The 576,716-nt window shown below is 38.3% G+C and overlaps 8 protein-coding genes and 2 pseudogenes across 17 annotated transcripts; 3 read left to right on the forward strand and 7 right to left on the reverse strand.

Annotated features, from left to right (window-relative positions):
• Window positions 1-702: 702 nt before the first annotated feature.
• On the reverse strand, window positions 703-123,820 carry ACYP2 (acylphosphatase 2). 3 transcript variants are annotated; one of them, XR_006784362.1, is made up of 5 exons: window positions 123,440-123,811; window positions 112,987-113,003; window positions 111,419-111,528; window positions 3,969-4,097; window positions 703-1,544 (listed from the first exon to the last, which is right to left on the reverse strand). XR_006784362.1 is itself a non-coding variant. In XM_045827188.1 (5 exons), exons 1-4 carry the CDS (start codon window positions 123,576-123,578, stop codon window positions 22,368-22,370), a joined length of 387 nt encoding a protein of 128 aa, XP_045683144.1. In that variant the 5' UTR covers window positions 123,579-123,820; the 3' UTR covers window positions 703-1,544; window positions 22,363-22,367. The 3 variants fall into 3 exon arrangements, 2 of the variants coding, with proteins under 2 accessions (XP_045683144.1, XP_045683145.1); XM_045827188.1 differs by lacking the exon at window positions 3,969-4,097 and adding an exon at window positions 22,363-22,488 and having other exon boundaries at window positions 123,440-123,820; XM_045827189.1 differs by lacking the exon at window positions 3,969-4,097 and having other exon boundaries at window positions 123,440-123,781.
• Window positions 123,821-135,922: 12,102 nt separating this feature from the next.
• LOC123811870 (eukaryotic translation initiation factor 1A-like) lies at window positions 135,923-136,563 on the reverse strand. Of its 2 annotated transcripts, XM_045828382.1 has the most exons (2): window positions 136,173-136,393; window positions 135,923-136,121 (listed from the first exon to the last, which is right to left on the reverse strand). In XM_045828382.1, exons 1-2 carry the CDS (start codon window positions 136,374-136,376, stop codon window positions 135,927-135,929), a joined length of 399 nt encoding a protein of 132 aa, XP_045684338.1. In that variant the 5' UTR covers window positions 136,377-136,393; the 3' UTR covers window positions 135,923-135,926. The 2 variants fall into 2 exon arrangements, with proteins under 2 accessions (XP_045684338.1, XP_045684339.1); XM_045828383.1 differs by having other exon boundaries at window positions 135,923-136,563.
• A 71,331-nt stretch (window positions 136,564-207,894) lies between these two features.
• On the forward strand, window positions 207,895-301,677 carry PSME4 (proteasome activator subunit 4). Of its 2 annotated transcripts, none has more exons than XM_045827534.1 (47): window positions 207,895-208,138; window positions 228,952-229,092; window positions 229,715-229,831; window positions 239,737-239,781; window positions 241,590-241,739; window positions 242,910-242,973; window positions 243,534-243,608; window positions 244,712-244,834; window positions 246,550-246,642; window positions 247,185-247,450; window positions 249,772-249,958; window positions 250,900-250,989; window positions 251,668-251,732; window positions 252,009-252,159; window positions 254,960-255,058; window positions 255,280-255,349; window positions 255,828-255,895; window positions 256,566-256,781; window positions 257,347-257,504; window positions 258,571-258,666; window positions 266,620-266,675; window positions 267,505-267,561; window positions 267,779-267,834; window positions 267,926-268,024; window positions 269,414-269,476; window positions 269,611-269,706; window positions 272,503-272,634; window positions 274,983-275,192; window positions 276,140-276,276; window positions 276,972-277,025; window positions 277,323-277,452; window positions 278,088-278,169; window positions 279,342-279,495; window positions 280,071-280,140; window positions 281,042-281,167; window positions 281,906-282,058; window positions 283,971-284,075; window positions 284,648-284,739; window positions 285,642-285,773; window positions 286,116-286,324; window positions 288,068-288,153; window positions 291,787-291,915; window positions 292,837-292,992; window positions 294,598-294,772; window positions 298,043-298,176; window positions 299,306-299,444; window positions 300,200-301,677. In XM_045827534.1, exons 1-46 carry the CDS (start codon window positions 207,909-207,911, stop codon window positions 299,438-299,440), a joined length of 5,532 nt encoding a protein of 1,843 aa, XP_045683490.1. In that variant the 5' UTR covers window positions 207,895-207,908; the 3' UTR covers window positions 299,441-299,444; window positions 300,200-301,677. The 2 variants fall into 2 exon arrangements, with proteins under 2 accessions (XP_045683490.1, XP_045683491.1); XM_045827535.1 differs by having other exon boundaries at window positions 294,598-294,760.
• A 1,628-nt stretch (window positions 301,678-303,305) lies between these two features.
• Window positions 303,306-314,543, forward strand: GPR75 (G protein-coupled receptor 75). 3 transcript variants are annotated; one of them, XM_045827491.1, is made up of 2 exons: window positions 303,306-303,397; window positions 309,455-314,543. In XM_045827491.1, exon 2 carries the CDS (start codon window positions 309,576-309,578, stop codon window positions 311,196-311,198), a length of 1,623 nt encoding a protein of 540 aa, XP_045683447.1. In that variant the 5' UTR covers window positions 303,306-303,397; window positions 309,455-309,575; the 3' UTR covers window positions 311,199-314,543. The 3 variants fall into 3 exon arrangements, with proteins under 3 accessions (XP_045683447.1, XP_045683446.1, XP_045683448.1); XM_045827490.1 differs by lacking the exon at window positions 303,306-303,397 and adding an exon at window positions 304,900-305,038; XM_045827492.1 differs by lacking the exon at window positions 303,306-303,397 and adding an exon at window positions 304,985-305,038 and having other exon boundaries at window positions 309,477-314,543.
• A 22,998-nt stretch (window positions 314,544-337,541) lies between these two features.
• On the reverse strand, window positions 337,542-362,056 carry ERLEC1 (endoplasmic reticulum lectin 1). The gene is made up of 14 exons (XM_045827489.1): window positions 361,711-362,056; window positions 356,244-356,348; window positions 354,727-354,807; window positions 354,118-354,195; window positions 353,912-353,975; window positions 353,005-353,039; window positions 350,642-350,865; window positions 350,416-350,545; window positions 345,677-345,838; window positions 345,022-345,081; window positions 341,160-341,284; window positions 339,754-339,831; window positions 339,336-339,411; window positions 337,542-337,645 (listed from the first exon to the last, which is right to left on the reverse strand). Exons 1-14 carry the CDS (start codon window positions 361,870-361,872, stop codon window positions 337,574-337,576), a joined length of 1,452 nt encoding a protein of 483 aa, XP_045683445.1. The 5' UTR covers window positions 361,873-362,056; the 3' UTR covers window positions 337,542-337,573.
• Window positions 362,057-362,101: 45 nt separating this feature from the next.
• On the forward strand, window positions 362,102-450,171 carry ASB3 (ankyrin repeat and SOCS box containing 3). Of its 2 annotated transcripts, XM_045827494.1 has the most exons (11): window positions 362,102-362,260; window positions 380,564-380,772; window positions 390,923-391,081; window positions 412,331-412,443; window positions 413,590-413,725; window positions 417,615-417,792; window positions 419,868-420,065; window positions 428,023-428,280; window positions 433,377-433,510; window positions 444,230-444,312; window positions 448,438-448,566. In XM_045827494.1, the coding sequence occupies exons 2-10, from the start codon at window positions 380,577-380,579 to the stop codon at window positions 444,283-444,285; spliced, it is 1,428 nt and encodes a 475-aa protein (XP_045683450.1). In that variant the 5' UTR covers window positions 362,102-362,260; window positions 380,564-380,576; the 3' UTR covers window positions 444,286-444,312; window positions 448,438-448,566. The 2 variants fall into 2 exon arrangements, with proteins under 2 accessions (XP_045683450.1, XP_045683449.1); XM_045827493.1 differs by lacking the exon at window positions 444,230-444,312 and having other exon boundaries at window positions 362,103-362,260; window positions 448,438-450,171.
• CHAC2 (ChaC glutathione specific gamma-glutamylcyclotransferase 2) lies at window positions 365,749-376,703 on the reverse strand. 3 transcript variants are annotated; one of them, XM_045827497.1, is made up of 4 exons: window positions 376,443-376,541; window positions 371,231-371,266; window positions 370,908-370,988; window positions 365,749-366,384 (listed from the first exon to the last, which is right to left on the reverse strand). In XM_045827497.1, exons 3-4 carry the CDS (start codon window positions 370,971-370,973, stop codon window positions 366,001-366,003), a joined length of 450 nt encoding a protein of 149 aa, XP_045683453.1. In that variant the 5' UTR covers window positions 370,974-370,988; window positions 371,231-371,266; window positions 376,443-376,541; the 3' UTR covers window positions 365,749-366,000. The 3 variants fall into 3 exon arrangements, with proteins under 3 accessions (XP_045683453.1, XP_045683451.1, XP_045683452.1); XM_045827495.1 differs by lacking the exon at window positions 370,908-370,988 and having other exon boundaries at window positions 376,443-376,682; XM_045827496.1 differs by lacking the exons at window positions 370,908-370,988; window positions 371,231-371,266 and having other exon boundaries at window positions 376,443-376,703.
• Window positions 392,864-393,115, reverse strand: LOC123812121 (guanine nucleotide-binding protein G(I)/G(S)/G(O) subunit gamma-10-like). The gene has a single exon (XM_045828794.1). It carries the CDS (start codon window positions 393,113-393,115, stop codon window positions 392,864-392,866), a length of 252 nt encoding a protein of 83 aa, XP_045684750.1.
• LOC123812123 lies at window positions 410,370-411,955 on the reverse strand (annotated as a pseudogene).
• An 84,813-nt stretch (window positions 450,172-534,984) lies between the features above and the next one.
• Window positions 534,985-535,096, reverse strand: LOC123812276 (annotated as a pseudogene).
• Between the last annotated feature and the right edge of the window lie 41,620 nt (window positions 535,097-576,716).

Here is a 576,716-nt window from a genome sequence, read left to right on the forward strand (position 1 = left end):
GCCTCCCCTGAACCAGGAGTGGGGAACTACATGGGTGCAAATGGGTGTCTCAGTAGGTTCTCTGGGTGATGTTTGACATGTCATACTTAATATGCTGATGGTATTGAAGAAATGGGAAAGCTCTTTATTCATTTAAGTGTATTTGGAAAGTATTAAAAAATACCTTTGTTATCCCCTAATGTTGTGTTGTCTTCTATATGTATTTGATATCAATATTATCGTCATCCACAGAGTTACCCTTCCAAATGAACAGAGTCAGCCAGCCCTCCATCTCCTTTTCTCAGTTCTGATCTGGCAGCAGGTAGAGGAGAGAGGCCTGCATTCTTTCTCCATGCCCTGCAGTGTAGCAGTGGAAACTGCTTCCACAGATCGGATGGTGATTTCTCATCTGTATTCCTAAGGAACTTGAAATTGTCCAGAGGACAAGAAGCAAGAGGAAGACCAGACCAGGTGTGCAGGGTTCCAGGGACCTTGTCCCCATTTCACTCATGCTGGTTGTGCTTTTTCATTTTCTTTATATATTAAATTCCAGGTAAAATTTTATTTTAATGAAGGCCATATGCAAGTATATACCCATTTGAAATTCCCCAGTATTTTGAGTTAAAGTTCTTCCTTTATCAATAGTGTGATTCTAGGGTATAGAAATGAAACTTCCCCTTAAAATATTCTGTTGCTTAAAAATCATTTGCATGATAGGCCAAGTTTAGGGGATAATATGATTTATTTAGACTCTCCATTGGTTCCTTTCTGGTTAAAGGATACCCATCGTGGATGGTTGTTGATACAAATCTTGCTGCTTGCTCCGCTGAATTGTGGGTTCCCTTCAATTGACATCCCTCCTCCCTTCACTACACAGAACAGTAAGTTCACAGAATGCATTAGGGAGCTCCAACCCAAGTACCGAATCATGTTCTCAGTCAGAATTTAAAAACTTAACTCTTTATTGATGTTATTTTATGATTATACTGATCATTATATACATTTATATCTATTTGTTCTTTTTGAGTAATTAAAATTACTCAACTTTAATAACAAATGATCCAGAAGTTTTTAGAGTTCAATTCAGACAGCAGTACTTTAAATGATTTTTAAATGGCTAATTTTATTTATTTATGTCTAGCCTAGCCAAATAACATGTATACTATAACATTCATTAGAATCAGTTTCCATGAAACAAGTTTAAATTAACTATTCATATTAAATATTTTGTGATGACATTTTTTATTTTAGGACACTTATTTTTTGGTTGGTAAAAACATAGTTGAATGAAACTATTTCAGGCTCAGACATTTTAGTAATACATATAATGTTGCAGCTTTCAGAACAGAGTCCCTTTTTTTACCCTACTCTGCTACTATTACCCTAGTGCACAGACCTAAGAATATATGGTGTCTATTGTGCAGGATGAACACTATGATTTTTATTCCTATTAGTACCGAATACTGAAATTAGAATATTCCAGCTTAGAGATGGTTTTTTCATTAGAAAAGTTTGTGCGGTCAATGCGAGAACTGGGACTTCCCACCTTGCTCAGCCAGGACTTCCTGCAAAACACAAACAGATAAATGCAAATGAGCATGTCAAGTGTGTGTAGATTAGCTAAAATGATCCCACAGTGGGAGTTTACTTCTACTAAGTAACTTTTGCATATAATGGAAACTAATGTTTTTTATATTGTATACATCACATATGTATCAGAATACCACAGAGTCTATTATATAATTACATATGGACAAAATAAAGTGAATACCAAATTAAATACAGTCGACTAGTGTTTTTGAAGTTATTTCACCCCTCTTAAAACATCCAAGGCCATTATTAACTAGCTCTTGAGCTACAGAAAAGGATTAAAATATTTTTACGAAGAAGTAATAAAAATATTCTACCATTATTTTTCTTATTACCCAGCACATGGTAGGTATGGCAGAATGGAGGGAGGAAGGGAGGATGAGAAGGGGGAAAGAATGGATGAAATAATAAAGAATGTGATTTTCCATAAACATTAAAATTAGATGAACATTTTTTCTTATCTATTAAGAAACCATTCCTTACCATATATTAGCAAATTGGCTGCATTAAAGGGACAAGTTAAATGTTCTGAAATTGTTTTTCTGTTCATATAGTGCAATGTTTTTTCTTAACTTATTAGCAGTATCCATGTGTTTAATTTATGCATTTGGGTACTTACCCAAGATGCTTCCTACATAATTAAGGCTTATTGTAACATAGTTGACAACTCAGGCAATAGTTGGGAAGACATACAGTGGGACTGCAGGTTAATAATATGGGGCCATTTCATACCAGTGGTGGCAGTTACCCCAGCTTTTGCAGAGATGTCCCACGACTTGCCTCATATCTCCAAAGTTCTTTCAGGTTGTGAAACTCGTGCTGTGTAAGCTGTGCAATATCATATTAATGATCTTATGGAACCTTGAATTTAAAACATTTTCTAGGCTAAAGTGGTCTGATTAGCTGAAAATTACTACTAGGCAAGAGAAGAATTCTAATGCTTCAAATTGCCATAGTGCTATGTAACACCCTGTCTGGTTCTTATTTGTAATAGTTTTACTGGGAAAGGTGAATTTTTCCCTTTCTTCTTTTTTGGAAGCCAACCCATGAACACAGCAGCACATGTTCTTTAATTCATTTAATTGAAATCTTAAGAAGTGGAAATTGCACATGTTGAAGAATAAAATTAGTTACCATGAAAAGGAGCTGATGACTTCAATTTTACAAGTCAGATCTCCTTACAACCTTCTAGAAAAGAAAAGCCAGAAATAACAGAAGCTAACATTTATTGTGAACTAACTGCCCAGCACTGTGCTAGTTCTTTACATATACTATTTCTTAGTCCACACATTAACCCTGTGAGTTGTGGTCCCTTATTACTCCTAGATTACTGATGAGGAAAGAGACACACAGAACAGTTAAACCACTAGTACAGGGTATTACTGTAGTTTACAGGGTGGTGGTGGCAAGTGATCGGATTCTGAATGCATTCTGAAGGTGTAGTCAAAAGACTTGCTGACAGATTGTGGTGAGAAAGGGAGGGGACTAAAGGATGAGGTCAGGTTATACATTTGAAAAACTACCTGGATGGTGCTGTCACTGACTGAGATGGAGAGGCTGTGAGAAGAGCGGATGTGGGGAAGAGCGGAAGTTCGGTTTGGGGATGGTAAGTTTGAGGTCTCTGTTAGACAGCTAAACAAGATGTTGACTGTGCAGTTGGATCTATGGGTCTGGCTGGAGGGGATGAAATTTGGAATTTGTTGGCAGATAAAACCAAAAGCCATAAGATTGCATGGGATCACCAAGAAAATGAATATAGATGGAAAAGGGAAGAGGTCCAAAGACTGACTGCACCTTAGATCTGCTCCATGTTAAAAGCTCAGGAAGAAGAGGAAGAACCAGCACACGGGAAGAGGAAAGCATCCAGTGAGGGAGGAGAAAAGCTGGGACAGCATCACGTCCTGAGTCCAATGAAGCCCTCTGGGAACAGGGAGGGGGGCATTGGGCGAGTCAACACTGCTGCTCGCTGGTCAAGTAAGGTGAGGACTGAGAAGTGGCCACCAGAGTTCACTGGTGGCCTTGACAAGAGCAATTTTGGTGGATTGAAAGCCATAGTTGAACAGGCTCAAGAGAGAATGAAAAGAGAGGAAATAGAATCAGTGATGGATAGTGGGCATAGGGACTACAAGGGACTAATCCACTGGAGCTGATACTTCACTGTATTTAACTAGCTGAGAGCCTGACTGCCTACCTCAGCTGGCCTTCAGCACCATCGAGAACCTCAGCAGCCAGACCTATGGCCAAGGCAGAATCTATGCCCCGGTAGGGGCGGAACATTCATGCTGTTAGGTGATTCAGCTCCATTTACACTCCGTGTGTTTGTGTGTGTCAGAGGAGGGCCACATTGTGCTACGGCTCCCCACACACCACCCCTGGTGCTAGGAACCATCTTGCCTGACCTGCCTGCTCACTTAGGAGTGTTCTGGTCACCAGTCACTTGGCGAGCCCTACGACCTCAGTCTTCATGTGCTGCTCCTGCAGTCGGCCCGCGACAGGCATGGCTCGGGTCTGGCGATGGCAGGACAGTTCTAAGCAAAAAAGAACTAGTCACAGATTTTCACACAAATTTAAATCTAATTACTGAGGATTGGATACACACACACACACACACACACACACACACACACACACACACACCCTTAGTGTGGAAAACAACCACAACCAGTTAATTCAATTACATACATATTTAAGTGGCACTGAATGCAAGGCATATTCTAGATGCTGGAGTTTCTTCCCTCAGTTGCTTACAATCTACTAGAAGAGTTTAGAGAATAATAAAAATAACTAATAAGGCAGGATGTTATGTGCAATGTGATTTTTATACAAAGGGGGAGAGGAATTGGGGCTAACTTCTGGTCAAAGTACTCAGGGATACCTTTGTGGTAGCAATGGCATTTGAGCTAAGTTTTAAAGAAAATACTATTGAGTTTTTCAAATCTTAGAATGGGGAATGGTAATTTGAGCATGACAGGAAACCAAGAAGCATAGGGGGACTATTGATAACATTAACCAATTTAAAATGTAAAACTTTTACATTTTTAATTCCATTAAATGGTCAAAAAATGTCTCAAGCAGAGCCAAACCAAAAAGCAAACTGGAAACCTTATTTGCAATATTCTCACAATGTGAAAAGCACTTAAACATCAATATATAACCATGGGAGGCAAGGAAAGGAGACAGGACAGGACAGAGGGAGAAGTTGGGCAGAGATGCCGCCTCCATTTAGCCCTCAGCCAACACAGCGGAGCTCTGACACAGGAACGCCCTTCAAAGCTGTCCAGAGTTGAGGCGAGAGGGCTGGGTCTGCATATCCCCATATGAGCCAGTCCGTAGAGGGAAGCTGCCCAGAGAAGGAGGTGTGACCTTTAGTGACTCCCTTCTACTGAGGCCATTCTGGACTGAGGGCCACGTGCCAGCAGCACCTCCAGCATCTGGGGAAGAAACCTTCCAGTCCTGAAAGGGAATCTGAGTCCACTGCACACGTTCTCACACGTGGGCAAAGGGAATGAACTGGAGATGCAAGACAAAGGAAAGGCAGTTGGTATGACGAGCTCCTAGGACAGGCTGGAAGAAACAGGACACACCTCATCTGTACAGAAGAGAAGGCAACGGGGTCAAAATAACTGGAGAGCAATTTGGATATGAAGAGGCATTCACAGGAGATGGCCTCCATTTTCTGAGTAAAATAGGAGGTAAGGTAATTTACTGACGGGAGGTGGAGGTAGTTTGAGGAATTAAAGAAAGGGTGTTAATGACTGCCATAGGAGTTAACAAATGTTGACTGAAATGAAAGAATTTAAAAAGAGCAATGAGGGCCCTGGAGGTTAGACTGAATGGCCCTGGGCTGCAAACATGCCTGCCTGCCGTGCTGTGTGCTTCCTTAGAGGCCTGACCTGCAAGGGTGGTCCACGCTGGTGGAGGAAGGGGTCAATGCCTGGGCCAAAGGCTTCTCAATAGGGACAGTCCATCTGAGGGGCAGACTGAAGAATCAATCAGATGTTTCCTGGAGGGAGCAATGGAATGCAGGGTCCCCATGTGAAATGGACTTGACTTTGGCCAGCTACACAGCTGTGGTCTTATGTTTATCAGGGTGAGTTGAATGAACCATTTCAGTGGGGAGCCTCTGATTGGGTATTTTTATATAATTTTTCTTGGACTGGTCAGATCCTCCAGGGAGGACACATCCAATATCCTACCTAGAGTGCATACACCTGGCTTTGCATGTTCTGGGACTCTGGGAAGAAGGTCAAGTCCTCGACATTCAGTGTGTAACCTTCTCTGAATTCCTGTTTTGAGCTCCATAGCTTTTTTTCAGCTGTGACCAGTAGACCTCTCCAGAACATGAAACACTGGCTTCTGCCTGGGCGTGAGGGACAGCTGTTCCCCAGTGTGGGGTCGGGGGAGGGGAACTGCTCATTAAACAGATTTTCAATCCTATTTTTACCCCCACCTTTCTATCCACTTCCATCTGCCTGCTTATTGTCATGGCGGGGGGGGGGGGGTCATTGTGTTAATTGGGCCATTTCTCTGCTCCCACCCACCCAAGCCTTATAATTCAGGTCTGCATTACCACTAGCCCACCTGCTTTCTAATTTCCAAAGTTTCATTGCTGTAGCTTTCTTTCCCATTCTTTGTTCTTGTTCTTGTGATGTTTAAATTCTTTTTTAAAAAAATCCATTTTACTCATACTTAGGTGGAGTTTAAGAGGAAGCAGGTGAATGTATATGTTTAAAATGGTAACACCTTTAACTGAAAGTATGGCTTTTTCCTTTATATTTAATTCTTTAATCCATCTGAAATGTGATTGCATTTATGAAAAAAGATGTTTTAATTCTGAATGGCTAGATATTTTCACCAGCACAACTATTACCATATACTAAATCTGTGTATACCTTCTATTTGGCTCCATTGGTATCTTTGGTTAATCCATAAACTGGTTCCCAGCTGCTTTAATTATTATAGTGTTAGCCTACATTTTAATGTGCAGTAGTCCCTGCACTGCCGCCCCTGCCTCTTTAGTCCTCTGTTCCTAAATATCCTTGTTTGTCCTCCACCGTCTGCTAGATTTTGGCGTAATTGTGTCCAATCCCTTCAAATCCCCTTTTGAATCTTAATTCAGAGAAATCTGACATTCTAACAAACATTTGACCTTGTCATCAATTTTCTCTACTTTAAGTCTTTATGTTCCTTATTAAAATTTTGTACTTTGCTTAATTCGGGTCCTGTATATTTCTTGATAAGTTTATACTTAGATACATTCTATTTTTCTTGCTATGTTGAACAAGAGGCTTTTTAGTCATCATGTTCTTAAACTGGCATACATGGAAACTACCGATCTCTTACACTGCAATAGATGCCTTATGGAACTGTCTTAGTTGTATAACAGTTTCTCTTCTCTTTGGGGCTCCTGGGCAAACCACTTTTTGTATTATTCATCTGCCATCTTGCCAGTCTATTGTTATCACATTGCCAGGATAATTTCAAATTGCTCTTTATTTTAGGCTATCTAACCACATTGACTGCTTTCATGTCTGTCAGAGAATTGCCACAGTAACTATGCAGAGAAAGCAACATTAACAGCGTTCACCCAGCCAAGGGGTCAGTCAGCATGACCATAATACCCCGCTCTGGCTCCAGCGTGTTTTATGTATTCATTTAATAGACTCGAGAAATATTAAATGGATGGTTGGATGGATGGGTGAATTATTGGGTTTGCCAAAAAGTCTGTTTAGTTTTTTCCATAAAATAAAAGACATATTTTCTAATTTTCATCAATAACTTTATTGATTTGGATATTGAGTATGTCAGCTCTCTCCCACTATTGGCTTCTAGTGGGTAGAGGCCAGGGGAGCTGCTAAACATCTTCCATGCACAAGACAGCCCCACAGCAAAGAATTATTTGACCAAAATGTCAAAAGTACCAAGAAACTTTGTAATCACTTTTAACACATTTGATCAGTCACAGCTTCTTCTCCATACACTGCACAAATCTTTTTTTTGCATTTCAGTGTGTTTTTATCTTTCTTGAAACAATAAAAGATAATAGGCTGAAAATGTTGTGTTTCTTCTATCTTCAATATTAAAATGGCTTCACAAAAATTCACCAATTTTGATACGTTTTTTAAGTGCATACTGATATGACAGCTGTCACAATAAAATCTAACCGTTGTTTCAACTGAAGTTAAAGACAGCTAAGCACTACTAGAGCCATCATATGGAAAAAAACGTTATGGAGTTTTTGACCAACCTAATGTATTTTCTTAAAAGAGACTGAAGTCTAGTATTTATGCTGTAAATCTGATTTCACTTTGTATGCATATATCTTTCAGGTATTTTTACTTAAGAAACTTGATCCACTGTTAAACTTTAAAAAAATAAGAAAGTTCAACTAATAAAAATGAAAGAATAAGAATGTAAATTAGAAAATTCTATTGACAGATATCATGTTACCTGATAACCCTTTAATATATTTTAAATGTCTAACATAGAGATTTTGAAAATTAAATCAGTTTTTATTAAGTCTATTTTATTCCCTTACCAAAATCATATTGCCTTTTCCGATTATACAGTAATAATATAAGAAGGAATTTCATTATGGATGCATTTATTACATGTTTGACAAAGATTCTACACAGCTTTCAAAAAAAATTTTTTATGGAATGCTAAATGACAATGATCTTGCACACATTACTTTTAAGTATTCTTCAGGCCATCTCTGCACTAAAGAAATGAGTAAGGCACAGAGTTGATAAATGTCAAATGACCAAGGAGAAATCTGTGTGTTTAATGAATTAACTGGGCTGTGTTTTTCTGTTTCTGTTCAGGCAGTCACCAACTATATTGGTCCCCTCGGCCTCCCCACAGCATTCGAATCCTTTGGTACAGATGGCCCCCATTTAGCTATCAAGTACCACACACTTACAGCCTTGGCAGCCAGCAACTAGGCCAGCTGCGGCCTTCCGAAACACACGTGGGTTGCTGCCCTCCCAGAGGCCCTTCTCAGACTCCCCGGTATCTGAAGAGGGCCCGCCCTCAACCTGTTGTGTGCGTCATGGAAATTATCACATTCTGTAATTGCTATGTTTATGTATGCACTGTGTGCCATTACAGTAAAGTTCCAAGAGGGCAGGGTTAGAGCCTTATTCATTATTTATCCCCAACATCTATCACTACACTCAGGGATAGTGGGCACTCAATAAATAAATACTGAATGAATGAATCTTTGTCACCTGCCTGCCTTCCCTGAGTGTGACCTTTCAACTCTAATTTCACCTCATATGAAACAAAACTCTTCTGGGTTTTTTTTTTTTTTACACTCTTTGAAAAGGTAAAGAAATAGCTGCTCTTATTACAGAAAATTTTCTACACATGACAATCTCCTATGAAATAACACAAGTAATGACTATATTCGTCCCCTTACAGGAAGTTGGAGGCCTATCCATCATCTGACCTCACACCTGAATATAGGCATGTGGACCAAGTTTACACATAGAATCTGTTTATTTATTTTTGTCAGTCCCCAAATTTTACTGTGTTTCTTGCGACTGTGAGTTTACTTATTATATTAATAAGCATGGTCAGGGTGGGTACTACAACACCAGAGGGGGGCCAAGTCCATCCTGTAAACCTAGTCATGTGACATGCTGGCAGCTCAGTCAAGTTCATTATATGGTTGTTTGTATATGTTCAGACATATTGTGATTATCAAATAAAAAGCCTTAGACACTTTTCTTACTATCCCAAAGATGTACAAATACATACTATTATATTTGTTGTGTTAACTCAGGATTTTAAACTAAAAAAAAAAAAGAATCCTTTCTTCCAACATAATCTTACACGAAAGCTTAATACTTACAGTGAAGTGAAGTGCTTCTCTGAAGCACGGGGAGGGTGGGAGGGGCAGTGCAGCACTTTCCCCAGCTGCAGCCAGAGCCCCTCCGGGGAATCCCAAAGGCTCTGAAGAGCTCAGCTGGAAAACTGCCCTATTAACCCATCACTGAGCAAGGCTACTGGGGAGTGGAACACATGGAGAATCCACCATATGTAGAAGTGGAAATCAACACAGAACTGTCTTTTCTATAATTTAAGTCAGTTAGTGTTTCCTACAAAATGTAGTAGGCTCCTCAGGCGATATAAAATATTCCATTGAACTAATATCCTTCTCTGAAACAAAGAGGTGAAATTAAAGCACTAGAAAGCCACTATTAATAATTCATAGCAGTTCTATTTCCTGGGACTGAAGTGGGGCAGCATAAATCCTGTCAGATATCTCTGCAGCACCAGTATAAAATGTAGAGCATAGCAAGAAAGCAGACAGTAGAAAAAGACAGCTAATGAATTAAAAGCTAACGTGGTGCATGCTGGACAATATTGAGTTGCCTGCCCATATCAAGCTTTCAAACTAGCATTAATAATGGAAGAGTTGTATGTAATATTTTTGCTATTCTCCTTTCTTTAGCAAGTTTCCTTATTCACTTACATGTGGACAAATAATACCATATACTTTTTTTATCAAGATAAGCATTTTTATGGTATTTGAATATAATGTCTAAATTTTCTGTCAGATGTATAGCCCATGATTAGTGAAGAGTTCAATGATTATGAAGGGTGATCCAGGACATGCATATCAAACCCAAGACCAGATTCCTCATCTTGAAGATGGGGATACTAATGCTCACCTCACTGAGTTATTGAAAGGGTTAAAGAGAATGTATGTAAAGTGCACTTAATGTGCCTGACACAGAGTTGGTCCTGAAGATCAGTTGTTACAGTGTTCTCTGCCTTTACCTAAGTTGGTGAGCAATCTGTTTTTGCAAGATCTGTGACCTGTGAAGTCACACACTTGTAGTGCAATTCCACTAGTGACACCTCTTGGTCTTGGCAGAGCAACTTCTCAGCTGCAGTGGGGAATGGTATGTCATTGACCTCAGCTGGGAGAGAGTCTGGAAGAGCTACCCCCGGATTCTGAGACCCAGCCAGCCGAATGAAAGGGCCTGGGAGCAGAGAAGGCAGAGGTGAACCCAGGACTGAAGCCTCTAGCTCCTCTGCCACCCCTGTTTCCAGATCAGCAAAGTGACAGATACAATCTTCTTTATGCTTTGTTTACAAAGTGGAAATAAATCAGATATTGGCACAGTGGTAACGTAAGTGGACTCTGGGATCATTCAGCTTGGGTGTGTATCTAGCTACCACTTCTTAACTGGTCATCCTGGGCAAGTTTCTTAAACTCAGTACCTCACCTGTAAAACGGAGGGATGCTGCCCATTTCCTGGAGTTGTTACGAAGGTTAAATGAGGTCATCTGTGTAAAGTGTTTAACACTGTCTAGAAAATAGTAAACAATCATTTTTCGCTATTGTATCAGCCAGGGTGCAGGTAATGAAAACCACCCCAGCTATTTTAAAATGGAATTTAACATAGGGAATTAGGTCCTTACAAACTCAGTGGAATGGCTGGAAGAAGAGATTTATATCGGGCCTATTGGAGCAACTCTGTAGAATTGGCTGCTAATGTATCAAATGTGAAAACTGTGATTCTCATGCAAATAAGACCTGTGTCAAAGATTTTAATTCAATGCATTAACTACTAAGGGAACCTAGAGGACATTATGTCTGGTTCAGAGGAGAATTTAGATACACACACGCACACTTGTATGCATGCATTATACACACACACAATCAGGAATGCTAAACTCAACTTGCTAATAGATGCAGTACATCCATACAGAATCTGAAAACTCCTGACAATACTCAGAAATTCCCTGAAGGATACCCTGTAATCTCTATTTGCAAGCCTTAGACAATTTTTTTATGATAGGTCCATTAGGGGAACTGCTGGGAATCGGGAGGCTGCCACCCAAATCACTGCATTTATGAACACAGTACCCTAACTGCACTCTGGGCATCAAGAAGCCCCCACCCGAATTGTTGGCTCCAGAGCCACGTAATGTCTGCCAGACCCTTGTGCCAGCCAAATGAATGACTCAGGTGCTGCTGCTTCTCTCCCCACCTCAGTTCCAAATTTCACAGGAGGACTTCTGAGTGATGAAGCCTAAACCATATTTGAAACTCTAGCTGCAAGAGAATCAGGAAAAGAGTTCTCTAGCTCTCCAGAGTCTGCAGTGAAGAAAAGGTAGCAGGAAGAGCTTGGAACAGGGGTTGAGCAAGACAATATACCTGGTCTACCACCACTGTTATTCACTTAAGAGAACTTCTTGAAATTCTACACTACACTATACAGAAGATTAGAAATGTTTTTTGCTGGTGTACATCATAACAACACTTTTATGGACTCTGTCAGTACTTGAATTCTTTTCAGCCCCAGAACAGAAATCCCAAGGAACACCAACCTTGAAGGATCAGGTGGGAAAGCAGAAGCAGACAGGGGACAGGTGGAAAGAGTGATCAGAGGACAGGGAGATGACCACAAAGTGTGGTGTTAGAAAAACTAAGGGCCCGGAGTATTTTAAGGAGAGAGCAGTCAACTTCCAAATGCTGCTGAGATCCAAGTACAACATGAACTGAAAAGTGCATTGGGGACCTGAGCAGGATCAGCTTCAGTGAAGTGGGGAGGGTGGAAGCCAGATGAGAATGATCTCAGGAGCGAGGGGGAAGTGAGTGAATGGAGACAGATGGAGATGGAAAGAACAGATCAATCTCTTTAGCTGTCTGACTGTGAAGGAGAGGAGAGACACTAAGCAGCTTTATGTCTTTAAGGTTCTGTTCTCAGCAAGCCACGCCTGCCTTGATTCTGAATCCAATGCCTCCCAGCATTTACGAGCACCTTGTCTCACAAGAACAATATTTGAGAAAGATTGCTTTAAGAACACATAGTCTAAGATGTTTTCTATTTCAGATACGTTAAAATGTGCTCCTACATGAAGCCAAATGAAAAGGAGTTGGCCAGACTCCCCTGTATTTTCCACCCTTCACTCTGACCCCTTCCACCTGCTCCCAAAATGCTCATGAGCAAATTGAGTTTTTGGGGTGAGGCCATTAGCAGATAGTTTAGAGCCAAAGTGTGACCCACCCTGAACAGAGGTTATTATTTTAGACTTTGTTAAAAGCCCTGTTCCTGGCTCTATTTTATCTCCCACCCTTGTTGTTGTTGCTTTTTTAATCCTTTTTTGCTTTTCAGTTACCCTCTCCCATCACAGTTTTACATGTCCTTGTACATCACTTTAAATTCTGTTGGCAACAAAGAGAGATATAAACACACAAAGTGTGAGGTTATTTTTTTCCTTCTTGCTGATTGTTTCTTTGATTTTATAATGGAAATTATTAGGAGGAGGGGTAGTAATATATTTATGGAGTTCTGCTTTACAACAGACTTTCCTAGACACTTTTCCCGTTAAAGTGAGGCATGCATTGTTCTGAGGTCGTACAAACATGTATCTTCAGGCTGCCATTCTGTCGACAGCTTTGAACTTTGGGGCTAAAAGCTCTCTGCTGCAGCCCTTGGGCGAGAGCTGTTTCAGGCTGGACCACTCTTAGAGGAACAGCACTGGGGGCTCTAGCTACCACGGCCTGTGCTGACAGAGGGCCTCGTGCAGCACCTTCCCAAGGCAGCTGGGGAGCGTGGCTCTCAGGCCGGCCGGGCTAGTCTAGTGGAAGCTCCGCAGACAGCTGTATGCACGGGTTTTAAAGATAAATTCATAACGCATCTCTCTCTGACAACCACTTTGAAAATAATTTGTGCCGAATTAAATCAAAAGAATAGTTTGAAGGCAGAATGGAGAGGTAGCTAATGACACAAGAACCACTAGAAAAAAGATTCACTAGGTGGAAATTCAGAAAAAAAATTTTAATGTGTCCAACACTGTTGGGCTCTGTTTTAAAGGGACTGTCTGTGACAGCACATATCGTACTACATGTTGATAACCCTGCAGAGGGGAGCTTTCAGCTTTTAAATATCTGACAAGAATTCAGAATAGTGAAACTCTTCTTCCTGGGTGTGTCTCATAGTTAGGAAAATGGCTTATCTTTTCAACTGCTGGGTTTTTGGTTTTTTAAAAATAATTTTTAGATTCTCATTTCTCCTAGGAGGGTGTTTTACCTTTAAATTCAAGTATGACTCAGTTCACAGGGAGGCTCCTGACAGGAGTGATGGGACGTGAGAATGCTGTTGTAATGTTTCTGTTCCTAAGTGGTCATCATCTGCAACTGGTACTTGAATATTATCCTCTGAATATGTTTTTGGCATTAGTGTGTTCATAAATTTCAGTCTGTTATACAAATAGAGATTCAGAAAATACCCATTTCCTATCAAAATGTCTTTCTTTTTGTACTCATAAATCAGCTCATTTCCTTCTTTTCTAAAAGTAAAGAACAAAATAGAAGGTGAAGAAACAAGTGTGTATCTTTCTAATATTAATGATATTTTTGGAGGTGGTTAAAAAAGTTATTGCTAAATCCCAATAAACATGTTTCTGCCTAAACTTTGAAAACAAAAATTGAGGGTACTGTTGTTAGCCTAATAACAAAAATTTAAATAGTGTGTTCTTGTTGATTGACTTAAAACTGTTGTATTTTTCATAAAGAAATCTAATTTAGTAACAGCTTGATGAATCTCAGGCAAATAAAAAGACATCATCCATATATTCAAGCTGCCTATCTAGTGGGAGGTGACAAATGAAAGAGGGATGGATTAGAGGCTGAAGGGAGAAGGAAAAAAAAAAGACTTAATTGAAGAGGCTGAGAGACATGTAATGATCCACCCTAAGAAAGATTATTCATAATTGTAATATTGCATTCTAAGATATGCTCAATTTCTCTGACACCAATAAAATGACCAGAGAAAGTGTAGTCACCAGAATCGAAATGCAATTTAATTAATTATATTACATCTCTCTCTTTTGAATTGAAAGCTATTTCTACAATAGATAGATGGGGCCATGTTGAGTTTTCCAAACAACTTTCAGAAGAGGCTGCTCAAACTAGGCTTACAAACCTGAACTCACTGGAGTGGTATGTTTGCGTTTGAATAGAATTAAAAGTCTGCCCTGACCAGTGTAGCTCAGTGGGTTGGGCAGTGTCCAGCAGATCTAAGGGTGACCGGTTCATTTCCTGGTCCAGGGCACATTCCTGGGTTCCAGGCCACGTCCCCAGTTGGGGGTGTGCGAGAAGCAACCAACAGATGTTTCTCTCATACATCAATGTTTCTCTCCCTCTTTCTCCTTCCCTTCCTCTCTCTCTTAAGTAAATAAAAATATTTTTTAAAAAGTCTGAGGTCTCAGAAGTTACAGTGATGAAGTTAAAGACAGAAGATGGGTCCTACTGTGGAAGAAACTGAACTCCCTGACATTGGTTCTAGAAAGTGCTGTTTGGACCTGGTAATCAGCCGGATGAGGACTAATGTTTGGGAGCCTCTCCTAATTACACGCTATTTCCTGCCTCAGCTAAACTTGCATCAAAGAAAGAAAGAAAGAAACTAGCAGCTTCCTGTAGAAGTCCTATGAGGCATCATTACATTGGTGGTCTTCAGTGGTCTAGGAAATTGATCTTAAAAGCTTTCTATGCAATGATCAAGTTTAGGGGAACAAATGCATGGTAACCAAATTCATAGGAGATCAATATATAAAATGGAATACCATTTACATTGGGCACTATACTTGTCAAGTACAGCATCCATCTGTTTACACAAGAACATTTCAACTGAGGAAAGCCACTGAGATGGAGTTGCATTAGACTGCTCTTTCTCCAGCCTATGCATATTTGGCCTAGGAGATAGGTAATGATAGTAACTTCTGCTCTAGAAAACACTAAAGAAGTGGTAATATGGATTGCCTCTTTACAAACTCTACATTAACCACTGCTTTTCATTTAACACACCATTATGTCAGACAGGTCAATGAGGATATGTTTTTGTTTTGTTTTGCTTTGTTTCACAGTTGCTTTGTTCCTGTCCTGTCTCTGGTCACCTGGATTATACTGAAACACACTGCAGTCTGTTCTCATTTCTAGGGCAAAGGCACGGAAAAGCCTATCACTAATTGTACCATATTACAACCCACATCTTAAGGAAGTGTGCTTTGAAAGAGGTTACTTTATTTGCTTCAATTTTGTAAGGAAACACTTTTGATATCTTCTCTAGATTAGGAAAAGGTGAAGGAACTTAACCCCTTTCTAACTAGTGGCCACAGGAGTAGTAGGCGACTTCAAAAATGCCCCATTCAAGATGGCACAGTAGGTAAATGCTGTGTTCACCTCCTCCCATGACCACATCAACATTACAATGAAATTACAGAACATCATTGAGAACCACCTGAAGACCCACCGAACTAAAAGTCGTATAGCTAAGGATATAAAGAAGAAGCCACATCCAGACTGTTAGGAGAGGCAGGGACACAGAATGGGCAGATCCCCACAGTGTGGTGTATAAAAATCAGGAGGAATATCTCCACTGCTGAGATTCCCATTTAAGAGTAAGGGGTCCCAGTCCCCCAGTAGGCTCCTCAGCCTGGGACACAGTGCCAGGAAGAGGAGTTGACACATTTAGCTGTGAAAGCCAGTGGACGGATTTTGTCTGAGTGAGATGGAGGACTTCTGGAATCCTATGCAGCCTTTTCAGGGGACCATGCATGAACTTGCTCACTCACACCCTCCCTAAGCTCCAGCAAAGGGACAGCAGCTTGAAAGTACCAGAGACACGTGGGAAAGAATTAAATTCACTATGTTCAGGGTGAGTGCTGACGGGGCAAGGGTTGGGGCACTCTCTTTGGGATGGAAGCACTGGCAGGCACTATTGCTCCTTTGCTGAGCCTGCCCCCATCCCCAACACACACAGCCAGCAGGTGCAGAGGGGCACCAAATCTGTGTTCTCCATTAACCTAACACCATTTACCCTGCCCTGGTGATTCTTTGAGATCCCTCCCCATCCAACTCTCACTCTCTGCCAAACTCAGTCTAGCAGCTTTTCTACACAATTAGCCTGCCTTGGCTCATGAGGTGGACTTTCCTAAAATCTCTTAAAGGCTCACAAACCCCAAACAAGCAGTGGCTGGTGCTGATGAGCCTTGTACCTCTTGCTAAGTGGCCTCAAGACTGGCACAAACAGCAAATGGCCTCAGCTTGCATTGTAATTCCCATCAGGTGGTTCCAAGCCTGACATAAGTGGTCACCAGTCTTGGCTTCGGACATAGTATCAACTAAGCCGCCACAGCCTAGCACAAGTAGCAGTTCACATCGTGGTGCCCACCAAGGGTCCAAGCTAAGCACAAGTGGCAACCAACTGCAGATCACTTTGTATTCAATAGCTCTTACTAGGTGGTACCAAGCTGGGCACAAACTATAGCCATTTGTCCTATACTAGATCCCCTTCCAAGAGGCTCCAGAGCCAGTACACAGGGTGGTTGGCTTCAAAACACACCAGAGTACCAACCATCTTCACAAATGACACACAAATTATTCAGGTGGCACCAGAGTCCCACTAAAGCAACTTCTCCTCCGTAAGGTCAGCCCAAACACAATAGCTCATCTACTGTGGTCATAGACAGCTCTCACAGCCAGTCTGCCTGAGAGTCAATCCCACTCACTGACATGCCAACAGCAACCAAGGATCAACTACAACAGGAAGGCACACAACCCACACAGGGACACTCCTGGAGCACCTGGCTCAGGTGACCAGAGAGACTGTGCCACAGGGACCCACAGAACACCTACTCTATAAGGCCACTCTGCCAAGAGTGGGAGACAGAGAAGAGCAACCTGAATACATAGAAACAAACAAAGGGAGGCTGCCAAAATGAGGAGATTAAAAAAAAATGTCCCAAATGAAAGAAGAGGACAAATCTCCAAAACAGAACTAAACAAAATGGAGTCAAGCAATCTAGCAGATATGGAGTTCAAAACACTGGTTGTAAGGATGCTCAATGAAATTAGGAGAAGAATAGATGAACTCAGATCTTCAACAAAAAAAAAGAAAAACCATAAAAAATGAAGTATACAATAACTGAAATGAGAAATACATTAAGGGAAACAACAACAGATTAGATAAAGCAGAGGATCCATTCAACAATCTGAAAGACAAGTTAGCAGGAAACAGCCAACCATAACAAAAAAAGAAAAAATAATTTAAAAAAAATGAGGATAGCAGCCCTGGCTGACATAGCTCAGTGGATTGAGTGAGGGCTGTAAATCAAAGTGTCACAGGTTCGATTCCCAGTCAGGGTACATGCCTGGGTTGCAGACCATGACCCCCAGCAACCGCACATTGATGTTTCTCTCTCTCTATCTCCCGCCCTTCCCTCTCTAAAAATAAATAAATAAAATAAAAAAAGAGAGATTTCAGTCATTAAAAAAACGAGGATAGCTTAAAGGACATAAGTACAATAATGGGACAGAACAGAGAGGCCAGAAACAAATCCATGCCTATATGCTCAATTACTCTATGACAAAGAGACAAAGAATATATAATGGGGTAAAAACAGACTCTTGAATAAGTGGTATTGGGGAAACTGGACAGATACATGCCAAAAAAAAAAAAAAAACCAACACCCAAATGGACAACTTTCTTTGTTGTCCCCAAAACGGACAACCCCATATACAAAAATAAAATCAAACTGGATTAAATATTAAACATAAAGCTTCTAGAAGAAATTATAGGTAGTAAATTCTTTGACATTGCTCTTACTAATTTTTTTATGTATCTTCTTGGCCATGGGAAATAAGAAAAATAAACAAATGGGACTGTATATAACTAAAAAGTTTTGTACAGTGAAGGAAACCACCAACAAAATTAAAAAATAACCTACCAAATGGCAGAATATATTCATCAACAATACATCCAATAAATGGTTAATAGCCAAAAAATATAAGGAACTCATACAAAAAATAAACAATCAGATTAAAAAATGGGCAGATGACATGAACAGGCATTTTTCCAAAGAGGCCATACAGATGGCCAATACACATATGAAAAGATGCTCAACAACAAGATGCTTAGCATCAACAAAAGATGCTAATCATCAGAATAATGCAAATCAAAACCACAATGAGATATCACCTCACACCTGTTGGAATGGCTATCATAAATAAATCAACAAACAAGTGTTAGCGAGGATGTGGAGAAAAGGAAACCCTTGTACACTGTTGGTGGGTTTGTAAATTGGTGCAGCCACTATGAAGAACAGTATGGAGGTTCCTCAAAAACTTAAAAATAGAGCTATCATATGACTTAGCAATTCTACTTCTGGGTATTTATCTGAAAAAATCCAAAACACCAATTTGGAAAGATATGGAAACAACTTAAGTGTCCATCTAAAGATGAATGAATAAAGAAGATATGGTATACATATACACACACACAACAGAATATCATTCAGCCATAAAGAAGAATGAAATCTGGCCATTTGCAATAACATAGATGGACCTAGAGGGCATTATGCTAAGTAAAATAAGTCAGACAAAAGAACACAAAAATCATATGATTTCACTTTTATGTAGAATTTAAACAACAAAATAAATGAGCAGATGAAACAGAAAAAGACTCATAGATACAAAGAACAAAGTGATGACTGCCAGTTAGGAAGGGGGTTGGGGAAATGGTGAAAAAGCCAAAGGGATTAAGAAGTACAGATTGCCCATTCTAAATATAGTTATGGGAGCCCTTGCTGGGTAGGCTCAGTTGGTTATGGCATCATCCTGATACACCAAGGTTGTGGGTTCCATCCCTCGTCAGGGCACATGCAAGAAGCAACCAATGAATGCATAAGTAAGTGTGGAACAACCAATTGACGTCTCTCTCTCTCTCTCTCTCTCTCTCTCTCTCTCTCTCTCCTCCCACCTCTAAAAATTAATAATTTTTTTTAAAGTAAATAAAAATAGTCATGGGGATGTAAAGTACCACATAGGGGGTGCAGTTAATATTGTAATAACTATGTATGGTGTCAGTTGGGACGTCAGTTATCAGGATGATCACTATTTAAGTCATATAAGTGTCTAATTGCCTAAAACTAATATGATGTCTGCTGTAGTTGAAAAAAAACTTAAAGAGTATATATAAAAAAGAAAAGATGGTCACCAGTCTGGCTTTCTTATCCACCAAATACTCACTCCCAGTGGCCTCCCTGGGAGTGACTAGCTCAGTTGGCTAATCACTTGAAGGCAAGTCAAATGATTTGGTCTGTTAATAAGGAAGTAAGTATTTACTCAGTGGTTTTTCTTAAACATTTCTAGGGATAAACTGGGGGCAAGGGGAGGCATGTGACCTAAACTAAGACCAAATGAGGCAGAACTGTGCTCCAGCTCAGAATTAATTTCTGAAATGCCAGTACTGACTCTTAGCTCTCTGTCATCCCAGATGGTTGAGTTTGCTGGTCACTTATTGTTTTAGTTGTTTTATTTAAAGCCCCTGACCACCACCACCCCCAACAGACATGGGAGTTGTATTCTCTGATGGATTTGGAAAACTTGGATATTCTTCTGTGGTCTTTCATAGAGATTTTTATGTATTATTTAAATCAAGTTTTTGAAGCAAAAATACTCAAATTAACATACACTTCATTTCCAAGAGAACTGGGGTCTCCTAGGTAATGAATTATAAATAAAACCAATAAAATGAAGAGCAACAGTCACTTCAGCTCCATGTGGGACACAGGATATAAATAAGTCAATGTATAAATGAAAATAAACAGTAATTAAGCTTGCAAATGATGTTGGTTGTTTTGGTTACAACTCATTCATTCTAAAGAAGACAACGATTAGATGATGGGGTATAATTACTGTTTTTATAACTCTTTCTTATTCAAACAAATTTCATTGAATTTGTACAATGGGAAAAAGTGGAAATTGGTAAAATATTTTCTATAAACACCCAAGTTCTATGTTACTTCGATCTGTATTTAATTCCGTAGAAAATGACCCCACAATCAAGATCTTCCTGGTTCTCTCACCAGGAGTTACAACACTTTCTTTTACAAGAACGTGGTTTTGATTTTGGCTTTTTAATTTTACTTCATAATAGCAGGGCCTAGAATTAACTTCCACATTACAAAAAAAAAAAAAATGAGCACAAAGACTCTAGCTCTGGTGATTTCTGTCACATGATATCTTTGCTCCTCTAATTCCATGAAGATGCAGAGCCTTAACCAACTGAAGTCTCATCTAGGCCCCGACATCAGCCCGTCCTCATGCTTCCTGGGAGTCCTTAGGCTGATAACTTGCACCTTTCAGCCTGTTGATCAAGACCCTGGTATTCACACAACATCCACTGACAGTGCCTAGTACTTGTGCACCATTGACTTACTTTGTCCATGGAACTTAATTTGATAGACTAAATTAAATAAGTTATTTAAATATGATCCAGCAATCCCATTTATGGGCATTTCTCCAAAAGGACTGAAATCAAGATCTCAAAGAGATGCCTGCACTGTCATGTTCACTGTGGCACCATTCGCAGTAGTCAAGATAGGGAAACGACCCAAATGTCTCCTCCATAGGTGAATGGATGAAGGGAATGTGGTGGGCTGCTGGTTGTCAGGAACTGGAGGAAAAGGGAAATGAAGGGTTGCTGGTTAACTGGTGTAAAGTTTGCTGAGCAACAAGACTAGAGACCCGTCGTACAACATAGTGCCTATGCAGTAGTCCCACCTCACCCACAGTGTTGCTTTACTTGGTTTCGGTTACTGAGGTTTCAGTTACCCTGTGTCAGCTGTGGTCTGAAAATATTAAACAAAAAAAATCCAGAAATAAGCAATTCATAAGCTTTAAGTTGCACACTGTTCTGAGTAACGTGATGAAATCTTGCTCCATCTCACCCAGGATGTTAATGGCCCCGCTGTTCAGCACAGACGCGCACTCTATACCCTCTCTGCCAGTGAGTCACTTAGTGCCACCTCAGTCATCAAACCACCTGCCATTCTATCATGGTGCTCGTGTTTCAGTAACTCCTTATTTTACTTAGCAATGGCCACAAAACTCAAGAATAGTGATGCTGGCGATTGAATATGCCAAAGAGAAGCCATAAAGTGCCCCCTTTAAATGAAAAGGTTAAAGTTCCTTACAATACAAAAAAAAATCCCATCTTATATGATGATATATGGTAATAACAAATCTTCAATCCATTAATGTCCAATAATTAAGGACTGGTTAAATAAGTTACCATATTTCCATATGAAGGAACAATACATAACCAGTAAAATTATGAAGATTAATTTTTACTAATATATAAATGTTTCTAATAAGGTGTTAAGTTTTTAAAGAGCAAGTTACAAAACAAGATTCTCCTATGACCTCACTTTTGTAGGAAGATTCATATGTGTGTATGTATATGTGTGTGTATGTGTATATACATATATATAGAGAGAGAAATAAATATTTGAAAGTTATGCATCAAAGTGGCAATAAGGGTTGTCTCTTGAAATGTGGGTAGTTTTCTTTGTTTCCCCTTTTCTTAGCTATTTTCAAATGTCTCCAATAAATATGTGTGAAATTTAAATGAGTAAAAATTATGAAATTGTTTGAGGAAATGCCTAAGGGAACAAAAACAAATGTTCTCCTTTTTCCTTTCAGTTTGAAATAATGATTGAAACATAAAGAGAAATATAAAATTTGACTTCTGTGATCAAATTCATTACAATGAATGCCAAAATTTTATTAACAACATCTTGCTGGGAGGTAAAGCCATCCAGAAGTAAATACTATCTAGTATTTTATCAGTAGCATCAAGCCTTTTCAGTGGGTTTTGTAACTGGTAATACAAAGAGTGATTTTTACCCCATGTAGGAGTTTTATATATTGAAAACTCTTAGATGAACATATCATATGCAATTAACAAAGGAGAATGGTGGCCAAAATACCTGAACTAAGAGCATTTAAGACACCAGACATGTTGAGTGGGAGACTCCTGTGGATTACAATGGGTTACTGGGGCTGTGGCTGGATGGTGAAGGACCTCGCACACTTGCTTAGGATTTGGACTTTCTCTGTAAAGACACAGACCAAACCGTATTTCAGAATGAAAATTCAAGGTGCCCATGAAGGATAGACTAGAAGGAATAAAAATTAAGAACAGAGTACATTTATATTTGGGGTATTTATAATAATAATTTCTAAAGAAATTTTTCCTAACAAGGAAGAAAGGGTGAATATTTAAGTTTTAGCTTCAATTTTATTTTTTAAAAAAGGATATATATGATATATACACATAAAACCCATATCAACTATGTAACTGCTATAGTATATACAATATAGTTAGGGATATATTTAATGTTACATTGTATTATTTAACTAAATATTAACTTGCAAAAGTTATATTAAATTAGAACTTATTTTGTCCTTAACAAATAAAGAAATCCATTAGGCAAATCAAGCAGAGCTTAAGATATTCATTATAAAACTATACAGACTGACATTCCCAATTCACCTAAATGAGATTCACTTAACATGTTAGATTCTATAAATCTGTTTACCATATTTTGCCATGTATAAAGCATACTTTTTGCCCAAGTGTTTGAGGGAAAAATAAGGATGCACATTATACACAAGTAGTACCTGAAATACCCTGCGTCTGTTCTTGTGTTTTGTAATTATTTGTTACATAAAACTTCTTATGCCCTGGCTGGCATAGCTCAGTGGATTGAGTGTGGGCTGTGAACCAAAGTGTTGCAGGTTTGATTCCCAGTCAGGGCACATGCTTGGGTTGCAGGCCTTGGCCCCCAGCAACTGCACATTGATGTCTGTCTGTCTGTCTCTTTCTCTCTCTCTCTCCCTTCCCTCTCTCTAAAAAAAACAAAAAAACAAAAAAACAAAAAAAAACTTCTTATACCATAATATGTTAAAAAATAAATGCTAAAATTCCTTTATAATACAAAAAACAAGTATCTAAATATAAATAAATATACAATTGAATTAAAAAATTAAAATGAAAGTATTATTTCCTGAAAGTTTGGGCCAAAAACATGGGTGTGCAGTGTACACAGGAGCGCATCATATACAGCAAAATATGATCATCATTCCTTAGAGCTTAATATTCCTTAGAAAGGGGACTGTCAAATTCAAGGCTGATTTGCACTGAAAGCTATTGGTTTCTCCCTGTGACAGCCTCAGGAAGCACGTTCTGGGGTTGCAGAAATAAAGCCCTAGAGGATTGCCCTATTCCTATTTTATTCCAAGGCTTTGGTGAAAATGTTAAAAAATGGTTTTCTTTCTTAATTGGATACCAGAAGCTAGTAATAGTTAAGCAGTTACTAGTTAAGTAGTACTAGTATCCTTTCAAGATTAAAAACTATTCATACCTATGAGATTTTCACCCCTGTCAAACAGACCCTCAGAGCTAGTCCCTACTTTCCTATGGCTGGGAGTGGCAGAGCGACATACATGACTGATAAGGAGATTCTAGCAGTCAGATGTTCTTGGACTTAGTTCATTGGTCTGGCTCACTTTTAGAGAATAGAGTTGAACTTATACAATTTAAGAGCTTATATAAATTTAACATTAATAAATACAGAAGAGTAGCTCAGTACAATTATCCAGTAGAGCTGGAACATTTGAACTCAGGGTCAAAATAAACTTTGTTGGAGCATTTACTAAGATCGAGGTTATTTAGGCGAGGAAGTGTTTTCTTCTTTCATATCCTACCTTGCACAGAACTTTAAAATAACATTAGGAAGCCTGAAACACGATCTACAGAATTCAGAACCATCTCAGTTCTATACATTTTTTTGCAGACTAAAATAACACTGAAGATGTAAAAATTATCCACACTAAGAATAACCAAAATTTAATTAACATGTTTTCCTTTTCCTGTTCTGAAACAAAAAAGCTAACTGCTATCACAAAGTGGTTTAAAAAATTGGAAGTCAGGACATTATGTGACTTGACTGCCTGTTTCTTGGATTGAAACTGACCGCAGATACGGGATTCAGTTGAAGGCCGGTAAAGCACCACTGGTGGCCCTCCCCGCAGCAGCAGGAAACATCCCGCGTTGTGTCTGTCTCAGAGACACTGGTTTTGGTTTATGTAATGTTTTCATTTCCTGCAAATGCTGTGGTTCACAAAAACAGTTTGGGTCCTTATGGCGTCCCCTATCCAAGCTGCCTTTACATAAAAATTATAAGTTTAAGTAATTTTCAACAATAAAAAAGAGCAATGTTTAACTTCTCCCCAGATTTTTCTTTCAGAAAACGGTAATTTTATAATTTCAATATGATGCTGGTCTTTGTGAAACTCAGACAAAACCAGGCACCGGTGTAAGCTGCAAATTCCTGTTTTTATTGCAAAAATAACCTTTGTCAATTATTGGCAGTGCAGGTCTTTCCTTCCGCCCCACCTTGGCTGGGGATGGTGGAAGGGGCAAGACAGTTGCTGAGGTGTCTGCTTGAACGTCTTCAGGCAGAAAGATTTAGAAATGTTAACTAAAGACTTCAATGAGATTTGAAGTTTAAAATCAGTAATTACACAATCCCCAGATTCTATGCCTCCTGAGGGCATGTACCTTCATTTGGATTATTTTTGGCATAAAAAGAGAACACTATTAAATAATGCACAAGTAACTGTATTATATCTTCTAAAACATTGTGTGTTTAAATTATAGACAGGAACATAAGATATTGTAGTTCTCAACTGCATGCCCAAATAGAGACGTTAAGGCATGCACCCCATTCATTGTTCATCACTTATTCAAAATTCGGTTTGGACAGGGTCTAGTTTTATTAGATTTGAATAGTCAGTTTTGTCCTTTGTTGCTGTAACAGCAGCACAAAGACAAAAATAGCCCAAACAGCTTTATTAGACCCAGCTCTCACCTTGATCCTCTCTAGGCTTCCTGCTTTCCTAACCTCAATTCTTTGTTCTTTTGAGATGAGAACAAGGTGACCCTTGCTTGCTAAGCATCTTGTGAAGAGGCTCTTGACAAATGCAGTCTTTATAAAAGACTCCACAGTTGAAATGCGAACCCATGAGGTTTTAGGCTCCCCACTCCCACAGGTGCTTGTGTTCTAGCATTGAAAATCTGTTATGCCCTGGCTAAGTGGCACAGTTGGTTGGAGCATTGTCCCATGCACCAAAAGGTTGCAGGTCCGACCCCCAGTCAGGGCACATACCTAGGTTGTGGGTTTGATTTCTGGTTGGAGTACATACTGGAGGCAACTGATCAACATTTCTCTCTCACATTGATGTTTCTCTCTCACTGCCTTTCTCTCTAAAATCAATGGAAATACAAGAGGGGAACCTCCAAAAATGGAATTATCTTCTAAAGGACAGGCCCCTTGTAGGACAGGCTTCCCCCACTAGGTGAGTGTTCTAGGAACCCAGCTAGATCAGTGTACCAGCTGGCGTTGTTGTGAGAGGCTGCATTTCGGCTTCAGTGGGGTTTTTTTAAGACTCATGCAAAGTGTTTGCCCAATTTATGAGGGGTGATTTACAAGTGCACCTGCCCACACCACACTGAGGGTTCAGCAGTTTTTGATCCATGCCTCACCAGCCCTATTCACCTGATTTCACCCCAAGGGACTTTTTTCTTATTTTGCCCAATGAAAAAAAGTCCTCAAAGAGAAATGTTGTGTTGTTGTGGAAGAAACAAAAAAACCACAGAAGCACTAAAAGACATCAACATTGATGAGTTAAAAAACTGTTTGGAGCAGTGGGCAAAAATGTCTCGATAGGTGTATTGTATCAAATGGAGAGTACTTTGAAGGTGACTGAAGTTTAAACATGTAAGAATAAATACACACATTTTTATAAATAAATTCCATTTTGGGGGGCCTCTCTTTGGATCCTTGGGTGACGATTAAAAATAAGTAAAGAAAATCTGTTGTGAAAAATATTAAGCCTATTTTCTTATTTATTTATTTTTTAGAGAGCAGGAAATAGGTGGAGAAAGAGATGGGAGAAACATTGCTGGGAGAAAGAAACACTGATCCACTGCCTCTTGTACATGTCCCAACTGGGACTGAGCCCGCATGTGCCCTAACAGGGAACCAAACCCACAACCTTTCTCTCTGCTGGCTAATGCCCAACCAACTGAGCCATACTAGTTAGGGCGCTATTTTCTTTGTTTCACTCATTCATTCATTCATTCATTCATTCATTCACTCTGCATCAACAAATGTTCACTTGTTAATTTGCAAAGCAGTTTGAGTGATTCAAGAATGTAAAAAGCATAGTCCCTGTCTTTAAGGAATTTGCCATCTTGAAGAAAACAAAAGAATCTCTTAATGTGCATTCAACAACAGGGTCCACCTGGATCATTTATTTGCTTTTTCATAGCACAGTTGAGGCAATTACAGCACAGAGAGGTGAAATGACCTGCCCAAACCACATTGTTGGTGCAGTCACTACTGGGAAAATGCAAAGACCACTGGCTGTAGAACAAACCCCTTATTCCATTACTCACTATTTATATGACCTTGGATAAATTATTTAAACCACTGAGCTAAGCCAGACCTCAAAGGACTAATCTGGGTTAAAAACCTTATGAGAATGAGAACAGACTGCCTTCAGCAGGAAGTGTGAAGCTCACATACAAGATGAGGATAAAAGTGAACTGGTGCAGCTTCTGTATGCCTCCCTACTTCCTCACCGACCCTTGGCCAAGTTCAGGGGTCTGCAGCCCTCAGGGAGGGATAAACCTGCCAGGTCAAAGACTCCAGAGCCACAGGCCCATGGCCTTTCACACGTAAACTGCCACAGTTAGGCACTTTGGTGTTTCATTTCTCACTATTTCTTGAAGACATAGCATGGAATGGCCTTCCCAACTATACCTGCTAAACTTCAGTTTCCGCACCTATGATATTTAATTGTACACACACACACACTCACTGTGAGCCTACGAAAAGTGCCAAGCCTGGTGCCTGATGCAGAGAAGGTGCTTTATAGATAGCTTTCTTAGTTGAGGAATTGAGAGTAGGATTCAAGTTTCCCGATTCTCCAGTCTATGCCCTTTTCAATACCCAGATATAACAACTGCCATTTCATGGCATTCCCTTTACACCACTAGAATGACATGTTGGGCAGGGAGATAAAACTCTGACTGCTTGCAGAAAGTATTGTATGTCTAGAAAGCCCAACAAATCTGTTTAAATTCATTAGCCTCTGAGTTTGTCAGAGTGACTGGGTTTATATAAACTTACCATAATTAGAGGTTTTCTTTATCACGATAACCACCAGCTCAATAACGTAATCAAAAGGGAAGAAATTTCATTCAAAATAGCAAAGAAAAAGGGGGGAAGGAGTAAACATAATTGTGCATGACATTTATAAAGAAAATTATTAAAAATTTTATGAGCCGTACATAAAGAAAACTACAAAGCTGTGTTGGAATATATAAGACAAGGTGAACAAATTGAGATATATACCATGTTATTATATAGGAAAAAAAATTTCACCAAGTAAACTTATTTACTATCAGTTAAATAATAAAATTCTACACTAACAAAGAAACCATGCTAATCTAGTTCCCAGAATATCCTAAAACATAAAGTATATTAATTAAATTATTAAAATAATCAAAGCAGTGTGGGACATATAAAAAATTAATGTATTACATAAGTGTCATGACATTAGAGAAAATAATATTTAATAATTCCTCATTATACTTTAATAATTGCCAGGATAATTACCTAACATTAAACACACACACACACACACACATACACACACACTGATTTAGATCAGCTCTTATTCCACATAGCAGGGTAAGCCTGAGTGAATTAAGGAGTGAAATATTTCTTTTAATTCTTAGCAAAGCTAGGAGAAAAAAGAATCAATTGTTTATGAAATCTTTAGAGGGACAGTATCTTTGAAAAGCTAATGGCAGCCCTGGCTGGCATAGCTCAGTGTATTGAGTGCAGGCTGTGAACCAAAGCATCACAGGTTCAATTCCCAGTCAGCGCACATGCCTGGGTTGCAGGCCACGGCCCCCAACAACCGCACATTGATGTTTCTCTCTCTCTCTCTTTCTCCCTCCCGTCCCTCTCTAAAAATAAATAAATAAAATCTTAAAAAAAAACTAATGGCAATAATGGAAATCACAAAGGGAAATATAAATAGCTCAAAAGCATCAAGAAAACAATGTAACATAAAAAAACTAACAAAAATTAAAAGAAGAGAAATACAATTGAGAAACAGCTGTATTATCATGATAGAAAAGAAGTTAGTATATATACTATATAACAAACTTATTAGAGAAATCATCCTACCTGATTTCAAACTATACTACAAGGCCATGGCAATGAAAATAGTGTGGTACTGGCATAAAACAAATACATAGATCAATGGTATAGAATTGAGAGCCCAGGAATAAGCCCATGCCTTTATGGTCAATTAATATTTGAAACAGGAGACATGAACATACAATAGGATAAAGATAGCCTATTCAATAACGGGAAAATTGCACAGATACATGCAAAAATGAAACTAGACCACCTTCTTATACCATACACAATAATAAGTGCAAAAACCAATGAAAGATTTAAAAGTAAGACTCAAAACCATGAAAACTCTGGAAGAAAACATAGGCAGCAAAATCTCAGACATCTCTCATAGGTTATTTTTTCTGATATGTCTCCTTGAGCAAGTGAAACAAAAAAAAAGTTAAACAAATGGAATTACATCAAACTAAAAAGTTTTTGCACAGCAAAGAAAACCATCAATGAAATAAAAGGACAGCCCACTGAATGGGAGAACATATTCACTGTTATATCTGATTGGGGTTAATATCCAAAATTTATAAAGAACTTAGAAAACTCAACACCAAAAAACCCAAAATCAAAACCAAACAACCCATTTAAAAAATGGGCAAAAGACTTGAATAGATACTTCTCTAAAGAGGACATACAGAAGGCCAATAGACATATGAAAAGATGCTCAACATCACTAATCATCAGAGAAATGCAAATTAAAAACATATAAGATATCACTTCACGCCTGTCAGAATGGCTAGCATCAATAAATGAACAAACAAGTGCTGGTGAGAATGTGGAGAAAGCAGAACCCTTTTGCACTGTTGGTGGGAATGCAGATCGGTGCAGCCACTGGGGAAAGTGGTATGGAGTTACCTCAAAAAAATTAAAAGTGGAACTGCCTTATGATCCAGTAATTCCACTTCTGGGGATTTATCTGAAGAAATCTAAAACACTAATTCAAAAGAATATAAGCACTCCTGTGTTCACTGTAGTAATTATTTACAACAGCCAAGATTTGGAGGTAACCCAAGAGTCCATAGTAGATGAATGGATAAAACAGCTATGTTACATTTACACAATGGAATACTACTCAGCTGTAAAGAAAAGAAGAAAATTTTACCACTTGCAACAGTGTGGATGGATCTGGAGAACATTATGCCAAGTGAAATAAGCCAGTCAGAGACAGACAAATACCATAGGATGTCACTCACATGTGGAATCTAATGAACAAACTAAACTAACAAGCAAAAATAGAGACAGATTCACAGATAGAAAGTAGGCCAGTGGCTCTGGGGCAGGGTAAGGGATGGAGGAGGGATTGAGCAAAAGAGAAAAAGAACAAATGGACATGGACAGCAGTGTGGTGATTGAGAGGGGAAGGGGTGGTGGAGGTGGAAGAGGGTACAGTGGGGATAAATGGTGACAGAAAGAGACTTGACTTTGGTTGGCGATCACACAATACAGTGTACAGATGATATATTATAGAACTGTACACCTAAAACCTCTATAATTTTATTAATCAATGTCACCTCGGTAAATTCAATAAAAAAACCAAATGGGACTTCATCAAACTAAAAAGCTTCTGCCCAGTAAGGAAACCATCAACAAAACAAAGAGACAACCTACTCAATGGGGGAATATATTTGCAAATGATATATCCGATAGAGTGCTGATATCCCAAGTATATAAGAAACCCATACAACTTAATGACAAAAAAAATAGACAATCTGATAAAAAAATGGGCAGAGGACATGAAAAGACATTTCTCCAAAAAAGATAGACAGAGGGCCAACAGACCTATGAAAAGGTGCTCGACATCACTAGTCATCAGGGAAATGCAGATCAAAACCACAATGAGACACTACCACACACCTGTCAGAGTAGCTATTACCAAAGTCAACCAGCACCATGTTGGTGAGAGGGCCCTTGTACACTGCTGATGGGACTGCTGACTGGTGCAGCTACTATGGAAAACAGTATGGAGATGCCTCAGAAAACTAAAAATAGATCTAACATACAACCCAGCAATTCCACTTCTGGGTATTTATAAAAAAAAAAACCCCAAACACACACAAAAAAACAACTTGAAAAGGTATGTGTACCCCCATGTTCATTGCAGCATTATTACAGTTAAGATTTGGAAGCATCCTTAGTGCCCATCGACAGGTGAATGAAGAAGATTACGTATATGGAATACTATGCAACAATAAAAAAAATTGCCTTTTGTAATAGCATGCATAGACCTAGAAGGTACTATGCTAAATGAAATAAGCCTGACAGAGAAAGACAAGTACTGCACAGTTTCACTTATATTTGAAATCTAAACAAAACTAAACAAAAACACATTCATAGAAACAGAGACCACAGGGATGGTTATCAGAAGGAGGCAGGTAAGTGGATGGGTGAAACGGTAAAGGAGAATACAGTCACTGATGTTGTGATAAAGTTACACTGTGACAGATGATTACTACAATTAGTGATGCAGTCACATTGTAGGGTATAAAAATATCAAATGACTATATTGTATACCTGAAACTGATATAACTAATGTAATATTGTCTCCCAATTATTCTTAAGCAAAAAAAAAAATTCTTAAAGAAAAGTTCCCTTATTTTTCTGGCTTGTGTTTGCCTTTTTAAAGATGCCTTGGATCCTTTATGGAATGGAATTATGTGTAAATAAATAATTTACCAAATTCTTTAATCATTGCACCTAACCGAAAATTTTCATTTACTAAAATTAGAGAAAATACAAAACGGAAAACACACATATTCAGTCCTGGCTTCATGACTTCATAGTCCACGACCTCATGTCAACTACTAAAGTCTGCAATGATCAAAATTGAATTACACAAGTGGTTGATACAGTTCATATTAGACTTTTAGAAATGAAAATGAATCTGAGTGGAAGAGTTCAGGTAGGGAGGAAGGGGCAGTTTAAAGGAATTCAAGGCTGAGGCTCGGGCTCCCAGTAAGCAGGGTCGGCAGGAAATCAGTGGTTTCTGTACTGTCTTGGCATTGTCAGTGAGTTTTTGTATATGTTTTTTTAAACACTCCTTGAAATCAAAAGGTGTAATATGAGCATGACTTGGACTTTAATTGAATTTCAACAGCTATCAACAGTGCTTAAGATGATAGGGCCCTGATTCCCAAACAGCACAGTATTTTAAATCTATTTTAGATTCTGAAATAAGAACTGCTTCCAGGAAGACAGCTCTGATCCCTTTCCCCAGCTGCAGAAATAACTCCTCTTGTTGCCCCTGTGTACGGAAAGATGTTCTTTTGCCAACAATCATTTCACCATTGTAACCCACAAATGGGATAATAAACTGTTGGCTCCTCTTCAGAAAGCTTATTTTCACACCATCTCCCAGAACCAAGTAGATAAACAAGAAAACCACAGAGTTCTTTTCATTCCTGTCTCATTTTACAAAATGATTTTTAATATTTTTATTACTTCAGCGATCTCATAAAACAGGGCTTACCTGTTAACAATTCAGTCACTATTGCCTTCTCCAAAATAATGAGTTCATTCAAGGTTCTGGGACTGTTCCCCCTTTGTCCCTGTTGGTTTCTTAGGACTTTGCTCCGTCGGTTGATTCCCATTTTGCCTAAACCAATTCATTCTCCTTCCCTCCAGTTTCAACCCTTCCGTTTAGGGTGTACAAACCTCTCTCACTGGAAAGTGAAAACCTCTAGCACGAATTCACCCCTAGCTATTATTACCCTTATTTCTTGCCTTCACACCCAAGCTTCCAGAGCTGACAAATCCCTATTAAGTCGAATGGAAACTCTGACTTTGCTTTCAGATATAACAATGACTTTGTTAGGGCCCTCTCTGTGCCAGGCACTCTTACAGGCCTTAATTTTTTCTGAATTAAAAAGTGCATGAATAATTCATGTTCATTATAACAAATTAAATAATACAGAAATGGATAATGACAGCTTATTTAAATTGTTACAACCACTACAAGAGATTAGAATTATTGACCCCATTTTATAGATGAGAAAACTGAGCCTGAAAAAGGTTCAGGGTCTATACCCTGCAGTGTTTAAGGGGAAGAGCTTTTGGTCTGATTGCCTCAGTTCATTTCGTCACTTGGCCATTCACTATGTGTCCATCCATGAACAACCTACTTATTTCTGAACTGCAGTTTTCATATCTGTAAAACAGGGCTAATGACAGTAACTTGTTCATAGGGTGTAGTGAGGATGTAATATGCCAAACATAAAAATATTGCTGTTTCCAAAGGAAAAAATCAAAAAGATATTTTTAAATGACAGTTGGAAAAAAAAATACTAAGAATTAGGGCCAAACCCAGTTCACCGTTCTGCCGCTACTGTAGAATCTGAGTTTTTAAAGCAGCTGGAAAAATTTACTCAAAAATACACTCTTATTGCAATGATGACACCATCAATGCACTTTATTTTTTAAGATCACGCTATTTTTTAAAAAGATCTAATAATAGTATGTCAGTTCTTCATGATTAACCAAATTTTATTCATTTGCTATAGTATCAATTCCATTATTTAACAATTTAATCTCAATTATGCTAGAATGAGTATGTGTGTTTAACATTTAAGTATTGTAAATGTACTTTACATAATGTTTTGTACTATATTTTAAAATTTTTGTAATGGCTCTGTGTAACCCGGGATGATTGGGTCACCCCTGCCACCCGGCCCTGCCACCCTGGGGCAGCCCACCCTGCCAACACCCTCTGCAGACACATAGCCTCTTACTGTTTCAAGTTCACCACAATGTATATTTGCTCTGTATGAGTGCTATATTAGTAGAAGATGATTAAGCAATAGGTATTAACTTTCCCAGGGTAAATCATTACATATGCCCTGGTAACTCAAATATTTTCTTCCCACTTCTCTACATGCTCTTCCTCAGAGGCGACAGAAATGACTGCTGGGTAAAGCTAATTCTTGGTTAGTTCCTCAAAGTCTCTTTTCTGACCATTCCCTTTCCAAACACAGTTTAATGGACTTTCTATGGGAAACAGAGGAAATTAATAAAGAGTACATCTCCTTCTCTTGTCTACCAACATTCTTTCCATTCTTTCCAAAGAACACATGAAAAGGTTTTCAGTTTGTTAGACCTTAGGTAAATGAAAATTAAAACCAACATCCAATAGCATCACACATCCACTAGAGTGGTGGAAGTAAGAATGGGAGAGACCAGGGTAACAGACTTTGCTGAGATTTTGAAGAACAGATGTCACAAAGCTGAAGAGTGAGTACTGGGATATTGAAGGGCGGGTGTTGTGAGGCTGGAGGGTGACTGACACAAAGACTGGTTTGTGTGAGTCCACCTTTTGTGAGGAAAATGGACACTAAGGAATCACTTCTCAGGCTGCCACCGACACAAGCATCTTGGAGGGAGTCCAAAGAACCCCTCCCTGCAAAACCCACCACCTCATGACTCCTGACTATCTCCTGGGAGACCCATACCCATACCAGTGTCAGAAACTCTAAGAGGAAACAGAGGAGACACAGGTGATAACAGACAGGTAAGGGCAGCTTGAGGACTGTCACATGTCCCCTGCCCCAGCTTCCTGAAGAGGGGGTGCCCTAGAACCCCAAGGACTTTGACCATACACCCCAGATCCTAGGTGGTGGGGGTCGCAGCCATGCAGTGGCCAAAGCAGGGCAGGAGGAGGTCCCGCCATCTGCAGGGGGCCTGCAAGCAGCCTCTGCCTCTGTGACAACTAACAGCAGCCTGAAAAATGGCTTTCAGCTGAGGAGCCATGCAGCCCTTGTGGGGAGAAGGCCCTAGAAGCCTTGGCACAGATTGGGGTCTGAGGTGATGGCAGGGGCAAAGGCCAAGGACACAAAGACTGAAAGGTACACCATCTTCTCAACAGCAGTGGATGAGGAGGAGGGCTGAGGCGGTGGAGGTGAAGCTGGCAGGTGAAGAAATGGAAGGGGTGGAGGGAAATAGTGTAGGAGAGGTGCAGGACGAAGGATGAAGGACGAAGGACGAGGCCGGGCCCTGGCCCCTGAATGTGTATCTCCACATGAACCCTCTGGAAGCTAGCCAGCTGGAACTGGGCAGTGTGAATGCTCAGGCTGGCAGGGCCTTCCTCCAGCTAGAGTGCAAGCTTGGGCCATGCGCCAACAATACTTAGAGTGAGGACTATATCACTCAAAATATCCCTGGCTCTGGGTCACCGCCTTCCAGAACCACACACATCTGTTTGCCCCAATTAGAGACTGAGGTACATAGCCAATTTGGAGGTGAAGGAGCTCAGACACCCAAGAACTGGCTGCAAGTTCAAGTTCTTCATTTGAAGAAACCCACACTTCAGAAATAAGCCAACTGTCAAAGAATATGAGGTCAGATTCCCCAGTCAAGTGGTATCTCTTTCCAGTCTGATCATATGGTACCTGGGCTGTGAACCCCAGCCCTTCGTTAGCAGGAACCAAGATGTCATCTGTAGCTTCTTCACCTGGTTTTCAGACCACAGCCTTCCAGAGTATGACAGAATTGCTGAGATTACCAAAGAGGACCTCTGGCCAAATCTACTAACTGGGTGACACTTCTCCAAGCCAAACATGATGCTATGACTACACTACCTTTTTCTGCACAACTTGGTCTTTGTTTGTTCCCAGAGCCTCTAGTAAATAAAACTCTGTTTTACTCACTCTGCTCTGCACATGGCCTGTGGACGATTACTGGGTGTTAATAAGGTGAAAGGAAACCAGCAGCGGGCCACAAGTCTATGTGATTTATGCAACCCCTTTACTCTTCCTGCTCCTCTGGTCACCTTTCGCTCTGCCTGCTACTGGCTATGTCTCCACCCCTTAGGCTACTGCTACTGGCATCTAGGCTACTGGCTAGATGAACATTTTCAAGTCCATTGTCAGCTCCATTTTCTGGTTTTGGTAAACAAGGATCTCCAGAACTGGTGATGGACCCAGGTTTCCTCCAAGTACATAAAAGACTTTATTCTTCCCATAAAAGATCTCAGCTCCTCCCCACCATTACCAACACCATCACCCAGGAGCCCTATGGTTTAACTGAGAGCCTGTGAGGAAGGGACACTTACTCTGTCAGGTCGCAATGGGAGGAGAAATACTTCTCTCAGGATTGGAATGAGAGAGCTGAAGGTGGCTGAAGTGTTAACTATGTTGCCTAGAGAAGGGTTTTTTTTACAAAATTAAAGGCAACTTGGGATGTTTTCTCTCTTGTTTTCATAGACCTTATATATGTGGAAGATTAACACTGAGCCACCATTTCACTAGAATTTAGTATAACCCTTTTACTTTCTCTGTTTCTGCTTACAGGGAAGTTTCAGCTGTATCAATGTTCTTTTGCTTTCATTCAGAATATGTTGAAGAATATCAGTCTCTTTCCTGTACAATAGAGACTTATGCAAATATTTACAAGAGTTTTCACCTTGTTTCTGTTAAAATTACCTTTAGGGGACTTCCAGTCAAGATGGAGGTGTAGGTAGACATGCTTCGCCTCCTCATGAAACCACAGAGAGAATTACAACTAAACTTCAAAACAAAAAATACCCAGAACTGTCAGAAAATCAAACTGTATGGAAGTCTGACAACCCAGGATTTAAAGAAGCCACATTCTACCAGAGAGGTAGTGTTACAGAAAAATGGGGGCGGGGGGAAGGCAATATACTATTATCGAAAGGAACCCCCCAGGCTCATTATGTCCGCCACCTTATAGGAAAGATGTCTCTCAATGCCAGAGATTTGTGAAAAGGATAGGAAATGTTTATTTAATGCTGTACAGACTTAAAGTAGTGACCTAATGTCTTCATCAAAATCCCAAAGTCCCTTTAAACACCCACAAACACACAGTCCTTCCTTCCCCCTTTGCCCAGTCTGGGGTACCGTATCTCAGGAAAAGAAATAGAAGTCCTCAACTCAGGCAGCCTCCAGTTACATCTTGGCTGGTAGGCCTCCCTTGGTTCCTGGCACCATCAGCTGTGTCACCGGGATCTCTGCTAAAGCTGGGTGGTGGTTACCCCTACTAAAGTTGCGGTCCCCACTCTGGCAAAGCCACGTGGTTCTCTCCCTTCAATGGCTGCAAGGAGGGGGGGTCGCCATTCTGCCAAAGCTGAGTGGCGGTTCTCTGTTAAAGCCACATGGTGATTCTCTCTCACAGGGCTGTGTGAGTCCCCACTCTGCTAAAGACTGAGTGGTTCTCTCTCCAATGGCTGCTGTGTCTACGTTTTTATCCCCACGCCAATCCTCCTCTGCAGCCCCATTTCCGACTCCTCCCACAATTGGCTACACTTGCCAGCATTCTCATATCCTTCCAGTTTTACTGGGCTGCCATCGTGAGTCTGGGGAGGCGTAGCCCCATGTCATAGAGCCAATCTTCTCCAAGCTCCCACACAGGTACTATAACTCGGGTGACCTGCCCCCAGTTACATCTTGGTGGGGAAGTTACTTCCATTCCCCTGGCTCAGGGCAGGGCCACAGCTATTTAACATATCTATGTAACCAGTTAAAGGCTATAGATATGTTAAATAACCACACCAGAGGTTAGCTGCAAAGCTGTTGCTATGCAAAATAGCTCTCAAAGGCCCTGCTCCATTTGTCCCTTCCCCCAACCCACACCTGTGGGGGGGGTGGCAGTGAGGACATCCTAATATTTCCTGAACACCCTGAGTTCTGGGCCCCATTCCAAATCCCTATCTGGGGATCCCCTCTTGGCTGCACCCTGTAACAGTAGGACACATGGCGTTGGGCAGAGAGGTGAGGAGACATGATGTGGCATGGAGAGGGGATGGCAGCTGAATGGGCAGTCCTACACTCACATGTGGTAAATAAAAATACCTTGGAAGCAAGCAATCCCAGCCCCAGGCCAGACTGCACAGCCCAAGGTTCCAGTGCTGGGAAGATAAATCCCTATAACTTCTGGCTGTAAAAATCAGTGGGGATTGGTATAGTAGAAGAAACTGCTAGATTTTCAGAAGACTCCTCTTAAAGGGGCTGAATGGTCTTAGAACACACACATACCCACCCACACTGGGATTCAGCTGGAAGGGTGCCAGTCACATATGGGAAGTAGGTGAAGTAGCTGGAAACAGGGTGAGTGCTGGGCAAACTTCAGGAAGGCAGGCAGTGACACTGTCCCATCTCTAAGCTTTCCCCACACACAGAGCCACAAAGTGGTGAAGTATGTTGCCCTATCCTGGCAAATACATAAGGCTCCGCCGTACACAATTTACAGTGTTTTCTACAATAGGCCATGCTACTAAGATAGGGAGTCAAAGCAGCTCTACCTAATGCACAGAAACAAACACAGGGAGGCCGACCAATTGAGAAGACAAAGAAATATGGTCCAAAGGAAAGAAAAGAACAAAACCCCAGAAAAAGAACTAAATAACATGGGGAAAACCAACCTATCAGATGCAGAGTTCAAAACACTGGTGATCAGGATGCTCAAGAACTCATTGAGTATGGCAACAACATAAAGGAAAAAATGAAGGTTACACTAAGTGAAATAAAGAAAAATCTACAGGGAACCAAGAGTAAAGGGGAGGAAGCCAGGATTCAAATCAACTATTTGGAACATAAGGAAGAAATAAGCATTCAGCAAGAATAGAAAAAAGAAATAAGAATTCCAAAAAAATGAGGACAGTATAAGAAGTCTCTGGGATATTTCCAAAAGTATCAACATCTAAATCACAGGGATGCCAGAAGGGGAAGAGCAAGAAATTGAAAACTTATTTGAAAAGATAATGAAAGAAAACTTAATTTGGTGAAGGAAATAGACATACAAGTCCAGGAAGCACAGAAAGTCCCAAACAATTTGGACACAAAGAGGACCACACTAAGACACATCATAATTTAAATGCCGAAGGTTAAAGATAAAGAGAGAATCTTAAAGGTGGCAAGAGAAAAGCAGAGAGTTACCTACAAAGGAGTTCTCATAGGACTATCAGCTGATTTCTCAAAAGAAACTTTGCAGGCAAGAAGGGACTGGCAAGAAGTATTCAAAGTGATGAAAAGCAAGGATCTATAACCTAGATTACTCTCTCCAGCAAAGTTATCATTTAGAATGGAAGGGAAGATAAAGTGTTTCCCAGATAAGGTCAAGTTCAAGGAGTTCATCATCACCAAGCCATTGTTAAATGAAATGTTAAAGAGACTTATCTAAGAAAAAGAAGATCAAAACTATGAACATTAAAATGGCAATAAATTCACAACTATCAACAACTGAATCTAAAAAAAATAAACTAAGCAAACAAGCAGAACAGAAACAGAATCATAGATATGGAGATCATATAGAGGGTTATCAGCTGGGAGGGGGGAAAGGGAGAATGGGGGAAAAGGTGCAGGGTTTAAGAAGCGTAATTTGTAGGTACAAAACAGACAGGGGGCTGTTAAAAATAGTGTAAGAAATGGAGAAGCCAAGAACCTATATGCATGACCCACAGACATGAACTAAGGGTGGGAATTGCTGGAGTGAAGGGAGTTACTGGGTAGAGGGGGGCAAAGGAGGAAAATTGGAACAACTGTAATAGTATAATCAATAATATCTATATATTTATTTATTTATTTAAAAAACTATCTTTAGAAATATAATTTAAATAACCTGGTCTTGTTAGACTGAAGACTTTGGAAAACATCTTCATAGAAAAATAACACAAAAAATTTGGGGCTCTAATTGTCTTGACAATTTACTCTTTTCCTAAATAGCAAAAATACTTGTGATATTCTTGTGTAAAATTGGAAGTGTACCATTGGCATATTCATCTTTCCCCATAGGCACAATAGTAAAATAAAAGCATGTCAGCCTAAATAAAGAACCGAAAAAGATGGAAAACAACAAGGGTGGAAAAGCACACAGACAAACCAGAGTGTGTAAACTGCTGGTGGGAGAGTAGCTTGGTATGTACTTTAGGACACTGTTGTCAGTATCTGTGCGCACTCTCCAATCCAGCTCTGGAAATATACCTGATAGAAACATGCATAAAATGTTTACAGCAGCACAATTCTAGTAGTTAACACTGGAAACTGCCCCAATATCCATCAATAGTAGAAAAAGTAGTTTTTAAATATTTGCAGAATGGGATATAAGAAGTAAAGAATGATGCCTACATGCAATAATATGACTCTCACAAACGTGATGCCCAACACAAGACTGCATGCTATATAATTCCATTTCTACATGAGGCTTAAGGAAAGGCTATACTGATCCTTGGTGGAAGAAACCAGAACAGTGATTACGACCAAGAGCGGTGAAGGGTGCGCGATCTTAACCCGACTTACAAACTAACAGGTTAGCTTGCCTCCATCACGGGTGCTGAGTCAGAGATAAAGGACCTTACAACGCAATAGCTAGTGGCAGTACTCACAGCAGCTTCTTGACCCCTAATTCCTAATTTTACAGTTCCAATTCCTAACTCTAGTTCTTGACCGCTACGTGACCCCTGAACACACAGTGGGCTGCATTCTGGGAGAGGAACCCTGAGTTTGGGGAACCTGAATCTTTTGTAATGAAGGGAAAGTAAGCGTTTCTGCCCTTTGCTGTGAAGGGAGGCATTATGTTTATTATACTGAGTAGTATAAACATATACTTTGCTCCAAAAAAACACAATCTCTTTTTTTCAAGGCTATAAGCAAACCTGCCCTTTGCTCTGGAGGGAAACACTATCTCTGTCTTCCAAGGCTACTCACAGATGTCCTTGAAAAGATTTTCTGAACGAAGGCAGTTACAGGCTCTGCTCACAAGCCGGGCAGAAACATCAGAGACCCACGAGAATCGTCTCCCAGCAGTTTGGGGGGTGGGTACCTGTTTACCGGAAGGGAGTGTGAGGGTGGATTCTGGAGGGCTTCTGTGTCTTCATCAGGGTGCTGGATACATGGGGATATTTAATTTGTGAAATACTTCTATCTGTGTATTATATGTTAATAAAATATGCTTAAGAAAAACAAAAATTAAAAAGAAACCCAAAATAACTGAAGAAAAATTTAAAAACAAAAAAAAATCCATTATTTTTCTGGAACCTCTATGCTAGAAAATGACTGGGCAATTTCGAAATATGTTTGAGAAATTTTCAGGTAGGCCATGAGTCCATATATGAGAATTCTAATAGGAATATTTACTATGCCACATTCAAATGGCTAAAATCCATTTCCTGGGAATAAAAGATGTTCAGTTATCTGGGTATGGGCCATCAACTTTTAGTATTTAGCGCTCCTGCTTATTTTATCAACAAACCTTTATCTGAATTTTTTAGTTATAAACAGTTCATTAATCATGGCTTATAATGGCTCATTTTCAAAGCTCAGTTCTTACAGCCAAATAAAGGATAAAGTCCACATAGTATTTAGTTTTGTTGTCCAGCAAGGATGGTGCTGTTCTGAGTACTGGCCCCATCATGTAGTGCTCGCTTTTTAGGATGGTACATATCAAAGCTTCATATCTTTTCTTTTGAGGACTCCCACTTTGAGGTATAAATATTTCTCGTGATAATTAAGAGTTAAAAGAAGAATTTCAAACCACACAGTTGGGACACAGCACTGAAGACTGCAGTATTAATAGCAACAAAATCTGTAAAACTTCTGTAATGAAATCACTTCATTTGGGCTTATTTAAGCAAAATCTTCCCATTTCTGTATATAGCAAGGTATTTGGGGACAACACAGATAATGCAGTGTTGAAAATGCAGGGTGTCTTTTTTTTTACATAAAGGATATAAAAATAATTAGAAAAAGATTAACATTACTTTAGAAACATAAGGCAGATTTAATTATATTTTTTATAATTCCTACTATCAACTCATATAGTACATTATAATTTAATTTTATTTTTTATACAAAACCCAACTTTAAAAAAATATTTTGTGTATTTATTTTTAGAGAGAGGGGAAGGGAGGGAGAAAGAGAGGGAGAGAAATATCAACGTGTGGTTGCCTCTCACGTGCCACCTACTGGGGGCCTGGCCTGCAACCCAGGCATGTGCCCTGACTGGGAATCAGACTGGCAACCCTCTGGTTTGCAGGATGGTGTTCAATCCACTAAGCTACACCAGCCAGGGCTAGTACATTATAATTTTAAATGATGTTCAAATACACAGCTTGCCCTGTGGTTTCCAATGGTATTGATAAAAGCATAAGAAATATAGGATACTTTGTTTTATATAAAGGGGCCCATAATCCAAGTTTTTAGTCTGTTGTACCAAGATAGATGAGGATAGGGAAGGTGGTAGGGGAGATTTTCAATTTTAGCATTAAACCAGAGTCTAGAGCATTAAGCTAATAGCACTCTGAGTTATAAGAGGGGCACTGGGGTTTTAAAAGGGCTCTGCCTAGACTGTGGGCAAACCACCGAATTCCAAAGACAGTTTTCTTCATATTTTTTAAAAGATTTTATTTATTTAAACAGAGGGGAAGGGAGGGAGAAAGAAAGGGAGAGAAACATCAATGTGTGGTTGCTTCTCATGCACCCCCTACTGGGGACCTGGCCCGAAACCCAGGCATGTTTCCCTCGATTCAATAACCCTCAATTCCCTGACTGGGAATCAAACCGGCAACTCTTGATTCATAGGCTGGCGCTCAACCCACTGAGCCACACCAGCCAGGGCCTCCTGCTTTCTAAAGCAGGTTTGAAACATCACTTCTTCTAAATCTGGATTTACCTACGCTTTAAATATATGCTTTCCACAAGGTTCTGTGGCCTCCACTGGCTTGTTTTCTCTGCACTCTTCCTGGGTGACCTTAGCCACTTCCAGATCTCCTGCCATCCCCTTTGAGATAAAACACTTCAACTGGGATCTTGGATCCTGACTCCAGTCAGGGTCTGACATGTCTATGTGCACAGTTTCTAGAATAGCTCTCCTCCACATCCATATTCATTTCTAGATCTCTGGTCTACACTGCTAGAAATTTCCAGACTGCCCTTCCTGCATCTGGCCTTTCCACCCTTCAAAACTGTTCACAAAATGACCAAGTCCCTTTTGCACACATATTCTTGTCAACGCACCACTGTCTGCAGGGGAAAAATCCAGACACCCTAGTATTGCATTCAAGATCAGCTACAGCCAAGCCCCTGCCTAACAGTCTGGCCGGAGCCCACTCACTTGCCACACCCTTCTATTTATTCCTCAAGCAACCAATGTACTGTTCTGCCTTTGCTCACCATGTTCCCTTATCTTGGATTCGTTCCTCACATCCTCACCTATGGAAATCCTACCATTCCTTTTGAAGTCAATTTAAATGCCAGCCCCTCTAAATAACCTGAAAAACCACCTACCTCCTGCAGCATACACTTTGTAGCATTTATTTCATGTAAATTTATATTGACATTCTTTCATATGTTAGTAGTTTGTAAATGTCTTTGTCACTCAATTATAGGTTATTTAAGAGCTGAGAGCATGCTTTAGTTATCTTTTTCTTTGATGATAAATAAGACACAGTCACTGTCCTCAAGTGGCCTTGAGTCAAGCACAGGATGCTATGGGACACACGAGAGGACTACATAACCCTCACCTGAGGGTTGGGGTATCAGGGAAGGCTGATACTATTATAAGAGGTAGCTTTTAAGTCCCTTTCTAGACACCATACTAGACTGTAAGCTTCTTCAGAGTAGGTATCTATCTTTTCCTCTGTGTATCTCTAGGACATTAGCATTGTATCTAGCACAAAAGAGACACCCCCTAATTACTTAATGAATGTATAAATAAGAGATGCCCAGTCTTTTATAGCTCTAAACATGTAGAGTAGGAAACATATTAGTCTTTTGTAATACTTTTGTATTTCACTTATTAGATGGTCAATAAATAATAATTGTCTGATGAAAACCTAATTTTAGAAAGTTAACATATTTTCAGGCTTGCAGTTTTAGAGCAGTGTTCACCGGCATGGCTGCCCATGTAAGTCCTAAGAAAGAGGAGCCAGTGCAGATGTCAGTCAAATCCCTACAAGCACCTTGGTTCTGCCTCTCAGAAAGGAGAAAATGTGGATAAGTGGGCTGTTTTGCAATTATAGATCCAAATTGCATCAAAACTGTGGTATTTGCTCATTAATCTCTAAATTCATATAAGGAAAAACACAGTTGTTATTACAGTCCTTAAAAACAGGCTGTACTGATACCAGTTTTATTCAGCAAGACCCCACAGCAGAGCACCCCTGCGCTGAGCACTTCATGTGCAGTAGTCCCTCAGCTCACACATGACTCTGCATTTTACAGGTGAGGAAAGTTAGACTGTGCTGAGGTCATGTGACTTGTATACAGTCACCAAGCCAGGCAGCAAAGCCAGGATTCAAACCCAAGTCTGACTCCAAAGTCTAATAACTATATATGAATAGAAACACCATCTTTCATTTTGCAATAGAAAATTGTTAATCAAAATAATTCACCCAATGGCTTAGATTTTTTCCAGTTGTATACAAACTTATATAGCATATAAAACTTTTACTAGTTCTGATGTTTATTAATTAAAGTTATGACACAAAGAGTAAGTGCAAAAAATGACACAAAATCAGAAGTGCAGTACCAATATGTACTATGCTTTCCCTTTAAATATGATAAACATGACCTAATTTCTTTTGTGATCCAAATACCACCCACAATACTCTGGTTTCTCTTCAGAACGTACAAATCTTTCGCCTTTTACCAAATACCACACAAATGAATAGAAGACGCAACGGCGCTGACGACACATCTTCTGTTGGTTCGGATCTCTTTGCTAAAGGCACCATCACAGCTGCAGCACATTTTCAGGTGTCCCGTGGCTCCAGCAAGCTTTCCTCTGCTTTAATTCCAGAACTCAGGCAGCAGAAGACATTGCACTTTGTCTAGGAAGACCAAATGGCAGAGGTCTTCTGGGTGGAAAAGGGATTATGTCACTGTCTAGAAATCTTTGATAAACTTGGCTCCTCACAGAGGCCAGCTGGGGGAAGAATGCACAGGCAAGCAGCACATGCGAGGTGCCAGAAGTGGGATGGGAGGGGAAGGATAAAACGGGAAAATCTCAGGGAGGATGCACAGTGGAAGAGAAAAACAGTCCTAAGAGAAATTTTGAATGTTAAGTTTGTATCCCCAAGGGAATACTAAAAGAGGGTGATTTTTTTCTTTTAGTTCCAGCTTGTTTTCTAAAATAATTTTCTGAGTTCTGGGGGGAACTGCAGTCTTCCTGTGGTTGGAATTTATTACTCCAGATGGGAGGAGGGTGGACTAGAAAGTGTTAGGTTTCCTTTGTGAGCTTTGATCCTATCATTCCAGGGAGGCTGCAGACACCCCTGGGGCTTCGCTATTACTTAGAAATAGGGTTAAACTCAATAAAGTAGAGATAGATGGATGCCTTCTTAACTTGACAAAATACATCTCAGCCCTAGAGCGACTACCGCACTTACTGGGGTAGCAGAGGCAACATTCCCAGTAAAGTCAGGAACAAAGAAATGCTCACTTGTCACTGCTGTTAATTAACAGTAATGGATGCTAGACAATACAATTAATAACAGAAAGAAACTAGAGGTACAGAAATTACAGGAGGCAATACAAGTATTACAATTTGTGATTGTTATGGAAAACCTGAGATATGCAACTGAAAATGTGCTACAAACAGTTAAGAAAATTTAGTAAAGTAGCGTGATACAGAATTAGTATATATCAATACATTTTGGATGAAAAAACATAGTGAGTAAGAAGATGAAGTGAGGGATGAATCCACTTACAATAGCAACAACCAAAGATGAAACATCCTAAGAAAGAATTTTAGAAATATGTCAGATTTATGAATACAATTTTAAAGCATTCCTGAAGGACACAAAGACTTGTACGAAGGGAAAGTCAGACCAAGTTCTTACATAGCAAGCTTCAACCTCACAAAACTGTCAGTTCCTCCTAAGCTAATATAGAAATTTATTGTAATTACAAAAACAAAGCCAAAAATTGAAGAAGAGTGGAGGAGAGAATTAGACAAATAAATTCTAAACCACATATCAAAAAATACACAAATCAAGAATTTTGAGAAAACCTCCCAAAAAAAGAATAGAAATGAGGGGATTATTCCTAATGCTCACAATAAAATAACATGAAGCAACAACAATTAAAAGCATAGTCCTGACCCAAGAATAGACAGATGAATAAATGGAACAGAACAAGAAGTCTAGAAATAGACCCCAGAACAGACAGACTTTTGTGTCTGATAAACGTGGCATCTGAAATCAGTGAATAAAAGATGGACAACTCAAGAATTGTCTTAAACAACTGGAGAGACATTTTTAATAAAATTAAGTTGGATTCATGCCTTATGCTGTATGCTGGGTAAATTCCAAAGGATCAAAGATTTAAAGTTAAAATATGAAATCATAAAAATACTAGAAGAATGTAAGGCAGAATTAACTTGCAGAGGGTGGTGGTGGTGAGAAGGCCTTTCTATTTAAAATCTGGAGGCATAAAGGAAGAGATTGGTAAATACGTATACACGGAAAAATTTTTAAATATACATGGTAAGAAAAATTCCATAGAAGGGTCAAAGGAAAACTGACAAACTGGGAATACATAAATTCATATCAAGCAAATTCTTAGGATGGTGAGAAAGGGTGTACACTTAGAGCTGCAACTCACTGTTCCAGGGATTTGCCAAAGAAGGACGCTAATTTAAGATTATTTATTTTACCTAAAGCACCAAGTATATGTTTACTCTGTCAATTTTAACTCTATTTTCCACTGTAATGAAGGACAGCAGTGACTGCCATGCCCCCAGGACAAAATGAGCAAGACAAGTCTGAAATCATCTCCCGGGATGCCAGTGACGGGCAGGGTCACCTCAGGACCACTACAGTCTGGGAGGCTGCTCTGTTGACAAGGCTGGTTGCTCCCTCTCGTTCGATGCTGCGCTGCACTCGCAGACCGCAGTGACTGCACCGAGAAGTCACCTCTCCAGTGGAGTGCAAGGGTTTGCACAGATTAACTCGAATGCTGAGAATTCGGCAAACCCACTGTTGCCTTCACCAAGCACGCAACAGTCGTGCCGTCTGCACTTTCATTGGGCCCGGCATAGCTAATTTCTCCCAGACACTATTACTTCATCAGAAATGGTTTCATACTGTTCAGCAATACAGTTGACAAATAAGTCTGGTACCACTGGGATGTGGTTGGTCCCTTGAACAAGAACTTTATTTGATCATTCAAGAGAAGAATATGACTACCTCCGCTTCTCCAAACATAGACCCATATCTCACAGAGGAAAAAAAAAACTGCAAAAGGTTTTGGCAATCTCCTCCCCTGACTTCAGATAGAAACAACACAACACTATCAGAAGTTTTGATTAGAGAAGTTTGAGAGGAGCCCAGAGTTACTGCACCTTTTCAGTGGCTTTTTTTCAAGTTAAGCTTACCTCCTGAGCACCTGAGTACTTACTTCACACACTTTTCTTTAGTAGAAGGTTTCCTTTTTTAGGTTCTATATCACACTTAAAGCAGCTGGAAATCTTAGAATAGTCTGAGAACACACTTCGTTATAAGACTGCTATTTCCATGGAAATTTGGATAAGGATCAGCTGGCATATACTATAGTCCCCCATAATACGCCTAAATTAGAGATTAATTCAACTTTTACAGTAACTCAATTGACATAATTTCAAAAATGTTTCATGTGGCATGTAAAACAGTCACAAGCACTGGGGGAGAGGATGGGGTACTCCACCACGGTGGTCGGTCCTTGCTCCGAATGTGAGAAGACCATGCCCTTTGGACCGTGTCTATGACAGCTGGTCTCCAGCTAACCAAGTGAAGGGAAAAGAACACAAGTAAAGGCTGCCTGATTATAAATGCAGATATTATCAAGAAAAAGAAAATGTTACAAAACCTCAGTGAGAACAGAGATTCATCTCTGCAGCCTAAAAGTTTTCTCTCTAGAATTACTAAAATAAAATAAAGTGCTAAACCTGGGTTACATGTCCAAGGTGAAAGGGATCTTATTTTGCAGCATAAGCCATCGAATCCAGAAAAACATACTCAAGGCCAGGCTGTTAGATAATAGAAGGCCCAGGTGTAGCGCCCAAGTTTTCTGACTCCACGTCACGGTTCTCTTCACCTCGTCTGCTAAAGAGCTGCTCACCTCATTAGAGAACTGCTATTTTGTATAATAATAACCAGCAATTCTTGATTTTAGAGAGAGGGGGAAGAAGAAAGGGAGGGAGGTGGGGGAGAGGGAGGGAGAGAGGTGGTGGGAGAGGGAGAGAGAGAATGAAACAGCTATCTGCTGTTCCACCTATGCATTCATTGGTTGATTCTTGTATGTGCTCTGACTGGGGATTGAACCCGTAACCTTGGCATACAGGGAAGGTTCTCTAACCACCTGAGTTACCCTGCCAGGGTGAGAGTTGCTCTTTTAAACTGCTCGCTTTGTAATATTAGCCTCAGTCTTGGGAATTTTGCCATTGGTATGCTGAGACAGGGGGTACTACAATGACATACTTAGGACCAAAATAAAAATGGGAAAATTGAATAGTTGGAGGAAAAGTTACTGATGTTTAGAGGAGTTCTAAATTGGAGACAACCTTTTCAACTTACTACTCAGAAAAAGAAACATCTCCAGAGTGAAGAAGAGTGAGTTCTCCATGCCACAAAAGTGTGATGTGTTACTCTTTGGAACAAGGCAATTTTCTTTTTTGATTCACTGCTTGCCAAGAAAGTTTCGGCACAGATGCAGACTGATTCCTGAATGAGGCATATTTTCCACTCTAATTTAATAAAATGATGTCTAGTTTATTTATCACTACCTTCTCACTTAAGGGATTGTGATTTCATGCCTCATCTGAAATTTAGTTTCTTAAACTGCAACACTGAGATCATGGTGACCCTTCCTCCCTCTCCCCTGGTCACCTGGGGGCACCCTCCGTCCTGACCGCCTTCCTTACAGCAACCCCAGATCCCTTTCTACCATCCACGTGGTCACACAGGGAGGAACGCATCTTTACCCTCCTTCTGAGAAGACATTCCCACCTCTAATTATGGAACCGTCAGCACCTGGACCACTGGAGTCATGCTTCCTTCTAGGGAACACTCTAACTTTTTAATCGGAGAGTACATGTACAATTTTTGTTATTAATACTTTAAATTTAGGTATTACTTATAAAGTCCTTAGTTTTCACAAGAGGCGAATCTTAAAAACAAAGAATTGAATAGGTTCATATGTAAACATATGACATTTAGAAACACTTCTATCTTCTTCCCTATTCTACCATGGAAACAGCATGTTTGGCTCTTTGGTGAGCCATGACCGAATTCCTCTATTTAGAGTTTGTTGGCCATACCACCCTCCTAGGCCACTACGGGTGGTAAAGTAAGAATCTCATTAAATTTTAGTTCAGCTGTGATAATGCTGCGCCCTGAATAACCTTGGTAGCTTAGACAGCGTCCTGGCGTTTCTCAGTCATTATGAGCTCAGTGTTTCTAACAGGGACATATGGTACAGCCTCAAATCCTCCTCTAATTCATATCAGATGCTAACAATCCTGTTTCAGGGGTGAGGAATGGGAGTAGCAATGGGGTGGTGGACGCTTTCCTCCTCAGCCTTTCCAGGAAGTGTTCATTCATTTACATTGTTAGCTTTATTCTAGACAAGAAAACATGCGGGCAGTGGGCAGAGGTTCTGAGTTGATGACTTTATCTGTCCCATTTCTGTTTTTAAGCTGACTGAAAGAATAAGACAGAACCATTCTTGCTCTCCCTATAGGTAGTGAGATGTTCCAGTATGGCATCTTTCCTTTCAGGCAGAATCTCTCAGAGACATTCGTGTAAAAGCAGCACAGCCCGAGAACATCAGGAAGACACGCTGATGACCTCTGGCAATCTAGCAAAAAGCTGTCAGTGCCAGGGAGGCAAATACCTCACTGTTGGGAAAGTCAAGTCTCTCCAGCCAAGCAGCTTTGACTCACACTACAGATGCTTTCTGAGTGGCTACAATAACTGTACATTGTATGTATGTCTAGGCATAATAGGTGCATTTGTGATTTCTTTAGGGAAAGAAATTTATGAAAGACATTTAGATGATCAGAGTTAGGCTTTTTGCCCATAAAAATGATGTATTCATGTGAGTCGCTAAATAGCTACACACTAGATAGACATCCACTAAAACAACAACTGAAATAAACCAGGCAGTACCCAGGTGCTGGCCAATTTTGCCTTTGTACTTAACAGGCACTCACAATACTTTGCAAAAATAAGCTAATGAATTTGTATGTGCAGTCACAGGAATTATACCCGATGAAAAACACTGAAAGGGTATTGAATGCACATATTCATTAATTCACTGGAAAATAATGCATCTTATTTTGCAGGTGCTATGGACTCAGTTATGAATGTCGAAGCCCTAACCCCAATGTGATGACATGAGAAGAAGGGCCTTTGGGAGATAATTAGGCTCAGATGAACCTACTGAGTGTGGGGCCCTTATGCCAGGATTCGTGCCCATGTAAGAAGAAAAGTGACACCAGAGCTCTCTCTGTGCCATGTGAGGACACAGCAAGAAGGTAGCCACCTGCAAAGTCTATTGTATTTGGTTATGACAGTCCAGGCTGACTAATACAGTAGGTTTATTTTTTTTAATTAAAATTAAATATCTTTTACCATTTACGGAGCACATGTCAAAACTAAATGATGAGACACCCGTTAAACTAATGAAAGCAATATTTTCAAACATATTAATGTTTCATTTTTCATTACTATAGATAACGAGGGTAGATAAAAATGTGATCAATGATGCTATCTTTATATACAAAAGAACAAATTATAGATAATAAAAATTGAAAGCCTTAGCTTATTTCTCCTTATCTTCTTTGTTCATTTTCTATAGAGAACTCTATCTTCCTGTATCCATTACCTGTTCATCACTCATTTATTCATCCCACAAATAATCATTAAGCACCAAACTCTGGAGCAGGCACTATTCCAGGGGTTGGGATAGCACTATGAGCAAAGATTTCTCTTCCTTCATGGAGCTTATATTCTAACAGAGGGAAAGAGATAATAAACAAATAAAAATGAAGTACATTATGTGTCATATTGTAGTGAGTGCCATGAAGAAATATAAAGCCAGGTAAAGGTCTAGAGTACAATGGGGAGAGGAGGCATGTAGGTAATAATTTTGAAAAAGTGATCAGGGAAGCATCTCTGGCAAGGCCACACCCAAGCAGAGGCCTGAATCACGTAAGGGAATGAGGCTTGCGCATGTCTGAAAACGGTGTTCCAGGCTAAGGAGTCAGTACTTTCTAAGGCCCTTAGGAGCATGCTTGGCTTGTTAGACAGTCAGCAAGGTTGTTAGAAACAAGTAAGGGAACATGACAGCGTGTGGCAGGAGCCTGGGTCAAATAAGTTACCAGGGATCTATTTATGTGTGACCAGAAAGTTAGGTGTGAGAAAGTCCCCAGAAGGGGGAAAGAGAGAATGAGAAAGCAGCAATACGGAAGATAACAGCTGAGACTTCCCCAAACTGACAAAAGTCATTGATTCTGGTAGCTCTGTGAACCTACAGCAGGATAAAAAGAAAAGCACACCGTGGCACATCATAGTAAAAAGGTTGAAAATCAGACTTAAGAGAGAATATCAAAATTTAAAGAAAAAGACAGATTAACATCAAAGGAGAAGAAAATATTGGATCGGCAGCTGACTTCTCACAAGAATTAAGAGAACCAGAAGAAAATGGGATGGTGTCTTCAAAGTGCTGACAGAATATAACCATGAACCTAGAATTCCCTACCAGTGGAGTTACTCCTCAATAACAAAGGGGAAAACAGACATTATTCAGGGGAAACCTGTAGTTGTTCACCAAAAGTCTAAAGAAAATATTAAAGGGGTTCAGTTCCCAAATGGGAGCTCAAAGATGCAAGAAAGAATAAAGAACAAAAAGCAAAAATATATGGATAAATCTAAATTAATTTTAACTGAGTATAGCAATTGTTATAATAATTTATTAGGGGATTTTAAGCATATCTAAAATGAAAATGCATGAATAAAAGCATATAAATTATATTTGTATTGAAGGAGACTTTAAAGCAAAAAACATTATTAGAAAGTTATAGAAATACTTCAAAATGACAAAAGTACAAGTTCTTTAGTAAAAGATAATAATTTTACTTTTTTATGTTCCTAATAACATAGTCCAAAATTATATATTAATCAAATATTGATAAAAGCAAAATAGAGAAATAAAAAAATCAGAGAGAATTTTATATACCTCTTTTAGGTACAACAGAGAGCATAATTTATAAAGATATAAAATATTTTAACAATATAATTCACATATTTGACCTAATAGTCACACATAAAACAGTGAACACTGTATCCCCAAACTGTAGAATATACACTGCTTTCAAATATGCACGGGTCGTTGTAAAAATCAATCATGTGTAAAAGCAAATAGCTGCAAATTCCAACAAATCAAATTCACATAAAGTAAATTCTTTGACCACTAAGAAATTACACTAGAAATCAGTATTAAAAATATGTTTAGAACACTTATAAATTAAGGACTATACTTCCTAACAACTCATGGGCCAAAGAAGAAATCACAATGGACATTAGGACATATTTAGATGTGAATGTTCTGAAAACTTGAGATGTAGTAAATGCATTTAAGAGGAAAAGTTATCTCCCCAAATATATATAATACAGAAGAAAACTTGTAAGACAATGAACTAAATATCTATTTAAAAAGTTATAAAATAACATATATAAAGAAAAAAAGAACAAATATTAAAAAAATAAGAACAGCAACAAGTAAAATAGAAAACATACAATAGAGAAGATCAACAAAGATAAAACCTGGTTCTATAACCACCTGCACCGCTCCCTTACTATGGAGAATAATAAAGAAATGCCGAGTAAGCTTAACTAACCAATATCAGGAATAAAAGAGAGAATATCGTTATCATTACAGAGTCCATAGATACTAAAAGATAAAAGATTATAAAAAACTTTACATCAATAAATTTTACATTTGTAATAAATCACGAAGTTTTATGCTTAACATGATGTGCATATTATGTATCTGTTATATTTCAATTAAAAAGTCAAGAAAATATTTACCTTACAAAGTCCCACAGCACAAGAAGAAAACATTTGTGAACAATTCTGTATCTATTTTGAAATTGAATCAATAATTAAAAACCTTCTCAAAAACAAAATTCCAGGTCCAGTTGGTTTTGCTGGTTGATTTAAACAAATTAACATCTACCTTAAACAAATTCTTCTAGAAAATAGAAAAGAGAATGGAAAACACCCTCCAGCCCACTTTATCAGGCCAACATAACCTTGTTATCAAAGTATGACAGGGGCATTAGTAGAAAGAAAAACTGCAGCCCAGTTGCATTTATAAACATAGGTGCCAAAGTTCTAAGTAAAATGTTAGGTAAATGAATACAGAAATATGTAAGAAAGAGAGCTAATGTGTAATAATTAAAGTGAGTTTATTTCAGAAAGGAAGGTTAGTTTAACATTCACAAGTGCAATCAGTAATGCAGGTAATCTATAGTGACAGCAGTAGACCAGAAGGTGCCCGGGGCTGTGTGGAGGGGAGGCTGTGGGGAGAGGGACTGCAGAGAGGACTGCAGAAGAGCACGAGGAAGCTTTCAGGGGGAGGGATGAGTGTGTTCATGACTTTGAGTTCAGTGATGGTTTCACAGGTACATACATACTGGTCCGTGAAAATCATCAAACTCTATACTACAAATATGTGCAGCTTGTTGTATGCTACCATACCTCATTAAAGTTGTTTTTAAAAAATCGGTATAATTTACTATATTTACAGAAGAAAGAATCCACATGATTAGCTCAACAGACTTAAACAAAATATTTGATACAAGTCAACTTCCATTCATGATTTAAAAAAATAACTCTTGGCTAATTATGTAGTTAGCTATAACCCTTATAGCTATAGGTTATAGGTTAACTATAACCCTTAAACTGATAAAGAGTATCTTTTTAAAGACCTCACACCTCTATAGCAAAATATCTTAATTCAAGGTAAAACAGTGAAAATTTTGCATGTGAGACTGGGAACAAGACAAAGATGCCTTCCTGGTACCACTTTACCTCCTGCTCCATTATGCCCGTGATCTGGGCGACATTGACCATGACATCAGATATAGATTTGAACTATGCAGATTAACACCATTCCCTGTGTTCAGTGTATGATTCAGGAAAGGGCAGGGATAAGCCAGTCAATGCACTCCGATGCCCCACTCCCAGTAATTGTGGCAACAGCAACATGATATTTAAATTGGCCCAGTCAAAGGAAGCCAAGAATTTTGTCTGGGAGAACAGAAGCTCCCCATTCCCATGGGGAGTGAGGCACAAGGATGTCATGTTGGTAAGTGCTGCAGCCATCTCTAATCAATGAGGGGAGCCATGGGAGAAGACAGAGTGCAAACAATCACAGAGAAATAGAGCCCCATGAAGAATCACTCAGTTGTGTGTATGAAAAAAAGAGTCCCTTTATTTTGTGAGCTAGGGCAATTCTGATTCTCTGATATCTGCAACCCAAAGCCTCCTAACTAATTTGCTGCAAAAAGTACCATAATTAGTGCAGAGCAGTGCATAGAATAAGGAAGACAAGAGTAAAAAGAATATACGTTCTAAAAGAAAATACAGATAGTCAAAAGTATGGTAGAAAGTCAGAGACCAAAAATGTCCTGAAAGGATTGTTATGAGTAAATGAAATAAAGTATGTAAATCACGTAGCACAGAGTCAGAGGCATACGGAACTATCGAACTATCGTCATTAACTGCAGACAGCAAGAGCTAACGGCGCAGCAGGCTGTGTGCAGTGCCCAGGGAGGCAGGAACCAGTCTTTCACAGCAAAAGCATTTTCTTATTATTTGAAATTATATTAACTCTCTTGAGCAGATGGTCTTAAAGTTCAGGTGCCAATGAATGAGAAAAGTTAGCTTTTACTGAGAACCAACATTTGCAACTTTATATACATTTGTTTTTCATAATGACTCTGGGAGATAGGCATAATTCAAAACTGACAGATAAGGAAACATATTCAGAGATTCAGCAGCATTTAAATGGGGACAGCTGGGCTCTGAGCACGGCCCCGCCTCAAGCCCAGGCTTACGCTCCACCTCAGGCCACCTCTGTAGTGATGTGAGACGAAACTCAAAGGTGCACATGAATTATATCAACTGAAATAATTCATGTGTCAGAAAGTAACTGCAGTTCCTGGGTGCGCCCTATATTTTAGCAATTTTTCTTCTGTAGATTTCAGATCCATTTCATAATAATAAAGTGATTTACTGGTCAGAACATGATAAATGCGCGGATTCCACAAGATAAATATTTTGGGGAAGAAACCACCCTGTATTATGTCAGTCGTTCGGAGAACAGCTTCCTAGCACAAGTGAAACTAATCTGGATTCTTTAAAACATTTTAGGGAGATTTTTTAACAGCATTTATAACTAGATCTAGGAAAGCACGGACGTTAGAAAGAACAGATAATTGTACAGTCTTCAGAGCTATTGTAAGACAAAACATGGAGCCAGTTGGATAAACACCGTATGAAAGAAAAAATTAAAATTTTTAAAATTATTTTCTTTCACAGAATAGAGGACTAGACTAGCAAATAAAGACTATTTAAATTATTCTCCTAAGCCCTGGCTGGCGTAGCTCAGTGGATTGAGTGCGGGCTGGGAACTAAAGTGTCCCAGGTTCGATTCCCAGCCAGGGTACATTCCTGGGTTGCAGGCCATAACCCCCAGCAACCGCACACTGATGTTTCTCTCTCTTTCTCTCTCTCTCTCCCCTCCCTTCCCTCCCTAAAAATGGATGAATAAAATCTTTAAAAAAAAAAGAAAGAAAAAAAAGTGCATATTCTTAAAAAAAAAAATTATTCTCCTAAGTACTGCTATCTTGAAGATTTATCTTTTAAGGATACAAATCAAGAGCTCCTCAAATCATACACATTCTCCAAAAGTTATAATAAGACAGAAAAACAAGTGATATGAATAATTAAATAACAATTTCATATCTAATTATTTTTCCTAGTAACATTCTAAATGGCTTGTGAACTCTACAATCAATATATTATATAACATATTGTGTTTTTTATTTTTTTAATTTTTAAAGAGATTTTTAAAAAAGATTTATCTAGTTTTAGAGAGAAGGGAAAGGAGGGAGAAAGAGAGGGAGAGAAACATGATGTGTGAGAGAAATGGCAAACGGTCGCCTCTCCCAGGCCCCCACCTGGGGACCTGGCCCACAACTCAGGCATGTGTCCTGACTGGGAATCAAACCAGCAACCTCTTGGCCAACAGGCCAGCGCTCAATCCACTGAGACACACCAGCCAGGGCATATTATGTTTTTTAAAAAGTAAGAGAATAACAACTTAATCTGGGCCATAAGATATATATGAAAGGATGCTATTGAATTTTGTAATTACAGTATGAAAATTCATCTGCCATTCCACAGTCTTTGGATATCTAATGTCAGTGTTATATGATGCCATCTCCCATGGAAGCAGGCGCTGCCATGGTGAAAAAAACAGTGTTAGTAAAATTAGTAAAATTTGACTCTTGCCTGGAACTGTAATGGCCTACCTGGCTCGGTGCCCTTGCTTCTCTTTCTCTCCGAGCTGAATCTACTAAATTAACCCTGACTTATAGCTATGCATCTGATTCTGGGGCCAACTCCAGCCCTCAGCAGGGGGGATAACATAAGAAATCCTTTGTGGAGACATTCCTGCCTCTGCCCTGAATTACTGTTATTCTGATTTTACTCCAGTCCAGTGTGACTGGGTTCCTTGCCTTGTATACATTTCCAGTGGCTGGGTTTCTTACTGTGAAGTCTCAATCTCCTTGTTAGGGGTCCCTAATACTTAAGAGGGCATTCCAACAATATACAATATCCAATTCCTGTTGGAATAAACCTTTTTTTTAGGACTACCTCATTATTTGGGCCACTTCCTAAATTATTTAGAACTTGGACTCTGTTAGGACCAGATTCCTCACCAGTCCACACCACCCCCTCCCCAGCAACACCTATGGGTGAACTATGAATATACTCTTTAGATTCATGGGAGGCAGTATGGCACAATGGTTGAGAGTGTTGTTTCTGCAACCAGGATCCCTGGGCCTGAAAGACAGAACAGCTATGAATGACTCTGAGTGACATTCTTAACCTCTGTATAACTTGATTTCTTCATCTCCAAAATGGAGGCAAAGACAGCATCTACCTCCCATACAAGTAATCTATAGATAACACATAATACTGTGTCTAGTAAATAATGAACACTCCATAAACATTAGCTGTTGCTGTTATTATGGTTTCCATCTATGGAATAATAGGCTATATTACTGTCTTTTGACCTTGCTTAAAGTTCAAGATTTGCCTGCTCCCATGTGTTTATGAATTTCTGATCTACTTCCGTACTTGTATGTGAAGCATTCCTTCCTAATTCATAGTAAATGCGATCACTTTCCCAAAAGAAAATAAAGAACTGAAAATCATTACTTGCATCTGTCTTCCCTCCCCTGCCCTCCCCTCCCCTCTTCCCATCTCCCCTTCCCTTTCCAAGACCTGTTCATAGTTCTCTGCATCTATGAGATGCTATTTTATAGCCACTCTGCCATCATGGCTTGTCTTGAAGAGCAGCTAGGACTTAGCTCTCTGAGCAGATGATTTGAAAGTTTTGCAAAATCAAGCCAAATGTTGGTAGTTTTGAGTACCAGCCTGGTTCATTCCTACAAGGCTGCTTAGATCCTCAACCCTGAAAATTTAAAGCTGTAACCAGATGTAGAATCTGAAAACAGGCATGCAGAGATCTCTGGTTCCCTTTCCACAGTTCCAAATACTTGTGGAATTAAAAAAACACACAAATAAATATAAATACTTATTAAATATGAGTAAGAATAAAAATGATATAGCATTCATTTACAAGATTTGCTCTCATTTTAAGCAACACTGGTACCATTATTCATACACATAAAAATACCTCAAGTTGATAACATCTTAAAATATCACCACTTATTTCTGATATTTTAAGGCTTTATCATAAAGAACATAACATGTGTGATACCTTCAGAAGCAGGGGGCCAGAACTGGTATGTATATTTTAAAAGTCAAGTAAAACAGATGAGAGAGAGAAAAAGTGAGTGACTAACTCCAAACTCTTGAAAGGAAGAGCTGAACAAGGACCCCAATCCCTAAACACCTAATACTTAGCTAAAATGCCTTTGGAAAAAGAAAAACTTCTTACTCATTCTTTGAAAAAAGACACTCTAAACACACATAGGTATTAAGGCTGGATTTAAAACTGAATGTATCTCTGAAGGTCCAATTTGGAACCCAAAGTAGCCAACTTCCAAATTCAACTCACATTCAACATTTGTACCTCCTAGCTCTCAGATAGATCTTAGAAAATATGTATCTTTAGCAAAATAACAAGCTCTTACCCAATTTCATAGATTCAGACAGCTTTTTATTATTCCAGCCAAAGGTATTAATAAAAATCCTAAATTGTTTTAGAAAAGCTTTATGACATTTCCTCAAGCATCAAAATGAGTGTGCTACTAAGATTTAGCCTGGGTAATAGGAATGCTGTATAATTTTCAATGTTATTTCTGAAACTCTAGCTTAGGAATAACTTTTATACTGTGCTTCTGTAGTTCCCTAAGTGTTGATTCACTGTAAGCAGTGGGGGTGAGGGCTTAAAGGAGGGGTGTAGCTGCTGCCAAATCTCAACCTGGGCAAGAAAATCAAATTGTGAAAGCCTCTGTGTTCCACTGCTGGGGCCGAACTCTGTCACCTCTTCTAGTATTTACTTCTTGGTTTCACGTGGGGATTGATTACACAAACTCCTCTGCTGACCCTCGGCCTATGAATTACCCTGCTGTTGCTTTACAGGAGCGCATCACAGAACGCACATTCACAGCTGTTTCAAATCAACACTTCTTTCTTATCAGAAATGGCTCCACTCTTTTCCTGACATCAATACATTATTGAAAGTTCTGTACTGTAAATTCTTTGTCCTTCCTGCCCTTCCTTGCTGCCTGCAGCCAGTAATCACAACAAATTGTCTGTCAGAGGAAGCTGCAGTCTCACAAATGCACATAGAAATTCCAGACGCTCAACATCTTTGAAAGATGGGCCCAGACTGATCTGGCAGAATCCATTTTTATTCACTTGGGTATTGAAATATTTTGTTATGAATTCTGAATGTGGGGCTGGCTACCAGGTTCCAAAGCATCCAGCATGTCACACAAATTTACGGTGACAGGGAACAACTTGGGCCACAGTGGTGCCGCTCTGGGATTTCTGCAATAAATACAAGTAATTAAGACCAGCCTGTTTTTTATACACACTTCATTTTTCCACAAACTTTCCCATATTTTTTCTAAATATTTAAGTTAAAGTAGGCACCAAAGCAGCAGTTCCACTGGAGTAAAACATGAGTTAGACGCAGTAGGGAATTTGGTTCAACACCAGACTGCCCTCCACGCCCTGGGCTTCCCAGAGTTTTTCATCTCGGGTTAGCTTTCCTGTATTTCTTGGCATCTTCTGGCATGTCTCCCCTCTCTGTTGTGCAATGTATTCAGAAAATAAATGCATAGTTTATTATTTGTCTGAGAAAGAAATAAAGAGGAAAGAAATGCTTAAAACCTTCAAGAGCCAAAAAAGATTACCACTAATTGGGAATAATCTTTGTCATTGGGTCCTTAGTAGTATAATCAATATATTATCCACTTATTTCCTTTAAAAGCTGTCAAATAGAAAGATCATTAGCAGTTTAACTTTTGAATACAAGAAAGTTACAAATGATGCCAGAAGATTTAGTGTCCCACAACAGAAACACAAACACACAATTGATTAGAACCTCATTGGGACAATAATGTTCCTGAAACCTCACAGGTACATACAAAAACCTGAAATATGACAAAACTGTAAAGAGGCCAATCCTGTCACTCTTCATCTATTAAAAGAAAAAAAAAAGCATTATTACAGAAGTTTGTAACCGACCTTTTAAAATACCCTTAATATTTTTCTTTTCTGTGTGATTTCAACAGTCAAAAATATCATGGTTTATTTTTAAATCATCCTATTTAACCATGGAAAAAACGTGCAAGACCCTGTCACATCACCAGCTTCTTTTCTGTTCTAATCCCTCTGCTCAGCCCTTTTCCCCTGGCTCACGGTAGAGACGAACAGCTGTGCTGTCCACAGCTGTGTCAGGAACTGCTAGAGGGCAAGTACCATGTCCCATCACTGTGTATACCTAGTAACTAAACACGATGCCCAGCACACTGCAGACATTCAACTGTTACCTGAAAGGACTGGCACTGACACTCACAGGTCCAGTTAAAGAGCCCTGTCTCTGCTGGGCACCCAGACTGGTAGTCCCTTCCCTGGCCATTTTTCAACCCTTTGGGATTTGAAGACTAACCAGTTCAACCACAAGCAGGAATGGATTTGAGAGCCAACTTCCTTCTCCATCCCACCTACGTTTTTGCCCCACAAACACAATCTCTAATGTCTGAAGCTACTACTGTACAATATGAAGTACTTTCACGCATGTTTTTATCTGACCCTCACACCCACCTTTGTAGTTAGGTAAGGCAAACATAATACCCATTTAACACATAAGGAACGAGAGGTTTAGGAAGGTGAAAGAATTTGGTCAGGGTCACACAAAGAGAAAATGCTTTTTGCAATCTTAGTATTAAGACCAGACTAACAGTGACAACACCAGTAATACCAACGTTTCCATGTGGAACCTGGGGACAACCCACTTCCAAATGCCCCTTATATTTGGGATCTGCTTTGTCTTTCTCTCACTCTCTTCCATATATTATTGCTCACATACTTGAAATACGCCCAATGCAATGCTTTAATAAAGATAATAATATTTGTTAAATAAAAAACAGCACCACTGTACTCATGGAATGTAAAAAAACATGAGCTCCTCCAAACATCACGAAGGCAGTATCTTTGGGAAGCTTTTTCTCACAGGAACTAATGTCTGCCGAATTACTAGGAAAACTGCCTCCCAAATTAAAGATGAACCAATTAAAATTATACTAGAAATGAGTGAGAATTAAAGTTCTTTTAGTCAACTGGTTTTCAGGTTTCTCCCTTTAAAAGTAATTCTGACAAGAATTAAAATTTTAGTGGCAAATCATGCAAAACAAGTCAGTAGTCTGGGCTCAACTAGAAGCAGAAAGCGGTTCTACAACCATTTGTAACAGTGTTGTAGAAGCTAGCGCTTCAGACAATTTAAATTTATAATGCTATCTAAATTCTAGGTCATAGACAAACCAAGCTCTCAAATTCCTGAAGTTCTCTCTGAATAGCTAGTAGGAAAAGTGGTCTGGAAAAAGTCCAGAAGAAGCTTACACCCAGATTCATTCTGCAATTTTAATAAATTACATTTTTGGAAAAAGGTATGAAGTAAAATGATAAAGATAGGCTTTTTCTTAGTTATGTATTTTACTTCTAATCTAAGGAGAGTAGCTTTTTCTTATATTAGAGATTTTCAATTTTCACCATTTGAAGTTAATTGAACAACATTGTTGGTGTTGAAAATTCAATGAAATTCTATTTAAAAATTTAAAATTCAGCTGTCAGACTAATGGGACTGGTGCCAACTTTTGCCATTTTCCCAAGATAAACTCACTGTTTTTGCTTCTAATGAGACAGAGATGGAATGGCACACACTGATAGTCCAGCTTGGGCATGGAGACATGGCTCCCAACGCCATGATGGCTGGGCCATCAAGGCTTCAAAGGAAGAGGAAAGCGATTCCACAGAACAGAAGAAGAATTTAGGGATGGGACAGTTAACAGACAAGGCTCAGAAGAAAGGATAGTGAAGGCCTTGTGTTTTGCACAGGGATCCTTACAAAAACTCAAAATGCTTGGCCAAGGTGTGTGCTGAAAAAAACGGGAAGGGTAGAGCTTCACACCGGACTGGCATTGAAAATCAAGGTGGCCTCCAAAGACACAGGAGGGGACCACACAATGTAAGGCCTAGGGATTAGAAATAGTGGGGAGAACTTTACACTTTCATGGGTTAAAAACCACTAGTGTCCACGCTAACTACACAAAGATTTCTGAAAGGAAGCAATTCCTGGAAAAATCTGGGTTATATGGCAAATGATCATTAGGGATAGCCCACCAACACAAATGTTAGATAAATCAGTTTGTAAATTCTATCTTTTCTCTGACTTCCACTACCCTTCCAAACATGAACACGCTTAGAAGTCAGATAGACCTCGAGTCTTATCCTGGCTCTGCCCTTTCCTAGCTGTGAGACTTGAGCTAGTCACGTAACTTTTCTAAGCCTTACTTTCTTCTCAACAAAAATGAAGTACACACTTTGCAGTAGCTGGTGTATAGTAAGTGCTCAATAAATACGTGTTAACTGACAAGTTTGTTATGAAAATTGAATGTAATATGGGTACCATCTGATATGTTAGCCATAGCTCCTATGCCATTCTGTTGTATGATTAAAGTACCAAAAAATTAACCAGGTTAATTTTTTTTAAAGCACTCCAACAACTTATTCCTCAATTATTCATTTCAGGCATTTTACTCAATAAAGCTTGCAATGCTACTAGCCAAAAGAAACCGTCAGTTAATTAGAGTAGTGTGCTATTACTTTTCATCTAATAAAGCAATAAAGCAGGGAGTTAAGAGTTTAATGATGTATAATTATGCTTTTTCTTACATGAAAATATAGAAACCTATTTCTTAGACTACATTAGTCAGCTATTGCCATAACAATCCCATAGAGCAAAGCATCCCAAACTCATGGCTCATCACGAACATTTATTCCCACGCAGATGGGTCTGTATGCTGACTGAAGTCTGGCATGTGCAGGCAGGGCTCGGGTGGGTGGCTCTGCTTCACACTGAGGGTTTGGCTCAAGGTTCACTCCACCTGTGTTCACTCTGGGATCTAAGCTGATGGGGCAGCAGCTGCCCAGGAAAAGTTCTTCTTTCGCCAAATTACCAGACTGCAAAACCAAAGGTAAACCATGCAAGTGTATTGAGGCTTTATGCCGCATCCACAAACATTCCATTGACCAAAGCAGTCTTGTGGCCAAACCATCAGCAGAAAGGGGGCTGAACAATAATCAGAAAGTACCTAACAATGAATACTAAACTTTTAACTAGTTGGATGTAATTGTATTATTTCTACATGAAGTTAAATTCACATTATGAGACTTGGAAAGGAAAGATCTTATGGTAACCAAGGAGAAGATTCTGGAGAGATGCGCTAATAGAGATGAAAATTCTAACATTCCAGTTATTAAATAAAAGAGGTAACTCAGCCTTCAGATATTTATTTATAATTATATAGGAAATAATTTCAAGCATGTTTTACATGTTTCAATTGAATCAAACTGCCTCTTTAATCAAACTGCTATGTCAAACCATCAAAATAATTGATCTTATTATTAAAATAAAAAGTAAGAAATCTTTGCTATTTTGTGAGATTTTTCACTTGAATAAACATCTGTCATTTAAAAAATGTATAAGTGTATCTAGGGAAAACTCTAACATACCTCACTTACTTGAAAGAAACTTTGCAAAAGCCATTGAGATTGACATCAAAAGGAAATGAAAACATTAAGCCAATGGAAGCACTTTGAAGCTTAAGCATTTGCAACAAATTTGAAATTCTAGGTTGAGAAAATAATAGACAACAAAAGTACATTTAGTCAAAAGAGCACCAGTCTGTTTTCAATCATCTTATAAATTATTCAGTGGAAGCTGAGAAAAATGATTTTAATTAAGAAAGATTACTGTTGGATATTAATGATAAAATATGCTGACAATATTTAAAATCTATGTGGTGATAACAGGAACAAAGATTTCCTTAGCAATATAAACAAGTAAGTTCAACAGAAAATTTGATTTCTGGAGCTTCACTGTTCTGTAACTCAGAGCCTCAATTATAAGAATATCAAATATCTGTTTTAAATACTGGTGACTACTTAGGACCAGTTGCTTTGGTAAAAACCTTATGAATTATCTTAAGTACTAAATAGAGGGTACAGCATTAGATATTAATTCTAATGAACTAATCTGTGAATCAGCATATTATTTTAAAATCTAACATATTATCATTTCTATTCTATGTTTTCATAGTCTACCTCTTTCAGGAACCTGCGATACATCTGCTGATCTGAACAAGTCTCAATCCAACTCACTGTGGTGGCATTCAAAACCCTCCATTATGGTGTCCCAACTTACTTGCTGTTGTCCGGTGAGTACAATACTCTTGCTAAGAAGCTCTAGTGATTCAAAAACCTATCTTAAGCATGTATTCCTCAATTTCAAAACTTAGACATCTAGTGCCTCCATTCAATATTTGTTCCATTTTTAAGGTCCAACTCAAGCCCCACCTCTCACACTGATGATTACTTAGCTGACCCCAATCTGCCAGGCAGCTCTCCTACCTCTGATCTTTGATAGCATGCACTGTGTGAATTTATCACATAGTTGTCTTGGACTGTTGAACTTTTCACGTGTATCTTATCATCCCCTTGTAGATTCTAATGGCTTTGCACGTAAATTCCATATCCAAGATTGCCCATCCAAGACTCATTCTCCATTGGTTCCTTAGAAATAGAATCCACATTTTGCTTACATGGCCATGCACCCAGTTAAAAATACCCACCTTCTGAAATTCCCTGGCACACAGAAATGCCCATGTGACACTAGTTCTGACTAAAGAGATAAGAACAGAAGAATATTTGTAGAGACCTTCCGAAAAGCTACTGATTTCCCAATAGAAAGAAACAGAAAGATGCATATGGTGCTTGGAAGAAGAGTCTCACATGATCAGGACAAAAGCCATACATTAAGGACAAAAAACCTGGAACATGGATGATATCATCACACCTCTGTACCAGCCCAAGACTGTCTCCTTCCAGACTTCTCATTTTCTTCTGAGAAAAAATAACTCCTGTTTGATTGAGCTACTTTAATTAGATTTCCATTACATACAGCAAAACAGCAATCCTAAGTGATGTGCTATTCATAACACTATTATGAATAAATTTTTTAAAATAATTACCAATTGTTTAATACTTAGCATTGTGTTAGTATGCAGAAAATACAAAAATACATGTGCTCTCTGCTCTCCAAAAGTTATCAGTTAAAGAAAAGGCCCACAAAATATAAATGATTAATACAAGTTGGGTTATGATTCAGTCAATAAATATTTACTGAGCACATGTACATATATGTAGCACATCAGCAGAGGGACCTAAGGGATAGAAAGGTAAATCAGTCAAGGATTACTTCCTCAAAGAGCTTACAATAGGTATATATATCTCTTGTAATATTTTACTATCTGGTATAAAACCTATCTATACAGTATAGATATGTATCTGATGGTATACATATCTATTACAATATTTACAATATCTATTGTAAAACCTTTCTATACAATAGATATGATCTGATAGATATGCTAATTAATAACTGTCAAAGTGCAGGACTAAGCACTACAAAAATAAAGCGCTAATTAAATACTACCTACAAGGAAGACAAACCTACTGATTAAGATCAAGAAAGGGTTCTTGCACACAGAAGGTACACTTGTGAAGGACACTGAAGAGTGGGTAAAATGTAGGCTTGTGGGAATGGGGAGTGGGTGAAGGAGCATTTAGGTATTAAGGGACAAGAAAGAGAAAACTTAAAAAAGGGTAATAAGATTTTAGGCTAGAATAATGGTGGCTTTATTAACAGAACTAAGGAACACTGAAGAAGGTGCATATTTGGGAAGACAAATAAAGTGATGGAGACCGTACTGAGTCTTAGGAACAAAACAAACAGAGGAAGCCAGCTTTCCTTCATCCCTCACCTCACTCCAGGTACTGTTCTCTTCTCCTTGTCACACCCTGCTGCAGGCATGTATACGACAGTTATCTCCCTGACGACCTCACTTTCATCCCATCATCTTTGCTCTAAGCTGCCTTTAACACATTAAAGATCCATTGGAAACAAATACTACCTGACATAATTCACAATGAAAATCTCAAGCTGTGGCTGTTTAAATCTAATTAAAATCAAATAAAATTAAAGTTCCATTATCAATATCATTAACCACATTTTCAGTGCCCAATGGCCACATACATTGGACAATGGGAGAATACTTCCATAAGCGCAGAAAGTTCTATTGAATGGTAATGACCAAGAGTCTTTCTCTTTGAAGATCAGGAATAAGGCAAGAAAGCCCTATGATCATCCCGATTTTCAATAGTTTTCTAGACTAGGTTTGAACCTATAAAATGAGTCAATAAAGGGAAATGAGATCTAAATAGTGGAAAGGAATGATTATCTCTATGGCAAATAAAATTAAAATGTTAGAAAAATGATTAAAAATTAGGATATAAAACAAATATAATCAAATTCACATATATTTGTACTTGCAATAATCAGAAAATATAAGAAAAAGTTCCCATTTACAATAGCAACAAAGGACAAAATATTTTGAAATAAACTTAAAAAGAGTATAATAGCTATATGAATAAAAATGTCAATAAGAGGTAAAAATAAGATAAAGATAAATATTATATTTTTTTTCTTGATTTACTGAGAAATTATTGATATAACATTGTGTAAGTTTAAGGTATACAACATGGTGATTGATATATGTATATATTATGAGTTGATTACCATGGTAAGATTAGTTAACACATCCATCATCTCATAGTTAACTATTTTTTGTGTGATGACAATATCTAAGATCTATTCTCTTAGCAACTTTCAAGTATACAACACAGTATTGTTAACTAGTCACCATATTTTATATTATTTAATGGAGATCTATTATAAATGTCAATCTCCCAAACTAATTTTACATTGAACATAATTCCAATTAAAAATTCAAGTTGCAACTTGAAAAATTATTCTCCAATTTATATGGAAGCTGACCAGCTGTTAGACTAGCCAAAAAACTTTGAGAAAAAAAGAGGTTTTGCTCAACCAGATACCATAAAAGCATGCTACAAGCAGTCAATAATTAAAACAGTATGGATCTGGAACAGAACTAAAGTAGATTAATGAAACAAAATTTATAAGTCTAGGAACAGACCCAATTATTCATAAAGGTTATTGTTTATAATAAAACTAGTATTTCAAAATAGTGGAGGGATGAATAGTTAAAGGGTTTTAGAAATAAACAAAGATTACTTTCTCATAATATTTAAATTCTATATTGGTTAAAGTTGTCAGTGATAAACCATCAAAGTACTAGAAGAAAATAGAGCTGAATAATAAAAATATTTATATGGGGAAGGAATTCCTAAGCACGATCCCAAGGGCAGAAATCACAGTAAGATTGACAGACTGAACTAATAAAAATGTAAAACTTATGTGTAAGGTATTGAACAAACCTCACGATAAACAATTATAAAAGAATTCTCCAAATGACCTAACTTTTATCATCATAAGCTTTGTTGAATGAATTTATTTATTTATACATCAATAAAATGGAATGTCACACAGCCACGGGGACATATATTTATTAACATGAATAAAGAAAGATTATATGAAGTATGTACAGTGTACTCCTAGTTTTATTAAAAATTATGTATCTTCCTATATATTTTCATGGTTTATTGTTCAATTAAAAGTATGAAAGAATATGAACCCAACTCTTAATATGAGCTATTTCCAGAGAGTATTATAATAGATGTTTCTTTTTATTTAATCTATATTTTCTAATTTTTCTATAAGTAAATATGTATTACATAGGTAATAAATAAGAAATATTTTTAAGTTCTTACAGCAAAAATAGCCAAGACATTTTTTTAAAAAGTTAAAGATAGCTTCTAGTAAAATGCAGTTATTTCTAAGTGGTAGGATTACAAGTGATTTAAATTTTTTTACATGAACTTTAAAAACATTTTTGTACAGGAATATATTTACTTTTGTAGTCAAATGTAATAAACCTAGAATTTATCAAATGTGTCTGGCTACTGCAGCTACAAATCATGCACCGCATGGTACAAGGACATGTGCTGACCCCACGGGAGAGCTGACTGTCGGGGGAGACACGTGAGCTCCTCTGTGTCACACCCTTATTGCCCGGGTCAGTATAATAAACTGGGTCAGTATAATAAAACACGGCGTGTTTTGCCGTGTACAATGTGCACCTGTGTATATTGTGTACCCATGTTTTGGCCCAAAGTTTCAGGGAAAACATCTTTTATTTTAATTTTTTATTGATTTATCATTAGATACTTGTTTTTTGTATTATAAAGGAATTTTAGTATTTATTTTCAAACATATTGTACAAGAAACTTTATGTAACAAATAATTACAAAACAATTACAAAACGCAAATAATTACAAAACGCAAGAACAGATACAAAGTATTTAAGGTACTACCCATGTATAATGCGCATCCTTTTTTTTTCCCTCAGGAATTTAAGCAAAAAAGTGCACATTACACACAGCGAAATACAGTATGTGTGCCATGTCAGAAATAAAACCATTTTCTTTGTATTCTTTTAGTGTTTTCACTCCTGTTTTGATGCTGGGATCAGGGAAGCAGGTAGCAGAGGCCGGAAAGACAGACCACCACTCACAGGATCATCACTGGGTTGGTCCAGCCCCAGTCCAGCACAGGGAAATGCATTCTCGGTCAGCAGTGCAGGAAAAGGGAGAGCATCTGAGTCATGACCGATTACCAACAGGACGGGTAACTCAAACTGAAATTAAAGGGCAAAACAAAGTAGAAATTCTATGTGCAATTTGATGTTTGATCTAGAACAACTGTCTCCTGTAATGTGAAAAGTAATCCATCCACGTGGTTATCTAAAGATCATGCTCATCCTAAGTGCATTAGCCTGAGGAATCAACAAATCTTCCAAAAGATTCCTGGGTCTCCCAAAATGAATAAAAGTTCTGGCAATATGAAGATCAGTAAGACAATGTCTCCACAATCCACAATGTACCTCCACTAACAAACTAGCGTGGCCACAACATCACCACGACTACTGCACCAAATTCACCTGTTCATTCATTCACCTTCCGTGAACACCTACTATGTACCCAGCACTATGACGGGTATAGGTGAAGCTTACAACCAGCCCCTTATCAGCTGTAAACATGTTGCACCCTGACTGAAATCCTGCCAGATAGAAATTAGCTAAAAATAAATGAGAAAAAAAGGAGTAAAGCAGAGTTTTGGCATCATGAAGGATTACAGGTTTGCTCCCCTTGAATTTTCAAGCACTGACTATATCCTACCCTTCTGGTCCATTAGAGATAGAAATATGAGTCTTAAAGTCATAGGAGAAAGAGTCCACTGTAATACAATACATACAGAAACAGCAGATGTCATGTCAATGTTTAAAACACAAAAAGAGCAGGAGAAAAACTGGTGAGACAAGTTAAATTTATTCTTTGGTAAATGAATCACTTCAAATGTTTAGAAATTAAATATAATCAGTAACACATGAAAATCTGAACACCATGATTATCAAAGTAAAATAAAATAAAAATTGTGAACTCAAACATAAAACCAACAGCACTGCCCACTGACAGAACTCGACACAGCAGATCCCCAAACTGGGCCTTGTGATCCTCCCGGCCCAGCTAAGCAGACAGGCCTGCAACAGGCTCAGCAGCACAGGGACCGACAGTCGCTGGGTTTGTCTCTTAGAACCGAGGACAGGTCTGAATTCTTCATGACGCATATTTCACAACAGGTTCTGGTCATCGGATTTAAACATCACTGTGATGGTATATGTTAATGGTACATTAAAAAAACACCTATTTACAACTTTATTTAAATAGATACAATTTGGATTTAGAGCCCAAGTCTTTTTTTCACCATCAGGAAACTGTTGCACACTCTGCAGCAGAACTTCCCAAACTTAAGTTCTGTAGATATATAAATAAAGGTCTTCAAATTCTTGATGATGTTTTTCAAAATATATATGCTTTAATTTTTAGGATAATCTTTTAAGAAGAAGTTTAAAGATAGTGTGCGTCTTCTGGACGGCCCCACGAGACTGCGCACTGCAGCAACATTTTCATGCAGCAGTTTGTATGGACAATCGAGTTCACAGCGGCTGGCACCAGGGACCGCGCGCGACCGGAAGACCCTGTGGTCCCCACAAGCGCAGCGGTGGGGGAGCCCTGTGCCATCTTTGTGCCAACTCCTCTCAACTTATTAGAAATAAGAATGGTCATAATATGCAAGAACGAATTTTTCTATTCCTAACTGTAGCAATAATTGCATCATCAGATACCTACTTAATTGAACTAACTTTAGTTCAATTAGGCCAACTTCATCTTTGGGTGAGGAATGAAGCTTTACAGAATTGCCAAGTGATATACATCTTTAAAGCACCGTTCCAAAACTACTCATTGACAGAGCTTTATTAAAGATGAGGCTTGATTAACCCAGCTTCCGGTTAGAGACTTAAAGGTGTTAATATTGTTTGAATAACATACTTATGTAAACAGGCATTTGCTGAGTATTTTCAAAATGCAAATACAGAAACAGATGAACTACAGAAGTAGACCTGTGATAACATCTTTCTACATAATTCCCCAATCAACAGCTATTTCAGCAAAGCTGTATCAGCCATCCCATTAAATTCATGTTGATCTGAACTGAACTACAATGTTCATTTGAATGATAATGGTTTTGTAATTTTAGTTATGTTTCATTTGTAAATTTATTTTGGTTTTATTCAGTATAAGAGTTGTAAGCATAAAACATTATGTGTAGTTTTATGTTTGTGCATACTAAGTAACATAATAAGCAAAATAGGTAAAATAAGTTATTTAAGTAATATTATAATAACAATCTCAGTCAACCCTAAAAGTCCACAGGGATTTCATGTTTTGTAAGAGGTTGGGGCACATCCCCCAACCTGAGGAACACTGCTTTCTGCATACGTTAGTTTTTACCTGGGATTTAAGAGGAAAGGAGGTGTGTTAACATGGTTCTCTGCTGGCATTTTAAATTTTACTTCTCGATTTGAAACTAAGTTTCTCTGCATCTTTGCTTCTGCTTTATTCCCCAACTTCAAAGTGCAAACAAAGTTCAATCCAGAGATGGCCTGAAACAGTAAGGAGCGATCAGGAAAGGGAACCTCTTTTGTAACAGCCAAGACCCTGAATTTTCATTGTTCTCACTTTTTGTCTAAACTGTCAGTTTCTGCAGACACAGGACAACATCGGAAGTCTGGGAGGCTGAACAAACAGCAAATGAAGAAATGAACGGCTCCAGGTCATTTTCTCAACTCATTTTACTCCAGTCTGGTTCAAGGAAAATGCATCTGAACAATGTCTTAATATAGCTATTTTAATTATAAGAAGTAGTATATTTGAAATCTGTATAATTTTGTTAACCAGTGTCAGCCTAACAAATTCAATAAAATCAGAAGTGTATTTCATGTTAACTGAACAAATCGACACAACTGATTAGTAATTATTAATATCCTTGGAGACTAGCCTCTGGAGGAGGCTCTCTAAATGATAAGTGCTAATTCTAAGATGACACGAACAGTATATTCAAATTTACCAACGAAGATAAACATGAGCAACTTTTATCTCCTATCCATAGAAATCATTAACTATAACATGATGAAAACATCAATCTAAAACAAGGGTAAAAAAATATGAATTAAAATATGCTATATATTAAAAAGCACCATTAAAAAGCATCATCTAAATATATTTTCAAAATCTACTAGTTCACAAAAATGGAAAGATTCCCTCCCTCCCCCAAATATCATATTTTAAGAAAACAGGTTTTTTTTTTTTAATTTCTGGGTGGTTCTAACCTAGAAGCCAGCAAACATTCCTAGCTTCATTCTCAAGAACTGATGAAATACATCTGCAAAAATAAACAGCCTGAAAAAGCTGAGCTTGCCAAAATAAATTAAAAATAAAGTGTTTGTCATTTCCTCAATATTTTTTTTAATAAAGGAGAAATTGAGAAAAGCTAATAAAGTTCTTGAGATTGCCTCAGTGAACGTATATGACTGCCCCAGACCCACGATCAGACAACAGAGTATCAGGACACCATTTGACAAATAACTAATCCTATAAAGTCTGATTTATGACACAGAATATTGCCCAATATTATATGTAAGGTAACAGTTTTTCTTCTTTTTTTTTCCCCTATAAGAGGGACCTATACAGAGTCTTGAAAAAATATCTCACTTTCCTTCCAAAGTCTGAACGTAAATTCTTATCAGCAGGCTATCTTCTAATGAGTTAAGTCAATCACTAAGCCACTATTTCAATTTGTGCTCCTGCAGCAAAGAGGCTTTGGAGCTAAGAAAGTCATTTCTGTTGTAACCTGCTATTCTGGACAGAAACTCATTTCCTGCTCAGCCCTAGGGGTCACATGAGGATGTTGAGCTAATGGAAAGTCATGTTGAGACCAAGTTCCCACAATTAAAGACACACAAATATGCACACACATATGTGTATGGACACACATACACTAACACAATTCTAGGATTTAAAAAGTAAATTGTAATAACCTTAGGAAAGAAAATACAGATGAAGACGCACATAAAATGAAAATAACAAATGCAAGATTAAGGACAGTATGTTATTGACATCAGGATCGGAACTGAGAGAGGGAGAGCGGGAGGACAGAGAAAGGGGGAGTGAGGGAAACACTAGGACTGCAGGGGGAAAGATAACAAAAAATATTTTTTTAACTTGGAAACCAAGAAAAAAAAAGAATTAAAGGGTAAGGGGCAACTAGAAGGCATCAAAGCTTGACATCTCCTTGAACTGGAAGCCTACACAAAACAAATGAAGAACATAAGCCAGGAGACACATTTTACGAATCTGTGTGAGGTCCTGGAACATTCTGTGTTATAACAATTTTAGGATTTTAGAAATTCCACAGGATAGCAAGTTGATTAGCCTTCTCTCTTTAATTCACATTTTGGCCAGTATTCTAATTATGTGTTCAAGATTGCCCAATATCGGATGCAGACAAAAACCTTGAAAGATAAGTTTCAAAGAACAAATGGAAACAATACTACTATAGGAAACTGACCAAAAATATATTATGAACAAAAAATCCAAATTGACAAAAAGTATGGTTTATGATTTATATGTATCATGTCCTACACATTCAACTTTGGAGTACTATGATATAAATTAACATCTTTACTACTGCAGAGTTGTACTAAATATTAAAGCCAAGCTACCAAAAACCTAGCAACCCTTATCCTTAATTTAGGTCAGGCCTCCATTGATATAAATGTATGCAAGATGCTGGTGATGATTCACTTTACATGTCAACTTGGCTAGACTATAGTGCTTAGTTGTTGGCCAAATACTAATCTAGATGTTGCTGTAAAGGTGTTTCAGAGATATGATCAACATTTATAATCAGCAGACTTTAAATAAATGAATTATCTTCCATAATGTGGGTAACCTTATCCAATCAACTGCAGATCTTAAGAACAAAGACTGAAGATTCCAAGACAAGGAAGAATTTTGCCTTCAAACTGCAGATAGGAAATTCGACCTGAGTTTTCAGCCTTCAGACTCAAGACTGATCATCAGCTCCTACCTGAATTTCCAGACTGTCCTACAGATTTAGAGCTTGCCCACTGCCATAGCGATAAACCAATCTCTCCATGTCTATCTCCACCTCTACCTATGTATAGAATGTGTATGTGCATGTGTGTGTATATATAACTTAATAAATTTAAATGAATACACATATAAGTAATGTATATACACACTACTGGTTCTGCTCCTTGGGAGAATCCTGATTAGTGCTCAAAAAATAAATGTATTGTCTTTATCTTAACATTACTCAAGTTTTATAACTTGAGGAAAACATTGGCTATCATCAAATTTACACGGTTTTCAAATCGCTTAAAAAATCTGTGTTAGAACACAGGGTACCTTTGAATGTTCCCTCGATGGTTTACAGCTTTTATTACCCATATTAAGAGTTTAAAAACAGAATGCACCCCCTACATGGGGACATTAATCTGCATTTCTAAATTATATTTTAGAACACATAAGTACATTTTATTTACTCTGTAATTAAGGAAAAGGTGACAAAGAGGATCTGATTAAACTAAAGTGAAGTAAGTGGCACACCTGTGCCAGGAAACAAAGAAGAGACAGTGATACCATGGAGACTTCACGTAATGCTAATAGGTGCCTGGTATAAATACAGGGTGACAGCTGTGAAAACTGTAAGACTCGGGTCTATCAAAGCATAAAGGATAAATTATCTTGTTTGCAAAGTGCCTCTTAGTATATTAGTTTTGAATCAATCACAATAGAGATATTACCAATTATATCTTTAGCAAAATGACAGGCAACCAAATTAAATAAAAACTTAAAATAGGACGTTTTGGATAGAAACATTTTAGAAACAGCGTAGGACTTGTTAAAAAAAAAACCTTTCTAATTGGTTAGAAAAACAATTCAAAGTCATTCTCTATGCAAAGCCAGCCATGGCAGCAAATAAGAGATCTAAATTGCAGTTCATGACCTGTGCCTTTAATTCACAACATCATCTATTATAAATATTTAAGAAAATGATTAGCAGGCAAATAAGTTACAATGACATTTTGAGCCCGAAGTCCCAAACTTAAAAGTCAAATGCCTTCAATGATTGGAGAGGTAACAGTAATGTGGAAAATGCCAGGTGCACACCCCATCAGAAGGTAAGTTTACATTAAAACACAGTAACAACTTTATTACATCCCAACAGAATATGTCAGCCCCAGGCTGAATTCAACAAACAGCTGCCAGTTTGTGATCCTTGAACTAGACAACAGAATTAAATTAGAAGAGTAAATATTGAGTGGCCAAAAAGTTCAATTTAGTTTTTTTTGTACAATGGCTCTAGTAGTGCTTACTTGTTTTTAACTTCATCAAAAACAATTTTGCTAGATTGTATTGTGAACAGCTGTCATGAGTGTGCATTTTAAAAAACTTATCAAAATTGGTGAATTTTGTGCAATCATTTTAATATTGAAGATAGAAGAAGATATGCAACATTTTTGGCTTATTATTTCAAAAAAGGTAAGAATGCAACTGAAACACAAAAAAACACATTTGTGCAGTGTATGGAGAAAGAAGGTGCTGTGACTGATTGAATGTGTCAAAAATGAGTTGCAAAGTTTTTTGGTACTACTGACATTTTGGTCAAATAATTCTTTGCTGTAGGGCTATCTTATGCATGGAAGATTTTTAGCAGCACCCCTGGCCCCTACCCACTAGAAGCCAATAGCGGGAGAGAGCCGACATACTCAAAATATCCAAATCAAAAAAGTTACTGGTGAAAATGAAAAGTGGGTCTTTTATTTTACGGAAAAAACTAAACAGACTTTTTGGCCAACCCAATACATGAATTAGTAAAAGAGAAGATAGCCATAAATATCTAGAAAATATCCAAACTCTAAAAAGGGGTTTGTGCTTGATAAATACATTACTCATAATTATTGGTATATACTTAACCCTAAAGCAAACCTGTATCACATGAAAAGTTTAAAATTAGCTGCAGATGAGTATCCATAACCCAATTATGTGAGACCTGCTGGTAAATCTGCACAGATTAAAGTCTCTAGGGAGAGAGTTAAACTTTGAGGAGTGGAGGAGAATTTTAGGAAAAGGGATTTAGGAAAGGGGTGAAATTACTTGGAAGAGATTACTGAAAAGGAGATACCTGGCGAGGTAAACCCAGTCAGCACAGAAGGAGTGTTGAGAGATGGGTCCCCACGTCTTATGAGCCTGTGCAAGAAGAAGGCACCTCACATCAAGGACTGCCGCCTGATCTGCGAAGAGCCATCAGCTCAAGCCGCCTCAGGAAAGAGGTAGAGAGTAGGTGTGCAGTACGAGTGGTGGGGAGAGGAGATATATAGGAGGGTGTGCAAAGGTTAACTGAGAAACCAGGGGCAGTGACAAAAAACAACAGGCCTCCCTGTCAAGAACTGAGCCTTCTCTTCCTCACAGATGGCCTATCTGTTTATCTCTGGGTGTTATCTTTTCAGTGCTACTTGCCTCCTGTGGTTCTTCATCTTGCCTTTGACTAAAAAGGTCTCTCTAGGCCCAGATGCTGTCTCACAATTTTTTTTTAGCTCAGCTCCCACGGGTTATTAGCAATATCCACCAGGGCCCAACAGAGTTCACCCATCACACCCACAAGTTGCTTGGGAGAACACACTCCCTAACCTAAGACAGCAAAGAAACTTCAGAGACATCAAAGGGACTTAGCAGTTCACACTTAAGGCAGCTTTCACCAAGAACAGACAGAATAGGCAGCTTTCACCAAGACCAAGTTAATGGAAGAAACAATTAAAATGTAATCATATTTAAGGGGATACACATAGAGAATAACCACAGAAATTGGGGGGCAGTGTAAAAGACACATGAAATCTGGGGTTCAAATAAAGGATGCAAATGGCTAATATTGAAAACAAAAGTAGTAACCTGGAAGATAAAGCAATAATTACAAAAAAATGTAAATTACTGGTGGAACTATGAGGCATGGATGACAAATACAGGAAGCCTAATATGCAAATAGCAGGACTTACTGAAAGAAAGAACAGAAGCAATGATCAAATAGGAAAACTTCTCTGAACTGAAGAAAGAATTGAGTTTTCAGATCAAAGGAGTTTCACCAAATGCTCATCAGTTATAATGGGAAAAAAATACACACAACTGAGATATTATGATGATGCTTTTGAACTCCAAGATACAAATTCAGTCTTATAGACTTCAAGAGAGTGCAAACAGGATATTTTAAATGGCAAAATAATCAGACTGACAATGGGTCTTTCATACACCATACTAGAACCTGAAAGATGTATACAGACTTTAAAGATAAAAGGACTACATTCTAAGAATCCTGTCTCCAGGCAAGATATAATTCTTAACTTGAATAATTTTCAGATTTATAAGGATTCAGGAAACAAATCACACATTTACCCTTTGTAAAAGGAGAGTACCAGAAGTTAAAAATATTTTTTTAAAAATCAATCAACACAATAAACCATATTAATAGAAAAAAGGGAAAACAAACCATCTGACCAATTCAACAGATGCAGGATAAAAAAAACATATGACACATTCTAGCACCCTGTCATGATTTAAAACCATTCAACATAGAAATAAAAGGGAATTTCCTGAGCCTAACAAAGGACATCTATGAGAAACCCACAGCGAACATCATACTTAATGATGAAAGAGTGAAAGGTTTTCTTTTAAGATCAGAAACAAGACAAGGCTGTCCACAGCTCTGTTCAACATTGTACTGGAGGTTCTAGCCAGAGCAATTAGGCAAGAAAAAGAAATAAAGGACATCAAGATTGGAAAGGAAGAAGTGAAATTATCCTAGTTGTGGATGACATAATCTTGAATATAGACAATCCTAAAGAATTCACTAAAACTATTAAAACTAATAAATGGGTTCAGTAAGGTTATACAATGAAAGATCAAATACAAAAATCAATTGTATTTCTATGCACTAACAGTGAAAATTTTGAAATTAACAAACAATTCCATTCACAATAGAATCAAAAGGAGTAAAATACATAGGAATAAATTTAACAGAAGTGCAAGACTATGTACAAAAAACTACAATATTCTTGAAAAAAATTAAAGAAGACCTAGATAAATGTAAAGACATAAGACCTAAATAAATGTTCATGGATTGGAAGATTTAATATTGTTGGGATATCAATACTCCCAAAATTGACCTACATTTTCAATGAAACCTTTATTAAAATTCCTTTTTTTGCAGAAAGGGAAAAGCTGATCATAAAATTCACATGAAATTGCAAGGGGCTGTGAATAGCTAAAAAAAATTCTTGAAAGAGATTAATTTGAGGAGATTCACACTTTCCAACTTCAAAACTTACTACTACTCTATAGTAATCAAGACTGTTTGGCATTGGCATGCAGACAGATACACAGGTTGATGGAATAGAATTAAAAGTTTAGAAAGATGCCTATATTTCTATGGTCAATTTATTTTCTACAAGGGCACCAAGACTATTCAGTGGAGGAAGAACAGTCTGTTTAATAAATGGTACTGAGACAACTGGATACCTAACTGCAAAAGATTGAAGTAGAACCCCTAACCTTAAACTGTAAGTAAAAGTTAACTCAAAATGGATCAAAGACCTGAATATAAGAGCTTAAAATATAAAACCCTTAGAAGAAAAAAATAGGTGTAAATCCTTGTGAATTTGGATTAAGCAAGATTTCTTACACATGATACCAAAAGCACAAATAAAAGAAACATGGACATGGTCAAATTTAAGAACCTTTGTACTTTGAAGGACAGCATCAATAAAATGAAAAGAACCCACAGAAAGAGGGAACATTTTTACAAGTTCTATGATGATGAGGAGTCTACTATCCAGAATATATAAAGAGCTCTTACAATTCAACAATAAAAAGATAAATGACCTTATTTTTTTAATGAGCAGAGTATTTGGACAGACATTTCTCCAAAGACTATATACAAGTGGCTAATAAACACATGACAAAATATTCAACATCAATAACCATCAGAGAAATGAAAATCAAACCACAATGAGATACCATTTCATACGCACCAGGATAGCTGTAATTAAAAAGACAATCACTCTCATACACTGCTTTGTAAAATGGTGCTGTTACTTTGGGAAACAATTTGGATCCTCAGCAAAATGTTCAACATAAAGTTACCAAATGACCCAGCAATTCCAGTCCTAGGAATATACCCAAGAGACCTAAAAACACACGTCCACAGAACCATGTTCATAAATGTTCATAGCATCATTATTCAGGATAGCCAAAAGCAGAAACAATACAAATGTCCATCAATGTGAATGGATAAACAAAATGTAGTATATCTTCACAATGAGATATTTTTCAGCCATAAAGAGGAATGAAGTACTGATTCATGCTACAGCATGCATGAACCCTGGAAACATGTTAAGTGGAGGAAGCTAGATACCAAAGGGCATATACTGTATGATACCATTTATATGAAATATAATACTGCCTCAGTACTTGTCAGCATCAGAACTCATCAAACCTGATGCTCATCACATTTTTACAAGAAAAAAATGTTTCAGCACTTGGCACTTGCTTGTGATGTGTTGCCCTTGCCAGAACTTGTATGAATCATGACACCACCCACAAGAGAAAATGCTTCATCAGTGGTCACTTGGAATGAGTTAATGAGTACCGAGCTACCACTGTGTTCAGAATAGGTATGTCATATAGACAAAAAGTAGGTAGGTGACTGTCAGGATTGAAGGTACATGGGAAGGGGGAGTGGCCACTAATAGATACAGAGTTCTTTTGGGGATGATGAAAATATTCTGGAGTTAGATAGTCATAATGGTTGCACTGTGACTATATTAAAACCATTAAATTGTTCTTTTAATGGTAACAGAAGGGTCAGAGATTTGAAGCACGAAAAGGTTTCAGTGCATGGTTGCTGACTTAAAGATGGAGAGAGTCATGTGGCTCCTAGGAGCTCAAAGTTACCCCAGAAAACAGCCAGCAAGAAAGCGAAGACCCCAGCCCCACAACCACGAGGAACGAGATTCTGCCAACAACCTGAGCAGTTGGTTGGAGGTGCATTTCCCCAGCACCCCCAGACAAGCCTCGCTTCCAGCCTCGTGATCCATATAAGCAGAGAACCCAGCAAAGCCATGTCAGATATCTGGCCTACAAAACTGTGAGCTAATAAATGAGTGTTGTTTTAAGCCACTAAGCTTGTAGTACTTTGCTAAACAGTGATTAAAAACTAACACCCTCCACCAAGGAAAGAGTGGCTTGGTCTTTATGAATGTTGCTCACCACTTCTTTTAGTGAAGGGAAGAGGGGGTTAATGCCCCTGGGGGTAATGAATGGGAGAGTCAGGGCCCAAGCAGCCCTAGGGTAACCAGCTCCCAGCTCAGCATCAAGAGCTCACTGGCTTTCCTTCCTTCCCTGGTTCACTCTCCCTTCTCCATCACTCTGCTTCCTGCAATCAACTCCCAGATAGACTGCCCAACCCAAACCTGGGTCCTCACATTCTGCTCTCAGGGGAATCCAAGCTAAAATAATCTCTAAGCCTCACTTTCCTCATCTGCAACATGGAAGTAATAATACTATCTAATATCATTAGCATCTTCTAATTCAGTGTTGTAATTAGGTACAAATCAGGTAATATAGGTAAACTTCTCATCATTGTGCTTGGTACACAGTAAACTTCAACAAATGCTATTGGATTGGCCAAAAAGTCCATTTTTTTCCTGTAAAATAAGACACATTTTTTTCATTTTCACCAATAACTTTATTGATTTGGATATTTTGAGTATGTAGGCTATCTCCCGCATGATAGAATGTTGATTGTTCTCAATTAATGTCTCGATGTGATCGCTATCAATCTCAACTGGTCTGACTGTAAAGCTTCATCCAGTGAGAAATCTCCCAACATGAAACTTCGCAAACCACTTTTGACACATTTGATCAGTCATAGTATCTTTTCCATATACTGACCAAATTTTGTTTGCCTTTCAGTTGTGTTTTTCTCATTCTTGAAATTATAAAGAATATGCCAAAAATGTTCCATATTTTCTTCTATCTTCAATATTAAAATGGCTACACAAAAATTTGCAAATTTTGATGAGTTTTTTAAAAAATGCATGCTGATATGACAGCTGTCACAACAATCTAACAATATTGTTCTGAATGAAATTAAAGATAACCAAGCACTAGTAAGCCATCGTATGGAAAAAAACAAACGAACTTTTTGGCCAACCCAATACTTTGTTCATGACACCAACACTGACTAACACTTAATCTATAGCAGTATACTTTTTCAGAAAATCAAATGGGCAATTCAAATAAATATGGGGTTGTCTCTAGCACGGTGCTTCTTAATGGGAGCAATTTCGGCCCCCAGGGACATGTGGCAATGTGTGAAGACAAGGTCATTTGCCACAACTGCAGTTGCTGCTGGCGTCTAGTGGATAACGGCCAGGGATGCTGCTCAACACCCCAGCGCACAGGACAGCGCCCACAAGGAAGACTTATCAGGCCCAAATGCCAACAGTGCCAAGGTTGATAAACTCTGTCTAGCATAATATCCTGATTAAGATAGGAGCCTAATAAATACTTATTTAATGTAATTGAAACTTTAAATAATTTTTTTGAAATAACCACATCAGTAGAAAAAAATAAGTCTTATAGAATACCTGTTTAGGTTGACCGCAGAAACGGAACCCTAGGAAACATACCTCACGGCTCACTTGGGAAAAGATGATAAAGTTTAAAAATAAAAGGGGTTAAATACAAAGGTGTGGCAGAAGTTTCTAGATACTCATATAATGCACATTTAGCCCCTTTCCATTAGTAGTAAAACCTCAATCTTAATTGACATGACAATGTGTCCGGCTAAAAGAATTTATTAAACATCCTTTCTGAGATGGATGAAGCACAAGTCACTGAACAGAGCTCCTACAGAAATGCGTCAGAGGCAGCTGACCCAGCCAGGAAGCATAACCTTGCCTTTGTTGCTTCTTCCCTCTTGCTCTCTGGGCTGCGGACGTTACATCATAGCTACAGCTATGGAGGCCTTCTTGCAAATATGAGGTGACCTGGAGAATGGAGTTTGCGATCCTTGTAACCAAGGATCTAACTGCATGCAAGCCTCGAACTGCATATCTTTAGACTTCTCAAAATTAAGAGAAAAATAAACCTTTATTTTGATTCCAGCCAATTTTACTTGGGATTCATGTGGCATGCAACTAAACCTATGCCTAACACTGACTCAAGAGATTCGATATACAAACAACAGTCATGAAAGAACACTGAATGCCATAGGACATATATCTAAAATGCCATCTCTCAGTTAATTATCATGTCAAAGAAAGAAGTCTAGGAATCGGAGAAGGTCTGCTGAGGTACAGGAGGCTGGCTGAAGTGGGCTATGGCTGGCACTGCGCTCCCTCCAGGCTGGAAGCACTATGGGAATCTAACCCTTTGCCCCAACAGCAGCAACAGTCCCAAAGGAGCTAACTAGGCTAACAGAAAAGAAACACCAGCCTGTAGGCAGATGCACTACACGATGTTCTGTGAGGACCAAATCCCGCCACTGAGAACTTAACTGAAAAAGTGATGCAGTTTATGTACTGAGTTTTGAGGTCTCCATTCTGACCTAGTTTGGGGAGGTCTCAAAAACAAGCAAATGTATATGGTTCTTTTCCTAATTCCACTTGAATATTCATTAACAGAAAACAAAATATCCTAAAATAGCTCCTGGAGTTTTCACAAGTAATACCAACTCAATATTTACAGCTTAAGTAATATCACAGTCAACTGACCATCCACTGTGTGGACAGCATTTTAATAAAGTTCAGGAAAGGCTTATAAAAGAAGATAACTTAATCTTAACCTAAAGAGTTTTCATATCTAGTGGAGTATATCAAACATTATACTTACAAAGAAATTGATTATAACATTACAAAGCAATGGGAAAAGAAGAAAAACTATTAGCACTTATAAATGGGTTAAATAATAAAGGAAAAGAACAACATTAAGTGTTGAGAAAATAAGTCTTTGATGCTGACATCACCTATTACTCCACAGATAGGATTTGTACTATATGTTTATATAATATATTGTAATAACAGATTTCCTGATAAAAAATATCCATCAGTCAGTGCATTTAAGTTTTGAATAGCATGCCTCATGGATGAAAAAGCTAGGCTGGACAAAAGTTTTAACTTAATAAGGGTGTATAGTTAACACTTCATTTTCAGTTATGACGTCTTACTGCCCCAGAACTGACTAAAACCCATCACACGTGCTCCTGAAAGAAGATGCTGATGGGCTGAAAGATGACCCGTCTTGAGGTTTCATATGTCATGCCTATTAAAAACTCTGGTTTTACTCTTTTGAACACAGTAAAAATAAAGTCAAATGAATGGAATATTTTACCCTCTACTTGACAATTTACCTTTTGACCATAAATTTTTATTATGGTATCCTTTGGCATATAAAGTTTTAAATACTTTAAGAACCTCCTACATTTCCTTCACATTTTGTTTGATTTTCAGTTTAAAAGGCCTTTTACTAACTCAAGGGTTGAGATCTATAGACCCTTTTAGTTCTTTAATGGTTTAATCTTTTACATTTAACTCCTAATCTAGGTAAGATTTACTTGGTAAAAGGGAGAAAACTAATGTTACTTTTCCATATGGTTACCCATGGTCTCAGCATTGTTTATTAAAATAATACAACTTAATCACATAGTAAGTGCATGTACCAGGGTCTGTTTCTGAACTTTCTATTGTATTTCATTAGCTTATCTGGCCTAATGCTTGTATTTGTATTAGCATTACACTGCTAAAATTACTGTAGGACTTAAAATTCTTCACTCTTCAAGATGTTTCAAAAGGATTTTTTTCATTTCTTTTTTTAAAAAATCCCTTAGCAATAATGATTACCATATTAGTTAACATGTTCTAGGCTGCAAAACACTGAAAGCCCCAAAGAGACCTAAGCAATAAAGAAACTGATTGGCTTTTATAACTGTGAGTCCAAAGGCAGATCAAATTTCAGGGGTGCCTGAAACAATGGCCCATCGATGTCATTAATAAGCCCTGTATTTCCGTCTCTCCTCTTCCAACTCTGCTCTCCAATGTCAAGTTCACCTTCAGTGAAGCCCCCTCATGGGTGCAGGATGGCTGCCAGAGGCAACCTGGACCACTGCATCCTCACTCACAACTAGCAGCACAAGCGAAGGCACCAGAAAATGATTTGTGTGTCATTACACACAATGGATTCTGTCACCACCCATCTTTTTAAATCAGTCACAACTGAGAGGAATAGCATCAAAATGATTCACTTGGGTTAATCAGGGGCACCCACAGCCCTGGGATGGAATAGATGTTGGGAGGCAATCACAATTTTTAATACAATTACAATTGCTGTAAATGCATTAATTAATTTGAAATGAATGGATATCTTTATAATATTGAGTCTTTTTATCCAAGGAATGGCACTTCTCCTCATTTATTCAAGTTTTCTGGTTTTCTAACATGTATTTTAGTAAAGGCTTATAGTTTTCTTCACATACATTCTGTACATATATCTATACCATGTCTATTTAATTTTAGATAATGTTTATTGCCTGGTTTAGGATTTCTGTTATAACTAGCTTAAGTGAGTAAGAAAGTTTACTGGTTTGTGTAACTGAGAAGCCCTGGGCAGCTCTGCCCTCAGACCCCAGCAAGAGCCCCGCTGCCCCAGGCCCACACTCTACAGGGCCACCACTTACAAAGACACAATCCCATAAGTTCATTAAAGAATGCATGGGTGCCTCTGTCACCCAGGATGTGGCATTTTGAACTGAAAAATGCAGGCGCTGGTCCTGAGCTTTATGTAGCCTAACTCATAACTAAGTCCAGGGGTCAAAGGATGCTGTCTGGATAAGATGGCTATGAACAGTCCAGTCATATCCCAGCCTAGCACCTCCAGTAAAAAGTGTGCTTCTTTCTCTAAGTGTTTATTAGTCCTGCTCGGATCACACGCTTATGCCCCAGACGAAATCATGGTACCCAGGAAACGCAGGGCCATGACCAGACCAGCAGAATCTTAGACCCTCCCCTTGAACCTGGGAGTTGGTGGGGGCACATGGAATGAAGGGAGGTGTTTCCCTAAAGAAAAGATGATAACAAATCTCTTGTCACTAATGAATAAATAACTCAAGGAACATGCTCTTCCCATAACATAGCAATAATTTTAAAAAGTATTTATTGAGAGTTTTTAATGGCATAATAAATACTTTGCTGTGCCATGATAAAAATTAGTGTAACATTAGATAAATACTCCAACAATAGGGAATTAGTTAAAGAAACGTGGTAAGTCTGTGTGATAGGATATTACATGGCCAACGAAAACCATGTTTAGAATAATACTTAAGTAGAAATGCTCTCAGCTCATCTTTGTCAGTCATGGCCCTCCCAGGCACACACAAAAGGGGTGACTGGGCAGGGAGAAAGAAAATCAAGGGGAGATGGAGTGCTTCCTTTCTCTGGGGGGCGGGGGACACGCCACCATGTCCACTAAGATGTCAGTTAATAAGGGCTGACTCTGGGAGACAAAATTATGACTATGTTTTTTTGAGTATTGTATTAATTAGGATAGAGGGCAGTTTGGGTGCTATAGCAGAGAGACTTACATATTTTTCGGACTGTAAGACGCACTTTCCCCTCCCCCCCAATTTGGGAGGAAAATGGGGGTGCGTCTTATAGTCCAAATGTAGCTTACTTGGCTCACTGGGGGGGTGGCCTATTTTATTTATGTTATTAAATATTTTACCACATTTTTTGCTTCAAAAAAATTTTTTCTACTTTCCTGCTCTAAAACCTAGGTGCATCTTATGGTCCGGTGCATCTTACAGTCTAAAAAATTCAGTAAATAGAGGCTTAATTGAATTAGAGTTTATTTCCCTGTCCTGCAAATGTCTGGACAAGCTGATATGATGACTTGACAGGCATCCAGGGCACCTGGTTCTTCTATCTGGTTGTTCTGCCACCCTGTATATATGGCTTCTATCTCATGGTCCAAGAAGGCTGCTCCAGCTCCTGGCCTCACATTGACATTCCAGCGAGAGGAGGAAAGTAGGCAGTGGAGGGCATGCCCTTTCCCTTTAAGGGCACGATCCAGGTATCACCCATGTACCGCACACACTGTTTTCCTACACACCCCATTGGCCAATTTATTTCTATGGCCACATTAACTTTAAGGAGCTTGACAAATACAGTCTTATGAAAGGGAGCCATGTATACAGGTCAAGTTCAGAGCTTCTATCACTAAAGGGAACAGCTGGACATCAGGACACAATTGGCAATCTGTATCACAATATGTATGAGTTTGATAATAAATAAACTTACAGTAACAAAAAAAGAAATAAGGGTTGTTGCTGTTGGTAATCTGCCTACTCCCAGAACATCAAGGACAAATCTTCCTCTTCCCTTAAAATTCTTGAAAATTCTCAGTGGGGTTCAGATATATGCGACAGAGGTCAGTGCCCTTGGCGGCACACTCCACAGAATGGTGTCAGGACTGAAGTCATGGGTTACTCTTACAGCATGTGCTAATCTTTCAATACAGTCAGTGTGACATTAAGTTGGTGCCAGGTAGTTTAATGCCCAGAGTAATCAGGTAACCTGCTGTCAAGAATCATAGTCCAGAGTGATCAATTGGCATTATTTTATATTGAAAAAGGCAACATTCGAGAGGCAGCTTCTACAAATCCTTCTGTCACTAAGATCAACAGATAACACCTGGCTACCAAGTATGCTATTTTATTAAAAATTCGTCTTTATTGGTGAGTTAGTGACTTGTTAATCAGCATGCTAAATGTTCAAAATGGATTATCACTGGTGAAATTAAAAGGTATTCTAAATATATGGATTGGCTCAAACAGTTTACAGATATTCTCCAATCCTTGCACATACACAGTATAAGAATTTGGCAAATTACAGCATGGACTATTAGGGATGACATCAGGGGTTTGAATCTCTAACTAGCCCCAAAATAGCTACTGGTTTCAGAGGAGTTTTAACTGCATGACCTTTCTTGCCCTAAGGATGCTGTGTCTGTCTATAATGAATTCTGCATACAAGATGAAGTTGAAACACTTTCCAGAATATAACACTAAGAGTCCACTGGATTACAGAAAGTTTGAATGAACTGATGTGGTCCACTTGCTAATGAATGCTTGCTTAATTAATGTCTGAATTTTGTTTGAACCTTGCTTTCATTATTTCCTGGTCACAAGTTGATGAGAGAGTAGCTAACCACACCACCCCAAACCTCTTTCATAGCTATTTTTTATTCACCAAAAAGAACCTAAGAATTATGTATGTCTGAATTGGTTTAGTCTCAATTTGCAATCTGCCAGTTGGGCCAAATATAGAGATATCAAACAACGATATTATCCTTATGCCTCCAGAATAATCTATATATATTCAGGATTGATTTATAGAAATATTTTCCCATTCCATTTTTAGGAATAAATATATTGATTTATTCATGTAAAATTCCTCCCTATCACTCTACTTTATTACTCATTCACAGTAACAACCTGCAGTAAGTGCCTGCTAATCAATGTTCTTCATTATGGACCAGTAAACTGCAGCCCGCAGGCCAAACCTGCTGTTTTCATACAGCTCACAAGCTAAAAGTGGCTTATGTTATAACAATTAGGAAAACTAAAAATGACACTATTAATAACACATAAAAATTATGTGAAATTCAGATTTCAGTGTCCATAAATAGTTTTGTCGGGACACAGCTTCATCCATCTACATATTATCTATGGACGTGCTTGTGCTGAGTGGCAGAGGGGAGTGGTTTTGACAGAGGCCATTTGGCCAATGAAGCCTAAAATATTCGCTATCCGGTCCTTCATCTTAAAAAAGAAAAGGGCTGAATCCCTTCTCCTGATGATGGGAGAAATCACTGAACAAGTCAGGAGATAGGCCCAATTCTCACGGAGCACAGATTTTGGAGGGAGACAGAGAATAAATAAATATAAAACCATCCCATGGTAATGAGTACTATGGTTAAAAATAAGGTGACGTGGCAGGGAGTGACACTAGACCTTGTTTGATGGAAGGAGCAACAGCACCCTCTCTGAGGAAGTGATACTTAGGTGGGTAACTGAATGACAAGGCGACGGCCACATGAAGATGGTGACTTCCCAAGCTCATTGTCCGGAAGGAAGAAGAGGGCCAGTGGAGCAGGTGCACGACAATGGCAGAGAGTAACAGAAGAGTATGTGAACTCCCCATGCCACCACAGATTGTCAGGGCCAATAAGGGTTTCCCTGGAACTTGGTGACAACAGCGGAAGAGTCATTAATAGCCACATGGTCAATGTGAAAGACAACATCAGAAGGGAAGGGAGGCTGAGGGATTGTATTATTTCCCTTGGTTTTCGACCCCAAAAGAGGTAGCAACTAATCTGCAAAATTCCCCTCTCCTCCCACTTTTGATCTCTAAAGTACCTGGGAAAAGATGTGCAGAACCGAGTGGAAATCAATCACGTAAACCCTGCAATGCGCAAGGTTGCCAAGCCACAAACCATAGACGCAAGGGCTACGAGGTGACTGCAGTTCACTTTCCCACCACAGCTCCTGTCACCCTCACTCTGCTTCTACCGCAGGTGGTGAAGCTCACTTTGTCTCCACGCCAGCCCATTCGCTGTCGTAGGCTGCACCCAGAGCTGCACAGCAGTCAGTGTGGCTGAGGGTGTGCAGAGATGAGGGAAATCCAACCCAGGCCTCCACTTCAGTTGCTACAAATGTGTTCACAAAGAAAAGTATGTGACCACACTAAACAACTTCAATTTCAAATCCTTGAATTCTGTGTTTAGCAAACAAAACAAAACAAAACAACCCTTCAATTTCATAAACTTTGCTTAAAGCACTTAACTTTTGTGTTATCTCTTTGACAGGGTTTAAATATATAAATATATAAATATGTATTTATATATATTTTTAAATGACTTTTGTGTTATCCCTTTGCCAGGCTTTAAATATACATAATCTATATATATATAAGTATATGTTAAAAATATATATTTTAATGACTATGGTTGGAGGGGATAGAAAGTTTTAAAACCAATATTCCTACCAGTAGAAGCAAAGAACTTAGCACCTTTTTAAAGAAAAACAACTCAAAAGAGGAGAAAGAAATGTAATTAGAAATGTATTAAAGTCTAAAGAACTGTTTTTAGCTTGTTTCCTAAGAAACCAAAAATAGAACTGACAAGCACAATTTCCAAAGCAGCTTAGATTTACTTACTCTATTATTAAATTTTCCAGTTCAAAATTTTTAGAATCACTAATTTAAGGGGTGAAAAAAGCTCTTACATGAAATAAAATTAAGTTCCCAATTAATTCTGTTTGGAATCCTTCTGCTAGTGAAAACTGACCTCCATGAACAAAAACTGCCAGGGCTGCCCTCAAACAGATTCATAATGTATTTAGCAACCAATAACATATTGTAATTCTTCTATAACCACAAATGCCACCAAAGGCAGCTAAATGTACTTAAGATGTAAATTCAGTCATCAGGAATTAAAACTCTTAGCAGAGAGACAACAGATAACTCATTCTTCTATAACATCCCCCTTTTTCCACTTGGGAGGAAATCTGTGACTGAAAACTGAGCTCATGTATTTCTTTCTGTTTAAAGCTCTTCTAGGTGGTTTTATGAGATGAAAGGATCTGTATTTGAGGCTGGATAGAGCAGACATCCCAAAAGGTGCCAGGAAACTTTGGGAATATAAGATAACCCAGGAGCCTCAAAAGCCACATGTTCAGCCTCACACTGCCCCAGTTCCCCACTGAGAAGCTATAAAAAGAGGCGCAGTCCATGGTCAACATTCCCATCCAGGAGTTCCAGAGCTTCAGGAAAAGTGTCCAAAGACCAGGTGCAGAGAGCACAGCCCCCTTCCGTGGGCCTATCCAGTACGAACCTGTCCTTCTCCAGTTCCCTTCTCTTCACACAGCCACATTCTCAGTCCCTGCCTCAGACTTCACAGTCTAACCGGAGACACCAACATGCTTCCGACCATCTAAGAGGTCACGCCTATTCCGTCATAAGTGTTTTAATAAAGTAGAACAGGATTCCGGGGTAAAAGTTTTCCTATTGCCTAGAAATGACAACCAGGCGTCATTAAGTGTCACCAAATTCTAAAAGAAGGGAACAACTGGAGCCAGTTGCCTCCTGGGGGCTTCTCAGGAGGACGACGAGTAGCCGCACCCCTCCCAGGCTTCAGGAGAAGATGAGAAAGGCGGGCAAGTCATGGGCAAGGCGACGGTGGCCTGGTTGGTAAGGGCCAGTGTTCTTGGGGACTATGATAGACAGCCTCACTTAGCAGTGAACACGCAGTTCTAAGGGTATGAACACAAGGACATGACTGCCGATTCATTTAACCAAAAGTCAGATGTAACTATTCTGGGGAAGCAAGAAAAGGAAAGCGTGGCATAATCATTAAAAGAGTTACATTTTATATAGAGAGGGTACATACAGAGTTACATCTTAGGACAGAGAGCTCATCTGTCCTAATAGAAAGTCAATAGATTCCTCTATTATAACACAAAATCAATAGAAAATGTCCAAAATAATGATTTTAGAGATACCAGTATATTATTTTGAAATGGGAGGAATGCCTGAAGAAATCACTGAAGTAGTTGCTGATGGATGGGATGGGTTGGAGAGGGGCGGCTGCTGGGGCTGTGCTTGTTTGTGTGTTTGTTTGGCACTATGACTTTTTAAAATCCTCATCCAAGGGCATGCTTATTGATTTTAGAGAGCAGGGAATGGAGGGAGGGGGAGGGGAGGAGAAAGAGAGAGAAACATTGATCAGTTGCCTTTTGTATGTGTCCCCACCAAGGACCACTCATCCATGCCGCAACCAGGACAGAACCTACAACCCAGCCATGTGCCCTGACCAGGAATCCAACCTGTGACCTTTCGGTTCACAGGTCGATGCTCCAACCAAGTGAGCCACACCGGCCAGAGCAGCACTGTTTAGCTTCTTAAAACACAAGCAGGTATTATTTTATTAAAAATAAAATTAACTTATAAAAGCAGAGGTACTATTTTCCTTCAGGGAAAACCTAGTAATTTTTTGTGGACCTCTCCTGTATGCTGTGTCAAAATGTCTATAGTAACATGAATATAGATATAGCTGGTAAGTCATAGCTAGTCTTAAATTCCTTCAGGTTGAAGACTGTTGATCGAGTAGTCTCATGTGGGAGCCAAATAAAGGTGAATATATGTGTACATGTGTAGTAATGCCCATTGATTAGAAACTGAAGTGAGTCTGGAGAGGGGAGGGCTTCCAGGAGCATGCCCCAAAGTCAAACAAACAGAAAAACAGGCAGGGAGACCCAACACAGCAGAGAAATAACAGACAAGGACACGAGGACTGCAGAGCACAGCGGCCATCTGGTTTGGCACAAATGGTGCTGCGCATGTTAACTGGTCCTGAAAGAGTCATCACTGGATTACAGACTGGAGTGGTTTCAAAAGGTTCACCTCGACTAAATAACTCCTAACTCAGACAAAAAATAAAACGAAAGGAACAGTGTAAAAAGAATACCATCTAAAATGGTTTAGGTAAAAAAAATTCTTCTGTAACATTTCTAACTGGCTCTGGGCAGCAAACCCAAGATCTACAAATCCCGGCGCGTGTACAGAAATGAAAACTGGTGCCAAAAACGGAGTTTTGGCTGATCTTACCAGGGTTTCACGTGGCTGCCCACTTTATATGCTATTCAAGTGACATGCATACGACACAAATTTTGCCTTTGTCATCCTCAGCCACCCAGAAAAGGGCAATACTTAAAATTTTATTTCAAATAGTTATAGATACAGGCAGACTACAATGAATGTATTATCCATAATAATCATCCTCTAAAGTACTAGTGTCTTTATCCATTTTACGTTTTTCCTAGAGATACTTTATATTCATTTCCACAGCTCTTCCTCTTTATTAAATCATTGAATTTCTTCATTAAATTCAGTGGTTACCATACATATATTTTAAAATAGCTGAGCAACATATAACAATAGTTAATTCTACTACACTTGTCTAAATATTATCCTAGTAAGTTATCTAAAATTATATTAATAACACTTCCTTTGATAATACCCAGTTACTTTTCATGGCCCCTAATTCACCATTCGCATCACTTTCTTCCTTCATGGGACACTCTGATGCAGTGGGTTTGCTGCGGTGGTTTGTGTAAGGCAGCTTTCAGTGGGGTCGGTGGCAAAGTAGACATTTTGATGAAACAGTTTTGAGAAGTCTACATCAAAATATAGAAACAATTATTATAAACTACAGTAATATTAAAAGTAAAGAAACGAGATGGAGTGAGGCTCTGGAACAGGATGAGTATTTCTTTTTTGCACATTATGTGTTAATTTGTTCAAGTTGGCTTGTTATTTAAAATCTGTTAAACGATCCCAGACTCAAAACAGCAGCATCAGTGTATATGGACCCAAGGCAATTCAGCCATCGCTCTGACTCTCCCCAGGTATCTCCTACTCAACTCCCTTTCCAATGGATCCTTCATGACAGTCCAAGTACTGTAAGTAAAATTATGGACATCACAACATTTTGCTCCCAAACTTCAGTATCCAGCTGCGAAAAACAACATTTTCCTAGATAACTATGATGCTAGTATGACACCTAACAAACTTAGCACTCACTCCTTAATGTTCTTTAAAGCCCAGGCTATATTTAAATGCCTCCCAACAATACCTCAAATGTCTTTTACAGCTGGTTTGTCCAAATCAGGGAGGTGGGGGTGGGAATCAGTGTCTACATTTGTGACAAATATGTTTTAAATTACAACTATGAAAACTAGATGTAGGTGTTTATTATGCTAGTCTCTCACTTTTGTGCATATTTGAAAATATTATTATATAATGCCCAGAACAATCACCCTGGCTGGTGTGGCTCAGTGGATTGAATGCTGGCCTGCAAACCAAAGGATCCCTGGTTCGATTCCCAGTCTAGGGCACATGCCTGGGTTGCAGGCCAGGTCCCCAGTAGGGGGTGTATGAGAGGCAACCACACATTGATGTTTCTCTCCCTTTTTCCCTCCCTTCCCCTCTTTCTAAAAATGAAATAAACAAAATCTTTTAAAAAAGAATTACATCATTACACCTTTGCAAATATGACTATATATGTGAAAGAGAAGTTTCTAAAGTATGCTGCTGGGCCCTGCCCTGTTCAATATTGTTATCAGTTACTTGGACAATGATACAGAAAGGTTGTTTACCACATTTCTCAGTTGATGAGCTGAGAGGAATACGAGCATACTACATAACTGAATCAAAATCCTAAAATATGATTACCAAACTAAATATAACAAGCACTGGTAAACAAATGAGTGTAGATACACTGGATGTGTTTTTCATGTTCAGCAAGAGCTGGAAGCAAAAGGTCCCCTAAGGGTTACCACCTAGCTTTTGTAATGGCTAGACCAAATGCAAGTGTTGAAATTGTTAAAAAGAACAAAGCTGTCCCCCACCCCCACCCCCCAACCTGGGAGCTACATCTCTCAGCTTTGTTGGATGAGCATGACCCCAGGCACTGGGTCGGGAAATGTGAAGCTAGGAAATGGGAGGGGAGGTGGTATGGAAGGTGGGGGCACAAAAGCCAAATTGCTATAGAATCTTGATTTTAAGTTTCCATTGTTATAGGAAAACTTCAAGATGATTACAAGCCAGCTTAACCATCTTGCTAGTGAGAAGGTTCAGACATCCAGTTCGGGCACTTGGTCTGACCCATTAGTCAGATACTACCTAGTCCTGTGCTGGACAGATTTCACAAGGACAGAAGGGTCAGTCGAACTGGAGATGGGGACACAATATGGACAATAATAAAATATCACAGCATCACAATGGATGCTGCCCTGATGTAGTGGTGCTGACAAGGGAAGCAGCAGGGTCTCAGTTTCTGGAAAGGGTCAAGTATTTCATGCAGATCCCAAAACCCATGGGTCAGTCCTGAGTGCCTGGCTTCCTCCTGTGCATACAGTCTGTTGACTCATCCACCTATTCTCCAGTCTTAGAAGGCAGAGATTATATCACTCACCTTTGTATCCATAGTTCCCACACTCTACTGACACACAGTAGATACTTCATGAATGTTCATGGCATAAGTGAATGCTTGCCTACAGGACACATGCAATAATCAATGCATCAGCTCATGACTGTAGGCTTTACATGCACTGAGTGCTCTAGGGCAATGCCGTGGCCACAGGACATATACTCCCCTCAGTCTCCTTAGCTGGCCGACCAGACAGCATGATGTCCGTAACTGAGGCTGTACCCAGACAGGAACGATGACAATGAGGTACCAATGGATTAGGCTCTAATTTTGATGGATAACTGTCTAAACTGGAACGTAGTGCTGGGAACTTCTCACAAGAGATGCTCATGTGAATGGGTTTTCGTGCGGTAAGGCTTCATGTTTTCTGCAACAAGTTAGTCTGGGTGGTTCTGACTAAATACCCTTACGTGGGTTCCCAGAATTTTTAGAGAGATAATGTTTTACAAAATGACCAGTGATTGTCAATAAAGATCCCTCTGGATTTCCTACCACAAGATTCCTTCACCCACAGTCCAAGGTGCATTGACTTTCCCTTGGGGTGGGGGGTGGGTGCCATGGGTAAGGAGGGGGACTCTCAGGAAGACTAACTCAGAGTGCTTGCCTGGTACTGAGCCTCCTCCCCAGCCCGAGGCACTGGTGCTCAGATCTGACACAGCTCTGTGGGCCACGTTATCGTGGATGGGGTATGGTGCTGCATAGCACTGCCTTCAAGTGCAGTTTTGCTGTGCCTCATGTCCTAGAGGACTTTTTCTTGAGAGAGAGAGAGAGAGAAGATACCAGATGACTTTTCAAGTCCCTTCTAAATCTAAAATCTTAGGATGATTGTTTCAACAAATTCATGACTGCAGGAAATAAGGCAGAAGACTGTGAAAGTAGATATAAGACCAAAAAGATAAATGTAAATAAAATAATAAACTTCACTGGAAAGGCAATGCCATTTAACCTACCTAGTCTATACAGTGTCTCCAAGATGGCTAGTTGAAAAGTAAGGCCGTTTGCCATAAGCGGTACACACCAAAAGGATAGACACAGAGTCCCAAGGGTCCCTAGCTTCCCTTCACATTAATAAATTTATCTTATCCCTTTATATTTTCAGTTTACAGTGCCTCTTTGCCAAATCTCTTATTTTCTGAAATTTTCTTTCCTGCCTCCTGCCAAGGCCACCCAATGCAAGGGCCTTCCAACAAGTGGTTTTGCCTCCGTGTTTGACATTTCAATTCACTCCTCACATTCCACTAATGACTCTTCCTAAGTCATCACAGTTAGGTCATTCATCCCCTAGCTCAAAGCCAGGGGCTCCTTGGTGCAGAGGGAATTAAGTCAGAACTCATGCCTGGCAGTTAAATCCTTACCAATCTGGCCTGAGCTCACTCTCACAACTTTACCCGAACAAGAAGTCTGGGCTCTGTGGGGTCTGAGCTACTCCCCTGTGCCCACGTGCACCTTGGCCCGTGCCCCCCTGCTCTTGTGGAGCCCCTGGCCTTCACTCTCCTCTGAATATCCAAACTCTGCCCACCCTCAAAGCCCAGTCAGACTCCACAATTTTAACCCCCTCAAGCCAAGAGCTACCCTTTGGTCCTTTGCGGTTCTACCACATTTCTTTACCATCTCTCGGAATACTCCCTAGTTTGGTAATTAATTTCCACAGGCATTTTGTTTTCTCAGGTAAACTGTAATCTCAAGATCAAAGATGTTACCTATTTTTTAAATTTCCTAAAATGCCTAGCCCAGTGCTTCACATGGCAGGTGCTCAATACATACTGAACACTCAAGGAATAATTCTAAACATTTATGAATCTCGGTTTTTGCATGAAATTATTCTGTCCAAAAACAGACCACCAAACTTCAGAATTTTCTGTAGCTTCAACACACTATGAATGAGTTAGTTCCTCAATTAAACAAATAATGAAATCCTCAGGTATGCCCAGTGCTAATTATAATCCAGGGTCTCAGACACAGATTCTGGCAAATAGTACTCTTGCCATTTAGCAAGGGTGAGTCATTTTAAACTAAAAAGAGAGTATTATATTCCATAAATTGTCTCTTCCCACTGTGATTGAAAAGGAAAACCTCACTGACTTGAGGAATACTAAACCAAAAGTATATAATCATAAGTCATAGATAATTCTCATATGTGGGCATGGGTATAGACTTAACATGTGCTATTTGCCTGGACAACATCCTACCTACTCAAAAAGTGAGCCACAGGCAAGCAAAATCCACATCACTTGGGAGCTTATTAACTACAGAGACTATTAGGCTCTACTTCAAACTAATTTTTTTTTAAGATTTTATTTATTTATTTTCAGAGAGAGGGAAGGGAGGGAGAAAGAGAGGGAAGAGAAACACCGACATAAGAGAGAAACATTAATCGGCTGCCTTTTATACATGTACCAAGCAGGGACTGAACCCGCAACCAAGGTATGTGCCCTGACCAGGAATCGAACCAGTGACCTTCTGCTGTGCAGGAGGACACAACCAATTCAGTCACATCAGTCAGGATTCTACCTCAAATTTATCGAATAAGAATTTTACCTCTGCCCTGCCCTGCCCTGCCCTCAGTGGATTGAGCAGGGGCCTGCGAACCAAAGGATCGTGGTCTGATTCCCAGTCAGGGCACATGCCTGGGTTGCGGGCCATTTCCCAGTGGGGGGATACACAAGAAGCAACCACACATTGATGTTTCTCTCCCTCTCTCCTTCCCTTTCCCTCTAAAGATAAATAAGTAAAAATTTTTTTTAAAGATTAAAAAAAAAGAATTTTACCTCTGAACTTTCCTCATTAGTTATTTTTTAAAAACACTCAACGACCCCAAAAGTGGGCATAGCTTATTTCAAAGAATGAGTATTTTTCATGTAGGTGCCAGTGAGCACAGGATTTTTATCCTTTCAAAATAGCCTATCCCAATGGTTCAAGATGGACCCTACCCCCAGGGTTTCTGGTTCAGTGGGTCCAAGGAGGGCCCTGAGAATCCACACGTCTAACAGACTTTCAGGTGACAGTGATGCTGAAGGTCCAGGAACCAACCCCTGGCCTACACGATCTAAAAATAACATGCTTCATGTTCTGGGAACGCTGCTGCAAGTGCGTTCCCAGTGGAAGGGAGAATACTGAGCTAGGAAGGAGGAAAGAGAAAAAGGGCAGTGATGTTTCATTTACGTTACAGAAAAGTAGCTGTTACCACTCCTTCGTACACAATGGGGAAAAATAGCTGAAGAGATTACTGTAGTAACAATTATGTCATCTGCAAGGTCTTTCTCTATCAACATTATTCAGAAAAGAAAACCTATCTTACAGAAATTCTATTTCATCATCAAGACTTACAATAAAAACCATGGGAAACAACATGATAAGGTAACATTACAGATTTAAGACAGATTGAAAATGACTCTCAGAGGTCTGGATGTGGATTTTTTGGTCAAGCAATGAAACAAACACAGGAGTTTGTATCTACAGGACTCTGTGACTAGGGAAAAAAAGAGCTGAGAAATGTTGAGAATACTTATTATAAATATTTATTTTTTAAATCCAAAATAGTTCCTTTTTAAAACAGACTCAAAATGATACTAAAACAATATATAAACCAAAGAGCTCCACCTAGAGTTTGAAAAAGGGGTTATTACTTACATACAAAGCACTATTTATCCATATCTTACCTATCACATAAAAATATACACACTTTACATGATCTTCACACGCTCTAAAAAGGATAACTTTCTAACGTGTAAAGCACTGTAACTGAAGGAGAACTGAATTCTTTATAATGCTGCCTCTAAACTACTTTTCCTTCTAAAATTTTGGCAGTTTTATTCATTACTGTGAATGATTTAGAAGCCATTGTCTTAAGGCAAATTATCAAAAAGTTGGAATAGTATTTAAAGCATCATGGAGAAGACGGCTTAAAAAGTTGATCCTTGCCTGAACTTGCTGTATGACCTTGAGCTTTTCATCAATAGGGGTTAGACAAGATTAGCGACTCTCAGCCGCATGCTGGAATCTCCTGGGAGCAATGGAAATCAGTTGATGCCTGGATCCCACTCCTAGAGCTTCTGCTAGTTGTTCTGCTGTGGGGTTCAACCTAGTTGCCATGAGAGTGCCCCAGGTGATTCTAACATGCAGACTAGTTTGTCAAATCAGACGATCTGCAAACTCTTCCACTCACGTGTCTGTTGTTCTAGGCAGGGGTGTCCATCCTTTTGACGTTTCTGGGCTACACTGCAAGAAGAGTTGCCTTGGGCCACACATTAAATCACAACCACTAATGAAAACAAAAAAAAAATCTCATAATGTTTTAAGCAAATTTACAATTTTGTGTTGGGCGGCATTCGTAGCCATCCTGGGCCTCATGCAGCCCGTGGCCTGCGGGTTGGACACCCCTGCTCCAGTCAGTGATTCTCAGGCTTCAGATACTTCAGTCACCTGGAGGGCTTGCTAAAAGTCTGGAGTGGGTCCCAAGAATTTTCACATTTAACAAACTGAAGATGCTATTGGTGCAGGATCATACTTTGAGAATAACTGTTCTAGAGGACGACTTCAAAATCACATTTTCCAAATTGCCAAAATCATTCTTCCTCCACTTGATCAAACCACAGTATGATATTAGTCTCCCTGATTCCCATCTCTCTTCCTCCAGTTCCTGGCCCACACTACCAACACAGTTAACATTAACGCACAAGTTCTGTCACTCCTTCTCCCGAAACTTTTCAATGCCTCTCAAAGGAGATGGGAAAACTAATGTGATAATGTAAAGCTTTTCACAGTTTGACTCCAAATGAGCTCTTCAGCCTCAATTTCCAATAGTCCCTGTCATCTGTCCAGGCTCCAGGCAGTTGTCCCCAAATACACAGTGGAAGTTCTTTCAGCTCAGTGCCTTTGCACCTGACACCCCCTTGTCCCTAATGTCCTTCTTGTGTCTTTTCTTTCTGACACACGCATCACCATTCACTCTGCATGCCAGGCACTCTGCCAGGCACTGGGAATTTGAGGAAGAAAAGACAGACAATCCCTACCCTAAGGGATCTTGAGAAGTATGGTAGACATTGTTGAGTGGTGAACCCAACACCAGTCTTAATAATTCCCTCCTCCCTTATAGCATTATATATATTTTTTATTTTCTGTATATTGTGTTTTGATATCTTAAAAAAAACTCTCTAGGGAAAGACTCTTTTCTGAGGGCTTGCAATTTCCTGAAGATAGTAAAGAGCTCAGCCCTGACCATGACTTTAATATGCAAACTAATGAATCCAGAGCCCTACCTCCTCTGTGAGGCCTGTGCGCCCCTGAAGGTAATATTCCTTTCTCTTAAACGTGCCAGGGCCAGGTACCAGACAAGTAGGGACCACCCCTGTAGCCCATAGCCCTCCATAATTACTCAAACAAGCCTGACCTAAACCACTCACCCTACCCAGCCCTGTTCTGCCTTTCTCCGGAAACCCAACAAAAGCTCTGGCCTCCCCCTCACTCCCCACTGACCACCCGGTGTTTTCCCCTGTGACCCTGCCTGGCATGCCATGCCTTCCGTCTCTAGGACCTATGAGTATAATAAACTGGTGTTTTCCTCAGCCTCTCTGTCTCCTCTTGCAGCTGCACCTGACCATCTGATAAAAGAACACAAAACACTCACCCTCCTTACCAGTGGCAGGAAAAGCTGATTATAGCTAGAGGAGGCCAGTAGCCTTGAGCGTGGGTGTGGTGCTGGGAGCAGGAGCACTCATCTCAGAACCATGGCGGGGGAAGGATAGCAGAATCCTTGTTCCTGGATCCTGACACTGATGATCAGCTGACCAAGTGCAATGTCCACTGACCTCCAGCCTCATTTATATCTGAGAAGAGCAAAGCCCCATCTGCTTAAGCCACTTGTTTATCAGGTTTTCTGTTACTTACAGCTGAAGACATTCTGTTGGGGTGGAGGTGGGGGACACTAACTAAGTCTTCCCAACAGCTGTGATGAGTGACGTGAAGAAGCAGAGCATGTGTGAGAGGGTGTAACAGGGTGAGTGGGGAATCCTCCCGAGGTTTGGAGAGAGAAACGGGCACCCACTCCAGGCAGCGGGTGGAGTGTCTGTAAAAGTCCTGTGGCAGGAAGAGCACCCTTCTGTGTGCAGACACACCCACGCCCCCACTCACACATCGTTCCTGGCCTCCACCCTTGTTCTGGCCATCCTGTGCTGAATTCACCTGTCCACCTGCTCTTCCCCAGGTAGACTGTTTGGACTTTTCACAGCACCTTTAGTCATCTTTGTACCCCAGCACCTAGCAGCGGACATGGGAAGACACACTAAACATGTACTGAATGAAAAAAATGATAACGATAAAATACTTCAACTGTTAAAAGTTTTACCCAGAAGTCATAAGGGGGCTGATTTATGACTTCTGAGGCTCAATTCTGCGACCGAGTCCCACCACCCAACGTGCGCCCTCCTCAAGGGACTGACGGAGACGCCTGTTCCATTGGGCCTTCATTGGGATTAAAACATTAGGTTGACCTTTGATGAGTCTGAAAGCTTGACAATTTCCTGGTTTTGAGTATTTTTTAAAATCACCAGGAGCTTGACTTTTAGTACAGTGAGAAAGAGCAAAATAGAAAGCTCTATTATGTACCAAAATGTCTGTATTTGTTTTACAACAATGGGTTAATAGGTGATTTTATTTAATTCCCACTTCTTAATTTTTTACAATTAGCTTGATTCACTTAAATAACCTACTTTGATACAATTATTTATTTACAAAAGTACACAGAACAAAACTTTCACACCTGTGAGTCCTTAGTTTACTCAGTATTAATTTGAAAAATACTTCATGATTTTTTACTGAAAAATGAATCACCACATTAAAAATGTTTTAATGTAAAATGCACATAGCCTCTGACCCATGCCCAGAAATCAACACTTCAGAAACATTGGGGAAAGCACACACTTAATGTTAAAGCACACACACACCCTGTTTGGGGGTTGGGGGAGACCGGGGCTAGCATTGGTTAGACTTGTTGGCACAGGTGGTCATAGAAAGTGGACTGATTTTAGCTGGTTTTCTTTTTTTTTAAGATTTTATTTATTTATTTTTAGAGAGTGAAGGGAGGGAGATAGAGAGAGAGAGAGAGAGAAACATCAATGTGCGGTTGCTGGGGGTCATGGCCTGCAACCCAGGTATGTACCCTGACTGGGAATCGAACCTGCAACAGTCAATCCACTGAGCTACACCAGCCAGGGCTCTAGCTGGTTTTCTTGTTGTTTTCAGGTTCCCCACACCCACGTTCCTTTACTGTCTGTGCTGGGCACATGCCCCTCGCCCCAGACTCAATGCGAGGGCAGCCTCCTCTTCACCAGCAGCTCTCAGTCCAGATGTCAAGGCCCGGCCCTCCTCCCCGGCTGGGAAAGCCCTTCCCTGATCATCCCATCTCAAGTAGGAAAACAACACTCCCCTTCACAGCATTTACCACCACCTGAAAATACCCAGTTTATTGTTTTTTTGCTGGGCTCCCCACACAAGAAACTGAACCTTCTCTCTCCCTCACTGCTGCACCCCAGCACCTAGAACTATGTCTGGTACACATAGTAGGTACCAAGTAAATAACTGTGGAATAAATGAAAAAGATACATATGTGTGTACAAGGATGTTCACTGCAACACACTTCATAATAGCAAAAAAAAAAAAAAAGGAAACTGTAACAACTTGAATGTCCAGCAATAGGCAAATGATTAAATATATTATGATTTATCCATACAATAGAATACTCTTCAGTGACTTAAAAGAACATTTACTACCATGTACTATGAAGTTTTTTAAAGTTGCAGAAGAATATGTACAGCATAATCCCATCTTTGTAAATGATAGAGATAAATATAACTATATAAGTAGATAATAGTTGTTTTTTATACAAACAGAATTATACTATATGTATTTTAACATATACATATTTTTATTTTTTATTTATTTTTAAGATTTTATTTATTTATTTTTAGAGAGAGGAGAGGGAGGGAGAAACACAGGGACAGAAACACTAATGAGTGGTTGCCTCTTGCACGCCCCCTATGGGTGACCTGGCCCACAATCCAGGCATGTGCCCCAACTGGGAATCAAACCAGTGACCCTTGGTTTTCAGGCTGGTGCTCAATCCACTGAGACACACCAGACAGGGCCATAGACACATTTTTACACACATAGAAAAAAAGTATAGGACTATGGTATTATGAGGACAGGCAGGACTTACATATTTTATTACATATAATTCTATAGCATTTGAATTTTTGGAACAGCCATGTAAACCTTTTGCAAATTAAAAAATATTATCATTTATTTTGCTGTGAATAGAATGAAACAGGTTTCAAACTTTGGGAAAATTAAGATTTAAAAAAATAGTTTGTGCTCACATTTCTGTATTCTAGGCTAACTTTAAGAAACATAAAAGTAAATACTAAAAAGTGTATTTTATTTACAGTATCAACTTTTTAGAAAATCCTCAACTGAGGATGTTTATTGACTTTAGACAGAGTAGAAAAGAGAGAGAGAGAAAGAGAGATACAGCTATCAGTTGCCTCCCATATGCACCCTGACCAGGGATTGAACCCACAACCTAGTTATGTGCCCTGAATGGAAGTAGAACTTTTGGTGTCCGGGATGACTCTCCAACAACTGAGCCACCCAGCCAAGGCTATAGTATCAACTTTTAAAAAATAATTAATTTAATAACAGCTGAAACTTGGAAACAACTAAGACATCCTTTAGTAGGTAAATGGATAAAGTAACTGTGGCACATCCATACAATGGAATATAATTCAGCAAAAAAAACACAAACAAAAAAACCCAAACCCATGGAGTGTACAACACACAGAGTGAGCCCTAAGGTAAACCATAGACTTTGGCGATGATGATGTGTCAGTGTAGGCTCATCTTGGTTTAGAAAAAAGGACCGTCCTGGTCAGTGACGCTGATAATGGGGAGGCTATGCATGTGGGGGTTGGGGGGTGTATGGGAAATCTCTGTACCTTCCTCTCGATTTGATTGTAAACCTGAAACTGCTCTAAAAGAGCAAAATCTTTCTGGAAAAAAAAAGAGAAATGTTAGACAAAAAAAGTAAATGTTCCAAGCTACACAATAATCATCCAACCAAAATCTGTTTTGAAATAATTTTTTTTTAAAAGCTATCAAGTCACCAAAAGGTATAGAGGAATCTTATAGGCGTATTTACTTCTAAGTAAAAGAAGCCCATCTGAAAAGGCTGCATAACCATACGATTCCAAATACATGACATTCTGGAAAAGGCAAAACTGCTGAAACAATGAAAACATTATTGGTTGCTAGGACTTGGCGGGGAGGGAGGAGGGATGAACAGGCAGAGCACAGGGAGGTTTTAGGACAGTGGAACTGATCTGTATGGAACTGTAATGGTGGATACAATGCATTATATATCTGCCAAAACCCATAGAATGTACAACACAAAGAATGAACCCCCATGTAAACTACAACTTTAACTGATAATAGTAATCAATATCAGTTCATCAGTCATAACAAACATACCACATTAATGCAAGACATTATAATAGAGGGTGAGAGAGGAGAAGCCAAGTGTGAGGGGTACATGGGAACCCTCTGTTCTTTCCCCTCAATTTTTCTCTAAACCTAAAACTGCTCTGGAAAAATCAATTCTAAGACATGGCTCCTGCAGTATGGGAGGTGACTCAGCACAGGGATCCTGGAGGCTGTTCCCTCAGTTTTCTCCCCAGAGCCACCAACCCGGACTCTCCTCAGGCGTCTCTAGTCCACTCTGCCCTCCCTTTGATGGCACCCAGGACACCAAGTTACTATAAGTTCATGTGGTTTTGTATGGATATTGTTTCTGCAGTTTTCATTTCTGCCATATTTTATTTTCATTGGTGGAGAGAGAACAAAAATGACTTGGAGAGGACCAGTGCTTACACAGATACTGAGAGTACAAGCCTCGAAAAGAGAAGAAGTGAGAAACGAGAAGTTTAAATGTCTCTGTAGAGCCACCCTCCCAAGCTGCGGAAAGACCTTGGACTCTAAAACCTCTCTACCCAGCTTTAACCAACAGCATAGGACCTACCCAGGCTCTCGCCAGTTTTCGGCAGTCCCCAAGAAAGACAACAAGCCAGAGCCAGTCAAGAAAACCATCAAACCACTGATGCCTTCAAGGATGACACTAGACAACTGATACTCTCTAAGGACTTTGATTCCATTCAAACACCCACCTGCATAGCTGCCAGGGAGGCCAACCCCCAAACGGCATTGCTTGCTTTGAAGGTGAATGAACCAACAATTTCCTCCACAGAGATCCCTCATTCTAAAACACAATCTAAAAGGACTTCCACTATTGAACCCCCCCAAGAATCACCTCTTACCACTTCCATCAAGTCCTTCTCCTTTGGGCTGTCTTCAAAGAAGAATGAGCCCCCTCTTGCCCGCTTCCTCTGCTTCCTTCCCATGCTAGTTCACTGATAGTACAACTGATCCAGCAAGGAGTGCAGAAGAGCCACTAAGAGTCCAGGATGGTGTTCTGGTCCAGCCTCTTTATAAAGGATGGAATTCCAGCATAACGGCCAGGCAAAAACAGTGGTCATGGCCTTGGAGCTGGAGCTCGTTGTTCTCTGGGTAATACAGGGTTGTCTCCTCCTAACCTTTCACAGTACTCCCTGCTAATGCAGCAGCTGTGGGAGACATCAGCATGTAAATAAAAGCAACCTTTCAGGAAAAAAAAATTCTATTAATTTTTTAAAGCAACTGCTGCTGCATTATGCATTTCTTTTATTAAATATGATTGTCTTATTAAATTTATGTATTTCAAATATAAACTTTAAAGCAAAAACCAATATAAACATATTATATTCCAAAAGAAAATGACTTAGTATTTGAAGTCTAAAACCTGGTATTAGAATTCCAACTGTGCTACAGATATTTTTTATGTTTCTAGTTTCCCATTAGAGTAATGTATATTAATTAGGTTATATCAATTTTTTCCCCAAACTTCTGGCTCCCCCATGAATTTTTGTTCTCCTATAAAATGTACAAGTCTCCTATATTTCAATAGAACATCCACCGGAACACACACACACAAACAGAACATCCACTGAATACTTTCTTAATAACCCCATCTTTTTGTGTAACAAGGACCTTATGAATAAGGTATAAAATATTAGTTAAGTGCTTTGAGATTCTTAGATTTAAAATGTTAGAAAAAACTAGCAACTCTTGTTACATAGAAATTCATGCCACCAATGGTCTGACAGAGAAGTTATTTTTTAAAAATATTAAACAACTTTGAATCTGGTACTACTAATTTTTCACAAAATCCATTGCTTTATACCAAACCCCTAGTGTAACAGCTGGAAGTTAAAAACAACAGCATTTCATAGTGAAAGCAGAATGCTGTTAAAATTTCACATTTCACACAAATGCTAAATGTCTGTGGAAGAGATAAATACAGTAATACTGGTGACTATGTCTATCCCACTACTAATTCTTAAGCTGTGAACACATTTTAACTACGTGTATATTGTCGACCCTGTATAGAACTGTAGAATTTTAGTTAGGACCTTAGAGGTCACCTACACGAGCCATAATCCAGTGAGTTCGATCTTCTACAAGCCCTTGACTTGTCTGAAATCTACAGCAGGGGTCGACAAACTTTTTCTGTAAAGAGCCAGACAGTAAACATTTTAAGCTTTGTGGCCATGGGTTGCAACTAGTCAACTCTGTCACAGTAACACAGAAACAACAACAGATAAAACAGGAATGAGTGGGTGTGGCTGTGTAAACCTTCATTTACAAAACTGGCAATCGGCCAGATCTGGCTCAAGGTGTTATAAATTTGCCAACCTCTAACACAGACTACTCCTAGGTCTTGATAGAATTCCACCATTAGATACATCAGATGCCTTCACAGGAAAATTCTTTACCAGATGAACTGAAATCAGCGGATTCACTAATAGCTACATCCAAAATTATTCCCCCTGGAACACAGAACATCTACCCTTTCCCATGTATCAGCCCTTCAAACAGTGGAAGTAAACCATCCTTATTTCCCCAAGTATTCTTTTCTCCAGTCTGAATGTCCACCATGCCTCCAAGCACTCCTTGTACTATGACATATTTGGGCATCCTCTTTCATACATCACACCTCAGTCTGTGAATAATGCTCTGAAGTACAGAGTACGGATACATGACATGTGGTTTTAAAAATATGTAGCAATCAAGACATAATTTGAATTTTAGAACTTGGCTCTCTGTCTCCAAATACAAATATTTTTTAGTTTTTGGTTTTTTAGTGCTTTTTTCCATTTAGTCTTCAAGGAAAATTAATTTTTGTAGATATAGTCAAAGGTTCATGCTCAGTGTCATAACTCTTTATAAGAAATGGAGAATATTTTTATTTAATTTTGAAAAGGAAAAAAGCAGGTTTAATAAAACAATAGATTCAAAATGGTTTCTATGCATCAAAACATGTCGGCAGAACTTACCTCTGCAATTCAAATCATATAATGCAAACCGCTAAAGAAAGCCATTAGTCATTGTTTCTGAGAAAGAGAATGAAACACAGACAGGGAAGAAAACACACACACACCCCTGCACGCGTCCTTGGGGGCTGCAGGCTCGCTGGCGAAACCACAGCAGGGCTGCTGCAACCGCAGCCAGGCCACCTCTAAATGATGGTCCCTGAATTCCACATTTCACTAACTTGGGAAGAAGCCACACCTGTATTTTTAAAGACAGTTAAACTCTATTTCTGTGATTTATTGTCACAGCATACTACTAGAAGAAAATAAACCAATATTAATACAGCTACAAGTGCACTATGTTTAGTCTGGCCTTACAACTGATTTCTGTAACTTCTCTTACTCTGGTTTAATTTTTTGATCATTTATACCTTAAACACTGTACTGCTACACACAGTTGATGCTAGAGGAATAAGTTCATTCTTTAAAGCCTGAGTATTTTTAATTGTAATGACATTTTATAATGTTTGTTAAGCTTGATTTACACTCTCTGGTGTCTGGCTCCTGCTTGCTCGTCGTCAGTCACATCAGCTCTCCCTGCAGAATCCTGTCCGTGCACACGGCTTCAAACACCATCCACACACTAACGACAGCCGAATGCGTTTCTCCAGCCCAGCTTCTCTGCAGGGTACCCATACATCTAAGAGCTTAGTGGTGTTTCCACCAGGTCAGTCCAGCTGCCGCTAAAACAACATATGCAAAGACAGCACAGCATGGGTCATAGGACAGCAAACGTTTACTGATTATGTGTCACGCACTTTATGGGGATCTTCTCAGTCTTCCCAATACCAAGCCAAAGAGCCAGGGAAAAGAAATTGTCAAAAAAGACAATTCTCCTCTTCCAAGAGCCCAGCATTCACAGTGAAATTAAAACATGGACAAAGGCAGAGAGGATTGTGAAAATGCAGAAACAGGGATAAACTGAACATCTAAAAAACTTTGAGTGGAATAAACAGTTGTAATTCCCAATCCTTTCTATGAGAATAGTATCAAATCTCTCAAATGCAACACAGTGTTATGGAACTATGCCTTTAAGATTCTGAATGGGAGATTATTTTTGGCACAGAATTTTATAACTCAATCAAATATGAGGGTCAATGAAGGTGGGCAAAAATACAGGTTTTTAGGTTTTCTTTGTCTCTCATGCACCTTTCCCTGGGAAGTTTAGAGAATTATGTTTTAACAAAACAAGGGAGTAAACCAAGAAATGTGAAAGCATATGACTAGAGAAATGGGAACACGCTCTGCTCTAGCTGTGGAACAGCCTTAGGCCGAGACCGTGAGGCCAACAAGCTCCCAGGGAAAGAGCAGCCGCCCCAGAATGCACTGTGACATTTGGAGCTAGGTTTGCTGCGGTGCTTAGAAAAATATATTGATAGATATACAGAGTTTCTGATAGAGAAAAATAGTAGAACATTAGATAAAACAATGTCAAATTGACATTTTGTAGGTAAAAATTTTGTCAAACATTGGCAATTTCATATTGTTCAAGCTAATTTACAGGTGAATAATATGATGAAGAAAATTTGCTTTAAATATTCTAACAATAACGACAAAAAGTTGAAGGAATATGTAAAACCAGAAAGTCAGAAAATGATTTTTATTAAAACTGGGTCAGAGACACATGAGGTCCTCTGGTGTCTGCTTTCTCTATTCGTGTATACATTTGAACTTCCACTGTAAAAAGCTGTAAAAGAGAAAAATCATGACAACACCAAGATAAGTCTGGATCTGTTTCCCAGTCCTCACGGGGGAGGCACAGAACCTGTTCCCCTCCTGTGGGCACAGCCAGGGCCACCCCTCAAGGGAGACTGTCTAGATCTGTCTTCTCTGTCCCAGCAGCCCCGCCCTGATGAGTTTGGTTCTGCAGTGGGACAGCTGGCTGCACCCAACCTAAACCAGTGGTGTTCTCCTCTGCAGGGGAGATAGAGGTAGAGACTCTAGCAGAGACTGACTGGTCTCCGGAGTAGGGGCCGCATTCTCTCCATTGGGTGCCTGACCATGCTGCCTCCAAGTAGGGGACCACTAGCTCTGTCCTCCTGACAGGTCAGGCCACCCTACCAAGTTTGTGCTGTGTGGAAGGGGAAGTGGGGTGCAGCCAGCTTAGGCCCACTCTACAGTCTTTCTTCAAAGGGCTCTGGAGGAAGTCCAGGCAAACCCAGGGGGTGGCAGAGTAGTTAACAGGTGGACACTGACCTCAGAGAGCCTTGGACCTTTTATTGATCTGCCTCCAGCTCAGAGCTGCAGGAAGCTGACTCTTGAATACAGCTTGGCCCCTCTCATACATATCCAGGGCCAGTAGACACAGCCACAATCATGGTAGCTCCAGACAGGTAGATAAGGCCAGTCACACACAGTGTCTGACACCGACCTGTACCAGAACCCTGTCCAAGTGGTCCCAGAAGCAACACAGCCAGTGGTGGGCTTCCAACCTCACCAGAGGTCGACCCAACCAGTCACACAAATGGCACAGCCAAAGAAGAACTCCAGCAGGTACCAGCACCTGCTGGAAACAACTCTGCCTGGGGAGGGGGCAGCCCCCCGAGCAGCAACTCATACTCGGTGAACAAGGTCCATCCTTATAGTCAACCAGCCTAGACCAATGGTGTTCTCTACCCACAAACTCCACCCACGAATGGGACAACAGCGTTTGAGACTCAACTATAAGAGGACAGGGCACATAACCTACATGAAAAACATTTCTGGAGCACTCAGCTCAAGCGATCTAGAAGATTCCACTGCTGAGACCCACAAGGTACCCTCGTCAGAGAGCCCTCATAAACAGCTTGGGAGTCATAGCAGATCTACGTAATATGCAGAGTTAAATATAAAAAGGCAGACAAAATGGGGAGACACAGATAACAGTTTGGTGCTAGCCAGAGGGAAAGGGGATAGTGGGGAGGAGTGAAAGAGGGCAAAGGGGTGACAAATGAAGACAAAAGAGACATTACTGGGGGTGATGGATGCATGATGCAGTATGCAGATGATGTTTTGTTTGAAACCTGTGTGGTTTTGTTAACCAACGTCACCCCAACAAACTATTAATTTCAATTGAACGGGTAAATAGTGATTATTTAATAAATGGTGCTGGCACAACTGGCTATCCATCTGGTAGAATACAGTCTGTCCCCAATCTCATACTAAAAAATAAAAATTCCAGATGGAGTAAATAAGTAATGTAATAAATAAGGCATCCAAAAATTGGTAGGAAAACACTTACAGTCTGTTTATTAACCAGAAAAAAAAGAGAACCATATTTGAGTTTATAAAAATTAAAAATGCAAATTACAGTAAAAAATCATGTATCACTCTACCGCAATCAGATAAAAGGAAAATTAGAGAGCAATAATACCAATGACTGACAGGATAAAGAGAAAAAAATGTAATTTGCTTATAAGTCTTTGGAAAGCAGTCTGACAAATATTTTTAAATAACAGCGCACAGACACTTCAGCCAAGAAAGCACACTCCTGGGACTCTATCCCCTAAAAATAAAATCGCCAACAAAATGTCTATTATGACATTGCTCTTAGTGCAAAAACATCAAAACACCAGGAAACAAAATGAATTCCCAGCAACAAGGTAATGAATAATGGTACATCTGTGCCATGGAACATGAAGCAGCTGTTAAAAAGAACAAATTAGAGCTATGCCAGTAGACTTGGAGAATGTTTATGGATGTATTTTTTACATCCATTTAAATGTATCCATCCATTTTTATATCCATTTATAACAGTGAGGTGCAAAAAAGTACATACACCATAAGCCCATTTTTAAAAAGCAAACATTGATCACTACCCCGAACTATATGTGTCCCAAGTGTGTGTGTGTGCATGAAAGGTGAATATGGAGACAAATACAGAAGGAATGCACCAGGTTCCTAATACAGGTTACTGGTCGTGTGAGGGGGGCAGGGATATGCAGGGGGTGGAAAGAAAAAATGGGCATAATGTATATGACTGCACTGATGTTAATCAAAAACCTGCTACAGTATGGACTTGGATATAACATGATTGGCATGAGTGTCCCTCCCTCCTCCACACAGTCCCCACTCTTAATCTCCCTCCGAGTCATTTGGAATTTCCTTATGCATTGAACTATTAGTTCGGTACAATATTAAGTCTCACTTTTCACAATTTTTTTCTTTTTGCATGTTATAACAATCCTACAAAAATTTTATGTCCCATTAACATTTTATGAAATTGAATTTTTGGACCCACTTTTCAAGTTGGGGTGCAGTTTTACATACAAGCACAAGTAAGTACCTACCCATAAAGAAATTAGACAAAATAAAGAATTAATGGTTACATATTTACTGATTGTTGACCATCCATCAAATTACAAAACTAGTCACAGAAAAATATGCATAAAGTATTCTATTTCAATAAAAACAGGCAAAACCCTAACTATAAATGTATGCTTAAATACGTTTAAATGAAAGAGAAAGCTTCAGAAAGTTGGCACAGGTTACACAAAGGGAGGGAAGTGGAGGGGAAGGGGTATATTCTAGCTTTGCTTTTATATCTCCCTGCATCTTACTACTTCACATATTACAACAGACAAAAAAAAAAGTATTGCTTTTAAAATCTGAAACATTAAGTAATGAAAACAAAGATAAACTGTAAACAATAAAATAAAATGAATTGGGTATTAATTAGTACTAACCTCATAAGATGCTTGTAAAGATTACATGAAATAATCTATATAATGTAAATGTTTAGCATATTGCCTAACATGTTGCTTATGCTCAATAAATGTTAGCTATTCTTTTTTTTTTAAAGACTACAGATAGCAGTGGAATTTACAAACCTAAAAAGATAAGGCCTTTGAAAATGACGGCACTTATTTCTGTATTTCTGAATCTGGTGTCCTTTGGTGTGCAAGGCCTCATACCATGGTAACCATACAGCTCATTAAACATACTTTCACTGACAGTAAAAATAAAATTACAATTAGTTAAAAAAAAGATTTTTTTTATTTTAAAGATTTGGGTTAATTTTTTTTATTTTTAAAGATTTTTTTAAAGGTTTTATTTATTTATTTTTTTAGAGAGGGAAGGGAGGGAGAAACACAGGGACAGAAACATCAATGTGCGGTTGCTGGGGGCCGTGGCCTGCAACCCAGGCATGTGCCCTGACTGGGAATCAAACCTGTGATGCTTTGGTTCTCAGCCTGCGCTCAATCCACTGAGCTACGCCAGCCAGGAAAAAAAAAGATATTTAAACAATAAAAAGGAGATGAAAATCTTTTTGCATTGAAGGCTAAAGGTAGCAAGAACCACCCTAAGGTGTATGTTTCTGTCTCAGCCACTTCAGATGAAAACACGTGGACCCTGGATATTTCCCCCCAGGTTAGAGGGGAACTAAAACAGAATTCATGGAGATTGGAGAGTGATGCCATTTAGCATTTTGAGGGTCTGACCCATGGGAAATCCATTCCTAAATGCAGAAATTCCATCCCCAGTTCTGAGAATTTATTTGCTGGTCTGCCTAAAAACATGTTAATTTAGTTATAATCTACAAACTGAATTTGGTACATCAACACGATTCCTATTACCCAATGAAATATTCAAATAAGTTCATAAATTGCATGAGTGTGTTATTAGTCTTGCTACTTACATGGAATTGACTTTCTCTTCCGGGCCTTGCACTTGGCCTGTCACAGTGCCTTGGCTGGTGTTCTTCACCCAGCCAACCACTCCGATTTTCTTCGCCTCGCCTTCTGTGTACTGGTTTCAGGAGAAAAAAAAAAGGGAAAGAAAGTCCATGTCTGAATCGAAGTCTGAATTTACAATATACTTGATTCTAATATTCAAAAAATGCTAAGCTGATCTTTTCTTTCTCTAAAATATAGTCTATCCCCCAAAAATCATGTAGCTGGTCTACAGTAAGACCTCTATTTACAAGAACCTTCACTTAAGTGGAATGCTTTCTTAAATTCCACTTTCAGTAAAGACAAGCATGTTACAAGAAAATAAAGTGATATTGGGAATTACTTCAAAAAAAAGTTTCCATCATGGGTTTTGGGATCCATAAAATTCAGTCGCATTGCCCTTACTTCAGCTAATACTACATTACATTGTTAATCTAGGTTCCAAATGATGCTAACTCTGAAATTCTCAATCACTGAAAAATATCCAGTTATGATCAACAGAAAGTACTGGATAAAAATAGTTTTCTGTTGGCTCTGGATTTGTCACACAAATGTTATAATTCTCTACAGGTCACTTTATTCCTCCTATTATTCTTAATAGTTTTTTTTTTTAATTTCTTTTCCTGGTCCCAAACTGTTATGCTATTAGCAAGTAAAAACCTAGCAACATTTTGGTTTTGAGTTGTGGTAAATACATCATATTAAAATTCTTGTGGACCCAGTTGACTAGAACTTTTAAAAAACATGCTCTTCTGTTTGGAAGCCAGGGTGACCAAAATCTCTACACTCTGCATTCCACATAACGTGAAGCAACACAAACTGAGACAGTTACACCTAGGATGGTTGCAGCTAGGGCTGAGGTATAAGCCAGTTCTGATAATAACTCAAGCTCTAGGTAATAATGGGAAAGGGACAATCTGTGGAGGATGCAACTATCTCAAAATGTGGGGACTTCATAGGCGGGAACACGGTAGAGAGCCCAGAGGTTAGAAACAGAGACCTAAGCTAGTGACTGACAGCTCAGACGGTAAATGAAAATACAAGCCACACTTAACTCTTAGGAAAGGAGCATGTTAACAAAATCAAAACTTAAAAGGCAACAAGGAGCTTTAACTTCTAAAACCCTGGGAACCACTACCTTATGCAGCATGAGCATTTTTCATGATGCAATTTGAGACATATATGCTCGTGGAGAGGATTTCTTCCATCCACAACAAGATCCCATATTTTGTATTTAACATACCTAATCAAAATGTTCAATTTGATCACCTCAAAAGAGGTATTTTGAAATTCATAGGCAACATTAAAGGATCGGAAGGCTGTAATGTTTTTAATGGACTATTTTGTAAAGGCAGCTCTAATAAAAATCTCAGCCAATAATTTGTATTTGAAGAAGTACAAATATGCTTTTATTTGCTGTCAAGGATGGGAAATAAGCAGTAGACTAGTATAAGTAGAAAAGTGCTCTATCTTTGTAATTAGAAATAACTGTGGGAGAAAATGGCAAAAAATAACATAGATTGTATTGACTTACCATTCTGAAGCACACACCTGTATAAAAGAAAAATTAAAAACAGTCAGCTTGTTACCTCTAAAAAATTTTATATTTCCTAACTTAATTTTCATCGGTTGTACTAAACATTAAGTAAATGAAATGAACAAAAGTTTTACTAACTGAATATATTCAAAAAATGTTTTTTAAAATTGTCTTCCCTTAAAATAAAAAGAGAAAGGGAAAATTACTTTGGAAGAAAATTAGTAATCTGAATATTTCATTTTATTTGAATATTTTATTCAAAGTATAATAAAATGTCAAACTTTATATTTATTCTATTGCAGTGATTTTCACCTGGTGTGCTGCAAGAATTTTTAAAGCATGCAATATGTGACTGTTAAGTCAGGGGTACTGAGTTCTTTTCCCTTAGACTGCAAAAGGAAATACACCAGAAAGCCGCTTTAATTAAGTCGGTGAGGAGTGTTACCGTATTTTGCCATGTATAATGAGCTTCCATGTGTAATGCACACCCAAAGTTCTGGTCCAAACTTTCAGGAAAAAAGCTCTTTCTTTTTAATCTTTTAATTCAATTACTTATTTATTTATATTTAGAAACAAAACCAATTATCATATTCCAGGGTATTATTTTACATATGGATATTGTTATTGCTTTCTAGAGATATTTAATGCATAAACATAAGTAAAAAAAATAAAAACATTTATAAAGATACGGAATTAGTACTACCCATGTATAATGCACATCCTTATTTTCTCTCAAAAATGTGGGCAAAAGAGTGCACATTATACACAGCAAAATAAGGTAGTCTAGGAATATTTAGTAAGTAAATCAATCAGAACAGAGAATCCAGAAATAAAATCCAGTTGATATGAGATTTTAATATATAATAAAAATATATTTCAATTCAATGAGGAAATAGTGATTACTTAATAAACAGTGCTGGCACAACTGGCTATCCATCTGATAGAATATAGTCAGTCCCCAATCTGATATTATAAAATAAAAAACAAATTCTAGATGGAGTAAATAAGTAATGTAATAAATAAAGCATCAAAAAGTTAGAAGATTCACTAAAACTACAACTAAAATATAGAACAAGCATCATTCAGAACAATCAGAAATCGAGTTGAATGGAAGTCTGACAACTACAGAGCTAAAGAAACCACATCCATACAGACTGGTAGAAAGGGCAGAGATGCAGAATGGGCAGGTCCCACATCCACCTGTGGTGGATAAAAATTCAAGAGGGATGTCTCAGGAGTGACAAGTCCCAGCCCCACACAGGTCCCCCGACCCAGGGTACCAGTTCCAGGAAGGTAAGTCACCATAACTTCTGGCTGCATAAACCAACAGGGAATGAGTTGGTGTAAGAAACTCCTGGAGTCCCAAGCAGTTCCCCTTAAAGAACCCACACACAGACTTATGCAGACTGACTCCTCTGAGCTCCAGTACCAGCATAGCAGCTTGAAATGCACCAGTGGCATACAAGAAGGAACTGAAGTGTCTGGCATCAAGGTGGGAACTGGGGGACAGCTTTCTCCCACACTAAAGGCAGACAGAGGCCATTGTTCCTTTTCTGAGCCCTTCCCCCATAGAGTCACAGAGCCAGCAAGCAGGTGCCATATCTGAGACTCCATCAACCTGGCTAACATTGTTTGCCCTGCCCTGGAGGTCCCCTGAGACTCCATCCCACCCAACTTACAGGCCCATCCAAGCTGTAAACATACACTTTTCCATATGAATGGCTAGTCTTGGCTCACGCTTCACAACTTCCAAACTCCTATCAAACAAGTAACAGCTGGCCTCATTAAACCTCCAGCCACTATACCTCCTGCTAAGTGGCCCCAGGCCTGGCACTAACAGCAGCCAGCCTAGATTCACAGCTTGGCTTTCCCTGTGTACCTCCAAGCCCAACACAAGTAGCAGCCATCTCAGACAGTGTTATAGCTCATACAGGGTGGTCCTGGGCAGAACACAGGTAAAGGCTGACCTTGGCCTGCACCAAGGAAACCCCAGGAAACCAGGAAACCCCAGAGCCTGCACACCCAGTGGATAGCTACAGACTATGTCTGAGCACCACCCTGCCCTGCACAGCTGATCCTCCACAAAGGGCAGAGGTTAGTGGTCAGTGGTCACAGCCAGTCCTTGCAGCTGACTAGCCTGAGTAAATCCCTCCCATTAATCTGCCAACAGCAACCAAAGCTCAACTGCAAGAGTGTGTACTCAGTCCACATAAAGGTCACACCTGAAGTACCCAGCTTGGGTGATAGGTCAGGCTGTGCCACAGGACCCTACAGGACACCAACTATATTAGACCATGCTACCAAGACATGGAGTCAAAGCATCTCTACCTAATACATAGAAACAAACACAGGGAGGCTGCCAAAGTGAAGAGACAAAGAAACATGGCACAAATTAAAGAACAGATCAAAACTCCAGAAAAAGAGCTAAACAAAATGGAGATAAGCAATCTGTCCAATGCAGAGTTTAAAATACTGGCTATTAGAATGCTCAAAGACCTTAGTGAGGACCTCAACAGCATAAAAAAGATCCAGCCAGAAACGAAGGATACACTAATTAAAATAAAGAACAATTTACAGGGATACAATAGTAGAGTGGATAAAGACAAAAATCTAACCAATGACTTGGAACCAATGACTCAGAACCAAGAAGAAAAAAGAATCCCCAAATACAAGGTTAATGTAAGCAGCCTCTGGGACAATTTCAAGCATTCCACACATTCATATCATAGGGATACCAGAAGGAGAAGAGAAAGAGCAAGGGATTAGAAATCTATTTGAAAAAATAATGAAAGAAAAATTCCCTAATTTGGTGAAGGAAATAGACATACAAGTCCAAGAAGCACAGAGAATCCCAAACAAGATGGATGCAGAGGTCCACTCCGACATATCATAATTAAAATGCCAAAGGTTAAAGATAAAGAGAAAATCTTAAAAGCATCGAGAGAAAAGCAGTTAGTTACCTACTGGGGAGTTCCCATAAAACTGTCAGCTGATTTCTCAAAATAAACTTTGCAGGCTAGAAGGAATTGGCAAGAAGTGTTCAAAGTTATGAAAACCTGAGACCTACAGCCAAGATTGCTCTACCCAGCAAAAATATCATTTAGAATCAAAGGGCAAATAAAGAGCTTCCCAGACAAAAAAAAAACTAAAGGAGTTCATCATCACCAAACCATTGTTATATGAAATGTTAAAGGGAATTTTATTTAAGAAAAAAGAAGATTAAAGCTATGAACAATAAAATAACAGTAAACTCACAACTATCAACAACTGAATCTAAAAAACAAACTAAGCAAACAAGAAGAGCAGAGACAGAATCATGGATACAGAGAGTGTTTTGATGGATGCCAGATAGAAGAGGAATGTGGGAGAATGGGTGAGGAGGTGAGGGGATTAAGAAGTACAAATAGATAATTACAGAATAGCCATGGGGATATCAAGTACAGTATAAGAAATGGAGTAGCCAAAGAACTTATACACAAGACCCATGGACATGAACAATGGTATGGGATTGCCTCAGCCGGTGGGGGTGGTGCTGGTGGGTGGGGGGTGGGAAATATTGGGGCAATTGTAATGGCATGACCAATAAAATATTTTTTAAAGTTAGTAGAAAACAATACATACAGTCTGTTTAGCAATCAAAATTATAACTATTTTTTGTCATACTGGCAAAAAAATATTTTTTGGCATGCCTCAGAATTTAGTAATTAGTTTATGTATACCATGAGATGATGAAGCTTGAAGATCGCTGTTCTGTTTTAAAATGATAAATAAAATAAAATGCTTATTACAAGGAAGTTGAGTATACTTGACATAAAAAATTACCTAACCACAGCTTTTAGAATCTCTTCTTTAAATACAAGAACTAAATCCAACTTTAAATGTAATAAAACACTTGTTTTAATTTTAATTCCACATTCCAGAAAAGGCAAAACTACAGGCACAAGAAACTAATCAGCGGTGCCAAGGCCTGGGAGGAGAGAGGGGAGTGCTGCCTCGGGCACTGGGCACCAGGGCATCTGGGGGATGACGACGCTGTTTTGCATTTCAGCTGTGGTGGTGATCACATGACTCTGCGGTTTTCAAAACTCCTTGAACAGCACACTAAAAAGGGTGAATGTTACTGAGTTTAAATTATACTTCATTTGAAAAATAAATTAGAAGAAAAAACTCAGGACCTTACAGGGGATAAATCAGCCAAAAGATACTGCTTACAGCAATTGCACCTGGTGAAGAAAACAGAGAAGAAGGAATCAGAGGGCTGGGTAATCTTACATATTTCTGTAGGTGGATCTATAGTAATAAGAGGTTTCCTGATAATAGTGTATTGTGGTACCAAATGAAGAAACACAGTAAAGCTATAAAGGCAGGATAATATCACAAGTGGAATTCTTGCAGCACTATAAAAATACTGTCAATGCTACATACACAAGCTGGAGGAATGATGAGTGGAAGTGTGGATCTGAAAGGGAATCAGAAAGGCAATCTGTTGTATAGATACAGGGAAAGGCATTAGCTTGCAGACACTGAAAAAAAAAAAGTGGCATCAAACTCAGGAAAAATGTGTGAAACCAGACCACGCAGAAAAGAGAAACCTGGAACAGACGCCAGCCCTTGTGGTAATGAACGACTCGAGCACGGCGTGCTGCTCAGCTGCTCAGCCCGGCTCAGCCAGCTGCAAGCGGACCTCACTCTGCGGAAAGATGTGTCAGCGAGAAACTCTGAGGTGAGTATTTGCAAAGGCAACCACACTTTAAATCTACAAAGGAATATTGGTATTCAACAAAATCACATCATGAATTTTAAACATCAGCCTCCTGTCATGTAAAATCAGATTTCTCTGTTGTAACACACGCCTGTACCCTGGGACCTGGATGCACACGTCAGCTTTGAAAGCAGAAAGCCATCCAGTCCCCAGCGGACAAAGCAGCCCTTGATGATGCTAAACATCTTTAGTGGTTAGGAAGGATTTACTTACATGGAATGAAATTCTGCCTTGCTTTAGCATTTGTCCATCCATCCAGGGTCCATGCCCTGGAGCCACTCACACCACGACATCTTTCAAACAGCTGGAGCTGCCTCACCCCACTGTTTTTTTCTCCAAGCCAACTATCCCCAAGCGCTTTAATTTAAGACACTTTTGAAGTCCCCACCAGAAGCACAACCTGTCGAAGATATAAAACAAGCCACCATCTTGACCTTCAAAATACTATCCTTACTGTCTAATGAGAGACACAGACATGAGTATGTAAATAACTGCAGTGGAAAGCAAAATGGATTAAAGAGAAGTAAAAACAAGAAGTAGAACGGAAGTATAAGTGAAATGCTACAGGAACAAAGATGAGAAAAGGAATTAGAAGCTACTGAAACTAAGTTAATACCGTCAGTAAAACAAACTTGAATTTCTAAAGCACAGGAAAACCAACAGATTGCCACAATCCACTTCCACAGGTGTCATTAGTATTCACCTGAGAGCTGGTAAAACATCAAAGAATCCATACACAGCTTAATCATTTTTCCTTTCAAACTTTCAGAATATATTATTCTAGATGTAACTGTAATGAAACATTACAAATCATGCCGTAGTTACAAATGCTCTTAAAATACAGGTGGTCAGCCTCCTGACTCTCATCTGAAAGGCCCAAAGCAACAGAGGTTGGTGGGGCAAAAACATGGAGCTTCTGAAAATGTGGAGATTAAAAAGTAGAGGATGGAGAGGGAGCGGAAAAAAGAATAACTTCACAGGGAAAAAGTTGACAAACTGGATCTCAGCCAGGTGATCAAGGTCAACATTAGCGGTAAGTCATATCGATACTGTGTATCCTTTTTATATGGTCTGATGAAAGCAGAACCTTACCTCTGTGGTCTTCCTCCCAATAACCCATAACCCTAGTCTTAGCAGGACAATAATATCAGACAAATCCCAACTGGGGAGCATTCTACAAAGCACCTAACCTCAAAGTACTTCTCAAAACTGTATAGGAAACAAGGTAAGTCTGAGAAACTGTCACAGCCTAAAGGAGACCGAGGGGATAAGATGACTAACTGTCATGTGATATCCTGAAAGAAGTCTAGAACAGAAAAAGAACTTTAGGTAAAAACTAAGGAAATCTGTATAGAAGTATAGACTTTAGTTGACAATAATGTACCGATGTTGGCTCACCATTCCTGACAAATGTGTAACACTGATATAAGATGTTAACAATCGGGGAAACTGGATGTGGGTATACGGGAACTCTTTCCAACTTCCTATGAATCTAAAAATATTCTAAAACTTTAAAAAATTATTTAAAAACAAAGTAGAGAAGGAGAAGCAGCAACAGAAAGCAGCAGCATCCCAAAGCTCTAAGTGTAGGGTCTACAGACGGACCTGAGAGGCGAATCCACTCTTTGTAATATGATTTCTATAAATGTATTTTCCTGAACTTCAAACAACTGACCTATAAACTAATTCTCAGAATACAATGTGTTCGTAAATTAGGGTGTGTGTATTTGAGAGCAGAGCAGGTACATTTGAGCCCTAGAACATATCGACTGCCATTTTGTCACCAAGGATGCCTAAAATGCAAACATTCTAAATGGAAATATAACAGCACCCCTTTGTTATGGTTGGAAAATATTTTGTCAAAAAAGTTTATGAAGCCGATTTAATTTATTGATCAATTTTCCAGCACAGGAGGGTTAAATCATTTCCATGTTCATTTTTATGTCATAAAACCATTTTCATTGGGAATGTTTTCCATCTAAATATTTTACAGTAATTTTATTTATCACTTCATATTTTGTCCATATTAAATGTTTCCAGTTATAACTTCTCCCATTATAAATTTACTTAGTCATTAATTTTAACAAGCCAGTTCTCACAATTTTATTATTCCATACTTTTAAATTAAAAGTTAATCTTACAATGCTCTCCTTAATTATTATCCATTTTATAGTGTTAAAATTAAAATTTTCATTTTTGGCTATTTAGTGTAAATTATTTCTACCCAATCACTATGACTCACGATGACTCGGTTTATTTCTTAGGCAATCCACAAGAAAACTGTGAGATACAGATTGTTACACAGAAATAGTGACAGACATTGTGAGCAAGTGACAGAGTCAGAGGCTGCAGCTTTTGAGTGTGCTGTTTACTGACCAGGTCAAACTTCCTTGGAACCAAAAGTACCATAAAATTGTCCTCAGGGTCATCTGAGGAATAATCCAAGTGGCTGGGTCCAACAGTCCTGGGCCAGTGTATATATGTATTCAGTGAGTAAGTCAGGAGGAAGGCAAAAATAAAGGGGGAAAGGGTATTGACTGGAGAATCAATATAGTGATGAAGAGCATCGGCCCTGGTATCAGAGTGTCAAGGTTCAAATCCCAGCACTGCCACTTAACTCACTGTGTAACCTGGGAAAGTCACTCTCTATGGTTCAATTTCTCCATCTGTTAAATGAGGAAATGGTTGAGGTTACAGGATTGAGGATCAAATACATGTGAGACAATGCATGTAAAATATGGAGTACAGAGCTTGGCATATCCTAAATTCTCAGCAAATGTATGTGTGTGTGTGTGTGTGTGTGTGCGCACGCAAATATGAGATTGAGAATTTGTCCCACAAACTGTTACCATAGGTAGTTAGCTAATTATTGATAAGAAAGGGAAGCAAAAGGGAATTAGACATCGAGCTTAATAAACTAGGAGCATAAGATACAGCTTCCATCCCCAGGGGATCACAGCATTGCCCCACCAAGGGAGTTAACACTCCACCCTTTCCCTCTCTGGTACCAGAGTGTTGGGGGTGTAAGGGGAGGTGCCAGATCATAGAGGCCTGTCAGGCTAACTAGGGGGTGTAAACATATCAAAAGTCTGTGAAAACTTGGGAAGTTGTCTGGTTCTTTTGCAAAAGCACCGGGTCCACCCCAAACCCAAGCCAATATAATCCCAGGGGAATGAAGAAGCATGTGCTTGCTCTCTCTCTCACTCACAACCAACACTCACCCATTCATTCTGGAATTATCTCTCCTCCAGGAGCACGCAACCACACGGGTCTAACAGCTACTGGGGCCTGCAGCAGATGGCGTGGGCTCCCAAATGACCAAGCTTTCATATGAAGCAGAGACTCTGGACCCTGGCTTTTGTTTTGGCCTTGCTAAAGACCGTTTGAACTTTTTTAATGGCAGGACAGAAAGAAACGAGAAATTAGAAATGCAGGGGCAGCTTCTAGTTCCACACGAATAAACCATCTTGCCACACCACAATCTCCCCTCTGTGAGTCCTTGGAATGCTTTCCTCATGATGCCGTGGAAGAGCCTCATTTCCACTGACAACAATACTATGCCTTAATAAATCAATAGCATGCGTGTACTCTTCTACTTAACATACTACAAATTACAGGACTTATTGCCCTAAAGCTCATTTTTTTAAACGCCACTGTTTACGTATATTATTTTTACCTTTCCTATATTTGTACTGATGCCCCAAATTGATTTTCATAAACCATGTGACCCACAAGTGCAATTACACAATTAAAATCAATGTAAATAAATTATGTATTCACAGAAAACACTCATAATGGAAAAGTGAACGTTTCAGAGTTAGAGAGGTGCAGGATCAAATCCCATTTGTCAGTTTAGGACTTGTCCAAATTACTGAACTTCTCTCTACCTGTTTTCTCATTGTTAAAACAGGAGTAAGATATATTGATGAAAAATTGTGATAAGGATTTAGTAAATAAAAGATGCTTGGCACATGGAACACTCCCAGTAAATGTGACAGACACACACACACACACACACACACACACACACACACACACCTTAACTACTGCCATCTCTGTCCAGTGGACCAAATATTTTCTCAGGTGACCTTTGCCACCATTTTCATATATTATATATAATGTGTTTCAGTTACTTATTGTAGCGGTTTTCATTCCAGAGTACCATACTCCTGGTGTACTCAAAGACTTTCTACAGAGTGCAAACCATGGATAATTTTAAGGGAATCGGTTTCCAGATCCTCAACTTCATATGTATTCTTTTCTAAAACCGACTGTCTGAGAAGGCACCTGTGGTCTGCTTCTCAGACCTACCCTCCTGCTCTACCTCCCTTCTCATAATCACTCCCTGAAAGAAACATCCATCTCTTTACAAAAGACATCATCTCATCCATTCTTAATCTTACCCTAATACATTGCCCCAATTTGTAAAAACCTCTAGAGTACCAAAATAAAAGGATAATTCAACACTTCCTTTAATCAAGATTTCCACTTACAAAAGAATTTTCAATACAAATTGACTTTTTAATAACATTTATCATACTTTTTAAAGTATTTACATTATTTTCATCAATTGTGTTCTAATATAATTGCAATAGTAACTCAAGCCAGAAAAAAACTAATAGAGCTTTACGGACAAAGGAAATCAAGAAAATATATTATACCTATACATATGTGTATACATATACACATATATATTGTACATACATATTACAGAAAAGTTTGATAGGTTATCAATGAGACACTCTCAAGCATAACAGTGGGATCAAACTCTCTGGGGGAAATGAACTGGAAATCAAACTCCAAAAGGAAAACATATAATGTTAAATTTCCTAATGTTAAGAGCTTTATTTTAAACGAAATGATGGTATTAAATCACTACCAGCCCTGGCTGGCGCAGCTCAGTGTATTGAGCGCAGGCTGTGAACCAAAGCATTGCAGGTTCGATTCCCAGTCAGGGCACATGCCTGGGTTGCAGGCCATGGCCCCCAGGAACCGCACATTGATGTTTCTCTCTCGCTTTCTCCTTCCCTTCCCTCTCTAAAAATAAATAAATAAAATCTTTTAAAAAATCACTACCATATTTATATTCCCTTGTATAAATTTCAGTGATTTAACATTTTAATTTGGAAATATCAAGTTAAAATAAGCCAGACATTACATCCTTTGCAACTATTTAAATTAACGATGAAACAAAAATTAGATAACATTTTAAGAATTCTTTTAAAAGTTACAGTTAAAAAAAACATATATATACATACTCTCCAACAGCATGAACCCTGAAACATCATATGGGTGTCTTTCCTAAAGCTCAGGTCAAGCCTAGTATTTTCTAAGGCAAGTAACAGGATAACTAGTATAAGGACTCTCCTTTTCCTACCCAAATTCATTTTTGCCCTCTCAGGCCGCCTGCCCCCATTAGTAAGGCCTGCCGGCAGCCCAGGGGTCTCTTCGCCCCCTCCCTTTTCCCTCTCCCGTCTCCGCTCTTTCCCCGCCCCCGCCCCGCCCAGCTCTGCAGCGCATGCGCTTTTCGCCTTCTTCCCACTCGCGGCTGCTGTGTCATGGCCCAGCGGAAGTCCCAGCCACTCCGGGGAAGGGGATCTTTAAGATGGGAAGGTCCTCTCCCAGTCTTGTCTCCTTTCTCCCTAACACCGCTTTGGTCTCCCACAGTGGGGGGTGGGGGTCCCCTACCCTGCACTCTTCCGAACACCTCGTAGTCCACGGATTTGAGGGGCCCTGCGGTAGACATGGCGGCGAGCCCTCTGCCGAGGAGCTGGAGCGAGGTTCGAGGCACGGCAACTGCGGTGGCCGTGAGGAGGAGGGGGCACATGGGGCCGCTCGGCGCACCCCGCGCCTGTCACCGGCCCGGGACGCGCGCGCCGGGGTCACGCGTTGGAAAGCGACAAATGAGACTGCGGGGCCTGGGAGCGAGAGCCGCCGGGGACGTCTGGAGGAAAGAGGCCTCGGGCCGGGTGCCCCAGGCCTCGGTCCCTGCCCCGCCTTCTGGTGGGACCCGGCTGGCTTCCCGAGGAGGACGCGCTGTCACCGTGGCGCTCTTTTCTCAGTGTTTGTAAATAAAAGCCGGATGCTGTGCTCACGTGTCAATAGTTCTGCACCGAAAACTTAGAGCTTTGGAAATGAAAGATCTGCTAGCCTGGTGGTGGAGAGTGTTTGGTTAGTGACTGCCAAATCTATCGGGATTTTTAAAAATATTTTATTTATTTTTAGAGAGGGGAAGGGAGGGAGGAAGAGATGAAGAGAAACACCGATGTGTGGTTGCTTCTCATGCACCCTCTACCGGGGACCTGGCCCGCAACCCAGGCGTATGTCTTGGCTGGTCAACCGGGATTTTGATCCAATTCTCAAGGTGATGTCTGCTCGTGTCCATCTCCAACGATTCACAAAGTCACTGGGCTTGAATCCATCTTCTACCTGGATTCTGGTATATTCTGGTTTAAAATCTAAACCCTTAACTGGCTGGTGTGGCTCAGTGGATTGAGTGCCTGCCTGCGAATTTAAAGATCACAAGATTAATTCCCAGTCCGGGCTCAGGCCTGGGGTCGGGCCAGGCCCCCAGTAGGGGGCGTGTGAGAGGCAACTGATTGATTTATCTCCCACACATCCAAGTTTCTCTCCCTCTTTCTCCCTCCCTTCCCCTCTGTCTGAAAATAAATAAAATCTTTAAAAAATAAAATGAAATAAAACCTAAACCCCTTTATGCTAGTGGAAACAAAAAAAATATCTGTTCACTAGTATAACATTGTTACAGTTTTGATTACTACTCAGCAACACCGCAATTGCCTAGAAGGTTAAAACAATTTATGCTTAGAAAATTTTACTTTCTGGTGAGCTAATATGAAGTTTTAATTTAAAGCAACTCACCACTCCAAAGAATCTGGATACAGCTATTGATAATCTGCTGCCTTCTAGAATTCCAAATCCTTTTACTCATGAGAATTTGCACTTCTCAACGTATTTGTTGGCTTCAATACCTTTACATATGTCTCTGCATCTGGCCATAGAGTTAAAATAATCCTCTGCAATCTGATTTGATATTATGTGCCAATTACATTAGAGAACACCAAAAATCATCTAAAACTGTTAGAATGCGGTTAAATCATTTTAAAGTAAAATATATTCTGGAAGTGCCAATTTAGATAATTTTCATGTAATGAGTTTCCTGGTCTATTACAGAGACTTCACAATTTATGTCTTCCTCTCATCTCCCTTTCAGTTCATTCCATGGGGACTCGAGAATCAACACAGATCTTATGTCATTCTTTTCAATAGAATATCTTCAAAGTCTCTACACTGCATTCCAAATAAAACCAAAGGTCTTCAGCCTCCGTTAACCTCTGATTATCTGCTTATCCCCAGCCTATTGGTTATAGGTACCCTATAGTCAAGACACTTTGAATTATTCTGCTCTTTGAACACACCCTGACATTTTTAAAAAATATCTGTTCATGGATCTACTTTATCTAAATACCTCCTCCTACTCCCAAATCTTCCTCTGTCCAGTTCATTGGCCTGTGCAAGTATTGGATTTCATCCTATTAATGTCTTTCTCACTAGTACTATGCCTTCCAAGAAGTAATATCTCAGATTGGATTGAGGTCCTGTCACTATTACTAATCCTGTCACTGACTGGAAAGGTTGACGTTTTCCTTTTCTTAATCAATCTGACTTTTCTCCACATTGACCAAGGGTACCCCTGTCAATTGTTATATAGCTTTATTGTAATTTTAGAGGTGCTATTGCAACAACTGACATTTCCTTAGCTAAAAACTTTACTATGTCTGTCAACACCACTACATTAGCAAAGAGAAATTATGTACCATTTAAGCATGGATTGCCAACAATATGTGATTTTTAAGAGTTTAGAAATTTTAAGCAAATGTAACTAATATTTAAACTAATTTTAAATAATAGAAACATCTACTTATAATTAAAGAAATTTTTTAAAATAGAAGGAAAAATTATTACCCTAACATAACCTTCACCATTTTTTAGTACACTTCCCGTATATTTTTAAGTAGTTAAAATCGTAGTATACTCTTCACTTTGGGCTTTGTTTTTTTTAAAATACATTTTATTGATTATGCTATTACAGTTGTCCCATTACCCCCACTTCATTTCCTTCTACTCTGCACACCCTCTCCCACCCACATTCCCCACCTTTAGTTCATGTCCATGTGTCATAAATTCTTTAGCTTCTACATTTCCCATACTATTCTTGCCCGCCCCCTGTCTATTTTCTACTGAGTATCTATGCTACTTATTCTCTGTAACTTTGCCCCCTCTCTCCTCCTCCCACTCTCCTGTTGCTAACCCTCCATGTGATCTCCATTCCGGTGGTTCTGTTCCTGTTCTAGTTGTTTGCTTAGTTTTTGTTTTAGATGTGGTTGTTAATAATTGTGAGTTTGCTGTCATTTTAGTGTACATGTTTTTTATCTTCTTTTTCTTAGAAAAGTCCCTTTAACATCTCATAAAATAAGGGCTTGGTGATGATGAACTTCTCTAACTTGACCTTATCTGAAAAGCACTTGATCTGCCCTTCCATTTAAATGAAAGCTTTGCTGGATAGAGCAATGTTGGATGTAGGTCCTTGCCTTTTATGACTTGGAATACTTCTTTCCAGCCCCTTCTTGCCTGTGAGGTCTCTTTTGAGAAATCAGCTGACAGTCTGATGGGAACTCCTTTGTAGGTTACCATCTCCTTATCTCTTGCTGCTTCTAGGATTCTCTCCTTCATTTTTACTGTGGGTAATGTAATTATGATGTGCTTGGTGTGTTCCTCATGGGGTCTAACTTCTTTGGGACTCTCAGCTTCCTGGACTTCCTGGGAGTCTATTTCCTTTGCCAGATTGGGGAAGTTCTTTATTATTTGTTCAAATAACTTCTCCACTTGTTGCTCATCCTCTTCCCCTTCTGGTACCCCTAAAATTCAGATGTTGGATCATTTAAAGATGTCCTGGAGGTTCCTAAGTCTCTCCTCATTGTTTTGAATTCTCATTTCTTCCTTCTTTTCTGTTTGGTTATTTCTTCCTTCTGGTCCACTCCATTCGTTTGAGTCCCAGTTTTCTTTCCATCACTATTGGTTTCCTCTGCATTTTCCTTTCACTTAGCCTTCATTTTTTCATCTAATTTGTGACCAAATTCAACCAATTCTGTGAACATCCTGATCACCAGTGCTTTGAACTGTGCATCTGATAGGTTGGCTATCTCTTGGTTGCTTAGTTGTATTTGCTGCAGAACTTTGATCTGTTCTCCCATTTAGGCCATTTGGTTTTTTTTGTCTTGTCGTACCTGTTACATATGAGGGGTGGAGCCTTAGGTGTTCACCAGGGCGGGGCAACCCAGTCACTGGGTTGTGATGCTGTATGTGGGGGCAGGGTCTGAGAAGGAACAATGGTGCTTGCTCCTCTCTCTGCCGGTTTTCAGTCACTTCCACCACTTCCTGCAAGCAAACTGGGCCTTTCTGATGCTGGTTCCCATACGGGTAGGCCTATGTACATTCCAGAACCCTCTGGGTCTCTCCAACGAACTCTCCCATGAGGCTGGGAGTCTCTCCCTGTGCTTTAACCCCTACAGGTGTTTTAAATCAGTGTTTTCAGGCTCTATTTCCCAGCGCTGGGATCCTGGGCTGCACCATCTGTCTTGCTCCCCAGTTTCACCTGGTTTATCTGCACGCCAATATAGAACTGCCTGGTCAGCCAGCCGCCTGGTGCACAGTGTCTTGCTTCACAATTGCCGCCTTGCTGGGTCTGCCCATTGCCACCCTGCACCCGGGGTCTGCCAGCTGCCGTCTTGCGTGCCCTGGGTGCCTTGCGCTGGTGCCACCGCTTTTTGTGCCTTGACCCCTTCCGCCCAGCTGTCCAACTCCATTCCACCTACCAGTCTGGATGAATATGTCTATTTAACTCCTTGGTTGTTGGACTTTCATACAGTTTAATTTTCTGTCAGTTCTGGTTGTTATTTTATTTCTAAATTGTTGTTGTCCTTATTTTGGTTGTGTGAGGAGGCACAGTGTGTCTACCTACACCTCCATCTTGGCTGGAAGTCCTGTTTGTTATTTTTACGAGGCCAGAATTATCCTAATTCTAAAACTAGATAAGACAGTACAAGAAGAAAAAGAAAAGTATATGCCAATATCACTGATGAACATAGATACTAAAATCCTCAACAAATTATTAGCAAACTGAATACAGCAATACATCAAAAAGATCATATACCCTGATCAAGTGGGATTTATTCCAGGGATGCAAGGTTGGTACAGCATTCACAACTCAATAAATGTGATTTACCACATAAACAACATAGAGGATAAAAACCACATGATCATATTAACAAATGCAGTAAAAGCATTTGATAAAATCCAGCACCCATTTATGATAAAAACTCTAAGCAAAGTGGTAATAAAGGGAACATATCTAAACATAATAAAGGCCATATATGATAAACCCACTGCCAGCAGCATATTCAATGGGCAAAAACTATAAGTGTTCCTTTTAAGATCAGGAATAAGACAGGGACATCTGCTTTCACCTTTCCTATTCATCATAGTACTAGAAAACCCAGCCACAGCAACCAGACAAGAAGAAGAAATAAAAGGCACCCAAATTGAAAAGGAAAAAGTAAAACTGTCATTTTGGCAGATGACATGACACTGTGTATAAGTTTAAAACCCTAAAGATTCCACCAAGAAACTACTAGGTCTGATAAATTAATTCAGTAAAGTAGAGGATACAAAATTAATATTCAGAAATCAGTTGCATTTTTATATGCCAATATTGAACTAACAGAAAAGGAAATTAAGAAAACAGCCCCATTCGTAATTGTTTCAAAAAGAATAAAATACCTAGGAGTAAATCTAACCAAGGATGTAGAAGACCTCTACTCAGCAAGTTATGACACTGAAGAAATAAACTGAAGAAGATACAAGTGGAAGCACATACTGTGGTCATGGATAGGAAGAATTAACATCATGAGAATGCCCACACTACCCAAAGCAATCTATAGATTCAATGCACTTCCTATCAAGATCCCAATGATGTATTTCACAGAACTAGAACAAATATTTCAAAAATAGGTATGGAACCACAAAAGACCCACAGAGCAACAGCAATCCTGATCAAGTACAATAAAGTTGGAGGAATCATGCTACCTAATATCAAAGTATACTAAGGCCATAGTAATCCAAACAGCATGGTACTGACGTAAAAACAGACACATAGATCAATGGAACAGAATGGAGAGCTCAAAAATAAACCTACACCTTTATAATCAATTACTATTTGACAGAAGTGAGCATATATCCAATACAATGGGCTAAAGATAGTTTATTCAATAAATGATGTTGGAAAAATTGGATACATGCAAAAAAATGAAACTAGACTGCTTTCTCACATCACACAAAAGAATAAATTCAAAATGTATTAAAGTCTTAAATGTTAGACCTAAAAACTAAAACCATAAAAATCCTAGAAGAAAACATAGATGGTAAAATCTTAGACATTGCTCATAGCAATATTTTCTAATGCATCTCCTCAGGCAAGAGAAATGAAAGAAAAAATAAACCACTGGGACTACATCAAACTAAAAAGTTTCTGCTCAGCAAAGGAAATCATAAAAATATGAAAAGACAACCCACTGAATGGGAGAACATACTCACCAATACATCTGACAAAGGGTTAATATCTAAAATTTATAAAGAACTTATAAAACCCAACACCAAAACCCCCCCAAATAATCCAGTTTAAAAATGGGCAAAGCACCTTAATAGACACTTCTCCAAAGAGGACATACAGATGGCCAGTAGACATATGAAAAGATGCTCAACGTCACTAATCACCAGACAAATGCAATTTAAAACCACAATGAGATATCTCCTCACACCAGTCAGAATAACTATGAACAATAAATCAGTAAATCTAGAGTATTCCATACTCTAGAAGTGAGGAAACAGTACAGGAAAATATCACTGTGCTTAGTACTGAGTGCTTTAGAAAACATGAAATAGCCCTGGCTGGTGAGGCTCAGTGGACTGAGTGCCGGCCTGCAAACTGAAAGGTCACGGGTTCAATTCCCAATCAGGGTACATACCTGGGTTGCGGGCCAGGTTTCTCTCTCTTTCTTTCTCCCTTCCTGCCCCTCTCTCTAAAAATAAATAAATAGCCATAAAAACAAAGAAAACATGAAATATGCATCTGTAAGTCTTCAGCAAGACAAAAAGTTTAGATAAAGAGGGGACAATCAGAGGTACCACTGCTGGGACATATCATAGAGGCAACAGAAGGCAGAGCTATGTTTTGAACAGAGTGCACCCAGGCTCTGAGCTATGGCATCAAGATAGGGAAGGGGAGAAAGGGACAGGCACCAAGTCAGACAAAAAGTAGGCAATTCAGGACCTTCCCCTCCTAATATCCCCAAGCACAGGCTTCAGCTAGTCTCAGATTTGCTTTTCTTATGGAATCAAGAAGTCTCTCTGGGGAAGACATCCCTTTGATTCCTCCTTAGTATGTAGACACAGAGACATGCACAGACACACACACTGTCTCTTAGTCCCTAAAGGCACAGATCATATTCACCCTCAGATCTGGACTAGTGTGACATCAAGGGTCCTCCCGTCTTTAAAACAACTCATCCATTCTTTGTAACTATCATGTACTGATAGATATTAACTAAATGTATTGTGGTAATTATTTTTCAATATATGTAAGTCAAGTCATTATACTATATACCTTAAACTTACACAGAACTATATATCATATCTCAATAAAATGAAAAATAGAAAATTTTTCCATTGGCCTTTAATGAGTGTCAGCCTGAATTACACCAACTAATATTAAAGAAGCAGCTTTGCTAGGTTGACAGTCATGCAACTTTCCCTATCCCCTGTCAAATTGCTGCTGAATATTAAAAAAAAAAGAAAAGCAGCCTTGGCTGGTGTGGCTCAGTGAATTGAACAGCAGCCTGCAAACCAAAGAGTCACCAATTCGATTCCCAGTCAGGGCACAGGCCAAGGTTGCAGGCCAGGTCCCCAGTAGGGGGCATGTGAGAGGCAACCACACATTGATGTTTCTCTCTCTACCTCTCTCTCTTCCCCCTCTAAAAATAAATAAAACCCTTAAAAAAATAAAAAGAAGAAGAAGACATTTCTGATTCTTTAGTGGTTTTTTTAAACCTTGCAGAGTGATCAAGTATTGGATAATTGGTAACTATTTTGTATAAAATTCTCTGAAATCCCAGTAAGAAATCAATTTACAGGGTGCCTGAGAGATAGCAGCAAAAGTAGAATCAGGAGAATGAAATAAAATTAAATCATTCAAAATTAACTGAATTGTAACCAAAGTGACTTCTGAAAAGGGAGGGTGAAGTGAAAAGCTTGACTGGTTCTGGGAGTCTAAAGGTTTGTAAAGGATGGGAACAGACTTTCAGCTCAATCACTGGTCCCTGAAAAATAAGGAAGAAAAAAACAACTACTCTTCTATTTCATGATGGCTTTGTTGGAACACTGGATTGGTATAAACTCTAAAACATCCACACAAATCTCTTTCTAGCTTCCTTTCCTGTTCTGCAGGGTTGGAAAGTTTAAAGCTACATACCCCAGACATTCCTGCAATTAGGATTTGTTATATGATAGAGATTCTGTGATCAAAAGGACCGTGCTATGGGTGGAGGGAGAGTGTGAGTCACACACAGCTGTCTGCTGCTCGTTCTGTGATAGCTCAGTTATGGTGGACCGTAGTTTTTCAGGGCATTGTTAGTTGAGGTAACCGTGACTGTAGCTTCTTGGGCACCAGGAGGCAGGGTGCAGAACATTGTTTTATGAGTTAGTATGTTAATACTGGCAGTTGTAGTGGGTTCTGGAGTGGCAACTTCCTGGAGGTGGCAGTTTCCAGACTACAGGAGCTTGCTGGTGGCGGCAGGGGAGACATAATTTCAAACCAGCAGCTTCCCAATTCAGCACATTCTGACTGCAGAAGAATCAGTAGCTCTCTTGGTGGCCCAGTGCTGCAGTGAGAGTTGATTCTGAAACATGAGCCTCAACTCTGGCTGCACACTGGAATCACCAGGGGAGCTTATTAACTATACATATATACATGCCCATAGGTTTTGATTCAAAATGTGAATTCCAGAATCAATATTCTTGAAAGCAACCCAGATGCCTGTGATATAAAGCTAAAGTTGAGAACCACTGACCTAGGGACTCTTTCATCAGTCTCCACAACTCCACAAGCCATTTAATACCCAATGTTAAAGCTAATTCTATGCCAACTGTCTAAAATGGATTATTTTTTCTGTAACTGAATCTTGGCCAATGCAAAGCCTTGGGGCAAAATCTTCACAATCAGAGTAAACCAAAGCTTAAACAAAATGAAAGTTCACATAGCTCATCTCTTGCTGTCAGTAAAGGAGCCATAAAGTGCCCAGTGCTTACAAAGAGAAGAAATAAAGATTTTAAGGAAAAAAAAAAACCAAGCTAAGAATAGTAATAAAACTAAGCCCAGAGTTTTCAAAAATAAGTTTTTGTCAAGAAACTAGAGCATAAAAGCTTAGGTAACATATTCTGTAAATCAGTTACATCATGCTTATTTATTTTTGTTCGCTTGCTTTGCAAATGTAATGTTTTATTTTGAAAAAAAAATTAATGAAATACTAACACTCAAACTAACCCTTTCCATGTCCTGTTTAAACAAACCATAATTTCTGGTCCATTGCTGCCACCTACCAACTATCTGAGGCAAGGCAGGTCATGCAAATATGATCACTACTCCATTTTCCAGAAACGTTAGTACCACCTATATTTTCTCTTATTTTAGTGTTATACTGTGAAATTACACATACTAGGAGCTCCAGTGGTGCAATCGGTTAGAGCACAGTACTTATATACACAAATATATGTACTTCTAGGAGCATGCTAAACCCTTAAATGATAAGTGGTCGAATTGTTAGGGCTCTTCACTCAATAGATTATTTAAATATGAAGTTATCTTGATCATCAGTTACTGTTAAATAAGGATGGTATAGGAAATGCAACACAAGAAAATTCATTCAGCAAATGTTGATTGAACTCCTACGATATAGTAGGCATCATGGGTTACAGATGCTCATCTACATCCTTTAAAATTAGCCTTCTTTAAAGGTCATGTTTTAGAGATATCTTATTCTATAAATAAAATTATTACCTAGCTATAGAAAACTTTTTATATTATGGAAAGATTTCATCTAGAATTATTTACTTTTCACTACCATTTATAAAAGTCTTGCCTTAAAAATGTTGACAAGAATGATTGTAATGAAGTATCACTAATTCAGTACTTTCAACGTATTTTGCTGATTGAATATATGTGGTTTCCTTTTGAGTCAGTGAATAGTACACTAACTCATACCTGCAGTCCCATTTTACAATTATAGACACTTATGTCTACCAGCTCCCATTTGACGTTCATAGTAACCTGTGAACTAAGTAGAGCAGGTGCTATCTGTATTATAGAGACAAGGAAATTGCCTCCAAACGTTTAAAGGACTGCCCAAGGTCACCCAGGTAAAATTTGGATTTCTTTCCACCATGCCACTCTACCTTCAAGCAGTCTTTCACTCACTCATTCAGTAAATATCACTTAAGTGCTCACTGTGTGGTATGTATACGTACTGAAGAGAAGGTGGTGTCTAATTTAGAGACAGGGTGGGATAGGGCATAGAGAGATAGTCATGGAAGGTCTCTGAGGAAGTAACATCTGAAAGACGTATAGGAATGAGCCAAGAAGAAAAGTGGGAGAATTTAATCCAGGCACAGAGAAGTCCATAGAGAATGTCTGAGTTTCCCAAACAGGAGGAATTGAAAGAAGGCCAGTATGGCTGAAGCATTGTTAAAAAGGGGGAAGGTGATATTAATGTGGCTGTCAGTCCAGACAAGAAGAAACATATGTGCCAGGCTTATACATAAGCCCCTGTAAGGAGTCTGGTCTCTGTTCTAAGGACAACAGAAGGCAGTGGAAAGTGCTCGGGCTCTCTGCCCGCTGCTGCAAGTCAGGGAATTTCCTGGGTGGGGGACAAATCAACACACACTGTTCAACTCCCTCCAGGGCATTTCCCTTCTCTCCCAGATCTTGGCACATCATGTCCTGGGTGCTTTAGCTCCTTTCCAGTTTCTTCAAATACTTGGAGTTTTGTTTTGGTTTGGTTTTATCCAGTTTCTTCCTCCACATTTGGACACATTTATTTCTTATTCTTAAGAGTTAATTATGTACACATTCTGGCCTCAGATTTTAACTCTAGAGTTTTCAGTTGGGAGGTAAAATTATAGCCATGTGAGGTGAAACCATATGAAGACTTATTCTCCTTTATATTTGTTATATATATAATTAAAACCAGGTAAAGATGTATCTCCTTCACATTAATCTTCTCTGCTGGGAAAAGAAAAACCTCTAGAGAAAAAAAAAATGATGTTTCAAAACCTACTTGATGAGTCTTTTTTTTTATTGTTGTTCACGTATAGTTGTCTCCATTTCCCCATCCCCCCACCCCAAGTGACTGGGAAAGGGGCGAGAGCCAAGCAAGCAGCATTATTCCCTCTCTAACTCCTCCCCCACATACAGTGCTTCAAAGTGATGAAGTGGTTCCCTTGCCCTACTGAATACTTAAGACTCCGCCTTACAAGGTAACAGGCCCAGCAAGACATGGAGTCAAAGCAGCTCTAGCTAATACACAGAAACAAACACAGGAAGGCAGCCAAATTAAGGAGACAAAGAAATATGGCCCAAATGAAAGAACAAATCAAAACTCTAGAAAAAGAACTAAGCGAAATTGAGATAGCCAACTTATCAGATGCAGAGTTCAAAACACGGGTGATAAGGATGCTCAGAGAACTCAGTGAGTACAGCAAATGCATAGGAAGTAAGTGAAGGCTACACTAAGTGAAATAAAGAAAAATCCACAAGGAAACAACAGTGAAGGGAAGGAAGCTGAGGTTTAAATCAATGATTTGGAACATAAGGAAGAAATTAACAGTCAACCAGTACAAAATGAAGAAACAAGAATTCAAAAAAAAAAAAATCAAGAAGAGAATAAGACGACTCTGGCACATTACCAAACTTGCCAACATCTGAATCATAGGGGTGCCAGAAGGAGAAGAGGAAGAGCAAGAAATTGAAATCTATCTGAAAAAATAATGAAAGAAAACTTCCCTAATTTGGTGATGGAAATAGACATACAAGTCCAGGAAGCACAGAGAGTCCCAAACAAGTCAGACCCAAAGAGGACAACACCAAGACACATCATAATTAAAATGCCAAAGGTTAAAGACAAAGACTCTTAAAAGCAGCAAGAGAAAGGCAGAGTTATTTACAAAGGGGTTCCCATAAAACTATCAGCTGATTTCTCAAAAGAAACTTTGCAGGCAAGAAGAGACTAGCAAGAAGTATTCAAAGAGATGAAAAGCAGGGACCTACATCCGAGATTGCTGTATCCAGCAAAGCTATCATTTAGAATGGAAAGGCAGATAAAGTGCTTCCCAAACAAGGTAAAGCTAAAAGAGTTCATCATTACCAAGCCCCTATTATATGAAATGTTAAAGGGACTTAGGAAAAAGAAGATCAAAACTATGAACACAAAAATTACAATAAACTCACAACTATCAACAACTGAATCTAAAAAAACAAAAACAAAAAAAACTAAGCAAACAACTAGAACAGGAACAGAATCATAGAAATGCAAATCACATAGAGGGTTATCAGCAGGGATGGGGAAGGGGGAGAATGGGGGAAAATGTACAGGGGTTGAGCAGTATATTTGGAAGGTACCAAATAGACAGAGGAAAGTTAAGAACAGTATAGGAAATGAAGTAGCCAAAGAACTTAAATGCATGACCCATGGACATGAACTAAGGCGGGGATTGCTGGAAGGAAGAGGGTACCTGGTGTGGGGGGCAAAGGGGAAAAAATTGGGACAATTGTAATAGCATAATCAATAAAATATACTTTTTAAAAAGAAAAATACAAATACTTTAAAACCATGAAAATAAATTGATATGCCTTAACAAACTGCATTCATGTGAAGTTTTAGTCTTCTTAACAGGTGATGGCTGAAATCCAAACTGTAGAATAATACTCAAAAAATTTAAGTTCAATTTAGATATTAACAGGTCTCCATTTTAATAAGGCCTTTGAAGTGTATTACAGTTTCAGTGCTTCAACAAGATCATCAATGTCTTCATCATCATCTCCAATATCATCGAACTGGATTTCATCATCTCCAGGACCAAATGTATCTGTTTCATTGATTTTAGCATGTTCTGGAAGCTCGCCGTATGCCTTCAGACTTCTAGCTTCATCTGCATTGTACTTTAAAATCACATCAGCTTTGTTATCCTGATAGTCTCGCAGACCAACCAATATAATGTCTGAGGTATTTATCCAAACCTTTTTTCTCAACTTCCCTCTGATATGGCATAACCTCCTTACACCATCAAAGCACATTGCTTCTAATCGTCCATTTCCCAACATTTTGATGACCTGAGCATACTCTTGTCCATCTTCTTTAAAGACTAATTCTCTTTTTTCAGATTCATTCTCATTCTTACCTCTCCGCCTGTTTTTACCTCCTTTACCCTTATTCTTGGGCATGGCTGTGCTGATGGCTTCCTGGCATTTCCCACTCTGGTCCGGTGGTTCCTGTGCAACGACGACGCCTCCACAGAGCCCTGTGAGACGACACAATCTCGGGTGCCCTGCGCAGGGACACTGTTGCGACCGAGTTCTAGGGCGATGCGTAGGCAACCACGCTCCTGGATAAGCAAATGGGGTCGCTGCCGCTGGCGTCGCAGCTCTCCCCAGTTTTGATGGCTGTCCTCAGCGGTTGGCTTGCCTGTTAACAAGCTAACCTGAAGGAAGTCTTCGAAGACTATTTCATTACACCTCACCACCTCAACTCTCTCACTTCCTTTATGTCCTTTACTCTCTCAACTGATGACCATGACTAATCCTTCAATGAGAAAATAAAATCCACAAACCCTCCTGCTAACTTGTAGCAGGTAAGGCAGGGCAGAGCTCTCAGCAGCCCCACGGGTGCAGGGAAACAGAAATTGCAGTCCGAGAAAGTTGCAGCCAGCACTGCAGAAGCGAGCCCTATATTTCCTGTGGCGTTTGCCCTGGGGACACTGACGAAGTCTTTAACTGTGCAAAGGTGAGAAGGCAAGAAATCAAGCAGAAACCATCTGCTAAGAAGATAAGCAGAGCTTTCGACAGTTTCATGGTGCTGGTTAGAGAAAACAGAGTTCAGGACCCACCAAGGAAGAAGGGCCCTGATACACTCCAGACTTCTATGGCTACTCCCGCTACACGGATTGGCTCAGGGAGGAACACGGTGTCTAAGCCAGGCCAACCAAAGTCTTCCTTACATCCTTTGCTGGAACCATCAGAATGAGGTACTTCCTTAAAGGCTCACGAGACTTCTGTGTCATTTTTAAGCCTGGGCTGCCGGGAACCATTTTGCCTACCAGTGGAGAAAGCTTGCCTGAAAATAAAGACAAAAAGGAGGAGAACCAGCCGAAGATAAAAATCAAGTTCTGATGACATTGTTTGAGCACCTAGATCTAGCAGTTCCTGAAAGTAGATCCTCTTCCCTAGACTTTTCAGTTTCATGAGCCAATGTATTCACATATTTTGATTAAGTCAGATGAAACTGGGTTTCTATCACGGCAATAAAATGAGCTCTGATAAATGTAGAATTAAATCAAGGAGGCCTCCTGAACTGAAATTACATAAGCCTAGAGCTTCCTGCACCCATTTCTTCCTCCTTAAATAAAAATAAATAAATAAAATTTTTTTAAAAGCCTGTCTGCAATAGAAGAATAAGAATAGCATATTCTCTGACATCAATTGAATTCCTGAATCAAGTCAACCAAGGAGGCCAGCATCCAGATGAATGAGACAATAAACCCCCTATTTTGCTTAAGCTGGCTTGTATTAAATCTGTCATTGTAACCAAGAGTCCTATCTCTCTTTTTTGTATTTATTTGTTCTAATATAAATGAGATATCAATTACCCTAAAATCAAAAATAATAATACTCAATATTATTGATGATAATAATAGTAGAGTGACAAAATAGGGACTCTCGCACACCACTGGTATTTGGATACAAACATTTTATAGAGTAATTTGACTATAAACCTCAAAAGTCTTAAAAGGGAGTTTCTTATTCTCTTATGACTGGGAAGAGGAAGAGAGGGATGAATAGGTAGAGCACAGGGATTTTTAGGGCCATACCACTATTTGTATAATACTAAGATGGTGACTACATGGTATTACATACTTGTCAAAATCCATGGAGCCATTCATGGGTTCTTTGGAGGCCCTTTGGGGCCCTCTGTCCACCTAATTCCCTTAAGTGGTGGGCACTTTTGGGGTGAACAATGGTACTCTGGAGTTACCTTGCCCTAGTGGGCCACCGTTTTTGGGAGATTACTTCCAAGAAGGCTTAAGCCCAAGTACCTTGCACTCCTTAAAAATCCCCAAGAGCCCACTAGGACCTACAGAGTTCAAACTGCTTGGCCTGGTAGTCAAGGCTTCCATTATGTGGTTTAAATGGACTGTTCCAGATTCATTTCCCGTTCATAAGGGAATGTTCTTTATATTTTGGAAATATTAGCTCTGTTCCTCTATCATTGTTCAAAAATAGTCCTTATGTAGGCTGAGGCTAGGATGGTCCGTTCAAACCACACTTCCACATATCATTCCTAATGTGGACCGAATAGAGAGCAAGTTAAAATATGACGTGATTTGGTACAATTGGTAGAGTGTAAAAAATGCAGAATGTGTTTTCATGCAATGCAAGAGACATTCTCTTGTGACTAAATACAGGGGTTCTTACACTGAAGAGGAAACCAAATGGTAGTTTTTGGCTCTACACTGAGCTAAATCTGAAAAGTCATAGTCACGTAAATGGTCATTTCTTATTTTTTACAGTTTTGGAATAAACTCACAGACAAATCGCAGAAGACTGAAGTGTGATTACAGAAAAGAGTATGTTATCCACCTGGAACACCGAAAACCAAAGTTGCCACTGACAGAGGTTGGGAAGTACAAGGGTAGAAAGAGCAGGTGAAGGGGACCATCGGGGCAAAAATGCCCTCAACAAGAGAAGCTCTCTTGGTTGGTGAAGTAACAGATAGAGGTTCCAAGATACGGTCTGAAATCAAAGAGGTGACTGGTAGGGAAAGCAGACATTAGTGACAAAATTATCTTGGGAGGAGGGAGGTTGTCGCATGCTCACCAGCGGCAGTGATCGCACAACGCTGTGGATGGCTCATCAAAATGCGAGAAAGACATACACAGAGACAACCAAGTCCTGTGGGGAAGTAGGAACAAAATGGCCACTCTCTCTGGTGGGGAGAGAGCACCCCGATCCCTGCTGGAGAGGCTTTTTATTGGTTTCATTTGCATAAGAATTCAGATAAAGTTCATTACTCATTGCTAGAAAGTAAGGATCAAACAATAGGTAACAAGGAAGTCTGAGGGCCTATTTTGAGTTCCTTTAAGGAACAAACTTACTTCTTCCCTGGACCCTCATCATCCAACTGAGAGCATTCTAAACAAAGCAGGTTTCACAGAATTTTACATATTCTTTCTTAGGCCTGATCACCCAGGGAACCCGCCCTTTTCAGCACAGAGCTGCACCACCCTGTCATTGTTTCAGGCTTAGGTGAAGCAACGGAAGTTAGGAAACCAAGGGATAAGGAGATTTTCTCCCAGATGATGAGGACTCAGGCTATGTCAAAGCTGAGGGGCGAGGGTCCATCACCCCCTTTTGCTGTAGCCCCCAAAGTCCTTTCTTGGGGGCCTCCCATGTGATCGTGCCTGTCTTAGATTGTTCTCCCCTTGGGGAATCTTACCCATCATTGGCTAACCGACCAAGCTTTGGGGTTTAGTTATGAATGAAGCAGCAGAAGCAGCACTCCTGCCAGGGAGATAAGCTTTTGTCTCCTTGCTGGTTTACGGTCCAAAGGTCATTCCCTCAGCCTTAGCCTTGGCGTGGGTTACAGCTTCTGATACCAGGCAGGGCGGTCCCCAACAGGAGGCAGAACAAGAGAGCTAAATTTGCGCTCATCAAGATATCTAAATGAAGAAATAGCACATTTAGAAATTTCAAGGTAATCACAAAAAAACCTAAAAACAGAAACTGTTAAAAGTAGTTTCCTCTGGAGAATAAGTTAAAAGGACACCAAGCGGAAGCAATCAGTCAAATCCAGAATATGGGACATTCCACAAGACAAGTGACCTAGTTTAACAAATCAATGGCATGGGGTAGAAAAGTGAGTTATGGAGTAAATAACACTTAGGAGAGAAAACAGCCGAATTCAATGTGGAAACTTCATTTGGGATCCTTATTAGAACAATTCTGAAACATTCAGAAAACTTTGATTATGAGCTAGATATAACGTGATGACTGCTGTAGAGGCCTTCACAGGTGTCAGCCTTCCAGTTCTGCAGAAAACAGACAAGTGATTCAAAGAAACTTCTGCAGTCACCAGAGATCAGGGAGGACATATTCTTTTCATATATTTTTCTCAATATTTTACTTTGAATATTTCTAAAACTTCCAAAAAGTGAAAAGAATGGCACGATTAACACCCATACATTCTTCATGGAGATCAAATAATTAACTTTTGTCGTGTTTACTTATCTCTGCCTCTCATATCTATCTGTCTCTCCATCTTTTTAATGAGAGCAAGTTGCAGACAAGAGAAAATTCCACCTCTAAAAATTCCACATTCCTCAACATTCATCTACATAATCACAATACTATCATATCCAAGAAAGCTGACATAGATTTAATAGTGTCATCTAATATAGAAACTGTATTTAAATTTTCCCAGTGAGGCATTCTCTGAGCACCAGCCTCCAGGGCTTTTTTTCCCACCCCCTCTGGCTGGACTCAGACGGGAGGAAGAGGGCAGTGCAAGGCAAGCAACCGACTGTGTGATGAGCGCCCCCTCTTAAAAATTGGAGCCCATTTTTGCTGACTGTTAAAGTGTTCCTTTCCTAATAAGTAATACTATTAAATGGTTAAGAGTGATCAAACATCCTGCTTAAATGATGTTACTTTTACTTGTATTTTTAGAAAATCAATAAAAAGAAAATCAAACCTGAATTATTCTTAAGGTAACAGATTAACCAAATTTCTACTTCTTAGGCAGTCCTTAATGGATGCACTTTTCAGGATCTTAAGGATGCTGACATATAAATCATTCTTGTATTTTTATAGTCAGGGATCCTTACTCATCAGGTCCACCTTTCACCTAGAAGGTAGAATTTGTGTTTTGTTTTTAAAGGTGGTTTTGCCCGGAATCCAGGGGGTTGTGAGATCTTATTCTGATCAGATTGGGCCCCTTTTCTGGGAGGGTGTGGGGTCTACAATTATCTGTAGGATGCTGGAGCCTCATGTCAGCTTCTCCACAGCAGGCCAGACTCCCCTAACGTGCCTGTGGAGAAAGTCAGCCTCCACCACATGTGTTTGGCTCTTTTCATCCTGAGTCACCACTATTCCTTCCTGCCACTCTGTTTACTTCACTCCACCAGTGGCGGCTCTCTATAAACTTAGGACTATCATCTCTCTCTTTTTAAAAAGATTTTATTTATTTACTTTTAGAGAGAAGGGGAGGGAGGGAGAAAGACAGCGAGAAACATCAGTGTGCAGAAGATGCATCAATCAGTTGCCTTTCACACACCCCCAACCAGGGACCCGGCCCACAACCCAGGTGTGTGCCCTGATTGGGAATCAAACCAGTGACCTTTTGGTTCGCAGGCTGATGCTGAGCCCATTGAGCCACACCAGCCAGGGCTATCACTCCTGAAAGTAACAGCCCACTGGGACTTGTCCCAGTCAAACATTCTGGGTCAGCTGTGGGATTTAAAATCTTTATGGCTCACAAATAAATGTAATCAGACCAAAAGAAAGACAGGTGTGCTGCCTTCCGAGTGTCAAATGTAATGGAAAAGGAAGATAATGCATCAAGCCTCACATGGCTTGCCTTTGCTGTGGTCTCTGTCTGGGAAGCTAATGCACTCATTGATCAGTCTTCAACGAAGACATCATTCTCAGATTGATCCCTGGCTTCAGGTGGCAGGCTAATATTTGTGTTAGCTTCAATAACCATAGGAACAGATCCTGTTGCTGGGAAGACAGGGGCAGCTGTTGCCTTGACAACACAGCATGCAGGATTCTAGTTCCCTCCATAATTCCCGTAAGAAGATAGTGATTACTTATCAGCCCTACCTAGGAACTTGGGTTTTGCCTACAAGATAAGGTTTATTAACCCATAACTCAACCACTGAAAGTTTGCCAGTACTAGAAAATTTCACCTAGATTCAGATTACAAATCATATAAAACAAGATTAAAGACATGAAGGGCCAGCTTGATAGGCCTGGTCATGGGAGACATAGGAAGGACCCAGGGAGACCCAGCAAATGTAGAAATGGGCCCAATGGCCTTTGAGGATGTGACTGTAAACCTCCCCCTGGGGGAGTGGGCCTTACTGGCTCCCTCCCAGAAGGAACACTATAGAGATGTGGTGCGGGAAACCTTCAGGCACCTGGCCTCCTTGGAGGTCATATGATAGACTCTGTGAAGCAGGAAAGGGTAGTCAACGTGAGAAAATTTCAGCCCTATTTCAAATCTGAATCTGAAGAAGAAAACTCTTCCTGGAGTAAAACAGAGGGAATACAGTGTGTGTGGACCAGTCTTCATGCATCGCCCATGCCATAAAAGGCACGCCAGCAGTCACACTGGACACAGGCAGTTTGCGTCAGTCAAAGTACAGAGAGAAGCCATATCAAAGCAACTTGTGTGGCAGCGCCTTTGGTTATCTCCAGTGTTTTGAGAATCATGGAAGAAATCACAGTGGAGAGAACACATACAAATGGAAGGAAGGTGGGAAAGCTTTCATGTGGCTCCAAACCCTTCAGAGACACAAGATAACACAGATGCAGATGGTTCTTATAAATGTAAAGTGTGTGGGAAAACCTTTAGTTCTTCAACTTCACTTGAAACATGTGAAAGAACCCACCCTGGAGAGAAGCTCTATCAGTGTGAAAAGTGCAGTAAAGCGTTAGACTCAGTCCTCTTCAAAGACGTGAAGGCACTCACAGTGCAAAGAAACCCTATGGCTGCGCGAGTGTGGAAAGGCCTTCAGGTAGCCAGTTCCTTAAAACCACATGAAAGGCTTGCGCTGGAGAGAGACCCCAGGGATATAAGGAACATAGAAAAGCATTCAGACACTACAGTTCCTTACCGTGACATAAAAGCTCTCACACTGGAGAGAAAACGTGTGACTATAAAAAATGTGGTGAAGCATTCAGGTATTCCAGTAGTCTTGAATACGTGAAAGAGCTCGCAGTGGAGAGAAACCCTATGAATGTAAGGAGGGTGGAAAAGCCTTCCGATCTTGTAGTTCCTTATAAACACAAGAAAGGACTTAAGAGAGAAACCCTATGAATGTAAACGTTGCGGTAAAGCCTCTATTTCTGACAGAAGCACTTGAAGACACATGAAAATGCATACTTGAAATATACCTTATCTGTGTTAGGAACATGGGAAAGCATCCACTTACCTTAGTTCACATCACAGTCATGAAAGAACTCACGCTGCTGGGAATGTAATAAGTGCCTTGCGTATAAGTGCCCTTAATATATTCTGTTAACAGACCCCCCCAAAAAAGACATGAAAGGCCATGATAATGTAGAATGTTAGATTTACAAATCGATTATTGGGGGGGCGGGGCATCTTATTTTAATAAGAAAGTACTTTTACTACAAAAGAATTGTACACGTGTACAATTATGTATTCTGACATAAAAACAGGAACGATGAAAACTTACATATATTTTAAAATTTATCTCTATCACTAGAAACCCTTTAAAGTCATACTCTTCACCTAGCTAGTGATGCACCTGTTGGATCAGGATTAGGAATCAGGGAGAACAGTTTCACACTGAGGTAAAGAGGAGTTCAAGTTTGGGGAAGGGTTTGTGAGGCTCTTGTGGTCCCATCTGTGAAGCAAGCAGAGACTTGAGAAGTGCTTGTGCATTAAGGCTTGTTCTTGCTTATGGCACTTGAAATGGTGACTGCCCAAGAAGAAGCCCAGGCGAGCTTCCTGGCAGATGAGAGGCATGTGGCCTAATCATCCCTGGTGCCTCGGCTGATAGCCAGCCAACCGCCAGCCATCACAGTGAGACCATCCCATCATCCAGTGGCCAGTCAGCTGGCCGGTTGACCACCCACCAACTCGTGAAATCACTGATCAGATCATCAGATGTCTGAAAGTATAAGCGAATACCTACTCAAAAAGAAAGAAAAAGAAATTCTCTCCTGTCGGGTATATGCTTAATGATGCAGCATATATGACAAAAATGCACCAGGCTCTTTTTTATGGGAATCATTTGAGATGGAATTTATCAGAATTCCTGTGCTTATAGGGCAAAAGCTACAGCAGTACGATAAACAGAACCGAGGGAAGCTACGTGTGTGCAGCACCCCCCAATTTACTATGAATGAGGGGAACATAAATTCATAATCCGCCACTACAAAAAGGACATTGAAGACAATTGTTAACCACATATGATCAACTCAACATAAAGTTTTACACTTTGAGATTGAAGATTTAAGAGTGTTATTGTTCAAGGAAATTTGAAATGTCCTGAGATCTTGTAAATCACGTATGAAGTGTGACAAAAGGTTTTCCAAATTTGACAAATCAGCACAATTTCCATGGCTTTACAAAAATGTTGTAAAACTAAAATAAACGTTTTTAGGTTATCAAAATAAAACAAAACGTATCTCAATCAATCATAGAAAAGGAAACACTGGACTTTGAGATTACAAAATCACTCTAATGTTATTTTCTTATGAAGAAGACATTAAAAAAAACAATGCATCCCCAAAAGTAGGAGGAACATACCATGAAGATGTGTCAGGCAGGTAATAAAACAAAAATATTGCTGATTTGGGGATATTTGAGACCTTTTTTATCTTCTCAAAGTTCGTGGTTTGGTGTGATTTCTCATGCTAATTAAATATTCCCATTTGAACTTAATTTTGCATTTGTAATCTTGTATTCTTTTTCATAAAGAGAACTCTGAAAATTGTATAAGATTCAAAATGCTCCAAATCTAAACCTGGGTCAGCCTTAGTCAGATTTCAAGGATTTTTTGATGGGACTCCCTCAAGTCAATCATCAAAGATTTCCTTTCTTTCTGTCTCTCTGCTCTGACATCTGTGGTGTCAGCATCATCCTGGTGCTGGCTCCCTTCGGTGTGACGAAATGACTGCAGCAGTTCCTTCCACCCAGAAGGACACCCGGCTTTTCCATTGTCCTCTTCAGAGAAATTAAAAACCTTCGAGAACGGAGCCCCCAGTTATTAGCCTAAATTAATCACCTGCCCTACATCAGTCACTAGTTGGCTTAGGGTTGGATTACCTAAACAATTTAGCATATGAAGATGATGGAATTACTGGAACGAGGTCTATCGCCATCTAGAACCTCCTGGCTGGTGCATGGTGAAGGTGAAAAGGAGACTGGGAGACAAATACCATGTCTAGTGGAAGACATGGGAAGGGTGAGATGCTTATTCATTTATTTAAGGCTAAGCTATCTCCCTAGAACACATGGACTCAATCCTATGTCAAGTGTCAGAAATCAGGGAGACAAAGATGAATGAGAATTAGATACTTCCCATAGCTTCCTAACTGGGGCAGGCTCTTAATTTTATTTTAAAGATTTAACTTATTTATTTTTACAGAGAGGGGAAGGGAAGGAGAAAGAGAGGGAGAGAAACATCAAAGTGTAGTTGCCTCTTGCACATCCCACCCTGGGGAGCTGGCCCGCAACCCAGGCATGTGCCCTGACTGGGAATCGAACCTGTGACCCTTTGGTTCACAGTCAGGTGCTCAATCCACTGAGCCATACCAGCCAGGGCCAGGTTCTTTATTTTAGAAGACTGTTTCGGGTTTAGGATATTTGATTCTAACACTACAAAATGAATTTAGAATCTACAATAAATTCCACATTTAAGTATCTATATATTCAGTAAATATTTAGCACATGCCTACTGCCTACTTATCACGGAGAGGGATACAAAATTTAGTTTCTGACATCACGAGCTAAAAAGCTTGTTGAAATATCATAAATGAAAAATTAAAATTATAAAATGTCTAAATAGCTAAAGTAAATAATACCTGTTCAAGATGGCAATAGAAGAGATGATCCAAGATAGTACAGATGAATTGTACAGGTAATAAAGCTATATGAGTTTAAAAGAATTTCTCATATAATTATATATTTTATATTAAATATAATATAAATATATGTGTGGAAGCTATTACTTCTTACTGAAAAAGTAAATGGCTGGCATTGTCCTACAAGTATATACTTGAACTTGCACTTTCAATTGGGGTTTGTTATCAATAATTACTTCCAGTCTGCATGATAAATAGAAAGCAGATACCACTATGCACTTTGGACTATAGTGTTACTCTCAGTATTCGATTCTTTTGGAGGACAACAAACTTCCCTGTGTCAGAGATGAGACAGAAAGGGCAAGAGATACTGCTGAAGTAGGCTGAGCGGGGAGTGTGTGCAACACAGTCCTAGTCTAGCATTTTGTGACTTTGTCTCTTAGTCTCTAGAGAAGGTGAAGTGATACACTGGACGCAGGTACACTGGAAAGGATATTATTAGTCCAGCAGCCAGAAGACTTGGTTTCTATTGCTCATCCTGCTGCTAATTTATCTGACACCTTGGGATGCCTGTCACTCTTCCCTTATAAGCCATTTATCTGTATAGTTATCACTTTCTCTGCTCAGAAGCCTTTCTTCCTTGTATCGGCTGGTTTTGTGCTTTGTTGATAATGATTTGCCTCCTCCAGCAGCCACGCTGCAACGTTCCATGCACTGAACATTGTTTAACCTTCATCACTAGCTCTGCATTTAGCCCTTGGAGTCTTTCATTGCATAAATATTTTTTGAGTGCCTATTGTGTGCCAGCTACAGAGTTAGGGATAAAATGTTGAGCAAAAACTATTTGCCCTTATGGAGCAAACAGTATATAGATTCACCAAGGAGTCATAAACTCAGGTCTTTTGTCCTTTAAATTCTTAGGTGAGTGAAATTACCTTAGGTGAATCTAGGACTTCTTCCAACTCTTAACGTCTCTTATTCTGCTTTGGCTTTGATCTATTTTGTGAAAATGCATCTTAAATTTTAACAAGAAAGAAAACCAAGGTATAGAAGATAAGTGTATTAAAAGTAACTCACTGGGAGGATAGATGTATTAGTTTTGTATACAAAAAAAGCATATTATTGAAAATCTGAATTTTACATATGTGTGTGTGTAGATGTGTATGCTTAATAAAATTAAATACTGTTTATTTACAAATAACACTTATCTAGAAGACCCTGAAAACCTAGATTAATGATCAGAGTTAAATAGAAATCATTTATAGAAATAATGAAATCTTTATATTCACAAAGGTAAAATTACTAAGACAACTTTCAGGGCTCAGTATAGGCAACTGCTCAGTGCTGTCCTTTTCACAGTCCACGGGACCCTTATCCGACCACTCCCTGTGAACCACATCTACTCCAGCCCTAGCCAGATGCCCGCTGTGCCCTCTTCCCCACTCCCCCACCCTTCTCCAGGCCCACCAGTTCTTCCAAGGCCCTTCTCCAAGGCACGTGGGTCTTTTCTTCCTGCTGGTTCTGGAAAGTAAAATTAAACTTAGATTTTACAGTTGAGTTTCTACATGATCTACTGACCTTCTTATCTAGTTAATATTTTCTGATTCATTCTATGCAAAAGGGCCATTTTTTATTTTTTTAGTACATTACTGATTGGGTAGACTATTTAAGCAGGGCATGGGGCTGAGGGACAGGAACCTGGCTTCTAGGCCTGTCTCCACCACAAACCAGCAGTGTGGTCTTCCTTGACCTTCCCAACCTTTCTGAGCCACCACTCTGCGACCTACAAAATAAAGGACTCAGACCAGATACATTATTTTTCCACTGCTAATTATACAAATGATAAGAGCACATATTCTTTGTATCAATGTTTTATATAATGCTGATAGGTTTAAAGTCCCCTTTGAACTTCCCCTATTTCCTCAATTCCTGTTCCCTTTTAATCTCTCCATTATTATCTCTTTGATAAATCTTCTTCCAGAACTCTCTGCATTTACGTAAGTCCCCTATCAGGTTTAATATTTTACTGACATAAAACTAAACAGCCTTTGTGTGAAGAAACAAGAGCTGAACTTGTGTTCAAAAGTATGATTTTCCATATGGGAACATTTTCATTTCTGGGCCCTGGTGAATATTTAAAAAAAGAATGTTAACTCTAAAATCAAAACAGTTTTAAAATGCAAAACTCACAATCTGCTATAAGGAACTCACAAAATATGAATGTTAATAAAAAGGAGAAATGTCAACATGAATGACATTTTAAAACTTTTAGTTTTGTAAAAAGTTTAGAAAAAAGGAAATTTGTAGAGGTAAATATGTCATTTTATTATTAGAAATTATTTTTATCATCTCCATTATTAACTCTATCACAGCCTAGTCAGTCTGTCAGCCATCACTGCCCATTGAACTTTTATTGTGAATTCCAAGCTATATCCAGAACTGCTTCTTTGGCAAATTAACACTGCCATTTCCTAAACTTATCCAATCTCTGGGACCAATGAGAAAAGGAGAAGAATAGGCCTTCTGATGGTTAATTTTATGTGTCGACTCAACTGGGCCACTGCACCCAGATATGTGGTCAAATGTTGTTCTGAATGTATCTGTGAGGGTGTTTTTGGATGAGAGATTAAGATTTAAATTTTTGGACTTTGAGTAAAGCTGATCACTATCTATAACATTGGTGAGCCTCATTCAATCAGCTGAAAGCTTAGATAGAACAAAAGATTAACCCTCTAGCAAGAGGAAATTGTGCAGCAGGTGGCCTTCAGACTTGAACTTCAGTGTCTACTACTTCCCGGGTCCCCAGCCTGTTGGCCCACTCTACAGAGTAAGGATTTGCCAGCCTCCATAATCATGTGAGCCAATTCCTTAAATCAATCAATCAGTCAATCAATCAATCCCATTGGTTCTCTTTCTTTGGAGAACCCTAATACATGTGCTCTCTCTGTCATTTGTCTCTCTCTCTGTCTCACTTTATATATCTATGTATAGACTCCATTTTATATAGAATTCACATATTATATAATTCACCCATTTAAAGTGTGCAATGATTCAGATGATTTTCAGTGCATTCACAGAGTTGTGCAACTATCACCATAAATAATTTTAGAACATGTTCAAACTTAAACTCTGTGTCCGTTAGCACTCACTCTCCATTCACCCCTCCTTCCCCAGGCCCGGCAACCCCAACGCAGCTTTTACCTCAGTGAGTTTGCCCACTCTGGACATTCCACACAACCAGAGTCCTACAACATGCGGTCTTTTGTTTCTGGCTTCTTGTGCTCTTCATGATGTTTGTTTTCAAGGATTTCTAATTTGATGCACATACCAATACTACATTCCTTTTATTTCTAAATCATATTCTATTGGATGGGTATACCACATTTTACTGATCCCTTCATCAGTTGATAGGTTTTGCATTGTTTCTAATTCTTAGTTATTGTAACTAATGTTGCTATAAATATTTGTATACAAGTTTTGTGTGGACATGCATTTTCATTTCTTTTGGGTATACAGTAAATCTTCAGTAAACATCGTCTATAGGTTTTGCAACATTAACTGAAATGTCATATGACACCAATTTTGCCATAGGATAATTGATATAAACAAGAGTTAAGTTCCTATGGTAACTCATCAGTGTTATAACAAAATGACGCTTAATGAAACAACCTTAGAAGAGGATCTGCTGTAACTTTATGCTTAAACTTTTGAGTAACTGCTGGACTATAGAAGGGGGTTGCACTATTTTACAACCCCAACAGCAATGTATGAGAGTTCCAATTTCCCTACATCCACACCAATAATTGTTATTGTCTGCCATTTTGATTATAGCCTCCTAGTGGGTGTGAATGGTATCTAATTGCAGTTTTGAGATTTATTTTCCTGATGACTAATTACTGTGAGAATCTTCTCGTGTATTTATTGGTCACTTGTAAATCTTCTTTTGAAAAATGTCTATTCAGATCTTAGCCCACTTTTTAAATTGGGTTATGTTTCCTTTTCTTACTGAGTCGTAATATTTTAGATACAAGTTATCTGCCTTTTTATTATTGAATTGTAGTATTTTAGATACAAGCTCCTCAGACACAATGTTCTCCCATTCCCTAGGTTGTCTTTTCATTTCTTAATGTCTTCTAAAGCATGTGTGTTTTTAGTTTTCATGAAATATGTTATAGTTATTTATTAATTGTATTTATATAGTTATTTTATTGCTTGTGCTTCTGGTGTCATATCTAAGAAACCATTGCTTATTCCAAGGTAACAAAGATTCACATTTATGTTCTTTTCCAAAGTTTTATGCTTTCAATTGTGATAGTTTAGTCTTCGATCCACTTAAAATTAATTTTGTACATGGTGCAAGGTAGGGGTCCAACTTCCTTCTTTTGTATGTAGATATCCAGTTGTCCAGGCTCCATCTGTTGAAAGACTATTCTTTCTCCCATTCAACTGTTTTAGGACTCTTGTCAAAACTCTATTGATCATGAATGTAAAAGTTTATTTATGACATTTCAATTCTATTCCACTGATCTGTATCTTTAGACTTTTGTCAGTTTAACACAATCTTGATTAATGTAACATTGTAGTAAGCCTTGAAATCAGAAAATGTGAGTCCTTCAACTTTGTTCTTTTTTAAGATTGTTTGGGTCCTTGAAATTCAATATGAATTTTAGGATCAGCTTCAATTTTCATGTTTAAAAAGACTGCTGGAATTTTAATAGGAATTACATTAGATCTGTAGATCAGTTTGAAAAGTATTGTCATCTCTCTGATCCATGAACATGAGCTATTTTTCCATGTATTTAGGTCTCCTTTAATTTCTGTCAATAATGTATTATAGTTGTCAATGTACAAGTTTGTACTTCTTTTGTTAAATTTATTCCTAAGTAAATTTATTATTTTTAATCTATTGCAATTAAATTACTTTCTTAGTATCATTTTTGGATTGTTTATTGCTAGTGTATAGAAATACAATAGACTTTGCATGCTGATTTTCTATACTGACAAGTTGACAAACTTCTTTATTAGTTCTAAGAGTTCTGAAGATTCCTTTAAATTTTCTACATATAAGATTGTATGTAAACAGAGATCATTTAATTTCTTCCGTTCCAATTTGGATGACTCTTATTTTATTTATTTATTTACCTAATAATGCTGGCTAGAAGTAGTGAAAATAGACATCTTTGCCTTGTTCCTAATCTTAAGGTAAAGTTTCCCGTTTTTCACCACTAAGTATAATATAGCTGTGGGGTTTTATAGATGCCTTTTATTAGGTTGAGAAAATTCCCATCTAGTCCTAGTTTATTGAGTGTTTTTATCACACAGGGTGGTATATTTTTTGTCAAGTAAAGAATGATTCTTAAAAATTACTTGAATTCTATTTTTGCTTAGACACCACTTAAAATTAGAGTACAGTTTATAAAGCAACTAGAGTTTTAAAGGTGGGGGGTGGTTCTCTGGAATCCAAAGGGTTTAACCAGTGAACTTTTCTCCAGTTCTGGAATAGTATATGTTAAATTATTCTGGTGTTGAGGATACATAAGGGAGCTGAATAAATGGGATAAGATCCTGATTTTTTTCGGTTCACAGGCCAGTGCTCAACCCACTGAGCCACACCAGTCAGGGCTCTAGATCCCAGTTTTTTGATGCACAGTTTATATTGAAGAGGAGCAGAAGCAAATATAACACTTACTCTCATGAAATCACTTAACTTGTGTTTGACTTCATTTTAAAGCACTGCAATGATTTAACTCTGATTAGGATTTCGGGATCTTCATTACAAGACATTTATCAGTTATGACCGAACACTTGCAGAGCAAATTCCAAATGTATTTTTTCCTAAAAGTAAAAAAAAGCATCTTGAATTTTAACTTATCCCACAGAAGTATTCTAAATTAATTTTTCTCATTATAATCTGCTCTATCTTTTATTAAAGTCTGCATATTTTAGTGACCAATGTTTTTAAACACATGTAACTTGCTAACTACAATTATGCCATTTGCATAGCTAGAGTCAAAAATTTATTGGCAAAAAAATTTACTGGACCACTTATATATTCATCTACTGGTCACCCTCATTGTGCTTCTAAATATAGTGGCAATACATGAATCTTTTCATTTACCCCATATTTTGCTTCATTTTGGCAGTGGAAGATGTTTAAAGTTCTCGGGGAAGTGGTAGGTGGGGAAGTGGTAGGTGGGGAATGCCAGGCAAATTATCCCTGTATCTGACAAAACTGAATCACACTCCCCCTTGCTGTGCTCGTTGGTATACCCCATCCTTCTGGCTACTGTCAGTGAGCATATTTTGATGCTGACCATTTAGTATCAGGAATTCTATAGTTTGGCAATGGCTAATATAGCTAAATGGAATTCCAAATCAGAATTCAGTTGATTTCCAACTTCTGAAACTCCATGTGACTCTGGACTAGGGCCTACATCTTGGCAATCTATACCTCCTGGACAAATGCAACTCATGTTGACTAATGAAGAAATAAAAGGTCACTTACATGTTTACAATATAAAATAAATCATATTATTGGCTTAATAAGAATTTCCATTTTGCATACTTCCCTAGCTAATAAGAACCACTCTTATTTTTTAAAGATTTTATTTATTTATTTTTAGAGAGAGGAGAAGGGAGGTAGAAAAAAAGGAGAGAAACATCAATGTGTGGTTGCCTCTCAGGTGCTCCCTTCTGGGGGACCTGACCTGCAGCCCAGGCATGTGTCCTGACTGGGAATTGAACCAGTGACCCTTTGGTTCACAGGCCAGCACTCAATCCACTGAGCCATACCAGCCAGAGAAAAAAAAACCATTATTAAATGCCACATTTATTTTCCTTATTTTAAGTATTTATAAATATTTTTGACAGGGTTGAACAGATTACTCCTGATCCCCAGTGTGTGCCATCTATCAACATTTGGTTAATCGTTCTCACTAACTCAGTTGTTTTCTTCACAAAACAAAACAAAACAGTAACAAAACTCTCTTTAATAAGAAATATATTTCTACTAAATGAAACTGGTCAGGTTTGCTTTAAAAAAATACATGGCTATATTTTATGCTCTCTTTACATATTATAAATAATGTTTTATAAGTTCAACCAATAAGAATATTTAACATAAAATTTTATTATATCACCTAAAATGGGTGAGCCAATAAATATATGTACCAGCAGCCTCTTTCTCAAATAGCCTGTATGAGATTACTTACTTTATTAACTACAACTAAATAATGTTTTAGTTAAGATACTTTGGGCACAGTAACAGAAAATGCTAGTGCTAGCTTTACCAAAAACAATAAGAGAGGATTTTTTATAAGGACACAAACATCTCAAAGAATCCAATGCAAGAATTCAACCAGGCTTCAGAAAAGAGCTGGAAGTAAAAACTGAAAAAGCCACCGGAATCCAGGGAGTTGTCTTCTTTGAACCTAGTTTACCCTCCTCTTTCTGCAGAATAGCTTTCCCTTCTCTGTTCACACAGGAGGGCAGCAATGGCCATGCCCAGACTCAGGACTAGGCAAACTAATTCCTCTCTCAAATTCAACAAAACGATGTTATCCCTCCTCTCTCAGATTAAAGTGACTAAAGAAGCAGAGAAAAGCCCAAGAGTTTTAAAGAAATAAATGTCTCCCCACTTAGAAATACCAGTTGCAGCATAAGAATAAGTGACACCAGCTTAATGACAATCAACCAGACAACTTCCATGCCAAAATATGCCTGTTGATTGAAGTGTCAAACCAAATAAGGAGCGGTCATGCTCCCTTCCTCAATGTTAATCCTATGGGTCACCAAACAGAGCTAAAAATATTCATCGCTAAAGGTAAGCACAGAACTTAGTCTAGTATTAAAATAATTTGTGCTTACAACCTGTGTTTGGAAAAGGCAAACAATTTAAATGTTCAAGAGTCACTGAGCTAATAACTATCTGTTGTTTTGTTAAGTTTTACTTTCCCCTGAGGGTTTGCTAGCCTACTATATGGACATATCAGTAAGTATGAGACGTCTTACATAGAAAAAAAAATAAATAATTTTCAGATACAAATTCAAAGTTGAGATGTTTTTAAAAAGAATTTTAGTGGGGAGGGCTGGGTGGGTGGGCTGGGATGGGAGTAAAAGATAGAAAATTGTACTTCAACAACAATTAAAATAAAATTGAAAAAAAGAATTTTAGGTACAGTTACAACACAGTGCCCCCTTAGGGATGAGTACTTGCTAGACTGGGCTCTAGGAATGCCTGAAATCCAATTTTTTCCCCAGCAGATAACAATTCATGTTAAGTAAGCTCTCTCTAAATATATTCTTCTAGTGTCATCTTCCAATATTATCTGCTAAATTTAACCACAGATACTTCAGTTACATTTTTCTCCATAAATGGTGTTAAACAAAAGTATTCTAAAGGGGGGAAGTGCACAGTGAAAGGTAGAATTAAACCCTAATTTTATTTCTGATTCTCTCTCTGACACTGGAGAACTTACTATTTTAGCTTTTTGTTCTGTAAATTTCATGCAACGGCAATGCCTCACAGCACTGCTGGGAGGAGAAAATAAAATGTGAAAGGTGAACAAATATAAAAATTGCTGTGATGGCTGGTGCTGCTGTTGGTAATATTGCTCTGGTTAGAGGAACACAGATATTGTTTGCCCAAGACCTGAGTTCCAGAAATTCAACCATTAGGGCAAGCAAATTAATAATAATACATACATTTGTATAATGCTTTATTGTTCATAAATAATTTGTGTAAATGTTGCTCATTTAATGCTCACAAATATTATATAGCAAAGGTGTTACTGTCTGAGGTGACAGAGGCTGAGATGTCAAGTGATTTGCCCAAGTTTGTTTGACTGGTAGTAAATCACGATTCAAAGCTCCATTAAACCCTGTCTTTTGACTCCAGGTGTAATGTTTTCCCTTCACTATAGTGGGGCTTATCTGATGTTTTAAAAAGCCTCAGATCCTATTTCTCACCCTAATTCATAATATAAGAGTCATATGAAGGATTTAAAAAATGTTCAGACATCTTTCATGGATTGATCAGAGATCCTGATGATTTCCCTTAACCACTTCAATTTTCAATTCTTTACCTACTCACAGTACTTATTCATTAATTCATTTGTCTATGCTTTTCTCTCTATGATAATGCAAAACACCATGTCTTCAAATTGAAACACTGTAATATATTCTGAATTGATACCAGTTGAGAGAACGCAGAATAAAGGAGAGGAGCAGATGACAAGTAGATGATGCTGTGGCACAGTGGTTACACATGGGCCCGGTGACACCCATCTGGGTTTAAATTAGAGTTTCTAAATGTGGACCTCAATTCCACACAAAATAGGGTCAGCAGTACCTAGTTCACATGGTTAAAGTGAGAATTAAATAAATATGTAGAGTGTGAAAGTATATAAATATATACTTACTAGTGATGGGCAGTAATTGGTCAAAATAAGTGCACAATAAATGGAAATTTCATGATGTTGGGGAGAGTTGTAAATAAGTCAAGTTCAGAAAAGGTACCAAACATGGCTGGACTCCCACTGAGGAGCCTGTGGACACTAGTGAGCAACAAATACTAGTTACAACTTCTGGACGTTAGGTTGCGATGTCAGTGCTGATCACAGTGGACTTTTGGCAACAATTCATTCAACTGAGGGTATACCAACAAGCCCAGAAAGACATTTAAACAATGTCTTTAAACAGAAAACAAAATTTATAATTTTCTCATGAATGGAAATGCTGTATATCACTTTCTAGTTACCACTTGTTAAATGTTTTATTCACCAGTTATGTGTAAAAAGCAACACCCATGCACAACAGATGGCAGCCCAAATTTGGCCTCTCTAAAATTGCTTTCCTCCTACTCATAGGAGCTCAAGTACATATTGACATGAGTGTTGCAGATGAGTCCTCGGCACTAAATACTATTTCACAATGTGACTCAGAGACCAACAATATTTCTCCTCATTGGTGAGAGCCAAGCATTGAAACATGTCCTGGCCCTGGCTAGGTAGTTATGATGGTTAGAGCATATGCCAAAGTTGCAGGTTCAATCTCCAGTCAGGGCAGATACAGGAAGCCACCAATGAATGCATGGATAAGTAGAACAACAAATTTCTCTCCGTCTCTCTGTCTCTGTCTCTATCTCTGCCTCTGTCTCTCTCACTCTCCCTTCCCCTCTCTCTCTAAAATCAATTTAAAAATTAGAAAAAAATAAAGGAAACATTGGCTGAATTCAGAGTCTGGATCTGAAGGCAATTTTCAACTTGTCATCCAACTCCAACAAGTTTTTGCATGTAAATAAACCACAGAAGGTTAGAAAAATCCATTCAATCACCCATTAAGTCCTTGACAGCAATCAAGGCTTTAAACAAAGTAGTTAAATTGATGTAGGCAGAAAACTGAGGACAACCCTCAATGCCTCTATTTTCCTTTAGCACCCCCCCCCACATTCCAATCACAGCAACTGCACTTGCTGAACAACCCTTGCACCCACACCCTTCTCTCTGTCTCTTAGTCTCAGCCAACATCATCTAGTTCTCTGTCTCCCTGCATTTAATCTGGACCCACCTCACTGCTGCCTGAGAAAGTGCCCCAAAATGCAGACTTCATCCTGTCACTGCAACCACTCCACTCCTGCAGCTTAAAAGGCTTAACTGGCTTCCCTTCATTCCTGTGACAAAGGTCAAAACACTTAGCGTGGTCGTTAAGGCATAACGTTCTTAGTTACCACAGTGTACTCAGTAATCAGGGTCTTCGTTTCCAACACTAAAAATTGACTCTGGCTGATTTAATGAAAAAAGAAATGTATCTGAAATTATGGCCACTAGAAAAAAATTGATTCTGGCCCGTTCAGGCAAGAAAGATGTTTATAAAAGGATGTGAGCTGCCAGGAGGGCTGGGGGCCAAAGTGAAGAAATGGATGCCACAGCTAGCAGGGCCAACGCCTGGAAACCACTGCTGGAGACACTGCCATACACCTGCCAAGAAGAGAATTCTTCACTGTTCCACTTCAGGTTACAGATCACATACTTGATTGGCTGAGGCTAGGTCATGTGGTCACACCTAGTCACCTGGAGCTGAGCTTCTATAATGGGAGGCCAGCCAACCTCCCACCAACACTCCTAAAGTGAGGAATCCCCCAAATGCACGGAGTTTCAAATGCTGAGCAACCAAAACAAAGAGAAAGAAAGAAAACCATCTACTACAGCCTGTGACCTACGATTTGGTCCTTGCCTCCCCTCTACCATCATCTCACCCTCTCCCTCTCTATGTTCCAGCTACATGTCCTTCCTTCAAACACTTCCCCTATAGGGCTTTTCCCTCTGGCTTGAATGCTCCCTTCTCCACCAGCAGCCCCTTCTCCCTCTGATCTAGGCTGTGTAACGGTCCAGGTACTGTTAGGAAAAGAGTAGCAGATTCATGGGTGAGTTGAATAAGGGGACTACTTACAAAAGTGTGGGCCCTGTTAGCCAACCACTTGTAGTGCAGCTTCCTGGACTAGTGACAGCAGGAAACACTACATGGGTAAGAGATGGGGGTTCTCGGAACCCAGAAGAATGGCTGTGGCTTTCAGCAAAGAAAAGAAGTCAATCTATACAGGCAAGGAGTGGAGCAGTAAATGGCCTGATTTCACTCAGCTCCCACCCTCTAACCTCCTACTGATGCTTGTTATTGGCCAAACTCAAGCTGAAGACAGAGGGACAAGTTGCCTGTCACTGGAGGCCTGTGGGGCAACCTCCTGGAGTGCAGCACAGGGTCCAGAAAGATGGAGGGTGGATCTGAAAGGGCTCATGGAAAAAATCCAGTGAAGTCGGCGTCCTCTGTTTTAGGTTCCTTTCCTTAACAGTACTTATCTCTATTTTCACTGTACAACAATAAGTTGTTTTTTAAATTGTTATTAATAGGTGTTAATAATAATTTTAAATTCCTTAAGATGAGGGATTGTAAATTATTTAAGGTCTATCTTTGCTTGCCATCATTTCCCTGGGCACTGGCACAGTACACAGAGAAGGGCCTCAATATTTCTTGAATTAATGAAAGAATCTTCAATGTGGAATATTGTGCTTTAAATGGTTGAATCCTTGAGCCTTTAATAACTAAAGCAGGGAAATTATGCCTTCCTACTTCCTGGTCAGACAGGGTCTTTCCCAGTTTCTTCTTTGTCCAACCAGTGAAATGGACTGATGTCATAAAATATCCAAGGCCCTGCCTGGATTGAGCTACAATTCTAATAATTTACTTTTATTTTGCCCAAAGTTCCTTCTGCTCAGGTAATTTTTCTAGCTGATTTAGTGAGAGCTCACTCTATGGCACATGTGCAGAAAGTGAACGTTCTCACCTTCACGATAAACAGAAAGTTTAACCTGCAATGCACAGCAAGCATTTCAGTTTAAACCTTTTTGCCTTTGTGCTATATTAAAACATGCCTTGAAACAGGCATAATGCCATGTGGTGAATAACATATGGTACCCGGTAGTCCCTATTTATATGGAAAGTATGCTAATGATATCCTGTAGAGGAAGTAAAAGTGGAACCAGATTTACTTTTTCTATATAGGTTTATCTGGATTCAGCATCTAAAAATACTGATTTCCAAACATCACAGAGGGCATAATAGGAGGCTGAACAGAGATGGCTGGTGTGCAAGTTCAGTTAGAAAATAATTCACCAGAGAAAGACAGAAGTAACCCATGATCTAGCTGGTCAGAGTCAAAGTAATGTTAAGGGCTAATGAGTTCAGAGAAGCCCCTGAGCCTTATCAAACAGTCCTTCAATGCTCAGTTCTATCCCAGGTTCAAAGGACTCCTGCTGACCTGTAGGAAACAGAATCAGCATCCCCCAGATGTTATTTCCACTAGTGGACTGTGTTTGTTTGTTTTTTGGATTGTGTTTTACTGGCCAGAGCTCTATCAGGCCTAATGGCCCCTGTTTACAACAAACATTTTGTAATGCCTCTTCCACTATCCTGAAATTAAATTCCTAATATAATTTAAAGCACTTTAAACCAATATAATGATCTAACTATAAAACAAAGAATAATAAAACACACAATAAAGTAATATAGCCCTGGCTGGTATGGCTCAATGGGTTGAGTATCAGCCTGGGAACTGAAAGGTCGCTGGTTCAATTCCCAGTCAGGGCACATGCTTGGGTTGCAGGCCAGGTCCCCAGTTAGGGGGGGTGTTAGAAGCAACCAATCCATGTTTCACACATAAGTGTTTTCCTCCCTCTTTCTCCCTTCCTTCCCCTCTCTCTAAAAAAAATAAAATCTTAAAAATAAATGAACTGATATATATTAGTGTATATATAAATATAAATAATATAAATATAAATTCAGGATATAAACTTAGGCCAGAGAGTCAGACCTACAGGTGCCACCACTGTGAATCCAACAACCCCAAACTTGATCACGGACTGAGGATGCACATACCATGAACACTGTTGTCGGAGTGATGAGTTTTCAAAATAATGACCTCTTCTTAGGAGTGGTCCCCAGTAAACCAGTAAACAATGAATGATCTTTTCTTGGCTCACATGGTAGTTACATTCTTAGAACGTTTAGTGATCTTAAAATATGTGAAAACTACTTAGAACTTTATACAAAATGAAGTTGGGTTCTAGGCACAGATAACTATAAATGAGTTTTTTATCTACATGAAACTCCTGTGAGACATTCAAAAGTCTCATTCAATTCATAGAACAATTTTTTGATGTATGTGTTTGTGTGGTGCAGTGTAGAACATCTAGCATCTCTGGTTCCAGCCCACTAAATGCCAGAGCAGTCTCCATTCATTTTAACAACCCAAAACAAGTCTATAAGTTTTGAAAGTGCCCCATGGGCAAATAGTATCTTCTCCCATAGTATCTTCTCCGTTGAGAACTGCTGGGGTGAAGGACTTGGTAATCAGTGTTCTGACTCTGATAGTATCACTGTGATGTTATCAGTGTGTAACATTCTAAACCTTCCTATGGCTGGTATAATTCTTTCCAACAGGCCAGAAACAAGATCCTTCTAACTTAAGGGAAAAAAAAAGTTTATGAGAAGGATGCTAGAATAGCTCACCCAGCTGAAGGGAGAGCTGAACAAGTGTATCTTTTAGGATTAAGTTCCACTAAACAAGATAAAACACTCATAATAACAGTGGCTTAAACAAGATAGATATTTCATTCTCTCTCACATAAACTGAGCCTGGAGGCAAGAAGTCTAGAGTTGGTACAGTAGCTCTTCCCGGTGTAGTGCCTGGGACCCAGGTTCATTGGGCTCATTGGACACACCTTAGGGCATGGCCCTTAGGGCATGGCCCTGGTCCTCAGGCTCCCAATTGGCAGCAGAATGCAAGAAGGATGAAGAACCAGGGAAAACACAACTATATTCTAAGGAAGGTTCTCAGAAGCTTTCATAATGCAATTCCACTTATACCTCATTGTCCAAAATTTAGTCACATGGCCATACCTAACTGCAGGAAGACTGAGAAATTGTTTATTCTGGGTGGTCATGTGACCAGCTGAAACTTCCATGACAGAAGAAGAGAAGAGAATGGATATTGGATGATAAACCAACAATCAATGCCTCACTTGGGAAAAGGGAGAAGCAGGGCAGCTCTGTGGTCTCAGCTCACAGCATAGTTTGTGCATCTTCAGTGTCAGTAGTGTTTGGGGTTTACGACTATGCTGTGCTACAATCCCCCTGTGCTCTTGGCTGTTTAGACTTCCTTGATGCAGTTGGCTAAACAATCCCCAAAGACATCTATGTCCTATTCCTGGAACCTGTGAATATGTTACCTTCCATGCTAAAAGGAACTGTGAAGGTGTGATTAGATTACGGGTCCTGAGACGCCGAGTGAATTCAGGACTATTGGATGTGCTAAGTCATCACCAGAGTACTTTGAGGAAGGAGACGGGAGACCAGAGGGAGAGGAGGTGTGTCGGCGAGAGCAAGCAGGTGGGAGGATGGGAAGAAGGGGAAGCCTCTAGAACCTAGAAAAGCGTAAGAAAACAGTTTTTTTTTCCTCTGAAGCTGCCAGAAAGAATGGATCTTGATTTTCTACTTCTGACATCCAGAACTGTAAGAGAATAAATGTGTTTTGTTTTGAACCACTACATTTGTAGTAATTTGATAACTATTTTTTGAGCCTGATTCTAAAACATTCTCATAAATTTCCTGAACTTCCAATAAATACTGTCCCAGTAAATCCCTTTCCTGCTAAAGCTAATCAGAGTTGGTTTCTATTATGGCCAACGAAGGACCCAGACTGGTGTAATCATAGACCATCCCTCTAGGGGCTACCAATAAAAAAACCCAGCACCATCGCAGCTTTTGTCTTAATCATTTGCTTCTGCTCAACAGTCATATTCCCAAGAATACAAAGCCAACTTTCTAGCCCTGGATGGTGTAGCTCAGTGGATTGAGTGCTGGCCTGTGAACCAAAGTGTCGCTGGTTCGATTCCCAGTCAGGGCATGTGCCTGGATTGTGGGCCAGCTCCCCAGTAGGAGGCACTCAAGAGACAACCACACATTAATGTTTCTCTTCCTCTCTTCCCCCCTCCCTTCCCCTCTCTCTAAAAATAAATAAATTAAAATCTTTAATAAAACAAAACCAAACCAATGTTCCAGATTAGATCCCCCGTCCATCCCTGTGGTCAGGGGACTGAGGTCCTGTGAGTGGCAACCCCACCAGAACAAGGATTAGGGAAGGAGCATTTTGCTCAAAGTAATAAGCCAAGTGCTTTCACCACAGTAAGTAGGAAAATAATACTGGCCAGTCAAAACCAACATATTTTTATAATTTAATATTTCAGAGACTTATCCATGAGCCAGATGGCCAAAATAAAAAACCAGTAAGGGACTTCCACTTAAATATGGCAAATTAACTAGATGTTATCTCCTCTTTTTCGGAAAGTCCATACACACAAAACAAAATAAAAAAAAAACAGTTTAAACCTTCAGGGAAAATAGGAAATGAATAATTACAGACAAAAACAACAAATTTTTGGAAGCTGTGAAACAGAGGGAAGAATGGTAACAGATATTGCTGAGCCAAAAAAATAAATGCTAAAAACTAAGTATTTAAAGAGGAGGACACTAAGAAGCAGGCAGCCAATGTACCCTGCAGATATTCAGAAGATATAAGGACTTAGAAGCATGAGTACTCCCTGCACATAAAAAGAAGCATTTTGTGTCTCATTATTAAATGTGGATGAACAGAGAGTTTGATAAAATTCTGTCTCATAAATATATGTTTCAATAAATTAGCATACCCTACTTACTCTGAAGAAAATTGTTAGATTATGAAAAATATACTACGAACCAACGTGTTGCCTGTTTGATTCACAGTCAGGGCACAAGCCTGGGTTGCAGGCCATGTCCCTAGTAGGGGGTGCACTAGAGGCAACCACACATTGATGTTTCACTTCCCCTCTTTCTCCCTCCCTCCCCCTCTCTCTAAAAATAAATAAATAAAATCTTAAAAGATATAAATTAAAAAATAAATTAATTAAAATAAATAAATAAGCAAAAATATAAGTAGACAACCAGTGAGTATGAAATATTTTGAGGCAGTTCTCTAAGATCAACAACAAATCCTAGAGGAAACAAAGATAATGAAAGGAATAGAATAAAACTTATTAAAAACTGTAACTGATAATCATCAAACAGAAAAAAAGTTATTATATTTATGAAACAAGAGGAAATGATTGTTTTAAGAAAGGAATAATCAGAACAAGAAAACGTTTATGGAAAATTGAAAATAAGATTTTGAAATAAACAAAACCATTCAATAAAAGGTTTAAAAGAAAAAAAACAAGGAAATATCCCAGAATATAAAATCAGGAGATAAAAGAGATGGGCAATAAGAGGGGAAAAATAAGATGCTTAAAGGATCATTCCAGAATTTCCAAAATCTGATTGATAGGATTTACAAAAAGAAAAAAAAAAGGTATGTCTTGGCTGGTGTGGCTCAGTGGATTAAGTGCCAGCCTGAGCACCAATGGGTCACCAATTCAATTCCTGGTCAGGGCACATGCCTGGATTACAGGCCAGGTCCCCAGTTGGGAGCATGCAAGAGGCAACCACACACTGAGGTTTCTTTCCTTCTATTTCTTCCCACCTTCCTCTCTTTCTAAAAATGAATAAACAAAATCTTAAATATATATTTTTATTTAAAGAGCCAGACTCATTTTAATAGATTAGTCAAAGAAAGGAGATGAGAGGCAATAACCTGATGACTGGCAAATTCTCCCTCTGGCTGAAGCCCTCCATACAATCAGACTGCCCCAGCTGATTGCTCTCTGTGCTGTCCTCTTGTGCCAACTTCTTCTATCAACTTTCCAGTAATTCCAATCTTCAAACCCAGCCCCTTGGGCCATTTACAGTTGGAGATCTCAGAAATCTCACTACAGCCTCTGTTGAGAGTGAACCAGTAAAGCCCTCTGGTGGAAGATACAGTACTGCATGGTTCTTCAGAGATTTGATAAGAGCAATTAAGTTGAATTAGAGATTACAAAGGCAATTTTTAGTGGTGGGATTATCTTGTATGGCCCTGGGGTGGTATATACACACTTATACATTTTTCAAAATAAATAGAACTGTTTATTACAGAGTGAACTTTTTTTCAATTACACCTTTGTTATGTTTTTTGAAAGAGGGGAAGGGGTGGGGAAAGGGAGAGAAATGTCTATGTGAGAGAGAAACATTGATTAGTTGCCTTCCAATTGCACCCCAGCTGGGGATGAACCCATATCCTAAGCATGTGCCCTGATCAGGAATTGAACCAGTGATCTTTCAGTTTGTGGAACAACTCCCAAAACACTGAGTCACACCGGCCAGGGCTTCAGTTAGTTTTCTTTCAATATGAGGTTTGTACTGGTTTCAGGTATACATCATAGTGGTTAGATAATCATATACTTTACAAAGTGTTCCCCCCGATATTTCCAGTATTCACCAGGCACCAGATATATTGGGATGGCCAGAAAGGCTGTTAAATTGTTCCATAAAATAAGATACATTTTTCATTTTCACCAATAACTATTGATTTGGATATTTTGAGTATGTCAGCTCTCTCCTGCTATTGGCTTCTAGTGGGTAGAAGCCAGGGGTGCTGCTAAACATCTTCCATGCACAAGACAGCCCCACAGCAAAGAATTACTTGGCCAAAATATAAATAGTACCAAGAAACTTTGCAAATCACTTTTAGCACATTCAATTGGTCACAGCACTTTCCCCACACACTGTACAAATCTTATTCTGAATTTCAGTTGTGTTTTTACCTTTTTTGAAATAATAAAGCATAATGTGCCAAAAATATTGCAGTTTCTTCCATCTTCAATACTAAAATAACTACACAAAATTCACCAATTTTGCTAAGTTTTTTTAAATGCATGCTGATATGACAGCTGTCACAATATAATCTAACAAAATTGTTTCAAATGAAATTAAAGATAACTAAGTGCTATTAGAGCCATCTTAAAGAAAAAAGCAAATAAACTTTGTGGCCAACCCAATACTTACCACATTATTATTATTGACTATATTCCCTTTACTGTACAGAGTAAACTTTAATATATACAATTTTTTTAAATCAATAGATGATGGAAGAGTCTAGAATTGAATGCAGATGGTGAGCGATGCCTCTAACTTATTACAAATGTATGACACAATGTTGTTGAAAGGGGTGGGGATGGACCTGACCTAAAGTAATTTTGAAAATGGCATATAATCAAGAATTGTAAAGCTAAAGATAAAAATAATTGCACATAAACACTGTATTCTAGTCTATAAATTAGCTTCTTACAGAGCTCAATCAGTTTAAGAATTCTACAAGTACTTTACATCCATACTAGGGTTGACAAATGATAAATAATACACAGGGTCCAGCAGAAGTAAGGCCTCCTTGAGTGTGGTTGGTAGGGTACATGAATGTCTCGAGCGAGATGGACAGCAATTTCAATAATTCACCTAAAGTGTCATATGGTGTACTTGAGTGTGAAATTGTTAGGTTATAGAATTACATGCTTATGCTTTTGTAATAAAAAGGGCCATTATTTGTGCCAGACTCTGTCTAATAGAAGCCAGTTTTTTCACAGTGAGGAAAAGGTTACAAATAAACAAGGGGAGACACTAGAAAAACCCTGAGAGACTGTGTTAGAGTTGGGGACATCAGTCTGAACTCACATTCAGGTTAACATACATTAGATAGATGATAGATAGATAGATAGATAGATAGATAGATAGATAGATAGATAGATAATTACGGATATGTGGGTAGACACGGGGATACATGCATGCATTTCCTAGCTCTGCCCATTGAGAGAGCCTGGGAGCAGTGTCCCCTCAAAAACAATAAACGCCCCAAGGCCCAGATCTTGGTTCCAAAAAACCGTTCTCCAACAGAAGGTGCCGAGGCTCCTTAGAGAAATGGCGGATCCGACGTCTCCGGCAGGGAAATGCAAGATGGGACTGGAGAGAGGTTGCTATAGTGCCAGGAAGTAAGGAAGTGCCCAGGAAACAAAAGGGACCCAGGAGCCCATCTGGAAGAGCTGCCAGTGGCCAAAGCTGGAAGAACGTGAACAAGTATGTTGTTCTCAGGTGTGGAGGTGAATTTTTTTTTTTAAATACCATTAAAAGAGTAGAAAGTGGTTGATTCTTGGGAGTTAGAAGCAGCAGAGGGGCAGAGACTATTGTTTGTCGTCAAAGACCTTGAAAAGTAAGTTGATACTTTTAAACCATGTTCATATATCTTTGAAGGAGAGAAAAATAAATTAAAAAGAGCAAACAAAAAAAGAAAAATGTGATGCTAACAAGGGAGGATTTTGACAAGAGAGGGTTTTATTTGCTTGGTCGGTCTGATTTTTCTGTTTTATTTAAAGGGAAACACATGTAGATAGGAGGGAGACAATAGAGGGAAAGGATGAAACTACAGGAAAGAAAAAGGAGTGATTGAGAAAGGCATTGGTCTGGGGAGGCGAGGCAATCTTACGGTTTGATGGGAGGGTTTACAAAGGACGAGGGTGGCACTGGTTGCTCATCATTTCTAACATACCACAGGACATTGGCACATGTGGAATCTCAAAAAACCTGTCCTGGTCCCCTCTTCCTTTTTGTCGAGTCCTGAGATATACCCGTCCTTCCCTGCTGTGGGGTCTCTCTCATAAACCCCAAAGATACCATCCCTAGAAATCACAAGGGCAAGTCTGTCATTTCCTCTTGTGCCTAAACTAATTATCTATAAAGGATATGTGAGTGTACTTGATACCGCTGTACACTTAAAAAGGGTTGGAATGGTAAATTTTATGTTATGTAGGTTTTACCACAATAAAAATGTTTTTAAAAACAGTATATAAAATAAAGGAAAGTCATCCCTAAATCCATAACCCGGCATTCATCAGATTATCTTTAATGATGTAACTGATGGAGTGAGACTCAAGGTTAACTGTTAACAGTGAGGTGAAAGACCAACTTTACCTGCACATGCAGCTGTGGAACTAGCCTTGATTGGGAGAAAGAACTCACTTACCACATCTCGGAGGCAATGTTGTCTCCTTAGCACCTGAAGAGTTTTCTTCCAGAACTGTGACTCACCTTTTGTGGGGGCAGTTTGTTATCACAGTATGGCAGCTGAGGTATTTCCGTTAAGTAGAATGGTCATTGCATATTAATACATTTAAAACTTTTTTCAAAAACCCATTTCACATTTTAAAAATGTGCTTTCAACTTCAAAAATAACTTTAAAAGGATAAATGCTGCCAAAGACTACTTTTAATTATAGTAATAAGCAAGGAACTAATAAGGGGTATTCAGTCAAAATGGAAGAAAAGACTTCCACTCGACCTTACTTCCACATTTCATTCTTCACTTAGTCCAAACCATATTTTAATACAATACCATCGATTTATTTGTGACAAGGTGATAATTAGTATGGAGTCCTAGCAAAAGGGGTTTGGTGCTTTGTTTTGATGTGCAATTTCTTTGGTTGGGAATATCGCACTAAATAATGGTATGGCAAATGAAACGACTAAGCAGGCCCACGCAGTGAGAGAAGTATTTTCAATGGCAAGTTGCCTTTATATGGGCATATTTCTACATTCTAAAATAAGGTCTCTATTATCTTGGTTAGAGTTCAACTCTTTTAAATCTATAAGAAATATGCAACGCATGTGTGTGATGATTCACAAATTAGAAATAACACCTACTCTACTTCAGTTCTGGCACAAAATGTGTCAGCGAAGCCTGCAATTAAGGAAATTATCTTCGCCTGTCTTGCCACAAGGACGTCAATATACACAGCCAGGGCAGAGAGGTGTTAGCAAAGCTGAGTTTAGAAAATAGTTCTACTCCTGCTCTGGCTGTGCCTTGGCACGTTTGCCATATCATCTAGATCTTTGTCATTGGTAATGACACTAATAACATCCACCGAATGCTGCTCTGTTCTTTCAGTCTGCACAGCAGTCCTGTGAGATAGGTACTGTTATACATCCAATTTCACAGATGAAGAGAGGTTAAACATGTTCCCAAGATTGTATAGCGAGCCAGCGGTAGAGCTGGGATTTGAATCCAAGTCTCCCAGACTCAGAGGGTCACTCTCCTGAGGAGGATTGGCTACGTCATTCGAAGGGACTGGTGCAAAATGAAATGTGAGGGCTCTTGTTCAAAAATTGTTCATACATTCAAGTGGTGACAGGGCACTAAACCAAGCACAGGACCCTGGCTACTCAGGTTGTACACCCACGAAGCTAGCCCTGCTCATAACTGTATTGCTTCCCTCCACGAGTTCTTTACCCCCATGCCGCAGCCTAATTTAGTGAGTGCTTTGTCCAAGCCACAACTCCACTCTGAGAGGTCCCTCATGGATCTGTGGGAGACTCCCGTTCTGCCTGGGCACAAACAACATTTATTACGCAGGCAATCCCTTTACTTGATGAGATTTCATACTATGCTCAACAGCAAAAAGCATCCCATAATTTCATGTTTTGAATATCCCTAAGACCTCTCTTTTAATTAGTCTGTTTTCCTCTTTAAAAGAAATAATAATGACTGTAGCCATTTCCCACCGCAGTTTTAAGCATAGAACATCATAGTGTCACGCATTGCTCCTTCCTGCTGGGACTATTTGCAGTTGCTTCATCCTAATGATGGGAAAAGGCCTCAGATCCTTGTAATTGTAGGGCCCTGATTAATGAACTCTGCCTGTCAGGATATTCTTTTGAAGATCTTTCCAAACCTTTCATCTGGCACCTTCATTCAAGTGGAATGTCTGAAGCTTGGTGGATGGCGTGTTTTAGTGTAAACCTTTTACTATCCAACACATTCCCTGAGAACAAAGGGAGTCTGTTTACAATGGGTATAGAGTAATTGGGACATGAGGTTTACATTTCCAGGGTCAGGGAGGGGCTGAGTGTATATCTCTGTGTGTGTCTGTGTGTGTGTCTGTGTGTGTGCGCATGCGCGTGCGTGCATGTGTTGGGGAGTTTGAAGGTGGAAGACAGAGAAAGCATAATCTCCGCCCCTTGTGGGGATTGCCAGGTAATTTGATGCCCAGCCCCAGACTCTCCCATTCTCACATCCTTTTATTTGTGATTTCCTTTTCCACAAGACATTGTGGCGCTTCCTATCTTTAATTTCTTCCTGATATGGGACAAGGAGCTAGAAATCACGGGCAACTGCCACCCGAGACTTCACACTTTAGGATTTAAATGTGGGTTCCTGGGATGGCTGCCTTCTTACCTTTTATGGATAAAGTTGGATGAGATTATACATACTTTGTAAACTTACCATAAAAAGGATAAGGCACAGCAAGTATCTAGAACAGTAGTTCTCAATAGTATCAGACCCACTGCCCCTTTTTTATTGTATAACGAAACATCCCCTACACTGTCCTGAAATTCACATATGATATAATCTACCCACATACACAAAAAATGTTAACATAAATCTATAAGTGAAATGTAAAGGAGAAATAAAATTAGAGTTAAGATTTATGATCAAATAATTATAAATAGGTTTTCCACCCATATCAGTGCCCTGATGGATATTTGGAACTTGGGCAGGACAATTCTCTGTTCTGTGGAATTGTTCCACACATCTGTCAGCCCTGGCCGCTGGCCACCAGACACCAGTCAGCATGCCTTGAACGATGCAATAACTAAAAATGCTCCCACAATTCCCAGAACACATCTTGAAAGGTGAAAACCACTGGTCTTGGTAAGAGTGCCTGTGTACAGGATCCCTTTTGCTTTTCCCTTGGTTAGGATTTCCAGGTATCAGGACAAGATACACTTGCCATACTCCCAGGCTAAGAGTTCCGGGGCCTGGCAATCCTGACTCAACATGCATGCATTTTCTATTTGTATATAACTATTTTTAGGCCACCAGTTTTAAAATAGTACACACACCAAGGTCCTTGACCACATAGAGTCACAAGGCTTCGGTCAGGGAGTGGCCGTGCTGTGCACGGACTGATAGTTATATGGAGTGAAGTAGAACAAGCATTTATTTTGTGCCGTATTTAAGATGTGGGAAGATGGAAATGATGGGTGTGTTAACGTGGCAAGTTGCTAAGATAGGCTAGTTGGCTTTGCATGTTGTTTCCTGGGCCTCACTGGCCCTCAGCCTGGATTAAAGGAGAGACTGGATTGTAAACATTTTTTCCCTGGCCAAGGACAGGTACTAGTATTTGCCTCTCTGTCTGCCTGCTGAATACAAACTAGAAGCCAAACAGAGACCCAAAGGGAATGAGTCCCCTCACCATCATGCTCCTTCACACACACCTCTAATTAGGATCAATTGGAACATTTATCGAACACTTATAAAGATACTGAGTTCTGGCCAAAAGAAAAAAGGAAAAAAAAGTATGTCATGAAACTTCTGTGAATCACCCTCCAGCATGTACCAGAGGTCAGTGTTTTGCTGCCAGAATAAGCTAATATTTGAGTGGAAGATGAGTAAACAATCTAAAGGAAAACTTAAACAGCAACGTCTCTCTGTGCCATGACCTATGATATAACATTCGCCCCTTTGCAATTATTCTCATCTAAAAGTATGTTCACTAGCTTAACCCCAAGCATGGTTAAGTTCTGGGTGGTATAGTTCTTATGTGGGCCATTTAAAATAAAGTGCATTTGATTGAATGGATGGGAGAGAAAAATTTATTCCAAATGGGGAAATCATCCATTCATGTATGTATTCATTTGATAGCTTACTCAGCTTAAATTAATTTGTACTACATTGCCTGTGCCCTCAGCCCCCTCACCCCCTGACACTTTGAGTCTAGTGACTTTGAGTCACTAGATCATGCTGAACGAGTGCACTTTAAATTATGACCATGAACCTTGAGTAGGCCCTTCTGCTGGCAATCATACTATATATTCGGGTGGTCCTTTTATTCTTGCACTCTCCCAGGTGAGATTTCATACCTTCTCCTCTGTCCACAGACTTTGAATGCCCACTCACCACCTGTTTTCACTCTCTGTTGATGGCCTTGCGTCCTATTTCACTGAGGAAACAGAATGAATCAGAAGAGACCTCCCATGAACACCCACCACCCGCATCAGTGCCCACATCCTGGGCTTTTTTCTTTCCCATGGCTGCAGATGGACTCTGTGCCCCTAGAGAAGGCCACTTGCTCTTCTTGTAGAAAAGATGCCTCTTATTCTGACCCGCTCAAGGGTATCACTTTAGCAATTCACCTCTCAATTCTTCCCTTTTTACTGGAACTTTTCCATCAATTTACAGACATTATTTCTCTCACCTTTGAAAAACACTCTCTTGCCTCCCCCCCACTTTCTCCTCCAGATACTAGCTTCATTTCTTTCTTTTCTAGAGCTTATCTGTATTCACCGTTTCCAGCATCTCCCTTTGCATCCTCCCCTAAACCTAATACAGTCAGGTATTTATTTGATCCATTCCAATTAAATTGCCCTCGACAAGGTTCCCTCGACCTCCTTGTTGCTAAAGCCAATGGCCAAGCTTCAAGCTTCATCTTACTTGATCAGTTAGCAGACTATGATCACTCTGTCTTACTTGAACCACTTTTCCACTTGGCTTCTGGAAGCAGACTTATCTGGTCTGCATCTTACCTCTTCAGCGGCTTCTTCTCAGTATCCTTTGTTGGGTTCTCTTCATCTCTCTGACTTCCAAAACTTGAACTATTCTAAGATTCAGTCCTTAGGCCTCTTCTCTTTTCTATCTTCACTCCTTTGGTGATCTCGTCTAGTCTCATGGCTTTAAGTACCATCTACTTATGCAGTGTCCAGCTTGCATTTCACCCCCGAAGTCACCCTGAACTCCAGGCTCACATGTCCAGCTGTTTCCTTAATATCTGCACATGGATGACTAACAGACATCTCAAATTTAATGAGTCCAAAACTGAACTGATCTTCTCTTGCTGCTGCCCTCCCTCACCAAACTCTTTCTCTTCTACTCTTCCCCAGGTGCTCAGGCCAGAGCCTTCAGGTCATCCTTGATGCCTCTCTTTCTCTCACACCTCAGATTTGATCTGTCAGCTTAACTTTAACACATGCCCAGAATGTGACCACTTCTCTCACTCCTGACACCACCACCACCATCTCTCACCTAAATGAGTGCAGAAGCCTCCGAACTCATCTCCCAGCTTCCATCTTCGACAGCTTGCAGACCCTTCTCAACACAGAAGTCAGAGTGGTATTGTTAAAACTAAATCAAAGAGAGTCACTCCTCTGCCAAATAACCCTCCATTGGTATTTTTAGTAAAAGATCACCTCCCAAAATTCTTTTAAAGCCATGCATGCTCTGTTCTCTGCCCTTTGCCTCTCCACCTTCACCCCTTGCCTCTTTCTCCATTGCCTGTTCCATTCCAGCAGCACACTCCTCATCCTTTGCTGTTCCTTGAAACTTCCAGGCTGTTCCCGGGATGTTCTTCCTCCAGACACAACTCACTCACCTCCCTCCCTCAGACGTCACCTTCTCAGGGATCACTTCCCTATTTACCCATCTGTGATTGTTCATTTTATGTATCAACTTGGCTGGGCCACAGTGCGCAAATATTATTCTGGGTGTGTCATTCTGGATAAGATAAAACACGTGAACTGGCAGACTGTGTAAAACAGTTTGCCCTCCTACATGCGAGTGGGCCTCAGCCTAACATTTGAAGGCCTAAATATTTAGAACAAAAAGGCTGGAGTGAGAGGAAACTTCACCTGCCTGGCTGTGGGAGCCTCTGCCTTTTCCTGCCCTTGGCCTGGAACTTACGCTATCCGCTCTCCTGGTTCTCAGGCCTTCGGACTCGGACTGCAGCTCCACTGCAGGCCTGCTGGGTCTTCAGTTTGCCGGCCACAGACCTTGGGACTGCTTAGCTTATATAATCACATGAGCCAATTTTGATTTTTTATTATATATTATATATTTATATATAAAAATGTATCTGTATCTATCACCCATTTGTTCTGTTTCTCTGAAGAACCCTGACTGATACATCAAAATTGCAACTCCCAAGTACTCCCATTTTCCCTTCCCTGCTTTATTATTTTTTGTAGAATTTATTGCTATCTATCACAACATAGATTTATTTTACTTTTTTTAGTTTGCCTTTATCTGACAATCAGAATGTCAGCTCCTCAAGAGAAGGGCTTTGTCTGCTTTATTCATTGTATCTTAGCACCTAGAAGGGTATCTGACATATATGAAGTATTGGATAAGTTGAATGAATGAATGCCTATGATTATATATGCAAAGCATCAGCTTTAGGTACTAGTGAAACAGAGACAAATCAAGCTACCATACTTAACCCTCCGTACTTCTGGTTCTTCATTTGTAAAACCGAGGTAATGATACAACTCAGGGGACTGTTATGGGGATTAAACCACTGAACATTTACATAGTGCTTGGAATAGTGCCTAGTATAGTAGGGTAGTAAGTAAACTAAATTTTTACATATGCCTTCAAGAAGCTCACATGTAGTAGAGAGGAAAACATATCTGCAAAAAAGTATAGAATGTACAGTGGTAGCATAGATGATGAGAAGGGTCAATTTCCCCTTAGGGTCCAGGAAGCCTTGACAGACAAGGTGGTGTAGAGAGGCCAGCAGAAGTAATGAGTGTGGTTGGTAGGGTATGTGAATGTCTCACACGCAATGGACAGCAATTTGAACACTTGACCTGAAGTGTCATATGGTGTGCTTGAGTGTGATATTGTTGTGTTATAGAATTACATGCTTACGATTTTGTAATAAAAAGTTTTGTAATAAAAAAGGGCGGGGGCATTATTTGTGCTGGACCCTATATAACGTAAATCTTGGAGAATGAAGAAGTATTTACTAGGCCAACAAGAAGGGCATTCCAGGACGAGGAGCACACAGAAGAAATGCTTGAATCAGGAGATTCAGAGGTAAAAATAAAACTGTCCTCCCACCTTCCAGAAAGTGATGATCCAGAGTTGTCTCAATAAATCCTGCTTGGTTTTCCTATTTTATGCTTTAATTTCTTTTTTATATAAGGGCAGGTGTTGGTAACAGCGAATATTAAATTGTAGTCTTTATTGTGTAGGAGAGCAAGTTTTGGAAATTTTTACATCCTGGGGAAATGTTTCTCCCACTCTGTTTGATGCATTTGATAAAAAGAATCTTCTAGCATTGAGTCACCTTAATATTTTTGAAAGAATCTTCAAGTTTCTTGTAGTTTATTGATACTTCTAATATCTTATCTGCTGACATAATCATTGATAAGTATTTTGCTAAGAAGTGTTATATTAGAATTCATTTGTTTAAAAAACACTTATTTCAATTTTACTGTATGCTTTATTCACTTATTTTACTATTTAACTAAAAATAGGCCTTATTTATTGTTACACTGTTAGGAATATTATCACTATTTTATTTTCTTTTAAATTGGTGAATTTTTGTGCAGCAATTTTATTTATTCTTCTTTTTAAAGATTTTATTTTTTAGAGAGAGGAGAAGGGAAGGAGAAAGAGAGAGAGGCCCTGGATGGTGTGGCTTGGTGGACTGAGCACTGGCCTGTGAACCAAAAGGCCATCAGTTTGACTCTTAGGGCATATGCCTGGGTTGCAGGCCAGGTCCCCAGCCGAGGGCATGCGAGAGGCAACCAATCAATGTTTCTCTCCCATTTTTTCTCCCTCCCTTACCCTCTCTCTGAAAATAAATAAATAAAATATTTTAAAAAGAAAAAAGAGGGAGAAAAACATCGCTTGGTTGTCTCTTGCACATCTCCAACCGGGGACCTGGCCCGAAAACCAGGCCTGTGCCCCTATTGGGAATGAAACCAGTGACATTTCAGTTTGCAGGCTGGTGCTCAACCCAGTGGGACACACCAGCCAGGGCTACTATCACTATTTTAAAACTAAAACAGCCCCACCCTGTCTGGCGTAGCTCAGTGGATTGAGTCCGGGCTGTGAACCAAAGTGTCGCAGGTTTGATTCCCAGTCAGGGTACATGCCTGGGTTGCATGCCGTGACCCCGCACATTGATGTTTCTCTCTCTCTTTCTCCCTCCCTTCCCTCTCTAAATAAATAAATAAATAAATAAATAAATAAATAAATAAATAAATAAATAAATAAAATCTGTAAAAAAGAGTATATTTAAAAAATAAAATAAAAAAATAAAACAGCCCTAGTGTCCATTTAACAGTTTCCCAAGATACTTTTTTCTACATTAAAAAAAAATGTTACATGGGGACATTATACACCTTTGACTAGGTCCTTTTAAGTGAACGACTTAGAAATCTGTGAAAAGACACCTTGCAGGGAAGTGGTCAAGGGCAATCCAGGAAAGGCAACAGGAGCTGCGCGGTGTGCACTGAGCCCCACAGTTAGAAACTCGCTCCTGCCAGGGTCCTGAGTGCACACCTTGAGAGATTGCTTCCGGCACAAGAGACCGAGGTAGACATCCAAATGCCACTTGATTCATTTACAATGAGAAGTTGAACTCTCACATGGACCAGAATACTCTCAATGGCATAATTAGCACATTTTCTCCTTGAAGTCAAGGCAAAGAGAGACAAATTCACACTCAGAAAGTACTTACTAATTTGCCTTAAGAAATCTCTGTCATGGAGACAGAAACCTTAATTTCTGTACGAGGTATACATTTTCCCCTTAGAGACAGCCTAAATAGGAGTCAAATCATAATCAGAATGTTGGTCAGTAATAAGAATAAAGATTGGTCATCAAACATACACAACTGGACCAGAAGACTCTGTGGCAGATGGAATGTATTCCAAAGGCCTCCAAAGGCCCTTTGGAAGGGCCTCCAAAGATGTGCACACCCTAATACTCAGAACCTGTGAATATGTTACCTTACATGGCAAGAGGGACTTTGCAGTTCTGATTACATTAAGGATCTTGAGAAGATTTTCCTGGATTATCTACGTGAGCCCAATATAATCACAAGCATATTCATAAGAGCGAGGCAAGAAGGTCAAAGGTGGTAAAAGAGTAAGTGGTGGCAAAAAAACAAGGGATTTGAGTGACACCAGGAGGGGTCTATGAGCTAAAGAATACAGGAAGCCTCTACAAACTGAAAAGTCAAGGAAATGTATTTCCCCCAAAGCCTCCAGAAGGAACACAGCACTGCTGACACCTTGATTTTATCTTAGGAAGATTCCTGACTTCCAAACTATAATAGAATAAACATGATATTAAGCCTTTAGGTATAGTAATTAATTATAGTGCAACACCCCCCCCCCCGCCCCCGCCAAACCCAAAACTAATATTGACTCTGAGGCATTTTAGGATTATCTTCAGCAGTGAGCTAGGATTAGGTTCAGCGGTGACTGGTAAAACTCCCTAAATATCAGTACCTTGAACAAGATATAAGGTCTGTCCAGAAGGTATCCAGCCATATAATGTGAAAAACAGTGACATTCATTGAAGAAGATACAAGAAACATTGTACATAGGACAAAGACACCTCAGTCCCCTTCAAAGTAGGCACCTTGAGACCTCACACAGTTCTCCCAATTGCCATCAGCTGCCCATCATATTTTCCTGAATCTCATCAACAATGTGAAAGCTCTTTCCTTTCAAAGGTGATTTTAGTTTTGGGAAAAGCTAGAAGTCCCAGGGTGCCAAATCTGGGCTGTAGCAGGACTGAGTCACCTGGATGATTTGATGTTTCACAAAAAACTCTGCATGAGATGTGATGCATGAGTGGGCACGTTGTTGTGATGAAGCTGCCAATCACCAGTTGCCTATAGCTGTGGCCGTCTGAATCACCAAATAGTTTCCATGGAGGTATGTTCAAGCTTAACACAAAATCTGATGCAGATTGGTTGCTCTATTCGCTCAGTCATTTTGAATGTGACAGCCACACAGTACACATGCTCACTCAACAGCATCTACTGCCCCTACTAACTAGTACAGTGAATTGTCATTATTCACACCTGCGCATTCCAGTCCACTCTCCTTTGTTGCCAGGTTACATCAATGTCACGTAAACTGTTCTTGTTATATTAAGACTGCTATATTAAGCAGAGACTGCTCTGTTCTGTTATATTAAGACGAGACTGCTAGAGCAGATTCAGCATCACCAGATACTCAGGCTCCCTTTATCTTGTTGCTCTGCCATCGTCAACACATGATTTCAACACCATGGTTCAAGAAGCTGCTTCTTCTCCAACCATCACATACACATTCTAACCAGCAGGAAGAAGGAAAAAGTAGAGGAAATCATGCCTTTTCCTTATAAGGAAACTTACTGAAGTTGCAAATACCATGTTAGCTTGTGTCCCATAGACAAACAGGTAGCCACAACTAGTTTCAAAGGAAGACGGGAAATATGGTCCTTATTCTGGGTGACTTTGTACCCAATGAAAAATAAAAGGCCCATTCCCAAGGAAAAGGAAGAGGGGAAATATCAGGTGCTGCTTACAATACCTACCACAACATCAATTTCACTGGAGATTATATTACCAAAAAAAAATCAAGCTCCTCAATAATCCATTAGCCATCACTCCCGCATCCATCTTTACCAGAACCAGAAACACGCAAGCTAAGAATTCCTTTCCTCTCCTCTGAGCTTAGATGGGTACTGCCACTTTGTCTGTATGTCTCTGTATCTAGGAATAGAAAGCTAATCAATCCTTTTTTGACAGATATCTTTAGAAATATTAATATATCTTCAATCAAGTTATTGACATTTTAGCTGGTACAAGTCAGTCTGCCTCCAGTTTATTCTCAGAGGGCAGTCTTATTTCCTTATTAACAAGTCCTTGGAAGGTACCACTTTATGGCCCCAAAGAACAGTAACAAATTCTAAAGGGGAAACATCTGCCATTGGGTTAAATCCTGTTGCCAACATATGAGTTTCACTCTTTTCTATGGTCATTAATCATGGCTAGCCATTCCAATCATAGAACTGTCTAAAAATTGTCCCAAGTGAAGCAAAATGTGATTATGTAGGGTTGACCAAAAAGTCCGTTTAATTTTGTCAGTAAAACTAAACAAAATTATTTCAAATGAAGTTTAAGACAACCAAACACTACTAGAGCCAACAGAAAAACACCTTTTTCATTTTCACCAATAACTTTATCGATTTGGATGTTTTGAGTATGTTGGCAATCTCCTGCTATTGGCTTCTAGTGGGTAGAGGCCAGGGGTGCTACTAAACATCTTCCATGTATAAGACAGTCCCACAGCAAAGAATTATTTGGCCAAAATGTCAATGGTACCAAGAAACTTTGCAAACCATTTTTGACACATCCCATCAGTCACAGCACCTTCTCTATACACTGCACAAATCTTTTCCTGCATTTCAGTTGTGTTTTTAACTTTCTTGAAATAATAAAGTATAATATGCTGAAGATATTGCATCTATTCTTCCATCTTCAATATTAAAATAGCTGCACAAAAATTTACCCATTTTGAAAAGTTTTTAAAAAAAATACATGCTGATATGACAGCTGTCACAATACAATCTAACAAAATTATTTCAAATGAAGTTAAAGACAACCAAGCACTACTAGAGCCATTGTATGGAAAAAACTAGATGAACTTTTTGGCCAAGCCAATAGATGGCTGAATATAAATCCAATAACTCTGCTTGAAAGACAATTGTGCAATTTGCTTTTGAAATTCTTTTTAGCTAGAGTCAGGGCTGGTCTAACAAGTAGGTGAAGTGAATATCTATGGTCATGGAATTACAATGTGGTAGGTATAATTAATATTCTCATTTTTCCAAAGAAGAAACTGAGGCCTAGAGAAATTAAGCAATTTACCCAAAGTTAGGGCTACTACATGAGAGTGCAAATTGAAACCTCTTAAGCACAGTCTGGCCTCTCAACCATTACATTATTGATATTATTTGATATCAATATGGGGGATGTTTCTGCTGTAAAATATTTGCCCATTATTTTTCAAGATGCCTGATTCAAACATTCTATTGGTCTGAAAAGCAAGTATACTGGGAAAAGAAAAGTAAACTCTTTAGAGAACCCTGGGGAAGGAAACCATCATGTTCTTTCTATTTCTATGATCAATATTTTGTATTTCAGGCCACCATCATTTCTCACCTGGATTACTGCAATACCCATCCATGGCAGGCAGTTAGACAGACATGAGCAGAGCAAGGATGATGGCCCAGTTACAGAAGGTCACCAGGACAGAAAGCCCTGAGTGCCTAGCAAGAAGCAAAACTGGAAAAACAAGGACCTGGCTCCCAGGGTGACCTTTCCTCCCTTAGTATATCACCAGTTATGCGGTTCAAACCCCTTGACCTCTTATCACTGGTCATGCAGTTTGGACCCTCACCCAACCTTTCATATTACTGGTCATGAGGTTTGGACCCTCCCCTGACCTTTCCTTCCTTGGCATGTTGCTTTTCATGTGATAGACCCCCTTAGAAGCATAACAAGGGGCAGGAGAATAGCCTCGTATGGCCCCCATACAAGCCCTTGCACGGCCACTCCCTTAACCATTAAGCCCTAGAGATAACATCTAGACTCAGTTGTGTTTCAGCTCCAGGCCCAGAAAAGCAGCAAAACCAGACAAGCAAGGTCATGGCTGATATGAGGACCAGCTGCAATGACTCATGTCCCCCTATCCTGGTGCTAACCGATCAGTAGAAACCATAGCACTGAAAGGACACACCTGGAAAACTGATGGATATTCTATTGGGATCCTCCACTGAGACCTCCAGGTAGATACCCTCAAGATGAGGACTCACTACAGCTCTCTCTATGGAGCATGCCAGTGCCTTTTCCCATCCTCTTCCCCAGTCATGTTTTCCTTGCCTTTTCTTTCTCCTAAGCTCCAAATACCCTACTTTTGCCTCTGTAACTTGTTCCCTGAGCCTACGCAGCTCAGCTGGCTCACTTTTTCACTGTTCATTTCTTCTACCCTGTGACTTTTAAATAAATATTTGCTTGTATTTGAGTCTTGCCTCTGAATTCTTTCTTAGCCAGAACTCAAGTACTGAGGTTGCTGAACCGAGGTTGGGTCTGACTCCACTAGTCTAACACCTGGTGCCATTTTTGCCATGACCTAGTACATCCAACTGGTCTCCATACTAGCAGCCTGAAAACTTCCCCCTTATGCTAGTTAAAAATTTGTTTTGCAACTTCTATTTCTTTCTTGAGATAAAACTGTGCTTCATTTGAGATTTAGAACCCAACAAAAAGCTCTCTAGAAGCTCCAGTGAAGAAGATATTTAGGGAAGGGATTTATGAAACCAGAAAGAATAACAGAAGAAGGAAAGAGAGAGATAAATATTCTCACTTCTGTAAAAGCCACAGGAGGTTTCCTACTGAAAATTTATGATAGAATGGAGAATAGAGAAGCTAGCTGAATGATAAGTACCACATGAAGTAAGCCCTTACCTAACATAGGTTCTGCAGCTTTAAGTGAAACGACACATAACAAAACCAATTTTACCATCCACTAGTCAATATAAACAGGAGTTAAGTTCCTATGGCATCTCACCAATGTTGTAATGAAACAACATTACTCAAGGACCTGTATTTTGAGATCATCAGGTAAAATAAGCAGGACCATAGCCCCACCCTTATCTTGGACACAGGGGCCCAGAAGCTGAAGAGGGAGGTCAGCCATGCAAACTGAAAGGTTTCCATTCCCTGGTGAGCCCCACCCTTGACGGATTCCAGTAAACTTCTCAGATTCCATTTTAACCACAGATTCTTATCCAGTGTCCCAGTGTATTACTTTGTTTACTAAACATTTCTCACTTCTCATGCTAAATGCTAAGTTAATTCATTCAAAAAATTTTTCTTACAGAGCCTTCTCTGTGTCTGGCACTGTTCAATAAGCTTCTTATGACACTTATATTTGAGTGTGTGGCAGTGCCAGTAATAATAACACCTCCATTCAAATATATCAGATGGCCCTAAGTGTCTACTGTTATATAAAGAAGTGGTACATATATTTATATAATGGAACATTCCTCAGCCATAAAAAGAATGAAATCTTGCCATTCGCAAATGACAAATACTATACAATTTCACTTGTATGTGATATCTAAAGGAAAAACAAACAAAGCAAACTCATAATACAAAAAATAAATTGATAGTTCCCAGATGGCAACAGGATTGAGTAATGGGTGAAAAAGGTGAAGGGATTAATGAGTACAAATTGCTAGTTATTTTTTCTAAAGATTTTATTTATTTAATTTTAGGGAGAGGGAAGGGAGGGAGAAAGAGAGAGAGAGAAACATCAATGTGTGGTTGCCTCTTGAGTGCCCCCTACTGGGGACCTGGCCCACAACCAAGGCATGTGCCCTGACTGGGAATCAAACCGGCAACCCTTTGGTTCTCAGGCCAGAACTCAATCCACTGAGCCACACCAGCCAAGGCCAAATTGCCAGTTATTAAAACAGTCATGAGGATGTAAAGGATACCATACATAGGTAACATAGTCAAGACTATTGTGATAACTATGTTTGGTGTCAGGGGTACTAGACTAATTGGGGTGATCACGTCAGAAGGTATATAAGTAAGTGCCTAATTACTATGTTGTACACCTAAAAGTAATATAATATTGTATGTCAACTATAATTGAAAAGTAATTTTAATTTAAAATAAATAAAAACTAGAAAAAATAGATGATGGTAAATGTTATATATTTATTTTACTTGTTTTAAAGATTTTATTTATTTATTTTCAGAGAGAGGAAAAGGGAGGGAGAAAGACAGGGAGAGGGACATCAATGTGCAAAAGAAACAATCAGTTGCCTCTCACACACCCTTAGTTGGGGACCTGAATTGAACCAGCGTATTTTTCAGTTTTCAGGCCGGCATTCCATCCACTGAGACACGTCAACCAGGGCGGTACATGTCATATTTTTTTTAAATGGCAGAGGGAAGAAATAGAGATTTTGTGGGGGAGTGGGTGGGATTTAAAATAGAGGGTCAGAGAAAGTCTTCTTGAGAAGTCAACATTTTGGGCAAAGGATTGAAAGAGGTGAGGGCCCATGCCACACAGACACATCTGGGGAAAACATTCCAGACAAAGACAACACAAGTCTTGAGGTGAGAACATTTTGGCATTTTCAAGGGACAACAAAGCATTAGTGTGGCAGAGGGAGAAGGGGGAGTGACAGGTGAGATCAGAGAGGGAGGAAGGGCCAGATCACTTTGGCCTTGAAGGCTACTATGAGGACTTGGGCTTTTACTCTGAATGAGATATGAAACCATTCAAGGGACAAGGAGTGACATGATCTGACTTATTTCAATAGGACTATTCTGGCTACTGGTTGAAAAGATGGTAAGGGACAGAGTGCCAGGACCAGCTGGGGGGGTCCTTGAAACAGCCCAGGCCAGAGGTGATAGAGGCAAGGATTGTGGGTCAGGGTGGCAGCAGAGGAAATAAGGTTGGGAGGAGTAACCAGATTCTGATAAATTACTCCCTGAGTGTCATATTCACAGGTACAGGGCTGTGCTTTTTATGGCATGGGGGAAACAGAAGGGCAAATGCAAAACAAAGATAAATTCAACAACTAATCTATCAAGGGGAATTTGACTATTTCAGGAGTCCCTTAATATCTTTTCAACTAGCAGCAAGAATGATCCTATTGAATTAAATCAGATCAGTATTCTATAGGTATCATCAAGTACAAAAACATTCAGACATAGATATTCTGAAAACTAGAACAGCCTTGAAACTATTTTAACTGAAACCAAATGCTCTGAAAGTGTTTATGAATTTGATATCTTCCTCAAGGAGAGAGTCCTAAATGGAAAAATGGAGATTAGATTTTTAAAAAACATACCAAAGGGGATACAAATAGAAAATATACCTAGATGTCACAATGTATCATATTATCATCTGATATTTACAAAAAAAATCTAACATCAAAAGTATCAAAGCATATTTTTGAATGGTACAGAGCATTTTCCAATGAAGAAAGGCCAGTCAATAGAAATAAAAAATGACTTCAAAAAAGCAAAATATAGCATTAAATACATGTGACTTTAAAAAAATTAAGAACTACATAGCAGAGGTCTTCCCCCTTATGCTATTATTTGAGAGAGAGAGAGACAGAAAGGGAGAGAAACTACAAAAGTGTTATGTATTCATGAAGGATAACATAATACAAAGCTGAGAAAGGAGGAAGCAGGAGACATTTTTGAAATGTCGTGAGACAGTGCCAGTGATGATTATTTCTTCCAGGGAATAGCACAAGAAAGAATGTTTTATTCAAGAATATCAAAGGAAATAAAAATTACATTTGAATGGGACATATGTCAGCTACATCAAAAGTTTTTAATGAAGAACAGAAAAGCATTTTCTGGGAATAAAAGTGTTATATTTTTATTCTGGGAATAAAAATTTATTATACTATGTATAGTCTAATAATACATGATTACTTAGGTATTTAATAGCTTGATTGTCTTTGTTAAAATAACACAAACAACATTCAATCATTTATTGAGACCTTTCATTTGATGTTGTCACCAAGTAGCCATGATTATAAGCAATGCCACATGTCTTTTAGCCTTTGTTCCTCACCTTTCTCCTAAGTACAATCAAGGGAGGTTGTTGGAGAGAGAGAAAAAGAAAGAGCAAGAAGAAGAGAGAGGGAGGGCAGAATGTTTTGACCTTGGCAGTTGCATGGGCTTTTAACAGCTGCGGTCTGGAAAAGAGGCTGTAAACCTCAGAGCACCGGGTTCTCTAACCATAAGGAGGAACTGTAGTTTATGGTAGCTTGATCCACAGGTAAGTGTGTGTTTTTATAAAGGCAGGCCTCCGCAAAGGCTCGGGAGCCACAGGACCTTCGGTTTAAGCACCTGGCCTGTGAGTCATCTCCACATCCTCCGAATGGGGAAGCCAACCAAACAGGTAAACACTGCACTTGAAAAGGCTAGACAGTGTCAAGATTATATTCTTTTAAACATTTGTTGCTTTTTAACTACATTCTCTGGATGCCCTTCAAAAAATACCAAGTTCTAACTTTTAATTGTTCTTTTTTTTTAAGATTTTATTTATTTGGCAGGGAGAGAGAAAGAAAGGGAGAGAAACATCTATGTGTGAAAGAAAACACGTATTGGTTGCTGAGAGAAACATCTATTGGTTGTCTCTCACATGCCCCCAGAAAGGGACCTGGCCCACAACCCTAACTGGGAATTGAACTAGTTGCAGGCTAGTGCTCAACCCACTGAGACACACCAGCCAGAGCCTAACTTTCAATTGTTACTGGCATTCAGGGTAAAGGACAAAATTGAAGGGACTGAACTTCAGTGCACTTGGTTGTCCATGAACTGAGAAGTAGTAAATACTTTCAAGAATTACTGGCAACTTGGTGGTTATAGCTGAGCACACAGAAGTTTCTGTGCCCCATGGAATCATGCCAGGGAAGGTTATGAAATTAAAAAACAGGGGAAATAGCATCTCATGGAGCACCTGGCAAGGGTATTGATCCTCAGTAGAGTCCAGATCCTAGGGGTGCAGGCTTTAGAAACAGGAACAGCAGTTTTGGAATCAGCTACTACTGATTTTCCAACTGAAACAAATTCAACAAAATAAGATGAGAAACCTATGCTAGTCTCAGCAAACAAGGACTAAAGGAGAATTTTATCAACTTGATAAAGAACATCTACAAAATACCTACCTGTCATATTATACTTAAAGGTGAGAAACTAGAAACTTTCCCACTAAGATCAGGAAAAAGGCAAGGATATTGTTTCCTCTCCCACTCCTTTTCAACATTTTCCTGGAAGTCCTGCCTAATGGAATAAGATAATAAAATAAAATATAGACATATTGGGAAGAAAGAAATAAAACCACCTTTGTTCACAGATGACATGATTGTCCATGTAGAAAGTCTAAAAGAATTGCCAAAAACTGTCTAGAAACTAATAAGCAATTATAGCAGAGTGGCAGGATATAAAGTTAATATCCAAGTCAATTGACTTTCTATTTACCAACAATTAAAAGTACAACTTGATATGAATAACAATTTCATTTATTAATTAGCCTCCAAAATTTTAAATATTTAGATATAAAAACTAACAAAAATATGTACAAAATCTATATAAGGAGAACTAAAAAACTCCAACAAAAAACCAAAAGAACTAAATAAATGAAAGATATACTACGTTCATTGGCAGGAAGTCCCAATATTGTCAAGACGTCAGGTCTTCCCAAATTGATCTATGGATTCAATGCAATCTAGGTCCAAATCCCAGCAAGTTATTTTGTGGATATTTATAAACTGATTCTAAAATTTATATAAACAGGCAAAAAGACCCAGAATAGCCAACACAATGTTGGAGGAAAAGAACAAAATCAGAGGACTGACACTAATCACTTTTAAGACTTATTATAAAGCTAGAGTAATCAAGACAGTGTGGCACTGGCAAAAGAATAGAAAAATATATCAATAAAACAGAATAGAGAAACCAGAAATAGACCCACACAAGTAGAGTCAACTGATCTTTGACAAAGGAGCAAAAGCAATACAATAGAGAAAAATAATCTTTTTTAAAAAGTGCTGCTAGAACAACTGGGTATCCACATGAAAAAAGTGATTCTAGACACAGATTTATACCTTTCACAACAACTAAGTCAAAATGGATTATGACCTTAAAACTAACTCAAAATAGATGATCACTTAAGTGTAAAATGAAAATGTATAAAACTCCTAGAAGATAACACAGGAAAACCTAGCTGCCCTGCAGTATGGTGACTTTTTAGATACAACACCAAAGGCATGATCCATGAAAGAAGTCATCGATAAGCTGGACTTTATTAAAATTTAAAATTTCTGTTCTGTGCTACACATTTTGAAGAGAATGTAAAAACAAGCCTCAGACTGGGAGAAAATTCTTGCAAAAAGATATATCTGATAAAAGACTGTTATCCATAATATACAAAGAAGTCACAGAACTCAACAATGAAGAAGAAATCAACCTGATTAAAAATGGGCAAAAGACCTGAACAGACACTTTACTAAGGGAAACAAACAGATTGTAAATAAGGTTGTAAAAAGATGCTCAACATAATATGTCATTAGGGAATTATGAATTAAAACAATGAGATACTACTATGTATCTATCAAACTAGATCTATTTATTGATTATGGCCAAAATCCAGAACACCGACGACACCAAATGTGAATGAGGATGTCGGGCAACAGAAACTCTCATTTGTGGCTGGTGGAAATGTAAGATGGTACAGGCATTTTGGAAGACAACTTGGCAGTTTCTTACAAAACTAAATAAATTCTATCATATGATTTAGTGGTTGCATTTTGTATTGGTATTTACCCAAAGGAATTGAAAACTTAAGTACACACAAAACCTGCACACAGATATTTATAGCAGCTTTATTCATAATTACCAAAACTTGAAATCAAGCAAGATGTCCTTCAGTAGGTGAATGGATAAACACACTGTGATACATCTAATCAATGGAATATTATTAAACACTAAAAAAATAAATGAGCTATTAAAACATTTAAAAATATGGGGGAAGCTTAAATACATAACACTAAGTGAAAGAAACACATCTGGAAATGCTACATATTGAATGACTCACACTGTGACATTCTGGAAGAGGCAAAATTATGGAGATAGTGAAAAGATCAATAGTTGCCAAAGATTAGAGAGAGGAGAGGGATGAATGGCCAAATGTTTTTAGAGAAGTGAAACAATTTGTATGATACTGTAATGGTAGATGCATATCATTATACATTTTCCAAATCCATTAGGGCAGGGATGTCAAACTCACTTTCACCGGGGCCACATCAGCCTCACGATTACCTTCAAGGGGCTGAATGTAATTTCAACTCCTTAACAGTTAAGGAATAGTTACATGTATATAGTCCTAAAATTATATCAGCCTTTTGAAGGCAACCACAAGGCTGATGTGGCCCCCAGTGAAAATGAGTTTGACACCCCTGCATTAGGGTTTTCCAAACTCACTCTTTGCCAAGAGTAAATCCTAAGGTAAAATACGGACTTGGGGTCATAATGATGTATCAATGTAGGTTCGTGTGTTGTAACAAATGTGCCACTCTGGTGTGGAATATTGTTAGCAGCCTAGGCTGTACATGTGAGGGGTCAGTGGGTATATGGGAACTCTCTGTACTTCCCACTCAATTTTTAAAATTTTATTTTATTGATTATGCTATTACAGTTGTCTTAATTCTTCCCCTTATGCCCCCTACCACCCAGCTCCCCTCCCTACCCCTTCAGGCAACCCCCACACAGTTGATTATGCCCACGGGTCATGCACATATGTTCTTTGGCTACTTTATTTCCTATGGCTGTACTTTAAATTCTCATGACTATTCTGTAACTACCAATTTGTACTTCTTAATTCACCAACTTTTTACTCATCCACCTGACCCCTCCACATCTGGCAAACATCAACAAATTCTCTGCATCTAGAATTCTGTTTCTGTTCTGCTTGTTTGTTTGTTTTATTAGATTCAATTATTGATAGATATGTATTTATTGCCATTTTATTGTTCATATTTTTATCTTCTTTTTTTTAATTCTATTTTAATCATTGTTCAAGTACAGTTTTCTCCCTTTTACTCCCATTCCAGCCCACCACATATTTTTATCTTGTTCTTAAAGAAAACCTATTAACATTTCACATAATACTGGTTTAGTGGTGATGAACTCATTTAGTTTTTCCTTGTCTGGGAAGTTCTTTATCTGCCCTTCAATTCTAGATGCAGTTTTTCTGGGTAGAGTTATATTGGTTTGTGGGTCCTTGCTTCTTGTCACTTTGAATATTTCATGCCAATCCCTTCTAGTCTGCAAAATTTCTTTTGAGAAATCAGCTGACAATCTTGTGGGAGCTCCCTTATAGATAACTAACTGCTTTTTGCATTCTTTCTTTATATTTATTTTTTAAAGATTTTATTTATTTATTTTTAGACAGAGGGGAAGGGAGGGCAAAAGAGAGGGAGAGAAACAATTTGTGGTTGCCTCTCATACACCCCCAACTGGAGACCTGGTCTATAACCTAGGCATATGCCCCAACTGGGAATCGAACTGGTAACTCTTTGGTTTGCAGGCTGGTGCTCAATCCATTGAGCCACACCAGCCAAGGTCATTCTCTCTTTATATTCAACACTTGGTATTTTAATTATGACGTGTCTTGGTGTGGGCCTCTTTGGGTCCATCTTGTTTGGGACTCTCTCCACTTGTATGCCTATTTCTTTCACCACATTAGTGGAGTTTTCTTCCATAATTTTTTCAAATAGGGTTCCAGTTTCTTGACCTCTCTCTTATCCTTCTGGCACCCCCATGTGAATGTTGATACACTTGAAGTTGTCCCAGAGGCTCCTCACACTATCCTCATTTTTTTTTAATTCTTTTTTCTTCTTGCTGTTCTGAATGGTTCTTTTTGCTTCCTTATGTTCCAAAACACTGATTTGATTCTCAGCTTCATCCATTCTACTTTTGATTCCCTCTAAATTATTCTTTATTTTAATTAGTGTTTCCTTCATTTGTGCTCAAGTTCGTTGAGCAATCTTATAACAAGTGTTTTGAGCTCTGCCTCTGATAGATTGCTGATCTCCATTTCATTTAGCTCTTTTTCTGGCATTTGTTCTGTTCTTTCATTTGGGCCATATTTCTTTGCCTCCTCATCTTGGCAGCCTCCCTGTGTTTGTTTCTATGTGTTAGGTAGAGCTGCTACAACTCTCAGGCTTGGTAGAGTGGTAGGTATCCTGTAGGGTCCAATGGCACAGCCTATGAATTTACTCAGGCTGGGTACCAAATGTCCACTGTGTGGACTGTGTACACCCTTCTGTTGTTGAGCCTTGACTGCTATTGGCACATCCAAGGTCAGCCAGTGCCTGTGTTCTGTCTGGTATCACATAGCATAAGCTACAACATGATCTGTAGATGGCTGGTACTTGTGCTGGGCTTAAAGGTGCCCCAGTGAGGCCAAGCTGTGAACCAAGGCCAGCTGCTGCTAGCGCCAGGCCTGGAGCGACTTAGCGATACGTACTGGGCTTGTTGAAGCCAGATGCTTCTTGTTTGAGAGAATTTAGGAAAATCTGAAGCATGGGCCAAGATAAGTCATTTGTATGGAAAAGCCACTGGAAACAGCACAGGTGGACCAGAAAGCTGGGTGGGGCTAGGACTCAGGAAATCACCAGGGTGAGCCAGGTTGATGGAGTCTCAGATATGGCAACTACCTGCTGACTCTGTGGCTCTGTTGGGGCAGGGCTCAGAAGGAACAGTGGCATCAGCCAGCACTTCCGTCTAGGAGCAAGCTGTTTCCCAGCTGTCACCCTGATGCCCACAGTTCGTTTCCTTCCCATATGTCCCTGATGCCTTTCAGTCTGCTGCTCAAGCACTGGAGCTGAGAGGGAATGAATGTGAATAGTTCTGTGCATGGGCCCTTAAGAAGAACTGCCAGAGAGTCCAGCAGTTTCTCTCTTCCGCAGCCTCAATCCCTGATGGTTTTTATAGCCAGAATTTATGGAGACTTCTCTTTCTGGCACTGGAAACCTGGACAAGGATCCTTCTCTCCTGAGATACCCCTCCTAATTTTTATCTACACGCATGGGTGTGAAACCAGCCCATTCCACATCTCCGTCCCTCCTGCCAGTCTCGATGTGGTTTCTTCTTTGATTCTGTTAGTTGTTGGACTTCCATTCAGCTTGAATGCTGACAGTTCTGAATGTTGATCATTCTAGTTTGGTTGTAATTTCAATGAGGTTGTGTGAGGAGGCAAGCTGAGTTTACGTATGCTGCCATCTTGTCCAAAAGTCCCCACTCAACTTTTGTATAAACTTAAAACTGCTCTAAAAAATAAGACATTAAAATTTTTAAAAAGCTATGCAAAGAGGAATGCTTTCTTGGCCTAATAGAGAGTAATTTTATTATTTTATTTTTTCTTGTTTATTTTTCAATTACAGATGCTATTTAATATTATTTTATAGTAGTTTCAGGTGTATAGCATAGTGGTTAGATATTTATATAATTTATAAAGTGACCTCTCTGATAAGTCTAATACCCACATGGCACCAAACATAGTTATTACAATATTTTTTACTATATTCCTTATGCTGTTGTATATTATAACTGCCAATTTGTACTTTTTAATCCTTTCATAACAGAGGGTAATTTTAAAAAAAAAGATTCTTGGGTCTTATCCCAGGTCTACTGAATCATTTCTTTAGAAATAGAACATAGGAATCAGCATTTTTTAAAATAAGCAGCCAGGTGATTATTTTTTATTTAAATATTTTATTGTTTATGCTATTACAGTTGTCCCAATTTTCCCCCTTTCCCTCCACCACTTAGCCCATCCCCCACTCCCATAGTCAATCCCCACAATGCTGTCCATGTCCATGGGTCATGTATATATGTTCTTTGAAAAATCCCTTTGCTTTCTATCAACCAGTTCCCACCACTCTTCTCCCTCTTACAGCTGTCAGTCTGTTCCATGTTACTATGCCTCTGGTTCTATTTTGCTTGTTAGTTTGTTCTGTTCATTGGATTCTACTTATAAATGAAATCATATGCTATTTGTCTTTCCCCAACCGGCTTATTTCACTTAGTGTAATAGTTTCAACTTCCATCCATGCTGTTGCAAAATATAAGAGTTCCTTGTTTGTTTGTTTTTTAACTGCTATGTAGTGTTCCATTGTATAAATGTACCACTGTTTTTTTAATCCACTCATTTACTGACTGGCACTTAGGCTGTTTCCAAATCTTGGCTATTGTAAACAGTGCTGCTATGAACATAGGGGTGCATATATTCTTTTAAATTGGTGTTTCAGGATTCTTAGGGTATAGTATATTCCCAGCAGTGGAATTGCTGGGTCAAAACGCAGTCCCATTTTTAATTTTTTTAGGAAATTCCACGCTGTTTTCCACAGTGGTGGTACCAGTCTTCATTCCCGCGAACAGTGCACTAGGGTTCCCTTTTCTCCACATCCTTGCCAATACTTGTTGTTTGTTGATTTATTAATGATAGCCATTTTGGCAAGTGTGAGTTGATATCTCATTTTAATTTACATCTCTCTGGTGACTAGTTATGTTGGGCATTTTTTCATATATCTAAGGACCATGTGTATGTCCTCCTTGGAGAAGTGTCTATTCAGGCCCTTTGCCCATTTTTTAATTGGATTTTTTGTCTTTCCCCAACTGATTATTTTGATCAGGCAAGAATAACTAACTTCAGTTATTCTATGGCTGAAAGCAGTCACAGCAGCTGATGGTCAAAGACTAAATTTGTTGGCTCACAAGATGTAACACAAGTAGAATTAGTAGACAGAGCTCACCCTAAATGTAGCACTGAAGGGGTAAGAATTTGTCCTTCCATCTTCCCTTTGAAGTTAGAAGGACACACAACATACTTTGGCCAATGGAATGTGAGTAGAAGTGATGTTAGTGGAAGAGATGTGCTACTTCTCAGCAGAAATTTAAAGAGTCAAGGTATAACTTGTCACATTCCCTTGTCCTTTTTGGGATGATCATGGACAAACCTATGAATATTCTGTCGTGCTAGTTCCTTAAGTTAATATAATGTGGAAAGAACTCTGTTCCAATCCAAGATGGATGTGTAGTATGAGTGAAAAATAAAATGTTCTTGTTTCAAGCCACTAAGATTTTCAGGTTCTTTGTTATTGCAACATAACAGCCTGTGTCCTAACTGGTAGTCTTTTTTTTCTTCTTCTTCTTAGAGAGAAAGAGAGAGGAGTGGAGAGAGGGAGAGAAAAAGAGGGAGAGATCTATTTGTTGTTCCACTTATTTATGCATTCACTGGTTGATTCTTGTATGTGCACTGACCAGGGATCAAACCTCGACCTTGGCACATCAGAACAATGTTCTAACCAACTGAGAAACCTGGCCTGGGCCTGATACAGTCTTCAAACTCACAGGGGTGTCCAACTCGTGATCCACAGGCTGCATGCAGTGCAGGATGGCTATGAATGTAACCCAACACAAAATCATAAATTTACTTAAAACTTTTTTTTTTGCTTATCAGTTTTTATTAGTGTTTGTATATTTAATGTGTGGCCCAAGACAACTCTTCTTCTTCCAGTGTGGCCCAGAGATGCCAAAAGGTTGGGCATCCCTGCTACAAATTTCTAGGTTTTGCAAGAAAACACCACTATCTCAAATGCTGCTTAAAAGGAGGAGTTAATATGGACAGGTAAATTTTTCCCCTAGAAAAGGAAAATTCAAAGTGTCAAATTTAACACCTCCTAATTAAGTTTATGTTCAAGGAAATAAATTCTAGATCCTTATGTCAGATTATCCATCTTGGTAAATACTCAAAATTTCTTTCCCTCTTACACTGACTTTAAAGTCTCTGGCCTGGTATTTGACAACAGTAATCAATAGACTTTGGGAACATTATCTTGCCTGAAATAACTACATTTGAGATCGGAGAATAGATTTTTCTAAATTTAATGGGTGTGGAGACAGTCCTGTAATAATTTGTGTCTTATTGACTTTTTGGACCCTCTAGAAACTCAGGAAGAGATCTGATATTATTTCTCTCTAAACTACAAGTCCTCACAAAAACATTTCAACCCCATTTAATTTTTAAGAACCCCTCTAATAAAGAGTGAGTGAAATATGAAGTGGAAAGGATGAATTTTGGACGTTAACTTCTTTGAAGTTTAAATCTCCAGGGCAAGAGAATTTGATTTCAGACATCAATTCCCTTGGGCTTTTAATTTGTAAGGGGTTTTAAATTTTAGACTTTAAATTTCTCTGGGAATTCGATAATGGGAGAGAATTTATGGTCAAATTTGGAGGGTCTCTGTATTAACTGCATTTTATTATCAAAGTATTGTAATGGTGCCAAGTAAACTCATAGAAAGCCCCCTTATATGTGAGATCAGAGAATAATAATGAACGTAATTGGTATGGAAAATAGACAAAATAATAAATTTTCAGATTTAGAATTTCCATAATATACTATTTTTGGTAGTTATAAAACATGGCCTGTTTTGTGTCCTGTTTTAGCAACTTCTCTCTCATGTAGGGCTTGGTCCTAGAAGGGAGCTCAGGCTGGTTTTGAAAGTTCACAGAACCTAGAGCTCTAGCACCATCTGATCATCCCACAGCTCCTTGTGTTCACCTGAGAAATGGAGCCCACAAAGCTTCTGCCCCATTTCGACTGCTACCCTCAGGCGAACTCTCTAAACTGTAATGCCACGTGTCTTTGGGGGCATCTTTTGGTAAGGTGTTTTGTTTTGGATTGGCTCCCTCTACCTCCTCCCACATGAGAATTGCTGTCATGATATGTACCCTCATGTATATATTTGCAAGCTCATACTTTGCTACCAAAAGATGTTATTGATGTCAATGGGTTTTAGCTTTTTCTCTCCAAGTTGCTTTGTTTTTGTATGAAGGGAATATTCAAAAACAATGTCATTTTTGACTCCCAGAATTCTCTCTGCTTTTTTCTTGATCCCTTCATGTAGCAAAGATAATTATATGCCCACTAAGTACATTTTCATATTTCTTATACATTGCCTGCCCCCAAGTAAGTGAGACCATGTGACTAGATCTAGCTAATGAAATATGAGTGGAAGTAACAGGTGTTACTTCATAGTCATGGCAGCGAGATCCCTGGGCATCACTCCCTCATCTCTGTTTCTGTCTCTCTCTTCAGCCCAAAGACTGAAGCAACCTGGATCAGTGGATCTCGGGATAGAGGATAGTTATCTACTGCATGGTTTGCATTAGCAAGAAATAAACTATGTTTTAAGTCACGATTCTTCGGGGGTTGTTGCTAGAGCATAACACCAGACTACCCAGACACTTCTCCACCTACTTCCTCTGTTAACTATCCTTATTTCACCTCTTCCCCTGTAAATATATTCAAGTATCTCCTATCCAAAGAGCCTTCCCTTGAGTCTACTGTTTCTCAAATTATCATATATGCCCCCCATTCACTGATACATTTCTGGAAGGAAAATCTATATTTGCTACCTCCACTTCCTCAGCACCCACTCACTCCTTAAATCCTGAGGATGTGGCATCTGCTTTCATCATTCTTCAGAAATTATTCTTTTAAGATTACCAGTGACCTCCTACTTGCCAAATCACACTCAATCCTGCCTTCTCTGGTCAAGTGGCTTTATATCTTTTTATCATCACAGCCCTCTTGAAAGTCAGATTAAAAGGTATGGATCTAATTTCCAGAAAAATTACATATACATGCATGTAAACTTTTCATGAATGTTGAAGAGATTTTTTGCAAATGAAAATGGTGAGACCTTTCTGTCTGAGACCAATCCTTGTCTCACCTCTCTCCCCTTCCCAATGGCTCACAGAAAGGATCACGTACCCCTCATGTTGAAATAACCAGTTATTTGCTCTCCTACCACCTTGAAAGAAAGAAAATTATGTTTTTGCCACTGATTTATCCATGCAAAACTCATCTTATCACCCTTTTCTGGGTCTGAAACTGCTGTATTTAAAAGTGCCATCTCATTGTGCTTTATTCAGTTAGTGCTGGAGAAATCTTGATTTGTTTATGTAGAAAACTTTTTAAGTTTGATATTATTTTGAAACTTTGCTTCTTTAGGGTTGGGGTGCACTGGCCATCCATCTGGCTGTGAGAGCTCTCTACCCTTTGGGCTGACAGTGTGCTGGCCTTTGAAAGTTTCTTTCCTTACCCAATGCCTTCTTTCTGGAGAGGTTTCTGTGAGGTCTATCAGGTGCACATCCTGCAGCTTATTGGCTTAAAATGTACTCTTTTTTTGGTGTGATCTCTTTGGGGGCCAATTGGGAGAAAGAGAAACCAAAAGTGCAACTTTTTGCTACTGAAAATTGACAAATGTCTTTTTAGTTCACAGGATGGGACTCAATCCACTGAGCCACACAAGCCAGGGCAACAAATGTCTTTTTAAAATAAAGAACCAGCCCTTCCAAAAAAAGTTAGTGTTTTGATCATCACCCTCTCTTAAAGCCCATCCACAGATAGCCTAAACATCTCTGTAGTTTGAGTAAAGAATTCTGCCCTGGTGTCCACCTAAGAAAGAAATAGAAAGTGGTCATCCATTCCCACAAAACTGTCACATGAAGCATTCTTTCACTTCCTAAAGTGGTTTTCCATGTCACCCTGAAGTTTTCTGTCCTCTATTCTTTTTAAATTTCATTCATTCATTCATTCATTCATTCATTCATTCATTGAGAGGGTGGAAGGGAGGGAGAAAGGTAGAGAAACATCAGTGTGTGAAACATCGATGGGTTGCCTCTTACACACACGTCCCCAATCCAGGACCCAGCCCACAACCCAGGTGTGTGCCCTGACTGGGATTTGAACTGGTGACTTTTTAGTTTGCAGGCCAGCACTCAGTCCAGTAAGCCACACCAGCCAGTGCTCTCCTCTAATTTTTATATTACCATCTATTTCCTCATTTATCTCTCTGCAATCAATTGATGGAGTACTTGCAGAGTTAAAAAAAAAAAAAAGTGTGTTCCTCTTTTCCCAAAGGAAATGACAGTATAGCTGGGAAAGAGGCATGCTCACATTAAAATTTGAGTAGTAAGAATATAAATAAGTGGGAGACACACCGAACTATTTCTAAAGAGGGGCCAGATACTGCTTTTTGTAAGATAGGAAATGTAAATTGGCCTTGAGAGATAGGCTGGGCTTTTGATAGGTAGATAGGGAAAAGGGTGTGATAAGTGGAATAGAAAGTACTGTGTGTGCAACAAAAAATATGTAAGTATAAATGAAATGTTGAAGTAGGTCTTACATAGACTGACCAGAGAGAACACAAAGTTAGATAAAAACAGAGGAATAGGTTGGGGTTGATCTCGTGTCAGCCTTGAGTATCAGGTTAGAGTGGGCTTTAGTTTGTGGATGTAGGGAGACATTGAATATCTCTTTTCTTTATTGTTTACATTACAGATATCCCTATTTTTCCCCTTTTTGCCCACTCTCCAAGGCCCTTGCCCCCTGCTTCCCTCTGGCCATCGCCACATTGTTGTCTGTGTCTATGGGTTATGCGTAAATGTTCTTTGACTAATCCCTTCACCTTCTTTCATACTGTCTCTGTTATCCTCTCCCCACTCCCCTCTGACAGCTGTCTGTTCTGTGTGTCCATGTCTCTGTTTCTGTTTTGTTCATCAGTTTATTTTGTTCATTAGCTTCTACATATAAGTGAGAGCATATGGTATTTGTCTTTCACCAACTGGCTTATTTCACTTAGCATAACCATCTCCAGGTCCATCCATACTGTCACAAAAGGTAAGGGTTCCTTCTTTTTTTACAGCCATGACACTAAATATTTTTGAACAAAGGGCTGATGGGATAAAATAATCTTTTAGGAGATTAGTCTGCTAAAGAGTTCAACAGAGAGGTAAACAACTGTCCAAAAGGAGGAGAGTTAGGAGACTCTGACAATCCATAATCTGAATTTATGAACTCAGAACTGAACTGTTTGAGTAAAGTGACATTAGCATGAAGATTGCCTGGCCTGGATCTCCTTTCAGCTGGAAGAATGCAGTTAGCTAATAATAGCCTCCAGCTGCAGCACCTTTGGGACCTACCACAGTGGAATTCAAACTGAGGTCATCATCTTCCCATGAAGCCCCCACCTCTGACCGAGCACGGCGATATTACTAGGGTCTAGCCATTTCTACCCAGTGCGGGACTTCTCAAACAGGCAACCTTGGCTCTGGAGCGTCCCATTGGAGCGGCTGGCGTAGACTTCTCCAGTCCACATCAGTCTGAGGCTCTCCCTGTCCAATCCTGTTTCCTCCCTTTTCTTTCACAGGTGACCGAGGAGCATCCAGGCCTGTAAAGCTTTCCCCACTTAGTGAATCTTCCTTCCTCCTTCTTTACTTCTCATAGGGGTCCCATCATGCTCCTCAACTTAGGAAAAAACTTTGGAAATACATGAAAAGTTACACATTATAAAACTTATACAAGTAAAAATTAAATTGATAGTGCTGAATTGCGTCTAATAAAGACATATTCTAATTTTATTTCATATACCAGAAAACTAAGAAATGTGATAATAATGATCTTTGTATTGAGAAAAACACAAAGATCACTGAGATATGAGTGAGTTTTCTACATCCTGAAATCTTTTTTGGCTTAACTTGAGATTAAATACAAAACTAAAGTAGCTATTTGGAAACTTCTTTATTTAGAGGAACTAATTTACTTTAAAGAGAACGTTTTCATCTCACAACCGAAAGCAATAATGGGATAAATGGCAGGGGTGAGCAGGGGTGAGTGCAGAGACAAGCACTGCAGCTGGGGGTCAACAAACAGAGTCAGTATGCACACTAAAAATGTCTCTCAGATAGCAAAGATTCTTGGAGCTTCTTTGAAATACTCTTTATGTCTTGTGTTCATGAGCCACTTAAGTGAAAATGGAAACATGCTCCATGGCAGGATGCTCCTGCCATGACAGTGTTGAAAGATATATATGTGTAAATAAAAAGAACTGTCACACAATACACCAACTTGATATTCAGAATGTAACGGAAACTCTACATGACAGAATAACACTATCAGCTGAACATAACCACTCTTCCTGTTTTCTTTGGTGGGGGAAGTTATAGCATAATGTTAAAGGTGTGTTTTGTGTGTATGTTAGCCTGGGGGAGATCATTTGGTCATTGAGTTTCAGTTGTTCAACTGTTAACACCTAAGTGGTTTTTAGTTAATAGTTAACCAAAACTATTTGGTTAAAGGCCTAATCATTTCATTACTATTTTTAACTGCTACAATACAAGTTTCCTTTTTGAAGTTGACCCTGGTAGACATTGAAACATTTCAATGATATAAATTCAAATTGTTGCCTCTCATTAATAAAACAATTGGAATATAATTCTACAGTCCTCTGTAACCCCTAGTATGACCCCTCCCCTGCCAATTTTCTATCTTATACATTTGCTTTCCCAAATTATTTTCCTCCTTACTCTACAAATTCCCAATTTTCTACTTTTTCCTCACATCTTTTCACAACCCTCTGCTCTCAACTGAGGACACTGCCTCACACTTCTCTGAGGAAAGAGAAGCAATCAGAAGTTGCTCATCTTCCCATTCCCAAATCTACGACTCTACCTGCACCTGCACATTTTCTACTTCTTCCCCCCCTCCCCCCGCCCCGCACCATTTCAATGGAGGGAGTGTCTCTTCTCCCATAATTTTATTCCTGCTCTGGACCCAATCCCTCTTTCTCCACATCATCATCTCTTCCTTTCTAATTCTTCTGAATCCAAACAAACATGTGCTAGTATCTCTCATCTGTAAAAAACCTTTTCTTGAGTTACATCCTCTTTAAGCTATGTTTCCTTCTTTGCTTCCCCTCACAGATAACTTGAAATATTCTGTCTGTAAATGTTCTACACTGCCTCACCAAGTCCCTCTTGAATCCTCCCCAGTTCAGCTACCTTAACCCGCCATGCACCTGAAATTGTTCCTGCTGAGGTCAACGATGATCTCTACGGAGTGGGGCAAAAGTAGGTTTACAGTTGTGAGTGTGCAAAACAGAGTTTATGCTTGCATTATTTATTATTTTCCATAAGAACAACTTTAAATCTACTTTTGCTCCAGCCTGTATATTGTATCCATCAGCTACTTTGGTCCTTACCTTGATTCTTCAGCAGCACCTCTCTCCCTGAAAATATTCTACACTCAGCTTCTGTGATGCCACTCTGTGCAAAACAGTTAAGGTAACAGGTCTGAGATTGTTATTTTCCAAAGGAGCTTACAACATTGGCCCTTAGCTAGCATTTGGGAACTTTATTTTTTAGGAGTGTTCCCATTGTCCCCTAACTGATAAGGATGGCTCATTGTGCCTAGACTATATAAACAATGTAGTTTATGCTAAACACCTGCTTTCCTTCTGGGAATCTGGAATTTTATAGGCGGAGGGGACCTACTTATGACTAGACCCCTCCTCACACCAACTCACGCCCCCCCCCCCGCCCCCCCGCCCAGTTCTTGGGCACTGAGTCTCTAACGAGCTTCTGTGGGCAGACATCACAATCATGTTGCTGCATTTTCATTCCTGGGGGAACAGTATGCTCTTCATGACCCCTCATGGGAGAAAGAGGATATAAGGAAGCTGCTCATGGATTCCTCCAGACTTCACTAGTGTTTTTAATCCAGTGCTGTGTGTTTACTATGTATTACTGTGGTAAATCTTAGCTGTGAGTACAATTACATGCTGATTCCAGTGAATCTCCTAGTGAATATCTGAACACAGTGGTTTTGAGGACACCCAACATTAATCTGTTCAGGTTTTCCCTTTCTCATATTCTGTTGGTTTCTCCTGCTCTGTCCCACTTGTAGGCCTCAAGGTTTTACTGTCTTCTCTTCTTTATACTGTTTTTTAGGTGATTAAATTTAGTCTCTTAATATTAAATGTCATCTATACACTGACAACTTCCAAATTTATATCTCCACTAACTCTAAAAACTGATATCCAGAAGACTACTCAAATCTTCATTTAGGATCTTGTAGTATTTTTTTTTTTTGGTTAGATTTTTTTCATCTACATTCAAATGGGATTAGTCTAAAATTTCCTCACTCAGTTTTGGGGTCAAGTTTAAATTAGCTCTAGTTCCTAACTGCCGACTACCAAGGCATTTTTTTTTCAGCCTTCATCGTCTACCTCTGAAGCATCTCACTGTTCACTACTGGTTGTCCCTTCAATATACTGTTTATTTTTACTATGACAATGACAATGATGTCCAGAGTTATCTTTGTAAATTACAAGGCTCTGCATGTTATGCCCATGCCTCAGTGCTTATAGCATAAATCGCAAACACCTTAGGAAGGCACATAACTATCTGTAATTTGGTCTCAGCTTACCTTGTCGTCTTTTCTCTAGACATTATTCACCTTTCTGTGCTCTTACCATATGGTACTCATTGCTTCCTGGCCTAACCGGGCCCACTGAAAACTCCAGGGCTTTCCACATACTGGTGCCTCTGCCTGGGGTATATGTATCCACATAACTTCAAGACTTCAAGACCCAGATGGGGAGGGAGAGGGGAAAAAAAAAAAAAGACTTCAAGACCCTAATGGCACCCCTTCAGCTTCTCCCAAGTATTTGGTGACAGCCCACAGCACTATATTCATATAACTGAAGTAGCTTTTAGAATAAAATCTAAAATTCTTAACCCAACTTATAAAACACTACATGATCTAACTCTGCTTACCTCCTCAGCCTTATCTTCCACTCTCACCCTCCCTCCTTGAGCACATAGGTCCTTTCAGAGCTTCTCAAACAAGCCAAGTTCTTCCCCCACCTCAAGCTTCCACTCATACTGTTTTCCTAGATGGATCATTTTTCCTTCTCCTCAATAGATCATTTATCAAATGCAACTTCCTTAAAAAAAGTCTTTCTAGGTCCTCTTGTTCTACACAGACAGAGCACTCTTTATCCTATTACAGGATTTAATGAGATTATAAATACCTGTAGAATGAGTCATTTGATGTCTGCCTACTCCACTGGACAATGAGCTCCATGATACCAGGAACTACAGTGAAATGGATCTTTTAGGGAAATAAATATTTTATGTTAACTTTTAAGTTGTTTGTATTTCTATCATATAAATCTATTCTCACCTTGAACCTGTCTACATTTTATTTATACACACATACAAAGTCTGTATGAATGATTCGCTGAATGGAAATTGTGTAAACTAAGAAAAAAAAAAGGCAGGTTGTATGTTTGGATGAAAGCATTACTAAAACAGGGACAACAAAAGCCTCATGGTAAGATGATGACTTGACAGAACTAGCTTAGCAGAAGCTAAAGTTTAGAGCCAAGACTGATTATAAAAACATAAGCCCCTAACCTCCAAAACTGATGGAATTATTGGATGAGGCATTCAATTTTTCAGTCTGTGTAAGGGAGTTTGAATTATAGTAAACTCGCAGTGTCATCAACAGGTTGTGCCTTTAAGTACACCAAAGTGTTAAAAAATTAAAAAAAATACAATTTTACTGTAGGCTAATTGAAATGAACAAGAGTTAAGTTCCTATGGCACCTCATCAACATTATAACTAAATAACACTGAGGACTTGCTGTAGTTTTATCTAGTGATCTTAAGGTGGGAAGATTCCAGATAACATTCAGTTATAATTTTGTTTACTTGTCTGTCAGTCCATTAGACAGTGAACTCTTTGTGAAGAACTATATCATTCATTTTATGATCTCAAAGTTGGCACTCAGAGGTAGTCAATACATATTTACAGAATTAATGGATATATAATTCACTGTGGAGAACTAGGGATTTGATATATTATCCCCCTTATGAGTCTGTAAATTTCAAAATAGATTCTGGTTACTACAAAGAAATGATTTCAAAAAATAGCATTTCAAGCAACAGATAAAGTATGAGTGTCTTGCTGGCTATTCAAATTATTCATGCAGACAACCCCATTTTCTGCCTATGAACAAGGCCTATTCTTTTTATAAATATAAAAACTGGAGGTAGGTGAAGAGGGTGTACGTGCTCTTTGTGCATTGGTTATTATCTCTCCACTGACTCTATTGTTAATTTTTCCAACTACCATTGTAAAAAGAAAATCTCTTTATTATAGTTGATTTTGAGGGAAGCTGTGACCTCCTACATTATTCACAGCTTGTCAAAGAAGAAACACAAAGAGCTTCAGTGGTGCTGAAAAATACATTTTGCATTTAAATATTCAATAGGTGCTTTAAAAGTAATAAATAATAAATTATGTTTTAATCATTAAATAAATATAGCTTGGTGGATAGGCAGCACCAGTGGCCACCTATGTGATATGACAATGCTAAAAAACCTCTTAGTAGCTTACGACTACTACCTCCTTTTGATCCCAAAGATGTCTGATATTCAATATTTTAGAGTTAGAATTTCATTCCTGAAGGGTCTTCCAGTTTCAGCAGCATGGGAGCCGAAACAAATGTAGGAACCTCTTACAAAGGAGAGCTTCATTAAACACAACAACAACAAACAATAACCATAGATGAGCTCGCACATCTTTGTGGGGCATAGCTATTGGATCTGGAAATAGCAATTAAGTTGGGTTTTAATATCTACTCAGAGACAGAAGTTGAAGCCTTGGACCTAAGAGAACTGGAAGTAAAATAATGTATAAAGACAGAACTCTCCAAGGTTTGAATTTCCAGCCTGTAACTTGCATAGGTTAAAAACCCCAATTTATACAAAATTAAAAATGAACATAAATATTAATTGGTATTGGACCTGGTACAAGGAAGCACACACAAAAAATTGCTCTGGGTCATATGGGATTCCCACAGAATAAAAAAGCTATCTGAAGATGATCGCATAATATAAAAAATTATAAAACATGCCTTGGCTGGAGTGCCCACCTGTAAGCCAAAAGGTCGCTGGTTCGAATCCCAGTCCGGGCACATGCCTGGGTTGTAGGCCAGGTCCCCAATTGGGAGTGTGCAAGATGCAACCAATTGTTGCCTCTCTTCCTCTCTCCCTCCCTTATCTTCTTTCTAAAAATAAGTAAAATCTTTAAATATGAAAAAAGAAAAAATTATAAAACATAAGTAAATGATCCACCATGAACAAAGGTCAACAAGCATAGCATCCCTAAGAATTTAAGATACTGGAAAGCATGTTCAAAATAATTATCTGAAATAATTCAGTATTTCTAAAATGATTAAAAAGTCATTGGAACCATAAAGAATAAAACTCAATGATAAGTAGAATAGGCAGATTTGTCAAAGAACTAAATAGACTTCTAAAATTAAAAATATAATCCTTGGAATTAGAAGATCAATGGTCAAGTAAAACAGCAGACCAGATAGATGCAGAAGAACAAAACATTCTCAGAAGCAGAAACAGATCTGATAAAGTTATATGAATGAGGAAGAAAGACAAAGACTTGGAAAATATAATTAAGAAATATAAAGATTAACATGGACAACAGTCCATGGGGGGGTATAAGGAGACTAAATGGTAATGGAAAAAATGTAATAAAGGTTAAATTAAAAAAAATAAAGATTAGAATGAGAAGGTACACATGCCTAATGGGAATTCTATAAGGAGAGAAAAAAATTGTGAAAAGATAGTGGATAAAAATTTTGTATGACTGGTAAATTATATAAATCTTTTTAAAAGAAACACAAATTCCCAGCAAGATTAATAAAAAGAAGCCCCCATCAAGTTACACTGTAGTGAAATGGCAAAATGCCAAAGGAAGAGAAAAACTATAAAATAATAATAGAAAAATTAATTGCTTTATCTGTGATTTCTTGTTAAAAATTGAACTCCATGTACTTTACTTCAAATGAAGTGAAGTGGATACTGTGACTGGATAAAAAGGGTTTTGGGTTTAAATATGCAAGACTTAAAAATCACATGGGAACTAGAAACAAAAAGTCCTCATTTCTCAGATACTATATTCTGCTGTCCTTAATAACTGTAATGGCAAGAGTCTGGATATTTGATTATACTAGAATGACTCATTTTTAAAAATTATGCTTTTAAAGATTATGCTCTGGCAACAGAGATTCACCCACTTGCCAATATACCCCCATCCCTAAATATATCACATATAGAAAGAAAGGGAGGCTAAGACATGAAACTAACAACCTGTCATTTTGTTCTCTGCTAATGTGGATTATCAAGTAGTGGGCCAATAAGTACATCAAAGACATAAATATTTAATTGATAATTATCCCTGCGAAATCCTCCAGCTTGAGCAGACACCTCTCTTTCAAAATATTTTCCATGAAGGGAGTGTACTTTCTGGGTGTTTCAAGAAGGGCGATTACAGTCAGCTTCTTCCAGGGGTCTGATAAGAAGCCACTGTCTCCCCTCAAGGTCTGCGTGAAAGGATAATTGGCTGTTACCTTTGGCAGAGAATCCTGAGCTCTAAGAGATACAAAATGCTTGGGAGTTGGTTTGAGGAAATAATTGACCCCAGATTTTGGGCCTGCTTTAGGGATGAGTAGACTACGTTACCCAGAGAAACTTAAGGTCTCCCAACTTTCCCATTTGAAGGGGTTTTGTGGAGGAAAAGGCTGCACATACAAAACCTGACAAGCTCAGGAGTGGCCTGCATGGTGGCCTTACAAACTCAGAGACCAAAAGTAACCACAAAGGATGGTCTGAAATTAAAACTTATTAACTGAAAGAAGGTCATGGGGGGGAGGGCAGTCATTTCCATAAGCTAGAATCTTCCATGATAAAAAGTCAATCTTTACCTTAATTGGGCTTATTGTATTTTTGCATCTATGATAACATACCTTTGGAATGTCAGGTAACTTCCCTTTTTCCAAACCCCTGGGGCACAACCACCACACTAGAGCAGAGACCAGGAACCCTCTCATTGTTATTGTTATCATGTTAATTGGTGACTGTCACTATCCTGTACCCACCTATGTAAAAGATGTGCCTATCATTTTACTTTTTATCCAAACCTAGAGGTTTCCCCACTTTGCTTTCTCCAGCCTCCCTCTTCTATAGCCAATGGATTTCATGTAACCCCCTTATGCCTCTTCTTTTGATTGTAATGTATAAAATAAGGCTGCAAAACTGTCATTTTCCAGGGCATTTTCTCAATCCACTGCAGTTTTGCCTCCCGGCAACTGCCGTCAGTTTGGCTCAAATAAATGCATAAAATGCTCACGTTTCGATATTTCTTACGTTGACAGTTTCAGTAGTGTTTTCTACTAAACTTCACATAGAATAACAGAAAGATACTTCATCTCTTTTGCTCCAATAATTCCGCTGTTCCAGCTCAGACACCCCCTCCCAGGAAAGTTGAGATTACCTGGAACTGCTTCTTTGAGATAGTAAATTCAAGCATTCCTGTCCTTCTAGATCCCTGCTCAGGCTAATCCTTTCATATTGTTCTTGTACCTCATCAGGATCTGGGTACCTTGACCTCTCTACCCTCTGCCTATCTGCCACTTCTCTCTTCACTTTGATTTGGAGGGGAACAAAGTTTGCTACCCCAAAATATGCCTTTTAAGGGTATTGATTATTTTAAGCTGATTTATTTTTTAAGAAAAAAAAATTCCAGAAAAACCTTTGACCTTCCCCCCAATTGCTTAAAAAAATTTAGATAGAAGACCTGCTCCAGGAAGATTCTTTTCTATGTCTTATTATTAAAGATGGCCCAGCAAGCATTTGCTTTTTCCATCTCCATGTAAATTGCCTTCTTCCCTTTTGAAGCCTCAAACCACAACTTCCCTCCCCTGCCCACTCCAAAATGGCATATAAACCTCAAATGCCCGATTTGTCTCGGTCCCCTATTCTTATGAAACCCTTATGTGCATACACAATAAATTTGGTTATTTCCTCCTGTTAATCTGTCTCATGTCGATTTAATTATTCGACCAGCCAGAAGAACTTAGAAGAGTAGAAGGAAAATTACTTTCCTCTCCTACAATTTCAGACAACTTAGACATTAACCACTCTCTTTCAAATATTCTCAACTCAATTATCTCTATTTAGAGAAGAGAATCCAATGGGATAATGTAGGTAAAGCACTGGGTGAGAGAGACGCTCAGCAAATGGTAGCTAACATCACTGCCATTACCACCACTGACATGTATAGCATTCCCTTACTCCCTTGTCATTCTACCATACCAGCTTGTATATATGGAATCCTGGGCTGCTTAACATTATTGGAGGAAAATCACTAAATTGTGTAGACAGATGATAGTGAATTCATGCTTCCAAGCCTTAAGTGCCAAGCAATTCTGTTTTGCTAATCAGTTTTCTGAATTTTTTGAAAAGCTCAAGAGAAAGATTAAAAGAAAAGATTTTATTTATTTTTTTAGAAGGTAAAGGAGGGAGAAAGAGAGGGAGAGAAAAGATTGGTTGCCTCTTGCACACCCCACCTGGGGACCTGGCCCACAACCCAGGCAGGTGCCCTAACCAGAGATCAAACTGGTGAATTTCCAATCAGCAGGCCAGTGCTCAATCCAGTGAGCCACACCAGCCAGGTCATTTTTCTGAATTTTGAGACTACTCTAAACCTTCCAATCTCTTCAAATCCCACACCCATCCCTTCCTCCCATCATTCTCATTCTGTTGCTTCACAGGAAAAAAAAACAAAACAAAACCAAAAGCCAAAACCAGGAACCATCAGAAAGAACTTCTCAAACTTCCAGCCACCAAATCTGCAAATCTTTCTGCATTTGCACCTATTCCTACCCCCACCCCCCTTCTTGCTTTCCTCTCTATGGAAGTGAAGTAATCTGGTTAAATGCTAAGGGCCAGACTCACATTCTCTTCCCTTCTCTGTCATCCTCACCCACCTATTTTCAATCTCTTTCTTCACTGGCTCCTTCTCATCAATATTTTAACAAATTTAAATATATCTCACCTTCAAAAATTCCTTTTGATTCCAGCTACCTCCTTATCTCTCTTCTGTTGTTCTTACCCAAACTTTTAAAACCAGTGTCCACACTAGCTACCTCTATTTATTTACTTCACATTTGTCCATTGTCATTTCAATCTGGTTTCCACTCCTACACTCCACTGAAACTGTTCTTATGGTCTTGCTTCTCTTTCTCTGTCCCAGGCTATGGAGTTTCTCAGAGTTTGGTCAAGAACCCTAATCCTTTCATACAGTTAAATCAATTGAACAAGGAGGGCATTAGACTGAGGTGGCATGATTGCTTTGGCAGCCTAGTTAAGCAAACTAGGCGTGCCTCAAGGTTATGAAATGTAAATGCTAAAGACAATCACAAACAGATCACTAGGCTTGAAGTTATAGCCATCAAAGAGTTTTCTTTCTTTGCTTCTATACCTTCTCTATCGTGTATGTCTTTCCCTGGCTTGTCAGTGGAGCACCCTTGACCACTTACGGTTTGGTGCTGCCCAACTGGAATCAATTTTTGGTCACACAAACTCTTCAAAATTTTAATGCCTCAGTTTACCCTTTAACAATACTTTATATCTCATTCCTTCCAATCCACCTATATGCTAATCTATGTCCTAGTTTAGATCCCCCTCCTCATCCATATGTCAAAATATGTACTAGCCATCCCTGCAGCATTCTGCCTCCAAACCTGTTTCTGCAGCGTTCTCTAGCTCAACCTCAGCGAAAGGCTTCACTACATACCCACCTTCCCAAACCAGAGATTTGACATCCTTCTGTCCCTGCCCTCTCTTTCACTCTTAACATTTAATCAATTATCAATCCCAGGATACTCTACTTGCTGAAATAGCTCTCAAGTCGCTTCAACTAACATCCAGGTCATCATGTGACATCTTCTTTGAGAATCCTCCAGTGTCTAATCTTATCTGTTCTAAACCATTGTCATACAAAGCCAGAGTGATTCTTCAAACAAATGTAAATTGTATCATGCCTCTGCCCAATGCTTCAACTCTTTGTTTCTTGTTGCCTTTAGGATAAAGCTCTGTCCCTAACGTTTCCTCCTCAGTCCCAATTCTCCACTCTCTCCTCTCGCAAACAATCTTCAGCCATTCTGAACTTCTTTGAATTCCTAGAGTGCCTGCTTCAAGCTTCTGAGGTGTTCCCTCAGGTGAAATACATTTTCCTCTTTTTCTAACCATCTCTGCATTTAACCCTTAAATTCAATTAATGTATCAGTTCTAGTACACTACCTGACACTCTCAAACCCACCTCACCCCAGTTTGAACACCTCTTTAGGTGTTCCCAAGACATCCTGTACTTATCTAGCAATTACGAGTATTGTCTTGTAATTGCTTATTCCCCAGTGTATTTAGTTTGTTTGACTAAATCCCTGGGGGGCAGAAATCTGCTGCTCCTAAACGTTCCATCTCCAAGGCCAATAAGAAGCGTCAGACACACAAAACATTTCAACTACTTGAATGACTAACTATTCTCTTCTCTGGAACGAGAGAGGCTAATAGAATACCAAAAAGATGAGGGCTTAAAGGGAGGGCAGAGTAAGAAAAAAATCTATAAATAACACATGGGATGGATACAGAGTACATAGGCTTTTCCACAGACTGGGCGTGGGGGGACTAGGCCGACTGCCTTGCCTAAGGCTACAGCGACTCCGGGCTCTAGAGGGGCAGACGCTGGGAGTGCGCAACCCCAGGCAAGAACGGACAATAGCTTGGAATTCGGCCTCGTGTTTCCGGTGGGGCAGCCTGGCGCTCCGCCGGTGAGGCGGAGGGTGGAGGCTCCGAGCCCAGCCCACGGCGAGGACAGCTAGGACAGCGAGGACAGCGCGGCTTCAGGAACTCCCGCCCGAGTCGCCATCACCTCCTCCACCTCCGTCGCCCCGCCTCGCCCCGCCTCGCCCCGCCTCGCCCCGCCCCGCCCCGGAAGTGGCTTGAGGCCCGTCCGGAACCTCCGGGCCGGCGGCTGCAGCGTCACTAGCCGAGCTGCTGCCGAGCGAGCAGAGCGGCTACAGCCGCCGCCAACGAACCGGGATCGCGCGGTGCCAGCAACACGCCGGCCAGGGGAGGGGGCCCAGCGGTCCGGCCGAGGGTGATCGGCCGCCGGCGGCCGCAAGGCGACGACGACGCTAAGGAGGCGGAGCCCGGAGAGGGGTGGGGGACGGGGAGGGTTCGGGTGGGAGGGGGTGGGGGGGTGTCCCGGGGCTCATGGAGCCGGCCGAGCAGGCGGGCGGCGGTGACCCCCCGGAGCCGGGCGGGAGTCCTCGGCCCTTCATCGCGCAGAAGGAGATTGTCTACAACAAGCTGCTGCCCTACGCCGAGCGGCTGGACGCGGAGTCCGACTCGCAGTTGGCCCAGATAAAAAGCAACCTGGGCCGGGCCGTGCAACTCCAAGAGCTGTGGCCCGGGGGCCTCTTCTGGACCAGAAAACTCTCCACGTAAGTGAGACCGGGCCAGCAGGATGGGTCAGGGGCAAAGGTTCAGAGGGAGGGCGTCCAGGGCGGGGGGAGGCTGGCTCTTTGTCCACTCCTGATGGCTGGACCCCCGACTCTGCCCGTTCTCGAGTCGGTGGTCCCGGTGCGGTAGTTCCAGGGTCGCCACAGAAAGAAGCTAGGGAAAGCACTCAAGCCTTCTCCCTACCACTTTCCTACGGGACCTTCCCGGTTCTCACTTCTCTTCGTCCTCCCTTGTTGCTTTTCCATAAGGGTTCGGAATGTTGTCTTCCGACCTGCCGGGTCAAGAAGGAAAGAGATAAGCGGTCCCCCAAAGGTTCTCCTTGGACCTGTGCTCGTGTGGGAAGGGGTGCAGAGGATTCATCTCTGGGGGAGCAACTCTTGACTTCTGGTTCCTCCGGTTCTTTTTAATGATTCTTCGTAGCTCTCTCCATTCGCGTCTCGTAACTTTCTGAATGGGAAGGAGGCCGTAGGGAACTTATAGGTTCTGCTTTTTGGGGCCTGCTCAGTCTTTTGTGGATTTGATTGAAAAGATTGGTTTAAAATCAGCCTTTAGCGCGCACTTGGGCTGTATACTAAACGTTAATGTCGAGACTTAGAACTTAGGGAAAGTGTATATTTCTCCTATTTGGAAATGTACGATACTAAGGAAACAGAGAACAGAGTTGTCAGGTTGTCTTGGACGTTATTAGTATCGGGCGTGTGTTAATTTTGGGCCGCTTTCATGAATGTAAATTATCGAACTCAGCTTCAGGAGTTACATTCTTCTTTTATTGTTATTGTTATTTTGCATAACCTGGCTGCAAACTAGTGCGACTGAAATTAGGGAAAAACGAAGAAAAGACAGTTGCGGGGAGGGGGGGAGTTAGAGACTGTTTGCTAAATGGGCATCACTGTGTCCGAAGAACTTTTTTTAAAAAAATTTTGCTGTACCTTGTTAACTGTACATGAAATCTGGTAACCTTGGATGTTTATGCTTTGAGCTATGAATGGGTGAACACATAAGACATCAGTCACTTATCCAGTGTTTATCCAAATTTGCTGAGTGAACTGGGTGATGACTCAGGGTTTTGTAATGCAATAGTCCGTCTTAACATTTCCTCACAGGATGATTCTTATGTGCCTATTATTAGGGAGCCTCTGACAAATTTCTCATCTCCACTTGGCGGTGGTGGTGGGAGTAATGACCTCTTTAATTAAAAAGCAAAACTAAAACACTTAATTTGATCTTTTCAAAGAGTGACCATAAAATGTAAAGGTTAACAGCTCTCCTAGAGAGTAAAATTTGTGGTGTTCAGATCCATAGGAGGTTTGTGGGGGGAGCAACAGGGAGAAGAATCGCTTTCAGTCAAAACAGAAGAATGTTTTATGAATGATTAAAATTAACATGATTTTTCAAGTGAACCTCCTAGGTGTTCGCGTTACTCAGGCACAGTAAAAATAAAATTAAGCAGTTCCAGTAATTTCCCACTTTAATCTCTTGGATTAGATTTGCCAGCGAATAACCATTTTGGGAGACACAAACAGTACCTTTTAGATGCACAGTATGTGAATATACCGATGTGTGAGTATATATCTGATTTGGATTTAAAAATCTAAAATCTAGACAGGCATAGTTAAGCATTGTTTATTTACATTTACTGTTACTAACTTTGGCAAAGTATCACATAAGGTGGTTTGGTTTTGTTTTTTTTTTTTTAATTTTTTGGCTTAAGTGTAAGCAGCTTTTATCTTGGAAGAACTAAAAATACATTTGACACAGTCCTTGGTGCTTAGGGCAAGATTGCAGTTATATGGCTTGATAACCCATAAAACCATTTATATCTAAATAGCCAGCAAGAAATGCTATCAGAAGGAATTTTATTTGGGGGCAGTGGTTAAATGCTGCAAACTGATTCTTGGGATTATGCTGAGATATTTTGAACTTGGTGGGACATGTTGTGATCTTGGGTGTGTTTTTTTTTCTCCTTGGTCATGTTAAGGTGACCTGTTTATGTTTGTTCGTGCTTGTTGTTTATTAAGCCTTAGTGTGTTGCATAAGTTTACATTTAAATGATGCCAAAGTATGTGCTGATAGCTATCAATTACTTGAGTAGTGATCATATTTAGTACTTTGTAGAAGAGTGGAAAGTAGTAGTAGAAATAAAATCTCATTTCCCACTAGCTCTGTGACTGGAAATTACTTCAATCATGTGTTTCAGTATTCTTGGGAGAGAAACGAGGGGGGTTGGACTAAATTCCTGAGAAACATTCTTGCTCTGGTATTTTATGATTTTTATTTTTTTATTCTATAGAGCCTCAAATAAGTCAGTGTATATCTTACCACAAGGACTGGGCAGGTTGTAAAGGATCAGGTATGTTCCTGACGAAGAATGGAATGTAAATGCTGTTCACAGGCACTGGGACTGGACCCCTGACCAAAAATGGACACCCCCCAATCTAGGTGTCTCAGATCTGGGGTTGGGCGGGGTGGGGGGTAAAGTCCTGGTTTGAGAGGCACTCAGGAGCTCCTTTATTGACTTTTTCCTTCATTTTACTAGTTACCATAGTTCTGTTTGAGTTCATTTTGAGACTTGTGGGTCTCTGTAAAGAAAGGTTACTTCTGTGTATTTAAAAAATTGGTCCTGTAATATAACATAACTTTTCTTGTGCAGACAGTTTAAAGTATTAGAACCTGTTCAAGAGAAGTTGTGTGACATAACACAGGACCATTTCCTAAGACGCAAGGAAACAGAAGAGAGGAACAAACTAATGGTCTTTTTTTTCCCTCTTTTTTTAAAATTGTTGTTTGAGTATAGTTGTCCCCATTTCCCCCCATCTATCCCTCTTTGACTTTGTCCATGAGTCCTTTGTACGTATTCCTTGGCCACCCTTCCCCAAACTAGTGGTCTTTAGAAAACAGCAGTAGACACCTCATGGACACTAAGTGAAAGGTATATGTATACCTTGTGGAAACTGGTAGAAACTTGGTGGAAACTGGTGTGGCCATTGTAGAGAATGGGATTGAAGAAAGATAATCTTGAAATTTGCTTTTTCTCCCTTACCCTTCCAGACCTTTCATGCGAGGCACTGGAGTCTAGTTTATCTGTACCCGGCTTTGCCACCAACATTATCATCTCCGTCCTGCTGAACCTCTCGTAGCTTTCAAGTCCTCTTTTGGACAGGGGGAATGTAGACTATTAATGGTTTTTCAAACTTAAAAATTTAGCAATGTACTGTTTTATAAAATCAACATCTTAAACACAGAACTGGGCTCCTTAGGCTAAAGGAGTACTGAACTTTTTTCTTTGTAACACTTCATTGAACTCCTGATGGCTGCTTAGGGCTCTAAAACATACTGTTTGAAAAATCATTACTGAAGTAGTCTCTAAGGGCCCTTCTAGCTAGCACTCTGTTACTTTAAATTGGTCTGGAGGAAGGGCAAAAGGAGGGACAATAAGTGAATGGGCTACTATTTCCTACAGGTTTACCCCATTCACGATCATTTCTTTCACAGAATTTTGATTTTTGTGAAGTGGGCTTGGAGTATTATAAATTTACATGCCTTATTTGTTACAACAAAAATGTTATATTCTGTGATGTTTTGTAATGAAATGACTGTATTATGCCGAGGAATCATCTCATTTGCTGATGAAACTATAGCTCCCTTGTTTTATTATTAAGAACAGTATGTAGTCATCTTCCAGGACAGAAATTGGATTATCCTAATTGAAGCCACATAATGTATTAAATTTAATCAAGATATGAGTTATCAAATACACAGACTGCCTCTTCTGGAAAACATTAATGTGAACACAGGAGCACCCAAATTCATATTATCTGTTTTGGGGAAGAAAGTAAAAAGTGCTAACTACTGAATCTCAGTGGCTTAGTAACACGTACTTAATAGAGGTCTAATGTTTGAGTGTTGAAATTGTGAAGTACACAATAAATACTGGGTGGGCCAAAAAAATCCCTTGGGTTTTTTCTGTGTGGTATCTCTAGTATGCTTAGTTGTCTTTAACTTCATTTGAAAAACGATTTTGTTAAGATTGTATTGTGACAGCTGTCAGTCACATCAGTGTACATTAAAAAAAAAAACCTTTTCAAAATTGGTGAATTTTTGTGCATCTATTTTAATATTGAAGATGGAAAATATATGCAGCATTTTCGATGTATTGTGCTTTATTATATCAAGAAAGGTAAATGCAGCTGAAAGGCAAAAAAGATTTGTGCAGTGTATGGAGAAGGTACTGTGACTGAGTGAATGTGTCAAAAGTGGCTTGCGAAGTTTCTTGGTACTATTGACATTTTGGCCAAATAGTACCAAATAGTTCTTTGGCCAAATAGTTCTTTGCTGTTTAGCTGTCTTATGCATTGGAAGATATGTAGCAGCACCCCTGCCTTTTACTCACTAGAAGCCAATAGCGGGAGATAACCGACATACTCAGAATATCCAAATCGATAAAGTTACTGGTAAAAATGAAAAATGTGTCTTTTATCGAAAAAACTAAATGGACTTTTTGGCCAACCTGATACAAGTGTTTTTTATTTGTAAAAGAATCTTGAAATCTTGACAAATTACTTCATTCATTAGGGAAAACCAGTTAGAAAAAGTAGTAGAAAAGGTTTACCTTTAATCAATAACCACACTCAAAGTGGGAACCAAAATTTCTTTGCAGTGAGAAAGCTGATTTTCCATAGAAAAAAATAAAATAAGTGAATTAAGGATTTTGAGATCATACATTTTTTCTTTTAAAGATTTTATTTATTTAGTTTTAGAGAGAGGGGAAGGAAGAGAGGAAGAGAAACATCAGTTTGTGGTTGTCTCTCGCATGCCCCTTGCTGGGAACCTGGCCTGCAACCCAGGCATGTGCCCCAACTAGGAATCGAACCAGTGACCCTCTGGTTCACAGTCTGGCACTCAGTCCACTCAGTCACACCAGCCAGGGTGATTTTGGGAACTTAAATTTTTCTGACAAAGTTGTATAATAGCACACACAATAAGCTATCCTTCACATTAGATTTTTAAAAAATAAACAAATTTTATTTTTTAAAGCAGTTTTAGGTTCAGAGCAAACTTGAGCAGAAAGTATAGAGTTTCCATGTACCTCCTCCCCCCACACAAGCACACATTTGATTTTTCATAGCACTGTCATACTTGAGGCCCCTCCCATTTTCCAGGGACCTCCTGATCATTCTTTTAAAACACCAACTCCATGTACCCATCACCCATCCTCAACATTTATCAACTCACTGGCCTATTGTGTTGTTTTCACCACCACTGTACCTTCTTTTGCTTCATTCATAAGTGCTTCCAGTATGAATCTTGAAGGGAAAAGGAACTAGACCAAAAAAGTCAATACCATATCAAAAAATACCAATACCAAAAAATTAGCAATAATCCACTGTCACTTTGATGAACCTCATGAAGTTCTTTTTGCAAAATTCGTGATTTTACTTCTGAGTTTCCATTTCATTTACATTGCTTTGTCTAAGGTTTACTACGAACAGACTTCATGAACATGTTTTAAAAATAGTTTATTAAGTCCTGGCTGGTATGGCTAGGTGGATTGAGTGCCAGCCTGAGAACTGAAAGGTCGCTGGTTCTATCCCAGTCAGGGCACATGCCTGGGTTGTGGGCCAGGTCTCTGGTTGGGGGTGTACAAGAAGCAACCAATTGATGTAGATCAATGTATCTCTCACACATTGCTGTTTCTCTCCCTCTCTTTCTCCCTCCCTTCCCCTCTCTCCACAAGTAAGTAAATAAACTATTAAAAAATAGCTTATTAATGAACATTTTGATATTACGACATTTCTTTTCTCTCCCTTTAACTTCGGAGATACAGAGTAAGTCCTGAACTAAGAAGAACTCCCTTGGATTATCTCCATTTTAGAAGTGAAGACACTGATGTTTGTAGGTTAATAGTTGCATACAAAGTAGTAAAGTCAGGAGTCTTGTTTGAACAAAGTATTTTCTGAGTGCCTTGTATAGATGGCACTTTTTGGCACCTAGGCTGTGCCAGTACAGCCTTTTGCCCTCGGGAAGTTCCAGTGTGCTCTTTCTCTTAGGCACATTTTTGTTTATTTGGGACAGACTGCATAAGATGTATATAACTCCATCAGGAAATTGGGGAAAAGAAAATATGAATTCTGAGTTCATTGGTTTTTAAAAAAATTCTCATTCTGACCATTGTATTTTAACACCCTACATTAAGAAAAGCAGACAAATAATTAGTAAAACTACCATTAGTTGTTCTCCTGAGATACGAATATATCATTTAAAAACAATTTTCCCAAGTGGCCTTGCAGTATTGCAAAATAAAAATTTGTGAAGTGAAATGATGGCAGATTTTTTAAAAGGGAAATTTATTTATTAGTAAACACGTGCACAACTATAAGCCTGTCCTTATTGTGAAGCCTGTGTGTCTACTTTTTTTTTTCCTAGTGAGACTCATTTCTAGTGAATCATCTCCCACCTTAACATAAAATCCAAATCTGTTTCCCTCTAATCTTTGTAGAAACTTAGATAAAAAATCTCAGTTATACTGTGTAAACAGCAAGCTGAGAACATGGTAATAAAAGTAACAGGGAGCAAACAATAAAAAACCTTTACATTCATTGAGATCACCACTGGAATGTTAAAAGCAGTACATACTATAAATATTCTCATTTGGAATCTTGAGGTTGCTTACTTCCATATTTGGCCTAGGCTCAGCATTTCTTCCCATTTAGTGCACTCTCTCTTGATCTCTTATTCATGCTTTTCTATTCTTGTGTACACATCTTCCCTCTGCTGTGATTTATCTTGAGGTCGGTGTTTTTCGTATTTTTCTCTCCTTCCCTCCATTCCCAGCATTTACTACAGTGGTATATACTTTCATAGGTACTCAGTAATATTAGAATTGACTCTTTTTTGTTATTTGAAAACTAAAGCATTATGCTGATCTAAGGATTTTCTTACTTTATCAAAATAGAGAAATGAATCTGGGATGAGCTCTATTTTAATACTGGGTTCTAAAGAAAATATATATTTATTTTTTTATATATATATTTAAATATATTTAACCAAAGTAGTAGAGGGAAGCATTTTGGTTAAGGAAGAAGTTGTATTTCATAACCAACCCAAAGTTAGAGAAGAAAGCAGATTATATTGGTTGTATCAGGGAGTTTGAGATTTCATTTAAAAATAAATCTGTAATATTATATGGTTGAACTACATTCAAATGTAGTTAGATGAACCGTAAATTTTTGGTAGTGGTCATTGCCTTTTAATGCTAATTTGGCTGCTTCATAATACCTAGACCCCAAATTTTAGAGTTTAAAAATATAATAAAGGCTTTTTCTCTTTTTTAAAATTCTGAAAAAAATTATTGATTTTAGACACACACACACACATAGGGTTTTTGTTCCACTTACTTATGCATTCATTGGTTGCTTCTTGTACATGCCCTGACCGGGGATCAACCTGCAACATGGCGTTGGGATGGCACTGACCAACTGAGCGATCTGGCCAGGGCAAGGCTTTTTCCCTAAGAAAAAACACTGTTGCAGCTTTGAAATGAGTTTGAGAGTAGTATTGTAGTTCAAATAAGTTGGAGATTGCTTAAGAATTGTTAAAAATGCTTTGCAATCTTCTAATGGTAGACAGTCTAAATAGAGCGTATTAATAATTTCTGAGCTGTTGGTGTGGGTGTGTCATTTTATTTTCTGACAATTTTCTTTTTTAAGCAAAAGATGAAATTTTTAAGAGCTAGAAATTTTGTGAAGGTAGCCTTTTGCATGTGAAGGTTTTTAGTTTGAGCAGATTCCTGGAAAATTTATTTGGAATAACTTGTGTTCTGCAAGAAGGCACGTTACTTTTCAGAGATCCCAATAAATGAAATGTCAAATTCTGTCAACAAATGCCAAAAAGAAGTCCCAATTATGTGTATGGCAGGAGGAAAATTACCACTTAACAAATTGAGGAATGATTACAAATGTAATCTTTTTAAAAATTCATAATTTAACAGACAAAATATCGTAAGACTTTCACTTCGTGTTTTATTTACTTGTTTGTGGGGTCACACAGTTTTTATCTCTGTGTTCATTTGTTAGTGTTTAATTGAGGATTTCCCAAACTGTGGGTTATGGTGAAAGGGTAAATCATTTAGTAGATCTTGACCAGTTGTTTTGGCGTTGGGGGTGGGGTGGTTTGTTGATTGGTGAACTAAATTAGAATCATTAGAGTGAATTTGGAAATAATAAGGGGGAGTTTTTATGACTGTTGTTTCAGTTCTGTATATTTCTATGTGTATACTGGATTATGTATTTATTACTGTGGTTTGTAGCCAAACAACATGAAAGCTACTGATTTTACAGGTGTCTTTCAGATCATATCATCAATACCTATTTATTAAGCTATAAAGATACAAGGGATGAAAATGAAAAGTTGTGACAGTTTAAAAATATTAGTAACCTTCCTTAGTCAGGTTACTCAGTTGGAGCATTGTCCCATACACCAAAAGGTTACGGGTTTGATTCTGATTAGGACACATACCTAGGTTGTGGGTTTGATCCCTGGTGGGGATGTGTGAGGGAGGCAACAGATTAATGATTCTCTCCTCCTCTCTCCCTCCTTCTCCTCTTTCCTCTCTGAAGTCAATGAACATATCCAGGTGAGGAGATACATATATATATGCACATGTATATGTGTCAGTAACCAGAGGGATCTTACAAGAGCACATTATTGTAGATGTTACTTACCATAGGTTGAGGGTTCAGGATGTACTTGCACTATGCTAAGGCTTTACATTTATTATTTCATTTAATTTTCACAACCCTATGAACTGTAGGCATGTTTATTGTCCCAATTTTACCACTGAAGAAATGAGACTTAGAGAGGTTACATGTCAGCATATTTGCCTGATGACTACAGGGTTCTTGCTCTTAACCATGTGTCCAGAGGAATGAAAACCCCTGGGCTTTGTAGCCTAGAAAGACTGTACTGGGAAGGAGGACTACAGCTGAACCTGGAGGTAGCATTTGGTTGGTTAAGGAGCAATTTGGAGAAAGCCACTTACTATGGTAGAACAGAGATGTGAGCAAATTGACCGTACAGCTGTTAAAGTCTGTACTCAGAGCATCATATTGAATTAATCGGTTACCTGTCTCCCTGTCTAAGCTGTATGCTCCAGGGCAATTTCTTACTTATTTTTATGTTTCCATCGCATATTGCCATGGCTGGCTATTAAGTGACACTCCGTAAAGCATTTCAAGAAATGAATGCCCATTATCCATGCCTCAAGGGAAAAAAATGAACCATCATTATTAGGTGTTAGTAGTAAATGACTTTTATTCTAGAAATTGTCATGTCAATTTTAATATCTCACGAAGAATATAAGTCTGAAATACAATGTGCTGAAATTCCAAGTGAGCATTGTTTAACCTGTGGTGGATAGGGATAAAGAGAAATGTATGAAGTTTATCTGGAAAAAGTCTGGCTGTTGTTAATATAACAAGAACGTTTTGTGTGACATTGATGTAACCTGTCAACCAAGGAGAGTGGACTGGAATGCATGTGCATGAACAATGAAGACTTCATGTACTAGTCAGTGGGGGGCGGTAGACACCATTGAGTGAGCATGTGTACTGTGTGGCTGTCACATTCAGTGTGACTGAGCGAACAGAGCAATGAATCTGCATGGATCTTTGTGTTAAGCCTGAACATTCCTCTGTGGAAACTATTGGGATGATTCAGAAGGCAGCAGTATGGGCAGCTGGTGATTGGCATCTTCATCATGACAATGCACTGTTCATGCATCACATCTTGTGCAGAGTTTTTCTGCGAAACATCAAATTACCCAGGTGACTCAGCACCCCCTGCAGCCAAGATTTGGCACCCTGCTACTTATGTGTTTTTTTTTCCCCCAAAACTAAAATCACCCTTGAAAGGGAAAAGATTGCAGACCATTGATGAGATTCAGGAAAGTATGATGGGGCAGCTGATGGCAACTGGAACTGTGTGAGGTCCTTAGGTGCCTACTTTGAAGGGGAATGAGGTGTCATTGGTCTATGCACAGTGTTTCTTGTATCTTCAGTAAATGTCTCTGTTTTTCATATTACATGGCTGGATACCTTCTGGACAGATCTAGTATACATGCCCCAGACCTCCTATCTAATGTGAGATCTTCCATTAGAATTATTGTACTTAATAAAGATGACAGTTCTGTTTTTTAGTGTGTTTTGGAAATGTACTCTTAATGTTTTAAAGCCAATTTGCTTAATTTGATCAAATATTTATTGTTAATTTGAAGGTTTTTTTTCCTACTTTAAAAAAATTGAATTAGCTCTAGTGAGCCATTTGTAATTACTGAAGCACACTATACTGCTCAAGGTATACTTGTATATTCAGTCAGTTGAAAATAATGTTTCTCAGAATGTCTTTCTTTCTTTATCTCTGGTTAAGAGGTAAGGGTTGAATAGGTGTTGTGGAGGATTGGTACCTGCCACCTAGATTTTTCAGTCATCTAAAGAAATAGTAATATATACATACATATCTGTAGTATGAGACAGCATATGAAAAATACCCCAAGTTTGGTACAACTGTTAAGGGGCAGAGAGGACAGAGATAACACTTTCATTTGGGAATGAAGGAAGACTTCAAGAAGGAGGAAGTCTTAAAGGATAGATTGGTTTCTAAGAATATGAACAAATCACAAGAAAATAATTATATAGTAAGCAAACATCTTAAGATACATTTTATGTCATAACTAATGAAATGTAAATTGAAACATTGCATTAGTATTACATTTTTAATGACTGGAATAGATTTTAAAAAGCATGTATCATGCCCTAGTCAGTCTGGTAAGGGGCAGTAGTTCTCAGATATGTCAAGACATCTGGGAAGCTTATAAAAAAACAACTGGAACCTGGAGCTCCCCACCCCACCCCTTTCTAGAGCAATTAAATTGAATGTCTTTTATATATGTTATTTAATCAATTACCCATCACCATAGCCTTGTGAGGACATCCAGGTTTTATATCTATATCTATATCTATATCTATATAGATATAGATATAGATATATATAATCATATATATAATCACATATAATCATGTATATCTATATATATATACACACACACACATATATTAATCATATATATATATAGATATATATGATTAAATGACTTGTCCAAGAGACTTAACATAGAGCAGTTCGAATTCTCAGCAATCTTCAGAACCATGCTCCTCCTGCTTGCTTGGCTAATATGCTGAAATCAATAAATCTGCCTATCCAAAATTGATTACAATGTCCACAGTTGCAAAGAATCTAGAATGGAAACATAAGTCATCCTCCATATTAAGTAGAAATTAACTTGCCTTTGTTCCATACCAGTAGTCACTTGGAATTAATAGCCTTTATTATTGTTTGTTTGTGGTAGTGCATCCCCTTTCTTGATCCTCAGCTTGACCTCTTTGGAGAGGAAATAGGGGAAGAAGAAACATTTTCTTGGTTGTGTCTTCTGGCCACAGAGTTCCCTGTTCTTGCTCTGTTCTTCTACCTAACACTGTCTCCTGTTCCTCTTTCCCCCAGTATTCAGATTATCTTGATCTTGGGTTGCCTATTCAGAGTGATGACAGCTTTCTAATCTTTTAAGATTCAGTTCAGTGATCACTATATATGGTGAAACTTTGCTTTAAAATAATCATCAAACTCTAATAATGCTTCATTTGTCCCCTTACTTCACCTTGCATTCGGTCTCCTCACATCTAATTTGTAAGTTCTTGGCTTATAGGAACTGAATCATAACTTTCATTGTGTACATGTTATTTGCTTTAGAAATGCTTTTTGAAAAGAAAAGAGGTGAATTTATGAAAAACACTTGATTTTAACCATTCATTCACTCTTTGTGGCAGTGAGAACTGTTATCTGCATATTTTCTATTACATGTAATGACGAAGGACTTAGTCCTGTAATAAAGTCAAAGTGATTAATTTCATCTGATCTTCCAATTTCCTCTGCTAATTTTGCCCTTTTTTATTGCTTATTTTTTCTATTTGGTGACACCTTATGAACAGAAGGAAAAGACTAGAACTGATACAGTTACGGCAGAAGTGTGCTATTTATTTTGGCAGAGGGATGATTTGCAGTTACTGTTTGAAATTAAAATTTGGAGTTGTGTAGGGATTTCACTGGTCATGGTAGTATTCCTTGCTGTAAATATTTATCATTTAGTCCTAATTTTCAGATATTAAGGCATTAAAAACTATTCTCATTTTACCATTGAGTCAAATACTTTACATTTTTGTCTTTTATTGTTTTAAAATGTAATTCCTGCACATTTTAGAGAAATTTATTTTTGTTGGTATTATGAATGAATGGAATAATATTCCTTCAACCATCACTAGTTTCTTTCTTACTTATTTATTGTGTGGGTGCCATACAGGAAGGCTGCTGTTTTAAAAAAAACACTGTAGATTTTCTTACATGGTCTAAAAAGGTTTTTTTTAGTTGGTTGCTTTGATATTTTAGGTGTAATCATAGCATTGAAATCATACTATTCTACCTTTCCTAAAACAATTACCCTTATTTTTGTTTCCTAGTTTACCTTTAGTCTAGATTCAGGATAATGCCAAATAATAACAGTAAGAATAGTTGTTCTCCTGAACCTGATTTCAAAGGAAGTGCCTCTTTGAGGGGGAATGCCTTAAGTCTGGGTATGGCCTATTTAATTTAATTAATATTCATATGTGTGTTGTAGAATGATTTGGTTTCTTTTTGTTACACTTTAGTATTTTCTAGTTTACACTTTATTATAATTAGACTATTTGACTATAACGACATTCACGTGTTAAAATTAAGTGAGGTTTTCTTTGTGACTAGTTTATGACCAGGTACTCCACAGAAAGATGATTGAAAAGAAGGCATTGTTTTTGTAAGCTTACATTAAAAAAGAAAACAAACCATTTTATTTATTTTTTTATAGAGGGAAGAAGGGAGGAGAGGGAGAGAAACATCAATGTGCAAAACATCTATTGGCTGCCTCTTGCACTTCCCCAACCGGGAACCTGGCCCCACAACCCAGGCATGTGCCCTGACTGGGAATCAAATCAACAACCTTTTGGTTTGCAGGATGATGCCTAACCCACTGAGCTATACCATTCATGGCTATATACTTAAAATTTTTATTTTTGTCTTTTAAAGTCAGTTTTATTAATGATGAAGTTCAGTCAAAGTCAAACTGAGATGTTAGACATGTGATAGATTTTGTTGCTGTTATTCTGCACATAAAGTTTCATTTTCTTTTTCAAGACTACTTAATAGGTAGTATTGTATACTTTTATTAGAGACGCATAATTCCTGGTTCTCTTTTTGTTTGTGAGGTTAGTTGCCATCCTCCATGCATTAGAAATTGCAAAATGGTGACGCCTTTCATCCTTATTAACTTAAGTTCTCTAGAGAACTTTTCCTTACCAAGTATTATTTATCCTGAGGTAAATTCCCCTTATTTGAGGGTCAGGATGGGTGCTTGAGTGGTTCTCTTAATTTACCAGTATTTAAGATAACGCCTTGGTTCTTAGCATTCTTGAAAAGTGAGATTTGTGGGGTTTTCTTTGTGTATGTGTTTATATTTTTTAGTATCATTATGAACTTAATGGATTTGAACATCCATTGCAATCAGTTGTGATTCACACTCCAGTGGTATCATTTTTGGCCAGTGAGAACCATACAGCCTGACTCCTGTGCTCTACTAAATAGAGCTTGACTTGAGTAGTCTTTTACAAGGGGTATTTTTATTTAACATAAGTGCATTAGAGTCTAAAGGCGTAAACCACATTTTAACAAACCATTCTTTTATTGGGGTGTTTGTTTCTTTTTTTTTCTGCCAGAAATTTTTACTGCAAATGTGCATTGAAAAACTTTTTGCTATTTTGACTTTGATAGTCTGAAATTTTTGCTTGTTTAGGACCTATTGCTCGATAGGTAGAGCTTAAGAAAAATCATCCATAAATACTTTTTAAGTGCTTGCAATGAAAAATTCTTTTTTTGTTTTTAAATAATTTTTTAAAAGATTTTTAAAATTTAATTTTAGAGAGAGGGGAAGGGAGAGAGAAAGACGGGGAGAGAAACACTAATGTGAGAGAAACATCCATGTGTTGCCTCTCGCACGCCCCCAAGTGTGAGCCTGACTCACAACTCGGCGTGTGCCCTGACCAGGGATTAGACCAGTGACTTTTCATTTTTTGGGACAATGCCCAACCCACTGAACCACTCTGGTCAGGGCAAATTCTGGTTTTTAAATTATCAAGTCAAAATACCTTCTTTGTCTTTTGAGTAGAACTACACCAAATAAAGCATTTGCTTAAGGTTAATATCATTACTAGGTGTCGTGTATGTTTTATAATTACAAATAGTCATTTTTAAAAGATTTATTTATTTTTAGAGGAGAAGAGAGGGAGAGAAACATTGAAGTGTGAGAGAGAGATTAGTTGTTTCTGACATGCCTGCAACTGGGAAACTGGCCCGCAACCCAGGCGTGTACCCTGACTGGGAATTGAACCAGCGACCCTTAGGTTTACAGGCTGGTACTTAATCCACTGAGCCACACCAGCCAGGGTTAATTGCAAATAGTCTTAATGTTCCTCTGAAATTGTTAATTTCACTTTATTGACAGATATATATGGGTTAGAAACCCAGTGATTACCTTGAAGAAAAACAGCTGGTGACAACAAAGCTTGTATTGAAAACCAGTATTTTTAGCCTCTAGCCAATCTCTAATTCTTAGTCTATTCAATAGTGTTGTATAATTTTATATTTTACTTTAAATTTCCTTGTAATATATAGTAAACTATCAAGAGGTATAGTAGCACCCTGGCCTGGTGGCTCAGTTGATTGGAGCCTCATCCTGTGTGCCAAAAAGGTTAAGGGTTCATTTCCCCGTAAGGGTGCATACCCTGGTTCCTGGTTCAGAGCGTGTACAGGAGGCAGTGGATCTGATTGATGTGTTTTTCACATCAATGTCTGTCTGTCTTTCCCTGCCTTCTTCTCTCTCTAAAATTGACAAACATTTCTTTGGGTGAGGATTGAAAAAAAAGATATAGTAGAAAAAACCTTGACAGTATTGTACATTTTCTTAAATAATTACTGTCCCTGGCATTCCACAGCCCTTCTTTGCTTCAGATGAAAACATTTGAATAATTATAAGGTTGTTAGGAGGAAGCAGTTGAAAAGTGCTTTTGTACAATATTACCTTTCACTGTTATTTTTTCCCCCTCCGTGGGAGGAGGGAACATAATGACTTGTCATCTATATATTCTGGATAGTTTAAGAAATAGTCTCTTCAGAAGTTCAGTCGTGACTGTTACCAAGGTTTCTGAGTATTTTGAGACATCTAGTAGTAATTCTTTGTACTAAAATATAATATGAAAATTAATTGGAAAAAGGAAACAAACTAAGTATGGCTTAAAGTGGGATTTCTGAACATAAATATACAGAAAAACCAACTGGAATAGTTTTGAAAAAATGAAATTCTTAGTCTCCAAAAAAATTTGTTTAGATTTTATCTATTTTTAGAGAGACGGGAGGGGAAGGAGAAAGAGAGGGAGAGAAACATTAATGTGTGGTTGCCTCTCACACACTGCCTACTGGGGCTCTGGCCCACAACCCAGGCATGTGCCCCAACTGCGAATCAAACTGGTGACCCCTTTGTTGGCAGGTTCCCCTTGGCACTCAATCCCCTGAGCCACACCAGCCAGGCCAGAAAATTCTTAGTCTTCACTCTCAGTATTTTGTTTATGAATCCCTCCCTTTAAGAAACACTTTTATTGCATATAATACTCTCAGTATTTTTGATGGACTAGATTTAAGATGGAGCCAATGGACATGCATTTTAAATAGTCTAATGTCTAATACACATTTACTAGGTAGTAATGTCAAGCAGTTTTTCCCACCTTAACATATGGAAAGTCCTGTTCTCCACATTCTCTTTCACCCAGGCTGTGTATTGTTAGGCTTTTAAGTTTTAGCCAGTCTAAGGAGTGTGAGGCGGGACTTTTCTGGTGTTTTAATTGCCTTTACTGTTGAGTGTAGATGTTGAGTGTCCTTTCATATGCTGGTAGTCATCTGGATGTTATCCTTTAAAGAGTGCCTGCCTGAGTCTTTTGCCCAGTGTTTATTTGGGTGTCTTTTTCTTACTGATTTGAAAGAATTCTTAGTATAATTTATATCTGGGTCTTTTGTCAGATACGTGTATTCCAAATGTCCAACTGAGCTTTTCACTTTTAATGGTGTTTTATTGTGAATAGATGTTCTTAATTTTAATGAAGACCAATTATTATTTTTTTCCTCAGTACTTTTTGTACTCTTCAGAAGAAATCTTGGACTGCATTTTGAGAAATGCTGAAAGCAGAATTGCTTTCTAGTTGACACGAACTATTTGCTGGTTGACAGGGAAATAAACGTTTTTGAACAATTTCCCTAAAAATCTCTAATTTTGTCAACAGTTCTAGTTCCTCTAGAAATCTGTTGGTCTCTTCATTAGTATTAAATTTGGGGCTCTGAAGTTTATTTCAGTGGTTTAGAGCAGTGTTTCTTTAATTTACCCTTGTAAGTGTCCCAGCCATAGGGGAAAGTGAACCTACAACCCTGGGGGCTTCTGGAGTTCTGGCAAGGCCTGAAGCAGCCATTGAAATCAAGGAATGCTTCTTTGAACTCTTGTGCTTTATTTTTAAAGTGTGTACAGGGTTTAAAAGATACTGTTTGTTTTCACTTGGAAGTAGCATTAAAATGATTCTAGCTTTTACTTTGAAGGAGGCTTCAGGACTAGTCTGTATCATGTCTATTCAGTAGCCTGAAGAGCCTTTAGCAGCCCTGGCTGGTGTGGCTCAGTGGATTGAGTGCTGGCCTGTGAACCAAAGGGTCACCAGTTCCATTCCCAATCAGGGCATATGCTTGGGTTGTGGGCCAGGTCCCCAGTAGGGGGAATGTGAGAGGCAACCATACACTGAAGTTTAGCTCCCTCTCTTTTCTCCCTCCCTTCCTCTCTGTCTAAAAATAAATAAATAGAATCTTAAAACAAACAAACAAACAAACAAACAAACAAACAACCTCTGGCAGCCCCAGGCTTATGATCTCTCTATCTGCCTTCACTAATCCATTTGCATTAGCAGCCCAGGGTGGTTAAGAAACGTTCACAAGTAATTGGTAGAGGCAGAACAATGTCTCAGGTTTTATTATTCTGCCTCCCATACTGTCCCCTCACTGTTTCATACTAAGGTATAATCATGGGATTGTACCTTGAAGTGACAGAAAGAAGCTGAATAAATAAATACTTAGGTGACTGAGAAAATGAAAGGTGACTGAGAAAAAGAGTGCTATTAGTGGACAAAGATTTTTAAGGAATTTCTGGAATATGGAAAGCATTTAGGTATCCTCATTTAGAAGTTAGTCATGTTTTTACTTTGAAATTAGCTGTTGGGTAAGTGCCAAAGATCATATAAAAAGTATTAATACTATCTTTTCTGTTTATTTATGTATTTAGTTGTCTGTAAAATGGTCTTCCTCAAAGGAGTTTATAATTTTAAGTATCCAGTAATTTGTTCTAAATAACTTTTGGTTACTTAAGTTTTAGTTATTTCTGAATCCTTAAATGTGCTGTGATTAGTCATTCATGCTTTTTGGAATACATTTGCTTATAGCTGATGGTTTTGATTACATTAGTTCTCTAAAGCTAAAATGTTGAAAATGTATAATTTTGAGGCAAAATACTACATTATTATTTAATAGTAACTTTATTATAGTCATGAATAACTCTTGGACACGTGGTGTTTTGTGACTTTGCTGTATTGTTTCAGGGTTCTAAGTAAGATCTGCATTCTTAAAAGATTTCTAGTGGTTAAAATAGATGCAGGCTTATGTATCTGTACTCTTTTGTTCTATCTGATTTTTTTATTATGTTGTGATTTGCTGTTAAGTAATTTCAGGGAGTAAAGTGCTCATTCATTATCTTGATATCATTATCTTCATTATCAAGACACTTGCTTAACAAAGAAAGAGGGGGAGAGGCACTCTTTTCTGGTAACTTACCACCAGTGGCCAGTTAAGACCATGAAGCAGTAAGAGAACGGTGTGTTTTAATTGGTTATTAAATATTGATAAGAATTCAGTTACCATTATAAGCCTTTTATTAATAAAATACTCATTTGGTGGCCCAGGCCCGGTAGCTCAGTTGGTTGTAGCATTTTCCTTGTATGCCAAGGTTGTAGGTTCTATCTCAGGTCAGGGCACATACAAGAATCAACTAGTGAATGCACTAATAAGTGGAACAACAAATTGGTGTTTCTCTCTCTCTATTCTCATTTCAAATCAATCAATAAAATAAATTTAAAAATTAAAAAAATACCTAGTTGGTGATCTTAATGACATTCAGAATAATTCTTTTCCTCATAAGTGGATATAAAATGATTAGCACCAAAGACATTGAAATTGTGTTACAATACATATTTTTATTAAATTTATTAGGGTGACATTGGTTAGTAAGATCATGTAAGTTTTAAGTGTACATGATGTATATGTTGCACTGTGTGCCCACCACCCACACTTCTGTCACCATGTATTTGGCTCCCTTACCCTCTACCACCTTCTTCCCTTCTTCCCTCTGGTAATCATCATACTGTTGTCTGTGTCTATGAGTTTCAGTTTTGTGTCCCTCATGTGAGTGAAATCATATGGTTCTTTCGATTCCCAGTCAGGGTACATGCCGGGGTTGCAGGCCATGACCCCCAGCAACCGCACATTGATGACTCTCTCTCTCTCTCTCTCTCTCTCTCTCTCTCTCTCTCTCTCTCTCCCTCTCTCCCCCTCTCCCCCTCTCTCCCTCTCTCCCTCTCTCTCTCTCTCTCTCTCTCTCTCTCTCCCTCCCTCCCTTCCCTCTCTAAAAATAAATAAATAAATAATCTAAAAAAAATAAAAAAAATCATATGGTTCTTAGCTTTTTCTGACTGACATTTTCGCTTAACATAATATTCTCAAGGTCCATTTATAGTGTCACAAAGAGCAGTATTTTATCTTTTCTTGTGGCTCAGTAGTATTTCATAGTAATATGTACCACCTGGTGTCTCTCTGTCTTGACCACTGTGAATAAAGCTACAGTGAACATAGGGTGCACATTACTTTGCGAATAAATGTTTTCGAGTTTCTTGGGTAGATACCCACAAGAAGGATTGCTGGCTGACATGGTAACTCTATTCTTAAATTTTAAGGAACCTCTGTACTGTTTTCCATAGTGGCTGTATCAGTTTTTGTACATTTTGACCAGCAGTAAGTGAGGGTTCCTTTTTCTGCACAACCTCTCCAACACTTGTTATTGCCTGTCTTGTTGATAATAGCCATTTTACAGGTGTGAGCTATAGTATCTTACTGTAGTTTTGATTTGCATTTCCCTAATAGCTAGTGAAGTTGAGCATATTTTCATGTATTTGTTGGCTTTTTGTATGCCTTCTTAGGAGAAGTATTTGTTCAGGTCCTCTGACCATATTTAATTGGATTATTTATTTGGTGTTGAGTTGTATGAGTTCTTTGTGTATTTTTGGATATTAACCCTTTGTTGGTGCTGTTATTTGCAAATATCTTCTCCCATACAGTTGGCTACTGTTTGTATTGCTAGTGGTTTCTTTTGCTGGGCAGAAGCCTTTTAGTTTGATATAGTGCCATTCATCTATTTTTGCCTTTACTTCTCTTCCATTTAGGGTCAAATTCATGAAATGTTCTGTATGACCAAAGTCCGTAAGTTCAGTGCCTATGTTTTCTTCTGTGTAATTTTTTATTTCAGATGTTATATTTAGGTCTTTAATCTCTTTTGAATTTTTGTACATGGGAATACATTTTTTTTAATGTGGCAAGACACAGATTTAATCTCTCAGCAGTTTTTAAGTTTGCAGTACAGTATTGTTAACAGTACGTACATTGTTGTACAAAGGATTGAGAACTTTTCCATCTTGCAGAACTGAAATTCTGTATACCTGTTGAACAACTCCCCGCTTCCTCTCCTGTTCTAGCCCCTAGCAATCACTACTTTCTCTTCCTTTGAGTTTGATTATTTTTTTAAAAGTTTTTATTTCTTTTTAGAGACAGGGGAAGGGAGGAAGAAAGAGAGGGAGGGAGGGAAACATTGATAGGTTGTGTCTTGCACACCTCCAACCCAGGACTGGCCTGCAACCCAGGCATGTGCCCTGACCAGAAATTGAACTCATAACCTTTTGGTTTTGCCAGGACACCCAGCCCACTGAGCCACACCATTCAGGGCTTACTACTTTATTTATTTTTTTTTTCCCAAAAGGTTTTATATATTTATTTTTAGAGGGAGGAAGAGAGGGGAAAAGGGAGAGAAACATCAGTGTGTGGTTGCCTTTTGTGTACCCCCTACTGGGGGTCTGGCCCACACCTCAGACATGTGCCCTGACTTGGAATTGACCCATGACCCTTTGGTTTGAAGGCCAGCACTCAATCCACTGAGCTACACTAGCCAGGGCATCAGGGCTTATTACTTTAAATACCACACTTAAGTAGATTCATATCTGTCTTTTTATGACTGGCTTATTTCACTTCTTACCATAATGTCCATAAGGTTCATTTGTATTATAGCATATGACAGAAATTTTTTCTTTTTAAAGGCTGAATAATAATTCATTGTGTATATACATATCACATTTTTAAAATCCATTCATCTGTTGATGGACATTTATGTTGTTTTACAGGGATATTGTGAACAATGCTGCAAGGAACATGCATGTATCACCATACCTATTTTTAAAACCTATTGATTTTTTTCTTGCAGATATATTCGACTTTATGGAAGAAAATTTAGCAAAGAAGATCATGTACTTTTTATCAAGTTATTGTATGAGCTGGTATCAATTCCAAAACTGGAAATCAGCATGATGCAGGGATTTGCTCGTCTCTTGATCAACTTGTTAAAGTAAGTCAGTTTTCCTATGATTTTTGATAAGATTACTTTGTGTGTGTGTGTGTGTTTTTTTTTTTTTTCAAGGTTTTAGGGAATGAGGACTAGATGCTCTTTTGATAAGAAGACCATGTCCAAAATTGCCAGTTTAGAAAAAGATTGCAGAAAACTTTTTAAGTTTAAATCATATGCATAAACCTTTTAATTACAATGTCATCTTCTCCATGAAGCCTTTTCTTCTCAAGGACACATTAAAGTATATGTTCCTTATGTAGGTTGTGAGATCCTTGAAGACAGGGATAGTTTAATCTATTCCCAAGGCATGCAGCACAGTGCTGGAAACTTTACCCCATAGATAGTATGGGAAAGTGTGAAACTCATCTACAATAATGGTGGTACGCATTTAAATGTCCCTCTTTACCAGGTGCTCTTTGAGGTTTGAACAGCAGCAAGAATTTGGTACATTGCTCTTCCTGCTGCCTGTCATGTTCTGCCAGTGAGCAAGCTGTGGATGAGGAGAAGCAAAACCCACTGTGATGGCAGCAACGTTTAGCAACTGTCCTCCCCAAGTAGTATGTGTAATATACACACACCTGTACACACACATATACATATGTGTTTACTTTCCTCTAATTAGGAAAAAGGAACTTCTTTCAAGACATGATTTGGAGTTACCTTGGAGACCACTTTATGACATGGTGGAAAGAATATTATATTCCAAGACAGAGCACCTAGGATTAAATTGGTTTCCTAAGTAAGTATTTCCATTTAAAGAACTTATTTGGGAGCATGTGGGGGTTTTTAGGGGTTTGATTATAATTGAGAAATACTGGGTTATTTGTGATAAACAAACAAATGTACAATTTAATGTATTCCTTCCTGTGTAATTTAACTTTTAAAAACAGTTTTTGCCTTCTTTAAATTATATTTGAAGCTGTACTTAAGAATTTCTCATCAAGATTTTTCTAACAGCGCCATACTGTCATTAAAAGTAATACATATTTGACATTCTTCATAATACATGCACATGTGTGTTAATTCTTCAAATAAAATGAATGCTTCAAGAAGAGGAGCTTTGCATATTCCAGGGGGCCCACAGTCCCACCTGAAAAAGCATCAGTGTTAGAGTTTGATTATTCTGAGAGCACAAGCTATTCAAATGTATAGTCCTTGGATTATGTTACTTTCTAGTGATGTTTAGACATAACTAAGCTTACAGATCTCTGGCTGATTATGGCTTCTTGTGTGTGCATCTTGACTCTTCCAGATCTCTAATATCGGTGTGTTTTGTATTCTGAATTTATGAAGTATAATAGGACCATCTGCCCTTTTGGGTTAGTAGTGATTTCAGACTTGACCGCAAAGTATCCTTTTCCCCTGTTAACAGGGTTTGTCCATTTGTGATGTAGCTGTTAATTGTCTCAATCTTAGCATGTGTGTCTTAAAATACTCATGTTATTTGAAATTGAGGTTTATTTTTAGGAAATTTTTCCTTCTTTAGCTATTTGCCTCAACCTAGAGTTGTCATATGGCTATACATACACTCATTTCTCAAGAGCACCATTTTATACTCCTGTATTATTTTACTTTTTTACAAATTGTCTTTAAAGATTTCTGTGGTTTCTCTCTCAATCTTAGACATGTCTATTTTACTACTACTTATAGCCTTCCTAGTTTACCAGTTCAGTTCATTTAATCCATGATTAATCCTCGGGCTTCACTTAAATGAGCCGGTTTTTTTGTAGAATTTTTTGAAAATCACAGCAGATGGCAGACTTTAAGAGATTTTCAGGTCATAGGTAAGTAAGTAGTGAAATTATGTAAATGGAAAGAGTAAAAAAGAATATGACTATAGTTGATCCTGAACTTAGGCCTTAATTGGCTTTTGAAGAGTGCTCAGCAGTCATTTATTTCTTTAAGATTTCATATGTTAAAACCAGGAAACTCATTTTTTAACCATAAAAAAATAGAAAATTCATCATGAAATTAAATGGTACAATCACAAATACGTTTTTATAACATTTATTTGTTTACTTACTTATTTTTAGACAGAGGGAAAGGGAAGGGAGAAAGAGGGAGAGATACATCAATGTGTGGTTGCTTCTCATTCGCCCCCTTCTGGGTACCTGGCCTGCAGCCCAGGAACCATCGACCCCTTGGTTCTCAGGCTGGTGCTCATTCCACTGACCACACCGGTCAGGGCTATAAAATTTATTATGAAAATAAAAAAATTTAGTATAAAAACTACGCAGTAAAGATTCCTTATGAGTTTTATTTCTGCTACAGGGACTGGGTTAGGTGTATTTAAAATCTGAGCTCATTGAAGTTAGAATTGGAAACACCATTTCATAAATTTCATGGATCTTTAAACTGTGTTCAAAATTCGTTACGTATCTTTCTGAAATTTCTCTGACTGATTCAAGTCCTGTGTGGTCATTAACAATATCTACAGCTTTCCTCTTAAAGGAATACCAACTGTTTCCTGGAAATATTGTTAGAGCTTATAACTAAGTGTCAGTCAGTGCCTGTAGTTCATCCCCTGATTTTAGATACTGGGTTTATTACCATGTCTTTGCCTGAAGCTCCATGTCATCCTTGCCCTTGTGAAAACCTCTTTCTTAAACATTTTACCATGTATATTTTTGGTTTTTTGAAGAGAAATTGTGTTTTTACCAAAATTATCATTTGGTTTAAAGCAGTGATTCTCAACTCTTAATGTACTCAGCATCCCCTTTTCTATTTTGCAATTAACTATTTAAAAATGAAATTCATAAGTAGTATAACCTTATTATCTACACTTAGTGACAAACATAAATATAAATGTTTAAACCATAGAAGAGAAATAATAGGAAAGTATTTTAAAAACAATAAAGGGCGGGGCAAAAGTAGGTTACGGTTGTGAGTACACGATACACAAGGGTTTATTCTTGTACTATTATTTATTAATTATTGTACTATTTTCTATACAAACGAGTGTAAACCTGTTTTGCTCCACCCTGTATAAAACATGCAGGCATTGTTGCACTAAAAGACACTAAGTATGGTATTCAGATTTTCCATCTACTTAGAATGAGTAAGTTCGGAGTTAAAAGAAAAAGGTTAGAACACATTTTGTGTAAGTACAAGAAAATGAAAAAAAAAACAGCATTATGAGCGGACATTGTAATAACAGCTAGTGCTAGGATAAAGAATGACATACGATTTAATTAAATATGATGATACAGGGAAATAACTTTAATTTCAGACCACTGAACTGAGAAAAAAGGAAGTTCAATATTCTTACAGATCAGCTGGCCTTATTTATAACTGTCAGAATAGTTTTTTGTGTAGTTATTTTGTATCACAAAACATTTTTGAACATCATTACATGTGAGGAAGTAGAGGCAAAAGATGTATTGGGAAAAGACTCTTTAATATATGAAATTATAGAGACTATAGAGAAACTATGTAGTAGATTTCTGGGATGGATATCAGAGTAAGATTAAAAACTAACAGGCAAGGCCAAAATAAATAAATAATGTCAATATATAATTTTCACAACATAAACTGCCTTTTGTATAATACGAAAAAGGATTACAGTAATGCAGCATTTTAACAAAGAAATTATTAATGAAATTCTCTGACATCCTTGTGTTTTGTGTCTCTGCTAATTGCCAATGTGATGACACTTGGTTCTAAGATTATTAAAACAGTCTTTAGTTGTAGTTACATATTTGCATGCAGCAGCTACATGTTGACAGGAATATGGTGTTGACAAATCGGGGTGCAATTGGAATTGCCATGGTGGTGTGATTTTTTTTTTCCTTTTTCTCCAGGAATAACCCTAGGTAAAATTTTCAACAAAGTAAAGTATACAGCCTCGTTCAATTTACCTACCTGTTTGTTGTATTTCCAGGAGAATCAGTGTCCATTAAAACTATGCAAAAAATACTAAATGTTTAAAGCATTAACTTTTAGTTTCAAAAAAATTTAACCCCTATGACAATGAAGTGGGGGGACATGTGAAAGTCTTGCAATAATTTTTTGTTGTGACTGGTTGTTGCATGAATGGCAGGATATCTAATATACCTGGTTTCTGATCACTAAAGGTCCATTGAACCTTCCCCAATGGTTGTGATAATTAAAAATGCTCCATGCATTTCTAAAATGCTCTTTACATATGGTTCAAAGCTCTAGTTTTTCCTCCTGTTATCTTGCATCTATACTATTAAAAGTTTTCTGTTTCATTAATCAGTCCCTCCTGTTTTCTTATTACCAGTCCAGCACTCTTTGCTTCTCTCCCCCCGCCCCCCCCTTTTAAATCTCTAAGGTCCAGGTGTTCTAGTGTCCAAAACACTATTTTATTTTCTTCTGTACCAGTGATTCTCAGACTATCTACTTAATAATCTCCTTCCCTTTCTCCAAGGCTCTGAGGTATTTCCTGAGGAGATCTAGTGTGAGAAATGTCTTGGAAGTTTCACATTTTACTTAAACATTTACATCTGCATTAAGTTTATTAAGTAATGTTTCCATAAGTAAAAATTCTTCCTTATATATCTGTTGACAAAAAATGATGCTGCAGACAGATGAACCGTATTGGTCCAGTGGCTTGTAGCACTCACACACAGGACTGTGTACCACCTCTACACAGAGTACACACTGTGAAAGGGAGCTCTGTTCACATAGCCTTTTTTAAAAAATGGTAATGTGTTCCAATTTGAAGGGGTCAGAAAGAAGACTGGGGATCTGGAACTGCTTTTGAGGGGGCTCTTCCTTAAAATATTTGTCAGGACTATAATTTATTCCTTATTCATTTTCTCTAATTTTCTGTAATCTTTTTTTGCTATTACATATTTTTACATATGAATTCTCCTTTTCAAAGAATTACCTTATTTCCATTCTGATCTCTCTGTATAAAGTTATAAAACTTCAACTTTGAAAGATTTTCAGATTCTTTGACTCTTGGGCTTTCTTCACATTTGCCTTGATTTTAAAGTTAGAGGAACCTAATAGTCCTGGTTCTTACGCAGAAATGTTAGAGAAACCAGTTGGCGAGTTACATGATTGTACTTTTGTTTTGCTTTATTTTCCTCTGTCCACTAAATTTCTAAGAGGGAATCAATAGTGTGGTGATTGTAGGGTGGTGGGGAGAGGTGGTTGGAGGTGCAAGAGAGTGTGCAGAGACAAATAATGATGGAAAAATTAACTTTAACTTAAAAATATTAACAATTAAAACATTTAAAAACTTATTTTTCTATTTAAGATTGAATTTAGAACACTAGTATAGCAAGTGTTTCTAGTCAAGGGATAAAATTAATGACTTTTACAAGCATTTTATTTCCGAAAACTCTTTACAGAGCCCTTTTAATACGGCTAACTTTTGTATTTGTTATTTTGGGTATTTTCATCTTGGATGTATTCTGGCACATTTTGAAACAGTTTTGTTAGCTGACTGCCTGTGTTTGTACTATGTTTAGAATACTATTTTTATAATCAAAAGTGAAAGATTGCTTCATTTGTTCACTGTTTGTCTTTCAATTCCTAAACTCATGTGCCTTAATATATTTTTTGTTATTAAAACCACTGCTTTAGAGTGTCATGCATTGCCACCTGATTTAAAAAAGCAGTTATATTGTTCAGAGCGAGGATTATTACCCTTTCGTCTCTCTTTCCTTTCCTCTTTTCCAGTATCTTCTCTCTCCCTCCCTTCCTCTTCTCTTTCAGCCTTTTGCTTCAGGAGCAAGGACCTCTCTCACTCTCCTCTGTATGTACTTTTATTGAAGAAACAATTTAGGTCTTTTTTTTTTTAATGGAAAAATCAAAATTGAAAAGGAGTGCTACATAGCTGTGAACTTACCCTAGCAACATAAAAATTGCTTATTGTTTACTTCTTGAAAGGAACATTTGAATTTTATGGGAGTAGCATATTGCAAGTTACAAATGTAGGCAGCACGCTAATGAAGGGTATTGCTAATAACAAAATGTGAAGGGAATTATGCATCGATTAGCTTTTACAAAACGGGCCTGGACAGTTCTCATTTGAATTATGTGTATAAATTTATTTATTTGGTGTTATCACTACCAATTTTCTTTTTCTGAGTTGCTTGGTATTAAAGATTTGCATATTGCATCATAAGTAGTTTGGGCCTGGATAACTCATTTTACTTTTTTAAACTAATTTTTTTTAGTTCATCTATACTTTTAAGTATATATTAATATATTTTAAAGTGTATCTATTTTTCTTTCATATATATTCTGAGAGGATCATATAGTATTAAACTTTCTGTTTTCATATTAATTTGCCTCTGGGGAAATCGGTAGTTCCCTTTTCTGGTACTTGCTCTTCATGGCATTTGAATTGGTGCTCTTATCCTCAAGATTCAGTTAAATCTTTTGTTCCCCCTTCAGCACATGGAAATAACATGTTCTTAACCTCTGTTGGGGATTTCTTGACATATGTGGCCACATTTTTCTAAACTTCAGTTTAGAAATTCGGAATGATCTCTAGCATAGAATAATGAAATGATGTAATTTCTGAGGAGTTGTTGAAGTTTTAAAATAGTTACAGTTTTGTTAATAAACTGATTATTAATATGGTATTTGCAGTGTTTTTTAACATGGTATTTGAGGAACATTCTGTGTGCTTTTAAAAAAACTCTTACTTTTACTTGGAAATTAGAGACTTGTGGTTGATCGTTATCACTGACATTGATAGTGTTTCTTCCAAAAGTTGTCTCTGTGCCACAATGATCTTTCCTTGGACACTGTTCTTTTTAAAGCCGTTTCCTTTTCTTTCTTTCTTTTTTTTTTTTTAATTTTATTTGTTTTTAGAGAGAGAGGATGGAGGGAGAAAGAGGAGGAGAGAAACATCAATGTGTGATTGCCTCTCTTATGTCCCCTATTGAGGACCTGGCCCGCAACCCAGGCATGTGCCCTGGTTGGGAATCGAATCGGCAACATTTTGGTTTGCAGTCTGGTGCTCTATCCACTGAGCCACACCAGCCAGGGCTTAAAGGAGTTTTAAAAATGTCTTAGTTCATTCACGTTTATCAGGCTTGCTATCGCTTACAGCAATTTTGCATGTTCTTTTTACATGAGTAGTCAGGATTATGACAACTTCACACTTAACCACAGAGGCATGCTTTAAAAAAAGGTGATAATGAAAAACCAGTGTTAATGCTACATCATTGATGGAGGTGTTATATAAACTTTATTTGTACCTTTGTTATGGTAAAAATTATCTTGACCCTCATTTGTGTGAAGTGGATGTGAAAAATGACTACTTGCTTATTTAACTAAGCAGTATTAGCTCTGAAAAGATTCCATGTAAGATGGGTAGTGTTTGACTGATGGTAGAATTGTTTAGATTTAGCAGAAGCAGGTAAAATTGAGTTCTTTTAGATGAAGTGTTAAGTACATTCTTAAGAAAAAAAATACTATGTAAGCTGCTATTACCATTAAATTATAAGGAAGTTTCAGCATAGGTATGTAGAGTATACCAAGTGTTATAGTCTCCCCCTGCCCCTTTTTTTTAAAATGAAAAAACAAATGTGACTTCTCAAAATAAATTTTAATTCAAGAATTGTCAAGTGAAGCTGAAATTACTTATGGTTATGGGCAGTCCGCACTGACCTCATCTTGAACATATCATTTGCTGTACATTTCTTTGGATTAGAAGTGAATATTGTCCTGATAGGTAAGGGAGGGGGTAGGAAGCGTAAACATTTAGGTTTATATAAGTCTGCTGTCTCAGTAATTGGAGTAACTAGAGATTAAGGCTTTTGGCTTTCCTCAGGCCTCTCTGCTCCCTATTTGGAATTTGCTTTATTAATATCATCATAGGGAATCAATCATAAAGAATGTCATCATAAGGTAATCGCAGCCCAGAGAGGAAAACTGACACACAGTCATTTGTTGAATCTGGGTCAAGAGCTCAAGAACTGGGACAAGAACTTAGTCTCTACCCTAATAAGTAGGCTGGTAGTTGGGGAAGTATTTTCCTATTTTGATATAATTTCCTAAATAATAAATTAATAGCTACCCAGAGGCAGGAGAATAGATATGAAAACAAAATGAGTGTAAAATTTAGTTCTTAAGGAAATTGAAAATGTAATTTATTTTGGCTAAGTATGGAATATTTATAGTTATTGTTTATTGTGATTAATTTTGAGCCAGATAACTGCTTTCTTTACAGTATCTCATTTAATTTTTGTAACAGCCTTATGGGAGGTGGGTATTACCGCTCTTAAAGATGGAAAAGCTCAGGCTATAACATTGTACTAGTAAGTGGCAGAACAGGTATTCAAATATAGATGTCTGACTCTAAGCCCAAGCTGTGAACCATTACATAATTAATGTACTATGGCTTTCTTTTCAATTTAACATGCCTTTACTAAGAGGAAATAGGGTATGAGAAAACCCATTTAAAACTTAGTCTATCTGTAGATCCTGGTTGACATTTAAGAAAGTGTTTTGATTTGTTATTACTTTAGTGATAAATTTCCGGCAATTGGAAAAGTATGTAGTGATTACTCCCTCTAAAAACTAGTAAAAATATAGTCTAGTAGCATCTAGCCTTAACCTTTTATTTTATTTTTAAACAGAAACATTGTTTACTTCATCTTGAGAGATTACAAGAATCACAAAAGGTCACTATACAGATATCACAGGTTAGAGAGATTGTACTCTTTTCTGGATAAAGAGCTTACGTCCAAGGGGTTGAAATTGACTTTATTTAGATGAACTAAATCACATTCCCACATATCTTCTTCCTCTAATGAGTGAATCGAGAGCTACCTTAACCTCCTGTACTTCTGAAGAGTGAAGGGACCTGGAGAAAACAGTTAGCTGTGTAGCCTTTTGTGACTTGCTTTCTAGAACCATTTTTTACATTATATGAAAGTTTGTTGGTAGAATACAAAAGTTACCAGTGAAAATAGAAGGTTTTCTGTGTAATACTCTCAAATGAGTTGCCAGAAAAACAATAAAATGAATGAAAATTTAATATGGACACAAACTTTAGGAACTGTAGAATTATAGATCTTCTGCTTATATTCTTGGGCAGAAAGTTTATTATTTTAGAGTTTATTTTTTAAATCTGTGTTTTAAGTTGATCTGTTATTTATTTTGGAATGAGATGACTCTTCTAACATTGCCTATTAATTCTGTGATTTGTTTCTAAATGTGATTCTTCAGTCCAAACTAAAAGACCCAAAGATCTGTGCTCTTTATTGCCCTGACAGAATATGTTTATTGAGCAAGTACTTATTTTTAAGTAAGTAAATAAAATATAAATGGAGATGAATACATAGCCTTGTTATAAGGACTTTGGCAATGCCCAGAGGAAAAAATAATTGTAGTAGTCATTGTCTTCAGGGAAATGTAGTTGGAGAGAAGCTTGACTTTTTCTAACCAGGCAACTTAGATGTTCTCTAAACTAAAATCTGTTTTTCTGAATTGCACATCTTTTTTATGAGAGAAGGTAGAATATCTCTCTGATAAGCAGACAGAATACTCCGTGACTGTTCTCTGGCCATATGGCCGTCTATTTCATTTGTGGAGTAGCTCATGAGTTGTAGCCAGGCTTCCTCTTCAGTTAGTTGTTTCCTGAGTAGTTTGGAAATCAAAGAGGATTCCTTCTGTGTCAAGTAATTTAATTTCCACTCTTAGTTATATGGTAAATTGATTATTTGTGCTGAGTTTAGTCTTTATTATTCCTTGCAATTTCTTTGCAGATCAGTTCTCAAGCTTTCAGAGAGATTGGGTAGACTTCTGTGTTTAAGATCTTCAAGAAGTTTAATGAGGTGTCAGGTTGAAGCACTACCTGAAAGTTACCCCTTTCCTCCATAATATCTTTCTGGAGACTTATTTTTAGTTGTACATATCATACTATAAGTAGTCACACATTTATTTTAAAATTCCAGTTCAAATTACCTACTGCCCCTTCGTTTTATTTATTTCCATTTGACCATTTTTTGACTGCGGTCTAGTTAGTATTTTTAAAATTCCATCTGGCCATGTGAGTTTAAACTAATATTAAAACCAACATGTTTATTATAAATTAATATGCAAATATTTATTGTTTTCCATATTCCTACAAGGTGGAAAATAAGTTACAGCTTTTAGTGTTACTCAACTAACATTTTAAGGAGCCCAAAAGGTGGCTGTTGCTGTTTTGATCATTGTTGCTGGCAACTCCTACAGGGTTATAGAACTCTCATTAGTCGGCCACAGAAAAGTAGTTTCTGGCAGTTGTTGATAGAAGCACACCAAATTTTATCTGCTCTTAGTTTCGATGTAAAAGAACTTTAATAAAAATTTAAAATTAGTATTTGAAGTTTTAAGCTACTGAGCACATTTCTTGATGTGTTACTAAGTATGGTTGGTCATTGCTGCTGACTTTGTAAAGATTGAAAACGACTTGTTCTTTCCTAGTTTTCTTCCTTTTAGTTCACAGCAGAGAATGAGCGAAGGAGGGCAAAGGAAAGAGCAGATTATGGAGTGTAGGTAGTTAATCCTTACACTTCTTTCTGTCTGTATGAAAGAGAAGGATTAGCTATTGCATGTATACAGAGAACAGCTAAATTTATGAACATATCTTAGAGAGTCTTTTTATTAATTGAATTAAAATAATTATTTAAATATACCAAACTAATTCATCAAATGGCTTTTCTCCCCCAGTTCTGTAGAAAATGTTCTCAAAACACTCGTGAAAAGCTGCCGCCCGTAAGTAGCTTCTCAATTTACAAAGCCTCTTGTCATTTCTCTGGGATCTTCCCTAACTTTAGTATGTTTTGAAGAGGGAATAAAAGTACAATGTTGTGAAGTTAGTCACTGGGCACAACATGTTATCTTAAACTCTTGAACTGAGATTTTCAGGTTATATTTTTAGATTTAGAAATTTTTTAGTGGTGTGGGTATCAGTCACCCATTATAAAGTAAGGATGCCATAATTTATGTATAATCTGTCTTATTTTAAAGGTTTTTCTAGATTATTGTTACTTATATTAAAAATGTTTTCCAAAATGAGTATTGTAGGGGTATTCCATTAAAAGCAAGTAATAACAAGTGGTCCATATATGTTTTCTAGTATGATCTCTTTCAGTAGAATATTTTACTTAAACTACCCCATATTCTGATGTTTAAAGATGAATATGCATAGAATTTAGTTTTAAGTAATTAAAGTTCAGTTCTTTGGACCTGAAATATTTTCTAATTTCTTGTTTATTAGGCTGTTTTAAAGCTATTTATTCTGCTGTGGATACAGGGAATTCTTTTGAATGGAAATCCCTATGTTTATCATATGCTATAATAAAGAGTTAAAGTTATTTTATAAGTCATATACTTGCTGCTGATCTACTATATTATTCAGCCTTGGGCAAATGCATTTTTGGCATATAAAATGTCTCCCTTTTAGTAGGCTTAAGATGTAACTTGAGTCATAAGCCACCAGTGAGCAATGTCATTGTATACTAGGCCGTTACTCTGTCAACCTGTGTTTCTTCACTGAGACACTTGATCATCACTGAGGTACTCACTGGTTCTTAGATTGTGGGATACATTCATAGAACACCCAAGCTTTTATTTTAGATTACTAGGCTAATAGTTGACTCTGAAAAATCAGAAAAGTGAACTGATGTGTGAAATCTTTGAAGGCAGAATATGTTATGCTTTTCTAATTCTGACCTATTGTACAATGACCTGGCATGATGAGCTCAACAGAAGTATTCCAAGAAATGTAATTTTATTTTTAACATCAAATAATGAAGTGTGATTCAAATGAATACAGATTTATAAAAAATGTCAGGGATTTGAAAGGGGTTTCTAACTTTTTGGCCATACCCAAATCAGAATTCCTTATATATATTTTTTTTGTTATTTTAAACCTCTTAATGGGTATTTGAAATACAACACATGGGTCTTCTGTCCATTTTCCTTCATTTTGTGTGTGTATGCGTGTGTGTGTCCATTTTAGATTTTAATTTTGCCAGTCTCTAGCTTGTAGCTCAAGGACACCCCTGTGCATTTCATAGAATTGTACAATGTCAGAGTGGGAACGGATCATCTAGTCCAGTCCTGTCTTCTGTACAGGACTTTGTGGTCCAGTGAGGGTAAATGATTTGTCCAGAGGAGCCTAACAATTGATGTTCTCTTTCTGACTTCACTGATTATCCAGTTTTTAAAAAGTATATGGACTGGAGTTATATACACACGAGTTTTTTCTATTCCAATTACATAGCACACAGTATGAAAAAATACAACCATGTTTAAATTTGTAGGTGATTTGAATTACTTTGTATTTTTTCTGAGTTTTGTCAACTTTGTAGCATTTTTCTAAATCCTGTAGTGTGTTGGGTATTTAATGTAGAGTTGTTAGAATGTTTCCTATAGGCTAACATGACATTCATAGTGTGTGATGTATCTTATGAAAGCCACTCCTCCCGTCCTTTTTATTTTCCCCTTCGGTCAGTCATGTATTGATTTAGAATTTTAGCAATGATCAGATACATGAAAACCTTTTTTTTTTTAATTAGGTATTTTCCAGCAGATGCAACAGCTGAGATGCTAGAAGAATGGAGGCCTTTAATGTGCCCTTTTGATGTAACAATGCAAAAGGCTATCACTTACTTTGAAATATTTCTTCCTACCTCCCTTCCTCCAGAACTTCATCATAAAGGTTTTAAGTAAGTATTTATATGTCTTGAGACATTCTAGAATATCGCAGGACATATTGATACAGGCAAACAAGTAAAGCAGTACAATAGTTGCATTACAGATTTTACTTTACAGTAGTAGGTAAAGAAAAATTTATTAACTCAACCATTATGTTTATACTTGAAGTGTTAAATATAAGATTGTAAATACAGAATAATGCTTATATGTCACGCCAAATAAGATGATTTCTTTAATTTAAGAAATCAAGAGAGAAAGAGTAATAAAAAAGGAGTGGAAAGCATTAATAAATAGGCAGTGATAGAACGATAAATTGTATAGAGTTTAGGGGAAGGAAAGTGTTTTCCTAAAACTTGGTTTTAACTCTCATCACAAGTTTTTTTCTCTTGGGTCCTTTTTATAATTTTCTTGGTAGTCTTTGCACCATTTTTAGGAACTACAGTGAAAAAATATTTTAGACTGTACTTTTAAGAAAGAAAAGAAAAAAGACTAAAAGGATGATGGTAATTATCACTCTGTTGTGGGCTTATGCTTAGTTTTCCTCCCTCCTCCCATTTGCTATTTTATTTCTGTCAAGTTGGAAATTTTGTGTATAGCTGTATATTTGTGAAAATTTAATTTTAAAATTCTAAAATCTCTTAGTTTTTTTGACATTTTTAAAGATTGATTAAGAGTATTAAAAACTTTTTTTTGCCCCTATATTCTATTTCTTTGTGATAGTTTCCTCCACTATAATTTAGTTGCACCTAGCACTCTGTGGCTCATTTCTTTTGTGGAGCATTTCCTATAGTGCTAGTTAATAGCATAATTACTAATTGGGTTATTAAAACAAGAACGTAAGGGAGAGTTACAAGAACAGGTAGTAACAGGAAAAACATTTAATGAGAAAGGCAGGAAGAGGTAGGAGAAACTTATAAACAGTATTAGATAGGGGTGGACAGTTGCTCAACAGTGAAGTAGAAGTATTATGAAATTATTCATTACAGCATAAGTAAATTGGAAGAGGAATATTCAGACAAAAGTAATCCTTTGTTACATTTAGTTTGTAACTTTCAGTATTATTTTTTCTAGGTTGTGTAGTTATCAGTAATAATAATAGATTAAAATGTACAGAGGATACCTGGCTTTGAACCATTTTCTATAATTCACTTGCTACTCATAATAACATTTTTCTTCTTCAGACTTTGGTTTGATGAATTAATTGGCCTTTGGGTTTCAGTGCAAAATCTCCCACAGTGGGAGGGGGTGAGTATCCTATTTTTCCTCCTATACTTTATGGTTTGGAAATATATGCAGTCATTTGATAAGTAAGTTTAGTTCCCTAGAATTGGCTATTAGCAGTGTTATAATAAATTTTAAAATTTTATTTGCTGTAATATAACAAAAGCAGACATTTCTTTATTTTGATTTTGTTAATATGCAGAAGTATATGAAGGTAATGGGAAATGCATGAAACCATAAGACCCTGTCTGTTTCCTTTTGTATCCTCACTAGCCCAGTGCTAGACACGTAGTGTATGTTTTCTATATGCCTATTGGATTAAAATTTATTTTCCTGTTTGCACTGTGGATAATGCTTTATCATTATCCTTCTATAAGTATTTCAACTGCTATTGATTTTAAGTGGGTGTCAGGAATCAGAACTTAAATTTGGAGATTAAAAAAAACTAAGTTATAAAGCATATGTTAAGTCAAATTATGCTAACACTGCTCAAAAGAACATAATGAATAAGAACTATGACTATGCCACTTAGAAACAACAAATGTAGTTACTTATCTTTCTTTTTTTTTTTTATTTACTTTCAGCAACTAGTAAACCTCTTTGCACGATTGGCAACAGATAATATAGGGTACATAGATTGGGATCCATATGTACCAAAGGTAATTAATAACATCTGAACATAAACAACAGCACTGCCATCACTTTTATGTCTTTAAGGGGAAGTGTGTTTTGTATGCTAATTCCTAGCTCCACATAAAATATTTTTAGACCATCAATACAAACAACCTACAGGGTGGATCCTTTATTTACAGAAAGTAATTGGGTCATGTCAAGATAACAAAAATGTGTGATTTTTGTTTTACCTATGTAGGACATGAACTATAAGTTTCAGAATGAGTAATATAGAAAATACAGGGTGTTATACATTCATACTTTCCAACAAATTTTGTATATGGTATTTGATTGCTATTCTAGAGAGTTTTCTACTCTTAGGTCCCATTATATATTTCCCTAGGTTAAATGAAGTTAGAGTGTCTCTGGGTGCAATGTTTTTAACATTGCATCTTCTGTATTGTTTCACTTGCAGTGGAATCACTAGTGGCACTTCAGGAGGGCTGGAGTGGGCCATCCAGGTGATTCTGGTGCCCGCAGTGACAGTAGGGCAGGGCTAGGGACCAGCAGAAAGCAGATGCTCTGTTTGCTTTGCCTGTGCTGTCTTCCTCTGTTGCTGGCCAGTAAAGTAATTTTCCCCCACCTGTAGGGTCCCTGTTAGTAATGGCAGATTTAAAATATAAATTTAATTATATCGACATGTAATTATTAAATAACAGATTAAAGTGCAAATTCTTAGGGGGAAAAGTCAGGTCATTGTTAAAATATAAAGAGGGAAAGGAATTCACCAGAAGACATTTCTGTTTTGTGCCATTTAGAGAGGGAGAAAGGAGTTAAAACATTTCCTGTTTAAATTCAGGTACCTATGTCTTTCTTTTTTATGTTTTACTATATCTCATTTGTATGTTTTTGGGTACATGGATAGAGCTGCTTTATATCCTCATGCCCATGACCTCAAAGTGTCATTTTTAAAAGGATAGATATTTTAATACAATTTTTAAAGAATAAAACAGATTACTAAGCAGTATGTAATTTGCTTCAAAACTGATCAAATGAGAATACATCTAATAACACCAAGACACAACTTTTAAGTTATTTAAGGAAAGTTATTTGATAACTGTATATATTTTGAATTCTTCTTTTCTTAAAGATATTTACAAGAATTCTGAGAAGTTTGAACCTCCCAGTGGGAAGCAGTCAAGTGTTAGTCCCAAGATTTTTAACAAATGCCTATGACATAGGACATGCCGTGCTATGGATCACTGCTATGATGGTTTGTAATGTGTTGTATTTGTTTTATATAGTTCTCTAAATTTTGTGTTAACTATACAAAAATTATATATAATCATGTCAGTCTCTATCAGTGGCTTCGTCAGTCATTGGTTCTTGGATATTTTCACTCCAGAATGTAGTCATATGTACTATTTATAAATGTCCATAACCAATGGACCTTAAAGTTAGAACCAAAGTTTAGAGTTTTGAGAAATTCAGAATGTCTGTAACAGTTTTATAGACCAGGAACCAGACTCAGATAAAAGGGCACTCCCAAAGTCAGATTGAGAATGATAAAGGTAGGATTAGAATTCAGGGCTCTGTACGTGCTCAGTATGAATGCATTCAGTGTAAATGTTCACATAAAATATTACACTAAATACTAAGCTTACTAGCAAAGTAATGTAGTGAAAGGAAAAGCATGAAGGATTATTTTACTGACAGCATTGAAAGCAGTATGTATTATGCTTGGATTTCAACATCATCATTCAAATAAGACTGTAGAACAAAATTGTCATATTGCTTCTACAGATGTCATTTTCTTGACTTATTTATTCTGTGTTTGGTACTTTCTTCTAGATTATGTTGTTTGGTTGATTTGTGTTAGTTGTTTCTGTGGAAAAGGCAGAATGGTTGTGAGAGTTTAGTTTAAGCTCCCTGTTTTTGCTGTTTCACTATTAAACGAATCCCATTTTCTTTAGGATATTAAATAAGAAAATGATACAAACTCTTGGATGTGCACTATCTTACATAAACAATGAATTGGAACTCATTTTTTAGGAGCTGCTGAATTGGATGATGATTATTATCAGCCTCATTTTAGTTAATATTGCTGGTTTTTCTAACAGTTGTTCTTACTGGCAGCTTCATTTTGTGTTAAATATGAATATTGAATATAATAAAAATCAATGATAATTCTTATGTTAGAATTCTAAACACTTTGTTGTGGAGTTGTTATGGTGTCTTAGTAGTTGCCCTGCTCTACAGTGGGAAACATGAATGTGGCTTCATTTCACCAGGAGGACAGGTTCCTAGTGTGGCTGACATTCTACCTTCATCTGTGCTGTTTCTTGAAAGAAGATCAGCTTGAGGCAGATAGGCGGTTTCAAGACCTCTGTCCCCAGGGCTGTTTGACTTGATAAAAAAGAACACTAGCTTTTTGTTTTTTCCCCCAAGTTTTATTGTTTGATTTGTTTTGACAGTTAAAGAAAGATTTTTCTGTTGAGTCAAAATGTCACATATAACTGGTTTAGTCATTTGAACATTTACATTTAGAAGTAATAATAAAATATTTTAATGCACTTGTGTAAATCTTACCTCATATCCTGCAGTGAGGTATTCACTTCTTAAATCACTTAGGGAATGTTTATTATGCCTGATATTAGCACTCTTGGTCATTTTAAGATGATAATCTTAGTGATGAAAGATACTCGACTGCCTAAGAGTAAAAGATACTATTATCCTAAATTGAAAAATGTCTTTTTTTTAATTTGGTTTCAGTAAGTTTCCCTTATTTTTAGTAGACTGTTTGAAATCAGTTTGTATGAAATTCATTGAGGAATATTTTTTACTCCTATTTAGAGGTAGAATTGATTTTTGTCAGCAGAATAAATATGAACCACATTAGAGATTTACATGTAGGCTTAGGCCTAATAACCTTCCCACTTTTACAGTATAATGTGGTTACTGATCTTTTTTACTCTTATATCTGAACAGGGTGGACCAAGTAAGCTAGTGCAAAAACATTTGTCTGGTTTGTTTAACAGCATCACATCTTTTTACCATCCTTCAAATAATGGGCGCTGGCTGGTGAGTATGTTCACTTTTCACTCTTAGGTTTTGGAATTTTTTGAGATAGGGTCACATGTAACTATTACCTATTATGTACCCTGTAAGGCATTTTCTATCCTGCATGTAAGCTTTGTGATTAAGTTACTGTGTTCATAGGACATGTAAATAAACTAATATAATACTGGTGATGTTAACTGGTGACAAAATGCCACATTCTGGCAACAAAATTGTAACCAAAAATGCCACCAAAGCATGACTCATCTTTTCAGTTTTATTTGTGTCATTTTTTTTTTTAAGTTGTCTGGTAAAAGTGCCTTTTCATGTAATGGCAGATTAATGTGGTACTGGAAGTTAAAACTGAAATTCAAAACGTATTTGTATTGATTATTGTCAATAGTTAATTGGTAAGAGTATTCTGTCTAGATACATTGTGCAGGTTTTCTAATAAGATTGTAATAGCCATTATTTTGAAAATCTTTACTTTGAGGGGTACAGAGGAACCACGAATATCTATCTGGGACATAGAACCTACCTTGGACTTTTTGTTTCTGTGTCCCCAGAACAAGTTAATGAAACTACTCCAGCGGTTGCCAAACAGTGTTGTTCGAAGATTGCATCGTGAAAGATATAAGAAGCCTTCTTGGTTAACTCCTGTGCCTGATAGCCATAAGCTTACTGATCAAGATGTTACAGACTTTGTACAATGCATTATTCAACCTGTCCTCTTGGCTATGTTTAGCAAAACTGGTAGTTTAGAAGCAGCCCAGGCTCTGCAGAATCTTGCACTCATGAGACCTGAGTTAGTAATACCCCCTGTACTTGAAAGGTAAGCGTAGCTTTACTCGTTTGTTGAAGCCTCAGTGGTGGCTACAGTTATTCTGGTTATCTCCTCCCTCTACTCCTCTGCTTGGTTTTATTTGCTGCGGCTTTGCTTGTATTGGTACTTTTACATTTTCCTGGAGGAGAAGCAACGTATTTTAACCTAATGATTGGTGACTTCATAAAGGTTTATTGGAGAGTAAAAATTGACATGATATGGATAAAATAAGTATTTTGTATTATTTGCACATTTTAGTTACTCAAGGTTTTGCTCATAAATTAAGCTCTGGCTGTTTTCATCAAAATATGGGTGTCACAAAATACTGAGAATCTGACAGTGAAAATGATTTTGGATTTCTATTACTTCTTAGGACCAATGACATAAGAAAAATTTGATCGTCTTTATTATTTTCATATCTTGTATAATCTTATGTGGATTGTTTCCACAAGGTAGACTTTACTGCATTCATTTGTTTTTTATGTTGAAACAGTAACAAAACAGTTCTTTTGCCTCGTCACTCTTACAACATAGGTCTGATGTACCTTCCAAGAGAGAGCTACTTAGTTGTTTTGAGGGTTTTGAGAACAGGTTACTTCAACTCACTGTTATTCCTCTGATGCCTGAATCTGGCCTTTATGATTTCTTTCTAAATGTCTTTGTCAAAGGTACTTTAGCTTTAGAGTCCAGAAGGATCTAACAGATTGAGTTCCATAAAACTCAGATTTGTCCAAGGTTGGTCGTGGGAGAATGCAAATGACAGTCAGTTTTCTGACTCGGTTCACATAGGATGATTGGTCACACTTTCTTGGAGAAGGGTATCCTGTTAAAGATCTTAACCCAAATGGTGCTCCATTAAATTTGAGTAGTTTATACTATCTTGCACTGTCCTCATTGCTGTAAATATTCCAGTTAAGTTGTGCCTCGCTTTCTCAACCTCTCCTAATTTTGCATGCATATCTTAGGGTGTGCATGCAAAACTTCCCAAACACATAACTTAGGAAATGGAGTGGAAAAGTTATGCAGTTTCTACTCTGATTTCAACCCTCAATATTTTTTGCCACTTGGCCTCCATGTGGTAGCAGAAGCTAACAGCAACAGTCTCTTGATGCACCATTGAGAGAGGAGGGACTTTAGTTGCTTACATGGTTAAAATTTTGAAGTTTGAGGGGTTTTGCTGTTTCTTTACTTTTGTTTTGCCTTATGTCAGTATTTTCCAATTGATGACTTATGAATAGATACATTTTTATGAGACTGAAGCGCTACCTACTGTGCTAACGAGGCATCTAGAATATTAAGAAGGAACAATTTATTTAGTTCACAATTTTGGCACAGAGTTAGTATCAGCATATTTAGTGATGTGTGCTTCACCAAGGTAAATACTTAATTGACAAAACTGACACCACAGTGTCGTTCTTCAAGATTCAATTTTAATTCTGTTCTTTTTAGAAGTGGCATGACTACCTTTTTGAATGTTTTTCCTTTAAAAATGCAAAATGTTTTAAAAAGTAAAATGTAAGAAAATATTTAGGCATTTAGTTTTACATTTCCTAAAAACAACCTTTGTTAAAGAGTTTGGTTTGATTTCTTTATGTTTTAAAATAAGGATAAGCTTTGTCCTTTTAAATTTAAGTTATAAAGCCTCCCTTGTTTCCTACTTAAAATGAACTTTCCCTTGTATATCTTCTATGTGTAAGAGGAATTTAAAATGACTGCATTTTAGATTTGTTTCCTCCCTATAGGATAGATTCATAAAGTTACATTACAGAGTCAAAGAGTGACTTGAGTGTCCTTGGGTCTTATATACTTAGTGATCAAAGATTGCATTTATCTTACTCCTCTCAATTTGTTCACTCTAGTGTCAGGGATATTCTCATATATTTCTGATAGTTGATTTCCAAGTTTAAAATACCAGTCCTTCTAAAAGTATAAAATAGAAATTTCAGCATTTTAGTAAGGCGGTTTTACCTGTAAAAAGAGAAGAGTGGTTTGTACTTGTTATTCCCGAATTCTAGTAGTGACTATCCTATTGGAATGTGGAAGTGGATTAGGATATTTGAAATAATGCAGAATCTACTGGTTTCTGTCCTTGTTCCCTGGAGAGTTTGCATGAACAAAGTTGGTGAGATGTCAGGGGTTTGGGGAAACATGTACCTTTCCTTTATTTCCTTTATTTGTGTGGTTCTGTTAACTTTGAGAGCAAATAGTCAAAATATCTTCTAGCTACAAACCTTTTAACCAAAATACATTTTATGAATTTATTGTACTTAATGTATCATGTATGGTTATCTGCGATGGAAATTTTTAAAAATTCTGTTTTCAAATTGTAGAACATATCCTGCACTAGAGACTTTAACAGAACCTCACCAGCTCACAGCTACTTTAAGTTGTGTAATTGGAGTGGCCCGCAGTTTGGTATCGGGGGGCAAATGGTTTCCTGAAGGTCCAACACATATGCTACCTCTGCTGATGAGAGCGTTGCCTGGGGTGGATCCAAACGACTTCAGTAAATGCATGGTGAGCATATTTATGATTCTGTTTGATATCCAAGTGATAACGGTGTAAGTGGATATCCTGTTAATTTTTTTTCAAAGACTCTTTAGAATTTAGTTAATATATAATTTGTTAATGGTAACAGAATTATATCTGTAGATGCCTAAGTTTGGGTCCGTGGATGGTAAGTTGATCTCTAACATCTTCCTTCGTAAGTAACTTGTAATTACCTTTATTCATTTAATGATCACTTGATGTTTTAAAGCTACAGGGTCTGGCCTAGCTTGAATGTGGTTGGTAGAGTAAGAATATGGGTGTAACAATCTATTGTTTTAACTTGAACATTTTCACCTAAAATGTCATATGGTGTGCTTGAGTGTGATACTGTTACGTTACAGAATTACATGCTTATGATTTTGTAATAAAAGATTTTATAATAAGAAAGCAGTGTTATTTGTGTCGGACCCTGTATATTTACTATTTTCCTTAAGCAGAGACATTAAAAATTATAGCATATGATCATTTGCACTTACCTTCATCTACACAGGTGACAAGGGAGCATGGTACAAGTTACTAGGTATGGAATGCCAGATCCTGGTTATGCACACATCTCCCGACACTGCTCATCTTCCCTTCTCTCTAGTTTCTGCATTAGCTAATTTACCCTTAGTTACGGTTACATTTTCAGGAGGGAGACAACGTAACCTCTCAATGACAAAAAGGTTGGAGAACTTTGTGCTTAAATCTAATAAATAACTATAGGAAAATAAATGTAGTATAATTTCATTCCTGAAGTAACAGCTGGTTCATTTTGAGGAACCTTAAAATGTTCGATTCTAAGTGAAAAATTTCCAGAAAGATTGTGGGATTCCCTCAAGATAATTTATTTGGGTAAATTACAATATGCTTGTATTTTTGAACTAGAACTATGTAATTAATGTTAAATTTGTTGCATCTTCCCACAGATTACATTCCAGTTCATAGCAACGTTTTCCACTCTGGTGCCTTTAGTAGATTGTTCATCTGTACTACAAGAAAGACATGACCTCACAGAGGTAAGGATGCCTTCTGGTTGTAAAGGAATTGATTTTCTAAGCTCTAATTTTTTATTGTGTATTCGTAGCAATATTTGCTAGTTTCAGAGCAACTTTGTATAGGTGCTAACAAAATGACTGTTTTGGGACTACATTATACAAATGGAATCATGTCATCTTTGCTATTTTGCCATACAGAGGTGTATTTCAATTTGTCGCTTTTTAATGTTTTGTTAAGCAGAGATGGTGCAGTTCTGTTTTTTCATTTTCTTATGTTAGTAATAAATCTATTGAGGGGATTGGCATCTAATGAAGAGAGATTTTCTTTATTACTTTCTGGTTCTTCTACAACTGTTTTCCTTTTAATTGTGGGCATATTACTACTTGACTGTTGTCATTTAGATGTTTAAGTAGGGAGGGATAAGCCTTTACACATATACCAGAAGTTTGAAACAGTTTAAAAAATGTAATTGATAATAAAAATGGCTGCTTGACTTCTGGTTTGATCCTTACAGAATACGTGATTTCTTATTTTGGTGCCTGGAGTTATTCTAAATTGATATGTGATTATGGTGTTATTTCTCACAGTACACAACACAATAATTTAGTGTTATATCTATATAGTAGACCATATTTGAGTTTTGTTTAGAGAAAAAAAATCGAAGGCTATTTTTAATTTTTCTCCTCATAATGTTATAGGTGGAACGAGAACTGTGTTCAGCCACAGCTGAATTTGAGGATTTTGTCTTACAGTTTATGGACAGGTGAGTATGTACTTCAGACCTGCCCTTTATCTGAATCTCAAACAATGATTGTTCTGTCCCAGCAGCTTTAAGCTCTTCCTTAATTGGCATGTTCTAACAACTACCTTAAGGGATGGTGCTTCTGAAGTTATAACAGGACACTTGATTTGTAAGCCCTGTGCAAATTCAGTAGCTGCCACTTGAACAGTTATAACAGTAGAGGTTTGTCCAGTCATTAAAAATGTTAAACCAGTTTTTAGTTGCTAAAATTATGCTTTCTTTCTTTGCATTATTTAGATGCTTTGGACTTATAGAAAGCAGCACATTGGAGCAAACAAGAGAAGAGACAGAAACTGAGAAAATGACTCACCTGGAGAGTTTAGTAGAGTTAGGTCTGTCTTCTACATTTAGTACAATCCTCACACAGTGTTCCAAAGAAATATTTATGGTAAGAATGCATTACTACAGGAAAATTAAATTACAGTCTTGTAATTTTATTTGAAGTTATAAAAATAAGCTACTTTAAGTGTGTATATCAATGTCAGTTTACCCTTTTCATACTAAAATTTGGAAGAGATACACAATTGATGCTCATTATTCACAAAATCCATATTTGCAAATTTACCTACTGGCTAAAATTTATTTGTAATCCCTAAATTAATACTTGCATTGTTTTTGTGCAGACATGTAAACATGGTAAAAGTTTGAGTTGGACATGTTTCTGGCTAGGGTTGAGTAGGTGATGCTCTGCCTTTTTGTTTCAGCTCTCATACTGTAAACGTGTTCTTTTTGTGTCTGTCTAGTGCCACGTTTTTTTACGTTTTTGTGTTTTTTGTTGGTGATTTTGCTGCTTTTTAAAAATGGCTTGAAGAGCAGTGCTGAAGTCATATCTAGTATTCTAAGCATAAGAGAGTTGTGCCATGTCCAGTGGAGAAACTAACATGTTTTAGATGAGCTTTGTTCAAGCATGGGTTATAGTGCTATTGACTTTTGAGTTCTGTGCTAGTGAATCAAGAATACATATTAAATAAGTTGTCTTTTTCAGTTTTATTTGTTTATTTTTAGAAAGAAGGTAAGGGAGGAAGAAAGAGAGTGAAAGAAACATCGATGTGTGAGAGATATGATGTGTGAGAAATACATTGATCAGTTGCCTCTCATACACCCCCAACTGGGGACCCGGCCTGCAACCCAGGCATGTGCCCTGAGTGGGACTTGAACTGGAGACCCTTCAGCTCATAGGCCAGCAGCACTCAATCCACTGAGCCACACCAGCCAGGGCTAAAGTAAAGTGTCTTGAAACAGAGACATATTAACACAAAATTCATCATTTGATGAAAATATACCCAGAGCCTTGTAGGAACTTAATCCTGTATTTCCCCTAGGAACAATGGTTTTACTAGCTAGCAAATTAGTATTTAATAAATCAGAGCTCTCAGCAGCTTTACAGAACATAACTACTACACACAGCAAGGATTAACTCTAGTTTTAATATTTATTTATTTATTTTTTTTTAGATTTTATTTATTTAATGCCCTGGCTGGCATAGCTCAGTGGATTGAGTGCGGGCTTCGAACCAAAGTGTCGCAGGTTCGATTCCCAGTCAGGGTACATGCCTGGGTTGCAGGCCATGACCCCCAGCAACCGCACATTGATGTTTCTCTCTCTCTCTCTCTCTCTTTCTCCCTCCCTTCCCTCTCTGAAAATAAATAAATAAAATCTTAAAGAAAAAAGATTTATTTACTTTTAGAGAGAGGTAAAGAGAGAGAAGGAGAGGGAGAGATACATCATTGTGTGAGAGAGAGATCTATCGGTTGCCTCTCACGCCCCCAAGTGGGGATCTGGCCCAAAACCAGGCATGTTCACTGACCGGTACTCAAACCAGTGACCCCCTCAGTTCACAGGCTAGCACTCAATCCATTGAGTCACACCAGCCAGGCCTAACTGTGGTTTTAAAGTTTAGAATTAAATACAATTTGGTAGAATAGTCTTGGAAATTGTTTATACCATAACATGATAGAAATTAAATCCTAATTATAAAAATCTGGCCCTGGCTGGTGTAGCTCAGTGGATTGAGTGCAGGCCTGCGAACCAAAGGGTCGCTGGTTTGATCCCCTGTCAGGGTACATGCCTGGGTTGCAGGCCAGGTCCACAGTAGAGGACATATGAGAAGCAACCACACATTGATGTTTCTCTCCCTCTTTTTCTCCATCCCTTCCCTTCTCTCTAAAAAGAAATAAAATCTTTTTAAAAAAAATCTAGCAAATTATGATGAATGAGAACATTTGTTGTCATGTTGCATTTTGTCAACATTCATTTCATATTGGTTGATACCTGTTATGTACAGTGTGGTCTTTAAAACTACACTTTATTGCCCTGGCTGGGGTGGCTCAGTAGACTGACTGCTGGCCTGTGAACCGAAGGGTCGTCGGTTCGATTCCCAGTCTAGCGCGCATGCCTGGGTTGTGGGCTGGGTCCCCAGTGCGGGGTGTGTAAGAGGAAACCACACATTGATGTTTCTCTCCCTCTTTTTCTTCTTCCCTTCCCCTCTCTCTAAAAATAAATAAATAAAATCTTTACAAAGAAAACCAAACTACACTGTATTTCCATTTCTGTTTCTTTTCCCTTCATCTGAGATCGTCACTGTTCACTTTGTTTATACTGGTGAAAAGCTAACCTGTTTTACAGCTTCATGAAATATTTACTAAGATTATACGAGTATAAAGAAATTAACATAAATCTTTTATTTAATGGAAACATTTTAAAGGGAGTTGTTTATAATTTTGAACAGTTAATCCATGTATAGAGCTTTCTTTCAGCAATTAAAATTCTCTGACTTGATTGTAAAATTAAGTAGACTGCTTCAAGTCTTTTGGATTAGAGATAAATGTTTATAGTTGTCGGAATGACAAAATGTATATATTGGATATTCTAAAAAATTTTCTTTTCTTATATTAGACTAGCCAATAAGGTAATTGTATTTGCTTCCAGAAGTTGTAATTTTGTGTTTGGTGTTTCTGTAGCAAATCAAGTCTTGTGCTTCAGATGTTTCATTCACGTAAAGGGTTGTGCGAAGATTGTTCATAGACATGAATGTAACACAATTAAGCAAATCATATAAATTCTGATGGCTAAAAATTTCCTACTTGGTTACTTTTAATACAGTGTGTGCATCATTTAAAAAATGTTTTATGTTTAATTTTCTTTAAAATGCTGATTAGACATTTTCATTTTTTATATATCTGAACCAGGTGGCCCTTCAAAAGGTTTTTAATTTTTCTATTTCACATATATTTGAAACAAGAGTAGCAGGCCGTATGGTGGCAGACATGTGCCGTGCTGCTGTGAAGGTGAGTTTGGTTTTTTTGGGCTAATAAATTCATGAATTAGTAACCAATCAGTTTATGTGATTAATTATTTTAGATGTGCTTGTTGTACTTACAATACGTTGTTCTTTTAGTAGCTGCTTATGGCCTTCATTTGTCACTGAAAATAGTGCTAGTACAAACTTTGTGACTGTTAAGTACTTGTACTTTTCAAAAAAAAAACTTACAAAATTAAATGTTTTCAGTGCTGCCCAGAGGAATCTTTGAAGCTGTTTGTTCCCCACTGCTGCAGCGTTATAACTCAGCTTACAATGAGTAAGTCATAAGGGCATCATTCTGTATTTATAACTTCAGATAAATGTTTTCCTTGGTTTCAGGAACTCTGTTGATGAAAACAGTTTCTTTAAGCTCTTCAATAGTTTAATTTTGCAGTTTTGGGGGAAATTGCTCAAAATAAGGTATTACCATGTTGACAGGTAGCATAGAAATTTTACTTTGTTAATGAATATTTTCATACATATGAGACCCAGTCAGAGGTTGCCATAAAAAATACCAGTTATTTTATGATATGTGCAGGGTCAGACATTTTGGCTGGTGTGTTTGTTTTCTTAAAAAGTGAGTTTTTCCCTCTTTTGGTTCAAGTTCAGCTTACAAAGGAAGGTATTGAAAAGTCTCCCTAGAAGAGACTTTTTTGGGTATTAGAAATATTAAATATAAATATTTTAAAAAGGATTCATTTAGTTGGATACATAGATTTTTTTTTCCCCCTCTGATGCCATTTTGCCTTTTTTAGATGATGATGTATTAAATGAAGAAGAGCTAGACAAGGAGTTACTATGGAATCTTCAACTTTTGTCTGAGGTATTGTAAACCTTTGGAATAAGAAAATATTACTATAAAAATGTTGGCTTGCTATTAGGATTTATTCTTTTCTGCAAATTTGACATTAAAAAATGAAAAGTCATAAGCCTTAAATATTTCTTGATATGGCTACAGAAAGTCAGATAATGTCATCTTCTTGTTATCAGAGTAGTATAATTGTTGATTACTTTATGTTCAGTTCTGAACTTTTTACTGATTAATTCTAGTATGGGTAACTCATTAACTGAAAAGTGTTTTGGATTTGGGAATCCTTTTTTTCTCTATATTCTAAGTTTGGCCATCAATCAAACTTCAGGGGTTTGTTGTTGTGTTACTTTTGTTGTTGTTGTTTCTGGGTTAGTTCAGGAACCAGAGAATACAGAAATACAATTGAGTTAATTTTCCTCTTGAAGGAAGTAGACACTTTTGAGAAGGATGGTACCATGCCATGGCACATGAGAGCCCAGGCTCAGAAAATGAGTTTTGATCTTAGAAAGCAGTAAATTGTTAGAATGTAATTAAAGTGAAAGTTCTAAAATGAATTAAATTATTTTAAGGAAAACAGTTATTATTTTGGCTACTTTAGTGGCCAAACATTCACCTTTACATTAATTGTTGATTTTTGATCTGTTAACCCACATATCTTCAACTGTTTCTTCCCTTTTTTTAGATTACTCGAGTAGATGGGAAGAAGTTGCTTCTTTATAGGGAGCAACTTGTAAAGATTCTCCAAAGAACCCTACATTTAACCTGTAAGCAGGGTTACACTCTGTCCTGTAACCTTTTGCATCACCTTCTTCGTTCTACTACGCTTATCTACCCTACGGAATACTGCAGTGTGCCAGGTGGCTTTGACAAGCAGCCTTCTGACTACTTTCCTATCAAGGCAAGCATTTTCATGATTGAGGGTTCAAGGATAGAGTCAATTATTTTCCTAAGGGATTCAAAGTATGTGTTTTTTCCTTGCTGTGTATGAAGGTGTCACTTCTTTATTTTAAAAGTATATTACGAAAACTTAGTGAATTGTTAGTTTTGAAGATCTAATTGGCTTTATTAAGTGATTCCTGAGTTGGGACAGCATCCCTTCCGGCAACTGTAAGGGCGCTTCCTGGAATGTTTTCAAGTTCCAGCGTAGTGCTGGAGCTAACTCCAGTTTTCTTCTTTTCTGTTTTTGTGCGCGATGGCGCGATATGCCATATCTAATCTCTGTAATTCCACATAATGTTATTGGGGAACACAGTAGACTCACGTAAACTTACTCTCATAACGAAACTAATATTTGAGGGGTTCTTCAGGGAGTTATTTAATGAAGGGGTAGTATGTTTTCATGCCCTTTTCTTGCTACCTTAGATTTGGAATACTCATACATATTCTTTAAAACATTTTAAATTATGTAAATATGTTCTTTTTTCAACTTCTCAATCTGCTGAACAAATGCTATTCTTTTCTAGGACTGGGGTAAACCTGGGGACCTTTGGAACCTGGGCATCCAGTGGCATGTTCCTTCTTCCGATGAAGTAGCTTTTGCTTTCTACCTGTTGGACTCTTTTCTCCAACCTGAACTCATCAAACTCCAGCTTTGTGGGGATGGAGAACTCGAAATGTCTAGGTTAGCTTTTTTAAAAAAAATAATAATAATAATTAATTGGTGTTTGTTTTTGCAAACTAAAAAATCATTTTTGTGCCTCTCCTATGTCATATCTGATGTGTTCGTGTTCATTGTGTTTTGAACATCTCCATAAGTGGCATTAGAAAATAGTGTAATACAGCATTGTTTAACAGAAATTTTGTCATACCATTTAAACGGTTCAAATGGAAAAGCAGGGTTTTTCGTAGTTTATAGTGCTTTCTACTTAGCGGTTTCACTTGTGCATCTTTCAGGACGAATGTAGGTATGCCCCCTTTGAAATGAAATTCCTGCTTTTCTAGATTCAGCTTGTATTTACTGGGTTGTATCCTCTTAGCAATTCATGTTATTGACATGAATATTACTTAACAGGAAAAGCATTATGATATAATTTTTCTCTCCTGCTGGGGGCTTTTATAAGAAACAGTCTAATTTGAGGTCATTAGACTTCTGTAGTTTGGATCTTTGAAAGTTCATAAAAATAATAGTAAGAAAATTATTATGTCAAATATGAACTTTTAATAGCAAATTCAGTAGAAATGAGATTGGAGGAAGAAGCAGGATTGACTTAATGTCAACTATGTACTACAAAACTGCCTTTTGAAGTAAACATTTAGCTAGTCTGTTTTTAATAGATGGGATATTCTGGGATATCTGTAAAAATGTTTTTCGTTTTTGTTACGGTAAACATGATTACATTCAGAATTGTTTCATAAAGGGTATTTAGTTGTTACTTGTGATTATTTAGAACTTGTTTAATTATAAACAGGTCTTTTTTGTTTTTAAGATTTGTTTGTTTGTTTGTTTGTTTGTTTTTAGAGAGAGGGGAGGGAGGGAGAAAGAGAGGGAGAGAAGCAATGTGTGGTTGCCTCTTGCACACCCCTACTGGGGCCCTGGACTGCACTGCCCTGACCAGGAATCGAACGGGTGACCCTTTGGTTCACAGGCCGGTGCTCATTCTACCAAGCCACAGCAGCCAGGGCTTGGCTTTTTCTTAAAGAGGGATTTGGAGTCTTCTGAAATGTGAAAATACCGTTTTCTTTTCCAGAGATGATGTTCTGCAGAGTCTAACTATAGTGCACAACTGTTTAATTGGTTCAGGAAACCTCTTACCTCCATTGAAAGGAGAGCCAGTCACTAACTTGTAAGTAAAAATAGTTACTTTACATATTTTGCTGTTTTTCTATTTTGCGTATTTTTAAGTCTTAGTAATATAATGAGTCCCTGGTTTTGTGATTACTGGTGTTGTTTCTGTATCCTTTAACCTTTTTTTCACTGTTAGGCAACAAATATCTGAGGCACAATCTGGTCTATAAACTTTAAGGCTTACTTAGATCTTCATATGGTGCCAGGACAACTTTCATTGTAAATGAGTTTTAAAATATGAACTTGGAGGTATTTAAGTTCATCTGTTAGTGTACTGAGTTAATTAAGATAAATACTCCTCTTTAAAAAAGGAAAGAAAAATACTAGTTTGTTTGCAATCAATGTTGGTTAAAAGATTTGGTAGCAAAAAAACTGGGGTGTTTTTTAATAAAAATTTGTTCAAAGTTATTCATTATGACTTTGAACTTTTTAAATCTGATGAGTTGCCCTTATGAATTTAAGTGCTTTTCAGAGTATTATTTTGTCTTGATTTAGTCCATTGTTAATGCTACCATTTAAGTTGGAAAAAATTGAACAGAAATCAGCAATGTGTAACTTTAGCCCTCTTAGTAAGTAGATAGCTGCTAGTTTCGGTGTACCATCATAGATCGTTTTCTGTCGACATCGACATCTTGTGCTCAGCAGTATAATGAAAATCACATAAAAATGAGTAAGTAATCCCTGCCCCCTCAAAAACCACAAAACAATTATTTGTGGATTTTGCAACAAAAATATTAAAAAGCTTCAAGGATTTGTTTTAAAATATGGTTTGTCTTCCCTATATTTGTATAATCGTTATTTAGAATCATACTTTTTCATAATTCCCACTTATTTCAATCTAAAAACTGTCTCTGGGCATTGAACTTTAGATTGCTTATTAGCTATAAGGTGGAGAAGTAGGGTTATTCCAGGTAAGGAAATCTGTTTTCAGTTTACCTAGGATTTTACTGAATTTTTAAAAACTTTTGTTTTTTGTTAGTTTTATAGTTTGATATAAGCAATTTTACCACAATTTATTTTTGTTAAGAGAGGTTGATTTTAAACAATATTTTTAAGTGAGAGCTACAGAAATGGTTTTGATTTTGTTGCTGATCTTAACAGTGTAATACATTGAGAATTAACTTTTTTATGGCATGCTAAAAAGTGATTTCATACTTATTACATTAGTAAGTTTAGTTGTGCTTGAACATGCTGACAGTGAGAAATATCGTCATTTAGTCCAACAATTTATTTATGAGCAAAAACATGTACAACCTGTGTATATGATGATAAGATTAAAAAAAAATATATATATACACACACACACACACACACATTTTTTAATCCTCAACTGGGGACGTGCTTATTGATTTTAGAGAAAGGGAAAAGGAGGGAGAGAGAGGGGGAGAGAAACATCGACTAGCTGCTTTCCATGTGTGCCTGACCTGAGACTGGAACCTGCAACCCAGGCATGTGCTCTGACCAGTGATCGTACCTGTGACCCCTCAGTTTACGGGATGACGCTCAACCAACTGAGCCACACTGGCCAGGGCAAGAAAGTTTTTAGTATTGAGTGATAATTAGGATGCACTGCTTGAAGGGTCAGCTCAAGAGGCTTAGAGGTTGTTGTTGCAGTTCATACCAGCATGTCCCCTTTTTACACCATATACACTCTTAATAGTGAATTGAAGTAGTCTTTATCTTTTGAAATAAATGTGCACTAGGACAAAATTGCCATTTATTTTATAATTATAAACCAATTAGGTTTTTAATAATGAAATGCATTTTCAATAAGGGAAAGAATACCATGTAATACAAACTTCTATGGATGTGATGGAGTATAATTAAGTAGTTTGTTAGCTTTGGTTACTATACATTATAAGCTATAAAGTTGGTCCTGAATATTATTTATAGATTTTCCCATAAAATTTGAAGATGAAAGATAACATAGATTGAAAAGTTTTGCTTTAGAATTTTCACTTTTGGTGTAAAAATTTAATACAATGAAACATAATGAAGTAATAAAAGTTGTATTTACTATAAACATAATGTTTATGCTTTTAAATATATTTAAAATGTATGTATAAAATGTTTTATATATGGGGTGGGGAAAAGTAGGTTTGCAGTTGTACATATGCAAAACAGTTTATTTTTGTATTATTTATTGTATTTTTCATATGAAGAACTGTAAACCTACTTTTGCCAACCCCAGTATATTTAATAATACATAATGAGATAAAATATAAAATGGTGAAAATGTCAATCTTTCTAATCATTGAATAATACACATTTTCAGGGTTCTTCATAGTTACATACATCTGTGCAGGATAATGTTTATATGAAGTAGAATTAGGATGGATGAGCAAGCCCTTTGAGTTGCCAACACAAGTTTACAAAGTCTTTCCTGGGCTTTTAACTAGTTCTTAACAGAATCCTTTCCTTTAAAACTAATTTCTGACTGGTATTATCTTCATCTGAGATTTTAATTTGTTTGGTAATGTGTGCCTTATTACATTTATTTACTTTATATAACATTTTGACTGTTTGGATTGATAGTAAATTAGTTCTCAACCAAAGTATCATAAAATAAAGTCAGCTTTTTAAATTTCTGAAATGCTTCTTTAATAAATTAGTTGTCAAAATCCTCTAAATGTAAATTGATTTAAAAAATTAAATTATTTAAATGGTGGTGTCATTGTTTTGTGATATTAATCACACTGCCTAGTGTGAAAAAAGAATATCTATAGCATAATTATTAATTAAATTGTCAGCCGCAGGTCAGTTTGAAACTAGTAGATGGAAAGAAAACCCTTAGGACATTGGTTACTCCATAGGAAGTAAAGTAAAATGTGTACCAGGTGGGGGAGAAAAGGAAATGTATGAATGTAACAAATGATTTTGTGTAATGCCTAAGGTGCCTGAGGGGAGTCACTCTTGTTCATAACATTTTTGCCTTTGTATTATGGGACATTATGGATTTTCTGAAATACTCAAGCAGTTTTTGGATGCACATAATAACTCAAACAATTTTTCTTTATTTTTTAAAAGATTTTATTTATTTATTTAGAGAGAGGGGAAGGGAGGGAAAAGAGAGGGAGAGAAACACTGGTGATTGAGAAAAACTTCCACTGGTTGCCTCTTGCATACCTCCTACTGGGGGTCTGGCCCAGGAGTGTGCCCTGACCCTGTACCAAACCAGTGACCTTTTGGTTCACAGGTCAGCACTCAGTCCACTAAGCCACACCAACCAGGGCTCAAATAATTTTTAAAATTTAAACGTACGTTTTTATTTTCTTACATAGATCTCAATTAGGTACAATATTCTAACTGCCTTAAATTTTTTTTGAGGGGGGGCCAAACGATTCATTATTAAGTTTGCCTTGAGCATGTATTAGCAGTATCTGTCTTCTGGAAAATTGTAGTAATGAAAAACTGGAGGCTTAGTTGTGAATTTTCCTATAAGAAAATCTTAGTCCCTAATAGAGTATATGGGATGGTCTTAAAATTTCATTGTTCATGGAAATGACTACTACATGTGAAAATCAATTTTCTGAGCTAAATGATTAAAGACTGACAAAAAATAAAAAGCTTAGATGAGTTGATTATCCTAATGAGGATAAACTAAATAATATACCTAGTGGTATCTGCATTGTAATTTTTGGCCTGTAGCAGTGTAGGGGGTCATTAAATACCTTGTACGTGCTATACATTTTACTGTTTCAAATGATGGGTAAAATAAGGTCCCTTTAGTGTAATTTATTTTTTCAGTTTAGTACAATTTTAATTTCTTTTTTAACAGCTTTGTTAAACATTAAGTCTTCTGAAGTAATCTTAAAATGGAATCTCTATTTTGCTCTTGGAACCTTTAGGTAATGATTTAATAGAAATATCTGCGGCACTGTTTATACTCATAGTTCTACCATTATAGATGTGGAAGTTGGAGTATGTCTTTCCAGGGTTACAGGAATTTTGGGCACTTGTCTTTAATCTGCAAATCGTTATTAGTTTCTCTTTTTGCAGTCCACTCATAATCTTCCTGGGTCTAACCAGCTATCACATAAAGCAAAAACCTAACATCTTAAAAACAGTATTACTCAAGGTAGAGGAGTCCTCATTTTTCATCTCAAATATTTCTTCTTTACTTTGTGCCCCCTTTTCTCTGATAGATCTGTTAGGTCATTTGTAGGATTTCAGCTTTTACTAACTTTTCATTCAAGAAAAATTCATACTTAAGGTCTAGGAGTTTAGACCATTTCAGTAATGTGTGAAAGGATGTGTTGTTATGCGATGAGGGGCAGGGCTAGCTAACCTCTCTTGGCACCTCCAGGGAACTACCCAGCTCTGCTGGGGGAGCCGCACACAGAAAAGGAAACAGTTACTACTCCACGGTGAGTAATCCTGTTTTCTCCTTATTTCACCTTCTGACTGTTTTCATTGATTTTTAAAAGCTTGTGTGTCAGACATGGAAATAGTTCTTATGCTCAGCATTAATTTTAAACCTGACACTAGGTAAGATTTCTCTTTCTTTACTTAGCCACCTTTTGTGCACACGGTAGAGTAAGAGCCAGCTTTTCATTTGTGTTTATTGCTGTTATTGATGCCTAGGATTGAATTGCATAACAGAACATGGAAATAGGTCAAATAACTCTTGTGAAACACTCATAATCTTGAATGGAAAAAATATCTGTTAGTGGCTTGGTTTTATACTGATGTTTATTTACACTTGGGAGGGAAGGGATTGTTGGAAAGGGTACCCTGTTCTCTCACTTACAGACAGGAATAGTTATTATTGTTTGCAGTTCTTTCCTGACAGTTAACAGCCTTCATTTACATATTTGACTTGTATATTTTGTTTTTATATTACTAGTCATTTCTTCTTTTTTCACCATCCTTTTCCACCAGTGATTGTTTTCAGTTCTACTCTGTCAAATCTAAAGAAGATTGCCATCTAGTGGTGCAAATAACATAGTTGTGGAAAACTTAACAGGTGTTCATCACCCCACCTCCAGTGGCACACATATTGATCAGATTTTTGTTATAAATTAGGTGGTCTGGTACTATTTAGTTCCCATGAAGCTGATTTAACATTATTATTTTTAGATGGTGTTATTTATATTATGTTGTTGAAATTACGTGTCAGAATTTTATTTAGTTCCTTTGTCAAATTATATTAATGTGACCACAAAGAGATAAAATCATAAAATCTTACTTAGGTCATGAATTTTATTTTTTTAAAGATCAGAAGAAACAATTTGGTATATATATTTCCACTTGCTGAGAAACAGAGTATAAAACTTGTCGCTCCAAATGTACTTTAGTAAATTTGTTAGATTAGAAGAGATCAATTAAAGCTGAATGTTAGGTAAATAAGCATAAAAGGAATTTGTGATGGGTAAGAACAAATGAAACTGTAATATATGTCTAACCAGGTGCCTTCTATACACTTGAGTTATGGGAGATGTATTTTAATTCAAGTTTTAAAAATAAAATCCTAAATCATTTTTACTTAAATGTGTTACTTAATACTTTAAAATCCCATATGGGCTGATAATTTAAAATAATTATAATAACTGATAACCTTTCTTTAAAGTTTTTGGTAGGAAACAATTTAGAGTGATACATGGATTTTAAAAATTAGTATCAGGGCTTTTAGATGAGACTTGTTTTTAAATGTGATTACAAAGACCCAATAATTAGTGTTAGTGGGTCTGAAATGCATACAGGAAAAGCATTTCAAATTCCCAGTTGATATGTTTTTGTTTGTTTGTTTGATAGGTTTTTCCTTCCTTTGGATATACTAAAAATTGTTCAGGAGTTTGCTATAGAGATTACTTTTTTATGTTACTTGAAAGAGTAATTTTGTGATAATTAAAATGCATGTGTGGTTTAATATTATTTAGTACTAGATATGGAATGGGTAAGGGACAATTGTATTCCTGCTTTAGTAAACTACTTATATTTATAGCAGCAGTGAGGAGACATGTCTTACCATGTGACAGCCTAAGCAAGCACTTCCCTATCTTCTACCCAGGGAGATGTCAGGTTGGGGGTGGGTAACAGTCTCATGCTTTATGCTTATTAAACTTGAGCACAGCTTTTTTCTCTTTGCTGGTGAAATCTAATTTCAGTAGACATATTGGACTCCTTGAAGTTCATCATAAATGAATCTGATTTTATTTGTACTGACTAGATTTTGGATACATACATATTTTTCTAGTATGTATAATTTTTAGAAAAACTATTTATTTATTTGTTTGTTTGTTTGTTTGTTTTTAGAGAGGGGAGGAGGGAGGGAGAAAGAAAGAGAGGGAAACACTGATGTGTGAGAGAAATGATATGTTGCCTCTTGCACACCCCCAAGTGGGACCTGGCCCACAACCCTCCCAACAGCCCAGGCAAGTGCCCTGTCTGGGAATCAAACCTGTGACCTTTCTGTTTGCAGGACGATTCCCAATCCACTGACCCACACCAGTCAGGGCAGTCATACACAATTTTACAGAATGCTCAAGCTTGCGAGCTATTGTCAAAGGTTGGAGCTTTATAGAGTGAAGATCAGGTTTTAAGAATTAGAATTTGAACTTTGAAGTCTCTGAGAAGTAAATTAGCATTTTATATTATAAACTATTTCCATTCTTTGTTTTGTTTATACTCTGTAGGATTGGTTTTGAAACTTGAGGTGGTATTTTTCCATACTAGGCACTAGATTGTGGGTTGGGGGATGTAGTTAAATAATTGGCATTTTAGTAATCTTAATATTATTACCATTTAGATAAATCCCAGAATTTAAACTATGAAATATTACAGTAAAGACAACTTAATTCATCTAAAAAAATGCAATAGAGATGGGGGCATGTTGATTTTAAAAGTGTTTTCTTTATTACAAGGCTGTGTAATTCATGAGTGATGAACAATATATAAAATTTCTGTTTATTAGTAATTAGCCCTGTATCAGATATGCTGGCTCCATGTTTTCTTGGCATTTGTGCCTGTTTTTCCTTGGAAAGCATTATCTCTTTGTTTATAAAAAGTTATTGAATCGACTCATATTTTGACATAAAATGTTGAAAGTTAGTATATTTTTCAATGAAGAAAATTTAGATTTCAGTTATAAAGGTTCATATTTACCAGTAAAACCTGTTCTTATGTTTAAGATTTTACTGACTTATTTTCAGAGAGAGGGGAAGGGAGGGAGAAAGAGGGAAACACCAAGAGAAACATGGATTGGTTGCCAGGTGTGTGCCCTGACCGGGAATCAAACCAGCACCCTTCTGGCTCACACGCTTGTGCTGGTGCTCAATCCACAGAGCCACATCAGCCAGGGCTAAAACGTGTTCTTAAATACCCAAAAACTGACCTTTAACCGTTTACTGGGTTTATCTAGGTTGGTTTGTTGTAATAACATACTTCTTTGTGACAGATCTTTAGGAATTGCAACATCTTTTATATCTGAACATCTTCAGAAGTAGTGACATTTTTCTGCAGGTGGCAGGAGAGATGGGTTTGGCTGGTTTTAAAAGAAAGGGTGATTATCTAAAGAAGCTTGTTTGCTGTGCTATATATTTTACAATAAAATTTGAGGGGTTTTGGTAACTAGTTTTAATCTTTATTATGCCAGTTCATTACAAATATGACTTTTCTTTGTGTAAATGTTTATCATCAGACTTAAGCTTTTATACTTGAATGTAGAATGTCAGTACTTTGCTCATTTTTGCAGTGAGTTTCTCCCCTAAAGTCATTTAATGTAATTAACATTTTCTTTAAAGATGAATAACATTGTCCTTACTGATGAAACAGATAGCATTAATCCTCAGAAGGATAGAATAAAGAATTGGACTGTGGAAGATGGGAATTCTATGTTTGTTAAAAGAGCATCATCTTTGTTTTGATTTGAACATTCTAGCAATGACATTTTCCCTTTTAATCCTTCTTGTTGGTATTATTAATAAATATAAGCACTCTTGTTTTTATGCAGGGTACCAACTATGGTGTCCTTGGAAGAGACAAAGTTGTATACTGGACTTGAATATGGTATGTGAATCCCAATCTGAGTAAATCTGTGGACATTTTTTTGTTGTCAATTACTCTACAAGTGTAATTGAATAATTTTGTAGTTAAAAATTTCCTAATCTTTGTATAAATAAAAATGAATGTTAATTACACAATTGTGTTTTTTCCTTTTTCTAGAGAAACTAGAAAATTATTACATAAAGCCAGTAAAAGATAGAAATTGGGTCAATAAATAAGTATTTGGATGTTTTTTTATGTGTAGAGGCAGACTTTCATATATTGTAATATTTATATTTAGAATTGTTTTAGAACTGATATACTTGATATGAATGGGAATATTATAACATTTATGTATTCTTTATATTTTTCTATCATAAGTAAATTTTATATAAATATGTAAAACATTTTATTTTGTTAATGTTCTGAATCTGACAGTAATAGAAATTTGACACATTTTCTTATTGCTGGATTAACACTGGAGTTAGTTGCATACATTACTTGCTAGAGTATAATTTTAGCTTGCTTGATTTAGGTCACCCATGACTAATTAGAGAATCCTATGCACTTATGGTCTCTAATTAGTGAATAGAGCCTTTGAAATATTGGCAAAGATGGTTTTTTTTCCTCCCACTTCCTTTCCTGTCTAATACAGTTTTATAAGCAGATTGTTGTAAATGTGAAGATTATTCTGTATCATGTCTAGCCACTAATCCAACTATAATAAAGGCCAATCCATTTGTTTTTTTTCTTGAATATATTATGTTCTTGACACAAACTGTAAATATAATCTTCAGAGGTATGGGAGCATTTCATTGTGTCTAAAATAAATTCTCTCATTTTTCTAAACTAGATCTATCTAGAGAGAACCACCGAGAAGCAATTGCTAGGGTCATAAGGAAACTTCTTAGTAAGTACATATATGCATTTAACTTACTTTCACCGATAAATAAGAATTTGATTCTGTAGGATATGTGCTTTTACTTAACATATTTTATTCTAAATGGTGAGAATATCAGGCAGTGTCCCCCCTTCCCCCCCAACTAATAGATTTTAACTAATGGATTAGGGGTACTGTAGTAATTCAAAATATTTTAACCAAAATCCTATTTCTTCTCCTGTTGTAGACCACATACTTAATAATTCAGAAGATGATACCAAGTCCTTGTTTCTTATAATAAAGGTAAATTTGTTATCTGGTAGTTTCATAATTGCTAATATGATTGGTTGATGTGATGACTTATAAATACAAAATTTGAAACTCTTTGACACAGATTATTGGAGACCTTTTGCAATTCCAAGGATCTCACAAGCATGAATTTGACTCCCGTTGGAAAAGCTTTAACCTAGTAAAGAAATCAATGGAAAATCGGGTCAGTATTTTCACCTACAACTTTAAATTTTTTTAAGGGTGTGTAATATTGATATAACCACCTCATCTAACAATTAACTCAGCATGGGGAGGAAGTTTTCATAAGCAAAAATAGATTTTCAAGTATATCATGGTATAGCCAGAAGGGTCCTAGAAAAAAATGTATTTTTCTGATACAAACTCTTCTGTCAATTTCCATGATAGCCTCTGAACTCTCAGAGGAAATTTGGACTGTGATAACGTGGCGCCATCTTTCAGGTTGCCTTGTAAGAACCTGAAGTACTGAGTAAAAGATGGGAGCAGTGGCCAAAAGCATGAATTTAAAGCATTGGACTTTATGTAGATTTGAGGAAAATATATCTTATGTTGTATTTGTGCTTCAGGAGAAGTCAGAACAAGTTTCTCTAGGGGCATGGAAGAAAGAATATTCAAGTCAGCAATTTGATGTTTTGGACAGTTTTCTTTGTAGGAGACTTTTGTTGACATTGAGTCTAAAAATGTTGTGTGAGTTCCTTGTTTAGGTAAGAGGTGCTAGACAGAGGGAGTGGCATATAAGAGAGCAGGGAGATTGTACAGACATGGCATGCTTTAGGAAACTGGCTGTAGGGAAGAGTGGTAGGTGGTAAACCAGGTCATTTATAGTTGTGTCCTCAGAAAATACTTCATTTTTATATTCAGTCAGGGTGTCGTTAAAGGTTCTTACCTAGGTCTGACCTGAATATTGGAAAGAGCAATATTTAATTCAATGAATTTTGAAAAGCTCTGTAACCAGTACAAAAATTAAGCAATGGGAGATTGAGACAGGAAGAAAGGAAGGTGGTGAAAGTATAACAGCCTAGATGAAAAAATAGCCTGAATCAAGACATAATAAGCATTAGGGTAGAGATAAGGTGTTTTGAAAAAAGAAGGAATTGTGGAGACTTGATGACCAATGTGACTGGTAGAAGACTGAGGGTGAGGGAAAGCTTAAATGATAACTTTCAGAAAAATAAAAGATATTTTATAGTAAACATACACAGTTACCTAGAAAGTCTACCTAAAAATTAACAGAGCAAAGGAATTTTCTTTGTAGGTTATTTTTGTGCTTTGACTGAATAAGAACCAACTCCATTACTTTCCCATGCATGGATCCATTCATAGATTATCAGAAAAACAGGGTGTTGGATGAGCCAGTTAAAGGGAATATTTCTAGTATTAGACATAACATTTATTGAAATAGTGCATTTTAATATAAGCCTGATGGCTTTAGAATAAATGAAATATCTCCACTGCCCACCAGCCTACCATGACCTTCTTTGGACTAATTTTTCATTAAGGGCATCAGGACAATCCATTGTTGAGATTACTGAGGGAAAATGTTGAATGAAGTGTTTGCTACTTTGTCTTTCAGCTCCATGGGAAAAAACAACATATCAGAGCACTGTTGATTGACAGAGTAATGTTGCAGCATGAGGTAAATATCTTTTTACATGATGACTTTGTTAGGTAGTTTTCTAGACAAATATTTAATTATTTGTGATACTTCATAATTAAATGAACTTTTAGTACAGACTTTGAGATTTGATTTATATTGTTTTCTTTTCATAGCTACGAACACTAACTGTTGAGGGCTGTGAATACAAAAAAATACACCAAGATATGATCAGAGATCTTCTTCGTTTATCTACAAGTTCATACAGTCAGGTAAGGCTAGTCTAAACACTGCCCTTGCTGACTCTCCCATTTTATTACATGCAGTCCGAATACCCCCATTTTAACAAGGGAGTTTAAATTTATTGGCATAGAAAACATCTTTTAAATTGAAAATATATTCAAGCTAATTTTACTAGTCTTTTAAAAATAATGTTTATTTTTGCTGTTTGTAGTTGCTTCTCTTTTTATATATATATATATATATATTTTATTGGTTATGCTATTATAGTTGTCCCATTTCCCCCTTCACTCCCCTCCACCCTGTACACCCTCTCCCACCCACATCCCTCCTTTAGTCATGTCCATGTGTCATACTTATAAGTTCTTTAGCTTCTACATTTCCCATACTATTCTTGCCCTCCCCCTGTCTATTTTCTGCCTACCATCTATGCTACTTAATCTCTGAACCTTTTCCCCTCTCTCCTCCCACTCCCCTGTTGCTAACCCTCCATGTGATCTCCATTTCTGTGGTTCTGTTCCTGTTCTAGTTGTTTGCTTAGTTTCTTTTGGTTTTGCTTTAGGTTTGGTTGTTAATAATTGTGAGTTTGCTGCTATTTTACTATACATTTTTTTTAATCTTTTTTTCTTAGATAAGGCTCTTTAACATTTCATAAAATAAGGGCTTGGTGATGATGAACTCCTTTAACTTGACCTTATCTGAGAAGCACTTGATCTGCCCTTCCATTCTAAATGAAAGCTTTGCTGGATAGAGTAATCTGGGATATAGGTATATCCTATACCTTGTCTTTCATGACTTGGAATACTTTCCAGCCCCTTCTTGCCTGTAAGGTCTCTTTTGAGAAATCAGTTAACAGTCTGATGGGAACTCCTTTGTAGGTGACTGTCCCCTTATCTCTTTCTGCTTCTTGGATTCTCTCCTTCATTTTTACCTTGGCTAATGTAATTATGATGTGCCTTGGTGTGTTTCTTCTTGGGTCCAACTTCTTTGGGACTCTCTGAGCTTCCTGGATTTCCTGGAAGTCTATTTCCTTTGCCAGAATGGGGAAGTTCTCCTTTATTATTTGTTCAATACGTGTTCAATCTGTTGCTCTTCCTCTTCCCCTTCTGGTACCCCTATAATTCGGATGTTGGAACGTTTAAAGATGTCCTGGAGGTTCCTAAGCTTCTCGTTTTTTTCAATTCTTATTTCTCCATTCTTTCCTGTTTGGTTGTTTTTTTTCTTCCTTCTGGTCCACTCTATTATTTTGAGTCCCAGTTTCCTTCCCATCACTATTGGTTCTCTGTGCATTTTCCTTCATTTCTTTTATGGTAACCTGCATTTTTGCATGTAATTTGCACCCCAAATCAACCAATTCTGTGAGCTTCCTGATCACCAGTGTTTTGAACTGTGCATCTGATAGATGGGCTATCTCTTGGTTGCTTAAAATGATGAGTACTGGGGCATTGATCTGTCTTCTGTTTGAGACATGTCCCTGTGGTTTTTTGTTTTTTGGGGGGGGCGGGTTCTGGTTGCTTTTGTTACGGTGAGGGGTGGAACCTTAGGTGTTCATCGGGGCTGGGCACCCCAGTCGGTAGATTGTGATGTTGTATGTGGGGGCTGGGGGAACAATGGCGGTAGCTCCGTTCTCCTGGGACCTCAGTCCCTTCTCTGGGATCCTGGATTGCGCGCTCTGCCCTGGTTCACAATCACTGCCTCACTGGGTCTGCCAGCTGCCACTTGTGTACTCAGGGTCCACCCGCTGCGATCTTGCGCACCCCAGATGCCTTACATGCCCCCAGTTGCCTTATGCGCCCAACTCTCTCTGCCCTCCTTGCCGTGACCCGCACCCTGACCCGCTCCCAGCTGCTCCTCTCCGCCCCTCCTACTGGTCTGGATGAACGGGTCTACTTCAACTTCTTGGCTGTCCGACTTCCATTCAGATAAATTCTCTGTGAGTTCTGGGTGTTATTCTGCCTCTAAATTGTTGTTCTAATCTTGGTTGTACGTAGAGTTACGGTGCGTCCACCTATGCCTCCATCTTGCCGGAAGTCTGTAGTTGCTTCTCAAATTTTTAAAGAAATTACTTAATGTTGAATAATGCTAATGAACTGTTACTGCCACTTAATTAAATCACATCACAAAGGCTATGTAATTCCTTCTAGGTGTGAAGCTTGGGTTTCTACTTAAGAAGACTGCTACTGTGTCAGTTGTGGGGTCTGCCCTTTAAAGTAGCATAGGACAAAGAGATTACCTGGTATCTCCAAGCACAGAGAACTAGAAAAAGTAAAGATTCATGTACCACCAATTATTCTGTGTTTATAAAATAATATAAATTGGGCAATTGGTCTCTAACCCAGAGATTTCACCTACAGTAATCTTTAGAGGAGTTTGAAATATGTATAGTGCTTTTACTATAATCAGTTATTTATTATTATTATTAACTATTTCATGGGTTATAAATTTATACTGAATCATTTCTGTTCAAAATATGTGAGCAGTACTTAAGGTTTGTGCTGAAAAAAGTTAAGTTCTCTGTTTTGGAGAAAGTCTTCTCATCAAGAGTGACTCAAAATAAGTATAATATTTTGCTGATTGTGTTAATGATCAAATGCATGTTGGTTCCATTCAGTCTCTTCCTAATGTAACCTAAACTGTGGATACAGTTGGTGGTCATGCTTTACTTTTGATAAAAAGAGAAGTATTTGTTTCTGATAAAGTATTGCTTTGATATATTTTCTTTTATTACAACATTTAAATTATTACTTTTTTGATCATTAATTATTTAGAAATTTTTGTGGTTCGTCTACCATTGAACAAAAGTCCTCTGTTAATAATACTTTCTGCAGGTCAGAAATAAGGCCCAGCAAACATTTTTTGCTGCCTTGGGAGTATATAACTTCTGTTGCAGAGATATCATTCCCTTGGTGTTGGAGTTCTTACGACCTGATAGACAAGATGTCACACAACAGCAGTTCAAGGTACAGGATTTTTGTTTTGTTTTACTATGAAAATTTTCAAACATACAGAAAAGTTGAAATTCTGCAGTAAATTATCCATACGTCCACCGTTTGGGTTCTTTATTTACCATTTTGCTATATTTGCTTAATCACATATCTGTCCACCTTTTCATCTGTCTTTTTTTCCTTTCTAATTATTTTATTTACATATGTTTTTGATCAGTATTACGATGGAGAAAATGTAGGATGTAGCTTGAGTCGAGCACCAGAAGATAAGTGTGCTGGCTGGCATGTGGGAGAGTGGGGTGAAAGACCAAAAACTGTTCAGGGTAATGGTGACCAGCATGGAGGGCGTAAAACTTAGTAAGTTTGAATAACTGTGTGATTAGAGCAGAGAAGGAAGGGAATGGCACCAGATAAGGAAAATGCTATCTCATAGGGATACAATATAGCATGTAGGTGGAATACAGTGATTGCTGTACCATCAGGTAGAATTGGGTTGACTGCAAATGATTTAGGAGGGAGAATTGACATGACTTGGTGGTTGGGTATGAGGGGACTGAAATAAAAGGAGCTATGAAAATTGTTAAAGTTCCAGTTTGTATAACTGGTTGTTGGGTATGTTAGAGAAAGGGAGAATAGATTATAAATTAGTTTGTTTGGACATGTTTAATTTGAAATAGTTCCTGTAAACAAAGAGTCAGTTTCAAGTAGGTAGTTAGACATGTTAGTGTGGAGTTTAAAGATAATGTTTCAGTTTGTGTTGCTGGAATCTTTAGACATGGGTAAGAGAGCCAAGGAGATTGAGAAGAGGACCTCGAGGTAGGTGTTGAGAAAACTTCATTAGAGGGCTGAGAAGGAAAAGCTCAGAAATACGTCAAAAAGTGAGGAGGAGGAATTACAGTCCTGACTGGTGTGGCTCAGTAGGTTGGGCTTCGTCTCTCAAAGCAAAAGGTCACCAGTTCAATTCCCAGTCATGCCACATGCCTGGGTTGTAGGCCAGGTCCTGGTTGAGGGTGTATGAGAGGAAACAGATTAGTGTTTCTCTCCCACGGCAATGTGTCTCTCCCTCTCTTTCTCCCTTCCTCTCTCTGTAAAAATAAAGTAAAATCTTTTAAAAATATTTTATTTATTTTTAGAGAAAAAGAGGGAGAGAAACATCAATGTGTGGTTGCCTCTCATGTGCCCCCAAACAGGGCAAAATAAAATCTTTTTTAAAAAAGAAAGAAATGAGGAGGAATTACAGAAGATAAGGACATAATCTTTCCAGGAGGAAGACTCGATCAGCACTGTCAGTTACTCTCTGGAAAGAGTTAAGATGAGAGCTTAAAACGTTCCTTGAAGTTAGCCTATGAGGACAGGTCAAGAAACTATAGCTTTGGCTCAGTTGCTGGCTTTTGTAAGTAAAGTTTTATTGGAATATAGCCACATCCATTCCTTTATGCATTGTCTGTGGCTATTTTCATGGTACAGTGACAGAGATGAGTAGTTGCAACAGAGACTATATGGCCAACTCTTTACTACCTGACCCTTTATTGGGAAAGTTTGCTGTCCCCTAATGTGTATGTATAATTCAAGAATGTATAGAAGGTCTAACTCACTGGGTGGTATGTCGTTGATCTAATTGAGAGCATTTTAAATGGACAAAATTGGGTAGGTCAAGTAATATCAAAATGTAAAATGTCTTATTAGACTAGGAAAACTGAGCTTAACAATGACCTTCTAAGAGCCTGTTAAGAGTAGAGCATCGGGTGGGTAAGAAGCCAGTGTGGAATTTAGTTAGGGTAAATGTTTAGGAAATAAAATCTTTGTTGGTACTAATTGCTCTTTTCACTAAAAAGGGACACCTACTGTCATCAGAATCATTCTGATTAATTGAACTCTTATGAGTAGAAGATGCACAGTATAATTAAGTAACCCCATTTTTGTATACTTACAAAATAACACAAGATAAGGAAAATACTATCTCATAGGGATGAGATAGATGTTAACTATTTTAGAGAGTTTTCCAAACACTGTGCCCTATAATGCAAAGAGTGGCACAGTTCATGACATTTGCGATGTAATTGTAGTACAAGAGAATTGTAATGAAAGCTATGTGTTAAAAAATCCTTTCCTTTTTCTATTATCTTAATAGCCGTTCTTTGAGCTAACCCTCTATTAAATGATTTAGAGAAAATATTGCTGGATGACAATTACATCAAGTTCAAATTTCTAAAAGTAACATGTTAAATAAGTGAACCTAATTTATTAAACAGTATCAAACACCTTAATTGGTGTTTAGTAAATTTAAAAAACATCATGTAGGTGAGTTGGCTACAATTAAAGAATTGCTTCTTAGTTCGCATATTAATCATTTTTTCCCTCAGGGTGCCTTGTATTGTCTCCTTGGAAATCACAGTGGTGTGTGCCTGGCAAACCTTCATGATTGGGACTGTATTGTACAGACTTGGCCAGCAATTGTTTCTTCTGGTCTTAGCAAAGCAATGTCCCTGGAAAAGCCATCTATAGTGAGACTGTTTGATGATCTCGCAGAAAAGATTCATCGGCAATATGAAACAATTGGCTTGGACTTCACAGTAAGCATAGCAATTTTGTAACTCAGATTTTAGTGGAAATACTGCCTTGTTACAATATTTTAAATTTCCGTGTCTTTTATTCAGTAATAATATTTCTGATATTTATTTCTCACCGTTTTAAGCATTTGTTTTCTGTTTCCTTTATGATCATTACTGTAGATAGCAGGGTGGAGTAGGAGGTTGGAGGATGGCCAGGAGCTAGCTAGGTGCTTTTTTCCAGTGAGCCACAAAGAGTTATTATGTTGTCGTATTTACCATTATTTCCTGTATGTCTGTGGCCTCTCTGAGAATTGGTGATATTTTAGCCAAAGTTGCAGAATATTGGCCACAGGGTTCATAATTTATAGTGAAGAAATGTCTGGTCCATGGGTGCTCCGACGGAGAGAGGTAGCAGCAGGTGCACACTTACCCATCAGCGTTAGGGGTGGCTCAGAGTGGGGTGAGTGCATTCGAATGCCCCGCTTGTCTGTAGTGGTTATGTTGGACATCATTCCTCTGGTTTTAAAATCACTGGTCTAAATGTTATGCCTTTTCTGTAAAACAGTTTTGCTATTTGCACCTGTTTTTAAATTAGGCCATCTTAAAATTTGTTTTAATTGAAATGTGCTTCATATTCCAAAAAATTCACTGATTTAATGTGTTAGGTTCTTATATCATCACAAAAGATTATTCACAGGGCTGTGTAACTATCACTGCTCTGATTGCAGAACATTTTAACAGTCAAGGAGAAGCTCTGTATCCGGCAGCAGCAGTGACCCCCAGTCTCCCATACCTGTAGTCCCCGGAAACCACTCCTCTACTCTCTTTCTCTGTGAATTTACCTATTTTGGACATTTCGTGTAAATGGTATCTGGCTTCTTTCACTTAGCATAATGTTGTCAAGATTCATCCACGTTGTAGTATGTGTCAGTACTTCATTTTTTCCCCTGGCTTTTCTTTTTAATAAGATTCCAAACTCATGTGTCCGAATAGCAGAATTACTTCAGCAATCAAAAAACCCCTCTACCAACCAGATAATGCCTAGCTCAGAAGAAATAAAAGAAGGACTTAAACGCCAACAAGAAAAGAATGCTGATGCCCTAAGGTAATTATAAGTGCCTACTTGTCAAAATAGATTACATTATAGATAGTAGGTTTTAAATATCCCTAAAATATAGTGAACCATAACTATGCAAGAAAATTTACACATCAATTCTGAAAAAATACAGAAGTGTTAGGAAGTAATCATTGTGAAGATCCCTGGTTGTCACTTTTAGCTGTGGAGATTTTTAAGTGCGCATATCAGTCAGATTTATACAAATTTGGTATCAAGATATTAATAAACTTTTTAGGTTTTTGGAACCAAAGCATTTCAGCACTTCAGTGATAAAACTTAGGGGCCTTCCTATCTTGATTTGTCTCTTTGCCTTATGAATATGCTTATCAGTTTTTCCTCGCATGTCTATATAAAAATGATAAACTTTTATATAGTAGTCTACCTTATATATTCTTGGAGTGCCATATAGGTAGACCATTCCCAGCTAATTGATTGCTACTCACAAACTTACTTTTGAAAAGCCCACTCAGGGACAGTTGAGTTACTCAGTGTACCTAGCACTTTTTTTGTTTTCTTTGTACCCTTCACGTTCTTTTCCTACTGTCTTTGTTCATCCATCTGCTTTTTCTCTGGTTTGCTTCTCACCAGTAAGAGAGGGTGAATCTGGCCAGAATTGGAATTTCTCATGTTCATCTTAATATTGTATTAAAACAATGCCTCACCTGAATATTTTTTTTTTTAAGGAACTATGAAAATTTGGTAGACACTTTGCTAGATGGTGTGGAGCAGAGAAATTTGTAAGTACAAGAATTTTTTTTTTTAATTCTCAAAGCTTTTATTCTGAATATTTTAGGAGGTTTCTGTTCTGGAGGCCATGAAAGACTGTATCACAAAATATTGTGGTGTGATTAATGAATTTGTAAGATTAAGAGGCAAGTTTGGGGCTAATGATAGGAGTGATATTCTTCAAGATACCTATTTTAATTCTTGTGAAACTTAAAAGTATTTCAAGTATAGTTTCTTTTTCCTTTTTTTTTTAATTGGTTTTATGAGCAATGTGTTTTGTAATTTTCCTCTCCCTCTCCCCTTTTTAGGCCCTGGAAATTTGAACATATTGGCATTGGTCTCCTGTCTCTGCTCCTGAGAGATGACCGAGTGTTACCTCTTCGTGCCATACATTTTTTTATTGAGAATCTCAACCATGATGCAATTGTAGTTCGAAAGGTAGATACTTTATTTTAGTTGAATACTGGGTTTGAGAATTTTTATGTCACCTAAAGCCTTTAAATTCTTCACAGATGAGACCTACTTAATAAATATCTTGAGGTCTATCTCTGCTGGTTGAGAGATGATAATTCATGTAACAAATATGAGGACATGTTCAGACACTACCTTTCAGCACTGGGGCTATAACAGAGAACAAATTTATAAGTTAATGGACAAGATTGACTTTGAGAAATTAATTGTAGGTATGAAGTGTTACAGAAAGGGGAAGATGTCTGGGGATACGGTTTTTTACTTGACTCACAAAGCATTAGTGGTGTACAAGATGGGGCTGAACTAGGCTGGTGCATAGGAGGAAGACCCTTAAAAATGTTTAGGCTGAGATTTGAAGAATGAGCATGCATCGCTTTAACAGTGAAAAGGTCTAGCACGGATGAAGGTTCCAGAGTAAGAACCGGGAACGACTCCTTCCAGTCAGATTCAGCGCTTGCTTGACTGTGCTACCCGGTGTCACTGGGTAAAGTGTTTCTCTGCTTTTGAAAGAAACAGAATCCAGCTTCTGCTTTGATTAAGGCAGGCAACCATTTAAGAAATTTAAACTGTTGGTACATCTACCTTACCCATTTGTTTTCTAGATGGCAATCTCAGCTGTTGCTGGTATTCTTAAGCAGCTAAAAAGAACCCATAAAAAGCTGACCATCAACCCCTATGAAATTGGTAAGTACTGCCAAATATAATGAATAGTTCTCAGGAGACTTGGAAAGTTTCTTTAAAAGTATAAATTATAGTTCTTGATCTTAATTATTTTCCTATACAAATTATAGAAATATAAAGGTATGAAATAAAGAAAAACAGTTGGCTTAGTAAAAACTAGTGATAAAAAAGTGTAAGAATAGATTGAGAAAAAAAAGAACAGATTGACCCTTTATGTCTTCATAATACACATACCTTTTGTACATCTGGGCAAAAATGTCATTTACTTATTTACTTTGCCAACTAAGTAATTACACTATTTATCAAACTATTTCAAGGACTTAAATGCCATCATCATTAATACTAATGTGTCAATATGTTAAGTTTCTATCTGGGTCATAGGATTAGGGACAAGGTTAGTTTTCTTCATAACTCACTGTATTATCAGACTTTTTGAATAATAATCTAATATGATCAGAAGAAATAATAAAGTAATTTGAGTTTGAAAGAGAAGAAATGTTTTTATTCCTTTGGTTAAAGGAATTTTTTAAATCTCTGATAACTCCTGTGATATTCAAACAGCTGTGTTTACTCCCCCCCACCCCCACTTTTGGGAGGGGAGCATAGGTATGTATTGCCATCTTCATTTTGGGGCACTGTAAAATGATGTTAACTACATGTGGGAAGACTTTCATTATTTTCCTACTGCTAATGTTGTCTTATCTTCACTGAAACACGTTTGTAAGTCCCGTATTATGGATATTTAATGGTTCCAAAAAAGAAAGTTGTATAAGTGTATATGTAAAGACAGACTGGTGAAGTACATGTGATGAAGTGTTAAATTTTGTAGCATCTGTGGGAAGAACATATGGGGGGAATTCTTTGAGCTCTGTAAGTCTAGCATTAATTCAAACCTAAAAAGTTGTAACAAAATTAATCCTTTTAATTTTAGTGAAAGAAATAAAGGGGATCACACATGATTCACTTTCTCCAAATAATAATCCAAACACTATTTGCTGGAGAATCTTTTCCCCTTGGGTTTGAAATGCCTCATATACAGATGATCAGTATTGCCTTGAGCCTGTTTTGAGAGTCCTATTATAAAGACAGGCATACTAATCCTGTTGATTGGAAGTTGAGAGTAATTATCACATGGCTATTTTTAAGTTCATCAAATATAACTTTCTTTTCCTTAGGTGGATACCCTAAACCCACCCAAACTCTTGCTGGTGATAGGCCTGATAATCACTGGTTGCATTATGATAGCAAAAGCATACCAAAAACTAAAAAAGAATGGGAGTCAATTTGCTTTGTGGAGAAAACTCACTGGGGATACTACACCTGGCCACAGTAAGTTGCATCTTGCCATGCACCTTATTATTAAACAGGTTATCTTCGATATAATTTGTTTTATCATCTTTGAATTTCTGGGGGATGTTCAGAAGCACTAGAAGCAGTTAGAAGGGACTCTGTCACGCAAAATACACACTTTTTAGTTTTTTTCCTCTTCACTCTTCCTCTTTTTCTTTGGCTCTTGCCAATGCTATGCCTTGGTCCTGCCTCTTTTCTTGTTTTTTGGTTTTTTTTTTTTTTTCCACCAAAACCCTTAGACTTCTAGTCCCACCATTATACGTCTAAGGCGTTTGTTAATAGCTGCCCTAAATTATATTCCTACCTGTTAATATTAAACATGCCTAAACCAGCCCAGAGAAATACTTATTTATCTCTTATTGTTGACTCCAGTAATTTATGTCATAAGGATACAGTGATCTGATAGATTTTTGAGGCCAAGACTTAGTGGTGTACTCTTATCCCCAAACTTAGCATCTAATTAGAGTTTATTAAAAGTGCCTTCTAATGCTTTTTATCCATGAAGCTCTAATTTTTTTCTATGTGTGTTACAAATATAAACTCTTACTGTGTAGGAATATGGTTGTTTATGCTGGTGTGGAAGAGCAGCCCAAGCTTGGCAGAAGCAGGGAGGATTTGACAGAGGTAAGCATTCCATTTTCACCATGTGTAAACACTTACGGTGGTTCAAATGCATCTTAGTTTTAGCCAGATTCATTTTAAACTCAGTTCATGTTTTTCCCCCAATTTGTGTATTTCAGTATAGCCCTGGGTTAAATATTGGTAAATGTGTACTCCCTACTCCACCCCTGCCTCTCTCTTGTTCTCCCCATTCTAGTAAAGCCAGTTGTCTGGAATCTGTCTGTGTCTACGGTTACTCTGAAGTTACTGCCCCACTTAGCACTCACTTGGGCACCACTTTATGTAGTGATGTGCTTGTTTTTTGTGACCATTTCTATCTGCCAACAAACAAACTTCTTGAAAGCAAAGACTGGCTTTTAGTTTTTTATTGCATATAAATGATGGGTACCCAGTAAATAAATGTTTTTAGATTTAAGGCGGAACTCCTTAGTCTTCCTGAAACATTTTATCATTTTGAAAGTTGATTTAAAGACGTCATCTAATTTTATGTCTTCCTCAATTAAGTTACTGGTGTTGTAGCTTCATTTTCTAATTCTGAACATAGTTTACTTTTTAACCTCTGATACTTTGTAAAGATTTACTGGGATTTGGTTTGTAGTTTGGGGACTTTTTCTAAATTGCACATAAAATGGTACACAGTAGCATTACGTCTTCATTTCTCGAGCAGAAGATCTGCTGATTTGAGAAAAATCTGAAGGAAACTTTTAGCTATTCTTAAGGATTTAGCAGTTTTAGGAAGCAATGTTATATTGGTTTTAGAAAACTTCTAAGCACTAAAAATTCTTTAGAACAAAAATAGCCTATTGTTGAGTATTAAAACTTTACAGATGAATTTTAATGTTTTCAGAATTATGTTTTTAAATACATTTTAAACATTGTATGTTGTTCTTTTTTAATTTTATAGGCAGAACAGATTATATTCGATCATTTTTCTGATCCTAAGTTTGTTGAACAGTTAATTACTTTTCTATCTTTAGAAGACAGAAAAGGAAAAGATAAATTTAATCCTCGACGTTTTTGCCTCTTTAAGGTAACTGTGTTCTTTATATACCTTCTTTATAAAGCTTAGTGATTGTCATTTTGTAGGTTCATGTATTTTAAAGTATTTGATTAAAGTTTGAATTTATGCCCTTGCTGGTGTGGCTCAGTGGATTGAGCACTGGCCTGCAAACCAAAGGGTCCCTAGTTGATTCCCAGTCAGGGCACATGCCTGGGTTGCGGGCAGGGTCTCCAGTTGGAGTCGAGTGAGAGACAACTACACATTGATGTTTTTCTTCCTTCCCCTCTATCTAAAAATAAATAAATAAAATCTTTAAAAAAAATAAAGTTCGAGTTTAGTCATTTGTTATTTTCATTTAAAATGACTCCAGACGTTATGCCAGTCATAGTGATTGTGGCTTAATGTCCTAGAACTCTTTGCTTAAAAAAGAACAAAAACTTTTTAGTATTTATCTCTAATAATTATAATTAACAGTTTAAGCAAACAAAATACCCCAGCAAACTATATTCATTTGATTTTTTTGAGGGGGGGTGTGATATTTTTAAGGTATAAAGATTATTAGTCTTTTTTATTGATTAACAATACCTTTAAGATAAAATGATAAGAATACTGCCATTTTACATATCACATTAAAATATAAAGTTCTGGAGGAGAGAACCGTTGGGTTTTAAAAACACAGCAGCAATATAGTAAACAAATACAAGCATAATCATGATGGAGATGATAGTCATTTAAATACTGAGGAACTTTCATTTTTTGTTTTTACAGGGTATATTCAGAAATTTTGATGATGCCTTTTTGCCTATTCTGAAGCCCCATTTAGAACGTTTGGTTGCAGATTCACATGAAAGCACCCAGCGATGTGTTGCAGAAATTATAGCTGGTTTAATCAGAGGCTCCAAACATTGGACTTTTGAAAAGGTGATGTATTTGTACAGTACATTCTCTGTTAAAACTACATTTTCCATTTATGCAGCAGTTCCCAACATATTAGGTATTAATACTTAAAGTATGAAATGTTCAATTCCGTATTGCTTTTGAGTATAGGCCACAAATTATTGATACATAGGCAATATTCAGTATCTTTTAAATTTCGGATTATTTGCCAACATTGTAGGGGGGTATCAGGATATGTCATACAAAAAGATTTCGGTTTCTCTTGAAAAATAGGAAGATCCTAGAACACCGGTCCCACATTACGCACTGTATCTGTTGGCTAGTGCTGCTCACGGGTTTCTGCCTTCATGGGGCACTCTGCAGCTTCTGCTTAAATCCCTTCTCTTAGCCTCCTTGGCCATCTACATTGCAAACTTTGTCTTGTAGGCAGTTTGAATTGGACATACACATACACCCTTTTTTGGGGAGCAGGCATCCCACTATTTAAAAAAGTTTTATATATTGGCTCGAAGGTTAATTTCTTAGCAAAATGCACTAGACTGAAAATAACCTTGTGAAATGACTGGAGTGCTTGAATATAAGGCAGGCCATCATTTCTTCAAAGAGAAGACAAGTAATTGTTTTTGGCCAACTTAATTACACATACTTTTAGGAGGCCTATGGACACTTTTTAATATATTAGTTATATATATTCAAATCTCCTATTAAATGAAAGTATGTTAATTATATTTAAGCATGTCACACATACTCTTGTCATCTTGTCTTTTTTTAGTTATTTCTTTTCCAGAACACATATCCCTTCCTTATAAATTAAGATACAGCTTTAAAAGTTTTTTTGTTTTGTTTTTTTTTTTTTTTATCAATGCTTGGTGCTACCACTGGAAATTTTATCCTAAGCCCTCCCTCCCCATTTGTTCTATATGTGAGAGAAACATTAATCAGTTGCCTCTTGCCTGCTCCCAACTAGGGACTGAACTTGCAACCCAGGCGTGTGCCCTGACTGGGGATCAAACCGTCAACTTTATGGTTTGTGGGATAAAGCCCGGCCCCCTGAGCCACACCAGTCAGGGCTCTGTGTGAGTCCTTTTTAGTAACGTGCAGTCCCTGGACCTGCAGTATGGGCATCATTTGGGAGTTTGTTAGAAAGGTAGGATCTCAGGCCCTACCCTGATTTAATGAATCAGCCTGCCTTTTGTCAAGATCCCAAGGTGATTTGGATTCCTATTAAACTGTGCGGAGCATCTGGTCACATATTTGCAGTCTTTATAACAGAACACTTTTAAAAGACTATTGACGGCAATCCAGAACTTGAAATTTGAAAATTATGCTACAGATGAAGACTAAATTGTATTAAAATGTCATTGCTTCCTATATTAGAATTCAATCATGTGGCCTCAATAAGCATGCAAAATTTGAAATGATGCAGATTTTTTCCAGCCCAGTATCCTCTGTTATTTAAAATTGGACCTGGCTGGTGTAGCTTAGTGGATTGAGCGCTGGCCTGTGAGCCAAAAGGTCACCCGTTGGATTCCCAGTCTGGGCACATGCCTGGGTTGCAGGCCAGGCCTGTCCAGTAGTGGGTGTGCAAGAGGCAACCACACATTGACGTATCTCTCCCTCTCTTCTTTTCCCGTTCTCTAAAGATAAATAAATAAAACTTAAAAAGAAATTTTTAAGAGAATTTCTCAGTAGCATGATATCATAAGGAATCATGCAAGGTGTCTCCTCTTTCCTGAATAAGTTTTTTGGAAAAATTCACCTTATAACTGGGTATGTCTGATGAAAATACAGTGTACTTCCCTGGATTATTGGAGTGTTCTAAGAAGAAATTTAAATGCAGTTTTTGTGTTTGTATGTGTTTGTTTCTTGGGAAAGATAGTTGAAGAAATATGTTCTAATTATCATGAACTTTTTCCTGTGTTTTTTGTTTGAGTAGGTGGAGAAGCTTTGGGCACTTCTTTGCCCTCTGCTTCGAACGGCGTTGTCCAACATCACGGTGGAAACTTACAACGACTGGGGAACTTGTATAGCGACATCCTGTGTAAGTTCTTCTGCTTACTTTTTGTGTCTAACTCACCTATTCAAACATTATGCTCTTTCTCAAAATCTGTGACATCTCACTATACCTCTTGAATCATGAAATTTTATTTATAGTTGTATCATCTTAACACAATTGGAAATGGATCTGTTCAGTCTTGCAAATAAGGCTTGAGTGATAACCTTAACAGATTATTATATCTTCTTGGCCATGGTTTTCACAATATTTTAGATTAGGTCATAAGTCAAATCATATGTGACTTATATATAGTAAAAGCCAGATGATACAGGGTTATTGGTGTTATTTTTAATGCTAAGTAAATCCATAGCTCATATACTTTGATTTAAGGAAAATCTATTTAGCTAACAATTTTCTCATTGTTAATCTTTGTGTATGAGCTATGATAACATATGTAGATTTGACTCACTTGTGAGTTTTAATTTGATTTTCTTCCTGTGCCTGTATTTATATATGCATTTATTTGTAGATAATACTTATATTTCTAAAATAACAGAATTTGACTTATTTACAGAATTGTAGACACCTGTTTTAATTGTTTCATATTTTCAACGCAGGAGAGCAGAGATCCCCGGAAACTTCATTGGCTTTTTGAGCTGCTGTTGGAGTCACCATTGAGTGGTGAAGGCGGGTCCTTTGTAGATGCATGGTAAATAAAAAGAAACTTATGTAGATACCAAAAGACTTTACAGCAAAACCTAACATGTTTGTGCTTGATGTATGAATGGAAGCAAACTGCCTGTGCTCATGAAGGCTAGATAATGTTACTGCAGTTAAACCTTGAATAATATGGGTTCAAACTGTGCTGGTCCACTTATGTGCAGATTTTTTTCAATACATATGCAGTCAGTCCTCTATACCCCAGCTTTTGCAACCAGGGATTCAGCCAACCTTGGCTCAGTAAAGGAATTCACGGATGTAGAGGGCCAACTGTATGCTTTGTTGTACATCGTTTTATATTGGGGTCTTGAACATTGGGTGATTATGGCATCCGTAGGAGAATCCTGGAACCAGTCGCCCTGCAGATAGTGAGGAATAATTGAAATTTGGGGGATGTCAAAAGTTACATGGGGATTTTTAACTGCCCAAAGGTCAGTGCCCTTAACCTTCATGTTGTTTAAGGGTTACCTGTACTTCTGTGAGATAGGATGTGATCCATTTCAGTACAACATAATATTAAGTTAGATTCAGCCTTCACTTTTATGTCAGGACTGCCTTTTTGTCCCGGGACAGTATTAACTTTTTTCTCACAGCTTCTCATTGTTTACTCTTTCTTATTAGGAAAAATAGATTGGGTGGAGTATCTTTCTCTTATAGTGGATAAGAGAAAGAATTCTAGATAATCCTGTTAAGAATAATTGTTTAATTCTTGATAGTAGACATAAAATGAGAATACAAAGAAAATGAGGCAGGGAAAATGAAATCTTTATAATATAAAGATTTTTATTATTAGGTGAGAAAATGGACACTTTTCAGTGGATACAGACATCGTTAGTCTATACTGTCAATATGTAAAGACCCTGATACAGCTCTCCTGTGCTTTCGTTTTAGTCGACTCTATGTTCTGCAAGGCGGCCTTGCCCAGCAGGAGTGGAGAGTGCCTGAGCTATTGCACAGACTGTTGAAGTACTTGGAACCCAAACTCACCCAGGTTTACAAAAATGTCAGGGAAAGAATAGGGAGGTAGGTATTATTTTCTCTGTGGTTCAGCACACCTCTTGAGCTCTTTTTATTAAATTTTAATATCTAATGATACACTGGTTGTGTTACTATTGAGTTTCACGCTGTCCTCTTCCTCAAATTTTGTTTTGTGTTGTGGGAACTAGACAAACCGCTCTGAATGTCACATAGGATGGCGGTGTGCTTGAAAGCCAGAGTCATCGCACCCCAGTTCTTATCTCAGAATTGCAGGCACAGGCACAAAAGACCCTCTCCAGGAATTGTCTTTGTTGAGTTATAAGTTCTGAACCCTAGTTTTATTGAGAACGTGGGATCTCTTCTTACTGTACGTATTTTCTTTTCCAGTGTGCTGACCTACATATTCATGATAGATGTTTCTTTGCCAAACACTGCGCCAACCACATCCCCTCGTGTCCCTGAGTTTACTGCTCGCATTCTAGAGAAATTGAAACCCCTCATGGATGTGGATGAAGAAATTCAGAACCATGTTATGGAAGAAAATGGAATTGGGGAAGAAGATGAACGAACTCAGGGCATTAAACTCTTAAAAACTAGTGAGTAGCAAGTTAGTAGAAATTTGCTTAAAACAGATATTTATTTATATTTTCCTATGGCTTTTTTCTCCCTTTTTTTATTATGATAAAATGTACTTAATATAAAATAGTAGTGGCATCAAATGGATTCACATTGTTATGCAGCCATCCCCATCTGTCTTGAGTACTTTTTTCCATCTTACAAAATTGAGACTGTGCCCATTAAGCAGCAACTGATTCTCCCCTGGCTGCAGCCCCTGGCAGTCGCTGTTTTACTTCGTGTCTCTGTGATGTTGCCTAGTCTAGGCACCTCATATAAGCGGAATCATACATGTCTTCTTTTTTCATTTTGCATAGTGTTTTCAAAATGTTTATTTCTCTGTTGGTGGACATGTAGGTTATTTACATATTTTTGCTATTGTGATTAATACAGCTAAGAGCTTTGGTGTGGAAGTATCTGAGTTTGTGCTTTCAATTCTTGTGTATAAATTGCTAGGCCATATGATAAATCTGTGTTTTAACTTTTTGAGGAGTCACCAAGCTATTTTCTGTGGTAGCTGCACCGTTTTTCATACCAGCAGTACAGCAAGGTCCTTTCAGAGATCCTTTCAGATCTCTGCCAACACTTGTTTTCATGACTATAGCTATCCTATTGGGTGTAAAGAAGATATCTCATGGTTTCAATTAGCATGTCTCTAATGTTTAGTTATTGAACATCTTTTCATTTGCTAATTTTCCATTTTTGTATCTTCTTTGGGGAAATGCCTATTCAAGTCTTTTGCCTGTTTTTGATTTGGGTTTTATGTTGTTGAGGAGTAGTTCTTATATGTTCTGGATATCGGTCTCTTATTTGATACATGATTTTCAAATATTCCCCATTTTGTGGATTGTCTTTTTACTCTCTTGATAGTGTCCTTTGATGCGCAAGCATTTTGATTTTATAAAGCCAAATTTATCATTTTTCCCCTTTCTACTTTTTTTACTTTTGGTATCAAAAAAATCATTGCTATATCCAATGTCATGAAGTTTTTCCCTTAGGCTCTCTTCTAAGAGTTTTATTTATCCCTTATGTTTGAGTCTTCCATTCACTCTAGTTTTTGTGAATGGTATAAGGTAAGAGACCAGCTTCACTCTTTTTGCTCATGGATGTCCAGTTTCTTAGAACCATTCGTTGAAAAGACTTTCATTTCTCTATTGAATAGTCTTGACACTCTTAAAAATTAATTGGCCAAATGTGTGAGGGTTTATTCCTAGGCTTTCTAGTCTGTTTCATTGGTCTGTATGTCTGTCCTTATGTCAGTATCATACTGTTTTGATTACTATAGCTTTGTAGTAAGTTTTTGGAATCTAGACGTATGAGTCTTCCAACATAGTTCTTTTTCAAAATTATCTTGGTAATATGTGGTGTCCTATTGTTTTTATATCTAAAAGTTTTTGAAGGATTCTAAATATAAACAACTAACTTAAGTCATTATTTTTGCTACTTTGGGATTATTGAAGGCTAGTTTTATTTGGTAGACTTGTTAATTTGCTGATTCATTCTTTGAGAGTTGCTTCAGCATTCTAGCTTGGTTAACACCTTTTATTGTGAGCTCTGTCATACTGCTGATTGGTGTCTAGTTTATGAAGCAATATACACAATATGTTTATTAACACTGAAGCACTGTCAGAATGGCTGTCTGACACTGGCAATACAGTACTGTTGTACTTTGTGGTGTCTAATTGGATAACAAAGACTGATTTTGCCTATTCATTTCCAAATAGTATTGAAATGGCTAATGGCAAGTGCAGGAAGATCCTTCTCCACAGCAGTCACAGAACAACTTCAGCTTTTACCTTTGTTTTTTAAGGTACGTTTATGCCTAAAATTAATAATGCATTGCCTTTTGACCTTCAAAAGAGATTTATACCTATCATCTGAGGGTTAATAGGTTTTCAGACTGTGTTGTATAATTTGGTTGTGTCTCAAAGAAATAGGATAGCCACAGGAAAATCATTAGATGATAGTAGTTCAATATTTGTTGAAATACCTTTGTAATGTTAGGTAGGAGTAGGATCTTGATAAGGTGAAAAGTTTATAGACAGAACATTGTTTCACTGATAGGCAATTTCCAAGTAATAGTTAGAAAAATACTAATAGCTAAAAAGAAAAGCCACAATGAAATTTTGGAATATAGCTATTTCTGACTTTTTAATACAGTGTGTAATGGACCTGAAGATCAAAATGGTTGGTATATTGCATTTATTTTACAGTGCTAAATGGCACTGTAATTAGTTCTAGGAAATAAGTATGGGAAGTCACTTAGGTATATCTGGTAATCATATGACCTTAAAATTTTATTTGATGAACAGTATAACCTTAGGTGGTTTTAATTACTCCTCTAGTCAGGATGAAGGTAATAAAACTGAGATAGAAAAAAGGGGTCGGGGACTTCCTGCAAAGATAGAGGTGTAGGTAGACACACTGCTCCTCCTCGCACAACCAAAAGAAGGACAACAACAATTAAAAAACAAAAACCAACCAGAACTGACAGAAAATCAAACTGTATGGAAGTACGACAACCAAGGAGTTAAAAAAGACACAGTCATCCAGACCAGTAGGAGGGGCAGAGTTGGGCAGCCAGGTGGAGAAGACTTGAGGCAAAGCGGCAGCTGACAGACCCAGAGAAGTGGCGGATTGTGGAGTGGGGCACAGTGCACAAGGCAGCTGGTGAACTGAGTGGTCCCACATTCACACACAGATAAATGAGGTAAAACTGGGGAGCGGGACAGACCACGCAGCCCAGGGTCCCAGCACTGGGGAAATAAAGCCTCAAAACACCGATTGAAAACACCTGTGGGGGTTGAGGTGCTGGGAACGATGCCCAGCCTCACAGGAGAGTTCATTGGAGACCCACAGGGTCCTGGAATGTACACAAGCCCACCCACTCAGGAATCAGCACCAGAGGGCCCAGTTTGCTTGGGGGAAGTGGAGAAGGTGACTGAAATTTGCCAAAGAGCAGAGCAAGTGCCATTGTTCTCTCTTAGAACCCTGCCCCACATACAACGTCACAACCCAGCAAGGTGGGTTGTCCCATCCTGGTGAACACCTAAGGCTCCGCCCCTCACTATGTAACAGGCGCTTCAAAACAAACAAAAAAAAGAAACGGCCCAAACAAAAGAACAGATCAAAGCTTCAGAAAAAATACAACTAAGCGATGAAGAGATAGCCAGCCCAGTGGCTATCAGATTGACAGTTCAAAACACCGGTAATCAGGATGCTCACAGAATTGGTTGAATTTGGTTGCAAATTAGATGAAAAAATAAAGTCTACACTAAGTGAAATAAAGGAAAATGTACAGGGAACCAATAATGATGGGAACGAAACTGGGACTCAGATCAACGGAGTGGACCAGAAGGAAGAAAGAAACATTCCAACTAGAAAAAAAAGGAAGAAACAGGAATTCAAGAAAATGAGGAGAGACTGAGGAACCTTCAGGACATCTTTAAATGTTCCAACATCGGAATTATAGGGGTACCAGAAGGGGAAGAGGAAGAGCAACAAGTGGAAAAGTTATTTGAACAAATAATAAAGGAGAACTTCCCCAATCTGGCAAAGGAAATAGATTTCCAAGAAGTCCAGAAAGCTCAGAGTCCCAAAGAGGTTGGACCCAAGGAGGAACACACCAAGGCACATCATGATTACACTAGCCAAGGTAAAAATGAAGGAGAGAATCCTAGAAGCAGCAAGAGAAAAGGAGGCAGTTACCTACAAAGGAGTTCCCATCAGACTGTCAGCTGATTTCTCAAAAGAGACCTCACAGGCAAGAAGGGGCTGGAAAGAAGTATTCCAAGTCATGAAAGGCAAGGACCTACATCCCAGATTGCTCTATCCAGCAAAGTTTTCATTTAGAATGGAAGGGCAGATAAACTGCTTCCCAGATAAGGTCAAGTTAAAGGAGTTCATCACCAAGCCCCTATCATATGAAATGTTAAAGGGATTTAACTAAGACAAAGAAGATCAAAAATATGTATAGTAAAATGGCAGCAAATTCACAATTATTAACAACCACACCTAAAGCAAAAAGAAAAACAAACTAAGCAAACAACTAGAACAGGAACAGAATCACAGAAATGGAGATCACATGGAGGGTTATCAGCAGGGGAGTGGGAGAAGGAGAGAGGGGGAAAAGGTACAGAGATTAAGTAGCATAGATGGTAGGTAGAAAATAGATAGGGGGAGGGTAAGAGTAGTATGGGAAATGTAGAAGCCAAAGAACTTAGATGTATGACACACGGACATGAACTAAAGCGGGGGAATGTGGGTGGGAGGGGGTATGCAGGGTGGAGGGAGTGAAGGGGGAAAATGGGACTCTGTAAAAGCATAATCAATAAAATATATTTTTAAAAAGGGGGTCTCAGGAGGATCCCATCTGAAGTTTGGGTAAAGAACAGGGTCTTTGTCACAGTAAGGTTTTGGTTAAGTTCCATTTGTTATGGGCATGCAGAGAAATTTCATACTACTAAGCTTTGAATATTTTATGTAAGTTGATATAATCCTTGGTGTGTTAGAGAAAAATAATTTTTTTTTGGAAATTTATACTTAAAAAAGAAAATACATTTAGAATATTTTCGAGAATACTTATTTAAGAGTTAGAGACAAATAAAATAAGGTAGAATGAATGTACGTTGTTTTATGAATTTGTCTTTGGGACCCTAAAACAAAATTAAATGACAGAAAAAGGCAAAATTAAATAAATGAACCATGCCCCACTGTGTGTCTGTTTGGTAGGATAAATAAACAGAGCAGTGACTTTTAAAAACTTAGAAATTCATACATGCCTTGTAGATGATGTCCTTACTAATTTTATTGGAGTGAAACTATTATGTGTATTGTATAATAAAGAGCAAATAATAATTGTCAGTAGGAATCAAGATTTTTATCATGAAAGACAAGAGATATAAAAAGTCCTAGCTGTTTAGTAAATCCCTGTAATCCTAAATTTCAAACTATGGTTTTGATCTCATGACACATTTCTATTTAGAAAATATGCTTATTTGCTAGTAGTGTCCACTGAAAAAGCCCAGGACCACTAATCATCCTACTAGCAGGCAGTACTCCTAGTGCCCAGCCTGCAGTTTCTAAGTGTCATCTCCCACTAGAAAAACCAGGGTTGGTTGGAGAAATGGCTGATTTCAGGATTAGACCAAGAAATGTGTAGGATATACCTAGGTCATCTTGTCATAGTGGAAACCAGGGATGCTACAAGCATGTTAAAGGACCTAGGAGCCAGTTGTAGCATCAGTAAAAAGAATAACTGCAATGGATCCAAGTCACTGAGTTTGTTGAAATTCATTCATTCATAATGATACTATTTTTTCTTAATCATTATTCACTTTGGAGGTTAGGAGGGAAATTATTCTGAGTGAGGGAAAGGAGGTTGCCTTTGTATTTATTGGCTGTTATTTTTCAATTTATGTCTTTGGTTTGTTTTATTCTCTAGATTGCCCCAGTAGAAAATGACAATAGCTATGATGAACTGAAAAGAGATGCAAAGTTATGTTTATCACTAATGTCTCAGGGGTTGCTTTACCCTCATCAAGTGCCTTTGGTACTTAAGGTGCTAAAACAAGTAAGTGTATAACAAATATATATATATGTCTTTTGGTTGGAAGTTTGGCTTATCATTCTAAGAATTTCACAAAGTCAACTGCAGTGCACAGCAGTACCTGATACTTGTTTTCATTTTGAGTTTTCTTTTAGTATGAGAGAATACATGTATAGACCAGAGAACAGACCTAGATTCCCTTATCTGGCTCTGTCACCAACTTCTATGGCCTTGGGCAGGTCACTCAACCCCAGGTTTTTCTGTATACATAAAGAGTTCATATTGAAGCACCTAGGGTACAAAGCGCTCATGAGGGGAGGGAATGGCCATTCTCTTTTATCAGTTCCCCATTATTTTATTCACTTAAATTCCTGGCTGACGGTGGGAAGGCGTAGGTGATTTTATATTTTCTGGCAGCATTTTTAGTAAACTGTGAGCTCAGCTTTATTCAGGTCATACGTGTATTATATAATACAAAAAAATGAACCATATTCCCATGGTTTTCAGATTTTTTAAGTTTGAATAACACTGAAAAATGTTTCAATGGCTCAAAATTTTGGTATTCTTTTTGTAGTGGAATTTAGTAGTTCTTAATCTTTCTTGTTTTCAATGCCCTGCTACTATAAAAAATAAAATAAAATAATGTGCAGCTCTTGGAGGAGTGAGTCTTTAATTATAAATCATTTTTCTCTTCTAAAATTGACTTGTATTTGTGTGTTCCTTTCCCTTTACTCTCAACCATTCATATATCCTGAATGCCTTTACCTGAAATAGCTCATGACAACCCTTCATTTAGAAGGAACTATAAGGTGCGCTTCCTCTAACTATACCTGTAAAATAGGTAGAATTTTTTTAGAAGATTATATAATTTGTGGGTAATTTCAGTGTCTGTCATCTCATTCTCTTGTCAGCACTGTTTTCATTGTTTTTACTTCTCATTCTCAGACAGCAAGAAGCAGTTCTTGGCATGCTAGATACACAGTACTGACCTACCTCCAGACCATGGTGTTTTATAACCTCTTTATTTTCCTCAACAATGAAGATGCTGTTAAAGACATCAGGTGGCTGGTTATAAGTCTTCTGGAGGATGAACAGCTGGAGGTAAAATTTAAGTTAAAGCAAATAGAAATATAATAAATTTAAAGAAAGCATCATGGCTCCTTTTAAGTATTATTTACATATTGATGTGTTGTATTAAAGTGTAAATTTTAAAAGTGACTTTCATTTTAAACAGCCCTACAGGATTAGTTTTGATACCCTAATCGTGATTTCCTGTAGTACAAATGGTAACAAACGTTGGTCAGGTCTTGTCCTGGTTTCTCTTTTGTGAACAAGAGTTTTCTTATCTATGAAATTGCATGTGATAATACTCTGTGTATCTTGCCAATTTTTAAAGGACTTACAAAAATGTACGTGAAAGTGGTTTCAAGAGAATGAAAATCTACATGTAAATGCATGTAGTTAAATCCAGTAAACTTAAAGATAGAATTGTTGTCCCCTATTATTTTCTTTGGTAGAGAAATTAAAGATAAGTTTTGTGGTGGCAGTACATTAAAGTTTTGTATAAAAAGGTATATTTATTAGTTGAAATAGCCTAATATAAGAATAGCATGTTGTGATAAACCTGGAATAAGATATAACTTCCAAAATTGGCTTTAGGTTAAGAAAATGTAATTGAAAATACTCATTTTATTTTATGGGCTTAATGGGTTTTCCATGTAGTGGAGCAATGCCAGTTACTATGTATTATATCAGAGAGCACTGAAAATAGAGTATATCTATAGGACTTGGGAATGGGAATTTCTCCACCTCTCTAATGAGCATATTCATTCTCCAATCCAGCTTCCTTAAGTTCTTTGAGTGTGACAGTGTCTACCAGGGGTGTCCAACCTGTAGCCCTCAGGCCACATGCAGCCCAGGGTGGCTGTGAGTGTGGCCCAACACAAAATCATAAATTGAAACTTTTTCTGTTACTGTTTTTAACTAAAGAATGCAAATGGGAAGGTGGAAACTTGAAAGTCAGTGTTTAGCAACTTCAAAGACTATAGCAGTTGCATTAAAATTTAACATTTTCTGGACCTTGTTTTACAGCATTTTTATATATTATTTTTATATTTCCATCCATGTAGTTGGCTTAAACACAGTTGTTGCCATAAACATAACCATGATGTTTATTAAAACTATCATTTTTAAAATGTGCTGCTGAATATCAGTAATAGTTAAATTTATGGTAATATTTATGGTCATATTGGGGAAAAACTTTGTTTTGAGAAATGTTTAAAGAAAGCTTTCAGTATGAGATTAAACATTTTGTGGAGTTTAATTTTATATAAAACAAACATTTACCCGAATGTAGCGGCTTTCTTCCACTTGGGGGCTATAGACCCTTTGACAGTGTCATAAAGTCTCTGTATTAATATTGTTAAAAACTGCAGTGTCAGATGGGTACTAGCTTTATCAGGGTGATCACTCCATAAGTTACATAAATGTCTAATCACTGGGTTGTACACCTGAAACTGATACAATATTGTGTCTACTATAATTGAAAAGTAAAAATTATTTTTAAAAAATCTCTTAAGAAACTGCAAAAGAGCATTTATACAAATGCCAAGGACAGTGCCCCCCGCAGCTCCCATATCACCCTCTGGTCTCTGTTATTCCACCAGGTTTGGGACCCTAGCTCTAATAAAGTGATTGTCTCTGCAGGTTCGAGAGATGGCTGCAACCACCTTAAGTGGTCTGTTACAGTGTAACTTCCTTACCATAGATAGTACTATGCAGATTCATTTTGAACAACTTTGCAAAACAAAACTACCGAAGAAAAGAAAGCGAGACCCTCGTTTTGTAGGAGATACGATTCCTTCTGCAGGTAACAATACTGGTAGGAAACACCATATTCTTTTGGGAATTAACCAGGCTTACTCAACAAATATTTATTGAATAAATTGTATGTGCCCTAGAGCTGTGCTAGGTACTGGGAATAGTTGTCTGTGTTTTTGAGGAGCTTCGTGTATAGAAGGCAAGTCCTGGTATGTAAAAGCTAAAATTGAGATAGGAACAGAGAAACCTGTACAATAACATAAACAAGAGAAACAAATCAATTAAAATGTCATGATTAAAGAAAAATTTAAATGTGCTTGCAAAGAAGCATCTGATTTTGCCATAAGTAATTGCAGTCATAAGAATAATGAAAAATAAAGATTATTAGTAAGTAGGAAGCTTACTGAATTTGCAGTAAGTGCTTCAAATATGAAGCTCTTAAGTGCTAATTATAGCAGGCACTTAATGATGTCATATAGTTACCTAATAGCAGCTTCCAAAAAATTTCCAATGTATATTTTAGTTTCTTTACTTGAGAACTTTATGTATTAATAATTAAGTACCATAGGAGTTTAAGGTCTTTATTATATTACTAAATGGTATTATTTACAATTTTGATGACTCCAAATTCCCTTTTTTTTCTTTTTTTAAATATATTTTATTGATTATGCTATTACAGTTGTCCCATTCCCCCATTTTATTCCCTTCTGCCCTGCACTCCCCTCACCTGCATTCCCCCTCCTTAGTTCATGTCCATGGTCATACATATAAGTTCTTTGGCTTCTACAGTTCCTATACTATTCTTAACCTCCTCCAGTCTATGTTTTACCTACCATTTATGCTTCTTATTCCTTGTCCTTTTTCTCCTCTCTCCCCTCCCACTCCTCACTATAACCCTCCCTGCGATCTCCATTTCTCTGATTCTGTTTCTGTTCTAGTTGTTTGCTTAGTTCATTTTTGGTTTTGCTTTTTTAGTTTTGGTTGTTGATAATTGTGAGTTGTCATTTTACTGTTCCTATTTCTGATCTTCTTTGTCTTAGTTAAATCCCTTTAACATTTCATATAATAAGGACTTGGTGATATGAACTCCTTTAACTTGACCTTATCTGGGAAGCACTTTATCTGCCCTTCCATTCTAAATGAGAGCTCTGCTGGATAGAGCAATGTTGGATGTAGGTCCTTGCCTTTTATGACTTGGAATACTTCTTTCCAGCTCCTTCTTGCCTATAAGGTCTCTTTTGAGAAATCAGCTGACAGTCTGATGGGAACTCCTTTGTAGGTTACTGTCCCCTTTTCTCTTGCTGCTTGTAAGATTCTCTCCTTTAATCTTGGGTAATGTCTTCACTTCTTCCTCTGTTTTTCTACCAAACTCAACCATTCCTGTGAGCATCCCGATTACCAGTGTTTTTGAACTGTGCATCTGATGAGTTGGCTATCTCTTTATCACTTAGTTCTATTTTTGGACCTTTGATCTGTTCTTTCATTTGGCCCATTTTGTTTTGTCTCAACATAACTTTTACATAATAAGGGGCAAAGCCTTAGGTATTCCCCATGGTGGGGCAACCCACATTGCTGTGTTGTGGCGCTGTATGTGGGGGAAGGGTCCAAGAGGGAACAATGCTGCTTTCTAGGCTATTAGTCACTTCCCCCACTACCCACAAGCAAATTGGGCCCTTCTGGTGCTGATTCCTGGGTGGGTGGGCTTGTGTATGTTCTAGGACCCTGTGGGTCTCTCCAGTGTACTCTCCTGTGAGTCCGGGAGTTTCTCTCACTGCCACCTCAATCTTGACAGGTTTTCCCGGTTAGAGGTTTTCAGGCTTCTATTTCCCTGTGCTGGAGTTTTGGGTTGTGCAGTCTTTCTCACTCCCCAGTTGTTCTTCCCAGTTATCCGCACACAAATGTGGGGTTGCCTCCTACCGGTCTGGGTGAATGTTTCTTCTTTAACTCCTTCGTTGTTGGACTACCATGTAGTTCGATTTTCTGTCAGTTCTGGTTATTTTTTGTTTTTAAATTGGTTGTTTCCTTTTTTTGGTTGTATGAGGAGGCAAAGTAAGTATACCTACACCTCCATCTTGGCCAAAAGTCCAGATTCCCTTTTTCTTAACTTCAGTTCCTTATCCACACCACGTTTCATGTATACCATATAATATACTTATAAATACATAAACACACACATCTTTATTAAAATATAATGAAAATCGGAAAACACTTTAATGTAACTTACATTGCTAAAGAAATAATATAGACCCTGTAGAATACAGATACATTGCAGTTCTGTTTTGAGTTTGTTTACCTAATGAATAGAGAGGTAGTTGTATCCAGAAAAGAGGGGTCCAGTTTTTATTGGAATTTGTTTTAAGATCAGGGATTACACTTTTGCATATGATATGAACCAATCACAAAGGCCATTATTTTGTTAGTTTTAGCAAATCTATGATATTTCTGACCTAGATGTAATTAGGCTATCATTGATGGACAGCTATAGGATGTCTTTAGTTCAGCCTCAAACTCATGTTTTCAATGTACGAGGCCTGCCCAGAAGAAGTCCAGCCATTGTTAATATAACTAAAACAGTTTGCACAACATTGATGTAACCTGGCAGCCAAGGAGAGTGGACTGGAATGTGCATGCATGAACAATGACAACTTCACTGTACCTAGTAGTCAGTAGGGGGCAGTAGATGCCGTTGAGTGAGCATGTGTACTGTGTGGCAGTCATATTCAAAACGGCTGAGCTAGTAGAGGAATGAATCTGCATCAGATTTTGCAGTAAGCTTGGACATTCCTCTGCAGAAACTATTCAGATGATTCAGAAGGCTGTAGCTGTGGGCAGCTGGTGATTGGCAGCTTCATCACAACAACCTGCCCGCTCATACATCATGTCTCGTGCAGAGTTTTTTTGGCAAAACATTGAATCACCCAGGCAACTCAGCCCCGCAACAGCCCAGACTTGGCATCCTGTGACTTTTTTCCTAAAACTAAAATCTCCTTTGAAAGGGAAGAGATTTCAGACCATCAGTGAGATTCAGGAAAATACAATGAGGCACCTGATGGTGATTGGGAGAACTTTGTGAGGTCCCAAGGTGCCCATTTTGAAGGGGACTGAGGCATCCTTGTCCTTTGTACACTGTTTCTGGTATCTTCTTCAATAAATGTCTTTCTTTCATATTACATGACTAGACAGACCTCGGATGTGCTTAAAGATTCATTTTAAATGCAGAAATTTACACACTGAATGCAACTAACATAATCTGAAACTAATTTTATTTCACTGTACCATGTGCAATGGAGTCCTGTAAATATTTGCACATATATTGCTGTTTTCTTTGCAGAGTTGGTCAAACGCCATGCTGGGGTGCTAGGACTTGGTGCATGTGTTCTTTCTAGTCCTTATGATGTTCCTACCTGGATGCCCCAGCTCCTCATGAATCTGAGTGCACATCTGAATGATCCTCAGCCTATTGAGGTAAAAAATCTTCCTTGTTAGTTTCTTTCCATACATATTAGCAGTGATGTTTTGTAACACACTATACTGATCATTTCTGATACACTCTGGACTGTCTGCTTATCAGTAATTATTAAAGTCTTGCAGCGACTCTGCCCTGTGTATATTTAAGGTCTTTTGGTAGCAAGGAAATTACTAAACTTCTATCATTCCCAGTCCAATGAAAGTAAAGCATTGTCAGTGTTGTCAGTATAATCTTATACTTCTATTTTACTAGCATGTTATACAAGGGGTGTCCCAAAAAACTCAGAATTTATTTATAAAATATTGTGTATTCTTACATATTTAAACTCAGTCACCTTTTGAACTCATCGATTTTGATGCCTTTTAGTGCTTCTGCTGTTATTGTTTCACCTCTTCCACATCAGCAAAATGTTTCCCTTTGAGGGCTTCCTTTATCCGTGAAACAAAAAAAAAGTCTCTTGGCGAGATTGGGTGAATAGGGAGGGTGGGGTTCAGGGATTGTGCCATTTTTGGTCAAAACTGCTGAACATTCAGTATGCAGTAGGCAGATGTGTTTGTAAACCCCCCCTTATGAAATGGGCAAACTTGTTGAAAGAGTCTTCAAAAAAAATTCACTGAAGCCGAACGCAGCCTCTTACAGCGCCACCAGTCAGTACACTGATACAGTGATGGGTTCCTAGGACACTCGCCTAGCAGGGAAGCCTGTACTACAAGGGGCCTTCCCTCCAGAAGATAATTCTTTTTCGGGGGTTCCCCCCTTATATCTGCAAAGTATCGAATTAGGAGCTAATATGAAACAGGAAATTAGGGTGGTATTATTTAGTGAGCACCTATGTACCTAAATTAAACAACTCATATGCTTTTGTCCTTTTCACTTTAGTAAATAGATATTAGGTATATATTGGAACTGGTTTAATAATGTTTAAGTTTCTGTAGCTTGTCCAGGTGGTTCTAAAGTGAGCTTGTTGGCTTTGTGAAGTAAGATTGGCCTGTTGGTTCTGGAGCATTTAGTGAGAAGTGAGATCCGAAGTCTAGAGGGTGTGTGGCTTAGCTGTAGGTCTCCTAAATATAACCCTGGGTGTTCGGTGAGATCAAAATAAATGTGTGTGGGTTGCCCACTCTACAGATGACTGTAAAGAAGACCTTATCTAATTTCCGAAGGACACATCACGACAACTGGCAGGAACACAAACAGCAGTTCACAGACGACCAGCTGCTTGTTCTCACCGATCTCCTCGTGTCACCTTGCTATTATGCATAGAAGGGTAAGTCAGCCGGGTGCCGAGTTTAAAGAAGTCTGACATGTCAGGCAAGTGTCACTGGTTTGATGACTGAGAAGTGGGTGTTCGTAAGTTTTTTCTTTCTGCTGATAGTCTTAGATGTCATTGTTTAGATAAAGTATTTTTAGTATAATTTTTGCTATGGCCAGTGGAAGTAAGTTCCCAGAGAAATTTTCCTTGCTTTTCTGCTTCAGGTATTGGACAAAGTAGGCTTAGTAGCATGGAAGTGATTGGACAAAAGAAGTATTATTCTTAGTTGCCTCCTGAGTGAGGGGCCTGGCATTTTGGGTTGCCCTGAGGACTCTAGGTTCTATGTTGTAGTGAGAACATTTCATCTGGGTTCCTTTTTTTTTTTTTTTTTTCCTAAAATTTAAGATTTTGTTTATTTTAGAGAGGGTAGAGGAGGGTGGAAGAGAGGGAGAGAAACATCGATGTATGAGAGATCAGTTGGTTGCTTCTCACCCACCTCTGACTGGGGACCTGGCCCGCAACCTGGGCATGTGCCCGAGCTGGAAATCAAACCCGAGACCTTTAGGTTCACAGGCCGATGCTCAATCCACTGAGCCACACCAGTCAGGGCTTCACCTGGGTTCTTAAGAATTTATTATCTATTTTGTATTGAAAAGGGAGGACTCAGAAGTCTTTCTACTGGGATAGGAAGAATAGAGAGGTTCACTTACAGGGCCTTTAGAGTTAGATGTCCTGTTGCCTGACTGAATTTTTTTTCCTCCCTGATACAGATTATTCCTCACTTCAAGCTCTTGTCAATCAAAAATTCCAGATCCTCAGGTACCATCTGCGGTGGCTCTCTGCAGGTTTTAAAACTCTGCCTTTGTTGAGCTCTCATTATTTTGGTGGTTTCTGTGTTTGGTCTCATGAGTCTGCATTCCACAGGTTGTCAACTGCCATTTGGTTTCCTAACTTGTCCGGAACTGTTTCCAGAGTATTGATCATTTTTTTGCTTTGATGCATCTGACAAAGCCACAATGTCTCAGACTAGAAATAATTACCCAATATAATCATGGCATCGAAGACCAGACAGAGTCTAGGCACTCCTTAAGAAACAGTTTACTTGGAATGGAGAATGCCCATCTGTTAATACGGGTCCTGTCATTTCATTCATCTCAAAATATTTTGAATTCTTTCCAAATGGCTGTTGGGTTTAGATGGTAGTGGGGCTGTGGGCCGTCAATCTGAAGCCCGGAGAGCCATGGAGACGGAAGGGAAAGAGGATGACTCTGGACCCTAACTAAGGGCCTGATGGATTGCTCGACAAGACACAGAAGTGAGGCCCGTGTCCACCATGCTTCCCACGGGCTGGAGTTTTTGGTGCTGAGTGGAAGAGCAGTTGCTGAAAAACTGGGGGTTTGGTGAATAAATTTTTTGATTGATTGTCGTGTGTGTGCACAATGTGTGATTTTGAAAATAAACATTAGCAACAACAAAAACCCTGACTGGTTGACTTTTACCTGTATTCTTTACAAATATTGTTTGACTCTTATTTGAAAACTGTTACACTTAATGGGAAACTGCTGTTTTTGCGGGGATTCTGTAATTTTTTTTATTTTATTTTATTTTTTGCCTGCAGAATCGTTGAGAGACTAAGAAGTCTTGGTATTTAATTGACTTGTTTAATAAATGTTATATAGATGTAAAAGACTGTATAAACTGTAGAGATAGCATTAGCCAGACTTTGTACAAATGCAACCTTTTACATGGCACCATTGTGTAATTAATTTGTAAAGATTCCCATTAGCTCTTTATTATGGTGATTTTTGGCTTTTGTACCAATTGAATGCCACTTTTTGCGTTTTTAAATTATTTTCATGTTACAGAAGCTGAGGTGTGGGGCTTTGTTTGAATTCATTTAATGTTAGAATGTCTGAATTTTTATGTAACTTTTTTGTGTGCATCGCTGAATGCAAACGTCACGTGTTTGCCTTTGACAAGTTTATAGAATGCAAGGTATCTTCTAGGTTAAAGTTATTGGCAAGTTGGTGAAAGTCATCTTGCAACACACTCTGTATAGTCTTCCTTAAAGGAACACTACAGTATATTTTTAGTATCTACTTGCTCAATGACTCAATGCAGACCTAAGCACAGCACTGGTCCTGGTACAGTGTCAGCATACACAGGCGTAATTCCTGTATAGAGTAGTGCCAAATTGATTATTTCATTGTTTAACTAGTTTAAAACCCAATAAATGGATTGTTTTTAACACCTGGCTTTTGTCTTCATTAAGTGGAGAGAATAGTCCTGTAGGCAATGACTCTAGTGCATTCCTTTTGCATCCATAGATCTGGATCCATGAATTCATGGCCCTCTCCAAAATGAACTATGTACCTTGGGCCTGTCTGCCATGGTAGCTGTTAGCTACTTGTGGCTATTTCCATTTAAATTGAATTGGAATTCATTTCCTCAATCTCAGTAGACACATGTGAAGTGCTTATTAGCCACCTCGTGGCTAGTGGTTTACACTACTGAATAGCCTATCAGTGTCACCAGAAAGTTCTTTTGGACAGCATTGATCTAGATGATTGATGTGATAAAAATCATGTGGGGGGTTTGCAAAAATGTTAATTTAACTCATACTCCCAGCTCATGGTATTGATGCCTTTTCCTGAGACCACACTTGGAGCAGTGGGGCAGTGTGTTAGCCACTTCAGATTTTTCCAAGCTGTCGTGAAACCGTGCCTGAGCAACGTTCCTGATGTGGAACTTCAAAAAATACAAGATACTGTGTTCCTCTGTGTTTCTCTGGCTGGGACTCAACACAACATCTTTGTAAAGCTCCATAATGCTCATTTGTGCAGCCAAAATTGAGCGCCACTGGTGAAGACTAAGGCCCACAATAGACCAAAACGGTACAAATCAGAGTTTCCAACATGTGTGCCCTATGTGATTCTGATACCCAGTTTAAACAGTGCTTACTACCTTGACACCTCAGTCTGATTAAACTGTGAATTCTTTAATTCCCTTTTTACTGGTGGGCTTACAAATGAAAGGGAGGAGGGAAAGAACAGGGGTGGATGGTTACTGTTGTCTAAGTTCTCAAGTGCATGTCGCATTGAAAAGAACGGAGGGCGGAGCAGGAGCAGTGCTAAGGTAGGTTTCCAGAAAGCGGGCAGTGAGCAGTGGACGGGGAGAGAAAAGCCTGTGTCCTTGAGGTAAGAGCCACACCAATCTTTGTTTCTGAACTGGATCTTTTAAATAAAGACTTTGCAAAGTATGTTTCAAAATTCAGGAGGAAAATTCACTGACCTATTAATGTGAATGAATACATTTTGGTGTCCAAAAGCAATTATAAACAGGTTGAGAAAGCTGTTTTCAACTATTCAAAAGGGCATTGCCAAGCCCCTTAGTTTGAAGGCCAATTTTGGTAACTAGCACTATGGCTGGTGAGAAATTTTGTTGCATTGAAACACATTAACTTTTCCTACGTGGTCTTCATAGTTATTTTTATGGACAACAATCACTTCTCTTGTTAACATAATTGTGAGTATTCTCCCATTGTTGGATATCAAGGTGGTTTTCAGTTTTCCTTACTACAAATTACACTGCAATGAACATTTTCATACCTTCATCCTTAAAACTTTTTCAGGTATCTCGGTATATTCCAAGGAGTAGGGTTTTTAAGTCAAGAATCTAAACTTACATGGCTGTGGTAATGCTTTCCTCCAAGTGCACATCGGTCGACTTGCGTTGCCAGTGACACTGTGTTAGAACGCTGTTTTCCCTGCAAATTGACAGCCCATTCATATTTCTGTGTGCGATAGCCAGCCCTGCTTGGGGTTGACTACTGAGCCAGTGTTCTTTCCAGTTTGGCACACTTGTCTGGTACATAAAGTAGCGGTGGCCTTGCTGATGGTGCTAAGCAGTTCTGGAACTTCGGTAGTTCCTGGTTTCCTCTTCAAGATTTCTAGAATCCTTTACAACCTGTAAGTTGTTTCTCTTTTTTTTTCCCCCAGTATGAGATAATTTCTCCCACAGGTGTAAATCTGCTGCATTCCAGCCCTAACCTGTCATAATCTCCTGGCATGATCCAGTGCCGGGAATGAGCTGGCAATTATGCAGTAGCTAATTCATATGGAGAGGGATATAATTTGGAGTTTCCATTCTCAATACTGTCTTCTTTTCCTGGCATTTCTAGGGCCCCAGGTGACCATTAATGACAGCCTAGAATAGAACTGCATTGCAAGAGGGTGGGAGTGGAGTGTTACATGGGAATTGATGGGAAATTTTTCTTTAGAAGTAAGTTCATTTCTCAACAATTCTGGGAGCATAAGTCACCTGGACTGAATGTCTACTCCATAAATTATCCATCCCTTTTTGTTTTGATGAAAGCACAGGGCTACTAGGATAGATAAGTGATATGTATAAATCAAGTTTTTTGGTGTTTGGTACCAAACAGTTTAGCCAAAATAGGATTTCAACAGCAATAGTCTCACTTAAGTATTTCACTTGAATGGAATTAATTTTCTGGTTTTCTGGCACAGGGGTGAATGCAAGAGCATTCAAATAGCATTCTCATTTTTAAAAGACTACCCCCCCCCCCAGCCCCGGAGGTTAGAAAAGTAGTAAGATTCCAATGATTCAAAATAGCCAACATACTGAGGAGTGTTACTTGATGGCCCAGACTAAAATGAAACCCACTACATGAGTTCGTTGTTTTGGACATGTGGACGCTAGAAGAGTAAGAGAGTGGTAGTTTTGGGTTTCTGTTCTTGCTTACGAAGAATGAGCCCAGCCGCATGTCTACCACCACTGCTTTCCCTGATTTTTAACATTTTCACATTCACGTCCACGATTTCCTGGTTTGGTTATTTGCATGGGTAGTTTCTTTTTACTTTGCATTTGTCTTCTGGTAATTCCCCTTGCTGAGCTCCTTTAGTAAATTCGTTAATACTTTTAGCTGAGAGGAGAACAAAATCTTTTATATAAAGTTGGTTTGATTTAAATTGTTACTATGGCTTGATTTACAAATTCGAAACTTCAAAGTACGAAAGTGGACAACGATGCCAATTTAGGAGAAAACGTATCGAGCCCAGAGAGGCGCCCTGGTGGGCCTGGAAGCCCAGCGAGGCCGCTGGGCCGGCGGTCAGACAAGAGGCCATAACGCGCCCATAACGAGGGTGCCATGGCTCTGAGGTAGAGATCCCGTGGGTCGCAGCCTCCTGTGGGCCCCCACCCTTCCCTCCTTTCTACCCTGTCCTCCTGCCCTTCTTCCCGTGTGTCAGCCTTAGCCTGTATCAGGGAGCCTCGACTCGCGAACGGCGAACCTCGCGCGCCCGTGCAGGACGGGGAGCGGCCGGCGCCCCTACGCACTAGGGGCCCGCGAGGCAGTGAGCCTGCGAGTGCAGGCGGGGCCCCGGGCCTGGGTGTCCGGCGCAGGGGGCGGCGCCCTCCGCGGCTCCGTGACTGCGCCTCTGCGCCCCCGGCTCGTCGCGGCTCCCGGGATGCGCGGAGGCGGCGATGGCGATGGTACCTGGAGCCCTGGCTCATCCCCGGCGGCGCGCAGAACTGGGGTCCGGGTTGCGAGATGGAGGAGGAGGAGGGGCGCCACTGCAGCCACCCGGCAGGTGAGAGGCCGCGGGCCCCTGCAGGAGGCGACTCCGCAGGGACGAGGAGGGTCGGGGCCCCAGAAAGCCGGCGGGTTAGTGAAGAGTGCACTGCGCTGGTCCAGGCCCCGCCGCCCCGCACCTGCAGTCCTGGCGCAGCTCGGGGGAGCAGCTATCTGGCCCCTGCCCGGCCCTCTCCCAGGCTCCGCGTGGCCGTGGAACTCATTCCCCACCTCCCACAGCCTGGCCGAGACCTCCTTATCCCACCAACCTTCTCCCCGACTCCTACAAGCTTCCTGGCCCGGCCTAGGCCCTACTTACCTAACTCACCCCGGAGCTCCTACTCATCGCCAGCCCCTGGCAGGGGTCGACACCCCACCCCATCTCCATTGCATACCTAGACTGAGTTGGGGTGGTGGTAGGGCGCTCCATAGCCTCCCCACCCCCCTCAGCCACTGACCCTACCCTACCCCATCCGCTGCTCCGGGTATTCTAGAGGTAGTTCAACTGGGGACCAAGAGCTTGGGCTCTGAAATCAGGTAAATCTCGCTTGAATCTTAGTGACCTTGGGCAGGTCATCTAACTTCCCTGAGGTTTTCTGGATCAATACAAATACAATGGGAATAATAATACAATGGGTGAGGGCTAGACTTTGAAAATGCCCGTCCTTGAGAAACGAAAGGCATTATGAGAAAAGAAAATGCGTCTAGGTCCTGAGTTGACTTGGGAAAGCTCATATAAAATGTATTAATGTACTAAAATATTAAGACAGCACACTAAATTACCAGACTCTTCACACATCTTAAGGCGAAATCACTGTCACAGTACAATACATTTTTATTTACAATTCCTTGTTTACTAGTTATTTTAGGATCCCTCTTCAGTTGTAACAAGATGCACGTGTTATGAATTCCATCCATGTTGTAGCTAATATGCCTGCATAAGACAGGTGTTCCAACTTAAAATTTTTCTGGGTTTATGATTTTAATCACATTGTTCTCCAGGACCTATTTATGGTCCCAGAGATAAAGAGTAGCTTGTATGGTGGTGTTGAAAAAAACGTTAGCAACCTTTATTTAATATTTAATCATAGCAAATAGCTATTCACTTACCCCCTCCTCACATCAATGAGTTTTGTAGTTCTGTCTTGACAACTTTGTTCCAAATTGTGTTCTCAGCCTCCTCTTTCTTACAGTCCCAAAGTTAGTTAGTACTAGGACCTAGGTTTACTTACCCTCCATTTCCTTTATTTCTCCTCAACCTTCTCTGCCGAAACCTTTACTTCTATTCTGTCTTCTGCTTTCCCTCCTGTTTCTCTTCAGCCTCTGATTCCTAACTTTTTCCCAAATTACCCAATAGGAGTGGTTTATCATTACTTTATACCAGAACCATAATTATCTACTTTGACAAAAACGTATACTGAAGTACATATCTGTGTGTGTATTCAAACTTTGGGTTCCAAGAACTTTGACCTGAGAAGAGATTGCAATACCTACTTGATTATAGGATTATATTGAGAATGAAATAAAGTTTGATAATTTATGGAAAGCTTCTAGTATAAGTGCCTGGCAATTAATAAGCACCCAATAAATTATTCCCGCTGTAACAATCTTCTGATCTGGGATCCTTCCCTTGATCTCTTCACTGTTCTGTTTAGCCTGGTGAAGTGTGGGTTTTAGAGAGTAACCGCCTAGTTCAAATTCATGCTCTAGCACTTTAAGTTGGGTGCTGTTCCTCTGACTCAGTTTCCTTATCCATAAAGTGGAGATAAGTTATAGTAACTGTCTTGGAGTTGTGAGGATTCAGTACTCCAGCACTGAGAAGAGTGGGCGGCACGTCATGAGCACTCAGTGAAGTTCGCACACTAGTAATGATACTGGTCATTGCATTCCTGACCTGGAAGTCTCCATTAGTTTGTCATCTATTGAAGAAATGTTCGGTTTATGAAAAAATTATAACTGTACAGAAAGTGCAGTTTGCTCCTCATCTGCTCCAAATCTTCTTTCCTCCTGCCTCTTACCTTTGACTTGGTTTGTCAATACTGGTTTGTCATTTCATTTTCCTTTTGACAACTCCAATTCCAAACATGTCCTAGCTGGGCATCTTCATAACTTTCCTCCCCACCCCCTACTTCTTCAGTATTGTCCACTTAGTGTTTCTCTTAGCATCCTAATTTCGGACTCTTTATCCTTCTAATTTCCCACAAACTAAATTCCAGCTTCCCTCTTCACCCCTGCTCATCTCTCTACTTCCAAAGAGGAAACCCTTGGGGTTGGGGTGGGGGGGTTGGGGAGGAGAGTTTGTTATAAACATTAGTCTCACCTCTGCCCTTCCTGTCTCCTCACATTGGGTTTTCTCTTCCACTTCTGTTTTCATCAGTTAATCCGAATCCTCTAATTAACAATAAAAAAAATAGTAAAAGGGTATCTTTTGCACCACATGAGCATCAAAAAGTGTTCAGAAACAGACCACAATCTTAAGTGAAAACAATAATAAGCTACCCATTATTATTTTTAAATTTCAAATCATTAAGAAACAAAAGGTCAGAAGTTGTATTCTTCTCTCTCAGTGAACCTTTGTGGGGAAAGGACAGAACAGTTGGTCTCACTTCCCAGGGGGGACATTCATCTGCTGCCATGACCCGCCCCAGCCGACCATCGTGAACTCAGAAGACGTTGTCTTCTCCCTTCGTGAAGGACACTAGTCAGTTACGTGGGTCTCCCCAGGACAGCAGTTTTGTCTGATACTCACTGGCACAGCCATGCCCGTTATGGAAGGCTGAGAGGCTTCTGTACATTGGGTGGTCCGTAGCTGCTTCTTGGAGCCCCCAGTAATCCCTCACTGACCTAACCCCTTCCTCTGCATCCCATGATCCAGCACCCAAAGGGTTAACCTCTGGCAGAGCTGGCGGTTAAATATTCTGAACATCAACCCTGGACCTCCCCAGTGCTACTGGTTATTCCTAAAATGCTGGATTAAAGCAAATACCTTTTGGTTGTCAAGCGCACTACACCAGGCTCCAAGGAACAAGTTCGGCTGTCTCACTTGGAAGCATCTTTGGGAACAGGGTGGGCACCAAGCCACTCAGGGCTTTTGGCTTTGGAATAACAGAAGATTTGTGTGAATGTACTTTAAATCTCATTGCAAAATAGGGGGGAGAAAAGTTACAAAAATAAAGGAGCAAGAAGAAAAACAAGTCCTTTCTGTAGAGCAGAGGCTGTGTCTTACTCATCTTTTTTACCCACAGCACCTGGCACAAAGCTGACATGTGGTGTGCGCATGGTCAGTGTAAATGGCATGAATGAATGTGTGAGTGGGTGCTCGCCTCCTGCTTCATCGTGAGGATGCTCTTGTTGGAATAATGGTAACTCACATTTATAGGGCAGTTTAAAGTTTACAAAGTGGTGCTTTGCACCTTGTAAATCTCAAATATAATTCTGATACTCTTCGTTACTTTCATTTTTTCCCCTCAAATATGGTCCTACACAAAGTTTTTTTCCCAAAGGAGTGTATGGAGTTAGCCAAGAAATCACAAACAGGGAAGAGAAATTGTAAATAAAGGCAATTAAATGGTTCTTCTTTGGAAAAGAAATAGGATATGTTAGTGAGTTATGCAAAGGGCCACAGTATACTTCAACAATATCCTCTGCTCATATTTCCAGCACATGCTGTTTTTCACTCCAATCCTGCTACAGAGACCTGTCCCCTGCCCTCACGCCCCCACCCCCTCCCCTCAGCTCCTCTTCATCGGGAATCCCGTCAGCCTCTTGGCCTCTGCCCTGGCTTGGATCAGGTTCCTCTTCTCTTCCTTCCATAGCGCTCTGCTATCCTCTATTTACCACATTAGGCTGTAATTACCCAGTTAGGTTGATCTCCAACTAGATTGTCCTCTCTTTGTCCAGCAGGTTTTGGTCTTGTGTCTCCAGTGTCTGACACCAGAGTGTTTCTAAAAGTAACCGCTGGCCCTGACTGATGTGGCCAAGTTGGTCGGGCACTGTCCCACATCGCTGGTCCAATTCCCTGTCAGCGCACACGGCTGGGCTGCAGTTTCAGTCCCGGTGCTTATGAGAGGCAACTGAATGATGTTTCTCTCTCACATCGATGTCTCTCTCCCCCCCTTTCTCCCTCCCTTCCTCTCTCTCTAAAAATAAAATTAAATCTTTTTAAAAATCATTTAAAAAGTAAAAGTAACATCTGAACACCCTTTAATCAGAATCTCAGTGGGTGAGACCCAGGAATCTGCTTTTTTATCTGCTCTCTAGGTGAAGCTTAAAACTAGTTCGAAAACCACAGTGTCCTAAAATCTCAAATTAGCTGGATAATTGTATTTGGAGGTGTGTGTGTCTTTTCTACGTTGGGCTTTCTGTGCACTGGGTCAGAGCTGACAAACTCGTGCTTTTCTCAAAGGTCATGAGGTCACTCTACTTTCTGTTTCAGGATTTGCCTTTTTTGTGTGCAGGCCTTTCTGCCTCGGGTCTCTTTTGTCATATTTCACTCACCTGTGAGTCTGAGGCCCTGACTCCCTTCCTGCAGAAGGAAGAGACCTTTCTCTCTGAAGATGAACTCAACAGACCACCTCCAGGATGCTCCCAACACCACCTTGCTCCCCGAGCCTCACTTCGCCGGGGGGAACCATACGGCTCTCCAGGCGGACCCCCAGGATCTCACCCACACGGCCACTTTGGTAACCTGTACTTTTCTACTCGCAGTCATCTTCTGCTTGGGCTCTTATGGCAACTTCATTGTCTTCTTGTCCTTCTTTGATCCAGCCTTCAGGAAATTCAGAACCAACTTTGATTTCATGATCCTGAACCTGTCCTTCTGCGACCTCTTCATCTGTGGAGTGACGGCCCCCATGTTCACCTTTGTGTTATTCTTCAGCTCAGTCGGGAGCATCCCGGATGCTTTCTGCTTCACCTTCCACCTCACCAGTTCTGGCTTCATCCTCATGTCCCTGAAGACAGTGGCAGTGATCGCCCTGCACCGGCTCCGCATGGTGCTGGGGAAGCAGCCGAACCACTTGGCCTCCTTTCCCTGCACTTTGCTCCTCACGGTGCTTCTCTGGGCCACCAGTTTCACCCTCGCCACCTTGGCCACCCTGAAAACCAGCAAGTCCCACCTCTGCCTTCCCATGTCCAGTCTGATTGCTGGAGAAGGGAAAGCCGTTCTGTCTCTCTACGTGGTCGACTTCACCTTTTGCGTTGCCGTGGTGTCTGTCTCGTACATCATGATTGCTCAGACCCTGTGGAAAAATGCCCAAGTCAGAAAGTGCCCCCCTGTAATCACAGTTGATGCTTCCAGGCCACAGCCTTTCGTGGGGGCATCTGTGAAGGGAGGTGGAGATCCCACCCACTGTACCATGCCGGCCCTCTACAGGAACCAGAACTACAACAAACTGCAGCACATGCAGACCCATGGATACACCAAGAGCCCTAACCTGCTGCCAACCCCTGCAGCCAGCCGACTCCAGCTGGTCTCAGCTGTCAATCTCTCCACGGCTAAGGATTCCAAAGCGGTGGTCACCTGCGTGATCATCGTGCTGTCTGTCCTGGTGTGCTGCCTTCCACTGGGGATTTCCTTGGTGCAGGTGGTTCTGTCCAGAAGTGGGAGCTTTGTCCTGTACCAGTTTGAACTGTTGGGATTTACCCTTATATTTTTCAAATCAGGATTAAACCCTTTTATATATTCTCGGAACAGTGCAGGGCTGAGAAGGAAAGTGCTCTGGTGCCTCCAGTATGTAGGCCTGGGTTTTTTCTGCTGCAAACAGAAGACTCGTCTTCGAGCCATGGGCAAAGGGAACCTCGAAGTCAACAGAAACAAATCCTCCCATCATGAAACAAACTCTGCCTACATGTTGTCTCCAAAGCCCCAGAAGAAATTTGTGGACCAGGCTTGTGGTCCAAGTCAGTCGAAGGAAAGTATGGTCAGTCCCAAACTCTCGGCTGGACAGCAACACTACGGTCAGAGCAGCTCAACGCCGGTCAACACTCGGATTGAGCCGTACTACAGTGTCTACAACAGCAGCCCGTCCCAGGAAGAGAGCGTCCCGTGTCGCTCACAGCCACTAAACTCCTTTGGGTTTGCCAGCTCATATATTGCCATGCATTATCACACCACCAATGACTTAATGCAAGAATATGATAGCACTTCGGCCAGGCAGATTCCGGTCCCCTCCGTTTAGAGTCACAGAGACCAGAGGATCTTGTGTAAACTTTTTTTTGTTTCTGATACTAATTGATTTTTTTTTTCACTTTGTGAGGCCAGTAGTGGAACAAAACAAAGATTCAACTAAACGGTTGGCAGTGATGATTTTCTTTGGTCTGAAGTACTAGCATCTATTGGTTTGCTCTGTGCTTTCTTGACATTTAAAGATTTAATGTAAAAGTTTATTATTTAGATTTTTACCCTGACCTGTGTTCCAAACTTTTATACTAAACTTTCAAATAGATACTCTGCATCTGTTTAAAGGGATGACTCATGCTACTGTGTTAAAGTGGAAGGTGAACTGATGGTGATCGTCTGACTGAGTGTTATAGTCCTTTGAAGTACATATGAGCTGGGTAGTTTAAAGAATGTAAAGGTATGATCTTTGCTGAGATGTTATTTTTATTAATTGAATTATGAACTTTGATTCTTTGAAGTATTGAGATGGGGAAAATATACTTTTTTTGGTAGCAGACTTATTTGAATAAATAATATATTGTTAAAGCAGAAAATCAGAAATATAATATCTGTAATGATCTTTACCAAAAATACACAGGTATTAGGCACTTTCATAAGGCAGTCCACCAAGAATATAGTATTATGATTTTTATTATTTGTTACTATAGACATTTTTCTGTGTCAGTGGAGTAGCTATATAGTTCTTTTAAAAAGAAAGATGTGGAGAAGCGGGAGGAGACTGCACCATGGCTCCGAGGCCCTGGTTCTCCACATACGATTCTACTTGCCAAATCACACAAGAGGTTGCTGAGAAAATTCAACAATGAAACCAGTAAGAAAGAAATGGTGGAAATACAACCAGGGTCCGGCCTGATGATGGGAGGGGCCAAGCAAGGCGTCCCAAACCCTTGGCTCTTTCAGGAGCTGGAGGAGACCAGAGGCTTGGGTTTTGACGAAACCCGGCAATGGCAGCAGAAAAATCATCCAAGGACAGGACGCAGGCCCTGATGCCCTTTCTTCTGTCATCAGTCGCCAGAAGCAAATGGGGCGAGAGATTGGGAATGAGCTGGTTGAACCAAATGAGATGATTGATGACCTTGCCAACCTGGTGGAGACAATAGGCGAGAAGCTTTGCACTGATACCAGGTGTGGAACTTGGTGGACAGAAAGTCAGCACCTTGCGGGATGAGAATGGTGATTTTACTGCTACTCGAGGCTGTCGTCCTTGCGGTCTGGCCTGCCAAGTAGTGGCAATAAAGTGACCAGCAGCTGTGACCCACCGGTGAGGGAGGAAAGCTTAGCACCCACGCGATACATAAAAGCTGCTCTCAATAAATTCCCTCAAAGCTCTGGAAGAAAAGAAAAAAAGAAAAAGATGTTTTTCCGTGGTAAGCGTGAATTATTCTATTTTGAATGGTCTTACCCAGGAATCCTAGTGAAGGAGACTGCACCCATGGGAGAGGTGTGCTGTTCTGAGGGGAGGCGGTGCTGCAAGGGTCCACCTCAGCCGGGTGCTGTTATGTGGAAAGCAGCCTCGACTGCTGCATGTTGGATGATCTTTGTTATTTCCCAAGAAGGGATATGGATGAGAATGGGAATGTTTTGATTTATACTTTCCTTCTGTGTGAGAATGGATTGTTAACAACCTGACAAAAAGTTTCCAAGTAACTATTCAGAAATATTTTTTGTCTTATCTATTGTGGTGGAAAAATTCTTAAGATCTATTTTTAAACGAATTGTGTTAGTTCCCTCCCATCAATCTTAAACTGGAGATGGGCAATAAGGAAAAATGGATTAAGTATTTCTACACCTAAAACTAATTTTATTATATACAGTACTCTGTGATTTCTAGCATAACAACTGTAAATTCATATTTTTATGTAAAAATATTTTCATCCTACAGTTAGCATTTGAACTTGTTACAGTTTTGGAACAATAACTGCTAGACACAAGATGAACATCAAGAAACAAAATCTATCTTTATAAACTGTTGTATTCAAGAACCGTCATTGCAGACTGGAAGGCATTTTATTCCTGCGGATGAAAGATCATCAATTCACAGCACCCCCTCCCGGGCTGTTCCCAAGCACAGAGGCTCAGGAGATGCTGGGCTGGAGCTCCGCTCAGCCTCCTTGCACGGCTCTTACCTTTCGGTGCCAGCCAGGCACTTCTGTTTCTGAGACTGGTATGAGATGTGGGTTTGATTTTTTTTTTAATTCACCTTTTAGGGCTCCCTCCTTCCTGTCTTTCCCTTCTTCCTTTATTTTTGCTATTCAATTTTACAATAAAAGAGAAAATATCCACTCTTTTTTTTTTTTGTAATTGAGTGCTATTTTTGGAAGTCACTATGACCTGTTTCCATTGTGCTTTTATTTTTACTATAACACTGTTTTATTAATGCTCTCATGAGATAGGTTAGTATATTATCTTTTTTTTTTAACAAAGAAGTATGATATTTAGTATCTTCTCCCAAGAGCATTTGAAGAATTGTGGCAATTTAGAAATCAGACTTTGTCAAAATCAGAGCCTAGTATTTATTCCAATAAGCCAGACAGCTTCATAATTAATATTAAGAAGATATTTCACACTTTTAAAGGTAGTATTCCTTTTTTGGCCAGGCATTTCAAATGTGACTCAATAGAAGATTCAAAATAATAATTTCTACTTATAAAATTAAAGATGACAGTTTTCTTATGTGACCTTTGAGATGACTCATTTTGGGGAGGTACAGATTGTAGTGTAAAGAAAACTAAGCATGTGCCTAGGAGACCTCTTTGTGCTCATCAATGAATTGTTGATTTAATTTGCATGAAGTACACGTGGGCTAGGTTCTTAGCCCTCCTCCACATCTGCATCTGCAGACACAGATCTACAGACACAACTTCTCTCTTCATAAGGGCTAAAATGAGAACTGAAAGCAATGAGAATTCAGTGGAATATGACTAATTGTCAGGGTATATTAACCAGTTCTCTTCATGCTTTACTGTGATGCAAATCATGTGTGTATTTCAGGCATTTTATAATTGTTCTGATGTTAACCATTAGGCCAGATTTGTATTTCTCATGCTTTTAATGTTCTTTTAAAATAATGTTTGGAAAATAAAAATATTGAAAATTCTAACATTTCTGAATATCAATCAGACGGTTATATTATGACTTTTCTGTCCAATCATTTGAAAACAGAGAATAACAGTGATCATTATTGCACAAGAAATAATATATTGAAGCTCAGAGACAGTTATTTTCCTTAAGAGATGAAATAATTTGACATTTTGTAGCATACATAAATGCTGAGACTAAGAATAACTCCAGCCCTGGCTGGTATGGCTCAGTGGATTCAGTGCCGGCCTCTGAACCCAAGGGTCACCAGTTCAATTCCCAGTCAAGGCATGCCTGGGTTGTGGGCCAGGTCTCTAGTTGGGGCCATGCAAGAGGCAACCACACATCAGTGTTTCTCTCCTTTTCTTTCTCTCTCCCTTTCCCTCTCTCTTAAAATAAATGAATGAATGAATGAGTGAATGAATCCAAAGGTTAATTATTTATTAAACTAAGTTTCTCAACCAGTAGGAAAAGTCCTGAGTAAACATTTCAAAAACCTCTTTAAAACAAGATTAAAACCTGGAAAAATATAGAGTTTTAGAATTTGTAGCTTATCAATCAGAGTTTGGTTTGGAGAATGAGAAAATATAAATTGAAGCAGAAAGGGGTTTACTATAGGAAATTAGATGTCTACTAACTCATTAAAAGTTCAGGGCTCTACGACACGTTTCCAGGAAAGACGGCACAATAACACACTGCCAGGAGAGCTCCCACTTCTGCTACAACTAGGAAGGGAAGAAGCCACTCAGCCTCCCTGGACTCTGACTTCAAGGGCACCCTGTTGAAGTAGTTATCCAGAGGTCAGGAACCTGTCACCACTACCGCCACCTCCACAGCTAACCCTCCTGACATCTCCAAAGCAAGTGGCTGAACCAAAGCACTGCTGTGGGAAAAGTTGGGCAGGGTGCATGGAGTTGGTGGAACCCAGTTTGCATTTATAACCCCACCTTCCTGCAAATCTGGAAACTAGTTACACTAAAAGGGTATACTAAAAGGAGGTTCAGAACAGATGCTGAGTTGTAATCTCTGTCCACAGTGGGCCACCTTTTTGGTCCCCAACATTTGTATTCACTCCTTCAGGCATTCTCCCACTTGAAACAATGCAACTTCTCTCATTTAAACAGAAACATGCCTTCTTCCCTCCAGCCTGGCTGCTTTTATTGTTGTCTGTATCTTTGGTGTTCTGCAGTTTTAATATATGTTTCTTTTTATGTATGTGAGGATTTGTTGGACTCCTTGAGCCTATGTCCTCGTGTCTTTCATCTGTTCTGGACAATTATCTTTTCAAGTATTGCTTCTGTCCCATTTTCTCTACACTCACCTTGGATTTTCACCCCATGTCTTTGTTTCTCTGTTGTACAGTCGTGCACTGTATAATGACATTTTGGTCAAAGACAGACCACATACACAATGGTGGGCCCATCAAATCATAATGGAGCTGAAAACTTCCTAGTGATGTAACCATTATAAGGTCATAGTGCACCCCATTACTTACGTGTTTGTGGTGATGCTGTGTGAACAAACCTGCACTGCCAGTCATAGAAAAATATAGCATACACAGTATGTACAGTACATACTACTCGATAATAAACTGATTTATGTATTTACTGATTTACATATTTACTATACTTGTTATTGTTATATTAGAGTGTACTCTTTCTACTTATGAAAAAAGTTTGTCATAAAACTGTGCTGTGTTACACTGGCCACAGTCTCATCTTGTGTTTACTGTGAATTTTGATTGCATCATTTTCTCTTGTGCTGGATTTAATCTCAGGTTATTTTGTTCATCATGGCCCCTAAGTGTACAAAATCCACTGCTAATGTTGCTAGTAAGAGGCCATGTTGGGTGATTGAGCTACAACCAAAATTAAAAGTGATTAAGGTGGCAAATGAGCTTGCCAGGAAGCCATGTCCCATTCCACCATAGCTACAACCTGAAGGATAAGAACAAAGGGACAGAAACCGTGGAAGGATATGCTTCATTGGGGGTGAGTAGACTAAAAAAATTTGGGAAGGCCTCTCTCAGACAGAGAGGAGCTTCTAATGACCTGGAGTGAAGGCCAGACACAGAAGTGTGTCCCTCTCAGCACCATGGCAATCCTGGCCAAAACAAAAGTTTGTCATCTTCAGAGACTAGGCTAGATGCAACTATGGTGTTGAACTTACTGCTAGCTCTGTGTGCTGTAAATGAATCAAGGATTGTTACTCATTACATAATGTGGAAATGAGTGGTGAGGATGCAAGTGCTGATGGGAAGGCAGCTGAAGAAGAGTGTTGGAAATTCCTAGATAAGCCGATTGTGGAAGAAAATTACTTGCAAGAGCAAATATTCAGTGTGGATGAAGTCTCTCTATTCTCGAAACTGCAGCCTGAAAAGACAGCCACATCAATGCCAGTTGAAGGCTTTTAAGGACAGGATGAGAGTCTTGCTTGAGAGCAGCATTGCAGGCTACCAATGGACTCCCTCTGTGATCCGGCACAGTGAGAACCCCACGCCTTCAAGCACATCAGGAAGCACACACTGCCAGTGCATTACAGGGGCAATAAGAAGTCTTGGATGACCCAGCTCCTCTTCCAAGATGCTCTCTGAATTGCTGTGCCAGTGAAATGGAGAAGTACTGTTTGAAGAATAACATATCTTACAAGATTTTGCTTATTGTTGATAATGCTCCCAGATATCCTCCTTTTATTGGTGTGTTTCATCCCAAAATCAAAGTGATGTTTCTTTCTTCAAACACCACCTCTTTGATCCAGCCAATGGATCAAGAGCGGCTTTTTAGCCCTGACTGGTGGGCTCAGTGGGTTGGGTGTCATCCTGCAAATGGAAGGATCGCCAGTTTGATTCCCAGTCAGGGCCATGCCTGGGTCAGATCCCTGATTGGGGGTGTGCGAGAGGCAACCCATAGATCTTTCTCTGGCACATCGATATTTCTCTCCCTCTTTCTCCCTTCCCTTCTCCAAAAATAAATAAATACAATAATAAATAAATAAATAAATAAATAAATAAATAAATATTTTTAAATAAAAGAGAGTTACAGTATGTTTTAAGACGTGCTATCTAAGGAGGACATTTGTCCAGGCTATTGCTGCAACTGAGGAAGAGACTGATGCAATCCTGGAACAATTACAACATTTGCATCAAGAACCGTGCTTGAGTTTGGAGCAGTGTCACCAAGGAGTGTGTGAATGGCAGCTGGGAGAAGACTCTCCAGAGTTGGTCCAACAGCCTCAAAGAATTTGCCAAGGATGAGGAGTTTGCAAAAATCAACAAGGTTGTGGTTGAGATAGCAAACAAGATGAGCTACTTTAACCTGGGTGTGGATAAGGAGGGCACTGAGGGGCTCCCAGACATGGTCCTGAGGAATTGACTAATGAGGAGTCGTTGGGACTGGAACAGGAGCACCAAGCTGAAGACAAGGCAAGAGAAAAGGAAACTTCAGAAGAGAAAGAACTGCCCCCCACCACCGAAAATTCACAGAGAAGGGTTTAGCAGAAGCTTTTGCAGAACTCAACAAATTCCTTGAAAAGTTTGAAAACATGGACCCCGGAAGCAAAAGATTTTCATTAATAGAGTTAATAAAGTGTTCATGGTGCATTATCTGCTTATAAGCAAATCTAGAATGCAAATAAGAAACAAGCCAAGCAAACCATCGTGAACATGTTTCTGCAAACATGACTCCTTAGGCAGAGCCTCAGACAGGTCCTTCAAGGGGTGTCCCAGGAGAAGGCTTTGTTGTCATAGGAGACGACAGTGCCAGGGGTGTTATTGCCGAGGCTGACCTTCAGGTGGGACACGCTGTGGAGGAAGAAGACAGTGACATCGGTGATCCTGACCCTGCGTAGGTTGAGGCTAATATGTGCATTTCTTAATTTTTTTTTAGATAACATTTTATTTATTTATTTATTTTTAATCATTGTTCAAATACAGTTTTCTCCTTTTTACTCCCAATCCATTCCCCCCTCCCACCCTTCCCCACTTGCTTCCCATTACCACACTCCCCTTAGTTTATGACCATGTGTCCCTTAAGTTTGTTCCTGTGAACCCTTCCCACTGTCCCCTTAAATTCCCTCCACTCTCCCCTGTGGTCACTGTCAGCCTGTCCTCTATTTCAGTGTCTTTGGTTACATTTTGTTTGTTTCTTTGTTTTGTTATTTAGGTTCCTGTTAAAGGTGAGATCATATGGTATTTGTCTTTCACTCCCTGGCTTGTTTCAGCTTAGCATAATGTTTTCCAGCTCCATCCACGCTGTTGCATAGGGTAGGAGCTCCTTCTTTCTTTCTGCTGCATAGAATTCCATTGTGTAAATGTACCATAGTTTTTTGATCCATTCATTTACTGATGGGCATCTTGGTTGCTTCCAGCATCTAGCTATTGTAAATTGTGCTGCTATGAACATTGGGATGCATAGGTTCTTTTGAATTGGTGTTTTAGTATTCTTAGGATAGAGTCCCAGCAGTGGAATTGGAGGGTCAAAAGGCAGATCCATTTTTAGTTTTCTCAGGAAGTTCCATACTGCTTTCCATAGTGGTTGTACCAGTCTGCAGTCCCACCAGCAGTGCACTAGGGATCCCTTTTCTCCACAACCTCTCCAACACTTGTTGTTTGTTGCTTTGTTTATGATGGCCATTCTGTCTGGTATGAAGTGGTATCTCATTGTGGTTTTAATTTGCATCTCTCTGATAGCTAGTGACATTGAACATCATTTCATGTGTCTTTGGATTTTCTGTATGTCCTCCTTGGAGAAGTGTCTGTTCAAGTTCTTTGCCCACTTTTTAATTGTATTCCTTGTCTTCTTAGAGTACAGTCTTGTAAGTTCTTTATATATTTTGGAGATTAAACCCTTGTCTGAGGTATCATTGGCAAATATGTTTTCCCATACAGTTGGTTCTCTTTTTATTTTGATACTGTTTTCTTTGGCTGTGCAGAAGCTTTTTATTTTGATGAGGTCCCATTTGTTTATTCTTTCCTTTATGTCCCTTGCTCTAGGGGACAAGTCAGTAAAAAAGTTTCTGCGTGAAATATCTGCGATTTTCCTACCTACGTTCTCCTCTAGGACTTTAATGGTGTCACCTTTTATATTTAAGTCTTTTATCCACCTTGAATTTATTTTTGTATATGGTGTAAGTTGGTGCTCAAGTTTCATTTTTTTGCACGTGGCTGTCCAGTTCTCCCAACACCATTTGTTGAAGAGGCTATTTTTACTCCATTTTATGTTGCTGCCTCCTTTGTCAAATATTAATTGACCATAGAGACTTGGGCTTATTTCTGGGCTCTCTATTCTGTTCCATTGGTCTATGTGCCTGTTTTTATGCCAGTACCAGGCTGTTTTGATTACAGTGGCCTTGTAGTATAGTTTAGTGTCGGGTATTGTGATCCCTCCTACTTTACTCTTCTTTCTCAAAATTGCAGCAGCTATTCGGGGTTGTTTATAATTCCATAAAATTTTTTGAAGTGTTTGTTCTATGTCTGTGAAATATGCCATTGGTACTTTAATAGGAATTGCATTGAATGTGTAAATTGCTTTGGGTAGTATGGACATTTTGATGATATTAATTCTTCCAATCCATGAACACGGTATATGTTTCCATTTGTTTGTGTCTTCCTTGATTTCTTTCCTGAGTGTTATATAGTTTTCTGAATACAGGTCTTTTACCTCTTTGGTTAGGTTTATTCCTAGATATTTTATTTTTTCTTTTTGCTATTTCAAATGGAATTTTTTTCCTTGATCTCTGCTTCTGCTGTTTCATTGTTGGTGTACAGAAATGCCTTTGATTTCTGGATATTGACTTTGTATCCTGCTGTTTTGCCAAATTCATTTATTAGGTCAAGCAGTTTTTTGGTGGAGTCTATAGGATTTTCTATGTATACTATCATGTCATCTGCAAACAGTGACAGTTTTGTTTCCTCCTTTCCGATTTGGATGCCTTTTATTTCTTTTTATTGTCTGATTGCTGTGGCTAAAACTTCCAGTACTATATTGAACAGAAGTGGTGAAAGTGGACAGCCTTGCCTTGTTCCTGATCTTAGTGGAAAAGATTTTTAATTTTTGCCCATTGAGTATGATGCTGGCTGTAGGTCTCTCATATATGGCCTTTATTATGTTGAGGAATGTTCCCTCTATTCCCACTTTGCCAAGTGTTTTTATCATGAATGGGTGCTGTACCTTGTCAAATGCTTTTTCTGCATCAATTGATATAATCATGTGGTTTTTGTCTTTGCTTTTGTTTATGTGATGTATTACATTTACTGACTTGCGAATATTGAACCATCCTTGCATCCCTGGAATGAATCCCACTTGGTCATGGTGTATGATCTTTTTAATGTATTATTGGATGTGGTTTACCAGTATTTTGTTGAGGATTTTAGCATCAATGTTCATCAGTGATATTGGCCTGAAGTTTTCTTTCTTTGTTGTGTCTTTATCTGGTTTTGGGATTAGGATGATGCTGGCCTCATAAAAAGAGTTTGGGAGACTCCCATCTTTTTGGATTTTTTGGAATAGTCTGTGAAGGATAGGGGTTAGCTCTTCCTTAAATGCTTTTTAGAATTCTCCTGTGAAATCATCTGGTCCAGGGCTTTTGTGTGTTGGGAGTTTTTTGATTACTGCTTCAATTTCTTTTGTTGTTATTGTCCTGTTCAGACTTTCTGCTTCTTTTTCATTGAGTTTTGGAAGATTATATTTTTCTAGAAATTTGTCCATTTCACCTAGGTTTTCAAATTTCTTGGCATGCAGTTCTTTGTAGTAATTTCTTACAATCCTTTGTATTTCTGTGGTATCTGTTGTAATCTCTCCTCTTTCATTTCTGATTGTGTTTATTTGGGTCTTCTCTCTTTTTTTCTTGATGAGCCTGCCTAAGGGCTTGTCGATTATGTTTATCTTTTCAAAGAACCAGCTCTTGGATTCATTGATCCTTAGAATTGTGCTTTTAGTCTCTATGTCATTTAATTCTGCTCTGATCTTGGTTATTTCCTTCCTTCTGCTTGCTCTGGGCTGCCTTTGTTGTTGTTCCTCAAGTTCTTGTAGACATAGGGTTAGGTTGTTTGTTTGGAATGTTTCTAACCTTTTTAGGTGGGCCTGTATCGCTATGAACTTCCCTCTCAGGACTGCCTTGGCTGTGTCCCATAAGTTTTGGGTTGTTGTGAGTTCGTTTTCACTTGTTTCCAGAAACGTTTTGATTTCCTCCCTAATGTCATTTTTGACCCATTCATTGTTTAATAGCATGCTATTTAATCTCCATGATTTTGAGTGTTTTTGGTTTTTTTCCTTAGGGTTGGTTTCTAGCTTCAGTCCCTTGTGGTCTGAGAAAATGCTTGGTATGATTTCAATTTTCTTGAAATTCTTGAGGCTTGTTTTGTGTCCTATCATGTGGTCTATCTTTGAGAATGTTCCATGTACATTTGAAAAGAATGTATATTTAGCTTCTTTTGGGTGGAGGGCTCTGTATATATCAGTAAAGTCCATTTCCTCAAGGGTATTGTTCAATGCCACAATATCTTTGTTGATATTTTGTTTAGAAGATCTGTCCATTTTTGATAATGGGGTGTTAAAATCTCCCACTATAATTGTGTTGCTGTCCATATCTTTCTTGAAGTCCTCTAAAATTTTCTTTATGTATTTAGGTGCTCCTATGTTGGGTGCATATATATTTACAATATTTATGTCTTCTTGATGGATTCTTCCCTTGAGTATTATGAAGTGACCTTCTAGGGTCTCTCTTTATGGACCTTTTCTGGAAGTCTATTTTGTCTGATATGAGTATTGCTACCCCTGGCTTTTTTTTCCTGTCCATTTGCTTGGAAGATTTGTTTCCAGCCCTTCACTTTCAGCCTGTGTAGGTCTTTTATCCTGAGGTGGGTCTCTTGTAGACAGCAGATATGTGGGTCATTTTTTCCTATCCAATCAGCTATTCTATGTCTTTTGATTGGAGCATTTAATCCATTTATGTTTAAGGTTATTATTGATAGGTACTTATTCATTTTCTTTTATGTACGTGTGTTCCTCTCTCTCTCTCTCTCTCTTTTCCTTCCCTTCCTTAAAGCAGTCCCTTTAGGATCTCTTGCAGAGCTGGTTTGGTTGAGGCGTATTCTTTTAGACTTCTTTTAGACGTCTGGGAAGCTTCTTATTTGGCCTTCTATCTTGATCTAGAGGCTTGCTGGATATAGCAGCCTTGGTTGCAGACCTCTGGTTCTCATTACCTGGAGTATTTCTTGCCATTCTCTTCTGGCTTGAAGTGTTTCCATTGAGAAGTCGGCTGTTGGCCTTATTGGGACTCCCTTGTATGTTACTTCCTTTTTCTCCCTTGCTGCCTTTAAGATTCTCTCTTTGTCTTGAAATTTTGCCATTTTAATTATGATGTGTCTTGAGGTGGGCCTCTTTGGGTTCCTCTTGATTGGGACTCTCTGTGTTTCCTGGATTTGTGTGACTTTTTCTCTCATCAAATTAGGAAAGTTCTCCTTCATTACTTGTTCAACTAGGTTTTCGATCCCTTGCTCTTCTTCTTCTCCTTCTGGTATCCCTATTATACGGATATTATTACGTTTCATATTGTCTTGCATTTCTCTTAATCCCTCTTCATTCTTTCTGAGCCTCTTTTCCTTTTCTTGCTCTTTCTGGATGTTGTTTTCTACTTTTTCCTCCAGCTTGCTAATCCGATCTTCTGCTTCATCGATCCTGCTTTTCATTCCTTCTATTCTGTTCTTCAGTTCAGAAATTGTATTCTTCATTTCCTCTTGACCTTTGTTGAGAGTTTCTATTTCCTTTTTCATGTTTATATAGTTTGCAGTGAGATTGATGTAGTTTCCCTCTAATTTCTGAAAACTCAATGTGAGTTCATTGAACTTCCTGGTAATCATTGTTTTGAACTCACTGTCTGATAGTTGAGTTGCCTCTATTTCATTTAGCATTTTTCCTGAGTCTTCCTCATTTCCCTTCAGTTGGGGGTTGTTTCTTTGTTTTCTCATTGTTTGTGTGTTTCTTCTTTTTTCTTCTTGTTTGTTAATTTGATCTGTTCTGATTCCCTGTAATTATGGTGTGAACTTCTGTGGTAGAATATTTGTGAGATTCAGTGGTGCAATCTCCTTCGTGTATCCTGGTGTTCACAGCTTCCCCTTACTCTTTTTTGTGATCAGTTGGAGGAGTAAGGTGAAATGGTTTAAGACAGCAAGACAGTGTACTATGATATTTACATTAGCAGCCAGTAGAGAAGAGATGGGTTATCCTTTGGCTCCTTATAGTGTTAACCGTGATCCTCCACCCCACTATCCACGTTTTAGAAAGGGTGGAAAGAAGGTAAGACTCTTATTGGGGACGAGAGGATTGTTAGTTGGATCTAGAAAGCTGTGAGGCTGTGGAAGGTCAGATTCTAAGGTAGGGTTGGATTAAAGATTAGTATATAGGAGTAGTGTGTAAAAGAATAGAGACAACCCCCCACAATAGTATAGTTCAGAAAATTGCAAAGTGGGCTGAGATCAGGTAGGGGTATTGAGAAGTATTTACAATTGTATAGACTAGGTCTTACTAAGAGTAATAGTAAAGTGACAGTCTTGTGGCAGAATTGATGAGATCTAGATAACAAGAATAAATAGTATAGAACCTTGAGAGGTGTATTAATGGAACGCAGATGAAGGATAGTAACTTATCAACACATTGTGACTGAGATACCAGGGGGAACCTATCAAATGACAGTATAACCAGCCAAGCAAAGAAGATTATACAGAAAGAAAAAGAATACCAAAATAATATTAAAATAAAAAATGTCGGAAAAGTGAGAAAAAGATAATACAAATTTTCAGTAACTTGCAAGATAAAAAAAGAAAAAGGAAAGAAAAGCAGAAGATATAGTGCAGGAGAGATAAATTTGGAGTGGAAAGAATAATATTAGGATGAATGGAAGAGAAACATAAGGGATTGCAAGATAAAAATAATAAGAATTGAAAAATAAAATGTCACATAAAACACATGATAAAATCAATCAACTAACAACAGCCACAAAAAACAAACTAAACCAAACAAAACCAAACAAAACCAAACAAAATAAAAAAAGAAAAAAAGAAAAGGAAAAAAAAGGAAAAGAAAACAAACAAACAAACAAACAAAAAACCTCTTGTTGGTTTCTAACTGGCCAGACCAGTTTTTCTGATCTTGCTGGCTTCAGCTGGCTGAGGGACCTTTGAAATGCTTCTCTCTCTCCCAGCCCAAATCTCAGCAAGTCTGTCAGAATACAGATTTGCTGTACCCTGGGTGTTCCCGAGACTCTGGCTCTCTGGATCTCACTTCCATGTTCTTCCAGACTCCGGGGGGCCTGCAGGATTCCAGCTCTATGATCTCAGGAGGCACCCGCGTCTTTTTGGGATTCACTGCACCCTCCCTGGGAATCGTAAAAGGGCGTGCCCTTCCCCCAAACTTTTGAAATTCGGGGTCTAGGATCGCCCTAAGCGCCTTGCCGCACCCATTCCGGGTCCACAGCGAGCGCGAGACAGTCTTCCCGATGGTGCGCAAGCCGAGCCCTTTCCAGCTCCGTGGTCACCACCGAACCACACTCCGACCGGGTGTTGGCGCCTTTCCCGGCTCCCCCGGTTGGGCTGGCTGGAAATTTCTGAGCCACTACTGTAGGAACGCACCAAACACCATGTCCCTCCCGGGATCCCGGCACGCTATTCAGGCCTCCCTATGGGGCGCGAACCGAGTGTGTTCCGACTCTGTGCTCTCCACCAATCTGCACTTCCTCCCGGCTAGGGGTGCCGGCTAGGGGTGCAGGCGCTCTTCCAGGCTGCCCCTGGTCCTGTTGGCTAGAGGCCCTCACTTCTCCCAAGTCTCTGGGCGGGTGTTCATAGTCCCTGGGCGATTTTTTCCCAGTCCAACTGGCCAATCTGTTCCTTCTAGCAACACATTCTCCCTTGGAGTTGCTCACCACCCCCCCCCCCCCCCAGTATTCGGGGAAGGGAGCAGCGACTCCCCTCTCCCGGGATCCCCGAGCACCGGGCCTGGGGACTGCACACCCCTAAACCCCGTGCCGATCCCTGGGCCCCTCTTGTCCTGAAGCAGTCTCCTTACCGTCTGGTTTTTCCATGATCACAATAATTTTTGATGTCCTGCTTTCAAAAGTGATTCGGTAACCTAGTCCACTTGCTCTGTTTCTCCACTGATCCGCAAGTTTCCCTCCTCTTCACAGAAGCCGAGAAAAACGCTGCCTAGAGTAAAGCCACCATCTTCCTGTCACATTTCTTAATTTTTAATTAAAAAGTTTATCAAGTAAAAAAATTAGAAAAAGTAGAATAAAGATAAAAGAAAATATTTTTGTACAGTTGTACCTTGTGTTCGTGTTTTAAGCTAAGTATTATTACAAGAGGGGTTTTTTTTGAAAAGTTAAAAAATTTAAAGTTTCTAAAGTAAAAATGTTACCAGTAAGCTAAGGTTAATTTATTATTGAAAAAAATATTTTAAATAAAGTTAGTGTAGCCTAAGTGCAGTGTTTATAAAGTCTACAGTGGTGTATAGTAATGTCCCAACCTTCACATTCACTCACTGCCACTAACTCACCTGGAGTAACTTCCAGCCCTGCAAACTCCATTCATGCAGGTGTACCATTTTTAACGTTTTATACCATATTTTTTACTGTACCTTTTCTATGTTGAGATACACAAGCACTTTCTGTTGTGTTACAGCTACCTACAATATTCAGTGTACAGTACCATGCTGTACAAGTGTGTAGCCTAAGATTGATAGGCTACACACACCACATACCTGTGTGTGTAGCATGCTGTACCATGAGGTCTGTGTAAGCGCACTCCGTGAAGTTTGTGCAGTGCTGAAATCGCCTAGCAATGCATTTCTCAGAATGTGTGTGTCACTGTCATTAAGCAATGACTGACTGTATTCTGAATAATTTTTTCCAATTTACCTTCCAGTTCATGAGTTCTCTCCTTACCTAAATTTAATCTGTTAAAATTGATCAATAACTCTATAATGTTAACTATTTTTACTATTTTTCCTTTCTGGAGATTTTATTTGACCATTTAAAAAAGCCTGTTAAATTATAATTTTAGAGTTTTCAGTTTCTACATATATTTAAAAGTGAACTGTTTACTTCTTAAACAGAGTAAAAGTTTTCTAAAATAACTTTGATAATTTCAATATTTTATTTTTTAATAAGCCTCTGGTCTATTATTTTTGTTGGTTCTCCCTCATGGTGCCTTGTTTCCTTCATGCTTTGTTTATTTTTATTCTGAGCTGCTAATTTTCCCTGACAAATTTTATGTGAAAATTCTTGCCCTTTGTTGAGAGCACCGGTTTAGATGAAGGCATGTTCCTCCAGAAAAAAATTGGCACCTACTTCTTTTTTCCAGGCATCTAAGTGTATTACCAGTCTAAGACTGCTTTAAATTGAACTTGAAGTGTTTTGGAACTACCTAGGTTATGTGAGGGGTGCTTAGCTACAGGGTCCAGCACAAATAATGCCCCTTTTTATTACAAAATCATAAGCATGTAATTCTGTAACATAACAATACCACATTCAAGCACACCACATGACATTTTAAGTGAAATGTTCAAATTAAAACTATAAATTATTACACCCATTTTATTACCCTACTAACCACACTCAAGCAGGTGTTACTTCTGCAGTAAGCTTGTGGAGACAACCTACAAGGGATTTTTTTCCCATTTTCCTTTTAACTTCCAAGACAACCTTTCCTGAGGTCCTCTAGAAATGGAGTAGATTAGAGTGGGGTAAGCTTTCTTCTTCTTTATCTCTGCCCTGAGGATATAGATCTTTGGGGGTCCCAGTTTTATGGGGAATGGATCTCCTTTTAAGAGGAGGAGGGGGTCATCAAATTGAAGCTCAGTTTTTCTAGGTTTGGCAAATGCCTTCAGGGCAAAAGTACCCACCATCGTTCACTTACCTCTTAATGTCCTTATTTTCTCTTAATTTTCTGCCTTGTAATCTCTTACTTCCTTAGTGGCTCTTTGGTGTTTTTAAAGAACACTTTGGAGGAGGTTCTGAAGTTGAAATGTTTATTGTTAACTAAATCAAAGCAGCACTGTTATTACTATCAAGCTCCTGCCCAAACTGCTCCATTTAATAATAATAGTATCTACATTTATTGACAGAAGCATCACTATGTAGCAGGCACCTTACATTATGAGGTAGGTACTATACTTATTCCCCATTTACATGTGAGAAAACTGGGGTTCTAGAAAACTTCTGTGGCCTCATGCAAGCCACACACTGATGTGTTCTCTCATCTTTTTTGGCCATAATCCACTGTGAGAAGTATACCTTATAACAATTCATTTCATTTATACTTACAATGGTTTCATCAAATAGCTCTTACTAAAGGCAGCATACCCTGCGCCCCGATATGTATGGGATTGGAGCCCCACCCTTATGGCCTCTTTTACCCATAATTCCCTCTTTGAAGGCCTTAATTCCAAACACAGTCATCTTGGAGGTTAGAACTTCAAATATGAATTTTATTCAGTCCATAACAATTACATGTAATTTTTACTGGCTGTCTCCCCCACTGGAATAAAGTTCTCATAGGGTAAACACTGCCTATTTTGTTCAGCACCAAATCTTTTGTACCTATCTGTCCTTGGCCCTAGTGGGTTTCTGGTGCATAACTGTTGAATAAATGAACCAAATAATAAGCAACTGAATGTATGAGGCCTGGAAATGATTCGAACCCTAATCTCTATCTAGCTGGCTTACAATTTCCCCATGTTTTCATTTTTTGAATCCCTCTCTGTGGTCCCAGGTTGATGATCCGCAGGACTCTAATGAAAGGGGCCGTGGGTCTTGATTTTGGAGGATTAAAAGGCCTGTTGTCTGTTTCCTCAGAGTGTCTTTTTCCAAGGGACCACCTGGCTTCCCCGGAGCTGCCAGCCGGCCAGCATTCTTTCTCATCGGAAACCCTTGGCTCATTCTAAAGCCCGAGGACACTGACAATGAAAGTACAGTCTTCAGCAGCCACAAGCGTTAAAGGAGAACAGGGGTAACTGGTTCTGGCAGGGAGGGAAGGGAGGATACCAGTTACGTTTAAAGTATGTGGCACTTTGAATAAAGGTGCAGATTTAGTGAGATTTTGCTTTCCGTAAGAGAGTTAACAGACAATCTCTTTAGGTCTAGTACCTTTGATATTAATTTTACCAAAGTAAACATACCACTTCATGGCTTATGGACAAATGAGTGGATTTTCCTTCCTCTGGCCCAGTAAACAGATAATTTTGCTTTTTTAAAACTTCACTTAGCTGGTGCCAAGATAAGTTCAGTTTGCTTCTCTGAGTTCCATTTATGTGCAGGTTTGCCCCTTTGACACTTCCCAGAACCTTCGGCTGCCTGCTTCGAGCATGCTGATGAGTGGGAGACCCTTCAATTGACTCCCAATGCGGGAACCTTGATTTTCATGCAAAGCCTGATGTTTTTGCAAAATGCAGCTTGTTCAGATGCCAGATAGACCTTAAAAAGTGGAGCAATTCACAAAGAGTGCTTTATGCCTGTTTTCTGTGGCTGCAACACTAGGATCAGTTTTACAACCTCTGTAAACGCTTCAGGTTCAACACATGCCACATCTGATATTAGCAAGGGCTAATGAGAGCTTTTTGCTCATTTGTTTGACATTAGCAAGAAAGTATGTCAAAGAAATTATAAGACCTGATTCTATTAACATTGCTCCAAGGAAAGAGGTGATTGGGCATTGTGTTCTTCACAGAAACCGTAATGTTAGACACTTCCTCTGTTGGTACCTTAGAACTGGAATGTTTTCAGTTTATGGAGCTGGAGATTGAAAATACAATTGTGGCCCTGAGTGGTGTGGTTCAACTGGTTGAGCATCATCCTGCAAAGCAAAAGGTTGCTGGCTCGATTCCTGGTCAGGGCACATTCCTGGGTTTGTAGGCCTGGTCCTACTTGGGGTGCTTGTGAGAGTCGACTGATCAATGTTTCTCTCCCAATTTCCCCCCTTCTCTCTAGAAATAAATAAATAAAATAAATCTTAAAAAGAAAGAAAATGAAATTCTTTTCTTGACCTTAGAAATCAGGGATTTTACTTCCATCACTGCCAATGAATGGGGGAAATAAAACAGGAGACACAGACACTGTACTCTTTTTTTAAAAAAAAAAATTTTAATGATTATGCTGTTACAGTTGTCCCATATTTTTCTCCCCTTTATTCCCCATGCACACACTTCCTACACTTAGTTCATGTCCATGGGTCATACATATAAGCTCTTTGGCTTCTCCCCTTCCTATACCATTCTTAACATCCCCCTGTGTATTTTGTACCAACCATTTATGCTTCTTATTCCTTGTACCTTTTCCTCCATGCTCTCCCCTCCCCCTCCCCACTGATAACCCTTCATGTGATCTCCATTTCTCTGATTCTGTTTCTGTTCTAGTTGTTTGCTTAGTTTTCTTTTTTAAGGCTCAGTTGTTGATACTTGTGAGTTTGTTGTCATTTTGCCATTCATATTTTTGACCTTCTTCAATAAGTCCCTTTAACACTTCATAAAATAAGGGCTTGGTAATGATGAACTCCTTTAACTTGACCTTATCTGGGAAATACTTTATCTGCCCTTCCATTCTAAATGAAAGCTTTGCTGGATAGAGCAATCTTGGATGTAGGTCCTTGACTTTCATGACTTGGAATACTTCTTTCCAGCTCCTTGCCTGTAAGGTCTCTTTTGAGAAATCAGCTGACAGTCTTATGGGCATTCCTTTGTAGGCAACTGTCCCCCTTTTCTCTTGCTGCTTTTAGGATTCTCTCTTTCTCTTTAATCTTGGGTAATGTAATTATGGTGTACCTTGGTGTGTTTCTCCTTGGGTCCAACTTCTTTGGGACTCTCTGAGCTTCCTGGACTTCCTGGAAGTTTATTTTCTTTGCCAGATTAGGGAAGTTCTCCTTGATTATGTTTTCAAATAAGGTTTCAATTTCTTGCTCTTGTTCTTCTCCTTCTGGTACATCCTCTCCATCTGGTAAATCCTCCTCCTATGATTTGGATGTTGGGACATTTAAAGTTGCCCAAGAGGTTCCTAAACCTCTCCTCATTTTTTGGAATTCTTGCTTCTTCATGCTGTTCTGGCTGAATGTTTATTTCTTACTTCTGGTCCAAACAGTTTATTTGAGTCCCAGTTTCCTTTCCGTCACTGTTGTCAATGTTCCCTGTACATTTCCCTTTATTTCACTTTGCATAGCCTTCACTTTTCCCTCTATTTTGCAGGCATACTCTACTCAACCATTTCTGTGAGCATCCTGATTACCAGTGTTTTTAATTGTGCATCTGTTGATAGGTTGGCTATCTCTTCATTGCTTAGTTCTGTTTTTGGAGCTTTGATCTATTCTTTCATTCAAGCCTTTTTTGTTTTTTTTTTGGTCTCTGAGGGCCTGCTACTTAGTAAGTGGAAGAGCCTTAGGTATTCACCAGGGCAGGGCAACCCACATTGCTGCACTGTGATGCTGTATGTGGGGGAGGGGTCCAAGAGGGAACAATGCCACTTCCTCGGCTCTTGGCTGGCTTTTAGCCAGTCACTTCCCCTAGTACCCACAAGCAAATTGGGCCCTTCTGGTGCTGATTCCCAGGTGGGTGGTTTTGTGTATGTTCTAGGACCCTGTGGGTCTCTTTAATGAACTCTCCTGTGAGGCTGGGAGTTTCTCCTGCCACTGCAACCCCCACAGGTTTCTACAGAGGTTTTGAGGCTTTATTTCCCTGCTCTGGAACCCTGGGTTGTGCAGTCTGTCTTGCTCCTCAGTTGTTCCTCCTGGTTTATCTGCATGCAAATGTGAGACCGCCCACTCAGCCAGCTGCCACCTTGCTCCGAGTCCTCTCCACCTGACTGCCTGTCTCACCCCTCCTACTGGTCTGGATGGATGTTTCTTTAACTCCTTGGTTGTCAGACTTCCATACAGTTTGATTTTCTGGCAGTTCTGGTTATTTTTTAAGTTTGTTGTTGTCCTTCTTCTAGTTAAAGGCTGTTTGCCTTCTTCTAGTGTGAAGAGGCAAAGTGTATCTACCTATGCCTCCCTCTTGGCCAGAAGTCCCTTAGACACTGTACTCTTGTTAAGGAGAAGTGACATACAGAGCCATGCCTGAGAAAGCAGTGCTAAATGAGCAAAAAAACATTTAAATAATCTAGTGCAGAACCTGACTGAAAAGAAATATAGCTAAAGCAAGTTAATAATTCTACCGCTTTTTCTTCCCTAACCATTGTAAAACAGAAAAATAATTCTTTCCTCAAGAACCAAACACTGAAAAATAAGGACTGGTAGGAAACCCATGGGAATTGGGGTAATTGGGGAAGATTTTATACGGTGTGGGTAGAAGATGAAGGTTCATACATTTATTCAGTAAATATTTGTTGAGGGTCAATTTTATGTGAGGTCTGAGGAGAAACAAAAATAAGATATATTCTTTATTCTAGTAAATAAAAGATGAAGGAATTCTATCATTAAATCATTAATACAATCTGGATCTAGATAAATGGCCAATGTACTCCCATTGTTCACCATCACAAAAGGATTATCAAAGAAAGGAGGGCTTGATGGCATTTAACTAGGCCAGAAGTCCCAAGTGGCAATTTAATCACACTAGCGAATTTTCATTTACCAGGTTAAGAACAGTGAGTGGTGTTCCATGATAAAAATAATATATGGAAAATAGTGCGTGTCTTGTGTTACCAGGACAAAAAACAAGCATCTCTCACATTTTACAAGGCTTTGTGCTGAGCGCTTTGGTGTGGTCTGTCAGGTGGGAGAGGATAACAGAGAGTGGTCCGTGGGGTGGAGGACGTTTCCATGAACAGAGAGCACTATAGTGTATTATTTACAAACATGGACTTCAGAATTTGAGTCAGTTGAAATGCTGGCTCAGCCACCTGCAGTTTAGTTCAACGCTTTGAGCCTCCCTTCCCTTTTCTGTGAGTTGAAGATAGTAAACCTGCCTCATAGGATTGTGGCCACAGGGTATCTGAAGTGTTTAGCATAGTGCTTAGTATCTAATAAACGTTGGATAAGAGGCAGATATCAAAAGCAGAGTCTGGAGCAGCTTGTCATCTGAAATTCAAGGAATATTGACTCAAGATTTTCACAGCTGGCTTTTGGGGCTGAAATACTTTCTTGGAGCTTTTCCAACAAATGGTTTCTCTCAGCATAGCTTAAGAATATTAATAACTGTTAAGTATGAAAAACTAATCCAAGGGAAAAACAACTTCCAATTTTCTTCACCAGTTATTAACATTTTCTAATCTATAGGATCGTATTTGGAGCTCTGGTAGAATTCTCAAATGAGTAAATTAGTTTTACCACTAATTTAGGATTTAAGGGCCACAGATGACTAACTTGCAAATTATTATTTTATTGAGGACAGAGAGGCTGTTAGAACCAAGCAACGTTCACTGTTTTTAGCTATATTACTGAGTAAATTGAGTACAGGAGATTTTACTTACTGGGTCTTAACTTCTAAATTGCTGGACTTTTGAGAAAGTTTAATTTTTAGTATTATTATACGTTTACAAAACAAAAATCATGTTTGTGCTTCAGGGAAATATACTAAAAGCTCCATTTTTTTTTTAAAGATTTTATTTATTTATTTTTAGAGAGAAAGGGATGGAGAGTAACATCTATTGGTTGCCTCTTGAACAACCGGGGACCTGGCCCACAACCCAGGCATGTGCCCTGACCAGGAACCAAACTGGCGATCTTCCGGTTCACAGGCCAGTGCTCAATCCACTGAGCCACACCAGCCAGGGCTACATTTTGTTTCTTAAACTCAAGGCAAAGCACAATTTAGACTATCAAAAGGTACTGGAAAGCAATGGAATAGCTTTGAAATACATAATGTAGTAGCATGATTCCATATGAGATGTTCAGCACTATTTTGGTTTTACAAATGTCTTCAGTCGTTGAGATGGCTACCATTTCCTGAAGTTTTGCCTGATTTATTTGTTTTTGGTGAACACTTTTCTTTCAAATAAAAAAACCCCAAAAATGCTTAAAAATGATCAAATAGGTGTAGAGACAATTATTACAAGTCCTGTATTTCATTTCTTTATATTTTTTCCTTCTTATTTTGTAAGTTTTGAGACTGTCAGGCCTGCCATTGTTTTCTCTAAGTGGTAAGGAGTTTAATTTCAGCAGTCTTCTAAATGTAATGTCTTCTAACTGCCAGTGAAGAAAATTCTTCCTAATCACTGTGCCATTTCCAATAGAGAAGTCTTAACGATACCAAGCTCACAGTGATTGCAGCCATGGCTGGTGGAAGTAACCTATTTACCTCTACCTTTAATTCTGACTAGTTATTCGGCGGTCTGTCCAGAAAGTATCCGGCCACGTACTATGAAAGAGAGACATTTAGTGAAGATACAAGACAAAAGAAACATTGTACATAGGACAATGATGCCTCAGTCCCCTTCAAAATAGACATCTTGGGACTTCACATAGTTCTATCGCCATCCACTGCCCTGTTGTATTTTTCTGAATCTCATTGATGGTCTGAAAGCTCTTCCTTTCAAAGGTGCTTTTAGTTTTGGGAAAAGCCACAGGGCATAAAATCTGGACTGTAGGGGGGCTGAGTCACCTGGGTGATCTGATGTTTCATCAAAAATTGTACGAGACATGAGGCATGACTTGGTGTGTTGTCATGATGAAGCTGCCAATCACCAGTTGCCCATAGCTGCAAATAGTTTCTGCAAGGAATGTTCAAGCTTAATGCAAAGTTTAATGTAGATTCACTGCACTAACTGCTCAGTCATTTTGAATGTGGCGGCCACACAGTACACATGCTCACTCAATGGCGTCTACCACCAACTGACTAGTACAGTGAAGTCATGATTGCTCAGGCATAGGCATTACAGTCCACTCGCCTTGGCTGCCAGGTTATATCGATGTTGCACAAACTTGTTCTCTTCATATTAACAGTGGCTGGACTTTTTCCAGACAAACCTTGTATACCTAACAATGTGTGGTCTCGATGCTAATATTTTTTCTGAGAGGCAATAGGGGCATTTAGTGAATGCTGTAAAATGGTGAAAATGAATAATGATGGCATCCCTATCAACCCCTCTACACATGTATTGCCCACTCTTTCCCTCATATTGTTGTTTTATTACACGAAACCTGATGCATGAATGACTGTATGCACCAGTGTCAGTCTACCTATTAAATATTAATGAAACTTAATTCATCTTTGGCAGGTGAAAAAATTAGTAAAATTTCAAATATTTTTCTTCCCACAGTGCACTGGATCATTTTGCCTGCTGTACGACCTACTTTGAGACTATCAGCATGTAAAATAAAGCATGCCCTGTGGCACGCAGTGGTCCATGGTTTCTCCTGGACCACCTCTGTGCCCAACAATGGAACAAAAGAAACCGAGAAATGAATTTCATTTTAAGCCATGTTGTCAAAGCAACACATTGAAAACTTTTTCCCAAACAGCTCATGATAACATATAACATCCATATATATATAATAGTTCTGTTTCTATGTTCAAATGGAAATCAAGCACTAGTAAATAAAATTACCCAAGAAGGGCCAGGAAGACTTTAAAATTAGATTCTAGTATAGCTGATACTTTATTTTCACTTGAAATTCTGATAGAAAATCCCACTCATTCAAAATTTAAGTCATTAAAAAAAATTCCCAGCTTAGCTAAAGCTTTTTGTTAGAACTTTAGTGCTGCTGGGTTGGTAATTTGGCTTGGTTGTGTACCAGGAAGTTTAAGCATTGTCAGAAATCAGGTCAGGCCTTTATTGATCAGACTGACTGAAAAGAATAGTTCACCAGGGTCTATACACAAAGCTTCCTATTCAGTTTAGCTGAGGTTTGCTGTCCTTTGTTGCCAAATTCCTGTTAATCAAGGACACAAGGATATAAAGTAGAACTGGCCTATAGGCCCCATCTAGTGGTGTCTTGGAGAAAAGCAGGTAAAGCTAAAAAAAGTTTCTGTCACAATCTTCCTGTAAATATAAGCTACTATATATTTCCCTGAAACCCTAATCAGGAGGATTAGTATGCATGAAATTGTTAAAAGTTCCTATGTCCGTGGCTCTTAATCACTGAAGAATCTATTTAAAACAAAGAGAACCACTGAGGAAGCAGTTAAAATGCAGGTTCCTAGGCTCTGCCTGAAAGAATCTGATTTGGTAGGTCTGGGATAGCACCCACCTTAATTAGATCTCCACTTTGAAATAGACTTCTGAAGTGCATTAGGCATATTATAGCTGAGCCATTTCCCATCTGTTAGGAAGTCAGCCTACTTATGTATACAGCAGAATGGCTGCACAGTAAAGGTAGCAGCACACAATTTATAGAGATCAAATGAAACTTTACAGAGTACTGATAGGGGACCTGAGATTTAGAAGTGGTGCGGAGATACCTGGCATAGCCCTCCCCTCAAAGAAGTTGAAGCTATTAGCCAAGACAGAAGGCTTATTTTTTTAAAAAACCTTTTTATTACGAAATAATTATAACTTATATTTTCAAGATTTTCTGAGGTAAACTATTCTAATACAGTTTAGATATCACGCCCCCCCCCCCATAAGAGAAAGCATTTGGCCTAAATATTTTCAAAGTGTCTTCTAGCACTGACCTTTCACAATTCAAATTCCCTCCCCTCCTATACCTATAATCTAAATGTGAGGTTAATTCTATTTATCTTAATTCATTGGTATAATAAATGATTCAATAATTTATTAAATAAATTTTAATGGCCTTGGTCTCTTATTCTATTATGTTAATAGGAGACAAGGGCAGTATTAGAAAATAAACTTATTGGGAACCTGGTATCAAGTACTGGGGCTAGGCTATTTTTTAAAAAGATTTTGTTTATTTATTTTTAGAGAGAAGGAAAGGGAGGGAGATAGAGAGGAATACAAACATTGATGTGTGAGAGAAACATCAATCTGCTGCCTCTCACACATACCCCCAACTGGGGACCTGGCCTATGACCCACGCACGTGCCCTGACCAGAAATCGAACCAGTGACCTTTTGGTCTACAGGACAACACCCAACCCACTGAGCCATACCAGTCAGGGCCAGGCTTTTTATATACAGTAAAATTAATGCACTGATACAAGCACCTTATTAAGTAAGTAGTCTCTCTACAAAAGAGGAAGGGAGGCCCAAAGAGGTTAATTGATCTGTCCAGGATCACACAGCCAGTAAGTTAAAGGCAGTATCTAGACTTAGGTTTGAATTTGAAGTGCATGCTTTTTCTATATGTGCTGTTTCCTACTAAAGTCTACAAATAGCCCTCCAATAGCCAAACTGTATTAACTGTTTCTCAAACTAAAATATCTTTGGCCAGAATTACTGAAAAGGAGGAACAGTATTTTATGACTCCTTTTCTGTCCTTATTTAGATATATATGTCTAAAATACAACGTGATAAATTTGTGTGCCACAGGGTAGCGGGCAAAAGATATGAAATAATCTGCCATTGACGACATGACAACACAGCTTGTGGACATTTTATTCACTTTAAAATAAATATTGTGCTGTAAAACTGTCCAGAACTGAGATCTGTGGTACACGGGAGGCAGGTATGAAGGAGAGCCAGCACAGAATGTTTTGTTAGAGTGAATCATTCACGTCAAGAGAGAAGCATCACCAACTGTACACTTGGAACATACTCAGAGAAAACACATTTGTATCAAGGAGAAAGAAACAGATAAAAGTTCTGAGAGAAGAGCAACCTATTACAAACTAAGAAACTAAGGAGTTTCTTAGGAGTAACAGAGGTGAAGAAAACTTAAATGTGAGGCTCTACTATGTGACCAGCTTTTAGTTCAATACCTGGTAAAGGGCGGTTGCAAAATAAAATTTGCTGAAAGGATTTCAGTCACTAGAATACATATTTTACATGGTCTCCCATTTAAACAACCTCCTATCAATTTCTTTCTTCATTATCTTTACTTCGTCAACTAGTCATATATACTATAATTTACATAATAAATCTATTATTTAAAAACTTTCAATAGGTACAACAATTATGGCATTTCATTAGGCTGGACTCTAACTTGCTTGGATATTTACTTTGGAATCACATTATCCAAGCAAAGGAAAAACACAATCAGTTAGTGAGACACAACAGAAATGATAAATGTGGGACAAATGCCTGCCTTAGACGTTTATCAATAACCTCTTATATACACATATATATTCACAAAGTGGTTGAGCGTCCTTTCGTATGATCCTTTAGATGAGGTCCAGTGGCTGAGAACTCTATAATAAGACACATGGTCAGACAGAAATCATCAAGACTTTCAATGATATTTTCTTTCCCCAAACTTTATTATCCTTTAGTTTGGGAGAGAAAGAAGTCCATTTTCATCTGCCGTATCTAAGATTTTACAGATCACTGGAGATTCAACCTAAAGAACAAAAACAATAAAATCATTAAAAAGTTGCTAAGCTGAATACTTTCTTCATTCAATATTATTCTGCTGAATGAATACATATACATAAATGTATTAAATGTGTTCAAATACATATTTTGGATAAACCATCCAATGTTATTTCTACAAATTGAGCTTTTTGAAAACAATCTTTTGTCATCCATATAAAATACCAAAAAGGTAGAGAAGATACTTTTTATCTGTAAATAAAAGAGATGAGAGAAAAAGAGTAAAGGACAATAATTAAAGAGGATTATACTAAATATGATGGAAGAAATAATGAAAAAGGAAAATAACATGTATGGATAGATGGGGAATTTTAGTAGAGAAAAGCAAGCGATAAAAAACTAAATGGAAATGACAGAAATAGCCCTGGCTGGTGTAGCTCAGTGGATTGAGCGTGGGCTGCGAACCAAAGTATCGCAGGTTCAATTCCCAGTCAGGGCACATGCCTGGGTTGCAGGCCACAGCCCCCAGCAACTGCACGTTGGTGTTTCTCTCTCTCTCTCTTTCTCCCTCCCTTCCCTCTCTAAAAATAAATAAAATATTAAAAAAAAAGAAATGATAGAAATAAAAAAAATACGGCAGAAATAAACCTATTCAAAGAGCTGGATGGGATACAGCATAGGAAAGAATCACTGCACATGAAAGCAGTTCAGCCCAGTAGAAATGACCCAAAGTAAAAACAAAGAGTGAGCTTCTAACTGGGGCCTACTTCTATTTTTATTTTGTATTTCTGGTCTGAAAAAAAACCCTAACATTTAATAAAGGGAACTGACACTGGGGGAAAAAAGACTTGGTTGACTTGGTTAGACACTTCACAAAAGAGGATATATGAAATAATCACATGAAAAGGTGCTCAACACCATTTTTCATATAGAAAATGCAAATTATCTACTCAAATGGCTAAAATCAAGAGACTGACAATACCAAATGTTGACAGTGAGAATATGGAGCACCCCAACTCTCGTACATTGCTGACAGAAGTGTGAAACAGCACAACTACTTAGAGAACTGTTTGGTAAAAGTTAAACATATATCTAATCTGTGATTCAGCAATTCTACTCCCAGGTAGTTAACAAAAGAGATGAAAACATACAACCACAAAAAGACTTGTAAAAAAATGTTCATAGCAGCCTTCTTCATATAATCAAAAATGAGAAAGAGCCCAAATATTCATCTATAGAAGAATGGATAAGTGAATGTGGCATACTTACACAAGAGTATTATTCAATTATAAAAAGACAACAAAGCGCTGATACATACAATATGACTGAGTCTGAAAGACATGCCGAGTTAGAGGCCAGGCATGAAAAAAATTTGTGTGCTATATAATTCCATTCATATGAAATAAAAGAAAAGGCAAAACTGTTCTATGGTATCCGAAATCAGAAAGGGGTATCTTCGGAGATTCAGTAATATTGACGGGGAAGGGGTTACAAGAAAATTTTCTGCAGTAACAGGTACCTTGTTTTGGGTGAGAATTACATGGGTATATAAAATTATCAAAATTCATCAAACTCAACATTTAAAATCTTTGCATCTAATTTTATGCATATTATGTCCCAAATGGTAACAGCGTTTACAGAAGTAGTGTTACATTTTAAAGACTACTGAAGGTCTTTCCAGAAGCTGAATTCTTAAGTATTATTATTTTTTTACTTACCCCAAGAATATACTGACAGGAGTGAGGCTCTAGCATATATACAGTAACAGCATGTGGAGAATCTGATTCTTTACACCTAAAACAGAGAGTACTTTGAGGTGCTGCCCCAAACATACAAAATTATTTTAAATTGTCTTCCTCTTAAATGATAAAAATCCCATATAAGTGAGTCCGTGTAATTTAATAAACAATTGAACTAATGTAGTTTTTATTATCATTTATAATTTAGTATTATAAATAACTTGTGAATAACAATTACTGAAATTAATTTTAGCAAACTTAGAATAAAAGAATAATCTTATAATAAGTTATTATGAATAAATACTTCATAATTACATTGTATATTTATAAAAACTTTTGCTCAAAGAAAGGAGGTTAAAGAGAAAGGCAGAAAGCACAATTTGGCAGTCCAACTTACTTTAGTTTTACAGTCACCTGTCTTGGTTTGTCAGTTATATCACAAATATCTCCATTCCCATAAAAATGTGACACCATCCTGAATCAGAAAAACACAGACACTTTATTAAACTAAAATTTCACTAATTTAGAGTCATTGTGATGCGTAAGGAGAGAAGATGGTCAGTTTTGTATTAGTTAAAAAATCTGCCTATAAAATACTTTTAAAAAATACATATTTTTTACAGCTATGTCAGACAGTCTTTCAGATTCTGTAAAGAGAATATACAGTTGAGATACTTTGTAATGGTTTTATAATAATGATCTTCATCTTGCATATTTACCTGCATAGGAATAGTTAAGATTAAATTGGTTTTAAAAACACTGTTCTTTTAAAATGAACCATTTCTCCACGAACTATTTGCACATGAAACATATACAAACATAAGAAAAATCCTTCTGTTTAGTATATTCTAATTTTCCTAATACTTAAGTGCTAACCTCTTAATATTGCTAACTTTGTTTTTGGTTAGCCCAAGAAGTCAGCACCTTCTAAAAACAGTCTCTCATACCATCTGTACTAGGAAGAATAAAGTGAACACCTAGGAAGGTGAAAAAAGATGAATAATTTAAAATTCACTGGGCAAAAGACAACTGGAAAAGCTAAAGCTTAGTTATTCTTGGGAAATAAGAGATTAATTTACTTCAGCTATAGCAAGATATACTTATAGAGCCCAAAAGAGATGAGACAATTTTTTAACAAGCCACTGTTCAACTATTTTCAACTATTACCTCAAAAAAGTTAAGTAACAAAGGGAAATGCTAGAATATATTAAATAGAACCAAATAACTTAAAGGGGTAAAGATTGTGTATGGAAGAGGCAAATGCTTTGTAATAGCCTCAGACCTGAGACCTGGGAACAGAGCCATTGTTAACTAACACCACCACGCACTGTGAAAGGAAGTGGCCAAAATTTACTGCATGCTATTGCTAGGCACTATGCTTTATCTGAATTACCTGATTTAAATGTCACAACAATAGTATGAGACAAATACCACTAGATAAGAAAAGTGAGGCTTGAGAAGATTATGTAATTTGCCCAAGGTAGTATATGGATTCATTACTATCATTACTATATGTATGTGTCCTGACTGGGAATTGAACCCACAACCTTGGTGTAACAGGACGATATTCTAACCAACTGAGCTACCTGACCAGGGAAAAAGCCAGAATTTGAATCCAGAGTGGTGGACTTCAGTGAGCTGCTTTAACTATTATACTAAGTTATTTCCCCACAAAAAGAAAACTACCCTAATGTCCCTGAAAAAAACTGATCCGAGATTATACATGTTTAAATCTCATTTTTCAATATTCTGAGTTTCAAATATTCTACTAATTAGATCCAAAGGCAAATAAAGTTAATCTACCTGACTGTCTGGGTACCATCGTCTTGCAGGTGATAGGCTCTAGCAGTATTCTTTTTAGCCCATTCAATATGCTCTTCTTGGTTCCATGTCCCGACAACCACAGACGTTTTTCCACTATCCTTGTCCTAATAAATGAAGAAGTATTTGTGATAAGGTATGCACACTTGATAGCATCAAGGAGACATTAATGTGAATGGTCTATAAGCTATAATCCTTATCCTCATATTCACACTGGATATCTATGTTTAGAGGTAATAATATTTTAGCCAAACTTGACTAGTAGAAATTTGAGCTTGTTGTCTTTATTCCTTTTTTTAAAAAAAGATTTACTTATTTATTTTTAGAGAGAGGGAAGGGAGGGAGAAGGAAAGGGAGAGAAACATTAACGTGCGAATGCCTCTCACGTGGCCCCCACTGGAGACCTGGCCTGCAACCCGGGCATGTGCCTTGACTGGGAATTGAATTAGCAACCCTTTGGTTCACAGCCCGCGCTCAATCCACTGAGCCACACCAGCCAGGGCTATTCCTTGTTTCTTTGAAAAAATGAAACTACGTTCTAGTCAGACTAGCTTTAGACACAGTTATTTTTAACTCTTCTATTTCTTTCCTTTCCCACATCTGTCAGTCCTGTCATTTTTTCCCTAGAGTTGTTCTCAGCTTCAGACTCTTCCTTTATATTTCCACTGCCAACATTTCACCCCCCAACCAAGAGTTTACTCTCTCATACCTAGATGATAACACCCCGTACTACTGTGATTCTTAATGAAATTTTTGGCTTCTATTACCCTGAGCCACACTGTAGCTACACGCAGCCTACCTTTATCTTATTTCTACTCTTAATTGCAGACCTTCAAACTACACTACTCTTCACACTACTCATTTGATACCACACTCATTTCTGCATCAAGACTGTTCAGAAACCCCCTTTCCCATTCTGCTTTTATTATTTTTAAAACACTAACTATATGTTGTCTTACATGTGGACTTCATTCCCTCTCCTTCCTTTTCCTTCCTCTAGTCCCCTTCCCTCCTGTTTTCCCTTCCTTCTTTCTATTTTATGCTGGGCACTAATATACATCTGATTAGAATTAAAAGCCCTTACAGTGGCAAATGAAACAGGCATGGCTACTGCTCTAGTGGAGCTTACTGCATAATGGGAGAGCCATTGGACATCCTTTTAGCAAGTGGACTGTACATTCATAGAAAGACATGGATTAAGAGGTTGCAAGACTGCCTGGGTTTGAATTCTCATTTCACCATTTACTTCCTATATGATTTTAGGCAAGTTACTAAATCTTTGCTTTTGTTTCCTTTGCTTTTGTTTTTTGCTTATGGTTGTTACGAGCATTAAATGAGTTAATAGTATAAAGTGCTTAGAACAGTGCCTGGTATATAGTATACAAATATAGTGAGCACTATATTTGTTAGCTGCTATTATTTTTATATTTCCCAATGCTCCAGCAGAGTTCCTCTGAAAGTTCTAGGTTCTATGACCTTGACCAAAATAAGGCAGATAGAAACCTAGTGTAGGCAAGGAAAACAGATATTGCTAATGGGAATGTAAAGTGGTCCAACCCATTGGAAGACAATTGTTCAGTATGCATGTACTTTGCCCTAGCAAATACATTGCTAGAAATGTGCCCAATGAATATACATGCAAACGTTAACCAATGGAACTATTTAAAACTGCTCACTAAGATGGCATAATAGCAAAACTGGGAACAACTTAAAGGTCTATCAGTAGAGGTCTGGCTAAATACATTGTGGGTACAGACATAATCCTCCGTAGCTGCTGAAAAGATCAGTTGTTGCTCACAAGGAAAGATCTCCAAGACACTAAATGAAAAGAATAATTGCAGAGTAGTGCAGAGTACTTAGTAGACATTTTCTGCATAAATCAAAAGGTTATGCCAACATTTATGCATATGCATTTTTTTTCTTGTGGAGGCTTAACTAAGAAAATGTTAACAGTTATTTTTGGGAAATGGAACAATGGTGAAGGAGAATTTTACTTTTCATTCTAAATTTCTGGCATATATTCATTCCTTTAATTAAAAAAAGCTTTTGGGTATTATCTGGACTATAGTTAGATGATATGTGTACTTTTTCATTTTTCTGTACAAATAAACGTTAGCAAAATAAAACATCTATAAAGCAGCAAGAATAAATGGAAAGAATAGTGAAATTAAACTCCTCAGGTTTAAGTGAAGAAAAAAATGTCCTAGTTTGCAAATGCTTCATAAACTTGGAATAATTTAAATGTTCAAGTTGAGTTGATTATCTTTCCTGGTATGATCCTCTTGGAGTTTAAAACTGGCTTAAAACATCTCAAGAAGCCAAAGCCTTTTAAAAACAGCCAGATCAATATTTATTAGTGTTTGTGTCCAACATCTAGTAGTTTAACTTACCAAACAAAGTATAACTATGAAAAAATTATTGGTGCGTAAACTTCAGAATTTAAGCAGCTTGGCTAAAGTGTGGGAGAATATGCTACTTTATGAAATTATAAATAGAAGGGAGAATAAAAAGCCAATGTGTGTAATCTTAAAACTTACTTTATTTTAAACTTAGTATAATATGGTACCTTCTTTTGGCTGAGAAACTTGCTGTATTTACCCTGTTTTACTAACTCTAGTGCTAATGTAGTATATTACCATTCACCTTCTTAAAGATGAATTATAGCTGAATAACATAATTTTTCAGCAATAAAAAATAAAATTTTGCCATTTGTGACAATGTGGATGGACCTAGAGAAGCGATTTTCAACATTTTTCATCTCATGGTACACACAAACTAATTACTAAAATTCTGCGGCATACCAAAAAAATGTGTTTTTTTTTTTGATATCTGACAAAAAACAGGTATAATTTTAATTCATTCACATCAGATGGTTATTGTTGGTTTGGCTGTTGTAATTTTTTGATTTGACAATCTAAGGGAAAAGAGCTCAGTGCCCCTGACTACATAGTTAGATACTGCAAGTTTTAAAAACTCTTATGGCACACTAGTGTGCCTCTTGTGATGTACCGGTTGAAAATTGCTGACCTAGAGGGTATTATGCTAAATGAAGTAAGTCAGACAGAGAGATGCTGTATGATTTCACTGATATGTGGAATCTAAAAAAACAAAATGAATAAAACAAAACAGAAACTGACCCACAGATATAGAGAACAAGGCAAAAGGGAGGCAGTGAGGAGTTGGGAATAAAATGTAAAATAAAAAAATTACAAGAGAACACTGATTTCTTCTTTATTCACAGAATTGGTGTTGGAGGAACCCCAGCTAGACAAACTCTCCGTTTAGGGGTTCTCCCAGTGGTGTTAAAGGATGGTGACCAGAAGAGTGAGCTGTTAATTTGGCAGATCACCTTAATTAATTTTTGAATGTGGAAAGGCAGGTCTGGTACTTAGTTCAAGGTTTTCAGTGTAACGGTTATTTGAGTCAGAGAATAAATTAGTATGATTGTGGATGTCAGCAGCCAGCAGCGAGTGAGGAGAGAACAGATAGCAGGGATGCCTGAAAAGGAAAGATGGACTGAAAGGAAAAAAAGATAAAAGTGAATTATGACAATGACTAATTTCTCAGTCAAAGCTAAAGAGTTAACCATACTAGCTTATTATTCTTTCAGGCTCATAGTAATATAAGAATCTGAGCAGTTAATACACAATGTTACTTTAAGATGGCTGACTGAATTAAACACCAAGTTTTACATTTTCCAGAATTTAAATAGTTCAATGAATATTTCCATATGAAAATCATGTCATAATTTAAATAACACCCTCCCCCTGTTTTTTTTTTCTTCAAAAGATTTTTAAAACTTTAATCCATCTAGTGGCAGACTGGAATACACGCTGTTCTATACCTCATGGTATTGATGCACGTGTTTGCCATAGCAGAATTCGTATTTCCACCAGCCAACACCCTACAGGAAAGGAAACAGATCAAGTTATATACAGAGAAGGCAGGACTGGAGCCTGCCTCAATATTGCCACACAGTAGCAAGAGAAATATATATAATTTTAAAAACCAGTAATAGCAGTAGTATGATTAAAAATTAAAAAATTACTGACATAAAACAGACAAACACAGAAAACAACTGCTGTACATCCTTGATAACATAAAATAAAAATTCCATTTGTAAGTAAGTGTATTTCTCACTGGAGCTATTAGTCAGAGGCAACATTTACTTGTGTAAATGTTAACTCAAGTTTTAAATGTGATCGCTGTACAATCACTGATGCCTGTTCCAGCAATCAACCAGGATTACATGTATCTTAGTTATATATATTGTCTGTCAAATACAAGTCAAGTTTTAGTTTGTGAGTAAAGATTATAATAATGGCCATGGATTAGAGCATGGTAAGAAGCAGAGAGAAAATGTCCAATGGGAGGCTTCCAGATACTTGCCATTTCTCTACAGACCAAAACCTTTTTCAATGCTGTTAATGCCCCTTGAGTAAATAACACACAGATGAAAGCTGTAAACTAAATATTTAAACGGAAGGTTCACTTCTCACCCCATGAAAGCAGTAAGAGCCACTAAGAAACTCTTTTATGAGTTGGTCATCTGTCAATTTGGATATGTGGGTTGTTCCAACAGTGAGCATCAGCTGAGAACCAACTGCAATGGGTTTGTGGATTGCTGGGAATCTCTCTTCTTTAGTTGATTGCAAATCTTCCTAAAATTAAATACATATATGTTTAAGGCCTTCTTTGCCACACTTAATTTTTTCGGTTATGACTTAAATTATTATTTTTACATTGTAGGAAACTTGGAAAATAAAACTTATCCATAATATATTTAAAAAAATGAACTTTGCAATGCTTAGTAGTATAGGGAAAGCTCTAGAAAAATGTAGTTCCATTTACTCATTAGGGGTATGGGGACCCCTTCCATTGAAGACATAATTTCCATTTCACACATTTTGTCACATTATTTTTAAGTAATTTGCTATTTGTTAGATTTTGTGTCTCTGCATTTAGTATTAAGAAATGTGGTTACTATGGGTAAAGAAAGGATAACAAGCAGGGAAAAGAGAAACTGAGTGAGAGCAAATATGAATATTCGTTACAATTATTCAAATGTAGCAGGGCCTGGAGGAACCTGTCATTTAGTAAAGGAACACACTGACTAATAAGGGTGAAGGGGTCAGCAGATTCATAGAGGTAGCGGTGATTCAAATAGACTCTGACTGAAACACAATGAATTGAGATGTAAAAACTTCATAAAGAGAAAACCCTCATTTAATTCATAAAGTAGAAGTAATAATTTTTAATTTATGTGAATGTCTGTGTATGTGTTTTGTGTGTGTGTATGTGCATAAGCATGTGAACCCAAGGAAGAGGTAAGAACAAAGATGAGAGAAGGTTATGATATTTAAAGGTAAAGAGATAAGTAGGTACTATGTTGTAAAAAACTATATAATCATAAGAAGTTTGGACATTATCTTACAGGCTTCAGGCAAAGATGTGGAGTGATCAGGTTTTTCAGTAATCACTGGAGCAGTGGCAGGGAAGAATTAAGAGCAGGAACAAGTCATGAGGTGGGGCACCAACTAAGGAGCTGCAGTAACCCAGGCCAGAGATGAAGAGAATTAAAAGTAAGGGGATGACACAAGAGGTGTGGAGAAAAGAGAACAGTTTTGAAAGAGGTTAATAAGTTAGCATCTGGTAGCTGGGTACTGACAGTGAGTGAAGAGGAAATGAATCTAGATGAGAATTGACGAAGCGAGTGTACCAATTATAATTGAATAAAATAATTAAAAAAACAAATGGTAAAAGGTTTCCGGAAAATATTCAGTGGACACAACCTCTCCTTTTTCACTGGCTGTAGGTGCCATTGACCAACTGTGGTTCTGTTCTACTTCAGCTTGGAGAAGTCACCGAAGAGTCCCTAGAAACTAATCATCTTAACTCTTTCTCTCCTCCAACATTAAGAACAAAGACTGCCAAAATGGCTTATTTTTTGAAAGGACCTTGAATTTTATGTATAATTGTTTGTACATTGAGAGACTGCTATGCTCTTGGCACTATTTTAAGTGCTGAGTATTAAAAGTAAAACAGACAGAGTAACTGCTCCTAAGGAGCTAAAGTCTAATAGTCCAAACATTATTTGGGACTATGGGTCCCATGTATCATTTAGAATGCATGGGACCCATAGCAAAGTTAGTGAAGAAAAACACTGCGGTGAAACCTGAAACTGAAATAAGGACAGGAAGTAGGAAGAATAAAAGTGTGATTATCCATGATTGCTTCTTGTGGAGAGAACACCTATCATTTTTTTTACCCTCATCTGAGGACACACTTATTGATTTTAGAGAGAGGGGAAGGGAGGGGGAGAGGGAGAGAAACACTGATGTGAAAGAGAAACATTGATCAGTTGCCTCTTGCACGTGCCCCAACTAGGGACTGAACCTGTAACCCAGACATGTGTCCTGACCTGGAATTAAACCCGCAACCTTTCAGTTTACCCACTGAACCACACTGGTGCCAAGGCAACATTTACTGTTTTTAAGAAAAATTATTCCAGTAAAAACAAGATGATAGTAGGTTTTGTAGTAGGGTTTAAAAATTCATTAAAAGGGCTCTTAAAAGTTCAGTAATCTCCAAATTAATCTAATAACACAGGCAGAATATCAAACCGGAATTCTGTTAGCCAGATTTGTATTCCTGCATAAAAAATTATTTAATCTTTATAATAAAGCTTGATCCGCACTTAAAAGGCAAATCATAAGCTAAATAACAACCTTTAAAAGAAAAGTTATGTGTAACACACTAGATTTATTTAAAAAAATGGTTCTGAAGATGACTGATTTTAAGTGACTACTTATCCTATAGTATTACCTAAGATTTTCATATACAACATGGACTCTAAAGATCCTAAGTGCTTTGAAAGCATTACCATCTATAGCTTTTTAAAAACAGTTTTTCTCAACTAGGAGATTAAACACATTAGAGAAGTAAATTGGCACTTTTTCATTGAAGAGTAATTATAGTTGAGTCCTGGCTGGTGTGGCTCAGGGGACTGAGTGCTGGCCTGTGAACCAGGGGGTTGCCAGTTTGATTCCCAGTCAGGGCACAGGCCTGGGTTGCAGGCCAGGTCCCCTGTGTGGGGGTGTGTGTGTGAGAGGCAACCACACATTAATGTTTTTCTCTCTTTCTTCCTCCCTTCCTCGCTCTAACAACAAATAAATAAATCTTTAAAAAAAGTTATTAAAGTTGGGATTTGTGAAGCATTTTGATAAATCTGACTTTTAAGTTCCTGTCAGTATTTAAATCACTACCAAGGAGAAGACTAGAAAAAAATTCCATTTCCAATCTTTTAATACAGCACTTCAAGTCAAATGTAGATTAATGTCAAGATAATTTTCCCCTTTTATCAGAACGGCAGTGTTCACAACATCCACAAAGAGGCTGACCATACTTTTGTAATAAGTACTCAAGAGGAAAGGGAGAAACAGGCCTTGCAGCTAAATGTTAGTTATTTAAACCACTTAAGCACTCACAGCATACCAGGTATCATGCAAGGAGCTGGAAAACTCAAAGTAATGAAAGCATAGCTTATTCTTTATCCATTTTAATATAAGAACTATATGGAAAATTAGTAATTTTAGCCATGTAAGGCTATAATGGAGGATTAAATAAAAGACAAGACCATGGAAGAGGAAACATTCACCTCTCCCTGAAATAACACATTAGAAGTCCTGGCTCATTTGCAAAGAAGTGACACTGGAAGCATGTCTTCAAGCTGAAGAAGTAGAAGTTTCTCAGGTGTAGGGCAGGGAGGGGAGAAGGCAACAGAAGAATGGAAACAGTATATAGAAAGGCAAGGAGGTTAGGAAAAATGCGGTATTTTTAGAAAATTCTAAGTTGTTCAAAATAGCTAAGGTAAAGGGAATGGTGATAGATGAGGTTGAAGCCCAATCACAAAAGTGCTTGCATTCCCCCTTGATAAAATCATCGTATAAGCAATGACTTTATCCGGAGGTACAGTTCATGTTAACTACCGAAGGTTTAAATACATAAGCAAAGGTTCATTACAGAAAGAACATTTCATCAGCTCTTTCCTGTGTGGAAAGGATTAGAAAGGGGATGTGTGAGGAGGCTTGTTACTGGTCTTAGGAAATGATGAAGTCCTGAATTAATGACAGGATAGATTTGAAGAGCATTTAGAAGATAATATAAATAGCTCTTAGTGAATGATTAGAGTTAGAGATGATGAATCAAGAGATAGGTAAGAAAAATGACTTTGGCTTCTGACCTAACAATTGGGTAGAGCACAGTGCTTTAAAAGCAACAGGGAAGACAAGAAAAGGGTCAGTGTGAAAAGAGAAAAAGAATGAATGAGCTTGAGATTTTGAAACCTTATCTTCCTGGTGGATGATGAAAAGGGAGGACAGCCCATCAAAAGGAAGAAGCAGGTAGGGAGAAGTGGTTAAGACAGGCTCTAGAATCAGAGTGCTTTGATTCCAATCTGTAATCCATCCAATCACTTCCCCTCCTAAACCTCAAATCTTAATCTGTTAAGGAGGATAATAACAGTATATCTTCTAGGATGTTGTGAGGATGAGGAAGTTGCTGTTAATACTCAATACATGTTAATTATTGTGACTGTGGTTTGAGTTCAGGAAAAAGGTAAGTGTAGATAGATGTGTATTTGGAACTCATGGGCATATAAAGGGGAGTTGAAAGAGTGGGTATGAATGAGCTCACTTAAGGAGACTATGGAAGGAACTGTGGGGAACATCAAGATTTTAGGGCAGGAAGTAGAGAAAAACTAGTACATAGGAGAAAAGAATCATAGACAAGTAGAGAGAATGACCTGAAGTAAAGGGAGGAGAAAAAGTTTCAAATATTCAAGCTTCAAATATTCAGTGTTTTATGTTACTAAGATGAAGTTATGTATATACCCAGTGAATTATAATGAAAAGAATGCTGAGATGAGTTGTAGTCTATTATTTCAGGAAGTTTGCTTAGCTGGGAAGTCCAGTCAACTACTTAAAATTTAAGGTTAACTAGAATGAACAGAATGTCAAACTTTAAAATATTATAAAATCAGAAGTGTCAGAGTGCTAAAATAGTTTCTGAGAAGTACCAGAATAAGAAAAAGAATTAAAATCAATAAAAAGAACTGGAATTTAAAACTGAGTCAGGAAAGTAAATTACTACTATCCTAAAAAATCATTGAAATATTGATATATACTCTATAAACTGGAAAAGGAAGCACTGAGAAAATACTGTTAGATGATTCTCCTACCTCTTTACTTCTCCTAAAAGGCACCCTTAGAATTTCTTCCTGCTGTTCCAACTGTCTCAGGGTGAGGGGTTTAAATGGTGATCCTGGCAGTGATTGGCAAAATATATCATTCACAGGAGATGCTCTGAATCTGTTCAGTACAAAAAAGAACAAAGCATTAAAGTTAAGCATGTGGCAACTTTAAATAATGCACATTTCATGTTTAAATATGAAATCCACATCCTACCTATATTTAGGATGATTGCACAAGAGTGGTGTCAAAATGATAACTTCATATTCACAAGTTGTAACTTCAGCTACTGAAAGAATTTCATGCTTTGATTCAGGATGACATATGTACATCACAGTACTTGATCTGGGCCGGTTCTGTTTCAAACTACAAGGTGTGCCATTTCCCATTCCCACTGGATAGTAGGGTGTCATCTGACCTTCGATATTTTTAGTGGGAATCTTAAAAAAAAAAAAAAAAGAGTATAAGACAGACCTTTCATTAGAAATGGGAGTAGGAGTGAGGATAGGAGAAGCACTTACTAACTAACAGTTAGTAAGTGCTATAAGAAGCACTTATAAACTAACATTTATAAAGGTAACATTTATGTAATTTTGTAAGTTCTCCCTCTGATATTCTTTTGATTCATGAGTTCTTACTTGAGAAAACATGTATTTTCAGAGCTTGTTTAATATAGCCAAAAAAAAAAAAGAGATATTTTTATTCGGTACTAAAGTTAAGATGTTAAGTAAGTGTACACTTATATAAAAGGCTATATCATTATTAATATGACTTATTTTTAATAGTTCTAAAGAAAGAGACAGACAAAATGTAGGAACTTACTATGTTGAGTTGGTCAGAGCTTTCTTCACTAAACTCTCAGTGCAAGGTTGTATTAGAGTTTAGATTCTACAGGTGTAAAATTTGATTTGTCAAAATGTAGAATTACATAATTAAACACTATCTTCTAAAATGGGAATCTACTGTACTGGTTCATTAATCTGCTTATTCTTTTTCTCTGTTTTTAATATTAATAGACATATTTTTTTCAGCATATAAACTCACACGAATCTATTAAAGCCAGCAAAAGACAAATGGAGAAATTTTCATGGGCTGGGGGAACAAAGAAGATGACCTCTGAAGACAAGGATTATTATTAGAGAGTTATGCTCCATACTATAATCTATATAAACACAAGAAAAATGTAATGTAAGGGCTTTAAAAAAATATCATTAATAATACCTCCCAATAAGCCCTTTGGAGGCAAAGAGCTCATCTTGTATCACTGTCAGTGCATATCCAAATAGGCAACAAATAAATGTTTACAGGGATAAATATTTTGAGATTTCTTACACGCTATTTTCATGCTAGTGTCTGTAGAAAGTCCTGGGTTCATACCCAAGCTTTCAATTTACTAGCTTAATAACTTCGACTAAATTTCAGTTTTGTTATTTGTAAAAATAGAATAATAATATACAGGGTGGGGGAAAAGTAGGTTTACAGTTGTTCATATGGAAAACAAGACAATAATGAATAAATAATACAAGAATAAACTCTGTGTTATGGGCACTCACAACTGTAAATCTACTTTTCCCCGACCAGTGTGCTCAAAGGTTGTGGGAAGAATTAAGCATTATTTTTTATTACATGGCTGGCACAGCACCTGGCTTATAAAATGGGGCTCAATAAATGTTAGTTTTCTTCCCTTAACTTTTTCTTTCTCTCCCTTTATCACTTCACACTTTGAATTCTATCTTGCTATCCTCTAGAGCCACAGTAAATATTTTATCTCATAGGTAGTTTGTAAAATTAAAATCTTTTAAAATAGCAGTGCTATGTGTGTCTATAATTAGTTTTATCAATGCTCCCTAAATCCATCCTTTTAAGTTATAGGCATCCCTCTTAAGTAATTTTTAAGGCCTGTTGCCATTTCACTGTACTTCTAATAAGAGTACCATTCTGATATGAAGCTGTTTAGAGAAATATCCTCTATTAATAAGTTATGTAACTCTGGAAATTCTAAAGATACAAGCATTCCTTGAACTATAGGGGCATTTAAAAATTGTGATTAAACATCCTAAGGAATCACTCTTTTTAAATAATTTTATTCAGTATTAAATTATGCATTCACATTCAATAAACATTTATGAGGTGTCTGTTATGTCTGGTACTCTGCTTTGCACTGCAGGGGGTAAAAAGACAAAAGACAGTCCCCGTTTGTAAGATGCTTAAGTCTGGTAGTTTGTTATTTACATATATAGTTTTATCTGTTCTACCCACAGGAGATAGGGACCAAACAAAAAAGCTGTTAGTATCAGTGTTTCCATGGGTAAAGAGAAGGAAGCATTGTTAAGCATAGATGTGATGAAATGCTATTACAGAAACTTTTCCAGACATGCCTTTGGTAAGGTTGCTTAGTTTCGTATGATGTAAAAGTAACTTTTAAAATCGCAGTGTAACTTCTCTCAGAAAAACCTAGCATATTGCAAATTTCTCTTATCCTGTCTTTTGATATAGTTAAAGAATACAACACTATGTTCTGTCAATTAAGTTGTATAAATTCATGCCTACTAGATATTAAGACAAAAATTGTCACTTGCCTCTTTTGATTTTTCCTTTTCTTCTGCTTCTTGTTCTATGAAATAACATAAAAGGAAATGTAAAGAATGACCAGTGATTTTACATATAAGAAACAATTGACTAAGTTTTCTTTTTTTCTTTTTAAAGATTTTATTTATTTATTTTTAGAGAGGGAAGGGAGGGAGATAGAGATAGAGAGAGAAACATCAATGTGCAGTTGTTGGGGGCTGTGGCCTGCAACCCAGGCATGTACCCTGACAGGGAATCGAACCTGCGACACTTTGGTTCGCAGCCTGCGCTCAATCCACTGAGCTACGCCAGCCAGGGCTACAAATGACTAAGTTTTCAATTAATTCTGTCATCTTAAACTTCTTTCTAAAGAAGACTCCAAAAATGCATGCACTTTTAATTTTACTAGTCTTAGCAAGTTTTCCTTGAAATGGTTTTGTGTGAAAGAACCATCATATTTAATCTTTACCTAGGGAATACTCTATTTGACACAGAAAACCTGGCCGCCACAGCAGTGCTTTTTGAAGTATTTTTATCTCAGAGAAAGTTTAATCTTAAATTAGTTAATCAATTTGAATAGAGATTAGTAAAAAATTTCAGAATTTGAGGGATACATCAACATGTCTATTTAGATATATAAACGTTGCTTAAACCAAGCAAGACCAACATTATATAAATACAACACTAACACGTCTATCTTATCAGATTAAAAAAATATTAATAGGTAAAAAAAAGCATGTTTGTTAAAGCAGAAAATAATGAAAATATCTTTTTAAAAAAGTTTTCTAAGAAATTGCTCAGAAATTGATCCTAATGTTTTAAAATTACTAGTCTCCAACAAAATTTTTCAAATTCCATTTTGAACATTTATTTTATATCAAATTTCAGCATTACAATCAAGTCACTATAGAAACAAACCTTTTTCAGATAGAAGGTTCTTTGCCAACATATTCCCAAGGTAGTACTCGTGAATATTTACTTTCTATATTTAAAAAGAAAACAAAAATATAGTTGAGATTTTGCAAATACATTTTTCAAGGATATAGATTTAAAACCATTAATCTCATTATTAGAGTTCTCATTTTCTAATGATCCATACTTTGTATTTTGAAGAAAAACGATACCTGACCACTTTCTTTCTCTTCATGGTACTGCCGAATATGTTTTCCGTGACATACTTCATAAGTCCAGTAAGACTCAATCTAAGAAAGATGGATATATTTAAATGAACAAAAGCTGTATAACTCAACTGAGTTTCTTTTTGATACTTTAAGTAGATAGCCCTCAAGATTTAGAGTGAGCTTTCATTAAATGAAACATATTCCTATGCCTCAGAAAAATATGAAATTTCTGGTCTATTCATTGTTTTCACTAATTAGTTATATGTGAAAATTCTGTGAAGAAAACAGGTCTCGAATAATCACCTTAGGGGTCATTTTCCATATAACTTAAAAATAATAATTAGTATTTTTAATTAAAATGACTTATAACTTCTTTTGATTTAAAAAACATTCAAAACAGTTTGGTGAGTGATATTATTTGATACTGGTATTATTGGGTGCTTGCCACATACATTATACAAGAATTTAAATTAACAAAATACTATTAAGCAATTGCTTAGATTTATAACCAAAAATTTGATATAACATAAAAGAAATGGAGAATTATTTTCAAAGGTCTATTGGCTGCTGGAAATTTATCTTCTAGTTATCAAGTGAACATAATATACATACTCTGTAAGAACAACTGCTTTGTTTAAATAGTGGCTCCAATAGCTCTCTTGGATTAGGGCCTTTATAATCCTTTTCTTCTTCCTATGAAAGAACTAGAGTTTAATACTTAGAATTATTCTAGAACTTCACCCAACTGTGCTGTTCAGTTATTAACTCATTGGTCAAATCACAAATGCTTGGAAATAAAAATGGGGAAAAAAAGTCAAAACCTTTAGTAATAATCTACAGTATACCATTTCTTTCAAAAGAACTGAAGTAGAAAATATGGAGCCATAGAATAATCTTCCATTCTTTCTTCTCTTAAGAAAACAGGATTTTCTTAAGGATTAGGTTCCTAACAATTCTTGTAAACCTATTTCAGAATTTTTAAATGCTTGCATCCAAACAAATTCTAGCTATAAAAGGGTCAGAATAGTTGAATCTTATAGCATGTATTGGAAAATTTTAAGGTAGTTCTTAGTTTTCTATGTATTTTCACATTTCAGATTGCCAAATGAATGCCAAATATATTCAAACGTGTGTGACTATGTGTGAGTGGTTTGTGTCTTAAGTAGAGTTAAAACGAAATTAAACTGTCTTTCACAGATTTCAAATCTGAACAAAAACTAAGAAAGCACTCACTGAGTTTTATATTTCCATTTCACAGATCATGAAAATATTACATAATTAGCTCAATACATTTATTGAGTGGAGGAAATGAGTTTCAAATTTTTTCAAGGTTCCATAGCTAACTATAGCCTATACCTCAGCCTCCTGGCTCCTAGGCTGATGTCCTTTCCATTTTACCATGCTGCCTCTCCTGTTTCATCTTGAAAGAAGTCATTGCCTTAAAGGATGGATAAGAGGCAGTTAGTTAGGACATTTTAGGAGGAAGAAATGGGCATGAGCTAAGGCAGTGAGAAAGCATAAGGTACCTATAGATTTATTAGCAATTCTTTATTAAACATGTCACATATACATTTAAAAATTATATCTTGTGTCAAAACTCTTTTTTTTTAAAGTGTCAGTATAATTCTTCATTGAGAATTGTGGGTTTTTTTAAAAAAAGATTTTATTTATTTAATTTTAGAGAGGGGTAGGGAGGGAGAAAGAGAGGGAGAGAAACATTGATGTGTGTGAGAGATACATCAATCAGATGCCTCTCACGTGCCCACAACTGGGGATCTGGCCTGCAACCCAGGCATGTGCCCTGACTGGGATTGGAACCAGTGACCTTTTGGTTTGCAGGCCAGTGCTCAATCCTCTGAGCCACATTAGCCAGGGCCAAAACTCTCATTTCTATAAAGGAAAGCAAGAGTGGAGTTACATTTTCATTTAAAACATCAATAATTTATGGTGAATTTTTCCAAGCTGAACTCTAAAATCAAAGACTTCAGGATAATAGTGATTACTATTTTTATGGTAAAATAGCACTATTGAAAACCTGTGATTCAATTTTATTTTAAAGTATGTAGTTGCAATGTTTTAAATAAGTGGTTTTGGTGACAGGGATCATCAATATACTTATAAAAACGTACCTCATCCCCACCTGTCACAAGAGGAAGAATGCATTTATATTTTTCTTTATGTGTGGTTGTCATGATGACATAATTATCTTCTTTATAAAAAACTCCAGTTGTAGGCTAGAGATAGAAGAAAAAACACCCATTACTTTCTCTGGTTAAATTGTATTATATTGCATAACTTATAGTCCTAAGTCAAACTAATACATCACTTCAACAGAGGATTTTTAAACACATTTTCAAAGGAAAAGCGAAAAGAGTCTGTATTTTTTAATGACAAAATGATGACAAACTTTATCCTGGTGCTACAATATAATAGAAAAAAAATAAAAATACAGTTTGGAGTATAAAGAAAGTAGTGGTAATGCAACAGACTGAAGTTAAAATATGGATTAAAAAGCATTAAGAGGCAAGAAATGTTTATGAATACACCACTGCTGAGTACTTTTACTTGTACTAACAATTACCACCTAAATGTAAACATCTATAACACTTTCCAAAGGAATTCCCAACTGTATTGCATGGGATACAATTTTTCATATTTGGGTAATATATGGATAAATTACTTCTAAAAGAAAAATCACTGAATTATCTGTGATGAGTTATTATTATTTCTTTTAGTATATATCATCGGTCAGTAAACCTTTTCTATAAAGGACCAGACAGTGAAATATTTTATGCTTTGTGGGCTGTATGGTCTCTGTTGCCACTACTCAACTCTGCCACTGTAGTAAGAAAGTGCATAAGCAATATACAAGCAAATAGGAATGACTATGTTCTGAAAAAATTTTCTCTATGAAAACAGGTGGTGGGCTAGCCCAAAGGTATAAATTACCAACTCCTGGTATATATTAGCAAAATCATCCTTAAAGCTTTCTATACTATGAAGCCAGACAAATTCACAAATCCAATATGAATTGATGTAATTCAAATGAACATTTCAATTAATATAAAAGGTATTATTTAAAAAGGTATCTCTGTGATAGCAAATGTGTCACTAACTAGTAAGGCAGAGATTTCACAGTCTATGATATGAGTTCTGTGGTAATTCAATTTTATTTTTTCTCTTCTCACAGTACTATGAAACCACTATACTATTTGGCTATCCCTAGCAAGGAAAGAATTACTCTTACTAAGTACCTTTGTTCTTTTCTCAATTTCACCAAACAACTCTTAACCAATGTCCTCCTAAACACAAATGCAAAGCAGGGCAATGTTTTCCAAAGACAATAAATCAAAACAAAAAAATAGTAGTAAATATGAGCTGTATTAACTACACCAATGTACCACTTTAAGTCTTTTACATTTTATTAACTCACTGATCCTCAAAACAAGTATTCTATCCATCTTACAGAAAAGGAAACTAAAGCCCAGAGTTTAGATAATTTGTCCAAGGTAACACAGTTAGAAAAGCTGCACAATCCAGAGACGAAACCAAGTAGCTGCTTCCATATTCTGTGCTCTTAACTGTTTTAATATATTTGAATTAGCTTTTGTTAACATTTTCTTAGATTACACACTCTTGGATTATGGCCAATGATCCTTTTTTAAGAAACTAAATTTATTGGGGTACATTGGTTAATAAGATAATATAGGTTTCAAGTGTACATTTTTTAAAAAAAATTTTATTTATTTATTTTTAGAGAGGGGGAAGGGAGGGAGAAAAGAGAGGGAGAGAAACTTCAATGCGTGGTTGCCTCTCACGTCGTCCCCACTGGGTACCTGGCCTGCAACCAAGGCATGTGCCCTGACAAGGAATTGAAGGGGCGACCCTTCAGTTTGCAGGACGGTGCTCAATGCACTGAGCTACACCAGCCAGGGCTCAAGTGTACACTTCAATGATACATAACCAGTATACTGCATTGTGTGCCAACCACCCAAAGTCAAGTCATCTTCTGTCACCATATATTTGGCCACCTTTATCCTTTACTACAACCCCAAGGTTCCTTTTTTAAAAGTTTATTATAAGTGAAGAGAAGAGTCACAAAGATTTGAAAGTGAGAGCTGCAAAATCAAATTTATGATACAGGAATCCTTAGAAACTTTTATTTAGGTGAGCCAATAAATTGCTATAACATTTATAATGCTTTTTAATATTTTCAGATATATTAAAACCCACGACACTGAATTCTGCAAAACATGACTCACTTATCAATAGATGAAGCATTTTACTGAAGGCTTGTAAATTAAGCATATCAATGGCTTGTAAAATCACTGCTGTACTGTAGTGAAGGCAGATACTAGGATTCATATACATTCATCCCTATTTGTGAAGGTGCTGCAACTCTCATGTTCAGAGTTGAATTCTATAGCAACATTGACTTATTTGCCAACATGTTCACCAGAATGCTAACAATGAAAAAAACAACAGCTTGTTTGGAACCACAGCAAAGAAAGAAAGACAATTCTTTTTTTTGTAATAAAAACTACTCTTAGGTTTTATGTTTATATGATAAAGAAACTCATTTCTCTACCTATTGCTTTTAAGGTTTAGGTAAGGGGTAAAGAGAAATAGAAGTCATCACTATTTTTGTGTGAAGATGCAAAGATTTGGTTTTCATTAGTTGAGGAAGGCCTACTTTCCTCATCAATAAAACAGACCAAATAGAAATTCTTCCCTCTGAAAACACTAAAATAGTGAGGGACTTATCAGGGTCATAAAATAAAATTTGTAGCAAATTTTACCCTACGTTTTTGTAATAGAAATTACTGGGAAAAAGTAACCTTTTTAACCTCTTGTGATTTTCTAAGTTAAAAATTTTTTTTTGATCTACTACTAAAATGCTTCCGATTTTGTGAAAGGTTCTTATGTAAGAAAATGAAATATAGTAAGTTCTCCATGAAAATAATTAGATAGTGTAAAAAACTTGTTTTATGTAACACGAACCTTAAAGTGTTTTTTAAGTGTAAGAAGTTAATATTATTGATTTGATAAAAATCGGATTTTAATATGACAATAAACAAAGAGGGCTTGGTACTTTAAGGTTAAGAAGCTTTACAAATATCTTGACAGCGGAGAAATTCCTAATGTTTGACCTGAGTCTGCAGGCGTTAAGATAGTTAGAGGGGGAGAAGGAGAAACAAAACTATCCTGGAAGCAGCCATAAAATAAACTCAGCAGCACAGCCTACCAACATGCATAACTGGCTTGCAACAGAGCTGGTCACCTCTTCCCAAGTGCAGTGTTTGGGGAAAGTTTTTGAATAGAAATGGGAATACATTTCGATATTAACAACAGAAGTAGATAAAATTAGACTTATTTTGTAGTTTTATTTTGGTGAAACCTATGAACTCTGTGAAGTAATGAATAACTGAACATTTTAATGACCTAGAAATATTTCTGAAGGAAAATATATACACGAAAATAAATTTTAATGCTAAAAACCAGTAAAGAATATAATTCTTAATTAATGTAAACATTTTAGAACTTACAAATTTTTGGTGTTTAATACTGCTCCTCAATATATTTGAAATCAAAATTGTAATGATTATATATATTTTTTGACCTATATGAATGGGAAGGTTAAAGCACAAAAGTATTTTAAACCTAAAAAAAATTCAGATCTAATCCAGTCCCTTCCAATTTTAGATGGCAGAGAGATATAGTCCCTCTCCTTAGTTCATACGGCTGCTTAGTTTTATGTAAGTGTCCAACCAACTAACACATAAAACAAAACAAAACAAACAAAACAAATGACAGTGCCAAGTGATGAGGGCTATAGTTTCAATTATATAAAATATGAAAGGGAAGACTTAAGACTATTAAAATATTTTTCAAAAATCAAAATACCAATGGTAATGTCTCTAGGGGCTTATTTTTGGCAAGAGGGCCACAGACCTTTTGCCAACTCACAGAAAAATGTCTAGATTTTTCTTAAAGTAACTCAAACTTAAAAAAAAAGAAAAAAAATTCTCCTAAGTCTTCAAATGAGCCCACCTTAGATTATGTTGCATTGCCAAAGTATTTAAAAACAAAATTTCAAAATAAAATTGACAGATATGTGAAAAGCTGGTACAGCATAACCTCCTTATAGCCAGCAAGCAGCAGTGACAGAAAGAAAACTGAAGAATAATTTGATAGTAACCACCGAAAAGGCTAGTTTAAGCCACCCACTTATAGGTCAGTAAGTTTGCAGGGCTGTGTATCAGCATGTGTTTTTAAATTGAAAAAAAAAAAAACACAGGTGCAAGAATAAGAAAATTTAATGATCACATTCTTTATACATTTGCCACGTTCATTCCAAGTGTGCTCTTTGGAAACAATAGCCCCAACCCAGCTAAAGTTATATCTGACTTACAAGTATTATATAAGTATTTAAATGTTATTAATATTTCATGGCATTAACCCAAAGATAAACAGGGCTCCAGAGAAGTATTTACTTATGTAAATTTGAACTACTAGAATGGGAGAACTGAAAGCAGGGGGGTGAGGTGGGGAGAAACAAACCAGGTGTGAACTATTACAAAAATTAACATTTGCAAATAGAAAGCAGTTGTGGTGATGATGCATCCTTTATCCTGATCTAAACTGTTCTGACATGATGGTATCACTTACTCATGCTTCAATAACATCGTAATAGAACATACTAAAATAGTTTCACATGAAATGACAATAGGTGATTGGAATAAGAATTAAAAAAAAAGTTTTGCATTCTCCAAGACTTAATTTAAAACAAATGAATTAATCACTAAACGGTAAGTATCATATAAGACCACAATTTTTTATCGGTCTACAGTGTTAGGAAGACTTTTCAGCAATTTCCCAAAGAGAAGGACTGCAGATTTTCGTTATTGAGGTTATAAATATGTTCTTTACGGTAGGAAAACTGATAATAAAATCTCGTATTTTGGGGTCTTAACAGTCATTATAAATCAAAACTGTAAAAGATATTCTGCATAGAGTGTCGTTAACATTTCAGGCCAAATAGCCATCTCAAAAACAACCTTGAAGGGAAAAGAGCTGTGCATATTTGTACGTGTGGCATGCCAGAGAGATAGAACGAATATGATGACATAGGAAACTCACATCTGCTCTGCCCACACACACGCATCGGCTGTGTGTGCAGGCAGGGCGGTGTGTAATACCGAAGGAGAGAAGGCTGCAGGTGGTGGGAGAGCCGCAATTGACTTTCCAAAGAGAAGATAAAAGTGCACGCCTGACGTGGTTCTAAGAGAACTTCTTCCACAGGGAGGGAGTGTTGGTAAGCAAGTCTAGTGAGACATTTAAAAACGGGGTGGGGGAGCAGGTGACTGCTGGATCCCCAATGCTTACCATGGAGGACACATTTACGTATTGTGTTCGATAAGCACTTGCTGTATGAATGAATGAACGCGAGGTAAATGAAGTTTTGGAGTGGGGAAGGAGACATGCGCCTGCAGAAGTGGTTCTAGTGGGGGGGAAAGCGTAGATACCGAGGGAAGGGGCCGAACCCTTAGTGCCGGGAGGAAGAGAGACGGCTACGGGGTTTGAGAAGGCACTGACCAGAGAGAACTCCGTGCCGGGCCAGTTGACTCGGAAAGGGATGTCATCGCTGAGTTGGGGGAGCGCTCGGCCGCCGCCGGACGCCTCTAGGAGGCCGCAGAGGACCAATAACACGGGTCCTCCTGGGACCAGACTCCGCGCGCCGCCGCCTCCTTCCTCCATCCTCCACCGCCGATTTCTCCAGCCACCGACACACGCTCCTCTGCTACAGAGGAGAGGAGGGGGAGGAGGAGGAGGAGGCGGCGGGACTACTAAACCGCCCAGGCAACCCGGAGCCCAACCGCCGCCACGTCTCCTTCCGGAGAGCCCGGCAACACCGCCCTTGCCCCTTCGGGCCACCTGGCACAGCTTCCGGGGCAGGCGGCACATCAACATCCGGGGCCGCCGAGGCCCCCGCCTACGGAAGCCGGGACACCGGCTAGGCTTTGCTTGTTTCTCACAACCGCAGTTTCGCCGGGAGATCGGACGTCGCTTTCTCGCGCCAGGGGACTCCTTTAGACCGGGCCTCAGACCAGTCTTTTCGGCAGAGAAGTGGGGGCACAAAGAGCCGGTGAGTCCGGGAGACCGTGACGCGCGGCTCTGCAGCGGGTGGCAGCAGTTTGACCCACACTAGAGCGGGAAAAAAGAATGTGAGTAGGGCAGGAGCTGGTCTTTAGCCGAGGAAATTCGAAGTAGGAATAAGTGAGAAATGATAGTTCTTGACTGTTCTTCACTCTTGCTGCTTTTCCTTTTCCCTCCTTCTGCCTGTAGCATCCTCACGCTTCACCTTTCTGGTCTGAAGCGTCTCTCTGCTTCTTCTGCGGTGGGTGGTGGTTATTATCTCTGTACTTTGCACTTACGGCTAACGCGGGCAGTTTGCTCAGTCTCTGCAGAGACTGGATTAGGGGATGCCTCAGTTGAAGAAACCTGTCACAATGCAAGAATAACCTGTCACAATGTAAGAGTACTGTAATTCTCTGAGGTTGGCATGGACGAAGCCTCTCACTGTCCCCTCATTTTTACCCCACGTGGGACTCTTCTTTCATCCCATAGACGAAGTGTTGAATTGTTTTATCAAAGAAGCTAAGTTTCCTTATGTGAGCTTCAGCGCCAGGTAAATGTGAGGTTATGAATCATGTGAGGTCGACACGTCTGCCTGCATTCAAAATAAGACAAAAAGTTTTGGATTCTTCTCCCCATCTTTTATAAAAAAAGTCATTGCTGCCCATGTCGGGTGTCTCAGTTGGTTAGAGCGCACCTGGATACGCCACAGTTGCAGGTTAAGATCTGGTCAGGGCACCTACAAGAATCAACCAATGAATGCATGAATGAGTGGAACAAGTCCATGTTTCTCTTCCTCTCTCCATTAGAGATTTGTATTACAAGTGCCTTTTCTCAGTGTAGGGTTTGCACATATATTTGAATACTTTTTTAAAAAATTACTTTATTGTTGTGGTCATACTTGAATTCATAATACATAACACCTAACTATTTGTATTGGGTTGGCCAAAAAGTCTGTTTAGTTTTTTTCTGTAAAATAAAAGACACATTTCTCATTTTCACCACAAACTTTATTGTTTTGGTTATTTTGAGTATGTCAGCTATCTCCCTCTATTGGCTTCTAGTGGGTAGAAACCTGGGGTGCTGCTAAACATCTTTTAATGCATAGGACAGCCCCACAGCAAAGAATTATTTGGCCAACATGTCCATAGTACTGTAATTTTGCAAACCACTTTTGACATGTTTGATTAGTCACAGCACCTTCTCCATATAGTGCACAAATCTTTTTCTGCATTTGTTGTGTTTTTCCTTTTCTTGAAATAATAAAGCATAATAGGCCAGAAAGGTTGCATATCTTCTTCCATCTTCAATATTAAAATGGCTGCACAAATATTCACCAGTTTTTATGTTTTTTTTAAATGCACACTGATATGACAGCTGTCACAACACAATCTAACAAACTTTTTTCAAATGAAGTTAAAGACAGCTAAGCATTGTTAGAGCCATCATGGAAAAAAATGTAACAGGCTTTTTGGCCTGTTTAATATTCTGAGAAATGAGAGCCTGAGTTTTGTGTGCATTATTAGGTTACAATGAGAGAAAATGTTTTGAAAGTGAGTTTTAGGGGCAGTGAAGAGAGAGAGTTTGCTAACAAAAGTAAGCTCTAGGTAACTTTGTGTCTTTGTTATGATTCTTTCTGTTTTGTAGTCTCCAGATCCTAGCTTCTCTTCAATTCAGTATTGTTTAACTTCTCCATTTTGTCATATTTTCCCCTATTCAATGAAAATAAATATCCACGTTCCTGGGCCTTTTGGAACAGGACCTCCCTATAAATGTTGATGGTATACCACATTATGTTCATGTATTTTCTTATCTAATTTATAACTGGAAGCTGGAAAGGAATATACATAGGGATCACAAAGTAATCCCTTCCCCTAATATTTTGTTAACATGGTAGAAGAATCACTGGGGAGTTGCCAGCTCCTTTGGACTGAGGTCTGTTTGTAAAATAAAAGGCTTAATCTTTGAATTCACCTATGTGATTGTGAACTACAGCATGTGAATACTGGATAGGCCCATTATATTTGAAGGAGTAGCTACCACAGTTAACTCTAACATCTTTATGTAACAAATTATGTACTATTTCATTATACCAAACAGTCTTTTATACTTCTTGAAGATTCAGGGTAGTGAAGATGGTTAAAGTCAGGTGGTTTTTGAAATATATTGTAGAAAGACCTTGTGCTTGCGTCAGAGAAACATGGATTTCTGCTACTTATTAGTAACTGTATGCAAGTTACTATGGAAACAAGCTTACAGGCATTATATTGAGAAAATGCTTCCATATGTAAGGTGCCTGGAATATTTTCTTTAGATATCCATTAATGAATGTTAGTACTTTTCTTGTTGCATAGGACAAGTGAAATGTCTTCTGGAAAACTAATATTGAAAATGTTGGAAAACATTTAAAAAGCTATATAGTTGAGTAAATTACAAAGTAAGGGGTTAATAAATAGAAACTAGAAAAACATGAAAAGGACTACTGTTCCTACTATGTAGGACAGCTTTATTTTTATTCTATATTTAGTCATGCCTAAGAATTTTTATTAAGTTTCTTTTAGATTTATGTGATAAATTCTTTTCATATTGAAAGATTTTTAGATACTATATATCCTATTGAGAAAGAAGTCACTTATAATTAGAAGGAATCTGATTAGTTTGGATCAAGGCTAATTCTACATGAATTAATAATGTATATGGATAATTCCTGCTTGAGTGGCATCATCAACACTATTCAGTGGCTACCTCTGTTTAGGTTACAAGACAGGAGGGGAAAAAAGCTGTGTAGCACATGACCTAGCAAATGATCAGGTCATACCGTTTCTTACTTAAAAAATGTACAATTCTAAAAGCCATTTCAAACACCAGACCTTCACTTTATATGTTTGTTAATTTGTCATATCAGAACCCCCTCAAAAAAAAGAAAGAAAAAAGAAAACCCATCTTTAAAAAAAGTTTCAGTATAAGATTAATACAAAGTCAATGACAGACTACATTGCTAGTGGATTTATGTTATGTAACTTGTGCTTTTTTAGCTGAATGAGTTTTTTCTGTGTAGTAAAATGCATTTATTCAAAAAGGAGAGGTACAGTACATTATAATTCCACGGAAATTTTTATATTAAAAATGCTAATTTTTTGGCTTAAATTGGAAAGGGTATTACTTAGTACCTCAACAAGGAATTCACAATCAAGGCTGAAATCTCACAACAATAATTAAGACTGAAATCTTATCTATCTTACTATATATTTCTAATTATACATTATTTTAAGCTTATATATTTTTAAACCATGGTTACAGGGTTATTGCATAGGAATATATTAAATGTATACCTTATTGGATGTCCTGGACCAATTTTAGTGTAATTCTCTATAACTTCAAAATAGTACTGTGATATGAAACAACAAAATTGTTTTTTACTCTTTTAAAAAAACAAGCTGTAAACTGAGTCTTTCACTGTATTTGTTTTTTAAAGAATTCACTTCTTACAAGCGTTCATTTTCATGTAGTTAGGGAATCATTATATTATTGAAACTTGAATTTTTTCTTTAACTATACCCTAATATTTTGAATAAGTATGTGTTTCAGGACATTTGCAATTAAACTACAAATTGTAATATCTTGACTGCAACATTAAAAATAAATGAGATCTTCCAAGTAAATACGTTTCCAAATCATATTGTCATTGCACAGTGAAACTATTCTCTGAAGACTGAAAGTTCTACTTTGGAAAAATCAATGATCAGGTCTTTATAAGCAATTGAGGTTCTGTTTTCCTTCTAAACGTTCTTTTACTAATTTTTCCAAAGAGAAAAGATGCTCATCTGCTTCTTCTGGCACAAGATTCCTAATAGAATTTGCAAGTTCAAAAAGATATTCTGTATTTCTTCCACTTGGACCAGCTGCATTAAAAATTTGTTCAGCAATGTCTTCCAGAGGTGCAGGACCAAGATAATTAGGATTATCACATGTTCCAATATATAGCAGCACTCTGAATGGTTTTGCAGTGGGATCCTTTGGGTAAAAAGTGACTGTCGTGGTCCTATAGCCTCCTTTCTCTCTGAAGTCAAGGTATGCTTTCACTTCTTCTTCCTTTCCTACTGGCAGTTTGTAAGCAACACCCCATACACAACCCTATTGAAAAATGAAAAGAATATATTATTTATCATTTACAAGGCTAATGCAGATGAAAATATGTTGTGATCTAAGAAAATATCTTGAATATTCCTAGAAATCAATGCAATTCTCTTTACTTAGTGCATTGAAGAGGTACATACTAAAAAGTACAGAAAATCATTTTAAGTTTTTCAACCAGAAAAAATTATTTCCTTGCATACCAGGATATTTATTTTTTTTGTTTAATTTTTTAAAGTATGTCTTTTATTTAATGAGTCAAAAATTAAAAAATAACAGGTCTTTATTTGGTTATTAAAACTGTAGTTCTAAAAATTTAAATCTATAGGCACCTCACTAATGGTATAGGGCAGTAGTTTCTAAACTGCTGCATGGAGTGTTATAGTCACCCTGGAATCTACTTCAAAGGCTGTCTGGATATGATTTTTGGGGTGCTGGCACCAAGAGTTTGGATACTCCAATCCCCCCTCTTCAGCTAGGAGCTGAGCATCACTTATCTTTTTACATATTAGGTATTTCCTTTTTTTTTTTTTTTGCAGAAAGGGTTCTATGTTTTAAAAGCTCTGAAGTAATCAACTACTTAAGGCCAGAGCATTTTCATATTATTGGTTCATTTCTTCAGTGCCTAAAATTTCAAATATCCTTTGTAAATATCTCCATCCAGAATACTACATGACAACCTCTTTTTGTCAAGAGATCCCCCAAGAACAAAGTGTCAGTGAAAATAATGTACTTTAGCTGCAAGTATTTTTTTTTTAAGTATTAATAAAATATCTGTGAGAAGACTAAAAGCTGATAGAATCAAGGTGTTGGCAGAGGTAAAATGGCTCACCTCCTCACACAAGCACATCAAAATTACAACTAAAATATAGAACAACCATCAACTCATAACCATCAGAAATTGAGTTGAATGGAAGTCTGACAACTAAGGAATTAAAGAAATCACATCTGTCAAGACTGGTAGTGGGGTGGAGATGTGGAATTAGCTGGTCCCACATTGATGTGTGATGGATGAAAATCTGGGAGGAATATCTTGGGAGCAAGAAGTCCCAGCCCCACAGTAGACCCCCTAGTGCAGGGTTCTAGTGCTAGGAAGATAAGTCCCTATAACTTCTGGCTGCAAAATCTTCAGCAGGGATTGAGTCGGTGGAAGAAATTTCTGAGTCTCAAGCAATTCCTCTTAAAGAACCTACACATGGACTTAGACTCACTCACTCTGAGCTCTAGCAATGAGCAACAGCTTGAAAGGCACCAGTAGCATACAGGGAGGAACTGAAGTGTCTGGCATCAAGGCAAGAGCTGGGGGCAGCTTTGTCTCAGGCAGAAAGGTGAGCAGAGGCCATTGTCCCTTTTCTGAACCCTCCCCACACAGCGCCACAGAGCTGACAGGTGGGTGCCATATCTGAGACTCCATCCACTTGGTTAACACTGTCTGCCCTGTGCTGGAGATCCCCTGAGACTCTGGTCCTATCCTACTTAAGGGCCTACCCAAGCTGTTAATAGTGACTTTTCCATATGAATGGCTGATCTTGGCTCATGCTTCACAAAATCCTATCAAACAAGCAACAGTTAGCCTCAGTGAGCTCTCAGCCCCTGTACCTCTTGTGAAGTGGCCCTAGGCACTGCACTAGCAGCAGCCAGCCTAGATTCACAGCTTGGCTGCACCTCAGAATCTGCAAGCCCAGCACAAGTGCAGCTGTCTCAGATTACTTTAGAGCTCATGCAGGGTGGCCCTGAGCAGAACACAGGTGGGGGCTGACCTTGGCATGCACCACATGGGAAACCCCACAGCCTGCACACCCAGTGGATAGCTACAGACTATGTCCAAGCACCACCACCCTGCCCTGCATAGCTGATCCTCCACAAAGGGCAGAGGTTGGTGGTCAGTGGTCACAGCCAGTCCTTGCAGCTAACTAGCCTGGGTAAATCCCTCCCACTGATCTGCCAACAGCAATCAAGGCTCAATTACAGGTGGAGTGTGTACTCAGACAACAGGAAGGGTGCACCTTGAGTACCTAGTTTGGGTGATAGTGGAGGCTGTGCCATTGGACCCCACAGAACACCTGCTACATTAGGCCATGGTTCCAAGATTGGGAGTCATAGCAGCTCTATCTAATACATAGAAACAAACACAGGGGGACTGCCAAAATGTGGAGACAGAGAAAGATGGCCTAAATGAAAGAAGAGATCAAAACTCTAGAAAAAGAACTAAATGAAATGGAGATAAGCAATCTATCAGATACAGAGTTCAAAACACTGGTTATAAGGATGCTCAAGGAACTTAGTGAGGACCTCAGAAGCATAAAAAAGATCCAGTCAGAAATGAAGGATACACTAATTGAAATGAACAATTTATAGGAAAATAGCAGTACTGTGGATGAAACCGAGAATCAAATCACTGATTTGGAACATAAGGAAGCAGAAAACAAGCAATCAGAGCAACAAGAAGAAAAAAGAATCCAATATAATGGGAATAGTGTAAGTAGCCTCAGGGACAACTTCAAGCACTTCAACATTCACATCATAGGTATGCTAGAAGGAGAAGAGAAAGAGCAAAAAATTGGAAATCTATTTGAAAAAATAATGAAAGAAAGCTTCCCTAATTTGGTGAGGGAAATAGACATGCAAGTTCAGGAAGCACAGTGAGTTCCAGACTCATGCAGAGGCCCACTCCAAGATGCATCATAATTAAAATGTCAAATGTTTAAGATAGTGAGTGAATCTTAAAGGCAGCAAGAGAAAAGCAGTTAGTTACCTATGGGGGAGTTCCCATAAGATTGTCAGCTGATTCTCAAAATTTGCAGGCTAGAAGGGATTGATTCAAAGTCATGAAAAGTAGGGACCTACAACCAAAATTACTCTACCCAGCAAAGCTATCATTTAGAATCAAAGGGCAGATAACGAGCTTCCCAGACCCCCCAAAATAAAAAAATTAAAAAAAAAGTAATAAAGGAGTTCACCATCACCAAACCATTATTATATGAAATGTTAAAGGGACGTATTTCAGAAAAAGAAGATCAAAACTATGAACAATAAAATGGCAATAAATGCATATTTATCAACAATTAAATCTAAAGTACTAAGCAAACAAGAGGAACAGAGACAGAATCATGGATGTGGAGAGTGTTTTGATGGTTGTCAGATGGCAGGGTGGTATGGGGGAATGGGTGAAGAGGTGAGGGGATTAAGAAGTACAAATGTAGTTACATAATAGCCATGGGGATGTAAAATATATAGGAAATGAAGTAGCCAAAAACCTTATACACATGACCTATGTACATGGACAATAGTGGGGGGACTGCCTGAGGGAGTAGGGGACATTGGTTGGAGGAGGGCAAATGGAGTAAATTGGGACAACTGTAACAACATAATCAATAAAATATAATTAAAAATAAAAATATATCTGATATATGCAAGATTTGCAGTTTGTAATATGGATTTTCTAGTTTCTTGACAAAATTTGTTTATTAAACTTTGCATTGCTAAAGCATCTTGAGTGAATTAACATTCTGTAGAAACAGAGTGCCATTTATTAACTTTCGCATTAAGAGTTATAGTTACTTGTTTAAAGCCATTTTTATAGATGCTTTTCCTAAGGTAAATTATGAAAGCATTTCATAATTTTACCATTAATCATCTGCTGACTTGTGTATATCAAAGTCCTTTCCAAATTTAAATCTTTTAACTTCACAGTATAAAACTTTAAATCTGTACCTCAATTAAATGATTGAAAATATTTAAGAAACAGAGGACTATTGAGGAAGTAAAAGTTTTCTAGTGCTTCCAACCTGTTAAAAAGTGTGTTGTGCTATTGTTAAATTTAGACAATAAAGAAGGTAACCATTCCTGCTTGGGATTTTTGCTGAAAATATTAGACTCCTAGTAACTGTGTGGAAAGCTTTAAGGCTTCCATTTGATTCTTTTTTTTTTTAAAGAGGTTTCTACAGCCTAGTTATCATAGACTTTCTCATCTTTCTCCCCATTTGTCTCCCAGCTTTTTAAAAATATATTTTACTAATTATGCTATTACAGTTGTCCCATTTCCTCCCCTTTATTCCCGTCTGCCTTGCACTCCCCCCTCCTGCATTCTCCCTCCTTAGTTCATGTCCATGGGTCTTACATAAGTTCTTTGGCTTCTCCATTTCCTATACTATTCTTAACCTCCCCTGGTCTATTTTGTACCTACCATTTATGCGTCTTATTCCTTGTACCTTTTCCTCCATTCTCCCCTTGCTCCCTCCCTGTTGATAAACCTCCATGTGATCTCCATGTCTGTGAATCTGTTCTTGTTCTAGTTGTTTGCTTAGTTTGTTTTTGTTTGGTCCAGTTGTTGGTGTGAGTTTGTTGCCATTTTGCTGTTCATATTTTTTATCATCTTCTTTTTCTTAGATAATTTAACTCCTTTGTTGTTGGACTTTCATACAGTTTGAATTTCTGGCAGTTTTGGTTATTTTTTTGTTTTTAAATTTGTTTAAATTTGTCCTTCTTTTGGTTGTGCCAGGAAGCAAAGTGTATCTACCTACTCCTCCATCTTGGCCGGAAGTCTCGGGTCCCATTTGATTCTTAGTTGGTAGTTGGGCTGGATCCATTCATGTCACAGAAGACTGCAAATTACTCAATCAACAAACTCATTAAGAAAAATAAATGAGACTACATGCCATTTAGTTTTCTTTTGTTGTTCTACATTCCAGCTTTTTTCAACAGGCAAATATAGAGAAGAATTCTAGATCTAGTGCAGTTCAAATTATCTGTAATGACTTAATACAATTTCATTTTTTATTAAAACTGAGAAACATCTCAACAACTTACATGATTAAAGGCCATTAAAAAAAAAGTTATACCATACCCCAGGGTCTTCAACAAGAGTCACAACTCTTCCAGGCTGTTTTAAAAAAAGTAAAAAAATTGTTTTCCTGAATCAAAGTTCATCAACTAACCAGACATTAGCAATTTATTATTGACATGCAATATTTTAACTTCATTTGCTCATACTAAAAGCTCTTATGTTTTTGATAACTTTTTAAAAAAAGATTTATTTACTTATTTTTAGAGAGGGAGGGGAAGAAGAAAGAGAGAGAGAGAGAGAAACATCAATGTGCGGTTGCTGGGGGCTGTGGCCTGCAACCCAGGCATGTGCCCTGGCTGGGAATCGAACCTGTGATAGTTTGGTTCGCAGCCCGTGCTCAATCCACTGAGCTACGCCAGCCAGGGCTTTTGATAACTTTTAAAGTGAATTAAGCAAAGAATCTACTTTATCCAAACTATCTTGGCCTTTCTAAGCCATTCCCTTCAACTTGTATGTATTAGGTTGACTTAAAATGGATATATTAAAAAACACACCTGTGACTAAGGCTCATCTGAATGAAAGGCAGAAAGAAGAGGCAGTTATAAATAAAAATATATACAGTTTATTAGGGAACAAAACATGGCACTCCAAGGTGCTTTTTATAGGGAAGTGTTTCTTAAGATCAAAATTACTTGGAGGGCTTGATAAACACATTACTAGGTCACACTCTCAGAGTTTCTGACTTGTATAATTGCCACTTGGTGCCAGAGGTTATGTGTGTACTGATATGTCACCATCATTAGTGAAAGTGTTGAGTTATAAACCACAGTTTTACTTACTTGATGCCCATTGTCTAGCATATAGCCTAAATCTTTAAGATTATTGGTGTCATCCTTGTTGCTGTTTCCTTCTAGTCTTTGTCTACTTGTATAGATAATTTGTAATCATGGAATATATGGCATTTTGGATTTTGTTTATTTCCCTGTTAGCCTTCTCATACATTTTAATACCTGTGTGATATTCTATAATCAGTGAAGTATAAACATTCCTGTGTTTATATTAGGACATTTAGATTTGATTTGTTTTCTACTTAAGATAATGTTATAGTGAGAGTGCATAGAGTGTTGTGGGTCATGTAGGTACTGCCATAATAGTTCCCATTTCTAAGTGAAGTAGCTATTTCTAAGTGAATACATACTCTGTGTTGTAGAGAAGATAAAACCTTGATTCTTACTTCCAAGAGCTTATACTGGAATAAGAAGTGGACATGAGAAATAGGTAGAGAATACTTAACAGCTCAGATGTATGGTATTTATTAAGTGTAGTAAGAATTCTGAGTCTTGAGTGGTCAGAATGGAACATAAAATTCTCGCATAAAGGCACTGCTATTGAGGAGCGAGGGCCTGGAGACAGAATTGTACCAGGCCAAGTGTCTGACTTTAGCAAAGGGTCCCCCATGTAGGGAAGATGATTCAGAAAGATAATTGCAGAAATAGGACAGAGGTCAGCTTTGAAAAGCCAAAGAGTAGAGTTGAAATTAGGGGACAGTGGGAAATAAGAAGTTGCTGAAATTTGGGAGAAAAAGGAAATAAGGAGCCACTCTAGAACTTAGCAGGAGGTGACTGGCATGATAAAAGAAGTGTTGTGGGAAGATCGTTGTGGTAAAGTGTAAAGTATGCAGAATAGAGTGAGAAGGAGGTGGATTCTCAGTAAAAAATGTAGTGGTCCAGGTGACAAGTTCTATACTGCACCCTTTCTTGCCTCCTTTTACATCCAGCCAAGTCACCAATTCTTAATAGCTCTGTTTTCTGATCATCTTCTGCATCTCATTCCTTTTTCATCCTTCAGGGGCTTTCTTAGGGATCTCACTGCCTGTTTCTAGTTTTGCTTCCCTTCATTCTGTTCTCTACTTGGGCCTAGAAAAACTTTCCAGTGCAAAAACTGGGCCACTCCTGTGCTTTGAATTTTTCAGGGTTATTTTCTACAGTATAAAATACAGATTCCTTAGCATGACTTAACCACAAACCTTATTTCTTACCACTGTTCTCCTCAAGCTATACTGAATCATTTATAACTTTTATGAACAGTCATACTTTTGGACGTACCAGTACCCAGTGTGGAATGCCCTTTCTTCTTTTATATTTCCGTGATATCCTCCTGCCACTTTCTCCATAAAGGCTTGGCTGACTTCCCAGACGACTGCAACAGTAGCTCCTTTTCCTAAACTCTCATTGTACCTTTTATTATTTTCCTTTATAGTAGTATCCAAGTATTGTTCTTTGCATAGGCGTCCCCCAGTTATACGTAAGTGCTCACTAGTAATTTTTGAAAGGAAGAGAAGGGGTAGTAGAATCTTGGACTTAGGTGGTGGCAGTTGAAACAGAAAACAGTTTTATATGGGGAGTCATCTTAAGGGAAAAATTAATGGATCCCTGTGACTGCTTATGGATATAAGACATGAACTGCTGGTAATACTGACATATTTACAAGGAAATATTTTCTAAAATTTAAGTTTTTTCTCCCTAAAATGTAAATATATGTTATTGAGCAACAATGTACATTTGTAAATGCACTAAATTGCTTCTTTGGGGGGATTGAAACTGAAGGAGGGGTCTTTCCAGCTGACTGGAATTGGAGGATGTTGTCTGATTCTGCTGTGCGTCATGGTCATGCTGTGTGCTTTCATTGGGTAATGAATAATGTTTCCAATCTAGAAAAGTTAGAGATTTAGTAAGTGTTCATGATTATCTTGTGTTAAAATGTTTCCTCCTTTTTGAAATTTGTATTTTTATTTTCTCTGATGTGAAAAATTTTCACATTTAAATAAATCTTTAATTTGATGAGAAATTGCTGGTTTGTTCTGTATAAATGAGATGCTTGATTAAACTTAGTAAAAGATTAAAGTTTAATGAAGCCAGAAAGAAAGCATAAATTAATAAAGCAAGTAGGTTCATTATTTTTTCCCCACAAATAACACATTGTAGTATGTGGAAATAAGTTTAATATTTGTTTAATAATGTTACCTTTCATACATAGTAATGACTATCGTAGGAGGAGCATATGTTGCTGTAAAAACACAGTCCTGTACAGCATCTATGCTGTTCTTTTAATTTGCAGGATATTTCTGTAGGCTTTTGTATTCTTGGTTGTCAGACAGTTAATATTTACCTAAGGCTGGTGATCCATTATAGTGAAAAATGTGAAGTAAATTATGTTTTTCCCATTTTTTAAAAACAGAGCATTATACTTAGAAAATGTTCAGTACTTAGACTTTCTTTTAATTTGCTATGATGGGTTGTTTAAATAAAAGTAGGTGTCAAAGTATTACATTTAAAAATGATTGCAGTTGTTCCCCCTAACTTTCCTGCCTTATATTTTAGTAAGTTTAAGTAAAAAGAGAGATACTGGCTTTTATAGCTGCTTTCTTTTAGAGAACTGTGTTGTACTGACTTGGCAATTTCTTATCAGTCTGTTCTCACACTGTACATATCTCAATGTACTGTGTAACAAACTTGTACATTTTGGTCGAGACTAGAGTAGTAAAATATGCTATTATAACCTTATACGTAAGTATTTAATACTTGGCCATTAGGCTCTGACCAAGGTGACTCGGTTGGGCGTTGTCCTGCAAAGTGAAGGGTAAGTTTGCTCAGGCCACATGCCTTAGTTTCCAGTTCAGTCCGCAGTTTGGGCCTGGATCTCGTACCAGAAGCAACTGATCGATGGTTCTATCTCACATTGATGTTTCTTTCCTGCTTTTTCTCCCTCCCTTCCCCTCGCTCTAAAAACAAATAAAATCTTTAAAAAAAAATTAAAACTGGATGCTAGGCTAAGGCTTTTCTTTCCAGAATGGCAATATTAAGTGTTCATGCCTGATAACTCAAAAGCCATTTTATTTAACTTAGTTCCTTAAAGTCTTAAATATTGTTTTATAACATTCTTAGAGATACTTTGGCCATGAAGTTTCCCTGCTGGCCTATAAATGTGCATTTGCTCTAAGTCACTCCCCTGTTTTCAAGTCATCTATTTACTTTAAAGCAAACTTCTTAATTAATCAACTCTAGTTGAGACAAAATGGCTTCTGACTCAGGTTCTTTTTGTGATTATAATTCTATGTCTCTTTTTATGAGCAGGTGCAAACTACTGTAGGCCTTTCTCACTTCCTCTTTCCACAACTGCAGGTATTTCTTTGGAATTAAACCTAATCTCTTTCTACAACTGATTTCTAGCATTTTAGATATCATGCTTTTGGGCCAATATTAATCTCTCTAAAAAACAGTAATTGAACTCATAAAACTTTCAGAGTATTTTAGAGAACATAAGCAATACAAAATGTTAAACTCTTTCAAAAGTTAGGAGGTTAATTAAAACAAATGTTTGAATTATGCAAATTGTTAGTTACCCCAAACTAAATGTTACTTATGGATTATTTGTGTTATAGTCACTACAAGGCTGATTTCCATAAGCAGTGAGCTGTGACTAATATTCTATACAAATAGATTGAGATGAGTGTCTTTGGGTGATTGACTGAAAAATGGATCAAAGAACTTACATTTCACATTTATAATTTAGAGAAGAACCATCAAAAAACATTAAAGTAATGCTGGATATAGTAATGGATACTGTGTACTCAGGTAACAAATCAGGAGATTTTTACTGTAACTTTGCTAGTATGGTACCTGACCACCAAAGTGTTCAAAGCTTCATAATAACCCCAGGTAATTTTGGAAACTAGTTTTCTGATTACAGGTGTCATAAAATAAACCTTTGGAAAGATACTAAAGAAAACTCAGAAATAACACATGTTTAAATTCAAACCAATGAAAGTCTGTCAAATACATAAATGCCAACGGATTTAATTGCCAAAAAGCTGAATCTGCAAGTTGATATTAGTATTTCAACTCCGTTATGACTCAAAGATTGATCTTCCCGCTTGCTTTTTCTTTCTTTTTTCTTTTGGCAGAGGTTGCCAAGACAGGGGGCCCCTTGCCAGCACGTCAGCTTTGTGCGAGCTTCAGTGGTTGTGCCCACGTTTCTTGCCTGCTCAAGAAACTAACCACTAGATTCTCAAGTAGATTTGGAAGGAGTACCCTAGGTTTGGGAGAGGTGGGAGTCAGGTAGCTGAGGAAGTTGCATAGATGTAACAGCATTATCCCTAACCCACATACTTGGCACTGGAAAGCTTTAGGGTGTGGGTCCCGCAGAGATGGGCAAGACGGTGGCGAACAGCACTCTGGGGACAATAAGTGTAGGGCTCTGGCTGGCGGCTCACCTTGCCGGGGACTCCACGGTGGTCTGTACTGCCTTGCCAGAAGCGCCTGCTGTAGCCTGTGATGTATCCAATCAGCTTGTCCTGATATGGGAAATCCACCTTCCAGATCAGGGACCCGTAACCAAAAACCCACATTTTTGCCTGCACCTTAGCGGCAACAGTGGCGGGAGTGCTGGCCTCGTCCTCTGCTTGTCCAAGGCGAGTTACCGGCTGAGCAGGGCGCAGGCGCGGTAGGAGCAATGCCTGGCTGGTGGCGCAAAATACACTGGGACATGAAGTTCGATGTGCGTTTTCAGGTTTATCTTGGTCAACGTTATTATTTTATTTTCTTCCTTAGGGAAGCAAGTAACATTGACCTTCAGCATGCTAAGCAAAGATTGTCCTGCTGCCTCTGTAAACCACCTTTAAACTTTCCTCTGTTGCGCGGGTGCAGAGGACTACAATACCCACAATCCTTGTCTGGGATTTGTGGCTGAGGTGGAACTGTCAGCTTTTTTCGAACTGGGGTAGGGCTAGGGGAAGGGAAAGGGCAGGAGTCTTGGTTGTGGTCTGGATACTGAGAAACGGTAATACGTGAATGGCAGTAGGCGTGTAGAACAACTTTTTGTTCTGCTTAAAAAACGGGATTTCTGCTCATATAACAGCAGCCATCGGAACGCAAGCTGGGAATGCAATTCGTATTTGACTTTATTACACTTTTAAAAATCATCTGCTTTTCAAATAAAAGAAGGAAGTTTATTACAGAACTTTTATTCTTGCCAAAGACCTACTATTAATGCATCAAAATTTGCTTATATATTTAAATTTTACTTGCAAAACAACCTTATACGTCTTCAGTATTCTCGACAGCTTTCTCAGAAAAGAGTACGCAAAGGTTCTCAGCTCATATACAGACTTTGGAAACTATCTGGAGAACCTCCTGAAACTGTAAACAATATTTGAGGTCTACATGCATTTTTCTGAGAAGAAACTTTATAGCCTTTATGAGTTCTCCCAGCAGGTCAAGGGTCCTAAAATATGTTAACAATCTACTGGTTAGAGCTAATATCACCGCTGTTTCTGTATGTTAAAGTAAAAGCCTTACGAAATAATTGTTCTTTTTTGAGGATTTCTAACTATTTAGTGGTCTTTAGCTTATAAAAAAAAATGCTGTAACACCCAGGTTCAAAGAGTATTATTTGTGCTCTTAAGAAATCACCAGGAAACTGCTACAAAGACAAACTGAGTTTAAGAATATCCAAGTTTTTTTATATTTTGTCTTAAGTTTTAGTTTCACATTGTGTAAGATGGTTAGTTTCCCTCCATCTCCCCCAACTTTTTTGAAAAATTTCAAACATACAGAAAAGTTGAACATTACGGGGTGGAGGGATAGAGCAAAAAGGAAAAAGGACTCATGGACATGCACAAGTGTGGTTGCAGTGGGGAGGGGACTATAAGGGGGTTAAATGGTAATGGAAAAATACAATAAAAATAAAAAAATATTTCAAACATACAGAAAAGTTGGAGGAAAAAAAGTATAGTGATCATTTATATATACCCTCAATGTGGGTCCAATAATGTTTTTGCCATAGTTTTATTTTTTTCTCTGTATATACTCTTTAAAACATTTGGGATAATTTGTATGTGTTACAATTTTTCACTGCTAAATACTTATAAGAATAAAGACATTCTAATAACCACCATGCTATTCATTATCACATCTGGGAAAATTAACTAATTACATCATCAAATGTCTATTTTACATTCAGATTTCCTTAATAATCTCAAAATTGCTTTTGTAGCTATTTTTGTCACCAATCCAGGATCCATTTGAGGTTTACACGTGGTTGCTTGCACTCTTTTAGTCTAGAACAGAGGAAGGTTTTTATGAAAGGAGATCTTATAAACAGTTTATGTTAACTAGTTAGTGTTTAGGGTTGAAGGGAATGACCCTGCTATTATAGTACATTACTTTTGACTTCTCCTTTCCATGAGAAGCTCGCAGATATTTCCCAGTTGTGATATTTTTCCAGATTATTGCCTATTAATCTGGATCCTTTAACATTGTTCCTAATCATGAGAAAAGTCAGTAAAATTTTGAAAAAGATGCATACCTGTTTCTACTTGAATGCTGTTTTTACTGTCTTTGGAGTAAGGTTATAATTTGTGTTTGTGTTTTTCCTACATAGAAAATGTTTTTTTTTCTTGTGTTAATAAATATGCTTATAAATTTCCTTAAAGTGTGTGTGTGCACATGTGTGTATAACTTGGATGTAATGCCATGGCTAGAAATTAGCATGGTTTGAAAAAAGTATAGCTTAACATTCAAGATTCTCCACAGTTTGGCTTCAGTTACCTCTATAATCTCATTTTCCTACTGTTCTTTGTTTATCTAATCCTCCGTACAAAGTGAAAAAGTTGTTTCCCTTATTTACTGTCCTTTACTCACCCTTGCTTGTTCATTTCTGTAGGTCTGGTTATGTCTGTCCTTCTGCCCATTGTCAAACCCTCCCTATCTTTTTCTTAGCCCAGCTCATACCTGTCACCAAGTTGAAGTAGTTCTCTCTTTTTTGGCTGCTATGGTTCTTTGTACTTCTCCTGTGGCACTTTCTGCTTTTTTATTTTGAATCACATGTATTACAATTTCTATGAGACTGTATATGACTTGAGATAGAATCTACATGTTATCTTTATATCTTTTCCATTGCTAATCATCTAGTTGGTGCTCAGTAAATAACTGTTAACTGAATAATTAAGTGGTTTATAATAAATATCTTTACTAATAATGGTCCAGTTGATCTGATCAAATTAATCCATAGCTAACCTTAGCTGTTTGGCTCATTGTAGAATCAACTTCTGCAGTTACAGCTTTATATTTAAATGTGACCATGGATAAGTTTAAATTTAATATGGGAAATACTGTGTACTTTTTTTAAACCTCTTCCCTCAAACCTTCCTTTTCTGGATAAATTATTTATAATGTGGTTCTAGAAAGTTTTTCACCTGTATCAGACTAGACATGTTGGTGTTTTCTGAATTATCTCCTATGATGATTAGAAAACTAAGAGGAAGGATGAGGTCAGAATGTTACTGAGAGAGTCTACCCGGTGGGAGCTAATTATTCCCCTGAGAATCCTGAATCTGAGCCCAATCCACCTCACAGTGTGACTAACAAGAAACTGTCTCTGTGAGAGTCACATACTGAGAGTTACATCGTATACTTACTTGAAATGAAGATGAGGAAGAGGGCAATATGCTGTGAAGAAATTTCTGGGCTGGTGTAGGAAAGGTGGACTCATCTTTTTATTATGTTCTTTATGCGTTTTAATATAGTCAGTCAGTGGGACTGGTTCATCAAAGAAATAGAACCTGAGTGTTTAGCTCCTTCTGGAAAGGATTACATGGGGCAGGAAAACTAGATTTACTACTTATCTTTGTTCTTTTTAAATCCTTACTCAAGGATATGTTTTTGATTTGAGTGAGTGAGTGAGAGAGAGAGAGAGAGAGAGAGAGAGAGAGAGAAACTTGAGCCAGCCAATCAGGGCTGTCTTTGTTCTTTTCAATAAAATGTTCTTCATTTCTTTTCTAGCCTTACTGGGTTTAGCATTTTGCTGTAAAGGGCTATAAATGAATTCTTGAGGCTGAGCATTGCCGGTCACTAAATGACCATCTCTTTATGCATTGGGATTAATTGGAGGCATTTAGAGCTAGTGCACTTGTTCTCTCTCTCTGTGTCTCTCTCTCTCTCTCTCTCTGTCTCTCTCTGTCTCTCTCTCTCTGTCTCTCTCTCTCTCTCTCATTAACAGAGTTCTAATGAGTACATTTAAGTGGGATATGAGTAGGAGCAGAACCCTGCATGAAGGAGCTGTTCAGACACCATTGCCAGAGAAGGAATGATAGAACACTTAAAATTCCCTTGATATCTTTGATAAGAACATTCCAAGGAATTTCAGTTCCCCAGAGAGACTTCCTGGGTTAGACTCTAGCAGAGGCTCAGGCAGGACAGGTCTATTTCTCCATCTCGGGCTGTTTCTCAGCAGTCATGTGAGAGATGCTAAACAGGCCCACTTCGATCTGTTAATCTCTAGGAGTTTAGTGTTGTTTTATTGACTGTAGTGTTTTCTTTCTGCCTTGTTTTGTAGACTGGTCAAAAGAATGGATTTTACAGAGGCTTACTCTGACACATGCTCCATGGTTGGACTTGCTGCCAGGGAAGGCAATGTTAAAGTCTTAAGGAAACTGCTCAAAAAGGGACTGAGCGTTGATGTTGCTGATAATAGGGGATGGATGCCAATTCACGAAGCAGCTTATCACAACTCTATAGAATGTTTGCGGATGTTAATTCATGCAGGTAAAGTAAATTCAGGGTATGGGAGGGTGAGCCTGCTAGTCGGATTAATAAAAATAGAACAATGACAATATATGACTTATTTGTTTGCCTTTCTGTAACCATAAGATAATGGCCTGTGCGTTATTAAGAATGATAGGATTGCTTGCCTTGGGTTGTATGTGTTCTAGCTGGACATCTATAAATGTTGTCCTTTATATGGAAGTACATGTGCCTGACACATTTTTATTGTCTGAGCATTTGGTAGTTACTGGTCATGGTGGTTCCTTTTCTAAACAAAAGGGCAGTGTTACTAATATTGAGGGTATGAGTATTTTGCTTAAATCAAGCTTTTAAAAAATACTTTACAGTGTCCTTAATTTTGGGAATCTTTCCTTAACTTTGATTTTGTATTTGCTGAGAACAATCAGAAAACCAGATGGATGAGGTCCCTCCCTTTATGGTGCTGACCTTTCTGTCAGGAAAACACGATAAATAACTAGACAGTTAACTAAGATAATTTCAAAAGTAAAAGTGTTGTGGAAAAGAAATAAAACAGAGTAATGGGACAGAACACTCAGGTGCTACAGCACATTTCCAAGGCTGTATTAGTTGACTTTATGCTTGTAACTAGAGATAAGCTATGTGGGAATATTTACACCACAGAAATCAGCCAATGCTACAAATCAGTGCTATAACTGGGCTTTTTCCCACTTTCCTGAGCAAGTCATACATTTGCCAGCAGTGAAAGGCTCAGAAAATGAGCCTAAATGGGAGATTTTGACACGCAGGGACCAGATGGGAATTAATGGTGGTCATAGAGCACTGCTTTGTAACAGTTGTCATGCTTGATTTACATTATTTGTCTAATATATATAAAACTGTTATTGAGGCAATATTATTCTCACTTTACTGGTGAAAAAACCCAAGGCTCAGAGAAGTTGACTTGTTATAGGTCATATAATAAACTAGGATATTTGATGAATCACACCATTCAGTATTAAATAATTTACTAACTAAAGATCTTATAACTTAAAATAACTTCAAATCTTGTAGTTAATTATAGCATATCACTAACAAATATTTTAATTTGGCAAATATATTAACTCATAGTACTTCTTTAAAAAATCCTCACTTGAGGATATGTTTATTGATTTTAGAGAGAGAGGAAGGGGAGATTTTAGGAGGGGGAACATGGATGTGAGACAGAAACATCAACTGGTTGCCTCCTATGCACACCTTCTTATAGGGAAAGGAATAGAGAGGGTGGTAGTCAATGGGCCAATACAAGATAGATAAGGTCTCCTTGGTTCCCACATATTAATTCAGGAGGGCAGTTTATCATTAGAACTTCCAAAACCAATTTATATTTGGTCCTGAAAACTTTATTAAAAAGGCATTTTTGAGACTATTCCAAATTTGTAACAGCTGTGACAGTACATAAAGACTGTAATTCTACTGAGTCTCTTTAAGGGGTTCTTTAAGGAACCCCTTAAACTGTTAAGGAAGCTGCATCTCAGAGAGTTTAAGTAATCTGCCCAAAGGATCATCCAAACCATAACCAGCAGAGCGAGAAGTGTAGTTCAGATCTTCCAACTTCAAATCCATTGCTTTTGCTAGACCATGTTACCTCCTAGTTCAGTGGTTTTAGAGTTAGCTAAATAGATCTATTTTTTTGTATAGGTAAAAATCTTTTAATATCTCAATTAAGTAGTAGTAAATTGCTTTTAATGTTTTTCATTCTGAGTGAGAAGTGCCTTTTCTTTGCTTCCTAGATAATTTTACAGGAGGTTTTCCCCCCTTTCCTAAGATATGTGTGCGTGCATATCACTAAGGGTGGCCCTCACTGAGGTGGGAATTAAGCACCTTTCCTCGTGGGGGAGTATCTACTACATACATTATTTGGAATTCTGATATTGGGAATATATCTTCTCTTCCATTTATTTATTCATTTTTTATCTGCATGGACTCACAGACATTTTATAATCCAATATAATGCTATTTATTTTGTTGCTCATATTGTTCTGCCTTGGTCATTGGGCATTCACATTGGCTCCTGTGTTTCTTTGACATGTCCCCATTTTTTGTTTTTTGAGCACTGTTCAATTTTCTGGACCTACAAGATACTCTAGGCTCATTTTGTATATTGTGTGTGCCAACCCTAGAATTAGCCAGTCTCCTAGGAGCTCTGGTTCCTTTTATTGTAGAATGGTATTCAAAACCAACATCTGGGTACTGGGTGTGCTCATTGCTATTTGCATGTTATCACTTTTTAGCCTTTCAGCATAGAGAGCTAGGAAATATGTATTATAACCCTTGTGTATCCACCTACCTGTTAGTATTCCTTTACCTGTCCATCTGTATCTGTATTAAAGGTAAACACAAGTTCATACTGACATCTGGGCTCTAATCCAGTATCAAATGGTTTATTGTAGTCTTCCACCTTCCTTTGAAACCTCCCTCACCAACAGGGAGAAACCTGGCTCTTACTATTAACCATCCACCTAGTGATTCATTAAGTCTTATTGTACATATATAGTGGTTTCAGAATTATTAATCTGTACTCCTGTAAGATACAGCTTCACCAGGTAGACTGTAGGGTTTCTGTACAGTTCCTTTTGTCATTAGCCTTACTATTGCTATTCATATAACATCATTTTCCAAAGTTACTTAGGCCAGTCAGTATCGTTTTTCTTTACTTCCTCAGTGAGGTTGTATAGTACTTTGTAATCCAGTTAATGCTTTCATCAGTCTGTATTCTGTCCTAGCTAGGACTCTCCCACTGCCATCTCCTAGTTGATTTCTTAAAAATCTTAAAGTTTTGTGGATATCTGAATGAAGATGAGCTTCTGACTAATTTGGGAAACACTGTTTTGTGATAACGAACTTTAAAAACATAACTACCTCGCTTGTCATTTAGTCCTGTATTCTGTAAAGTTTCAGGCTCTTTTCTTTTAGTATTTATGCTTGCAAGCTGTTATTTGAACATTATTATGGCTTAATCTGCCAATTTTATCAATGAGTTACATTAACAAGAATTATTTAAATACAAATGATTATTTTAGTGAGGAACATTGATTTTATTTTTTAAAATTTAATTTTCAATTACAGTGTACATTCAATATTATTTTGTATTAGTTTCAGGTGTACAGAATGGTGATTAGAAAATCATTTACTTTACAAAGTGTTTTCCTTGATATTGCTAGCAACCACCGGGCACCATGCATAGTTATTACAATATTATGAACTATGTTCTCTATGCGGTACTTTATATCCATGTGACTATTTTGTAACTACCAGTTTGTACTTCTTAATGCCTTCACTTTTTTAACTCAGTCCCCCAACTCCCTCGCCTGCCTAGCAACCATCAGTCTCTGTTCTCTGTGTCTATGAGTTTGTTTCAATTTTGTTTCTCTGTTTATTATGTTCTTTAGATTCTACATATAAGAGAAATCAAATGGTATTTGTCTTTCTCTGACTTATTTCACTTAGCCTAATACTCTCTTGGTCCATTCATGCTGTTGCATATGATAAGATTGCATTCTTTTTTTCTGACTGAGTAATATTCCATTGTATATAGGTACCATCACTTTTTATCCACTTATCCTATTGATGGGCAGTTGGGTTGCTTCTGTATCTTGGCTATTAAAAATAATACTGTAATGAACATAGGGGTACACATATTCTTTCTTGGGTTTCTTCCGATATACATCCAGAAGAGGTATTACTGGGTCATAAGGCAGTTCTGTTTTGAATTTTTTAAGGACCCTCCATACTATTTTCTATAATGGCTGCACTAATCTTCAGTTCACCAACAGTGCATGAGGGTTCCCTTTTCTTTACATTCTTACTTATTCTTGTTTGTTGATTTATTGATAATAACCATTTTGGCAGGTGTGAAGTGATACCTCATTGGGATTTTACTTTGCATTTCCCTAGTGATTAGTGACGTTGAGATTCTTTTCATATATGTATTGGCCATCTGTATGTCCTCTTTGGAGAAGTGTCTATTCAAGTCCTTTGCCCATTTTCTAATTGGGTATTTTTGGTTTTGATGTTGAGTTGTCCAAGTTCTTTATACATTTTGGGTATAAACCTCTTATCAGGTGTATCTTTGGTGGATATATTCTCCCATTCAGTGGGTTGTCTTTTCATTTTGTTGATGATTTCCTTTGCTGTGCAAAAGCTATTTAATTTGATTTAATTTTGTCTCATTTGTTTATTTTTTTCTTTTGTTTCCTTTGCACGATGAGATATACCAGAAAAAATATTGCTGTGAGAGATACCTAAGATTTTACTGCCTGTATTTTCTAGGAGTTTTATGGTTTTGAGTCTTACATTTAAGTCTTTTCCATTTCAAGTTTATTGTATATGGTGTAAGAAGGTTTTCTAGTTCATTTTTTTGTATGTGTCTGCCCAGTTTTTCCAACACCATTTATTGAATAGACTGTCTTTATTCCATTTTATATTCTTGCCTCCTTTGTCAAATATTAATTGACCATATAGGCATAGATTTTTTGTAAGTTCTTTATTCTGTTTCATTGATCAGTATGTCTGTTTTTATACTATCTCGATTACTGTGGCCTTGTTGTGTAGTTTGAAGTCAGGTAGTGTAATACCTAGGAGCATTAGTTTTAATTATCGTATTCTAGAAAATATTATTTAAAGTATTAAACATTTTTTTAATTACAGCTCTCAGAAATACCTTCACCATTCACCTTACAACTCCATCCTTCTATTGTTGGAATAGAGTTTTATGGTTTTGGAAGCAAAGATAAGAAAGTCAGTTCTCAGTATTACCGAACTTTTTGGACTATAAGATGCACTGGTCCATAAGATGTACCTAGGTTTTAGAGGAGGAAAATAGGAGAAAAAAAATTTGAAGCAAAAAATGTGGTAAAATATTTAATAACATAAATAACATAGGCTGCTGGCCACTGCCCCCCCCCTCCCGCCCCATCCCCACGAGCCAGGTAAGCTCCATTCGGACTATAAGATGCACCCCATTCCCCCCGTCAATTTGGGGGGAATGCATCTTATAGTCCTAAAAATACAGTATCTTTTGCTGTGGAGTTACAAAATTTTAATGTAAACATTATTTATATAATTTGAAAGTTATGAGAGCATTGAGATTTTTATTAACAAATAAACTTCAGAAACTTTAAAGAAAATGAACTTTTAAGTTCCTTATAAATGATATACTACTGTTTGATTTCTTTGGAGTGCATTTTATTATTTTTGCAATGTAGCCTTTATTAACTAATAGACTGTAGTCTTATGTTAGACAAGGAAGGTTTTTTGGTTATATTTTGTTTTGTTTTTTATATTACATCCTCATGACTTACTTATTTTATAACTGGAAATTTGTATCTCTTGATCCCCTTCACCTATTTTTCCTACCCCCAGTCCCTCTTCCCTCAGGCAATCAGTAATCTGTTCTTCGTATTCATAAGTTCTATTTTGTTTGTTCATTTGTTTTTTTAACCTATCTTTTTTTAACTATGTTTTATTGATTATGCTATTACAGTTGTCCCATTATGCCCTCTTCATTCCCCTCCACCCTGCACACCCTCTCCCACCCACATTACCCGCCTTTAGTTCATGTCTTTAGCTTCTACATTTCCCATTCTATTCTTGCCCTCCCCCGTCTATTTTCTTCCTACCATCTATGCTACTTATTCTCTGTACCTTTTCCCCCTCTCTCCTCCTCCCACTCCCCAGTTGCTAACCCTCCATGTGATCTCCCTTTCTGTGGTTCTGTTCTTTTTCTAGTTGTTTGCTTAGTTTCTTTTTGCCTTTGTTTTAGGTGTGGTTGTTAATAATTGTGAGTTTGCTGTCATTTTACTATACATTTTTTAATCTTCTTTTTCTTAGATAAGTCCCTTTAACATTTCATATAGTAAGGGCTTGGTGATGATGAACTCCTTTAACTTGACCTTATCTGAGAAGCACTTGATCTGCCCTTCCATTCTAAATGAAAGCTTTGCTGGATAGAGCAATCTTGGATGTAGGTCCTTGTCTTTCATGACTTGAAATACTTCTTTCCAGTCCCTTCTTGCCTGCAAGGTCTCTTTTGAGAAATCAGCTGACAGTCTGATGGGAACTCCTTTGTAGGTGACTGTCTCCTTATCTCTTGCTGCTTCTAGGATTCTCTCCTTTATTTTTTACCTTGGCTAATGTAATTATGATGTGCCTTGGTGTGTTCCTGCTTGGGTCCAGCTTCTTTGGGACTCTCTGAGCTTCCTGGACTTCCTGGAAGTCTATTTCCTTTGCCAGATTGGGGAAGTTTTCCTTCATTATTTGTTCAAATAACTTTTCCACCTGTTGCTCTTCCTCTTCTCCTTCTGGTACCCCTGTAATTCGGATGTTGGAACATTTAAAGATGTCCTGGAGGTTCCTAAGCTTCTCCTTGTTTTTTTGAATTCTTATTTTTTCATCCTTTCCTGTTTGGTTGTTTTTTTCTTCCTTCTGGTCCACTCTATTGTTTTGAGTCCCAGTTTCCTTCCCATCACTAGTGGTTCTCTGTGCATTTTCCTTCTTTTCTCTTATCGTAGCCTGCATTTGTTCATGTAATTTGCGACTAAAATCAACCAATTCTGTGAGCATCTTGATCACCAGTGCTTTGAACTGTGCATCTGATAGGTTGGCTATTTGTCAGTTGCTTAAAAGTATTGGTGTGAGGCTTTCACTTTTGTTTGAGCCATCTCCCTCCCCCCTTTGATCTGGTCATGCCTGTTACATATGAGGGGCAGAGCCTTAGGTTTTCACCAGGGCGGGGCACCCCAGTCACTGGGTTGTGACGTTGTGTGTGGGGGCGGGGTCAGAGAGGGCACAATGGTGCTTGCTATGCTCTCCATCTGACCTCAGTCCCTTCTGCCACTTCCCCTGAGCAAACTGGGCCCCTCTGTTGCCGATTCCCATGCCGGTGGGCTTGTGCACCCTGTGGGACTTTCCAAGGACCTCTCCTATGAGGCGGGGAGTTTCTCCCTGCACCTCAACCCCCATGGGTGTTTTCAGTTAATGTCCCGAGGCTCTATTTCCCAGCGCTGGGATCCTGGGTTGCACGCAGTGCCTTGCTTCACAATTCCCGCCTCGCTGGGATTGCCGTTTGCCACCCCTTGGCCAGGGTCTGCCAGCTGCCCCTTGTGCACTCAGGGTCTGTCCGCCTGCTGTGGTCTTGCATGCCCTGGATGCTTTAGGCACCCAGTCCCAATACTTTCTGCTCTCCAAGTCACGACCTGAGCCCAGCTGCCTGACTCTGCCCCTCCTACCTGTCTGGATGAATGGGTCTATTTTAACTTCTTGGTTGTCTGACTTCCATACAGTTCAATTTTCTGTCAGTTCTGGTTGTTATTCTGTTTCTAAATTGTTGGTGTCCCTATCTTGGTTGTGCGAGGAGGCACAGTGTGTCTACGTATGCCTCCATCTTGGCCGGAAGTCCATTTGTGTTGTTTTTAAGATTTCACTTGTAAGTAAAATCCTATGGTGTTTCTCTGTCCCACTGATTTCACTTAGAATAATACCCTCAAGGTCCATTCATGTTATCACAAGCGGCAAGATTTCATTCTTTTTTAGGTCTGAGTAGTATAATACTGTGTGTGTGTGTGTGTACATATATACCACATCTTCATTAACTATTTGGTGGACACTTGGCTTGTTTCCATATCTTGCTGCTATAAATATGCTGCAGAGCACATAAGGGTACATATATTTTTGAATTAATGTTTTTGTTTTCTTTGGATATGTACCCAGAAGTGCAGTGTTTTTTAAAAATATATTTTATTGATTATGCTATTACAGAGTCCCATTTCCCCCACTTTATTCCCCTCTTCCCTGCATACCCCTTCCCACCCACATTACTCCCCTTTAGTTCATGTCCACGGGTATTACTTATAAGCTCTTTGGCTTCTAAATTTCCTACACTATTCTTATCCTCCCCCTGTCTAATTTTCTACCTACCATCTATGTTACTTATTCTCTGTACCTTTTCCCCCTCTCCCCCCACTCCCCTGTTGATTACCTTCCACGTCATCTCCATTCCTGTGTTTCTGTTCCTGTTCTAGTTGTTTGCTTAGCTTGTTTTTCTTTTAGGTGTGGTTATTAATAATTGTGTTTGCTGCCATTTTACTGTTTATATTTTTTATCTTTTTCTTAGATAAGTCCCTTTAACATTTCATATAATAAGGGCGTGGTGATGATGAACTCCTTTAACTTGACCTTATCTGGGAAGCACTTTATCTGGCCTACCATTCTAAATGAAAGCTTTGCTGGATAGAGCAATCTGGGATGTAGGTCCTTGCCTTTCATGATTTGGAATACTTCTTTCCAGCCCCTTCTTGCCTGTAAGGTTTCTTTTGAGAAATCAGCTGACAGTCTGATGGGAACTCCTTTGTGGGTGACTGTCTCCTTTTCTCTTGCTGCCTTTAGGATTTTCTCCTTCTCTTTAATCTTGGCTAATGTAATTATGATATGCCTTGGTGTGTTCCTCCTTGGGTCCAGGTTCTTTGGGACTCTCTGAGCTTTCTGGACTTCCTGGAAGTCAATTTCCTTTGCCAGATTGGGGGAGTTCTCCTTTATTATTTGTTCAAATAATTTTTCCACTTGTTGCACTTCCTCTTCTTCTTCTGGTACCACTATAATTTGGATGTTGGAACATTTAAAGATGTCCTGGAGGTTCCCAAGCCTCTCCTCATTTTTTCTGAATTCTTGTTTCTTCATTTTATGGCTGGATATTTATTTCTTCCTTGTGGTCTATACCGTTGATTTGAGTCCCACTTTTCTTCCCATCACTATTGATTCCCTGTACATTTTCCCTTATTTCACTTAGTGTAGCCTTCATTTTTTCATCTAATTTGCTACCACATTCAGCCAATTCTGTGAGCATCCTGATTACCAGTGCTTTGAACTGTGCATCTGATAGGTTGGCTATCTCTTTGTTGCTTGGTTGTATTTGTTCTGGAGCTTTGATCTGTTCTTTCATTTGGGCCATTTTTTTTTGTCTTGATGCACCTGTTACCTAGTGAGGGGTAGAGCCTTAGGTGGTCACCAGGGCAGGGCAACCCACATTGCTGTGCTGTGACACTGTATGTGGGGGAGGGGTCCAAGAGGGGACAATGGTGCTTGCTGTGCTCTCTGCCAGATTTCAGTCACTTTCCCTGCTATCCACAAGCGTAGTGGGCCCTCTGGTGCCGATTCCTGTGTGGGTGGGTTTGTGTACATTCTAGTACTCGGTGGGTGTCTCCAATGAACTCTCCTGTGAGGCTGGGAGTTTCTCTCAGCACCTCAACCCCCACAGGTGTTTTCAGTCTGTGATTTGAGGCTTTATTCTCCCCCACCATGCTCCCCCTCTTCCCCACGCTGGTGCCCTGGGTTGCACAGTCGGTCCTTCTTCCCAGCTGTTCCTCCTGGTTTATCTGTGTGCAAATGTGGGACTGCCCAGTCCGCAATCAGCCACCTTGCTGGTCCACCCGCTGCAGCCTTGCCAGCCCCCGGTTCTCCAGCTGCCACCTTGCTGTGAGTCCTCTCCATCCAGCTGCCTGTCTCTGCCTCTCCTACCGGTCTGGATGAGTGTTTCTTCTTTAACTCCTTGGTTGTCAGACTTCCATACAGTTCGATTTGGTCAGTTCTGGTTGTTTTTTTGTTTTTAAATTATTGTTGTCCTTCTTTTGGTTGTGCAAGGAGGCGCATAGTGTGTCTACCTATGCCTCCATCTTGGCGGGAAGTCCAGAAGTGGAGTGTTTTAAACTACCTTAATGTTTCTAGTTGAATAGCAAGAAGTAATGCTAGAGATGAGACCATTTCTTTCATGGATATATAGAAATAAAAAAGTCAAGTTTGTTAATACTTCAATAAATCTTGCTTAAGCAAATCTTTGATGCTGCATCCTTTTCAGATTTTGCTATTGTGTTACCTTTCAACTCCTGCTGCTTCCTTTCCCTTGCCCTCCAAAAATTAGAGAAGAGGAAATGAGTGTGTGGGCAGAATTTTTGTGTTAAGAATACCAGAGAGCTGTTCATACTGTGACCCCTGTAGAACATTTTTTTTATTTTTCAGATTGTTTTAAACTATGAGACCTCCTATTTATAATTACGCTTTGATATTTCTTGAAATCTTTGCTTTTTAATTCCAAGAATTAAAATTGATATCTCCTAATTGATGGTTTTTTATTTCATAGATTCATCTGAAAACTACATTAGGACAAAGACTTTTGAGGGCTTCTCTGCATTACATTTTGCTGCAAGTCGAGGACATTGGAAGGTTGTACAGATTCTTTTAGAAGCTGGGGCAGATCCTAATGCAACCACTTTAGAGGAAACCACACCACTGTTTGTAGGTGAGATATACTATTTATGGTACAGATGCAACTTTTTATTCTTAATTTTTTTTTTGCTGAAGGAACTAAGCTTAATCCCCCTCTCACCATGCTGTTACACTTAAAGTATGTTCTTTGGCAAATATAATACTACCACTTCTTTGATTCAGAAATCAAAAAGGTATTTTTAAAGGCTGCTTCCTTGTTTTTCACCCTGAGGTGATAGCATCTGGGAATATTTTTAAACATTTATTTAAATTTCTAAAATCTATTCTGAATTGTCATCATCATTATTATTCTCAATGTTGTTCTGAAGACCAGGTAGAGTATTTTATGTTTGCTTTTTTGCTTTTTGTTAGCATTAAAGTATTAAGATTTTATGAAAGAAGTTACCAGCTAATCCTTTAATGCCAGTTAATTTGTTGCCTATATGAATCACTATTCAGACTTCTTCAATTATGGACTATTCTTTTAATTCCATGAGGACAAAAGCCCGGTCCTAAATGGCACATTTCTAGTACCTGTCTCTTTTTTTCCCTTCCCTCCCTTTGACCTTGTCTTCAGGGACATTAAGTTGAGTGGAAGATGAGAAAATTAGGAGAATAAAATATTTGTTGAGAGTTAGTACATCTGAACCAGTTTTAGTCCTGTCACATGTAACTCATACGTTCATACATTTATTGAATGTTTCAATGTCCTTACTTATGAAATGAGAGTACTAGTACCTACGTAGTCTTTATTGGGCTGATAATAAAATATGTATGAAAGTACTTTTTTCCTCATAAACCTAAAAGTATAGATTTTTAAAATTTATATGCAGTGAACTTTATTCTTTTTAGTGTACAGTTCTATGTTTTTTATGTATGTATAAAATTGTGTAAAGGCAACAACAGTTAAAACACAAAACAATTACATCATGTCCCAAAATCTATCATACTGCCTATTTTAATCAACCTTTCCTGCCTCCGCTTGCCCTTGACAACTACTTGTCTATTTTCTTTCCAGTAGTTTGCTGTTTTGCAGAATGTCATAAACATGTGGAATATTATAACACGTAATCTCTGAGATTAATTTCTTTCACTTAACATAATGTTCTCGATATTCACATTGTTGCATATATCATTGATTTACTAGGTGATAGGCATTTTAATTGTTTTCAGTGTTTGGTGATTATGAGTAAAGTACTGCAAACTTTGAATGTAGGTTTTGTTTGAATATAAGTTTTTGTTTCTCTTGGATTAATATTTAGGATGGTTGGGTCATGTGGCCAGTGTATGTTTAACTTTGGAAAACAATATGGAAGTCTCTTTTATTACTGCTGTCATAGAAAATGATGAGTTGAGCAGAAATTTTATTTCTAAACTCTTCCAGGATTATTACAAACACAAGTAAAGTATCCTTTTAAGTGTCTCAAATTGAAGGTACATCATCAAAGTAAAACATGACATTAAGAATTCATTTAGGTTGTAAGATTTCCATGTTATTTTGTTTTTAATCATTTGCAATGGTCTCTAAGTCATATTTTAAAAGTTTTTTAAAGACTTGAAATAATGTATTTTTTTAAAAGTATAACCACAACTATAAAGTAGAGGAACTTAAGAAGACAAAGATCAGATCTGCTTTATGTACGGAATGGGGAGATCTAATATGTGACACATTAATCATTCCTAACAAGTTTGGTAAGAAACAGCTTCTGTATTTAGTGTTAAAAATAAAACAGTCTTCTCACTTACAAAAAATCAAGACAACATCAAGAAAAATGTTTTCTTGAGTCTCAGAGGCAGTCACTTATCACTTTGTGCCTCAAGGCATTCCTTGGTGAACTTCTTTCGATTGTTCAGAGTGTCCAGTGTTCAAAGCACAGGATCTGGGCTCCCTGAAGTGGTTGCTTCCTGCTTGCACACCTATCAGCAGGGCATCCTTGCAGGCATTCTGCAGGCAGTATTGTTGAAGCCCTGCAGACACCTGAGAGACCTTGATCCTCTTTGTGGTGGCCTCCATCTTCAGCTGCTCCACCAGGCACTGTAGGGTGCTCCTGCTGGCTCCAGAGGACATTCCGGCAGGTGCTGCCATTTGGAGGTTTCTTACAAAGTGGCTAGGGACTATCCTTTTGCACTCCCTCCAGTAATGTTTGAGGGTTTCAGTTGCCCCACATTTTCATCAATACTTGGTGTTGACACATTTTTCTTTTTTGTTTTTACATTTTTAATTTTTTTAATAGGGATTTGATTAAATGGTATCTCATTATGGATTTAATTTGCATTTTTCCTGATAGCTGATGATGTGTGATTATTTGCCATCCTTCCTTTTCTCCCCGGTTAGTCTTGTGTTTAGACATTTTGTTTTGAAATAATTTCAGATTTACAGAAGTGTTCAGTAAGAGTGCTAAAGGATTCTTAGATACCTTTCACCTAAATATTGTTCTTTTGCCATATTCACTTTATCATTTTATTTCTCTATACTATTTATCCATGTGATATTTAACCCTTTGAGATTAAACTGTAGATATAATTCTTCTCTACCCACAAATACTTCAATGTGAACTTCATAAAAGTAATGACATTCACTTATATAACTGCCATGATCAAAATCAATAAGTTAACATTGATACAGTGTTTTATGCACACGTCTTATACAGTTTTGCCAATTGTTCCACTAATTTCCTTTATAGCAAAAGGACATAATTCAGGATCCTATCCATGATCACTTATTATCTTTAGTTCTTATGACTCTTTAGCCTACTGTAATTTTGAAGTTTTCCAGTCTTTATGTTTTATAATTTAAAAATTTTTGACGAGTTTAGACCATTTCTTTTTAGAATGTTTTTCAATTTAGGTTTTCTGATGTTTTTTTCTTGTTAGAGTTCAGGTTATGCATTCCTGGCAGGAATACTACAAAGTGAAATATCTTAGTGCATCTTATGGGGAAGAATATGACCCATTACTGGTAATGTTAATATATAAAAGTATTTTGAATATGTGAAATGTATCACTATGAAGATATTTTGTAGAAGTCTTGATGTAATATGGTTTGAGTTTTCCATAGGGGAGATTGATTTTTTATATAAAATTTCTTTTTTTCCGACATCCAACTCATGTTGGATATTCTGTACAACGTAGTAAGCTTACACTGAGGCCCAGCTATATGCAATCTCTATTCTAGTTGCTGTCTTTAAGGAATCCATGGAGAAGTGAATGTAATGAGTTAAGTCCTGTAAAAAGAGAAAAAATGTTCAAGATATTAAAGGAGGGAAAAATAAGTCATCTTGGATGACAGAGGAAGACATCATGTGCCTCTAGAGAGCTGTATTAACAGTAATGGTTTTTGAGTAGAATGTATACCAAGCCCTGTGTCGGGTATTTTACATGGATTATTAGCTCATTCAATTTTCATCACAATTCTCTGAGATACATATACTTATTATTTTCCTTTTACAGATGGAGGACATTGTAGAAACACTATATTTAGGATCAGACAAGGTGTATTTGAGTCTTGATTCTGCTATTGTCTGTGTATTGTTTAGAATAGCATTTCCTGGATTGATTCACTGAACTATTAATAGATATTTGTTGATAAAAGGGTTTTTGATGAACATATGTTAGGAAATACTATGTACTATATTCCCTAATGTAGGAAGACAAAAACATTAGCCTTCTAGCTTAATGTGTTCACCCAGTCTGAAGTATCTTCTGTACTCTGTTATCTTATATTAGTATTTTTATAGCTCTTATCGCTGACTGCAGTTATTTTATATATTAGCTTTTTTGTTTATTGACTGTCCCTTTCACTAGAAGGAATGTTCCATGAAAACAGACATTTTATTTATTTTATTCACTGTCATAACTCTCAAACCCAGATCAGTGCCTGGTATATGGTATGCATTCAGTAAATTATTTGTTGAATGAAAGAATGAAGGTCTCTGAAGAGGCATCTTATAAAACAACACTTGTCAAAGACATAAAAATAATAAAAATAAAACATACTTGTCTTGACTCTAACTCACTGTTTTGAAATGTATTTGACCATAATCTTGTTTTTCTTTGTCAAACACAAAGAACAGTAATATTTCATGGAACTGTTTGAAAAATGCTACTTTGGTCACTTATTTTATACTTTCAAAATGTAATAGTCCCATTTATGAAATTTAGTATTGTGTTTACTTATATAGGTATATGGAGAAAATTAGAGATTTAGAGTTTTTAGTGATTTATATTTTATAATATAGTTAACTTGTAATTTTTTTATGTTAAGGAAGAGTTGCTACTGTAATTCAAATCCATGGATGACCTTTAATTACTTATTTTTAATAGTAGGATTTATTTAGTTGTTTCTGTGGCTGCAAACTTAACATTCTAGGTGTTTTGCCTTGGTTAATAACAAAAAATAAGTTGAACCAAGCAGGGTGTTTAAACCAAGGAGATATAGTTATATAGTACTTTTACATACACAAGTGTTGCATCAATTATATCAGGTCCTTGTTTGGAAGTAGATCAGTATTTTTTTAAAGTGGGGAAATTACTGTCTTAGTTTTTGTAAGAACATAATGTCAAAGACTAGACATATGGCTTTTTAGTTAGGTAATCTGGTCTCTGTCGTGTGCTCTGTTCATAAATAATATGACAAACTTGAGCAATTTTACTTTGCTTCCTGTGTCTTTCTGCTCTTTTAAATAACAGTAGCAATCCATGTTTTAATCTACAATGGAAGAGAGTCTTTTCTTAAAACAAAGTCCAGAACACTTCAAGGTTTGCAAAACTATAGATGATAATCTCTAGGTGAGAAAGAGTGGCTGGAGCAGGTGGATTTAAAATGAAAAAAGGAGACTGCCCGTCTATTATAGCTTCCTTCCCCATATACTTAATATATATTATATCAATTAAACTTGATCTTTGGAGTGATATCTTCTTTGCTGAAACTTCAGTCTGTGTTGCCCCCTTTCCCTGAGGGAAGCTATATTCACGTGCACATTGTAGTACCTGTCCCGATGGCCCAGATACTACCTAGACTGTTGCTAGGAGCTATACATATAAAACCAGAGGATCAGGGTATAAAAAATGAGTACAAAACTATGGAAACTTGCCAGATGACTGGAAGAGTCACTGACATCAGTGATGAGTGATTGAACTGAAAGTTAAATGCAGAGAGTTAAAACATTTACTGCTCCACAGTTTATAATGGCAGCATTTCCCCCCTGTATACAACTCATCAGGATTTTCATAAAAATGGTTTCAGAAGGGAACTCTTTAGTTTGATGGCAGTAAGAAATTAGAAAACCCCACAAGAAAAGGGAACTTCAGGAAACGGCTTATTTTTCCACGTGAACATTATCCTTCAAGAATATTTTTTGACTAGCATGCAATTTAAAGTTTATGTTTTAGTAAGGAGCCTGCCCCCTTATTTATTTTGCCCTCATCTCCTCTTTTCCACATTTTCTTTTCCTTGTCTCATAAATGCAAATATAGTAAATATTCTAAGGATAGACTTGTAAAATTGCTTTGGAAATAAGAATATCCTTATTTATAAATATAGCAGATTCTAAGTGAAAATCCAGCTAATTATATAGGAAATAGATTTTCTGTCTATTTTGCTGTGTATAAAACAACACTGATAAATTGGAGGCTCAAATCCAACCCAATGTGACTTCATAAAACAATTTCTGTGGGAACTGCACAGCATGCAGTTCTAGCTTTTGATGGATTATTTTTCATTTTTTGTTCTTCTGAGTCTCTGCTTATTCTGTGTAACCTTCAATGTTAAACATAGCAGTAATGTTTAATGAGAACAAAGTGTTTTATAAACAGTGTTATGTGAGACTGTCTATTTTAGTATTTAACTATAAAAATGTGTTATACTTCAGCTCATGTGGCATATCTTTTAACTCTAACTCTGCTGATGTGTTCCAAAAGTGAACAAATCACCATCAATTCTACTTTTCACTATTTTCTTGTGAAACAATCATTTATAGTTTTGTTTTTGGAGGTGCTAGGAATTGGGGGGTTAGCATTCATATACTTAATATGTATTATGTCAATTAAACTTGATCTTTGGAGTGATTTGTCAGTTTTAGATTTTTAGTAGAAAGACAAATCATCTTAAGGATTGTAACATAAACTTTTTACTTGAGGTCATATTAGTTCTTGAAAATACAGGTTTGAGTTTTCCTGGATCAAAAGTATAGCATTCACTACGTTACATTTTAAAAATGTTAGTTTTACGTTTTATTTACTTTTACCTATTTTATATGGTTTTATGTTTCTTGATGTAACTTTTTATTATTTTATAGTATACTCTTCAATGTTTTAAGACTATCTTTTTGTTCCTTAATGTAAGCAGTTAGGAAACGAAGATATTTACTATCTTTCTTATACTTACCTTCATGCAATTAAATATATTTATACAGTCTTTTTATTAGTCATGTTTGCTTGATAGGTTTAAACTTGTAGCTTTTAAAAATGAGGAAATCAGTATCTTTATATTGTTATGTACTTATTTTTCTTCCTCTCTTTCCAACTTTTGTTAGTTGTGTTATATATGCATTGTCAGAGGAGTTAACAATTTGAATCCTGTTCTGGCATTTTAATCCCTTCTTTTCATTTTATTCTTAGCTGTATGGTTAAATAGCTCCGAAGTTTACCACCAGTTATTTTGCCATGATTTTTCTAGTCTTGCTTGGTTAACTAAATTCTACCTTTAGTAGAGATCTCTAAAAGGACCTATGGAAATAATATTCCCTGAGTTCTTGCCTCTTCATAATTGAATAATGATTTTATATTTGGTTTTATACAGAAGTTTGATTAGGTATATAATTTTTAATGGTAATATATTATGTTCTGGAATTAAAGTTTAAGACCAACCTAATTTGCTTCTTTTTTTGTGTGTGTGACAGTATTTTTCCATGTCTGTTCTGTATCAGTTTTCTCTGAGACATGGTATACCCTCTCAACATATAGATTCAGATTTTCTTTATTTTACTAAATCTTTCTGGAATTATACCTTTAAATATTTGTTCTGTTATTATGAATATCTTCTTGGGCTCTAGTTATTCTTATGCTGGATAGCCTTCTGTTTTTCATATCTACTATTTTTTCTCTAATCTTCTTTGTCTTTATTTTCAATTTACTTTCCTGTTTTTTTTTTTAAATCTTCTTTGATTCTTTTTGGAAATGTCTATTTTCTCTAGTATTTCTTCCAGTTCCAATCACAGTCCTGTGATTGTTATGTTTTTTCCAGGTCTATCTAAAGTTGCCCATTGTTTTCTGTTCTCTAGTTATCTGTTACTTGAACACTTATATATCCCAGTGTTGTGCTTTTTTTCACTAACTTAATGTTTTTCTTTTAAAGATGCATAGCAGAAGGTTTAGCCACAATTTTAATCCCTTGTGGTATTATTTTTATGATAAGAGATTTTTTTGGGGTCTACTAATAGTTTTTCCTATAACTTTCTCTCCCCTCTTTTTTATACCTTTGTATAGATGCATACTTGTTCCTTGGTGATGACTCATCAGGAAACATGAGTTTGTGCTCAGTCAGCTATTTTCAGATTTTATTTTCATTTTAATTTATTTCTATCCTCACCCGAGGACATTTCTTCATAACATCCATGAGAGACTGGAGACTGAACCCACAGTTTAGGGGTGTGTGTGCTGTGACTAGGAATTGAACCTGCAACCTTTTGGCTTATGGGACAACACTGCAGGCAACTTAGCCATTCTAGCCAGCGCTATTTTCAAGTTGTGAGTGGTAGGGAGCTACAGCCATATTCCTCACTAGCTAGTTTTTCTTTCAACTCAGGGTTTTGGGGTGTGAGTTTATTTAGCCACTATCTTGCACCAGTCAATGGGCATAGTCAGCTGTGGGCTTTGCAGTGCAGCTTCCCTTCTGTAGTAACAGAGACCAGCTGCTCTTGCAACTATAGCTTCTTCGTGTGATTCTTTGTTTAGACCCTTCTCTTCTGACTTTCAGACTAAAATTGGATCCAGAGTTCTGCTGTCAGCCCATGAATCTATCCTTTGCTGAGAATTTAAGTTTTGCATCTCAGAGGGAACCTCTCACCTTTGAGAAGTTTACTTTATCAGCTCTTTCTGAGACATCTAGCTGGGACATCTTCCCACCCCTTCCTCCCTCAAATACCCAAGATTGACCTCCATTCTTTTATGAAGTTCTTTTACCTATTTTTGATATGTAGTTTTAGCTGGATCCTAGTTTTGCTAATAATGGAGAGAGTGTTTTTATTTCTTCTTCACTGATTTTGGATTAATTGCTTTTGTATGCTTTCTAAGAAGAATATGGAGCTCTGGCTGGCGTAGCTTAGTGGATGGAGCGTGGGCTGCGAACCAAAGTGTCACAGGTTCGATTCCCAGTCAGGGTACATGCCTGGGTTGCAGGCCATGACCCCCAGCAACTGCACATTGATGTTTCTCTCTCTATCTCCCCTCCCTTCCCTCTCTAAAAATAAAATAAATAAAATCTTTAAAAAAAAAGAAGAAGAATATGGGGGAATGCTTACTTTATGCCACAGTATTAAAATTGGAAGTCCATATTAATTTTAAAGTAAAACAAAAATTCTCTATCTCAGTCATTTTGCAATAATTTAATATTCTAGTATATGGTAGAAATAGACCTAGATGAGCTCCTCCTCACCACCATCCCACACATTCAGTGCAATCCTTGTTCCCGTTAGGTATCATAGAGCAGTGCTACTCAAAATGTCAGTGTATTGATATAAGGGGCCGAGCCAGAATATAAAGCAGTGTACTGCTTCCTTCATCAAAGAAGTCATGTTTCAAGAACAATGTCAGCTGAACTAAACAGTGTGCCCAGGGACATAATTGCTTTACATTCTGATCAAAACTTCTTACCTTATTGAGGACTGGTAACAGTTTGCAGATTGACAGCCAGTCTATGAACGATATTGAGTAGCACTGCTGTACAACTTGTGTGGTCATCAAACTGGATCATTGCATAGTTAATTCAGTTGTCTCTTCATTCTTCATAATAATTATTGCTGCTGGCCAATTATGTGATTATCACTGGTTAGTATGGCTGAAATAGAAGTGTTGCTCTTACTTAAATAGGAGTCCCAGATTTGAAGGATAGTTTGCCATGTACTTTTTCTCTGATAGGGAATCCTCAGTGTAACTGTTTATTTCTGTAAGTTATACTATAGGGATCGTACCTACAGAGGTGGCTCCCATTAAGAGAATATTGCTATGCAAATGCTTCAAAAATGGGAATGGATAATTACAGAAAGGTTTCTGATGTCTAATTAGCCATTAGACTTTTCTCTGTCAGAAATCATGAGTCAGGCCATGTTGTCTGTGCCAACATGTAGAATTGGATTGGGACATTCGCCACACCTTTTTGTCACATTCCTATCGTAATGAATTTTGGACATGAGGTCATAGTTTTTCCTGTCAGTATACATCTTTTAAGATTGTTAGTCAATGGACAGACATGAGGTACTTTATAAGAAAGAAATGTAACTTTTTATTATAATCTTAGAAAAAAATGAACTATCAATGAAATACTATATTTTAGATTAAAGATTCATGGCCAAGATTCATTATAGGAATCTATCTGAATATATAGAATGGTTTGAAATTTCATATATATCCTTGGTGGAAAAGCTCTACTTTATAAACATTCTGATTATAAACTTTAATTTTGAAATGAGTAACTACAGACAGCCCTACGTACCTAGTGACATTCTTTAACTAATTCTACATCCTTGCTAGTCATTTTGCCAAAGTAAGGGTTGCATCTAATGTATTCTGTCAGTGGAGTTCATGTAGTACTTTAATAATTCTACTGTCTTGGATATAGGTAAAGTATTAGAAAAATATAAACTCTGAAGTCACATAGAATAAATTAGCAGTACCAGCAAAACAAAAAAAAAAATCAATTTTTTGCAGTCTGGTTTCTTTTCTAGTGCCACCAGATGTCAGTATAACCACAGCACCAGGGAAGTATTGCTGTAGATAAATGGTTTATGAACATTCTTTTTGCTTTATGAAAGAGGTAGGAAAAAAAGTTTTAGTACAAAGATTATTTTATGTTAAATTATATAGAAAAATGAAAGGCATAATGGGGAATAGAATACATGTAGAACCTAGAAAAGCATAGATACAGTTAAATGTTCATATAGAAATCAAATATACTAATCGAGTATATAGGTGATCTCTGACACTCACCAAAATCAGCACCTGGCTGCTGTAACTAGAGCGGTTGAACAGCATGTGGTTAAACTGTTCACTACTGCCTCACTAACTGTGATGTTTGTCATTAGAATTGCTATCAAAATCTGAGCCTCAACATGCATATATTTCTACCTTATAGATGTAAAACTCAGCTCACTGTGATTTGCATTCAGTACAGAACTTATCTGTAGTAGCTCCCTAGGACACATAGTCATTTTAGGCATTTTTCCAAAAGAACATTCAGTAGGATAATTACATTTTTAAAAGTCTCTGTTTTTAAAAAAATATTTTAAAATGAATGTGCCAGTAAGTAATAGTCATTGTTTACTCCTCCTAGTTAGATTTATCGTTTACATATGTGTATAGATCTGCCGTATCTGTCCCAGATGGGAATCCTACATTGAGTTTAGGCCCTTGTAAGTCTTCATGTAGGCTTGTGACAAATACTCGGTATGTTGCACACCTCAACTGGGTTAGAGTTTGGTTAGAAGTTTTGTGTGGGTCAGAGGCTGTTTCTAGTTTTTAAAATTTCTTTTCAAAAATATTTTGTTACGATGTGCTTTCCCAGATTACTTTCTTTTTGCTTTTTGCTTTTCCCCTCTAATTCAGAGAATGGAAAAACTTGCTTCTTCAAATATATAAAGTGCCCCCTTAGAAATTATTGCAGGATATTCTCATGTCATTCTTGATATCTTGGATTTTTGCTCATACAGGTTACATCATATTAATGACCTGTTGTGAGAGAGGCAGTGCCCCTACCCTCAGTGCTTTTGATTTTTCTCTTTCATTGTCTTAGCAGGAATCTTATAGACAATACCTGTTTGGATTGAAGGGAGGAAAGCCTTTCTCCCATCTCTGTGTGTCTAAGACACTTTAAGATTTGCCTTCCAAAGTGGGGAATTCTATTTCATCCTTATTCTTTATCCTTGGGCTCTCGTATCTATTGAATGTCAGTGTAGTACCACATCCTGTCATTTTGCTTTCTTTTTTCTCTGGGAATCCACAATACTTTTCTAGGTTCTAGAATTACTCATTTCCTTTATTTCCTTGAACAATAACTAGTGGCCTGGCTCCCAGTCCCCACTGCCAGGCAAGTAGCGTGGAGGTAGATATGCCTAGGATTCTAGGTTAAATCCCAATTTAGTTAAATTTTAAACTCTAGGCCAGTGCTGTCCAATAGACCTTGGAAATGTCCTACATCTACACTGCCCAGTGGGATAGTCATTAGTCATGTTTGGCTCTTGAGTACTTTAAATATGGCTAGTTTGATTGAGGTACTAAAATTTTACTTTTATTTAATTTTAATTAATTTAAATTTAAAGAGCTACATGTGGCTAGTTACTTCTCTGTTGGTGAGTGCAGCTCCTCATACATCTTTAATTGTGCAGTTGTCCTCTTCCATCTTTGAAGCATGTGTCTCCTATGTCCTAGCATGCAATACTAGATGGGTCCCACAAAGAGAGACAAGGGAGCAAAAAACCACCAGCTTAGCCAATCAGCTCTGCTTGTCAGTGGGATGGTAGAAGTTGTTGCTGAATTTGCATCTGCTACTGATTAGGTGATCATAAGGGTTCTGCCCTTGATTCCTGCTTTCAAGGCCTTCTTGTCTAATTGGGGATAGTATAATAACTTGCATTCAAGGCAAACTATAAGTTTTATAAAATGCACAAAGTACTATGAAGGTTAGTCTGTTCTAATTACTGTTGTTTTTCTGTGTAGGTTCATCTACTTCCTTATCACCTCTCTCTCTGTTTCTTTAGGTTTCAAAGCATTTTTAATTAGTATACAAAATGTGACCTTAAAATACTATGTTGAGAAAGTAGGAGAGTGTTCAGTTAGATTTTAATTCTGATATGTTTTTTAAAATTTGCATTTATACACTTTAAGAAGGTTTCAGATATTCAGTGTTTTTGGAATTCTTATTTGAAATTCTCTTCAGAATTGGCGGTAGCCTTTTTTTTTTAATGCTTCATGGACAGTTTAAAAGTATAGAGGAAAATGTAATAAACTGCCATGTACCTAATACTCAGGGCCAATCTTATTACAGTTATACTTCTACGCATGTCTCCACTCGTTATTTTATTTTATCTTTTAAAGATTTTATTTATTTATTTTTAGAGCAGGAAAGGGAAGGGAGAAGAGAGGGAGAGAAACATCAATGTGTGGTTGCCTCTTGAGCGCACCCTACTGGGGAACCTGGCTTGCAACCCAGGGATGTGCCCTGGCTGGGAATCGAACTGGTGACCCTTTGGTTCACAGGCTGGCACTCAATCCACTGAGCCACACCAGCCAGGGCTGCACTCATTATTTTAAAGGAAAACTGCATTCATCGTATTTAAATATTTAAAACATAAATATTTGTACATGTATCTCCAAAGGATAAAGATTTTTAAAAACAATTTTTTATATCCTCACCTGAAAGCAATTTTTTTCATTGCTTTCAGAGAGAGAAATATCGATGCCTGAGAGAAGCATCAATTGGTTGCCTCCAAGATGTGCCTGAACTGGGAATGAAATCCACAACCTAGGTTGGTGCCCTGATCAGGAATCGAACCCTCAACTCTTTGTTCATGGGACAATGCTGTAACTGAGCCACACAGGCCAGGGTATGATTTACAAACAAAAACACCAGGTGCTTTTTCAAAGGAACCAGTCAATTTCCTAAACTTGAACAGACTTTAGATGGGTTTACATCCCTTAGTTAGACTGACAGGCCTCTATGGTTCAGCACCTCTCCCTGAGTGCCCCAACAATCGGGTGCCAGAGGGGGGAAGGGAGGAATGTTAATTCCCTTGGGGGAGTGCAATGCTGTGGTTCCCTGGAGTGTGTAAAGCTGTAGCTTCCTGGTGAAGCAAGCAGGTTTATGCTTCTCAGTTTATTAAACTCAATGTCTAATCCCCTTTTGCTCCCCGTTTTTCTCCTTTCTCATCAATAATTATGACAATAACATAACCAGTGTAGTTTGCTGATTTTCTCAGATCTGTAAGTCAATATGGCTTTTTTTTTTTTTGGTTATAGAATCAAATTTTGGAAAATTCCAGTCATTATTTCTTTAAGTATATTTTTTTCTGTCCTATTCTTACTCTTCTTCTGGAATTTGAATTATATGTATGTTGGACTGTTTGATGCTGTCCCAAGGTCTGAACAGTTGATATTTTCCTTCAGACTTTTTTCCTCAGTTCTTTAGATAGGAGGGTTTATATTGATGTCTTTAAGTTTATGGATTCTTCTGCCACCCCTAATTTTCTGTTCTTTTTTCAACTCTAGAATTTTCATTTTTTCTTTTAAAAAAATAGCTTCATTTCTCTGAGGAGATTCTCTATATTTACCTGTCTTTATACCATATATAATAGAAATAAAAATTTTGAATCTATTTTCCTTAAAATTTTAAAGCACATTTGTAATAGCCGCTTTAGTTAATCTGCTAAATTCAATATATGGACCATCTTTGGGTCAGTTTCTTTTGACTATTTTCTGACTCACATACTGGATATTGTAGATAGTATATGATAGAGACTTGAATTCTATTCTGTTCATCTGAGAAATCTTGATTTTTTAAAAAAGATTTTATTTTATTTACTTTTAGAGAGGGAAGGGAGGGAGAAAGAGGGAGAGAGGGAAACATCAATGTACAGTTGCTGGGGGCCATGGCCTGCAACCCAGGCATGTGCCCTGACTGGGAATTGAACCTGCAACTCTTCGGTTTGCAGCCCGTGCTCAATCCACTGAGCTATGCCAGCCAGGGTGATTTTTTTTTTTCTTAACAGGTAGATTATGTACTGGTTTATCACCTTGAAATTGTTTAGGTTTGGTTTTATGCTTTGTTAGACTAGATCTGTGGAGAGCTTAAGGTGTTTACCAAGCCTGTTTATCTTGGTGGGGCACACCTCTCAATCTCTGCCTCCTTCCTGATCTTTTAGGCTTAGAGCAGATCTAGAGTTGGTTTACTCTCAGACATGGTCCTTACTCCTAGGGCTCAGCCTTTCGGGTCTCGCAGCTGGATGCCCAGGGTGTTCATGAGGTCCTGTGGTTTCACTACTCTGACCTGGACAGAACTTCTAAAAGTGCCATTGCCTCTCAGCACTGTTTGACCTCTGGTTATCTCTGTTTTGTTTTGAGCCCTTTACAGTTCTCTTGTAGGCTTCCATCTTGCATTACACATGCACAGCCCAGATCACAGCCAAGGATTTCTGGAGAACTTCCACACTGGGGCTCTCCCCTCTGCATAATTCTGTTTTCTCTGGGGCTTTGCCCCACAGATTTCAACTGCTTAAACTTTAATCCCTGTTTCCTTAGCTCAGTGGACTGCTGGGCTCTGCTTGGACTATTTCCTCTGCTTGAAGCACTCTTTCCTCAGTCTTAACCTTGCTCTGCTTAGACTTTAGCTTACTATATCATAATCAAGAAGTATCCCCAGGCAGAGAGCTGAGGCAATCATAGGGCTCACCTTATGTGTTTTCCTTCTCTTAGGAATCAGTCTTTTGCCTGCTGTTTAATGACAGAAAAAGTTGTTTCTATATATTTTGTCCACTCTTACGATAGTTTATGGTGGGATGGCTAGTTTAGTACCAGTTACAGTGTTATACCCAGCAGTGTAATTCCAAAGCCTATTCGGTTTGGAGAGGGAATGTATTTTTAAAAAGAAAGAAATCTTATTTTTCTTTAGACTTTTTTTTTCTTCATTCACCTGGTCAATGATTATTTATTGCCTGTCTTCCGTCTTCTGTCTGTGGTTGACTCTGGGAATGTAAGGGTTTCTTTTCTCAAGAAGTATACTTCTTAGTAGATTAAATGGTCAACAAATAGGAAGCTTGAATCTATTTTTTTAAAATTAACTTTTATTGATGCATAACACACATTGTCATGGTATGGTTCCTCCAAAGTGGTAACTTGTTACATAAGGACAAAGGAGGTTAATCTGCCTCTTCCAAAGGAGAGGCGTTGGCAGTAGATGTAAGCTCTTAATACACTTTGGCAAACCACTACTTTTTAATATATTAAACCACTTTCTAATTATTAACCATTAAATTTGCATTATTTTGAAATAATTAGAAAGAGCTATAAAATGTTATTTATCTTCTCATGTATGGTTTCACTAGAGATGCAGAATTCAGTTATTTTAATGTATTTATGATAATAAAAGTGAAACAACTTTTGTCTTTGAGTTCTATAGTATATTTAATAATCAAAACAAGTTTTTTCAACTTTCCTTTTTTTTTTAACTTTCATTTTTATAAGATCAGCCTAACTTATGAAAAACAAACTTACCTTTACTCTGCTTCATATATCACCTCTGACAACCTGATAATCTTCAACTGAGTTTGGCTATAGAATAATTTTTGCCAGCAATCACTGATAAATGATATATGAATTAAATATGAAACAGATTTTCTCCCTTTTCTATCATGACCTCTGTCCAAAATTAGATTGACTTTAGATTGATTATACAAAAATAACAGCTTGAAAACTGTTGTTTTTGCCTAGTAAAATGCCCTTGAATGTTAACTTAGAAATAAAATTTATTAAACTTCTTCTGTAGTGGTAGTATCTCAAATATAGTGGTTAAATTTCTGAAACCTCCCAGAGTAAGAGAATTCTTCATTGAAGAACTTCTGACAATTCTTATGGGGAAAATAAGCTTTAGTATAAATTCAATATATAAAATTAATAGAATATCAATGGCATGTTACCATTTTTAATAATAATGAGTACATTTATTTCTTATTTCATACTTTTAAGTACCATATTTTCCCATGTATAATGTAACCCACATTTTTGGCCCAGACTTTCAGGAAAAAAAATCTTTTGTTTTAATTTTTTATTTTAATTCTTTATTTATATTTAGAGACAAAACCCATTATTGTATTCCAGAGTATTATTTTGCATATGGATATTGGTATTACTTTCTAGAGTTATACTCTTACTGCATAAGCATAAATAAAATAATTAAAAACATTTATATAGATACGGAATTAGTACTACCCATGTATTATGAGCATCCTTATTTTTCCCTCAAAAATTTGGGCAAAAAAGTGCTCATTATAGACGGCAAAATACAGTATTTTATTTTCTTATTATTAATTATTATTTTTCTTATCAAGTGTGACCATTCGTCCAAATGTTTAGTACCTTTCTAATTTTTGAGTGGTTGATTCCTGCTTCTTACTACAATAGAAGATGTAGAATAACTGTCTGCTTGAAGTAAAGTGAAAAATCTTATTTGTTTTTCCCTTCCTGTTATCAAGCACATGAAATCTGACTTTATACACATCTCTGCTCTCTTTCTTTTATAGATGCTGCTATTTACCCAAACTTGTAATTCTAAGAAGTCATTGCTATAGCCTGACACTGCATTCACAGTATACCTTATTTACTTATAGGTGTATGTGTGTGTGTGTACTTATTTAATTAAGTACTATGAAGCTCTCTTTCTGTATTGTTGTTTTTTTTTTTTTTCCATTAACTCCTCCAGGATTACTGGCACCTTCATAGCAGAAAATTCTGTAGTAGATAACATTCTGGAAAGTTTAGCCATACTTGTTTGTTCTGTTAACTTAACAGTATTACCCCTATGTTCACCTTCGCTAGGTAGGGTTTGGAAGCTGTTATATGTACATGATATTAGAATGCACATATCTTGTGCTAACATTAAATTATATGCACATAATAATTATATTATGCATATATTACATTATAATATGCATATAATTATTATGCATAATTATATTATGTGCATATAACTTATGTGCATATATTATGTGCAATAATTATGTGCAATAATTATATACATATATGTGTGTATATATATAAATAAAAGTAATTGGGTGAAATTAGTAAAAAGGCACATGATTTTTAGGTATCTAAAGGAATACAAACTATCCTTCGAAGGACCTACTTTACCAGCAGCTTAGGAGCCATTAGTTTTAGAGATATATTTTATTTTTTAAATTAAGTGTATTGGGCCCTGGCTGGTGTGGCTCAGCAGACTGAGTGCTGACTTGTGAACCAAGCAGTTGCTGGCTCAATTCCCAGTCCGGGCATGTACCTGGGTTGCGGGCTGGGTCCCCAGTGTGGGATGCATGGTAGGCAACCATACATTAATGTTTCTTTCCCTTTCTTTCTCTCTCCCTTCCCCTCTCTAAAAATAAATAAAATCTTTAAAAATAGAAAGAAAGAAAAAGAAAGAAAGAAAGAAAGAAAGAAAGAAAGAAAGAAAGAATTGGGGTGACATTAGTAACATTACATAGTTTCAAGTGTGTAATTCAATAATAATAATAATACATCATCTGTATATTGCATTGTATGCTCAGCACCCAGTCTAGTCTCCCTCCATCACCATAAATTTTTGCCCCCTTTACCCTCTTTACCTGTCCCCCCCGTAACCACCCTTCTGTTGTCTGTATCTGAGTTTGTTTGTTTGTTGCTTTCTGTTTTATATCCTACATATGAGTGAAATCACATGGTTCTGTGTTTTCACTTTTTTCATGTTTTATGGTTGTTCATGTACAGTTGTCTCCATTTTCCCTCCACCACTCCCCCTTGACCCCAGCTCCCACCTTCAATTCTCCCCCCCTTTGGTTTTGTCTATGGATCCTTTATACATGTTCTTTGATGACCCTTGCCCTTCTTTCCCCTATTATCCCTCTTCCCCTGACCATCTGGTTATTGGTTCTTGTCCTTTTCCATCTTATTTTACTTAAGTGTGATACTCTCAAGATCCATCCATGCTGTTGCAAATGGCAGTATTTCATCCTTTCTTGTGGCTGAGTAGTATTCCTTTGTGTGTGTGTACCATATCCTCTTTATCCAGCCACCCACTGAAAAATAATTGGGCTGTTTCTGTGTCTTGGCCACTGTGCATGATGCTGCAGTGAACATAGGAGTGTATACGAGGTCTGTCCAGAAGGTATCCAGCCATGTAATATGAAAGATAGAAACATTTGTTGAAGAAGATACAAGATACAAGAAACATTGTACACAGGACAATGATACCTCAGTACCATTCAGAGTAGGCACCTTGGAACCTCACATAGTTCTTCCAATCGCCATCAGTTGCCTTGTTGTATTTTCCTGAATCTCATTCATGGTCTGAAATCTCTTTTCTTTCAAAGGTGATTTTAGTTTTGAGAAAAGCCAGAAGTTGCAGAGTGCCAGATCTGGGTTGTAATGGGGCTGAGTCACCTGGGTGATTTGATGTTTCGCCAAAAAACTGCATGAGACATGATGCATGCTTGGGCGTGGTGTTGTGATGAAACTGCCAATCACAGTTGCCCATAGCTGTGGCCTTCTGAATCATCTGAATAGTTTCCACAGAGGAATATTCAAGTTTAATGCAAAATTTGATGTAGATTTGTTGCTCTACTCACTCAGTCATTTTGAATGCAACAGCTACACAGCACACATGCTCACTCAATGGCATCTACTGCCCCGCACTGACTAGTACAGTGAAATCGTCATTGTTCACCCGTGCATGTTCCAGCCCACCCTCCTTGGCTGCCAGGTTACATCAGTGTTGTGCAAATTGTTCTTGTTGTATTAACAATGGCTGGACGTTTTTCAGACAGACCTCATATATCCTTATGAGTAAACATTTTCAAATTTTGGGGGTAGATACCCTGAAGAGGGTTGTCGGGTCATATAGTAGCTCTATTCTTAATTTTTGGAGGAACCTCCCTATTGTTTTCCAAAGTGGGAATCTTTAGGTTTAGTTACTATAGTTAAGTTAAATGCATTTCTTTAGCAACACTCTTTAGTTTATCTTCAGTGCCCTTTTAGTTCAAATAAGCAAAGTTTTACTGTTTTTTTCCTCAAAATTTCCTCAAAACAAAATTAAATTTTGTTTTAATAGGTCTCAATATTCTGTGACAGATTATTGGTCAACTTGTTTCCATTAAAAAGTACTGATTTTAAAAACTAATAATTTAAAAAACTGCCACATATACACAAAAGTAAATGGTCCACAAAACATTCTCTTTTCTTGAAGGTTTTATGATGCATTGTAATCATTTACCAGTCTTTTACTATTAAACTTAAATGGCCAATTGAGACAAACATTCTGAGATCATTCTCCCATCACTGATTAAGACTGGGGTGGCAGGTGTGGAGGATAATATTCATTTAGCCTTCTCAGCTTTCTGGGCAGACTTAGTGACTTTATTAGTTCCAGCTGCCTTCTTGTCCACTGCTTTTGATGACACCAACAGCAAATGTCTCCTGTCACAGACAGCAAAGCAGACCAGAGAAGGATAGTCAGAGAAGCTCTCAACACACATCAGTTTCCCGGGAACCATATCAACGATAGCAGCATCACCAGATCTCAAAAACTTTGGGCCATCTTCCAGCTTTTTCCTGGAACAATGATGAATCTTTTCCTTCATCTTAGCAAATTTGCAAGCAACGTGAGCTGTGTGACACTCTAGAATAGGTGCATATCCTGCACTGATTTGGCCTGGATGGTTCAGGATAATCACCTGAGCTGTGAAACCAGCTGCTTCCATTGGTGGGTCATTTTTGCTCTCACAAGCCACATTGCCACAATGAACATCTTTGACAGACATGTTCTTGACATTAAAGCTTGCATTGTCTCCAGGTATAGCCTCGCCCAAAGCTTCATGGTGCATTTCAACAGACTTTACTTCAGTTGTAACGCTGAGGGGAGCAAAAGTGACCATCATGCCAGGTTTGAGAACACCAATCTCCACTCAGCCCACAGGGACAGTAATAATATCACTGATTTTGTAGACATCCTGGAGGGGTAGATGCAGGAGCTTGTCAGTTGGACAAGTTGGTGGCAGGATGCAATCAGAGCTTTAAGCAGCGTGTTTCCATGGGCATTGCTATCTTTATGGATGACTTTCCATCCCTTGAGCCAAGGTATATTCGCATTTGGTTTCAGCACGTTGCCGGCATTCCAACTAGGAATTGGCATAAGTGCTACCGTGTCAGGGTTGTAGCTAATTTTCTTAATGTAGGTGCTGACTTATTTAATAGTTTCCCCTTCTGGCCATTGGACAGCTCAGGGGAATCCGTTTAGCTAACACCAACAATCAGCTATTTCATACCCAGTGTGTAAGCCAGAAGGGCATGCTCATGGGTCTGCCCATTCTTGGAGATCCCTGCTTCAAATTCACCAACACCAGCAGTAACAATCAGGACAGCACAGTCAGCCTGAGATGTGCTTGTCATCATGTTTTTGATTAAGTCTCTGTGTCCTGGGGCATCCACAATGGTCACACAGTACTTGCTGGTCTTGAATTTCCACAGGGAGATACCGGTGGTGATTCCATGCTCACATTCAGCTCTCAGTTTACCCAAGACCCAGGCATACTTGAAGGAGCTCTTCCCTATCTCAGCAGCCTCCTTCTCAGTTTTTTCGAAGGTTAGTTTGTCGATCCCACCACATTTGTAGATCAGATGTTCAGCAGTGATGGACTCTCCAGAATCTTGTGTGTCTAGTGACCACAGTGTGGATGTGAGCCTTCTCCTTTCCAATTTTGGCTCTGATTTAGTGGCGGTTTTCACAATACATGTTCTGGCAGCAGACCTGATGTGAAAAAGCTGTATTTTTATTTTTAACAATGATTGCTGTGTATGGCAAAAAAATACCTAAGGTACAGAACTTGCAGTTATTTCTCTTTCAGTTGCCAGTGACTGTTGTCATTTTTGATCAAGTAATAATGATAGGAAACCTTTCAATCATTTTGAGATTCTCTTCTAACCTGTTCGCCCCATTCTCCTCTCAACTGCATTTTTAACAAAATAGAAACGTATTGTCTCCATTATCAGAGAGAACAAATGTTTGCTTTTTGTTTTTGTTTCCCCTCTTTATCTTTTAAAACACAATTGTAAATAATCTTTATGTGTACAAAGAGGATGTATATATTAATGGGTTTGGGCTAAGAAAATTGTGTTAAATGTTTCGGTGTTGCACAGGGCATGTGTGTTTTGATTTGTTGATAGGAATGATCACAGCATTGTGAGTTGCAAGGTGAGTAAATGATGAGAACATCACCAAAATGTCTAGTCCTACAAACATGTCTTTCTACTGACAATTTTTTTGACTGCTATGTTGCAGCTGTTGAGAATGGACGGATAGATGTGTTAAGGCTGTTGCTTCGACATGGAGCAAATGTTAATGGGTCCCATTCTTTGTGTGGATGGAATGCCTTGCACCAGGCTACTTTTCAGGTAACTTCTGAATTTATTATTTCATCTTCCTGTAAATTGTGTGCTTTACCCTTTTAAAATGACAGTTCTATACAGTTTTTGCTTCCTACTTGCCTGTGATTTATGATGGTTAGTATAGTGCAGAAAAGGCAGTCTAAATGCTAATGATCACTCTGAATAAGCCAACTGTTCTAGTAGTTTCAGCAGCTTTGGGACAGGGATTATCTAAGTTTTTCAGATGTTGATAGCATAGTTAAGAGACCATCAGAATAGTTGGGATATAAACTGATAAGGAGCAATGGCTTATTTTAAGTATAGCAGTGTGCTTAGAAACTATGATAACTCCTTAGTGCTTGGGCTAGCAAGCTAATTTTATAGGATGTTATAAGGATTATATTTCCTAGAAATCAGTATTTATCTATTTGCTTAATGGGCTTGCTAAAGGTGTGGAATAATCTGAATAATCTGAATAATTTTGGGTTGGCCAAAAAGTCTGTTTAGTTTTTCCCATAAAATAAAAGACACTTTATTCATTTTCACCAATAACTTTATTGATTTGGATATTTTGAGTATGTCAGCTATCTCCTGCTATGGCTTCTAGAGGATTGAGGCCAGGGGTGCTGCTAAACATCTTTCAATGCATAAGACAGCCCCACAGCAAAAAATTATTTGGTGAAAATGTGAATAGTACCAAAAAACTTCTCAAATCACTTTTGATACTCATTCAGTCACAGCACCTTCATATATTGTACAAATCTTTTTTTTTGCGTTTCAGTTGTGTTTTTACCTTTCTTGAACTAATGAAGTACAATACACTGAAAATCTTGTGTATTTTCTTCCATCTTCAATATTAAAGTAGCTGCAAAACATTCACCAATTTTGAAAAGCTTTTTAAGTGCATGCTGATATGACAGCTGTCACAATACAATCTAACAAAATTGTTTCAAATGAAGTTAAAGACAGCCAAGTGCTACTAGAGCCATGGTATGGAAAAAAACATAACAGACTTTTTGGCCAACCCAATACTTCCTTCCCATCCAACTTTGTGAAAAAGGTTTTTCCTTTAGTGAGGATCAAAAAACAAAAAACCAAAACAAAACAATAAGAAAAGAGGTACCTTCTATTTTCTTTGTTTTCTCTTATTTAAAATATGAATCTGTGCTTCAGGAAAATGCTGAAATCATAAAATTGCTCCTTAAAAGAGGAGCAAACAAGGAATGCCAGGATGACTTCGGAATCACACCTTTATTTGTGGCTGCTCAGTATGGCAAGCTAGAAAGTTTGAGCATACTTATTTCCTCGGGTAAGATTAATCCATTCGCCTTTGCACTGTTAGGATTGTGAGTGTTAACTGTGTGTCTTCCTAGGAAGAAGAGTTCTTGGCCAGATGTATATCAGGTTGTGAAATTTATGGTTTTTATGTTGGTGGTAAATAAGACTACATACAAGTTGATTTATAAGTCTGGTTACTAAGTGTCTATTACTAACATAATGCAATGTACAGCTATGTTGCGCGTGGGTCACCGGCCAGCAGTGACCACGGAACGCTGTGGATGGCTCGATGATAAACACGTGAGAAAAAACACCACATGCACAGAGACAGACTAGTTTCTGTGGGGAAGTAGGGGCGAAATGGCCACCCCCCCCAGTGGGGAGCGCGCTGATTTACCGTCCATACCTGTTTTTATTAGGCTCATTTTGCATAATAATTCAGGTAAAGTACAGTACTCATTAGGGGAAGTAAGGAACTATAGAAAACAAAGAACTCTGCCGGTCTATTGAGTTGGGGTCAAAGAGCTGTAAGACTGAGGAACAAACTAACTTCCTCCTTGGACCCTTCTCATTCAACTGAGAGCATTCTAAACAAAGAAGGTTTCACAGTAATTTACATGTTCTTTCTTAGGCCTGATCACCCAGGGAATCTGCACTTCTCAGTACCGAGCTGCACCACCCTGTCATTGTTTCAGGCTTAGGTGGAGCAAGGGAACTAAGGCAACTAGGAGACAAGGAGATTTTCTCCCAGACGCTGAGAACTCAGGCTATGTCAAAGCCAAGGAGCGAGGGTCCATCACCCCCTTTTGCTGCAGCCCCCCCAAGTCCTTCTTTTGGGGGGGGCCTCCCAAAGTGATCGTGCCTGGCTTAGGTCGTTTCCCCCGTGGGGAATCTTACCTGTCTTTGGCTAACCGACCAAGCTTTTGGGGGTTCAGTCATGAATAAAGCAGCAGAAGCAGCATTCCTGCCAGGAAGATAAGCTTTTGTCTCCTTGCTGGCTTACAGTTCCAACGGCGTTCCCTTAGCCTTAGCTAGGCGGGGGTTTCAGCCTCTGATACCAGTCAGGGCGGTTCCCAACACAGCTACTAATTTATCTGAAGAGAGAAAAATAATGATCTATCACTAAAGCAGGTTTATTGGAAGCTGAATGATGAGGCTGTCTTTTCTTAGAGGAACCTGAGCAGTTCCAACTTTCTAGGGTAGAAGACTATTTTAGGATTGATTAAGTTTATTAGATAGCTATTTTTTATATTAAGTCTTTGAGTTCTATGTTTTGATCAATTGCATGATTATTTACATGGGTTTATTTCAAAGAATGTTTATACTTTTTTATGTTAATAGTAACATAAACCTACTAAAGATTTCGCGATGACAACCATTATACATTCAGCATTGTCAGAGAAGATGGTATTGTGGTGGCTTTCTTAACTCTGTATGACATTTGTGACCAGAAGCATATGTTATGTAAGGGCTTTAAAATTTCTCCAAACACCTTGTATGCCCCATATGAGTGCTAACCTGACCAAGCATGGATAGTGAAGATCAGAAGGGAAATACACCAGGTTTGCCATCAGACAAATTAAAAAAATTTTTTTAGATTACATTCAATATAAAATTTTTAAATATCTATCCTTTTCATATACTTCCTGTAATACCTAGGCTTCTAATAAATTACTTCCAAATATATAAAAGAGAGTATTTACACAGCAGGGCGCATATTTTCTTATTTCTAATTTCTCTTTACAAACATTCAAGTACTCAAGTTGAAGTAGGAAGTGAAAGAAACAGTCATTCCAAATTAAGATATCTGTTACAAACATGAGTCTGTAAGTCTTTTGTTGAGAGGAATCTCCAAAATAATTTATTTAGACATGTGTTTTTATATTAAGAATCCCAGGTCCTGAGTGTTTAAGTGTCTTGCCAAGATCTGAAAAATATCTCTTGGCGGAATCAGGACTTGGACCCAAGCCTTCCAACTCTCATCCTCCTTCTCTTACATTGTGCCTTCCTGAGGATTGTCCTAATTCATTTTAAAGCTTCCAGTCCCATAAATTGCAATTATTAGCATATAACTAATATTTAGAATAAAATAGGTTAGACTGCACCTTAATGACTTTCCTTATGACAAGCCTGTCTCTTGGGATGTTCAGCACCTGTTGTTTTGCTTTGTCCTTTTTTTTTCTTTTTCTTTCTCTCCTCTCTTAATAATTATGAACAGCAAGTTGAAAAAAAGTATATAGGTGTGTTTATAATGTGATTATTTATGTTTCTAACCCCTTAAAATGACATTACTTTCAGTGAATGTCATTCTTTTCTAATTTTTTCACCTGTAGTCTTACAGGGACTGGATTTCTTATTCTCCATACTCTGATACTTTGAAATTGTCAATCAAAATGAAACGTTGCTTGAAAAAAAATGTTAAATAGGCTTTTTTCTTGACTTAGTATTTCCTCAGTAATAGTGTCTGCTTTTTTCTGAGGCTGATAGTAGGTGAGGCATCCACCTTGTATTAAAATTCTACTTGTCTAGATATCTTCAATGTCCAGTTGGAAAGCTGACTTATTTAAGTGGGTCCATAAACTCATTCATGTTTTGCATAGTTTTTACCCATCTCACGGCTTTGGTTTATTAAAGCTGTATTTATGGAACATCCTCTTAAATAAAAAATAGTTTTTCCCCTTTGATAATGATGATTTTACCACCGAGATATACTCCAGAAATTTAAAAATTCTCCCTATTGTGTAATAACATCACAGTTAGCATATTTAACACATTGATTGTCAGTTAGAAAAGTTTGGGGAAGTCTTTCGATTATTTTCAAACCTTTACAAATATTGAGGTCACTTTCAACTTTGTATCTTTATGTATACTTGTATCTGGTACCTAATTAATTGATTAGATTTGTGTTTTTAAAAATTCAGCTCAGAATCCACTTAACTAAACTTTTTTCCTTTTATTATAGGCTCTGTCATGCATTGGCCGTGAAGAAAAGAATGTAGTAATTAATTTGAGTGTAGTTAGTATGAGTTTTAAGGCATAAGCCCCTGTGTATGTCATATCTTCTGGATTTTTTTTTTCATAAAACTTAGCCTGAATTGATTAGTGGCATCTACAAAGGTTCATAATTTAGTTTTTTTTCTTACGTTTGTCAGTAATTATCAGAAAGATTATCCATATTTAACGGTTTGCTTTTTACCTTTTTAAACGATTATTTATTGGAGCCACAGAGTGTTTTTTGAATGAGGGGTTAGAATGAAATGAATCCTTCATTGACTAAGACTTTTGTTTTAACAAAAATGAATTCTAAATTATTAATAACTCATTTTTTCTTGCCAATAAAAAAAGCAAAAACAATTTAAATGATTACCAACAAGTTAGGTAACTCAGGGTGTTTATACCACAATATCCACTGAGGAGAGGAAACTATTGCACAGTTGACCCTTGAACAATGTGGGGATTGGGGCTCTAACACCACCCTCTCCACACACAGCTGAAACCTGCATAAAACTTTGACTCCTGCACAACTTAACTACTGAGAGCCTACTCTTGGCCGACAGCCTTACTGATAACGTGAATGGCCAATTAACACTTTTTTTGTTTTATGTATTATACACTGTATTCTTACAATAAACTAAGCTAGAGAAAAGAAATGTTATTAAGAAAATGGAAAGAGAGAATACATTGACCATGCTGTGTATTTATTGATAATAAATTGTATTTATTAACTTCACATCATCTGTTTACAAGATGGAAAAAAGTACACATATAATTGGATCCCTGAAGTTCAAACCTGTATTGTTCAAGGGTCATCTGTACTATGAAACTCTTTTAAGGAAGCTGCTTTGAAATTTGTGTTCATTATTATGTTTTTTTAACCCCATAAATGAGGATCATCTGTTAAATGTTTTATTTTGTATTAGGTGCAAACGTCAATTGTCAGGCCTTGGACAAAGCTACTCCCTTGTTCATTGCGGCCCAAGAGGGCCACACCGAATGTGTGGAGCTTTTGCTGTCCAGTGGGGCAGATCCTAATCTCTACTGTAATGAGGACAATTGGCAGTTACCTATTCATGCAGCTGCACAGATGGGCCACACAGAGTAAGTGTTAAAAATGGAAAATAAAAATAGTTTCAAAATTGAAAGATAATAAGGAGTAAGTCTTCTGGGCCAGACCTATTACCTCCAGACAAAATCCTCGGTATCCCCTTCTCTACCAAACTGCTGAGTGACTAGATCCACCCCAACCTCTGTCTCCCATGCTCTTAGTCATGCACTTGTCCAATGTAGGGCAGGCACTGTGGCTGGAAATGGGACAAGCTCAGGGGCTTTCTCAGGATGTTAAGTCTTCCCCCCTGACTTCTCAAGCTATGGCCATACTCATGCTATTCTCCAATTTTATCCCAGGCATCTTTAGTTAGCTGTCTGATGGTCTTCTTACTTATTTACCTTACTTCTCTGATCCCAGAAAGCTTTTAAGTTGTGCCCCCTGTTGGAGTCAGTCTTTTGTGTGGTCTGTGTAGGTTTTCCATTTTGAACCCTTTGATTAGACTTCTGTTTATCTACTCTCAAGTCCAAACCAGTACTTTTCCCTGCTCATATTATTCTTTCTCCCTAGCCAGAAGTTCTCATGAAACTTTTGGTATTGAGAGAGAGAGAGAGAGAGAGAGAGAGAGAGAGAGAGAGAGAGAAAAGGTGGTTGGAAACCCTTGAAATTGGGGGTTCCAGGAATCTTGGAAGCTAATAATCTGGTTATACCTGTGAGAATACAGTGGTTTATCTTATCATAAATTGGCAATGAATGGGTTTTTAAAATATATGATTAAAGTCTTTTGAGTTACAATTCTACAATAATAACTTTATAGCTATTGTTAGTTTTATTTAATTAAAAAATTACAGTGAAATTGTCATTAGAGTTTGTTTAGTAGGAAAGCCAATTCTGCAATTTGGTTATTATGACACTAGGTGGCATGGTATTTTACTGTTTGCTTAAAGATACTTGTAAGCATGTTTGTGCCTCCTAGAAGAGTATTTCTCTGACTCATTAAAAAAATTAAACACGTTTAAGATGTTTAAACAAATTCTTCATTTTAACACAATATTTGGGTTTTAAAATTTGGTATTTTTCTTAATTTTCAGTTGTTTATTTAAACATAAATCTTAGGTATAAGCATACAACATAAAGCTCAGATCTTTGAATCTGAGCTTTAAATTGATGCCAAAACCCTCTTGGGAATTTGTCCTCATTCACTCTCAATTTTGAGAATTCTGTTTGTCTCTGATGATTTCTTCCATAGACTACTTCTAAGGTAAGCTCTGTAAGAGCTCTAAAGGAAGTAAGCTCTCCTTTAATGCTATTACCATCTTAGGCCTACCTTAAATAAGGAAAAGTATCAGAGAAAGAACATACTTTTTCCAGAAAGAAGGAGAATTTCCTGGCTTTCATTATCTCTAGTTTTATTTTTAATTTTGGGAAAGTAGACTAATCCTTTCTCTGCAGCTGACTGCTGGAGGCAAGCTTACAAATAATGGAAGGACTTCTGTTCTAATGATTTTCTTAAGAACTTTTTCTGCTTATCAGTCAGTTTTTCTATAAATCTCCCTCAATGTTTAAAGAGCTCATATTCTTTTTCAGAGAATAGAATATTTGAGCAGAAATTCTTATTTCTTCCTGATGAAAATACTGTTGATTTTATGTTACTCACTATTTAAAAGAAATTCTTATTAATTAGAAAAATAAAACTTTAGTTTGTACTTTAAGAAGGAAAATAACTTATTTCTTGATACAAGTTTATATTTACTACAATGAAGCTTGAAATAATTGATTAGATCCTAAAATAATCTAACGTAAAATGTGAATTTTGGGGAGTAGGATCATGATGGTAAGGTAAATAATTACTGAAAAAATAAGAAAGAACATCCTGTTACCTATTTACTTATAAGAACACTGTTCTGTTTCAAATCAATTTAAAGATCTTTGTATTGAGCAACAATAATAAGTGTAACATTTTGGAGTATATAGCCTGTAATAATTTAATATACGTAGAAGATATGCTGAAGACAGACTTTGATTATGTGTATATCAATAGGTGACTTTAAATGTATGCTATAGAAATGTTGCCTATACATATGTGCATATAAACACATTAAGTGCTTTTACATTTGTGTACTTGCAGAATCTTGGACTTGCTAATACCGCTTACTAGCCGGGTCTGTGACACTGGGCTAGACAAAGTGAGCCCTGTCTACTCAGCAGTGTTTGGAGGACACGAAGACTGTTTGGAAATGTTACTCCGGCACGGCTACAGCCCAGATGCCCAGATGTGCCTCGTCTTTGGATTTAGTTCTCCGCTGTGTATGGCTTTCCAAAAAGAGTATGTACATTTGCTATATTTTTATTCTTTTTTTCTATATGGAGATGTATTTCTAACTCTTGACTTTCTTTTATGATGAAGCTTAGTATCTTTTAGTGCTAAACTGTTACCTTAAAAACAAAAAACAAACAGAAAAAACCCTCTATGATGTACCTTGTTCAGTCCAAGTACAGTAAAAATGAGGTGATAATGTTAAATTTTTTTCCCTCTGCTCTTTGGATCTGGGAAATAAATAAGAGAGAGGGGGAGGAGAAAGAGAGGGAGAGAAACATCAATCTTTCACTTCAAACTGGGGACCTGGCCTGCAACCCAGGCATGTGTCCTGGCTGAGAATTGAACTGGTGACCTTTCGGTTTGCTGGCCAGCATTCAATCCAGTAAACCACACTAGCCAGGGATGGATTATATTTTTTAGTGTAGCACTTTTAAATTATAATTAAATTTTTTTATAATATTTTTTTAAATTATATTAAATAAATTCAGGAATTCTCTGTTATCCTTTGTCTCCAAAACAATTTTAGAATTAAAACAAACTTCCAGTTGTATGATGAACAAGGTCTGAGGGTCTGAGTGTAACATGGTGACCTATAGTTGATAACACTGTATTGTATAACTGACATTTGCTTAAGAGAGTAGAACTCAAGTTCTTTTCCCCCTCCCTAAAGAAGTAAATTCAATGGAGGGAATTTTTTTTACAATGTATACATTTATGGGATCATCATTTTGTACACTTTAAATATCTGTTCAGTCTTATTTGTCAAATATACCCCCAATAAAGCTGGGAGGAAAAATTGAAAATGACTGTATCAAATAAGGCATTGACTATGTTGTAGGGATAACCACTGAGTGGCCTTAAGCTGTTCTTCCACAAACTTGTAAACAAAATGGAAGTAAAGTTGATGGAAATTAAGCAGTTCCTAAAAAAATAGTTACAATGTGAACCTAACTAGGTTATATGCCTATTCAAATAGATAAAGCAACAAAAATTGATACTGTTTTAAAGGATTGTAACAGGACCCAGAGTCTGTACAACATTAACATTCACAATGTTTGGGATACATTCTAAAATTACTTGATATGTGAAGAACCACTAAAATATGACCAGCTCTCAAGAAAAAGACAATTAGTAGGTGCCAACCCTGAGATGAAACAGATGTTGGAAATATCAAATGTTGAAAGTAACTATTAAAATTATTCTTTATGAGGCAAACACACTTGAAGTAAATAGAAAGGTAGAAATTTTCAGCCAAGAAATAAAAACTATAAAAAAGGAATCAAACAGCAATTTTATGACTGAAAAATAACTAAAGTGCAAAATTTATTGCATTAGCTCCATAGCAGAGTGGAATTGACAGAATCAGTTGACTTGAAGATAGACCAATAAAATTACCCAAACTGAAGAACAGAGTTCAGAAAAAAAAGATTGGGAAACCAAAAAGAACAAAAAAGGAACAGAGCCTCAAGGACCTGAGGGACAATATGAATGGGTTGACATTCATATTGTTCAAGTTCAGAAGGATAAGAGAAAGAGATTGGCACAGAAAAATTATGTGAATTAATAATGTCCAAAAACTTCCCAACACTGAATGAAGATGTAAATTTACAGATTTAGGAAACTTACTAAACTGATACAAGATGAAACCAAAGAAAGACATATTCACAATAATCAAACTCTTGAAAACCAAAAGTAAAGAAGCAGCAATGTGGTATATAGGGGTTCTTGGTCACAGACATGAGCTATCAACCTTTGTTTTTTGCTGTTCTTGGAAATTCTGCTCTGTGAAGTGGCCCTGTGGAACATAATTGAAATCTGGTTTGTTGGCTTTAGAAGGGCTTATCAGCTGTTTGCTTCTATGTGGGAACTTGTAATTGGACAAATGTATTCTCAGTAAGGTAGTTTTTCAGTTTTTTGGAAATCATTAGAAGATATTATTTGTTAGCCTGCAGGGAAAAAGCTAAAACATCAAGGTACCTGTTTCATGAGAATAACTTCTCCTAGTCTTTCTAATTGACTTTTCATTTGCCTGAGATCCATGGCAATAGGCTTCATTTTTGTACATCTTTGCCATTTGTTAACTACTTTATGGGGGTGTATCAAGAGGGTAATATAGCTGGGTGTCTGGGGAAAAAATCAAAATTGAAAAATTTATTAATTTTTTTTCAGTAAATGTGCCTCTTAAAGTTTGGATTCTCTACAGCAGTGATTTTCAACTTTTTTCATTTCATGGCACACATACACTAATTACTAAAATTCTGCAGCATACCAAAAACATACTCTATTTTTTGCCTATCTGACAAAAATATTAGGTATAATTTTTATTCATGCACACCAGACGGGCTGTTGTTGTCTTGTCTGTTGTCATTTTTTTTTTTTATTTGACAATCTAAGGGAAAAGAGGTCAGTGCCTCTGACTAAATAGTCAGGTATTGCATGCTTTAAAAATTCTCATGTGACACTGGTTGACAGTTGCAGCCCTACAGTATCATACCTAAATTAATTAAATTAACTAGAATTCCCATTTAAAAAGCAAGGATAATTTAATGTAATTTTTATTTAAAATAACTATCATGTTCTATTGCTCCTTAATGAAACAGTGTTTGAATTTTCTGTATTCCATTTAGCAATTATTGATGAGGAATTGAGTTTTGGTCATAATGGTACTAGGGAAATTAAAAAACTCCAGTTTTCAAAATTAATTATTAGTCAAATTTGGAGAGAATTGGTAATAGATAGTGAGGTAAGTTTAGTGATGTAAATTTAGAAATTTTCATAGCAACAGTATGTTATTACAGTAATTTTAGTTTGGTGTGAGATTGTTGTATAAAATGATTTGATCAACATTTATCTCATTTAGGTGTTAATGAATTAACAACTTTTGTTTCCTCATTTGTGTGTATGTGTTTTTTGGCACTTCTCTGAGGTCTAGATATTTAAGATTTGTGGCTCTTCTGGCACTATTGGCCTGTTGTGTTGTAGTGAACTTCTGTCTCTTTTATAAATGCTACAATTTTAATATCAAATGGTAATGAAAATAATAAGCATAAATAATGGCTCTGTGTTTTATGCTTTTCCTTCTTCATTGTTTTATTCAGCTGATTTAACTTTAACTCAGGATTAGCATCCTGAAAGGTTTTTGCTGGGTATCCCTTTGAGAGGACAGCTTCCATTTGAAGCAATGACCTTTCACGTTTCTCACCACCCTGAGGAACAGTGGAAAGGTGTCTCCTCCACCACTGGACAAAGCAGTCTTTGTCCCTCGGGCCTAAAAAGTTAACAGCTACAGTGACATGAAAGCCAGTCTTTTAAGGGCACAGTTGAGTAATTCAACTGAAATGAGAAAATACAAGAAAATAAGAACTCCTTTAACTGAAATGTGTGAAAGAGGAGGGAAGTTGAGAAATTTGAGGATAATCTGAACAAATATTAATGCCTTTTATATATAACTGCAGGAAGAGCTCATGGCTTCTTTGACCTGATTTTATATTTTGAATTGATACTGATAATTGTTAGCCTACTTTGTAGTAATTGTTGTGTTTTTTCTTATCATCACACCACACATAGGTACATCTGATAAGACCTAATGTCTTTATTTTGTTTTCAATAAATGGCTGAAAGCCATTCAGTAAAACTTTATGATCTTTGATCATTCAGCTAATAAGCTGGTTAGATTATTATTTTTTTGGCTAATTAAACACAAAATGCTCCAGATGTTTGCCCATTTCTGTTTGTTTAAAATAAATCTTGTTAAATTTAATAAATCTTATTAAAATAAGTCATGTTGGATTTTCTTTTACTGTGCTTCCTTTGATCTGGGCACTGTTTCTATGCACATTTTTTAACTTCAAAAAGCAGAATAAGGAAAAATGTACAGGCCCAAGGATAAAGTTTAGACATGTCTTTTTTAGCTTTTAAATTTCTCCTCTTTCTCAGTTATTTGATGACTTTTCACTATTTATATAACATGCAGTCTCTTAATGCATCACATTCCGTTGATATTTATATTAAGTAGATCAGCAGACTTTCGGTCCTGTCCAAAATGTCCGTGATTAGAAAACATCCATGGTTCAGTTAGCCCATAATGTTAACTTTTACTTTTGGTTTCAGACATAAAAAATACTACCATGTTTTATTGTGCTGTGGTGGTATCATCAATAATAATTTTTCTTGCTTTGGTAGCCTAAGTGGTAATGGCTCATGGAGTATGGTAGATGGGTGGGGGTGGATCAAGTGTCTCTTTGGGCGTTTTGGTACAGGACCAGTTATATCAAGGACCTTTTGGCATGGAGCGAATGTGTTTTGGATGTTTTGATACAGGACCAAATATCAAGGATAGGACTGCATGTCCTGTAATGGTTCAATAGGATGCACTATTTCTTTTTAAACTTTAGGACTTGAAGAATTTTTTTGATTCTTCATCAAGATTTAAGAGAAAATTTGTTTCATAAGAAGAGAATTTGTTTCAAGTCTTCAGAGAAATGCATACATATGTTCATGGAATTATCATTTAATCAAAGGTTATCTATGCCCTAGGGGCTACTCATGGACCTTGAGTAGGATTAGCCTAGGGGCAAATTCATGGACCTTGCACATGAATTTGAGAACTTCAGCCTTCCCAGAAGCCCAGGGCATGCCGACAAAGTTTTATAATTCTCCAGTTTATTTTATGTTTATTTTTCACCATATAATGGGTTGTTTTGTTGGAAATGGGGTAATATTATAGCACTAGGCAGTTTTATAAGTCTTTTAGGAGTGTGCTTTTATCTCTTCTAACACAAGGCTAATTGGGAGAAGTTTAAAGCTGGGCTTTCCAAAATGTGTTTTTGTAGAATACTAATTCTATAGATTGCTAATAGATATTACATGGGGTGAAATAGTTAAGTTTAGAAAACATAGAGTTAAGTAATGTTAAATAGATTTTTTTCTTAAAGGGCTTCTAAGAATTTTTTTTAATGGTGGTGGTTTGTGAATTATTAAGAGGGGAATAAATCTACAAAAGTTTGAAAAGTTTGAGAACATAGGATGAACTTACGTTTACAATAATTATACTATTGTTCCCATGCTTGTAGACTTTTCGGGCACTTTATACTCTATATTATACTTATTTGAGGTTAGTGATTGTATCCTTTGCTTTAATTTTAAACCTACTTCTCAGAGGTGTCTGGAGGTTGACTACTTCATGAAAGTGTTCAGTTTTCATCTTGAGGGGAGATATTTCACATATTTGCTGTGTTATATTCAGTTAGATTTTGGTTTGACATTATCACAGTTCTACTAGTCACTAGTTCTGTAACAAAGCTTTCTTTAATTTTTCCTCTAGAATGGAGATAACAATAGAACTTAATTCTCAGGGTTGTTGTGAGGATTAAGGCACATCTTCCATGTAAAAGATTTAACATGGTGCCTGGTACAGAATAAATACTGAAAGTTTGTTTTAGGGAATTATGTGTATGTTCCTCTCACATTTTAGAGATTGATGGTTTATCTTTTGCCCTTATTCTTAACATTTTCTTAGCATGAGCCACATGTCTAGGTACTATGTTGCAATTTTCATAAGAAAGTCTCTTGGTTTTGTAGTTCTTTATTTTCTAAACGGAAAATCTATAACAGTTTGATAGGTGTATTTATGGCTCACATTTACCTTTGTATTCTACAGCAAAAGTATGCTCTCTTTAAGAGCTATTGATGGTTTCAGAGCACTAAAGATGGCTTCAGAGGGAAGAATTTAGCCAATCCCTGAGCTGCACATATAAACACACATACCTTGAAAATTGCCAGGCTTCTTGAGAATGATGTATCACATTTGTAACAAGTCAATGTCTTGAGCTTTTCTTACAGTTTGCCTACATATTTTTTTGAAATATATTCAATAGTCCATATATAGTTTGTTCTATAGTGGATTCAGCAAATAATAACTGCAGGCAAAATAATGAGAACCTAATGGGGTCGCAGTGGTTGGAATAAATAGGCGATAACTGTTTAGAACTGTAAGTCAGAAGTATATCCTTTAACATTTCTTGCAGTGTAGGTCTGCTGGCCACAAATTCCCTCAGCTTTCCTGTGTCTGAAAACAGCCAGAGGAACATATACAAACATACAGGACTGTTTTCAAGAACAGTGATCTAATGATAGACTTCTTATCAGGAACAAATAGCAAGATACTAGACAGACAACAAAGTTACTAATTTTTATAAAGTTTTAGAATATAGATTTTTAAATTGTTGTGAAGATAGTTGAAAGTAAAGAAAATATTGTTTAATCTTTTAACTAAAGAAAAGAATCCCAAATTGGGGTATAAATGAAATAGATTTATAAAAATATGTGTGGGTTAAGTGACATTTTACTAATGTATATAGTGTTTTAACTGCTTTAAAACCTTGGTTTAAAGTTCTATAGTAAGTCCTCAGAAGTAGCTGATCTCACTTGAGCGTGGTTTAAACATGTTATATTGATTTTACCTACAGTGCCACTTATTTAGATTCTATAACACTATGGTTAAATATTTTTATTTGTTTAAAATAACATTAATGTCAGTTTCAAAAGGAGAATAATTTCATTCTTGCATATTTTTTCACAGTTGTATATATAGTAAACATATGTGTTTATTGGGCTTTATAACAGTTACAATTATATCATAAATAGTTTTAAGTGGTCAAAGAACCATCATAATTGCAGTTTTTGATGAATATATCATATTTTGTATTTACCTGCTCTTATTCAACATTTAGGCAATTTCTTTCTTTTTAGAGTCTGTTATTGATAATACTATGGTTAACATTTGTGCAAATAAAATATAATTTTTTAAAATTGTACCTCCTGGATAATGTCCCGTGATTTATGTTTACTATATTTTATTTTAGTTTATATGGTATTTTACTTCACATATCATTTATTTTACAAATACTTATGGCACATAGGGCTAATTCTGTGCCAGAAAGGTTAAGTAACTCATTCAGAGTCACATAGCTTCTAAGTGGCTGAGCAGACTGTCTCCAGGGTCTGTGCTCTTGCAACTCTGCTATGATACTTTTTTTTTTCATACATCTTGCTACTTCACTCTCTCAGAAAAGGATCACACTTATTTTCAATCAGTTTAACCACAACTTACCAGCATTGAATGATAAAATATTTTTAAAAAACCAGTTTAATAGGTACAAAGTGATATACTTTTATTCTATAAAAGTACTTGAGAAAGTAGATTAATTTAGAAATAAAGCTATAAGTTAAATTTTTGTTCATTAAAAAAAGATTTTCTATATGATTATTTTTACCATTAGACATTTGAGAGTAAAGGGGACATTGACTAAGGTTATTGCCAAAGGAAATGGTGTTTCAGAGATTGCTAGAAGGAGTCATCTGTCTTTAGAGACAGATTACAGTGTTTAATAACTTCGTTTAACAAGTGGTGTGTAAAAGAGATACTTAATTGTACAAAAATACAAATTGAGAAGAGCTTTCTGTATGTCAGTGATAGTTTTTAAAATGATTTAAGATGAATGTTTAGAATTCTAAGGGCACTTCCTGTTCATGGGTGAAAATTTAAAACCATGCAGGAGAGTGTAAATTAAAAAGTAAAACCCTCTGCCCTGGCTGGAGCTCAATTGGTTGGAGCAGCATCCGGGAACACCAAGGTTGTGGATGGGTCTCCTGTGCCCCCCCATACACCATCAGGGTACATACAGGAGTCAACCAGTGAATGCATAAATAAGTGGAACAACATATTGATGTTTCTCTCTCTCTTTCTAAAAGTCCAAAAAAAAAAAGAAAGAAAAAAGTGAAACCCTCCCTCTCTCCTAGTCTCTAATCTCAAATCCACTAGAAACATAAAAACCATCTACTATCCCATCTGCTGTTCTTATTTTGCAGCTGTAACTACTATTATTTGTAACATTTATTCTTACTTATTTTTTATGTAAAAGTCTAACTTCTTTATTTCTTTATTTTTTTTTTTGTGGTGGAGCTGTGAATTCTTTGGAATTGTGAATATTCTTTTGAAATATGGAGTCCAGCTAAATGAACTTCATTTGGCATACTGCCTGAAGTATGAGAAGTTTTCAGTATTTCGTTACTTTTTAAAGAAAGGCTGCCCATTGGCATCATGGAACCATACATCTGAATTTATAAATCATGCAATTAAAGCACAGGCAAAATACAAGGAATGGTTGCCATCTCTCCTACTTGCTGGATTTGACCCACTGAATCTTCTATGCAATTCTTGGTAAGCAATCCTACAATAGTGGACCTTACCTTTTTGAATGAATATATGACCTTTAAGTTCCCCCTAATTTCTTGAGACCTCATTTTGGGATGAGGGCGTGTGTGTGTGTGTGTGTGTGTGTGTGTGTGTGTGTGTGTGTGTATGTATTAGACTGTGATGGCTGGATTGGGGGGCTGCTAATAGTGAGATTGAATGAATGTAAGGACAGATTCTTGCCAAAAGTAAATTAAAAAGTAAACACCGGGAACACCAAGGTTAGGGACAACCTTGTCCCTTCCAGAACAACCTCCTATAAGGAGGTAACTGGAAGGGAGTAGAAAGGGACAGATTCTAGTAAACTCTTCTGAGAGGTACTGTATATCTCTTCTATTTAGGCCATCTCTCATGCTCCTGTTAAAATGTCCCTGACAGAATGGTGTAGCTGCTTTGGAGATTTCTGTTATCCCTTAGTCAACTAGATCGAGCACTTCTGTTGTATAGCATCTTGTTTATTTGAACTTTGTCTCCCTTAACAACTACTAATTTCTGAAGTAGCTGAGGATATAACTTGTTTACCTCAGGTAGTTTCTTAGAAGGATAGCCTCTGTGAGTGATTATACTGAAAGGTGGGTTAGGATTTTTCTTGGGCAAGAAGAGGAAAACCGTTTCTACAGCCTCCAGCCTTGGCAAAAGTTGTTAGTGTCCAGTCAGGGCTGAGGAGGTGATTGTAGAGTGAGAGAACTCTTTTGGCCAGATATTGCAAGTAAATGAGAAAATAGAGTAAAAGTCTCCAGGAAAATACAGGAGAGGGTATTTTATAAAGTTTCAATAAATCATTTTAAAAGGCTTAATTTTTGTGCTTCAAAATCTACCATTCACTAAAATAATGTTTAGACAAATACTGAGATTTTGTGTGTCAGCAGAAAAGTGCTTTGATATGTTACTTATTTTTTTCACATGGGATTCTCTTGGGGTTCATGCAGGTGACAGAATGGTCTCTGCCGGTAAGTTTAGTTTGGATTGCTGGAGACTCCATTTTCTGTCTGGTGGCTTCTGCATCTGTATGTGGAGAACAGGTCTTTATTTGGCAGTATCCCAGCATTTCATCTTTTTATTATGTCTGCCATTCTAAGTAATTCAGCAATTTTCACTAAGCAGGGTTTTGTGCTCAGGGATGAGGTAAGTGATTTTGAGGAATGTAGAAGTAAAGGCAAAGTTTAGACACACCCTCTCATTTCCACTTTATTTGTGTGTGTGTGTGTGTGTGTGTGTGTGTGTGTGTGTACAGCAGGTTGAGTGTTTGATTATATTTACCCCATTCTCTGACAGCTGATTAATACATAGTTATCTGTTAATGTTCATTGTTTCAATTTCCTCTATATTTTTTTAATACATTTTCACAAAACTTTGTGTTTTCAAGATAACTGAATGAAATATAAAGATTATTGAGAGCTTATTGGGAAATCTCTGATTTTTTAAAGTTATTTGTATGTGTATATTTAACAGATATACACTCACACACATGCAACTAAGATATCAACACTCACTAATGAATGCTATATCTAGCTATTAATAAAGCTGTGTAAGTATCCTTAACATTTTACTTAGTGAATTTTATTTTGCGTCTGGGCTTCTGACAGCTAGCAGCAGTTGCTCCGCACCGTTCTAGGATTCACCCACTGACTACAGCTGTAAATCCAGCCCAACACGTTGGGTAGCTGTTGGCAGCCTTGACAGTGTACTCCCTTCCCTCTCTTACCTGCCTTGGTGCTTGTCCCCAAGGCACCCACGTTCTTCTCAGCCTCATCTCTGTGGTCCACTGTTGAAGCTGCTCACTCAGCTCCATATTACTGGCTCACTACTTTCAGTTTTCTGGTTTCAATTATATTTATTTCTGGTTTCTAGTTTATTTCTTTAACCAACACCTGGAATACTACCTGACACATGGTAGGCACTATTTTAAATTCTTTACTGTACTAACTTATTTACTAAAAAATACACTAGATACTATTATTTTTATTTTACAAAAGAGGAAATCAAGGCATAGCGATTAACATACATGCTGAAGCTTACACAGCTAGTTAGTGATGGGACTTAGATTTGAACCCAGGTTGTGCTGTAGTGTGATTCAAATCTGCCTTTCTGACCACTCTGCTATATAGTTGTATCACTTAATTTTGGGTATCTTAACCCCTTGCCTAACCTGTTGATCTGTGCCAATTTATCTTACTCCTTTCAACTCTTAAATTAGGAAGAACCTATGCAGGGAAAAAAATTAAACATTGCCTTTTTTTCCATTCCTCTTCAGTCAATTATGTAGACTGCTGGGTGGAGAGGGAATTATTTAGCTTTATTCTCCTAGAAGGCTTTGTAAAATTGACTTTCCCATACCAGTTCTGATAGAGACTTTCCTCTCCTAATGTGACTAGCTCATTTGAGAATTTTTGTGGTAATAAGCTGCTAAATATAGTGTGTACTGTATTTATTGCATGGGTTAGGATAGAAAAGAGTTAAGAACCAATAAACTACGAATTATTTTGAAGTAAACTATAAAATTTACAGCTTTCTGGATTGAGAATGCCAATTGTATATAGTTTACTCAGAAGGGGTGACTTTAGTCACTTTATGTTCATTAGAAAAATACAGTAGAAAATTTCACTCTAGCAATATGCTTAACATGGTCAAATTTTTGCTCAGTGTTCTTTTATTGAATGGGCAAAGCCACTGTTTACACTGAATATGATAAATGTTTTGCTTTCTTTGATCAAATTTACATTCATAGAGCTGTTATAAGAAAAATTCCCCCATAAAAATTCAATGTGCTGTTAAAGTAGATTTTGGTTATATCTTATTTATATCACATGTAAGTCTGTTGCTTAATCTTTGTCATGTAAATTATAAATGGCTTTCCTAGCTTTTTTTTGTCTTGAATGTTCTTTAAAAATGTATCTTGCTGAATAATTTGGCTATCACAACATAATCTACAAAGTTGAAATATTTTTTTCAACTTTAAATACAAAACTAGGTGCCCCCTACTGAATGTAATGAGTACCATGTTTTGCTGTGTATAATGCACAGCCACGTTTTTTGCCCTTTCAGGAAAAAAATCTTCTGTTTTAATTTTTTAACTCAATTTTTTACTTATTTATATTTAGATACTTGTTTTTGTATTATAAAGGAATTTTAGGACTTATTTTTGTACATATTATGGTACAAGAAATTTTGTATGACAAATAATTACAAAACACAAGAACAGATACAAGTTATTTCAGGCGCTACCTGTGTATAATGTGTATCCTTATTTTCCCTAAAACATTTGGGCAAAAAAAGTGCGCATTATATATGACAAAACACGAGTAAGTAATAGAAAGTAAATGTCCTCTGTGCATTTAGTTGATTAACTGTCCTTCATTTATGATTGTACAGCTGCTCTACAACATAATGTTCAGTGTAGGTCACAGTAACAATACATTTTTAGTGGTATTATCAGCATTGGTAAAATTAGTTATATTATCTAAAGTAGTGTAAATGGATTTATTTATTGTGTGTATGTTTAGATAACTACCTAAAAATGACTTTGTATTTGGTCTCAGTGAGACCTAAAGCACATTAATGCAACAAAATGAAACCATTAAAAAAAGAAATAAGGAACCAGAACCAAGTAACCTTGGCTGTGGGGTTCCTAGAAAGTCAAGGAGATTTTTTTTGCTTTTGAACATACTTTATCATTTCATTTGTTCTCAGTATTTCCTGATAAGTTGTGATTTCATTGAAAGCTTCTTGAGAAGTATAATGTTTTCCCAAGGCATTTGTGCAACATCAAGTTCTTTGTTATATAGAAGTTTGTATATTAGAGAAGTAAGAATTTGGGAAATGATTTTTATACTCTAATCAGTCATTTCAAGAATCTTTGACTCTGAATAACAAAAAGTAAGTTGTGTTTGAGATGAATATTATTCAGTTTCTCTTTTTTCCTTCTGTTTTTTTTTTCCCCATCTTTAGTCCTTGTTCATTAATGTGTCCAAAAAACCAACCAACCAACCAACCAACAAAAATGACCTTGGAAAGAATTTCTGTTTTTGAAGTAATTACTGGAAGCTGTAGTCATTTTCTTTTTCCTCAGACAGTGTGATGGTAGGGAGCTTCTAATTGAGTTACAAGACAAGATGGGTAATCTTGTTAGAATGTGTTATTCTCGTTAAGCTTTGACTGAATTTCATGTCATCAGGCTTGCTGAAACTTCCAAACCAGTTGTAGTATCTGGTTTGGAAAACATTTATGTAGCATTTTTGAATTTTAAAGTATGTTTACTATATTTTCTCATATTGTCTCAATTAGTCCTCAGAAATTGGCAGGTTAAGTATTATTCTTATTTTAGAGGGCCAGGCTCAAGGGCTTAAAGAGTTTCAGCAACATGTTTATAAGTGGAGGTGGTATTAGAAATCAGAACTTTTCTTTGACTAGTACTTTTCATTAGGATTCAAGCGCATATAAAATTTGGGGAGGTCTCTTTTGGGTAGGTTGGTAGGAAATCTGAGGTTATTTTGTAGAAATAGAGGGAAAACTGTCTTGAACAAGTTCTTTCTGATCTTGGAGATGAAACTGATTCTGGTACATTCTTTAGAGGTGAATCTAAATGTGGAAGGTTCCAAGAGGGGAACAGTTGTACATCCCTGGGAGTTGGGCAGAAACAAGCCATTTTCTCCATGTACTTAGTTTAGGGATGGTTTGGGGTTTTTAGGCTTTATCCTTTTGGGACTGTTAAAGCAAGATGGTCCAGTTGGGGGAAGATAATGGCAAATTCACTGATGACACTGGTGCTGTCTCTGTCTTTTCCCCAGCTGGGGAAGGGGAAGGAAAGTTCCTACCCTCTTTAAGAGTAGAGGTTCCTCTTGTCATCTATGGGACAAACTACACACGGAGTCAATTCAGTTTCCTGTAGGAACCTGTAGATGCTTATTCATATACCCTGAGCTTGCCTCCAGTAACAGGAATATTTTCTATGCCCCAGTTTTCTGTCTGCCTTCCATATTAAGGTGTGGTAAGAATAGATATGTGGTGTTTTTAGGACGAATCTCTGTTGTATCTAATGGTGTGTTAACATCTTGCTAAAACAGGATTGAAGCAGTCAGTGATGACACCCTTATCTTCACTTTGGAGTTTACTAATTGGAGGAGACTTCCTCCAGCTGTTGACAAGATGCTCTCTGCTCGGGCCTCAAACTCCTCTTGGGCTCTACAGCAACATATTGGTAAGAAAGTATGATTTTTAAACATACCTTACTACTTTTTCTTCTCTAGCTGTGTTGTAATTTTAAGAATTGTCAGCGAACATACTAAATTGGGCATCTTTAGCATTTTTTTTTATGTGGAGGAAGGATGGGGTTGTAAGGGGAGATGATAGTAATTTCCTTCCACAAAAAGCATACCTGATTTTATAAGTTTAGCCTGAGGAGCATATAAAGAAAAGGATGTGTTTACTGATATTATAATTTAATGATATCCTTTTGTTTTTACTAAGTATCACATAAACAAAAATGAATTATAAAAATCTTGTTAGTGAATATTTAGTTTGTCAGAAAATACTAAACTTAATTTTCCTTTTCATGGTGTCTTTGTATTTGTGTTCTCTCTTAAATATTTTATCATTTCTAAAGGGAAGTATTACCATGCCTTATTTCTACCTGTCCTTAGTGAATGTATACTGATGTATTGGTATAATGTAACTATGGAGGTGAGCTGGGTGACAATTCTGTGAATTGATTGATATTTTATATGACTGCTTTAAAACAAATTCTCAAGTTACTCTCACTAATTAAGAAGTTTAAACTAATAAAAAAAATTAAATAGCATGTAGTAGAAGATTTTGCACAGGGAAACTAGTTTAAGCTAAATATATGCAAAGTATTTCTATTGTGTTTTTCATATTTATTTACCTTTAACTACATTAGGTTAACCAGATTATGTGTCTTAAGAAAATTATTTCTTCACTGCTACTTTTACATTAAATGTAGCTCTGCATAATACATGTAGAATAAGCTTTTAACAAGTGAACTTATGCATATGTAGAAATGTCTTCTTATTTCTAGGAAAATTATATTTAAATAAATTTTCTCAATCAAAAAACATTCAGGAAAATATGCTTTTGAACTGAGGCTTATTCAAACTGTCAGAGAGGTTATTGTTGAAGAAAAAAGTAATCTGGAGTCTCCGAGCCTTTTAGTACAGAATTTGTTGGAAAACTCACTTGCATGTAACTCTTAATGTGGAGAATTGCACCTATTTTTACTAATTATGTATCTGCAGCAGTGGAGAACAATTATCTATTCGGAACAGGTATGGGACAGTGGACTTGGGAACAAAAAGTCAAAAGAGGGAGCATATGCCAAAGAGAAAAATTACTGCAGCGTATCGGTTAGTAAAGATATGTGAGAGTTTACTCTGAAGACTTTAATATGCAGCAGGTTTGTCCAGATGAAGGTAAAAATTGAGCATGAGTACATTACCCTGCAAAAGACTGACTCCATTGGGGCTTCTTGTTTAATTAGGCACTAGGTAGAGCTTGTGTAGGGTAATAATTATCATCTCTAAAGAGAATTTTATTTTGGCTGAAGATTTGTGAAAGCCTTTTTCAGAGGCTTTTCTGATCCGTTTCTCCAACCAAGACCTCTCTTCTTGGTTCCAGCCCCATATATCCAGCTGCCTTTTGGATCCTTCTGCTTGGTATATCACACATTTTGATTTATCCAAAATTTGAACTTGTCGTTTTTTCTACAACTCATACTGTTCCTTCTGTCCATTTTCTGGTAGAAGGTGAGATGACTTGGGAGTGCTATTTACTAAGAAAGTGAGTTATCCCTGGCAGCTGTTTATTTGTTTCTTCCATAACAGTGGTGTTCAACAAGAATGACTTGGCCCCCTCGCCCCCAAGAAATACTCGGCAATGTCTGCAAACAGTTGTTGGTGTCACAGTTGGTGGGGTGCTCTTGCCATCTAGGGGGTGGAGGCCAGACGTGCTGCTGAACAGCCCTTGACACCAAAGAATTATCTGACCTCAAATGTCAATAGTGCTGAGGTTGGGAGATCCTGATTGACACTTATTGTCCAGCCTTAAGGTCTCTTATTACTATCCTGGAAAGACATTTTAACCCTGTTCTTACTGCAAATTACTTAGGAAAAGTGTGTGCTTTCCTCCTAGTCATGTTGGTGTAACAGGGTATTCTTCAGTGGCTCCTCATCTGTAGAGAATGGGAGCAATTACAATGCTGGATTTTAGTGAGGCTGGGAGGAATCAGGTTTGTCTTCAAAAACTTTTTTTTAAAAAATTTAAACTTTATTGTATTTTTTTCCCATTACTATTTAGTCCCTTTATGCTCTCCTCCCCCACAAAATCACCACAATGTTGTCCATGTCCACGAGTCCTTTTTCCTTCAGAAAATTTTTTAAATTTAATTTTTATTTTTTAAAATTTTTTTTAGAGAGGGAAGGGAGGGAGAATAAGAGAGAAAGAGAGAAACATCAATGTGCGGTTGCTGGGGGTCATGGCCTGCAACCCAGACATGTACACTGACTGGGAATTGAACCTGTGACACTTTGGTTCGCAGCCCGTGCTCAATCCACTGAGCTACGCCAGCCAGGGCCAGAAACTTTTTCTGCATCAGAAAGGAAATGTGTACCAGGTAAAATTTACTGACTGGTTACAGCTTTAATAACAATTATTTTTTATTTTTCAATTCAGTTGATATTCAGATTATTTTGTAATAGTTTCTGGTATACAGCATATTTAATTACAGTTTTTTATCATGTACCTTTTGTATACCTCTTAAAACCTCAGTTTAACTACCACATAGCAGTTGACTTAATAAAAAAATTTGCCAGTCACTGGCCAGCTGTCCAAGATCAAGTCTAAGAAACTTAATTCTTATGGATAAAAGCACTGCACTTTAATTCATCTCAAACCTTTAATGATCACCTATGTACAATTCTATCAATAGCATTATATGGCTCTGGATTCTACAAAGGACCCTAAAAGTGCCCTAGGAAACTCTTGATCTATTCATTTCAGTGTTCCTCTGCTTTGTTCTAAAAAGGAGTTAAGACAGTTTGTAATGTAGACTATCATAAAACAGTACAAGTTAAAAGTAAAAGCAAATGAAAAATAAAGGTGGGGATTGATATGAAATGGGGTCAGGGAAAGCATAGCATGTTAATCTGAAACTCGTTAGGCTGTAAATTTGGCTCTAAGTGAACTCTCTAGTCATTGATGGTAGGTTACACAGTTCTTTTAAAAAATTTATTTATTTATTTATTTAGATGGAAGGGAAGGAGGAAGACAGGGAGAGAAACATTGATGTGTGGTTGCCTCTGGAGCACCCCCCACAGGGGGCCTGGCCCACAGTCTAGGCATGTGCCCCGACTGGGAATTGAACCAGCATCCCCTTGGTTTGAAGGCCGGTGCTCAATCCACTGAGCCACACCAGCCAGGGCAGGTTACAGAGTTTTTAATTTTTATTTTAATCGTTGTTCAAGTACAGTTTTCTCCCTTTTACTCCCATTGCAGCCCGCCAACCCATCCCTCCCCACTTCCCTCCCATTACTACTCTCCCCCTAGTTTTTGTCCATGTGTCCTTTAAATTTGTTCCTGTAAACCCTTCCCAGTCTCCCGTGAAATTCCCTCTTCTGTCCCCTCTGGTCACTGTCAGCTGTCCTGTATTTCAGTGTTTTAGACTATATTTTGCTTGTTTCTTTGCTTTGTTGTTTAGGTTCTTGTTAAAGGTGATCATATGGTATTTGTCTTTCATGGCCTAGCTTATTTCGCTTAGCATAATGCTTTCAAGCTCCATCCATGCTGTTGCAAAGGGTAGGAGCTCCTTCTTTCTTTCTGCTGCATAGAATTCCATTGTGTAAATGTACCATAGTTTTTGGATCCATTCATTTACTGATGAGCATCTAGGTTGCTTCCAGCACTTAGCTATTATAAATTGTGCTGCTATGAACATTGGGGTGCAAAGGTTCTTTTGTATTGGTGTTTCAGGGTTCTTAGGATAGAATCCTAGCAGTGGAATTGCTGGGTCAAAAGGCAGATCCATTTTTAGTTTTCTGAGGAAGTTCCATACTGTTTTCCCTAGTGGTTGTATCAGTCTGCAGTCCCACTAACAGTGCACTAGGGTCCCCTTTTCTCCACAACCTCTCCAACACTTGTTGTTTGTCGCTTTGTTTGTAATGGCCATTCTGACTGGTGTGAAGTGGGATCTCATTGTGGTTTTAATTTGCATCTCTCTGATAGCTAGTGATATTGAACATCGTTTCATGTGTCTTTGGATCCTCTGTATGTCCTCCTTGGAGAAGTGTCTGTTCAAGTCCTTTGTCCATTTTTTAATTGGGTTGCTTGTTTTCTTAGAATGGAGTTGTGTAAGTTCCTTATGTATTTTGGAGATCAAACTCTTGTCTGAGGTATCATTGGCAAATATGTTTTCCCATACAGTTGGTTCTCTTTTTATTTTGATACTATTTTCTTTAGCTGTGCAGAAGCTTTTTATTTTGATGAGGTCCCATTTGTTTATTCTTTCCTTTATGTCCCTTGCTCTAGGGGACATGTCAGTAAAAAAGTTTCTGAGTGAAATATCTGAGATTTTCCTACCTACATTCTCCTCTAGAACTTTAATGGTGTCATGGTTTATATTTAAGTCTTTTATCCACCTTGAATTTATTTTTGTATAAGGTGTAAGTTGGTGTTCTAGTTTCATTTTTTTGCATATAGCTGTCCAGCTCTCCCAACACCATTTGTTGAAGAGGCTATTTTTACTCCATTTTATGTTGCTGCCTCCTTTGTCAAATATTAATTGACCATAGAGACTTGGGTTTATTTCTCGTCTCTCTGTTTTGTTCCATTGGTCCATGTGCCTGTTTTTATGTCAGTACCAGGCTGTTTTGATTACAGTGGCCTTGTAGTATAGTTTAGTGTCAGGTATTGTGATCCCTCCTACTTTACTCTTCTTTCTCCAAATTGCAGCTGCTATTCAGGATTGTTTATGGTTCTGTATAAATTTTTGAAGTGTTTTTTCTATGTCTGTGAAATAAGCCATTGGTACTTTAATAGGTATTGCATTGAATGTGTAGATTGCTTTGGGTAGTATGGACATTTTGATGGTATTAATTCTTCCAATACATGAACATGGTATATGTTTCCATTTGTTTGTGTCTTCCTTGATTTCTTTCCTCAGTGTTATGTAGTTTTCTGGGGTTACAGAGTTCTTAAGATAAAACAATATCATTGCTCAGAAGTAAAGATATTCTTGGATGTTGTAATGAACAGTTTCCTAGACAATATTTTGGTAGTAGCCATGGTTCTTGGGGCTTTATTTTACCCATCTTCAGTGTATGTGGAGCATTGCTATCATACCAGAGTATAATTCAGTACAAACTGTTCTTAAGTAGTCAGTATAGCCTGGTCCAGATACTCAGGTGTCTGTTGCTCTAACTTTATCAGGGCTAGAATTATACCATCTGGAGGAGTGGATAACTTGTGTGCCCTTTGAACAGTTCTCTTTAAATATTGTCTGTCTCAACTCAGTTTTCAACAATGGTAGTTAAGGCATGAGTTCAGAATTAGACTACCTGAGATGTGTCAGTGTGCAGCTATTTTGTGTTGCAGATTGAGTTGAGAACATATTTTTAAGAGATAGTTGATTTTAAGTAGAGGCAAAAGAAAAGTGAAAAGTCAAGTTTCTCTGTCTTAGGCTAAGTATTCTGTTGTGGAACCCAAGGAACGTTATGAGGACTTTAAATTTGATGGACTGAGCAAGTATCTACAGTTTAACCCACAGTTTCCTTTGAAACTGAGTACTGTTTCTAGTTTTGAGCGGCGCTCCTCCCTCATATACCCTTCAAGATAAACCACCAGTTGTAGTGAGTACAAGAAACTAACTACACATGGCAACGTATTTTATGAGATTGCTACATTTATAGTTGGTAATTGGGGAATAACTACCAGAAACTAAATTTAGGTGTAGGAATAGTTGATTTATAATCAACTATTGATTTATAATCATTTCTGGTAATAAGAACTAAACCTTTGTTGTATTAAGATACTGGTTTTCACTGCCGGCTTATTTCACTTAGCATAATACTTTCTAGTTGCATCCATGCTGTTGCAAAGGGTAGGAGCTCCTTCTTTCTTTCTGCTGCATAGAATTCCATTGTGTAAATGTATCATAGTTTTTTGATCCATTCATTTACTGATGGGCATCTAGGTTGCTTCCAACACTTGGCTATTGTAAATTGTGCTGCTATGAACTTTGGGGTGCATAGGTTCTTTTGGATTGGTGTTTTAGGGTTCTTAGGATATAATCCTAGCAGTGGAATTGGTGGGTCAAAAGGCAGATCCATTCTTAGTTTTCTGAGAAAATTCCATACTGTTTTCCATAGTGGTTGTACCAGCCTGCAATCCCACCAACCATATGATCTCACCTTTGACAGGAACCTAAACAACAAAACAAAGAAACAAGCAAAATATAACCAAAGACACTGAAATAAAGAACAGACTGACAGAGTTCAGAGGGGAGAGGAGAGGGAATTTCAGGGGAATTTCATGGGAAAAGGGGAAGGGTTTATAGGAACAAGTATAAGGACACATGGATAAAAACTAGGGGTGGGTGGAAATGGGAGGGAGAAGGAGAGGGTTGGGTGGGTGGGTTGGGATGGGAATAAAAGATAGAAAATTGTACTGCAACAACAATTTAAATAAAATTTAAAAAAAGATACTGGTTTTTAGGATTTTATATGTCGTCACAGCACAGCATAGCCTGTAACCAATCTAACCTATAACCAAATCCTGTATCGGAGTCAATGAGCAAGGAAAGGTTAGTAAAAGTTACATATAATGTAGTAAGTAGTATAATTGATAGAGTATTTATATGAATGCTTTGTGATGGAATAGCTTAACTCAAACCTACCTGTTTTTTATGCTTATTTAAACACTGATTTGCAAAACCCCAACTTACAGTTTTTAGATAAAATGTTCAATTAAACTGAAAAGTTTGGTGGGGACTAAGGACATATGGAGAGTAAAGAGTTGCCTTTTTAAAACTAGGATAAATTGTTTGTTGTATCTAGTCACAGGGGCTGTGCTCATAGAATTAATAAAGGTAAATATTCAGTGAGATTCAGAGCCCACTTTCACAAGAGATTTTTAACTCTTGGAGGTATTTCCTCTGGATGCTATTAATCTGAATGAGGCATTATCACTAAGATCCCCATCAGTAAGTATGTTTCATCTTGAAAAATGAAACATTGATCTATTTGTAAAGCAGGAAACTTTTTAAAAAAGGTTTTAATTATTTATTTTTAGAGAGAGGGAAGTGAGGGAGAAAGGGAGAGAAACATCAATATGAGAAATATTGATTTCTTGCTTCTCACATGCGCACGCCCCAAACCAGGCACTTGCTTGACTAGGAATTGAACCTGTGATCTTTTGCTTTGTGTGATGACACTCTACCAAGTGAGTGATGCCACTCTACCAAGTGAGTGATGCCAGTCAGAGTGAGCAGGAAACTTTTCACCTCACCTCTCAGATGCCAGTCATACTGGGGGCCTACACAACTTCAGCAGAATCACACTTTCATTAATATTGTCCTGCAGACTGTCCTTATTATTAGATTTAAGAGCCAGACTTAGTTTTATTTTTTTAATGAAAAATTTAAAAATACTTAAATTTAAGTATTTTTTAATGAAAAAACTTAACATTTTTTTAAGGTTTCACGTGCCCATTGATAATTTTACTTTCACACAGCCTCTTATGCAAGTGTTTCTTTTTTTTGGTGGTGTTGGGGAAATCCTTACTAATCTAGGAACTGACTGGTTGCATGCACATTTGCTAGGACATTTTGCCATTCAAGCTGTTTTTTTATGTTGTCAGCAGTCTGTTGGCAAGTTAAGGGAGGAGAGTTTGTTGCTCTAGAAATTAAAACAATTTTTTAAAAGTCTCCAAACTATTAGGTTACCAATACTATTTGAAAGCCCATTTTACTCTTCCCAGTTATGTACTGTGTTGGATATGTGAGCTGGCAGATCCTTGGGGCAGGTACATTCTAATCAAAACAAAAGAAAATTATTCTCCAGATCCCAAATATCTATTTTCAGATGGAAAGGCAGTAAGGACAGAGCATTAGCTTCTGATAACTTTATTTGAGAACATTTAACCTCACAGTCTATAATTTCAGTTCTAAATGTGGACCACATGCAGAAGTTTCAGTAAACAAAAGCTATCATGTAAGTATTTCTATAGGTGGGCATTTACTAATCTAGATATTTATGTCCATAAATTTTTCAGTGAGTAGATTCTTTAATTACATGTCAACTATGTATCAGATACTGATTTAGAATCTATGAGTGAAACACAAAGTGAATGTAGTTTTTTAACCAGTGCAGTGGCTAAAAGGGAATGATGCAGGGTCATGGCAGAATTTTCTTTTTCCTGTTAGGATAAGGGAGGCTGAACATGTTTCCTAGATCAAGATGTCTCAGTTTGTAAACAAATAAATAGAAGGGAAGGAAGGGAGGGAGGGAGGAAGGGAGGAAATAACCTAACACACACACAAACATGAAAGATTTGGAGACAGCCCTGACTGGCGTGGCTCAGTGGGTTGAGCATCCTCCTGCTAATCAAAAGGTTGCCAGGATGAGTTTCCAGTCAGGGCACACGCCCGGGTTGCAGGTGGTCCCTGGTTGGGGCATGCTGCGAGAGGCACTTGGTTGATGTTTTTCTCCCTCGCTTCCCCTCTCTCTAAAAATAAATAAATAAAATTAAAAAATAAAAAGAGTTGGAGATAGCGCTAGCCTGTGTGGCTCAATTGGTTGGATGTTGTTCTACAAACCCAGAGTCCCAGGTTGATTCCTGGTCAGGGCACATGCCTGGATTGTGGGTTTGGTCCCCACGTGGGATGTGTGCCAGAGGCAGCTGATCGATATTTCTCTCTCACATTGATGTATCTCTCTCTCTCTTTCTCCCTCCCTTCCCCTCTCTCTAAATCAATAAAAGGAAACATAATAAAAAGGATTTGGAGATGAAAGCAATAGTTCATGTAATGACATTTCAGATAGGTCAGAGGGAGAGGTGAATAACCTCAAATAGGTCCATTCCTTTTAGGAGAGCAGAGGTGGGGATGGGTGGGTATAGGTAAGTTTATAGTGTGAGGATTTGAAACTCAGAGAAAGATCCTAGAATACTTTTGGTTTTTACTTTGAATTAGGAGGTAAAATCTTGCTAAGAAGAGTAAGGGACTTGCTAAGAGAGTTGGGTAAGGGACTTGATGATTTAGAATGGTGGTTTTGGGAACCAAATTGGGAAACAGTGAAAAGATTTGCTGAGCAACCCTGTGGGCCTGGTGGAGGTGGGAAGTGGTACTAGTTTATGTGGTTATATGATCACTTTTTCCCCAGCATTCTTTTGCTTTCTCTGTATTGGGGTGCCAAAGGAAAGTGGTTAGGTTGATCTTGGGGGTTGTCAGAGCAGGTACAGAATTGAGATGATAAAGCAAAATGACAGAAGTGATGGGCCCATAGAATTCAGTCTGGTTAGGAAAAGAAATGAGAAAGGGAAGGGATCTGATATACCAGATGGCAGGAGTTGTTGGGGGAGCTCAGGTCTTAATGATATTAAAGCTTGGGTGTAGTGGCGGTGAGGGGGAGCAAACTCTGGGAGGATCAGAAGTGACATTTGTTGGAATTTAAAGACAGAAACATGGGCCTGAAGATGGTGCAGAAGATCTGTGAGGGTGCTAACTTTGCTGTCTGAGACCTGTGATAGGTGTGGAAAAGTGTGGAAGAATGAGAAATTTCTATGTAATAATTGGTCAAGGAAGTCATTTCCTTGGGAAGATCAGGCTTCTCTGAGGACAAGAGGTGGAGAAAGGATGTTGTGTACAGTGTTCTAGGTGTAGGCGAATTTGTTAATGGTAGAGTAGGGATTTCTGAGAACTTTATGGAAAGGTTTTAGAGGGAGTTAAAATTTGCTTTATAATATTGAGCTTAATTTTTTCCTATCAGACTGCTGTGCTATAGTTCCCTAAACAAGTTAGGGAAATGAAAAATGGATTTTTATTTTCTGAGTGATTCTAAGACCATGATTTATTCTTTCATTTGGTAATCACAGGAAGTGCTTATGCTAGATGATTTTACATAGTTTTTAAATATTCCAGACTTTAGAGAGGCATCCTAAAGGTGAGAGAGAGGAAGATGGTCTTGTTTATCATGATTAAGTTCCCTTTCATTTGATCTTTCTTTAATAGTGAGGCTGTAGTTGTAAGAATTGCACTTTCTTCCTTTTTCCCCACCATGGAGCACACACACCTTGTACCTGCATATCCATATGGTTTAGGTCAGTGCTTTCCAAAGTGGGGTGCATGGGGGTTGGTCATGCAGTCACACTTGTGGTGTGCTTTAGTGTCTTGCAATTTGTTGTCATTGTTCAGTGGACCTATGGTTGTGTCATCCAGTTTTATCTTGAGCAATTAAAAATTGGTAAAGTGGCTTAAAAAGATTTCTTCAAAGAAATAGTGTTTTGTGCAGATAATACTTAAGGTACAAGTCCAACTGAACCAACAAAATAATCACAGAGCTGCACTCCTGTTCTTTATCAGATAGTCACATTATATGCTAAAAGTGACAGTCAACTAATCTGAGCTGGCAAGAAGTTTAGAAGTATTGAGAAAAATATTTAGAATATGGTTCACCTTTACTGGTGTTAACAGTGAGCCTGACCTGAGGATGTAGTGTGTCTTGAGATACTTGGTAATGACAAAATCAATCAGCAAGATACTATAATCTAAGCATCCAGAACATGAAGACAAACTCTGTTTTTCCATTAATATTTAACTCATATGATGCTCAATTCATTATTTTTATAAAATTTACTAAGCATAATGATAAGTGCTTAGAACTCTTTTTAAGTTTTTTTTTTTTTAATCCAATAGTGACAAGACAAAAAGTCACATGCCATTGGGGAAACATGTTCTTGCTGCCCCAGTAAAACTGGCTGAAATAATATGAGGACAAGGTAAAATACATTCTTTGTTAGCAAATATTGTTGAAAGAAGTATGGAAAACATGCTAAAGAGTTAAAGAAAACAGTTAAAAAATAATGCTGCAGGTAGAAAGTATGGTATACTAGTTTGGAAGAAGATATATTTATAGCATGTCTCAGGTTAGGGTATTTGTTAAATTTCTGTTCCTTTAAGAAAGTAGTTACTTCTCTGAGTGCTACTAAAGGAAACATGTATCAGAAAAGATATATTTGCCACAGTTACAACTTCATAGAAAAATGTTTTTTGGAAAAGCTATATAAGAATGACTTACATTTTGGTAAATGTAAAGAAATGGATATAACCTCATACATGAAATGAGTTTATTGCATCATTAATAGGTTAATACAGGAAATCAGAGGAGTTGAAACCAGAATTGCATGAAATAATAATGTAAATAATTTTATAAAAACATGACCTTTAAAATATATTAGTCTTTTTAGTACTTTATAATGAGATGACAGTGATCATGTTTATACATGCAGAGGCTTGCTCATTATCTTTGACATAATATATAAGAGTCCTTGAACTTAAAGATGAATTATCTGTTTTTCTTTTATGAAAATACAGTTGCTCCAATTATCTTAACCTTTTTTTTTTTGGTGCTAAATAGCTATCAGTAGTATGAGACCTAGTAAATATTTTCTAAAAGTTTTGTTGATTTAAGGTAAGGATGACATTTTAACTGATTTCCGAAAGCAACTTTGCTATGGGGATAATATTTTGAAATTAGGTTCTGGGAAATATTTCTACTGTTACTGTTATTTTGTTGCCAAAAACAGTGTGTGTCACCTAGAAAAACTCATACTGACATGTTTAAAATACTTGGAAACAGTTTCTATGGGTTTTAAATGCTTTTTGTAAAAATGTAAAAAAGGTAAACTCTGAAGAGCTTGTAAGCTTATTGATAGCAGGAAAAATAGAAAACTATCATGAATTTTGATGAAAACCTGCATAATTGATAGATGGGATTAGGATAGTATCTTGCTTAGTTCAGCTAAGCCATGATATACTCTCCCATTTTGATCTACGTGCTTTTGTAAGATTTTTTTCCAGCTGCATTAGTCCTTAAAACCAAGTATCAAAATCAACTGGACCTAGAACCAAGTCTTAGAATTGCCAGATCACCAAGATTTAAACTAATAAAGCTTATTCAGTCACCTTATTCTTGTTAAGATATTATTAGTATTTTTAGTAAAAACAAAAAGGGTTTTTTATACTGTTAATAAATAAAGTTGTTTAAAATGCATGTCTTATTTTTCTTAGCCTATTTTTTTAATTTTGTTTGTTTTATAGTGCAAATAATTTAATAGTATATACATATAATTTATGTAAGTAAATAGTCACACATTGGGGCTGTGTACTCAAAGACTTTTCATTAATTGCATGTGCTGTCAAAACATTTGGACATCGCTAGATTAGATCTCGTGATCTAATTTTGTATGATATTTTGTGGTTTATAAAATGCATTTGCTAATGTGTTCTAACTTGAACCTCATCAAGACCCTTTTGATGCAGAGAGGTGTCATGCCCATTTTATGGAGGAGGAACTGAGGGTCAGTGTATTTAAGTGACTTGCCCAGTGTTGCACAGTTAGTAGTGGGGAGGGCTGGGGGGTGTGGGCTGGGATGAGGGAAAAGGCAGAAAACTGTACTTGAGCAACAATTAAAATAAAAAAAAATTATAGCATGGTTTCAGACATCATTTTCTAAGCTATGATCAGTGCTACAACCCAAGAAGAGAGAGATTTACTTGACAAACGGAAATCTGGTCTTAACGGAAGTGTGTTTTACAGCTTCTGGGCTTTTTCATACTCTAAATTCAGTGCACGGCTTGATCTTCTCTCAGCCTCGTGGCAACACATCTGGAAATACTACCTACGCATCACTAAAACTTTCATGGGGATTTTGCATGCTTTGAAATACTGCATATATGATTATAAAATTCTCTTAGATTCAGGGGCATAATAAACTAAGACGTGCTGATGGGTATATTATTGTCTTTGTTAATCTACAGATGAAAGACTTCTTCAGTTCAAATGAATATGGTTCTGACCTCTAATTATTCATCAGTCCAGTGATCTATTGTGCTCGTGGGGAGGAAATCAAAATGGTGCAATTAAAGTTGGAACCAATGTCTGAAATAACTATATTCTTTCCTTTTCATTATTGTTATTATTAAATGGAAAGATCTTCTGAAAGTTTCAGTGTTTCAGATGTTAGAGAATTATTTTGGGCTTATCACAGTTTAAAGCAGTGATCTCCAAACTTTTTGGCATCAGGGACCGGTTTTGTGGAAGGTGGTTTTTCCACAGACCAGGGTAGGGGAAGATGGTTTCAGGATGATTCAAGCACGTTACATTCAAGCTTACCTCCTGCTGTGCGGCCCAGATCCTAACAGGCCAAGACTGGTACTGGTCCAGGGTCGGAGGTTGGGGACCCCTGGTTTAAAGAACCTTAGACTTGGAGTCAAATCACTTGGATCTGGTGTCAGTTATGTTGTTGATTGACAGTGTCACTGTGGGCTGGTCACTTAAGCTTCCCATAGCAAATGTGTGCTTCTTTATATGTAACAGTTGAACACAGTCTACTTACTTGTTGAAATTGAACCTGCTTACTCCTTTGGAAACCTGGGGGTGGGAGCATTGCAGTTAGGGTATGCTCTCCATATGTACTCCTGCTGATTCCTCCAGTGCTCACTTTACCCGTTTTCCCATCTTAGAAGTAAGAATGATGATACTTCCTTTAAATTTACAGAATAGGGTAAAATTTCAACAGATATGAATGTGAAAACACTGGAAATAGAAGTGCCATACATTATAGATGCTGTAGTGTTCTTTACAGTGGGGAGTGTATGACTCCCCATTTTTTAAGAAAATCCTCATCTCTTCCTAGACTCAGGTTTTTGTATGAAATCAGATAATTATGCTTTCCTCATTTGGCATTTTGAAAAACCCTCGTTTGAGGAGTTTCCCAGACTCTTGCATAAACTAAACTTAAGCCATATGCTTAAACTAAATTGTAAGATGACAGATTATAGTGGTTTAGAAGGAGTTGAAGGTGTTAGAGAATTAGTATGTCTCAGGCCTTATGGGGTATTAAAGTTTAAGGAATCTTAGACTTGGAGTCAGACCAGCTGGTATGGTATCAGCTGGGTTCTTCACACTATTTGTCTTTGTTGTTGTGTTCCTGGTCTGTTAATTATGTTCCATTTCATGGAGATTTATGCAAGATTTCTTGGACTAATAAAAGGCATTACATTTCATTCATATAAAACCACTAGCTGTTTTGAGTACTCTCAATTTCTATGGACATTAATTTCTTTAGTTAACACTTTTCATCGTGGAAAATGAAACTGCTATTGTATGACTCTTAATTAAGTGCATGGGGACTGTCCTTTAATTGGTAATTAGCTTTTGGCAGCAGTTGTTTTAGTGTGTGTGCATGCTCACACATGCTTTGGGGTCAGAAGCACTTGAGTTTGAATCCTAGCTTTACCACATACAAGATGTATGACCTTTGGAAAGTTAGTCAAGCCTATTTTCAAACCTCTGTTTTCTTATCTCTGTAAGAGCGTGGTAATATATACCTCATAGGGTAATGAAGATGAAAAGAGAATGTGTGAAGTGTATGGGCATTTAGCATGGTAGTCACTTTTCTCTCTGTGTCAATTTTTAAATTTTATTTTATGTCATGGATAAAAAGTGGAAAACTTTTATAAACTACACATTTACTAATGTGGTAGGTCTGGAGACCATTGGCAAAGAAACAGAGTAAAGAGGGATGTAACATACGTTGTTGTGAGCTCTAATTTCTAATGTTAGTTCATCCATTTCTTAAGTAACAACTGGTATTTCCAGATTGTTAGAATTTGAACATTTAATTTTGCATGGCCCTGGGTATTGACTTTGAATGTGTGGAAGGAGCGGAACCAGGTGAAGGCTGTAAAACAAAGTTTATTATGGTCATCCTGGTCCAACTAATCTTTCAAAGTAAGTCTAAGTAACATATCACTCCTCTTTTACTACATAGAGATGGGGGAAAAAGGCATTTACCTTAACACTTAAATTTTTTCATCTTCCTTTTTTGATGTTTCTCCAGCCGCTGTTCCATCCCTGACCCACCTTTGTCGTTTGGAAATTCGGTCCAGTCTAAAACCAGAACACCTGCGATCTGACAGTTTTATCTGTCAGTTGCCACTTCCCAGAAGCCTACATAATTATTTGCTCTATGCAGAGGTTCTGAGGATGAATGAAGTTCCGGAACTGGCAGTTATTCAAGATGGAGAAAGCACCGAAACTATTTAACATATCTTATGTCTGACTTTGAAAACCACCAAGAGTAAGAGCCACGGAGTACAGAGTTTTCATGATTTTATAGTCACAAAAGATGATTTTTGTTTCAGTGGTCGGTTAGGTTTTTTTGTGGGGGAGACATTAGTTTAATGCAAGTGGGGGCTTCCTGAGCAAAAATACTATAAACCCCGCTACACTACTTTATTACAGTTTTATCACCAGTACATTTTATTTTGTGATATTTATTTACCTAGCCATTCTTTGCCTTATTCTGTTAATGAACTATGATTCTGCTTCTAGTGCTCCACATGGCACATTCCCACTGATGATTCTGTGTTTATCCTATGCTTGGGGCTTAGGATGGACTGCATACAGCCTGACTGGAAGTGGACACAGAGCGGGTCCGTTATTATCATTATTTCATTTGAAGTTGAAGATTTCTTGTGTTCCTAAAAGAATTATTTTATATTTTGTTCTCATTTCTTAATTTAGTCACTTTTATGAATAATTGATATTCATTGGCTTTTCATGGGTAAACTCAGAAGAATTCTTTAAAAAAAAGAATATAGAAAATAAATTGTTTTGTTGTTGTTGTTTTTTTTTCTTTTTCAATTCCTTTATACTCTGTTTGGCTAAAAAAGACTGTTTCTGCAAAGGCAAGAACAGACCTAACCTCAAAGATATTCTCAGTTGAAAAAAAAATTACGTCAGTATTGGGATAAATGAGCATTTTGCCACATTTAGAATACTAATCAGGAGACTGGAAAGGGCAGAAAGGTATGTATTCCTGAGTTACTTAATATCAAATACAAACATTCAGTCTCCATTCAGCCTTCAGATCAGAGGGCAGCTTTGACCCTATGAAACGAAATTGCCAATTCTATTAATATTATAGTGTTTTCTTTTTTATTATCTAGATAGGTTATCAAATAGTCCATGAAATTTAGATGTCAGAGTCCTAGGTTAATGAGACTCTGCCTCATTGATTTTATAATGGCTCAGTCTGAATCTACAGTCAGAGAGGACTAAACACTGGATCAAATGAACTATAGTAATAGGCTCTGGGGACTAACCTTGAAAGAAAAGTTATGAAAGCATTACTGTCATGATAGACACCTAGAGATGGCATCCAAAGGAGGGCAAGTCTTCTGTCCTTTTGGGATCCTGTGGCTTAAAATAGGTGGGGGTGGGTCAGCCAGGTCCATCTCCAGTAGTCTGGCTGTTTGATAAATGCAATGATAATAGCAGACCAAATGATGGAGGCATTGTTAAAAGTCTGACTGAACTCAGTGCTAATTAGAGCTATAGTTGCTGCCTGTAGAGTAGAGATAGAGTTTGAATGTGGGTATACAGGCAGAAATAGGGAGGGTATGGAAAAACAGGTGGAAATGCTGATGCTTAATAAAATTCCAAGAATGTATGTACTATGTAGTATTTTTAAGATGTTTTAAACTTCATTTTTTCAAACCTGAAGTCTGTGATTTTTAGCATAGCCAGTTTTTTGTTAGGGCCCAATATAAATAAACTGTTTACATTTGCATGTGAGTCTCTTCATGTGTTTTTGTTCATGTTCATAAAATAAAAATTCAACTACCCATTACTTATCATTGAGCTCTTATTCTTAAAAATCTGAAGATTGATATTTCAGAGAGATTTAAAAGCCCTTGGTATTAAAACAAATGATTTTACTTAGTATGTATAATGTATTTTTCAGATATTTTATAATAAAACATTTATGAATTTTATGACCTATAGCAAGGAGTCAGTGAGAAAACTTAAAAGTACCTAAAGGTTTGTGAGTTATAGTTTCTGATCAAAATGATACATCTAGTTAGTGTGACCCTTAGGCTCTACCCTACCTGCACAGTGATTCTTTAATGCTGTTTAAAGTTACTTTGAGCCTAATGAAGAATCCCATACAATAGTTCTCTAATAGTGGAACATATTGCCAGAGCTGGACTCAGATCATATTATAATAATAGTTGCCAAGACTTCACCCTTCCTTGATTGGATGTTATCTTTTAAGTATATTTCCTGCTGATCCTCTGTGTTACATTGTAAGCAATCCAGCATTCTTTTCTGTGATCATTTGATGTCAGGATATCTTTCTGTAATCATTTGATATAAAAATGGTAACCTGAACCGTGTCTTTAAATTTTCCTCTTTGCCAACCAGCAAGTGTCTTGATATGCAGCTTTCTGGTGGCCCAACTTTCCCGAGATCAGTTATACTCCTCCTGTGTCCCATGATCACCTATGACTGATAATCCTTGACACACAGCTTGTGTCATATTTATATTGTGTAACCAGTTGATATCTCTAACTTTAAATCTGTTCTTCCCACCTAAGTCCATCTGTAAATCTATGTGAACGTTGTGATGTTTATGGATCTTCAAGTATTGTGTCAAGTCCAGGTTAAAGACATATGAATATTTTTGACTGGTTACTCCCTAAAATTCTTCTATAATTTTGTTGGTTTTTAGAAACTTACAAGTAATAATCCTAATAAGAATGGAAATAACTACATGTGTTCTCTGGACCTGATGGTTCCCTCAGAATGGAATCAATATAGAAAGGAGTTGAAAAATTCATCTAAAAGTTTGCCTTTCACTTTCCCCTAATTATATTTCTTACTTAGTTTTAGGAATATTTGTTCGAAGAGGAACTAACTCTCAGTACAATTAGTGCCAGCAGAAGTCTAATTGGGGAAAGATTTTAAATGGTGAAAATGGTTACAGGGCTAGTGAAGTTGCAGGAATGTGATCATTTTCAGTTTCATGATTATTATTTTTATATCTAACAATATGGGGGGAGCAACCAGTAAAACTATACACTGTCTTATAATTTCATGACTTCATCCTCTATGTATAGCCAATACTCAAATTTTTTAAAAAATATATTTTATTGATTATGCTATTCCAGTTTTCCTGATTTTTTCTCCCTTTGTCTGCCTCCACCCAGTAGCCCTCATTCCCTCAGGCAATGCCCCCACCCTTGTCGCATCCATGGGTCATGCATGTAAGTTGTTTGGCTACTCCCTTTCCTATACTGTACTTTACATCCCCATGGCTATTCTGTAACTTCCTATTTGTACTTCTTAATGCCCTCACCTCTCACCCATTCTTCCACACCCTCCTCCATCTCTTTATTTTTACCCTTTAGCATTTTAATTATGATGTGCCCTGGGGTGGGCCTCTTTGCATCCTACTTGTTTGGGACTCTGTGCTTCCAGGACTTGCTTGTCTATTTCTTTCACTAAATTAGGGAAGTTTTCTTTCATTATTTTTTCAAATAAATTTCCTAATTTCTTGTTCTTTCTCTTCTTCTGGCACCTCTATGAACTGAATGTTGGAATGCTTAAAGTTATTCCACAGGCTGTTTACACTATCCTCACTTTTTTGGATTCTCTTTTCTTCTTGTTGTTCTGATTAGTTGTTTTTAGCTTCCTTATGTTCAAATTATTGATTTGATTCTTGGCTTCATCTACTCTACTATTGTTTCCCTGTAAATTGTTCTTTATTTCAATTGGTGTATCCTTCATTTCTGACTGGATCTTTTTTTATGCTGTTGAGGTCCTCACTAAGTCCCTCGAGCATCCTTATAACCAGTGTTTTGAGCCCTGCATATGATAGATTACTTATCTCCATTTTATTTGCTCATTTTCTGGAATTTTGATCTGTCCTTTCATTTGGGCCATGTTTCTCTGTCTCCTCAATTTGGCAGCCTCACTGTGTTTGTTTCTACATATTAGGTAGAGCTGCTTTGACTCTGTGTGTTGGTAGTGTGGCCTAATGTAGTAGGTGTCCTGTAGGGTCCAGTGGCACAGCCTCCCGTCATCCAAGCCGGGTACTCAAGGTCTACCCTTTGTGTGGGTTGGGTATACCTTCTTGTAGTTGATCCTTGATTGCTGTTGGCAGATCAATGGGAGGGATTTACCTGGGCCAGTTAGCTGCAAGGACTGGCTGTGACAGTTGACCACCAACCTGCGCCCAGCTGTGCAGGGGCTGGGTGTTGGTGATCTGACGTGGTCTCTAGCTGTCCACTCGGTGCACTGGCCCTGGGGTTTTTCAGGTGGTGCAGGCCAGGATCATCCCCTACTTGTGTTTTGGCCTGGGGCCAACCTGCCTGAGTTATAAAGCAATCTGAGATGGCTGCTACTTGTGTTGAGTTGTGGATCTAGGCTGCTAGCTCCAGGCCTGGCCTCAGTGAGGCCAGGTGCTGCTTGTTTGAGAGGATTTAGGAAGTTGTGCAGCAGGAGCCAAGACCAGCCATTCGTATGGAAAAACAGCTTGTGTGGGCCTATAAGTTGGGTGGAGGAGAGTCTCTGGGGATCTCCAAGGTGGGTGAAAGAGTGTTAGCCATGTTGATGGAATCTTAGATATGGCACCAGTCTGCTGGCTCTGTGGGGAGAGGGCAAATCCCTACACCAGACCTTCTAGCCCAGGGTTCCAGGGCCAGGAAGACACATCTTCATAACTTCTGGCCGTAAAAATCAGTGGGAATTGTGGCTGAGTGAGATGGAGGGTGTCTGGAGTCCCAGACAGTTCCTCTTAAAGGGCCTGCATGCACATCAACTTACTCAAGACTCCCTCTGAGCTCCAGCACTGGGGCAGCAGTTTTAAAGGAACCAGGGACATACAGGAAGGTACTGATTTATCTTGCATCAGGGTGAGAGCTGAGGGAGACAGCTTTCTGCCAGACAAAAATGCTGGCAGAAGCCATTGTTCCTTATCTGAGAACCATCTCAACCTCCACAGAGCCAAAAGGCAGGTGCCATATCTGAGTCTCTATCCATGTGGCTCACACACTTGCCCTATCCTGGTGATTCCCTGAAGCCCAGTCCCACCCAACTTGTAGGCCCATCCAAGCCATGTCCAGTTGCTTTTCCATACATCTGGCCTCTCTTGCCTCATGCTTCAGACTTCCCTAAAATCTCAAGCAAGTAGCATCTGGCCTCTGTATACTGCTATTTCTTGCTAAGGAACCCCAGGCCCAGCACTAGTAGCAGCCTGTCTTTGTTCACAGCTTGGCCTCTGTTGGGTACCTCCAAGTCCAGCACAAGTAGCAGCCATCTCTAGATGGTTCTGCAGCTTGTGCCAGGTGAAACCAGGCAGAGGACAGGTGATGGTTGCCTTTGCATTTCCCAGGAGGCTCCAGAACCAGTGCATCTGGTAGTCCATGCTGGATTACAATTCTACCACCTCCACAAGCAGTGTCAATAGTAATCAAGGCTTGTACAAAGCCCACATGGGCACACCTGGAGTGCCCAGCTCAGGTGACAGGGGAGCTTACACCACTGAGCTCTACAGGGCATCTACCAAACAAGGACATTCTTCCAAGTTTGGGAGATGTAGCAGCTCTACCTAATACATAAAAATAATCATAGGAAAGTAGCCAAAATGTGGAGACAAAGGAAAAGGTCCCAAATGAAAACAGAAGTCTCCAGAAAAAATGAAGTGAAATGGAGGCACTTTATAGATACACTGTTCAAAAACAGTGGTTAAAGGAATGCTTATGGAACTTGTTGAGAAGTTCAACAGCACTAAAGAGTACATAGAAACTATAAAGAATCACAAATGAGAAATCACAAATAAAGAATCACAAATAAAGAATCACACTACTGAAAAGAATAATTTACAGGGAGTCAACAGAGTAGATGATTCTGAGAATCAAATCAGCAATTTTCCTTTTTGCAGAACTCAAATATATGAAGACAGTATATGAAGTCTCTGGGATAACTTCATGCATACCAACATCCTCATGATGGGGGTGCCAGAGGAGAAGAGAGAGAGCAAGAAATTATAAATTGTATTTGAAAAAATAATGACAGAAAACATCCCTTACTTGGTGAAGGAAATAGACATACAAGTCCAGGAAGTTCAGAGAGTCCCAAACAAGGTGAACCCAAAGAGGCCCACGACACATCATAATGAACCCAAAGAGGCACCAAGACACATCATAATTACAATGCCAAAGGTTAAAGACAAAGAGAATCTTTTTAAAAAATTTATTTATTTATTTATTTATTTTTAGGGAGGGAAGGGAGCGGGAGAGAGAGAGAGAGAGAGAGAGAGAAACATCAATGTGCGGTTGCTGGGGGTTATGGCCTGCAACCCAGGAATGTACCCTAGCTGGGAATCGAACCTGGGACACTGGTTGAGCCCGCGCTCAATCCACTGAGCTACATCAGCCAGGGCTGACAAAGAGAATCTTAAAAGCAGCAAGAGAAAAGCAGTTAAGTTACCTACAAGGCCGCTCCCATAAGACTATCAGCTGATTTCTCAACAGAAACTTGGCAGGCCAGAAGGGATTGGCAAGAAATATTCAAGAGATGAAAAAAACAAGGAACTACAACCAAGATTACTCTATCCAGCAAAGCTATCATTCAGAATGGAAGGGTATATAAAAGGCTTGCCAGACAAGAAAAACCTAAAGGAGTTCACCACCACCTGATACGAACTTCTTTAAGAATAAGAAAATATTAAAAATATGAACAATAAAATGGCAATATCTATCAACAACTGAAACTAAAAATCGAAATAAATGAACAAGCAGAACAGGAACAGACTCATAGATACAGAAAACATTTTGATGGTTGCCAGATGAGAGAGAGGTGGGGATGATAAAGAGGTGAGGGGATTTAAAAGTACTAATTGGTTGTTACAGAATAGTCATGGGAATGTAAAGTACAGCATAAGGAATATAGTAAAAAATATTCTAATAACTGTGTCAGATGAGTGTGAGATTATCAGGATGATCACTTAGTAAGTTATATAATGTCTACTCACTGGGGGGTACACCTGAAACTAATACTGTATAATATTATATGTCAACTGTATTGAAAAATTAAAAATGTTTAAAAAAAACTCAGGAAAAAAAGGAGGGAGATGGAAACATATTCTACCATCACCCTGTATTATGTTAACATGTATGTTGGTATATGTTCTTAATATCTCAGACTTTTAAAAAATCTACACAAATTTGAGGAGTGTATTTTTTTGTCATAGTTAAAATCATTCCACGTTTATAATTTTGTAGTCTGATGAAATCTTTTTTTTTAAATCATGTTCATGATACCTGTATCCAGGCTCAAACAATGAGTTACCACAGATTCTGAATTGGCAAGATTCATTTCTGGGTTGATTTTTTTTACTTAAAAATCTCCATAAAGAAAACAACCCTCCCTCCTATTTGTAAAGAACAGAAGAAAATGAAGGTGATCCCTTTTGAACCTGAGCCAGTCATCTGGTCTCAGCCCAGAATAGTTGTGCAGTTGCATATCCCTTGCATAACTCTTACACATGTGTGTGGTATGTATTTTTAATGAAGGAGTTGAAAATATCATTGTTGCGGTAAAGATTTGTCTCTGAGTTATTTTCCTGTCTCTTGGCTTCTTTTTCATGCATGGCACTAATAGTGAAGCAGAACATGTGGTAATTGTCCTGGGTGCACTGAGACTTCTGAAAGCATCTGTTTATGTTTCTTTTACCATCCAATGGTGATCATAAACTTCACTGCTCTCTTATGATAGAAGTCTATCATGAGCATTATAAGTTGCTAATTTACACTCTTTGGTACGCTTTTTTTTTTAACATGATGGAATAGTTGAAGAAGAAAATCCATCTGGTGACTAAATATGACTATGATTTGATTTGAATAAAACAAAAGGTGTAATACTTGTGAGGTTATTACAGAATATTGGATCAAATAATATGTGTCAAAGGTAATTCCAAGCCAGAGTAGTTCCATAAATAGATACATTAGTTAGTAATGGTATAGTCTTGATTTTGGTTTTGACACTTAAAAAATTACTTAGCTTGTTTTAAATGATAAAATTTAAATTCTTACAGCTTTTATCTTGCTTGTAATTATTTGGTTTTGTTAAGCCCACTTTTAAGTGTCATGATTTGGTATTTGTGTATATTGATGTAAGTGCATACTAATTCTTTTTTATCTTTTTTATTATGGAAAAAAATAGAGGATTGTGTAATGAACTTCCATGTTCCCATCACCCAACTTATTTCCTTCTTCTCACCAATTTTCTCTGTCCCATAGCCATTTTGAAGCAAATTTGCAATATATCAACTGTAAATATTTTAGTGTATATCTCTAGAAATCAAATGCTACTTTTTAAAAACACTATAATGCTATCATTATGTCTTTCTTAAAAAAACAATAATTTAATAGAAGCTATCTTTAACTTTTTAAAAACAATGTTTTGGCTCTTTTCACTACAAGAACTTATCAGTCCACTCAGTATTTACATGGTTTTCACGGTCCTGTAACTTGTTTTTTTTAAAATATATTTTATTGATTATGCTTTTACAGTTGTCCCATTTCCCCCCTTCATTCCCCTCCACCCTACACACCTTCTCCTACCCACATTCCCCTCCTTTAGTTCATGTCCATGTGTCATAAGTTCTTTAGCTTCTACATTTCTCATACTATTCTTGTCCTCCCCCTGTCTATTTTCTGCCTACCATCTATGCTACTTATTCTCTGTACCTTTTCCCCCGCTCTCCCCCTCCCACTGCCCTGTTGTTAAACCTCCATGCGATCTCCATTTCTGTGGTTCTGTTCCTGTTCTAGTTGTTTACTTAGTTTGTTTTTGGTTTTGTTTTAGGTGTGGTCGTTAATAATTGTGAGTTTGCTGCCATTTTACTATACATGTTTTTTATCTTCTTTTTCTTAGATAAGTCCCTTTAACATTTCATATAATAAGGGCTTGGTGATGATGAACTCCTTAAACTTGACCTTATCTGAGAAGCACTTGATCTGCCCTTCCATTCTAAATGAAAGCTTTGCTGGATAGAGCAGTCTTGGATGTAGGTCCTTGCCTTTCATGACTTGGAACACTTCTTTCCGGCCCCTTCTTGCCTGTAAGGTCTCTTTGAGAAATCAGCCAACAGTGTGATGGGAACTCCTTTGTAGGTTACTGTCTCCTTATCTCTTGCTGCTTCTAAGATTCTCTCCTTATTTTTAATCTTGGCTATTGTAATCATGATGTGCCTTGGTGTGTTCCTCCTTGGATCCAACTTCTTTGGGACTCTCTAAGCTTTCTGGACTTCCTGGAAATCTGTTTCCTTTACCAGATTGGGGAAGTTCTCCTTTATTATTTGTTCAAATAAATTTTCCACTTGCTGCTCTTCCTCCTCCCTTTGTGGTACCCTTATAATTCAGATATTGGAATGTTTAAAGATGTCCTGGAGGTTCCTAAGCCTCTCCTCATTTTTTCGAATTCTTATTTCTTCATTCTTTTCTGTTTGGTTGTTTCTTTCTTCCTTCTGTTCCACTCCATTCATTTGAGTCCCAGTTTTCTTCCCATCACTATTGGTTCCCTGTGCATTTTCCTTCATTTCACTTAGCATTGCCTTCATTTTTTCATCTAATTTGTGACCTAATTCAACCAATTCTGTGAGTGTCCTGATCACCAGTGCTTTGAACTGTGCATCTGATAGGTTGGTTATCTTTTCATTGCTTAGTTGTATTTGCTGTGGAGCTTTGATCTGTTCTTCTGTTGGGGCCCTTTTTTTCTTTGTCTCATTGAGCATGTTATGTATGAGGGGCGGAGCCTTAAGTGTTCACCAGGGTGGGGCAACCCAGTTGCTGGGTTGTGAAGCTGTATGTGGGGGCAGGGTCTGAGAGGAAACAATGGTACTTGCTCTGCTTTCTGTTGGATTTCAGTCCCTTCTGCCACTTCCCCCAAGCAAACTGGGCCCTTCTGGTGTTAATTCCCGTGTGGGTGGGCTTGTGTACATTCTAGGATCCCGTGGGTCTCTCCAACAAACTCCCCTGTGAGACTGGGAATCTCTCCCTGTGCCTCAACCCCCACAGTTGTTTTCAATCGGTGTCTCGAGGTTTTATTTCCCTGAGCTGGGACCCTGGATTGCGTGGTCTGCCTCGCTCCCCAGTTTTGCCTGGTTTATCTGTGTGCAAATATGGGGCCACCCGGTCAGCCAGCTGCCTGGCGCGCAGTACCTTGCTTCACAATCGCCACCTCGCTCAGTCTGCCCATTGCCACCCCATGCCCAGGGTCTGCCAGCTGCTGCCTGTGCGCCCAGGATCTGCCGGTTGCCGTCTTGTGCACCCCAGAGTGCCTTCCATACCTGGTGCCACCGCTTTTTGTGCCTTGACCACTTTCTGCCCAGCTGTCTGACTGCCCCTCCTACCAGTCTGGGTGAATGTGTCTATTTTAACTCCTTTGTTGTCAGACTTCCATACAGTTAAATTTTCTGTCAGTTTTGGTTGTCATTTTGTTTTTAAATTGTTGTTGTCCTTATTTTGGTTGTGTGAGGAGGCAGAGTGTGTCTACCTACGCCTCCATCTTGGCCATAAGTATCCTGTAACTTTTTAAATGGTTTGCTTAAATCCAGGTAAAAAATGTCACATGATGTGATTTTTTTTTCCTTTGAAATTCTTTGGTTATTTTTTCATAGCATTTCCAATAGTCTGGATTTTGCTGATTATATCCCTATGCCATCATTTAACATACTCCCTGTATTTGTTATATTCATTGTATATTTCTGTACTAAACTTGCCTCAAAATTTAGCAGCTTATTATAATTACCTTTACCACACAGTTTTTGTAGGTCAGGAATCCAGGAGTGGCTTGCTGAGTGGTTCTGGCTTTTAGGGTCTGTTAAGAAGTTACACTTGGACTGCTAGCAGGGGCTGCTGGGATCTAAAAGCTTGATTGGGGCTGAAGGATTTACTCCAAGATGACTCACCTTTGTGGCTATAGGCTGGAGGCCTCATTTTTTCACGATGTGGACCTCTCCATAGAGCTGTTTGATTGTCCTCATGTGCCAGCTGGCTTCCTCCAGAGCAAGTGACCTTAGAGGGAGAGCAAGGTGGGTACCACAGTGCCTTTTTATGATGTATTCTTAGAAGTCACACACCATCATTTTCAACACATTCTATTAGAATCGAATCCCCACGTATATGCCTTCCTCAAGGAGAGAGAAATGGGGCTCCATTGTTTTGAAGGGAGGGGTATCAAAAAATTTGTAAACATCTTTGTAACTTACCACACTTTCGTTTTCTATTAATTGATAGTCAGATGCTGAAAAGGACTGGCTGCATAGTTTGCAGGGCCCAATACAAAATGGAAATGTGGGACCCCTGTGCAAATTTTAAGATGGGGACAGCAGAGCATTAAACCAAACATAGGGCCCTTCTGAGCACAGAGCTCTGTGTGATTGTACAAATGATGCCCGTGAAAGCAGTCCTAGATGTAGAGGTTCCACCAGATGCAGGTTTGATTCTCACACACTCTTTTGTTCTTACAGTACTGCTTTATAATAGGTGTCAGATACTTCATCTCCCCTAGTGATGTTAGGAGGCATTGGTGATCATTAACTAGAACTATTAATTCATTAAAGGTTTATTTCTTTTACTATCTGTAATACTTTCAAAAATAAAACTTTTCTTAATTAACTATGTGGTTACCCTGAGGTTGGGTACATATAGAAAAAGTAGTAAAATGCTTGATTTGGATAATGAATTGATTCTCTAATATCCTTTAAGGATGATCAATACTTTTAAAATATTAAACAGATTCTCAATACATTATAATCCATTTTATTTTCTTTCAGATGGTTTTTATTATATTTTTCCCATTACCATTTATCCCTTTTATACCCTCATCCTCTGCTCCCTTTTCCTTACTATTCTTATTGATATTCAAATTGTCCCATCTTTAGCATTTAACTAGTCTTGATAACTTTTTTGCTTTCTTCTAATAAGATATTTCAGGCTTGTCTTGTATATTTCCTTCCGCAGACCTTTTCTTCCAACAGCTTTGTTTACTTTTTCAGAAATGGTGTATTGCATATTATATACAGAAACACAGTAATCTTGGCATTAGGGGTGTTCATTTCATCTGGTTTATTATTGTTCAGTTAACAGCTAAGAAATAAGTATTATTCTGTTTATAATGATACTTCAGATTCAGGATTACATTTTAAAATTTAATTTCACTGATTTTATACCTGTGTATTTCCTTTCCTATATGCTGAAAATTCTACTTCTCTGTGACATTAACAATTATCCATTTGTTTTATGCAAGAATCACACACAATAGTCTCAAAATAACAATTTCTACTCTACCAGTAATGACACTGGTGAAAACAGTTTAAAACCCAACCCCACCAACTCACTAGGGGTGTACAATTCAAAGTGCTGTGTTTTAAAGTCACTCGAGTGCACAGGGGTGTGTGTTTCATTTTGTCTATTAGGAATTGTTAAAATTTAATTTTGCTTTATAATTAGAAGAAATATTTACATAATTCAAAGTTAAATGTAGAGGAAAAAATATATTCAAAGAAATCTGACTTCTATCCCCTGTTCATCCGATTTACGCCCCTCTCCCACAGGGAGATTTTTTATGGCTTGTAGATGGACACGGACATCAGTGTGGCGGTTGTGGGGAGGAGGGGGGTGGGCGAAGGTGGAAGAGGGTATAGGGGGATAAATGGTCATGGAAGAGCACAATAAAAATGAGCAATTAAAAATAAAAATTATTTTAAACATGCATGTATTCTCAAAGCTCTTTCTTAGATAAGCAGAAGAGTAGTATATACAGTTTTCACCATCTTACTTTTTTCACTTAATAAATATGTCATTCCATAATAATATATAGAGATTGTCTTCATTTCTTTTCACAGCATCTGTGCTGATCCACCAAAGTTTACTCAACCTTTCCCAATTGATGAACATGTTGAAACTGATATTTCTATATTTGTGCTAAAACATTACAAATGGCACTGCAATGAATAACTTTGTGTTGTTTGCATTTTTACCAGCTTAGCATTGGGAGATTCCTAGAAGTGAGATTGCTGGATCAAAAGGTAAGTGTGTGTGCATGTTTGCCAGATATTGTCTATTTCCCTTCCATAGGCAAATAGTGTGTACCAGTAACGTATGAGGGTGCCCATAAAGTTGTCAAACGCATAGCGATTTGCCAGTCTCATAGGTGAGAAATGTATGTCAGGACAGTTTCAGTTTGCATTTCTCTAATGTGCAAGATGGAACCTCTTTTCATGTTGGTGGATGGAATGCAGTTTTAATGATTTCTATGTGATTATCCAGTTATCCTAACAGTATTTGTTAGAAAATCCATCTTTTCCCCATTGATTGAGAAACTACCACTAGTTGACACTACATTTCTACATGCCCTTCTCTCTTGGCCTGGCTTCTACGTATGCACCTCTACCAAACTCTCAATAATAGTCATGAATGACCGAGTCTTCCTTTTTCACTTTTTTTTTGACACTTTTTTTGTGGCTGTTTTCCCTTGTTTGTTCTTCCAGGGAAACTTTAATTCTTTTAGGTCCAGTGAAATATTTTACAGTATTTTCATTGAGATTGTGATAAATTAATTTACAGAGAATGAACATCTGTATGTTATCTTCCTAAGCAAGAACGTGGTTTGTCTTTCCTATTGTTTAAATCTACTTTTGTGTATTTCAGAAATATTTTATGGTTTCCATTTATATTCTCTAACTGCTTTTTTGTTTGTAAATATGAAAGCTATTGTTTTTCTAAAATTTTATAGCCCACCAGTTCACTAATGTCTGTTTTTTAGTAATTTTCCCCCATTAATTTCTGTTGATTTACTACTATGTTTTCCAAAGTACAAGTATATAATCATGCCATCCATAAATAGAGATGTTTTTCCATTTTCCTTTCCATTCTTAAACCTCAATGGTTTTTCCTTTATTAACTGTGTTAGTTCATATTTTCAGCCTTTGAAGAGCTTCCAAATTGGTGAGTGCCTCACCATGCTGGGAGAGGGGTGCACCTGGAGAAGGTATGGAAGTTCTGTGCCCCTTCCCATACATGCACCTCTTCCATTTGGCTCTTCTGAGTTATATCCATTATAATAAAGAAGTAGTAGTAAGTACAGTGCTTTTCTGAATTCTTTGAGTTATTCTAGCAAATTATGGAAGCTGAGGAGGGGGTTGTGGAAACCCTCAATTTATGACAGGCCTTGACTGGGTCTGAAGTGGGGACAGTCTTGTGGGATATTACATGAACTCCAGGTAGATAGTATCGGGGTTGAATTGAATTGTAGGACACCCAGCTGTTGTCAGAGAGTTGGTTGATAGGAGGGGGAAAAAATTTGGTGTCAGAGTAAAGTAGCAAAAAGAAAAAACAGATGTTTAATTAGTAGAAGAGTATAAGAAAAACGAAGTTTTTAAAATATTATTTAGTACCGACTACACTAAATTGATTTTCCCAGGTGTGTGATGTGCCATTTTAATATATAGACTAAAGGTTTTTAAAAGTTTTAAAATTTTTGGTCTTAATTCCATTTCTTTGGTTCTTCAGTAACTCCAACTGCATGTATTTTGCATCTACTTTGTCTACTTTATACACCTATCACTTTTTCTCAAATTATATATATTTTTGAATTAAGATCTTCTTTTTGTGTTTTATTTTTCTTAAAGTATTAGTGTGTATATTTGCTGTGGTGTTCTGGTTTAGTCTTTACTTCTGAAATTATGTTTTTCTTTTTAATTATTTTCTAACTTATTATTTTCTTCTCTGTCAACTTTTCACTTCTCTTTTCCTGGTTTAAGTTTTTCTTCAGTCCTCTAGCATCTTAATTTCTTTTAGCTCATTTTGAAATACGAGGTGATAGTTCTCATGTTTGTGGGCATGTCTCTGCATGTTTTTATTATCTGTAGGGATGCTATTTTTATTCAGTTTTATTCTTATGTCTACTTTGATTTCACCTTTTTGTTGCTTTTTGTTTTAAATAGATATTTTATAGTGTACAATCTTAATTCCCTTGTCATTTCTTCTACTACATATTTTTGAGTTATTTTCTTGGTGGCTGCCCTGGAGATTGCAATTAACATTATAAGTTATAGCAATCTAGTTCAGATTAATACCAGCTCAATTTATTATTACACAAAAACTTTCCTCCTGTACAGCTCCATTTCCCCTCTAATTTGTGTTGTCACACAAATTAAATCTTTATACATTCTGTGCTCATCAATGCAGATATATAATTAATATTTTACTCAGTGATTAAACAGAAAAATAGAATTACAAACACAACATGCATTTATGCTGTCTCTTATGCTTACCCATGTAGTCACCTTCACTGGTATGCTTTGTTTCTTTGTGAGGATTCATTTCAGCCCAGAGGATTCCTTTTGGTGTTTCTTGTAGAGCAAATCTCCTAGCAACTATTTCTTGCAGTATTTGTTTACTTGGGAATGACTTAATTTCTCCTTCATTTTTGAAGGATAATTTGGCCAGATTAAAATTCTTGGTTTGCAGGTTTTTTTCTTCTTCTTCAGTAATTTGAGTAAGTCTTCACACTGCCTTCTGGCTCCATAGTTTCTGATGAGAAATCAGCTGTTAATAATATTGAGGGTTCTTTGCATGGGATGAGTCCCTTCTCTTGCTGCTTGCAAGATTCTCCCTTTGTCTTCATCTTTCAACAGTCTGATCAGAATGTGTACAGGTATGGATCTCTTGAGTTTTTAAGTTTGCTGAGCTCCCTGGATGCATAGATTAATATTTTTTTATTAAATTGGAGACATTTTGACTTTTATTTCTTAAAATATTTGTTCTGCTTCCTTTTCCTCTCCCGAGACTCATTATACATGTTATGGGTTGAATTGTATTCTCCCCAAATTCAAATATTGAAATTCCAACTCCAGGTACCTCAGAATATGGCCTTATTTGGAAATAGGGTTGTTGCAGATGTAATTAGTTAAGGTGAGGTTACTGCATGGGCCATACTTTAATTTGACTGGAGTCCTTATGAAAAAGGGAAATCAGGTTATAGAGGTAGATGTATAGGGAAGACAATGTGATGAGATGGAGAACACAGCCATCTACAAGCCGAGGAGAGAGACCTCAGACAGAGCCTGCCCTCACTCCCCTCAGACAGGACATATCCTACTGATGCCTTAATCTCAGACTTCTGACTTCCACAACTGTGAGGTGATACATTTCTGGTGTCTCAGCCCCTCTGTTTGTGGGGTACCTCGTTACAGCAGCAAACTAATACAAATGTATGTTGGTACACTTAATGGTGTCCCACCTGTCACTGAGGCCCTATTTATCTTTCTTCATTTTTTTTTTCCTTTCTGTTCTTCTGACCGGCCAATTTCAGTTTATCAGTTCTTTTTCTTTCCCCCTGATCCTTTTTTCTTTCAGCTTAAATCTCTGTTGAATACTTATAGTGAATTTTTCATTTTATTTCTATGCTTTTAAACTCAGAATTTCTATTTGGTCCTATTTTGGATTCCTTCCTCTTTAATTGATATTCCTTATTTGGTGAAACGTGCTCGTATTTTTCTTAGTTCTTTAGCCATGGTTTCTTTTAGTTTTTTTTCCACACTTATAACAATAAGTCTTTATCTGGTAAGGTTGACATCAGCATCTGTACTTCCCTTGGGATGATTTCTGTTGATTTTTTTTTTCTGTTTTAGGCCGTACTTTCTGGCTCCTTTGCCAATCTCAATTTTTGTTGAAAACTAGACATTGAAATAATATAATATGGTTCTGGAAATTAAATTCTCCAGCCTCCCCTAAGTTTTTGTTGCTGCTGCTGTTAATTGTTTAGTGACTTCTCTAATCTAATTTTGTGAAGTCTGTATTTTTGTTGTGCATGGCCACTGAAATCTGCTTGGTTAACTTAGGGGTCAGCTAATGATTGAACAGAGATTCTTTTTTAAATCCATGTGGAAATAATAAGCCTCCTAGTTTTTTCTGGTAGGCTCGTGAGCATGTTAGGGCTTGCTTTCAACACTCATCCATGTAATGACAACTCTGCATTAGCCTTCACTTACTGATACATAGAGTGTCAGCTGAGATGAGAGATTAGAGCCTTTCTGGTCTTTCCTCGGCGTGCACACAGCCCTGCGCATGTGCACAAACTACACATAGGTGACTTTCTAGATGTCAAGGTGTATGTCAGAGTCTTTAAAAAGTCTCTATGGATATTTCATTCCCCAGAATTTTGTTTTAAGCTTTTTGATTAGTCTACTATTTGCCCTATGTTTAGCCACTGCCTCAGACAACTTCAAAATTAAATTCTTGCCTAGAATCTTGTTTTTTTTGACAAGCACCTCCTGCTGAAAAGGCTTTCACAATGGAAGAGCTCTGAGCCAGGTCAAATACAGGCATCCTTGCCAGTGAGGCATTTCAGGGAACCCTGGGATAGTCAGACAATGGCAGTTTTGGACTAAAGCTCCTGTTCTGCTCCTTCTGGTTATGGTCAGGCTGGTAGGTTTTACCAGGAATGTGGACTACTATTTCTCAGGGTCACAGCAGAGCTGGAGAGTGGGATGTGGTTAGGGCAAGTCAAAAATGCCATACAGCTAGCTGATCTTACTGAGATTCAGCCATTTTTCCCAAATAAATGCACCCCAGATTTCTGTAAGCTTTTGGTTAATCTCCACAGTTTTGAAAAAACTTAATTCTGACTATTTTGGTCAGTTTCTTCCTTGCTTTTATGGTGGAAAGAATCCATACTCCTGGGAATACAACTGATTCAACCTTCGTGGTATTCTTGCAGGTAAGAAGTGGAATAGATTTCAATTATCCCCATCAACATCTACCCAAATCACAGACTTGTGGGCAAAATAAATGCTGTCATTGTTTTTACTCTACTAAATTGGGGTGATTTTTAAAGCAATAATACCTAACATCAGGAAATGCCTGTCACCTCATTCAACCTATAGGTGGTATTTTTTCAATTATAATGCCATCCACTTCCCTACTAACATTAAGTGGATTCTAGCTGTCATACCATTTCTTCCCTTATATTCATATGTACACAACCCCTTTTTTACTTTATTGTTGTTCAGTTACAGTTGTCTGCATTTTCTCCTCACCACTACCCCCGACCCCAGCCAAACTCACCTCTCTCCCTTGCTTCCATGCTTCCCCTTGGTTTTGTCCATGTGTCCTTTATAGTAGTTCCTGAAAACCCTACAAAAACTTTTTAAAAACAACATAAATACAATGCCTTTATTACACTTAACAGTTCCTTAATATTATGAAATACCCAATCAACATTTAAGTTTCCGTCATTATGTCAATTTTTAAGCAACTTGTTTTGTTTCAATAAGGATCTGATTAAATTTCATATGTAACTGATTTTATGTGTCATTTAGTCTCTTTTTAAAATCTATAGGTCATAATCAGTGAAACCACTAACTCATCATACACCAACACCTTACCCCTACTGATCACTCTCATCGCCACATCCCTAACAGGAAAATTATGTTTAAAACTTTTTTTTTACATTAGTCTGTGAGGTTGACAATCTTGGCATCAAACTGCTTGTACCATTGCTTTCCCAGTGTTAAATTTTCTTGATAGAGGTTACTGTCTTTCACTGAAAAAGCAAATTTTTATTCTTACTGCAATGTGATAAGTTACAGAGGACAGATATTAGTATTTCCATTTCAGTGTTACACTCACAGCAGGTAATAATCTTGTCTAAGTTTTACACCCCAGTTTAGATGTGGGGCTGGGTATAGAACCCAGTTTTCTTGATTTTTTTCCTTGTGCCACTATGTACCTCAGATGCCACAAGACCAGGTTAACCTACCTGTACCCGAAGGACTGCAGATGAATTTTATAAAAACATCATTGTAGCCTTGGCCACTGTGGCTTGGTTGGTTGGAGCATCATCCCATAGCTGAAAGGTTATGGGTTGATTCCTGGTTAGGGCTCATACCTAGGTTGCCTGCAGATTCTTGAAGTTCCCTTACAACTACAAAATAAACCATGTTCATTCAGCTAAGATGTTTATAGGAATATGAGTGGCACAGTTTGAGAGAGTAAAATATGTAAAGGAATTATTTTGTTAGTGGCTGGTTTAAATTGTATGTGGGGAACTACATTTCTAAGTTATTTCTTAAAAATTATTTTTTGTGCCAGTGACATGGCCAAGTTGGCAGACTTGGGGACAGGGCTCCTCAGTGGGGTGGGGCCTGGTTCAGAGCCTGGAGAAGAGTTAGAGATCCTTCACCGGAGCCAGTAGCCAGGTCAGGAGACCTGCAGAGTGTGGCGAGGTGGCAGGAGGGCGGTGGCAGAGGGCTGGTCCGTGCCCATCCTGACCTTGGCACACCGGGCAATGGGCAGCCTCTCAGCGGGCTGCAGGAACATGTAGGAGAAACGAAGCCAATGATGTCTTTCACAAAAGCCATGCCCCAAAATAATCAGCATCATGAAAAATAAGAAATGCAAATACTTTGCCAAGCCAGATCCACAAATCTGCAAGTGCAATGAGCAGCCATGCCAAACTGGATGGCTAATGACAGAATGGGCTCCGAGTTTATTAACCTGTGGGAAAGGGGTGCAGAGCAGGCAAGTGACATGCACGTAGCAACTAAACAATGAAACCAAGATCAGGGGCCCAAGAGGGACTGTACTGGGCCTTAACCCACCTCTGGCCAGTGCTGTGAGGGCCAGGACTGCACGACCACATGAGAGGCGGAGCGTGGTCAGAGTGATTGGGCAAGCATGGCAAAGGTGTCTGTCACTGGACCCTGAGGTGTATCAACCCTAGAATGAAATGTGTGCTCTCCACCAGGCCCAGGGAGGCTGAGGACTGAGGTTTACTCAAAATGCTACCTGTGGTTAGTGGGTGACTGGGCTAAGCTCCATAGGAACTTCAGATTTTTTTTTGTTTAAAAAAAAATGTTCCCAACACTTCTACACACTGGAGTCAAAGCCTCTCTTATGAGCACACTGGCTCCACGCCTCCACTAGGTTACCATGGACATTTGGCTAGAGAAATGCCAACATTCTACATTCTGAGCTGTTGGAGAGGGAAGAGTGAAGGCATTCAGAGCATCTTCCTGTGCTGAGCTGGTGTGGGAATCCCCCTGAGCGACTGGTGAAGATCAGGTACCACAGTACCCACTACCAAAACCATGGTGCCGCTGAGGTCTGGAGCGCCCACTGCTGCGACCACAGGGCAGCTGAAGTCGATGGCTCCCACCACTGGGAACACAGTGCTGCTGAGGTCCAAAGCACCTATCTGCAGGGACGTGTTGCCTCTGAGGTCTGCTGTGCCAACTAGAACCTTAGTGCCACTCACGGCCGAAGCAATGACCAGGACATCCATGGCACTCAAGCCCTACCTGACCAGTATCCAGGCGTGCTGGGACTCAGGAGGCTTCTGGACGATGGACACTAGTGCTAGTAGGCTTAGAGCCCAGGAACCAGGAATATTTCCTGAAAGGGAGGACTGTAGTCACCCCCTATATTGCATTTTCCTTTAATAAATCCTGCTTTAAAGCAAGAAAAGCCAGCAATAGCAGTGATGGGCCTCATAAAAAAGACAATGGAAGTGACAAAGCTCGACCACCAAATAAGAGAAACTCAAATCCAACAAGAAGTGGTAATGGAGGAAGCTGGCTGTCTATTCAGTGCAAAGTTACCTTTCCGGGCTAACACTAAAGTCGTGATAGCCAACTTGATCAACAATGCTAAGAAGTATCTAAGGGAAATCGAAAATCAGTGGGACAAATATGCTCAAGAAAGTGGTGAAATGTTACCAACAAGACAAGGATCAGCCTCCAAATATGCAATACAAACTTCAGAGTTTCAAACAACACAGCTCTTGGAGAAAGAAAAGCTGGTCTCCAATTTTCAGTAGCAGCTGGAGGCAGTGAGGGACATTCCACTGGGAAGGGAGAAGAAGTACAGAGAGCTGCAGACAATGCAGGAGGAGCTAAAGAAAGCCGCAGCTGAGACAGCTGCAAAGGCCCAGGCCCAGTGCCTCCAGGAAAAAGCATTGCTGGAGAGGCAACTAAATGAGCCAGTGTGAACATGCTGGGGGAGAAAGAAGAAAGGAGCTGAAAAGGAAGACCCAGGCCTTGGGGGTGGCAGCAGAGAGGCATGTTTCTCAGCTGTGCCACCTCAACAGAGAGCCTGGACTTACACAGAGAGTCCCTCCAGCAGTCCCAGAAGTACCGGGAGGAAAAGACCCCCCAAAGCTGGTTAAAAATTCAGAAGCAGCAGCTGCAGCAAGAAAAGTGGTGGTCTGCAAAGAGCTCACTTGCAGACAGGCAGGAATGAGAGTCCAGGAAGAGCTCACTGCTTGATGTGCCAGAAAACCTGCTTAAAAGACCAGGATCCTGGAAGAGCTCACAGCAGGGTGCTCCAGGGTCTCAAAGAAACTCCCAATAGGGAATTGAATCACAGCTGAACTGCTACATATTTGTGTGATCAGCTTTCTTAATTAGGTTTTTCTTTAATTAGCTCCTGTTGATAAACCAGATATTCCTCACACCTCCAGATCCCGTAACACCACTTGCCAAACACTCATACATGAAACCAGGTGGAGAAAACCACCTTGAGTAATTGAAAGGAAAACAGTTCTGTAAATTATTCCATCCAGCTGAAGCAGATTTCTTTATAGGAATACACCTTAAAGGATAGCATCTCAGATTGACTATATGTAGTACATTCTGCTTGTAACAGAGGGGCCAGGCCAAATCACCAAGAGAAGGCAGGGGACAGGGAGAAAACCCTAAGGTGAAATTGAAGGTCAGAAGTGACTTGCCGTCCTTGTGAAGGGAGGGGCCACCAGAGCAGGGAGCTTGTACAGAGCATGCGGGACTGGAGACTTTGCCCCCTTGCTAATAAGCATAGTGGCCAGAAGAGGGCCAGAGGCAAACATGGCCAACACTGGCTTGAATTGTTTGGAAAGGGAGACACCCCAACTTGGGGGCACATGGGATTCAGGGAGGGGACTTTTAAATGGACCATGCTGGGAAGCAAAATCAGTTGGTTCTTTCCCCTCCCCCAGTAGGGGGGCATGTCCGTGGTCACCAGCAGGCCTGCCAGTGGTGGCCAGTGCAGTCCTGTGAGGGGAGGCCTGGGGGCAGAGACTCCAAGATGCCTGGAGCTGGACAGCGACTGGAGACCAGCTAAGCCACCTACATTTATGATACTTTGGGTGGGAAAAGAGGTTCCTGGAGCCACCTTGAACTGAGCTGGTAGAGGGTGACAGGGTGATTGTCTTTGGGAGGCTGAGAGGAGATGGGCTTTCAGGCAGAAACTTGACATTATTTCCAAAGACCTTGGTAACAATAGCACTGTGAACAGATTTGTTCTTGTGTTATTTTCAGTTCTGAACTTATATAGTAGTTGTGATGACAAATATTTAAATAGCTATTTTTGATGTCATACTCTTTTTCTTTCCCCTTTGGTTACTCAGATATTTTAGGCAGAACCTTCCCATTATTTCAAATTATAATATTGTTAAATAAAAGATTCCTTTCTTCAAAAAAAATTTATAAGTCAAAAAAAATTTATAGGTCTTCCCAACATTTTAAAGGATCTACTTTGTACAAGGGCTATGAAGTTTGTAAAGCAAGATAACCTTAAAGTACTTAGTAGGAGGAAGATATGCATGCACAAAGATATAAAACAAAGTATGATGTGATGAAAGTTAGGTGAATAAATTGTTGGGGCATTTGAGAAAAGGAAGAGGACACTTTTATCATCTTCAAGTCACAGTGCCTGTGGTGTTTAGAGAGGCCCATGCAGGGAAGAAAACAGACAAAAATGAAGAATGGAAACCTCCACCAGGTTCCAGAGGACTTCATTGATGGCAATACTAGTGAGCCAAAGGAATAAAATATATTTTTTTATGATTTCCCTTAGAATGACCAACTTGAGATTAGTATTGATCTTTGCAGCCAATTCAAACTTTCATTCTGATAGTCTTTAATTCTTATGCTAAAGCTCCTAAGATAATTTGCATCACAAACCCAAAATCACTGAGGAGCAGTTTTACTATAAAAGAGTAACCATAAATATTTTAGTGATTCAGACAGAGGGGAGGAGACCACAGCAGGAGGAATCTTTGCTCATTCAATATTAGTGGTGCAATTTGTTTGGCAATATAAGATCAGAACTACGTTTTTTTTTTGTTCCTGTTTGCAAAACATACAAATAATATTGGTCTTGACAATCCTTTGACTCTCTCTCCAGAATAGTTAGAAATCTAAACAAGATGGTCTTAACTGGTTCAGAGGGCAGTTTATTCATTTTGTTCTATTTTTAGTCCCCTAAAGGCCCACTGTGTGAAATGGGATGTTTATGACCTGTGACTAATACCTGGTAATCATGGTGGACAATGACTTTCATCATTTAAGAGCTACTTGAGGAGGGAGAAAGACCTTCAATGACCAATAGGGCATTAAAAAAATCTAATAAACTGCAGTTACTGATTTAGTAATAAAAAGTAATGTCTTGTTAGACATAAAAATTGCATGAAATTTATTTAAAGACAATTTTGGGGTCAGAATGGGAGATTTACACATGTAATTATCCTGTTGATCAAGGTAAAATGAATAATTTGCTCTTAGTAAAAAATGTCAGAGGGCATGCCTATATTATTCTTTTTATATGCTATGAGCCTTGGGAAGTTTTAGATATTAGTGGTGACTGCAATTTCAGAGCAATTATTTATGGTAATAGTTTTCCTTGCATATTGTTCACGTAGGGTGGCTTTAGAGGGGGTTGGTGTTGAGGAAGTGGGTGCAGAACTCCAGAAACCTGGGAGTCAAATGACCATTTCTTGTCAAACCTAAGTACTAGCATATCCAGGGGGTGATTTGAATAGTTGGAACTTCTTTCCAGAATCTTTTGAGTTCAAATGTAAATCCCTAGGGGATCTGGGGCAGCCCTACATACTTGCTGGAGGGCACCTTAAGTTTATCCACTGGGCAGAATTTGGCTTACCCATTAATTTGTTCTGTTTACTTTTCTAATGCCATATCCACGATCTACCCACCCACCACCAAAAACTGAAATTGCATAGCTACTCACAGTTATTTTTTCTGTATATATTACTCAATGTAAGTAATATTTATATTTGTGTTAGTTATTGCTGAATAACAAAGTACCACAAATTTAGTGCCTTAAAACAATACACATTTATTACCTCAAATTTCTGTTGGTCTGAAATCTGGACATGGATTAGCCGGGTCCTTTGCTTCCATTTCTGGTGAGTTTGCAGTCAAGGTGTCAGCAAGGGCAAGGGTTTCATCTGATAGGTCCACTAGAGAAGGGTGTGCTTCCAAGTGAGTGTGGTTGTTGGCTAGAGTTAGTTCCTTGCAGCCTGTTGGACTGGGAGCCTCAGTTTCTTGCTGGCTATTGGCCAGAGGTCACAATGAGTTCCTTGCCACATGGGTCTCTCTAATGTGGCTGTTTGCTACATCAAAGTGCACAAGACAAGAAAGTGATAGAGTCTTCTAGCAAGGTGAAAGTCACTATTATGTACTTCAGTCATGGGAGTGACAACCGTTGCCATCTTCTGTTGTCTAGAAGCAAGTCACAGGTCACATCCACACTAAATGGGAGGGGATTACACAAGGGGTAACTACCAGGAAGTGAATACGATTTGAGGCTTTTTTAGTGTGTCTGCCACAATTTTATTTTATTAATATCAAAAATATGTTCTTTTAGAAAATGTAAGCAGGATGGATAAGTTTCTTAAGAATCTCATAATCCTACTACCCAGAAATAAAAATTATTAATATTTTAGTACATATTCTTCCAGCCTTTTTTCTATTTTATACATTATTAAAATTTAAAAAATGTGGTCATAACTTAGACACTCTTGTATAATCTATCTCATTTAATTTCTTAGGCTTTCTTGCAAGCTAGCACATAATCTTCTATACTGCTTTAAATGGCTGCATAAATATATGCTATGATTAAGGCCATGATTTATTTAATCCAGAGAATTGCAAACTTTTTATGTAAAAAAATGGTAAATATTTTAGGAGTGGGGCCATGCATTCTGCTGCAACTGCCCATCTCTGCTGTTACAGTGTGAAAGCAGCCATAATAAGTAATATGTCTGAGTGTGGGTGTGGCAGTGTTACAGTGAGTCTTTGTTAATGGACACTGAGACTTGAGTTCGACCTACTTTGTCATAAAATATTCTTTTGATGTATTTCAATTATTTAAAAGTATCAAAACTATTCTTAGTTTGCAGGCTGGATGTAAAAAAGGTGATAGGATTTGGTCTGTGGGTTGTAATTTAGTTTATTATTTCTAGAAAGATATTCAGATAGTTCCATATTTTTAGTATTTTAATTAATGCTTAGATTAACATTTTGGTAACTAAATCTATGTGCCTACTTAAAATCACTATACAGGGCAAATACTTAAAAGTAAAATGATTGGACCAAAGGTTGTGTACATAAAACTTTATACTTATTGGTAAATTATCCTCTTACCTTTACCTTATTGGTAAAGGTGGTGTCAGGTTTTTGCTTCTACCATAGGGTAGGGATGTGATTATTTTTTTGTGTTCTCTCCAACAGTGGGTATTATCTCTTTAGAAATCTTTGCCAATATGATAGGTTTAAAATGTCAAAGATTTCTCTTTTCAAAAAAGTTTATATTATACATTAAGTTAACATTTAAAAGATTTATTTCAAATCTGTGGAGTTTTTTCCTACTGTAGACTGAGGTATTCTAAGATAACTTACCCACTTGAAAAGACATGCAAATACAGTCAGGTTTAGAGTCACTTGGTTATTAAGGATTGATAATACTGTGCTATTAACACCTTGTATAGGAGATTTTTGATTAGAAGACTGACTGATGAAGCCTCTGCCTATTTGAGCCATTGGCATTATAGTACCAGAAAAAAATAAGTTGGCAATATTGACATTTTGTGGTATTTAAGGTAAAGAGTTATTGTATCCATGAAGGATTTAATCAAATGGCTTTGAGCCATTTGAGAAAAGGACAAAATAGAAATTAAACAATTTGAATCTATATGTCTGTCCATATTTCTATTTATCTATCTCTATCAGGATTTGATTCTGTTTTCTTTCTAATACTCAGATATGATCATGTCACTCCTGCTATTAAAGTACTGTGATTTCTTCTTGCTATCTGAAATCAGACTCCTCTGGATGGTATTCAAGATTCAGTGAGATCTGTCCTTAACTTACCTTTTTGTTTTTTTAGATCATTATTTGTCACTTGGGAACAGACACATTGCCATCTCAAAAGTTAGAAGTTCTGAGTCTTTAGCTTACCCTTTTAATTTCATGCAGTGCTCTTTCACAGGAAATAATAACAAAACAATAATGACACATAGTGTTTATTAAGTCTTAAACTATATGCCAGATAATGGGGCAAGTGCTTTGCGGTAGGTATTGCAATTCTTACTATTTTTAATTGGGAAAACAGGTTCAGAAAATATAAGTAGCTTTCCCAAGATCAAACAGTAAGCAGTTTCTCCCCTCCTGGCTTCACTGCCCTTAAAAAGCTAATTTATTCTTTGCTACTGTGAGGCCCTCAGTTGACTGATCTATGCAACAGAGTCTGGCAGGGTCTCAGAGAAAAGGTGTTTTCTCTGCTCTGACTTGGAGCTTCATGAGTTCCAATTGCACCAGCACTCCATTCATTTGAAATAATAGTAATAGAGATGAACTTTAGAACAACATGCCACTAATCCCCCTCTCCTGGACACTTGGAGCACTAGAATGCCCAGGAAGGGAAATACAGCTCCCCACGGAATATTTCATTGGATAATAAAATTCTTGAGCAGCTTGTTTTGAATTGATGATCGATGGCAATGTGTATATTTTATTTTTATACTCCATGGAAAAATATAGCAATAATAATTCAGGGCATAAGGGATTTCAACTATTATTATCTTTAATGAAATGAGTGTCTCATTGGAAAAAGATGGGGAATTAATGACTTAAGCAATAAGCCAACATCACTACACCCTGTACAAAAGAAACGGCAGGAACAGCTGCCTTCTCAATAACTTTTCTCCCTCTGGCTTAGAGGAGATGATTTAGAAGCTGAAGAAGTGCCTGTGTTTATTAGGGAGAGTAATGTGGCTATTCCAAGTGCTGGGGAGCCTGAATCCCTGCTGCTGTATATGAAGTAACTAGGAGCTCTGTTGAAGGCGCCAGTGCAGCACAGTGTATGATGTTGCCAGTGGCGATGCTTGGCATTTGAAGAATCATTCTAAGCTCATGAACCTGAGGGCCCTAATTAGAAGACCCTAGTTTAAATAGTTGGTACAGTATCGCTGGCTGCTGACTCCCCTTCCTACCAGGCAGAGGATGGTCCCTTGAAAAGAATTGCACAAAGGGCCATTATCACGTTCAATCATTTTTCTTACACTGAATTCTACCCATGATGTCCCTCAAGAGGCTCACATGCAAACAATGCCTGAAAAACCTGGCAGAGGAAATTTCCCCTTAGCTCAGAAAAACCTGGCAGAGGAACTATAACTGTGTTTATTTTTTTCACCAACCAAACAATGCAAAAGTGCATGATTCATTATTCTTTGTCACTAAATGTATATCAGCAGAAAATGTCCCTCAAGGTTTGCTCTCCCTCCTTTTTGAAAGCTTATTTTAAGATTTTAGTTGACATACAATAGTATATTAGTTTCAGGTGTACAACATAGTGATGTTTGGTTGACATAAAATAGTATATTAGTTTCAGGTGTACAACATAGTGATTAGACATCTATATACCTTATGCGATGCTCACCATGATAGTTGTCACCATGCACTGTTATTAGGATATTATAATATCCTATACTGTACATTATACTGACTGTATTTCTTATACTGTACATTATATCCTCATGACTCATTTTATAACTGCCAATTTGTACTTTACTTTTTAAAATATATTTTATTGTATATGCTATTACAGTTGACCCATTTTCCCCTCTTTATTCCCTTCTGCCCTGCACCTCCCTCCCACTCTCATTCCCCTTCCCTTAGTTCATGTCCATGGGTCTTACATATAAGTTCTTTGGCTTCTCCATTTTCTGTGCTATTCTTAACCTCCCTCTGTCTATTTTGTACCTACCATTTATGCTTCTTATTCCCTGTACCTTTTTCCCCATTCTCTCTCCTCCCCATCCACACTGAAGACCCTCCATGTGATCACCATTTCTGTGATTCTATTCCTGTTCTAGTTGTTTGCTTAGTTTGGTTTTGTTTTTGTAGGTCCAGTTGTTGATAGTTGTAAGTTTGCTATCATTTTATTCATATTTTTGACCTTCTTCTTTTTCTTAAATAAGTCCCTTTAACATTTCATATAATAAGGGCTTGGTGATGGTGAACTCCTGTAACTTGACCTTATCTGGGAAGCAGTTTATCTGCCCTTCCATTCTAAATGATAGCTTTGCTGGATAGAGTAATCTTGGATGTAGGTCCTTGCCTTTCATGACTTTGAATACTTCTTTCCAGCTCCTTCGTGCATGCCAGGTTTCTTTTGAGAAATCAGGTGATAGTCTTATGGGAACTCCTTTGTAGGTAACTGTCCCCTTTTCTCTTGCTGCCTTTAGGATTCTCTCCTCTTTAACCTTGGATAGTGTAATTATGATGTGCCTTGGTATGTTCCTCCTAGGGTCCAACTTCTTTGGGACTCTCTGAGCTTCCTGGACTTCCTGGAAGTCTATTTTCTTCACCAGATTGGGGAAGTTCTCCTTCATTATGTTTTCAAGTAAGTCTTCAATTTCTTGTTCTTCCTCTTCTCCTTCTGGCACCCCTATGATTTGGTTGTTGGAAACTTTCAAGTTGTCCCAGAGGTTCCTCTCCTCATTTTTTGGAATTCTTGTTTCTTCACTCTGTTCTGGTTGAATGTTTCTTTCTTCCTTCTGGTCCAAACTGTCGATTAGAGTCCTGGTTCCCTTCCTTTCACTGTTGGTTCCCTGTGCATTTCCCTATAATTCACTTTTCATAGCCTTCACTCTTTTCTCTATTTTGTGACCATATTCAGCCAATTCTGTGAGAATCCTGATTACCAGTGTTTTGAACTGGGAATGTGATAGGTTGGCTATCTCTTCATCACTTAGTTCTGTTTTTAGAGCTTTGATCTTTTCTTTCATTTGGGCCATATTTTTTTGTCTAGGCTTGCTTGTTACATAGGGGTTGAGCCTTAGGTATTTGCCAGGGTAGGGCAACCCACGTGCTGTGTTGTGATGCTGTATGTGGGGGAGGGGTCCAGGAGGGAACAATGCTGCTTGCTTGGCTCTCTCTGGCTTTCATTCACTTCCCCTGTTACCCACAAGCAAATTGGGCCCTTCTGGTGCTGATTCCTGGGTGGGTGGGTTTGTGTACATTCTAGGACCCTGTGGGTCTCTCCAAGGAGCTCTCCTGTGAAGCTGGGAATTTCCCCTGCTTCTGCAGCCCCCACAGGCATTTTCAGTCAGAGGTTTGAGGCTTTATTTCCCTGCACTGGAACTCTTGAGTTGTGTGGTCTGTTTCGCTCCCCAGTTGTTCCTCCCAGTTTATCTGCACGTGAATGTGGGACTGTCTGGTCCACCAGCTGCCACCTCACCTGGGCCACAAGCCACCACCTTCTTGGGAGTCCTCTCCACCCCAGGTGCCCATTTCCACCCCTCCTACCAGTCTGGATGAATGGTTCTTCTTTAACTCCTTGGTTGTCAGACTTCCTCACAGTTTGATTTTCTGTTAGTTCTGGTTGTTTTTTTGTTTTTAAATTTGTTGTCCATCCTTTGGTTGTACAAGGAATCACAGTGTATCTACCTACACCTCCATCTTGGCTGGCTGTATTTTTCATTTAAATGTATCTGGGTGACATTGGTTAATAATATTATATAGGTTTCAGGTATACAATTCTATAATATATCATCTATATATTGCATTGTGTGCTCACCACCCATAGTCTAGGCTTCCTCTGTCACCGTATATATAACTCCATTTACCCTCTTTAGTCTCCTTCCACTCCCCTCCCCCTATGGTTACTGCCATACTGTTGTCTGTGCTATGAGTCAGTTTGTTCATTTGTTGCTTTCTATTTTATATCCCACATATGAGTGAAATCATATGGTTCTTGTTCTTTTCCATCTGACTTATTTTGCTTAGCATGATATTCTCTAGGTCCATGTATGATGTAGCAAATGGCAGTATTTCATTCTTCCTTATGGCTGAATAGTATTCCATTGTATATACAGGAGTGGGCAAAAGTAGGTTTAAATTACTAGCCATCATTACCTAAAGATAAATGATAAGTAAGGATATGAAATAATAACAATAATAAGACAAGTAATATAAATATGGAATACAAAAATAAATAATAATAATATAAGAATAAACTCTTTTTTTTTACTTACAACTTTAAACCTACTTTTGCGCATCTCTGTATGTACCACATTTTCTGCATCCAATCATCTATTGAAGAACACTGTTTGTATTCATGTTTTGGCTCCCTCTAATAATGACAGTTTATAATTTTTAATATCCACTCTCCCTTCCATTGGGCAGCCATCAGTCTCTTCTCTGTATCTATGAGTATATTTCTGTTTTATTTGTTTTTTTAGATTCCATATGTAAGTGAAATCATATGGTATTTTTCTTTCTTTGTCTGACTTATTTCACTTAGCATAGTACCCTGTAAGTTCATCCATGTTGTCAAAAATGACAAGATTTTTCATTTTTTATGGTTTATGTCGTAAATTTAGTCTTTAATCCATTTTTACTTTATTTTCATTTATGGTACAATAATGTGGTCTAGTTTCATTTTTTGCATGTGTCTGTCCAGTTTTTCCAACACCAATTATTGAAGAGACTGACTTTACCCCATTATATTTGCCTCCTTTGTTGTAGATTAATTGACTATGTAAGCAGGCTATTTTTCCCCTGTGTTCTCTATTCTGTTCCATTGATTTATGTGTCTGTTTTTGTGCCTGTACCATACTATTTTGATTACTATAGCTTTGTAGTATAGTTTAAAGCCAGGGCATATGATACTTCCTATTTTGTTCTTTTTTCTCAAGATTACTTTGGCTGTTTGGGTCTTTTGTTGTTCCATATAATTTTTGAATTATTTGTTCTAGTTCTGTAAGAATGACATTTGTATTTCTTACAGAACTAGAACTAATAATCCCTTCTTCTTTTCATTCCGTTTATTGCAAGAAAAGTACCCTTGTCAGATTGGTAACTTTCTCAGCTTCCTCCATAGCTAAAGCTACTGGCACCCTGTAAAAAGAAAGCACAGCAGTAGTGTTCTTACAAGTAGGAGACTTTTCCAGGTGTAGTCCTCCCCATTGTCCAGTTAGGACCTTGGATCTCATTTGGCTCTGTTGTTTTTTACTCAAGCACTTCATCTACACATGTAGCCTCTTTGGATTTCACCTGCGTCCATCCATGTTGTCAAAAATGGAAAGATTTCAATCTTTTTTATGGTTTCAGGTCTTACATTTAAGTCTTTAATCTATTTTGAGTTTTTTTTTGTTGTTGTTTATGGTACAACAAAATGATCTGTCAGGTGGATTATCAGTCTGAGTTTTGGTCTGCCTCCTTTTCAAGATGCTGCCTCTCACTGTAGCCTGTGGGTAAGCTGGGTTCTCTCACCTGGGCCATACTTCAGTCCCTTGGGTCTCTGTTTGTCTGGAAAGAGGGTACTGAATTCAAAGCAATATTGAAGGTAATGAGGACAGAGGGGGTTGAGAGAAATATCAAGAATTAGGAGGCAATTGCTCTTTATCTCCAGAAGTTATAGTCAGGAAGTGTAGATGAGAGCCACACTTGAAAGATAATTTATGATCCAGGTAATATGATTCACAGGACACTATAGAATAGTTGTAGTGATCATTCAACAAATATTTACTGTGTGTTTACTTCCATGATGTTTTTTGTTTAACTGAATGTGTAGTACCATAAATTACTATTAGGTGTTGTTGAAAGAGGGATGGTCTGTTTATTCCAACATTGGGTTATATTATATATAATATAATGATATATACTATTATATATATTTTATTATCATATACTAGCTATAATAGATATATACTATTATAAATTTATTTTAAAATTGATCAGAATATGATTAATTCTAAAGTTACACTTAATTTTTAATATTTAGTTTTATAACCTAATATCTCAATACACACAAATATACCCAATATTCCTAATGGAAAAAGCTCAAATTAAGCATTTGTGTTTTTTTGTTTTTTATTAGTTAGACAATAAATTATATAATATTGAATATGCTTTAATTTTGAATGATTTAAAGACAAATTGTGAGTTTTCATAGACTCAGAACAGATCAAATGAGTCTGTAGACACATTGGCATGTAGATATATTAACCAGATGTAAGAGCATTCATGGTAAACCTGATATTGGAAAGGCTAGGAAGTGGAAGTACCTGTTAACAGGGAATTGTATTTCACAGAATGCTGAATCCAAAGTTTAACTTTATTTGGGGGTAGAAAGCATATGATCCAGTACAGTTAAGGCAAAACACAATTTGTATTGAATACTTGTATGTATTGAACATAAGATATGCTGTATTTCACTGTGTATAATGTGCACTTGCCTTTTTGTGTGCATTATACACAGGGCTATTATACCCATTATCATACCCATAGTATGTAATCATCATACCCATGTATAATGCGCACACTTGTTTTTCTCTCAAATATTTGGGCAAAAAGGTATGCATTATACATGGCAAAATATGGTATATAAAGCATTTCACCCTGCTGACAAGTTGCACAGTAAGCTGTTAAAAAGTCCTGGACAATAGCAACTTCACCAAGAATTTTCAATATGCCAAAGAAATAAGGTAAGGACCCAGGTAAGCAGGATGAGAATAGCTAAGCTGTGAGGAAGGAAGTGTCTATATTAGAAATTGGACAGCCTTTAAGAAGAGCAACTGCTAGAAGGAAGGGAAAAACTTCAAATTAATTTGTTGGCAAGGATGTAATCTTATGTCAGTCTTCATGAAGCAAACATCTTTACTTAGTGATGTACCATTTGTTTCTCAAGTTTATAGTCATTTTGGAGAGCAGCGTAGTGCTTGAGTGTTCTGGAGCCTTTGTCATTAAACATTTTTTGTAGAATGTGGGAACCCAAGGGGAAAGACCAAGATGGTAGAGGAGGTGAAATTTGCACTCACTTCCTTTTATGACCACATCAAAATTACAACAAAATGATTGAATAATCAACTGGATAACCATCTGAAGACTACCTAACAGAACTCTTATAACTAAGGTCACGTGGAAGAAGCCACACTGAGACTGGTAGGAAAGGTGGAGATGTGAAACTGCTAACTCCATGCCCACGTGTGGCAGTTGAGAATCCAGAGGGATATCTAAGCTGCAGAAGCCCCTGTGAAGAGCAAGGGGTCCCATACTGAGCTTCCCAGCCCAGAGCACTAGTGCCAAGAAGAGGGGCCATGTAACATCTGGCTGTGAAAATCAACAAGGATTTCAGTCTGCCTGGGTTAGAAGGCTGCTGGAAACCCAGGTGTCCTCTTAAAAGGACAACACACAAAATCTCACTTGGCTCCACCAAGTTGTGTGGCTTTGTGGGAAGGGCTGGAGAAACAGCCACCAAAGTCCCTGTGTAGAGTCTGTCTCCTACACTGCACACAGATGTTGTCTTTCCTGGGTTGAGCACTACCCGCCCCCCTCCGCCACACTAGCCTGGGAAGCTGCACAAGCTCCACCCTGATGACTCCCTGAGGCCCCACCCTACCCAGCTAACACACTGGCTGTAGTTTCTGCCCTTGGCCAGCCTTGGCTTGCATTGCAGTCTTTCTTGAAAAACTCTCAAGGAATTCTAGACAAGTTTTAGGGATGGCAGAGACACACAGGGAGAGACTGAGTTGTGTGGCTTTAGGTTGAGAGCCATCTTCCAATGGGCCCAACATGTGCCACTTTTCTGTGCTGTGCCCTCCCTCCAAATGGCCAAATCTTAATCTGCATTAGCATGATGAACTCTACTAGCTCCACCCTGATGACTCCCTGAGACCCTGCCCCATGAAATCGTCTGCATGCCCCAGGCAGGTAGCAGTGGTGGCTGACCTTAGTTTCTTTAAGACTTGCTGAGTGGCCTCAGACCCAGCACAGAAGCTGAGTTTAAATCTATGTAACCTGGTGAATACTGCTTGCCTTTACCTGGTGACTCCCTGGGAAACCTGTCTCACACAGCTCGCGTACCACCCAAGGGTCTTTTAGTGGCTAATCTTAATAGGCAACTGGCTGGCAGCAGTGGGTCTTGGGGTGCCTTAGGCTTTTTGCCGACCTTCCCCAGATAAGATACAGGTGGCAGGTGACTTTGGTATACAACGTGGCCTCTCCTATGTGCACCTAGGCTTACCCCAAACTGTGGATCATTTTGTAGCTCCTAACTAGTCACCCAAGGCAAGTCACATGCAGCACTTGACTTTGACCTGCACCACAGTCCCTCCCAAGAGGCCCCAGAAACAATATACCCAGTGGCCAGTGATAGACATCAGAGCAGGAGCTAATTAGCTCCACAAGTGGCACACCCAAAGGAAGGCTTGGCAGACATCAGGCTCTGCTGGGGCAAATCCCACTTCATGAGGTAAGTTCCCACAGAGCAGTTTACACACTGTGGTTGTGGCCAGTCCTCAGAGTCAGCCATTCTAAGGGTAAACCTCACCCATGGTTGTGCCAACAGCAATCAAGTAAAGACTTCATTAGGAGGGCATACACAACCCACACAAGAAATACTCCTGGACCACCTGGCTCAGGTGGTCATGGATATTGTGCCACTGGGCCCTACTGGACACCTACTAAATAAGGCCACCCTACCAAGACTGGGAGACATAACAATCTACTTAATACACAGAAACAAGCACAAAGAAGCAGCCAAAATGGAGAGACAAAGAAACATGCCCCAAATTAAAAAAACAGGAGAAATCTCCAGAAAAAGAACTGAATGAAATGAAGGCAAGTGCTCTACCAGATATAGAGTTCAAAACAGTAGTTATAAGGGTGCTCAAGGAACTTAGTGAGAACTTTAACAGCTTAAAAAAGGACATAGAAACCATAAAATACCAGTCAGAAATGACCAATACAATAACTGAAATAAATAATACACTAGAAGGAATCAACAATGGATTAGATGGAACAGAGGATCAAATCAGCTATTTGGAAGACAAGATAGCAGAAAACACCTAATCACAGCAGCAAAAAGAAAAAAGAATTAAAAAAAATGACTATAGTTTAAGGGACCTCTGGAATTACACCAAGTACAACAACATCAACATCGTAAAGTTGTCAAATGAGAAGAAAGAGAGCAAGATATTGACAATGTATTTAAAGAAATAATGACTGAAAACTTCCCCAATCTGGTGAAGGAAAAAGACACCCAAGTCCAGGAAGTGCAGAGAGTCCCAAACAAAATAAACCCCAAGAAGCCCTCACCAAGGCACATCATAATTAAAATGGCAAAGTTTAAAGACAAAGAAACAATTTTAAAAACAACAAGAGAAAGGGAGCTCCCATAAGGCTGTCAGCTGATTTCTCAACAAAACCATTTAGGCTAAAATGAATTGGAAGTATTCAAAGTGATGAGGAGCAAGGACCAACTACTGTGACTACTCTATCCAGCAATGCTATCACTTAAAACTGAACATGAACTAAAGACAAGAAAAAGCTACAGTTCACCACCAAACCAGTATTACAAGAAATGTTAAAGGGACTTCTTTAAGAAAAAAAAAGAGGAACATAAATTTGAATAATAAAATGGCAATAACTGTGTACCTATCAATAATCATATTAAAGGTAAATGCATTAAATACTCCTGTCAAAAGACATAGGGTAGCTAAATAGATAAGAAAACAAAACACATATATGTGCTATCTGCAAGAGACCCACTCAGATTGAGGGACACACATACACTGAAAGTAAAGGGGTGGGAAAAGATATTTCATGCAAATGGAAACAAGAAAACTGGGGTAGCAATACTCATATCAGACAAAATTTTAAAACAAAGGCTATATAATAAGAGACAGGAAAGGATATTACAAAATGACAAAGGGATCAATCCAACAAGCGAATGTAACTCTTGTTAACATTTATACGCCCAAAATAAGAGCACCTAAATATATAAAACAAAGACTGATGTGCATAAAGGGAGAGAGCAACAGTAACATAGTCATAATAGGAGAGTTTAACACCCACTGACATCCATAAAAAGATCTTCCAGACAGAAAATTGACAGGAAACGGTGCCTTTAATTATACATTAGATCAGATGGGTTGAATTGAATCAGAGGATTTTATCCCAAAGCAGCAGAATATACATTCTTCTCAGGTGCACATGAAATATTTTCCAAGATTGACCACATATTAGGTCACAAAGCAAGTATCAATAAATTTAAGATGATTGAAATCATGTCAAGCATCTTCTCTGACCACAATGGTATGAAACTAGAAATCAATTACAGGAAAAAACCCTTGCAAAACATACAAACACGGGAGGCTAAAACATGTTACTAAATAATGAATGGGTAAACAATGATATAAAGAAAGAAATCAAAAGATCCTTTGAGACAAATGAAAATGAGAACATAATAACTCAAAATCAATGGGACACAGTGAAAGCAGTCCTAAGAATATTCATAGCATTATAGCATTACAGGCTTACTTGAAGAAAAAAGGAAAATTTTACATAAACAATCTAAAGTAACACCTACATGAAAGAGAAAAAGAACAGACAATGCCTAAAGTGAGTAGAAGAAAGGGAATAAAGAAGATCAGAGCTGAAATAAACAAGATGGAATTTAAAGAAACAACACAAAATATCAATGAAACCAAGAGCAGGTTCTTTGACAAGATAAAACAACATTGATAAACCTTTGACCAGACTCCACAAGAAAAAACCAGAGAGGACCCAAATCAATAAAATCAGAAATGAAAGAGGAGAAGTGACAACTGACACCACAGAAATACAAAGGATTGTAAGAAAATGTTGTGAACAATTATATGCTAACCAACTGGACACTCTGGAGGAAATGCATAAATTTCTAAAAACATACAATCTGCCAAGACTGAATCAAGAAGAAATAGAAAATCTGAACAGACATATTATAACCAGTGAAATCAAAGTAGTAATAAAAAAACTCCTAACAAACAAAAGACCTGCATTGGGTGGCTTCACAGGTGAATTTCACAAACATTCAAAGGAGAACTAACACCACTCCTCAAACTGTTCTAAAAATATTCAAGAGTAGGGAAGATGCCCAAGCTTAATTTTCAAGGCCAGCATTATCCTGATTCCAAAACCAGATAAATACACTACAAATTAGCAAGTCTTCCGGAGCACATAGCTGTTTAAGGTCATGTGGGTTATTCTATTAAAATTTTCTATTTAAATACTGCTGATAACAATAAATTTATATTGGCCAATTCATACTCCATTTTTTTAGTACTCTAGTATAAAATATACAGTATTTTCATAGTGTTTTTTTCTTGTGAAGCTACTCAAAGTATTTTTAAATATATGTATGTTGTATGTTGAAAACATTAAAAAACTTGAATGTTTTTCCTTAGGGACATTTCTTTGTACAATAAAAGTGGCATGGATGTTATACATGTGTGCACCTGTTAAGCAGGTTCACAGGGCACCAAGGTAGCAAAGATCTGTGTTGGGAAAGGCACTCTCGAGCATGCATTTTTGGGCACTCAGTTGCATAAGAATGGGCCTTGTGCTTAGAATACTTCCTTACCAAGAGATAAGGAGCCTGTATTGTCTTATCACCATCTGTGGGAACACCTTTCCCTGTTTCAAGCTCGATGCATGCTCTGTCTCTGCTTAAAGAGTGTGCATCATATAGTACCTGGCCAAACCCGCTGTTATATCTGTCCTCTGTGGGGAGGGCCCAGGGCCCAGGGTGCAGCACAGTATGGGAGTGCTTCAGCAAATTGCCCATGTTGGTCTCCAGGAGATGGGAATCTGCTGGGTAATCTGAGATTGAACTGGAAGAGTGCAAGTGATTTATCAGAGGTTACCTTGCTGGTTTGGACTGGATGTCCCCTCTGGACCCCCAGTTCACATGTTGAAGTCTTAATCCCCAATGTGATGGTACTTGGAGGCTGGGCCTTTGGGTGATAATTAGGTTTAGATGATGTCATGAGGGTGGGATTAGTGCCCTTACAAAAAAAAAGGACAGACCAGAGCCTTCTTTCTCTCCCCCATGTGAAGGTACCGCAAGAAGGCCAGGGAGAGAGCCCTCACTAAGATTTGAATCTCCTGGCACCTTGATCTTGGACCTCCCAGCCTCAAGAACTATGAGAAATAACTGTTGTTTCGGCCACCCAAACTATGTCCTTTTGTTACAGCAACTTGAGATAATAAGATACTCTCTGTTCTGCTACCCTCTGCTCTGCTGCCTGGTTGTGTGTGTACTAACAAAAGTAAAATCTGTAATATGCCATTACTTAAATCAGAGCCACCAATTTATTTACTTCAATAGGCCTGCAGGAAAATGTGAGACAGAGCCTCGAGGCTCTTCCTAACTAACAAAGGAATAAAGGACTATTCTACAGCATTATAGACACTACGTTGAATAGTTTCCCATGACAACCAATTACTATGTTTGAGATTAATGGTTGCATTTCACAAAAGATAACATTCATGTTTTGAGGTCTTGATATCTTAACAGGACATTAATTGGGATAGCAAGGTCACATTTCTTGTGGTTACAAAGACAGTAACTAGGGTGGCTATAAGATATGGAGCAGGGATAAATCCACCCTGGGATGCACATCTAAGGGCTGCTTTAGGGTTCCTGCTCTTGTGAACATTCCCAGCCTTTGTCTTCATCTATGAAGTTCTAGTGGTTCCACTGCCAGAATCTTGTCTCCGAGTTGCACATGTAATCACTGATCTTAACAACTGTCTGTAAAATGGTCTAGAGACTAAAGCAAGTTGCAGGAATTCAGAAAGTTCTTGTCCTCAGTCTGTTTACAGTGTTCTTGTAACCTTAACCATGTCACTTAATTCCTCATTTTCATTAGAAAATCAGAAGTTGTGCTTGACAGGGGATGTTGAAGATTTAATAACCATAAATTAAGCTGAAAAATGACGTGTTAGATAAATGATGAAGCATATATGTGTGCATGTTTATTTCAGAACTCGATCATATATGATCATTATTTCACAACATGAATTTTACCGTTTTCTCTGAGCCACTTTTCTTCATTCTGAACAAAGCTTCATGCCAATTTTCTAAAATTCTTATTTCCCCAAATTAAAGATTTCATAAAGAATGTGCACTAGAGCACTGTAGTTGATTTGAAGGTTAAACGGTATGCACTTATTCTGAGTACTGATTTAATAAGAGATATTCTTTCACTATGTAAATGTAGCTCTTCACATGCCCGGTTTCTCACCATGGAAACTTTTATCTCTCACTAATTTGTTCTTTTGCCAAAATCTTCGATAATTCTTCAGTATTATAGGGCCAAAACATGGTAGGCTGTGGCCATCTAAATCTGACTTTTCATCCCAAATACTCTTGAGCTTCTCTTGACTTCCTATTTCTTTCTAGTTTTAACTCTGCTCCAGTCCTGCCAGGCTCCTCGCTGCTCTTGCGTGTGTGTAGCACCCGTGGTCACCCCATTTCCCTTCCAGGGAACATTTTCCCTCCTCTCCTATCTGAGTCCTCCCTGATAGGAGTTTTCTGCAAAATGTAACTCAAGGCTGCCCTGCCCTCTGTCCCCGCAGGGTGATTTCTCCTTCTGAGTCCCTACTCTTTTCTTCATCCATCCTCCCACCTCCTTTGTTTTGTCTCAAGAATAGATTGTAAGATTCTTTATGGTGCAAATCTATTTTATACTTCTTTGCATCTCCTCAGTTTCAAAGTATGGAAAACCTGTGTAGGATTAGTTGCTGGGTGTTGTAGATAAACTACTTGATTTCATCCTTTAGTATTGGAAATGTCTAACATTTACCTAATGGGACTATCTTGGGCAAGTCATATAAGATTACCAAAGGAAGACCAAACGATAGACAATCAGCTTTTTAAATAGCTATTTCTGGTAAAATTTATGTGTGAATTTATATTTTGAAATGCTCAATATAAAAAGGGCCCCAAAATTGCATGTGTTTATTAGTAGCATGAATTTCTTCTTTAGTAGCGTCTTTAAGCAGATAAGAAACAAAAAATTGCTAACACATTATAATTTGTAACGCAATTAAAAAGTAGAAACTATAACCCTGAAAGGGGCTAGTTCTATTTTGGTAGATAATTATAAGCTTAAATCTGAAGTTGCCTTAAGCTATTTGCTTATTTATGCAAGAGTTTCATGAATGTACAATTTCTTAAATATTTTATCTACTTAATGCTTTTGAATTCACTGATGGCTAAACTGAAACCACAACAAATAAACAAATTAATAAAATGATTATTCTACAGGAAATAAGTGGGGCACTGAGCTGTTAGGAGTCAGGCTAGGAGCATTCCAGAGGAAAGAAATAGTAAGCACAAAGCCCTGGAGGTAGAGGAGCTTCGGGAATGGAAAGGAGGGCAGCGTGACAGTCCGCCTCCGTGAGCGAGGGCAGCGATGAAAGGAAGTGCAGTTGAGCAGGGGGCCAGAGGCCAGATCAAGCAAGGCCTAGAAGGCCACAGAGGATGTAGTTTTATTTTAAGGGCAATGGGGGGACTTCAAAAAATCCGAGGGAGGGCAGGGATAGGGTATGATTACATTTTCAAAAATATCTCTCAGTCTGTTGTGGGGAAAATAAATTGGAGAAAGTCTTGTCAAGAAGAGTTACGAAAAACAAACAAACAAAAAAACCCAAACAAACAAACAACCCAAAATCGACACAGGCAACAGTATGGTGATTTCCAGAGGGCAGAGGGAGGGATAATTGGGGACAGAAAGAGACTTTACTTTGGGTGGTGAGCACATGGTGCAGTACGCAGATGAAGTGTTACTGAGATTTACACTTGAAATCTGTTTGATTTTATTAACCAAATACAAAATAAAATAATGTGCATCAAAGCAGTCAGTAACATATTCATGTTACAAGTGGCACATTATTTGTGACCAAAAATAAGGTTATTTTGAACTTTATTAGTTGAGCAGGTTTATTTAATTTGAAAATACATTTTGGTTTATAATTTTAGAAGGACTAGAAGCATAAAGACTTTGTGTTTAGTTTTGGGCTTGTACATATTTCAGTATCATCATAGTAAAAATAATTTAAGTCAAAAAAAGAAAAAAAGAGATGTTGGTGCCACGGGGGCTTGGGCCAGGCCGTCCGCAGTGAAGATGGAGTGTGTGGTCCGTGATAAATTAGCAGATGGAACCGACAGAAGTTGATGATGAATGGGATGCTGATGGTGCGGTAAGGGCGGGGTCGGGGATGAATCCCATGGCTTCTCATCCACATGCATCCTTTCTCCGTAGGTGATTTTTGCTTTTTCTAAAAACTAAGTCTGAGAAATCTTAAAGGAAGAATAACAAAAGGCATATAGAAAAAAAAATGCTGCCATGGCTTTAAACAGTATTGTGAAGTTCTTGGTTAGAATTCTGAACACACGGCTCTTGGCCAAAGTCAATAACATGAAAACATGCACATTGGGTGCCTAGCTAGCCAGACTGTGGCATCATTTACAAAAGCATATTGGAAAGTGTTTCTGCCTCTTGAACCACTTCCTATTGTAGTATAAGTTCTACCAGCCCAGCTATTTTTTTATATGCACAGAAAGTGGTACAACTCCATAGGAAATATAAATTTTTCATTGACTAGTAGCCTATAACTGCTTTAAGTGTAATTACACATTTTTCATTTAAGATCAATTTCACAAAATTGTTTTTATGACCTAAGGCTGCCTTCTTAATAATTGGGTGCAGCTAATTTATTAGGGTTTGCATGTGCTCCTACGGGTGTCACTCTCGCCTGGGCCTCCATGTGGATGTGGGAAGATTCTCCGGTTTCATATTTATTTTCCTTGCGTTGCTCAAGTAAACCCTTCTCTGTTTCTCAGCATATGGCTCTGCAGATAGCCCACGATAACCTGTTCTTAAAACAGCTCAGTAGACAAATGAGGATATTTTCCATTTAATTCTAGGGAAGATGCCTCCTCACAACATAATTAAATCTGATCTCTTTCACTTTAAGCAGCATGAATAATTCATGGAGTTTAGGCATAATCAGGTTCTAGGCTTTGGGAAATTTTTAGTTGATGTGCAAAGGTTACTTTTTTTTTTCATTAAAGGAAAAGATCCTGTAGAGGAGCTGTCTCCTATGCCAAGACTCAAATGCTGTGGAGATTCCTGCACAGGAGTGTAGGGGCAGGGGTGGGAGCCACGTCACCTTATGTGGAGGGAAGTGTACTTGTGTGCACACTTAATTCAACCTGCTTATTTTAACCTGCATCTCCTCTCCTACTTAGATATGAGCAAGAAGCCTGACTTCATGGACTGGAAAGAGTTTAGAATTAAGGGGTGCATCCCAGAACTTTGGCCCTTTGCCATGTGGACCATTAGGAGGAACTCGTCACTTGGAAGTTTGTCCTCTGGCTATGCTAAGTCAGGGGTCCTAGAGAAGTAACCAGCAGGGTTGTTCAAGGAGGCTGTGTGTGGATGCCCACCCCACTGTCTCTACTTTTCTTCAGTAGAGACAGCCTGGATTTTCATTTTTGTTTTCATGAGAGATACACGTCTTCTACTTTCCCCCTTCCCCCTGCTTTTCTTAAGGATGCCACCAGGGCATCATTATGCAAGTGATAAGACTACATAACCAGAGACACTGAAATTAAGAATGATCTGATAGTAACCAGAGGGGAGGTGGGAGTGGATAATGGGGGGGAAGAGGGGAAGGGTTTTCAGGAACATGTATAAAGGACACATGGACAAAACCAAGGGGTGGGGGTGGAATCGGGAGGGAGATGAGGATGGCTCGGGTTGGGGGGGAGTGGTGGGAGTTAAATTCAGACAACTGTACTTGAACAACAACAACATTTTTAAAACAAGAAAAAAAAGACCCTTAAAAAGACCTTTCAGTAAAATAAAGATGAGTCTAAACCTTGGGGGAAAAAAAAACTACATGGTTCCTGCATTCAAAAGGAGCTTGCCATTTAATTAGACCAGACACGTACACGAGAAGCTGACTGGCAGGACAACAGTCTGTAATGAGTGGCACCAATGGCAACGCTGATGCTCCCAGGAAGGGATCACTTTATATTGGTAGGAGTGCACAGGGAAGGCCCCTTGGCAGTAGTACTTAGGTAAGTTTTGAGTGATTCAGAAAATTTTGATAAGTGGCAAGAAGAGAAGAGGGCATCTTAACAGGCTCATGATGGGAATGGATATAGTTTGTTAGGTGATGGTGGGGATACAGTTGGAGAAGTGCAGGAGGTTTGGACCAGGGAGATAAGTTTGGGGCAGGTTTTCAAGGCCTTGAATGCTGGAGTAAGGCATGTGGAATGAAGGCAGCAGGGTGGCCTCTAAAGGCTTCTGGGTAAGGAGGACACATGATCCAAAAGTTATTTAGAAAGCAGGGTTAGAAGCAGGGTTTGCAATAGTTGGTGACGGTGGGGATCTAAGATTGTAGATACTGAATAAGTTGTACTTATTTATAGGATAAGTGAGGTGACCAGCATATGTAGAGTAAGTAGATGGCTTTTTTCTCCTTATGAATTCCAGTGAGGTGCCCCGTTTTCTTAATCTCTGAAATGAGGAGCCACTTTGGGTACCAGGTGCACAATCCTTGTTGAATTTCTCCTGAGATATAAGTAGCATTTGTGGCAGAAGCTTGGACAATATTAATTTAGCATCGATTATAATTACCTTGTGGTCCTGTTCTTATTGCTGTGGGATGATGGAACCTGCCTCATGGAGCATCCAGTCTGTGACACATGCGGTCCAGTGAGACTTCTTCATCCTTGACTGGCCCCCACAAGATAGTCTGAAGATCCCTAGATACTGGCTATTTGAGGTTTTGTCCCCACACTCCCAGGACACATAAGAAAACTGGGCAATAGCACAAACAGTGCAAATTTAGGCAAGGACTTATAATCAGAGGACTGTGAACTTCCTGAGGGCATGAATTCATTCACTGTGCGTATCGATAGTGCATACACAGTAGTGAATACTCATACACTCATTGGTACAGGGTCTGGAACATAGTGCTTTAAAATGTTAATTGAATGAATAAATAAATATTGTTTAATACCCTGAAGATTGAATCTGTCAGCTGCCTTAATAGATGAGATATTTTTTTATGTGTATGCAGATATATATGTATGTATGTATGTATGTTCATATCTACCTATCTATCTGCCTGGAAACAGATGAGGATAGACGAAGACCAAGACCCATCATACATGTCCTGGAGGGAAGTCAATGGAAATAGAGAGAGTGATTGAAGGCCCAGTCAGACACAGCAGGGAGGAGAGATGGCCACTTGAAGGACTGTGTGTGATCTAGCAGCAGCTCAAGGGCAACCCTGGGCTCACTTCCTTGGTCTGTTCCACTGGGGCTTTGGAGGACTGACTGAGAGACGAGACCTCCTGATGGCTTTAAACAGTCCCTTTACAACATTAGGCTTTCCTCCACTCTTCATGATTGGAGAGCTAGCTGTGTGGCTTGGTGACCTGGCCAGAAATAGGTATTTACCATGTTTGTGGACCAAGCAAATAACAGTGTGACACGTACCCAGGGCAAAAGCCACACTTGAAACAGAGACAAGACTTGGTGTCTTCGACTTGGGTCTTAATGTGAAGAGCCGCATTTGCTAAGGAGCTTGGACTGTCTCCATAGATAGCAAGGAGGGAACTGTTGCAAAATTTTAAAGCAGAGGAACTGCAATTTTCTGGTGTATGTTTTAGAAACATAACTCGGTCGAAATGTGCATGGAGCTGGAGAGGGAGAAAATGGAAAGCAGAGAAAACAGTAAGAACGCCATCACCATGCCCTAAGTGAGCAGTGCTACGGGCTACGCATGAGGAATTTTTAGGATTTTTCTATCTATTTTTCTGTTTAGGGATGCAATTTGGCTCAAGATGCAGCTGAATCTGCAAAATGGCAGAATTCTTCTGTATTTCCATCATAGTTTAGTAAGTTACAAGATTGATTATACCTGTCCGTGAATCAACAAATAAAAATTCTGAGATGTTGTCATGTGACAGAATTACATCTCCTTATATTCTTTGCCAAAAGGCGTGCTTTAGGTTACTTTGCATTTCTTCTTGTAGAAACTGAGTTGGAATCACCTAAGAATGTAGTAGAACATGACTTACAGAGAAGCACTGCTGAGATGGGCCCCCGGTGCTTTGCAGCATTTGGCTTATCCATCAGGGCACCTAAATTACCTCCAGCAAGGAAGTTAGAATCGGGCTCACCTTCACGGAGGGTAATACACATACAGGTTCTGTAACTTTGATCAGATTCAGCTTGAGGATTGTTATTTTAAAAAGAGATTTCTTTTTTCTCCTCAGTACCTACCTCATATTCTCACAAATCCTGGAATTGCATGTGGGCGGCCTGAGTTTATGAGGGCTGGGTATGGGAGAAGCCTTTTAACAGGAGTGTGGCTGGAAGAACCTGAGAATTGTGTTCTTAGATAAAAGGAAGGGAAGCTGCCACATCGCCTTTGTGTTTGTTGTTTTCTCTCCATGAATCTTTTGTTTCTGCAGTAGTGGTGGTATAGCTCCTGGATTAATCAGGACAGAAAAGGAAAGAAATAGCCCAATGGACTTTTCTTATTCTTGGTGGAGGGATCAGCTACCAGCCTTGGCCTGTAAGAGGAAGCTCAGGTAGAGTCTTCAATCTAGGCCAGGGGTCAGCAAACTTTTCCTGTAAAGGGCCAGTTGGTAGATATTTTAGCATTTTCAGGCCACGTGGTCTCTCAGTGGACGTCGCAGTGAGGAGAGCAGCCACAGACATTACTTAAATGAATGAGCATGGCTGTGGTCCAGTAGCTCTTTATTCGCAAAATAGGTAGTGGCAAGAGTGGCAAGCTCGGCTTGGGAGCTGGCATTTGCTGCCTGCTGGTCTAGACAACACAATGTCAGAACTGGCTTGTGGAGGACATGACTGCGTTATTAGACTATTATGCATTTGCCACCCTCCCCTAGTTTTTTATTATGATTGCCTCTAGGTACCTTCCCACAAATATAACAGAAAATTATAGCACCTTCCAAACTCGGCAACTTGTTTTATTTAAGAACTTAGTGCCATGTCATGGTGAATAAAGGATGTGCCAAAAGTTATTAGGGGAATGCCTGACATATAAAAAGGGATATTTCACATGCAGGTAAAAATTTATATTTTTCATTCTTCTGCCCTACCGTAGAGAAGACTGGGTCATTTCTGCACGGCTGTTAACACTTGAGTTTCTCTGTTTACATCCCAGTGGCCTTCCAGCTGCAGTTCATCACTGCCCAGGGGTTATGGTGCTGCACTGAGAACTGTAAGGTATCAGAACTGCCTTTCTGTTTTTTTTTTTTTCCAAAGTCTAGAAGACCCATTGTATCCAACCCCTCTTATGCACCTGTTCATATTTTCCTCGTCTCTCCTCATGCTCCAGCTCTGCAGGGCCCTGAGTGACTTTACCCAGGCACAACCTGACAGCACCTTACTCCCCACCCGGGGCTTCCTGGTGGAATGCTGCAGCCAGTGCCCATGCCTACTCCTTCACAACCCACAAGTAGTAAACTTTTAACAGATGGGCAGGGGAACCAGTGGACAAATTCTTCACCTTTCTTCCCCAGGTGGGTCGATCCTGAAATGCCACTTATGCAGCTTTGCGAGGATGCAGTCCTGCAAATCAAACTGACAGTTGGTGGTCAGTTCAATGAAGCATCAATATGGCAGCTCCCAGTCCGTCCGTGCTCCACCAAGCTCATTCCTCCCTGTGGCTCCCTGGCCTCGTACTCTGATTAAGTGTTACACATCCTCTGGGTCAGGCTCTGCCTTCTGGGGAACCCAGGCTAAATCTCTGCTCGAGGAAGAAATAGCTGACATGCCAAAGAAACGGCAGACTAGGAGAATACTTGCAGGAGGAGATGCTCTGGGTGTTTTGCTGGGAGGAATGTGCAGAATATAAGCCTGAGAGAAGCAGCCCCTAGGCTGGATTACTCAGCAAGCAGATTGATGGCACTAAGGAAGGATCTCATTGCTCAAGGTAAGGGAGGTGGTGGCCATGCTGGCGTGCGGCAGTATCGTGGTTATTCAGGGTTTCTTTAACTTGTGGTTCACCCCAGGCCATGCAGCTACAAGGTGAAGACTCAGGTAGTATGGTGACTAGGCTGATTGGCCAGCACGGGGTGCATGGCAGTTATGAGGATGGTGGAGTGCTGTGGTTTCTGTGGACTGCATTGTGAGTCTTAAAAACAAATTTAAAAAGGATAATAATATGCTGGTACAGTCAGCTTCCCACTCATGACATGCTTGGAAACCAGAAGGAAGGCTTCTATGACAGCTCTGACGGAGACTGTCATCTGCATCTGTCAGCTGTGCTGAATTGTAAGGGTCTAGCAGTAAGGGTGGCAGAGCTGAAACACAGCCTGAATGAACAGCCCCCGCAGGTCTCCTCGTCGGAGTCCAGGCCCTGGTTAGAAATGAGTGGGGCCCCAAAGCCTGGGATGGGGAGGTTTGGGGTTGTGCCCAAGAACAGTAAATCCCAGGATCCTCCCTAAGCCCCTGTCCTCTTGATAGCAGACGGTGCCGTGACCTCATCTGAGACAGATTCTTGGAAGATAATTCTCTTTTCCCAAGACCTGCTCCTTTCACTCCTTGTTACTTTCCAGCTGATAAACAAAGGAAAGTCTCCACAGTCTAATGGAAGGAAGTAGCTTAGCTGTCAAGGCATTGCAGGTCCTTGAGGAACCCGTGTAGGAGAAGGGGTCTTGTGGGTGTCTGGTGGGGAGGCTGGATGGCGAGGATTTATTTAGTTTCCTGTGACTCTGGGCTCAATATTCTGCCAGCAACTTCTGGAATCAGCATGAAAAGCCACGGGAACTTCCTCTGTTTCCCTCCCCCTAGACCTCTTCCCCGTGTTACTCATTATTTCACCCATGCCTGTGAGGTCCATTTTGCCCAATCTCACGTTCTCGGAGTTTGCCCAGAGTATAAAGTAACCACTGGCTGATACTTGTTCTGCCTTATTTTTCAGTCTATGGGAAGGAGGCACGGTGTGCTGTGCCCTGTGTTTTCTAAGACATGCCCATTTCAGGCCTGATGAGGATGCCTCCCTCCTCTGTGAACAGCCTTGGCCAGCAGCCCGGGAGGCGCTGGGGACGGAACTCTTAGCCAGCAGACAGTGGCAGTTGATGGAGGCTCATGGTTTCCAGCTGGGCTTTGGCATCTCAGAAGGTGGCAAGAATTCTGTTCCAAATGTGATCTCAGACTTGGAACCAGGTCCTAAAAATTCCTCCTGACCACACCACAGGGACGGTGGGGACAAAAATGAGGACTGTCACAGCGAAGCTGGCTGCCCTCTCCTTGCTCTGGCCTGGTGCCTTAAAGGAAAGGTATGCTTCCTAAAGCTAATGTTGCTGTGAGTAATTATTACTTTCCCTCCAGCAATGGTCCTTCCAGCTCATTTACCCGGCAGTAAAAATTGTGATTCAGCATTGTCTTTTCTTTTTTTTTTTTAAACCAGCCTCTAGGAATTTTCTATTACTTTTCTTTATCGTATTAGTTTCATGCTTCAGCTGTTTATGCTTCTATAACTGCATCTACATTTTTGTCTCCAGTCCCGGGCTGATTTCAGACAATATCATCAGTGTTAGAGCATTAGAAGGGAAAAAGAAAGGTGCCAAGTAGATTGAGTGGCAGAGAAAGAATGAGGCAACATCTGGGCCATCAAAAGGCCCTACTGTTCAAGCCTCCTGGTTCGCAAATGGATTTATAGTGAGTTTGTTCACAAATGTTCACTTGTGTGACTTCCCTAGCCTCCTCCCTAATTTTGAGGCAATGATAAAATTATGTTTCCCCCAGTTTGGTTTTCTTCCTGACCAGCTTCCATTAAGAGCTGAAAGTTTCACAGAAGAGGTTGAAAAGGTGTGAACTTTGTTTCTTTAAAACCTAGGAAGAAGGTGTGCTTAAACATCTCTCAGCAACTCTTCAGAGGCTGGCTCTCAGGGTGAGGAAATTTCACTGGGGAGGAAATTCACCTGGGTCTGCAGGGTTGAAAACTATGGCATACAATTGTTTTCATCTCTATTTGAGAGTAATCCCTGTGGGAAAGAGGGTTATGTAAGAGAAGTAAAATGTAGAGGAGTGCTTGGGATGATAAACACCGAGATCAGGTTTACGGTTACTTCTGGGAGGGAAGGAGTGAACTGAATATAGGATGGGAGCCTTAAGTGCCTTTGTAATTTTATTCATAAACTGGGAGTGGGGACATGGAGGTTTACTCTACTGTCCTCGATTGCTTTATTTTCCTGTGTGCCTTACATTTACTAATGATCAAATCTTTCATTACTAACTGAAAAATGTCCAATAAGGCCCAGGTCTTAGAGTGTACTTGAATTCGAATACTTTTTCTCTCTTTACTAGAATGAGCAAATATCTTAAACTGTCTTAGTTGCAGTTTCTCCATGTGCATATATGAAGATAGAGTAGTTCCTTTTCCCACAGGGTTGTTTTAGGATCAAATGAGATAGCTCAGTGTCTGGCACACACACTGAGCACTCAGTAATATTGTCTGTGATAATTCTAGAGGGCTCTTGAGAGATGCTTGTTAAATTTTAAATGAAATAATATCAGTTGTGTGGGGTGTATAAATAGGTGAAGGGGGACAAAAGGTACCAACTTTCAGTTATAAGACAAATAAGTTCTAGGGATCTAATGTACAGTATGGTAACCACAGTTAACCATACTGTACTGTGTGTTTGAAAGTTGCTAAGAGAGTAGATCTGAAAAGTTTTCATCACAAGAAAAAAATTATAACTATGTGAAGTGAGAGATATTAACTAAACATTATGGTAATCATTTTACAATATATGCATATCTTAAATCATTTTGCTGGACACCTTAAACTTATACAATATTATATGTTAATTATATCTCAGTAAAACTGAAAAAAAAGTTACTTGTCAATAGCAAACATATCATTAGTTCCCTTCTTCCTTCCCAGAAGAAGACACTCCCCTGACACTCCCCTGGGTGTCAGTCCATTCTGCACTTTGCATTACTGTTCTTGCTTTAAAGTTTGTAGTGGCTTTTGGGTCACTGTCAGCTAACTTAAAGCTGAGTCCTGCAAACAGAATCCCTTCAGCCCATGCCCACTCTGTTGCCTACGCTACCCTGCCTTTCAAGCCTGGCTCAACTCCAGCGAAACCCAGAGATGTGTCCTCCCGAGCCGCAATGTGATGCTGCTGCATCACAGCTGAGTGTCAGGACCGCCTTGGGATGTGCAGACCTCCTTGCCGGGTTGACCTCCCATGGGAGAGATGGGGGAACAAGGGACCCAGGAAAGGTCTCCTGTGCAACTACAGAGGAGGCAATGGCAGGAGCAGTGCGGTAGGGAGAAGGCAGAGCTCAGAAAGCTGGAACAGAGAGTTAGGCAACACGCTGGATTTTTGTAATAAATTTTATAATAATTCCCTCCTACCATAAAATCAAATAGTAGCTATAAAATCAGTTATGAACACCATGACTTAATTTTCTGATTAATTAAAACTATGTGGGAATTTGAAAGTCTAGTAAGCAAGTCTTTCTGGGCTGCAAACCTTGCCCAAATGTTCTGGTGCCAGAACTCCAGTCTTCAAATCCCAACTCCACCGTAACACAGAGGAGTTACGTAACTTGTGTCCTTTGGAAACTCACTTTACCTTTGTGCTCTTTTAGATGGGGAGAATAAGAGTACACATTTCATAAGTTTGTTGTGAAGATTGTGAGTTAAGATGTGCCTAATAATAGAAATCATGCAATAATTATTAGCTATTATTCTCTACCTAATTTGATTGGGCCAGAAAAGATCTTCAGATAAGTTGTTGGTATTTAAAAACACAAGCATGAATGCTGTGGAGGTAATCATTTTGCTTTATGTAAGTGTATCAAGTTAACACTGTACGTATTAAACTTATACAATATTATATGTCAATTTTATCCCAATAAAGTAAAGCTCGGAAAAATTAAAAATGTAATTTGATTGTATTTTAATAGAGTTGCTGTTAAATAAACTGAAGGGGATCTAAAGAAAAAGCAGGAAGACCAACTAGGAAGCTTTTGTAGGAATCAAGGTAAGGAATACAGTGGCTTCACAGGGTGGTAAGCTGAGGTGGTGAGATGTGTACACAACAGCATATAAATCATCTGTGCCTTGTGGTACCTGTCTTTGTCAGAATCAGGTGCCTGTGTGTGTGTGCGTGCATGAGTGTTGTGTGCCTGCATGTTTGTATGCGTATCTCTGAGCTCTATTCCACCCAGTTTCTCAATGTGTCTCTTCCTCTGTGAGCACCGTATTTTCAGTAATAATGCCTTGTGATGTATGTCATATGTGGTAGAGGGAGTCCTCCCTTTTTGCTCTTCTTTTTCAAATTAACTTGTTTGTCTATGTTCTTTTATTCTGCCATATACATTTTGGAATAGATTTATCAAGTTCCTGAAACCAGAAATTTTGTTTGGGATTATACCAAGTCTGGAAGTTAATTTGGAGAAAATTGTCATTTTTGCTACATCATCACATCCATGGTCATGGTTGAGCTCCCTAGTTTATACATGTCCTTTATTTTATCCCCTACAGAGTCTTAAAATAATCTCCATATTAAATGTGAGGAGTATATTATTTTTTGTTTGATTATGGCTGGAATGAAGAAATGTTACTGGTTTTTATAAATTGATCTTGTTTCCAGAAACCTTGATGATGTATCTCTATTTTATTGGGTTTTGATATTCTCTATAATTTATTACAGTTTGAAGCTGAAGTTCATAATTTTTTTGCTTGAAAGTTTAATTTCTAATTTTAATAAAAATGAAAAATTCAAGATCCCTCATTTTTATAAGGTTAAACAAAATGTACAATTCTAGGACCTTAGCAAAAAACCACAACTAGGAATAAGTATTTGTATAAGTATAGCCACACCAAACTACATTCCCAAACAGAATCTTTTTTACTGTCAATGATAATAACAGCAACAGCAAAAATGTTAACATTTCAGCTCATCTATAATTTCAGCAGGGTAATGCAGAGGTAGATATGCATATCTCAGTCCCTTGCATGTCTAAATTTATTACACTGTAGCTAAAGATTGTTTTTATTTTTTGTTCATAATGTATCATTGTCTTTACCAATAATATGAACATTAATGTTATGTTGTTTTCAATTTTGTTTGTATATTCCATACATCAAGGATTTAGGATTATATATCAGTAGTGAAATCCACCAGGCATTTAAATATTTAAACGTGAAACTAAAAGGAATCTATTTTCAATATTCTTTTTACATCTTCACTTAATGTAAAAGAATGCAATAATCCATCAGTTTTAAAACAATTCAGAATTATAACTTTTCAGATTAAAAAATCATTCATTTATATGAATTTATAAAGAAGACTAATAGTGCATTTCTGTGAGTTACTCAAATAACGGCTTCTGTAACACATCACATTTTAGTAAATATAAATATTTAAATTTTGTAGTAATTTAAACATTTTCTAGCAGTAGTGACTATTTTTCTGCTTAATAAAATACCACATCATACCACTTCTAGCTGGGGACAGTCCAGTATAAACACTGTTTTGTTTCTAGACTACCCATAAGAACACACACACATTTATTCTCTGTGACGTGATATTCCTTTGTTTAGGAGTTTGAAATGTTCCAAGGAAAGGAATAAACTGTATGAGAAAAAGATGTCGCTTGAAAAATTAGAAGCAGTATAATTGGTCAAAACTAAGGAAATAATAAATTATTATATGTCCATTCAATGAAATGGCAAGCAAACATTAAAATGTGCAGGCTGTGTAGCACATGCAAAAGTATCTATGCTGCTAAGTAAAGAAGGAAAATCTTTAAAACTTGAACAAATACAGGATCTTGAAAGTATGTTTAAAATATGTATCCTTGACCAAATAAGAAATGAAATGAATTGCTACCTGGGTGCTGAGATCATGAGAGAACCCTTCGGTCCCCAGAATTTTTGTGGTAGAAGTAATAATAACCACAAAAATGAGGTTTTACTTTTGTGCCAGGCACTGTGCTAGACACCTCGTACATGTGATCTCTGATTTTCACTACAACCTGAATCAGTACTTCGCAAGCTTTAATGGTCGCCTGAACCCTCTGGAAGGCTTGTTAAAACCAGGTAGCTGGGCTCCGTCTTCAGAGCTTCCACTTCACTAGAACTGGAGTGGGGTTCAAGAATTTGTGTTTCTTTTTTGCCCTAGAGCCCTCAATGTGGGGTAGGGCAGGGACTGACACCCATACCCCCTTAGGTGCCCTGCATGCACAGCTCTCCTTTGTGCCTGGTACCCTGCAGACAGGTGTGGAGCCAAGGGGCTGGCCAGGGAAGGACTCCGGAAAGAGCTCCACCCCCCTCACACACTGCGGCTAGGAGCCTCACGTGCTGGGGGGTGCAGTTGTGTTTTTCCTGTCGTGAGGGCTCTGGAGAGGGGTTGGCTGTCCCAGTTCTGGCTTGGGTTGTCCCAGCTGTTGGCAGGTCAAGAATTTGCATTCTAATGATCCCCTGGAAGCATGGTTGCTGCTGGTCTGGCATTATAGAGCAAATGTTTGTGTTTCCCCAACATTCCTACGTTGAAAACAAAGATCCCCTAGGAGGTGGGGGGGTCTTTGAGAAGTGATTAGGATACCAAGGCAGCATCCTCATGAGTAAGATTAGTGCCCTTATAAAAGGTTCCAGATGGTTCCCTTGCCCCTTCCCCCATGTGAAGCACAGTGGAAAGAGAGCCATCTATGAACCAGGAGTCATTCTTCCTCAGATACTGAATCTGCCAGTGTCTTGACCTTAGATTTCCGGCCTTCAGAATGTGAGAAATAAATTTCTGTTATTTGTAAACCACCCAGGCTATGGCAATCTGTTCAAGCAACCTGAGCAGACTAAAACATCTAGGGTCTACACTTTTAGGACCACTGATTTATAACAGAAGCATTTCCCCCAATTTGTAAATGAGAAAACCGAGAATGAGGGTTTAAATAACAAAGCCAGTAAGTCACAGAGGCAGGATTTATCACAGTTTGTCTAAGTCCAAAACCTGTCCCATTTGCTCTATGCTTTACTTGTCCGTTAAGTGTGGTCCTAGTGCTCAGCTGCCACATGTCTCAGCTATCTTGTCAGGGCCACCTACCCACCCAGTGTGCTACACGATTGGGTTGTTGGTCACCGGGCTGCACAAGATGGCATACACTTGAGGGAATCAGAGCTTGGCTCTCTGGGCTCCATATTCAGAAACTGACATCTTGTTGGTAGTCTTGAGTTGATTGGAGATTCCTGGGGAGGTTCCTCGCACAAAGAAAGCTCTCAACAGTATGATGTATAAAGTCACAATACTAGCTTAGTAATTTACTATGAGACATGTAAGTGCCAGGGACCAGAAATTCCTGGTTGGCCTGACAAGGCATGTTCTCCTCAGAGACATGTTATGTGTATGATAAACCAAATTATCAGAAAGGTGTTTGGTGACTATAGAAGCAAACCTAGGTAGGGGACAGACTATGACTCAAATGTGTCAAGTCATCAGGTCTGCTGGCATGCTTCGGTACATATGTTTCCAGAGAAGAGATAATCGTATCAGGTGCATTGGCATTCGGGTTGGACTGACTAGCTTCACTGGTTCCAGGATGCTATGCAAATGGCCTGATACTGTTGGCTGCTAGGTGTCACCTCCACCTATGTTTACCTTTCCTCACACTCATTGGGTTTTAGGTGTGTAAATGGCTTCAATGTGATGACAATAAAGACTTGTAGGCCTGGGAATGTTATGGTCTGAAAGCTTGTGTCCTCCCCAAATTTGTATGTTGAGTCCTAACCCTCAAGGTGATGGTATTAGAGTGTGGGGCCTTGGGGAGGTGATTAGGTCATGCAGGTGGAGCTCTCATGAATGGGATTAGTGACCTTATGGAAGAGGCTCCAGACAGGTCCATTGCTCTTCTGCCACATGAGGTCACAGCGAGAAGACAGCTGTCTCTGAGGAAGTGGACCCTTACCAGACACTGATCTGCTCATGTCAGCCTTGATCTTGAACTTCCCAGATTCTAGAACCATAAGAAATAAATTTATGTTGTTTATAAGCTACTCAGTTTGTGGTATTTTTATTATAGCAGCTCCAAAGGACTAAGGCTGGGAGCCATTTAGCTCTTCAAGGTGACTTTACATGTCCACCCTGCTCTACTTTTTATACGTAATTATAGTTCAGCTCTTAGGGGGTGATCTTATTTCTCTATGTAATGGCTTGATTCTTGGATTGAATGAGTAAATTCATAGATGTGGGTTTTCTTGGCTTTATGGATGCAAGTTCAGAAAAAGGGTAGAGAAAGGAGTATACCTCTATAAGTCCCCAGAGCTAAGGTAGCCGGTCAGAGCCCGAGAGGGCCCTTCTGATCACACAGCAGACCTTGGAATGAGGGGCATTAATGATGCTCATCAATACAACAGGTTCAGTGAACACATTCGGTTTGTTGGCGCCGTGGTTGGGTGACCTCATGGGGCTCCTGCCCAGGGCATGCCCCCATGTGTGCTGGTTGCACTCTTTAGACCAGTGGCTCTCAAAGTACAGAACTATTATGGGCTGAATTGTGTCACCCCCAAATTTGTAAGTTGAGGTCCCACCCCTAATCCCTCATAATGTAACTTTAATTGGAGATAGGACCTTTTACAAAGTGATTAAGTTTACAATGAGATCATATGGGTAGGCCCTAATTCATGGAACCAGGTTTGGAAAGAGGGCCTTCAAAGAGGTGATTGAGTTAAATTCAGGCTGCTTTGGGACCCTAATACAATATGCCTATCATCCTTATAAGAAGAGAGGGACATCAGGGTTGCAGACACACAGAGGAAAGGCCCTGTGAGGACACAAAGAGAGAGAGAGCCCTCAGGAGAAATCAAACCTGCCAACATCCTAACCTTGAACTTCCAACCTCATGAACTGGAAGAAAATGTATTTCTGTTGTTTAAGCCACCCGGTCATTGGTATTGTGTTATGGTGGCCCAAGCAGACTAACACAGGTGCCCTCCAACAGCAGCAGTAGCACCTGGGATTGGGGGAGATGCAAATTCTTGGGACCCACAAACGAGAAACTTTGGGAGTCAAGCCCAGCAACCTGAGTTTTAACAAGTCTTCTAGGAGATTCTGATTCTCGTTATACTTTGATAATCGCAGCCCTACACCTTTAAGCCTAAATTAGTTGGATAAGGAACTCCAATATATTTCATATGCTAATATGAACATCAGTGTAATATTATCTGTTTAACTCCTTCTTGACAATATATATATGTTTTACATTAGTAGTTACAGTGAAAAGTAACTAGAGCCTGCCGATGATGATCACAGTCCAAGAAGGTATTTGGGGTATTCACACTTATGGAGAGCAGCTCATAAGTGATTTAAATGCAAACAGTTCAGGTTTGTAAGTTACTTAGTCTTCCTGTGCCCAATGTCCTCATTTAGAATAAAATAGGAATAATGAGAATATCATGTAATGGGCTTAAGAGGATTAAAGCCCTTAGAACCCCTGATACATAGTAAGCACTAGATAAATGTCTATTAAATGAAATGACTAAAAGACTTCTTCATTAAGTCAAAGGAATAACTTTTTAAGTGGTTTAGAGAGGAGCTGGGGAGGTTTGGGTAAGCTTTGGAGATGGCTTGTGGAGTCAGTTGGTGATGGTATTTCCAGACTTACTACTTTAACACCTCCTAAGGCCAGCTTGCTGGCAAGCACTTGGTAATTCATACCACCTAGCAAGGCTACTTTCTCAGGGTGCTCCTCAGTAGTGCCCCTAGAGGTAACAGAACGCACCGACGCCATTGATATAAAAGCTGTTACCCAGAGTTTCTATCAATTGTCTCTTGTCTATGGTGGTTGAGAGTGTAGATCTTCCTTCATAGAAGACAGTTTCTCATTTAGATATGGGTCAATGCAGGCATCTATTTCCAGGCTGCGGAGAACCCAGGAGGATTTTTTTTTTCCTTCAGGAATATTTAAAAATCACCCATTCTTGGGAGAGGACACTAACCAATATACAAATATATGCAACAGTTTCATTAGTGTGCTCTTATAATGTTTGTTCAGAAAGAAGACTTCACTTTGTCAGATTCCAATGGGAGAATTTTCAGAGCGTGAATTTCAGAACACTCCAATTTAGAATTCCTTTATTGGTTATGCTTCCCTCTATGTCTAGAACTGCATTTTTAATATCTAGGCAGATGGTGTGTAAACACTCAGGAATTTTACACCCACATTTTGCTTGTTGTGCTTGGTAGAACATTTCTTCAGAGTATAGGTTTTCTTTGTTTTGATTATGATATAACTGCAAGATTTTCATCAACCAACTTAGAGAAATCTCGGTATATTCTACCTGTGTCTGCACCTTAAGCAGGAGTTTTAGCTCTTAGTTCTTGTAATTTGATAAATATTTCTTTTTCTTTTCAACCAAATCTTGCAATATTTCCTATCAATATTTCAGTAAGGGAGAACAGACATTACGACTCTGTGAAGAGTCAACTTTAAGCTAAATTATGCTCAAGGTCTTTGGGTGATAATGTGTTAAATAGTGAAGCAGAGGGCTTTCTATAGTAGAAAATAAGACTGCATGGTTGTAGGTCAAGTCTTTTGGATGTGACGATTTGACTTGGGACCCAGGACCAAATTGGCCAACCCATTGATGAAACAGGTTAGAATTTATAAGGTTTCATTTTTTTTTTTCACAGAATTGAGCAATTAACTTTCCACAGCTCCTGCTCTCATTGCCAATCCTTTAAAAGTAAAATGTTTATTAAATACTCATTATTTACTCAGGATCATGTTTGTATCCATGAGGGATACAAGATATATAAGACACGGTTTTTGTCCTGAAGAACCTTACAAATCCAGGTAGAAGGACAGAACTAACCTGCATGGGAAAATTTAATACAAAACTCTGTGCTCCAAGGAGAACAAAATTTTCCCCTCTCTGGCTTTTTTTGAGGAGAAATTTTCCTGAGTTCACTTCAGGCTTCTCTCTCCCTTTTATTCACTCCATGTCCATTTTTTGGGGGGAGTGGTGACCCATATGATTGGTGAGATAGGCTCTAGATGGTTCCATCCATATTCCTCTTGGAAGCTAGCTTGTTCACATAGAGCATGGGCTCTCCTCAGTGCTTCTCTCCCAAGGTATATGTTTTACCTGGGCTCATATCCATTCTCTGCTCTGGCCCAGGGTTGTCTGAGTCTGGGGACAAGTCTGACCAAAAAAATCTTGGGGTTAGTCTTAGCAAAACCACTTTGTAATAGAGTTGATATTTTATCTTTCATATTTATTCTTTGTTTTAATCCTCAGTTTTTACAGAAATCAGGCTAGGCAGAGGCCTGAACAGTATATGACACTGAAGCTAACATCCAAGGGAAACAATGCAGGCTGTGAATGGTTGTGGCAGACATGGGGAGGATTCATTAGGTTTGGATCTTGAAGGATGACTAGGACTTGGAAAATAGGAAGAAGGTAGGAGTCTTTTCAGTCTCATTTGCAATCTCTTCAACTATTAGACTAATGTAGTTGGAAGAAACAATTATTTTTTTAAAAATTGCAGGTGAACTCATGGTGCCAGGAAAACGATTTTCAACAGCATCAGAAAGGAAAATAAAGAAGAGAATTTCAGATTGTTTTACACCACTTGCCCTTACCTGGTGACTAACAGAGAACCTTCCTCAAGTAACTTGAGTACCACCAGAGGCTCTGTCAGAGACTGAATCTAACAGGCAGCTGGTGGGTGGAGGAAGAAGAGGAAAATCCCTGGGTGCCTTGACCCTTTGCAGACCTACATTCAGACTTGGTGCTGGTGGAAGCCAGCCTTGGTGTACTGCTTGGTTCTTCCCCCACACACCAGGCCAGCAGAGGCAGCTATAAACTGTGGATTGCTCTGTAGTTCTAAACAGGTTGCCCAGGGCCAGTCATAGGCAGCAGCTGGCGTTGGTCTGCACCACAGTACCATCCAAGAGCCCAGAACTAACATACCCAGTGGCTAGCTACAGACATCAAAGTAGGATCTAATTAGCTTCACAAGCAGCATATCCAAAAGAGAGACCTCAAAGGCACCAGACCCTATGAAGGCAATTTCTACTTCATGTGGTTAGTACCTGCATAGCAGCTTGTACACCATGGTCCAGGTTGATCTTCACAGCCAGCCAGCCTGAGGGTTGAATGCATACATAAATAGGCCAATAAAAATGAAGACTAACTACAACAGAAGGGCCCTTAACCTACATAATAGACTTTCCTGGAACACCCAGCTCAGGTGATCAAGGAGACCACATCCATGGGTCCCACGAGACAGCTACTGCATAAGACCACCCTTTTAAGACTGGGTGGCCTTATTCATAGGAATCTACCTATAGATCTCCCTAATATATAGAAACAAGCACAAAGAGGTGAAATAAAGTAAAAAAAGAGTAAAGAGTAAATACAAATGATCAATGAAATCAAGAGATGGTATTTTTTGGTATTTTGAAAAGAAAAAAAATTGACAAACCTTTAACCAGACTCGTCAAGAAAATAAGAGAGAGGACCCAATGAATAAAATAAAAAATAAAAGAGGAAAAGTAACAACTGACTCCAAAGAAATAGAGTATTTTAAGAAAACATTATGAACAATTGTATGCCAACAAATTGGACAATGTGAATAAAATTGATAAATTCCTAGAAACATACAATCTTCCAAAACTGAATCAGGAGGAGTCAGAAAGTATGAAGAAACTGATTACAACTAATGAAATTGAAGCAGTAAAAAAAACTCCCAACAAATAGAAGTCCTGGACCGTAGGGCTTTACAGTTAAATCTTACTAAACACTCAAGAAATGACAACTCTCCTTCTCAAACTATTCCAAAAAATTCAAGAGGAGGGATGACTCTGAAGCTCATTTTATGAAGCCAGTGTTATCCTAATTCTAAAACCAAATAAAGACACTACAAAGAAAGAAAATTATAGGCCAATATCTCTGATGAACATAGCTGTAAAACCCTCAACAAAGTATCAGCAAACTGGATCCAGTAATATAGCAAGATCATGCACCATGATCAAGTGGGGTTTATTCCAGGGCTGCAAGGTTGGTACAATATCTGTAAATCAATAAACATAATATATCACATAAGTAAAATAAAGGATAAAAATCACATGATCATACCAGTAAATGCAGAAAAAGCAGTTGATAAAATCCAGCACCCATTTATGATAAAAAAAACTCTCAGCAAAGTGGGAATAGAGTCACATAACTCAATATGGAACTCAATAGAGGAACATAACACAATAGAATACATGAAAAACTCGGAGCCAACATCATACTCAATGGGTAAAAACTAAAAGCTTTCCCCCTAAGATCAGGAATAAGAGAGGGACATCCACTTTCACTATCTTATTCAACATGGTACTGGAAGTTTTAGCCACAGCAGTCAGATAACAAGAAGAAATAAAAGGCACCCAAATTGGAAAGGAACAAGTAAAACTGTCACTCTTTGCAGATGACATGATACTGTATGTAGAGAATCCTAAAGATTCCACTAAAAAACCTACTAGAACTGATAAATGAATTCAGTCAAGTAGCAGGATACAAAATAAATATCTAGATATTGGCTGAATATTATATACCAATAATAAACTATCAGAAATTGAAAACAATCCCATTTATGATTGCATAAAAATAATAAAATATTTAGGAATAAATTTAACGTGTGTAAAAAGGCCTGTACATGGAAAGTTATAAGACAAGACACTGAAAAAAAAATTGAGGAAGCTACAAATAAGTGGAAGCAGATACCGTTTTCATGGATAGGAAGAATTAACATCATTAAAATGTTCATGCTATCCAAAGCAATCTACAGATCCAACACAATTCTTATCTAAACACAAATGGCATATTTCACAGAACTAGAACAAATATTCCAAAAGTTTATGTGGAACCACAAAAGGCCCCCCAAGAAAGCCACAATAATCTTGAGAAAGACCAAAGTTGGAGGAATCACTCTACCTGATATCAAAGTATACTACAAGGCAGTACTAATCAAAGTATCATAGTACTGGCATGAAAACAAACACATAGATAAATGGAAAAGAATAGGGATGTAACCCCACATCGATATGGTGAATTAATATTTGACAGAGGAGGCAAGGACATACAATGGAGGTAAAGATAATCTATTCAATAAATGGTGTTGGGAAAACTGGAAAAATAAGTGCACAAAATTGAAACTAGACCACCTACTTACACCATGCACAAGAATAAACTCAAAATAGTCCTGGCTGGTGTGGCTTAGAAGATTGAGTGCCAGCCTGCATACCAAATGGTCCTTGGTTTGATTCCCACTCAGGGAACTTGCCTGGGTTGTGGGCCAGATCCCCAGTAGGGGTGTGCAAGAGGCAACCACACTTTGATGTTTCTCTCCTTCTCTTTCTCCCTCCCTTCCCCTCTGTCTAAAAATAAATACTTAAAAAATCTCATCAAGATGAAGGACACCCACTTTAAAAAAAAGAATGAACTCAAAATAGATTAAAGATTTAACATTAAGACTTAAAACAGGAAACATTTTAGAAGAAAACCTAGGCAGACATTTCTCACAGCAATATTTTTCTGATATGTATCCTTGGGTAAGGGAAACAAAAGAAAAAAAATAAATTGGACTACATCAAACTGAAAGGTTTTTGTACAGCAAAAGAAACCATCAACAGAACAAAAAGATAACCCACTGAATGGAAGTACATATTCACTAATAATACATCTGATAAGGGGTTGATATCCAAAATTTATAAACAACTTATAAAACTCAACACCAACCACCTCCCCCACAAATCCAATTAAAAAATGGGCAAAGGACCTGAATAGACACTTCTCCAAAGATGACATACAAATGGCCAATAGACATGAAAAGATGCTCAATGTCACTAATCAGAGAAATGCAAATTTAAATCACAATGAGATATCACCTCACACTGGTCAGAATGGTTATCATGAATAAATTAACAAGTGCAGGTGAAGATGTGGAGAAAAGGGAATGCTTGTGCACTGTTGGTGGGAATGCTGATTGGTGTAGCCACACTGAAAAGCAGTATGGGGATACCTCAGGAAATTAAAAATGGAACTGCTTTATGACCAAGTGATTGCACTTCTGGGAATGTATCCAAAGAAACTTGAAACACTAATTTGAAAGAATATATATACTCTTATGTTCATTGCAGCATTATTTACAATAGCCAAGATTTGGAAGCAGCCTAAGTGCCCATCAGTAGATGAGTGGATGGTAAAGATGTGGTACATTTACGGAGTGGAATACTACTGAATGTGAAAAAGAAGGAAATCTTACCCTTTGTGATAGCATAGATGGACCTAGAGTGTATTATGCTAAGTGAAATAAGCCAGTCACAGGAAAACAAATGCCATATGATTTCACTTATATGTGGAATCTAATGAACAAAATAAATAAAAAGACTCATGGACACAGAAAACTGACTGCTGCCAGAGGGAGAGGAGATTGGTGGGCTGGGTGAAAAGGGTTAAGGGATTAAGAGAAAACACAACTCACAGACACAGACAACAGAATGGTGATTACAAAAGGGAAAGGGGGTTGGGGGAAATAGAGGAGGGTAAAGGGGCAATAAATGGAGACAGAAAGAGGCTTGGCTGGATGTGAACACACAATACAATACACAGATGACGTATTATAGAACTATATGCTTGAAACCTATGTAATTTTATTAACCAATGTCACCTCAATAAAGTCAGTAAAAATTACAGAAAAAAAAAGGAAAAGAAGAAATGTCATTGGCCCAAAACCACTAGCCGAGCTTACCCAAGTTCACAGAGAAGTGGGTCTGTCAGCTGGAGGACACCAATGCCGAGAGCGGGAGGGGCAGGCTCCTGTCTCCTAGGGCTACTCAGCATCTTCAGGGCTTCCTCCAGCAGGGTGTTTAGGATGGACACTGAGAATTAGAGGCCAGGCACGGAGCCCAGCCTTCTGAAGGCGTGTTGGAAGGTGGCTCCTCTGCGCACCATGTGATTGTAGGCAAATCAAGTAAGGGTGTGGATGGTAACTCCTCAAGGGTCTGAGGTTGAGGTATGTGCATGATTTTAAAGCCCACTGCCAGTCCCTGGATAGGGCTTTTTGTGAGAGAATCTGAGTTAACCAACAAGTTCCTAGAGCTCTATAAAACCTTGTGGATTTGAATACAAACAAACAGAAAATGTATATTATCTCCAAATTAGCCCTCCTGCTGTGTTTTCAAATGGATCTGAGATCCCCATTTACATGCTGCCATAGTAAAACGCCTCTCAAAGCTTATTTGAAATCTGAGCTGATTGCAAAAGGATTGATTTCCTGCAAATGTGGCAAAATGACTAAGAGGGATTCAGGACAGCAAAGGACATTGACTTGGATGAGAGTAAAAGTTCCTTAGCATGTTACCTGCTTTCCTGCTGCTTCCACAACCTCCAAGCTCCAAATGTGCTCACCTTCCCTGCCCCAACAACTGACCAAATGTTGGAAGAGGCAAGTTGACATCCTGCTGTGCTTATTTTGCTTTATTTGTTCTGGATTTAGAGTTAAAAACCTTCCAGTACATGAACTGTATCAAGGGCTTTTCGTTTCATATTATGAAATGTATTGTTATGTAGAGTTCATCTGTTAAAAAATGAACCGTGTAAACCTAAATTAAAATGCATAGCATGGATCCCTCAGAGGGGGCTTCTGAAACACCCAGGCATAAAATGTTGCATAGATTTCTTGTTAACCAGAAAATTTTTTTAGCAAGTGACCCTTCCTGAGGCCTCAGGGAGGAGCTGGGGCGTTGGGAGCTTCCGAAGCTGTAAGGTGGGTGCTTGCTGTTATGTGCATTTATCTCAGTTGCCAGGAACTCTACATGGCCATCTGTCACACGCTTTGCCAGAAGCTACCTGTGGTTTAAAAGGCTGGAAAGGTCTGAGCAACAAGGGGGCTTGGGGAAATATTGTGGAAATAAAATATTTGCATTTTTTTCATTAACTCTCCTCTTGACACACTGTGTGAAGTGTTCAGTTCTCTTTCTTAGGGTTCATGCTGTGAGGATGTTTTTGTCATTTTAAAAAATGACAAAACTTTCTTTGGTGGACACAGTCATAACATGGTGTCTGGAATTGCAGTTATCAGCCCTCATATTTGAGCCATTTGCTAGTGCTCTAGATAGAGAAATGAATTGCTGGGTGAAGAGCTTTCTACAAGGAGAGGCTGAAGTTGTTCAAAACCCTCATTCCCTCTATAGCCAAAGGGAGTAAGAGAACTCAAGTAGTCATCACTACAGTTCAGAAAAATCCTTTTAAGGCTCCATTTCCAGTAATTGTCTCAATGGTTTGGCACTACTACTGAAATCTGCCCCTTCTGTCTTCTGCAGCTGCATTCTAAAGAAACAGTGTGGAGAATCAGATTCTAAATTGTGGCTGTTCAATGAACTGTGGACCACTAAGGCCTTAACTAGGTATGTGAAGGGGAAATGGAAATTGGCCAGGTAATTGAAAATGTAACAGGAAATCTGTTGTGTTTTTATTTCAGCCTTAAAAATCAAAGTCTAACCCATGCAATATAATCTGAAAAAAATGAAGCAGTGAATCTACATGGTAATTGGCCAGCAGTTCTAGAAGTCAAATTTGGGCCAGCTACTTTGTTACTTGCTCTGTGACTTTGGACAACTTAACTCCCGTTTCCTGATTTCAGAAATGAAGAGTGATAAGCATCCAATGACATAATTCACCAACAGCAGTACTTGGCACATTGGGAGGTTCAATATTTCTTCCTTTCTATTTCCATCCCCTTTCCTGTCCATGTTTTATGGTTTTATTTAGTATGACAAAGTTAGACAGCAGAAGTAACAAGTTAACATCAGAAATTGTGCTTTCCTGTTTATTGAAAAACAAAAATTGCAATATTAAAAAATTTTTCCTTGATGATGCCCAGTAAATAAATTGTTTAATTATGGAGAATCATCACTATAAAAAATTTTTTTTTGCATGGTTGCATGATTTCAAGATGTCCTCTCCATTGAAGCTTGCCAATCCTCTATTTCCTCCATGACATTTCTTAGTAGTCTGTTCTGCCCTTTATCAGTAAACACTAACAGAGCATCTTGTCCATTAGGATTAGAGGGAGCTTTAGGATCTTTGGAGGAGTTAGATACTAGGAAATGGGGGACTAAGTCTTGGGGCTCCCTCTACCTCTGACTGTGGTTTCTTGGGAAGCCTCACGTTAAAAAAATTAGTATAAAAGCATTTGTCAGGAATGAGTTCTCCTCCTCCTCTTTGTACTTTTTCCTTCTGGGTGGGGCAAAGGTGAACCCATGTCCTCGAAGGGTTTCCAGTTTTTAGCTTGGTGATAGCAGGAGAGTAGTATTTCATGAGACTGTAAAGGCAAGTTTGTAGACTAGGGATCCCAGCGCCCAGGGGGATGGTAGGTAATTGTACGAAGGTGAGAATCCAAGAAGAGCAGAAAAGGTGGAGAAGGGTAAGCTGGAGAGGATAGCACATGTAAACTTTGCTCTGAATTCTTCCAAACTTATCTAACTGCAAACCTATAAAAATGGCATCTGCTGGTGAAGGTGGCCTCAGGTTGTCAGTTGACAGATTCTAGTGTGGACGGCGGGGCTGGAAACGCAGGCAAACCTGGAAAAGGTGCTGACCGACCTCTTCTGGGGAGGTGCCCCAGCCTGAGTTGTAATTTTTCCCCTGTTTTTAAAAAATTGGGCCTCATTAGACCCTCCCATCCTGGCAAATCAGCAGAATTTTAAGGGCTTGAAATGTCCCTGAGTCAGCATGGGACGCTGATGTGCTCAGTCACACCTGGGGTTTGTTTTGTAATTCAGAATTGGTTTCCCCTGCTGTGGCCCATGCAGTTGGCTTTGGTTAGAGTGCAATAAATTCAAATAAACATTTATGAGGGTAAGCAATCATGTTTTATGCAAACAAATGTTTCTTCCTCAGAAGTCACTTGTAAAAAATTCATGCTACTTTTTTTTCAGCATATCAAGCTAAATAAAGTTATTGTATTATCAAAATTCCCTTCATGACTGTTTATTGTTCCATTTATGTTAAATTTAGAAGACTGTTCTCCATTTTGTTTCTCCCTTCCCCCCATTAAAATTTTATACTCTTACTACTAGTATAAGAAATCATGGCTAGTTCATGTATTGCATAATTATGACAAAAAACATAATGTGGCTACTTCCAGGATAGGACAGTGTCCATTAAAAAATGTGTGTTAGTTCCAAATCTAATGAAACACAAATTGGTAGCTCATTGAAACTGTAGTTTAATATTAAAACAAAGAGTTTTGTGACTCACAGTGTCTTCCTAGTCAAATGAGTTAATACCTTTCTGGACCATTTTACCCATTTTGCTTCCTTGTCCAGGACTGCCTGGTTGCTGCTGAGGTATTCATATAGAATGTGATGCTGGAGAACATTCCTCAGCCCCCTTCTCAACCAGTGAGGGAAGAACATAATGAAACTCAGACTTGTCACCTTAATGCCCTTATTGAGTATGTGCATTTGAATGCAGGAAGGTGCCTCTGGGGAAGAGAGTGGGAGATGCTCTCAGTTATAAGACAGTCTAGAAGGGAGGTTAGGAAGAGAAAATCATGAGAATGAAGGATTGGGTGGTGTGTCATTGTCAGGCACAACCCTTCTGAAGTGTTTTGCTAGGAGGGAACCTGAGCAGATAATTAGCATTTGTTAAGTGTCCTCAGTGCGTGGTCCATTATTCTATTCCATATATAATATTCCCTATGGAGTGTGCAGGTTGCTGGGGTAAACATTTAAAGCCACCTGAGCCCACAGGTGGAACCAGGCTCCCCAGACTGTGAAATGGTATAGGAGGCTCCCTCTGAGGCCATACATAGTTCTCTGCAAGAAACCCTCTGAAACCCACGTGGGCTAGGCTTGTGTTCTGCATGAGGAAGTATGCAATCTGGTTACTTCCTGGTGATAGAACATAACACTCTAGTCTTTCTGTCTTATTCTGTCAGGTTCTAAAGATGACGGTGTTTGGGCCAAACCTTGTACTCAGAACAAGCACCGGCATGTCATTCGTCCAAAGCCTGAGAAGGAGAAGATGATGTCGGGACATAAAGCACATTCACACTTCTGCCAGGTGATGCAGGTCTCGGTCTGATTTGGCCACTTACTAGCTGTGCAACCTTGGGCAGATTACTTAATCTTCTTGCACTTTTGTTTTTTCATCTACTAAATAGGGTTAATAATACCTACCTTTAAGAGTTATTTTGAGAAGGGAATGCATATAAAATATCCATCACAGAACTTGGAATAAAATAGGTACTTAAAAAATAGTATCTCTGTTACTGTTATTATGGTGATTTCCCATCGTAGTAATTCGAACAGAAAACAGTTAAACTGATTTGCATGTACTATTTAGATATGTAGTTCACTCTGGTTATTTAATTCCATTTTTATTCCATATTCAGTTTGAAGTATAGTTCATGTCATGAATATTATTTTCAGTCTTTATGCCAGAAACACTGAGAGAATTATTGCCAGAAATGTCTAATAATTATAATATTTTTGACTCTGTGTTTTAAAAGATAACCAGTCAAACTTATAAATATCTAAGTGTAACATTTTCTTCTTAACTGAAGGGAAAATATTTTTCATTTATTGCAGTTTAACTTCTGAAAATAAACACCATAGTGTAAACATACTAGCAAGGCTTAAAATTCAAGTGAATTCAATGAAAATTAATTTTAGAGAAAGATGAATGCACCCCTCCAACTCCCATTTGAGAATATGTGTGCCCTAGGGGTAATGACATTGGAAAGTGGATAGCCAGGATGGGACGCTGTCTGAAGTGCTGGCTGAAAACATTATCATCCACATCCTCTTCTTCATCATCAAACTCGCTGGGCTTAATGTATCATAATCTGTTTTCTGGCTTCCATAGAAATGAGATTTCACCCTGCAAGAAACATCAGGGGTCTTCATATTCACAAGTGGATTTCTGGCTCAGGGGTGAGCTGCTGATTGGTTAAAGGTGTGTTGACATCTGTAAGAAGCTGCATCCATTTCCCACAGGACCCACAGTTTCTGGTTCTGGTAACAAGGTGAGTACTTCACTAGTGCGGTTTCCACCCTTTTGTCCCCAGCTGGTCTCTCTTCCTGGGTCTTTCTTCCCTCGTACTTTCCATCAACAACCTTTCCTCCTCTATGTCAACATTGACTCCCTAGAGCTGCCCTGTTTGTGCTTTGGTCGCATTATTCATTTTGTCTTACTGTACTCTTCCAGCTTGCATTTCTATGTACTTCCTGGACCACTGGATTCTTGCTTCTGCCTCTGGTGGTCACTGCAGTCACATTCTGAGTCGCCTCTGGTTTGGCCCCTGACCTTTGGCTGAGCTTCAAGTCCCTCCACCTGAAAGGAACTCATTCACATGAACTGTTCACTGTGTGAACTGATGCTCTATTTTGAGCCTCACCTTAGTCAAGAGGGCAAAGGATGATGGTCCCAGAACTCCTAAGGTGGAGCTAAGTGTTCCAGAGAACAGCTATGAAGCACAACTGACCCAGGTGTGGAAGCTACGTAAACCCCTTTCCTTCATATACACTAGAGGGAGAACACATCTGAAAAGGTAGGATATTTGATACTTGGTGGCATCAATGTCCTGTACCTAAAGACTATCAGGAACTCAGATGACTCTATTAGTTTCTGAACTGTGGAGCATCTCAGTGAAAGGGTGTTCAGAAGGACTTGTAGGATTTGGGCTTGTGTTGGTGATCTTTGGGGAGGTTTTAAGGAAGCAGGCAGGGCTTTGTTCTCATTGGATGCTGTCAGGAGGTGGGAGTAATTCCATGGTTCACCATCTTAACCATCTTATGTACAGAGGGGGGTGGACTAGAGGAAGGCTGAAGACGTTATTGGGAAGGAAGCAGCAGTTACCCATGTTATCTGGGAGGGGACTGTTTTGGTATTTGTGGGTTGGACAATGTTCATGTTTTGTTTGTTTTCACACATGTGGCATGGTGGTGTTTTTGTCTTGATGGATCACAGCTGCAGAGTGGCCTTGTCTGATACTGTGGTTCCATACAATTGTTTGTATTCAACGGAAGGACACCCAGGCCTACGTGTGTGCATCAGGCCAGTTTAAGGATGTCAGGGGCTGCTCCTTTTCCTTCTCAGTATTATTCTTGTGTGAACCATTTTGTCTGAATATTTAGACAGGCTGTAAGATTGGGGACATCAGGGTGACAAGCACCTATTTGTATGCTTGCATGTGTGATGTATTTATGTGTACATAAAGGTTGTCTAGGTAGTTGTTGAATGTTTGTTGATATGTATGTTAAGTATGAAGTTCTCTCCTTGAAAGGAAAAGAAATCCACATCCTCATTAATTGAGGAAATTTCACAGTCTCACTTGTGACTCCCATTTATTACCCTCAAACTTGCAAATGAACAAATTAGGAAGCTAGGCTCCCGACTTAAAGTTTGCTAGTGTACTTTGGGTGACAAGGTCAGGTACCTTTAATGCTGGATGGAACTGATTGCCTCCATACACTGTGTTGGGATCTTGCAGATATAGCATTGTAGCATTCTTTGCTAAGTGACAGAGGCCCTGTGGATGGTCTGAAACATGCAGCTTCCACAAAGCAGTTGCTGGGCTGGGGAATGGGCTGGCAGAAGAATACATTTGTGTGGCTAAATTTAGCTGAGCTCTGTTTGAAAGACAGCCGCCTGGGCTGCAAAGGAAAACTTAGACCTATAATGAATCATTGCACACCAGAGTGAGTGAATACCATAATATCACTGAGAAATCATTTATAATGATGGCAAATTGTACAATGCATCAGTATGCTGACTTTAATTCCAGTGCCATATGGCTTTAGGCTTACTTTTGTGCCTTTGACGGGGGGTGGGCTGGGATGTTTTAAAGCTTTTTGCATAGAGAAGATCATAAAAACACACTGTTATTTTACCAGGAGAATGGAAATCTCAGTAAAATATGTACCTAGGACAGAAAATGGAGATGAAGGAATAACAAATGCAGAATGGCTTTTATTATTTTGCAGTCATTGAGAACTGTGGGATATTTATGGCTTCTTTTCATGTTTCCCGAGGCAGTGGGTGACTTCAGAATGCTTGGCTTCCACTGCAGGGCTGTGGCAAACCTGTCTCTGGGCACTTGGATTAGGAGTGGGCCAGGGATGCATAAATCTGAGTCGAGAACCTTGCCGAGACAATGGCCAAATTGAGTGGTGATCATTCTAGGAGTAGCTAAAATTTCCTAGGTACTTACAATGTATCGGGTACTTGGCTAATGATTTTCATACATAATCTGATTACTTCTCACAATGAAACTGATAGGTAGATATCACTGATGCTCTCATTGTACAGAATGGGTACGCTGAGGCTTTGAGAAGTTAAATTGTTCATCCAAAGTCACATAGATAATACAAGCCTTAAACTGATGTTGATGAAGAGAAAATAAAAATATATAGTGTTTGGAATACCAAAAAGTGTTTCAGAAGGAGGAACATTTCTAATTAGATTTCTTAGTCTAATTATGGCAGCAAGCACTCCTTGAGCACTCGCCTTAGGGTGCTGGACAGGCACAGGATTCCCGCTGCCTTATGAACAAGTCACCCACAGGTCCGAGAGCGTGCAGGAGCCTCAGGAGGGGCAGGGGTGGCCCAGGGTATGGGAGGACATGGGCACAAATCACCAGTGATCATTACCAGGAAAGTGAGGGGTTCCAGTGAAGACACCTGCAGACCACATTCTGTATCCTTTGCACGTATCTCATGATTTAAAATGCTGCCTACACATCCCTGAAAAGGAGGTTACGATTTCCCATTCTTTAGAAAAAACTTTCAGATTAAGAGGCATCACCCAACTTGCTTGAAGTACACAAGACTAAAAGCTATGCCTTCCAAGTGCCAAACTCATGTCAAATCACTGCAGGTGCAGGCCACTGACATTGTACTCAGATAAGTGACTTGATTAGTTGCCCTTCTCTGTACCTCTGTTCTCCAGACTGGCTACATGCTCGCCCCTGTGTCACCTGTGAACTATGGGGCAACTAGGTGCAGAGATTGATGCCCCCCCAAAGTCCTGCAATCAGCAGGACTGCATGATCAGCTGGTGCCCGGCTGGTGACTCTGTCTAGATTCTTGGCTTGAAGTCATACTTCTCGTTGTCTGCTTTTCTGGTATGTGCCATCCTCTGACCCGAGACACCTGCGCATCCATTAAATCCTGCCTGCCTCCTGCCTTCTGAGGAGGAGTTCTTCATCTCAGGTACTCTGCACCACCTAGGACTTGCCCCAGGTCCAGGGCCCTGTGCTTCATCATCTCTTTTAGCTCTCCAAGTCACTGTTATCCTTAATTTTGGGGGTAGTTTATAATATAAAAAATAAGGTCTTTATTTTTGAGCATGAAGTTACATTAAAATGTTGAATATGCTTTTAAAATTACATATATTTCCCTGCACTTAGATCCTGAGACACCCCTGATACGCCTCCCTGAGACTTTACATTGGAGGCAGTACAACCCTCTGGCGCAGTGGTTCTGAAGCCTGGCTGCCCATTAGAACCTTTGGGGGAACTTGAAAGATGTCTGGGCTCCACTCCAGAGACTCTGATTTAGCTGCTGTAAAGGGTGGGCTCAGGAAACCACAGATAATTCTCATGCGTAGCCAGGACTCGGGACTACTGAGCTTGTACCATCAGCATTCTTAATGTAAAGCGAAGCACTAAGATTTACATTTTAGGTAGACTTGCCAGATTTAGCAAATAAAAATACAAGATGCCAAGTGAAATTGGAATTTCAGATAAGTGACAATAATTTTTTGGAGTATGTCCTATGTAATATTTGGAACAATAATTAAAATTTACTGAAATTATTTGTTCTTTTAATTATCTAAATTTCAACTTTAACTTGGCATCTTTTATTGTATTTGGCAACTCTATTTTTAGGGAGAATCTTCATACTTTGGAGAATTTTTTTTTTCTTTTCCTGGTTTGATTGATACTGAAACTAATATTGTTCTTTGTTCTCATGTTCATTGCAAAGGCCTGCAAAGGCCTTAATCAAGTTTGTGTGTTTAACCCCTCCCAGAAATTTTATAGGAGAAAGTCTTATATATGCAAAGAAGCAAATGTTTCAGCTAGCAATGGATTTCTCACTGCCCAGCTCTCTTGTACTTCGGTATACTCTGCTTGGTGACTTATCCAAGGAACTTTATCATCATATCATTGTACCAGTTTCTTCTTTGAAATAAATGAGCCCATAAGTCAATCTTCTTGGCTTGGAAAAGGAGAGGATTTCAAAACACTCATTTGGAAGAACTGCAGGAGACCTAGGAACAAAGCATTGTGGTGGGAGAGGGAGGAATGTGCAGTGGGCTGTGAAAAAAGCATGTTGCAATATTGGCTTTGTCAAATGTGAGCAAAGTGATTATGAACCAAGGTTTCATCAATAATGCATTATTATTTTGAAGACATTAGAGGTAACTAAGTGTTTGTAAGCTTTATGATAGTTTTGACATTTTAATGGGCCCTTTAATGAAGTGAATTATTAAAAAGCATACTTTGGGTGACGTCATGGACTCTTTAAGTTTTGGGATCAATAGAAATGGCCTGTGCTTGCCAATATGACTAAAGTGATGCCAGTAATTTGTGCTGTATTTTCCCTGTATTACACTGGGACATTGAGAATCTGCCTTTCCCTGCTGCCCACCCTCCTCCAACAGGCATCGAGAAAACTGGATACTGAGCGAGGACCCAATACTGAAAGCCTCATCTTCTTTAGATCTCATATGGAAAATATACATATGTTGATCCTTCATTACATTGTTATACTAAAAATAACAAGGCAATAGGGATGGTGTTTTCTGTCTCACTTTCTGTCTTTCCCTTAATGATCCGATTGTTTATTTTGCCTGACCGCAAACATCTGGATGGCTCCGAATATCAAGGGTGTTGACTAGTGCTTTGATACTTCAAAAAAACAACAACACTTTTTCTTTTCTAAATGGGGTATTCTGTACAGGACCAACATGTATGTAGCACAGATAAAAGTGGGCCTTTTCATTTGAAGAGGGGGCCAGAATTGTTGCTCAATTCCTCCCACTTTCACCTGAGGGATCTTTGTAGAACAGAACCCCAAGGGTTTTATGGAGCTCCGTTTGAAAACTACCAGTATAGACAAACCATCTCATTTATTTAAACTTTTTATTTAGCCTCAGGTTGTTTCAATATTGGTAATCATTAAGATGGTTGTCAGTAGGGCCAACTCCTGTTTCTTTGTGGCAGAATCTGTAGAACAAAGCAGCTAGGGCTCTTACTATGAAAATCTTGTTTGCAGAGTGCTCAGTTTTCATTGTATTGCTGCAGATAAAGAGGTGTTGAGAGATATGCATTTAATGGCAGTGGAAAATGGAGCTTGTCATTCACTGTAACTGATCGTCTTGAATTGGAGGGCTGTAAATACTGAGTGTTTTTTTTTCATTTTTTATTGTTGTTCAAGTACACTTGTCTTCATTTCCTGCCACCACTTCCTGCCCTTGCCCCCAATACCTCCCCTGCCACCTAACATTTAGGGTTTTGTACTTGGAATTGAGAGGGAAGGTAAAGAACCCTGAATGCAAAGACAATTGGAACATGGAGAGAATCAGTCCCCGAGCTCTTGGGGCAGTGAAGACGAGGCCTTGGCAAATGGGGAGGTTTCAGGGAATATCCCTTCCAGATGTGCATTAACTTTTGACCTCTTCCACAACTCAGGAATCAGGTTCTTAAACCTGTACCATACGCAATAAATGATGTGAGAGAAATAAATGAGCCAAGCAAAAAATATCAAAAGAGTTTTGTGGGGGTTTTTTTTTTGAATCTTTATGGACACTTTATTCAGATACAAGGGATCTGAGAATATGGCAGGTTATGTACCCTAAACACCATTTCAACATCTCATCTCAAGCTGAACTTTTGTTAAGAAGAAAATGGTAGGTAAGGGGTTTGAAAAAGGTTATTTAGATAAGAGTTGCAGTCCATGGGTGATTTTCCTATATATATTTATCTACTGATCAACAATTACTTTTTAAAAATATATTTTATTATTTTATTATATATTTTATTATTATATTTTATAATATATTATGATATTACAGTTGTCCCATTTTTTCTCCCCTTTATTCTTCTCTGCCCTGCACCCCTGCCCCCCACCAGCATTCCCCCCACCATAGTTCATGTCCCTGGGTCATACATACAAGTTCTTTGGCTTCTCTATTTCCCATACTGCTCTTAATCTCCCCTTGTCTATTTTGTACCTACCATTTATGCTTCTTATTCCCTGTACCTTTTCCCTCATTCTCCCCCCAACCCCTCCTTGCTGATGACCGTCCATGTGATCTCCATTTCTCTGATTCTGTTCCTATGCTAGTTGTTTGCTTAGTTTGTTTTTGTTTTTGTAGGTCCAATTGTTGATAGTTGTAAGTCTGTTATCATTTTACTGTTCATATTTTTGACCTTCTTCTTTTTCTTAGATAAGTCCCTTTAACATTTCATAAAATAAGGGCTTGGTGATGATGAACTCCTTTAACTTGATCTTATCTGGGAATCAGTTTATCTGCCCTTCCATTCTAAATGATAGCTTTGCTGGATAGAGTAATGTTGGATGTAGGTCCTTGCCTTTCATGACTTGGAATACTTCTTTCCAGCCCCTTCTTGTCTGTAAGGTCTCTTTTGAGAAATCAGCTGACAGTCTGATGGGAACTCCTTTGTAGGTGACTGTCTCCTTTTCTCTTGCTGCCTTTAGGATTTTCTCCTTCTCTTTAATCTTGGCTAATGTACTTATGATGTGCCTTGGTATGTTCCCTCTTGGGTCCAACTTCTTTGGGACTCTCTGAGCTTCCTGGACTTCCTAGAAGTCTATTTCCTTCACCAGGCTGGGGAAGTACTCCTTCATTATGTTTTCAAATAAGTTCAATTTTTTGTTCTTCTTCTTCTTCTGGCACCGCTATGATTTGGATGTTGGAATCTTTTAAGTTGTCCCAGAGGTTCCTAAGCCTCTCCTCATATTGTTGCATTCTTGTTTCTTCATTCTGTTCTGGTTGAATGTTTATGTCTTCCTTCTGGTCCAAACCATTGACTTGAGTTCCAGTTTCCTTCCTGTCACTGTTGGTTCCTGTACATTTTCCCTTATATCACTTTTCATAGCCTTAACTTTTTCTTCCATTTTGTCACCATATTCAACCATTTCTGTGAGTATCCTGATTACCAGTGTTTTGAACTGGGAATCTGATAGGTCGGCTCTCTCTTCATCACTTAGTTCTGTTTTTAGGGCTTTGATCTGTTCTTTCATTTGAGCCATATTTTTTTGTCTAGGCTCTCCTGTTACATAGTAAGGGGTGGAGCCTTAGGTATTTGCCAGGGTTGGGCTACCCACCTTGCTGTGCTGTGTCGTGGTGTTGTATGTAGGGGAGGGGTCCAAGAAAGAACAATGTGGCTCACTCAGCTGTCAGCCAGCTTTCAGTCACTTTCCCTCCTTCCCACAAGCAAATTGGGCCCTTCTGGTGCTGATTCCAGGGTGGGTGGGTTTGTGTATGTTCTAGGACCCTGTGGGTCTCTCCAAAGAACACTCTTCTGAGGCTGGGAGTTTTTTCTGCTGCCTCAACCCCTATAGGTTTTTTCAGTCAGAGGTTTTGAAGCTTTATTTCCTGATGCTGTAACCCTGGGTTGCATAGTCTGTCTTGCTCCCTAGTTGTTCCTCCTGGTTTATCTACACCCAAATGTGAGACTGTCCAGTTTGCCAGCTGCTGCCTCGCCTGTTCCACTGGCCACCTCCTTGCCCCGTCCTCCAGCTGCTGCCTTGCCTTGAGTCCTCTCCACCCCAGCTGCCCATCTCTACCCCTCCTACCAGTTTAAGTTTCTCCTTAAACTCCTTGGTTGTCAGACTTCCATACAATTTGATTTTCTGGCAGTTCTGGCTATTTTGTGTTTTTATATTTGTTGTTGTCCTTCTTTTGGTTGTGTGAGGAGGCAAAGTATATCTACCTACATCTTCATCTTGGCCAGAAGTCTCAAAGAGGTTTTTAAGTTTAGGTTACCTTCAGCTGAAAATAATAGAAAAGACACCCAAAAGTGGCCTAAAAATAGGAATATATACTCTCACAGAACACATTCTTAGGTAGGGCAGTTCCATGGCTCAACATTATCTTGCCATCTGTCTGCTCTGCCATTTCCAGGGTGTGTACTCTGACTTGTCCTCACATGGTTGCAGGGTCCCTGACATGTTCCAGGCATTACATGAAGGTGGAAACTTTGATGGAAGAGGTGGGATCTTTCTTCCTGTAGGTCTGTTTTTGTTCAGTGAGAAAAACTATTCCAAAGGCCCCTTGTAGATATTCCCTCACACATCTTTGGCCAACACAATTAGATAAGCTCAAGCCTAAAACAGTCATAGGAAAATAAAATACTTGGCCAGGCCAATCACCACCTAGAACTGAAGAAAAAGGGAAGATATTCAATCATAGAATCTGTCAAAGGTCCTGGTGTTGTAGGTGGGCACAGGTAACCAGGTTCTTAGTGATGATGAACAATGAATTGAACCAAACACGCAGAGAGTTTTTAGCAGAAAGAGAGAGAGAGCAGATTTATTAAGCGATAATGCACTCCACAGAACATGGGAGTGGGCCAACTATGAGCAGAGATTGACCTGCAGTGGCCGGAGGGATTCTGTTCTTACAGGGTGGATATTTTCTGGCTAGTCTTGGCAGGCTTTTATTGTGCATGTTCAAGTAATTACATTACTTTTAAACTACTGCACATACAGTCTCCCATGATTTTTTTTTTGATTGCCTACTGGAGAGGAGGGGGTACCACAATGCTAATTTTTTATAATGCTGTTATAATGAAGCAGAGGTCATGTAGCATCTTCTGTGCAGGTGTAGTCGTGATTCACTGTGATTCGACACTTTTCCAGAAAGCGGGGACTATAGGGTCTCTGTCCTGCATCAGTATCCTTTGTCTTAGTCCTGGGCTGCCTCTGGAGTTCCCTCACTCCTGACTATCACCTGCCTCACTAGGTTTGTTACTCTTTGCAATTTGTTTTTTGATGCTTCAATGATTTCTGGTAAGCCACAGAAATATTGTAAAATTTTAAAAGCCAAGTTACTGTGAACTATTCTTAATAAAAAAAATGAATAAATGAAAGAACAATTTTGGGGAAAAACTACATTGTATAGCACACACCAAAACAAACTCCAGATGGATTTGAGGCAAACACAAAAATCAAGAAAAAGAAAACAAAGCACCTCTTCACAAATTGTAGAGAGACTAAAAGAAAATAGCAGTTCATATCAGGGGAAGAATGTAAGTTCTCTTAACTTTGCAGCAGTAGAAAACAATGGAACAAATATCATATAAGCATTGATATATTTGAATATAAAAATGATGGATTTTTGTATAACAAGAGAGCAAACTAATAAAAATGGACAACTGTCTGCAAAAACATTTTAATGAAAAATTACAAAAGGTTAATATTTCTAATCTATAATTTTCTCTTTAAATTTATAAGAAAAAGTGTTTATTAAGACTAGGATAAACATAAAATACTGAAGGAGGTCATTTACTAGAGAGGAAATAAATAGTAACTAAACATGTAAAAAAAACCATACAACCTCCTTAGAAATCAAAGAATTCAAATGAAAACAAATTTCAAATGCAATTTGTATCTTCTAGCAAAAGTTTACACAATCATAATAATGATTGTAATAGCTGATACACAAAATCATTGCTGATAAACTGATATACCTTTTTCTAAAAGGAAATATATGTAATGAGAGTCACAAGATGTTTATATTCTTTTTTTTACCAGTAATTCAAATATAGAAAGTTTATTCTAACTAAATAAATCAAGAAAATCAAGAATCTATATATCAAAAAGGTATTCAGTGCAATATAGTGGAAAAAACTTGAAACCACTGAAATGAGAAATATATGGAAATGGTTTAATAAATATGATACAATGTTATTCAAATATCTAAAATGTTAAGTATGGATAGGAATTTCTGTCAAGATGGTGACACAGGTAAACACAGTATTTGAACCTTCCACAACCACATCAAAATTACAGCTAAACTGCAGAACGACCATCATTCAGAACTGCCTGAAATCTAGCTGAACAGAATTTCTAAAACTAAGGACATAAAGAAGAAGACACATCAAGACTGGTAGGAGAAGCAGAGACACAGAACAGGCTGCTCCCACACCCACATGTAGTGGTTAAAAATTGGGAGGGAAATCTTGGCTGCGGAAAACCTGCTCAGGAGCCCGGGGTTCCAGCCCCACACCAAAACCTCTAGCCTATGGTTCCAGTGCTGGGAAGAGAAGTCCCCATAACTTCTGGCTGTAAAACCCAGCAGGGATTGTGGCTGAGGGAGACGGATGGCTTCTGGAGTTCCAAGCATTTCTCTTAACGAGCCCTAGCGTGGATATACACTAAAATCACTCACTCCCTGTGAGCTCCAGCACTGGTGCAGCAAATTGACAGGTGCCAAAGAGAAACTGAATTGTCTGCATTCAGGAGGAGGGCTGCAGGAGCAGCTTTCTCTCAGACGGAAGTACAAGCAGGGGCCCTCGTTCCTTTTTTGAGCCCTCCCTACAAAGAGCTGATAGCTGGGTGCCATATATGAGTCTCCATCAACCTGTCTAACACTGTTAGCCCTGCCCTTGTGATTCCCTGAGACCTGCGCCACCCAACTTGCAGTCTGCCCAACTCCTTCACAGTGGCTTTTCATACAAATGGCCTTTAGGAAAGGCTTTAGAGTTTCCTAAAGCCTCTCAAACAAGCAGCATTTGACCTCTATATTCCCATATCTCTTGCTGAGTGGCCCCAGGTCTGGAATTAGCAGCAGACAGCCTTGGTTTGAAGTGTGGCCTTTCCCAGGAAGCTCCAAGCTGAGCACAAGTAATGGCCATCTGCACATTGCTCTGTAACTCATCTGGGTGGTCCTGGGCATGGCACAGTAGTGGTGACCTTGGTCTGCACCTCTTGGAAGGCCCCAGAGCCAGTGCATCCAGTGGTCAGCTTCAGACCATGCAGATTACAACTCAACCACCTCCACAAGTGACACATTTACAGGGTGGAGTCAGTGGGCACCAAAGCCCCATTGAAGCGAGTCTACTGTATGGGTTTGGCCCCTGTGCAGCAGTTTTTTGGTCTAATAACAACTGGTCCTCAAAACTGATTAGCCTGGGGTTAGTCTCTCCCAGTGATGTGCCAATAACAATCAGAGCTCAAATACAAGAGGACCATGCACACAGCCCACATGGGGGATACACCTTGAGACCCCAGCTCATATGACTGAGGAAGTGGAGGCACTTGGCTCTCCAGAATACCTGCTACATCAGGTCACTCTACTAAGCCCAGGAGATGTAGCATCTCTAACTAATACATAGAAAAAAACACAGGGAAGTAGCTGAAATGAGGAGACAAAGAAACAGGTTGCAAATGAAAGAATAGGACAAATGTCCAGAAAAAGAACTAAGTGAAAGGAAGGCAACCAAACCAAATACAGAGTTCAAGACAATGATTATAAGGATGCTCAATGAACTTAATGAGAACTTCAACAGCATTAAAAGGACATGGAAACCATAAAAAAGAACCAGTCAGAAATGAAGGATACACTAACTGAAATGAAGAAAACATTACAGGGAATTTAACAGTAGATTAGATAAAGCAAAGGATCAAAACAACCGTTTGGAAGATAAGAAAACAGAAAACACCCATCAAAAAAGCAAAAAGAAAAAGAATCCAAAAAAATGAGAATAATGTAGGGGGCCTCTGGGACAACTTCAAGTGTGCCAACATTCACATCATGGGGGTGCCAGGAGGAGAAAAGAGAGCAAGAAATTGAAAACCTATTTGAAAATATAATGACAGAAAACTTTCCTTTCCTGATGAAGGAAATAGACATACAAGTTCAGGAAGCACAGAGAGTCCCAAACAAGATGAACCTAAAGAGGCCCACCCCAAGACACACCATAAATTAAAATGCCAAAGGTTAAAGACAAAGAAAATCTTAAAAGCAGCAAGAGAAAAGCAGTTAGTTACCTACAAGGGAGCTCCCATAAGACTGTCAGCTGATTTGTCAACAGAAATTTTGCAGGCCAAAAGGGACTGGCACAAAATATTCAAAGTGATGAAAAGCAAAGATCTACAAACAAGATTACTCTACTCAGCAAAGCTATCATTTAGCATCAAAGGAAGAGCAGGTAAAGAACTTCCCAGACAAGAAAACATTAAAATAGTTCATCACCACTGAACCAGTACTGTAAGAAATGTTAAAGGGTCTTCTTTAAAAAGAAAAAAAATAGGAAAAATAAAAATTACAATAAATACATATATAGTAGCATTATTGACATTAAAAGATACACATATACTGAAAAGGATGGAAAAGATATTTCATGAAAATGGAAAGAAACAAACAAAAACTAGGGTAGCAATTCTTATACCAGGCATACTAGACTTTAAAACAAAGACCATAACAAGAGACAAAGAAGGACTCAGCAACTTCACCTTTGGGTATTTTTTCAAAGAAACCCAAAACACTGAATTGAGAAGACATATACATCCATATGCTTATCACAGTATTTTTTTTTTATAATAGCCAAGATATGGGAGCAATCTAAGTGTTCTTCAAGAGATTAGGATAAAAAATAAGTGGTGCATATATACAATGGAATATTTTTCAGTCATAAAAAAAAATGAAATCTTGCCATCTGCAACAGCTTGGATGGACCTAGAGGCTATTATATTAAGTGAAATAAGTCAGAACTGAGAAAGACAAATACCAGATGATTTCACTTATGTGTGGAATTTAAAAAACAAAATAAACAAGTAGAACATAAACAGACTCATAGTTACAGAGAACATTTTCTCAGTTGACAGATAGAAGGGGGTTTGGAGCAGTAGGTGAAAAGGTGATGGAATTTAGAAGAACAAATTGGTAGTTACAGAACAGTCATGGGGATGTAAAGTCAGCATGGAAAATGTAACTATGTATTGTGTCAGATGGGTACTAGAGTAATATAAATTTCTAATCATGGGGTTTTACATCTGATACTAATATAATATATTAGGTCAACTGTAATTTAAAAATAAATATATATATATAAGAAAACTAAATAGAGCACTAATCAAATGATTTGTCAAAAGAAATTAACCAATGACTAATTGACTAGTTTAAAAAAGAGTCTAAGTAATAATAATAATAAAAAGAAGAGCAAAATAAAACAGCAGCAATATAATACTGTTTTTTTTCTTATCACATGTGCAGTTGGGCAGTATGTATCAAAATAGTTCAAAGTGTGCATATTCTTTGATCTGGCAATTCTACTTAAAGACTATATCCTTGGGATCAAAGCAAGCATGTGGGGAAAAAAAGGATGTTCACAGCATTGGTGTTATGTATGGATTACAACTGCTGGTGACCTAAGGGGCAATAAGAAGGGATTAATTAAATCATGGTAGGTGCACCATGAATTATGAGAGGTCCATAAGAAGTTTATTTATTGATAAGGGAAGCTGTTACTTATTACTAAGTTACTTATTTGCCACTTCTTACTAAGTATAAATACAGGCCACAGAATGATTGTTACAGTATGAATTCATTTAAATAATGCAATGTTTATATGTGTGTATACACATATTTATGCCCAGGAAAAAAAATCTTAATGGATGTAATCATATAAATAATAAAATATGTGTCTCTGAAAAAAAAAATGTCAACTATGAAGGCATTGTAACAACAAGAAAAGCATTTCTGATACAACATGAAAAAATGGGACAAATCATAGTTGTATTTGTTAATGCACTGGAAAAACAGGAGCCCGGGTCCTTGCCGACATTGCAGAGGCCTCGTGGCTGCCCTGCTTTTCCTGCCTACAGAGTTGTTAGGTAGGAATACCTTCTGCTTAAGCCACTCTAGACCACATTTCTAACTGATAGAGAATGCAGCTTCTGCTTGGAGTGTGAGATAAGAGAAAAGATGAGGTTGGAGTTGTAAACCATGTTAAGAAGTGTAAGCCCTATTTGAAGAGCAAATGGAAACTTTTGGCAAATAATTTCTCCAGACTTTAGTTTCCTAAACTAAACTTCACCTGTAAAGCAGGAACAATAGTCTGCCATGCGCTTTGTAAAGATTTAATGAGATAATGTATGTAAAATGTCCAACAGTGTTGGCACTCAGTAAGCAAATTAATGATTTACAGCTATTTTATGGTGTTAGCAGTGATAAAGAAGAAAATAATTTCGGTGATCTGTACAGTCATGCTTTCTGTGGCTCCTTTGTTCATTCATTCACCAAAAATATGTTAAGCAATAATTGTGTGCCAGTTTCTATATTAGGCCAGGATGGAAATGATCTTTGCTGTCATAGAATATAACAACTCTGGTGGGATGTGAATGAAAACAAGCAAACAAACTGGGCAACGAGATGATTTCACATGTGATTGAATTGTTCTCTGGGTTGTGTAAGTAACTTGGTAACAGAAATCTACTTCTTGAAAGTGGGTCTTTCATAGGTAGAGAGAAGAGCCTCTGATGCATCTAGAAATACCAAAGAATCTAAAGCATCAAGGAAACACGTGTGGTAAAATGAATGTACTTTTTCAGACAGCATGATTAGACAATATGGGGTGTATACTAGGGAGAGAGAAAGGATACTGAGAAAGAGCAGGGGCACCAGCAGCAGCCCTCTCATTAGAATATTTCTTCAGCTCTTTGTGAGGTTCCTTCTCCATCCTGAACACAGACCACAGCATAGTGGTACTTCCTGGCCAGGGAGTCCAATTGTACATTATAACTTATAGGAGGTAGCCCAGATAAGCCCAAGTATTTGGTAGGAAACTAGAGATAATTTTAAGGGAGTGTAGTATAGATTCTGGAATTAGACTGGGCTCACACTGAACCCTACCACTTCAGAGTTGTGTGATCTTAAAGTTATTTAAGGTCCTGGCTGGGTAGCTCAGCTGGTGAGAGCATTGTCCTGATCTCCCAAAGTTGCAGGTTCAGTCCCTGGTCAGGATACATGTGAGAATCAACCAATGAATGCATAAATAAGAGGAACAACAAATCAATTTCTCTCTCCCTCTCTCTCAAATCAATAAATAAAAATTAAAAAGTAAAGTTACTTAATGTTGCTAAGTCTCTATTTCCTAACTATACAATGAAGAGCAGTAATAGTAATTACCACCTAAGGCCCTTAGAAGACTGAATGGACTAGTCTAGGCAAAGTGCCAATGCATAGTAAGTATTCAGTAAATACTAGCTAGTTTTGTTGTTGTCAGTTTCCCTTGTGGTGGAGTTTCACCCATCAAAGACAGTCATCAGTTTTGGAAGTTCATGATCTCTCTCTCTCTTTTTTAAAAGAACATGCATTATTTTTAAGAGAAACTTTCTATTTTAATATGAATGTTTGTGTCCACTCAGATCCTATGAAGAGTCTAAAGATTACTGTCAGCAGTTTGGTGTTCTCAGAAGAAAGCTCTCTAAGTGTGCTGGGATATACATCATGCAGCCCAGGAGACGGGTTTACAAAGCAAGTGAGCTCCCCTTCGACCCCACACTGAGGTATTCATCAGCAGCCAGACCATCTCACCATGATCCGTGTGAACTGTTATTTCCATGTGCTCACATGTTTCTTATTTAGAAGCTTAAATATGGCCAGTGCCACTATGCAGAAGCTAGGGGCTTCTCCTCTTTTCAAAGTCATACAATGTTCATTCATTGAACAGATATTTACTGAGCACTTACTACATGCTGGCAGTGTTTTCCAGAGCACACAGTGTGGAACTCGCTGGCACCTCTCTCAGAAAGGTCATGTGTTTGCACGGCCCTTGATAGCTGACAGCTGTCTATGGCTGACACAAAGCTGTCTATAATCAGATGAACAGCTTGTTTGCCTGTGAATGATCAGGTCCGGGAGGTTGACCATTTTTCCTGGATATCATCAATTGCTGCAAGATATCAACCTGTAGGTAAACTTCTTCCCGTTGTGAGAGAGCTGTTGCACAAAGTTTCCTGTGGTGACACCGTGGTTTTAAGATCCACTTCTCCTTGACTGGCAGCTTTCTTGAGTCTTTGTTTTTACTGAGAATCACTTTCTTCCTTCTGTACTTGAGCCTCCCGCCATATTGTGGTGTTAACTGGCTGTGAAAACCGTTTCTCTGTGCAGACAGGGCAGACCCAGGCAGATGAAGTGACCTGATTTTCTTCTCTTGGTTAAGGAAGAGTTATGAGCTGTGAAGGTGAAACACTGTTGTCATCGCTTTACGAGTTGGTCCTTCACTAAAACAGGTTCTGGTGGGCCTGGTGTCAATATGAATGTTAAAGCTGAACAAATAATGGATTATAAAAGAAATCTCAAATAAACATAAAGACAGTTTAAACATTGGTGTTCCTCAAAAGGATCCTCCTCATTCTGTAGTCTTCTATCAAAGCAAGAGAATGCAAGCAGACATTTTAACTTAGGGATGATTTCTACTGTGGACAAAGGAAGCCCTAGCTGCAGGCTTATGTTCTCATGCAATGAGCTGGCATTAACTCAGTGGTTCAATGGTATTAGATCTGGCAAGTGCCAAATGTGCTGCTCTGTTTTACGAGGAAAGTAAAACTTCCCCCAAAGGCCCCTCCATGCCTGACTTCCCTTAATAGGTAGGTCATTACCAGGACTGGGTCACATGGCTACCCCTCCATGCAAGAATGTCTGGGAAAGTGGGCAGTGGGTGGTCATGACTGATTTATATCAATCAAAATTCATCCCTTGGGATGGGACATATTTTCACCTCCATCAAAATTAAGGTTTTATGATCAGGAAGGAGAAGTAGGCAATGAACCATGTGTGCCCCATAGTTCATTTTCCTTGTCATTTTTGCCATCAGGAGCCACATAAAACAGGATGTTGGAAAGCACTTAAGAGGACCACTATTTTCCATTTATTCTCACTGATTCAGAGCACAGCAGGCCCCAGGAACACCCACTTTGTGATGGCATGTTCTCAGGTCGCAGTTGGTGTCTCTTCAGGGACACTGCCTCCTGTAATTCATTCCCACGTAGAGACCAGTGGGTTTATCTCATGTTGCATCCTCTCTCCAAGCTTGGTTACAAAACCTTTTGATGGCTGCAGAGTAAACAGCAGAGCTTTCCTACTTGTCATAGTCATGCACACCTTTTGGGGCTGGTAACAGAAGGGGACATAGGATGTTTTGTCCCCTTTTAAAATGAAAAGCAAAACAAATCTCCGAACCTGAAACATTAGCGTCCAGACATAATTCACGATGGAAAAATTTTAAAGTTAGTACTACAGCTGTACCCAACAGAGAGAAAACCATTTTTATCACTGGTGGCAGGTAAGTAGAGTGTCTGCCATTGACATTTTATTTCAGCTTTGTCTTATGTTAACATTCTCTGGTCCTACAACATTTCCTCCCTGGGTAACAATGAATTAGAATTATGACCAGTTGGTTTATAGCCCTGTTTTGGGGATTGGAGATTGGAGGTAGTTGCAGGGACGGTGGGTAAGATGGGAGATATTGAAGACACGTTTGTCACCACGTGCTTCCAAGAGGAACTTCTTCCCCAGGAACACCCTTGTGTCCAGGGCAGGTGACAGCTGCCATCCTCAGTGTGTGGCACATCGTTGGCTGTTGGACAGTTATAAAAGCCTAGTGTTTGCATGACCTTTCCAGAGAGGAGGTGGGCTGAGCATTCAGTATGAAAAAAAAACCTTCTCAGGACCTAGGAAGGTTGTTAATCTCAACCCCTTTCTTATGTAATTTCCCCCTCTCCAGCAGCCATGTGGACTCAACCAAAGGAGTTCTATGTAACAAATTCTTTATTTTTCTATGTAGTGGATAAAGATTCTTATTGGACACAGAAGTTTGCAGTTATATTCCAACTGTCCAAATGGCCCCATTATTGATGTTGACAGCTGTGAGCTGTCAGAGGTCACCCAGAAACAGGGTATGAACATGGGCTGGATCCGTTGAAGCAAGGAAGCATGCTCATCTAAACTGAAATCTAAGGCAGATCGTCAGCCTTACACTTAAAGAGAAAGACTGAGACCCTACAGTTAAATTAGAAATGAGTGGAGGATTTGAGGGAATTCCACGGGCTAGTGATCCATTCCTAGGGTTGAAAGCATAGAAGGTACGAGGGGATAAATGGTGATGGAAGGAGACTAGACTTGGGGTGGTGAATACACAATACAACATACAGATGATGTATTACAGAATTGTACACCTGAAACCTATATAATTTTATTAACCAGTGCCACCTCAATAAATTCAATAGAAATAATGAAAAAAGCACAGAGGAAGTTTTCCCTCAGGATTTATGCTCCAACTCACAGGTGAATGAAAATGCAAACTCAGGGCTTTTTTTTTTTTTTCCTCCTTGTTTGAAACCAGCCCACAAGCTATAGAGCTATGAGGCCAGCTTCCGTGTTACTTTCCCTTCTTTTACAACCACCTAGACCGATCCGATGGGAAAGGGAACCGGAGGATCAAACTCTGGGTTTTTAAGCAAAGAAGTTTTGATTGTCATTATGTCTTTTATACACCACATAGAAAGCAGTAAAAAACATGGGATTTGTGCACTACTTTTGGCTGCAGCTAATTTTAAATGAAAAATAAAGGTGGTGCTGGTCCCCTTCCTCCTTCTTTCCTAATATACCTACAGGTTTGTTATTTAAAGGTGATAATTATGTACATTATTTCCTAATATACCTATAGGTTTTAAATTTAATGTGAGAACAATAATTGAAAAAAATAACTGAATGACAAAAAACAAAACCAAAATCACATGCAAACAAAACACCTGGTGTTTTCTGGACTCTCATTTGTCTCAATTCCATCAGCGAAGTTTTCCCTTCTCTGCCTTGCAGGTGAAAATCCTAGAAAGGCAGAAGGAAGAAATCCTCTTTCTGTAATTCCAGAAGTCCATGTTTCCAATATTGATGGACCTGACTTAGCTCCCCCAGGAGCCTCGGCAACCTTGACTCCACCTGTCTGCTGTGGCTTGTGGGGCAGGTTTACCAGCCAGGCCTGCTTGTGAGCTAACTCCGGACTGCAGGCCTGTTCAGCTTTCGCTGGAAAGCTTGCACTAGAGGCTTTGTGGAAAAGGATGTTGTGGGTGGAAATTGTCAGTTTTAAGCTTTCTAGACTCAATTATCTTATTTCTATTGTACGTTATTTCCTGAAATGAGCTTTTACAAATGTGGTTTCCAGAATCATTTTAACTTGACCTTTGCATGGAAATCACTTTCACCAAGAACCTTCCTCGGGGAGGAGCCTCAGCAGCGGTTGTGTTGTTAAGGCCTCCCAGTTCACAGGTGAAGAAATTGAGGTGGCTCTCTTGGGGAGGTCATTAGGCACGGTAAGGGGGAATGTGCAGCGAATATGAGATGAGGCTTGTGGTATGTGTCTCCTGTGCTTTAGGTCATTACCTTTACCCCTGATATGGCCATGAATAATGCCATTTCCTCAGGGATCTTTTCTACTAAGCTGGTTTAGGAGGAATTTAAAAACTTAATTTTTTTTCATCTTGCTAAGCTGGAATGTTGCTACTGTTGGGGAAATATAATTAAAAACCAAATCATCTCCCGATGCAGAAATCCTCACTGTAAAAGTAGTCGGAAAGAAACCAGTTCTGTTACTGAACAGGCACCAGACCAGAATGTGATGTGCTGCACAGGCAGTCTGCTAAGCGAGTGCAGACAGGAAGGAATCTCACTGCCCTATGGAGCCAAGCATACAACGCAACACATAGATGTTTCCAGAGAAGCGACAACTAGTCCTCAAGGGGTCTTGTTGGTGCCATTTGTCACACATAATTTATCCTAACTTTACCTGGTCACTGGGGTGACCATCTGTGTTACTGGCTTTGTCCAGAGAAAAATGAACCTCCTGTCTTTATGACAGGAAGTAGCTTTGCAAATTGGAGCAAGGCACCCACCAAAGTTGGCCTGCTACCTTCCCACAGAAACTATGGGGGAAAGGGTACTATTTCCCTAAGTACTTGCCTTCGAAGAGATGGCTCCTAGGTCCTGGAGAAAGGCGTTCTTGGGTCATAAAGCTGACATAAGGCCTGTGTGGTTTCCAAAAGGATTTATGTACATTTCAAAGAGAGGAGAAAGTACTCACAAGGACAAGTTTTCTAAAGTAAACAAAGAAGAAAGAGATGGGAGAAGTCTCTTCTGTTATTTCAAAAGGGAGAATTCGGCTTCTTATTTTTAATTATTTGTCCTTACATTAGTCCTACTCACGACTACAGGCACCAACCCCAGGAGAGCTTCTGAGAGGAGAGGCTGTGCTTTTAGGCTTTAGCATGTGTTAGAGGAGGACATCAAGAAGATGTGACCACAGGTTGACCCTCAGTTGGACCTGGGACATCTGTGGCTCCTCACCCCAACCCTGTCCATGGAATATACGTTCACCCCACCCTTCCCACAGCTGGAGCCATTTTCAAGGATTCAGCCTCGAGAGAGTGATGTGTTGTTGAAACCAAGTGGGCTGAATCCATGACTGAACCTAGTTAAGGCCTCTGTATAACTTCAGATTCTGGTGGGTAGGTGCAGGGATCTACCTGTCTTGTGGTCACCCAAGACAGCTTCCTAAGTTCTCTTGCTTATTAAACCTGCCACCTACCTGTCTGGAGTGGTCTGCCTCTTTCTCAGCATCTCCTTGCCCTCCGTGTCCAGGGTCAGTTTCACATTTCACCTGGGAAGTGCCTGAGTTTTCAAGCTAAGAGCATGGAGAAGAATTAGATGAGAAACGTGTTTAAGTGGCAGAATCTTGGACTCTAATCTCTAGTCTCAGCTCCATAGGGTCTAATTCAGTCTGTCTGAAAAGAACTCAGGCACCTGAATTTTTAGCAATTCCCAATGTGAATTTAATACAGACGGGCCTCAGATCACAAATGGAAAAACCTGAGCAGAGTGGACTGCTGTCCGGCGTCAGACCCATCTAGCTTTACCTTATTACTAGTGGCACAGTCTTCATGAACAAGGAAATTCACTGGTTAGTACTGAGTGAGGATGACAAGGCTGAATGTCAAATACCCTAAATAGTGCCTGAGTGCAATACGTGCTCAGTAAACAGTAGCTGCCATTTGTATTAATATGTAAACCATCAGCCTCAATTACATATTTAGACATGGACATCCAAACTAAAGAAAGTCCACATAAACTCTGAGGTATCTGTGCAATTTAACAGGTGGATCTGACCTCTCGAACGCATTATATTGGACTTTAGTTTTTTGCAAGTACCAGAAATGAACTTGAGCTAGTATAAACAAGACAGGAAAATGAAGCACTTACTAAAAGGATCCCAGGTTTTGTCAGGAATGTGTGTCTAGGAATGTGCTGAATGTTTGGGAGATCCGGGAGGCCGAGCACCTGTGCTGGAAGCACCTTCTTCTGTCTTTGCTTGTTTCTGAGAAGCTCCTCCATTCTCTGTCCACTCTGTAGACTGCTTCCTGCCTTGAGTGTGAGCCTCGGGCCTGGGGTGGAGTGGGAGCCTGGAAGTTGTTGCTGGCAACTGTGAAGTGACAAGCATGAAGATGAGATCCAGGAAGCTCAGGGTGGAGGAGGGAAAAGAGCAGCCTCGTGGAGGCACCACGTCAGCCCTGGACTGCCCACACTGAACCTCCTGTAATATGAGGTAAATATACCCCTTTCTGTTTATGGCACCCAAATCTTGGCTTTTCTGCTGCTGTGGCTGAGCATTCTCCTTACTGAAATGGGCGTTTGGGTAGTTAGAGTTACGTTACTGTTATTCCCTAGCGGCACCGGGACAGTTTCACTTGTTCTCTTCTGGCCACAGAGGAGAAATTGTGTCAGACATTGTTTAGGGGGAATTGTGCCTGTTCCTAACTTGATTTGCTTGTAGTGTCTCAGGGCACATGTGCAGCCTGCCTCTGAACTGAGGCCCCTGTGGACGGGGTTCAGCCTGCCTTTCCTAGTCATGACTGAGAGGCAGTAGAGGACTTCTGCCAACAATGTGCTCCCCTCGTCCTTACACTGTGCCCTGCTGAGTGTCTCACCTCCTGATAGGCTTCCCCGAGACCCCTGCCAGATCTGGCCCCAGTAGGCAGTGCTGCTCCTCTGGGGAACCACTTTTGCCCCGCACAGTTAATTTTTCTGTCTTACATGCTAGGGGCACTCGCGTCAAGCTGAGGTAACTCACGCGCTCTGTAGGAGGTGTCCTGGGGAGATGGCACCAGGGTTAGGTGCCCCACTGTTCTTTCACAGTATTTATTAAACACAAATTATTTCCATCCCACCTGGTGCTGTGGGTTACCATTTCTTGCCCAGACATTTGTGTTTGTCTATTCATGAATGTTCTTGTCACCAGTCTCCCTCCCCACAAGCCATCTTGTTAACACCGTAAACCAGGGTTCCCTTTCTGAAGGTCTCTGGCATAGAGAAGCTCAAATTCCTAGATCACCTTATTAAAAGGTAGATCCATACCTGTGATTCTGCCTCCTTTGTCCTGGAGCCTACCCCAAGTGATGGGCTAAGTCAGAGCCTGCCATCCAGGTCTGGGCGTGGCACTCCATAGGGTGGTGCTTATCCCTTGGGCCCTGCCTAGCAGGAAGAGTCTTGGAAAGGCCTGCCTGTGTTAAGCCTAAACCATGTGCTTTAGCCTGATTTAACAAAAATCTCTGCAAAGGAAAGAGGGGCAGAAGGGCATAAGTCCATCCCCTACAATGAGATGGGTCATGTTTTCTATTGTCTCTTCTCCATGGAGGTTTATGTCCTTCGAGAACATCACAGGAAAGAGAATCTGAGACAAGATTCAGGTATCCTGAGTCCTCGAGTCAAATAGCATTTAATAATGCTCCAAATCTTTTCAAAGCCCTACAACCTGTTTAAAAAAAAGATATTTCATCTCACCATTTCCTTGATTCTCTTTGTCTAGAGCAGGAGTAATAGACTCCAGTTTGTAACTTTTGGAGGCCAGGCAGGTGACATCAACGAGCAAAGCAGGCCAGGAATAGTCATGTGGCCCTCACTGTCTCTCGTTTTTTCCATCTGTAATAGAGATGTGGGTACAGAGACACATTTCTGTCTACTGCAAGGAAGATGAGGTTAAGCTCACTTATAAATGGCAGCTGATACTCGTCCTTAGCACTGGAAAGGTTATAGGGAATGGTAAAGACTGTGGCAAACTGGACAGGGCAAGCCCTGAGTGAGAAGCTAGCTACCACTCACATGGAGTACAAATCTGCTATTGTCAGAAGTTCTATGTTTTCAGTATAAGTCAGACACGAGATTTCTTGGAGGAAATTCCTGAGTCTGAAACATTAGTTCAGTGTTCAAAAAGCAAGCACTGTGTGGATCAATTAAACATGTCTGGGGCCATCAGATTCTGACCTTTGACTTGGAAGATAAAGCTCACACCACTTAGCTTGGCACATAAACATCTTTGTGATTCTGTCTGCCCTGCCTCTTGCCTCATTCCTGCTTCTCTTCATGCTTCCCACAGCTACTCAGAACTACACTTCCTGCTTTTGCCTGAACATACCTCCCCCTTTCCCAACCCCATGCTTCTGCACAAGCTGTTCTTTGGGAATGTTCTTCCCTGGTTAATTAATTTTGTAAATAATTCATTCTTAAAAATCCATACCAAAATCATCTCTCCTTTTCAAATCTTTCACAACTTCCCAGCCACCTTCCAACTAGGCAAAACTCTAGTGTCATATCTCTCTCTCACCCTCTTTTTTTTTTGGAACAATGTACTCAGTGTTCTTATAGAACTTATTAGAGTCTCTCAATTGCATGTCCGCCTTCCCAGCTCATCACCGAGGTTGTCTCTGTGTTCCTGGCATTCAGTGTGATGTTTGGCCCTGGTTCAGTGCTCAGTAACCATCATTGGAATAGATAAATACACAGATTCACCATGTAGCACATGTATGATAGACTGAATTTTCTTGCAAGATGCCTTCATATTTGTTGCAATATTTGTGTATTACATTAGTGATAACTTGGGTGGTGCACACTTTGAATGGTCTATTGTAGACTGTACAACATAACTAATCTGTCTTAGAAGTATTTTCATGTTGCCAACCTCACAGGGTGATACTATTCTTTTCCAAAGGAAGACATCTGAAGTGGCATCCTTACTCCTGAGCAAGAACATCAAAGAGTTAATGCGATAGCTTCATACTTTGTTAAGGGCTTGTGTGGTCAGGCAGGGATAAGAGAGGGAGGAAGGATGATATGGGGATGTGTGTTTTACACCACTCTTTCCAAAACCATGGCAGGATTAACAGGGGATTTAAAATAAGAAGGGCTACACGTGCTGTATTCATTGACAAAGCAGTAAAAAACAGTTAGCTGAGAAATTCCATTTGTGTTTAAGTTTACAAGTCTAAGTACATTTTTAAGCCCTCCCTCTGGCCACCCATGCCACTTGACATTTTTCTCATCCGACAGCTTGGAGACAGGAATTTTGTAAATGTCTCTCTTGGGGTTAGTTTTAAAATAAAAGGAAAGCGTGCTAAGTGCAATGGCTAAATTATAAATTTAATCAAACCTGTAATTTAAATCAGCCCCAAATAATAATAGGCTGAAAGCTTGTCAGGCTGTGTTGGGTCTGGTTTGTGTTACATGGATTATGACAACAGAACCACAAAGCATAGCCCTTTAAGTGCTTTTGCCCATTAGCTTCATCAAGTAATTGCAGGCCTGTGAGCATCAATAACGACGAAGGCTGACACCTTGGGAAGAAGTGAATCTTTCCCCTCACAGATCTGGCAGGAAAGAAAAGTGTTGTGATGAATGCACTGTGAGCATGTGGGTGTTTGGAGCCAGAGAAAGGAAGTGAGACGTGTGTGCAATAGAGTAGCTTTGACTTGCTGAAATGAACACCCTGTTTCGTTTCTGCGTGGTCCCCTTGACCCACTCAGCCTGGAATAGTATCTCAGTAGGCCCATGTCTGGTCATCTCACCATGAGTAGTCTTCCAAAAAATGCTATTTCTTGAACACAAAAAATAAAAAAAAACACCACCACCACCTGGTGATGTGAGCAGGAAAGCAAATAGCAAGAAATCTCTGCCAGACTCTAGTGCAGGGGTGTCAAGCTCATTTTCACTGGGGGCTGCATCATCCTTGCAGTTGCCTTCAAAGGGCCAAATGTAATTTCAGCTGCTTAATAGTTAAGGAGTAGTTACATTTATACAGTCCTAAAATTATTTTGGCCCTTTGAAGGCAGCCACGAGGCTGACGTGGCCCCCGGTGAAAATGAGTTTGGCACCCCTGCTCTAGTGGAAGCAGAAAGACACTAAGCAATGAGAAAGTACAGGGGAAAAAGCCCACCTATCTGAGACCAAGGCTGTTTTCCCCAATCATTCACTGTGAAAAATCGTGTGTTCTCCGTTGACACTCATCTCGGAAAGGTCACAGTTCTCTTTGGTTAGAAATACTCTTATAAATATTTATTATATTCCTGGAATGAACAATATGGAAATCTTTTGTTTAAGATGAGTTTCAGGCCAGTAAAGAGAATAAATATATAGCTAGATTAACTTTACATTAAAAAATGATGACTTTGGAGATAAGTTGCCAGATACTTTTCTTTTGGGTGAAATCAATTTTGGGGAGTTTCCTCAGTGTTATTAAAATGTATGTTTTTATTGTCTGTTTAAAATTGACTGAGGGAACCACAAGAGTTTGAGTTACCTCTTAAAATTATTTTAGTCTGGCTCAGAGGGGACACCTGTTGGAGAAAGGGGGTCATACTTACAGACACTCTTAGTAGTCCTTGTCTTCAGCCACACATATCAGCCCTCAGGGCTGTGAGGCGACACTGCTGCATATGAGAATTACCTGGGGAGCTTTAAAATATACTAATACCCAGGCTTATTCCAGATTTTCAAATTTCATATTTTTCAGCAGGGAGAATGGGACGAGCATTGGTGTTATTTATTTATCTAAAATTTTTTAACATTCCTTCAAGTGGTTCTAAGGGTGTTCAGGGTTGATAACCACTGAACCATGAAGATGGGGTGACCCACTTTTATGATATGCCTGGTAGTTGTGAATGTGATCTCCTGTAGGGTCTCTGCAGATGTGATCAGTTAAGATAAGGTCATACGAGACTGAGGTGGGCCCTACATCCAATGTGACTGATGTAAGAAGAGAAGACACATAGACCCAAACATGCAGGAAAGATGACCATCTGAAGATGGAGGCAGAGATGGGAGTTAAGTTGTCATGAACAAGGAGCACCAAAGATTGCCAGCCACCACCAGAAGCTAGAAGAGACAAGAAAGTATTATTCCTAAAGCCTTCAAGGGGAACACGATCTTGCTGACACTTCGATTTCAAACCTCTGGCCTCCTCCAGAACTCTGAGAGGATACATTTCTGTTGTTTAAGCCACTCCAGTGCCTGGTAATTTGTTACGGCAGCCCTAACAAATGCTACATCTGCTGTTGAATTCATAGGAAAGATACTCAAAGGAGATCCCTCTGAATAAGATTTGTTAGATCTAAACAGGGGTTTCAGGAAGAAATTTTGGATTGTTGGTTATGGATGTGGAACTGATAGTGAGTGTGAAATCTAGGAAAACCCCAGGTGATCCAGGACGAACTGTTCACCCCAAACAGGATTGAGGTTTGTCAGATCAGGTAGTCCGGAGTCCCAGATGACACTAGCTGTACCGAAGTGGTTCCTAAATTTGGACAGAAGTTGTGAACCTGCCAAACGTGAACGATTGTTTGTTTCCTATCTATAATAGGAAACCAGGAATCAGATGTGGATTCAGGAGATGCCTGATGATCTGAGTCTGGTCAGCTGGACTCCCTTCAAGAAACACAAGATCATTTCTATTTTATGAATGAGAAGTGATGGATGCCGGGACCTAAGATGAGTGAGAACACTGCTCAGGGAATTGTGGAGATTTGCTGCTCCTTGTTGTCTCATCAAAGAGCCCCTCTTAGGCCTTTTAGGTTAAACTGCCTTATGGTGAAGTCGTCATCACAGGAGCCAACACTTTGGCTGAGCTCTTAGATCCACTCACACTGCGTTTGGTTGTAGGATGAGTTGTGTTGTACTTGTGTTTCCTAGTGTCTGTCAATCATGACGATGTAAAAATGTGCTAGGTTGCAACTATGACTTTTGAAAGAAAACAAATATGACTAGGGTTTCAGTGGAAGCAAAGATGCTGCTCTGAAATAATAGACCCTTCATTTTATTTAATGGAAAGTACAAACTTTTCAGAAAGGATTTTCTAATAGCAAGTGGCCCATGAATTAAGGAAAAAATTCTAATTAATTGTCTAGTAAAACTGGGTTATTGCCAAGAAGCAAAAGGTTTGCTTTCAGAGGCACTCACATTTCAAGTGCTACATTGGGGGAAACAGTGATATTATGCTGCATGTGCAGGGATCTTTAATGTCCCAAAAATTCCATTTGTGGTGTTATTTAAAATGAACACTCACCTGATGTAATTTTGAAAAACCATCACAGGCCATTTCACAGACTTTTTGTAAAGACTTATTTTCGGTTAAAAGTGCTGTGAAATTTGGCCAGAACTGGGGGCAGGCATTCTTGGAGACCAATATTTGTCTTTATTCTTGGTGTGGCTTTTCTATGCCTGGTCATCTTCCCCTTCTCAAGTAAAATAAGAATAAAAGGATAGACTTAGCCTCTGAGGAATATTCAAAAGATGCAGTAATAGCTATAAAACATTATTCAATTTAAAAACCAAAAGCATTATTTTTGCAAAATACTACTATAAACCTGCAGCATGTAACTTCAAGGCACCCCATTCATAATTACCCCATTAAATAAATGAGACCACACTTGCCTTTGAACTGGGCTGGAAGCTGCACTGATACTCACAATGCTGTCTGCTCTCTTTTTGTATTCCGTGAGTTCAGATTATGAGTCTCTTCCTCACATGTCAAAGACATTGCTAGCTTGGTTCTTTCTGGCAACAGTGGCTTTGGCCATAAAGGTGAATGGGGATACACTGACTGCCAACCTCATTAGGCAGCATTGATTGCTCTGGACACCTTCATCAGTGTTCCACTGACCTCTGTTTCTAAGAGTGATCGATGCTATGTTGAAAGGCTACAGAATGTTCTCCAAAGCCTTTCCTTTTTCTGAGCAAGAGATGGTGGTGGAAACTGTATCTCTGATTTTTTTACTTCTATCATAGCTGAATCTGCCAATGCTACTGAGTTTTAGATTCTACTTTAACTTGACTTTGTGCAATGCAAAAAACCCTCTATATTCAAAAACCATTGTCACAAAGTAATAGATAAGTCCAAGGCAGACAGTCCTCCCCTAGCACACAACTTAATAAATAAACCAGGCAAATCGCTGCATACTCATACTGATTCTTCCTGACAAATCCATTCTATTCAGTGTTTTAATTTCCCTAGTGTTCACAGCCATGCTGGCATTTTCAAGAGATAAGCCCACACACATTTTCTTTGGGAAAAAATGAAAAGGTTTAACTAAAGCAAAATGTGTTCTGTGGTAAATCATTATTTTCAAGCAGTGCCCTTTGTTTCCTTGTTTTTTGGATTATCAAAGGGTTGACACTTAATCCTGCAGAGAGCATGGCTGCTCATCACACCGAAACCAGGGTCGTCTTACTGTGAACAACTGATTTCCTCCCCCTAAAGCTGGTGCCACCCAAGAGGACTGGGGGAACCCCAAGTCTCCAAAGTAGAAACAAAGGGGAAGACTTGTCTAAGATTACCTTAGTAACAAGCAGCTAATTATAATATTAATCAGCATACTACTCTCCTTTTTAGCAGTGATTTCACTCTTAAAACCAAGGGATATTATGGAAAAAAAAAGTTTCCAGTTGCCTAAGCTCAGAGACTAAACTAGGAATTGATGCCTTTGCAACAAGGAGTCTGACATCCCTTCACTGGCAGAGCCTCTCTCTGAAGACTGGGCTGGGCAGCAGAGTCTGCTTTCGAGCACACTTTTTCTTACCTGCCCCGCATAGGGCCTTTCACGCCCGCTCAGTGTTTTGAATTGAGTTCTTAAAACTGCCCCTGCCAATGACAGTCAAAGTCACCTGCTAGACAAGAAAGAAAAATAAAATCTTCTCATTACTTTATAGTGCTTTATATAAAAGATGTTCAAGAAATTGAGAGTAAAGAATTTAGTCTATATTTCTGGACTATTGGGAATATAAATCCTTTCAAGTCCCTATTTTTAGCAATAGGTTTTATGTATATATGGAATCTTGGGTATCTATCATTTATCTATCTATGTATCTATCTATCTATGTACCTACCTACCTACCTACCTACCTATCTGGTCTCTGTGTGTGTGTATGTGAAAGAGAGAGAGATAGAGGTAGAGAGGGAGGGAGACAAAGAGAGAGAGAAAGAGGGGGCCAGCATATGGGCATCAGTGAAAGAAACTGGAGAGGGTGGAGGTGTTCATGTAAAAAAAAGACTCAGCTATTTCTCATAAAGTTAAACTTTATGGCTACCTTGCAACTCAGCAAGCCTATTCTTAGGTATTCACCTGTGAGAAAAGAAGGATGTATTTACCAAAAGACTGGTGGAAGAATATTCAGCACAGCTTATTTATTATAACCTCAAACTGGAAACACCCCAAATGTCCATTACTAGGAGGTAAAAAATAAAACTGTGGTATAAGCACATAATAAAGTGCAGGTACATATAACATGAATGAGGCTTGAAAACATTATTTGAATAAAAGAAATCAGATTCAAAATGGTGCACACTGTGTGTTTCCATGCCCATGAAGCTCTAGAACAGGCTGATCTGTAGTAATAGAAGAACAGCAGCTGCCCCTTGGTAGTGGTGGTGGGATGGACTGAAAGGGGCATGACGGGACTTTCTGTGGTGATGGAAATGTTTTACGTCTTGACCAACATTACGGTAACATGGATGTATACAATATTCAGAACCCATCAAAATATATACTTAAAGCCTATGCATTTCGTTTTATGTAAATTATCACAATTTGAAAAGAGAAAAAATAGTTCAGATTTTCTGTTGTTCAGGTCCCTAACTGATTAATGTGGCATCAGTCAGCTCATTAGTGGATTATTACAGTGTGGAAAAATTTTGTTCTCAACCTAATGGTTTGTTTAACTGTGCTCACCAGGAACTCTTAATCAATCAAAAGGATTTTAAGATTCTAATGACTGGTTTTAGTAGTGCAGGAGGACACACCGACACAACCAGTCTTTTTCCAGGATTGATACATGCTGTTCTGATAAGCACAGGAAACGTCTGTTCAAGTGGCCAGACATTAGAGCAAAGCAGGGTTTTGGTGAGCGAAATCTTTTTATTTCTTTTCTATTTTTTTAATTTTAATCATTGTTCAAGTGCAGTTTTCTCCTTTTTACTCCCATTCTAGCCCACCCACCCAATCCTCCCCACTTCCCTCCCATTACCATCCTCCCCCTAATTTTTGTCCATGTGTCCTTTAAATTTGTTCCTGTAAACCCTTCCCATCCTCCCCTGAAATTCCCTCTTCTCTCCCCTCTGGTCACTGTCAGTCTGTCCTCTATTTCAGTGTCTTTGGTTATATTTTGCTTGTTTCTTTGTTTTGTTGTTTAGGTTCCTGTTAAAGGTGAGATCATATGGTATTTGTCTTTCACTGCTTGGCTTATTTCACTTAGCATAATGCCTTCCAGTTCCATCCATGCTGTTGCAAAGGGTAGGAGCTCCTTCTTTCTTTCTGCTGCATAGAATTCCACTGTGTAAATGTACCATGATTTTTTGATCCATTCACTCACTGATGGGCACCTAGGTTGCTTCCCACACTTGGCTGTTGTAAATTGTGCTGCTATGAACATTGGGGTGCATAGGTTCTTTTGGATTGGTGTTTCAGGGTTCTTAAAATATAGTCCCAGCAGTGGAATTGCTGGGTCAAAAGGCAGATCCATTCTTAGTTTTCTGAGAAAATTCCATACTGTTTTCCATAGTGGTTGTACCAGTCTGTAGTCCCACCAACAGTGCACTAGAGCCCCCTTTTCTCCACAACCTCTCCAATACTTGTTATTTATTGCTTTGTTTATGATGGCCATTCTGATTGGTGTAAAGTGGTATCACATTGTGGTTTTAATTTGCATCTGTCTGATAGCTAGTGATATTGAGCATATTTTCATGTGTCTCTGGATCCTCTGTATGTCCACCTTGGAGAAGTATCTATTCGAGTCCCTTGCCCATTTTTTAATTGGGTTGCTTGTCTTCTTAGAGTGGAGTTGTGTAAGTTCTTTGTATATTTTGGAGATTAAACCCTTGTCTGAGGTATCATTGGCAAATATGTTTTCCCATACAGTTGGTTCTCTTTTTATTTTGATACTGTTTTCTTTAGCTGTGCAGAAGCTTTTTATTTTGATGAGGTCCCATTTGTTTATTCTTTCCTTTATGTCCCTTGCTCTAGGGGACATATCAGTAAAAATGTTGCTGCATGAAATATCTGAGATTTTCCTGCCTATGTTCTCCTCTTGGACTTCAATGGTGTCACTGTTTATGGTTACATCTTTTATCCACCTTGAATTTATTTTTGTGTATGGTTGTAAGTTGGTGCTCGAGTTTCATTTTTTTGCATATAGCTGTCCAGTTCTCCCAACACCATTTGTTGAAGAGTCTATTGTTACTCCATTTTATGTTGTTGCCCCCTTTGTCAAATATCAATTGACCGTAGAGACTTGGGTTTATTTCTGGGCTCTCTGTATGGTTCCATTGGTCCATGTGCCTGTTTTTATGCCAGTACCAGGCTGTTTTGATTACAATGGCCTTATAATACAGTTTGGTATCAGGTATTGTGATCCCTCCTACTTTACTCTTCTTTCTCCAAATTGCAGCAGCTATTCGGGGTTGTTTATGGTTCCATATAAATTTTTGAAGTGTTTGTTCTATGTCTGTGAAATATGCCATTGGTACTTTAATAGGTATTGCATTGAATCTGTAAACTGCTTTGGGTAGTATGGACATTTTGATGATGTTAATACTTCTGATCCATGAACACGGTGTGTGTTTCCATTTGTTTGTGTCTTCCTTGATTTCTTTCTTCAGTGTTGTGTAGTTTTCTGCATACAGGTCTTTTACCTCCTTGGTTAGGTTTATTCCTAGGTATTTTATATTTCTTTTTGCTTTATCGAATGGAATTTTTTTCTTGATTTCTGCTTCTGCTGTTTCATTGTTGGTATACAAAAATGCCTTTGATTTCTGGATGTTGACTTTGTATCCTGCTGTTTTGCCAAATTCATTTATTAAGTTGAGCAGTTTTTTGGTGGAGTCTATAGGATTTTGTATGTACACTATCATGTCATCTACAAACACCGTTTCCATGATAGTTTCCTCCTTTCTGATTTGTATGCCTTTTATTTCCTTTTCTTGTCTGATCGCTGTGGCTAAAACTTCCAATACTATATTGAATAGAAATGGTAAAAGTGGACAACCTTGTCTTGTTCCTGATCTTAGTGGAAAAGATTTTAGTTTTTGCTCATTGAGTATGATGTTGTCTGTAGGTCTCTCATATATGGCCTTTATTATGTTGAGGAATGCTCCCTCTATTCCCACTTTGCTGAGTGTTTTTATCATGAATGGGTGCTGTACCTTATCAAATGCTTTTTCTGCATCTATTGATATGATCATGTGATTTTTGTCTTTGCTTCTGTTTATGTGATATATTACACTTACTGATTTGCGAATATTGAACCATCCTTGCATCCCTGTGATGAATCCCACGTGGTCATGGTGTATGATCTTTTTAATGTATTGTTGGATGCGGTTTGCCAATATTTTGTTGAGGATTTTAGCGTCAATGTTCATCAGTGATATTGGCCTGAAGTTTTCTTTCTTTGTTGTGTCTTTATCTGGTTTTGGGATTAGGATGATGCTGGCTTCATAAAAAGAGTTTGGGAGTCTTCCATCATTCTGGATTTTTTGGAATAGTCTGTGTAGGATAGGGATTAGCTCTTCCTTAGATGCTTTGTAGAATTCACCAGTGAAACCATCTGGTCCAGGGCTTTTGTGTGTTGGGAGTTTTTTGATTACTGCTTCAGTTTCATCTGCTGTTATTGGTCTGTTCAGGCTTTCTGCTTCTTTTTTATTGAGTTTTGGAAGATTATATTGTTCTAGAAATTTGTCCATTTCACCTAGGTTTTCAAATTTCTTGGCATACAGTTCTTCATAGTAATTTCTTACAATCCTTTGTATTTCTGTGGTGTCAGTAGTAATCTCTCCTCTTTCATTTTCGATTGTGTTTATTTGGGTCTTCTCTCTTTTTTCTTGATGAGCCTGCTTAAAGGCTTGTTGATTTTGTTTGTCTTTTCAAAGAACCCGCTCCTGGATTCATTGATTTTTAGAATTGTGCTTTTAGTCTCTATGTCATTTAATTCTGCTCTGATCTTGGTTATTTCCTTCCTTCTGCTTGCTCTGGGCTGTCTTTGTTGTTGTTCCTCAAGTTCTTGTAGATGTAGGGTTAGGTTGTTTGTTTGAAATGTTTCTAACTTTTTTAGGTGGGCCTGTATCGCTATGAACTTCCCTCTCAGGACTGCCTTGGCTGTGTCCCATAAATTTTGGGTTGTTGTGAGTTCATTTTCGTTTGTTTCCAGAAACCTTTTGATTTCTTCCCTAATTTCAATCTTGACCCATTCACTGTTTAATGCCATGCTATTGAATCTTCATGATTTTGAGTGTTTTGGGTTTTTTTCCTTGGGGTTGGTTTCTAGTTTCAGTCCCTTGTGATCCGAGAAAATACTTGGTATGATTTCATTTTTTTTTAATTTGTTGAGGCTTGCTTTGTGTCCTATCATGTGGTCTATCTTTGAAAATGTTCCATATGCATTTGAAAAGAAGCTAAATTTGTATTTAGCTTCTTTGGGATGGAGGACTCTATATCTATCAGTAAAGTCCATTTCCTCTAGGACATTGTTCAATACCACATTATCTTTGTTGATATTTTGTTTGGAAGATCTGTCCATTTTTGACAGTGGGGTGTTAAAATCCCCCACTATAATTGTGTTGCTGTCAATATCTTTCTTGAAGTCCTCTAAGATTTTCTTTATGTATTTGGGTGCTCCTATGTTGGGTGCATATATATTAACAATGTTTATGTCTTCTTGGTAGATTCTTCCCTTGAGTATTATGAAGTGACCTTCTGGGTCTCTCTCTATGGTCCGTTTTTGGAAGTCCATTTTGTCTGATATGGGTACTGCTACCCCTGCTTTCTTTTCCTGTCTGTTTGCTTGGAAAATTTGTTTTCAGCCCTTCACTTTCATCCTGTGCAGGTCTTTTATCCTGAGGTGGGTCTCTTGTAGGCAGCATGTGTGTGGGTCATGCTTTCTTATCCATTCAGCTATTCTATGTATTTGGTTGGGGCATTTAATCCATTTATGTTTAAGGTTATTATTGATAGGTACTTATTCATTGCCATTTACGTACCTGTGTTCCTCTCTCTCTCTCTCTCTCTTTTCCTTCCCTTTCTTAAAGCAGTCCCTTTAGCATCTCTTGCAGAGCTGGTTTGGTGGAGGTGTATTCTTTTAGACTTCTTTTGTCTGGGAAGCTTCTTATTTGGTCTTCTATCTTGGTTGAGAGCCTTGCTGGGTAAAGTAGCCTTGGTTGCAGACCTCTGGTTCTCATAACTTGGAATATTTCTTGCCATTCTCTTCTGGCTTGGAACGTTTCCATTGAGAAGTCAGCTGCTAACCTTATTGGGGCTCCCTTGTATGTTACTTCCTGTTTCTCCCTTGCTGCCCTTAAGATTCTCTCTTTGTCTTGAAATTTTGCCATTTTAATTATGATGTGTCTTGAGGTGGACCTCTTTGGGTTCTTCTTGATTGGGACTCTCTGTGTTTCCTGGATTTGTGTGACTTTTTCTCTCATTGAATTAGGGATGTTTTCCATCATTACTTTTTCAAAAGGTTTTCTATCCCTTGCTCTTCTTCTCTTTCTGGTATCCCTATTATATGGATATTATTATGTTTCACATTGTCTTGCATTTCTCTTAAACCCTCTTCATTCTTTCTGAGCCTCTTTTCCTTTTCTTGCTCTTTCTGGGTGTTTTTTTCTACTTTGTCCTCCAATTTGCTGATCCGATCTTCTGCTTCATTGATTTTGCTTTTTATTCCTTCTACTGTGTTCTTCAGTTCAGAAATTGTATTCTTCATTTCCTTATTGATAGTTTCTATTTCCTTTTTCATGTTGATATCATTTGTAGTGAGTTCCTTGTAGCTTCCCTGTAGTTTCTTGTAGCTCATTGTGAGCTTGTTGAGCTTCCTAATAATCATTGCTTTGGACTCAATATCTGATAGTTGAGTTGCCTCTATTTTATTTAGCATTCTTTCTGAGGCTTCCTTTTTTCCCCTCATTTGGGGATTGTTTCTTTGTTTTCCCATTGTTCGTGAGACTCTTCTTGTTAGCCTCTGCTTCTTAAGTTAATATGTTCTGGCTCCCTGGGTCTATGGTGTGAACTTCTGTGCTGGAATACCTGTGAGATTCAGTGGTGCAGTCTCCTTTGGGTCTCCTGGTGTTCACAGCTTCCACCTACTCTTTTTTTGTGATCAGTTGGAGGGGGAAGGCAAAATGGTTCAAGACAGCAAGAGAGTATTCTATGATGTTTACAGTAGCAGCCAGTAGAGAAGAGATAGGTGATCCTTTGGCTATGTATAGTGTTAACCATGTGTGATCTTCCACTCAGCTAGCTGATTTTTAGAAAAGATGGGAAGAAGATAAGACTCTTGTTGTTAGGGAGGGAAGGATTGTGAGTTGGATCTAGAAAGCAGTGAGGTTGTGGGAGGTCAGATTTTGAGGTAGGGTGAGAGTAAAGGATAGAAAATAGGTGTAGTGTGTGACAGAATAGAGTTAACCACTACAGTAATAGAATTCAGGAAACTGAGAAGCAAGCTAAGATCCGGGAGGAGTGTTGTTAAGTATTTACAATTGTATAAAGTAGCTATTATTTATAATAATATTAGACCAACAATCATATGACAGAATCTATGTGATCTGAATAACCAGAATAGGGAGTATAGGACCTTGAGTAGTGTGCTAAAGGAACACAAGTGACATGAAGGGCAATAAATTAGCAATATACTATGTCAGAGAGAACAGGGGAAACCTGTCAAATGATACAATATAACCAGCCAAGCAACTAAGACTATACAGAAAGGAGTACAAAAAAAAAAAAACTATTAAAATAAAAGATGTAGGAATAATGAAAAAAATAATACAAATATGCAATAACTTGAAGGTTCTCTGTAATAGCAAAGTGAATTTTGTCCCACTGTCTCAGCTATTGGGTTGCCCCCTCTTTGGGTCCAATTTTGGTCTTTTCACAGTTCCAGGTTTTGTTTTGTTTTGTTCTGTTTTGTTTTCCTTTTTGTCTCACTTGTGGGTATTAAAAAAAAGGATAGAAGAGGGGAAGCAGAAGAGATAAAATTGGAAAGAAAGGAAGAAGGAAAAAGAGGAAGAAGGTATTGAAAGATAAAACAATAATAAAAAATTTTTAAAATAAAAGATTTAAAAAAAATCACCTTTTGTTGATTTCAAACTGGCCAAACTGCAAACCGGTTTTTCTGGTCTTGCTGGCTGAGGGGCCATTGGTATGTCTTTTTTCCCTTCCTGTTCTGTGCTCAGCCAGACTTTCGTCCACTCTCTCCAGAGCTAGTCTGACACCTCTCCCCAGAGCCTTAGATGTCGGACCCAGGTCTTCCTGAGAGTGCTCTTTCCCCCGGGGTTACTACTGTGGACTGGGGTGCAGTACGCTCGCTTGGTCAGGCTGTCTCTGTGCTCGGGCATGCACCTTTCCTAGTGGTGCGGAGTGGTGCAGGGCTTTCTGCACAAACATCCCCACCACCTCGGGATCGCTGCCCTGCTGGTTGGGGATGAGGCTGAGTGGCTGATGCCAGAGTATTCCCCAAACAGTTCTTCTTGGGAAATTGCTCCCACTCAAGCCTGTGGGGCTCCGTATAGCCCAGTTCTCCAGCCAGACTTTCCAAGGCAGTGCTCGTCACTGTGGGACGCTCAACTCTCCCAAGCCAGCATCCACAGACTCTGTGGGTGATCCCCTCTCTGCCACTTCAAGCAACCAGGTCTCTCCTAGTGCCGTTTAAACCTTGATTGGCCAGGGAGGGAGGGAGCAGTTGACACGGCTCTCTACCAAGGACTCTGCGGTAGGCCCAGCGGGGGGTGCCCGGCCTGGGGCTGCAGCTGCCCTGGTTCCCAAGCTGTTCCCTGGGACCTTATTGGCCTGAAGTACCCTTCTTACCATCTGGCTTTTCAGCGTCTGCTACAATTTTCAGTCTCTTACCCTCATATGCTGGGGTACCGTTTGCTGTTTGCTGGGTTCCTCCATAAATCAGCTAGGTTTTTCCCCCGTGTTTGGGAGGAAGTGGAATCTGCTCCTTGCTACTCCATGGCCATCTTCCTCTCTGAAATCTGATTTCTTGAGAGTTCACAGGCTGATAGTTGGACACAATTTCTTCTCACTCTTCATCTACTCTACTTCTATATCTAAAATTATGAAAGAATTCACTGTGTCTCCACTATATTGTGCATTTTCTTTTGAAAGTCATGTCTGAAAACTCTGCTACAAGTGCTTTGGCTGATAGGAATTACACTTGGTTACCTTGAGAAAACATGGCTAGCCCATCATCTTCTTAAGAGTCATGAGAATTAAGGTAATTCAGGAATAGAAAACTAGAGGGACGAGCACTTTCCAGCAAGTCTGTGAGTCTAGGAGTCTCCGGACCCCAAGAGGAGACCTGAGGATACAGACATGTTCTGAGGACATGAGCAGGCCCAGGTATGAGTGCTTTTTCCAACGCTTAAAAATGTTTCAATTCCTTAGAAAATTCCTTATTTAATAGTTAGCTACCCTTGTCACTGAAATAAAGTTATGTATTTGGGAACTGTATTGGGCTCTGGAAGATTTGCTAGATTATTTTCTTTTCCACTTATTTCATAAAACCATTCATTAGCCTGTTCAGGAGTTTCATTTGGAGTTGCAGGTATAAGTTGAAAGCCAGACACAAGCTAAATTATAGCATATGCAGAACAGCCACTTGACAAATGGGAAATGCATATTTTCCACTGACCTGCTCCTCAGTAACAATATTGCTTACAATAAATATTTTGCTTTCATATATAATCTTTTTTAAAGCTTCAAAATTGCAATCAAATAGCACTGATGGAGTTGAGTAGCAGAGGAAGAGGATGGGGAAGGACAATTTGGTCCAGAAGGCAGTTCATTGGGAAATGTGGGAGGCTCTTGGGAGTGCACACAAGCAGTGCCTAATATTTGTAAAACGGAACCATTACAGTGATTGGTTGCACAACCAACTTGCAATTTCAGGTCATTCAATATTTTTAAACAATAATAACTTTAGCAGTAATTCCAGGGAGACTAAAGAAATTATAATTAAAGAACCAAATCATTAAAACATTTGAATGACTAACCCTTATAACTTAAAAGTAATTGAAAACATGATATCTCTACAATAATTCACAATAAAGTTAAAAGGTAGCTTATAATTTTCCTGGGTGCAACTGGTCTGCATTTAGTTACACTGAAGACACTGGTTTTTATTACAAGGCCTAGTGAGAAGCAATGAAATACCTGTTAAGAATCCTAACGCTATGAAAGCAAGGCAAGTAATACAATTTATTCAATTCAATGGATATCAAAATGCATAGTTTATTTTTATCAAGGCGTAAGTTATCTAAGACTAATTCAGGGTTTAGCATGATAACAAGTAAGTGGGTTGATAAGGAATTTGTGTATGTATCTTAATTTTTTTTTTTTTTTACCCTGACTGGTGTGGCTCAGTGGATTGAGTGCTGGCCTGCAAACTCTCACCCAGAGCCCATGCCTGGGTTATCGGCCAGGTCCCCAGCTGGGGGTGTGTGAGAGGCAGCCAGTCTGTTTCTGTCTCACATCAATGTTTTTCTCTCCCTCTCTCCCTTCCTTCCCCTCTCTCTAAAAACAAAATCTTTAAAAAGTTTTTTAAAGCAACATATTTATGTAGTGGAAAGAATTGACCAAACCTTTAAAGAACAGATAGTTTCTATCTTATAAAATATATTAGTTTAAAAATAAATTTAAAAAGATGATTTATACATAGGAAAATGCGCTATTGTGAAGTATACAGTTTTATGAATATTTTTGCATACATAACCACATATATTCATCACCCCAGAAAGTTTCTTATATCCCCTTATAGTTAAAATTCCTTTATGGTAAAAATATTAAAACTATTCTGACTTCTTTCACCATAGATTAATCTTGCCTCTACTTGAACTTCATAAAAATGAACTCATTCTGTACTGTTTTGAGTCTGACTTCTTTTGCTCGGTGTGATACTTTTTAATTCATCCATATTGTAGCAGTGATTTGGGGACAGAGTCAGCTGTTTTTCTTGATGTTCATTGTTCATCTCTTGCAAGTGACTGGCAGATGTACTGTTTTCACCAGGCATGGGAGAAAACCCAGTCCTGACTCTCTAACAGACCCCAGTACACATGAATGAGAAGTAAGAACTGCCAGACTTGAGTTTCAGTCTTTGCTCCTTAGTTGAAGAGCTGGTAGTCATGACAAATGGTAAGAGGACAATGTAATATCTTGTGGCCAACTCTGGTTTCATTCTGTGCTTCATTGTTGACTTTAATTCTGTGCTGCCAGAAATGAGGTGCCTCTGTATCCATCCCTGTCACATGGGGGTTACATTCTGTTGGCCATTTCTACAGAGGCCTTCCCTTCAAGGAGCGTTACACCCCTCATTTCGCATCTCAGCCCAATGCTACAGAAAGGTCATCACTATCACTAATTTGCAGGTGGGGAACCCAAGATATTCTATTTTGGGGTCTGGTATGTTTCTTTTCACTGTACTCCTCAAATTAGGGAACTAAATTCTTTATTATTATTGCTACTAGTGGTTAACATTGTGTTGTACTTTAAACTTTCCAAATTGCTTCCATGTTGATTATGTGTTGATCCCGGAAGAGAAAATGAGGCAGAGTGATGTTAGGTGCCCAGCCCAACATAGCACAGATGATGTGGTAGGGTCGCACTCAAATGTGGGTCTCCCCACTGGGCACCTACCTCTGCCTTGGAGACCAGGACGTCTCTGTTGAAATCTAGGCCCCGTGAAAGTTCTCTATGAGTTTGCTTAAGGATCAAAACATCGGAAAATACTGTCTGAGTGTTGACGAAGTCAAACAAGGAAGGGAGGGAAAGAAGGGCTGATGATGTAAAGAGGCAGCTGAGTGCAGTGAAATGAACACAAGGCTTGGGCTGAATATTAACAATAGGAGCTACTGTATGATGAGCGGCTTCTCTGCACTAGGCTCAGTGTGAAGTTCATGCAGACTTTTTCCATTAATTTTAACAATGACTCTGTGATGAAGATCCTGTTATTATCCCTGTTGAATAGATGAGGAACTAAGGTTTAGAGAAGTTAAAGAAGCTGCCCAAGGTTACATGGTTAATATGTGCTGGAGCCAGGATGGAAAGCCCAAGGTCTTAACCATCATGCTCTAAGGCTTCTCATTATTTGAGTCCTGTAACAAAATCTACCTGGTCTTGGTTCATATTTGCCTACAGAGACTAGGCTAGCTAGACTTTATGAATGTAACTTCCTTGGGATGCTTATATGCCAACCTTTACTAAGTGCTTACTGTATGTGGGGCTGGGTCTGAGCCCTTTGCATGTATTAACTTATTTAATCGCCATAATAATCTTTGAGGATGGCATTATTAAAAATATCCATTTTATAAAAAGGAAAATATAGCCAGAGACATTCAGTACTAGGCTCAAGGTTGCATAGTCAGTGAGTGGTAGAGTTGGACTGTGAATCCAGGTAGTCTGGCCATGGTGTCTAAGCTTATAACCTTTCTCCTGCCCTGGCTCCAGGTGAGAGGGTCTTAGGATCTGGGGTCATGTGAGTCCTTCTTAGGGCACAGTCTTCTCATGGTGTGATGGATCATGTGGCGTCTGAGCCTGCAAGTCCAGGAGACAAATCCTGGAGCAGAAGGTATTCATTAAACTAAAGAATGTCTTCCTGGTAGGCTTCTTAGGAGATAGCTTGCTGCTTTCTCAGGAGATAACCCTGCCCGAGGTGGCCATATTTTAAAGCAGTTCACACATGCTCTTTGGGATATAATGAGTGCAGTTACGTACTGCAGATGTGGTACTACAAGTTCCCAGAAGAAGATCAGTGTCGGGAAGGCTAGTGACAGCTTCACCTAGGTGGAGGGGTTCTGCTGGAAAGGGAAGGGATGACGGCTAAGGACAGGATGAAGCCAGGTGGGTGGAGTGGGGAGATGAGTGTGGAGAGAGAGGTCCCCAAGCAAAGGTCTCTGCTTGGAAGCAGTGAGAACTGGTGAGCAGGAAGGAGGGGCTGGACCATAAAGAGAACTGAGAGTTCACAATTAATGGTGGAGATTATAAGGCACTAATTGTCAACACGAAAGGGGTGTTCAAAGGGAGCCTTCTGGCAGGAGGGTCTGATATTTGTGTGTTTGGAAGGCCATTCATTTGCTTGAAGAGATGTTCAATTGAGTAAGTTTAGAATGGTAAGCATAGGAATGCAGAGGTTGAAATGTTAGAATGGTCTTCGTTCAATTTCATTTTTTCCCTTTTGTCACAGGGTTATGAATTTTCTGAGCTTAACCCAGGATGGAAGAGAAAAGTCCAAAATAGAAAATAGAGGTGTCCTGAATGTCCAGGCATGGAAGAGCCACCTACCCCACCTTTCTTTGGGAGGATATTTTTGGGTCTGCGAGCCCAGTGGGTGCACCAGACCTTGCATTTGTATGACAAATGAATGTCATAGATGTGCATTCTTTTAGTTCTAATGGGTCACTCGCCCTTCACTTCTACCTCTTCTGCACCACTTCCAGGAGTCCACTGAGCGCTGCTTGTAGTCAGTGGAACATTTTCTGGGTTAGGACCTCTGAAGGGGGACCTGTAGGAAAGATCTTCTCAGTGACAGTTTGCACTTGTGCAATGGAGGAGGGGACACGCCATTTTGCTTCTGAAATGGATCCTAGGGTCAAAGACAGTGTACTTACTTCTGCTCTCAGCTGCTGGATGGCCAAGACATGAAGTCAGGCCTGCTTCTCTCTCACACTCCTTCCTGTTTCTTTGGGTTCATGTCAGAGAATCAGAATCCTTCTGGAGAGAATGTGTAGACCTGTTAGAAGAGCCATCTCCTAATTTTATGGTGTCCTTTCTCCTGTCTGACTAACCCCGTGCAGTCTTTAAAATTTGTTTCCTGGCACTTCTAGGTCGATGCAGTCTTTAAATGTTGGCATTTATTATATCTATTTAGGGTTGTAGCCTCAGTCTATCCACCCCCCCTTTCCACTCACACTTGTGCTCTGAGCTCCTTCAGAACAACACCCCACCGCCTTCAGCTACTACTGTAGCTGTATCTCCAGTCCACACTGCTCTCCTGAAGCACTGCAGAGTATGACAAGCAGCCAGGAAAGCCAGTCCTCAGGGACAATCCCCCTTTGTGCTTTTCAGAGACAGACAGTGGCTTTGTCTCTGCCTGAGTACTATAAAATAAATGGCTGTGGTTATTGGGTTGGGTGGTAGCGGTGGCCGATAGGGAAATAGAGATGAATCAGTGTGAATGCATTTCTAGCGCTGGAAAGTCAACAGCTAATTCTTGCCCTGCTGTTGGCAAAGCTCCCATTGATTGTGCTCTGGTGGAACATAGCTGAGAGTTCCCCCTAATATGTGCCCTGACAGAAAGGAGGTTAGAGGGCCATCTTGCTGATTCTGCCCCCTCCTGGAGACAGGCCACTGGCACAGGGACCAACCAAACAGCAAAATGTTGGCTGTAGAAATTCTCCAATAAACAGTTTATCTACTTCCCCACAGCATTTTTCCAAAGTAAACATTGTTTATGAAGCATGACATGTACATATATACATATTAATTTGATGAATTCTTACCAAATAAACATACCCATATTACCATCACTCAGATAAAAGAAATACAGCATTACTCTCATCCACTAAACTTCCCTCTTGCTATTTCCTAGTCATTACCATTTCCCAAAAGGTAATCTATTCTGTCTTTTTATAAGATTTATATCAATGGATTCATATAGCAAGTACCCTTTTGCTTCTGAATTCTTTCTTTGAACATTATATTTTAAGATTTATACATTTTATTTTGAAGCTGTACTTAATTTATTTTCATTTTGAATATACCACAATTTATCCTTTTTGTGGTTAAGGGACATTTGTACTGTGTTCAGTTTCTGGCTATTTAAATAATGTGCCATGAACATTCTTGCAAGTGTCTGGTGCTCCCAAGTATGTATTTCAGTTAACTCCATAACTTGAAGTGGAAATGCTCTAAGAATATGCATATCTTTAGACTTAGTGGACTACAATAAACTGTTTTCCAAAGTGGATACACCAACTTGCATGCATACCAACACTGCTGGAGAGTTTTCCTTATTTTATATTCTCAGCAACACTTGGTATAGTCTGTTTTAGAAAAAAAAAGTAATAAAAATAGCCAATATGGTGGTGCATGATGACATTCCATTGTGGTTTTAAAGATTTTATTTTTATTTATTTTTAGAGAGAGGAGAAGGGAGAAGGAAAGACAGGGAGAGAAACATCAATGAGTGAGAGAAACATAGACTGGGGACTGGGCCCACAACCCAGGCACGTGCCCTGACTGGGATTTGCACCCGTGACCTTTGGATTGGCGGGTCGATACTCAACCAACTGAGCCTTGCTGGTCAGGGCTCCATTGTGGTTTTAAGGTGGATTTTTCTAGTTGCTAAAGATGCTGAATGGTTTTTTATGAATTTATCAGTTGTTTGGATGTCCCTTTCTAGAAGTCTCTTGCCTATTCTTTAAAAACAGTTGCTGTTTTCTAAAACTGATTTATAGTAGTTCTTTATATACTTGAGATATAAGTCCTTTGTCAAATATATGTGTTGCAAATACATTTTTCTTTTCATTCTTCTAAAGTTGCCTTTTGATAGCAGAATAATGTAGCCTTTATTAATGATTTATTTTCTGTATACTAAGTGCTTTTTGTGTTCTGTTTAAGAAAGGTCGTGAAGTCCTGGCCAGGTGACTCAGTTGATTGGAGTGTCAACCATACACCAAAAGGTTTTGGGTTTGATCCCCAGTCAGGGCACCTACAATGTTTCTTACTCACATCAATCTCTTTCTACGTCTCTCTGTCTCTCTTCAATCAATAAAAACATATCCTCAGATGAGGATATATAAAAAAAGAAAGGTTGTGAAGACATTTTCTTATGCTGTGTTCTAGGCCAGCAGTCTCCAAGCTTTTTGGCACCAGGGACTGGTTTCATGGAAGACAATTTTTCCACAGACGGGAGGTGGGGGGATGGCCTGCCACCAGATGTAGCTTGTCACTTGTCTCTCACTGATAGGGTTTTGATATAAATATGCAAGCAATTGATTTATTACGGCCTCTGCAGCCAAACCTTTCTGCTAATGATAATCTGTATTTGCAGCTGCTCCCCAGGGCTACCATCACTGCCTCAGCTCCATCTCAGATCATCAGGCATTAGATTCTCATAAAGAGTGTGCAAACTAGATCCCTCGCATGCGCAGTTCACAATAGGGTTTGCACTCCTTTGAGAATCTAATGCTGCTGTTGATCCGACAGGAGGCGGGGCTCAGGTGATAATGCAAGCGGTGGGGACCAGCTGTAAATACAGATGAAACTGCTCACTTGCCAGCTGCTTACCTCCTGCTGTGCAGCCTGGCTCCTAACAGGCCACAGACTGATACCCGTCTGTGACCCTGGGGTCGGGGATCCCTGATCTAGGCACTTTAGTGGTTTACCTTCAACATTTGGCTCTAACCTATCTGGAACTCCATGTGTGCATGCTATGTAATAGAGATGGAGATATCATTTACTTAAAAACCATTTAATATAAAGATCATAACTTTCCCCACAACATTGCCAGTGTTGGATTGCAAGATTGCCATGACTACTTTAGGCCCTTGATTTTTCACATCAGTGTTAGAATCACCTAGTCATTTCCATTAAAAAAATTCAGCAAGAATTTTTATTGCAATTGCATGGTATCTGTAGGTCAATATAGAGGAAAATTGGCATCTTTGTGACATTGAGTCTTGCAATACTTAATTAGGAAATTTATCTTCTACATCTAAGCTTTTATTTTCTCTAAGTAATGTTCTGTTGCTTTCTTTATTGAACTTTGAATATCTTTCATGAATTTATTTCTTGGTATTTATGTTTGACTAAAATATTATTTTAAAATTGTGTCATGTTAAAAGTTTTATTCTCAGAACATTTTTTTTTGGCTGGTGTGTAAAAATACAGTTGTTTTTGCACCTCATGTATCAGTAACTCACTTATTAATTCTGATAGATCATACATATTCTTTTAGATCTCTGTATAATTATGTCACTTGTGAATACTGACAGTTTTATTTCTTCCTTTGCATTTCTATATACAATTTATTTCTTTTTCCTTGTTTTGTTTTATTGGCTGGATCAAGGTTGAATCTAAGTGGTGATGACTGGCATTGTTGTTACATTCCAGATCTCAGAGATAGAGCTTTCAATTAAGTATGATGCTTGTTGTAGGCTTTAAAAATATACCCTTCATTAAATTAAGCAAGTTCCTTTCTATTTCTAATTTTATTGAACCTTTCTTTTCTTATGAATGTATGTTGATTCTTATCAGATATTTTTGTATCTGTTGGAATAAAACTATGAGTTTTTCTTTTGTGACTGTGATAAAAGTCACAAATAAATTGAATTAATGTTCACATATTAAACAATCTTAGATTTTTATTTTATTTTTTTAAAATATTTTATTTATTTGTTTTTAGAAAGAGGGAAAGGGAAGGAGAAAGGGAGGGAGAGAAACATCAATGTGTGGTTGCCTCTTGAGTGCCCCCCTACTGGGGACCTGGCCCACAACTCAGGCATGTGCCTTCACTGGGAATTGAATCGGCAGCCCTTTGGTTTGCAGCCTGTGCTCAGTCCGCTGAGCTACACCTGCTAGGGCACAACCTTGAATTTTTAAATAAACTCAATTTGGTTGTGTTGAACTACCCTTTTTGTATGTTGCTGAATTCCACTTGTGTACAATTTTTTCATCTATCTTCATAAATGAGATTGGCATATGTTTTTTCTTTTAATGTGCTTGTCAGGTTTTGGTATCAAGATTATGCTGGCCATGTAAAAGCAATCAGGAAGTGTTTCCTCTTTTTTCTAGTCTGTAGAAGAACTTGTATAACATTAACATTATTTGTACCGTAACTATTAGAAAGAATTCAACAATGAAGTTCTCTGGGCTTGGAATTTTCTTTGGGAAGGTTTTAAATTGTGCACTCTTTTTTTATAAGTTTCAGTTCTCGGCCGAAATTCTCCACATGTAAGTTATTTTTCATAAACATTAAATAATTATTTCAATATCTAATAACTCCACTATCTGGATTTTTGGTAGGTCTGTTTCTATTGAATTTTCACGATTTATATTTATTTGGTCCTCCCTCTTGACATGCCTGCTGAGTTTCCATTTAATGCCAGACTTGATTTATCACAATTTATAGGTAATCTGTATGATGTGTTATTCTTTGTTAGAGGAGGTAGGTCATTGAGAAGAGAAGGCCACTGGTTGATCTGCAAGCTGGACTGGGGAAATTAGAGGCTCCTCAACACCTCTCCTGTGCTAGGAATATACGTTCCACCCGCTGTTTCCACAGCTGAAGCTATTTTGAGGATGCAGCCTTGAGAGAGTTAGGCATTGTTGAGGCCATCTGGACGGTATACAAAAGTGAATCCTATTAAGGCCTCTATATAAACATTGAGATTTTGGCAGGAGTGGAGATCTACTCATCTTCTGCCGCCCAAGACAAGCCTCGTTAAGCCCTTGCTTATTAAAATTACCACCTGCCGGTCTGGAATGGTCTGTCGGCCTTACTTTTAGTCTCTCCTTGCCCTCCATGTATGGGGCCCAGGTTCGGATTTCACCTGGGGAGCTCCTGAAGTTGCAAACCAACATTCCTCCAGAGAAGATGGGGTTTTCTTTCAGCCTGCAGTTAGACTCTGTTAGAGTCGGGGCTGACTACCTCGATTCAGTTAGTGAAGAATACAGTTTAAGGCTGGATTTCAGTCCTTGCGACAGTTGGTTCATTTATCTCACCTAGAGCATGGTCTTTCAGGGATTTCAGATTAAAATCTGGTGTTTGTTAGGGCCATGCATCCTTTAGGGTCCTAAACTCCAAATTTTGTCTGCTATGAGCAATGCTTAGATTTTTAGATTTTTTTTCTCCTTTACTTATCTGTTTTGCCTTTTAGCTTATTTTCCTGCACAACTTTGAACTTGACAGATGTCTCTAGAGAAATGCTGTGCAGCTAGTTGGGGGTCTATATTTTGTGGTTTCCTTTTCTTTGGTATCTTGGCTTCCCAAACCCTGGTTGAAACCTTGAAGTTACTGTTTTCTGCTGCAGGATCTACCTACACTGACATTTGGAACGTACCTGGGGAGAAAAGCAGCGGAGAATGTCAGGATGTTTACTTTCTCCCAGGGATCTTGGTTTGATATAAGTAACCTTGACATAGCTGGAAGTAACAGCATCTTCCTTCTCCAGTATTTTGTTACTTCTCTGAATTAACACATACCAATATTGTTTAAAACATTATCTGCATCTTCTTAGTTTATGAACTTCTGGAAGGCAGCTGACTGCTCATTTCCCTTAAAAAAACTTTACTGAGATAAAATTTACTCTCCATATAAATATATCTATAATAAATATTATAGTTCGTTAATTTTTACTGAATTGGTAGACTTGGTAACCATTACCCCAGTCAAGTTTTAGAACATTTCCATCACCCTACAAAGTTCCCTCATGCTGTTCGCAGTTAAGTCTGCTCCCATTCATTGGACTACTTTTCTCTTTATAAATTTACCTTTTCTAGTTATTTTATATTAGTGGAATCATACTATATGTAGCCTTCTGTTTCTGGCTACTTTAGTTGTTGAAGTTCATCTATATAGTAACAAATACTAGTTTTTGTAATTTTATTGCTGAATAGTATTCCATTACATGGATATACTACATTCTGTTTATTTAGTCACCAGTTAATTTGGAACTATTTTTAGTTTTTGGCTATTAATAATAATATGGCTATGAACATTCATATAAATAAACATAGTTTTCATTACTTTTGGGCAAATTCCTAGGAAGAAATTGCTGTGTTATATGGAAGTTGATGCTTAATATTTTAAAGAACTGTCAAAGTTTTCACAAAGTGGAAACACCATTTTACATTCTAACATCAATGTACGTTTTTCCGTATTCTCACCAGTATTTGTTATTGACAGGCATTTTAATTATTGGTGTCCTAGTAAGTGTGAAGCGGTATCTCATTGTGATTTTAATTTGAATTTCACTAATGACTAATCATGCTAACCCCCTTTTCATGTGCTAATTGACTATTTGTATATCTTATATTCTTGATAAAATGTTTATTCAAATCTTTTTTCAATTTTTAGATTAAGTTGTGTATCTTATTAATAAGTTATAAAAGTTTTGTATCTATTCTGGATACAAATTCTGTATCAGTTTTATGATTTATAAATATTTTTTCCAATATTTCACTTGTTTTTCCATTTTCTTAATGATGTCTTTCAAAGTGAAGACATTTTTAATATTGATAAAATCTAATATGTTGAATTTTTTTTATGAGTAGTACTTTGGGTACTATATCTAAAACTCTTTGTCTAATTAAATGCATGAACATTCTCTCCTGCATTTTCTTTTAAAAATTTTATAGGCTTAGCTTATATATTTAGGTCTATGATCTGTTTTTAGTTAAATTTTGTACATGTGTGAAGTTTATTTTTTTTGCATATGCATATCCAGTGATCTGAGCACCATTTTTTGAAATGATTCTTTCTACATTGGATTGTGTTGGCATCTTTGTCAAAATAAAAGAATTCGTCTCTAGAATCTTTAATTCTGCTTCGTGTATCTATATGTCTATTTTTATGTCAGCAGGGCACAGTCTCGATTGCTATGGCTTTACAGTATGTTGTGAGATTGGCTGGTGTAAATCATCCAATGTTCTTTTTTTTCAAAGTTGTTTTGGTTATTTTTCTTCTTTACTTTCCCATATAAATTTTGGGATCAGCTTATAAATCTCTATTTAAAAATCACACTGGGATTTTGATAAGGATTGAATAAAATTTATAAATTAATTGGACAACATTGAGTCTTCCAATCCACAAATATGGAAAATCTTTCCACTTATTTAGATTCTCTTTCCTTTCTTTTGGCAATTACCATTTCCAGTGTGTAAATTTTATACCTCTTTTAAAAATTTTAAATTAAATTTATGGGGTGACTTGGTTACTAAAATTATATAGGTTTCAAGTGTACAATTCTTTATTTATCTTTATTTTTTATTGAATTTATTGGGGTGACAGTGGTTAATAAAATCATATAGTTTGCAGGTGTACCTATTCTATAATACTCATACATCATCTATATATTGTATTGTGTGATCACCACCACAAGTCAGGTCTCCTTCTATCACCATTTATCCCCCTTTACTCTCTCCTACCTCCTCCCACTTCTGTTTCTCCCTGGTAATCACTGTACTGTTGTCTGTCTATGAGGGTTTTTTGTGTTTTTTTTTTGCTTGATCTGTTCACCTTTCTCATCCTCCCCACAAAACCCTCTCCTCTGACAGCTATCAATCTCTTCTCTATATCTGTGAGTCTGTTTCTATTTTCTTCGTTAGTTTATTTTGTTCATTAGATTCCACTAATAAGTGAAATCATATGGTGCTTGCCTTTCTCTGACTGGCATATTTCACTTAATACATTACTCTTCAGGTCCATCCATGCTGTCACAAATGGTAAGATTACCTTCTTTTAATGGCCAAGTAGTATTTCATCGTGTAAATGTACCAAAGCCTTTTAACCCACTCACCTACTGATGGGCACTTGGACTGCTTCAAAATCTCAGCTATTGTAAATAACATTGTAATGAACATAGGGGTACATATATTCTTTTGAATTAGTGTGTTGGGCTTCTTCAGATATATTTCCCAAAGTGGAATTGCTGGGTTATAAGGCATTTCCATTTTAATTTTTTGAGGTAACTCCATACTGCTTTTACAGTACACTTCTTTTGTTAAAATAATTCCTAAATATTTTATTTCCATGATGCTATTATGAATAGAATTATTTTCTTAATTTCCACATTATTTAATGGTTGTATATAGAATTATAATTAGTTTTTATATATTCATTTTGTGCCCTGTGACTTTGTTTCTTCTAGTAGAGTTTTGTGGATTCCTTATAGGATTTTCCACATGTACAATCATGTCATCTGCAAATAAAGACATTTTCACTTCACCCTACTTAATTTAGAACATGTGGATTTGTCCTTTATTCTGTTGAAATGGTGTAGTACACTAATTGATTTTGAAATCTTAAACCAACTTTGCATTCCTGGGAAAAATTCCACTTGGTCATGGTGTATAATTTTTTTCATATGCTATTGGGTTCAGTTTGCTAATCTTTCATCAAAGATTTTTGCATCTATGTTCATGAGGTATATTGATAGTTTCTGGTTTTCTTGTGATGTCTTTGACTGGATTTGTTCTCAGGGTAATACTGCTTATATAGAATTATATGAGAAGTGTTCCCTGTCTCTATTTCCTGAAAGAATTTGTAAAGCATTGATATTTTTTTCTTTTTAAAATACTGGGTAGAATCTGCCAGTGAAACCATTAGGGCTGGACTTAATTGTGTGAGAAGATTTTAAATTATTAACTTATTTTCTTGTTTTAAGTCTATTCAGATATTCTGTTTCTTATTGGGTCAGTTTTGGTAATTCGTGTCTTTCTAGGAATTTGTATGATTCATCTAAGTTTCCTGTTTATGGTATAAGCTGATTTTTAATATATTTTTGTAATGCTTTTAATTTCTGTGTTGTGGAAATGCTTCTTCTTTCATTTCTTATTTTGGTACTTTGTATCTTTTTTTTTTCTTGGTGAGTACATTAGTGTCCTGTGACTACTGTGACAAATTACCACAAACTGGATGCCTTAGTAATATTTTACATGGATTACATGTTGAAGTGATATTTTGGATATACAAAATATATTAATGAAATTAATTTTACTTTTTAAATGTGGCTTCTAGAAAATTTAACATGACATATGTGGTTCACATTGTGTTTCCACTGGCCAACATTGTGTTAAAGGGTTTATTTCTTTCCTGAGCGCCTGAAAGGGTCTATGGTTAGGAGAGCTGCTATTGGTGGTTTAAATCTGACCTTGGGTCAGACCACATCACTGGATGCCACATAATCAGACCAGACTCTTTTATCTAGTGAAACTGCTTCACCATGGGAAATAATTAAATGTTCTAATAATAATGTTTAAAATTTGCTTTTGTATTCATTCATTGAGTAAATATACCAGATATTGTTATAGGCCCTGGGATACAGTAGTGAACAAAACAGGAAAAATTCTGATCTCATGAAAATTACATCCTACTTGGTGATGGGCTTGGAATTACAGGCAATTAACAACATGGATGTATTTTATGATGTTAGAAGATGAGAAATGCTGTGCAGAAAAAATCAACCGGAGAAAAGGGGGCAGGGAATGCAGAGGTCAAGGTGTAGGTTTGCAAGTTTAAGCAGAGTGTTTGGGGGAAGTCTCACTGAGGCCATCCTATTTGCAGTGAGGGACGGAGACGTGACTGAGGGGAAAAGCATTCAGGTGAGCAGACAGGGCCCTCGGGTCAGGATCAGGCCTGGTGTGTTCGTGTGGCCGCAGGACTGGGCATCCCTGCTGTAAAACGGCACATGAGCATTTTGTTTAATCCTGATGGGAACTTAGCACTTGGCCTCTTATGTGGAATTGGGATAATTTACCCTTGTGTAACACGAACATATGTGCTGCTGGGAAAGGTTTACTTTTCTCTTTCCTTTGGCTCTCAGGAGCTGGAGGCCCCTGGACAGGCCCTTAGGAATGTCCGTTTGCATTTTTATCTTCACCTTGTTGTGCCTTTCTACTTTAATTCATGTTTTTCTTGATTTTCATGCTCTTCTTATTTTATATTTTACCATGATTTTTTGTTTGTTTGTTTTGGGGTGTGTGTTGTAGGAAACCACCTCTGCTACTTGATAGGAAGCAGCAAACAGGGAAGCAGGAGAGTCCAGTAGCAGGATCTACAATTTATCAGTGTTAAGTCACCAATTTATTCAAAACATTTAGCAAATGTCTGCTCTGTGCTACTCGATGTGGAATGAAATAAATGTCTACACAGTATAAAAAAAATCCACTTTCAGATCATTTTTACTTAAAAATGTATTTAATCGTTTGCTGGCTCACCCCCAAATTTGTGTCTCCATATTGTAATATTGTCACAGGTCTGTTAGAGGTCATAACCTGACAGTAAATTACCATGTGAAAATACTCTGTAATGTCAGTTTTTGTGGTGGCTGCAAGTTTGTAGGAGTTGCATCCAGCTTTTGAGTTTGGGGCTGGCTGTCCCCTTCAGATGACAATCAAGTTAATACAATCCAAATTTCTCTTGTCAAAGATGTTTAGAAATCTTTCTTGGATTTCCTGGGGACTCCTTATCACATGCTAACACATGAAAACTATGAAATGTGATTGGTTTTTCTCTGGTGAGTAGAGCAGATGGGTTGCTAAGGAGGGAGGCACATTTGCGTCTGTTGGTGGATATTTTCTGTGTGGACATTCTGCATCTCTTGAGATGAATTTGTTTCTTTTGCTGTTGTCATCCATGTGTTCTCTCCACCTCCTCCTCAGTGGCTTGGGCATATTTTATTTTATTTTTTTATAGTTGAAAAAAGAAAAAATAATGACAGTTTTGGGTTTGCAGAAACTCTGAGGTCATTCATACCCAGAGAGATAAGGAAGTTTTATTAAGTGTGTACCTGCTGAGGTGCTAAAGAGAGGCAGAACGTGTTTGTCCTTCATCTTTATTCATGAAGCCCTTGAGGGTGATGGGAAAGGAGACTGGCGATTAGGAGAGCAGGCCCACTCACAGACAGGCAGCCTGTGCAGACACAGGCGGGCTGGCGAGCCTTGCCGCCTCCGTTGATGTGCATTCAGGGCCGTGCCAAGCCGTCTACCTTGAGCGCGGCATTATTAATGCTTTCATAAGGGCGCTCATTCGTATGCAGTGGGGGAGGCCAGATTGGCACAGTCTCATCTCCTCTGAACCCTGCCTATTCACTGCTGCGACACCAGGGCTCCGGGAATGATGCAGCCTTGAGCAAGCACAGCTGGAAGACAGCAGATTGTCTGGAACAGGGAAAAACACGCGTTCAGTCAATTTTAAATTAAGAGGCTTTGTTTATGTTTTCTCAGCTCCTCTTACAGGGTTAGTCAAATTTTAGATTCCCTCCAAAATTAAACAAGTGTCGGGAACAGATGGTGGGTTTATTTTACTTCATTCAACCCGTTCAAGGAGTGTGAACTCAGGGACTGATCAGTGCGACACAACTTTTTGTGTTAAATTGTCAAAAGGAAGCTAGGTGCCTGGCGTCCTCAAAGAGAACAATTTGTAGGCATGGGAGCTGGTGACTGGAAGTTAGCCTGGCCTCCTGTCCAGAGTTCTGTCCACAGCTTTATCATGCAGTCATGGGAAACCGCCAGGCTGGTGGGAAGGCTGCTGAAGAGGAAGGTAGAAAGACAGGTCTGGACTTATATTTCTGGCTTATATTCCATCAGGTTCCTTGTGGGGAGAGAGATATAGTAAATCTGGATGGCATGGCTAAGATAAAGTGTTTTGATGGTTATCAATAATCTCTGTATTAGTGATTCCAACCTCTCCTTTCAAACCAATTTTGGGTTGTCTTGTCTTAACTTTTGTGTGTCTTTTCCACCCACCGTGATCACATGGGAGGGAGGCAGGGAGGGAGCTAATGCTTCGTGAGCATCTTAAATGCATGGAAGACTGTGGGCAAGGTTGACATTGTGGGAAACACACATCATCCAGATGAACTTTTACTTGTGATTCCAGTGATAGAATTCCTCTCTTTTTATAGATATAAGTAATTATTTTTTCAAAGCATTTGAAAAACAGACATAATCACGTTGAAATTTTTGCTTTGGAGATCTTTGTCACCTAAATGAGGTATTTCATTGGAAACTAATAATGGTTAAAGGACAGGCAATAATTTTTTTTAAGATTTTATTTATTTATTTTTAGAGAGGGAAGGGAGGGAGAGAGAGAGAGAGAGAGAGGGAGAGAGAGAGAGAGAGAGAGAGAGAGAGAGAGAGAGAGAGAGAGACATCAATGTGTGGTTGCTGGGGGTTATGGCCTATAACCCGGGCATGTACCCTGACTGGGAATCGAACCTGAGACACTTTGGTTTGCAGCCTGCGCTCAATCCACTGAGCTACGCCAGCCAGGGAGGCAATAATTTTTTTTAATGGTTAAGTTGAGTCTCCATTCCCTACTTCCCACCCTTTCTCCTTAATAGCATGAGTTTTTAAATCATCAAATTAATTATTTTAATGTTCACTTTTGTGGAAACAGTCTATAATATCAGGTTTTTAGGTAAATGTTGGAGTACTCCAAATCTCTCTACTTGTTGTAATATTACTAATGTAAAATGACTGCAAAAGTCAATTTCTAATTAAAAATAGAAAAACAGCCAGATCAATAGATGCTCAGTCGGTTTAGTGTTCAGCTTGGACTTTTCTCAAACTTCCCATTTCTTATTGAAACTGAAATGGTTTATGTTCTTAGCTATTCAGCAAGGTTTTCATCATAATTTAATTTAATAACTTTCCAGCTAATTGTTATATGAGATAAATGCTTGTCTAGATAGCTCAGAGATTTTCTTAATCTTGTTGTTCATGTTTATAAGCCTATGACAAACATCAGAAATGTGACAGGTAATGTTAAAGAAATATGTTCTTTAAGAATAATGAAAAAGAAAATGCTAACTGATGTTTTAGAGCATATGGCTATGGAAATGTTCTCACTGGTCACTGTGGAGAAATGTGTGCATGATAAAGTAAAGAGATGTAAGACAAGGGGCTGGTGAGGGATATTGAAATTGTCTATTGAAAGACTCATCTGACAATGTAAATGGAGTAATTTGTCAACAGAATGATTATGGTGTTGTGCGTTCCTAGTTATAACCAGTTGTGTGTGGCCTGCCCTCAGCCTGATATTTATCAAGGTGAAAGTGACCTCCTCAATTCTTCTGAGAAAAAATAAAAAGGTTCAGAAATGATTCACTGGCTTGTACTTAACTTTTGAGAGAGCCCAACACATGGTACATAAAGGAAGCAGGTGTTCCTAATTATTTGCTTGCCTAGTCAGGAATCTGGAGTCCATCATCATGAAATATGGTTTGGTGCTCAATTCCTAAAGGTAAATGTACTACACTGTATAATTCATAACTGATACATCATATATTTTGAGCATTTACCCTAAGCAATGAAGTTAATAATAATAGCTATTATTTGCTGAGTTCCTTCCTCTGCACCAGCTGCTGTTTTAAGTGTCTGTTTGATCCACGTGGTTACTCCAGAGAGAGTTGTTTTACGGGTGAGGAAATCACAGCCTGGAGCAGCAGGTGTCTGTCCCAGGTCACACTGCTGGCCAGCATTTGAACTCAGATGTGTGTGATTCCATTATGCTGCCTTGATAAGAATCTAAGCCTGGTGGGAAATTAGAGTTTTATTTTTCTTATAGCTAGAAATATTTAAAATCTTCTATTTATCTTTGCCTGTTCTCATTTCAATTTTTCTAAGATGTTGGCCTCTTTTGTCTAATCCACTAAAACACCCAGCACCTCTTCTCAGCTGGTGGTAAGGAGTTGAGGGAGAAGCTAAAACTTCTAACTAGAGACTGAAAAATCCTTATAGAAAATGGCAAACTGAGGTATAGATAAAAAACCCCCAAAAGTTAATTGAAGTATGAGTTATTAACAACAAATAATATGTTAAAACCAAATGATTTTATGCAATTATCAGTTTAAAGCATGACCCATTCTGGCAAATTAAAATCCAAGCACTTCAACATGGTTTTGTAATGGTGATTTGTAAAAATTATCACACATGTTTAAAAATCTCAACTTCCTTTTGTGGTTGGAGAGGCCTCATATGACAATTTTCAATTGGGTTTAAACTTTTTTTCTGTGAGGGTATTACTATATACTTGTAGCAAATTTGTTAGGAATAGAAGGGAGCAGAATATTTAGGCAAATAATTTTTTACATTGTTATTGTCTAGGGGTTATTATTCTTTACTTTAAAGTCATCAGTGTTACAATGTAGGAGGTAAAAGATAAATAAAAAATTAATCATGGATATTTAGAACTTTTGAAGAAAGTTCAGTTTTACTAAAATAGTCATTTATTATTATTTTGTTAAAATTATGAACCCTGGCTGGCATAGCTCGGTGGATTGAGCACGGGCTGCGAACCAAAGCATTGCAGGTTCGATTCCCAGTCAGGGTACATTCCTGGGTTGTAGGCCAGGTCCCCATTGGGGGCCACATGAGAAGCAACCACACATTGATGTTACTCTCTCTCTCTCTTTCTCCCTCCCTTCCCCTATCTAATAAACAAACAAACAAACAAACAAACAAATAAATAAAATCTTAAAAATTACGAGCAACAAGACATATTTTTATGTTCTCATTGATGAGATTCAAGGCTGAGAGAGGCGGGTTGCTTTCAGCATTTCTAGTGAAGTCAGGAAGAGAGGGATGGCAATTTAGGTAAGAGAAACATATATTAATTAGTTAATCCAAGGAAAATATGGGCAGTTCTTTCAACAAAGTTTCCATAAAGAAGAAGTAGTTATGCTCCATTGCCTCCAGATTGTGGAAGGATCTTGAGGTGAGACTGAATTTTATTTTGATTCTTAAAAGCTCTTTATGAACATATGCTATGTTAATTGATTTTATTTTAGGAGATATTGGGATAAACTAGTAAGGAAAAGATGCAAGTTGTGTACTTAAGGACATTTTAACCCCAAAGGATATATCAAATGAAATATTAAGACTTCCTGCGAAGATGGAGGCATAGGTGGTCGCACTGTGCCTCCTCGTGCAACCAAAACTAGGGACAAGAATTTACAAACAGAAACCAACCAGAACAGAGAGAAATGAGCCAAACGGAAGTCTGAATACCATACATCCAGACCGGTAAGGAGGGGCAAAGTCGGAGCCTATGGAGACGGGTCGAGGGGTACTGGCAGGAAAAAGCGGTGGCTGGCAGATGGGGGCGCGCAGGGCGCAGGCGGCAGTTGGCGGACCCCAGAAGCGCAGGGACAGCTGACAGACCCGGTGGCAGATCCTGGGTGCAGGAGGCAATGAGCAGACCCAGTGAGGGGCACAAGGAAGCTGGCTGTCCGAAGTCACACATTTGCGCGCAGACAACTAAGTGAAAACAGGCAGTGACACAGACCACACAACCCAGGGACCCAGCGCCAGGAAACAAAGCCTAAAAGCACCGACTGAAAACACCTGTGGGGGTTGAGGCTGGGACATTCTCTCAGCCTCACAGGAGGCTCCTTGGGGAAACCCACAGAGCCTGAGAAAGTACACAAACCCATCTACCCAGGAGCCAGCACCAGAAGGGCCCAATCTGCTTGTGGGAAGTGGCAAAGGGGACTGAAGTCCTAGAGAAAGCGGAGTGGGCACCATTGTTCCCTCTCAGACCCCACCCCCACATACAATGTCACAACCCAGGGACTGAGGTGCCCCACCCTGGTGAACACCTAAGGCTCCGCACCTCATACGTATCAGGTGCGACCAGACCAAAGGAAAAAAAAATAAAATAAAAAAGATGGCTCAAACAAGGTTAAAAGCCCCAGAGCCAGTTTTTTTAAGCAACTGAGAAATAGCCAACCTATCAGATGCACAGTTCAAAACACTGGTGATCAGGATGCTCACAGAACTGGTTGACTTTGGTCATAAATTAGATGAACAAATGCAGACTACAATAAGAGAAATGAAGGAAAATGCACAGGGAACCAATAGCGATGGAAAGAAAACTGGGTTTCAAATCAATGGAAGGGACCAGAAGGAGGAAAGGAACAACCAAACAGAAAAGAATGAAGAAAAAAGAATTCAAAAAAACGAGGAGAGGCTTAGGGACCTCCAGGACATCTTTAAATGTTCCAACATCCGAATTATAGGGGTACCAGAAGGGGAAGAGGAAAAACAACAAGTAGAAAAGTTATTTGAACAGATAATAAAGGAGAACTTCCCCAATCTGGCAAGAGAAATAGACTTCCAGGAAGCTCAGAAAGTCCCGAAGAGGTTGAACCCACGGAGGAACATGCCAAGGCACATCATAAGTACATTACCCAAGATAAAAATGAAGGAGAGAATTCTAGAAGCAGCAAGAGATAAGGGGACAGTTACCTACAAAGGAGTTCCCATCAGGCTGTCAGCTGATTTCTCAAAAGAGACCTTGCAGGCAAGAAGGGGCTGGAAAGAAGTATTCCAAGTCATGAAAGGCAAGGACCTACATCCAAGATTACTCTATCCAGCAAAGCTTTCATTTAGAATGGAAGGGGAGATAAAATGCTGGCCAAGTTAAAGAAGTTCATCATGACCAAGCCCTTATTACATGAAATGTTAAAGGGACTTATCTAAGAAAAAGAAGATAAAGAGCAGAACCACAGAAATGGAGATCTCATGGAGGGTTAGTAACAGGGAAGTGGGAGGAGGAGAGAGGGGGAAAAGATACAGAGAATAAGTAGCATGGACAGTAGGTAGAAAATAGACAGGGGAAGGGCAGGAATAGTGTGGGAAATGTAGAAGCTAAAGAACTTATGACACATGGACATGAACTAAAGGGGGGGGAATGTGGGTGAGAGGGGGTGGGCAGAGTGGAGGGGAATGAAGGGGAAAAATGGGACAACTGTAATAGCATAATCAATAAAATATATTAAAAAAAGAAATATTAAAAAGTGATGTATATGCACACTTTCCTCAAATGCATAAAAATGGAGACCAGAAATGTGTGGAAGGCTACACACACAGGCAGAGAGAAAGAAGAGAAAATCCAGATGACCCGTCTAGACAGTAGGCTTCTGTGTGGACTTTGTACCTTCTGCTCTCTTTGGTGATGGCATGAGCTAAAGAAAGCTGCCTCACTCAACGTCATGCCCCTTCCAGAGGCAGCCCCCATCCAATGACTGACTGACTGACTGACTCAACTTTAATGACCTGGCTCCCTTGTTCCAACTCAAGACAGGTCAGGAGGATCCTTCCAGCTCCAGAGCTCCTTGTGGGGTAGGTGGAATCCTCTGTTGGTCCTGCATCACAGCTTAGCTCCTTCCTCTACCCTGTCCTTACTCATTCTCCGTGCATTTGCAGGTGTTGGTTTCTTCCTTTAAAACATCCTGCATGCCAGTGTCCACCTCACCTCTTCCTTCTGGAAACCCAACCTGTGGTAGCTTCTCAGGTCTATTCATGGTACCACCTTTCTTGCTGGCTGCTCTGCTTCTCTGACTTTCTTTCCATCTGCCGTCCCTTGTTTATCTGTCCTACTCTAGTCACTCATCTGTTTTCCCCATGCCCATTTCTTTCACCAAACTATATATTTAAAATAAGCTTATTTTATTATGTTTAATGAGTAGTGTTACTTGAACTCTATTGTTGACTGCATGTTTTCTATTTCTTTTCTCTCATATTGCACGTTTCTTTCATTCCTTCTTATTTCTCTTAAAATATCTATAATCCAACATATCCCCCATCAGAAATAAACAAAAAATTAGCACATACAACTGCATCTTATTTTTTAAATTACATATATGACCCTTAACTAGGGTGACCACATAGTTTAGTTTATGCTATTGTTTCTGTGCAGTTATTAATAGTGTTTTCCTAAAAGTGTTCTGTTTTAGGTGAAAAATTATTCAAGCACTTTATTCTTAATAGAGTTTCGCGGGTTTCCATTGAGCTGCAGTTAAAAAGGTTTCCTTCTTCTAGTTTAGGTGACCATTTATCTAATAGTTGTTTAATTTAAAAATGAAATGAAAAACAAGCCCTGGCTGGCGTAGCTCAGTGGATTGAGCGTGGGCTGCGAACCAAAGTGTTGCAGGTTCGATTCCCAGTCAGGGTACATGCCTGGGTTGCAGGCCATGA

The sequence above is a fragment of the Phyllostomus hastatus genome, unplaced genomic scaffold, assembly GCF_019186645.2.
Source record: "Phyllostomus hastatus isolate PE091 unplaced genomic scaffold, TTU_PhHast_1.1 phas_scaffold_78, whole genome shotgun sequence".
Classification (NCBI taxonomy): Eukaryota; Metazoa; Chordata; class Mammalia; order Chiroptera; family Phyllostomidae; genus Phyllostomus; species Phyllostomus hastatus.

Coding starts and splice junctions, on each gene's coding strand:
- ACYP2 (XM_045827188.1), bottom strand. CDS start 123,578: ATGTGCCCCCTCCTCCTCACGGCCACCGCAGTTGCCGTGCCTCGAACC. Junction 22,489..111,418: donor GAAGAGAAAGTCAATTCCAT/GTAAGTAGCAAG, acceptor GTGTCTTTACAG/AGAAAGTCCAAATCCTAAGC.
- LOC123811870 (XM_045828383.1), bottom strand. CDS start 136,376: ATGCCCAAGAATAAGGGTAAAGGAGGTAAAAACAGGCGGAGAGGTAAG.
- PSME4 (XM_045827534.1), top strand. CDS start 207,909: ATGGAGCCGGCCGAGCAGGCGGGCGGCGGTGACCCCCCGGAGCCGGGC. Junction 269,707..272,502: donor CTACAAGTTCATACAGTCAG/GTAAGGCTAGTC, acceptor TACTTTCTGCAG/GTCAGAAATAAGGCCCAGCA. Junction 277,026..277,322: donor GGTGTGGAGCAGAGAAATTT/GTAAGTACAAGA, acceptor TCCCCTTTTTAG/GCCCTGGAAATTTGAACATA.
- GPR75 (XM_045827491.1), top strand. CDS start 309,576: ATGAACTCAACAGACCACCTCCAGGATGCTCCCAACACCACCTTGCTC.
- ERLEC1 (XM_045827489.1), bottom strand. CDS start 361,872: ATGGAGGAAGGAGGCGGCGGCGCGCGGAGTCTGGTCCCAGGAGGACCC. Junction 345,082..345,676: donor GCTCTTACTGCTTTCATGGG/GTGAGAAGTGAA, acceptor CCTTTCCTGTAG/GGTGTTGGCTGGTGGAAATA. Junction 337,646..339,335: donor CCTGTCAGTATATTCTTGGG/GTAAGTAAAAAA, acceptor TTTGTTCTTTAG/GTTGAATCTCCAGTGATCTG.
- CHAC2 (XM_045827495.1), bottom strand. CDS start 376,577: ATGTGGGTTTTTGGTTACGGGTCCCTGATCTGGAAGGTGGATTTCCCA. Junction 371,267..376,442: donor ACCGTGGAGTCCCCGGCAAG/GTGAGCCGCCAG, acceptor TTTTTAAAACAG/CCTGGAAGAGTTGTGACTCT. Junction 366,385..371,230: donor CTCTTGTTGAAGACCCTGGG/GTATGGTATAAC, acceptor ATTTTTCAATAG/GGTTGTGTATGGGGTGTTGC.
- ASB3 (XM_045827493.1), top strand. CDS start 380,577: ATGGATTTTACAGAGGCTTACTCTGACACATGCTCCATGGTTGGACTT. Junction 380,773..390,922: donor GCGGATGTTAATTCATGCAG/GTAAAGTAAATT, acceptor TTTATTTCATAG/ATTCATCTGAAAACTACATT. Junction 413,726..417,614: donor GAGCATACTTATTTCCTCGG/GTAAGATTAATC, acceptor ATTTTGTATTAG/GTGCAAACGTCAATTGTCAG.
- LOC123812121 (XM_045828794.1), bottom strand. CDS start 393,115: ATGTCCTCTGGAGCCAGCAGGAGCACCCTACAGTGCCTGGTGGAGCAG.